Genomic DNA, 492,582 nt, shown 5'->3' with positions numbered 1-492,582 from the left:
GAGTCCCAGGGAGTTGATATTGGGTCTGTAGCATGCTGGGGTAAAGGGCTACCAAGTTTGTTCAAATGAATGACCTTGACCTTCATTCAAGGTCACTGGAGTCAAAAAGGCTAACATTTTTAAACGACTTCTTCTCAATAACCAAGAGTCCCAGGGAGTTGATATTGGGTCTGTAGCATGCTGCGGTAAAGGGCTACCAAGTTTGTTCAATTGAATGACCTTGACCTTCATTCAAGATCACAGCAGTCAAAAAGGCTAAAAATTTTAAACGACTTCTTCTCAATAACCAACTGTCCCAGAGACCTAATATTTGGCCTGTAGCATGCTGGGGTGAAGGGCTCTCAAGTTTGTTCAAATGAATGACCTTGATCTTCATTCAAGGTCACAGGAGTCAAAAGGCTAAAATCTTTAAACGACTTCTTCTCAATAACCAAGAGTCCCAGGGAGTTGATATTGGGTCTGTAGCATGCTGGGGTAAAGGGCTACCAAGTTAGTTCAAATGAATGACATTGACCTTCATTCAAGGTCACAGGAGTCAAAAAGGCTAAAATCTTTAAACGACTTCTTCTCAATAACCAAGAGTCCCATGGAGTTAATATTGGGTCTGTAGCATGCTGCGGTAAAGGGCTACCAAGTTTGTTCAAATGAATGACCCTGACTCACATTCAAGGTCACGTCGATCAAGTATGCTTAAATCTTTAAATGACTTTTAGTGAAAAGCCAAAGTGCAGAGAGACATTATATTGGTCCTGTAGCATGCTTTCAAATAACTGCAGGATCCATATATGAAAAGATCACTGCATTGCAGGTGAGCGATTTGGGCCCATTGGGCCCTTGTCACTGATTTATGCCCCTTTATTGACAAAATCAGATGAGTTGGTCCAGAGAACTGCTACTGAACATGTGTTGATTTCAAATTTTAGAGTTACTGGAGGGAGATGGGGGGTATCTGCTGTGGGTATAAGTTGTTCACAGCTCTCGTTTTCATTCCTGGTAAATCATAAAACATAATACTGTATGGAATTTAAATATTTCTCTGAATTATTTTTTTGCCAGAACTCTAAGGTTTATTGTCAATTGACCTTCATATGTTCCTATGAAGAAATAATTACATAGTTTATCCATACAATTGTAGGTGTGCTTTAGAGATGCTGTGTTTTCCCTGCTGGCCAGGATGAGATATGGAATGTATTACAATATGCCATTGGTAGGTATCAGATGTGTCATCTATATGACCATGATGAGTGAACTATTAATTTATCTATATTTTCTTTCTGTTGAATACTGACTATCATTAAAAAGTTATGATAGTCACTGGAAATATCATTGCAACAAAATTAAAATTTCATAAAAATCTCTTTCTCTTGAGGACAAGACTGATTTAGACTGCCTATTGTCTCATTTTTTGCCTATTGTCTCATTATTTGCCTATTGTCCCATTCTTTGTCTAATGTCCCATTATTTGCCTATTGTCCCATTCTTTGCCTATTGTCACATTCTTTGCCTATTGTCCCATTCTTTTGTACCATTACAACTTGTTCAATCAAATTTGAATATGAATATCAATGGAGGTGTGATATGACTGTCTGCTACGCTTTCCATTCATCTAGCTTTTCTCCAAATACGATGTACTGTCATTTCTAAGTTAATAATGATCACTGATGTTTATCCTCAAATAAGCCCCCTATTGTAGTGTATAAGTTGAGTATACAAACTGGAGGCTTAATTGTAAACCACTTTTACCTTACCATTTTAAAATTGATTCTTCTTCTAAAATGAATGGGGCTTATTTGTGGATGAAGGAGGCTTATTTGTGGACAAAGGCTTATTTCTTCTATGGCAACTTTCTGAAAATAATAGGAGAATTGTAGGTCAAAAGTTAAATAGTGTGTAGTCACTCTAAATAATATTTTGCATAATATTACAATAAGCTAATTTGAGTGAGTTAAGATAAATATATACAATTTGTATTGCTGTGGTAAATTCTGGCAAAATATCCTGATAAAAGTACTAATGTCCGAACTCTTTTGTTATTGAAAGCTCAATTGATATTACAAATGAGTGCAAGGGGGAATGTTGTACTAGAACAGTTATCATAAAGATGCTGACGTCATGAGTTGAGAAGCGAAGCAGTACACCATCAATATTGGATAACCCTGTGATTCTTACTTTTGAAAATCATTCTTTGATATTTTCATTTTACATGAGACCATTTAATAGTCTCTTTCTCAGAAAACTCCCCAGATAAAGACGTTTGTATTTCGTGACAGGTGCCAGGTTGCCATAGTAGCAGTTTTTTCCGAGCTTTTCATCAGCAGCTTGCTCACAGACTTGGGTTACATCAGCAGGGACCATTGGTAGGTGGATGTACATGAAATCTAGATAACATTGGCTTCTTAAACAAAGTTGACCAACACTTACAACTGTAATTTTATAAACTTTAATATGGAAACTTTTAATCTTTTTGGGCAAGTTTCTTTAAAGGCGTACAGGTCAATCAAAATTTAGATTTAGGTATTGGATTTATTTTTGCATGTGGGTTTATGGCATTTTTCTGACTGTAAACTCAAACAGGCTTTTATGATTCTATCAGACAAATATATCACGTATCTGTTTGAGGTACTCTTGTCGTTGAGGAGAGGGGAGTGACTGACTATGAAACATACTATAACAAAACCTTATCAAACTGTACAGTACATCATACCATCTATTGTACACTTGTTTGATTCTACATGTATTTTGTTTTTACCATCTTGTCACACTATTTTCGAACTTGGTGTCAATAAGATCATGATTAAGACGAAACACCCTTCAGAGTAGATCAAATCTTTTACCGTCTCGGACACTACATAAGACAGTGCTAGTGCGCTTCACATTTGTCATTAGTCTGATGAAGGTGACAGTGTAGTCATCGAAAGGTCACATTCTTAAATATCATATTGGTTGTGTCATATAACTTCTATCATGCTAATGAGATTGTGTTTATCTTCGAAGTTTATTCACCATTAAATATTAAGTGTTATTAAATGGAATCTTCATTTTCCCACACAAGATTCAGTAGCTGTCTGTGCATGTAAGTCATGACCTGTGCATGAAGGTTTGACATTGAAACAATTGCTGATGCAGTAAAAGATCATGGGACACAAAGCACACCAGAATAGCGTTGAAAAGTTCAAAGTTCAAAATCTCAACCAATTAAAACACCAGGAAGTCATATGCCACTAGTAGTATATTGACTATATCCAACAATCAGCACATATGTACAATGGTCTGAGAGTAGAAGAAGACAGCACATTGTGGCAGAAACTTAAATTTATTATCTGGTATCAATGAGATATTGAGAAGGTTAATGTGACAGGGGAGATAACTCAACCCGTACATACCTGTTACTAGATCAGCCTGTACCTTACAATATTCTGTGGACAGGTTTGGCTAGTAAAGTTGACAGAGAGATACAGAAACAAGAGGTATAAGACAATTAATTCATTGTGTCTGGGTGATGCTACAAAGAGGAATATGAGAATATAACTATAGATACCTTAGTGATTGAAAATGTCTGATTTTATTTCCACAGAAAGAAAAAATTCGAGTGACACTTCTTACCAGGAGTACAAAGTTCAGGAAAATTCTCAATCAGGATGAGGTAAACAATTACCAATCTACCCCAGGGGTGAAATTTTGTAAAAGATAATTTAGGATACAGTAATGTGTTCCAATTAGAATTTGACCCAAATATATACATCATACATTTGTACATCCTATGCCAAAAGGCCCAGTACAAAGGGGGCTTGCAAAGATAGGCATTTCCAGCTGTCCTATTGATGGTGTATCATTCAATAATAAAATCGTTATGCCCACAATGCCCTACAAAATTTTGTATTGTTTTGTTTTAATTTCCAGCTCATTGCTGCCATGAAAACTATCGGGGAGTTTGAAGTGAGAGCAGTGGATTATACTTGGTAAGAAACTTGCACTGTTTTTTTATCAGAAGATTAGTCTCTGCCTTAAAATATGAAATCCTAATCGTATTTTATTTGAAAGTTTTTTTTTAAAATTTTATATTTTGTTCTCATAATTACCTGTAAAAATAATAATGATAATATTTTTTTTAATATTTTGTAATAATAATAGTTTTTTCCTTGTTTTCAGGAATATGGATTTTAAAGATCAAATGCAGGTAACATGCAATGATTTCTACCTAAATAAGTATCTTGTCTACCTGTTAGCCCACTGATAGCTGATGTAACTATGATTCCTACCTAAATAAGTATCTTATCTACCTGTTAGTCCACTTATAGCTGATGTATCTATGATTTCTACCTGAATAAGTATCTTGTCTACCTGTTAGCCCACTGATAGCTGATGTAACAATGATTCCTACCTAAATAAGTATCTTGTCTACTTGTTAGTCCACTTATAGCTGATGTAACAATGATTCCTACCTGAATACGTATCTTGTCTACCTGTTAGTCCACTGATAGCTACCTAAATAGGTATCTTGTCTACCTGTTAGTCCACTGATAGCTGATGTAACAATGATTCCTACCTGAATACGTATCTTGTCTACCTGTTAGTCCACTTATAGCTGATGTAACAATGATTCCTACCTAAATAAGTATCTTGTCTACCTGTTAGTCCACTGATAGCTGATGTAACTATGATTCCTACCTAAATAAGTATCTTGTCTACTTGTTAGTCCACTTATAGCTGATGTAACAATGATTCCTACCTGAATACGTATCTTGTCTTCCTGTTAGTCCACTGATAGCTGATGTAACAATAATTCCTACCTAAATAAGTATCTTGTCTTCCTGTTAGTCCACTGATAGCTGATGTAACAATGATTCCTACCTAAATAAGTATCTTGTCTACCTGTTAGTCCACTTATAGCTGATGTAACAATGATTCCTACCTAAATAAGTATCTTGTCTACCTGTTAGTCCACTGATAGCTGATGTATCTATGATTCCTACATAAATAAGTATCTTGTCTACCTGTTAGTCCACTTATAGCTGATGGACAGGGTCTGCTGATCATGATTTTGTTGAGAATAAAGCTGGCTACCTGTTCACATCAAGGCAGTGTCTTCTAGTGTACTTCCTTGTTTCCAATGCATAAAGATTACATTTTGTCATTAAAGCATTGATTTCATTCAGAATGACAATGTCTTCAAATAAACATATAATGCATATTGAAAATTAAAACTTAAGATACTAAATGTATCTGAAAAGACATTTCAGTATGAGTACTATCTTGTACATTTCACACCTCATTGTGCTAAATGTGGGATTTTCTGTTTCTCATAGACTTTAAAATTATACATTATAAGTTAGCTTGTGGCTTACATTTATGTTTATAAGATTATACATTATAAGTTAGCTTGTGGCTTACATTTAAGTTTATTGTTGTCAGATTTCCCACAACAGTGATATATTTATTGGAATTCATGGTGCAGGACTCACCCATATGTTGTTCCAGCCGGACTGGGGTGTTGTTATGGAGTTGTAAGTGTCGTACATCAGAAGTGGTCAGTGAATGAACTTCGTGTATTGTTACCAAATTAAATATGTTACAACATATCAGCAAGCGTTGTTTCAATAACGATATCTAATTTGAAAAATTAACATTAGCCTTCCAAGAACCAATTATATTTGAAACACTGTGATATGATATCAAGCCAAGGAGAGGACGTGCCTGTTGTCCAATCCTTTTGTTTTCTAACAATAAAATTTGTTGAAAATATCAAGCCAAGAACTTTTATTGTCATTTTTTTGAGACAGGCAAGCCTGATAAAAAGTGTCCTATTGTTCCTTATACAGGTATAACTGTGAGGATGCTGGGTGCTACTTTGACCTTGCCCGACTTCGTGGGGTTCACTACATGACCTGGGAAAAAAAAGACAAACTTGATCAAGAAGATGAGGTAATGTTAACCACCTGATAGAATGTACACTGATTAAAATTGTACTGAGTGTTAAACCTTACTTACCTGTATCTTTCTGAAGAAGAAATTCATTTGCATTTTTTCTTTAATCATAATCTATCTTTATCAGTATACATTTATCATTTATACAGAAAAGTTTTGTTAATCCAGAAGTTTGGTTGTACAATATCCAACAAACATGGAATGTGAGGGAATGTATTGAGGGAATGTATCGAGCCTTGGGTTGATATTAATGTGTATGTCTTTACTTTAGTCAAAATACGAAGGAGCAGTGTTATTGTTTTTTTCATCTGACAAGTAATGTCAGTTACAGAAGAATGCAGATTTTTATCACTGATGGTAGATATCTAGCATATCAAATGCAAAAAAAAAAAAACAAAAAAAAAAAACGTAGTAATGATATAAATAACAATAAAAAAATCTGGAAACCATTATCCATGTCATGCTTAAGCACAATAGTATTTAGTATGAAGTTTCCAGGTATTACTTTGAATTTCATTCCATGGATTATCTCCCTTGGTTTGAAGTACAGTACAGTTGAATTCGTTTTACAATGAAATAATAATGGATCTAGTGATATGTTACATGTAAACGAGCCTTGACAGAGACATTCAAGGTTTGTAACTGACAATCAAACTGAAAACTAAAAAATGCATCTCCCATTTCATTCTTGTAACATTTACAAAAGATTTCTTTAAAAAAAAAAAAAGAAGATATACTTGAGTAATTTCTTACCTACATCATGATCTGATTCTGTAGTTTTATGGTGAATGTTTTACTTTCAGGGACATCATCCCACCTTAGGAGCCCATGCTAAGTTCACTAACTATGGCTTTGATGTAGAAGAATTTCTCCGTCTTGTCTTCAAAGCTGCCGACCATGTGCGTTCACATCCTGCATTCATTGAAGCCAAGAAACAAATGCATAGCCACAGTACAGAGCCTAAAACTGAGTTGTAGAAATTCTTGATACTGATTTGTTAGGTTACATACCCCATAGTAGGTTTTCTTTATAGTGATTAATGTATAGTTTGAGGATAATATTTTCCCTCAAATTGTTTGGAGATTTTTGACCAATCCAAGTTTGTGAGTGTACAATGGCAATATTCAGGGTTAGTGATATATATGAGGAAGATTCAATTATAATTAGTAGGCAATTTGTGGAAGTTGATTTCCTAAATGTACTGGTATTGTAGATTTTGCTGAAGTGTGCAAATATGAGTGAAATGTAAAAATATCAAATGAGGCAATGGAAACATCCTCGTTGCTGATCCACACACACTTGTTATCTTTGAAATATTTATATATATTGGTGCTTTTGCCAATATTTTTTTTCAAGTACATGTATATGTTTTTGCCAAAGTTGATGCCTGGTTTTGTAAAGACAATATTCAGGTCAAGTTCAGGATTGAATAAAATCTGTGAATATAAATAAGGCCGTTAGCATATCCTCATATCAAGCTGAACATTCTTGACAAAAATGTTTTTTTTTAAATACTTGCACTATGTTCATATATATTTTTTGCCAAATTTAATAGCATGTTGTTGTTGATGATTGACACTGTCTTTTCATAGTATCTATGATTGCACTGCCATCCATAATTTCCTAAACCGTTTACAGAACTTTTTTGGAAATTCAGTAAATCTTTTTTTAATTATTTTTTTAATATTGTATTATTTGATAACTTCTTATCATAATACTTTTACAGTCTGTTAATAAATATGTTGTTGATAGTGACAATCTACAAATCCTCAAAAATCTTTTAGAAAAAAAAATTGGTAATTGAGATGTTTTGAAGGGATCATTTATAGAATAATGTTCTGGTACATTTTCATGTCTTTTTTGGAATATCTTGGAAAAATGGTTCCCTTATTTGACTGACCCTCCCTGAAACTTCATTTACCGGTAGGTAGGTTATTTTATGAGAATTTGTCATTTCACTGATAAATTAATGATCTTCAAGAAATTGCAAAGTTAAGGTTTCTGAGGTGCTTACAATATTTCATACAGTTAAAAACTGTCGATTTTTTTATGGATGGGAGTGTATATTTATTGCTTATATTGGTGCTGGTTTATTGTGAAGATTGAAATAATGACCTGAAAGTCAAGTGGTAATTTAATTGCTGTTTCAGTTGTGTCAGGGCACCTGGCTTGGTGGCCGTTTGTGTATGTAAGATAAGGTTAATTAACGACCTCAATGTTTAGGGAGAAGCAACTTTGTTTCATGTCTGTTCTCATCTGATAATTGTTGAGTTAATTATGTTTGTCATATAAAGGTATATTGAAAGTATCCTGTATGTAACATGTCTGTTCTACTGTAAACCTCTGAGCTAGGTACACGTCTATATATACTTACCTTCAAGTCTAATGCAAAAGGGTGTCAGACTATTGGAGTTTACTGTTTGTACTGTGAGGGTAACAGTCGTATATTGCTTATATTCAAGTTGAGTTAATATTTCAATGATTCTGTGAATATTGAATAATGTTTTAGGGTTTGGATTTGAAAGGCTGATTCTTGGTATGGGCCAATTACCACAGTTTTAAAAATTCTTATGGGCCATTTTCTCTTTTCAATGTAAATTTTTTACAAATTTCTATCGCTCATTAAGATTTTTTACATGTCTGTGGCCTGTGGCTAATGTCCTTCTCAACCCAATATCCCAAATCTGATTGACACTGTCTTGACAAAGTCTTTCTTAATGATTTGATTATTTTTTGCGAAGGAATTTATGTGTATAGTTGTATCATAACAGTAATTTTATAAAATTAATAAATGATAATGTTCTTATTGGGTGCTCACAAATTGAAGCTGAATTTTTAAAGATTAGCACAGTGATGAATTTGCCGAACTACATTATTTGCCACAGAATAGAGAGTACAATTTTTAATAGCACAATGCTTCAATGTGGCAAATGCTAAAATAGGATCTCCGTTAATGTGTATTTATAACATACATACTAATTTATATATATAATTTATCAACTCATTATGGCATTTTATAATATTCTCTGATAAGTCAGAGTATTATTAATGGTTTTGTTCATAGTGAGAGTATTTGCAAGTACATATGATTTTTGTGTCTAAATGCTAACGTTATGACGATGAGTTTTAATCATCTGTCAGTGGGGTCTGTGCAAGTGAGAACATGTCTTCTTAATGAGGTAACATGTTTTAAATATGCTGTTTGTTACAAATTATTGTAATTACCATGTAATATTATTTCAAAAGGTTGGATTTTGGTTAATGAGCAGAAATCAAATATTAGAATATATTTATAGTATATTTTTTGTTATAAAAAAACCCTTTTCAATTACATAAAAGATATTTCATGCAGAACACCAATAAGGAAAAAAGGAAAATTCAGTTTTTAATGAAATTTTATTAAATTTAAATTATTCATATTTTAAAGCTCTTGGAAAGAATGGAGATCAAATATTCAGGTTACATTAGGTTGGGTTTTAAGTTTCTCGCTATGATGTGGCAGGTGTTGACGATCGATCAAAACAACATGGAATTTTGGACTGTTTTCTTGGATTTGGTAAGGATAGATAAGAATTAAATATCAAAAGAAATTATGAAGTACTGTTTATATATACAATGTATATATTAAAGTATACAATTATGTGTCTCGGTTTGTCTGTATGGTTTCTCTTTAAATATCTCAACTATTTGAGGAAATTGTTGTGTAAGAAATCATCAGTATTAACAGAAACAGGAAATTAAACTAACTTAAAAAGATAGCAAGATATTATGGAAATCATCACTGAATGTCATTCTATTACATGTAATTTGAAGATATGATTTCTGTCTAGAGAGGATTCTGAATTTCAATTCACACAGCGACAATTTTAGATGTTTTATGGAAGAAAATTTCACAATAACTTAATTTTTTTTGCAATTCTGTTGATTATCAAAGTCTCTTGTTTACTATAGACAACGGCAATCCTGATCCGTGAAATTTTTCTAGTGAACTAAAAAATTTCAATTGTTATATATCAATCACATCAGGTCCATCATATAGTCAAAACAATTTTACACGGATACGTATATCCAAGCATCTGTGATAGAGAAAAACATTTTGAAATAGTTTAGTTGATGTATATTTAATGTCTAATTTACAGTGTCCTCATGAAATAACACCTGGTATTCTACAAAAGATACATTTTAAAATCTATTTTTGCTATGTCATATCTTGCATGTTGTAAAATTGGGGAAGGATGGCACAAAGTGTTGTAATTAAGAGACATTGTGTGCATTTTTAGGCGATCCTCATCACATGTTTTTAGCCCAGTATCATCAGATAATGAGCTATTCTCTTCGTCCACGGTCTGTTGGGCCAAGTTGTTCTAAAGGTGATAAGGCTAATCACAGTTTAGCAACAATATTAAAATCCTGATAAAATAATTTCTGGTAAAACTTTTCTTAAAATATAACAACTACCAGTCCCTTCATACCTACTTATTTTGAAGGATATACACACATATGATTTGAAGTGAAGGAGAAATGAGATTTTCACTAATCAAGTGATTAAGCTAATCACCTTTTAAACAACTGGGCCCTGTTGTCAGTCTGTCCGTAAACAATATTTGTTATTGCTATTTCTTCAGATCTACTGAAAGAATTTTTCTCATGCTTCGTATGTATGTTTTCCAAAGTCCCAAGTTGTACCAAATTTGAGTTGTGCATGCTCTTTCTATTTTGAGACTGATCAGGAAAACAAAATGGTTGTCAGATGGCCATCTTTGATTTTGTCGGTTCAAAGTTTTTTATTATTATATCTCAGAAAGCTCTGAAATATTTCAGTCTGATCAGTCTGTCAATCAACCAATTAAGATCAATCAGTGGTGTTCAATAAGATCCTCTGGGATTTCTTGTTCAATGATACATATCTGGCATAAATCTTGATGGACCTGCTGATATTGATACGTACAGGAACAGAAAATCTTCGTCAAGGCTCGCCTTTGGACTGCACAATGATAACAGCCTATATGATATTGTGTTATCAAGTTCATTCTGCTATATTTTCAGTATATGTGATCTTACTATATTTACACAATAATTCCATGTCATGACACAACAACAAAAACCAACTACCGGTGAACCATATCTCAGGTGAATGTTTTAAGTCCATGCATTGTCGGAACCAACGTCTGATTGTACTAAGAAATGTAACAAGGCTACCGTGGGTTAAGGATGATAAGGTCAAGTGCCTCTGTTCTCAAGCCTCATTTTTATTCATTAAAATGTTTATCCAATATACGCAATATTATCAGTTATCGACCTTTGGGGAGGTCAATGTTGTGTTAAACTGACCTGGTAGAATCAGATATAGACTCAGGGGTTTGCCCTCTGTTAATATCTTAAATTCTAATAGGTGTCTGTATGTGTATCACCATATTGGCTGAATCAAAAGGTCCTTAATTTTTTTTAGATATGAAACTTGTTTGCAAGCATTATTTACATTGTTGGTATTGTGATGTCAAGATTATTATGACAGCATAAACCAATATTAACCCTTTTTCTAAAAATAGAAACATCAGGTCAGTATCTCAAAATATTGACTCCCATGTGACCATGTTTTAGCCAATAAAACTTGCAGAAAAGCAGATCATATCTAATATTAATCAATGTGGTGACGTTTATATAAATTTTATGGTTCTGTTTTGTTGTCTGATCATATGTTTTGTACTGTTTAATTGTACACATGAAATCGTTATAAATATTTTATTAAAATTTTACATGATATTTGAAATTTGGAAATAGTGCTAAAGTTGTTTTAGTAATCATATTATAAACACTTCATGTTTTTTTAATGTGTGTGCCTTTCATGTCTTTGGTTCATCGATGATAAATGGAACGCATGTTGTATCAATAGAGGTTACACAACGAGTGGTTGTTGGATATGGAATTTATTTCACACGAGTAAGTTATTTTTTAAAAGTTACAAAAGACACGAGCATTAGCGAATCAAAGGGAAACGTGGCCAATTATAATTTCGTGTATGCAAATAAAGTGTACCGGTGACGTCCGGGACCCGGTGATGTGACGTCATTAGATTATTGATGACGTCAATAACAATTGCAGCTTGGGTCAAAGTTACCGTGTTAGCCAATCAAAATGCTTACAGAGTTTATACCACGTGTGGTATAAACAGATTGTTAATCAACAGCTGTAATGATTAACTGATGGTTTGAGAGTTGAATAACACAGGGTATTGTGGTAGAAGTAAACTTTCTAAATTCTTTTATGGCAAGAAACATAACAGTACTGGGTATAAAGAAATATTTTGTGTTGGAGATTGTATTGGCTGAAGGTGAAACTTTAATGATCTTTTATTCCTCTGTTATTGTTTTTTTTCCTTGTCTGTTAATAATTAGGTTGATATGGAATTGAGTCCATTTCTTACCTCAATAAATGACTTAAGATGCTGAAATATTGGAATGAAGGGTCATTTGTTTTAAAAGATGCTGAAATATTGGAATGAAGGGTCATTTGTTTTAAAAGTTAGTTTTATGAAGTTTTAACGTTTGTTGGATTTTGTTCCATTTCCTTCAAAGAAAGAATGGGCCATACATGTTCCATAAATCTATTTGATGAAATTGCTAGAGCTACCAAACAAACAAAAAACAAAAAAATAATTCGACTGAAAACAGAAAGTAGTTTGTAATATGTCTGCAGAGATTAAAAGGTCAAAATTTAAAGGTCCTGGTTCCTTGCTTGAATGCTTTTGAAACCTGAAATACTCTTAACTTACATTTCATTATTACAATTAATCAAAAAGATACAAGACCCTTTTGAAATTTCAAGGTCACATCAATTGATTTATTTGAATCACCATATGTTACACTATGATTGGAATATGTCATATAAATGAATTCTATGGAAAAAATACTGAAAAAAAAACAAGCTAATGGATCAACGTCTTGCTATGATATTATTAGTAAAACACGGAGGATACAGTCATCGGGACCAGGTGAAATATTCTACGTTTAAGGTGGTTCGACTTAACCGTGCTTCTATGTATGGGCATGGGCAATGACATAAATGAGTCAATTTCATTGATTGTCTACTGTATGTAATGTCTGAAGTGTGACAAAGCAATACACTGATACAAACATTTTATATTTTATACTTTGATTATTATTTCTTAATGAAATAAAGATTACAGAATGTATATATGCACAGAATACAGTAAAAAATATGTCGTTTTATAAATACTGGTCATGCAACACATGTAAAGACACATGCACTCATACACATATAAGTACATAAAGAACATGGTAAATTTGGTACATAAAAACAATACTAGGAAATATCGGACTGAAGCCAGAATTTTTACCTGGGACAACATCATGTTCAACTCAAGAAAGGAAATTTTGGTACAATTTAGAAGGGACGGACCACAAAATATACTCGACTCAATCGCTGTATTTGATTCAACAGTGATTGGAGCATTCATGTTTAATATACTAAGATGAAGAGAACAAATTGATACCAAACAAAACATTTGACTCCTCCCATGTGTTCAATTGAAGTCTGTTAAACACAAGTGAGTTATACTGTAAACTACAATGTACATGTACTGTGTTTTAATTTAATATGCACTTGTCAAATATATATCATTCTTACATTTTCTCTTTTATATTTTATGTAATAAAACTAATTAAGCAACTTTTGAGTATGTTTTAATGCATTGATTGTTTTTGGTACAAAATGATTTGAAATTCTCAACACACTTTCTCCTTTCCTGTAGGCATTCAAATTATAGGTACAGTACATGTACATAATCTGCAGGTGGAGGGAATTCATTGGCTCCCTCATGAATAGGAATTATATGACCAACATCACAGCATCTAGAGGAGTAGTAGCTCTTAATTCATGTACATGCATGGAACAGACCGAAATAGATCTGGTGGGGTGAAGGATACTAAGTTTGTTTAAATGAATGACCTTGACCTTCATTCAAGGTCACAGAGGTCAAATGGGCTAAAATATTTAAATGGCCTAGGGAGTTGATATTAGGTCTTTAGTGTGCAGGGCTGAATAGAGATACTAAGTTTGTTCATATGAATGACCTTTAACCTACATTCAAGGTCACAGTGGTCAAATAGGCTTAGATATTTAAACAACTTCTTCTCAATAACCAAGAGGCTAGGGAAGCTGATATTAGGCCTGTAGCATGCTAGGGTGAAGGGCTGCCAAATTTGTTCAAATGAATGACCTTGACCCAAATGATGACCTTAACCTACATTCAAGGTAATAGAGGTCAATTAGGTTAAAATATTTTAACAACTTCTCAAAACCAAGAAGCTTAAATCTTCAAGAAATTATTTCTTCAAGCCAAGGAACTCCCGAGACCTGATATTCTGGAATGAGAACTAGAAAATGTATTGACTTGAATATCATGTAACTTAGCCTACTCTGACATTATATTTAAAGTAGTAATCGGCATATTATCTGCAGAAATTACCTTGATCAACTTAAAAGTTGCTGTAGAACCAGGTGAGCGATATAGGCCCATTTGGCCTCTTGTTTTTAGGTTATCTGACCCAAAGGGTCAGGATGACCTATAGCAATAGTGTTCCATCCGTCGTCATCCGCTGTCCACCGTGTGTCGTGTGCCGTCTGCTGTGCGTAAGACTTTTTCTTTCAAAACGTTACTCCTTAACCCTTGGGTGGAGCCCTGGGGCCCGAGGAGAGGGGCCCCAAATAGGGAACTTTGGTGAATTTTTGCTTTAAAATCCTACTCCTCCTTAATCCTTTGGTGGACTTCATCCAAATTTGGTGTGAAAAATCATTGGGGGAAGGCAATCATATTTTATATAAATGAGGCTGGTGTGAGCCCTGGGGCCACAGTGGTGGGGCCTGGAAAGGGGAACTTTGGTAAATTATTGCTTTAAAACCCTACTCTTCTTTAACCCTTGGTTGCATTGCATCCAAATTTGGTTTGAATTATTATAAGAGGATGGCAATCACAATTTTTATAAGTGATGCTTATGGGGCCCCTGGGGACTGAAGGCGATCGAGGCCCCAAAAGGAGAACAACAAAAATTTTGCTTTAAAATAGTACTCCTTCTTTATGCCTTTATTGATTACAACCAAATTTGGTTTGAAACATTTTAAGGGAACAGCAATCATAATTTATATAAATGAGACAGGTCTGAGCCCTGGGGAAAGAAGGGTGGGGCACCCAAAAGGAGCACTTAGGATAAATATTGCTTTAAAATGCTACTCCTCTTTAATGCCTTAATTGATAAAAAAATATTTAGTTTGAAACATCATTGGGGAAGGGAAATCCCTATTTGATATAAATGAGGCCTGTCCGATGGGGAGAGAGGGACATGCACCAAAAACGGGAACTGAATTGGCTGAAATTTTGCTTTAAGATGCTGCTCCTCCTTTAAGCCAAAAAGGATAAAAACCAGATTTGATCTGAAACATAACTGCCTGCATTTAAATAATTTAATGTAATGATGCTGGATTGAGGGATGTGTCCCCGCTGTAAGTGTTTGTAAGATGACTGTTAAGGCCCATGGGCCTCTTGTTTATGTAACAGTTATGCCATCTAACGTTTACAGATTGTTGCAAGCCTAATGATTTCATCCTGATACTGGCCTCCACCATCTAGCTGCTTTTGAGATTCCAAGTTGTCCAAACAACAAAAAGCTATTTGCCAATTAATCCACCCAACAATTTATTAAAAATACTTATATATTTTTATTAGATTTTTCAATTTAATAAAAATGTATATATACTTGGTCTTTCCTGACTCCTCTCTCTGAATATATGATTGTATCTAACAGGTTATCTCTTGCATGTATATTGTTAATTAATATTATATATATTCAATATGCAAATAAGATATGTTTAAATCTAAAAAAAAAAGAAGAAAGAAAAAAAAAACAATTCTGTCAATGTGTACACATCATATTCATAGTCGTTGAGTCTTCTATTATTACTTGCTCACTGACAAGATCACCAATGGAAAGATTTCGTTCAAATCTCTCCTCGAAATCCCTGTATTGTCCCACTTCCATATGGAGGACTAAATTTCACCCGAATGCTGAATCTGATAAAAGTTTAAAGCGATAGGATTTAACACGTCATTAAAATAGTTATGAACATGTTAAATGCTAGGTCAACATTAAACGCATTAAACTAGTTTTAACACCTTAAATCTTATGTTTAATGCATTAAATGTGTAAATTAACACATAACCAGTAGATGCTAATTAACGTGTTAAATTTATCTTATTTCTGACATGATGGCCTTTCATGTCAAACGTGTGAAATCCACCTAAATATAAGGAAGAGGTCGACATGATGAAAACCTGGATTATGACTGATATTTAATTTGGGATCTGCATCATTTACCAGAATCAGCTTCAGTCATTAAAAAAATCTGCAGTGGAGTGATTAAGGCCTAATTGGCCTCTTGATTATTTAATGCCAGTCATAAAGTTATTGGTTTTATATTACTTAGTATGTGATGCACAGATACCGGAAGGTACATGTATGCATGGTGCTGAATAATAAATTTGATTTTGGTTCAATTTTGCTTTTGGCCGTTTCCATTTTTTTTTTTTTTTTTTCTACCAGCAGAATGCAAAACATACAAGAGTTATCTTTCTTCACGGAAATCTCCTCGAAATGCATGCCGTAAAAATGGCAGCCCTCGTAAGACTGTGTAGCTACCACCTGATTAGGCCTACATGTAGACATCAGATTGCGAGTTTACAGCAAGCACGCAGTCTATCGATTCTACCATCACTATTCTGTACAGGCGGGGATTCAGGTACAAATGTAGGCCAGGTATCCGTTAATAGCCCTCGATCTACACAAAAAATCTTCCCAGGTGAGGGCTTTGCTTATGGTAGGTTCATAGGCCCAAAAGGAGCCAACATATCCAGACTCAGGTCGGAATGTGGAGGTGGATATATTATCCAGCTGAATACACGAGATGACTATATAATCGTGTCTGGAACTGATTCCGAAGGAGTGAAGTCTGTAGCAAAGAAAGTAAATCGGGAGGTACACAGAATAAAGAATTCAACTCTTCGTTCCTTCCGCGAAAAAGTGTTGACAGATAGCGATCCCGATATTCACAAAACGATTTGTGGAATGGTCATTGGAAAAGGAAGAAAGTATATGAAACAGTTTGAAACAGAGATGGGATTTGGTTATGACACTAAAAAAACTGGACATATACTTGTCTTTGCATCAGATGGTGAAGTGATAAAAAATGTTGTAGAAAAAATCAATCAGGAAGTCGAAAGAATTAAAAATAAAATGGATTTTTACTTCACAAATAAGCTGTTTACAGATAAGGATGCTGACATCCATAGACAGATTTGTAGCATGCTCATTGGAAAGGGAGGTTACAACATCAATCAAATAAAGTTGGAATTTGGGCCCAGTACCAGGGTGAATGCTTTCACAAGCCATTTACTTGTCACTGGGAAGGATGCCGAAGAGGTCAACAAAGTAGCAGAACAAGTACAACAGGAAATTCACAGAATTAGGGACATAATAGATAGTCCCTTCAAAGAAAAGGTTTTAACAGATGAGAATAATGATATTCATAATAGGATTTGTGCTATTATCCTTGGAAGAGGTGGAGAAAACTTCAAAAATTTGCAATCAGAAACTGGGCTCAATTTTCGGATGGCTATCAGCGAAACTGACTATGTACTTATCTCTGGGAAAGATTCAGAAGTGGTGAAGAAAGCAGTGGAAAAAATGGAACGTGAGGTAGAAACAGCTCGAATTGAGATTATTCGTCAATCATGTCAAGATTCCTTTCATGACTGGAACAGAATAAGAGAGGAAGATTGATAGGAAATACTCCAACCAACATTAAAACAGTATTGTTACCTCTGGAATTAAGGCACTTAAAGGTGATGAACAGAATACAAGAACATGTAAAAGAAGTTTCATAAGGTCTGAATGACAAGTGTTTAAAAAAGACTTGGTAGACAGATGAAAAAATCAGTTGAGTCCAGGGAATATGTGTGATATTAAGAAGAAAAAAAAAGTTTTGAGAACTGTTTTATATTTAGTATTACCAATGTTAACAGGAAGGAAATCCATTTCTGTTTACATTGGAAAGCATTATTGGAGTTAGTGTACTAGGTTCATATTACACACTAGGTTCATATATGTTGAAAAGATATTATACAAATAAATTGAATTTTGTGAAACCAAGAGATCAGATTTTTTTATACTGACCTATACGCCAGACCCCAATGAAATCTTAGTTACAAGTACTTGGTAGCTAGGCAGCAGTTTTATCAGCCTTTTTTTGCAAAAGTTCTTGCCCTTAAACTTTATTCATTTTGAGCCCACCTTCATCATATCGATGTTCAAATCGTTCTGCGTCTGTACATGTCTTCAGTCCGTCCGTTCGTAAAAAATCTTACCGCTATTTTTTGAAATGTACTGAAAGGATTTTTCTTAAATGTCACTCATATACAAGTTTCCCTTGGCCCCTAGTTGTTCCCATTTGTTTTTGAGTGTGATCTGGAAACAAGATGGCTGACAGACGGCCATCTTTAATTTTGACAATTGAAGTTTGTTATCGCTATTTCTTGAGAAGTACTAAGAGGATTTTTCTTAAACTTTACTGGTATATTCCCCTTGGTCCATATAGCTGTGCCCATATGATATTGAGTTTGATTTAGACAACAAACTGGCAGCCAGGCAGCCATCTTTGCTTTTTTGATAATTAAAGGTATTATTATTTCTTGGAAATAATTGGATGGATAGTTCTCAAACTTCGCATTTAGGTTCCCCTTGGTCTTTTGTTGTGCCCATTTGTTTATGAGTATGATCTTGAAACAACATGGCCGATAGGTGGCCATCTTTGATTTTGACAATTGAAGGTTGTCGCTATTTCTTGAGAACCACTGGGAATGTTTTTGGCTATTCAAATCGTCTTGAGTCCGTGGTCTGTCGTCCATCTGTCCGTCCATCCGTAAACAATTCTTGTTATCGCTATTTCTGAGAAAGTACTGAAGGGATCTTTCTCAAATTTCGTACCGTATGTAGGCTCCCCTTGGTCTGTAGTTATGCATATTGTTGGGACCAATCGGAAAACAACATGGCCGACAGGCAGCCATCTTGGATTTTGACAATTGAAGTTTGTTATCGCTATTTCTGAGAAAGTACTGAAGGGATCTTTCACATGAAGGTTGCCCTTGGTCCCTAGTTATGCATATTGCATTTTTGAGACCAATCGGAAAGCAACATGGCCGACAGGCAGCCATCTGGGATTTTGACAATTGAAGTTTGTTATCGCTATTTCTGAGAAAGTACTGAAGGGATCTTTCATATGTAGGTTGCCCTTGGTCCCTAGTTATGCATATTGCATTTTTGAGACCAATCGGAAAACAACATGGCCGACAGGCAGCCATCTTGGATTTTGACCATTGAAGTTTGTTATCGCTATTTTTAAGAAAGAACTGAAGGGATCTTTCTCAAATTTGATATATATGTTGCCCTTGGTCCCTAGTTGTGCATATTTCATTTTGGGACCAGTCGGATAACAACATGGCCAACAGACAGCCATCTTAGATTTTGACAATTGAAGTTTGTTATCGCTATTTTACAAAAGGTACTTAAGGAATCTTTGTCAATTTTCATATGTAGGTTCCCCTTGGTCTGTCATATTGCATTTTTGGACCAATCTGAAAACATTGTTGACAGACAGCCATTATCGCTAAATCTCAAATTTCATATTTACGTTTTGATCCCTTGTTTAAAAAGCACTGACTGGAGGGATGTTTCTCAATTTACACAGATTAGTAAGAGAAAAGATCAATCTGACATGGAACCTATAAAGATCATTCAATGGTGGGCGCCTAGATCCCTCTGGCATCTCTTGTTTGGTGTCAAAGATCAGGGTAAAATTTTGTAACCTTTCAATGATTAACATTTAGTTGAGACCTTAGGAAGTGAAGTTAGTCAGAATTAAACAGAGTGTCAGCTGATTAAAGGTCAAGGTCACTGGGTCAGATGCCAAGGTAACATTTTGTATCTTTTTATTGATTGTCAATTTGTGATGACATATGATGAAGCATAGTTGTTCTGAACTAAACAGTCAGCTGATCAATGGTCAAGGTCATGTCAAAAGTCAAGGTCAAATTTTGTATCTTTTCGCTGATTAACATTTTCCTAAGATATTAGTCGCAGCAAAGTTACTCAGAATTAATCAGTCATCTGACTGAAGGTCAAGGTCACTGAGCCAGTCACCAAGGTCACATTTTGTATGTTTTTATTGAAGGTCAATGTGTGATGACATGATGAAGCAAAGTTGTTCAGAATGAAATAGGGAGTTGACTGACCAAAGGTCAATTGGGTCAAAATTCATTGTCGCATTTAGTAAATTTTTACTGATGAACATTTTTGTGATAACATCATAAAGTATGCTTACAATTTGTGATGACATAATGAAGCAAAGCACAAAGAAATAATCAGCTGACTAAAGGTCAAGATCGCTGGATAAAATGTCAAGGACACATTTAAATTTCTTTTTGCTATTAACATTTTGTCTTGACATGATGAATCAAATTTGTTCAGAAATAATCTAGGAGAATACTGACTACATACATATACATATATTAAGGTCATGTGTACAGGTCAAGGTTTCTGGGTCAGGGGTCAGAGACACATTTTTTTATGTTAGCACTGATTAATATTTTATGAGATCATGAATGAAAGTTTGTTGGAATATAAACAAGGAGTCCTTTTGCAAAATGTCAAGGTCACTGGGTCAGTTTTGTACCTTTTCATTAATGAACATTTTGTGAAGATTCGTGAACAAAGTTGGTCAGAATTAAAACGGGTATCAACTGTCCATCAAGGTCACTGGCCATGGGTCAAAGTAAAAGACATTTGGTTGAAAAGGTCTGCATATTACCCCGTTTGTTTGTGGGAGACATATTCGTGATTTATATGGTCCTCACCCCCTCAGGGGACTGAGGATGAGCCAAAAAAGGTCAAATTGACTGAAAATTCAAAAATCTCTTCTCAGGACCCAAATAAGGTAAAATCAAATACTCTTCATAGGGGGGGGGGGGGGGGGGGGGGGGGGGTCTTAAGGTGCTTTACCAAAATTGTAAATTTCATGACCCATCACATTTTTGACTATCATTTGTTTGATTTCTATTGGGATTTATTCTTACTTAGTTAACATGATCAGCATGGGATGACAGTTTGATGGTATGCAGTTGAATTAACTGCAAGATTTAACAAGGCATCACAGACGATACAAATCCCCTCGCGTCCATTCAAAAATGAAGTCGCAACAACGCTGACAAAGATTTTCTATAAATAGTAACAGTGACCTTAACCTTGACCTTGGCACCCTGAAACTCAAACTCATTTGAGGTATTCCCATGTTGGACCCATATATGAAGTTTGGTCAGGATCCGTTCAGAAATGAAGTTGCAAGAGTGCTGACAAAGATTTTCTATAAATAGTAATGGTGACCTTGACCTTGACCTTGGCACCCTGAAACACGAACTCGTTCGAGGTATGAGGTATTCCCATGCTGGACCCATATATGAAGTTTGGTCAGAATCCGTTCAAAAATGAAGTCGCAAGAGCGCTGACAAAGATTTTCTATTAAATAGTAACGCTGACCTTGACCTTGGCACCCTGAAACACGAACTCGTTTGAGGTATTCCCATGCTGGACCCATATATGAAGTTTGGTCAGGATCCGTTCAGAAATGAAGTTGCAAGAGTGCTGACAAAGATTTTCTATAAATAGTAACGGTAACCTTGACCTTGACACCCTGAAACACGAACTCGTTTGAGGTATTCCCATGCTGGACCCATATATGAAGTTTGGTCAGAATCCGTTCAAAAATGAAGTCGCAAGAGCGCTGACAAACAGTGAACATACGTACGAACGGAACGCTATATCCCCTCCCCGACTTTCGTCGCGAGGGGATAATAACCATTAAGATCCATAGGCCTCTTGTTGAAATTCATTTGTGGACAGGAACTTATTTGCTTATAAACACTGTCAAGGTCAAAGTATCGCTGAACAATACTTTATACAAACACCAACCTCCTATACCCTGGATATGTATATTTACGGGGACCTTTCTGTAATGACCAAGAGCAGTGTGAAATTCTAGTTTGAAATGTTAATTTGAAGTTAAGCTATTTTCTGGAAATCAATTTTCTACTTATAGTAACAGTGGCCTTGACCTTTAAAGAAATCCCATGCAAGCAGTACGTCCTAATAAGGAAACAATTCGTGAAGTTTGAGCTTGCATGGGGTTTCTTGACCCTTAGTTATTGGTGATGTGACCAATGGAACAATAGAAGGACAAGGGGTATAATATCTCAAATGTTGAAATTCAAGATGGCAGTTTGTCAGCTTTTTTTTTGCTGATCAGTCTGAAAACTGATTATGTGCATCAAAGATCCAAGAGGAACCTTTGTATAAAATTGGTAAATGATTCATGCAGAATTTTCTGAGTAACGATCGTGATGGTAATATTTTCAAACGTCACAATACAAGACAGCCTCCTAGCAGCAATTTTGTTCATTTGATACATGTATATCTCAAAATTTAAAGATGTTCAGGTAGGAACCAAAGGAAACCTACAGGAATGTCCAGGATTCGAGCAGTACTTCTCAATAGTGGTAACAGGAATAGATTGTCTAAAATCTGTATTGTACACATGACAAATTATTGAAAAGCCCACTTTGAGATAATGGGCTAGTTAAAAAAAATAAAGATAAGAAAACCTAGAGGTTCTTATAAATATATTTTAATTATTAGCTAAATTAACATATACTGTACAGTAAATACATTCTTAAGTTGTAAGGCGATACATCACAGAAAGTTTGAGCTTATCACAGAGAATTGGCATTGGTTGTCATGACAACATAGTAAAGCAAACTTCACAGATACATATCAATGTAATGCTGGATGAGAAAGACACTTTATCACAAAGAATAACTAAATTAAAAAGTTCTTTCTAATTAAAAGAAGGTAAATAAAATCCTAAATCTGCTTAAAATGTCCTTGATATCTTTTGTGACTTATCTGAATGATTACCACTATCTGAATTTACTTTGTATAATATTTGACTATAAATGTAAATTAAAGTTAGGTTATGCTGATCTAGCAGATAATACTTTTAGCTTATCTAGCAAATAATGTAATCTCTAGCTTTAAGGAGCATTATATACATTGTCTTCAGCAAATAATTTAGCATACATAAAACATCTCGAGCTTCAATACAGCATAGTGTCCTCAACTTCCATATAACATATAAAATATTTCTTGCTTGATCTAACATACTTTCAAAATCCAAGGGTCCAGGTCTCAACAAACACGAGTACTGTATCTACACACTTTGAACATGTCAATGGTAATCACAAACGCTAAAGATTTAAAACCAGACTACTGGCGGGAGTAATCATTAAGCTGTCTTCTGTCTGATGACATAGCAGGATTAAATAAAAGTCAATTTTAGTCAGAGCAGCCAAAAATTCATTTTTTAACTACCCGGTAGTGTAAAAAACAGGTCACAAACATTGGTATCTAGAAAATGATAAAGTAGGACAATTTCTCCAGCAGAATACCGAGCCAACTTGTGTTCTAAGGGCGTGAAGGAGCAGAACCGCTGGGATTTGAAGATGTATCTATTGCATAAGTAAATACTTGTAATGCTAAATATTCTAGTTTGATAAAAGGATTGGCATCTTCTGGGCTGAACATACATTTACAGAATTAAGGAATGTATGAATTTTAATTATATTCAAAAGGCAGTTTGATCTTAAGACATCAGAATCGGAATATCTTTTTTTTTTTATTTGAAAAATGTACCCATACATTTCAAGTATGGTATGTTACTTTGTGTTTTTTGCTAAGAATTTAGATATCAAATGATAAAAAAAACTCATTCTCTTTTCTGAAATATCAAACTAATCAACAGATCTATTATTAGATCTACATAAATTAAAATAAAAAGGGGGGGGGGGGGGGGGGGGGTTTGAAACGATTATTGTTTCATATATGAAATTTTATGAAAAAAAAAAAAAAATTCATCATGAGTTGTATAAAATCACCTGAACATTGGATACTAAGGTCATAAAATGTATTTAATGAAACCATGTTATCAGTGGCTTAATTTGGCTACCACAACAATACCAGAGAGACAGGAAAGACAAACTTATACATAATACTGTTTTAAGAACTAATGACAACATAAAATTATGTTCCTCATCAACTCGTATACCTCTTTGGTAAAAATAGTGAAAAAACTGGCACAAATATTAGCCCTCACCAAAATTAAGTTATTATTACAATACCTATACTAATTATCACCTATTCTCTTTTCCTTCACTTATTTTAGAAAAAATAAAACAAATTGTGATGAATGGTAAAATGGATGGACATCTAATAACATTTGTCTTGCACCATTCTATGGTTATCTTGTCTGATTTAATATACTTGTTAGTGAAATCCAAAAACATAGCCCTGCTCCCATAACAAATAAACCATTAACACAACCATCAGGTCATTATGTAAAGTTCTATAGATACACTGTTTACCTGGTAATTAATTAATAATTAATCCGTCCATACAACAATTAACAGTTAAAGAAGTAGTAGTGATTTCGATTTCAGTAAAATACATAAATAATATTTTAAGAAATGAAAATTGTATACATTTTACTGAAAAATTACATGTAAGTGTTGTTTACGGAAGAAGTTAACAAAAAAAAAAAGATGGCTTAACTAATAAACCAGCAATCTCTTAAGAAATATCAGTCTAACATCCCTCCTCGACAAGTACAAGTACAACACAAACCTAGATATATATCATAGTTTTGAAAGTTAAGTGTCCTAATGGGAAGACGATAATAAATTGGTGGTAAAAGTAATGCGACATCTTACTCAAACATTTGTGAGTATAGAAACTTATAAGTAAAGTTTCTGGCATGTAATTAGTCACTAATGCTGAAAATTGGTTCTGGCTGTGCTGTTATCCTATAATAAGCCAAGGACCTAGTGACTAAACCGAAAAATAAGTGGGATTATTACCAGACATGGGCTTAAGCTCATTGCCTGATTATGCCGCACCATGGTACAAGCTCATCTGCCCTTTGGGCATGCACATGTTTTAACACTTTAAATATAGTTTCAAATGTACCCATATATTTTTTCATGAAGATCAGAAAAAGGAATTTTCAGCCTATGAAAAAAATAACTGAAACATATCACAGATGTTATAAGTACAAACATATACAGAAACAAATAAATAATGATACCATCATTTGTTGTTCCCAAAAATCAATTCAATGAATATACATGAGAAAAGAAAATTAAAAAGATAATCTACTGTATATTGCGCATTGTATATCTACCTATAAAATAAGTAAGACTTACATTATGTAACAAAAGACATAAAAAAAGAAACAGTATTACGATAGTTAAAAAAATCTATCTTTCATCTACATGTAAAACTTAATTTAACAAACATTTAAACAAGATCCAAACATCATACAACATTTTCTTCAAGTGGTGTAAGTTAACATTAATTGAAATTATTATGTAAATGTTTGAAAGTGCATCATTGAAAAGTAGTTTGATCATTCTTGGCTGCTTGATACAAACTCGGATAACATAATTATGAAACGTAACAAAATTTCTCCTTTTAAACTTAAGGCATTAGTGTCTAAATTAGAGTTATCTACCCCTATTTCAATCTACTACAACAGCTTCTTTGAATGTCACACTGATACCATGGCTGTTGCCATTTCCTTCATAATGTTCGTACCCAGGTCCACCTGTTGTAAACAAATTGTTGTGATAACCGTTATCCCCAAAATCTGTACATACTGGTCCAATACCTTTCACTGTTGGTCCAAAATTATCAGCCTCGTTTTTAATATCGTCTTTGTTTGTCTGTCGACCGTTTTGTTGTTGTCTGGAAAATTTGGATGATGGCGTCTTTTTCCTCCTTTCGCTGTGCGATGGGGAACTAGTGAACCTGTTTTGATATGCCTGGGCAGTTGAAGTTTTTTGAGATCGTTTCGATGGATAATCTTGTGTATAGGTTGTATAACGGCCTGGCACATGATACCACGCTGACCGATGATGATAATCCTTTTTTATATCCCGGGGAGTTGTTGGTGGACCAAGTAGGCTGCTGACATCACTGTTTGGACCATATGTTATTGATCGAGTGTTACCAGGGGTGATTGCATGAGGGCTCATTACACTCCGACTACGCATGCTACTGTGTGTGGTTCGCGACATTCGACTAGCACTTGTAATGTATGAACTACCACTTTTCGCACTGCCACTTCGAACATTTGTCTTGCTGTTTTGGGGCTGACGTGGAGACATTGATCTGGAGCTCCCTGCACTGCCGTATCGATTATATAGGCGTACCGGGGCCATGTCCGGACTGTCAGGAACGTCAAATGTGGTCACCTGTTTCCCGACGGACCTGGCTAGTACGGCTCGGTCCATACCACCTATGTCATCAGCAAAACTATCAATTTGTTGATCAGCAATACGTGTTGCCACAACCTTCCCAGAATCCTCAACCTCTTCCTGTGTTGGGCCGAGATTGATCTCAACTTTTCTAGAATTTTCCTCTGGGGACGAGTTCGTGCTTTTTGGTGAGGAGGTTCTTAGACGCCTGTCCAGAGTTCCCCTGTGTAGTAGTCGAGGTCGTTCAGACTCCAGCATAAGTTTCTCAGAAGCACTTAAAAAGCTGAGACTACTATGTCGACTCAGTTGGCTATAAGATGCATCATTCTTACCACTATCGGGACGCGAGTTTGAATATGTTGAGCTCCCTCCTCGACTACTTGACCGAGATTTGGCCCTTCGTTCGAAATTGATAATGTCTTTTTCCCGCCATGACATGTTGCTATACGGACGCTCGACGGATCTCACATCGGTGGGTTTTGCAGGACCAAATTCATAGCGTCCCATCTTTAGTGTCACTTCCAGCTTGCTCAGGTAGGAACGCACAGCCCTAGTATCAATATGATCACCACCTACAACACAACAAGGTGAACACTTAGGCCAAAATATCAACGAGTTTCGCTATTTGAAAATCTACATAGAGGATCTTACAATACATAAGAGGCTATGTCAGATCAAATTTATTAAACAAATTCAACAACTTCTATATGACATGAGCCCTAAGGCAAATGGCATATCAATTTACTGAAGGAGTTCAATGAATTCCATTGCCAAGAGTTTAAGATTCTGTTTATCACACAAATTTCAACTTGGATGGTATGTTTACAGACAAATGTCTGATATCAAGCATCTATTGTTGTATCATGAAATATTGATGACGTCACAATAGCGTTATTGTAAGTCTTACGATATTTATGACATAAACATTGATATATCACAAGATAGAACTGACCGGTTATATTATAAGCTGAATAATCTCCTCAACCTTCACTTGTAAAACAAGATCCCGGGAGATAACAGTCCCAATGGAGTGTTAATCTATAGATGTGAATTTGTAAAACTTCTCATAATAAAAGTTTTTCAAAAACTTCCCTGATATCACACTTACTATCACCAGCAAGATAAAACCTAGTGAGGTGGAGTCGTGTAGGTGATAAACCAGTAACTAACTAAAGCTGACATAACACTGACTAGTCAGTAGGACCAAACCTAGTGAGGTGGAGTCATGTAGGTGGTAAACCAGTAACTAACTAAAGCTGACATAACACTGACTCTAGTCAGTAGGACCAAACCTAGTGAGGTGGAGTCATGTAGGTGGTAAACCAGTAACTAACTAAAGCCGACATAACACTGACTTTAGTCAGTAGGACCAAACCTAGTGAGGTGGAGTCATGTAGGTGATAAACCAGTAACTAACTAAAACCGACATAACACTGACTTTAGTCAGTAGGACCAAACCTAATGAGGTGGAGTCATGTAGGTGGTAAACCAGTAACTAACTAAAACCGACATAACACTGACTTTAGTCAGTAGGACCAGACCTAGCTATAAGTGGAGTCATGTAGGTGGTAAACCAGTAACTAACTAAAGCTGACATAACACTGACTAGTCAGTAGGACCAAACCTAGTGAGGTGGAGTCATGTAGGTGGTAAACCAGTAACTAACTAAAACCGACATAACACTGACTTTAGTCAGTAGGACCAGACCTAGCTATAGATGGAGTCATGTAGGTGGTAAACCAGTAACTAACTAAAGCCGACATAACACTGACTTTAGTCAGTAGGACCAAACCTAGTGAGGTGGAGTCATGTAGGTGGTAAACCAGTAACTAACTAAAGCCGACATAACACTGACTCTAGTCAGTAGGACCAGACCTAGTGAGGTGGAGTCATGTAGGTGATAAACCAGTAACTAACTAAAGCCGACATAACACTGACTCTAGTCAGTAGGACCAAACCTAGTGAGGTGGAGTCATGTAGGTGATAAACCAGTAACTAACTAAAGCCGACATAACACTGACTCTAGTCAGTAGGACCAAACCTAATGAGGTGGAGTCATGTAGGCGGTAAACCAGTGGTAAACCAGTAACCAACTAAAGCCGACATAACACTGACTTTAGTCAGTAGGACCAAACCTAGTGAGGTGGAGTCATGTAGGCGGTAAACCAGTAACTAACTAAAACCAAAACAACACTGACTATAGTCAGTGAGACAAAACCTAGAAATACCAATAACTTATTTAAGGCATATATTTCTATCATTCTGTATAATGCTAATGTCTGTTAAGCCTTTTAAACCTCAATCTCACCCGTTGGCCAAATTTTTAATTGCTAATGTATGGGTAACTTGCTACAGTGTAATTTTTATAACAAATTTTATTTCTTTGATCAAGAGATGCTAAATAAATTACAGCAGTAAAACCATATTAAAATCTTTGAAAATTTTACTTATAATTTCTCCTTTAAGTTTTAAGTCCTTTCACACCTCTGACTCTATCTATTTACAGAGGAACCAACGCTGTGAGACTTATTGATAATTACGTAATTCTAATTTAGCAATAAATACTCGAATCATGAATTCAATTGTCTAATCTAGAAGATATACTCGTACTTATAAATTTCAATTAAGTAAACACTTTTATACAAATATGTACAAAGCATATTCCTGTAGACATTGGTGCTAAAATCAAAGTTAAAATTCTGTCCCTATTCAATCACGAAGAAAAGTTTCTATGGTAATACAGTATAGATTATTTGGCCCTAAATGACTTTAACTGCAATGCCGACGAGCCATAAAACAATACATAAGCCAACACAGTTACAAATGTAACTGGAAACTGTGTAAGTCATTATCTACGTACATTGATTTTAGACCTTTAACTTGTATAAAAAAGATCTGGAAATGAAAAAGATGGAGACTCCCTCCAAAACAGGGAAGGTTGACAGGGATATGTGGTGTATTTCTCACATACAGTACAAATCTCTACAGAGGACACTGCGTGGTCACATAATACTTAATATACAGGTACTATATAATACATGTAGTACTTTGTGTATATGCAATGTACATGAAAACAGGAGGGATATCAAATTTCCAATATTCATAATAATTTATTGAAGGTCGTAATTATTTATTGAAGAGATTTGTATCTACAGTACAAAATCCAATCTGCGACCTAATTCAGTGCAAGCTTACCCTGGGACCGAAGGTCGTCCAAGCTAGCAAATTGCTGGGGTTCAAATTTCTAGGTACTAGTATGAAATTTTCAAAGATATTATCTCCTGCCAAATAGTACAGTAGATTTGTACTTTGAGACTTATAACCAGAACAGCCCCTATATGTCTGTCTCTAATTGAAGTACATTTCAATGGAGACTAAAATATGTAATCAGGCTATGATCACTAACATAAACAACAAACATTTTCATTTTAATTTTTCTCGTTGGCTATACCTCACTTTTCACTGATTTATTTGAACTATAGCATACCATTTCTTTATTTAGTCTCATATACCCAGTATCCAATACTATTCCCTAACATAAGCTTTACATAACCGATCCTGTCTTTTAGTTTTTGCTACAGTATAACATAAATGATCCATAACTATACATAACTGGTCATAACTGTACATTACTGTTCCCTAATTTAGTCATAACTGTTCGTTACTGTTCCCTAATTTAGTCATAACTGTACATTACTGTTCCCTAATTTAGTCATAACTGTACATTACTGTTCCCTAATTTAGTCATAACTGTACATTACTGTTCTCTAATTTAGTCATAACTGTACATTACTGTTCCCTAATTTAGTCATAACTGTACATTACTGTTCTCTAAGTCATAACTGTACATCACTGTTCTCTAAGTCATAACTGTACATTACTGTTCCCTAATTTAATAGTCATAACTGTACATTACTGTTCCCTAATTTAGTCATAACTGTACATTAGTGTTCTCTAATTTAGTCATAACTGTACATTACTGTTCTCTAAGTCATAACTGTACATCACTGTTCCCTAATTTAGTCATAACTGTACATCACTGTTCCCTAATTTAGTCATAACTGTACATTACTGTTCCCTAATTTAGCCATAACTGTACATTAGTGTTCTCTAATTTAGTCATAACTGTACATTACTGTTCCCTAATTTAGTCATAACTGTACATTACTGTTCCCTAATTTAGTCATAACTGTACATTACTGTTCCCTAATTTAGTCATTACTGTACATTTCTGTTCCCTTATTTAGTCATAACTGTACATTACTGTTCCCTAATTTAGTCATAACTGTACATTACTGTTCCCTAATTTAGTCATAACTGTACATTACTGTTCCCTAATTTAGTCATAACTGTACATTACTGTTCCCTAATTTAGTCATAACTGTACATTACTGTTCCCTAATTTAGTCATAACTGTACATTATAATTACTGTTCCCTAATTTAGTCATAACTGTACATTACTGTTCCCTAATTTAGCCATAACTGTACATTACTGTTCCCTAATTTAGTTATAACTGTACATCACTGTTCCCTAATTTAGTCATAACTGTACATTACTGTTCCCTAATTTAGTCATAACTGTACATTACTGTTCCCTAATTTAGTCATTACTGTACATTTCTGTTCCCTTATTTAGTCATAACTGTACATTACTGTTCCCTAATTTAGTCATAACTGTTTGTTACTGTTCCCTAATTTAGTCATAACTGTACATTACTGTTCCCTAATTTAGTCATAACTGTACATTACTGTTCCCTAATTTAGTCATAACTGTACATTACTGTTCCCTAATTTAGTCATAACTGTACATTACTGTTCCCTAATTTAGTCATAACTGTACATTACTGTTCCCTAATTTAGTCATAACTGTACATTACTGTTCCCTAATTTAGTCATAACTGTACATTACTGTTCCCTAATTTAGTCATAACTGTACATTACTGTTCCCTAATTTAGTCATAACTGTACATTACTGTTCCCTAATTTAGTCATAACTGTTCATTACTGTTCCCTAATTTAGTCATAACTGTTCGTTACTGTTCCCTAATTTAGTCATAACTGTTCCCTAATTTAGTCATAACTGTTCCCTAATTTAGTCATAACTGTACATTACTGTTCCCTAATTTAGTCATAACTGTACATTACTGTTCTCTAACTTAGTCATTACTATACATTACTGTTCCCTAATTTAGTCATAACTGTACATTACTGTTCCCTAATTTAGTCATAACTGTACATTACTGTTCCCTAATTTAGTCATAACTGTACATTACTGTTCCCCAATTTAGTCATAACTGTACATTACTGTTCCCCAATTTAGTCATAACTGTACATTTCTGTTCCCTAATTTAGTCATAACTGTACATTACTGTTCCCTAATTTAGTCATAACTGTACATTACTGTTCCCCAATTTAGTCATAACTGTACATTACTGTTCCCTTATTTAGTCATAACTGTTCGTTACTGTTCCCTAATTTAGTCATAACTGTACATTACTGTTCCCTAATTTAGTCATAACTGTACATTGCTGTTCCCTAATTTAGTCATAACTGTACATTACTGTTCCCTAATTTAGTCATATTTATACATTACTGTTCCCTTATTTAGTCATAACTGTACATTACTGTTCCCTAATTTAGTCATAACTGTTCGTTACTGTTCCCTAATTTAGTCATAACTGTACATTACTGTTCCCTAATTTAGTCATAACTGTACATTACTGTTCCCTAATTTAGTCATAACTGTACATTACTGTTCCCTAATTTAGTCATAACTGTACATTACTGTTCCCTTATTTAGTCATAACTGTTCGTTACTGTTCCCTAATTTAGTCATAACTGTACATTACTGTTCCCTAATTTAGTCATAACTGTACATTACTGTTCCCTAATTTAGTCATAACTGTTCGTTACTGTTCCCTAATTTAGTCATAACTGTACATTACTATTCCCTAATTTAGTCATAACTGTACATTACTGTTCCCTAATTTAGTCATAACTGTTCGTTACTGTTCCCTAATTTAGTCATAACTGTACATTACTGTTCCCTAATTTAGTCATAACTGTACATTACTGTTCTCTAATTTAGTCATAACTGTACAGTACTGTTCCCTAATTTAGTCATAACTGTACATAACTGTTCCCTAATTTAGTCATAACTGTACAGTACTGTTCCCTAATTTAGTCATAACTGTACATTAGTGTTCTCTAATTTAGTCATAACTGTACATTACTGTTCCCTAATTTAGTCATAACTGTACATTACTGTTCCCTAATTTAGTCATAACTGTACATTACTGTTCCCTAATTTAAATTTTAGTCATAACTGTACAGTACTGTTCCCTAATTTAGTTATAACTGTACATTACTGTTCCCTAATTTAGTCATAACTGTACATTACTGTTCCCTTATTTAGTCATAACTGTACATCATTGTTCCCTAATTTAGTCATAAATGTACATTACTACATGTATCTAATTTAGTCATAACTGTACATTACTGTTCCCTAATTTAGTTATAACTGTACATTACTGTTCCCAAATTTAGTCATAACTGTACATTACTGTTCCCTAATTTAGTCATAACTGTACATTACTGTTCCCTAATTTAGTCATAACTGTACATTACTGTTCCCTTATTTAGTCATAACTGTACATTATAATTACTGTTCCCTAATTTAGTCATAACTGTACATTACTGTTCCCTAATTTAGTCATAAGTATAAAGATCAATTCCAATAGGTCAGAGGGAAAATAAATGTTTTTCTTACATGTAATCAATAAGTTACAAATTAAATCATTTCAGAATCTTTGTCTTTTCTATAAAAAAAAAGAAGAAGAAAAACTATGTATTCAGAATTGTGTAGTTACATTGTAGAAATAAGATAATTATAACTGTTTGATTACCTGGCATGGTGAAGATATTCTCAGGTACTCTAGGTAAGTATTTACAGGTAATCCAAGCCGTAGACATGGTGGTCACTAATACTCAACACTTATAACAGGTGCACATTTGTCAATCAGTACATATCGTCGAACCTAGATACACAGTTCAGCCAGACTGCACTACATGTCCCTCAACAGATTAACATGTTGAATCACCATGCTTGTGTAAAATACACAGACTTATATAATCCACAGGAGAGTAAGCTCATTAATAAAACTGAGGTCAAAAATACAAATCTGGATCGCACGTGTGAAATACTTCTCGAGGAACTCCAGAAGTAAAGTCTTATACAGGGAGAGGAAACTTTTATCCGCAGTTGTCAGATTTTGATTGATCTACAAAGTCCAAACTGTTGATAATACCAACTATCTGTATATAAATCAGGTGATCTTTCCGTTGATGTACTGGTTCCCTATATGGAGGTTAGTCTGAGCCTTAGATACGCTGTAACAGGATCACTTAAGTCCGACATCATTTACGTTATTCGTGAATTATCAACACGTACCACTTCAACAATGTACAGAACTTAATGGAGCTTGAAAATAAAAGGTAGGGAACAGTCAAATCTGAACTATTAATGATACTTAAGTAGAAGTGTTATAGGCCTGATATTGTTCAGTCAGACTTCGCTCCGTCAAATGAATAGTATTTCAAATTCAGATTTTTTATAATGTCTTTAGTTAATGGAGCACTATGTTATATGTCTCTCCGCTGAACAATACTGAACAGATGTATAGATGTATACACACTGTATATTGTCTGTCAAGAAGTTTTGTGACTGGTTTAATTGATTATGTTCCAAAGGTTTAGTTATGGTCTTTAGCAGTGGTGTCACCTGTAAAGATGATATGGTCACCTAGAACTTAATAGTGATCTTCTAAAACTTTATATCGTAGACAGGAGCCAAAATCAGGATAATAAGTCAACGTAGCCATGAATGGACCAGATTTATAGGGCAGATGGTCAGAGTCTGCGATAGGTCTCTAACAGGTGTCCATTACACAGGTAGGTAAAAAGTTCCAGGTTTTTATAGGTATACACTTCACGACCAAACGGCACTGCCAACAACTCCACAACCCACTAGACAACTGTGACCAGAGAACAATATAATGAGACGAAAAATCTAGAGTCAAAACTGAGCTCCACACAATCAGATGCAAATTTTGCACTTGGATGTATATGATAGCTCACAAAACGCTGTATTTCTTTCTAGAAAAGTACTTCAAAACTCATATATTGCAACACTTAAATGTTCATGAGTTTCTCCTTCAGAAAATTTAAACTCTTCAAAGTTGATAAAATTCCAAAAATAATTTCCCAAAGGATCCTCTAGAATTCATGAGTTGATCATTTCCTTCAGCTGAATGTATATGGTCTTAAAGCATTCTGTCAGACCATATCATTGTATAATTCCTTTTAAACAGGTGCCGTTAATCATACATTAGTCGCTGGCTATTTTACAACACAGTTTAAAATCCTTAACAGTTCAAAATACGGGGCTGTATTTAAACGTGTAAGTACTGTTGATAAGTCGTATGCGATATCAGTATCGAAGACAAGTCCACGATTTGGTACCGTATGCTGCTTATGTTGAATCGTAGTACAATGTTAGTCGGCCCGGCGCTAGGCCCTTAACTAAGAAATCCTATATCAGTGCTGTGTGTGTACATACATATACTCATTAATACCTAATACACAGGACGGACAGGTTTTTATGTATAATCTCAACCCCAATAAGCAGATTACAATTCTGTATACAGCTAAAAGGATTCCTTGTTTGACTAACACTCGTTTTTCTAACAGTTAGAGTCTATATTAAGCTACGTTCTTGCCATTTGAGAATATCTACCAGCTGAACAAAAGCACATTTACCTGACTACGGCACAAATTAAATATTTTTTTGAGTGACAAATTTAAACAATCACAAGGTCAAGTTTTATCTGTAATTTACCATTACTCAATACAACATATATGTAAAAATTTAGATATTCAGTTTTTTTTTTACCCAGGCTGCCCATAAAATTAAAAAAAAAAAAAAAAAAAAAAACAAGAGGCACAGTCAACATCAGAAAACTTCACCAATTGCATAGCCATAGACAGTGGAAATTTTATCAATAACATTAATATTTCATGAACTGATTTGTTATAGTGAACAGGCTGGAATTCCCTACAGACATGACTGAATACACTTTGTCTACCTGAAGTATCTGTGGCCACACCACCTTTGGTTGTTCTTAGTGACAGAAACTGACCAATGGATGACCAATGTCCAGTAAAGTGGACGACTAGGTGAAATATAATTCTCACAGGTCTGTTTTACTGAGAAATAGATGCTTGTTAATTTGTTTGTTATTAGGGATTAAACATTCTCACAACAGCCAGGGTCATATGAGGACAGGTGTCAAGATGACACCTATAGAAGAAAATGGTTTGTATTGTTTAATGTCCCATCAACAACTATGGTTATTTAAGGATGGCCAAACAGAAAGACATAGCAGTAAGTTAAGAGTGGGAAGATATAAGATTCTTCAATGTCCCCTTCATAGATGACACAGGGAAAATCCACGATTCTTGAGGGGACCCACTTTTACAGTTACAGTTACTGGCAAAATGTATACAGTTACTGGCAAAGTGTATATAGTAAGTGGTAAAATGTATACAGTTACTGGTAAAATTTTATACAGTTACTGGTAAAATATATACAGTTACTGTTAAAGTGTATACAGTTACAGGCAAAATATATAGTTACTCGTAAAATGTATAGTTACTGGTAAAATGTATACAGTTACTGGTAAAATGTATACAGTTATTGGTAAAATGTATACAGTTACTGGTAAAATGTTTACAGTTACTGGTAAAATGTATACAGTTACTGGTAAAATGTATACGGTTACTGGTAAAATGTATACAGTTACTGGTAAAATATATACAGTTACTGGTAAAATGTATACAGTTACTGGCAAAATGTATACAGTTACTGGCAAAGTGTATATAGTAAGTGGTAAAATGTATACAGTTACTGGTAAAATGTATACGGTTACTGGCAAAATGTATACAGTTACTGGTAAAATGTATACAGTTACTGGTAAAATGTATACAGTTACAGGCAACATGTATACAGCTAGTGGTAAAATGTATACAGTTAGTGGTAAAATGTATACAGTTACAGACAAAATGTATAGAGTTACAGGCAACATGTATAGTTACTGGCAAAGTGTATACAGTTACTGGTAAAATGTATACAGTTACTGGCAAAATGTATACAGTTACTGTTAAAGTGTATACAGTTACAGGCAAAATATATAGTTACTCGTAAAATGTATAGTTACTGGTAAAATGTATACAGTTACTGGTAAAATGTATAAAGTTACAGGCAACATGTATACAGTTACTGGTAAAATGTATACAGTTACTGGTAAAATATTTACAGTTACTGGCAAAGTGTATACAGTTACAGGCAACATGTATACAGTTACTGGTAAAATGTATACAGTTACTGGTAAAATGTATAAAGTTACTGGCAAAATGTATACAGTTACAGGCAAAATGTATACAGTTACTGGTAAAATGTCTAGTTACTGGCAAAATGTATACAGTTACTGGTAAAATATATACAGTTACTGGTAAAATGTATACAGTTACTGGCAACATGTATACAGTTACTGGTAAAATGTATACAGTTACTGGCAAAGTGTATACAGTTACAGGCAACATGTATACAGTTACAGGTAAAATGTATACAGTTACTGGCAAAGTGTATACAGTTACAGGCAACATGTATACAGTTACTGGTAAAATGTATACAGTTACTGGTAAAATGTATAAAGTTACTGGTAAAATGTATACAGTTACTGGTAAAATGTCTAGTTACTGGTAAAATGTATACAGTTACTGGCAAAGTGTATACAGTTACAGGCAACATGTATACAGTTACAGGCAACATGTATACAGTTACAGGCAAAATGTATACAGTTACTGGTAAAATGTCTAGTTACTGGCAAAATGTATACAGTTACTGGTAAAATATATACAGTTACTGGTAAAATGTATACAGTTACTGGCAAAGTGTATACAGTTACAGGCAACATGTATACAGTTACTGGTAAAATGTATACAGTTACTGGTAAAATGTATAAAGTTACTGGTAAAATGTATACAGTTACTGGTAAAATGTCTAGTTACTGGTAAAATGTATACAGTTACTGGCAAAGTGTATACAGTTACAGGCAACATGTATACAGTTACAGGCAACATGTATACAGTTACTGGTAAAATGTATACAGTTACTGGTAAAATGTATACAGTTACTGGCAAAGTGTATACAGTTACAGGCAACATGTATACAGTTACAGGCAACATGTATACAGTTACTGGTAAAATGTATACAGTTACTGGTAAAATGTATACAGTTACTGGTAAAATGTATACAGTTACTGGCAAAGTATATACAGTTACAGGCAACATGTATACAGTTACTTGTAAAATGTATACAGTTACTGGCAAAGTGTATACAGTTACAGGCAACATGTATACAGTTACTGGTAAAATGTATACAGTTACTGGCAAAGTGTATACAGTTACTGGCAAAGTGTATACAGTTACAGGCAACATGTATACAGCTACTGGTAAAATGTATACAGTTACTGGCAAAGTGTATACAGTTACTGGTTAAATGTATACAGTTACTGGTAAAATGTATACAGTTTCTGGTAAAATGTTTACAGTTACTGGTAAAATGTATACAGTTACTGGCAAATTATATAATTACTGCCAAATGTATACAGTTACTGGCAAAATGTATAGTTACTGGCAAAATGTATAGTTACTGGCAAAATGTATACAGTTACTGGTAAAATGTATAATTACTGGCAAAATGTATACAGTTACAGGTAAAATGTATACTGTTACAGATATAAGACTATGCAGCTACAGGTAGAACATATATAGCTTCAGGTAAAATGTGAGGTCATTCATTTCAACAAACTTTCCTTCATCCCAGCCTGTTACTGGCCCAATATCATGACTTTTGGCCTCCTAAATTGTCATTGAGAAGAATTCAAAAATGTAAATTGACGGATGACAGATATTTTCTCACATGACCTAAAAATCTGATAAATCTGAATGGAGCGGAGTAAAACGAGACAGTAGCTAAGGACAGGTGTGGCAAACTAAATTCTCTAACTAGAAAAAAAAAGAACATGTAATTGTCAATTGTTAACAAATTGTCAAAAATTTATCGAAAGAAATACAACAGAAAATTGATGCCCTAGTTTCGACTCTTTAGGAGCTTTAAACCTGAAAATCATTCAGAATATAGAGTTAAGCAAATACATGTCTAGAATGGATTTCTGAGGAACTTTCACCATTTTTTGCAATGAAAGTTATGATAATTACATACTTTTGAATACATATTCGCGAAAGATCATGACCTGAGGGTATATTACCATTTAATTAATACAAATGTATGGAATTGTAATTTGAAATGAAAAGTAATTTTCATAACATTTCACATGCTGAATAAATTCCTTTAAATCAGTTGAACAGTAATATGTACAATACACATCCTGAAATCACAGGTAATGTGTTATAAGGTAAGCTATTAATTTTATATTTCAATAAATTCTATTCAGAATAATTTCTATGACCTACCGAACTAACACCTGAAATCTACACACAATTTTTATACAACACTTTGTCGTCCACAGTAAGAGATTTTATGTGATCTTATTACCAATACAATAGATGTTGAAGTTATTTTCCAAATCCCAAGCTCTAAATTGAATGTAACCATATACATGTAATTATTTTTTGACACTGAACAAATATGAGAAAGTTTTGACAATTGTACTACCAATAATATTGGATATGAAATTGTTATTAAAATCATTTTTTCTATACCTGAATATCTGTAACATATCTATGTACCATCAAGGTTCTCAAAAAGTTTGTGAAGACAAACTTTTGTTGGATGCCAAGAAATATCAATGTAGCCAGCTTGAAGCCAAGGAATTTAATTAATTAAATTAAATACCAGCTGGAGATATAATCAGTATAATTTGAACTTCATTCGTGTTAGGAAGGTGCTGATATAGGTCATATATGCTACATTACACAGTGTACCTTTGATTTGTATTACAGTTATCTCCCCTTTGATTTTAATGCCCTAATAACTAAAAATTAGTGAAATATCATTAAATAACAAATTCATGTGTACCAGAATTTTTTAGAAATGTTATCACTAATTTTTAAAAAATCCAAAGTATTGATCACTGCTGATAAAGTACATGTTTCAGTGCAGAACTCTTCAGATGTGAAATTGATACTACAAAGTACTTTTTAAAGTTATGATACATACACCCTTAAATTGGCATCATACAAAGTCAGTAATAACTCAAGAATTAGGCCAACACATTAAATTTGACCCAAATTATGAGGTCGGCTTTATGAAGGAAGAAAAACAACAACAATTGTTAGAAATTGAGCTGAACAGCAACTGACATGGGTGGGCTTATTACCAGACATTGGTTTATTGTCTGACAAACACGGTAAAGTATGAAAAACCAAAATGGAGCAGTACCCAAAAATGTACTACATATATGTATTTTCATAATTATGAATTGATGCAGATTTTTTTTTATTGCAAAAAAGAAAAGAAAAAAGAAAACAACCAAAGAATAAAAATGATTTGTCAATATATTAGTTTTCATCACTATCAGAGTAGGCAGAACCAGACTTGGTGAACAAGTATGATTGTGTTAATTATGACTCAAAGTATTAAAACCTCTATGTTTCTGAAACACTAATTACTCATAAACTTTTTGACTTTTTATATACCCTATGTAATAGATACTGTATAAAAAAGTATGCGACATAGAAAAACTTAAGTACAAATCCTGATCACAGCTGATTTGGTCTCAATCAATACGTAGTGTTGATTGGATTTCCAATTGTCGAACAAATCCAGTAATGTAATCATACACCCCACACACGCTAGTGCCTGTGACGGCCGGCCATCTTTTATACAGAGTCGTTGAAGCATGTGAGATTGGCTACCGATGTGTGCTGATGTTACAATCTGTCCAACGTCACACGCAAGTCACGATCAAGTCTCGGTTAATCTGAAACTTTATACTGCCTACCGCTGTTCAAACATCTGACAGATCATGGAGACAAGATTTGTCAAAATAAAAAAAAAAATTTCATCAAACAGGTACAAGAATACATGCTACTATTTCATATTAAAAGAAATGTGTTACATTGATTCTAATGGTGTTTGATTATAGCACAGATTTCGCCAACGTGTTAGATTGTACGATCAGACAATCATCATAATTTCAGTTATCAACAACTAAAAATCAAATTTTGTGTTTCAAGAACAAAAATGTAATTATACTTTATCAAACAATGGCCATAAAACTAATTGTACAATTTGAAGCTTGGTATAATTGTTCATGGCAGAATTAAACACTACCGGTACTTATAACAAGTCTGGAAAAATAATCTAAAGCTATACAAGAAAATTGGAACTAAACAAAATACAAATAGTAATGCTAGGACAATTAATATTCACAACTGTAGCTATGATAAAAACTGAAGGAAAGCCAGTTTCCTGTTTTTTCCATTGATTTTGAACAAACAAAAAATCAAATAGAGTATTGTTTCTCATCCTCTTAAAAACAACTGTTTAACCCAAATCAAAGTATGGAGATGGATTAACATAAGTATTCATATAATTTTTTCTGAATCCTGTTAATATTCCTGTATGTAATATATGAAATGTAAAGAAATGTAATAAAATATGGTTTAAACTAAATCAAAGTATGGAATGCATTTTGAAGTACAAATGTACTGGTACTCACTTTTTAACCTCATATAGTGTTCAGGACTTTGGACAGACAAGATGAATCTATTTAATGTACTGCTTTCAACTTCATTAGCAAAGTATTAAAACAAATAGGAATGTAGAGCTCTATAAAACCTCACTCCCTAGCCATTGTTTGTTCAGGTGTTGTGTATGTGTTGGAAATGTCTACATACAGAAACACTGGAGATCAGATTAAATATTTACTTTTATGAAAAATTCTCTTTCATCTTCAGCATTCCCATAGAAAATGTATCCTTTCACTTTTCCCCTTTGTAATGATGGATTGGTTTCATAAATCATTTCGCCATTAAGTATAGAAATGGAAAGTTGTCAAAAATCCAATTGGACTGATGACCATTCTTGTTCCCGTCACGGTTTAAATCGTTTGATCTAATTTGCTTTTCACATAATCGATAATCACAATATAAAGGATTTCTTTCAGTCGAGTACAACAATAAAAACTCACTTTCACCTCAGCCAGATTAGAAGGCTTTTGGCAACCATCTGTATATAGGCAAAAGAAATTACCCAGAGTTCCATTGTGATGGTAATAACGAAGTCATCAGTGTGATTTCAAATAATCTCCTTTGTAGGATAAATGGGAAATAGATGTCCATATTAGGCCATGTCTGCATGTACTGTAGATATTCTAGAATTAGGTTCACCTTAAACAGGAATAAGATGTCATTGCTAAAAATTCTTTCTCCTACCAGTTGTCACATTCAAGTGTCATAAAGGCCCTGTATCTGATGTCAGGGCTTTTTCTGATGGCCTTTTGGGGCCGTTAATGGGCCCAATTCCCAATTGAAATTATTTCATATTTAAGCAAAATACCCAAAATTTGCAGTTTACTCCTGAAAAATATTTCCTAATTCACTAATATTCTTGCCAAAAAGAGACAAAAAGGCCCCATCCCAAGCCAATGAGAAAAAGCCCTGGATGTGAATGAGAAAACAGCATATCTACAGCAGTACCACTTTTAAACTTCTGTATTACTGTATAACAATGACACCAGTCCATCACCAGTAAACCTCCCTGTATATACTGTATAACAATGACACCAGTCCATCACCAGTATACCTCCCTGTATATACAGTATAACAATGACACCAGTCCATCACCAGTAAACCTCCCTGTATATACTGTATAACAATGACACCAGTCCATCACCAGTAAACCTCCCTGTATATACAGTATAACAATGACACCAGTCCATCACCAGTATACCTCCCTGTATATACAGTATAACAATGACACCAGTCCATCACCAGTATACCTCCCTGTATATACTGTATAACAATGACACCAGTCCATCACCAGTATACCTCCCTGTATATACAGTATAACAATGACACCAGTCCATCACCAGTATACCTCCCTGTATATACAGTATAACAATGACACCAGTCCATCACCAGTAAACCTCCCTGTATATACAGTATAACAATGACACCAGTCCATCACCAGTATACCTCCCTGTATATACAGTATAACAATGACACCAGTCCATCACCAGTATACCTCCCTGTATATACAGTATAACAATGACACCAGTCCATCACCAGTAAACCTCCCTGTATATACAGTATAACAATGACACCAGTCCATCACCAGTATACCTCCCTGTATATACAGTATAACAATGACATCAGTCCATCACCAGTATACCTCCCTGTATATACAGTATAACAATGACATCAGTCCATCACCAGTAAACCTCCCTGTATATACAGTATAACAATGACACCAGTCCATCACCAGTATACCTCCCTGTATATACTGTATAACAATGACACCAGTCCATCACCAGTATACCTCCCTGTATATACAGTATAACAATGACACCAGTCCATCCCCAGTAAACCTCCCTGTATATACAGTATAACAATGACACCAGTCCATCACCAGTATACCTCCCTGTATATACAGTATAACAATGACACCAGTCCATCACCAGTAAACCTCCCTGTATATACAGTATAACAATGACACCAGTCCATCACCAGTATACCTCCCTGTATATACAGTATAACAATGACACCAGTCCATCACCAGTATACCTCCCTGTATATACTGTATAACAATGACACCAGTCCATCACCAGTAAACCTCCCTGTATATACAGTATAACAATGACACCAGTCCATCACCAGTATACCTCCCTGTATATACAGTATAACAATGACACCAGTCCGTCACCAGTATACCTCCCTGTATATACAGTATAACAATGACACCACTCCATCACCAGTAAACCTCCCTGTATTACTGTATAACAATGACACCAGTTCATCACCAGTATACCTCCCTGTATATACAGTATAACAATGACACCAGTCCATCACCAGTAAACCTCCCTGTATATACAGTATAACAATGACACCAGTCCGTCACCAGTATACCTCCCTGTATATACAGTATAACAATGACACCAGTCCATCACCAGTATACCTCCCTGTATATACAGTATAACAATGACACCAGTCCATCACCAGTATACCTCCCTGTATATACAGTATAACAATGACACCAGTTCATCACCAGTATACCTCCCTGTATATACAGTATAACAATGACACCAGTCCATCACCAGTATACCTCCCTGTATATACAGTATAACAATGACACCAGTCCATCACCAGTATACCTCCCTGTATATACAGTATAACAATGACACCAGTCCATCACCAGTAAACCTCCCTGTATATACAGTATAACAATGACACCAGTCCATCACCAGTATACCTCCCTGTATATACTGTATAACAATGACACCAGTCCATCACCAGTAAACCTCCCTGTATATACAGTATAACAATGACACTAGTCCATCACCAGTATACCTCCCTGTATATACAGTATAACAATGACACCAGTCCGTCACCAGTAAACCTCCCTGTATATACAGTATAACAATGACACCAGTCCATCACCAGTATACCTCCCTGTATATACAGTATAACAATGACACCAGTCCATCCCCAGTAAACCTCCCTGTATATACAGTATAACAATGACACCAGTCCATCATATCTTTACCTCCCTGTATGTATGTTTTACTATGACACCAGTCCATCACCAGTATGCCTCCCTGCATGTATATCTTACTATGACACCAATCCATCATATCTTTACCTCCCTGTATGTATGTTTTACTATGACACCAATCCATCATATCTTTACCTCCCTGTATGTATATTTTACTATGACACAATTCTCCAGACAATATCACCCCTCTATCCCCTACCCCTTACCCTCTATCCCCTACCCCTTACCCTCTATCCCCTACCCCTTACCCTCTATCCCCTACCCCTTACCCTCTATCCCCTGCCCCTACCCTCTATCCCCTGCCCCTAACTCCTCTATCCCCTACCCCTTACCCTTTATCCCCTGCCCCCTACCCTCTATCCCCTGCCCCCTACCCTCTATCCCCTGCCCCCTACCCTCTATCCCCTGCCCCTAACTCCCTACTCTCTTCCCCTTCCATACCTTTCTCCAATACTAAGAAAGCACAAATGTCTGAAAACTTATACAGTCTACCCTCGTTATATCGCCACATTTCGTCCGTGTCAGTTATGGCGGTATAACGAGGGTGGCGTTAGTATCGAATCATGGAAATTACAACAGTTAAAGATAATGTTGTACCAACGTTTTAATACATACACAATGAGTTAACATATAAGACACCATGGTATTGACTGTACGTTTCGTAGCTTACAAATACACATTTACATAATATTGTAATTTCTGAAAAAAGTCATTAATTTGCTTTTGTTTTCACTCGCAAACTTAATTATCAAAACCTTCTGACCATGACCAAGAAGAACACGCTTTCGTCAAATTGTTCATACCATAAATAAGAACACTTATTGAGCAGAAATCAGTCATGCTTTATTACAAATCAAACCATACCTATGTGTAGATGTCGCATATATAAACATTGATACATATATCTACCTGAGCGATAGAAACTCATTCAAGCGTATAACTAAGTTACCTGTGAAAAAGGAAATACCCTAACCCTGTAGAACACTAAAGAGTTCCTTGATCGCAGAAAAAAAACGGATAAAGATGGCGATATCGCCGAGGGTAATATATAGGGATTCGGGACGTTTGTATTGTTTTGAACGTGGCGGATGGCGGTATGCGAGGGTGGCAAACTTAACGAGGGAATTATATAGAAGGGAAATCCGTTCTAGGGGTGTAGGTGGTGGTATGCGAGGGTGGCGGTAGATTCGGGTGGCGATAGGTCGAGGGTACACTGTACATTGTATTGATTAAACATGAAAATAATTTTTCCATATTAAGGCTATCAAAACCAATGATTAGCTACCGTAATGAATATAAGTAAGCAGAGCTGTACATAAATCCCACTGCAGTTAGAGTAAGTAAGATCTAACCGTTTACATTGGTCCAGAAATGATTCGGTAAGGTTTAATTACAGATTTCATTGCTGAACTAAAGCCTAGAATTGTAACATACAGCTAAGGAAAAAGACGACAATTAAACAACACTATGTGCGAGTCTTTAAATGAAATGTACATTCTACTTATATATTCATGTATAAATCAGTAAGGCAATAAGTAAACCACACAGACGTGTCAGACCCAATACAACAATGGTATTAACGACAACTGCAGTGATAATTTGTCTGTGGCACTTGTGGCAGTTATGACAGCATGTTTGCCATACCTATGTAGTTTATTACTTAATCTTTAAATTACGAATTTTCTTTTTCTTTCAAATACATCAATATCTGTCTTTCAAATACATCAATATCTTTTTAAGTTTTAAAGATTGCATGTCCGTTAGCATTCATTTGAGTGATTAGCTAGCATGGTCGACGAACACCAAGGTAACAACTGTGCAGATGTCATTGTGAAAATGATGTCATAAAACTAAGCCATCTGTTGTTCTTATTTTACAATAACACAATGTTTATGTTAGACTGACATCACATGGAGAATGCTGATAACATTATGGATGTAAATATACTTTAAATGTGCACATGTCTGTCCTGATCCTACAGTATAGTCAACAAAGTGGTTGTTTCAGCCTAATTGTACATAGGCCTCATGGGAAGTGAACGAAAGGAAAGAAAATTCAGGTGCTCCTTGAAATTTTGCACCCGCCCGCCAAGTTTTTAAGAAATGGGAACTCTAGCTGAATCATTTCACCTAATACCAGGTCTTTGAAGAAAGGCTGATGACAGACTAAGTAAATTCTATAAGTTATACACGGAAAATGACATGAAACTTCAGGACTCTGTAGAACTTTGAATATGACATGTTTTATTGGAGGAATATGTCTGCTGAGATCCAGGTGGTCCATTAGGTGTCATGATAAAAAGTTTCTAAAGATTTATTGTCAGACTAGAGGTAGATAAGCCAGATTACAGGAACTTATGACAGCAGGGAAGTGTTGTTTTGAACTCTTAGACCCTCAGAACTATAGTTCAGAAGGGCCAACAATAAATCCATCATTTGGGGAGTATTATTTGTTTGTTTTGGGCCACATAGAGATGTTGTTCATAAATGATCTGTCCATCATTGGTCACTTAAAAGTGACATTTTACAGAAATATCATAATCTGGACAACTCAACATCTGGACAGAGTACTAGCTACTACTAACTCATTCTGACAGTGACCAGTTTTCTGGTAAATTTAGACAGATTTGTTGGAAGTCTTTAATTGTATGCCATATAAGCATTCTAATGTAAGAAATTATAAAAGCAATTACTTATATAGAGACACATTACACATTAATTAGTTCACGTATACTATTTGTTAATCAACTTTAAAGGGCAATTTTTTGGTGATTACCACATTGTGAGAAGAAACAAATCCAATAGATTTTTCCAGCCACATTTACTGAATAAGTCACTCAAAAGATTGTGAGATTTGCACGAGCACTTTAAATCTTGTTTAACGTACAAGCTAATTTGTAATGAACAGAGACCGTTAAATAATACAAAGTGAAAATAACTCCCCTTTGTTTCAGAACTGATACACATAAATGTAACTAACAAACTAACTTTAAGACTGGCTCACAAAAGTTGCCTCCCTTTACACAAAATATGATTCCGTGCATAGCAATAGTGTACTCCCAGATATATCACAAGTAATCAGCAGATTGGCTCACAAAAGTTATCCCCCTATTACAGGAATATTTTATTCTGAACTAAGAGGAGATAACTCAGAAAATATTGTTCTGTTGATATAGCTTGCTCCCAGAATCGCACACCATATGGATTGGCTCACAAAAGTTATCTCCCTTCTTCTATATGAATATTTTATACTGGACTAAGGGGAGATAACTCACAAGATGTAGTCCCATAACTAGCTTACCTCAGAATCATACTGCATTATGTAAGCACGACAGACCATTCACATATATGACATTGCAACAACTCATTAATATTTTGCTTTTAAAAATACTCTTAACATAAACATTAGACACAATAATAAAATCTATCAATATCAAAAATATATCAAGGAAACATTTTGATCACATTATGATCTCCGGTCCATTTTGTTTTCACTGTGGTTAATTATTCACAGTATTATCAGTGTGACAATTAATTATAACACTCATGTGATAACTGATATAGTGTATTTACTCTAAAGACCAAAGAAATGTTTTTCACTACCAATCCCAGAAAACAATTCCAGTTTTAAAATATGATAAATATTTAATTCTTCTTATACAATGCAATGTATCGTGGTCACTGAATTTTTGTTTTTCATTTAATTGGTAAAATTTGCCCTCCAAAAATATTATGATGTTTTATTTAAGGCAAAATACGAAGTACCATCCAGGAAGATTTTGCTATACACAAACAGATTTAGTTTTAACTAGGCACTTTTGCTAAAACCAAATCTGCATAATTAAAACTTGTCAGTTGTACAGTAAAAGCAGCGTAACCTTACCTAGATGGGTAGTCTTGATGTCCAGAGCTCTTTGTAATAACTTGACCGATTCACCCTTAGCCCCCTGGCTTGATTCTTCCTGAATCAATTTGGCTGTGAATGAAAAATAATCACTTAATTATCTTCATTTTCATTGTCAGATGTGATAAATGTCTACAGTTTTCCATAACAAAAGAATTAGGAACATTTTCAAATATTCTGACTTAAAGCATCAGATATGAGAATAGTCACATTTTACTAAGGAAAGGACCACACATAGTACAGTTGGATTAAGGATTAAAAATATGTTTTAATGCAAAATATAAAATAATTAAAGTTTGCAGAAAAAAATCTGTAGGGAGTTTATTTTGACTTCATCAAATTATATACTCATGAATTTCATTACAGATTTTGAAATTATAAAAATCCAATATCATTTATTGAATTTGATTGGAAATATTGGAGACAGTAGGCTATGAGATATGATTTCTTACCTAATTCTATGAGAATGTCGGACACCAATAAATGAGTAGTGCCCAGACAGGATTCTCTAATCTCCAATGAACGTCTGTACACAGTTTCAGCTGCCACCTTGTCATATCTTTAAAAACAGCATTTCATGATTACTTGTTTTACATAAAACATAAAAAAATCCAGATTCATATCCTTTTAATGAAAATTAAGACTCATCGTTACATAAAAGAAACAAATGTTTAGCAGAACAAGAAAATGTCTGTAAGACATAAAAGCCCTCACTGCCGATTAATACCTTGAAACACAGTTAGGTGAGGATTGCAGCAGCAATTCCTGAGATTAGCTATAACATTACATCAGGACCAGACAACAACAGTGGAGATTTATCAAATACTCACTTGTTATAAAATTTTCAAATTATTTAACTACATGGTGTACATGTTTTATTTTGAGACACATACCCTCGAATATTTTTAGGATTTCCCATAATGCCTGCCAGGGCATATAAGATGTCCGCCACCAGAGGATGTGTACGTCCATACCACTGTTCTCGTATCAGTAGAGACTGACGGAGACAGCTTTCTCCCAGTAAGAACTCAAACTGCTCAGCCCTATAGGATTCAAAAAGATCAGAATGAAATATGTTCAACATTTCATAGAATATAAATATTTCTGAGCTGCATATCACAATAACTGCGGAACAATGAAATTAACTGTAGTTTCATTGAAATCCCATTGCATTTGTATAAATACTCCAAATATTGAGCAGAAACTGTTTCAGAATTGGAGTAAATTATAAAAAAAAAAGTCAGACTGACCTAAGAATGCCCAGATTGTAGAGGATTGTGGCCCTCGTTGCTAGGTTTCCACAGCTAGTCACACAGTCCAGTGCCTCCTTCAGTAGATCTTCGGCACTTTCTAGGATTCCTTGTTTTAGCCTCAGGTTGCCATGGTGATTTAGTAGCCGACCTTACATAAAAGGATAAAAACAAAGTGAGCAAGGATTTACATGCAATAGGTGGTAAACCAGTAATTAATGAACTAATTAACAAGGAATTAAAACAGATATCATCCCCTTTGTGTATATGATTATATAAATAATATTTTAACAACTTTTTAATTTTAACTTTTTTTTTAAAGTGGTTAAGTGCGATGTTGACCCTTTTACCGTGACCAACAAAATTGAATCAGGTGAAGAAATTAGTGTTATGATAAAATACCAACATTAACTTTGTTGAGAGGTTGATGGTATGATACTATGTCAACATTAACATTGTTGAGAGGTTGATGGTATGATACTATGTCAACATTAACTTTGTTGAGAGGTTGATGGTATGATACTATGTCAACATTAATGTTGTTGAGAGGTTGATGTATGATACTATGTCAACATTAACTTTGTTGAGAGGTTGATGGTATGATACTATGTCAACATTTACGTTGTTGAGAGGTTGATGGTATGATACTATGTCAACATTAACTTTGTTGAGAGGTTGATGGTATGATACTATGTCAACATTAACTTTGTTGAGAGGTTGATGGTATGATACTATGTCAACATTAACATTGTTGAGAGGTTGATGGTATGATACTATGTCAACATTAACGTTGTTGAGAGGTTGATGGTATGATACTATGTCAACATTAACGTTGTTGAGAGGTTGATGGTATGATACTATGTCAACATTAACTTTGTTGAGAGGTTGATGGTATGATACTATGTCAACATTAACTTTGTTGAGAGGTTGATGGTATGATACTATGTCATCATTAACGTTGTTGAGAGGTTGATGGTATGATACTATGTCAATATTAACTTTGTTGAGAGGTTGATGGTATGATACCATGTCAACATTAACGTGTTGTTGAGAGGTTGATGGTATGATACTATGTCAACATTAACGTTGTTGAGAGGTTGATGGTATGATACTATGTCAACATTAACTTTGTTGAGAGGTTGATGGTATGATACTATGTCAACATTAACTTTGTTGAGAGGTTGATGGTATGATACTATGTCAACATTAACATTGTTGAGAGGTTGATGGTATGATACTATGTCAACATTAACTTTGTTGAGAGGTTGATGGTATGATACTATGTCAACATTAACTTTGTTGAGAGGTTGATGGTATGATACTATGTCAACATTAACTTTGTTGAGAGGTTGATGGTATGATACTATGTCAACATTAACTTTGTTGAGAGGTTGATGGTATGATACTATGTCAACATTAACTTTGTTGAGAGGTTGATGGTATGATACTATGCCAACATTACCTTTGTTGAGAGGTTGATGGTACGATACTATGTCAACATTAACATTGTTGAGAGGTTGATGGTATGATACTATGTCAACATTAACTTTGTTGAGAGGTTGATGGTACGATACTATGTCAACATTAACTTTGTTGAGAGGTTGATGGTACGATACTATGTCAACATTAACGTTGTTGAGAGGTTGATGGTATGATACTATGTCAACATTAACGTGTTGTTGAGAGGTTGATGGTATGATACTATGTCAACATTAATGTTGTTGAGAGGTTGATGGTATGATACTATGTCAACATTAACTTTGTTGAGAGGTTGATGGTATGATACCATGTCAACATTAACATTGTTGAGAGGTTGATGGTATGATACTATGTCAACATTAACTTTGTTGAGAGGTTGATGGTATGATACTATGTCAACATTAACATTGTTGAGAGGTTGATGGTATGATACTATGTCAACATTACCTTTGTTGAGAGGTTGATGGTATGATACTATGTCAACATTAACATTGTTGAGAGGTTGATGGTATGATACTATGTCAACATTAATGTTGTTGAGAGGTTGATGGTATGATACTATGTCAACATTACCTTTGTTGAGAGGTTGATGGTACGATACTATGTCAACATTAACTTTGTTGAGAGGTTGATGGTATGATACTATGTCAACATTAACTTTGTTGAGAGGTTGATGGTATGATACTATGTCAACATTAACTTTGTTGAGAGGTTGATGGTATGATACTATGTCAACATTAACTTTGTTGAGAGGTTGATGGTATGATACTATGTCAACATTAACTTTGTTGAGAGGTTGATGGTATGATACTATGTCAACATTAACTTTGTTGAGAGGTTGATGGTATGATACTATGTCAACATTAACTTTGTTGAGAGGTTGATGGTATGATACTATGTCAACATTAATGTTGTTGAGAGGTTCATGGTATGATACTATGTCAACATTAACTTTGTTGAGAGGTTGATGGTATGATACTATGTCAACATTACCTTTGTTGAGAGGTTGATGGTATGATACTATGTCAACATAACGTTGTTGAGAGGTTAATGGTATGATACTATGTCAACATTAACTTTGTTGAGAGGTTGATGGTATGATACTATGTCAACATTAACTTTGTTGATAGGTTGATGGTATGATACTATGTCAACATTAACATTGTTGAGAGGTTGATGGTATGATACTATGTCAACATTAACGTTGTTGAGAGGTTGATGGTATGATACTATGTCAACATTAACGTTGAGAGGTTGATGGTATGATACTATGTCAACATTAACTTTGTTGAGAGGTTGATGGTATGATACTATGTCAACATTAATGTTGTTGAGAGGTTGATGGTATGATACTATGTCAACATTAACTTTGTTGAGAGGTTGATGGTATGATACTATGTCAACATTAACTTTGTTGAGAGGTTGATGGTATGATACTATGTCAACATTAACATTGTTGAGAGGTTGATGGTATGATACTATGTCAACATTAACATTGTTGAGAGGTTGATGGTAGGATACTATGTCAACATTAACTTTGTTGAGAGGTTGATGGTATGATACTATGTCAATATTAACTTTGTTGAGAGGTTGATGGTATGATACTATGTCAACATTAACTTTGTTGAGAGGTTGATGGTATGATACTATGTCAACATTAACTTTGTTGAGAGGTTGATGGTATGATACTATGTCAACATTAACTTTGTTGAGAGGTTGATGGTATGATACTATGTCAACATTTACGTTGTTGAGAGGTTGATGTATGATACTATGTCAATATTAACGTTGTTGAGAGGTTGATGGTATGATACTATGTCAACATTAAGGTTGTTGAGAGGTTGATGGTATGATACTATGTCAACATTAACTTTGTTGAGAGGTTGATGGTATGATACTATGTCAACATTAACTTTGTTGAGAGGTTGATGGTATGATACTATGTCAACATTTACGTTGTTGAGAGGTTGATGTATGATACTATGTCAACATTAACGTTGTTGAGAGGTTGATGGTATGATACTATGTCAACATTAACTTTGTTGAGAGGTTGATGGTATGATACTATGTCAACATTAACGTTGTTGAGAGGTTGATGGTATGATACTATGTCAACATTAACTTTGTTGAGAGGTTGATGGTATGATACTATGTCAACATTAACTTTGTTGAGAGGTTGATGGTATGATACTATGTCAACATTAACTTTGTTGAGAGGTTGATGGTATGATACTATGTCAACATTAACTTTGTTGAGAGGTTGATGGTATGATACTATGTCAACATTAACTTTGTTGAGAGGTTGATGGTATGATACTATGTCAACATTAACGTTGTTGAGAGGTTGATGGTATGATACTATGTCAACATTAACGTTGTTGAGAGGTTGATGGTATGATACTATGTCAACATTAACTTTGTTGAGAGGTTGATGGTATGATACTATGTCAACATTAACGTTGTTGAGAGGTTGATGGTATGATACTATGTCAACATTAACTTTGTTGAGAGGTTGATGGTATGATACTATGTCAACATTAACGTTGTTGAGAGGTTGATGGTATGATACTATGTCAACATTAACGTTGTTGAGAGGTTGATGGTATGATACTATGTCAACATCAACGTTGTTGAGAGGTTGATGGTATGATACTATGTCAACATTATCGTTGTTGAGAGGTTGATGGTATGATACTATGTCAACATTAACGTTGTCTAGAGGTTGATGGTATGATACTATGTCAACATTAATGTTGTTGAGAGGTTGATGGTATGATACTATGTCAACATTACATTGTTGAGAGGTTGATGGTATGATACTATGTCAACATTAACTTTGTTGAGAGGTTGATGGTATGATACTATGTCAACATTAACTTTGTTGAGAGGTTGATGGTATGATACTATGTCAACATTAACTTTGTTGAGAGGTTGATGGTATGATACTATGTCAACATTAACTTTGTTGAGAGGTTGATGGTATGATACCATGTCAACATTAACGTGTTGTTGAGAGGTTGATGGTATGATACTATGTCAACATTACCTTTGTTGAGAGGTTGATGGTATGATACTATGTCAACATCAACGTTGTTGAGAGGTTGATGGTATGATACTATGTCAACATTAATGTTGTTGAGATGTTGATGGTATGATACTATGTCAACATTAACGTTGTTGAGAGGTTGATGGTATGATACTATGTCAACATTAACTTTGTTGAGAGGTTGATGGTATGATACTATGTCAACATTAACGTTGTTGAGAGGTTGATGGTATGATACTATGTCAACATTAACGTTGTTGAGAGGTTGATGGTATGATACTATGTCAACATTAACTTTGTTGAGAGGTTGATGGTATGATACTATGTCAATATTAACTTTGTTGAGAGGTTGATGGTATGATACTATGTCAACATTAACTTGTTGAGAGGTTGATGGTATGATACTATGTCAACATTACATTGTTGAGAGGTTGATGGTATGATACTATGTCAACATTAACTTTGTTGAGAGGTTGATGGTATGATACTATGTCAACATTAACTTTGTTGAGAGGTTGATGGTATGATACTATGTCAACATTAACTTTGTTGAGAGGTTGATGGTATGATACTATGTCAACATTAACTTTGTTGAGAGGTTGATGGTATGATACTATGTCAACATTAATGTTGTTGAGAGGTTGATGGTATGATACTATGTCAATATTAACTTTGTTGAGAGGTTGATGGTATGATACTATGTCAACATTAACTTTGTTGAGAGGTTGATGGTATGATACTATGTCAACATTACATTGTTGAGAGGTTGATGGTATGATACTATGTCAACATTAACGTTGTTGAGAGGTTGATGGTATGATACTATGTCAACATTAACTTTGTTGAGAGGTTGATGGTATGATACTATGTCAACATTACATTGTTGAGAGGTTGATGGTATGATACTATGTCAACATTAACTTTGTTGAGAGGTTGATGGTATGATACTATGTCAACATTAACTTTGTTGAGAGGTTGATGGTATGATACTATGTCAACATTAACTTTGTTGAGAGGTTGATGGTATGATACTATGTCAACATTAACTTTGTTGAGAGGTTGATGGTATGATACTATGTCAACATTAACTTTGTTGAGAGGTTGATGGTATGATACAATGTCATCATTAACGTTGTTGAGAGGTTCATGAGATACTCTTTTGTCTCTAAGGAGTGAGATACATGGTATGTGTAACAAAAGATCAAATAAATAGCAGAAAACAACCAGACGTTTCTATTAACAAATTAAGTACAAACAATGTACCTTTCAGGTTAGTAATTTCGTAGTATTTAGGTGTTCCTTCTTCTATTTCCAGGTCGGAGATGTCCATGACAGTACGGAGCGCACGACGGAACCACTTTTCAGTCTGTTCCATGTTGTCTTCCAATTCCTTACTGAATTGGCCAAGCATCTCCTGGATACGGGCATGCAGAAGTTGGTCGTCCTCGGACAGGGGGTAGTTCTGATCAATTCAAACATTTTTGTGATGCAGTTAAAAAGATAGATAATTACTCCTTATATTAATCCAAGAGGCATACCAGGTATGTTTGTATCCATTTCATGAGAAAAAAATGTTAATTGAAATATTTTGCAAATATCTGGTTATACAGATAAATGTATAGTGAAAATTCCAAACATGTAAAAACATTATAATAATCAGGATACTATAACATCCAATATCATAATATGTGGGATCCACTCAATATCTTAACATAGGGCATATAGCTGTCACAGCTGTTCAAGTATTTTTGCTACAGTCATCTTGAGTGGAAACGACATTGTAATTAAAAGATGTAATCAAGTGAGATTATACCTTGTCCAGTTTGTCATTGAGTGCCCTACATATGTTGTCTGTGACCTTGTGATGACCAATGTCCTTGAGAAAGCAGGCTATCATGAAGGCCAGCTTCATATTTGATGAGGTGAGGACGGTTTCTTTTGGTCCCTGGTCTGTTGCAAAAAAAAAAAAACAAATATGAAATTTTGCAAGAAATAAAAACCAAATTTATAAGACATTTAACTGAGTAACACCCAAAGAAACAGAGAAAGTTTTGGGTTCTTTTTTTCAAACATGCATTTAATTTGAAAACAAGCCAACAAGGTTTTATTCAGTATTTTAACATTACCTTAGTAGTGGTAAAAGAAATTTTGTTTTATACAGAAAAAAAGACTTATTCAATTGATATGATGATGTCATATGACAAGGCACTACCACACATATTTGGGACCAATATTTTAAAGGTCTAAGGGAGATAACTGATTAACATGTATTGTACTTCAGATTACCTGGTACATTCACAAAAAAACATCTGCTTAATTTTTTCAACATATAATCCCCAAAGATTTCACAATGAACTTGGCGCTTAATATCAGGTTGTAAAAGTGTGGATAGCTATGGATGAATCACATAATGTGCCTGTTTTAATATCTTATTTAGCTGAGCTGTACTGAATTTTGTAAAATGTCATATGTTGTTCAACACAGGGCCAAGAAGGACCACTTCGATGACCCAAGGTTTGTCCCAGGGACCTGGCTGACTTTATGGATGTACCTGATGAATATGACAAGATTCACCTGAGGAAGATACAGGAACTGGTGGTCTCCATGGCTATGACTTGATGTACCTATACAGTATAGGCTATGACTTGATGTGTCTATACAGTATAGACTATGACTTGATGTACCTATACAGTATAGGCTATGACTTGATGTGTCTATACAGTATAGACTATGACTTGATGTACCTATACAGTATATACTATGACTTGATGTACCTATACAGTATAGACTATGACTTGATGTACCTATACAGTATAGGCTATGACTTGATGTGTCTATACAGTATAGACTATGACTTGATGTACCTATACAGTATAGGCTATGACTTGATGTGTCTATACAGTATAGGCTATGACTTGATGTGTCTATACAGTATAGGCTATGACTTGATGTACCTATACAGTATAGGCTATGACTTGATGTACCTATACAGTATAGGCTATGACTTGATGTACCTATACAGTATAGGCTATGACTTGATGTACCTATACAGTATAGACTATGACTTGATGTACCTATACAGTATAGGCTATGACTTGATGTACCTATACAGTATAGGCTATGACTTGATGTACCTATACAGTATAGACTATGACTTGATGTACCTATACAGTATAGGCTATGACTTGATGTACCTATACAGTATAGGCTATGACTTGTTGTACCTATACAGTATAGGCTATGACTTGTTGTACCTATACAGTATAGACTATGACTCGATGTACCTATACAGTATAGACTATGACTTGATGTGTCTATACAGTATAGGCTATGACTTGATGTACCTATACAGTATAGGCTATGACTTGATGTACCTATACAGTATAGGCTATGACTTGTTGTACCTATACAGTATAGACTATGACTTGATGTACCTATACAGTATAGGCTATGACTTGTTGTACCTATACAGTATAGGCTATGACTTGATGTACCTATACAGTATAGGCTATGACTTGATGTACCTATACAGTATAGGCTATGACTTGATGTACCTATACAGTATAGGCTATGACTTGTTGTACCTATACAGTATAGGCTATGACTTATTGTACCTATACAGTATAGGCTATGACTTGTTGTTCCTATACAGTATAGGCTATGACTTGATGTACCTATACAGTATAGACTATGACTTGATGTGTCTATACAGTATAGGCTATGACTTGATGTACCTATACAGTATAGGCTATGACTTGATGTACCTATACAGTATAGACTATGACTTGATGTACCTATACAGTATAGACTATGACTTGATGTGTCTATACAGTATAGGCTATGACTTGATGTACCTATACAGTATAGGCTATGACTTGTTGTACCTATACAGTATAGGCTATGACTTGATGTACCTATACAGTATAGACTATGACTTGATGTGTCTATACAGTATAGGCTATGACTTGATGTGTCTATACAGTATAGGCTATGACTTGTTGTACCTATACAGTATAGGCTATGACTTGATGTACCTATACAGTATAGACTATGACTTGATGTGTCTATACAGTATAGGCTATGACTTGATGTGTCTATACAGTATAGGCTATGACTTGATGTACCTATACAGTATATACTATGACTTGATGTACCTATACAGTATAGACTATGACTTGATGTACCTATACAGTATAGGCTATGACTTGATGTACCTATACAGTATAGGCTATGACTTGATGTACCTATACAGTATAGGCTATGACTTGTGGTATCTATACAGTATAGACTATGACTCGATGTACCTATACAGTATAGACTATGACTTGATGTACCTATACAGTATAGGCTATGACTTGTGGTATCTATACAGTATAGACTATGACTTGATGTACCTATACAGTATAGACTATGACTTGATGTACCTATACAGTATAGGCTATGACTTGATGTACCTATACAGTATAGGCTATGACTTGATGTACCTATACAGTATAGGCTATGACTTGTGGTATCTATACAGTATAGACTATGACTCGATGTACCTATACAGTATAGACTATGACTTGATGTACCTATACAGTATAGGCTATGACTTGTGGTATCTATACAGTATAGACTATGACTTGATGTACCTATACAGTATAGACTATGACTTGATGTACCTATACAGTATAGGCTATGACTTGATGTACCTATACAGTATAGGCTATGACTTGATGTACCTATACAGTATAGGCTATGACTTGATGTGTCTATACAGTATAGGCTATGACTTGATGTACCTATACAGTATAGACTATGACTTGATGTACCTATACAGTATAGGCTATGACTTGATGTACCTATACAGTATAGGCTATGACTTGATGTGTCTATACAGTATAGGCTATGACTTGATGTACCTATACAGTATAGACTATGACTTGATGTACCTATACAGTATAGGCTATGACTTGATGTACCTATACAGTATAGACTATGACTTGATGTACCTATACAGTATAGGCTATGACTTGATGTACCTATACAGTATAGGCTATGACTTGATGTGTCTATACAGTATAGGCTATGACTTGATGTGTCTATACAGTATAGGCTATGACTTGTTGTGTCTATACAGTATAGGCTATGACTTGATATGTCTATACAGGTTAGTGGCAGATAAAGTCATTGAACATGTTTAATAAATTCCAAATTACATGATTGTACAGTGCTGTATATTACATAGCTCATCTTTGCGAGGATATAAGTGAAAACTCTTAAATTAACTTCTATCAATGCAAGTCGTGCCTATACCATTCTATAATTACCTGAAGTTATACTGATTTTACTCTCCGTTAAGAAGATCGTGTCTATACCATTCTATAATTACCTGAAGTTATACTGATTTTACTCTCCGTTAAGAAGATTGTGTCTATGCCGTTCTATAATTACCTGAAGTTATACTGATTTTACTCTCCGTTAAGAAGATCGTGTCTATGCCGTTCTGTGTCTCTGATATTGTGATCCTCGGCAGTTCATCCTCCCCCTCCTCTCCATACTGATACAAAGGAAACAATACAAATTAAGTCTCCTCTCCATACTTATACAAAGGAAACAATACAAATTAAGTTGTGAGGCCAAAAGATATTCTGGTATAAGGCTGTATATGTGACCTTACCAAAGTTTTCGAACTTTATAAATCCCTGATCAATATAATTAACCAGAGCAAGTGTGCTTACTTTTTATTTTACTTAAATTTTTCTTTAATTAGTTACACATATTTGATAAGATACATTTGAAATAGAGCCAAAATGACACAAAATGAACAATACAAAATACTGACCCTAAAGCTTTCAGCAACACTCGATGTCTCCTCAATGACCGACAGTGTACGTTGTTCGTGAGGTGATGATGTGATGATTCGAGGTACGTTGGTGAATATATTTGGTCGGAACACTTCACCGTTCTCCCCTAACGTTGACACTGACAGTGCGTCTCCATTCTCACTGATTAGGACAGTATCATCGCCATCCTGTCAGGTGAAAGAAATTCATTCAGTCATATTGGAATAAACAAAACTTGGTTTGCTCAAAAGCATAAATACTGTTACACTTTTATGCAGTCAAAAATCATGTTTTATATATTGAGTTAGATTACCTCCCATCAAATGGATTATTCCTGTTTGGTTTCCAGTCTCCATATTAATTTTAAGACAAATATTCTTAATTAAAAATTAAAAATTTTAGGTTTGACTTAGTTCTCATTAATATCAAATTTTTCACCGAGCATTGCAACTGAGATTTTTAATCAACATCCCTAGAGGTAAAGCAATGTAAGAACATGATAATAAAATCTTGAGTTTGGAATTTCAATGAATTTTACCTCTGATAGGTCATCCAGGACACCCAGGCTTGTCAGTAACTGTGTGTAGGTGGACGTTATGTCAATCCCTTGACCGGCCAAAACTGACCAGTAGTAGGCAAGGTCCAGCTTGTTGGAGGGACACTGTTTCTCTTCATTCAGGAAACCATCTATCATTCTGAAAACAAAACGAAGAATATAATTATTTCAAACAAACATTAAAACCTACAAAAGCAAGTAGACCTAGTATCTATCTTTATACATGTATATGTATTTGATGCAGTGAAGAGTTCATAGGGAAAATGTGTCCAAATCCCCAGGAGGGATGATATTGAACATATAATGATCTTTTGTAGACGTTGAAGGGGTCTGGTCTAGATCTTTTGAAAGTTATTTATATCTTCTCAATAAAATGGTAGATTTGAAACATTCACAATACAAAGGTGAAGATTGTCATCTTGGAAGCTTTTTATCTAAACTGCTGCCTTTAAACTTCTTCATTGAAATGAAATAGCCAAATGTTTTTCATTTATCCTACAAAAATAAAATTGTTTGAAGAAAAAAAGGCTGCATTTTATCTGGTTATGAAGTCAGATTTCAACATTTTCTCAGAAAGTGGTAAATAAACATAATTTAACCATATAAAAAATGTTATGAAAAAGAATATTTAAAATTCAAAATTGCAACATAAAACCCACACAGGATCCATGAGGACCTTAGACAGCCCCTCAAAGTCCCCCGCCATGAGTAGCTGATGAGGCAGCCCCAGGAGGATGAGGTCGGAGAATGGCAGTTGTTTGAAATATTTGGTCATGTGGGTGTGGAATTTCTGCTTCTCTCCTTTCCATTCTCTGTTTGTGGCATCATTGGCGGTCACTTCAGAGCCCCCAGACTTGAACGAATCTGTACAGCACAATAATAAAAAGACATATTAGATTTACCATCATACTGTTCCTAACCTTCTAATATTGATAAATAAAAATCAGGACTTAACTGTACATACTAAAACAAAAGTCAAAAGTAGCACTGTTATATATTGTGAGCATTTCAAGGAGAGAAACTGACCAGAAAATTGACGAACGGAAATTACACTTTTATAGTATAGTATATCATAGGTTAACCTGTATAAGTTAGAAATAAAACTGTGGATAGAAGACTTTGAAAGCATAGTCAATGTTTATCAAATAGATATTTTTAGACATTATCATTTTTTTGATTTTTGATATTTTTTTTTTTTTTTTTTTAAATTTTATTGCTTTAATTCATTAGGATTCATGTATGATCAATTTAATATGAGCAACATTTTGATTATAAATTACTAAGCAACAGGTCATTGATCTAGATTTTTCAAAGGGCACAAATGAACAGTACTCCATGCACTGTATACTAGTATACTATAAGCTGCTTTTAGAAATCTTGAAAAATGTAGGACATTTTTTTCAATTTTTTTAAAATCAATATGCAGACATAATTGACAAAATTATGTAAAAGCTGAAGATTTATATATCAGAGAAGAATTTTCTTTTCTTCTGCTTGTTTTAAAATCATAAGAATTTAAACGAAATTCCACAAAATTAGATTTTATAAGACTGGTCTGTCAGTTTTTGGAATTATTATGACTGGTTAATAGGATTTATTTGATACCTAATTTCAAGGGTGCATACAAATTTTCACACAAATTTTACACATGTAAATTGTGTAAAATTGCCATACAAAGATTTTTATTCCAACTGGAAATTTTCGTAAATAGAACTTAAGCATGTTGAGCACATATACTTTTCTTCATACATTCTAGAAGAGAAATTATCATAAACATTTTACATACATGTAACTACCAAAATATTTCTATATTTCTAAGATTTTGAATTTGAACATTTATTATTGTGACATTTTAACTAGTAGACCTCAGTCTGTCTTTGAATAATCAGGCACTGATATCTGTAATTTATATTGTATTTTCAAGTTTCAGAAAAACAAACACACCATTTTTTTCTAACACACTTTCTAGCTATAACATTAACACCAACCAAATCAGTGAGTTCAACTTTCAACAAAATCACAGTAGAATTTCTACAGATGCAGGTGTGTTATTCTAAAACCAATAAACATTATAACAAATACTATTAATTAAAACTACAGCTCTGTCATCTTAACAATTCAAATAACATTTTTGTTTTGAATTTCATTCTTTCAGCAGTAGACAGAATTTAACCTATCATGTCAGGCAGTGTCATCAAAGAAATTACTTTTTTCCATCGGACAGCATTACATAAACTTTCTTAGAATCTGTAATGCTTTCCTATAGAAAATTTTAAGTTAGAGAATATTGATGAAACTGGCCCGAGGTATTAGATTTTGTACAACTCAGGGGAGATAACTCTTTGGGGGAGATAACTTTTCAGGGAGATAACTCTTCAGGGAGATAACTCTTCACCTGTAAATCCAGAGGAGTGTGACATACATACTATATGTGGTGAATGTTAGAAAAGCTGTTATGTGATGCAGTACATAATACAATCAGTGTTATATGTATTAATTGTGTACATACATTTTTTATACACCTGTTAGAAATAGGATAATGAGTATTGGTATAATTAATATATTGGTCGTTAGGCACAGTGGAAATTTGGGAAGGGACATTTTAGAGATCATATCATTATCCCTGTACCAACAAACATGGGGTGTAGAAAATGTGTGTTGTAGTTTCCCGATTCCTGTCACAGAGTAAAAAGAAACAACCATCCTCCAACAGTAGGTATTACCAGTCACCAGCCGTACTTATCACTAATAATGTTCATGCATTTTGATTTTAACATCAGCATCAAGCAAATAAAATCAAAATATCATTGATGAAATTTGTATTCATTAACAATATGATAAACATTGCAATTTAAATCTAGATTCAGAAATGAATAATATTCCCACAACACCGAAAACAGGGTGACCATAAGCCCCCCACCCCCCACTAATGAGATCAAGCCGTGAAATGCATCAGCAGCGTTTAGCTATATCTATCTAACAAGAAAAAAAGCAACATAACCTCATGTCATCTGTCAATAAAAAGTTTTAGCATAAACTATACAAAACCACAGACATTATACCTCCCCTGAACCTTACATACAGAGAATATTACATAAGCGACTATGCTTTATGGAATTTGCTAAACAAAATCAATAATTTGATATCCCACAAGTTTCCAGGCTAGGGCACATAAAATTATTGAACAAGTTTAATAAATTCCAAATTACATAGCCATGATTGTATGATTCTGTATATCACAGCTCATCCTTGAGATGATATAAGTGAAAACTCTCAAATTAACTTCTATCAAAGACAGGAGATCTAGACATGGATGGTAAATTGTCCAATGTCTTGTAGTAATTGTGACATCATAGATTATTTCTGACATCATACTAGTGTTATATTATGTATTATGATCTTATATATCACATGGTAAAACAGACAAGCTATATGATAATTTCTAATTTCTTTCAATACTTTTACCAACTGACACCTTAACAAAGGGAGATAATTTATTTTGAATCACATAGCCTGTAATGAAAGCCAGAAATCTTGTCACATATCTACATGTACTGGCCATTATCATTGTAAACAGCAAGGCATTCGCAGACTGGCTTGCTGCTCACACAAAATTATCAAACATTGGTGGTCTAATTGAGTCAATACAGAATGAGAAAATTAAATGAAGTCTGTGTAAACCTGTCGAAAGCTCACATAAAAATATGAGGTCAAGGGAGATAACCTTGTCAAAAGGGAGATAACTTCTTTTTAAAACTGTTATAATTAAATGAAGTCAATTAATTTTGCCTTTATTTTCATTTAATATCTTCAATTAATCGTTTCCCAGTATTTTCATAAACAAAACTTTGGTATTGGAAAAACATTTTAATTTCTCTTAGTTTCTTTTCATCAGGTTACATAAACATTTCTTTTTATTAACTTTGCAATTTGTTTTTTAAAACATGTATTTTGAATCCTTAATTTCAAAAAACAAAAATTATTTAAAGAGACAGTTTCAAAAAAGGTTAAGTTTTGTGAAACTGCAAAGTACTTTTTAAATTTGTGAGCTTTTATCTGATTTACATTAGTCATCACACACAGGCAGGTTACAGTAGTACAGCCATACAGCCACACTGTGTTACAGCAGTTACAGCCAACCTTGGTGGTGTACAATAGAAGTGCATGTTACAAACATACTAATGTTATACTGTCTTCGCTGATTTCCTTTGCTTTTCTTCTGTTTTGCTCGACCTATATAAATCATACATGTTCATCAAAACCAATACCAGTCATGCAAATTAGTGTTCTTAAATAACAAATGACATTTATTAATACACATACATGCAAATCAATAACTTGTGCCTTATTTAAATATGTAAAGCATTGTGACATGCATGATTTCACAAACACCTTTATTAGAAGTTTAAACAATTGTTACTATGATGTACCAGTAAAACATGGCTCAAAGCTCTTAATGACAATGACTTTGATGAAAAAGACCTAATTTGTTTGTTTGCAGGGAAGGAGTAAAATATACCACATATAGAAATATAGATGGAAAGCTATGCTCATCCACTTGACCTTGACCCTGAGGTAAGCTAAAAAGGTTACAAGATGTCTGATAATCTTTTCTACAGCGTTTTATGATATACCCTTATTTCTGTGTTGTTATTATCAGGTACCCATCAGGACAGGCATGATGACCCTTTAGTAGTTGTGATCTATACAGGAAACAGTTACAAGGAAAAATAAACATTGTTGTACATACCTTCATAACTACATAAACTGACTTTGGGTGACGGATTCATGATATAAGGAGAAATTTAAAGACTATTATTTGTTTGACATAGTCATGATGTAAGGAGAAAGTTAATTCAAAGACTATGTTTCTACACAATGAGTATCCTGTTTTGATAATACAACAACCTGTCTATAAAGTCCACCTCTATGTATAATGACCAGTTATCTGGGATGACAATACATTTATGTATTTAGCCTTTACAGATTAAATTTGTATTTCATCATTCAATGTATTCTATAAATATTCAAAATCATTCTGAGAAAGTTCTGTTCCTAACCTGTTTATATAAAGAAATAAAACTGTCTAAACAGACAGCCTGTATATAAAGACCACCTCTCAATAAAGACTACTTGTCTTAAAAGACTTATTCTGATCTTTCTGTCTATGAAGTCTTTTTACACATGTTTGGCTCACAAAAGGGGAAATAATCCAGCTTGATCAAGGTTGTAATTATCGGTACTATGGTGTAACGATACCAAATCTATAACAGCTTGATCAAGGTTGTAATTATCGGTATTATGGTGTAATGATACTAAATCTATAACAGCTTGATCAAGGTTGTAATTATCGGTATTATGGTGTCACGATACTAAATCTATAACAGCTTGATCAAGGTTGTAATTATCAGTACTATGGTGTAACGATAGTAAATCTATAACAGCTTGATCAAGGTCGTAATTATCGGTACTATGGTGTAACGATACCAAATCTATAACACTTGATGATGTTCCTCCTGACAACACATCTGTAACTGTATTCCAACAATGACATTCAAATATCTAAGGGGAGATAACTGGAAACATATGTGTGAGAAACAATTAGTGTAGATTATATACACAGACACAGGCAGTCTTGAGGGCAGCTGTAGTACACCATAAAACAATGGTGAAGATTATGTAATACAATAATTGTGTCATCTGCAGAAAACACTGACTGTTCTTCCACTGTATATGAGTAATTCTTCTGCTGTGAGTAAACCCTACCATAAATACCCATGTAAACGGACACTACCAAAAATATACTTATGATTGTGTTCTACCATTGATACCCTTAAGAATGAGTTTTATCATCAAAATCTATAAGAGAGTCCCCTACCACACATACTTTTACAAGTGAACCATACCATTAACATCCTTATGGTAAAGCCCTATCATTAACATCCTTATGGTAATGGGTGAGCCCTAACATCAATACCCTTAATGGGTGAGTCCTAACATCAATACCCTTAATGGGTGAGTCCTAACATCAATACCCTTAATGGGTGAGCCCTAACATCAATACCCTTAATGGGTGAGTCCTAACATCAATACCCTTAATGGGTGAGCCCTAACATCAATACCCTTAATGGGTGAGTCCTAACATCAATACCCTTAATGGGTGAGCCCTAACATCAATACCCTTAATGGGTGAGTCCTAACATCAATACCCTTAATGGGTGAGTCCTAACATCAATATCCTTAATGGGTGAGCCCTAACATCAATACCCTTAATGGGTGAGTCCTAACATCAATACCCTTAATGGGTGAGTCCTAACATCAATACCCTTAATGGGTGAGTCCTAACATACCTACTCTTAATGGGTGAGTCCTAACATCAATACCCTTAATGGGCTAGTCCTAACATCAATATCCTTAATGGGCGAGTCCTAACACCAATACCCTTAATGGGTGAGTCCTAACATCAATACCCTTAATGGGTGAGTCCTAACATCAATACCCTTAATGGGTGAGTCCTAACATCAATACCCTTAATGGGTGAGTCCTAACATCAATATCCTTAATGGGCGAGTCCTAACATCAATACCCTTAATGGGTGAGTCCTAACATCAATACCCTTAATGGGTGAGTCCTAACATCAATACCCTTAATGGGTGAGTCCTAACACCAATACCCTTAATGGGTGAGTCCTAACATCAATACCCTTAATGGGTGAGCCCTAACATCAATACCCTTAATGGGTGAGCCCTAACATCAATACCCTTAATGGGTGAGTCCTAACATCAATACCCTTAATGGGTGAGTCCTAACATCAATACCCTTAATGGGTGAGTCCTAACATACCTACTCTTAATGGGTGAGTCCTAACATCAATACCCTTAATGGGCGAGTCCTAACATCAATATCCTTAATGGGCGAGTCCTAACACCAATACCCTTAATGGGTGAGTCCTAACATCAATACCCTTAATGGGTGAGTCCTAACATCAATACCCTTAATGGGTGAGTCCTAACATCAATACCCTTAATGGGTGAGTCCTAACATCAATATCCTTAATGGGCGAGTCCTAACATCAATACCCTTAATGGGCGAGCCATATCATGAAAGCACCTTCTTTTATAATTTGAAAATATTGCTCCAAATTTAATGAAATTTCCTTACCTGGTAAATATCATTTTCATTCTGATACCGTGTGTATAGCATGTGATTGTGTAATTTATCAAAGTCATTTTTTTATTAATCTTTTTATTTACTCGGCCAATATATGAGTAAAATGATATGAATGACAAGAGAAAATCTCCTCAATATTCCTAGATTAGCTGCCAATAACTTGTATCACGATAAGAATTAAGTTCCCACGTAATGACAATGATGTACACCAGTTCCTTTGTTATCTGAGTAGAATACAATAGGGTCACATGTCAACTGTGAAACGGGACAGATCTCTGTGAATACTGAATGAAGGTTTCTTACAATGAATTACAATTTGGCTGTGAACCCATTATTGAATTAAACGATCCTATATATATAACTAATTATGATTAAATTGCTTCAAATGGAAACTTCATCCTGTATTATATTTTGATTGTCTGTTTTCACATGCAAAACATATACAACTTGTATATAGAGCTGGAATCATGTCAACTAAAAAATTCTACATGTGTATTATAACCCATTACTAAATAGATTTCTTTGAACACCTGCCAATGTATTGAGGAAAATAAGTCAAATACTCCAAATTGTTCAGTTGACCGAATTGAAACAAAAATATTTTATTTAACAAATATGTAGCCGATAAAGACAATAGCAGTATCTGACAATGAGACTGTTCACGCCAACGATTACCTTATCAAGTTGTACATAAAATAGCGTTGTTGATGACCATTATTTACACCCAATTAATTTTATCAAAGAAGACAATCTAAATTTAATTATATGTTTACGTGTATATGCATTTGCAGTCCGACAAAAAGCATTTAACAATACTGATAGTGGCCTAATAACCCAATTATGGCTGAAAACTACAGTGTCATACAATTGCACTCATTGGAGAGTTGAATAAATCTAAACACTTTTTTTTATAAATATTTTTAAAAAAAATACTAAAAACTAAAAAAAAATCGGTACCGTAATAATTGTCTATGAGATAAATTGGTATTGATTAATAGTTTTTCAATTTTGAATTTAAATATTTTTGAAAATACCCCAAATGAAATAGATGTACCTGAATCTACGTGTATATTTTTCACTGTATAAATTTTGTGTAAATAATTAGTATTTTGTGTAATAGTTCTGGAAATCCAAATGTTATAACACCAACAAAACAAAAAGCTTTGATATACAAATTATCACAGAACGCTTTCCTCATTTACATTAAATTAACCCATAACAAAGAGCAGACTATCACTGGATTGGTTTAACTATTACACTCACACGTTACTAAAATGAACATGCCCATTTTGTTTACTTTTTCATATAACCTCAATTTGATAGATTTTTCTCACGAACACCATATGGTTATCAAATGTGTCAAAATCAGATTGATTCTATGAAGTAAATGCCACTTTGAATTGTCTATCAGTTAATTGGGATTTGAATCGGTGACCATGTGATATATGTATGATAAGTCTATAGGAGATCTGAAATGATAAACTGATAAAGACATCTGTACCTAACTCAATTAATATCTAAAGTAATTACAAATTTACAAGAAATAGAAAATATTCTGACAAAATTCTGTAGGTACAGTATTACCAAACCCCACGCTGAAAGAAGTAAATAAGCCAAAGCTAATGAATTATTGAACAAAAAATTAATTCAAATAACCACAAATTGAAATTCTGTTAAATTGGCATATCTATTTAAGAAAATTATCAGATTATAAAAACAAAATCAAATATATATATTCTCAAAAAAAGAAACCAAAAAAACTCAAAACTATGGAAATTGAAAATAAGTAAACAGTTATAAGAGAAATATAAATGGATGCTTACGGAGTAACACATATTCTACGATTTCCTTGAAGTGCTGGTGGGTATAAACAAGTCTCCCATCCGGTCCTTCGTAAAGAAGATTTCCGAGGCAGGTACGGAACTGCAGCCAATCAAACTTCTTCACGATGCGACTTCCTGTGTAGCCAATTCTTTGCAGGAGAGCAAATAAATTGGTCTCTGTCAAACCCATTTTGGATACAGCAAAGAGCCGGAGAACATCGGGAACCCAGCCTTCAAACTCTACAGAATAAACATCAGGGAAACAATTAATACATACAACTATATCTGTAACCATGGAAACCTGTGGTTGATTAACACAAATGTTATCAAATATAAAATGATCGACACTTTCACTTGATCCTCGCTCTATACTGGAGAACAACCTTCATACCAATGGAAAACATGAAGACTTTTAGAGTTTCATGTGACCAAATATAATCTCATATCATATTGGGGTATTCTAGATCTTCGACAGATTTATGTTTGAAGGATTTTATGTCATTGGTGATATTATTATGGAATATTGTATGATGGAGAACTTTTCACATACACCGACATACCAGTATGGCATATCATTGTAATTTGTAAGACCTTCATCTACATGTCAATGTTAACATGTACATGTACATATATATTCTTCCAAAAATCTTCATAAAAGTTTACGCTTTTAAATGGAATTTCCTTGGCTTCATCACTGTTCCTTAACTCTAAGAAACTCCTAAACTTAAATTTTCCATAGGAAAGCCTTATTGGAGCTAAGGAAAAAAAATGTTAGATAAGGAACCATCGTTAAAGTTTGTAATGCTCTCCTACGGAAAATTTCAGTTAATAGATTAGTGAGGCCAGGCTATTTTTCAGGAACATTATCTCCTATCACTATTTTTTTAAACAAGCTAGATATCCCTAGCTACTTCACAAAGAATATAACCTTCAAACACAAACTTATTAACGAAGAGCATCAGATTCCTCATGTATCGGTATGATTGGTTATTGAATGTACATACCTTAATACATTGTTGTGTAAAAGTTGAATTTGTTGTCAATTTCCGTTTGTATAAATCACCATAGAAACATGAACATAATCTTGCACTCTTTGAAAAATTCATTCTGTGAATATTTTGAAGACAGAATGGAAAATGTTCTATTTTTACAGTTTTTAGTATTCTTTGCTCACTATACAGCAGTATGATATATAAGTATACATTGTACATTATGTATATTGAAAATGTTAGGCCTATCACAAACTTTCTAGCACATTGGGCAAAAATTACAGCTCATCATTCAATACATGCATTATGATATTTCTATTGTCATGTACACATATATAGCAGCTGAAAATTCAAAATGGCAGGATTGTAATATTATGTAGCTGGTACTTTATTAATTGATGGAATACGATGGTGTGTACAATTTTGAAATCTTACATGTCCTCGAAAAATTTATAATTAGAGTGCAATGTTTTTAACAGCAAAGAACATTTACGACCTTATCTTTCTATTTCATGAACAAATATGACATTCAAGTTAGTCAACATTATTGCGATGTCATAAATTCAAGGGTAAAACATGAACACCAACAACCTCTACAGAAGGGAAACATTGAATGTATATGTTTATAACCATGCTTCTCCGGTTATACTTATATTCACGTTAATGAAATGTTGAATTTATAAAATTATTTTCTCAATCTGTATGAACTTTGTCAATATTAATGGCTCATTTTAAAACAAACAAAAAACAAGTATTTTTGGGCGGACCATTATATATGCCGGTCTGCCGTTAACTGACACTTAGATATTCTCGTATAAAATGTGTGAATTATGGAAATGCCTATATTAGTAACATATTAGAAAATATTAACAAACCATTTGAACAAACAAAACATGAAGGAATAACAATTACATTAAGATTATTTGATATCAGCATAAATCTAAATTTCAATTCCATTCTAGCTCCACACAACCCAATGACAATCTATACATGTTAAATTGTATATATTATTTTTTCACTATCAAAAACTGGCATCAACGCATGAATTCAAAAATCATCAGACATCATGCATGAATTTTTACAAATCACAAAATCGGCATTATCTAAAGCAATTTCACTTGCAATCTGCTTGAAATGAACTCTTTACCTTCCTTTGATTTCTCCGGAACTGGAACTTCAAAAATATTTCACATGCAACAAAATAGATTTACATAACTACATCTATTTTCATTGCTACAAAGTGGAACCTTCTGGTAATCGACATTACCTCCATCCAACTAATGGCATTATAAAGAGGTTATATTTAGTGATATTTCTATAACAGTTGGCATTATAATGAAATTTTATTTAGTGATACATGTATTTCTTTATATAAAACTGATGGCATTATAAAGAGGTTTGATGATATTTTTACAAATATATCAAGGAAATTATATGTGAAGAGGAATATTTACTGTATTCATATGGCTTTGAGAGTTATTTTCTTGTAAATGTAGAGTGTCCCATAACTTTTCTAATGCATACAGGCCTTCATTAATTACTGGTAATTTTTTTTATGTTAAGGAGATCTATCTCATCACTATTCTACTATATAAAGGCCTTTCATTTTTTCATTTTCCTGTAAACAACTTTTAAGGAGATAGGAATTCATTCCGATAAAAGTTGCAGAAAAAATGTTTAGTTCAGAAAATTGATATCCAAAAACATGATTCTTCCGTGTTGGAACTGGTGGAGTTACAAATTTTCTTTCCCCTGGTATCCTTATCAATGTTATATTTCAACTAATCAAAATAAATTAATTTATCATAAATACTTAACCAGTTTTTAGAACATAAGTATGTTTAACTCTTTAAATCCAAATACACCCATGCCATAGAAGCAGTTAAGCTTGATTTAAGGTGTCAACACTATAAACTAATATTTGGTGTACTACATGAAAATTCTTCTTTCCCTGGAAGCACAGCTTAGAACTCCAAGATTGTTTTTAATAATAAATTATTGTGTTACTGAGTATTGAATCAAAAGGAGATTGAGACAAAAAAAGAAGACTTCTACAAAGGGAAGTAATTACATACCTAGCTCTGGTTCCAGCTCTGTTGAGTCTCCATATAAGTTTTCTTTCTGCCAACTGTAGTCCTTGGTCCAGCGCTGGAAACAGTGCACACATAATTCCCGGAGAGAGGCACAATTGTCGTAAACGTCGTCGAGATATTGAGTCAGATGTGTGTGTACATTAAACGTCTGCATTTCGTTACACAGAATATTCAAATACAGGAGATTGTTACAAGCCTTCAAGGAATGAATGTTTTCAAAGTCAACAGGTTTGAGGTAACAGAAATGGTGCTGCATATGTGCTTCCAGGAAGTTTGTTCGAAGTTTATCCGTATTAAGGAGTGGTACAGGACGTAACACAATGTCACGTCGACTCGTCATTGCGTGATACGACAAATCCGAGCGACATGTCGTACAGATGATACGACACTGCGGAGGTAGAGGAAATGGTAGCCATTTAAACTCCTTTATCTGAAAAAAAAGTAATCGTGAATTCAGAATTTCAAGATAGTAGAAAATCGGCAAAAGTAGGCAATACGTGAACCATAAGCATAAATTGCTCACTGTGTACACTTTTAATTTTCCATTTCTACACAATAAACACCTTCAAAATTGGAAGTGGGTCATCTGAACACACATGATACTCTTCCACGAGACACAAATGTACCTAATCTCATCCAAATTAGTGTATATGTTTCTATAAATAGTAATAGTGACCATGACCTTCACTTAACCATGACATCCTGAAAAATGAGCCCCCTAATCCAAGTTATCTTTATACCTGAACTCTGCAACAAAGATTTTACCCAAATCAATACAAATATTTTAAAAGCCACCACAGTGATAACACTGAACTTGGTAAAAAGATTTCTATGACTATTCATGGTGACCTTGACCTTGAATAAATTAGTAAGTATGACCTTGACCTTGGAACCTTGAATAATGAATCAATTTGATACATTCTCATACTTGACCTTTGTACAAATCAAAACTAAGATGACAGTGTAAATGACACTGATTCAAGATTGCACATGACAGGTCACATGATGCCGATCCCCACTCCCATAAAAGTTGTGGTAGGATAGCATTAATATTTGACATTTCATTTCTAGACTGAAAGGATAAATAATGATAACCTGTCTGTTGGTCTGGCTAAGAGTGAGTCCAAGTTCATCAATTCCATCCAGGACAATAACACAGGGGCCTAGAGAGAGCGCTGACACAAACGCCTGGGAAACTTCCTCGAAACTCCACGGTTGGTCTTCTTCCGTAATCCTCGGCTTATCCACCGCCGTATCTGTGAACATTACAGTAGGTAATACAAAATATTCTGTATGTCACAAGAGTCACAATGACTAAGGTACTGTCATGGCGTATTGTTTCTGAATTATTATAAATGTATGATCTGAGGGGACATGTCTCTTAGCTACTTCAGTTCTTCAGAAAAATGGCATATTGAAGTGGCTTAATCTATTTTTTTCTATTTGATTATTTGAAAGAATATGAAATTTCTGAAATTCCTCTCATTATAGTTCATTAATAATGAAATCCTGGCATTGAAAATGTATTCTGTTGGAAACAAAATATATATTTATCCTTGTATTTTTTTTTTAGATTTTAGTCTTCAGTTATCAACTTGGAAAGAAAAAAGCATAAATCTCATAGGAAAAGGACTCAAACCAGCCCTAACATTATCAGTCATTAAAATTCCATACATTATAAACATGTCTTAGTCAATAAGATACCGGTGCCAAACTACCATCATACCTGGTCGGAGGTACTCCTCCCGGAGTTCTTTGATGCATTGTTTCAGGAACACGGCGATGTTGGTACTACGATGACTACTACCAACAAAATGGCTGATGACCTTGAGGTCAGGGTGACTGGCCATGAACCCTGGTAACCAGTTGGCTACAACTGTACTTTTCCCACTGCCACGGTCGCCATGTATCAACATCATAGACTTGTACTTGACCTCTTGGGGTTTCCTGTGATGTATAAAACAGCAGCTTTTAGGATACAAACAAACTGGACCAAAAATTACACAGGTTTCAAAGTTAATGCCAGGATTGTTCTGAACAGGTAATCTAACTGATTAAATTTGATTGATGGACATAAGATATCAATATCTTCATGGGCCTGTGTAATTGATGGACATAAGATCTCAATATCGTCATGGGCCTGTGTAATTGATGGACATAAGATCTCAATATTGTCATGGGCCTGTGTAATTGATGGACATAAGATCTCAATATCTTCATGGGCCTGTGTAATTGATGGACATAAGATATCAATATCTTCATGGGCCTGTGTAATTGATAGACATAAGATATCAATATCTTCATGGGCCTGTGTAATTGATGGACATTAAGATCTCAATATCTTCATGGGCCTGTGTAATTGTTGGACATAAGATCTCAATATCTTCATGGGCCTGTGTAATTGTTAGACATAAGATATCAATATCTTCATGGGCCTGTGTAATTGATGGACATAAGATCTCAATATCTTCATGGGCCTGTGTAATTGTTAGACATAAGATATCAAGATCTTCATTGGCCTGTGTAATTGTTACACATAAGATATCAATATCTTCATGGGCCTGTGTAATTGTTGGACATAAGATCTCAATATCTTCATGGGCCTGTGTAATTGATGGACATAAGATCTCAATATCTTCATGGGCCTGTGTAATTGATGGACATAAGATCTCAATATCTTCATGGGCCTGTGTAATTGTTGGACATAAGATCTCAATATCTTCATGGGCCTGTGTAATTGATGGACATAAGATCTCAATATCTTCATGGGCCTGTGTAATTGATGGACATAAGATCTCAATATCTTCATAGGCCTGTGTAATTGTTGGACATAAGATCTCAAGATCTTCATGGGCCTGTGTAATTGTTGGACATAAGATCTCAAGATCTCCATGGGCCTGTGTAATTGTTGGACATAAGATCTCAATATCTCCATGGGCCTGTGTAATTGTTGAACATAAGATCTCAATATCTTCATAGGCCTGTGTAATTGTTTTTCTTAAAATTTCCATGTGCTCAAAACATTATAATTTTTTTTTCTCACACTTTGAGACTGGAGACAGTAAGTTTAGAGCTTTGGTAATATCACCATACCGGTGTCATATAAGATAAGTATCCCCCATAGGATTTGTATCCGGATACTAAAACTGGCCATAGGATTTGTATCCCCCCCATAGGAAAAGTATCCCCCCTATTCATATGAAACCTTATCTGTATACGGGTGTTCAATACAATGAATTTATATACTAGAAAGTATTAATGAACTCTTTTTTTGATAATTGGAGGATTAAAGGAGTTTTTAAGATATTGGGAGAATGGACTGCAGGGGTGTATGTTTTATATACAGACTTATCTATTTAATCATGACATGTCAATTTAAGTGACAGCAAATATGATATAAACAATTTGCAGTGGTTCCCTGTTCACTTTTATATATGTGTTCCTCTCTGCATAACTGGTGACTCTTACACCTAGGTGTATATAATGATTGTCATCAAAGACAATTAGGGAGGGGTGGTGAGCAGTCATGCATGGGGTCAGGGTGTGATGTACACACAATCAGCAGGATGGCCATGGACTTGACAGGTGTGAATTTATTGTGGATGATGTGTGTTATGACAAAGTCTTAAACTTATAAATATTAGGATTTGGTTTGGTTTAAAGAAAATAGCTCATAGAGATTTAGGTTTTTTTTATTTAAACATTTATTACCATTATCATATTGTCCAAATTTCTTTAGTATTAATTATTATTATATATAATCTATAAATATAAGTTATTACCTAGTACTGTGTGATATCAATGAATATTTAATAATGGCTTTGATTTATTAAAGGTATATATATATATACATACCATTTTTTCCAATTTCCAGAAAGACTTGAGGTTTTTCTTGTAAAACCAATTTTCATGATGTAATACTTACCATAACTTTATTATGCATTAGTCCACCAGTACCCCATATATTTGTATAAGAAAATACAAGGTAGAAATCCCACACACACACCCCTTGGGAGGCCCCACTAATCCTAGGATGTGCACACATACCCAGGGTACTTCCTCTTCATTATCCCAACATGGAACTGATGAAGCGTAGGATAAAGTGAGTCAAGGGGAGGAATGTAAAAGGGTGGGACTCACTAAAGTTATGGTAAGTATTACATCATGAAAATTGGTTTTACAAGAAAAACCTCAATTTCATTTCAGTAATACATTACCATAACTTTATTATGCGAATTCGTCTTACCGTAGAGGAGACTCCGAATCCCAGCGCCATCAGCCGAACAATAACATCACTCCAGGGCCAACAAAAGGGGAAACCAAAAAGCAAACCCAGATGTTTGAAACTGCCCGTGGATAAACAACGTGGGACATGAAAACGCAAAAAACCTACTGACTAGAGGAAGGGGGAGCTGCAATCTGCTGTGCAACTACCACCGGACCAAGAGAGAATAGGTCATCAGAAACTGATGCCATAGATCTCAAATAAAAGTCAGTGAAAGTGGTCTGGCCACGCCAAAAGGCAGCAGACATAATTTCCTGAAAAGAAGAGCCAGAAAGAAGTGCCCAAGACGAAGCAAGGGCCCGAACTTCATGAGCTCTAACTTGAACACCATCAAGTGTCCCTTCATCTGAAGCTTCGTAAGCTAGACGAATTACTTCGCAAATCCATCTGGAGATAGACTGCGAAGAAATGTTCTTCTGACCCTGCTTAATAGGCAAGAACAAACGAGTTCGAGAGCCCCGCCCCCCCCTGGTTTTATCAAGATAAAACCTCAAGGACCGACAAGGACAAAGCAAAATGTCCCCATTAGCAGAGCTGACTACAGAATTCAAAGAAGGGATCTTGATGGGTTCAGGAGAAAATCCAGGAACCTGATTCTTGGCTAAAAAACCAGGATCAGTGCACAAAGACACGGCAGAAAAATTCCGAGACCATCGAAGACAGGAAGGAAGACAAGAAAGAGCATGTACTTCACTACGTCTACGACCTGAGGCAAGGGCAACAAGAAAAACAGTCTTAAGAGTGATAAATTTCATGGAAGCACTGCCTAGTGGCTCATAAGGAGCCTTAGTCAAGGAATCCAGGACGAAAGACAGATCCCACTGTGGGGCTAACTGCCTGACTCTGGGCCGGTCAAGGCTAAAGCCTCTGATCATGGCAGACAAAGAGGGAGAAGAGCCCACTTCTGGTCTGCCCAGAACAGAAAAAACACTAGCCAAAGCCGAACGGTAACCAGCAACGGTACCGGGGGCAAGGCTTTTATCTCTGAACAGAGAAAGCAGAAAATCTGCTATCAACTGAATAGAGGCCTTGACTGGAGCAACCTGCCGTCCACCACACCAATCACAGAAGATTCGCCATCTGGACTGGTAGATGGCAGATGAGGAAGATCGAAGAGATCGTGCGATGCGATCCGACACCTCTGAAGAAAAGCCTGCCTGAGAGAGGCCTTCTTTGATAGCCTCCACGCGTGAAGGTGGAGGATCCCTGGGTGTGGATGCATTGACCTTGACCGAGGCTGCCGGAGAAGGTCCCAACTGGGAGGTAACTGTAGAGGTTGATCTACCAGAAGGGACAGCAACTGTGGAAACCAAGGCTGCCTCGGCCATAACGGTGCTATCAGAAGCAGTGAACATGGATGTTCCATGAACTTCTGAAGCACCCTGCCCACCAAATTGAAGGGAGGAAACGCATAGGCGCTCATCCCGTTCCAATCGAGAGAGAGGGCATCTACTGCCCAAGCCATAGGATCCGGAATCGGGGAGACGAAGGTCGGAATTTGAAAGTTTAGGGAGGTAGCAAACAGATCTATGTGAGGTCTGTCCCACACCTGACAGATTGCCCTGAACACAGCAGGCTTCAGTTGCCACTCCGTCAGAACTGGCTGACGACGCCTGGAGAGGGTATCGGCCAAGACATTCAGTCTGCCTGGAAGATGTTTGACTTGGATGGTCAAATTCATCTCCTGACACAAAAGAAGGACTCGGATAGCGAGAGCGCACAGTACATGAGACCTGGTGCCTCCCTGCCTCTCCAGATAGGCCACAACTGTCCAATTGTCCGTCGCAAGACAGATCACCTGAGACTGCAGAACCTGCCGAAGAGACTGCAGTGCCAACAAAACCGCCCTCATCTCCAGCACATTTATGTGCTCCGAAAGCTGATTGCCGGTCCAAACACCTGAACGGGATCGACCGTTCAGATATGCACCCCAGCCCGACATGGACGCATCCGTGTACAGGGTCATGGTAGGGCTTGGCTTGCGCAGAGGTACCCCTTGAAGGACATTGTCCCGAAGTGTCCACCAGGCTGCAAAGTCCTTTACTGACTGGGTTATGGGAAGCATAGCCTCCCAGTCCCTTGAAGCCGGTACCCAGTTGGAAAGAAGGAACATCTGCAGGGGCCGGATGTGAAGCCGTCCCAGAGGGACCACATCTGCCAGGGAGTTGATGAACCCCAGAAATCTGAGGAACCAACGAACCTGAACCCGAGGCATGTTCATGAAGGAAAGAGCCAAATCTCGAGCCTTCAGAAACTTGTCCTCTGGTGGCAAAACAATACCCTGGACCGTATTGAAACGGTTGCCCAGGAAGACAAAATCCTGGGAAGGAACCACCTCTGACTTCTCTCTGGAAGGAATGAAACCGACCTTGAGGAAGAGTTTCAGAACCGATCGAGTATCCTCCACTAACGAGTCCCGAACCATGTGTAACATGAGGGAATCGTCGAAGTAGATATGGATATCTATGCTTCTGGAGTGAAGGTAACTCACCAGGACTTGCAACAGCTTGGTGAAAACCAGGGGAGCAGTGGTGAGCCCAAAAGGCATGGCCCGGAACTGAAATACCTTGCCCTCGCAAGTGAAACGAAGGTATTTCCGTGCCGACTTCTTGATAGGAATATGGAAGTACGCGTCCTTCAGATCTACTGAAGTTGCCCACATTCCATCCCCAATGGCGGCAATAATGCCCCTGGGGGTCTCCATCTTGAAGTGAGGAGAATCCACGTGCTTGTTGAAAGCACTGAGATCGATAATCGGACGCCAAGCACCCGACTTCTTGCGAACCAGGAACATCCTGGAGTAGAAGCCGGGTGTGCAGTCCGTCGAAGAAATCTCCTCGACCACACCCTTGAGAAGCATGGTCCTTACTTCCTCCCTCAGGGCAAGAGCCTTTTCTGGATCTCCTGGCGGAGAAAAGAAAATTGGCTCTGCTGACAGAGGGGGTTCCAACAAGAGTGGAATCCCCAAACCCTCTGACACCACCGACAAGGCCCAGCTGTCCTGGGTGATCTCCTTCCACTGAGGAAGAAAGGAAGTTAGACGACCGCCTACCGGTAAATCTGGTAAGGGAACGTCTAACCCCTTCCAAGGATCGGAAACGAGTGCAGCTGGACCCAAACCGAGACTGGAAGCGACAGCTGGAGGGTGGACGGAGGGACAGTCAGGAACCCTGCTTGCCCTTTGAAGGAGGTTTCTTGCCACCCTTACCCTTCTTGCCCTTGGCCTTGAAGAGAGGCTTAGACTTAGTCCCAGAGGCACGACGCTTAGGATTAGGTCTAGCCTTCTTCACAGCAGACCCAGCACCCTGCGAGGAACTAGGAGTCTGACTAGGCTTGGCAAAAAGAACGCCTGAAGCCACAGAATCCTCCTTCAGATCCTTCTGAACGGAAGGCAAAGTGCCCCCAAACAAAGAAGAACCTGTGAAGGGGGCCGTCAAGAGGCGAGAGCGGTAAGGTTCGCTCACTTCAATGCCCTTCAGGACAGAGAAGCGTCGGGCGAGAACTACATTACAGAGGAGGGAGCACTGCAGAGCAGCTACCGTCCTCAATGCAGCATTCAGGGCAGATGTAAGTCTGTCCTGCATGTCCTGTCTTTCCTCCTCGGATAAACGATCCTCAGGCAGATTGGATATCCTATAGAGGGAAACCGTGAAAAAGTCCACATAAGACAGGACATGGAGAGAAAGTCTTAGCATTCTCTCCACCTTGTGGTGTTCCTTAGGCTGGAAGACCACCTGGTCGACTTGCTTCCCTGGCCAAGAAGCAAAGTCCCTCGATTCCAGCTTGGCTGGATGAGGGGAAAGCTTCCCATCATGGATAGCATAATCTGACGGTTTAACCTCAGACAAATCTGCCAATCCAATCTGAAGACCGGGAAAACCAGGGAAACGGGTAGAAGAAGAATTCTTCTCAACGACCCTACCCTGGGCAGCGGCCAAAGCAGAGGACACAATAGTGCCCTCGGGCAGGGTCCCGTGGCTCCTAGGAGCCGGCTTAGGAGGAACCACCGAGCTAAGCAAGGTAGTAGCCTCAGGGACCGATGACATAGAAGGAGGTGGGCAATCAGCAATCAGCAAGCAACGTCAGCACGGAGCTGATGCATGCCGGCAACAAGATGGGAGGCTTCAGCCACAACATCCTCGGCCTGATCTGATTCCCTAGACTCATCATCAGAAGACTGACCATCAGAAGATGGAGCAACCGATTGTGAGTTGTCCAAATCGGAACAACCAGGGGACAGATGCAGAATGTCATGCTCTGCCTGACCCGATCCCTCGCAATCCATGGTCTCCGGAGAGTCCAAAACTTCAGTCTGGACTGTTAAAGGAGATAAGGAATTAACCAAAGGGGCTATCTGGAGCCGTGGCTCAGACATAGCCTCTGAATGGGAACGCTTCTGTGAACGTTTACCCACCTTGGCCTTGGGACATGACACAAAAATAGATTTAGTCCGAGTCACACCCTTTCCTAGAGACTGCATAGCAGCAGGGACCGTCTGAGAAGCGGAAGCACCAGAAGACCGGTGTCGTCTACTGGAACCAGCCTAAAAGGCTCCCGAACTAGAGGATTGTTGTGGAGGGGGAACCAACAAACCACTAAAACGCTGCTGCGAGGGAGGGACCAAACCCCAAGGATTCCACTGAGGAAAAACATATGGGTTGAAACCAAACCCCGGAGGGCAGGCTGGAGGTCCCATGGGTTGGGAGTGACCCCAGGAATGGTCAAATTGACCTGCCTGAGACTGGGGCTGGAACCCCTGCCCAAAGGACAAAGAGGAACCGCCACTCCCTCCAGCTGCAAACCCAGACATGTACGGACCCTGTCCGCAACTGCTAGGATTCTGGAATTCCAAACCACTCGCAGGCTGATTTGGATGGCCCGGGAACGCCTGCGAACCCGCAGAGTTAAACCCAAAGCCTGGGGAGGGCGCCGGGTGGACACCACCCGACTGACCGACTGACCCGTAGCCCGACGAATACGCCGGGTTCCCAATCACCGATACACCTGGAGCAGACACAGTGTGACTAGGACCAGGCAAAGAATAATTGGGGGGGAAAGAAGGCTGAGGACCTGCATGGACATCAGGTTGCCTTGCAACACTGACCAAAGGAGCTAACTGCAAACCCGAGGGATTGCAAGAGAGAACCTCTGGGCCTGGTCGTGCCAAACCAGGGTCCTGACAAGGACCTACCCCGATTCCAGAAGCAACCGGAACACCTGAGCCACCGGAAAAACCAGCGACTGGTGACTGGGACATCACTCTACCCGAAGGCAAGCTCTGAAAAGGCTTACGAGGAGTCCCAGTCAATTCAGCTGAAGGGCGTGCCAACCCCATGCTAGGCTGACCCTCCCAAGAACCAGACTGAGGCTGGGAGGAAGGGGCCACCTGAGACTCACCTACTAAACCTGTAGACACAGGACAGGAGGGGACAGAAATAAGGTCCCTCGAAGGTACCTCCTTGGAGGGTTCCGAGGAAACCTTACGTTTACCCTTACCCCTAACCTTCTCAGAAACCCTGGGTTTCCTAGGAGGGTTAGAGGGTTTGGGTAACTCATCAAGAGGAGCCAGCAAACAAACATCACATGGCGCATCTTCATTACAGGACCGGCACTGTTGACAAGACTCATGAGGGTCCATATCACTGAAGAAGTGAGTGCACCCATGAGCAGAGCCACGCCGGAGACCAGAATGGGACATATTATATCTAAATAAGACCCAAACACAACAAAACTGACAACAATTTATTTATAAAATAAAATTTAATAAACTGCTGTAAATTCAAATAATTACAATGTAAAACACACTGTAAGAATGAAGGAAACAGTTATGCTGCAATACAATAACAAAAAAGACCTGTGAGTGGTATACCACACAGTGAAAATCACAGGTGAGTTTTATATAGGTCACCACCACGTGTAGATACACGGCAGTAACAAACAAGCCAAAACTATAGGCACAGTAACAAATTTGGTATGGGGCTTTGTATAAGAGGTCAAATTCACAAAAGAATACCAATTGACCCTGAAAAACTTATCTGTATCAGTTATCCAGCTCATATAGCAGGAGAGAGTTGAGACAGGTCTTCCAAAATGGTGGCCATAAAAAGAAGAGGAAGTACCCTGGGTATGTGTGCACATCCTAGGATTAGTGGGGCCTCCCAAGGGGTGTGTGTGTGGGATTTCTACCTTGTATTTTCTTATACAAATATATGGGGTACTGGTGGACTAATGCATAATAAAGTTATGGTAATGTATTACTGAAATGAAAATGGATTTTTACATCAACAATTAAAAAAAAATTAAGTTTTTGCTGGTTCGTTTCAATATGGTTTTCTCCATTCACAACTTGACAAGATAAATTGGATGCATACAATATTAACAAAACAAAAATAAGCTATCTTTTAACATCCTTTCTTTAACATAAATATGCTGATTTCTATAGCCATAGCATTTGTATCCCCTCATTTGTTAATTACTGAAGTTAATTTCTATAACAGTAGGATTTGTATCCCCCCTACTTTATGTCATTTAATCTGATTTCTATAGCCATAGGAATTGTATCCCCCCTACTTGATGTCATTAAAGCTGATTTCTATAGCCATAGGATTTGTATCCCCCCTACTTTATGTCATTTAATCTGATTTCTATAGCCGTAGGATTTGTATCCCCCCTACTTTATGTCATTTAATCTGATTTCTATATAGCCATAGGATTTGTATCCCCCCTACATTTTGTCAGTTAAACTGATTTCTATAGCCATAGGATTTGTATCCCACCCCCCCCCCCCCCCCCCCCCCCCTACTTTGTCATATTATTTGATTTCTATAGCCGTAGGAATTGTATCCCCCCTACTTTATGTCATTAAGGCTTATTTCTAATGCCTTAGGAATTGTATCCCCCCAACTTATGTCATATTAATTGATTTCTATAGCCATAGGATTTGTATCCCCCCCTACTTTTTGTCAGTTAAACTGATTTCTATAGCCATAGGATTTGTATCCCCCCCTACTTTATGTCATATTAGTTGATTTCTATAGCCGTAGGAATTGTATCCCCCCTACTTTATGTCATTTAGGCTGATTTCTATAGCCATAGGATTTGTATCCCCCCCTACTTTATGTCATATTAGTTGATTTCTATAGCTGTAGGATTTGTATCCCCCCTACTTTATGTCATTAAGGCTTATTTCTATAGCCGTAGGAATTGTATCCCCCCAACTTATGTCATTTCAAGATGATTTCTATAGCCATAGGATTTGTATCCCCCTAACTTTATGTCATTTAGGCTGATTTCTATAGCCATAGGATTTGTATCCCCCCAACTTTATGTCATATTAGTTGATTTCTATAGCCGTAGGAATTGTATCCCCCCAACTTATGTCATTTCAAGATGATTTCTATAGCCATAGGATTTGTATCCCCCCCTAACTTTATGTCATTTAGGCTGATTTCTATAGCCATAGGATTTGTATCCCCCTCTACTTTATGTCATATTAGTTGATTTCTATAGCCGTAGGAATTGTATCCCCCCTACTTTATGTCATTTAGGCTGATTTCTATAGCCATAGGAATTGTATCCCCCCTACTTTATGTCATTTAGGCTGATTTCTATAGCCATAGGAATTGTATCCCCCCTACTTTATGTCATTTAGGCTGATTTCTATAGCCATAGGAATTGTATCCCCCCTACTTTATGTCATTTAGGCTGATTTCTATAGCCATATGAATTGTATCCCCCCTACTTTATGTCATTAAAATTATGGTTCTTATTGGAAAACCTGTTTATAGTGACCGGTTGCCATAGCAACCATAATTTTGAGAAAAAGAAAGAGGCATGCACATCTACACATGGTCTTTTATATTTGTGTGAAGTTTCATTGAAATTGGCCGTTCGGTTTAGGAGTTGTCCGGACAAACTTCAAGTTTTAGTTCTTATGGGAAAACCTGTTTATAGTGATCAGTTGCCATAGCAACCATAATTTTGAGAAAAAGAAAGTGGCATGTACATCTACACATGATCTGATCATTAATATTTGTGTGAAGTTTCATTGGAATCGGCCCATCGGTTTAGGAGGAGTTGTCCGGACAACATGTGTCGACAGACAGATGGTCGGACGGACGGACAACCTGATTCCAGTATACCCCCTAACTTCGTTGCGGGGGTGTAATGAAACATGGTCTAACAGTAACGGGTGGGCATACTCATATTCTATCAAAGTAACAAGATAGGTACAAACATTGTCTAACAGTAACGGGTGGGCATACTCATGTTCTATCGAAGTAACAAGATAGGTACAAACATGGTCTAACAGTAACGGGTGGGCATACTCATGTTCTATCGAAGTAACAAGATAGGTACAAACAGGGTCTAACAGTAACGGGTGGGCATACTCATGTTCTATCGAAGTAACAAGATAGGTACAAACATGGTCTAACAGTAACGGGTGGGCATACTCATGTTCTATCGAAGTAACAAGATAGGTACAAACATGGTCTAACAGTAACGGGTGGGCATACTCATGTTCTATCGAAGTAACAAGATAGGTACAAACATGGTCTAACAGTAACAGGTGGGCATACTCATATTCTATCAAAGTAACAAGATAGGTACAAACATGGTCTAACTGTAACGGGTGGGCATACTCATATTCTATCGAAGTAACAAGATAGCTAGTTTACATGTTTTGATAGTATTAGTATAACAAAAGGCAACATAGATAATATTATAGATAAAGATAACAAAATGTTATTTTTTGCACAACAAAAGATGTGACCCTTACGTGGTTTCAGTATAGAATTATACATAGAATATTGGCAATATGAGTACTGTAAATCACTTACATTTCGCGTGGGATTTATTTTCCTGTTAATTTGCGAGGAGAGTCAAACACAAATTCAAATCCCTCGCGAATATTTATATAAGAATGACAATAATAAGTGGCGTCCATTTTGAATCTATCGTAATCTTTATTTGGTGAACAGACATCGCCATTAAAGTATATATCTAGAGTGTATTTTTATATCACAAAACACCAACATTTCACACACAAAAACCCGCTGAACACTAATATTGTAGTTGAACTCAGACTTATTGACAATACCTTCTAGACAACGATTTAGTTAATTTAAGCGCAGAAGGTCTGATCCCGAAGATCCTGGATAATCACCCGGAAGACGTCGTACTTGCTTACATACATGTATTTCGTACTTCACATCACTTGATTCTACATGTTTGTTCACTGTTTCTGTAATTGGGACTGGCAAATTATCTTTGGTTACTATTTTTAGCTCACCTGGCCGGAAGTGCCAGTGAGCTTAATTATGGCATGGTGCGTCGTCCGTCCATCAACTTTTCCTTTAAATCACTACTATAGTCCTAAACTACTCAGTGGATTTTGATCCATGTTTGGTCTGAAGCATCCTTGGGTGAAGGGGAACCAATTTTGTATAAATGGTGGGTCTGGCTCCCCAGGGGCCTGGTGGGTAGGGCCCAATAGGGGAAATATAGCAAATTCTTTGAAATCCTTCTTCTTCTGTAGGAATAAAGGGATTTGATCCATATTTGGTCTGAAACATCCTTGGGTGAAGGGGAACCAATTTTGTATAAATGGTTGGTCTGGCCCCCCAGGTGCCCAATAGGGGAAATAGACATTAGTCTTTAAATTGCTATTAGTCATAAAGTTTTTAATGGATTTTAACCAGATTCTGTCAGGAACATCCTTGCGGGAAGGGTAACAGAGTTTGTATAAATTTTTACTATGAACCCCCAGGGGCCTGAGGGGTGGGGCAAATAGGGAAAATAGGGTTACTCCTTTAAATCGCTACTAGTCATAAAGTTATAAATGAATTTGAACCAAATTTGGTCAGGAACATCCTTGGAAGAAGGGAAACAGGATTTGAACTAGAACTGTCGCCAGGATGGCCGACTAATACCCCCGCAATCTGCACAAGTCAATGGTGAATTGGAACTGTTAATTAGAGGCTTATTAAGATAACCCAGTAATAAAGTGACCAGTTGCCATAGCAACCATAATTAAAAAAAAAAAAAAAAGTGGCATGCACATATAAACATGCTCTTCTATATTTGTGTGAAGTTTCATTGAAATTGGCCATTTAGTTTAGGACGAGTTGTCCGGACACACTTAAAGTTATGGTTCTTATCGGAAAACCTGTTTATAGTGACCAGTTGCCATAACAACCATAATTTTGAAAGAAAAGAAAGTGGCATGCACATCTATACATGGTCCTCTATATTTGTTTGAAGTTTCATTGAAATTGGCCTATCGGTTTAGGAGGAGTTGTCCGGACAAACTTAAAGTTATGGTTCTGATCAGAAAACCTGTTTATAGTGACCAGTTGCCATAGCAACCATAACCGATAGGGAAAATAGGGGTTAATCCTTTAAATCGCTATTAATCATTAAGTTACAAATTGATTTTAACTAAATTTGGTCAGGAACATCCTTGTGGGAAGGGGGAAAGAGAGTTTATATAAATATTGACTCTGACCCCCAAGGGGCTTGAAGGGTGGGGCCAAATAGGGGAAATAGAGATTAGTCCTTTATATCGCTACTAGTCATAAAGTTTCAAATGGATTTTAACCCAATTTGGTCAGAAACATCCTTGGTGAAAGGGGAACAGATTTTGCATAAATGGTTACTGTAACCCTCCATCCCATAACTATGTATGGCATTGCTGGACATTAAGGGATAAACAAAATTCTTATGTAAAAATAGGCCCAAGGGTCTTTCCCCACCCTAAGGGAATTAGTTTCTTTAAACTTATGTTGTAAAAATAATCCGTAGGGTCTTTCAGTCCCTTAGAGAGTATGTGCATTAACAAATTGAACATAAACATTATTTTGACTTTTGGTCAATTCCAACCAGGTGAGCGATACAGGCCCCATGGGCCTCTTGTTTAAATTGGATATCTGTGGCGTGGTCATGTCGGTTAAATAATGCATAATAAAACTATATATGAACGGACATGAAACTTGTATATAGCCTAGAGGTATATACTGGTATGGTACATACAATTCAGTATAGACAGACAACATATCACATGACTTTTCTTGTACCGTCACATGACTCTCATGACAAAATGGCTACCAACATGGAAATATCGCCAACCTGTTAACGTCATTCGTGAATTTAAAGTCATTTAGAGGTGGGAATTCGCAAAATTATATATCCGCGAAATTATATATCCGCGAATAACTGACAAAGTAGGGGGGATACAATTCCTACGGCTATAGAAATAAGCTTAACTGACATAAAGTTTGGGGGATACAAATCCTACGGCTATAGAAATCAGCTTAACTGACATAAAGTAGGGGGGATACAATTCCTATGGCTATAGAAATCAACTTAAATGACATAAAGTAGGGGTATACAAATCCTTATGGCTATAGAAATCAACAAATATGACATAAAGTAGGGGGGGATACAATTCCTACGGCTATAGAAATCAGCCTAAATGACATAAAGTAGGGGGGATACAAATCCTATGGCTATAAAAATCAGCGGAAATAACATAACGTAGGGGGGATACCAATCCTATGGCTATAAAAGTCAGTTTCAATGACATAAAATAGGGGGGGGATACAAATCCTGTGGCTTTAGAAATCAGCCTAAATGACATAAAGTAGGGGGGATACAAATCCTATGGCTATAGAAATCAGATTAAATGACATAAAGTAGGGGGGATACAAATCTTATGGCTATAGAAATCAGCCTAAATGACATAAAGTAGGGGGGATACAAATCCTATGGCTAGAAATCAGATTAAATGACATAAAGTAGGGGGGATACAATTCCTATGGCTATAGAAATAAGCTTAACTGACATTAATTAGGGGGGATACAAATCCTATGGCTAGAAATCAGATTAAATGACATAAAATAGGGGGGATACAAATCCTATGGCTAGAAATCAGATTAAATGACATAAAGTAGGGGGGATACAAATCTTATGGCTAGAAATCAGATTAAATGACATAAAATAGGGGGGATACAAATCCTATGGCTATAGAAATCAGCCTAAATGACATAAAGTAGAGGGGATACAAATCTTATGGCTATAGAAATCAGCCTAAATGACATAAAGTAGGGGGGATACAAATCCTATGGCTAGAAATCAGATTAAATGACATAAAGTAGGGGGGATACAATTCCTATGGCTATAGAAATAAGCTTAACTGACATTAATTAGGGGGGATACAAATCCTATGGCTATAAAAATCAACTTAAATGACATAAAGTAGGGGGGATACAAATCCTATGGCTATAAAAATCAGCCGAAATAACATAACGTAGGGGGGATACCAATCCTATGGCTATAAAAGTCAGTTTCAATGACATAAAATAGGGGGGGATACAAATCCTGTGGCTTTAGAAATCAGCCTAAATGACATAAAGTAGGGGGGATACAAATCCTATGGCTAGAAATCAGATTAAATGACATAAAATAGGGGGGATACAAATCCTATGGCTATAGAAATCAACTTAAATGACATAAATTAGGGGGGATACAAATCCTATGGCTATAGAAATCAACTTAAATGACATAAAGTAGGGGGGATACAAATCCTATGGCTATAGAAATCAACTTAAATGACATAAATTAGGGGGGATACAAATCCTATGGCTATAGAAATCAACTTAAATGACATAAAGTAGGGGAGATACAAATCCTGTGGCTATAGAAATCAGCCTAAATGACAAAGTTTTGGTGATACAAATTCTAATAAAATATTGAGTAATACTTAAAGAAAAAGAAAAACTTGATAACATGTCTTTATCACTATTTTATATTGCATCTATATGCAATTCTTCAGACCATGAACATTTTTAACAGTTTTGGAGAGAACATATATTTGTGTCATTTGAAAATGTCCTAAATACATAATAACAAGTCAATTCTTTAATTCACTAGAAATGAAACTCAAAATTTAAAGTAATGATCACTTGAGTGATTTAAAATCTCACATCTTTATACAGCACATAGATCATGATTAATTTCCTCTTTTCAGTGGGACTCTGAAGAAAATCTGTGATTTGGTTGATGAATTCAAAGTTCATGTTGGTTGTTTTAGGTTCTTTTTAAGAATGGCTTAATGATATATTCTTTTACCCCACTCCAACAGCTACATGGGTGAACAGGTGATAGGTAATAATGATTAAAACAACACTCTGTCAACTATGACAGATATTCCCTGGGGCCATCTAACAGGTTTACCTTTCCCCAAGTGACACGCACAGGGCAGACTTTATATTCAGTATAAATTTCAATTATTACTGCTTCAGTGACTATATCAGGGTTGATCAACAATTCAAATGATTTTTAACAGTTTTGAAATAATTCATCAATTTTATTGAATAGTGAAAGAGAAAAAAAAATGAAATTATCTGATAATACTTTATTGTCCAACCTTTTATAGCAGTTAAACGGTAAAAAAAACATTTCCAAAATTCTTACATTGTTACCTTATGATAAATTTTAGGGGGGGATAAAATTCCTATGGGGGGGATACTTATCCTATGGCCATTTATTGTATCCGGATACTTATCCTATGGCCATATATTGTACCCGGATACTAATCCTATGGCCTGTTTTAGTATCCGGGTACTTATCCTATGGGGGATACAAATCCCACATGACACCGGTACTGTTTTCAGCCTAATAGGTGACCCATAGTATTGATTTGGAGGAGGTTATAATGATTACAGAAGTACCAATACTTCTCTATCTGAACAACAGAGACTTCCAAATTTTCAATTTGTTCAAATTAGTCTGAATTGATAATCTACAATTAATTTCTATATTATTATTTCCCAGATCTGACTTATCAGGTAACTAGAAAATTCCTGTAAGACAAAAAATGCCCCGCTGCCACTTGACACCTCAAAACACAGTTTGGTGAGGATTGCATCAGCAGTTCCTGAGATTAGCTTGTTACATTGCATCAGGACGGACATGGGTAACACTATATGCCACCCCCATTTCATGACTGGGGCACAAAAATAGCTTAAATGTTTCATTTCAAGTTATCTTGATGCAAAAGAAAACCTTTGTTTTTGGTCAGATGGCACAGTGGCATTGCATTTGGTTTTCACCTTGGTGATGAGGTGAAATGGTTCGGAGTCACCCGTCAGACCACATGTGTTTTACCCACTTGAGTTCCTACCACTGTTTCCATCCAGGCCCACACGAGTGATATATATAATGTACTTGTCTGGGGTCTGAAGATTCTAGTGCATGTACTGGGCAACATGAGTCTTCTTAGAATTCCGAATTGTTGGCCAATATGTTTGTAAGGAGTTGGGGTAGGGGATGAAAAGATGAAATAATGTAGGCCTATGACAAAATTTAATGTCGACAGAACGCTGACAGCAGAACATTGACAGCAAATCAAAAGATTTAAGATTGTAAAGTGATTCTTTGCTTCAGGGTAAAATAATGAACTATAAAATAAATCTATATATCTGGCTTGAGAGAGGTAGACATACCTATGTATGGTTCAGTGAAACTATACACACACACCTCAGGGGCGTTAAATCTCATTACATGTACAATTAAACTATGGTCCACATCACCCAAGTGTCCCGACACCTATAGTAGTAACATTGACAATGGTTTTATTTCTTCTTTGAATCAATTGTTATTCTACATTAGAACAATTCCAGTATTGTTAAATTGAAATTTGGTTTTGCTTGGATTTTTTTTAAACAATACGTGCATTGTGAAATTAAAACTTCAAACTTATTTTCAAAGACAACAACTTTCTATACAGTTCAAACAATGCTGGACATCCAATGCATGTATAATACATTCAACTTGTACAAATATTTGCAATAACATTTGATTAAAAAACAAAGAGAAATCAGGTCTAAGAATGAAATTTTTATTCAAGCAAGTAGAATTTGGGGTCAAAATCAAGACTTGCTCTAGACCTAAGATCTACACAAGTTTCAGTATTAATTTTTCTACATATGAAATGGCATTTTTTTCAATATTCTGAAAATATCAAATACTATGACAGATACTTTATATATCCTATACAAATTCCAGGGGACCAACACATAAATTCTGATGCCAAGCAAGGGTGGGCTTATTGAAGGACAATGCGTAATTGTTACTATGTTTACATAATATGTTTTTGTCAATGTTCTGTTATGAATGTATACATCAATACTACTAAGAATACTTACTTCTTCTTTAACTTTGACACAATGGAGTAGGACTTGAAACGGTCCATTTCTTCCTGTACTTCCTCCGGAGGGTCATCTAGAGCCTCCTTTGCAAATTTTGTCATTTCCTCATGGAGCGCCTTGATCTCTACGGAGTTGACAAAAACCTGCCGTCGACTGTCTGCGAACATGGCATTGCTCACCCACTCCTGATAATCTTCGGTTTCTAATCAAAATGTCAAACGTAAATGATTGGAAAACCTTTCAACAGGAAAAGGATATTCTATTAAACAATGATTTGAAGGGGAGGAAGACAAATTTAAATGATCCAGGGTAAAGTCAGATGTCAGTCAGCTGTCTATAATGTCAGTATAGTCAGGTGTTGGTAAAGTCAGGTGTTGGTAAAGTCAGGTGTTGGTAAAGTCAGGTGTTGGTAAAGTCAGGTGTCAGTATAGTCAGGTGTCAGTAAAGTCAGGTGTTGGTAAAGTCAGGTGTTGGTAAAGTCAGGTGTCGGTAAAGTCAGGTGTCGGTAAAGTCAGATGTCAGTAAAGTCAGGTGTCAGTAAAGTCAGGTGTTGGTAAAGTCAGGTGTCAGTAAAGTCAGGTGTCAGTAAAGCCAGGTGTCAGTAAAGTCAGGTGTTGGTAAAGTCAGGTATTAGTAAAGTCAGGTATCAGTTAAGTCAGGTATCGGTAAAGTCAGGTGTCAGTAAAGTCAGGTGTCAGTAAAGTCAGGTGTCAGTAAAAACAGGTGTCAGTAAAGTCAGGTGTTGGTAAAGTCAGGTATTAGTAAAGTCAGGTATCAGTAAAGTCAGGTATCAGTAAAGTCAGGCATTGGCAAAGTGATCAGGTGTCAGTAAAGTCAGGTGTCAGTAAAGTCAGGTATTGGCAAAAACAGGTGTCAGTAAAGTCAGGTATCTGTAAAGTCAGGTATCAGTAAAGTCAGGTGTTGGTTAAGTCAGGTGTCAGTTAAGTCAGGTGTTGGCTAAGACATTACATCCGTAAAATCAAGTTTCATTGTATGGTGTTAATTATAATCATGTCAAACAGCACAGGATGTCATTCAAGTCAGGTGTTGGTTAAAGCAGTTTTCATCTATCAGTAGACCCTAGTCCAGATACAACACATGTGATGTCCCTTATAGACAGGTGTCAATAAAATGAGGTTTTACTGTAAATTGACAAATCTTCATGTGCTGATAGCCAATTTTCATGTTCACAGTGACAAGATATTTTTATAATATAAATATATAATTACATAGCAGGGTTGGATCTAGATCTAGATCTCTACTGTAAGGATTCCGTGAAATAGTCTCCTAAGTCACAGTGACCAGATATTTTTATAATTTAAATATTATATTACATAGTAGGGTTGGATCTAGATCTCTACACTAAGGATTCTGTGAAGTAGTCTCCTAACTCACGGTGACCAGATCTTTTTTGTATAAATATTATATTACATAGCAGGGTTGGATCGAGATCTCTACACTAAGGATTCTGTGAAGTACCTGCTAACTCACGGTGTTGATATGCTAATCGGACTGTACGTCTCTCTACTGACTATAAGTAGTTATAGAATTTATGTAAAATCTTTAATACGACTTACCAAGCGTTGTTACGGGATATTCCAACGGAGGGTAAACTAGATCGATCACTTTGGTCCAATCCTTCATGACATGAACACCTAATTCCTCTACCAGTTTAAAATATTTCACGGGAAGTCCTTTGTTAACAATTCTCTGCTTTAAATCCCTGATATTAAGATCAGCATATTCATTGATGGGGAGGTAAGGTTTGCTGACTTTCTGTCGTGCTTCGTCTGACAAATGTCCAAATTTTTTGTCCAGGTGTTCAGGCTGACGAAAATAAAAATGGCCATAGTCACAATCGTTGAGAAATGTGGCATGGATGATTTCTAGTTCAGTAAGACTATTGTTCTGCTGATGTTCCTGGAGTACCCACTGGTACCCAGCTGAAGCTGCCACGAGATAATTACGATCAAGAGAAGTTGCATATTCAGGGAGTTGGGTGACCCTCTTTGGCAGTGATGGCGAGTCAACAGGTCTATATGGGCCGTATCGCTCGCCCAGCAGGCACAGAAAATACGGCGAACACTTACAGATGTATTCTAGATTTAACCTCAGAAGATGACCAGTGGCCAGCTGATCGTCCTGCATTCCCCACGGAATATCCACCGGAGAAAATCGGCATCCACGCATCATACATAATTCGTTAACTTGTGGAAATATTTTCTGACTTAAAAATTCACGTTCTTCTGTGAAATCATCCGGCGTGGAGCAGATGAAAGGCTTTATGGAGTTTCGGAGGGAGTATTTTTGAGGTGGTGCCACGGGAGCCACACCGTCCTCCTCATCTAGGAGATTATCCAACTGGACCATTGTGATGTAATACTCCTTCACACCCTGGTCACTCAGGCTCTAGCTTGACCAATGTCCTGCCCAATCCTTTCAGCCAGTCCATCTGTCAATCTGAAATGGATAACAATAATATCATTCATAAACAGGTCCAACTAATTCTAAATGTATCACATGTATATTTAATTGTTAAATGTTTTCCCATATAATACAAGTTATATATGATCTTTTTGTAGTACAACTTGTAAAGTACTAGAAAAGCAATTTTCTCTAACAAACTAATTCCTTAATATCAGCAATGATTGGTGACACTTGAAATATTTTGATATCAAATCAATTTTTTTATATAAAGATAGTACAAATGATCTACTCCATAATGTAGTGTAATGAGAGATCTGATTTTAATTAGATTGACCTGTATATTATAATAGAATCTATACAGAAAATGGACTTTTGAACATAAACATACCAAAGCAAATCTCCGAATCAAAACAGACAAACACTTCACAGGAACATATTCCATGATGATTAAACCAAAATCAAAACGTCACCATCTGGTATTTCAGCCTCACTTCAGCTCCGAACATATGTTAAAGGAAAGGACCGACTATTATTACAAAAATCCTACTTACCAATGTATAGATAACCTTCCTTTTAAATCCTTTAAACCAGATTTAAAATCGTACACAGCCCCATACATCATTTTGTAGTAGTTTATCAAGCCCGTCAACTCAAACACAAGGTTACCTTTTAGAGAAACATGCCTATCTTGAGTACAAACACAAAAGAGCTTCGGAATATCTCCGCCTGATGTTCGCGATACGTTTAAATCTCCAGTATGATCCTATAAATTAACAAACTTAAACCCTAGATACACGAAAATGTGTGTTGTCTGACGAGACACAGTGTATCGGTACTTCCTCCTATGGACAGTTTAACATAGAATGTACGTCGTATATATTATAACTGTATCTATAGCCATTTCAACTTTACCCAGCAAACATACTTTCTAATCGACCAATGTCCACATGTACGAAGTATATTAACTAAATATTTGCGATATTAATTCTAAGACCAAGCCTGATGGACAAGGAAACCTGTAATTAAAAACATTTTTCGATATCTTTGGTCATTTTTTAATTTTAAAATTTCATTTTTGGTTAAAATGAATCCTTAAATTAATAATAAAAAAAAGGTTTGATTAATGGTCAGGTTGAGTAAGGATTTTTTTTTTAATTGTGTCATATTTAATAACTTTTATAATATTACTGATTACTTTTGATACCTTAGCACAGTAACAATTTTGTAGCTTTTCAGTTGTCATTTTTAAGATCTTCCAACAGTAATTTCCAGTGTAATGAAGACCAAAAATTTGCTGCCCTCAAAAACGAATTCTGGTGCTTCAGTTCCTACAGGTCCTTTAAATGTTATAATTTTAAAGATGTTTCAATTTTCAGTAATTTGCTGTAAAAATGAAAGTACCCAGTACAAACAAAAATAAAAAAAACTTTACATCTTAATTGAAAAAAAAACCGCAATGGAGAATCATTTATACAGTCAGATTTATAATTTCCTCAAAAATCATCTTTTTTCCTTCAAACTTTCAATGAAAACACAAAAAAGGAGCTACATCCAGGTTGTGTAATTCTATGTGAAGACATTATCTTCATCATTTCGGCCTTCTAAAATTAATTCTGAAATTTGAAATCTGACCGAATGTAATCGAATATCCAGTGGTTCCAGCATTTTTCACAATTTGAGCTTGTCATGATTGATATAGCCAATATTATGTGGCCCCGGTGAAATCAGACAAGTTGGTAACTCAGACCTCGCTAGTCACAGATATCAATCCTGTTGTATTTGTATAGCATTGATATAGGTGACAACTGACTCAACTGTACCTACGCCACGCTGTAACCCGCCACACTGTAACCCGGGTGATTTATTGTACCACCCCTCACACCTCATAACAATACTGGTGTATAAAACACTTGTACAGTGATCGACAGGGGATATCAGATGTGTAGGTAATATACAACAGATAATCTACTCAGTAATGTCTATAGAAATCTTCTTAAATATAATTCTAGCAATATTGTCAGCAATTCCAAATGTGTATTACACTTTCTCCAGATATCGATGGGTGGTCACACATAATGGAGGAAATTTAAACCCTACACTCATTAATCACTTTTTCATACCACCATGAAAATCAGTTATATAACATCACAAACATTTTCCCCTACAATTTGAAAACCATTTAATTTGTTAATGTAATTCCTTTAAATCTAAAATTAAAAATATTGACAGTCAACAGAAGGGAGTAGGCTAAGGTTACAAAATCAAAAAGTATCAATTTTCATTTCAATATTTTAGATCATCATGCTTTCATACCATTATTTGTTGTTCACACAAGTTTACAACCATGATCATTTAAGTACTGACACTTCATTCAGACCTTGAAACTTTAAGGGCTAGCTGCACCGCACAATAATGACCTTGAACCTTTAAGAATTGTACCCAACATTATTGACCTTGCACCTAAAAGAGTTGTACCCCACACTAATTGATCTTGAACCTTTAAGAATTGTACCCCACACTAATGACATTGAACCTTTAAGAATTGTATCCCCACATTATTGACCTTGAACCTAAAAGAGTTGTACCCTACATTATTGAACTTGAACCTTTAAGAATTGCACCCCACATTATTGACCTTGAACCATTAAGAATTGTACCCCACATTACTGGCCTTGAACATGAAAGAGTTGTACCCCACATTATTGATCTTGAACATTTAAGAATTGTATCCCACATTATTGACCTTGAACCTAAAAAAGTTGTACCCCACATTATTGATCTTGAACCTTTAAGAATTGTACCCCACATTACTGGCCTTGAACATGAAAGAGTTGTACCCCACACTAGTGGCCTTGAACCTTTAAGAATTGTATCCCACATTATTGACCTTGAACCTAAAAGAGTTGTACCCCACACTATTAACCTTGAACCTGAAAGAGTTGTACCCCACACTTTTGACCTTGAACCTGAAAGAGTTGTACCCCACACTAATGACCTTAAACCTGAAAGAGTTATACCCCACACTTTTGACCTTGAAACTTTAGAGTTGTATCACAAACTATTGATCTTGAGTTAAGACATCCTTATTTATGCCACTCACCTTTGACCTCTTGCCATGATCTTGACATTGACAAATGAATGAACAGAGATATGGTGTGACCATATAATGAGTAGTATGGTATTTATGTTATTGTATTTCATCAAATAGAACCCTTCTTTGTGTTATCAAAATATAGAATTCTTATATCTCTCCATAAGTTACCGTATCGCTCCAGCAATCTGCCCATGCTTATTAACAACCCCACCCGTATCTATTGCAGTTCAGTGAGAATCCCAACAAATGTAATTGGCCTGCAATTATGTTTATATGTTGGCCCCTGGCCCCTGGGCTAATTACAGGATAAATGTGGTCATTTAAGATATTTACGATTTTTTTTTTTTTGTATTTTCAGCTAGGATAAGATCAGTACCTGTAGGTGCATTTGTGCAGTTCCTGACTTATATTTACAGACAACTTCTTGTTCGTAAATATACTGAAGTTATTTCCTGTCAAAACAATAAACTTTACAACAACAGAACCCGCAGAAACTTCCTCCATGATATTTATAACGGTATAAATTTATGTACAGTCAAACTGTACTATAACTAATAAGTCGTTACTCGAAAATATTCCAATAATGGCCGCTGATGTGGACCTTTGATGGAGCCGTCAAAGAGGTTGACAGGAACCCTATTGTTATAGTGAGCTATTACCTGTAATTAGTGTTTACCTGTCTCACACGAGATATTGATTGTTTAAGTTGTATAACACAAGTCGTGATAACATCAAAGGTAACTCAAATTAGTCTAGGGAAATGTTTAGTGGTAAAGCACTTCATTTTAACACTTGAGTTGATTTTTTTTTATAAAATTTTACTACTTTTTATATACAGTATCTGGCTGAGAAAGAAGTTAAATTTACCAAGTATAAATTACGATAATGAAAGAAAATGTGTAATTTTCGAAAATAATATTAGTAGGCAACTGCATCTCATCAAGTTATGTAACATTCTGATTTAAATTTCATTTTAAAATTCTTCATTATTATTTTGATACTGTTTGAAATATTGTTGCATATAACATATCACATATACTTTGATTTAAAAACATCGTTTTAAAATTCTTCATTATTATCTTGATACTGTTTGAAATATTGTAACATATAACATATCACATTCTTTGAGTTAAAAACAGACTATATATATAAATATGATATAATAACATAAATACATTATATATAAACTCTCCATCTCCCCCTATATCTCCCCCTCTTCCTAACCTTCCTCAATTTACCCAAATACATGTACACTATCCCCAAAGGCCCAAACTCTCTTCTGTCAAACAACTACTATACACATTGCACTATGAATTATTAATACATGTATATGACAATTTTTCAAAATACACAATACCTTCATTACATCTTATATTGACACTGCCACATACCATAGCTACATGTACTTATATGTCGACTGATGTGTTGAGAGGTGATTGGCTGAGGAGATTGATCCACACCATTTTTACACGTAGAATATTGTACATCTAGCCCAGGCCATATTATATCTATAAATATGTCATCCTTTTTCCATTATTGAATGGCCAGGAGACAGATTTACAAAAATATTATCAATAAACGCTGTCACTTTCTTTGCTCTGTAATTTTATTTTTTTTTTTTATATATAAAATCTAACCATGCAGTATTTATCACTGGACTAACACATACAGTTTGATTACAATGTAAAGTAAGGGATGGTGATACTGCTGAACTAATGAAATAGTAACAAGTTTGCATTTCAACTGAAATAGACATGGGCGACATATTACCAGGCGTGGGTTTATTGTCAAACAATTACCTCATAACTACAGTCTTCAGAATTCATTATTTTTTCCAAGTCTATGGATATGTTCAGTTTTAAGATTATTGAATTGGATTTCTGTTGGTTATTAGCAAGTTTAAATTGACACTATACAAAGGCAAAAATATACAAGAAGTGAAATGCACTTTTTAAATTTCATGAAATCTATTCAAGTGTTTCAGTGTAAACAGTCAAGATATGAGTTCTACTTTCTATTGAACACTTACACTTAGCTAGGAGATCAAAGCAGAGTGTTGACTCACTCAAGTGTGCGAAATTTCATTGTTTATTGTCAACCCAGGCCTCACACCTTCTGATTGATCTACATTTCGGAGACATTTTGTTTGTGAGTGAACTTAATCATACTTTTTATCCCAGTTTATATACATACATGTATGTATGTACAGAGACAAGTTCTAACACAAAACTCCAGACCCAAAAATAAACCTATCAGCTGTATGAAATATGTTAAATTCAACCCCTGAGGGCCTTAAAAAACTAATGGTCATTTTAAGTATGTTAGTTTATTTCAGTTATAATGTTTTAAACCCCTTCAATGATATGGTACTTCTGATCTGAACACACAACTGAAAGTTCAAATAGAAAATAATAAAAAGCTCAAAATTATCCTATAATAGAGATTTGTAGTTCAGTATAACCTGACTATCAGCCTTGATATATTTTTCATTGAATTTATTTTGAGTTTAAAATTCTGCTGTATTACTATGTAACCTCATGTATATACTGACAAAACGATGACCTCTTCATTAAGAAATGGAAAACTACGCCATAATTCTCTTAAAAAATTCCAGGAATCCAAGGTGATCCATGATTTTTCAAACAAAGTTTGGTTTGAAAATCAAATTATTGGGTTAGAAATGTTTCAGGTAATAAGAAGTCTCAACTTCGGAGAGAACAGGATGGGGTCAAAGTGGATTTAAGAGCATTATAGGGAATCAAAATCTAATTATCAGGTAGATTCTTTGCATCATATTGAAAATAAGTTCTTTTTATGGAAGGCAGGTGTTCATAATACAGAGGTAACCATCATGTCAGGCTTAGGTAGACAGAGGTAGTCTTTATGGGGTTTATTTGGACAGGTGTCCATTGTACAGAGGTAGTCGTTATGGGGGTTCACTTGGACAGTGGTCCATTGTAAGAGGCAGTTTTTATGGGGTTTATTTGGAAAAGTGTCCATTATAGAGAGGTAGTCTTTATGGGGTTTATTTGGACAAGTGTCCATAATAGAGAGGTAGTCTTTATGGGGTTTATTTGGACAAGTGTCCATTATAGAGAGGTAGTCTTTATGAGTTTATCTGAATTAGTGTTTATGTACAGTCACTCACTAAATCCGTCTTCCTGTGATCTGGCTTAGCTGTTGCGAGGAGAGGTAAAACTCCTACTCACCCAATACACAAATAAACAAAAACTCAGTTCACTGATCCTTTAAAGCTAAGCTGTTAGGATATGCCTTAAATTCTATATTAAATAACAAGTCAACCGGGAAATGGTGAAAAAGACAATCCGGATTTATATACTAATATACTGATCAATAATATAATTGTATTATTATACATGTATTAGTGTACAGTGAACATGTTTGTTTTTGTTTATTTCATTACACTGACAGAAAGCAATAGCATTGTTATCGAACAGGAAGTTTGTGTTTCTATTTTATGATTATATAATAAAGTTCCACTTTAGAAATGTATTATACTTAAGGAGTAATGAGTCTCGGATAGTTAAAAGAAAACAAAAATCAAATCAAAGTTATCTAAAAACACAAGTAGCCAGACAGGAGCAATTTAATGCATGGTTGAAGATTTTCTGGATGAAACATTTTCATTCCAATATTTATGTTTATTCAAGGATCAATCAATTAATTATTGATTAGATTTAGACATACAAATTATAATAAATTACCATCATAATTATGTACATCCATTCAGCCATCACATAATTTCATGCTCTGAAATCCTACATTGTTCATATCAGCAAAGTGTCGGCCAATCTCTATCAGTTGTAAAACCCAAGTTAGGCAATCTCAAGTCACAAATTCTAAACTTAATAACAAATTAAAAAATGTACACGGCACATTCAACATTACATTTTATATAAAAAGACATTAATTGATGAACCTATTAAAACAGCTGGGATCTATGTTTTAATTGATACAGTTCAAAAGGAAACATAAAACACTTTATTGGGAAAATAATCCAGATGTTGAACTAAGAGCATAATGTTGCTAAAATCCAAAAATTACAATATCATCATGAAGCAGACTTTTGAATTGAATATTTTACAAATAGAATTAACCCTGTTGGTAGACCTCAATATGGTTGCATTGTTTTCAAAGTTCAAATGAGAACATGAAAAATAGCTTTTATTATAGAGCTCTCTGTAATTTTTGAAGAATTGTTTTAGGTGAGCTCAGAACACCTTTCCAAGTAATCAATGATGTGTCCCAATAATAAGAGATATAGTGGGTATCTAAAAATTTTAATAAATGAATTTGATAAAGTCCCACAGGAAAGTTCGGAAATTTCAATGACTCAAATATCGTCGTCCCAAAAATCATTTTTATGATTTTAAGAAATGTGCAATTGTAACATTAAATACCTAAACAAACAAACAACAATCGTATATAGATTTGAAGTGCATCCTTGCAGGCTAGTTTTGTGAGTAGAATATGGTGTCTAGTCAATACTAAGTAGACAATATCTGTTGATAAGTTCTGTCTGTTGTGTTATATACCGGAGTATAAACATACCACACGTTACCCCCCTGGTCATGTTAAATGTTCAGTAAGGCAAACAATCCCTTGTCTGTTCTTTATTGAAAGACAAACAAATGGTGTTAGACTATTTTGAGTCTTTGTTGTACGATGAACCATCAATATTATCGAACATCTTTTATTGGTATAGGTTAATGAATGGGATGTAATGTCACGCAATACTTTGTGTCAACACTTCTTTAATAGAATTCTTGTTTAACCAATAATAGACAATGAAACATTGATTATTTATTTGTATATCTAAATATGGTTAAATGGTACTAAAATTACTTTATCATTTATGTTGTGAACCACTACAGTGAAAATAATGAAACATCTGGAACTATGATTGCTCAATCAGTTAGTGTTAGGTTACGTAACCTCAAGTGAAATGAGGTGCTTGGTTCGATGGTCCCTACCCATGGCAGTACTAGTGTGTTTGTCAGGAATCTGAGAAATGGATCGGTCCTTTGGCAAGACACTTTACCCTAATTGCTCTGAATGGCATGTTTCGGGCCTCCTGTATGATGTTCCGTGAGGTAGCCACCAGCTACTACAAGGAGACCCTCGCCTCAAAATGTCCCTGGCTGTTCATGGGGTAATAAACCCAACAAAGCATTCTATGACTACTTTAGGGAAATCTTTACTATCCACTTGAAAAATTATATTTTCTCTAAAAACCAAGTTTGTAACACTCATTAAAAATGTATTTTTTTTAAGTATCTGGTACCACATATTCCATGCAACAATATCTCTTTGTAATATTAACCTGGTGTTTCTATTTTCAGAATATTGCATTTCTGACATCATAATTATCTTGACATCACAATGAAAGCACCAGAGTAAATTTCCTCTTATCATGATAAATATGATGCCATTCCATCCTTGCCTATCTGATACAAAAATTAAGGACCTTTGATTTGGTCAATATGTTGAAATAATATTGACCTGCCAGAATATAAAATATTGACCTCAGGCATCAGTTAATATTTGATTCTATCATGTCAGTATACCACGATGATGACCTCACCAAAGGTCAAAAATTAAGGATTATTGAATCGTTTCTGATTAATTATTCTATATTTTCCAGAAAACTATATTGACTAGATTTTGACACTTTCCCAACAATGAAATGAAATCCTGTTTCTAGTCTAGCTCTATCAACTAATACAATGCATACTGCTTTAAGTTGTCTTATTTTGGAAATCGGACATACAGCTAAAATAATGAGATTTTTCTTTTTAAAGGTCCTGTTGCTTTCTATTGTTTTATTTTCATACTTTATGCAGTATTGTCCTTTAATAAACTGATTTTTGTTCAATTTTTGTTGATTATTAATTGTAAGATATTCTCAAACTACTCTTTGGATTGTTATTAAAGACAAATCTTGGCCCCCAGGCAGTGAGTAATAAATGATAGAGATTTATTATTCTAAATTAAACTCTAATGATATTATGATATACTGATGTTATATTATTTATGACATATTTTAGAGTTACAGCTAATCATTTTTGATGAATCTGATATGAGGTGTATGGTGTTGATTATTAATGATAAAATCATATTTTACATGTACTTTTTTAATTCCTTGATATCACTGACCAATTGATGATTGTTCATCATGTTGTACTCAAAGACTACAAAACCTGATCGATACTACAGTATTATCAAGGTAAATCCTATTTAGTCTGATTTCGACAAGACACAAAAGAAAAAAAGATATCATATCTTTTAGGCCCTGCAAATAACCTGAAGTGATTTTGCATGGCCTGTTAGCATAATCTTATTTCAGTGATGCACAATGTAAACATAAAGTTAATTGTTGTTTTATTCACAAAAATGTAAAAGTCTAGATAATTTTAAAGAGATATCTAACAAATATAAGAAACTTCAAAAGTGTTTTTGTTTAATACTTAAAACATCATTTAACAAATCACAGAAATATTTATTGTATTGTGATCTAAAATTTGCTGACAGCATTCAACATATCTTTATTTTATTTTGATTTAGTAAAAGGACCAACAACGTTAACCTAAATGCTGACCGAAAAGTTTCACCTCCCCTATCCCCTCCTCCTTAAAACCAAGTTCCAAAATGATGTACTTACTTCACTACTTTGTAGGTGTTCATCACCTATATATTGTAACACTTTTTCTTTCAACAGAACTTCACTGTTGACAATGTGTTTGACAGCGACAGAAGTGTCAACTCAGACAACTGTAACAAATGACAGTACGTCTTACTTCGAAATGTGACATAAAAGCAAACGTGTCAGTCTCCCCATCTCCATTGGTCAGTAGAGACAACCCACGACAAGTGATGCCTCCGATAGCCAGGGTGATAAAATTGATTTTCTCCGATGGTTACCTACAAATAACGGGGTCGTTCTGTGCTAACACTTGACTAAAATTCAATACAAAGGATTCAACCACTGCATCCGTATATTATCTTGATACTATTGTTAAGACTTACCTGTTGGCATAGCTGAAAAGAATCCAGATGATCACATTACTGACAATAAAGTGCGTGAGATCTTGTTGAGTGACATCTCCATGTAAACTAACCGTACTTCCGGTAAAAATATTATTTACGACTACATAAGCGACAGAAACGGAAACAGAAAAGGCCCTGAAACGGTATAACAGGAATGCAGGAAATCCCACCAATCAACATAAGCCAAGTTGAGAGACGTCGGTTTGTACTTGTTAGTGTGCGATTGGCCCAGTTACAGATCGTGGTGCTATTTCATTGGTTGATACAAGGGAAAGGGAATCCCCTCTGAACGGTGTGCCTTGCCAGGCTGTAACGTCAATCAACACATGTTTTGACAGTTAGGATTTCTCTTTTTCTGCATTATTGTACCAGTGTCGAGGGTTGCACCGACGGGAGGAAGATGAGGTGGAAATTACTGTATATAGGTGTCTTGGGACTTATTTTGATGTCGGGTAAGATAAAATTGTGTGCATTTTATGACATTCATTGCTCTCGCCCACCCACCCCCCCTCTCCACGCCACCAACCGGCGTTTGCATGTGGCACTCATTTTTACGTTTTCTAGATTTTGAAAAACTTGTTTCACGCAAAAGTTTCTTTGAATTATTAACTATATTTGCTAAATAATCTTTCGAGAAATGTTGTTCACCTATGTCTTGTTGTCTGTCAAGAAACTATCGATGAGTTGTCGTTCAAAAAAGTTACAAGGGCACCCCCAGCCCAGGTTCAGTAGTGTCTGAAAATAGCTCACGTTGGCTTCACGTTTGTAGTCTGAAGATGTGTGCACACGAAGCCCATATGATGGGTCCGTGTTAACACCGTTTATTTCGCTAGTTTGTAGCAAATTGTGAACATCACAAATCAACATAATTTGTGTTGATGGATGCTGTGAAGGACATGTTGGATTCAACGCCCCTCCCACTTTTAAACTTGGAATACAACATTGATATAAGTATTTGTGTACATATATGCTGAAGTTTTCAGGAAGAATTGCCAAAAGTTGAACCCCACTTACCAAAATCTTGGATCTGGCTCTGCAATTTGTACGTTGTACATTTGACTCCTCCCCCGCCCCACCCTCATCGCAATCCATTTCCCATTTGGAAACAGTAACAGGAACACAAGGAATAAGAGTTAATTTGAAAAGATAATTTGAAGACACTATATGGGGGGGGGGGGGGGGGGGGGGGGTCTTCCTGGTTATAATGGATGGGTTAAGAATGGATTTCACAGAAATCAACTAAATTAAACAACATTGGACATTGTTTACTACAGAAATTCATTTTAATACATTTATTTGGAGTGATTTTAATATTTCTGACCATATTTTCCTTTTTCAATTCATTTTGTTACACATCTAACAAAGTTTGTAAGCTCGCAATGGCTTTATGTTTCAATGATGCTGGAAATTCATTGGATACTATAAACCATCCAATAGCCTACAGTGTCATGACAAAGCAACTCCTCCATAAAATATAAATACAATTTTTATCTTCATTAAATGTTGTCCACGTATTGTATTGGATAGTTACCCTGCCTCCTATAATTTGTTGCTGACCATGACTGCTCAGTCAGTATTTTAATGGTCCTGGTTGTTCTTGGAGCGATAAACCCAGCAAAAAACACAGATTGTTGTCTCCATGGTATTGGTGAGATTGCTAGCCAATGCATTCTATACAGTATTTACTGACACTGGTTTTTCAATTCGTGTTCTGGAGTGATGGGAGTCTGTTTCACTTTCAGAATCGATAATCAAAAACTCCATCAATTACACTCGGTTTTCTGAATTAAGCACATAATTGCCCCTTTATAGAAAATTTATGTACATTTATTACATGTCTTAGCCTTTGTTATCAGTATTTTTAAAGCTGAACACAAACAAAACATTTAAGGGTCGTTAATATATTTCGATCTCTCTCCTAAATCGCTTGAAAACAACCAACCAAAATATGCAAGTAAAATATAAGATATTAACTACTTCTTGATTTGGTAAAATTGCAAAAATACATAAAATCTAAAGCTTTACAAACACTTTGGTATTTCCGATAATTGCCTTTTCAACATTGTCATCTATGATCGGTTTTATTTCTTCTTCTTTTTGACTAATTTTTTATTGTTTTTGATCATCGCCCTGCCACAAGTTGTCTCCCTTGAAATATTTTAATTACATGATTTAAGCTTTGGTCATGACAAATATAGCATATACTTATTTTAGGTGGCGAACTCCACAACATGCTAAGACAAATTCAGGTCAAGGGAAAAGATTAAAGGACAGGCTTTGTCATGTAACACAGTATATGTTTGATATATGATGGATTGTGTATCATTATAACAGGTGCATTGTTTTTGTGTATCTACTGTGATCAGCAGTAATATTAAGAGAGAAGATTTATGTGTTCCGAGGTACTGTACGAACGCTATATAATCGGATAAAGATGTTGGTATGGTTAGGTTTTTTCCTTTCGTACACGTGTTCACTCCGACACATCATTGTTGTCAAAGAGACAATTAACGGAGGTGTTTATGTAAACAGTACACTGTAAATACTGGCAGTCCTCTGGATCAGGACGAGTGTAGTTACTGGTGAGGACGGTTCTCTAGTTAAAACACCCAGCTTGTCAACAGTACTTACGAGGTTCTTTTTTCTATGTAGTTTATAGACATATACATGTATATATATATATCTATCTTATACTCAGTAGATATAGACTAATTAATGGTCTTGGTGTTTGATCATCTCGTTAAACAAATCATAAAACATACACAAAAATAATTAATGGGATTCTTAAATAGATATACCCTTTATTATATTGGTATTTTACTATGATTTAGGGGTTATGGGTGGCAAAGTAGGTATGACACTCGCCTTTCACCAAGACTGCCAGACAAACCACCTGTTATACACATCTAGAGTAGGTAGTTATGGATACTGATACCAACAACAAATTCCTGATATGATGAGAATTATGATTTTTAAACTTCATTTCAAAAGATAATTAATTAATGCATGCTTTGGTATTAAATTGGCTGCATTTTTCCATGTGTGCACGACATGCAGTGTCACTCCAAGCCTTTTCTAAAGAGTAATTGCTAATCAACAGAGATGTCAAAGCCTCAAAACTCCTATGATGTCCATGTTGCCAAAGGCTATAGATATCTAATTCACAAATGCACACGTGGAGCTTCTGCCAAACCAAATCATAGTTGTAGAACATGGAGAGTCTACAATGTTACGTAATTCTGCATGTAACTGATTATCTGAACAAAAATCATGTGATGAAATATTGAAGTAGATATCTGTCAGGTGCATAAAAAAGGTGTATGAAATTGAATCATTGAAAACTTCCGCTGATTTTGTATAGTAAAACTGCATCTTTCTGAAAGAAAGTTGGCACCATTACCTACCTATGGAGTTCAGATATACATACTTGGGGAGCCTGCAGTTGTTTACAAATTACTTGTGTAGTGTATATAACCACTTAATGGATACTTCCAGTGCTATATATATAAGGAATAAAACGATACACTAAAAATCTTAAATCTGAAAAACAGAATCTTAAAAAAAAACAACTCATTAGCTGTGGAATAAATTATCATGCTTATTGCTAATGCTCTCCAGACAAATGTTCAAATTGTCATTTTGTGTAATAAAGGAAACCAAGCTATGTATGTGGTATTGGTTATTGTGGGTGCCTTCAGTTTCTGTCTATTATCTTAAGTTTCTTGACGTTAGTTTCATTTCTGCTAATGCGTTGTTGTGGTCTTGTGGAGTATATGAATACAGTCTGGTGTTGTGGATGGTGTACATATATATATCTGTCAAACCGTGATTCACTAGCTATATATATAATCACTAGATTGATAATTCTTGTAGCCCAAACATCTGATCTTCATCATCAACATGTACCTACAAGATAAAAGACCTATATATACAATATTTATGCTTTAATACATTTTGGATGTAATTATAGTCACTCATTATTTTTTTTCACATAAAGTTTAGTGTAAAATTCCATTTCCCCAATTACCAAGAATAAGCAAATTCATTTATTGCCTAAAGTGACAGTTAGAGCTAATGAAGGTGGTTATATATATCTGCCTAATTCAAGCTGAAGTGTAATATTAATGATATAAATTTTTACTTTTTAAATCTGTATGTAGGTTACATTTTCATTATAATAATATAATGTATAATTAGAGAAATGGCTAGCCCCACCTACACATACTGCCTTAGTTGTCAAACTAGGGGGAGATAATCTAGTATTAGAATTTAGTGGAGCAATATTAATTCTAGCAAAAAATCTTGGGGGATAGTGGCCAGTCTAAGTGAACAGGTGTAGAAGGGGGTTGAAGGGTCCACTGTCTGGGTCAGTAAACTACCTGATGTTGACAGTAAGTGGTTCTCACAGCTGGTGTTAATTATATACAGTACTGAGGTCTGTAGATATAGGGATCATACCATCAGTACCACTGTACAGTACCACTGTACTAAGATTGATCTACATCTAGACCACTTCTGATATTATATATCATGTGCTTGCTGGTCTAGGTCTATATCTACAGGTAGGACTTCGTGCCTATAATGATCTGCCATCAGATGCCGTCAGATCGGGGTATATCATTCTGTTGAATGCCCTGTCAGATATTGTTCGACATGTCCAGCACTAATAGAGTTGGCCCACCTGTCTGGCTGTTCAGCCTCTCTCTCCTCAGTCTTCCATGCATGGTGTAGTCCATTACCTAAATGCTTGGCATACATCAGCCACAGTCAAAAACTGCCAGCACATTCATAAACTGGTTGTGTAAACCTAAAACATCAATGATAACTCATAAGAGGGGATTTCTTCTGCCTACTTCCCCATAGCATATATTTTCTTTTCTAATCTTCTTAAGCAACATTTTCCTTCCTAATGTCTCATCATTTAATAACCATAGCTATTGATAGAATGGTAAACAATTCTAAACTTCTTTCTTTCTTTCGAATTGGGCTAGAAAATATTGAATGCTCTAATTATAGGCTACAATAACTACAACAAGATCCTGCAATAATTGTCTACTTGGTCAAAAGTGTTGATGAAAATCAGCAGTACATGTATATATATATACAGTATATATCCCTTGCTGTATCTGGTGGTGCATTGTAATTCATGGTATCTGGCAGTCATGATCATCATACATTGTAATAATACATTGTATCTGGAACATACATTTTGTATTATGTATTACAATGTAACTAGTACAGTGTCATGCATATATTTTATAGGTACATTGTGATACATTGGTACATTGTAATACATTGTAACTGCAGGTACATTGTAATACATTGTAACTGCAGGTACATTGTATTACATTAATGTTTCTTGTACATAGTAATACTAACTGTTTTCCTTTTCTGTAGAATATGCACCTCTGAGAACATTGCCACTCGGTACTTTGGCATTGACACAAACATATAAAAGTCTTTCTAGTGGGAAGATCGTGTCAAGATTAAAGCAGATAATGGATCAGATGACGGTCCAATGTAGTCATTCCTTATGTCTCATTACTTAGGGAATATATAGGTCATGTGATGATTAGCCAGACAGAAGATTCTATGAATTTACGTATGATGTATTGAATGTAAACCCTATTATCAGGTTTGGGATGTAATATTCTTTATATTTTCCTGTGTTTTCTCCATTCTTTTATCATTCATTAACAAGTTTAATCTGAATCATCACTCTCCTTTCGTATTCCTTCTCGATCTAAATCCATGCGATTCCTGATTCCATGGCAATCAACAAAAGCATGTATTGGATTGTTTGAGCTTGTTTTATCTATATCGCAATTAGCAGCGTAAAGAGATGAAGACAGAATCTCCCTATTTGTTAGAAGGTATTTAGGTATTTGATTCATAAGCTCAGATCTTAATTGAAGTGGTGATCATGCTGTTTCTTACTATTTGATGTATTTCTTTTATATATTCAGTGTTGTGTTGTTCTCCTGTAGCGAATCCCACCAGTATATTGTGATGGCAATGTGTTTTCCTACAGGGCTTTTTACTGTTTGTTGGAAAGTAAGAGATTATCAAGAGCCATATTGTAGAACCCTGCCAAGGTTTTCAAGGGTAGTACACTGTATAGAGATGTTGGTGATGTGTTATATACAAGTGCCCAGTACATTGTGGTATATATCCTCGAGGGGAATGTGAAGGATAAATAGCTACAGATGTACAAAGTACATGTCAGATTATTTTATCCTGCGAGATCCTCGAGATCCTCACACCTGAACCATTTCTTAGATACAGTAACACCTGAGGATTCTCCCTACTTCCTATGACAGGAATCTGACGCCATTATCATATCCATGTTATGTGATTGATGTTTTAAAGCAATATTAATGTACATACATATATTTATATATATGTTGGTATAGTATGTTTCATAGGCCATTGTTGCATCTGTAGTTAAGTGTACAGGAAATTAAAAAAAACTGACAGGAAAGAAAAAATGAAAACTACCATTGTTGCTGGCAGCATTGTGGCAAAGGCCAGTGACGTTTATCAACATAACAGAAGCTTTACAGCTAGGTTATATGTTGAAGGACAGGAAAATACCCAAGGTTGAGTTTTGTAGATTTCTATATATAGAATATTGTGTTACAGATATTGTATATGGCTATATCAGTATATGGTGCTTCCACAAATTGTCGTTAAGAGATGTCGTGCAATGTCACATGTAAGAAGTCAACAAGTCCCTGATGGAAGTTATTTTTTGTATCTATAGAGTTTAGGATCCATTTTAGCTTGGCAGTGTTTTCTAGTAATGATCTGTGGCTTAAGATACTGTATTTCTCAATTATCTTGTTTTCTAACTAAAAAAAATGGTGATGTATTCAATATCAATTAAGGTCGGGACAAAATCTTTGTTAGATGTTATTTTGTCAAACTGAATGCTGGAAATATAATAATTTGCAATGCAGTATATTATCTGTGTAAACAGAGAGCTGGGTCTATTTATAAATTCACCTCGCACCAAATGTCTCAAAGTTCATCACACAGAAGGAATCCTTATGGTGGTGCTCATGGATTCAGGCTTAATAATTGTGCATTTGTTAACAAAATTAATTTTGGACCTGTATATATTATCTAATTGTGTTGATGGAGTGTATACAGCTTCAATATCCTGAGATAACATTTTCTGTAATAACTAAATCAGAGAGTGTAAGAAAATTCATCCCTTGGCATTTTTATGATGTATGTGTCCTGTCAGTGCTGTCTGTGTATACAATTTATATGCATCCTGTTTTTTCCTGGAGGTAAATATAACTTCAGTTCATATGGTGTGATCACATTTAGCCAAAATCACCACATAATTCTTCTACTACCTCTCTTAAATGAAAATCATAAATCTTGAAAATGTTGTAATATATATTTTCTCTATGTAGAAAGCTGTGTACGTATATACTATATAGGTGTAGCAAAGATGACAATGATATATTTTAACGACAGTAATTGGTTTGATTATCCGCCTTTTTCTGTATAGACGAAAGTTCTTGGATTCATATATCTTTGTTCTTACATCTGGTTCTAAATTACTTAAGGAAGTAGATATATATATATAGCATAATAATTTTGAGTAAATTTTGGTTCTGAGTAGATTTTGCTTGATTGGGGAAGTAGTGTTTCCATGTAGTCATGGTTCATTGCCAATCACAAGGTTGCTTGGTTAGGAAATCTGTCTAGAGTTAGAAGGTTCCAATCTGGTCCGGTCTTGTCGTGGCTGATTTTGTAATCTCTGAATACAAATTATGTTATTATAATATAAAGTTTCAGATAACAATATCTGTCTTATCACCAGCTTCATTTAATATTGATAATGAAGTAGATTTAATTTGTTGTTGTTTAGGAATATATAAAGAAACCATTCAATTAATTTGAAGGTTGTAATCAATTAATCATTGTAATTAACGTAGGTCAATTTACCTTGATTTCCATGGCAATTGATCCTCCATATGCATTCCTATTGTTTATTGTCAGTAATTAAAGGGAGTGCACACTAATTTGGACATTTATATACACGAATAAAAATATTGAAAACACACATTTGCCAAGTACCAATATATATTTTAGTCAACCTATATATTGGAAGCACATGCACAGCCATTTGATTTATATGCGCTCGAGATCTAGCACACATATCTGAAAACATGAAGATATGGAATTGTGCAATTGAGCTGTTGAATTTGAATCCAATTCATTGAGATATGGAATTGTATACAATTGAGCTGTTGAATTTAAATCCAATTCATTGAGATATGGAATTGTATACAATTGAGCTGTTGAATTTGAATCCCAATTCATTGAGATATGGAATTGTATACAATTGAGCTGTTGAATTTAAATCCAATTCATTGAGATATGGAATTGTATACAATTGAGCTGTTGAATTTGAATCCAATTCATTGAGATATGGAATTGTATACAATTGAGCTGTTGAATTTGAATCCCAATTCATTGAGATATGGAATTGTATACAATTGAGCTGTTGAATTTAAATCCAATTCATTGAGATATGGAATTGTATACAATTGAGCTGTTGAATTTGAATCCAATTCATTGAGATATGGAATTGTATACAATTGAGCTGTTGAATTTGAATCCCAATTCATTGAGATATGGAATTGTATACAATTGAGCTGTTGAATTTAAATCCAATTCATTGAGATATGGAATTGTATACAATTGAGCTGTTGAATTTGAATCCAATTCATTGAGATATGGAATTGTATACAATTGAGCTGTTGAATTTGAATCTAATTCATTGAAGACAAGTTTACAGTACGGACACCTGTTACATGTGATGATGTTAATACCTTTTATAAAGACCATTACATATATACTGTTTGTTTATTTATTAAATATTATTTATTTTGATCTTGCAGGGCTATGTGCGGCCCAGGAAGACGGTGAAGATGATGTAACTATTGAAGAAAGTGTTGGAAAGAGTCGTGACGGCTCCAGAACCGACGATGAAGTTGTTAAAAGGTAAATGCTGAGAAAAGTTTTAGTTTGAATTATGTCTTTTTTCTTATTTCAACAATTTTATGCCATTTCTGAAGTGCTACCCTATTATGAGCAGAAGATACAGTGTATTTTTAGAATTTTCAAGTTTTCATTAGTGTATACGTAGCTTTAAAATTATTATGAATATTGGTGTCATAATATAGAGTACATTAAAGTGTATTCTATCTTAAAACTTGGAATATAACATGTGTCGTCCATAACCTTTAAAATATAAGAAGTGCTTTATAAAAGAAGGCTTACAATTTTGATCCTAGATGTTCCAAAAACAACTAACAGACTTCCATAGGTAGAATTTACCACACAGGTTTATAACTATTGAAGTCGATTATATTGTGTACGATAAAAAAAACTCTGAAACACAATTGCAAGAATTCAATTAGCCTTTAGCCTTATGCTTGGTTGTGGTTTCTAAAGGAGGAGAGCTCCTCTGCCCTTTGCCCTTAGGAATGGTTCAGGACGTATAAATGTTTGGGTGTGTGTGCTGTCGGGATCTCTGATATTGTAGTCCGCTTGTTACTTTTCTATTTTCTCTTTACACACGTCATGGGGAACAATTTCACCAGAGGAAGGAATTCTGTGGTAATTATGGAATGGATAATGGACTGTTCTAATAAACCAACGCCTAATTTCAGCAGTTGAATGATGGACACCCACTGCTCATAATATAGTTTAAATTACATGGTACTATAGCCCTGCTATGGGTTATTGTAGGCAAATTGCTGTATTTATATACAATTGTACGACATATCTCCAGGAATCCCTGTAACATCAACACCTTCTGTTCTATTTATTGAAAACGGTAGTAATGTTAGTACATAGAATCAAATGGCCAGGGTTCTGCCAGGCATTGCTCCAAAGTCTTAATACACTGAGATCGGAACAGAATCCTCTCCCCAGTAGGTGTGTGAGGGGTTGGTAGTGGGCATTAACCAAACCTGGTAAACATAAATAATTCCTTATAACTTCAAACTTCCATATAGGAAAGTGTTATTGGATTTAAGGTGGGGGGGGGGGGGGATCTTAGTAAAAGAGCATTCCTTGAATTCTGTAATGCTTTTTAAAAAAAATCTTCTATGGAAAATGTTAAGTTATGGAAATCCCTTAAGGAATATTGAATTATTGATGAAACTGGGGGCAGGGTCGCTAGCATATATATAACTATAAAGGCCAGTTGATTTTGTCTTCCAGTGGAAATTGCTATTGTATATTTATATTTTATTTTCAGGCAAATTTTTTCCAATATTTTATGCCAACGGATTGTTACTTTTGAAAATTATGACGCTGCCCTTGAAGCACTTATCATTCATATCAAACTAAATCTCCTTGAAACCTGCATGACTTCTTCTACATTAAGTCCACTAAAAATCTTACTTGATTCAGAAAATAAGATACTCAAAAAATTTGCTAGAGCAAAGACAGGAAAAGCATCACAGCTGATTTGCTGGTAAAAGCTGAATAAGATTGGCATAGCCTGTTAATTAAATGTCCATTGTATGTAAAAACAAATAACAGCCGTAATGGTTAGTTATGAAATTGAGAACTACAGGCTGGAGATGGAGAGGGGGTTCACATCATTTAGACATCCGTCTACCACCTGTTTCTTTGGTAAATCATTTTACAGGTACCGCAATGTAGATCCCATTTGCAGACTGGGGCTCATGTAGCTTAAGCACAACTGAAAAAAATCTGGACAAGAACTTATACCTGGACTTTCTGTGTGGGTTTGAAACTGTTTTAAGAATATATTTTCCTATAATTCAGAAAATTGATCTCAACGCCCTCAGTCTCCGACTGATCTCAAAGGACCCTCCTTATCTGTCACTAAAGCTAGGATGAGATGGTGGCATTATCACTTATCATGTGTGCCTACAAAATATATCATCCAAAATTAATTACATATCCTTAAAACTTTTCTGCATATTTTAAATTCAAATATGCCAACAAGCACACATTTTATCCATAAGGAATATCACAGATAAAATGTACATGTTTTATTTACTTTATAACTATTTAGTGTTTATATTCCTTGAGAGAAACAGCAATTAATTTTATCTCATGAATATTCATTACAGTATATTTAACCGAGAAACATGCACCTTTAGTGCAACAACTTGTTAGAAATTTTAACCATGGATTTATATACATGTATATATATAAATTATGTGTTGAAAGCAACAGAAGCTACTGCCAGGCATATAAACTTGTCGAGTAAAAAACCCTGAAGGAATATACATAGGAGATTAAATGCAAAAGGAAAACTAATAATATTATCCATGGAAACCACCATTAGCAAATTGTATTCTTAGAAACACATGGAATCTAAACATTTATCATCCTGTTGGGGGTGGAACATGGTTTTTCTTTCCTCCAAGATTAATAACAATTTCCGAATGACGTATGTAGGAGAGTCGTAAAATGTGTAGTTCATTAAAGGCAAGTCGACACAGAACAAAAGAATATATCTTGATCACATTTCCGTCTGATAATTTGCGATACTAAAGAAGAACAGCTCGGACAATTAAGAGAATAAACACGAATTTAAATAAAATTTGAATTTTAATATTCAAACTTTGATTCATTCTACAGTATCTTCAAAACAAACTAAGAATAAACAGTCCAACCTCATTATCTCAAAGTCATAGACAAAGGGTTCACGAAAAAACTTGTCCTGAGTATAGAATATTTACTGTTTGAACTGAATCTTTCGAGTTTTAGATAACAAAGTTTGACTGCACATGTACTTACATATAGAGTTTAGGTAAAATAATATCAGTACTGGAGGCAACATTACTAACTGGAACGTTAACTGTTGTGGGATTTTGAAGTGACAATTAGGTAGGTGTTTATTGATGTTTAGAACGCGAACTTAATGAAGAAAATGGCTCTAGGTACTTATGTATGGCTATATTCAAACTGAAGGAAAACCCATAAAGCCCTCGCACTACAACTGTAAACAGTAGATTGACAACTCTCTGTGGAATAACACATGTGTAAGTCATTAGTTTCTCAACAGAAATCTATATAACAACCTCGTCTGTCATCAGCTGAGAGTGTATTTAACAGTACATTTACTTCTCGACATCCGACTCTTATACTGTCATTTTGGTGTAGTACTATACACTGAATTTACAATGGGTATCCAAGGATCTAAGTCCAGCATGTGTTTGTATGGCTAATGAATTAAAGAATACATTCTATGTATAATGCATGCAAGCATCTGCATGATTCTGATCCTAAGACTGACTTTGATATGGCAAGATAATGTTTACCTTGTCTATTTATAGATTTGGTTCACATGTGAATGATAGAGGATGTATCTGGTTGTTACCTGCTCCAGCCAAATCAACATTGGCATTCCATCAGCCACAATAATAGGTTATCCTCTCAGCTCCAATTATTTCTGATTAGCTAATAAGGAACTGCATTTTGGTGATTTCTTTATACAAACATGGACCTTCTTACACTCTATTGACCTTCAGACACTTGGTTCCTAGATCTAGATAGTCTAATACAAACACTGTATGACCTTCAGACACTTGGTTCCTAGTCTAATACAAACATTGTATGACCTTCAGACATTTGGTTCCTAGTCTAATACAAACATTGTATGACCTTCAGACACTTGGTTCCTAGTCTAAACACTGTATGACCTTCAGACACTTGGTTCCTAGTCTAAACACTGTATGACCTTCAGACACTTGGTTCCTATAGTCTAATACAAACACTGTATGACCTTCAGACATTTGGTTCCTAGTCTAATACAAACACTGTCACTGTATGACCTTCAGACATTTGGTTCCTAGTCTAATACAAATACTGTATGACCTTCAGACACTTGGTTCCTAGTCTAATACAAACACTGTATGACCTTCAGACACTTGGTTCCTAGTCTAATACAAACACTGTGTGACCTTCAGACACTTGGTTCCTAGTCTAATACAAACATTGTATTGACCTTCAGACACTTGGCTCCTAGTCTAATACAAACACTGTATGACCTTCAGACACTTGGTTCCTAGTCTAAACACTGTATGACCTTCAGACACTTGGTTCCTGGTCTAATACAAACACTGTATGACCTTCAGACACTTGGTTCCTAGTCTAATACAAACATTGTATGACCTTCAGACACTTGGTTCCTAGTCTAAACACTGTATGACCTTCAGACACTTGGTTCCTGGTCTAATACAAACACTGTATGACCTTCAGACATTTGGTTCCTAGTCTAATACAAACATTGTATGACCTTCAGACACTTGGTTCCTAGTCTAATACAAACACTGTATGACCTTCAGACACTTGGTTCCTAGTCTAAACACTGTATGACCTTCAGACACTTGGCTCCTAGTCTAATACAAACATTGTATGACCTTCAGACACTTGGTTCCTGGTATAATACAAACATTGTATGGCCTTCAGACACTTGGTTCCTAGTCTAATACAAACACTGTGTGACCTTCAGACACTTTGATTGAAGGAACAGCTGACCTTCACATTTGTCTGCTCTATGTAATTCCTTCTTAACCAAATTATTTTTGTTTTAAAGACTGGAGTATTTTTAGAAAGCACGGTGTAAACATCAACACTGTGTCTGGGATGTTCTGTATAGAAACACCCCTCCTACCACCCATACACCAGGCACACACCTACCTAGTACATCAGACTGTTTGTGTGTGTATTGTAACTTGATGCCTCTCCATGTTTGGCCACAGGTGCTGCACAATTTGTATGTGTACTCCCCAATACCACTGCAGTGTGTACACAGTAAGCTGTTGTGGAGCTTCGGTCAACATGTGTGGTGGAGATATAGGGGAATATACCACTGTTCAGCGCCCCCTGGAGGTGGAGGGGTGCATCAATACACCAATTATACAATGACATTTGTTAATTTGTCATCATTATTATCCAATCATTTCTTAGTCTTGGACCATAGTATGTTCACTTTGACTTGCTGAGGTGAATGGCTAGTATCAGTTGCTCCAAATTAACGACCTTGTCCTATTCAGTTGTCAAGGTCGACGTCACAGACTGTCATCAATTACCTTTTGTCACAAAACTTATATAGCTAGAACATTGAAGTGTGTCCATGTTAAAACTATATCTTACTAAGCAGTAGAGTAGTAAAAGAATCTTTAAAATTGTTCTACTGAATGACCCTGACTTGTGTTAAAGCCAAGGTCAACGATCAAACAATTTTTCATATGAATCTGACTGACTGTAGAGCACAAAAGCCGTCATACATGCATATTTTCAAATTTTTATCAAATATAAACTTAATTAAGTCAAATCAGAGTACAAATCTTACATAAACTAGGTTGACTCAAGTCAAATCAGAGTAAAAATCTTACATAAACTAGGTTGGCTCATTTCATGTAGAGTTACGTATACCTGGTAAGAGGAACAAAAATGACGAAAACAAAAATAGAACTTTGAAGCCTGTCAGTGTTCCCATGGTTTCTAGACAAGATACAATAAGCTGTCTGATGGATGTAAAAGATGTTGTTTATTTCATCAGTAGCATTTAAATTAGAATGCACATATAACTCCACCAACGAAGACAACTCTCTCCCACTCTAAACGTATTTCTATGCTTTCATATGTAATCCCATGGTAGACATATTATTGATTAAATTGTTACATAGCTTTAGCTACAGAAACCATAAATACCAGTGTGGTGTTTGTCAATTTGATGTTGTAAGTCTGTTCACACCATACTGTGTCCGCGCACACCACTATATATGTTACTGGAGAGGGGGTATAACTTTAGGATAAGTGGTTTTGGAATGTTGGAATAAAAATGATGAATGTGTGTACAACTTCAATTCAGGTTTAATTACATTTATGTTCATGTAAATTAACATAGCAAATTATTTATATTTTCATACAAAAAAGTATGATGAAGCAATTAAGGCTGGTTGTCATCAATATTAATTTTCGATAAAAGTGGTTCTCCCCCACACATTTTACCGTACTTTCTCTTTTATCATTCCCTGCCACATAAATGGATTTCACAAATTTGTTATTGAAAACTTAATGACTCAGTGTTGATTCATTCATTCATTCATTCATTCTTTAATTCCTCTTAAAGAGATATAGAAAAATACAGATAAATACAAAGCAATTATTTTTTGGTATTACAGTCAATGATTTTCAAAAGGGAAGGAAATGAAAAAATGGGTCATCGCGTTCGCATCGCGACGCGCTTTTCCTGTGTTTTAAAATCTGTCCTCAGCTGCAAGATATGCATGTGATGCAACTCTCATGAATCGAGTGGCCATCATCCTACTTGTTCCGATACTCCTCTATCATGGTCCTACTTGTTCCGATACTCCTCTATTATAGAATACTATATGGTCCTACTTTTTCCGATACTCCTCTATTATAGAATACCATATGGTCCTACTTGTTCCAAGGCTCTTCTTTCACAGAATACTGTATGGTCCTACTTGTCCCGATACTCCTCTATTATAGAATACCATATGGTCCTACTTGTTCCAAGGCTCTTCTTTCACAGAATACTGTATGGTCCCACTTGTTCCGATACTCCTGTGTTTTTGTTCTGTAGCATTTGATTCCTGTCTCCCCTGAGACAAACTGATGATATGAAATGTAGACGTATCGGAGAGGACAATATTTCACCATAATACCCGGACAGTTTTCTCATATCTAAGCTATATGGCTTTGTCACCAATTTAAAAAGAATTTCTTGTTTTTCATTATGCGTTGTCTGGCTGGTTTCCATATGTTCACACACAACCAGTTATTTTATAGCTGATATTTTCAGTGCCTACTGATTTTGGTCGAATAGAATATTCTTGTATCGTGTTTAATTGTTCTGACAATCATTTCAATTTCTGGGTAATTTGAACCTCACACTGAAAAAAAAGTTTCTTTCAGCTTGGGGGAAATATGTAATTCAATGATTAGTACCGCCAATATAGTGTACATGTCCATGCGTTCTTTTATCACAAATTAATACGTTGTAAACTTCTATATTTTTCAGAGAGGAAGAAGCTATACAATTAGATGGTTTGAATGTGGCCCAGATGAAAGAGCTTCGTGAAAAGGCTGAGAAACATGCATTCCAGGCAGAAGTTAACAGGATGATGAAGCTAATCATCAACTCCCTGTACAAGAATAAGGAGGTACGGAACCAATGCTAATTCTTATACGCTGTACTTATACAACTCCTTCTGTATACGGGCTGAATAATGAGATATATATAATGTTATTACAAGATGAGTTTTTTTAGTATTTGTGCCATTCTATTGTTTTGTAATGTTCAATAATATATTTCTATGTGTTGATATTGACAAAGAAACCAATGGCATCAAGAAAAAAAAATGGCTCACTAAAACTCTTTGATACTTTTCATTTACAGATTGAAAACTTGAATATGCATTCAATATGTCTATTCTTTCAGTATTCACTGTGAAATCCTCATTTGATATATAGTTCAATGTAGGCTAACAGAAGTTGTACTTTATGTAGACCTTATCATGATGATCACTGGACTACATATTGAGTGATAATGGCTATTTAAGGAGATTTCAATAATGGCATACATACTTCCATTTCACATGTTTACTCTGATGTGTGTATAAATAAGTAAAATTCAACAATAGAGGATGGCTCAAAGATAGATAAAATACTTAGTACGTGTTGGACATTTAAATGTGTCCAGAGATCTTTAGGGTGGTGCTGGACAGTTGTAAAATATTTCTTGTAATACTGGAACAACTTTGCCTCACCCTGACACCCAATTCCTCTATTTTTTTTTGTGCCTAATTAAGGTTATGGCACAACTTAAGTGGTAAATATTGTAAAATGAAATATTTTCAGATACATGTATGTAACTCGTCAAACATGAAATATCTCCATCTGGAATAAATTTGGAGACTTTCTCTGACATTTCAAGTACTTATTTCTATAATGAAATGCTTTTACACATTCTTTCTTCCTGGCTTTTGTCATGTACACAGAACATGTTTTTAGAGACAAGTCTTTGCATGGAGATATAAACAAGATATAGAAACTAAAGACATACTTGTATTAGAGAGTTTATTGCTGGATATGTGATTTAAGATATAATTTTCTGTTGCAGATTTTCCTCAGGGAATTAATTTCCAATGCATCTGATGCCTTGGACAAGATCCGATTCATGAGTCTCACAGACAAGGATGCTATGGTAGCTACAGATGAACTCAGCATCAAAATTAAGGTAACTAATTACTTCAGCAGTATTATATTGACTTTTCTTTCCATAGAGCTCCACACAGCCATTTTAGGCATTGTTAAAGACAAGTTTTGTGGGCATGTTAATGTGCTGATTACATACTCGAATAAAGCTCAAAAATATATTCACTTTAATGTATCAGATAATACAGGTAAGGGGGATAACTCCAAGAGAAATCACAGATTTAACATTAGGTACCATATAGCCTTAATGCATCTGTAAAATGTAGTAAATTGTTACAATGGTAACACAAATATTGTGTTCTACCACTAAAAACTGGAAGTAATTTACTGTAACTGACTTTGGTAACATTGATGTTTACAGTGTACCACTAAATAAACCGGGGAAGTGTATGTATGTGTGTTGTGCTTGTAAAGATTCTTGTGGTGATGCCAGGCTTCTCTTGTGATGTTTTGAGGGGAATTGTAGATATAAAATCTCGAAAACAAAGTGTTGTGTGGGTGGGAAGATGTATATTGTATGTAAAAGCTAGTATATGACTATAAATAGAACCTGTTGGGTCCGCTTGAATTAGGTTAGTTTGGCCAAATATTGTTCTCCTGAAAAACATTTTGCCAAGAAGACAGTGCCCCAATGTTATTTTCTTCTTTTCATATAGTTTATACTAAACACATTAACTCATTTATAAGTAAACTGTTAATGTTCTTTATGATATTGATTTGTTGCAAAAAAAAAGACAATATTAATAATAAAACCAGACATTTATTCTCGTAACATTGTGAGATTTAAAACATAAAATTTCTGCCAGCGTTTAATATGTAAGGAAATCATTCCGAAAATTTTGAAATTATTCCAAAAAATTTTTTATTATTTATTTATACATTTTTAGGTCACCTGAGACAAAGTCTCAAGTGACCTATTCTAATCCCCTTTTGTCCGTCGTCGTCCGTCGTCCGTCGTCCGTCCGTCGTCCGTCGTCCGTCGTGCGTCCGTAAACAATTTACATTTTCGACTTCTTCTCCAAAACCCCTAAACCAAATTCCATGAAATTTGGCAGGAAGCTTCTATGGCTAAAGGTCAACCAAAATTGTAAATTATATGGTCCCCACCCCCCAGGGGCCTGAGGGGCGGGGCTAAAAAGGGTCAAATTGACTTAACTTCAAAAATCTTCTTCTCTACTCTCAGATATGGTGGAATCAAACACTCTTCGTAGATGGAAGGGTCTTAAGGTGCTTTACCAAAATTGTAAATTTCATGAACCTGGGGTCTCATGTTTGCCCCTGGGGAGGGGGTAAACTTTACAATAGTTTATATAGGGAAATCACATTTTTGACTTTTATTTGTTTTATTTCTATTGGAATTCATTCTAATTTGGTAAACATTGTCAGCATGAGATGACAGTTTGATGGCATGCACATGTTGGCCCTGACTGACCCCCAGGGGCTGATGGGCGGGGCTAAAAAGGGCCAAATTGACTGAAATTTAAAAAATCTTCTTCTCAAGACGGAAATAAGGTTGAATCAAATACTCTTTATAGTTAGAAGGGTCTTAAGGTGCTTTACTAAAATTGTGAATTTCATGACCCTGGGGTCTCAAGTTTGCCCCTTGGGAGGGGGTAAACTTGACTATAGTTTATATAGGGAAATCACATTTTTTACTATAATTTGTTTGAATTCTATTGGAATTCATTCTAACTTAGTTAACATTATCACCTTGTGAAGGCAGTTTGATTGTGTACACATGTTTGCCCTGACTGACCCCCAGTGGCTAATGGGCGGGGTTAAAAAGGGCCAAATTGACTGAAATTTAAAAAATCTTCTTCTCAAGACGGAAATAAGGTGGAATCAAATACTCTTTATAGTTGGAAGCATCTTAAAGTGCTTTACTGAAATTTTGAATTTCATGACCCTGGGGTCTCAAGTTTGCCCCTGGGGAGGGGGTATACTTTACTATAGTTTATATAGGGAAATCACATTTTTCACTATAATATGTTTGATTTCTATTGGAATTCATTCTATTTTGGTTAACATTATCAGCTTGGGATGACAGTTTGAGGGTACCAGGTATATGCACATGCTGGCCCTGACTGACCCCTAGGGGCTTATGGGCGGGGCTAAAAAGGGTCAAATTGACTGAAATTTCAAAAATCTTCTTTTCAGACTGAAATAAGATAGAATCAAATACTGTTTATAGATGGAGGGATCTTAAGGTGCTTTACTAAAATTGTGAATTTTATGACCCTGGGGTCACACATTTACCCCTGGGGAGGGGTAAATTTTACTATAGTTTATATAGGGAAATCACATTTTTGACTGATTTGTTTGATTTCTATTGGAATTCATTCTAACTTGGTTAACATTTTCAGCATGGGATGAAAGTTTGATAATATGCACATGTTGGCCCTGACTGACCCCTTGGGGCTTATGGGCGGGGCCAAAAATGGTCAATTAAATTAACTGAAATATTTCAAATCTCAGGTGACCGTTAAGGCCCATGGGCCTCTTGTTTAATTTTCTTTTACAATTGGGAGGGGGGTATTTGTTAGGGAATATATTTTCTATACATACATCTACTTGTATCAAAATCTATTGAAATTTTGTCTGTGATTTTTGAGCAAACAACCATATGGATGAAGTTCCATTATTTGAATTCCGTCCACAAATTTCACCCAAATCATCTTGTTAATGTTGCCTTAAAACTGATGGTGCTTGACCTTTACCTTTTTACCTTACAGGTAGACAAAGACAATCATGTCCTCCACGTCACAGACACTGGTATTGGTATGACGAAATCTGATCTCGTCAACAACCTCGGAACCATTGCCAAATCTGGTACCAGCGAGTTCTTAAAACACCTCGGGGATGCAAACTCAGCAACTGAGATGAACGATTTGATTGGACAGTTCGGTGTGGGCTTCTATTCATCTTTCCTAGGTAAGTGTGCATGTTTTTGGCTAACAGCTATTAACAGTGACTTCATAAGTTTATTTATTGAGCATTGACATCAAATAAAAGTTACACAATAAAGGTACCAGGTAGTAAATTGCCTTTTTATACAAAAAAACCCGCAACGAAGTTAGGGGGGGGGGTATACTGGGATCAGGTTGTGGTTGTCCTTCCGTCCGTCTGTAGACACAACAATGTACCGGCTACTCCTCCTAAACTACTGAGGGAATTTCAATGAAACTTTATGGCAATAACCCTTATACATTGTAGATGTGCGTAATCTATATCATGTTGTAATTTTGTGGTTACCATGGTAACCAGGTCACTATACTTCATTTTTTGGGTGAGTCTGTAGACACAACAATGTACCGGCTACTCCTCCTAAACTACTGAGGGAATTTCAACGAAACTTCATGGCAATAACTCTTATACAATGTAGATGTGCGTAATCTATATCATGTTGTAATTTTGGTAACCATGGTAACCAGGTCACTATACTTCGTTTTTTTGGTGAGGGAGAATTTTGTCCAGTCAACTCCTTATAAACCTGTGAACTGCTTCAAGTCAAACTACACAGTAGTGATAAGGACCATGTGTAAATATGCATGCATGATATGAGGGGTATGAGTTGGTCCTCTGGACGACAGTTCTAGTTTAATGTTCAATCATATGAAAAAAAATTGTCAAATACGATTTTTCAAATTTCTTTTCTTTTTAACTATTATACAGTTGCTGATCGTATCATTGTCGCTTCAAAACACAACGATGATGAACAGTACATTTGGGAGTCTGACTCGGAGTCCTTCTCTGTCACAAAGGATCCCCGTGGAAACACCTTGGCCCGTGGTACTACCATCAGTCTTCATATGAAAGAGGAGGCCAACGATTTCCTGGAGGAGTCCACTCTGAAGGACCTCATCCGCAAATACAGCCAGTTCATCAACTTCAACATCTACCTGTGGACCAGCAAGACAGAGGAGGTTGAGGAACCCATTGATGAGGAGGAGGCAAAGGATGAGGCTGCAGAGGAGGATAAAGATGAGGAAAAAGATGAAGATGATGATGAAGGAAAGGTAGAGGAAGAAAAGGAAGATGAGAAGCCAAAGACAAAGAAAGTTTCGAAGACTGTGTGGGATTGGGATCTTATGAACAGTGTCAAGCCTATCTGGACCAGGAAGTGAGTACTAGGGAGCATTTAGTTACTGGGAAGTATTGGGGAGTAATCATTTATTGGGAAGAATTGGTTTATTTTTGAGGGAGGGATGTCTTCACAAGAAGTAGAAGTCATGTGAGGACAGTCAAAACTTAGAGTTTGTTTAATTTCAGTTAACATTTTGATTTTTTGGTTGTTAGATGAAATTAATCTGTTTTAAAGTTCTTCCTAATTCCTCTGAAAGTGACATACTGAGTAAAATTAGAAACCAAAATGTCCTTGTTTCCATTGGAACTATGAAAATGCTCATTAAGATTATTACTTATATTTATTTATGACTGACTGCTAACAATAGAGAATTATTGAACTATCTCTAGCAAGATCAGTGTTTATTTGTTATGCATGCTTTTGTTCAAATTTTGTTATGTTTCATATTAAATTTTCATTACTATTTTTTTCTTCCAGATCTTCAGAAATCACAGATGATGAGTACACCGAATTTTACAAGTCCATCAGTAAGGATCATGAAGAGCCGATGGCCAAAGTCCACTTCACCGCTGAGGGAGAGGTCACCTTCAAGTCTATCCTCTATGTACCGAAGACTGCCACACCTGACCTGTTCCAAAACTATGGCAAAACCCAGGAACACATCAAGGTCAGTTTTATAGAGAAATCTGATATGATTACTCTAGTGACATTTTTTCTGAATGGATTTTGATAAAACATTATGCAAAGGTCAATTATGAGCATATCTTGGATGTATTCCTGTTTCATGTTTCCAAGGTTAAGTTCAAGAATACTGTTATTATTTATAAAAACAATGACACTTATTTACATGGGAGGAGGAGAATCCATAATTTTAACATATCAAGTTTTTCATTTTAAGTTTTTCATTTTGACTGATTTTATCCTGCTTTTATACGGTCATACTTTGAGAATTTAATCAGATCTTTGAAGCACTCACTCACTGACTGTACAATGCTTATGTTACAGATGTATGTGAGGAGAGTGTTCATCACCGACGACTTTGAAGACATGATGCCCAAATATTTGTCTTTTGTGAAGGGAGTGGTGAGTATTATTTATCTTGAATACAAGGCTTACACAGAACTCATTTAATATTTTTATATAATCTCTAGAGCTAATTTATCAAATCACATCTGTAGGTATTCATCCAAAAATTAGATCCTCGAAGGAGTTAGGTTGAGAAAAGTTAAAAAAAGAACTTTACTCATACAAAAAAGAAAGGAAATATTTAAAATGCACATTTAAGTTGTTCTAATAATTGTCATGACATGAATGCCCCATATTGTCTGTGAGCTTGTTTCACAGAATTCTAAAAGATTTGGCAGACCGAGATCAAAATGTCTACATTGGAGCAGTGAAAAGCATTATAAATATATCACTGCAGATGCAAAGATGATTTGAAATTACTTAAAATGCACATGTAGTAAGTTTCCTGTTCTCTTTCCTCAATGTGACTTTGTTTGACATATAATTTAACTCTTCACTCTGATTTTATCAGGTTGACTCTGACGACCTTCCATTAAACGTATCTCGTGAAACCCTACAACAACACAAACTCCTCAAGGTCATCAAGAAGAAACTGGTCAGAAAGACACTCGACATGATCAAGAAAATTGATAAAGATGATTATGAAAAGTTCTGGAAAGAATACAGTACAAGGTTTGTTTATAGTACAAAGGACATTTGCCAATCTAGACATACAAATTATAAAGGATATCTAACAGTGTCTTCAGTAATACCAAATATATTTCATGAGTGGGGCTAATATTTTGATATTTTTCACGAGTGCGCAGCACTAGTAAAAAATTTCAATATATTAGCCGCATGGTAGAGTACAAAGGATTAATTATACCAGGGTATAGAACTGTTGTATAAAAAACTGTGGGTTCAATTTTTAAAATGTTTTGTATAATAATGTTTTATCATAAATTATCTTGAAGATGTATTTGCTAATATTACTTAAGATATTAGAAATAGAAACCTCATTTTGGATCTACATAAACATTCCATCATAGAATGAAATAATAAGCCAATACATTGATATCCTAGTATTTTATATTTAAAGAATAAACAGTTTTAATTCCTTGTCTAGCTGACCCATAATGGATAGGACCTTAGGTTTTGAGACAAGACAATTCTCCAGTATTGTATCCCTGTAAATATATTTGTAGCATCAAGCTGGGAGTGATCGAGGACCACTCAAACAGAACCCGTCTGGCCAAACTTCTGAGATTTGCTTCATCAAACTCTGACACAGAAAACACAAGTCTGGCTGATTATCTGGAGAGGATGAAAGAAAAACAGGAATCCATTTACTTTATGGCAGGAACAAGCAGGAAGGAGGTGAGAGAGATGAGCATTTTGTTTGTAGAGCACTCTACATAAAACAAAACAGTATAATCCTTCTGAGATCAAAATAGTTACAACAAAGTATTTGAAATAGATGCTGTTTAAGATGCAGTGAAACCTGTCTGATCTGACACAGAAGGGGACACTATATAGATATTTGATGGTAAGATTAGGCAGGGTGTCTGTATATACAGATATAAAACTCTACACACAAGTTAAAAACACCAGTTGGCTAGCATATTAACAAGTTATTTATTTGAAGTTAAAGTCAGATAATCTGCAAATTTGAGATCTAGAGTATTGGACTTACTTTTTAATTGTTAGAGATCTTTCAGGCACCAGTTTGACTCACAAGTATCAGGGATAACTTCTTCTAAAGTTCTAAAGTAGTTTGAACAATTTTGTTATCTTTGGACTGTAGCAAAATTATCCACTGGTATTGAGTTGAGCTAGTGTAATATTGATTCATTTTGAAGTAAAATTAATTAATGGAAGTTGAATCCCTTTTATTCCTCTTAAAAAAGAAATGTGGAGTGTTATATTTCAATATTTTCTCCGACAGGTTGAACAATCCCCATTCGTTGAGCGACTATTGAAGAAAGGATATGAAGTTCTGTACCTTGTGGAGCCTGTTGATGAGTACTGCATACAGTCCTTGCCTGAATTTGACGGAAAGAAGTTCCAGAATGTCGCCAAAGAGGGTCTGAAACTGGATGGGGACAGCGAGAAGGCTAAGGAAACCAAGGATGAACTGCAGAAGGAGTATGAGCCCCTGACCACCTGGCTGAAGGACGATGGACTCAAGGACTTGATTGAGAAGGCCACCGTCTCCGAGAGATTGAGCCAGTCACCATGTGCCCTAGTGGCTAGCCAGTATGGCTGGTCAGGCAACATGGAGAGGATCATGAAATCTCAGGCCTATGCCAAAGCCAAGGATCCAACATCTGAGTGAGTATAGTATATTCTATACCCCCCTCCATTTTGTAAGGAAGGAGTGTGGGTATATTGTGTTACCCATGTCAATCTGTCTCATCCAGTCCTGTTCCAAATATCTTCAGAACTCGTCAACAGATTGAGTTCATATTTACATGATAGTATCATAACATTATGTTCTGCACCTTAAGGTGTCCTGACACTTTATCACTAGCCCTCCACATCTGGGTTGCGAGTTCGAAACCTGTGTGGGGAAGTTGCCCCTGTACTGACTGTAGGCCAGAGGTTTTTTCTCCAGTTACTCTTCCACCTCCAAAACCTGACACGTCCTTAAATGACCCTGACTGTTAATAGGACGTTAAAACAAAATAACCCAAACCAAACTGCACCTGATCACGTTCTGGTAGGCATCGGTCAAACTCAAAGGTCACCTTTTGCCCGTTCTGCACGGGACGCATCAGAGCAGAGGCATTCATGCCTTTACAGATATTTTCTAGTTTTATATTTATAGTCTATATTCTATACATGATTGAAGAAATTTGGATCCAAGAATATGTCCCTCATACCTTTTAACCAATTATAAATTATGATGTGGGGTATTAAGTTAAGCTACAATTCTAGTTCAGATTGTGTTTAATATTTTATGAATTCTGTTATCTGCATTTTCTAAAGATACTGAAATAATTGAGAACATTTATTTAAATAATGTTATTCCCGACAGCTACTACGCAACACAGAAGAAAACCCTTGAGATCAACCCTGGACATCCTCTCATCAAAGAACTTAAAACTAAGGTAGAAGCCGAAGATGAAGGTGCTAAAGATCTTGCCCTCATTTTGTATGATACAGCCACCCTTCGCTCTGGATTTGCCATCAAGGACTCTGCAACATTTGCCAAGAGAATTGAGACAATGTTGAGAACATCTTTAGACATTCCATTTGATGCTAAGGTAAAAATGTGTGAAGAAGTTTCTGATGTTATCCTCGTCTTTGATTCTTTATACAAATACGTAGCAGACTTGTTCTGCCATGTCAAATAATGTAAGACACATGTATAATGCTATTGTGTTGTAAATAAATGCCACCTGATAATCTCCGCAGTAACAATTTTTCTTTGTAAATCAGAATTAGAGAGTCTTCATTTATTTGTCATGAATTATGTGATAAAACGTAATGCACACTTGTGTTATTGTAATAATGAAATTGATCATATGAATTCCTTATCACATTGACACTCGTGTAAGATCCTTGTCTGAGTATTTGTTCCTCCTTGATTCCAGGTGGATGAGTTACCAGACTTTGAGGAGGAAGAGGCTGCTGCTGATGATGATGAGGCAGAAGAAGTTAGCAGTGAAGATGGAGAACAGGTAAGGCATGACCTGTAGTCTTTATCATCTCACAGTACTCAACCAAATTAGGACTATAGTCCTAATATACACTATAGACGGGGACTGTAGTCCTAATATACAAAATAGATGGGGACTATAGTCCTAACATACACAATACACGGGGACTGTAGTCCTAACATACACAATACACGGGGACTGTAGTCCTAACATACACTATAGACGGGGACTGTAGTCCTAATATACACTATAGACGGGGACTATAGTCCTAATATACACTATAGACGGGGACTGTAGTCCTAATATACAAAATAGATGGGGACTGTAGTCTTAACATACACAATACACGGGGACTGTAGTCCTAACATACACAATAGACAGGGACTGTAGTCCTAATATACACTATAGACGGGGACTGTAGTCCTAATATACACTATAGACGGGGACTGTAGTCCTAACATACACAATACACGGGGACTATAGTCCTAATATACACTATAGACGGGGACTAGTCCTAATATACACAGTACACGGGGACTGTAGTCCTAACATACACAATACACAGGGACTGTAGTCTTAACATACACAATACACGGGGACTGTAGTCCTAACATACACAATACACAGGGACTGTAGTCCTAACATACACAATACACAGGGACTGTAGTCCTAATATACAAAATAGATGGGGACTATAGTCCTAATATACACTATAGAGGGGACTGTAGTCCTAATATACACTATAGACGGGGACTGTAGTCCTAATATACACTATAGATGGGAACTGTAGTCCTTACATACCTATACATGGGGACTGTAGTCCTAACGTACACAATACACGGGGACTGTAGTCCTAACATACACAATAGACGGGGACTGTAGTCCTAACATACACAATACACGGGGACTGTAGTCCTAATATACAAAATAGATGGGGACTATAGTCCTAATATACACTATAGACGGGGACTGTAGTCCTAATATACAAAATAGATGGGGACTATAGTCCTAATATACACTATAGATGGGGACTGTAGTCCTAATATACAAAATAGATGGGGACTATAGTCCTAATATACACTATAGACGGGGACTGTAGTCCTAACATACACTATAGACGGGGACTGTAGTCCTAATATACAAAATAGATGGGGACTATAATCCTAATATACACTATAGACGGGGACTGTAGTCCTAACATACACTATAGACGGGGACTGTAGTCCTAATATACACTATAGACGGGGACTATATCCCTAATATACACAATACACGGGGACTTTAGTCCTAATATACACTATAGAAGGGGACTATAGTCCTAATATACACAATACATGGGGACTGTAGCCCTAACATACACAATACACGGGGACTGTAGTCCTAACATACACTATAGACAGGGACTGTAGTCCTAACATACACTATAGACAGGGACTGTAGTCCTAACATACACAATACACGGGGACTGTAGTCCTAACATACACAATAGTTGGGAACTGTTGTCCTAACATACACAATAGACAGGGACTGTAGTCCTAACACAAACAGTAGACACATATATATATATATATATATATAGTCCTTACAAACACAAATTGGGACATAAACCATGCAGAAAAAAAAGCCTTTATTATAAACTCTGTGTAAACATTATAAATCTATACAAACCTGTCTTTGAATATGAACATAACTTTAAAAACAAACTGAAATTTGCCTTTGAAGGTAAACTTTAGTTTCAGATTATTTTACTTTTAATAAATACAAGTCTTTGACCATGAACTCTACTGAAATATGTCTTAGATACAAAATGTGAGGATTCAGTCATTTTGCATGTAATCTTACTTGTGACTTTGATGTGTGTTTTTATATTTCCATCTCCCATCATACATGTACCATGCTGCTTTGCCTGTTCGGTTTGTGTTGAATCTCCCAGTTAAATCGTTTGATTTGTGTTGGCCTTTCAAGGTCAAATGTTTGCTAGTTCACTGCATTTTGACCTTGAGCAGATACAAAAATTTAAATACATTTTATAACATTCTTGCATGGTATTTTAGAATAGAATCAAACACTGTCAGAGAAAATGCATGTGAATGTATAGACTTTGATAACAAAATTTGAGTCGATGCACAAACTTGCGCTCTCGTGCTTGCGACCTTCAATGTTTGCACATCAGGGAAGTTGGAGATACTAACCCTGATGTTCCATTTGTGTGTAGAGACCTGCTATATTATGTTTAATGAAACCAGGCAAAGATGTTACCATGGTGATGGGAGAGGAAATACATTATACACAGGCCGAACTAAACCCTATCCCTCTCGTCTTATGACTCATAATGGATTATTCCAGATGGCCCATTATGACATATGTAGGGGATGGTTATAACCTCAAAGCTGGAGATATTCTTTTATATACTCTGTATTAGTGATGACAAAATAGGATTTAGTCAGTCCTGAACAACAGGGGCAGGTGTCCAATTTATGAAGTTTTAGAGATAAAGATATATTTGCAAAATTTGTTTGTGAGTTTGTGAGTTGGCTTTGTGATAGGTTTAACATATACGTCTTCAGAGAACTGACTTTGGAGTAGGTTTTTATTTTCATTTTTTATTTTTCTCTTTTAGGGTATTCAAAATTATGACATAATGGACATCAAAGACATATTCAGATACAAATGCAAAACAAACAAAAATGATTTGCAGATAATACATAGTCATAGAAGTTATAGAATGATGGATATATTGGTATACAAGATCTATACATGAAAAATATGAATTTATAGAATGATGGATATATTGGTATACAAGATCTATACATGAAAAATATGAATTTATAGAATGATAGATATATTGGTATACAAGATCTATACATGAAAAAAATGGCAGAAATTAATTGTTCTGGTAGGACTTTGATAATTTGTCACTGATGGTATTTTATTCTCAGAGTTATTTTAGTTATGAAGTCCAAGTTATCCACACATGATACACAAACCATTTATTGTACAAGGTCTGTACAAAACATCATTGATAATACTTTTCTTTCAATCTTACAATGATACCAAGCAGTTTTGAAAAAATCTTTTTAGAGACTTCAGTATTTTATGGAGTGACTTTGTTGACCATGTTCTCCAGGTGACTTTATAGGGTTACGTGAGTGGGCCTGTTTGACCTGTGTGTGATGTGCCATTTCTCCTATCTCTCGTTTCAGAATGAAGAAGATGCGGAAGAAGAGAAACATGACGAGTTGTAACCAAGAGATCAATTTAAAATAACTTATTACTTTAAAGCATGACAGGATATTGGGAAGAAAACGAAACAATTTTCTTCAACTGTGGAAATGTTTGCAGTTTTGCAATAAGATATCTTACGGCTGATTCTCACCATGGAATGTTTGTGTATACAGGTAGATTGAAAGGAGTCGTGGTTGTGTGAATGTTAACATTGTCATTGTTCATGTGTGTGATTGAGATGAATGTGAAAGAAATACGATCATATTAGTGCAGGTTTTCTCTTGAAAAATTGAATTCCACTCTTAAAAGTGTAAAGTATTTTTTTAATTAGAAGTATTGAAGTGTTGTGAGCTATAATACATGTCAATGATTGTATTTACAGCACAAACCTTAACAAAAAATCAATTTTCTGTACTGCTTTTCTGCTTTAGCTCATACATTTGTGATAAAGTACTTAAATACCAAATAGTTTGGTTATTGTTGTCCCACAGATATGCTTGTTGTTCTCTTGAATGGGCACAGTAAAGTATGATTCTATCAACTTACCTTAAGATATGCATCTATGCATGCGTTTGGTGTTATTAACATTTTGTCAGATGTTACATTATGATCCATTGATTAATGTGTACCAGAGGTTGTTATATAATAGAAATAAGGGATCCAATTAAGATGTCATTCCAAATTTAGGCATGGAACGTTAGAACTCGAAACATCTACATTATTAGGATTATGATTTTGTGTGTAAACACCGACCACTTTGTGCTAGCATTTTGTTTTTGAGTTATGAACCATTTATGGTCTTCAGGAATAATGTTCACATTTTGTAATAAAATGTTTCTTTCTTTTATGCATTGTTTTGTGTTGAATTTTACCGACATTTCCTTAATTCCTGCATGTGTTTTTTGAGAGATGAATTATGTACAGTACTCTTAGACCCCGCCCCAGTTTCTAAAACTTCCCTAGCTTCGGAAAATTTCTGAACTCGAGTTCATCCATAGGAAAGAATAATTGCAGAAAAAATGTTAAAGGAAACTTTCCTTAAATTCTTTAATACTTTCCTGTGGATGTGGGTATTGCTAAATAAAGAACATTAGTGAAACTAGTGCAGACCAGTCTATGGAACTAATATTACAAACAAGGTTCTCAACTTTTAAGTTCACAGTTTATCTCAAATATTCTAGAATTCGATATGATGCAGTTTATTTAAAAGTCTAATTTTGGGAATATTACCTTAAATCTTTTGTGATTTCATGGCCTGGATTCATTCATAAAACAAATCTGATACCTGAACTCCCAACATATCTGCTCAAATATCAAATTTCATTTGGAGTTGGGAGATTTGGGCAACTACACTGGTAATTCCATGTGTAAATTCTGAAGCTGATAAAAATGTTTTTGATGTAATAACGGCAACAGACATCATCAAAGATATCAAAAGATGTCTTATCAATTCCTAAACGATGTTCACACAATGTGTACGTCTAGACATCAAACTCAGTAATACACCTTATTTGATAGATAATTACCCTGTGAGGATCCGGTGTGTCGGTGTGTCATGATTACACAAAGTTTGACATGGCGTGGTGACTTTTGATCTTTAATATTTCGCCTCAAAATCGGGGTCTCCACATTAGTCTTGATTTAAATGCTCAGGATTGATCTTCTCGAGGGCTCAATATGACCTTTACCATTTATCCCCGAAATCTACGGAGATTCTTGTAGGGTTCCTCCTTGCTTTTGCAATTCGTCATCTGCATTTCAAGTTTTACTAGAATCTGGAACAACTTTCGCACAACGTCAAATTGTTTCCTCATTGGATGGGAAGTCATCTTGTGGAATTCGATGACAAAGTAAAGTGTTTGGCATACACCGCATTGTCACAGCGACATGCATCGGTATGAAAAAGCTTGGTTTGTTTGGTTTGTTTTTGTTTAACGTCCTATTAACAGCCAGGGTCATTTAAGGACGTGCCAGGTTTTGGAGGTGGAGGAAAGCCGGAGTACCCGGAGAAAAACCACCGGCCTACGGTCAGAAAAAGCACAACGGACATCACTCAAAAAACTTGTAACTTTAGCATTTCCAAAAGATCGCATGATGTTGTTGATTTTTTTTACACTAGCAGCATATTTCCAAACAGCAATAGAAGATCTCAAAATGAGCAATTGCATTGTATACAAAGCCAAGACGCTATCCGTTATTGATAATCTCCGCAGAGCAGAGGACAACAGAAACAAAATCATGAAATGGCCAATGATTACAGAAATAACACTAAGACTGCCGTATTTGCTATGGTCTTGGAAGACTAAAATCACTGATGTCTGGATTGGCAATAATGACAGTGGAACGATGATAATACACACAGGTTACAGAGCGTTATAATGGCGGAATGGTAATCCAATCTCCAGTAGAAAGACACATATTATAGGGAGTTATGATGGTGGAGTGGTAATCCAATCTCCAGTAGAAAGATCCATGTTATAGGGAGTTATGGCGGTGGAATTGTAATCCAATCTCCAGTAGAAAGATCCATGTTATAGGGAGTTATAATGGTGGAATGGTAATCCAATCTCCAGTAGAAAGACACATTATAGGGAGTTATGACGGTGGAATGGTAATTCAATCTCCTGTATAAAGACCCATATTATAGGGAGTTATGACGGTGGAATGGTAATTCAATCTCCTGTAGAAAGACCCATGTTACACAGCGTTATGACGGTGGTATGGTAATTCAATCTCCTGTAGAAAGACCCATGTTACACAGCGTTATGACGGTGGAATGGTAATCCAATCTCCAGTAGAAAGACCCATGTTACACAGCGTTATGACGGTGGAATGGTAATCCTATCTCCTGTAGAAAGACCCATGTTACACAGCGTTATGACGGTGGAATGGTAATTCAATCTCCTGTATAAAGACCCATATTATAGGGAGTTATGACGGTGGAATGGTAATTCAATCTCCTGTATAAAGACCCATATTATAGGGAGTTATGACGGTGGAATGGTAATTCAATCTCCTGTATAAAGACCCATGTTACACAGCGTTATGACGGTGGAATGGTAATCCAATCTCCAGTAAAAAGACCCATGTTACACAGCGTTATGACGGTGGAATGGTAATCCTATCTCCAGTAGAAAGACCCATGTTACAGAGCAAACATATCATAACGCCGATGCACGCATCATCCCAAAAGCTACGTCTGCGAAAAACAATGGCATTTTCGTATATCATACTGGTAAGGTATTTCATTTGTGGCGTTTCATTGAATACATTCGGTCACGCTTCTCTGGTCATTTGTCTGATGAAGGTATGTACAAACATTGTTCACTGAGGCGTTTCCGAATACGGAACTATAGTCAAATGGTTTCGACAAAAGTACACTATTGAACTGACCTTTGCATCAGTGTGATAGACACACGGTTACGATTCTATAAATCCATCTAATTGTGGGTGGACAAAATTGATGAAGCCATGGCAAATATTTACAAGGAGACGTAACATGTTTGGACTCTGCTGTTTTATGCAGTTTTTCATTATTCGAGTTATACAGTGAGTATTACTAAATTCCTATTTGAACATGCTATTCAATCGTATGTTTTATTTAGTCATTTCGGAAACATAAATGTCTTCTTTCATCGAAAACAAAGCTAATTAAACAAAGTTAATCAAGGTCGAACTAAGTTGCACCGCGTTGTCATAGAAAGAGCAGAGGAATTGACCGTGAATATAAAGATCGGACGTTCGTATTACATATGCCTGTGAATAAAAAAAACATCTGCTGCTTGTGAAGATTTTTTTCAATTCAAAATAAAAATAACAAGTTTCCTGTGCATGAAAAATGGGCTCTATTTATCTCAGGAATTTTGCAATTTTTTTTATCGCGAAAAAAAAAAAGAAATAAACAAAACTTTTTGTGGATTTGGAAAATTGCAAGAAACTGAGGTAAAAACTTATTAACAGGGCTGTTAAGTTGATATGATTCAGTTTGTGAAACCTTTCACTGGGAGACACGAATGCCCTAGTTTTTTTTCATATTTTCTACTAATTTAAAAATGTCTAAAATGTTGTAACAGGCACTAGTATTTCCCCAATGTCTAAAAAAAGATGAATACACACTAATTCTCTGTTTGCTATCTAAAATTCGATTTTTTTTCTACAATTTTCACTAGTTTAGCCGGCCGATACTAGAAATATAGGACTGTGCCTAAGATTGGAGAAAATGACTAATTTTGTTGGAACAGGCACTAATTTTGAGATTTGCCTCGGGCTATATTATCGCGCAGCAACACCAGCACTGCTATAGCTATATACTACCTTACCTGGACAGCAGTAATCCCTGACCACCAAATTGATGTAGTCCGCACATGGTAAACACTGCAGTTGATGTAGTCACGCTTGGTTCCGAAGATGTCGAGGACAAACATGTTTTGTTAGCCGGTGAGCGAAAGATTTATGATACTGACTATAATTATGTATATTATAGATGAAAATGTGTTATTTTGTGAATACCAAACGTTTGAAGAAATAAGAGTTTTAGTGGATAAAGAAACGATTTGGTTTAGTTTGGTTTATTTTTGTTTAACGTCCTATTAACAGCCAGGGTCATTTAAGGACGTGCCTGGTTTTGGAAGTGGAGGAAAGCCGGAGTACCCGGAGAAAAACCACCGACCTACGGTCAGTACCAGGCAACTGCCCCACGTGGGTTTCGATCCCGCAACCCAGAGGTGGAGCGCTAGTGATGAATTGTCGGGGCACCTTAACCACTCGGCCACCGCGGCCCCTAAAGAAACGGACCATGCTTTTTGTTTCATATACTGAGTGGAAAAAAAACAGGTACCACGGAAAAATTAACTAAGAAAAAGTGTAAAAGACTTCCAAAAACTAAACCAACTACAAAATTGTAGAAGACATCCTCATGGCCTTATTCCCAAGTATCATATTGTAGGTCTGTGGTTGTTAAAAATGCGATAACATTACATATAAGTATTCAAAACGGCTATGCATTTAGCTGGTTTCAAAATGAAATACATTTCAAAATAGTACAGTATTTGAAAATTAGTTTATTCCGAATTCATTTTCGAAGCTGACTTTATATTTTAAAGTCATTTTCTACTACGCGTAAACCATCTGAATGTGTCGTTTTCTTTAAACTTAAGCCGCGCATGCCAACAAAAATATTGATGATTATTGATTAAACATGAATCTGTTCTTAGCAATTTTCTCTTTTTCAACACATGCATGGTCCATTTTCAGCATGCTTTTTTCTTCATGGATTTTTCTTGTTCTGTGGATGTCGTATCAAGTAAAATTCCCCTTCTAACATTCAAACTAACTGTTCTACATAGCCTAATCATATATCAGACACGACAGATAAATATGACTGAAATGGTATCTTAACAGATAGGAATCTTTCTTTGATTTTTCGTCACGACCTCGTGGTTTAAAAAAACGTGTTTTACGCTGTGAAATTGTATTTTAGAGAACTATGCTATTAAAAAAAAAAAAAAACTTTGCCGTGATGAATGGAAATCATGATGAATGGCAACCTTGATGAACGTTTACCGTGATGAAACTTTACCCCGATGAACGTTTACCGTGATGAATGCTAACACTGATGAACGATTTTGTGATGAATCTTTACCGTGATGAACCTTTACCGTGATGAAACTTTACCCCGATGAACGTTTACCGTGATGAATGCTAACACTGATGAACGATAATTGTGATGAATCTTTACCGTGATGAACCTTTACCGTGATGAAACTTTACCGTGATGAAACTTTACCCCGACGAATGTTAACCGTGATGAATGCTAACACTGATGAACGATAATTGTGATGAATCTTTACCGTGATGAACCTTTACCGTGATGAAACTTTACCCCGACGAATGTTAACCGTGATGAATGCTAACACTGATGAACGATAATTGTGATGAATCTTTACCGCGATGAACCTTTACCGTTTGCGGAACATGGCTATGCATTGCGGAGAAACACAATTACCGTAGGCATCATTGATGGATATTATCGGTTTCGGAATTTGAAATACGTGCATATCATTGGCACTGAAAGATATTTTCTTGGAAATTGGAGTTATAAATTAAACACTGATTGTGATCATTGATGAAAATTCGGATTTCGAATTAACAATGTCCTTTTAAAACTTACTGTTTATCTGGTGATTCTGGAACGTTCGATCTTAACATATTCCTTTTCTTAACAATATATAGTTATAGCCAAACTGAATAAGCGATCTACAAAGAAAATATCCATCTTTCGTCCAATCACTAGTTTGATCGTAAAAAGTCTTCACATTTAAAACATAACTCGGTCCAGTACCAATCTCTCCCAGGGTGCATTGCAGTTCCTTTATGAAGGGAACCGCAATGCACTCTGGGAGAAATTGTTGTATTGCATACATGTACATTTGTAGGATGAATAATTACACATAATCTAAACCAGATTATTACTAAAGCATAGCACTTGATAAAGTCTGAACACATAACAACGGCCATAATTCACGATAGTCACGTGGTCTTATTCATTACATAATTATCTGTCTACTATTTATTTGATTTGTCAGTTTTATTTATTATGCAAATTACTATTTTTCATTTTAAAAGTTTCATTCTAATTAAGAAATAATTGTTTTAAGGCCTATCTACCACTTTATCAATCAGCTTCACGTAATTTCTTATGGATATTGCTTTATTTTACACTTCTCGCACTTAGTATCTCATAGTAATCCTTGATTTAAGGGTCATATACATAGCAGAATAATGTTGAATTTCAAACACTAATAAATATCTACAAATATGCCCAAAAATAGTCATGTTATTTACCAAAATGTTTTTTTGGACATGTGGTTTCTTAAAATCACCGATAATTTGCTGTAGATGCTAACAGTTTGTTATTATAGAGTTACTTTATGGTAAGATGTAGCAATTCTGAGTCGCACAAATAACCAAACCTGAATAATAGCCAAGCTGTTATGCTCACAAGTACCTATAGCACAGGGTAGGAGCATTTGTTTGACCGGATTTGACTTTATATAGGTATAAACACATATTTAGTTTTGACCTTGAAATGCATATGGCGGCTTTGAATAGTATTACACAAATACATGTATGGCATAAAAGGAGGCATTTTAATCAATAAGAATGCTCCTATATCATACTTTTAAGACATCTGATCATAGTAAGAAGGACATTTTTTCAGACAAATTGCTAAACTGGTGAGTTTAGGGCCTTTTTCAGAAATATAATATTTTACCCCAAACTCAACCACTGAACATTTCGTTCTAAAATCAGTCTTCTTGCAATGTCTAGAGTGTTTATAGTGTCTAATAAGAACATTTTTGATGTTTGAAATACCCCCTTATATGCCGTATTTGTGTGATATTATTCACAACCGGCATTTGCATTTCAAGGTCAAAATAAAAACAGTGTTTATACATAATGTAAAGCAAATCTGGTCAAACCAATGCTCTTTTTTGTGCTTGAGACACTTGTGAGCAAAACGACATGGCTATATTGTGCATTATATGCGATACACATTTATAAGCTAATTATGTCCTCCTGAAACATACATTTTTCGAATGTTTTGTTGAAATTAGCAAACAGCTTAACAAATTACATGTCAACAGCAAATCCCACGGTTTGCCATGATACATACTTAAAGTCCATCAAGTTACTTCTGTTAAATTGCACCATAGTAGGAATTTATAGGCTTGTATCACTGTTTTTACTGGATTTGCTGTTAAGATGCACCTTAAATAAATAAATAAATAAATAAAAAAATAGACATCTTCGATATAAATGATACAGATTTGGTTATCAAGAGCACATGGTTGGAACAAAAATGTGATTTGATAATTACGACGTACTGTCATCATTATTTCAGAAAACATGTACGAGCTGCCATGGACGGAAGCTATTATGGTTTGGACAGGAAGAAGAAAAAGACAGTGACGGCGACGGTATACCGGACAGCGAAGACAATGACGATGATAATGATGGTATTCCAGATTCACAAGATAACGACGATGATGGAGATGGAAAACCGGATAGTGAAGAGTATTGTGACAAAGATGGAGGATGCAAAGGGATGAAAGATTCGGATGGAGACGGCATTCCAGATCATTTAGACGATGACGATGATGGTGATGGTATCCCTGATGACAAAGAAAAGGATACTGATGGTGACGGGATTCCAGATTATCTTGATGATGATGACGATAATGATGGAATTCCAGATCATCTGGATGATGACGATGACGGCGATGGCATTCCTGACGACCAAGAGGACAGCGATGGAGACGGTATTCCAGATGTCAAAGACAATGACGATGATGGTGATGGAATTCCAGATGACGAGGAAATTGACACTGATGGAGATGGCGTACCTGACTATTTAGATGATGACGATGACGGCGATGGAATACCTGATTATTTAGATGAAGATGACGATGGCGATGGTATACCGGATAACCTTGAAGATTCTGACGGCGATGGTATTCCCGATAGTCTTGATGACGACGATGACAATGATGGTATTCCTGACGACAAAGAAAAGGACACAGACGGTGATGGTATTCCTGACTATCTGGACGATGATGACGACAATGATGGTATTCCAGATCATTTAGATGACGACGACGACGGTGATGGTATTCCAGATAACCAGGAGGACAGTGATGGTGATGGCATTCCAGATTATTTAGACGATGATGCTGATGGAAATGGCATCCCCGACGACAAGGAAAAGGACACTGACGGCGATGGCATTCCTGATTATCTTGATGACGATGACGATAATGATGGAATTCCAGATCATTTAGATGACGATGATGATGGAGATGGAATCCCTGATGATCAGGAAGATAGTGATGGCGATGGAATTCCTGATCATTTAGATAATGATGATGACGGTGATGGTATTCCTGATGACAAAGAAAAGGACACTGATGGTGACGGAATTCCAGATTACCTCGATGACGACGACGATAATGACGGGATTCCAGATCACTTGGATGACGATGATGATGGAGATGGAATCCCAGATGATCAGGAAGATAGTGATGGCGATGGAATTCCTGATCATTTAGACAATGACGACGATGGCGATGGCATTCCGGATGACAAGGAAAAAGATACGGATGGCGATGGAATTCCTGACTATCTTGATGACGATGATGATAATGATGGCATTCCGGATCATTTAGATGATGACGATGATGGAGATGGTATTCCTGATAATCAGGAGGACAGCGACGGTGATGGTATTCCAGATTACTTAGATGACGATGATGATGGCGATGGTATTCCGGATGACAAAGAAAAAGATACGGATGGCGATGGAATTCCTGACTATCTTGATGACGATGATGATAATGATGGCATTCCGGATCATTTAGATGATGACGATGATGGCGATGGTATCCCTGATAATCAGGAGGACAGCGATGGTGATGGTATACCAGATTACTTAGACGACGATGCTGATGGCGATGGTATTCCTGATGACAAAGAAAAAGATACGGATGGCGATGGAATTCCTGACTATCTTGATGACGATGATGATAATGATGGCATTCCGGATCATTTAGATGATGACGATGATGGCGATGGTATTCCTGATAATCAGGAGGACAGCGATGGTGATGGTATACCAGATTACTTAGACGACGATGCTGATGGCGACGGTATTCCTGATGACAAAGAAAAAGATACAGATGGAGACGGAATTCCAGATTATCTCGATGACGATGACGATAATGACGGGATTCCAGATCATTTAGATGACGATGATGACGGAGATGGAATCCCAGATGATCAGGAAGATAGTGATGGCGACGGAATTCCAGATCATTTAGATAATGACGATGACGGCGATGGTATTCCCGATGACAAAGAAAAGGACACAGATGGCGATGGCATCCCTGATTATCTCGACGACGATGACGATGGCGACGGCATTCCAGATCATTTGGATGACGATGATGACGGCGATGGTATTCCAGACGACAAGGAAAAGGACACAGACGGTGATGGCATTCCTGATTATCTCGACGATGACGATGATGGCGACGGCATTCCAGATCATTTAGATGACGACGATGACGGCGACGGCATCCCCGACGACAAGGAAAAGGATACTGATGGCGATGGCATCCCTGATTATCTCGACGATGACGATGATGGTGATGGTATTCCAGATCATTTAGATGACGACGATGACGGCGACGGTATTCCAGATAACGAAGAAGACAGCGATGGTGATGGAATTCCTGATCATTTAGACAATGACGACGACGGCGATGGTATACCTGACGACAAAGAAAAGGATACTGATGGAGACGGAATTCCCGATTATCTCGATGACGATGACGATAATGACGGAATTCCAGATCACTTAGACGATGACGATGATGGTGATGGTATTCCCGATGATCAGGAGGACACTGATGGCGACGGTATCCCTGATTATTTAGACGATGATGATGATGGCGATGGTATTCCTGACGACAAAGAAAAGGATACGGATGGTGACGGGATCCCCGATTATCTGGATGACGACGATGATGGCGATGGTATTCCCGATGACATGGATGACGACGATGACGGCGATGGTATTCCCGATAACCAAGAAGATAGTGATGGAGATGGAATACCTGACTATTTAGACAACGATGATGATGGCGATGGTATTCCTGATGATCAGGAAAAGGACACAGACGGTGATGGCATCCCTGATTACCTGGACGATGACGATGATGGTGATGGAATTCCGGACCATTTGGATGACGACGATGATGGCGATGGTATACCTGATGATAAGGAGAAAGATACCGATGGAGACGGAATTCCTGACTATCTTGACGATGACGACGATGGCGATGGTATTCCGGATCATCTGGATAATGACGATGATGGAGACGGCATCGATGACGACAAAGAGAAGGATACAGATGGGGACGGAATTCCTGATTATCTTGATGATGACGATGATGGTGATGGTATTCCAGATCATTTGGATGATGATGATGACGGCGACGGAATTCCTGACGACCAAGAGGACAAGGATGGTGATGGTATTCCTGATCATTTGGACGACGATGATGATGGTGATGGCATTCCTGACGATAAAGAGAAAGACACAGATGGTGATGGTATACCAGATTATCTCGATGACGATGATGACGGAGATGGAGTTCAGGATCATCTGGATAAAGATGATGACGGCGATGGCATCCCAGATGAACAAGAAGATAGTGACGGAGATGGTATACCCGACCACTTAGATGATGACGATGATGGAGATGGTATAACAGATGACAAAGAAACCGATACAGATGGCGATGGTATTCCGGATTATATGGATGACGACGATGACGGTGATGGCATTCCTGATCACTTAGATGACGATGATGATGGTGATGGCATTGAGGATGATAAGGAGAAAGATACTGATGGTGACGGTATACCAGATTATATAGATGATGACGATGACGGCGATGGAATCCCTGATCACTTGGATAATGATGACGATGGAGATGGTATACCAGATGACCAGGAAGACAGTGATGGCGATGGTATTCCAGATCATTTAGATGATGATGATGACAATGATGGTATCCCTGACGACAAAGAAAAAGACACTGATGGAGATGGCATACCAGATTATCTTGATGATGACGACGATAATGATGGCATTCCGGATGAATTGGATGATGATGACGATGGCGATGGAATTCCAGATGACCAAGAAGACAGCGATGGTGATGGTATTCCAGATTATTTAGATGACGATGATGACGGCGATGGTATTCCTGACGACAAAGAAAAGGATACTGATGGTGATGGAATTCCTGACTATCTTGACGACGATGATGATAACGATGGAATTCCGGATCATTTAGATGATGACGATGACGGCGACGGTATCCCAGATGACCAGGAAGACAGCGATGGTGATGGAATTCCAGATTATTTAGATAATGACGATGATGGCGATGGTATTCCGGACGACAAGGAGAAGGATACAGATGGTGATGGTATTCCAGATTACCTCGACGACGACGACGATGGTGACGGTATCCCGGACGACCAAGAGGATAGTGATGGAGACGGCATACCAGATCATTTAGACGATGATGCTGACGGCGACGGAATTCCCGATGATAAGGAGAAAGATACAGACGGAGATGGTATTCCGGATTATTTAGACGATGATGATGATAATGATGGTATTCCAGATCACTTAGATGATGATGCTGATGGCGACGGTATTCCAGATGATAAGGAGAAAGATACAGACGGAGATGGTATTCCGGATTATCTAGACGATGATGATGATGGAGACGGCATTCCTGATGAATTGGATGATGACGATGATGGTGACGGAATACCAGATGATAAAGAGAAGGACACAGATGGTGATGGAATTCCTGATTATCTCGATGACGATGACGATGGTGATGGTATCCCTGACCATCTAGATGACGACGATGACGGAGATGGTATTCCAGACAACGAAGAAGACAGTGATGGCGATGGAATTCCTGATTATCTGGACGATGACGACGATAATGATGGTATTCCTGACGATAAAGAAAAAGATACAGATGGTGACGGTATTCCGGACTATCTTGATGATGACGACGATGGAGATGGTATTCCCGACCATCTGGACAAAGACGATGACGGAGATGGAATTCCAGATGATCAAGAAGACAGCGATGGTGACGGAATTCCTGATCATCTGGACGATGATGATGACGGCGACGGTGTACCAGACGATAAGGAAAAAGATACAGATGGTGACGGTATTCCAGACTATCTGGATGACGATGACGATGGCGACGGTATTCCGGATGAATTGGATGATGACGATGATGGTGACGGAATACCTGACGATAAAGAGAAGGACACAGACGGTGATGGAATTCCAGATTATCTCGATGACGATGATGATGGTGACGGTATCCCTGACCATTTGGATGACGACGATGACGGAGATGGTATTCCCGACAATGAAGAAGACAGCGATGGCGATGGAATTCCTGATTATCTGGACGATGACGACGATAATGATGGTATTCCTGACGATAAAGAAAAAGATACAGATGGTGACGGTATTCCAGACTATCTGGATGACGATGATGATGGTGACGGCATTCCAGATGAATTGGATGATGACGATGACGGTGACGGAATACCAGACGATAAAGAGAAGGATACAGATGGTGATGGTATTCCTGATTATCTCGACGACGACGATGACGGAGATGGCATCCCCGACAATTTAGATAATGATGACGACGGCGATGGAATTCCAGACAACAAAGAGGATAGCGACGGTGACGGAATTCCTGATTATCTAGATGACGACGATGACGGCGACGGTGTACCAGATGATAAAGAAAAGGATACAGATGGCGACGGAATTCCTGATTACTTAGACGATGATGACGATGGCGATGGTATTCCTGATCACTTAGATAACGATGATGATGGTGATGGAATTCCTGACGATCAAGAAACTGATACGGATGGCGATGGAATCCCGGATTATCTAGATGACGACGATGATAATGACGGTATCCCTGACCACTTGGATACCGATTCTGATGGCGATGGAATCCCGAATTTTATGGAGGTGGATTCAGATGGCGATGGCGTAACTGATTATTTAGATTTTGACGACGATAATGATGGAATCATAGATGCTTTTGACAAGGACGATGACGGTGATGGTATTTTAGATGACAATGAAGATACAGATGGAGATGGTATTCCTGACTATCTAGACGCAGACGCCGACGGAGATGGAGTAGCCGATAAACTTCCGGATTCCGACGGCGATGGAATTCCAGATCATGTGGATACTGATGCTGATGGTGACGGCATTCCCGATAACATCGCTGATGCAGATGGAGACGGCATACCAGATATTCTGGATGATGACGACGACAATGATGGCATTCCCTGACAATTTAGACAATGACGATGATAATGATGGAATTCCAGATGATAAAGATTCTAAAAAGTGTGACAAAAATGGATGTAAAGGAGTAAGAAATCGGTAGATGACGATGATGACGACGACGATGATGATGACGATGATGATAAATCTCAGCAGTCCTTATTTTCAAAATTAGTAAGTGCAGTATCAGACTTAATCTTATCAAACGATAACGAAGAAAAGAAATCCGAAAGCGTTCGAAATTTACCTAGTCCATCCAGGAAGAAAGACAACGACAATGCTCAAGATCATGAACAAGAAATTGACTTATTAGATTTATTTTTCGGTAATGAGGAGGATGAAAAGGACAGTAATGAATTAAATTCCAATGATAATAAGAAGCGATCTACAGGGAGCGTAACTCGATTAGATAATTAGTTAACCCAAATACGCAAACGTTAAAATAACCAGAAATTGATTTAACAAATATTTGTCGCTTAAGTATTCAAAAATTTTGAAAATATGAAACAACAGAAGATTTTTATTTTTTCTTTTTTTGGTTGTAAATTGTGAGAAAAAGAAAGAAGTTTAATCGATTACAATATTTAAATAGTATAAAAATACAACAATAGAATATCTACAATTTCGACACTTTGTGAAAATGTACTTGAAATTGATTACAAAATGTATATTTTTAACGATATTGAACATGTTATTGTTGACTGCTCTGGTAAATTGTTACACACCAATTTGGTAAATGTTATGTATTATTTGTATTGCATACTGTGAAGATTGTTATTTTTGCGGTGTTCTATTTTCCGCTATTTTCGAGAATAAGGTAAAACACTGAAAATATTATTTAGAAAACATAACAGTCCGTTTCATATTTCTGAAAAAACTTTGTGGTAAAACCGCGAAATTTGAACCAATGAAAAACAGTCTTTACAGTAACCGCTGCATAAGTCGTGTTATGACCGTCTCAACTCTGTTTGAATAGACATGTAATGTAATTGACTACATTAAACAGAATTTTATTCAATGATCTTAAGCATCGAGAACTGAATAAGTGGAAAGAGGAAGAATTCTGAAGTACAATTTCTAATTTGATTCAATCAACTCCACTCTAAATATGTCAATTAAAACACTGAATATTTTTATAGATTTTTTAAATTTCATTTTATTATTGATCTTATAAATTGACATCATTTACATGTGTTTAACTGTCCGTTTAAATAGGTATAGATCTTTTACACTAGACTTCAGTTACATTATGGAATTGTTAGAAATAGAAGAAATAGCAATTTTATTTTATTTATTTTGCAGAACTAAACAAAGGAGTAGATTTAATGTGGCATTGTGTATTTTTTGTTTTGTTTATAAAGTTAATATTTACCATGCATTGTATTCCTTATGTAGCCAAATACGATTCACTGTTTTCATACATTCCTTGGTACGTCTTTATTGGGAGCCTGTAGAATCTGGTCGTTAGAAAACAACAAAACAAATGTCTGTGAAACCTGTCAGTTAGAACTTTGCATATCGAGAATCTCAACGTATTTCAATCAATGAAACAGGTGCATTGGAAATCTGCTAGTATTGTATTGAACTCTTTCGATATATTTATTCATTAACAAATTATTAAAATAAATTTTCATGTCATTTATTACCACCAAAATAGTGTTTACAGAGACAATTCTTAGTATCCATGGTATATAAATACGTTTCTCTCTATTGGTTTGGATAAGGGCTATGATTTTATAGCAGCATTTTTCAAAATGGGAAAGATGTTTTAACTACTTTCATCAAATAGCATTTGTACAATTTTCGGTAGCATTAACTATGCATAAATCATATGATTTCGGTTTCATGATATATTTTATACATAGAACAAATACACTATCAAAACATATTGATGAAGTTATAATAGTTAATGAAAATATTGCATAAGCATATCAAATACATGTATAGGAATAAATCGTTTTCGGTGTAATCCTTGTTTTATTCGACGAATATGTTCACGCAATATGTTTGCGCAAAAAAAAAGTTATGAAATAAGACTAGGCCTAGTTAGTTTAAACAATACAATATATTTGTTTAAGAATATTATGATGCCATTAAGAAAAGAAAATGACGTCAGACACTTTTGACAGATAATATTATGACGTCACAAAAGAGATAACAGGTTTAGAGTCCATACATTACTGAGAAATTGCCATGGAAAAGCTGGGTTTCTTCAAAATCAAAAATAAATTGTATATTATGTGATACGGATTATGAATATTAGATCTACTCTCCTTTCCGATCAATACGAGATTTATGAAATTCCGCACGATAGTTTGCCCAATTTAGTTCCCTCGAGGTTCGCTAAAACGGAAAATCATGAGATTCGTTTCATAAATCTCATATGACATGGACACGGATATGAGATACTGTATATTTATGTATTTATAAGTAAATATTTACAATAAGATTTTCAATATCTTGTAACAATATGTTGTCCGTCACACTACCAAGTAATGTCATTTTGAGATTCAGTTGTACGTGTATATAGATTCTAATGAGTGATGTGAATGTGTATTTCATTATCATCCAAACTCAATATTGTACGGTCATCTTAAATATAACATTATATCATTGCTCAAAAATATAGTCTTCCAAATACTTGAACTACTTATAACAGCTTTTTAGCTATAGAATTCATAATGCATATTTTAAAATGATCCCAGCTAGCTCAAATAGTTAATGCTGTACTATATACTGAATTTCACCAGCTCTATGCAAATAATGACACCTCAAAATTGGCGTTATTGGTCAAATTAAAAGGAAACTGTTTTGACATATAAATTTTAGTTCGTTTTGATGGCATTAGTTAATGGATATTGTATTTGTTCATTCAATCTTTATTTAGAGTTATGTTTGGCTATACGATTTTTTAACAGAAAATATTTGTTTCTACATTTGAAACCGTAGTTCTAGATATATAGTAATGATATCAATTACTCATCGTATTTAGATGGCATTTGATGATTGCGCAATAGTTTAAAATATTTTACTGAATGATGTTGTGGAGATATGTGTAAAATTTCTGTGTATGGTTAATGGAGTTTTTCGATGTTTTGAGTTTCCTGATGCACTAGTTGTCACTGTGACGTAATGTCTACATCATTTCATTTCATTTTTTGACGTCACATCTTACATGCTGCGTGTCAAATTGCTTCCAGGTGAGTCAAAATGTACTCTTATTTATTTTATCTCCTAGCCAAAACTATAAAACTGTCATCTCAGTCACAAGATCCAGGGAGGAAATATCCAGACGAATATTATATTTGGCTTGTTTAAAACAGTAAAATAATTAATATAAATAGTTACAATCGGGACATCTCGGCCAAGTCCGTCAATTCTCGGAATCAGATTCCGAATATTCACGGAATTAAATTGGCGGAGATGTTACGATTGAACAAGACAAGTGGCATCATGCACTATTAATTTTCAAAGTTTGGATGCCAAATACATGTACTTCACAATTTTAAACCATCTCAAACAACGGGGAAATGGTTTCCAAAATAATACATCATGTTTTATTATAACAGAAGAAATTATACATTTCATTTATGCTCAATGATAAAAGTATGACATTCCCGACATGTCTGCTATGACTATGAATTGTAATGATAAAAAGTATATTCGTGTTGGTTCATGACTTTGTTCTATGTTTGAATTAGTTCATTGTTTGAATTTCACCAGCCATTGCTGCCAATGATGTTATTTGAAATGTAAAACCATTATTTATTTGAAAAGATAAGCATTCAATCGGAACATTTTGATTAGCCGGGTAGTCACATGAGCCATATTCTAATCTGATGCGTCATACACATAGATTGATGACGTATTATATAATGTTGTTATCTCCTCTGTACATTCGTCAATAAATCACTGGGATGAATGATTTCTGTTTGTGATTATTGTGTTTCGATGTTTTGACCCCTGATTATTATATAATAATCTAGATCAACATTTATAAAAGCTTACTGTGATCCTGATCGATGACGGAATACTCATTATTTCAATCTCTCACACAGTGTATCGCTGTCTCCTCCATAGAGATCCTTGTGTTATAAAACATAATGGCGTTTTATCAATTATAAGAAGAGAATGTCGACATGTGACCTTATTCTCTCTTAAAATGACAAAACGAGGACAAAATCTGATCATAAAAATAGACGTTTGGGGACCCATTTAAAAGTATATAGAGAATACGCCCAGGTGTTCCGGAAGAGTAAGCAACCTCTGTTTCCTGGACGACACCCGCCATGTTAATCTAGGCCGAATAAGGAATGGCAAGATATTTAAATGAGGACCCTGTGGTGACAATAAAACTACCAGACAACTTAATAAAAAAATCATATCACACCACAAAATATAGGTATGATATCGGCCATCTCAGACAGACACTCTACACAGATAGAGGGAAATGCCCGTTAGTTTGAGCTAGTAATTATTTGACCTCACTCAAACGACAGATCAGAGTTTTGTGGATTAAGACTTAAATCTCGCTCAAACGACAGAGCAGAGTTTTGTGGGTTTTCGACTTGAAATTCACTCAAACGACAGAGCAGAGTTTCAGGGGTTTCTAACTTGAATCTCACACAAACGACAGAGCAGAGTTTTGTCGGTTATGACTTGAATCTCACTCAAACGACAGAACAGAGTTTTGTCGGTTCCTGACTTGAACCTCACTCAAATGACAGAGAATAATTTTGTGGATTTCCGACTTGAATCTCACTCAAACGGCAGATCAGAGTTTAGGGGTTTTCTGACTTGAATCTCACTCAAACGGCAGATAAGAGTTTCTGGGGTTTCCAACTTGAATCTCGCTCAAATATAACTTGAATCTCACTCAAACGACAGAACAGAGTTTTGTGGGTTTCTGACTTGAATCTCACTCAAACGGCAGATAAGAGTTTCTGGGGTTTCCAACTTGAATCTCGTTCAAATATGACTTGAATCTCACTCAAACGACAGAACAGAGTTTTGTGGGTTTCCGACTTGAATCTCACTCAAATGACAGATCAGAGTTTTGTGGGTTTCTAACTTGAATCTCGCTCAAATATGACTTGAATCTCACTCAAACGACAGAACAGAGTTTTGTGGATTTCCGACTTGAATCTCACTTAAACAACAGATCAGAGTTTTGTGGATTTCCGACTTGAATCTCACTTAAACAACAGATCAGAGTTTTGTGGATTTCCGACTTGAATCTCACTTAAACGACAGAGCAGAGTTTTGTGGGTTTCCGACTTGAATCTCACTCAAACGACAGATAAGAGTTGTGTGGGCTTCCGACTTGAATCTCACTCAAACAACAGATTCGAGTTTCGTGGATTTCCGACTTAAATCTCACTCAAAAGACAGATCAGAGTTTTGTGGGTTTCTGACTTGAATCTCACTCAAACGACAGATCAGAGTATTGTGGGTTTCTGACTTGAATCTCACTCAAACGACAGATCAGAGTTTTGTGGGTTTCTGACTTGAATCTCACTCAAACAACAAATCAGAGTTTTGTGGGTTAAGACTTGAATCTCACTCAAACGACAAATCAGAGTTTTGTGGGTTTCTGACTTGAATCTCACTCAAACGACAGATCAGTTTTGTGGGTTATGACTTGATCCTCACTCAAACGACAGAGCAGATTATCCTGGGTTAATCTCAATCAAAAACGACTGAACAGTCTCGTGGGTTTCTGACGATGTCATGTCCTTATGATGAAATTGTTTAAATGACTAAAACTTGGTAACAGAGGAATTGCTTACTGTACAGCCTTCACCTCACTCAGCATCGATCAGAGCTAAAAATGTGTCACTCAAAATGTGTCACACAGGATCAAATGAAAACATCACACCTTTATATCAAACTTGTCAGTTTTAATAAATTTACAAATAACATTAACACAACTATTGCTTAGATAATCCTTTTTGCTGTTTTACATAAGTATAATTAATTTTTCTTTGTTTTCATGGTAAATACTCAAATGTGATTGGTCGAAAAATTCTTTTCATTCTTCTATGAAAGAAAAATAAATAATGGCGCGAAAAATGTGACGTCACAATACGACAATTGACGTTGCGTATTGATTTGAGAAAAAGAATCCCATATAAAATCAGTAAAATTGTACATAAAACATGTTTTAAATTAGAAAATCATTTTCAAAAATTAATTATAAGCGTTGATGTCAATTATTTTTTAGTTTCATCGGGGTATGAAGCAAATTTTGTTTGCAAACTACGCGGATTCATACAGTTTGCAAACAAAATTTGTTTCATACCCCGATGAAACTAAAAAAAAATGACATCAATGCTTAAATGAAATTATGTTCCTTAACTAACTAGACTAGATGAGGGTCAATGCAGCTTTGAGAAATAACAAAATATGTATACTATAAACTTTATAAACACTCAACATCACATCTTAAGACACGATTTATCTTCCATTAATAAACAGTCAAAACTGGAAGACAGTGTTAGTATGTAATCATTAAAGGGAGACAACTTCCAGATTAAAAAAAAAAGTTCCGATTTTGAAATTCATGTATGGTATGTTTAATCAGAATATTGTTAACTTCCAACATATTGTAATGCCATTTCATTTTAAGGCTTACAAAAACAAAGTCGGTTACATACACAACACAATACAGATACCATATTTTTCCAGCAATAAGCCTGTGTCTCATCAACTCTATCTTCTGCCTTTTTGCAATCAGTAAAACTGCTACCTAGGCTTTTTCACTGTCCTGAAATAAAATCTATCACTTTATCGATTCTAAGTTGATGGTCTGTGGCTTATTACAGGAGCAATATGAAATACTTAAATCACCGAAAATATTTGCTTCAAATTCATTACAGGAAAAAAATATGAAGTGCAATACTTCTAATACACAGGGGCTTGACACGTTCCTATAACACAGAATGAAACATTAGGCATTAGGTCTGACCTCTAGATCACTTAAAACTGACAACAAGAGGCCCAATGGGCCTGTATCGCTCACCTGGCTCAACAGCAACTTTGAAGTTGATTGAGGTCATTTCTACAGATACAATGCTGATTACCTCTTTATTCAAATATCATAGTAAGCTAGGTTTATTCATATTAATAAATTTTCTAGTCCTTCATTCCAGCATTCTATTGGCCTAATATCAGGTCTCGGAGACTCTTGGCTATCGCAAAATTATTGTTTACAGATTTAAGCCGATTTCATCCGTGACCTTGAATGCAGGTCAAGGTCATTTATTTCAACAAACTTTGTAGCCCTTCACCCCAGCATGCTACAGGCCCAATATCAAGTCCCTGGGCCTCTTGGTTATTGAGAAGAAGTCGTTTGAAGATTATAGCCTATTTGACCCATGTGACCTTGAATGAAGGTCAAGGTCATTTATTTGAACAAACTTTGTAGCCCTTCACCCCAGCATGCTACAGGCCCAATATCAAGTCCCTGGGCCTCTTGGTTATTGAGAAGAAGTCGTTTGAAGATTATAGCCTATTTGACCCATGTGACCTTGAATTAAGGTCAAGGTCATTTATTTGAACAAATTTTGTAGCACTTCACCCCAGCATGCTACAGGCCCAATATCAAGTCCCTGGGCCTCTTGGTTATTGAGAAGAAGTCGTTTGAAGATTATAGCCTATTTGACCCATGTGACCTTGAATTAAGGTCAAGGTCATTTATTTGAACAAACTTTGTAGCCCTTCACCCCAGCATGCTACAGGCCCAATATCAAGTCCCTGGGCCTCTTGGTTATTGAGAAGAAGTCGTTTGAAGATTATAGCCTATTTGACCCATATGACATTGAATGTAGGTCAGGGTCATTTATTTGAACAAACTTTGTAGCCTTTCACCCCAGCATGCTACAGGCCCAATATCAAGTCCCTGGGCCTCTTTGGTTATTGAGAAGAAGTCGTTTGAAGATTATAGCCTATTTGACCCATGTGACCTTGAATGTAGGTCAAGGTCATTTATTTGAACAAACTTTGTAGCCCTTCACCCCAGCATGCTACAGGCCCAATATCAAGTCCCTGGGCCTCTTGGTTATTGAGAAGAAGTCGTTTGAAGATTATAGCCTATTTGACCCATGTGACCTTGAATTAAGGTCAAGGTCATTTATTTGAACAAATTTTGTAGCACTTCACCCCAGCATGCTACAGGCCCAATATCAAGTCCCTGGGCCTCTTGGTTATTGAGAAGAAGTTGTTTGAAGATTATAGCCTATTTGACCCATGTGACCTTGAATTAAGGTCAAGGTCATTTATTTGAACAAACTTTGTAGCCCTTCACCCCAGCATGCTACAGGCCCAATATCAAGTCCCTGGGCCTCTTGGTTATTGAGAAGAAGTCGTTTGAAGATTATAGCCTATTTGACCCATATGACATTGAATGTAGGTCAGGGTCATTTATTTGAACAAACTTTGTAGCCCTTCACCCCAGCATGCTACAGGCCCAATATCAAGTCCCTGGGCCTCTTTGGTTATTGAGAAGAAGTCGTTTGAAGATTATAGCCTATTTGACCCATGTGACTTTGAATGTAGGTCAAGGTCATTTATTTGAACAAACTTTGTAGCCCTTCACCCCAGCATGCTACAGGCCCAATATCAAGTCCCTTGGCCTCTTGGTTATTGAGAAGAAGTCATTTGAAGATTATAGCCTATTTGACCCATGTGACCTCGAATGAAGGTCAAGGTCATTTATTTGAACAAACTTTGTAGCCCTTCACCCCAGCATGCTACAGGCCCAATATCAAGTCCCTGGGCCTCTTGGTTATTGAGAAGAAGTCGTTTGAAGATAATAGCCTATTTGACCCATGTGACCTTGAATTAAGGTCAAGGTCATTTATTTGAACAAATTTTGTAGCCCTTCACCCCAGCATGCTACAGGCCCAATATCAAGTCCCTGGGCCTCTTGGTTATTGAGAAGAAGTCGTTTGAAGATTATAGCCTATTTGACCCATGTGACCTCGAATGAAGGTCAAGGTCATTTATTTGAACAAACTTTGTAGCCCTTCACCCCAGCATGCTCACTCAACATCACATCTTAAGACACGATTTATCTTCCATTAATAAACAGTCAAAACTGGAAGACAGTGTTAAGTATGTAATCATTAAAGGGAGACAACTTCCAGATTTAAAAAAAGTTCCGATTTTGAAATTCATGTACGGTATGTTTAATCAGAATATTGTTAACTTCCAACATATTGTAATTTCATTTCATTTTAAGGCTTACAAAAATAAAGTCGGTTACATACACAACACAATACAGATACCCTATTTTTCCAGCAATAAGCCTGTGTCTGCTCAACTCTATCTTCTGCCTTTTTGCAGATCAGTAAAACTGCTACCTAGGCTTTTTCACTGTCCTGAAATAAAATCTATCCCTTTATCGAATCTAAGTTGATGGTCTGTGGCTTATTACAGGAGCAATATGAAATACTTAAATCACCAAAAATATTTGCTTCAAATTCATCACAGGAAAAAAATATGAAGTGCAATACTTCTAATACACAGGGGCTTGACACGTTCCTATAACACAGAATGAAACATTAGGCTTTAGGTCTAACCTCTAGATCACTTAAAACTGACAATAATAAGTGATCTATGGGTTGTACTTTATGGTTTTTTTCATTCTGGGTCATAGGAACATGTCAAGCCCCTGTGTTTTAATACCCACTAACAGATGATTTTATTTAATTCATTTCAATATTTCTTTAAATAATGCAAAAATTATATTTCCTTTTTGTTTTATATTTATGTGACCTTCACAAACCTTGACATTCAAAACTAGGTTGTAAGACTGGGGCAAGAAACCACCATATTTGGTATAAATACTGCATAAATGTAACCTAAGTCCTGGTTACTGGTGAGGAGTTTCAGGAATAATTACAGTCCTGGTTACTGGTGAGGAGTTTCAGGAATAATTACAGTCCTGGTTACTGGTGAGGAGTTTCAGGAATAATTACAGTCCTGGTTACTGGTGAGGAGTTTCAGGAATAATAACAGTCCTGGTTACTGGTGAGGAGTTTCAGGAATAATTACAATCCTGGTTACTGGTGAGGAGTTTCAGGAATAATTACAGTCCTGGTTACTGGTGAGGAGTTTCAGGAATAATTACAGTCCTGGTTACTGGTGAGGAGTTTCAGGAATAATTACAGTCCTGGTTACTGGTGAGGAGTTTCAGGAATAATTACAGTCCTGGTTACTGGTGAGGAGTTTCAGGAATAATTACAGTCCTGGTTACTGGTGAGGAGTTTCAGGAATAATTACAGTCCTGGTTACTGGTGAGGAGTTTCAGGAATAATTACAGTCCTGGTTACTGGTGAGGAGTTTCAGGAATAATTACAGTTCTGGCATTGCCATATACTCAGTAGCAAGTACAGTGGCACTGTTGGGCATGGCAGCTATCTTGGATTTCAGAGGTACCCGAAAAATAACAACGCTTGGTCAGGACTATCTCAGGATCATTTGAGGTACATATATGTAAGTAGGAGCTGAATCCCACTGGTAGAACTTGAGAAAAAGTTTGAAATGTGTAAAGTTTACGCAGGGCAGACGATGACGGATGAAGTAAGATGACTATAGGTCATTTGTTTGTTTTTGTTTGTTTTTTGTTTAATATCCTATTAACAGCCAGGGTCATTTAAGGACGTGCCAGGTTTGGAGGTGGAGGAAAGCCGAGTACCCGGAGAAAAACCACCGGCCTACAATCAGTACCTGGCAACTGCCCCACGTAGGTTTCGAACTCTCAACCCAGAGGTGGAGGGCTAGTGATAAAGTGTTGGGACACCTTAACCACTCGGCCACCGCGGCCCCTTCGGGTCAGATGACCTAAAAAGAGATGAGATTTGTACATATTACCATCGACATTATGGCAACTCCTAAACTAATGAAGACTAAATACATTTCAAACTGATTTTATTTATGCTAGAATAGACAGGTACATGTAACAACAGATGGATGACAGAGAGAAGTCACACCGTGACATAAGATCACACCGTGACAAAAGGTCACACTGTGACATAAGGTCACAACATGACATACATATGTAAGATCACACCGTGACATAAGGTCACAAGGAGACATAAGGTCACACCGTGACAAAAGGTCACACTGTGACATAAGGTCACAACATGACATACATATGTAAGATCACACCGTGACATAAGGTCACAAGGAGACATAAGGTCACACCGTGACAAAAGGTCACACTGTGACATAAGGTCACAAGGAGACATAAGGTCACACCATGACAAAAGGTCACACCATGACAAGGTCACAACGAGACAAAAGGTCACAACGAGACATAAGGTTACAACGTGACATGAGGTCACGTGACATAATTTAAGCTCTCTTGCCTTCAGGCAGTTGAGCTAACAAATTTATCTATCAAAATAGATTTGATCTACCTTTATATATAATCTCATGCTCATGATTTACTCATGTTTAATCACAAATTAACTTTCCAGTCTCAAGTTTTACCTGGATTCACAATATACAGTTCATACAGACATCCACATCCATACATTTAATACTTTTGTTCATTTAATGAACTGCATGACAGGCGACACTTTCTCAACAAACTTAACGACAGTTACTATTTAGGCCTCAGGAATAAGCCATTATTCTGGCACTGACCTTGCAAAACTTCCATTCAAATGGCTTCTTCCATGCTAGATGAATATCCCAAATGCTCCATATTCTTTCTAAAATGCTGCCAAAAATAGCTGTGCATTCATTCTAAGTAACCTGGTTGAAATAGTTCAGGGGCCACAGTACTAATCAACAATATAAAATTGAAAAAAAAGCTGTACTGACTATGGATAACTTAACAAGTAGAGCTCAAAAGGTCAAAATGTACCATTACCGAGCTTTCTGTAAGATATATAGTAATAGATACAAAACTAGAATATGTTCCTTTTATAAGTATCTTGAATACCAGATATTTAAATATTCCTGAATTATATGAGTGCAATGCCTTGGCTTGAGCAGAAATTCTAAAAGCTACCAGTCATTAAGTATCTGATAGGAATGACTAGACCCATAAAACAGCACCCCTACAATGCAGTGTGCAGTGTATTGAGTACACACTTTGGACAAGCCAAGGGAAGTAACCCCTGCCTGCAGTAATACTGCATCAGTAGGGAAGCACTGCCTGGTAGACTGGCGGGACCCTGAGAGAGCTCCTTGTTAAATTTCACCATCACTTCATCCATGAAGTTGCGCCGTGTATAGTGATGACCACATGTAAAGAGGACCGCATTCGGCTCCTGTGAGTTAACTTCCTCTGGGATGGACTGCGGTCCTTGAATCTGTCCGATTTTTTCCGTCATGTGATCAATGTCTGTTCTTGTGATGTAAATATAGTCACGGGATTCCGAACTTTTTTGTAAGTTTTGAACCACATCCTGCCAAAGTTGATCAAACGGTATGAGTTTATCACCAGACTGGAGGTCAAGGTCAGAATCACTCGACCCTATCCGACAGGTTAGTAGCCTTTTTAATGATCCATGGCTGACTGGGTATCGTTTTTCAAAGTCAACGAGAAGCATCTTATCGAAGACTTTCTGGAGAACTTGGAGACAGAATTTAGTGGTAAAATGCATCATAAACTGGCCTGTCACTCCTATGCAGACCGGCGTCGCCATAGTTTCTCCTCCTTCTTCTGTCTTTGGATTCTTCCTAAAATGTTAATCATGACAGAAATGTGATATTCAGCATTAATTTTAAGAAATGATTACGATAATAAGAAAGCTATTGCTTACTCATTTTGCTCTTTCTAAATGAAAGTTAAAGGTGATTTTATCTTTTTTTATGGAAAAAATTAATCTGGAAACAGTACTTACCAGAAGAGGAAAGTGCTTAGTACACAGCACACACTGTCCATGTGGTCAGTGAGGAGGGCTTCGAGACTACTGACCGACAGGTCATGCTTCTCCCAGTGTTCTAGCATCTAAAATCAAATTTAAATAACTTATTTGACACTCAATCTGGTATCTTAATTATTCCGTTTCTACGTGTGCCATATATAAAAGTTTATCAAAGTTACAATCCACTAGAACTGTCATCCTGAGGATAACTATCTAACATTTATATAGTACAATTGGCACTCAATCAGCATTCATACAGTAAATTCATTGAGCATTTATATGGCATACTTATTGGGCTTTTATTTAATAAACTCAATGAGCATTCATATATTCTACATTCATTGAGAGTTTATAACAGTATACTCATTAAGCATTTATACTATACATTCAATGAACATTTATATAGTATAGATGCTGAGCATTCAAAAAGTAAATGCAGGGACCATTTATTTTATACACATGTTGAGCATTTATATAGTTAACTCACTTCAAATGTATATGCAGCTGTAGTACTAATTGAGCATTTATACAGTACACTCACTTGGCATATAGCATACTTTTGGTTTGTTTGTTTTTGTTTAACGTCCTATTAACAGCCAGGGTCATTTAAGAACGTGCCAGGTTTTGGAGGTGGAGGAAAGCCGGAGTACCCCGAGAAAAACCACCGGCCAACGGTCAGTACCTGGCAACTGCCCCACGTAGGTTTCGAACTCGCAACCCAGTGGTGGAGGGCTAGTGATAAAGTGTCGGTACACCTTAACCACTCGGCCACCGCGGCCCCAATATAGCATACTTACTTGGCATATTATAGCATACTCACTGTGCATATAATAGCATACTTAATGGGAATAGAATAGCATATTTACTGGGCATATAATAGCATACTCACTGTGTATATAATAACATACTTAATTGGCATAGAATAGCATATTTACTGGGCATATAATAGCATACTTACTGGGCATATAATAGCATACTTACTGTGCATAGAATAGCATACTTACTGGGCATATAATGGCATACTTACTAGTCATATAATAGCATACTTAATGGGCATATAATAGCATACTCACTGTCCATATAATAGCATACTTACTAGTCATATAATAGCATACTTACTAGTCATATAATAGCATATTTACTGGGCATATACAGTGGACCCGCGATAATCCGGACATCGATAGTCCGGAAAACTCACAGTCCGGGAACGGATTTCCGTAACGTTATTTGTACCGATTCCGGAAGCCCATTTTGGGAACGGAACATACTTTTCATTAGTAAATTTCCCGCAATAATCCGGACGATTTTTTCAACACGAAGAGAAAAAAATGTCAGGGCAAGTCACCCGTGTCGACAACTGTACAGACTATCGCTTGACACTGTGCGTAGTCATAGCGACCGCTGCCAGGTCATAGCCCCGGGTGTTTACCTGTGTTACAATGTGTAGCTTTTGTTTTTATAACGGTACATTACTTTTTCTCTACGACCTTTTTAAACTTTACAGTATTAAAGGATTTTATAGTAAAGCCTGGTCTTGCTTTTATCAACTTGACTTACAATATCTATGATAGTTATTTTACAGACGGCAACTTTTATAGGAACACATATTGCTATTTCGTAGTTAGCAAGAATTTACGCACAAACATACAGTGCGTGATACGATAATTAATCAATCTCAAAAACATGTAATAAATTTATGATCGGTAATTAACATCATTAACACTTGTATTGGTAAACACGGATATCGGCTTGTAACACCGTTACGTGAAACGACGACTCATTGAAAGATACATGTTATTAATTACATACACATTTACGTATTAAGCAGTGATCACAAGAACTGGGTTGATTACACACAAATTAGTCAATAGTCGTCTGATACTTAATTAAGCGTCACATTGTTAAGTTAATACGGGTTTAATAATTATCGAACATCTTGGGTAGTTCTCGCTGGTGTCGAGTACTTTTAAATAGATAGCTTGGGGTTTCTGGTACGTAAAAATCATAAAAAAACATGGACTGTTGGTAAGTTGTAAAATACGGGTCTTTTATTTAAGGTATTTAACGTTTGTAATTTCTACTTGTTTGTGAACCTCCGGGACGTGAAACATATGCCCACTATAAATAAAACAACTTTCACTTTACATGTTCTTTTAAAAACATAGTTTATTTTTTTACTTTCTACAAAAGAAAACAAGAATCATATCAGAAACATAAGTATATTTATTGTTAAAAAGTCTGACAATTAGACGTGTTTATGAAACATCCCGGATTGTATATAATCAAGGGAAATGACTCTTACACGACAATTTTTTTGACCTGGTAGACAAAATTCGGCAGTCCGGAAAACTCGTAATCCGGACGGTTTGGACTGGGAACGAAGGTGTTCGGATTATCGAGGGTCCACTGTAATAGCATATTTACTGGGCATACAATATCATACTTACTGGACATATAATATCATACTTATTTGACATATAATATCATACTTACTGGACATATAATATCATACTTACTGGACATATAATAGCATACTTACTGGACATATAATATCATACTTACTGGACATATAATATCATACTTACTGGACATATAATATCATACTTACTGGACATATAATAGCATACTTACTGGGCATTCGTATAGCATACTTAATGGGCATATAAAGTAAATATACCTGTATAAGGATAAGTCTGTAGTTCTCCTCCTTCTGAGAGGCTGGCAGTTCTTGTGAGATACAGAGCCTGGAGAAACAGAATAAACAATTACTTTTATTATTACCACCAATTAGTAACAGATCCCCATCACTAGGGCTTAGTTACACCACAGATAAAACACCAACAGTTGTGTGTATGTGTATATGTAAGCCCCACCACTAGGGCTTAGTTACACCACAGATAAAACACCAACAGTTGTGTGTATGTGTATAATAAGCCCTACCACTAGGGCTTAGCTACACCACAGATAAAACACCAACAGTTGTGTGTATGTGTATATGTAAGCCCCACCACTAGGGTTTAGTTACACCACAGATACAACACCAACAGTTGTATGTATGTGTATAAGTAAGCCCTACCATTAGGGCTTAGATACACCACAGAAACAACACCAACAGTTGTGTGTATGTGTATATGTAAGCCCCACTACTAGGGTTTAGTTACACCACAGATAAAACACCAACAGTTGTGTGTATGTAAGCTCTACCACTAGGGTTTAGTTACACCACAGATAAAACACCAACAGTTGTGTGTATGTGTATATGTAAGCCCTACCACTAGGGCTTAGTTACACCACAGATAAAACACTAACAGTTGTATGTATGTGTATATGTAAGCCCTACCACTAGGGCTTAGCTACACCACAGATAAAACACCAACAGTTGTGTGTATGTGTATAATAAGCCCCACCACTAGGGCTTAGTTACACCACAGATAAAACACCAACAGTTGTGTGTATGTGTATAATAAGCCCTACCACTAGGGCTTAGCTACACCACAGATAAAACACCAACAGTTGTATGTATGTGTATATGTAAGCCCTACCACTAGGGCTTAGTTACACCACAGATAAAACACTAACAGTTGTATGTATGTGTATATGTAAGCCCTACCACTAGGGCTTAGCTACACCACAGATAAAACACCAACAGTTGTGTGTATGTGTATAATAAGCCCCACCACTAGGGCTTAGTTACACCACAGATAAAACACCAACAGTTGTGTGTATGTGTATAATAAGCCCTACCACTAGGGCTTAGCTACACCACAGATAAAACACCAACAGTTGTATGTATGTGTATATGTAAGCCCTACCATTAGGGCTTAGATACACCACAGATACAACACCAACAGTTGTGTGTATGTGTATAAGTAAGCCCTACCATTAGGGCTTAGTTACACCAAAGATAAAACACCAACAGTTGTGTGTATGTTAGCCCCACCATTAGGGCTTAGTTACACTTAGATAAAACACCAACAGTTGTGTGTATGTAAGCCCCACCATTAGGGCTTAGTTACACCACAGATAAAACACTAACAGTTGTGTATATGTAAGCCTTTTTTAAAATTAATTCAACTTATACTCATTTAAGATGTGAAGAAATTCTAAAGATGTTTTTGTTTCAGTTGATTTTATTTTCTTTGTGAGCAACCATTTTAACCAATACTTAGAATATTCAGCTTACCTGATGTAGTGTTGTACAACTCTCTCCGTGCTCTGTAATAAATCGCTGCCAAATACAGACGCATAGGCAGTAAGGGCCTTCAGGTGGTAGGCCAGGGCCTGTACAGGGTCACAGAAAAATGGTTTATATATACAAACATTACATTACTAGTCATATGGAGTTATGTTTAATATTAAGTAACTAGAGTTTATCAAAGCAGTTCCTCTATTAGTCAATTTGAAACCATACCATTATGATTTAACTTGAAATGCTATAACATTGCAGGCATGGAAGTTATAGTTCAGAAACCAGACAAATTCACAGTATTTACGCCAAACTTTGTTTTATGTAAACTTTATTTATTTTACAACAATTACGAAACAAATAATATCAACTTATATCAATCACTCTTGCTTGCCGGGAAGCAAGGGTGTCAGGGACCTTATTAAAATTGAAAGACGAAGGGTGTCAGGGACCTTATTAAGATTGAAAGACGAAGGGTGCCAGGGGTCTTTTTAAGGTGAAAGACAAGTGTGTTACCACTGTACCACCCGAAACTTTGTTTAGACATCAATACTTTACTTTTCATAAATTTTAGTCCCAAACGATTCTCTGATTGGATTTGACTTTACCTGAGCGTAGTTGTTTTGATGGAGACAGACATATGCAGCACTTAGCCAGTCGTCTAGGTTCACACACTGACGCATAATCTTCATACAGTTACACAACTCAGACAGGTGCTGTGGGGATAAATATTCTTTTTGATCAGTTGATGAAATAAGATATTTTCCTGTTTTCTTTCATAGTTTATCATTGATATTTCCTAGCATAAAGATCACAGCATATGAAATTTAACATTACATAATTAAGTGTCAAAAACTTTTATTTAATATGAAGTTAAACTCTATACCCACTGAGTATATTTTAGTTTATTATCTGTATGAATGATGAAATAAATCTGGAAAACATCTCAAGTGGGAGAGACAGACAGATGATGAGACAGACTGAGAGGAAAATTGTAATGTTTAGGAGTTTAAACATTAATTTAGAAGTTTACACATTAATTTAGAAGTTTACACATTAATTTAGAAGTTTACACATTAATTTAGAAGTTTAAACATTAATTTAGAAGTTTACACATTAATTTAGAAGTTTACACATTACTTATTTAATGAACCAACAAAATGTATACCTGTAAGACTTCATGAATAGTGATGCGGCCATATTTTCTGTTGCCTAGCGACTGTAGATCTGGAAGTAAGTCTAATTGGACATCCTCTTGGTTGTCCTCAGTCCACTGAAAACATTGACCTACCAGTATTGATTTAAATTCACTTATGTAAATGAGGCAGAGCACATGATAAGTTAAATTTATTTCAATGCCTCCACAATTCAGGGATCGAACCCGCAACCTCTGGATTACTTGTCTTATCACTAAACTAATAGAGCAAAAGAAAATTAAGTTCTCTCTAGTATTTACCAGGATTAGATAAATTTATGTCACCTTTGGTAAATTCTATATAAATTGAAATTTTCAAGAGTAATTCATGTTGTCATTCTTTTAAAATACAAGTGAAAATTAATAATAGATTGTACACATTACAAATATCACTGAGGATATTTGATATATAGAATTATTATTGTCAACTGAATGTTTGCTTCGAGATAAGCATCATCATCGAGTTATCAGACTTTGAGATAATAAGGTTTGTCTGTACATCTTAAACTTGAGAAAGAGGTCAAAATCTTGACCTTGATATAATGTCCTGAAAATAGCACAACACGAAATGTGCACCAATGTCAGGAACATTCATTTAAAACTTTATATTACAATTTGATAGATAAATGTATAATGCTTGCACTTTCAGATGTTAAACCCAAGTATCATGATATAATATGCATCACAAAATGTTAGAATTATAAATAAAATCTTACCCATGTTTCGCCATCTGAACTATCATACGACCCCGACCTTGTGAGATGGGATGGTCTCCATGGCGATGCGGCAGGTTTGGCACTTGGCAACCCTGGACAGACTGTGGGGAGAAGGAACTCGGTGAGGCCACTTCCTGCCCGTCGACGGTTGTGTGTCTTAATGACCTTGTGGGTGGTGGAGGACTGTTGGGTTGTGGACAGTTCTAGCTTCTCCTGTTTAATCTTTTAGTGGCAAAAAAAAAAAAATCCACATTGATTAACATTGTATATAGCCAAATGACTCACATTATTTTTTCATATATAAGATAAGAAAATCTAGTGCTAACCAGTGCTAGACTTTTGTCTAATCCAGTCTACTGGTATTTTTATACACATTTAGCACAAAGTGACATCATAAATTTATATAACTCCATATCTTTCTTTTAAATAACAAGGGAGATCATTCAGCTGAATTGAAGAATTTGTAAAAACAAGAGGCCTATGGGCCTTAACGGTCACCTGATTTTTGAAATATTTCAGTAAATTTGAATGAAAGAATGAATTTCAAAACAAATGAAACAAATGATAGTCAAAAATGTGATTTCCTATAACTATAGTAAAGTTTATCCCCTCCCATGGGGCAAACGCGAGACCCCCGGGCTAGGAAATTCACAATTATGGTAAAGCACCTTAAGACCCTTCGATCTGTGAAGAGTATTTAATTCTACCTTATTTGGGTTGTAAGAAGAAGATTTTTGAAATTTCAGTTAATTTGACCCTTTTTGGCCCCGCCCATCAGCCCCTGGGGGTCAGTCAGGGCCAACATGTACATCAAACTGTCATCCCAAGCTGATAACGTTAACGAAGTTAGAATGAATTCCAATAAAAATCCAACAAATAATAGTCAAAAATGTGATTTCCCTATATAAACTATAGTAAAGTTTACCCCCTACCCAGGGGCAAACGTGAGACCCCAGGGTCATGAAATTCACAATTTTGGTAAAGCATCATAAGACCCCTTCATCTATGAAGAGTATTTGATTCTAACATATCTGAGAGTAGAGAAGAAGATTTTTGAAATTTTAGTCAATTTGACCCTTTTTGGCCCTGCCCACCAGCCCCTGGGGGTCAACCAGGGCCAACATGTACATACCATCAAACTGTCATCCTATGTTGATAATTTGAACAAAGTTAGAATAAATTCCAATAGATATCCAACAAATAATAGTCAAAAATGTGATTTCCCTATATAAACTATAGTAAAGTTTACCCCCTACCCAGGGGCAAACGTGAGACCCCAGGGTCATGAAATTCACAATTTTGGTAAAGCACCATAAGACCCCTTCATCTATGAAGAGTATTTGATTCTAACATATCTGAGAGTAGAGAAGATTTTTTGAAATTTCAGTCAATTTGACCCTTTTTGGCCCCGCTCCTTCAGCCCCTGGGGGTCAACCAGGGCCAACATGTACATACCATCAAACTGTCATCCTATGCTGATAATTTGAACAAAGTTAGAATAAATTCAAATAGAAATCCAACAAATAAGTCAAAAATGTGATTTCCCTATATAAACTATAGTAAAGTTTACCCCCTACCCAGGGGCAAACGTGAGACCCCAGGGTCATGAAATTCACAATTTTGGTAAAGCACCATAAGACTCCTTCATCTATGAAGAGTATTTGATTCTAACATATCTGAGAGTAGAGAAGATTTTTTGAAATTTCAGTCAATTTGACCCTTTTTGGCCCCGCTCCTTCAGCCCCTGGGGGTCAACCAGGGCCAACATGTACATAACATCAAACTGTAATCACATGCTGATAATTTGAACCAAGTTAGAATAAATTCCAATAGAAATCCAACAAACAATAGTCAAAAATGTGATTTCCCTATATAAACTATAGTAAAGTTTACCCCCTACCCAGGGGCAAACGTGAGACCCCAGGGTCATGAAATTCACAATTTTGGTAACGTACCTTAAGACCCTTCCATCTATGAAGAGTATTTGATTCTAACATATCTGAGAATAGAGAAGAAGATTTTTGAAATTTTAGTCAATTTGACCCTTTTTGGCCCCGCCCACCAGCCCCTGGGGGTCAACCAGGGCCAACATGTACATACCATCAAACTGTTATCCTATGCTGATAATTTGAACCAAGTTAGAATAAATTCCAATAGAAATCCAACAAATGATAGTCAAAAATGTGATTTCCCTATATAAACTATAGTAAAGTTTACCCCCTACCCAGGGGCAAACGTGAGACCCCAGGGTCATGAAATTCACAATTTTGGTAAAGCACCTTAAGAGCCTTCCATCTATGAAGAGTATTTGATTCTAATATATCTGAGAGTAGAGAAGAAGATTTTTGAAATTTCAGTCAATTTGACCCTTTTCGGCCCCGCCCACCAGCCCCTGGGGGTCAACCAGGGCCAACATGTACATACCATCAAACTGTCATCCCATGCTGATAATTTGAACCAAGTTAGAATGAATTCCAATAGATATCCAACAAATAATAGTCAAAAATGTGATTTCCCTATATAAACTATAGTAAAGTTTACTCCCTCCCCAGGGGCAAACGTGAGACCCCAGGGTCATGAAATTCACAATTTTGGTAAAGCACCTTAAGACCCTTCCATCTATGAAAAGTATTTGATTCTACCATATCTGAGAGTAGAGAAGAAGATTTTTGAAATTTTAGTCAATTTGACCCTTTTTGGCCCCGCCCCTCAGGCCCCTGGGGGGTGGGGACCATATAATTCACAATTTTGGTTCACCCTCAGCCATGGAAGCTTCCTGTAAAATTTCATTGAATTTAGTTCAGCAGTTTTTAAGAAGAAGTTGAAAATGTAAATTGTTTACGACGCACGACGCACGATGCCGGACAAAAGGCGATTGCAATAGGTCAACTGAGACTTCGTCTCAGGTGACCTAATAATTTTGTTCAGATTTTTTCAATAATTTTGACACCATTATGTATTTCACATATATATGTCATAGAAAGTCAGTACCTGATTAAAATATATCGTTAATTAAATACATAAAGGTTACAGATTCTATAAAAACAGTATTACTGACTTTAGTCCAGGTTCACTTATCAGTTTTTGACTTACTTTCTGACAGTACCTACCTGTCCCACGTCATTCTTGCCCCAGCCCCAGACCAGTCCGTCCGAGTCCTGTCCAATGTTAAAATCTCCTCCACTGATGATGTGTATCACATTGCGGTCATTTATGTTAGTGACCATGCTGGGGATTTTCTTAAAAATAAAAGAATGGATGTAACCTGATGCTAAAAAAACTTTCAAAATAATGTTCTTTTTTGGGAAAAATCTTATGATTTCAAAATCTCTGTAATGTTGATCTGTAAATGTAGTTATGGGTTACCTACCTGTATGTGATTTTGTTTTTGACCTCTGTGACCTTTACTATGAGTTGTCGTCACTTCTTTGAACAAAACTCTATAATTATAGCTACCAGATAAATATGAATCTCTGCCTTATGGATCAAGTGAAGATGTTGTTTAAATGTTTGTTACTACACTGACCATGTCCTGCCTGGTGTTGTTGCCTATCTGTCCGTCCATGTTTCGACCCCAGGTGTACACATCTCCGTCCAGAGTGACCAGTACAGAGTGGGAGCTGCCACACACAGCCTACAGTAAACAAAGCATCACATCAATAAGTTTACCTGTATAAACAGGACACAGTAAACAAACATCAATAAGTTTACCTGTATAAACAGGACACAGTAAACAAACATCAATAAGTTTACCTGTATAAACAGGTCACAGTAAACAAACATCAATAAAGTTTACCTGTATAAACACGACACAGTAAACAAACCATCACATCAATAAAGTTTACCTGTATAAACAGGACACCGTAAACAAACATCAATAAAGTTTACCTGTATAAACAGGTCACAGTAAACAAACATCAATAAAGTTTACCTGTATAAACAGGTCACAGTAAACAAACATCAATAAGTTTACCTGTATAAACAGGACACAGTAAACAAACATCAATAAAGTTTACCTGTATAAACAGGACACAGTAAACAAACATCAATAAAGTTTACCTGTATAAACAGGACACAGTAAACATACATCAATAAAGTTTACCTGTATAAACAGGACACAGTAAACAAACATCAATAAAGTTTACCTGTATAAACAGGTCACAGTAAACAAACATCAATAAAGTTTACCTGTATAAACAGGTCACAGTAAACAAACATCAATAAAGTTTACCTGTATAAACAGGACACAGTAAACAAATCATCACATCAATAAAGTTTACCTGTATAAACACAACACAGTAAACAAACATCAATAAAGTTTACCTGTATAAACACGACACAGTAAACAAACCACCTCCTCAAAAAGTTTTACGTTAAATTTAACCAGGACATATCCTCACTGAATGATTTAGCAAAAGTTTTTTTTTAAGTTTCCCTAAAATTAAATCAACAGGAATGGGTCATTTTTATTTTCATTCATCTTCACTTGAATGACTTTTTGAAAATTAACTTGTCTTCAAACTGTACCTGTGTAATACGACCATGTACAAAGCTGGTATCGACTAGATCAGGCAGTAAGAAATGGTCGACGGGATCGCCGACCACGGCCCCAGCTTGGCGCGCCTTTACGGATGGAATGTGCTGCAAACCTCAGGTTATATGGATGACATCCCCAAGTGTATACACGATTACTGTGTGTCACAGCGACCTGATAAAAAGGTATTTAACATTACTTTACTGGTCCAACCCTATACCTCAACATCTCATTTACAACTTTTTGATTTCGTTTTGATGTACATCCTTGAAATTACAGGAAGAACAAGGTGATTAAAGGTATGATCGTTTTTTTCTGTCCTACTTTTCAGAAAAAAACATTGTGAATTTTCTTTTTTTTTAAATTGGTTTTAAAGATATTTTTCAATGAACTTGTTTCAAGAGTGGTAGTTTGACACAAACTGCAGCTGATACATACTTTAAATCAAAGTATTTTATTTTTAATGAGATACAAACACTTTATTGGCTATACATGGACATGTATACTGAAAACGTGATTATTTTCGCGGGGGGTTAATTTTGCAATTTCAATATGTAAACTATATGCGTGGGGTTAATTTTTGCGATCCATCTACTTTCGTGTGTAGTTCAAGATTACTCAAATTGATATCAAAATAATATGTGTGGTGGATATTTTTGCAAACAAAAGGAGTCTGTGTAATTAGCGTAAATTTCCCCCTCGCCTAAATTTCAACGTTTACAGTAGTAAAACACTAGAAAGTACCAAAATATATTAAGCTGTTTAATATACTAACTAAATATTTTTTATATCTTCAGGAAATATTTCAATTGCCCATACTCACATTATGGAAGAATTTTGTGCTAACAACCACAACCTTTTCTTTCAGAGCATGTATTCTCATTGGCAATGTCTGCTTTTTGTTGACTTCCAAACCAAGCTGGCCGAAAAATCCACAACCAAATGAGTACACCTCTCCCTACAATCAAAAACATTACACATATAAAGACAATGATCAGAATATGGCAACAACCAACTAGACAATTAACGTTCAATGGTTAACATGGCAACAAACAGCTACATAAGTATAGATTCAAAGGCAGTGGTTGTTAGAATAATAATAATAATAATTGATATATTTATATCACTTTTTAACCACAAAAGTTTATTAGGTATTGTAATCAGGGTTTTGCAACCCAGCTATATTCTTTATGAACTCCGCAGAGAGCAAAGCACATTTCAAACAGTGCCCTACTCCCCCTACATATTCATTTATGGTGGGGTCAACTGGAACATACCCCAGTAAAATATCTTGTTTAAGGATACAACACAGAGCATTGACACTTTGACCACCAGCCAACACAGTACATCAACACTTTGACCACCAGCCAACACAGTACATTGACACTTTGACCACCAGCCAACACAGTGTATCGACACTTTGACCACCAGCCAACACAGTACATTGACACTTTGACCACCAGCCAACACAGTACATTAACACTTTGACCACCAGCCAACACAGTACATTGACACTTTGACCACCAGCCAACACAGTACATTGACACTTTGACCACCAGCCAACACAGAGCATTGACACTTTGACCACCAGCCAACACAGTACATCGACACTTTGACCACCAGCCAACACAGTACATTGACACTTTGACCACCAGCCAACACAGTACATTGACACTTTGACCACCAGCCAACACAGTACATTGACACTTTGACCACCAGCCAACACAGTACATTGACACTTTGACCACCAGCCAACACAGTACATTGACACTTTGACCACCAGCCAACACAGTACATTGACACTTTGACCACCAGCCAACACAGAGCATTGACATTTTGACCACCAGCCAACACAGTGCATCGACACTTTGACCACCAGCCAAGCGTCCTACCACTAGGCAACAGTGCCTCCACTGATGTCATTAAAGAGCAAGACAATACAACTTTAAAAGAACACAAAGAGCTATTTACACCTGGTCAGCAGGATACTTAACCAATCAAGTAAATCTCATTAACATGTATATGGACACCTACCTGTGAGGAGAGGGCCAGAGTATGACAGTATCCGCCACAAACTCGGATAATCTGCTTGTCTGACAGTGCCTGTACATGGGTCGGGACCAAAGCGTCCTCGATGCCTCCAAGGCCGAGTTGTCCATGGACACCCCAACCCCAGCTATACACCCTGAAACATCAGTATACATTTTAAAACACTGAATTTATCAATGGCTGGAATAGTCCACTGATTGATCTACTAGCCTTCTAAACAGATGGCACAAGTTAAACTGAAAAATCTTTGTTTGGAGGTTAGCGAGACAACAGGTGATCTTTAGAATACTTTTTCAATTCAGGTATATTCTAAGATTACTATAGCTATAATATTAAGTGTATTTCTTTAGTATTTTACTTACTCTCCTTCAGCTGTCACAGCCAGTGAGTGATACTGACCACTCTCCACACTCACACACTGCATGGACGACAGTTTGTCCACTTGCATGGGTCGACTGTAAATATGTCTTGTACCAATTCCAACCTGTCCATACTGGGATGATCCCCACGCAAACACCTGTCAATTTATATGAAGCAATGTTTTTAGTATTCAACCAGAAATTTAATTTCTCTCTAGCAGCTGCCTCTCCTTCAAAATACCGAACATGGACTCAGATGAAAACTTACGAAAAACTTAATCAACCTTTGCCGACTCTCTTTCAAAATATCAAGTGGGGACAAAATGAAGACTTACCCCTTGTTGTGTGAGGGCTAGTGTGTGTTCACCTCCACAAGCCACAGAGATGACACGAACTTGCAGCATGTGTAAAGTTTCTACCCTACAGGGAGGCGATACAGTGTTGTTTGGAGCCAGATCGCCATGACCCAACCTACAAAAACAATACAGATTATAAGTGGTGGGGCAGTGGGCTATCATGTATCTACAGGTTATAAGTGGTGGGGCAGTGGGCTATCATGTATTTACAGGTTATAAGTGGTGGGGCAGTGGGCCATCATGTATTTACAGGTTATAAGTGGTGGGGCAGTGGGCCATCATGTATTTACAGGTTATAAGTGGTGAGGCAGTGGGCCATCATGTATTTACAGGTTATAAGTGGTGGGGCAGTGGGTTGTCATGTATTTACAGGTTATAAGTGGCGGGGCAGTGGGCCATCATGTATTTACAGGTTATAAGTGGTGGGCAGTGGGCTATCATGAATCTACAGGTTATAAGTGGTGTGACAGTGGGCTATCATGTATTTACAGGTTATAAGTGGGGGGGGGGGGGGGGGGGGGGGGGGGGGGCAGTGGGCTATCATGTATTTACAGGTTATAAGTGGTGAGGCAGTGGGCCATCATGTATTTACAGGTTATAAGTGGTGGGGCAGTGGGTTGTCATGTATTTACAGGTTATAAGTGGCGGGGCAGTGGGCCATCATGTATTTACAGGTTATAAGTGGTGGGCAGTGGGCTATCATGAATCTACAGGTTATAAGTGGTGTGACAGTGGGCTATCATGTATTTACAGGTTATAAGTGGGGGGGGGGGGGGGGGGGGCAGTGGGCTATCATGTATTTACAGGTTATAAGTGGTGGGGCAGTGGGCCATCATGTATTTACAGGTTATAAGTGGTGGGGCAGTGGGCCATCATGTATTTACAGGTTATAAGTGGTGGGGCAGTGGGCTATCATGTATTTACAGGTTATAAGTGGTGGGGCAGTGGGCTATCATGTATTTACAGGTTATAAGTGGGGGGGCAGTGGGCTATCATGTATTTACAGGTTATAAGTGGTGGGGCAGTGGGCTATCATGTATTTACAGTTTATAAGTGGTGGGGCAGTGGGTTGTCATGTATTTACAGGTTATAAGTGGTGGGGCAGTGGGCCGTCATGTATTTACAGGTTATAAGTGGTGGGGCAGTGGGCTATCATGTATTTACAGGTTATAAGTGGTGGGGCAGTGGGCCATCATGTATTTACAGGTTATAAGTGGTGGGGGGGGAGGGGGGGCAGTGGGCCATCATGTATCTACAGGTTATAAGTGGTGGGACAGTGAGCTGTCATGTATTTACAGGTTATAAGTGGTGGGGCAGTGGGCCATCATGTATTTACAGGTTATAAGTGGTGGGGCAGTGGGCTATCATGTATTTACAGGTTATAAGTGGTGGGGCAGTGGGGCAGTGGGCCATCATGTATCTACAGGTTATAAGTGGTGGGGCAGTGGGCTGTCATGTATTTACAGGTTATAAGTGGTGTGACAGTGGGCTATCATGTATTTACAGGTTATAAGTGGGGGGGGGGGGGGGGGGGGGCAGTGGGCTATCATGTATTTACAGGTTATAAGTGGTGGGGCAGTGGGCCATCATGTATTTACAGGTTATAAGTGGTGGGGCAGTGGGCCATCATGTATTTACAGGTTATAAGTGGTGGGGCAGTGGGCTATCATGTATTTACAGGTTATAAGTGGTGGGGGGGGAGGGGGGGCAGTGGGCCATCATGTATCTACAGGTTATAAGTGGTGGGACAGTGAGCTGTCATGTATTTACAGGTTATAAGTGGTGGGGCAGTGGGCCATCATGTATTTACAGGTTATAAGTGGTGGGGCAGTGGGCTATCATGTATTTACAGGTTATAAGTGGTGGGGCAGTGGGGCAGTGGGCTGTCATGTATTTACAGGTTATAAGTGGTGTGGCAGTGGGCTATCATGTATTTACAGGTTATAAGTGGTGGGGCAGTGGGCCATCATGTATTTACAGGTTATAAGTGGTGGGGCAGTGGGCTATCATGTATTTACAGGTTATAAGTGGTGGGGCAGTGGGCTATCATGTATTTACAGGTTATAAGTGGTGGGGCAGTGGGCCATCATGTATTTACAGGTTATAAGTGGTGGGGCAGTGGGCTATCATGTATTTACAGGTTATAAGTGATGGGGCAGTGGGCTATCATGTATTTACAGGTTATAAGTGATGGGGCAGTGGGCTATCATGTATTTACAGGTTATAAGTGGTGGGGCAGTGGACTATTATGCATTAACAGGTTCAGATGATGTTCCTCCACTTCACCAAAATGTGTCTAAATCTCAAATAATTTCTATCTAAGTGATATTGAATGTGAAAAAATAATGTAAAGTTGTGATAACTGTAACTGAGAATGAAACCGAAACCTAACATACAAAATTTAAATGAATATTTTCATTAATTTTTAGTTGAAAAAACAAATATTCTATCAAAATAAACAAAACCTGTGAAGTCCTATGAACAGTTGTAGAGTGTACTGTTTACCTGCCATGGGAAGTGCGTCCCCAAGTGTACAGGTCACCGTTTCGCACTAATGCCACATGTTGATGTCCGGCTCCTAGGGGCACTGGTCGACAAGACAACTTCCGAACCTTTATTTTTGGATTTTCTTCTGGAGACTGAGGACAATGAAATAAAAATAAAATTTATTAAAGGATATCAGTACACATTGTCAGTAAATAAAACATAATAATCACACTAAGCTATTCATAGACAAGAAAAGCTATGGATAAGTTCTATTTATAGCTTGTTGAGAATGTACTGTGAAACACATAGTAATCATAGATCTCCATTAATCTCATCACGCCACAAGCTGATTATTATTTTATTGAACTGTAAAAGAGTTGACATAACTGACCTGTTTCAATACATCGTTCAAGTTCATGGTCAGTACCTCCTCAGCACTAGGAATGTCCCCCGATTTGTCACGTTTACGGTTGAGGTGTAACACTAGGGTTATGAAGAACTCAACTAACTTTGACGGCTCAGGCAAGGTATTCTCCTGATAAAAGATTTGTCCATGTGACATAATTATTGTGAAAAAGTCCAAGTCAAACAAGGGCGACAACTCTGTATATAGTGGGACACTAGACCTTACAGTTAAGTGTGTACCACTCATAAATTAGGAACTGCAGGTGAAAGAGTATATGATATACTATTGCTGTACAAGGTAAAAGCTAAAATGGATGGACAGATGAATGGAGTAGAAATGTTACTGTTTTTACCACTTAATTTCTGTGAAAATTCAACTTCACAAATATACTATGTGGATCAATTTGAAAATAATAAATCATAAAATACAAGAGAAGGACTCACTGATAATTTAGGACTGTGACTTACCATAGGCCCAGGTTCTCCATCACTACATTGGGAGTTCAGAGAGGAGACACTGGCAGTTCTGGGTAAATACAAAATCAACACAGCGTAAAGTCAGTTTCCAGTATATGGGGGAAGGACACGAGGGACATTTATAGCTGACAATAAGAAATTGGACAGGGGTTACATTAACTTTTCATATAAATATATTTCTGAAGTAAGTTGCTTCTGGTAATTTTTCCAGTTTAAAGTGAATTCACAGTGACTTACCTTTTCTTGGAAAGCATATGTTTAGATATGTGGCTTCTGAGACTAGCCCTTGAGGGGTCAAAAATACTGGCCAGATTTTCCAGCGTGTCCACTTTAAGGTCTGCTACACAGTCCAGTATCATGGCGTAGTGTTGGAGGGCAAGCGGAGGCTTTGAGCACAGAATCTCAGTCCTGTACTGGTGATTCAGTGATTGGAAAAATGTACCTATTATTGAAGGAAGAACATGAGATTGAATTGAACAAGAGGCCCAGGGGCCTTAACGGTCATCGGACTCTAAATTAAAACCCTTATATTATTGTAGTATGCATTCTCTGTAGCAAGTATATAGTGGCACTGTTGGCCATGGTGGCCATCTTGGATATCTGACCGACCCAATAAATAATAACACTTGGTCTGGACCATCTAAGGATCATTTCTGGTAAGTTAGAGCTGAATCCCACCGGTAAAATTTGAGGAGAAGTTTGAAATAGGTGTTGTTCAGGAAAACCATGATTGCGCAATCATGTTACAAAATGGCCGCCATTGCTGCCATGCCAAAGTTTTTACAAGGCCGAAAAAATAACAACACTTTGTTGGCACTCCTTCCTTAACATTCTCACCAATTTCGAGCTCAATGGCACCAGTGGAACTGTAGAAGAAGTTTAAAATGTGTTTTTTAAGATGGCAGATATGGCGGCCATCTTGCATTTCAGACCAATCTAAAAAATAACAACACTTGGTCGGGATCAAGTTTTAGCCCAACAGCACTGGTGGAACTTGAGAAGAAGTTTAAAATGTGTTTTTGAAGATGGTGGTTATGGTGGCCATCTTGGATTTCGGACCGACCCGAAAAATAACATCACTTGGTCGGGATCATATCAGGATCATTTCAGGCAATTTTCAGCTCAATAGCACTGGTGGAACCGGAGAAAAATTTAAAATGTGTTTTCAAAATGGCGGCTATGGCGGCCATCTTGGATTTCGGACCGACCCGAAAAATAACAACACTTGGTCGCGATCATATCAGGATCATTTCAGGCAAGTTTCAGCTCAATAGCACTGGTGGAACTTGAGAAGAGGTTTAAAATGTGTTTTCAAAATGGCAGCTATGGCGGCCATCTTGGATTTCGGACCGACCCGAAAAATAACAATACTTGGTCGGATTGAAGATTGAAGATTGAAATGTGAAAAGTTTACGCACGGCGCACGACGACGGACAAAGCATGATGACTATAGGTCATCCTGACCCTTCGGGTCAGATGACCTAAAAATTGAAAATAAATAATACCTGTACCCTGTATATACATGAAACAGTGTAAGTATATAAATGCTATTTCAACAATGGGCAGGCATGTCTTACACTTCAAAAACATGAAATATTTGACTGGACAGAAATATTATTTATTTGAATTAGTTTCTTGAATACTGGTTAATCTATACATTTATACAGAAATTGTATAAATGTGGTTGATGAAGCATTTATAATCTACCTTTGGTGTCCTAGACAAAAATGGATGATGATGCAGGTGATATATTGTGACCTACCTGAGGCTGCCTGGACAAGGTTGTTGATGATGTTGATGATAACTTACCTGAGGCTGCCTGGACAAGGTGGTTGATGATGTTGATGATAACTTACCTGAGCCTGCCTGGACAAGGTGGTTGATGATGTTGATGATAACTTACCTGAGGCTGCCTGGACAAGGTGGTTGATGATGTTGATGATAACTTACCTGAGCCTGCCTGGACAAGGTGGTTGATGATGTTGATGATAACTTACCTGAGGCTGCCTGGACAAGGTGGTTGATGATGTTGATGATAACTTACCTGTGGCTGCCTGGACAAGGTGGTTGATGATGTTGATGATAACTTACCTGAGGCTGCCTGGACAAGGTGGTTGATGAAACCCTTGCTGACCAAACTTTCCACTACAGGTTTCTCCAGTCTGGTGTAACCATTCTTGGACAACAAATCCAAAGCCTCCATGACCAAACCACGCGCCTGGATTAATACAGCAACAGGCACTTAACATGAATCTACATACTGTATCTTAGTTACATAGCATTTAAACATTATCAACATTTTCTTCTTCTGATCAACACAATGATTCATCATAATACTATAGAACTACTGTACCTAAATATTACCATGAACTAGGTCATAATACTATAGAACTGCTGTACCTAAACATTATCATGAACTAGGTCATACTGCCGTACCTAAACATTACCATGAACTAGGTCATAATACTATAGAACTGCTGTACCTAAACATTATCATGAACTAGGTCATACTGCCGTACCTAAATATTACCATGAACTAGGTCATAATACTATAGAACTGCCGTACCTAAACATTACCATGAACTAGGTCATAATACTATAGAACTGCCGTACCTAAATATTACCATGAACTAGGTCATAATACTATAGAACTGCCGTACCTAAACATTACCATGAACTAGGTCATAATACTATAGAACTTCTGTACCTAAACATTACCATGAACTAAGTCATAATACTATAGAACTGCCGTACCTAAACATTACCATGAACTAGGTCATAATACTATAGAACTGCCGTACCTAAACATTACCATGAACTAGGTCATAATACTATAGAACTGCCGTACCTAAACATTACCATGAACTAGGTCATAATAATATAGAACTGCCATACCTAAACATTACCATGAACTAGGTCAGACTGCCGTACCTAAACATTACCATGAACTAGGTCATAATACTATAGAACTGCCGTACCTAAACATTACCATGAACTAGGTCATACTGCCATACCTGAACATTACCATGAACTAGGTCATACTGCCGTACCTAAACATTTCCATGAACTAGGTCATAATACTATAGAACTGCCGTACCTAAACATTACCATGAACTAGGTCATACTGCCGTACCTAAACATTACCATGAACTAGGTCATACTTCCGTACCTAAACATTTCCATGAACTAGGTCATAATACTATAGAACTGCCGTACCTAAACATTACCATGAACTAGGTCATACTGCCGTACCTAAACATTACCATGAACTAGGTCATAATACTATAGAACTGCCGTACCTTAACATTACCATGAACTAGGTCATACTGCCGTACCTAAACATTACCATGAACTAGGTCATACTGCCGTACCTAAACATTACCATGAACTAGGAACAAAGTTTTTTTTTATGAAAACCAAACCACATATTAACCTTTCCCAATAATTTTAACCTTTAGAACGCAATAAATTGTTCACTAAAATCAGGAACTGAAATGTACTCTAGTTTTCAAATAACTGTACAAGACGACCCCACTACAGTAAACAACAATTTGTTTTAACTGTTCATAGTGCTCACTGGATACAATTTGTTGGCCATTCTTACCTTAGCTAGTTCCAGTAGAACATAAATCAGACCATTCTCTGATAGCAAACACAGAGCCACACTTTCTTCATATGAGAAGTTGGTGATGAGAAACTCGCTGTAACAGAAAACAGAGCATATTTCAATGAGAAACACACTGTAATAGAAAACAGAGCAAATTTCATTTCCCAAAAATTATGTACAACTCTGCTTCTTATAGTTGAAGATGAAAATTTCATCAGATTTTCTTATTATATAACAACTATATTTTGTTTGTCTCACAAGGAACCAAAGAAGAGCTAGAAATCTAGGAGGTAAACCAAACCTATAACTGTATTCTGACTTGGACATATATATAGTTAAATGCTATATTTTGCTTAAGTCTAAGCATGTTCAACATTTGACTAAAAAAAAATCTAATGATCAGCATTGAAGTTTGAGCCAAAAAGATCTGTCATACAAAATATCAGCTTTCTACCATTATTATGGAGTGCATGACAAAACCTAAATTTTCGTACTAGGCAATCAAATTTCTGATGTAAAGATTGAAAGGTAAAACTTATGCATTGGAACATTCATGTTAGGAGCATGAAAATGTCAAATGTCTTGAATTTGTTTATACAATAAAAGTCAGATCAAATTTCAGGTTACATCTTACAGAAAAGACTGCTGTAGTTGTGTCTTGTCACCAGAATGTTCCTGAATCTGATGTACAAAACAGTGTATGGCAAGGTCTGTCAGCTGTTTCCTCTCACTCGTATTGATGTCCTGATTTTGAGCACACAACACCTGTCTCGCGTAGGTAAGTACCTCTTGAACACAGCCATACTGCGCAAAGTTTGCCACTCGTCTCGCATGGGAACACTGGGGATATTACAGTATACATTATGTAATGTTATAGTCACATTAATGATTTTAAATTTGATATTATTTTAATTCAAATTAGTATTATTTCATTACAATATACTACATTTTGAAAGGTCCTCAATTTTGAGAGATAGTAAGCCCTATCTTTGAGTTTGCAAGCCCTAAATTTTAGAACTTCATGCCCTGAAGATGTGTGCATACATGTAAATTCTGTATCTGACTGCTTGTAGTTCCCTTCTTCGAGGGCTTGTACAGTGAGCACACCTTTGAGAGCTTGTACAGTAAACATACCTTTGAAAGCTTGTACAGTGAGCATATCTTTGACAACTTGTACAGTGAGCATACCTCTGACAGTTTGTACAGTAAGCATATCTTTGAGAGCTTGTACTGTGAGCATATCATTAATAGGTTGTAGAGCGAGCCTACCTTTAGCAGCTTGTAGTGAGCATACCTTTGGGTGCTTGAAAGTTGACCTTTGGGAGACTGTATGCTCTACATTAGAGTGATTGAAAGGCAAGGCTGACCTATGAGGGTTTATAAGTCCTACATTTCAGAGCTTGAAAACTTAATTTTTTTTAAATTTGTAATTTTGATTCCTTGGTGCATGTAAGAAGCCCTATCTTTGTGTGCTTAAGAATCTATCTTTGAAAGTTTGTAAGCCCAAAGCTTAAGCACTTGAAAGCCTAGCTTGGGAGTGTATAAGTCTCAACTTTGTGTCAACATATGTTAGTAAGTGCGTGAAAGTTTAACTTTTTTGAGTTTGTAAGCCCTACCTTTGAGAATTATATGCCCTACATACATACTCATTATATACCTTATGTATTTGAATACTTGTATCTGTTTGAGCTTGTACAGCTTACAATTGAAAGCTTGTAACCTCTAACTTTGAGTGCTTGTAAGCCCTACCTTTGAGAGCTTGTAGAGCCTTATTGCTTGTGTGAAGTCCTTGTTCTTTAATACATGTTCAGCTGATACTTCATACAGTGTGTTGAGGTCCAGACCAAGACCTATACCTAAGACCTCAGTCCGAGAATGGTCCAGTTGTTGGACTGCCATCTGTAGAAACAGTCGCTCTGGTGATATTCTACAATATAAACAAATCCTGTTACGACAGAAAATGTTTGCAGTGAATCTGGTTTCAAATTTTGCTTTATTCACATAACTGGTAATTCAAATTTAAGATTCTTGTACACAGACAATGCTGGGATGATGTGTTGAGTGTGACTACATGTATATAAAACCTTACCTGGGTCTACACTCGTACACAGACGACCCTGTGATGATGTTGTGTACAGTGTTATATAACCTTACCTGGGTCCTCACTTGTACACAGACGACCCTATGATGATGTTGTGTACAGTGTTACTATATATAACCTTACCTGGGTCTAAACTCGTACACAGACGAACCTGTGATGATGTTGTGTACAGTGTTACTATATATAACCTTACCTGGGTCTAAACTCGTACACAGACGACCCTATGATGATGTTGTGTACAGTGTTACTATATATAACCTTACCTGGATCTACACTCGTACACAGACGACCCTGTGATGATGTTGTGTACAGTGTTACTATATATAACCTTACCTGGGTCTACACTCGTACACAGACGACCCTATGATGATGTTGTGTACAGTGTTACTATATATAACCTTACCTGGGTCTACACTCGTACACAGACGACCCTGTGATGATGTTGTGTACAGTGTTACTATATATAACCTTACCTGGATCTACACTCGTACACAGACGACCCTGTGATGATGTTGTGTACAGTGTTACTATATATAACCTTACCTGGGTCTACACTCATACACAGACGACCCTGTGATGATGTTGTGTACAGTGTTACTATATATAACCTTACCTGGGTCTACACTCGTACACAGACGACCCTATGATGATGTTGTGTACAGTGTTACTTTATATAACCTTACCTGGGTCTACACTCGTACACAGACGGCCCTGTCATGATTTTGTGTACAGTGTTACTATATATAACCTTACCTGGGTCTACACTCGTACACAGACGACCCTGTGATGATGTTGTGTACAGTGTTACTATATATAACCTTACCTGGGTCTACACTCGTACACAGACGACCCTGTGATGATGTGTAGTGTTACTATATATAACCTTACCTGGGTCTACACTCGTACACAGACGACCCTGTGATGATGACACAACCATTTAGCACCGTGTGACTGGTAACATGCATGTCATAGGCAGTGGATGGAAGGATGATTGATCCAGCTTTGTTAGCCCGTCCTAGTCCCAACTGGATGTCCTGGACCATCTTCTGACACAGATCTTCCTCACGCTTATCATGCCAATAGAAAGGATAGGACTTCTTCAGGACGGTCAGAAGATGTTCCTCTTGAGGCAGATCAAACTGCTGTAAGACTGCATCCTTGTTGAAATCCTGAAATAGAATGTACTATGAGGTTGCATTTTTTTCATGTTTATACCTGTAATTATGCAAACTATAAAGAAAGTTGAAGAAAAGGCCTAATGAGTCTGCATCACTCACCTGGCAAAAGAAATTTGAATGCTTTAATAAAGTTGAGTATATATGGGTCAAAGTCATTTCTTTTCAAATACTTTTCCTCTCAGAAACTACCATTTAAATATCATGAATATTGACATTTTGGCTATTAAATCAGTATAAGTTGTTTGAGTAAGTGTCTTAACAAATTTGACCACTGACTGTGACCTTAATTTTGTGTCTAATATTTCAAAATTTTGTCTGACTTCGTTGCAGGAACCCTTAGTAACTAAACATCATGACTCCAGGCCTTTGGTTATTGAAAAAAAGTCATTTCAAGAAAAAAGCTGAGGCCAGACAAATGAATGGTGTTGCACCGTGACTTAAGCTACTTGCAGTATGAAACATAGTGACAACAAGAAGCTTCAGAAAACATCTTTAAAATTATTTCATGAAGCATTTTTTAATTGAAATCAGAAGATTTGCTTTTCATTTGTCCATATTTTACAGATGTACGAAATTCATATAATCTAGAAAATTGCTTTTCATTTGTCCATATTTTACAGATGTACCAAATTCATATAATCTAGAAAATTGACTGAGTTTAGATAATTGACTTTTGCAGGAACATACATTGTATCTAAATACTGATGCAGAATAAAATCACAAAAATATCTGATATCTCTACCCTCTACCTGTTGATCATCCACTGAGGTTTCTGCCCGTTGGTTAGCTATCACAAGTAATCTCTTCTCTCCCCCAAGACGTGTCGTAGAAAATATGACTTTATCTGTCAGAATAACATTGTAGGCACCAAACGGTAATTTGTAAACAAAGAGTGGGTTGTGTTCCACGTCACTGTCATAAATCTGAAAGGACAAATTATACGACGAAATAATAGAAAGTAAGATTTCTCTTTGTGATATGTCCATAAAACACAAAAAGAAAAATCAGACAGGAAGGAAGGAAAAGACAGAGAAACAACAAGTGTTGAAATAAGGGCAGCATATCAATTTTGATCCCTCCGATATCCCGTAAACAAAAAACACAGATGAAAATCGTTGATTCTGCTGGGCGCTTAATTCTAGTTATCTCCAACTTTCAGTGGGATACATCCGCTCTTAAGCTTTGACTTTCCAATGTGTCCTAAACAGAAAACATGAGGGCAAACATCCCAGCCTACATGGTTTAGGGGGAACAACAAGTCCATGGGTTAAAATCAGTATTCACCATATTATCATTGAGATTTTTACTACTCTCCCTGGTATCCAATGACATAACTCGTCAGCCAAGATTTTATTTATCTGGATTACCTTAAGATAGAGTATGTGCGTATCCACGGCAGATTCGTCTGGATCCATGATTCTCTATCTTCTGGGAACCTCAAAATCTTGTTCAACTGTATTTATCTTAAAATCCTTCGACAAATTTAGGAATACAAACTATTTCATCTGGGTCCCATGGGATTTGTTTCACTGTAGTATGCTTGCAGATCATACCTGATAGGTGTTTGTTTTGTCACAGTGAGCAGCAACAAAGTGGCGTCCCTTGGCATACTGTGGGGACAGAAACACCGATCTCTGGAACTGATAAAATCTCAAGGGAAGGAAAAGGTCTGCAGTTTGATCTGTAAAATAAGATGGCAAAGTATTACGAACCTGAGTGTATAATACAATATCAATACAATTGTTAAAGACCCGTCACTGTTCGCTGTTATCTTCCAAAATCACTTGTACATGTATGTAAACTCGCAGCCAGTTACTCCAAAATGTGTACAGGTACATTACATGCATGTATTTGATGCACTGAACCAATTATACACTTATGCACAAATTGGATTGCCTACTTTGCATATCCAACAAAAAAGTCAGATTATTTTGTTCTATTTTAACCTGTTCTAGCATATTTGTTATTTCCCACAGGTCAAGAAATGGCCAATACAATCAGACAGACTTAGCGAAATCAGGTGAGATAGTATCTGAAGATAATGCTGACTGTAGGAAGGTTTGTCCCATCTATTACTATACTGTACCTGAAGGGGAGGTAATGCTGATGATAGGAAGATTTCTCCCATCTATTACTATACTGTACCTGAAGGGGAGGTAATGCTGATGTCCCATCTATAACTATACTGTACCTGAAGGGGAGGTAATGCTGATGATAGGACGGTTTGTCCCATCTATAACTATACTGTACCTGAAGGGGCGGTAATGCTGATGATAGGGAGGTTTGTCCCATCTATTACTATACTGTACATGAAGGGGCGGTAATGCTGATGATAGGACGGTTTGTCCCATCTATTACTATACTGTACCTGAAGGGGAGGTAATGCTGATGATAGGACGGTTTGTCCCATCTATTACTATACTGTACCTGAAGGGGAGGTAATGCTGATGTCCCATCTATAACTATACTGTACCTGAAGGGGAGGTAATGCTGATGATAGGGAGGTTTGTCCCATCTATTACTATACTGTACCTGAAGGGGCGGTAATGCTGATGATAGGACGGTTTGTCCCATCTATTACTATACTGTACCTGAAGGGGAGGTAATGCTGATGTCCCATCTATAACTATACTGTACCTGAAGGGGAGGTAATGCTGATGATAGGACTATTTCTCTCATCTATTACTATATTACTGTACCTGAAGGGGAGGTAATGCTGATGATAGGAAGATTTCTCTCATCTTTTACTATATTACTGTACCTGAAGGGGCGGTAATGCTGATGATAGGAAGATTTCTCCCATCTATAACTATACTGTACCTGAAGGGGCGGTAATGCTGATGATAGGACGGTTTGTCCCATCTATTACTATATTACTGTACCTGAAGGGGAGGTAATGCTGATGATAGGACTATTTCTCTCATCTATTACTATATTACTGTACCTGAAGGGGAGGTAATGCTGATGATAGGAAGATTTCTCCCATCTATAACTATACTGTACCTGAAGGGGCGGTAATGCTGATGATAGGACGGTTTGTCCCATCTATTACTATATTACTGTACCTGAAGGGGAGGTAATGCTGATGATAGGAAGATTTCTCCCATCTATTACTATATTACTGTACCTGAAGGGGAGGTAATGCTGATGATAGGACGGTTTGTCACATCTATTACTATACTGTACCTGAAGGGGCGGTAATGCTGATGATAGGACGGTTTTCCCCATCTATTACTATACTGTACCTGAAGGGGAGGTAATGCTGATGATAGGACGGTTTGTCCCATCTATTACTATACTGTACCTGAAGGGGCGGTAATGCTGATGATAGGAAGGTTTTCTCCCATCTATAACTATACTGTACCTGAAGGGGAGGTAATGCTGATGATAGGAAGATTTCTCTCATCTATTACTATATTACTGTACCTGAAGGGGAGGTAATGCTGATGATAGGAAGATTTCTCCCATCCACAGTGTTGTATCCCAGGTCTAGAAGTTCCTTATCTGGCAGGGATAAGATATCGTGTGTACGACTCTCCAAGAGTAACTTCCATTGGACTCCAGACTGGTCTGTTATCTAATTCATACAGAAACATAATACAAAACGTGTACTGATCCTGTAATTAACCCAAAGTACAGTGTATATCTGGCATCTTGCAGTAAGTATAAAGTACCAATTTACACTGAAATATAGTCATTCCTTCCATAAGAGAGTGGCTAATTGCAGGACTATGAAATAACTTTTTTAAGAATTATATACTGAATTTCAATAGTCATGTGTAGGTTTATTACCAGATATGGGTTAATTTCAGATTTAAATAGGGTAAAGTGATCTGAAATATAAATACTATGTTTGATTCGATTCCAATTCATAGTAGTGCAGTTTTCATCTTACAATTATGAAGAAAACATTTAATCATTTTATAAAATATTCAATTTTTTTTTAATTTCAATTATGATGTTAAACTGACCAGAAGGTTAGTGGTCATCTGTTGGTCATCTTCCACTATGTCTATCTGCATGATTTTACAGTCAAATTTGATTTCATTCAAAGTTTTCCTGGTAAGTAGATCCACGAAGATGATTTCTCCAATCTGAAAACATCAATATAATTAAGTATTATATTGTAAAAAACATATAATACTACATGTAAGTGCTGAATGTTTCCTGTAAACTCATAAATAGGAAAGTAATATTCAGCATATCTAAGCTAAAAAACTAAATAAAAATGTACATTTTGTATAAAATGTCGAACAATATTTTGCTGACAGAAGATGTAAGTAATTTTTTAAATGTGGATCATCCAAGATTTAATATTGATATTCTTTTAATTCAGACAAGCAATTCAAAATAGCAGGCACAAGTCATAAGGTATTTTGAAGCTGTTAAATCAAACTGGAATAAATGTACGTACCTTGGTGCCGATGATGGCAACCTGTTGGTCATCCAGTGTGTGCCACCAGAGAACAACAGTGGGCATCCCTGTAAAACAAGACCTCATCCTCATTATGTCAAAATAGTGGCTCATCATGTCAAAATCTCATTGTGAGACAATGTCACAAATCTCAAAATCGACAAACAAATATTGTTTTCATCAATAATCAAATAATTAATTTCTATGAAATTTTAAAATGCCATCTCTGTGACAGTTCGAGACAGTCCTCTGTGGTGTATGTATACCTTTAGGTCGTTTAACCTTTGTGATGGTAACATCATCCTCCCTCCACAGCTGGTTGACTTTGGCAGTTGGATCCTACAGAAAACCCCAATATCATCAACATATAAGGCATGCAGTTACCAGGGAAAATTATAACTCCTGACAACTGAAAGGGCTGTTTCGATGACAGTGGAATGAAGATGGTAATTGTAGGCAAGGAACTTTTGCTTTTTATAAGACTTAATATCTTTTGACCCAAAGATGCTTCATTTATCTTCCAATAAGTTTTTTTTCAGACTCATATTGCAATATGTACATTGTATTATGTATTCTTTTAAATACTGTACATATATATACCATATTTATCCTGCATCAAGCCCAAGATGTCAACCTATCAAATATGTCTCAAAGTAGATGGAGGTTTATTATAGGACATTTACCCCTGGTAAATATTATGCGTTAGCATTTCTACTGAGATGTAACAAATGTGAGAGAGTGGGTATTGGCTTATTGCTTGATTAGTATACCCAATAATCAATTAACTGACTTGTATTCTAAATGCAAAGTGACACCATATTATATAAAGGAGACTTATTAATAGAATCTTTCACTCCCTTGGGGGTGAGACAGGGGAATCTCAACCCGATGGGAAGATTCTTAAGTTGCCATACACGAGGCTTGTCGAGTCCCCAAGGGGAGGAATGATTATTTTTCTCAAACCTTGTTACCAAATATGGATGTTACATCAATACGTGTACAAGGAAATGTTGACATGACATGATTGAATTGTCGATGTGACGTCATTTTAATGTTGCCGTGACGTCATGGAATTGTTGACATGACAAAATGCAATTGTTGTAGCTTGTCTCAACTTTGAGTTAAACAAGAACATCTCACACCAATAGAATTGTAGATATCCCTGTCCAGGGTATGAGAAATGTAGTTACATACTGACCAAGCATCATTCTTACCATGATAGACAATGCTGGTATGATGAACAGGGTGGCATCTTCTGCTAGCACCAGTAGCCAGGTTACAGTAGGATCAAAACACATTGAGCTGATAGGTTTTTCCTGTGGCCATGGTAACTGGTGAGTAGTAGGAGGTTTCCCGTTACCACTACAGTACCTAAGAAGGACATACCCTACAATAAAAGAGTTAAGTTATATATTATATTAATGAAGTTGATTGGAGTGCTGTCCTCATAATCCAAAAGGTTTTGATCCCCTGGCAGCAGGATACATACAGCCGCAGTGTCTTTTTTTTGAGTACATTTGGAGAAAAATATAGGTCCTTCCCCTAGTGAAATTTTGTCGAGTTTTCCAAATTTCAATGTCCATATCATAAACCGTTGTGTCTATATATATTAATTTGTGTGAAGAAATGTTGATCAGAATGTATTTTACAGGTGTACTTGTGCTACAAGTTAAATTTCTATTTACCAAAGATAAGTTACACGCATTTAAAAAGATTTGCTGATAATATTTCCTCAATTAGCAAAAGTACCACTGTATTTTCGTCAATGAGAATTAAGCCTCTGTAAAATAAAGGTGAGAAAATGAAGAGCCAACTTCATCAACTGTCTGAAGTGAGGTTGAAAAGCTCCCAGGGGTTTGGGTTGCATATGACTATATAATACATTGTAGCTAGCTGATAACACTATGTTTAAAACTTAATTTGTCCTTTATTTCATCAGGCATAATGGTTATTAAAGATAATGATTATTGGTCATTTATCTATCATTTAAATATCCCAAGTTTTACTAATAGTCAGCTTTCCCTGAAGTGAGGTTGAAACACTGGGGTTAGGATTAGTGTTGGGTATGACTATATATACATGTAGCTACATTTACAGTTGAGTGTAAGCTAACCTTTACACACTAGTAGTGCACTATATTTAAGCTACAGGTAAACTAGTAGTGCACTACATCCAGTCAGGTGTGGCCACAAATCCCCCTATACAGGTAATGGACAGTGCCACTGGACACCTGTGTTAGATACCTGTAGTTGTTACATAATACACACCTGTGTAAAGTGACTGCCTTATATCTGTCATCTTGACTTTACCAGGTATATCTAAATGTTGATAAAATTTTATCTAATATTAACTCAAAATAAAATTGGCTGCGGTTCTTATGATATATTGCACAAGAGGAATTAAAACTCTTATCAATTGGATTTGTAGTGGGTTTTTTTATCATTATTTTTTTTTAAAAAGATTTCATTATAGTGTAAAATTAAGGTTTATCTTCCTGATTTCAAGATTTTGATGCTTTTCATTTATTTATTTTTAGATGTTATTAATATACATTTTATATTGATGATTAATTCTACCTTAGGCCTTGAAGACTGTTTGTAGATTTTTTTCTCTAGTACACTGTATATGTACATATATTTTAATATTTATTATTTTATCAGACAAAAATATTTTAAAATTCATTTGGGGGTATTTCAGCTGTGCTACATCTTCAATTTGGGCATTTTACATCATTTGTAATTTGTCAGTCCCCCAAGATTTTGTTTATCTCTAATAATAAGTTGACTCAATTCAGTTACGTGGCTTGGCCAACAGGAACAGCTATTCACTTTAGCTACCATAACATTCACCAGATCATCTACTATAAATAGTTAAGCACCACAATTTTTATAACCCCTTAGCACAATGTTTTAGTATAATAAATAGTCATATGAATTCAGTCTGCGTTTGAGTCTTTTGTTCATAAATTAAAATTCCCCCCTTCCTTTTAAGGGAGTTAGGGTTTATGGCACCCCGCTCTGCAGCAAAATACTCATTCCTACTAATTTGGGGGCATTTTACATCATTTGTAATCCGTAAGTCCCCCAAAATTTTGTTTATCTCTAATAATAAGTTGACTCAATTCAGTTACATGGCTTTGCCAACAGGAACAGCTATTCACTTTAGCTTCCATAACATTCACGCTAGCTTTTATTGGGTTCTTAGTATATATCTTATAAATTTTATGTTGGTCAGTACTAAAGAGTTAAGCACCACAGCTTTTATAGCCCCTTAGCACAATGTTTTAGTATAATAATTATAGTCATATGAATTCAGTCTGTGTTTGAGGCTTTGTTCATAAATGTATTTGTTACTTTACCAATTTCTGTTAATTCAACCATGAAATCATTTCATAGTACATAATCAAGAATCAGAAGTTTTGCATATTCTCATTTATGTTCTGTAAGATACATATTATATCTACACAACAAGTTATGTACCTGTATGTATAATTGGTACTCTCAGGACATGCCTGTTGTCATGGCCACCTCGGCCCCAGGGCCCAAACCCCACCTCACCACCACCTTATGGACCTCCATAACACCTTACTTATATACATTGTATATGTATCAGATGAGGATCAGTCTTAAGGTGTGCCTGTTTTAACACCTGGCTATAGTTTTGTCAAGTCCCCAATTTCCCCCTAGGGGTCCATTTATAGCATGCTGTGCCAGGCTCCTCTGCCTTACCTACCTGTAATTAGCATCTAACACTACCCCTATATAATATCTACCTGTGGATGTTTTTCAAAAAATTATAGGTTTTTTTTTGCGAATCATCAAAATATAATCAATTTTTATATTAATTTTTCTTCACAATAAGATATTCAATAAATATAGTTTATATGCTGACTTTCTTTAATTACAAGAAGAGGTAAAATCCCCATCAGTTATACATTTTAAGGTAATTAAAGAACAATCAATTATTTTCTAATGCAATAGAAAAACACTTAAATGCTGATCAAAATGTATCCCAAAATTTTGTTTTTAAACAATATTGCAAAAAACATGTTAGCGTGAACTGTAAAAAAAACTTTGGCTTAAGGTCCACATGATCCACATGTGTATATGATATATTTGTTAGCAGGTAACTTTATAGAAGAAAATTATGAAATAAACAAATACAAGTGTTGTATAATTCAAGTGTTGTATCATGTTTGCCAGTATATGTATTTCATAACAAAAATGACATTAATTGTTCCCTCGGGCCATTATCTCATTCTGTCTCACCTGTAACTGAAACATGTACCTGGAATCAGATCCAATATGTTAGATCTTCAAAGTATTAGATACCTGCACACAGGTACATGTACAGAAATTTCAACTATTTCAGTAAAGGAAGATGGAAGGTGTATTACAAGTAACATATACCTTTTATATATAAACTTAAAATTTTGAAATTTAGAACTGTTAAGATCACTTAATTACTAGTACATTCAAAGAATCTTTTTCTTTACATGTTAAATCAATGTTTAACTAATTTGTTGATGTGTTCAGGTTTCTGACTTTAAGCATTGGAAGTATACACATAGAATGTACAATATATATTATGGGATGAATTAGGTTTTAATAAGCATAATATCACATCAAAAATGAAATTATAAATATGCTGCTTAATTTAATCTGAAATTAAACTACAATATAAATTAAAATTGAAAATGTTCAAGTAACGATAATTTTTTTCAAATGTTTTATTATATACTTTCATGCGATGAAAACAAAATTAATGGAATTAAACATGTGAAATATATAACTGATCAATCAATTCAAGATATAAAGTACCAAAAGATCAATGAAACTTCGCTGGAAAAATTGCACTTGGTTAAAGGATTTATATAGTAAATTTGTCTTAACTTAGTTACAGTGTATAATTAACAAGAATAGAAAGGTTGAAATATAACATCAAACTAAACTTCCAAAACCTTTTTAATAACTCTTAATTTGAATATAAATGCTAGACAGCCTTATATATGCAGTACAGGTAAAAATCACAGGTAGTCTCGGGTACTGCCCATTACCTGTATGGGGGTTTTGCTGTTCATCACCTCTTAGGGTGCAGTGCACTACTAGTTTACCTGTAGTTTAAATGTAGTGCACTAGGTGTAAAAGTTAGCTTACACTCAACGGTAACCGATAACATTCTGTTTAACACTTAATTTGTTATACAATTAATCTGACATGATGATTAGGGGTAATATAATTTATCATTTCATCAACTAAAGTTCTATTTCTATGACCAACTCGCATACTTGAATTAAACGAACTGATTTCAGAAGTTGAATTCAGTAAAAAAAATTGTTTGTAATTGAATGCTATATAGAGTGGGTTTATTGAACATGCATTCCTCAATTTTTGGAAATTGTCAACACTTCAAAAGCGTTGAACTTTCTAATGTGTATCATGATACGACTTTTCTAGGAAGAAATGCCATGATACTGCCCTTTGCATGCGCCGACACAAAATTATTATTATGGACCGGAGCTGTCCTGCATCCCACCCAGTCCTCACCATTGGTACAGGCAAGTGCTAGAAGGTTTATTTCTCCTGCTTCCTTGTATGCATAGCGAACAATAGTTGGAGAATTTCTGAAGTCGCTGTCATCCTTTACAGTGAAAAGTCGCACTAACTCGAACAACGGAAACATTTTCAAAGACGTCTAGCTTTTCGCTGTCTGCATCTCTTCATTGCTCTGCAGTCAGCTGATGGAATTAATCTCGGTTCTCTAAATGCTTGTTAATTGTGAAGCATCATCGTAGGTTGAAGCGTTTCCGTGATGTAGATCTGATGTGTACGGTAAGTGTACTTTCACTTTGACTCGGACTAATCGATAATGCATGCAGTGCCATGTGCTGTCTGATAGGATTACGTTTAATGAGTGAATAATAGCATATCACTTAACTGACTTAAATCACAGTAAATAAACGCATCATTACTAGAACAATAACGTGTCTTTAAATCAGACATACATATCAGTGCATCAGATAATGCAGTACTGCATGGAGAATTCCAGAAAATGCACATATGTACATGTACCTGTATTCACCAATGTGAATCAGTTATAACTTGTTTAGAGAGTAATTATAAGTTATAGCTATATATATATAGTTGAAGGTTCTGTGGAAGTTTATTCCCATTCTTCCTAATAAACACATTACTGTAATATTCTTTAGAAGAATTTGCATGTATTTACCAACGGAAAAAAATACATACAAAATAAGTTTAAAAATCATTTTTACAATAATAATATGAAACAAGTTATTTTGTCAACTAACATCAATGACTAGGGAACTAGTACAAGTAATCCTCCTGTCTGACGGATTAATTCTATCGAATAAATCAATGTTATATTGGCATCTGCAATTTTCTAGAGACCTTTTAAGCTTCCACCACGTTTGAAAGTTATCTTCATTACTGCCCAATATTGACTTCCAAGAATTAAGAAGCACAAGTGTAACAATTCATTTTAAAGTCGCCATCAAAATATATGCATTGATTTTGATGCCTCCTCTGAGAATCGAACCAGAACCCTGGCTTGAAGATGAACATATAATCTCCGACTTATAAACAGCTAGGCTGCAAAAAATGGTAAGTTTTAAGAGATCACTTGAATACAACCCAGTCTCTGTATATTAATAACTGTTATCTAAACTAATAATTACCTGTTAAAACCAGCTTCAAAATGTCTCCAATTCAAATTTTCATCCAATCTCATTCACCTATGGACTACAGCTAATTAATTCTTCTTAATGCTAGCTGTTACCGGCAATTGATATTGCCCGATGACTTTCCTATGTTTCAGTTTTTTACACTCAGATCGAACTGTGCCATGCCTTCAATTGTACTGATTATCTTTTAACATTGCAGGTTTTCAAAATTCAACACGATCTCGTTGTATTCCTCATATTTTTACATCTGCAAGCCATCCTTATGGCAGTATAAAATGCACTAGTAACCAGCACTTAAATGAGCAACAATATCAATTTTCACCAAAATCTTTTGTACCTATAAACTTTCCTTTTTCCAAAGGATCTTAGCACCAAACATATCAGGTCACATGAATAAACTGCAGAAGAACCATTTTTCTGTGAAGTATCCATTTCTTTCATGTTATTTTATGATTTTATCAAACATTTACAGAAAAGAATTTGATTTCCTTAGATATCATCCATGCATGGATGCTAGCATCTTCGCTAACCAAGGGTTACTCTACGCTAAGCTCCATTTCAATGTTCCACTGTTCTTACACATTTTGCCCACAAAGACTTGATATTTATTTCCAACTCCATCGTACATATTTGTGAATAATTTGGTTATACACATATAATGTGATGGACTGTCTGTCCACCAGCCCTAATGTTTTCTAAAGAATTTCCCAGCTTAATTCTAATACTGGATTATCTCCCCTTAGTTTGAAACCTAAAATCAGACATATCCTACAGACCACAATTATAAAGCTCAATTTTATTTGTGATTTTCATATTATAGAGAAAGGAGCCAGTCTAATAATATTGAGTTTTAGGTTGAGAATTTGCCAGGTCCCTGTGATTTTGGTTTGGAAATTTGTGCCAGGTCCCTGTGATTTAACCAGAATCTACACAAGTGATAACATGCATCAATCCGAGCAATATAACCATTTTGGCAGACATATGGAAGGTGAACAATTTCAGTCAGTGTTGTCCAATTACCCTCCACACAACTAAATCCTTACCCTGAATCTTGCTTAAGAGTTCAAATCATTGTAATGACACTCTGACAAAGACATGGAAAAGCAAAACCAGGAACACACAAAATCAATAACTTATTCAGTTTTTTAATATTTTTTTTCAAGGTTTTGATTATCAGTTTGAGTGACACATACCTGGTAAGCTTGTAGCTACTGGAACTATGTCAAAATTTATAATAACTTGTCATGCATGTCATGATTTTTTATATCTAGTTCATGTCGTGAAATCCTGATACATTATTATGGTAATAAGCACTCAACACTTGCTGATAACATTCAACAGGATATAATCATTCAAACAATTGTTCTCTGTAATGCATTCAAATGTTTACTTATAAATACGGTACGTAGTATGAAAACTTAACTTCCATCAATACATAATACAGCAAAAGACTAGATAAAGAATTGATTTGTTAAAACTGTTTATATCACTAATATACATGTATATATATATATCATATACATGTACCAGGCAGCATATCACCATGTTGTAGTTTTAGGAACAATGACCTTGACATTGAACTTATCAAATCTCTATTTAAAATCTACATTGTACACGTCTACCACCATATGAAATTCTTGGAATATTTGACTTCTGGATTCAGAGAATATATACATACTGCTAAGGGTAGTCGAGCATTAATTTTGGTAACAATAGAGCATTCACACTGAAAACCACTACACATGAAAAAGTTTATGAGGCTGAAACTCCTACTTTTACAACCTCTGATGACACTGGAACCCTGTATTTATCCAGCAATAAGCCAAGTCACCAACCAGGACCAACACTTACCCTCTGACCACTTACAGCAAGTCAGGGTGATGGAGTGTTACAAAACAGCATCATTACATCAACAGTAATTACATTGAACAGCAATAGGTATGAGTGGGCTTATTTCCAGGAAAGGCTTACTGTTAAATACTAATACAGTTTAACATGTAATAAAAATCTGATGAACTACAAGGAAAATGTTTTATGAAGGATATAGCTAACCATCTCGATAAAATTGGTCCAAATATCAGCTTTTATTGATGAAATACACGCTGTTTAAGAATCACTACCTTTATCCGTTACAACTTGCGAGATAATGTATTGTCATGATACATAGAGAAAGAAGCTACATGGACTCCATTTGAGTTGCTGTCATAGATAAATCAAAGTCCTACTCATAGCTGATACTTTTTTGTTTACAGTATTTGAAACACATCACTGGTAAACACACAAGCATGCTCACAAGTACACATACATATACAGAAAAAAATGATATTGTGTACTCTGTAGTCTGAGCTACGTCTTTTGGCTCCTTAAAGATTCTTGATTTAATGAAACATTGTACACTGCATTACTGTAAAATGCAAAATCTAGATTAGAGAATTTTTATTTCATATTACATAAATCAAAGAAACAATAACTATCAACTAATACCAAATAGATAAGAGTTTTTTTGTCTCTTGTGTGATTCTGTTTGAAAAGACTGCATCCAAAAGGTATCCGTGTTAACATCTGAAATACAATTATGACCTTGACCTTTGGCTGAATGTAAAACCCTAACATGGTTCTTAATTTTCAACTTAGCAATCTATTTGTAACAAGCACCTTTCATTAATTTAGCTGCAAGAAGTAAAATTTGTATTTAATTGTATTCTGAGCTGCTCCAACTTCAGACAGATATCTGTATCGATTAAAAAACATACATGTGAGTACTGTGTCTGTGACAATCTATAAATCATTCAATATACTCAATTTTTTGCCAGGAAAACATTTTAAGAATAATTTGATATGTACAGCTACTTCTGACCTGGATATGTGTATGTACTGTATAATCACACAATTTTTTTAAAAATTGAACACAATAGAATAATTGAGGATACGACAAGAACATAACCAATACCTCAAGTACAATGTATTAAGTTCCAGTGACGACAAGTTGTATGAGATAGAGTCTGAACAAGCTAGGTGTGGAAGGACAGATAGACACATTACAACTCAATCCTGTAGTAATATATAAAGTCCCCACGATGACCTACAGGAAGATGCCAAACGTATATATTTGTGAATATCTATAAATTACTGTTGTCTTTATACCTCTGTTATTTGATGAACACTTAACATTATATTTGATTCTATGTGAACATAACAACACACTTCAAAAGAACTTTTGAGTAAAAAGTCGAAACAAGTGAACCTGAATGCGAACAAAAGCCACAGTTCGGGATTGATGGCTGGCCCAGAAAATTTTTGGCACATGCAGTTTTATCGGCCCAGCTATGCCTTTCCTGAACTGAATGGCTAATTTTTGTTAGTTTTCAGTATTTCTACATAAAACGAGGATGGTGCACAAATATACAGATCTGTACTTCAGAAAATGTTGTAATTAGAATGCATGAATTTTGTGGGTTTTTTTTATATATTACTGAAAATTCTGTGCATTTTGAGGCCAACTTCTTACTCCTGACTGTTTATTGGGCAATAAACCCGGCAAACAAACAAAGTACCTATGTTTTCTCTTCTGCGAAATAGCTCCATACCACTTTGACCATTTAAATCAACTAGTTTGAATGCCATAAATTACAGATATGAAAATTACATCTAAATCCTTGAAAAAATCTCTCAAAATAAATGTGTAATTGATTCCAAATTCACACGTTCAGTGCTGAAGATAAGATAAAGAGGACACAGGTAGAGTAAATATTGATGACAGTTAAAGGGAGATCTACTGCACTACATGTAAGTTTTTAAACCAGGATTTCAACAACATTTACACCGTTAACTAAAGTTTGTTAAAGTTTTGAGTCTATGGTGACATGTTTATCATCTACGTCCCCGTCTCTTCATGGCTGCTGTACACTGGGGACAGTACCACTTGCCCTTTGGAGCCTGTGTCAGTCCCACACATCCATAATGGAACCATTCTATTGGACACTGCAAACAAAACAAGTCACAACTTGTTAAATAATAGCCATTTCTTGAGGTTAATACTGTAAAATGTACATATCTCCTAGTAAATCCTAATTTCCTGCTTTTCATGCTGACGCCAGATCATCAACATTAACATTCATGACAGAACTGCAAGGGAATTCCTTAACTACAAATTTTCCATAGTTAAACCATTATTGGATTAAGGAAAAGTTGTTTTTTTTAGTTTTTAGTAAAGAACTTCCTTAAATTCTGTAATGCTTTCCAACAGAATTTCTGAAAGTTGAGGAATATTTATGAAACTTGAGCCTGGAGGGATTGTGCTATAAAATAATGATTGCCGTAACTTAAGTTTCTGTATATTGTTTCTATAGCAAATAGTCTGGGGGCACCATTTACATGCATCATTGTGCTAAATCTTCTAAAATTTGATTTAACTTCACAGGATCAATAAAGAAAAGATTATTTGCTTTAATGGGAAAATGCAACAGTTAAGCAAAAACACTAAAAAAAAGGCTTCCAAACTCTCCATATTGCAGTACACATATCTTTTTTGAAAACAATATAAATTTTATTACCCATATTACTGCAAGTACTTGTTTGGTGGAATAGAAATTCATATCTCACAATTTTCCAATTTTTAGAACTTTTATAGTAGTGAATTCATTTTCTAGCAACTTTAAATAAATCTGATACAAAACTTACATCGTCATTATCACAGCCAACCATGTCTCCATATGACACCTGGTTACATAGACAGTAACGTGGCTCGTTCGGATCATTCTGCCAGTCGATGGGGGTACCATGCTCATCCACAATTTGTAGCTCTGTACTGACCTCCTCAGCTGCCGGGGCAGCATCTCGGACAACTGGTTGAGTAGGCTGGGGGCGTGAGGGTGGGGGTATGGGAGGTATCTGTTGTTGGGGGCTGGGTGTAGGTATGCTTGGCTGTTGGGCAGGAACTGCCTGTTGTTGTTGTTGCTGCTGCTGCTGCTGTTGCTGTTGCTGATGCTGCAGTAACTGAGCTGCTTTTGATGTTTGTCTGAAAACAATAAATTATTGCAGGTATGACATGGCAGGGTAATCTACCTGATGTAAAGCATAATAACAACGAAACTTATTCTCCCATTAATATTCATTCCTTGAAGTTTGTGAAGATTTGTTTTTTTAAAATAATGAGTTTGATCTTCAACAGACTTTTTATTGAGGCAAAATAGGTTGCTTTTTGTTAAGTTACTAGCAATTTCTGTTGTTAGTGAAGTAAAGGTCAGCAAAAGTCACTATTGAATTTGCGTAGGAAAATGTTCAATATCTCATAAATAACCACAGTAAAGTTGTTTCCCACAAGACGGCAAAGGTTGATGATCAGCTCTCATTTAAAGTTGCTTACTTTTTCTGTCGAGGTACTTTCGGTGTTGGTTCATGACTAGAAGTAGGTGTTGACGGTTGTGAGTTGTAACCCGCTTCTTTTGGAATGGAGAGTTCTTTGGCAAGGTCAGCAGTTCTTGACATTGCCACATAGCTAGCTTTCATACTTGGAGTTCTTCTGCCCTGCTGCATCTACAATAACAGATTTGACAACTAGTTTAATTTTCAGTAGAACAGCATTCAAATAGTTTTGTTAAGACAATTTCAAGAAATGTTCTTCTAAATCAAAATATCCTCTAAGGAAGAAAAACTTCCATGAAATATATTCAGTTTTTTTTCACATTCTCAGCTGAAACAGCATACAGGCATATATACACATTAAACTAGAATGAGATGTAATTTCGCAAGGATCCTGTTCATTTATGCATACAAACCAGTTTGTCAAATATTTATTGCAACATTTCTGGCAGAAATCTTGACTGACCTGTAGTTATCATCCAAAAGCAACACTAACTAACTAGTTTCATCTTGTAACTGCACTTCAACAAGGTTAGAGGATTAAATGGCCAAAAACTTACGACAAATGCAGTTGGCATCATACTTTTAACTAGATAAAGAAGCCTAACTAGTAACTATTTGGACCATGATGAACTAAAATGGTCCAGGTGCATAAAATACAACAAAATAGTTTTAAGAACCAACTGACACTTTGTACAACATTTGTGATTTTTAGAGGTAAATAGGTAAATTGGTAAATCCCTTGAAACGATGTCACCTACCACATGTTGTGTTGCTGCTATGGCTTGAGATGCGGCAGCTGCTATAGCTGCATTGCTTCCTGCTCCCATGTGACCTGTAAAGTATATCAATAACTGTACAAACCTTTCAATTTTATTGATAAAAAGATGCAGAAGAGCAGATTAACCACACATAGAGTTCATTCATTTAGAAAAGGTGGGGCAGACAAAGTTTTGTGTACATGTACCTTTTTTCTATAAAAAAACTTGAAAATGTCTCTAATTGCGCATCCCAAACTTTAACCTTTATTTGGGTATAACAAAACTGCACAAATTACACAGGTTTTTACGGTGGATATTCACAGAAGGCAGAAACATATTGATTCACAACTTCTTTTCTAAGTATACTGTTTTACAACAGCAATGTCTATACATCAAAACTAAATACATTTTGCAATAAAATTTCAAATAGTATGGAGTACCAAATTTGCATCCTATCATACATTCCTTTTACTAAAATGTTATAAATGACCTCGAAAAAATAGTCAAGGCTCACCATCAATCTAATACAATAAATGAAAGTGACAATGATACTTCTAAATACACAGATAGAGACTCCATTAGTTCTTTTGTGTGTTTTCAGGTTTTATTGCCTATTCTGAGCATTACAGCATACAGTACTTTACAATTACACCATAAGGTTTTGAGATAGTTTTTGGTTTTGGTTTTATTATTGTTAAGCATGCTATTAACAGCCAGGGTCATTTAAAGATGTGCCTGGTTTTCGAGGTGGAGGAAAGCCGGAGTACCCGGAGAAAAACCACCAGCCTACGGTCAGTATCAGGCAACTGCCCCATGTGGGTTTCGAACTCGCAACCCAAAGGTGGAAGGGCAAGTGATGATAAAGTATCAAGACACCTTAACCACTCTGCCACCGCGGCCCCTCTTTTGAGATGGTGATATCACCACCCCGGTTCTCATATTGAGAACATGACATTGCCTGGATTTGACCCTAGGATGGTAACCATGAAGAAGATGCTTACCTTTTTGGTACACCTGATCTTATCATCCTAATACTTTTTAAAAGGTTTCAAAATAAATCTAATCTGTTCACATTTTTGTCCTTGTTTTAAGGATTTTGAGTATATGGTTTTATTCACAAGTAAATAAATGTTTTCTTTCAATAATATTAAAACTTGAAAGGAAAGAAAAATATTTACCCAGACTATAAGTCAGTGATGGCGCTGGTGTGGAGTTAAACATGGGCATGGCTGGTGAGTTCGACCCCGAGTTGGACTGCCTTCGTGCTCCAATTGTCTCCCTTGCAGCTTCGTGCGCCAGTGAGGACAGGACTTTTTCTGTTGTGATCCTCTTCTCTGTGTGATTTGTTACAGTAGCTTGAGAAGGTGGAATCCGTCTCTCTGTTTACAAATGTAGAGTGAATATATATATATATATAATACACAAAAAGTGTACATCAACACCAAATATCACTAAATACCAAATCGTAAAATTATGGCTGGGACAGTTTTAATTCTAGAGTCAGGTTGGTTTTGATCATCATTGCACTAAATAATGCTAATCCTTTATCATAAAATTACAATGAATTTAAAGGGACATCATGGTAAACCAATCTTTAAAAAATATAACCTTATGAACAATAACCATTCAAATTTGATGATATATGTACATAAAAGACATCAATTATTAATTACAAAAAAGGTTATCACAATTCGTTGATCAACAGTCTGGATATATAAATTTTGTGACATACACGATAAAACCCATGCGCACAACAAACTAAAACACCTGAAAACAATAATAGCTTCCAACGTAAATCGACTGCGGTTGAAAACGATAACAGCTTCCGCAAAAAAGAGAATAATAGGCAAATGGGTCAAAGACAATCCTAGAATCACACTGGGGAAGCAGTACAATCGATTTGAACATGAAAACAATGACTGCAGTAATAGACACTGCTCGTATTCTGCTTGATTGCTGGATAGTAGGTCATAACAAATATTTATACAAACTTGGTCATATTTATACAGTCTGTACCAGTACATCGCTACTGTCAATATACTATATGTACAGTGTTTACACTTTTATATGTACAGAACGTGTTATTTAATATTTAAACCACTGTATAACATCATTATCCAACTAACCCAGATGGAATATTTCGACTTGTAAGCTATCGTGTGTTTGTGTTTACAAATGAAAATGCCTCGATTTCAAAACAGTCACGTGATGATTTAAAATTCTACCATGTTTGCTATGCAACGCCAGTTTTGATTGGTTTAAAACCATGTATTATTTTCCAATAATACACGCTCGTGCCAATAATACACGGTCGGGAGTCACGGCTGTAACAATTTTATATATCTAATATTCACCCATTTTATAAAAGGTTACCATAGCAGAGTGGGCTTATGGGTTAGTCTTTCAATAAATTTTTATCACGACGCGAGTTCGAATCCTACGGAGGCCCCCCTTTTTTTTCTTCTTTTTTCTTTCTTTTTTTATCCTTTTTTTATTTTCAAAATCAATGCTATATGATAGATGCTCTTGATCGTAGTACTGTATTGCCTGTATATTTCATCAACAAATAATGCAATACTCAAGAAATAAATTACAAGGTTTTCTCGGGGTTTCTTTGCTGTTTTTCTATTAGAAAGAGGTCGATCTCAGAACTAAACAGTACAGGGCAGAATAGAAATAATCAACTTTGACTCGTGTATTGTTGCAGGATATACAACTCGGACTCGGATATTTTGCAATTTTAATTAATAACTCAGGCCTGCGGCCTTCGTTATTAATTCAATTGCAAAATATCCTCGTCCTCATTGTATATCCTGCAATAATACACGAATCATCGTTAATTATTTCTTAAATAATTTCCGCATTAAATTTAGAGGGGGATTCCCAACTAAATCGAGTGGTCAAATCTGGACATAGGGATTGACTGTGAATATTGGGATACCACAAAAACATAACTAGAAAGGAACAAAACACGTACATTCAATGAAAATAACAACATTTTTACCGTGATGTCCCTTTAAGATAATACTTTTATTTAAATATTAGAAAAAAAAACAAAAACAAAAACTGCTATTTTAATGTAATGATGCATATTAAAAATGAACAGAGTCATGGTGCAGCCAATCTTTTCAGTTCACTGCATAGCCCTATTGAAATCTGTATGAAATATGGAAAAAAAAAAAAAAAAAAAACCCGAATAAGACTTACTTTCGGCTCGGTGGCTGTTAATTGAGGGCTGTTTGTCTAATTCTAATGATCCTGCAAATTGAAAAGAATAAAACTTTTAAAATCATTCATAATGTCAGGAAGCATTAATGAATCAAACAGGAAATCTTGGACTTCATTGACAATTTAAAATTAAAATGAAAATACTCACGTTTTTCTAAGACTTCAGTTATACCCATATTGTCAGCTTCTAGCTCCATCTTAAACTTTGACAATTCTTGATCTAATTTACGCAAATGTCTGTCAACCTGTTAATTTAGAAAATCAATACACAGCTAAATTGAAAGTAAGAGAAATAATAGGATGTGTCACATGCTAGGCCAACAATGAAGATATTACAAGGACATAGTTGTCAAGATCCCCTGCCCATGCAAGTATTGTATTACATGAAATTAAAGTGGGCAACATGCATAAAAACATGAAACACATGACACAGCATTTAGAATCATTACATGTATTTGTGTTCAGTCATTAAGTTCCTGTGAAAGTAATCACCATAATTAATAACTAGTCTACCAAGTGAGTTTCATCAAAATCTGATTATTCCTTCAAATGATATCGTGCGAAAAGCAATCAGCCAATCAGATCACAGCAGCCTCATTAAATATGCGTGGCATATGCTGATAATCGAACTTGAGCGAGCTCGAGGGGTTTAGGTAATAAGTGTACCAAGGAAGTTTCATCAAAATCCGATCATTCCTTCAAAAGATATCGTGCAAAAAGCAATCAGCCAATCAGATCACAGCAGCCTCATTAAATATGTGTGGCATATGCTGATAATGGAACTTGAGCAAGGGGTTTAGGTAATAAGTCTACCAAGCAAGTTTTATCAAAATACAATCATTCTTTCAAAAGATATTGTGCGGAAAGCAATCAGCTAATCAGATCACATTAGCCTAATCAAATATACGAGTAAAATTCCTATAATCGAACTTGAGCAAGGGATTTCGGTAATAAGACTACCAAGCAAGTTTCATAAGAATTTGATAATTATCTCGAAAGATATAGTGCAGAAAGCAATCAGCCAACCATATCACAGCAGCCTCATTAAATATGCACGGAATATGCCGATAATCAAATTTGAGCAAGGGGTTTAATGTTTCAATGTTGTAACTTGATCACAATTTCATGCTTATGCATACATTATAATTAGTAATATCTGCATGTTTAATTTTGATTTTAAATAAGTTATATTCCCATGTTTCATTTTGACTAGATTAAATTAATAACTGTTTATAAAGAAAACCTTAACATATTATTTTATATGGATCGTTGAAAAGAGTTTTAGCCATTTCTAAGTTCGATATATATCTGTGCCACATATTTTCTTGTCCATGAACAATTTTAAACATAGTCAAATGAACATACTTGTACAACAAAAACATCTTGTATACATACCAAATCATGAATGTGGTTGGCTAACTGTACTTTTTCATCTGCATCTTCTAGAGATTTATAATAATCCTAAAACAAAATATTATAAAACTCAATCATGTTTGTTGAAGGTTATTTTCACAGTGATAAAAGATATTAGGACAAAAGTTCATAAAAATACTGAATACTTCTGTGCCAGTAATGTCTTAAGAGCTCTGTGTGTTCAATCATCTTGAAATTGGTGTTGGGAATCATTTGATTTTTTTATTATCGACAATCAGTTGGAAGCAATGAAGTTTTACTCATCATTGATTAGAATCAATTCAGTTTAACTATCAATTTCAATATACCTTAATCAATTTTTTTGTTGACATACAATATAAAAGTAATCTTTCTATCTGGTTATCATTATATCACAAAGATCAACAACTTACCTGTTTAATTTTCTCAAATTCTTCTTCCTTTGATTCAGATTTGACGTTTGTTTGAATACATTTCTTGAAAAAAGATTTAACTCGCTCATCTAAACTATCCAGGGCATCTAAAAATATTGAAGATACATATATATTTATACCGTAAGCAATAAACATCATGTTGAAATATGACTGTAAAATTTTTTATGTCAGGTATGACTGTATGACTGTACACGAACAAATGACTGAAGTTTGTATAAGTATGTCAGAGAGGTAAGCAAAGTACCATACATCTCCAGAAAAACAGTACCAGTATATATATGCTTATAAGGTCTTACATTATGAATTGTTATTCAATGTCAAATGGTCGGTTGCCATATCCTTCTAAATGTTAGAAATGGTCATTTAGGAATGATTCAATGAAGACTGGAAATATGTCTACATTGAATGAATCTTTTATTTCTCATATTGGTAGAATGTTTGTATCTTACTTTGAACTTGTAAATCCATTTCTCTCATTTCTGTTAATTTTTCCCTCATTTCCATAGGAAGATTCTCTATCACTGGAAAATAAAAACAAGGATGTCTTTCAATCCACAACGAGATGGAGAACACTTTATCAATGATGAGGGGGATGTATATTTCTGAGATTTTGCTTTTGTGTTATGAACTTACAAAAATAACAGAATCCAACAATTTGTGAGTTGGTTGGTCTGACCACAAGAGTTTGATGTTCTATCAATAAGAATATGTACCAAGAGAGGAAAAATGCAACAAACAAACTGTGACTCAAACCTCCAAATTCTAGATGGACGTTCTAATCATTTGAGCTACCTGGCCACTGGCACTCAACCTAGTACACTTCAAATACATTCCTCCTTCTTTCAACGACGTCTTTGACCCCGAAAGACACACACAATACCTGGCCTATACGACATGTGTGGGTATTCAGTTGGGTGCCTTATGTTACATGAGAGGAAAATGCAACGACCAAACCGGGACTGGAGACTCAGGACCTCCAACCTCTAGATGGATGCTCTAACTATTTGAGCTACATACATGACCCAGTCCAGTTCCGCTTCAATAAAATAATCCCTATAAATTTACCCTGTCTGAATACTATATAGTGATTTTTACAGTATACAGGGTGTTTTTATAAGAATTGTTATATGTTCTTATTTGTGGAACGTCAAACTCCTGTGTTATATATATATACATACATAAGCACAATTGCATTTACAATATTGTACATGTATGTCCATATGGACAAGCAATTTTAAGTTCTCTCGTCTGTAATACATTGCAAAAATGCCAAAACATGTCACACTTCACGCAATTCAATACAAATAACATTCTATAACCTTGCAATAACTGATAACCAATGTCTTTATTATATAATCGTTCAATCTATGACCATGACAGTGCGTTTTGTGTCATTTCAGTACATAGACAACATACACAAACAAACTGATTTCTTCGCGTAGACTACAACATGGCTATAAAAATGGCAATTTATCACTATCAGTTGTTATGTTTAATTGTATCAATACCAACATACTTTCTAAATAATCTTCTAAATACAACATTTTGGAGTTTTTGTGTTACTGCAATCCTTCTCAACTTTCTGTTTCACGTTGTTATATCGGAAGGCATTTGATTCTTAGCTAAATTCGGTAAGAAAGTCTGGAAACATTCCGAATGATTTCACCGGGTAAATTAAACGAATGTAAGAACACATTTCATTGGATGAACAGATTCACCTATCTTTAATTAGTCTACCTTTGTTGAAATAATAAACGCGTTTAAAAACATTATTCAAAGCTAGAATACAATTAAGTTGACGGAACTTATATGTGTATTTATCCATATATATAATGCAATTCATACAATATCATTACTAAATGCAAAATCCAGTAACCAATCAAATTGTCTGTTCTAAAACTAAACAAAATAATAAAAGGGAGTAAAGCTAGTTTTATTACCTGTGTATATTATTGTGTTTTTATGAGAAATTTTAATCTTCACATGAAAGAAAGACCATATGAAATATTTATTATAATTGATATTTAACCCAAGAATGACGACGAAACAGAAATACAGAACCTTGTAATACGCAACTAATCGTGTATATATTTTGTCCTCTGATGTGTTTTCTGTCATCTGCTAAATTTCCCTATGAAAGATGAGTCGCATATTTACTGAAGTTTTGAAGTCATTTTCAGGAGTAACTAAATGTCAACACTTGAAGATACAGTATGTGGGATGCGCGAAGCGGTATGCGTCATCGAGTGTACGTATGTCTCAATTTAGGTATAACAAGATGCAAGTAAAATAAGCTGAAAACGCTCAATGTCACAATTTAAGTAACTGAACATATCATGTAAAATGTAAAACAGAACTATGTTCAGACCTGTTCACATATGAAGAGAGTGTCATAAAACGTCCCAATGCTTGACTTATCTGAGATAGTTTACCACATCCATAATATTGTAATGCAGAGACGGATATGAATCTCCTGATGAGTCCGGCAACAGCCCTAATTGATACTGAAGTAGGCTGGGTCAGGAGACGAATGTTTGCCATACAAAAGACTTCGTGTTGACGTGTTATATTTTTTGGATGTACAAAAACATACTGTTGTACAAGGCCGGGACTTAACAAAATAGAACTTTAACAGTGACCGACAATCAACTCCTGGTCTCATCTTCTGTTTCTTTCTCCGGATTAGTCGAAGTGTTAGGGAAAGATACACAACTCCAGTATAAGTTTTACAGGTGTAATTATGTTCAATGAAGGTAGCCTGTATATAAATCAGCATGTAACAAAGTAGTAAACCAAAAATAAAGCTCAACATAAGAAAACTCGGGTGTAAAATAATATAAAAAAGAAAAATATAGTTAACTAAATAAGATACACTAAACTAAACTCAGGAAAAATGAGAACTTAATTAAATATGACCTATGTATATGTTAATATTGAGATTGGAACAGCTACCCTGTGCTTCCTACAAGACCTTAACTGTCTATACCACAATACAAACTTATATGTTATCAATAGCAATTGATACATACGGTAAAAGCGAATAATTTGTGATAGACCTAATGATGGTGTTATATGACCATGATATGTGAAATCTGTATTGTGATGAATCTATATATAAATCTCAACATAAGAAAACACAGGTGTTAAATAATACGAAAAAGACAAATATAGTTAACTAGATAAAATACTAGCAAAACAAACACCAAACAAAACTCAACTCAACTCAACTTAAATATATGTACTTGTGATATGAAACTAGTTGCACCATGGTATGTATCGGCTTATCTGAAGTGTTCTGATGTTAATACATGTACACATGTACACTGTACATGTATTGCCTTTAAAGCTGCCTTGTGGTGATTTACATGGCCAAATTATCAGAAAATTTGGACTAATAATATCAGCTGAGACCATGCATATATACATGTTGGTATGTATGAAATTTAATGTTAATGCTACACTTGACTTACATTATACTAACAACAGGCAAGCTATACAGTCACCTATCAAAAGCTGAATGTGTAAGCAGAGCTAGGGTAGCTGGTAAACATAATTATAGATCTAATGTCAACTTAGATATAGCTCAAGAGAGGAGATAATAGAAATAATGAATGATGCCATGGGCCTATTTATTTTGATCAGATTCATTTCCTACAGTAGAGGATACAAAAGCAAATCTCTAGGGCTGAACATGAGATCTTGTGACATTGTGTATTTCCATTATGTATTTCGGATTCCAATGCTTGTCTAGAGGTTAAATTTGGGAATTAAAGTAAAGATAATTGTTTACAATACTTTGCCTTTACAGCATTTATTTCTGAGGTGAAGTAGGTTAAGATGTTGATGACTATTTTGTGAAGCATTTGTTTAATGTAAATTCATTCAATTTCTTTTTTTTTTTATATTTTCAGGCAGCCAAACGTACATGTCTGTATGACTTCCATTGTAAAAATGGTGCAAAGATGGTACCATTTGGGGGATGGGAGATGCCTGTCATGTATGCACAACAAGGGGTAACAACTTCACACTTGCATGTTCGATCAGAAGTAGGACTCTTTGATGTCTCCCACATGTTACAAACAAAATTTACCGGAAAGGACAGTATAGCCTTCATAGAGAGTCTGGTCGTTGGGGATGTTGCAGCACTAAACGAGAACCAAGGAACACTATCTCTACTCACTAATACTAAAGGGGGAATCATTGATGATCTAATTGTCTCTAAAACTCACCAAGGATACATTTATGTTGTCTCCAATGCAGGTTGTTCTGAAAAAGATTTGGACCATATAAGGGTTTGTATTTTAATTGTTTTGCCTGTATATTAATGTATTTGCAGTCTTAATATTGCAGTATGTCGAAGTTCTTTGTAAAATTAATGGAAAATATAGTAAAACTATAAAATGTAGTTTTTTGTTAAATATATATCCAAGTAACTAATTGGATATTTTGGATATTGAATGAAACCAGGGCACATGAAAAGAAAAATAAGTAAATCTGACCAGAAGTCTTCAAAGTTTTATTTAGCAATGGTTTCCTGTTTATTATGCAGACAAATCTTGCTGAATCTCGGAGAAAAGGCATGGATGTTGACATGGAAGTTATAGATAATGGACTCCTAGCACTTCAAGGTTTGTAATCTCTTAAGGTATATTATTATTTTAGTTCACATGGCATGAATTGGAATTCGGCAGTTTTTTTATCCATCATTTGTCTTTCGATCCAAATCTTTACTTTGAACAGGTAACTCTAGAAAATTGTTTAAACCTGAGTGTCAATATTTGACCAGCACAAAGTAGATACCTGGGATAGAGTGCTATTAAATTTCTCTATATAAATGACCTTGACCTACTTTTTAGGTCATAGGGGTCAAATATGTTTCATATTTTAGAATACTTTTCTCTAGTTCTTGAAAACTCACAATGATGTTCCATATTATGTATTTGGCCAACAGGGACCCCAGAAGCACTGAAATGTTTCCTCCTACAAATGACCTTGGCTTAGTTATGTTTGAATCTTCAATCAATTATCTGAAGATTCAAAAGAACAAATGGATATTATACTTGTTTATGGTTTGTTATACCAGCAATGCAAATACTTTTTGTCATTGTTGTGTTCAGGTCCATTGTTAACTTTGGCAGTTTAGTATATTTGCTTCGGGCAAAGGGTAACTTGACATGAAATTAGTGAAAAGCTTAACAAATCTTCACAAGTTCATGAAAATCTAAGATCAGTATGTTTTGGAAGCATGTATCGGGATGAATGGTTAAACTATGAAAATTTGTTCTAGGTCATGTGGGCCATAAAAGGTAAACTGCATATAGAATTTTCTGAAGAATAAGAAAATCTAGTTTTAATAAACTGTTTTGCTATTTTATACTGCTTAAATATACGTATCCCTATCCAGTAATACAGGCCCCTGAGGCTTGTCTTTAATTTTGAAGTATAAAATAGTGACAATAGATGTTCTGTTTGGTGTGTAGGTCCTAAAATGGCCCAAGTGCTTCAAACTGGAATGAACATTGACCTTTCAACTCTTCCATTCATGACCAACACTCTAACTACAGTGTTTGGTATACCTGACTGTAGAGTGACACGATGTGGTTACACAGGAGAGGATGGGGTGGAGGTGAGAAGTGTTTGTATATTACACAAATTAAAATTATTTCATTTGTTTGTCCCTACTGTTACGAACAAGTTAATGTACACGTTTATTTAAATAAGACAGTGCTCAATTAACTTCTGCAGCCATTTTATTACTTCAATCTAATATAAAATACATGTGCTGGTCAACTTATCCAGACTTACGTACAAATAAAATGAATAAAACAAAAATGGAGTTATTTCCCCTTAGACCGTAATATAATGAGATATCTCATGGACCAGTATCACTATGTACATAACATTGCATGACCTTTCATATTGCTTTGCAAGCAAGAATCAATTGATGTAATCTTTTTTTTTTACCAAATCAGATATCTGTGCCTGCAGACAGGGCAGAAGAACTAGCCAATGCCCTACTGAGCTCTGAGGCAGCAAAAGTACACCTGGCCGGTCTAGGTGCTCGAGACAGTCTTCGTCTGGAGGCAGGACTGTGTCTCTATGGAAACGATATAGATGAGGATACCACTCCAGTTGAAGCTACCCTTTTATGGACTATTGGTGAATACTGTTGAAATGTAAACTTAAAATGCATTGACACATTACACAATACATTGACACACTACACAACACATTGACACACTACACAACACACTGACACACTACACAACACACTGACACACTACACAACACATTGACACCCTACACAACACATTGTCACACTACACAACACATTGACACACTTTACAACACATTGACACACTACACAACACATTTTCACACTACACAACACATTGACACACTGCACAACACATTGACACACTACACAACACATTAGCACACTACAAAACACATTGACACACTACACAACACATTGGCACACTACACAACACATTGGCACACTACACAACACATTGACACACTACACAACACATTGGCACGCTACACAACACATTGACACACTACACAACACATTGACACTCTACACAACACATTGACACACTACACAACACTTTGGCACGCTACACAACACATTGACACACTACACAACACATTAACATACTACACAACACATTTGCATACTACACAACACATTGTCACACTACACAACACATTGGCACACTGCACAACACATTGACACACTACAAAACATATTGACACACTACACAACACATTGACACACTACAAAACATATTGACACACTACACAACACATTGGCACACTACACAATACATTGGCACACTACACAACACTTTGGCACACTACACAGCACATTGACACACTACAAAACATATTGACACACTACACAACACATTGACACACTACACAACACATTAGCACACTACACAGTACATTGACACACTACACAACACATTGACACACCACACAACACATTGACAGTCTTCACAAGTTGACACATTAAACTAGCAGTTGATGCATTACACATTTTACAGCCGACATACTACAATATGCAGCACTGCATTCTTTCCAAAACTAAGGAAACTGCAGATTTCATTTTAATTTATAATTGGGCTTACACCATTGTACAATATGCAGCATTGCATTCTTTCCAAAACTAATGAACATGCAGATTTCATTTTAATTTAATCAAAAGGCCATAAACACTACTGGGATTGAATACCATATGATATCAGGTTTGATCTTGTCCTGTTGCAACATAAATGCTATAACAGAAGACGTAAGATAATTATGTTTTTATTATAGGTAAGAGACGAAGAGCAGAGGCAAACTTTCCTGGAGCCGACATCATCCTACAGCAGATTAAGGACAAGCCTAAATCTAAACGTGTTGGTTTCTTGTCGACTGGTCCTCCTGCCCGAGGTAACATCTAATCTTAACATTAACAAGAAATATCTTTAAAAAAAGATCAACGGCATAGTTTTAATGCTAGTGGTTATAATATAAAACTGTTGGTGAAATAAATTAACGAACTAGATCTATGCGTTTCGGCACGGATAACAAAATTATATCAGTTTGAATCATTTTAGTGATAATAAGACTGCATTTGAATCGGGAATATAATTTGTATTAATGTGCCATTTGAATATTCAGTTTGCATTCAATCGTAACTTTGCTTCGTTTTTAACTGCATATCTGAATTTTGCATTTACCGCTATATTGACCAATCACATACTTCATCTTGACCAGTAACGCCACTTTTCGCGTCATTCCGGGGCCAAAAGAATATTATACGGCTATGCCGAAAAAGGATAATTTCTACTTGTCTATAGTGCTAGAAATAATTTTGATGTGTGTTAGATTAAATCTGTTTGACTTTTTAATTTGTCATGGGCTGGGAATGTTGGTTTAGAATACATGTACATGTGTATTGTAATAAAAATATTCAGATCAGGATTCATTTGTATCAACTAGAACTTCTACTTCAAATAAAAGAAAATGATCTGAATATATGTAAATGTGTATTTATGACTTTGATTTCCCAAGAGTAATCATTTAAATCTGAGAAATGCCTGTGTTGTTTTCAGTTTTGATTATTTTGAAACTTGAAAACTGACTTGAGGCATGTTTGTCATGGTCTTACTGAGGCACAGTGGTCTAGTGGTACAAAATGTAAGGGCTAAGAAACCAAAGGGTCACTAGTTTGAGTTCCAGCATGGGCGCTGTGTTGTATCTTGTAAAGTCTGCTGTAAAAAATGAGTGCGTGGTAGAGCAGTGCAAGAAATGTCGTAATCTGTTAAAGCTGAAATAGCAGCGCCGGCTGTATGCTCCCCTGGGAGTTGAAAAAGACATTGGCTGGTTGCTAAATGCCTAATAACTACAGATGATAATTTATGAATGGTTTTGAGACAGCTATGTTGCTGTGAAGTAGCAGTATATAAAACTCCTAAGGCTAACAACCCTAATTATTGTTGAATGCCAACAGTTTTGTTGATAGCTACATATTATTTCCTCTTGTGTTTTGTAGCTGGCACTGTGGTGTATGACGAGGCTGGAGATCGCATCCTTGGTAAACTAACCAGTGGGTGTCCTTCACCTTCCCTCAACAAAAATGTCTCCATGGGCTACATTGAAACACCATATGCAAAAAATGGAACCAATGTCAAATTTGAAGTCAGGAAAAAATTGATTAATGCAACAGTTTCAAAAATGCCATTTGTTCCTGCAAACTATTTCACATGAACATTTACGGTCCACCTATCCGTCTTACCTACATGTATATTGATAAAATTTACCTCCCATCACAACCAGTCGTTAAAAAATATGTTTTTTAATATTTTTGTGACCACATCTTTTGAACTTACAAACCAATGAATGGATTTCTGTGAAATTTGTCTTTTTCTGACTTTAAAGATAAGAACTGATGGCCAGTAAGTTGTACAACTTCATCTACTAGGTTTCAGGAGGATAGCCTACTTAGTGTCATTCAATTTATCAGAAGAAGAGAAACAAGTTCTGGAAGTTCCCAAGCAGAATATTCTAGTATTGCCTACAGCTGGTTGCCAGTGTGTTTATATGTGGCTTGGGAACTTGGATTCAGGAGCAGCTTCTGAAATGATTCTTCCTACATTATCAACTCTTTGTAAACCACTATGGAATTCATCTTCCGATTTCTTTTGACTAGAACCCTTGATCAAGAAATTATCATGGCTTCTTTCAAATTTCATGCCATTATTGTCTTTAAAACCTTTTCGAACATATTTTGGTAAATACTCTTGTCATTGTGTTTAAATGAGGCACTTGCTATTCCAAGCTTAAGAAATGCTTAAAATTGTGTGTTTACACATCTGCGTGGCCTTCATTATAAATGTTAGAGCAATGTTGCTGTTTGATTTGTTACAAATGCTGCACGGTACTAACAATCACACAATCAATATTCTGTAGCAAAACAAAAACAAAAAACAAAAAAAACATGGGTGGGCATTTTAGTATATATCATATGCCTTCAATGATATTTTCAGTAGACTATAGCTACTTGTGGTGTATCTGAAGTGCCCGTCATAAAATGTGGCTGAATGCAATTTTATTAATCACTTTTTTTTGGCATATTTTTTTAATGTAGTTTATGTTTATTTACATTTGTTTTGTTCTGTGTTGTCTTGAGTTTATTCTAATCCTAGGAGTTGATCTGGTAATATATATGATGTACCAAAGAAAAAGTGTTGCATAAACCTGCTTTACTGAACTAGCAACAACTTTATTTGAATACAATCCTGATCTGATCTAGGAATCTCGAACCCAAGACAAGTTAATCTCATCATGTCGACAGATAAATCTTGTTGATAAAGTTATGCGACATTTTCACATGTTCCAATGTTTTGTTTTTTTTCTCGCATTTTTTTCCCCTTTTCTTGCAATATTTTACATGTACATTGTATGTTGAAAAATATCAGGTGTTACCTTACTTTACTAGAAATCTTTGATATCCTGTTGAATTGGTAAATTCATCCACCATGTGCCAAGTCCCCTGTGTTACCAGGTAATGAAAATGACCTTTTACACTGACTATATTGATGTTACACAATGCAATTGTTGCATGTTAGGAAGAATTTTGCATATGTTTTGTAAGTTTTGATGCATTAAAGTTATTTTAAGAAGAATTTACCTGCAGATAGAAATCTTGCAAAAATGTTAATTTCTTACTACTAACTTCACTACAGATACACATAATTGCAAAGAAATTATTATCTATGAGTATCCTAGTAATATCATTATCACAGAAGAAAGGATTTATTGAAATAATTTTATATCTTGTACATTGGCTAAAAATGGTTAAAAATGTTAAATGTTGTAAAACTACAAAGAACACAGTTGAATGTGGAATTTTGTAATCATGTAGTTGCATACCAGTATACAGATTATGTGAGACCAAAAAAAAAATCACTAATATAATCTACTTTAAACATCTAAATAAAGATCAGAGGAAAAATTATAAAAAAGCAATACTAATGAAAATTCAAATCATACATTGCATTATTGTACAAAATTTGTGTATAAATTTAAGTAAAATTACCTTTTTGCAGTTTTGTAGGTAGACTGCATCTGCATTCAAAAATTTATAAAATGAATTTTTTAATGGATTGAATTACTGTATTGTATATTTATGATTTAAGAATAAATATTTTAATCATAATAAATGAATTTTGAGTTATCCAATGTGTTGTGTATGCACTGGTACGGTCTTCCTTATTTTTAGCCCATCATCAGATGATGGACTGTTCAAATTGCCCATGGTCTGTCCGTCCAGCCATCAACAATCCCTGTTAGCACTATTTCTAAGAACTTTCTAACACATGAAGGGTCTGCTTGGTCTGTAGTTATGCATGCTAAATTTTGCGACTGATTAGAAGAAACAAAATGGGTGACAGGTGGTAGAAAGTAATAAATGGATCTTTCTTAAATTTCACTTAATGGTTCCCTTTAGTCCTGAGTTGTACAAATTAAAAATTTTGAGACTTGTTGGAAAACACAATGGCCTACAGGTGGCAATTTTGACTATTTGTTGCCTGTATTTCATAGAGGGTGTTGATTCATCTTCTCAAATTTCATATGCAGGTTCCCTTAGACCCTAATTATGCATGTTTGATTTTATTATTGTTATTACAATCACTGTCAGTAGATCACCCAATCATCAATCATCATCACTATCATCAACCAGATCTTCAACTCTATCAAGATAATGGCCATGCTCTTCCTTACATGGGAACAAATCAAAGTCTTGTATCAGTAAATATATTTCAAAATCAAATAAAAATTGCAGGTTTTCTTTACATTAAAAAACATGTTTGAATTGCTGTATGATATTCTACACCACAGATGAAATGATAAAATTGACACGTTATTGAATAAGTAGTAGAAATATGAAAATTTATTTTACATTGTATGTCGATTTTGTACAATGTCGATTTTGTACACTCCATGTTACATGTAGCTGTAAAAACAATATTTGTCAACCTCCACTGACCATGAAAAGTATGACTAGACTAACAGACGGTCTGTTCCCTGTTATCTTTCAATACTAATGTATAGACAAATGAATTTATATATATATATGCGGTATATTATGTCCCAGTGTCAGAACTGACCCTACTCCACATATCCTGTCCCTGTGTCAGCAGTGCTGTATACATCAAGTCTGTGTCAGTACTGCTGTATATATCCATTCTCTGTGTCAGCAGTGCTGTATACATTTGACCCTACTCCACATATCCTGTCCCTGTGTCATGACTGCTGTATACATTTGACCCTACTCCACATATCCTGTCCCTGTGTCATGACTGCTGTATACATTTTGGCCCTACTCCACATATCCTGTCCCTGTGTCATGACTGCTGTATACATTTTGGCCCTACTCCACATATCCAGTCCCTGTGTCATGACTGCTGTATACATTTGACCCTACTCCACATATCCTGTCCCTGTGTCATGACTGCTGTATACATTTGACCCTACTCCACATATCCTGTCCCTGTGTCATGACTGCTGTATACATTTGACCTTACTCCACATATCCTGTCCCTGTGTCATGACTGCTGTATACATTTGACCCTACTCCATATATCCTTTCCCTGTGTCATGACTGCTGTATACATTTGACCTTACTCCACATATCCTGTTCCTGTGTCATGACTGCTGATACATTGGGCCCTACTCCATATATCCTTTCCCTGTGTCATGACTGCTGTATACATTTGACCCTATTCCACATATCGAGACTGTGCCACCAATGGTTCTAGTTAATGCATCACGCCTGTTTGTCAGCTGAGCCTTCCTCTGTTTATACGGGGCAATCTTTTCCGTTGTCTCAGAGCACTTCCTCCTGTGGCAGTTGCAGTATTGTCCACATACGGCACAACTCCTTGGAAAACCTGAGACATATCAAACATAGGAAAATTCAGATTAACTGGAAATGATTTCTGACTTTGATGATTTTAACAATTGACCAAGAAAATAATGTATTGTCATTGACCCTGATGTTATATTGCATGGCCTGAACTTGATGTTGTGTTAAGCCACCATGATAATATGAATCAGATGTACATAATACCTGCATGATGTAGTGTTGAGTAAAGTTATCTTTATGTTACAGTTAGTGACCTTGATGTTATAGTAAGTGACCCTGATATTACAGTCTTTGTGTCTGTGACTTTGATAGTATAGTGAGTGACCTTGATGTTATAGTGAGTGGCCTTGGTGTTACAAGTGACCTTGATGTTATAGTGAGTGACCTCGGTGTAACAAGGGACCTTGATATTATAGTGAATGACCTTGACCTTATAGTGAATGACCTTGACCTTATAGTGAATGGCTTTGGTGTTGAATAATAATAAATAATAGTTGATATTATAGTAAATAACCTTCAATCAAGTTAAATGGTACTGTGATGACCTTCACAATGTTGACACTGACCTTGAGAAAGAGGTCTTCTGACAGGTTTACATTTCCTCTCATCAGCAAATTGACAGATTTGAGTTTGGATAGTGGGACCGGACTCACTATACACACACACTTCTTGTCTCTGTCTACCCCTCGGACAAACCCTAGAAACAAATATAACTAAAATTGTACTCTGCATAAAACGCACCAAAAACCTGTTATGTAAAATATATTCTAATATTGTCATTAATGATATAAAAAAATTGCTATTATAACATTCTTTTCTAGTCTGCCATTGATTAGAAACTACTTCTGACTTTTTTATTTCATTTGTGTATTTTTCATTGACCTGGTCATAATATTTCAGTGAAAGGCACAAAAGCCAATTCACTGTTACACGTACAAGCAGATTTTTTCTAAAAATCTATAATCAAAGAGAAATCTTAAATTACTACAGAAAATGGCTTTTATAGACATTGCTAGTACAGTAGAGAAAGGTGGAATTTTCCAATGTTTGGGTCTTCACTTGTCTCAGATACTGACATTATGCTGGTTGTAATTCTGTCTGTCACATAGTTATTGCAATAAATTATGTGAAAACTTTTGAACTGCTGATATGGCTACTATGGCACATGACAGACAAATCAATTTTTTTTCAACACAGAGATTTCCAGTGACTTTACCATATCCCACGCAGTCACAGACGGGTGTCTCCTTCAGTAACCAGGGAGATTCTTCTCCATCTTTGTAACGCTATAACCCACAAAAAGGAAAATGGAAAAGGTTATAATGTAAGATAAAAATAACCTTGAAACAGACACTGTATATGCATTTGAAATTGAAATATACATGTACATTTATTTTATTGTAGTAGTGTGTTTCCTTTCAGTCATGTTTACAACAAAAACTTTCCAGTGACAATATAAATTGCTTAGATTCAGTTGTGTAATATAAATTCTGACAGCTGGTGATAATCTATGTCATAGCATTTGAATGATGAACTTACAATTAACAATACATGTTACATATTTTATCAACAAACTACACAAAATCAACAGTGTTGGGAGACTTCCGTTCAGCTATCATATACACTACATACTATCTTTTCTCAAAGATGACCTGACATTGTGACAAGACAAGAAACAACAAATCAAAAGCAGCAGAAGATACAAATCCAAAGAAAAATATTTTTTTCTTTGTAAAACCTCACAGTAAAAATAATAAACAAAATAAGAAATTTACCGGATATTCGTCGTCTAGACAACAGAGAGCAACAACACATGCATTGATGGCCTCCAGGATCTGAGAGGATGGAACTGTTTCATGACAAACATGGATGGCTATAGAGGACCAGGAGACCATGCAGGGTTTAGCTCCCAGAATTCCCTCTGGTAACCCCGCTGCAAGGTAACACAACAGTGCCATTTCCCTGTGTTGCCGAGATCTGCTTTGACCACTGAAATGTTTAGTACGAGATCATTTTTTTTTGTAACTTATATCCTAATAGCACAAGTACCTACGACTAAGCTTTATTATCCGATTCGGGATGGGGATTTTTTTCCACATTTTGGGATGAAAATTTGTATTTTGAAAAGAACATTTTCAGCTATACGTAAACTGTAAATTTTAAGAATTTAACTTATTTAATAAAAAAAAATTTAATGTGCCTATTATCTGTCCAAAAATACCCTAAAAATTGGTTCTGTGTCCCCTTTCTTTGGGTAACTGAAAAAGTGGTTAAATATAACTGCTCATTATTTCAGTAAACATTATTTAAAGATTTTTTTCCCCTGAGTTGAACAGTATTTTAATTTATCTTAATACCTGGAGTGTGCTTTTACAACAGAATCTAGGATGACCAAACTGTGATCCTTCTGAGGAATATTCTCCTGTTGCTTGATCTACAGTAAAAAGAATCAACACATCGATCTATAAATAACTTATAGTTGGATTATGTTTTGATTATGAAACACTAGATTATTTGTACCAGAAAAAGGCCAATACACCCTATAGTGTCCACCAAAGCAGAGATGGAAAGAGACTAAGATAAGGTAGGATCAATTCCATATAACCTAAACGTAGTTATATATATACTGATTTCATTTTCAAGTTACTAGTATCTTGCATTTTTATTTTATCATTGAAAATGGTAACATAATAATGCAACCCCTCAAAAATATCTTCAGTAAACTGGAAATCTATAGGAAAGGGCTAATAAAGGTTGAACCTGTTGTCCAATTCCTTTTACCAACACCAAATCTTGATATTATTCTATGTGGAAAAAAAAACCTTGTTTTATTCTTGTTGTGTTGACAATAAAATATTTTGAAATGAAAAAAATGTACAACCATGTAGTTATATATACAATTTCATTTTCAAGGTACTAGTATCTTGTATTTGTGATTTTATATTTTATCACTGAAAATGGTAACATAATAATGTAACCTCTCAAAAATGATTTTTTTACAGTACCTAATGAACAGTATTTTATCACTGAACAAAATTTGGACTTACCCTACAGTGGTTGGACCAACCCTCTGATTCCGACACATATGGGGCAGTCAAGGCTGGAAGGTTTCCGTCCATATGTTTAGAATCTATCTGTATTACTAGATCAGGCTGAACAATCTTCAGAGTGTCAATCAGTAACCGCAGACCAAGGCCTGTAGTAATTCAATAATGATGTAATCAGTAACTGCAGACCAAGGCCTGTAGTAATTCAATAATGATGTAATCAGTAACCACAGACCAAGGCCTGTAGTAATTCAATAATGATGTAATCAGTAACCGCAGACCAAGGCCTGTAGTAATTCAACAATGATGTAATCAGTAACGACAGACCAAGGCCTGTAGTAATTCAATAATGATGTAATCAGTAACCACAGACCAAGGCCTGTCGTAATTCAACAATGATGTAATCAGTTACCACAGACCAAGGCCTGTAGTAATTCAATAATGATGTAATCAGTTACCACAGACCAAGGCCTGTAGTAATTCAATAATGATGTAATCAGTAACCAAAGACCAAGGCCTGTCGTAATTCAATAATGATGTAATCAGTAACCGCAGACCAAGGCCTGTCGTAATTCAACAATGATGTAATCAGTAACCGCAGACCAAGGTCTGTAGTAATTCAATAATGATGTAATCAGTAACCACAGACCAAGGCCTGTAGTAATTCAATAATGATGTAATCAGTATAACCGCAGACCAAGGCCTGTAGTAATTCAATAATGATGTAATCAGTAACAGTAGACCAAGGCCTGTAGTGATTCAATAATGATGTAATCAGTATAACCGCAGACCAAGGCCTGTAGTAATTCAACAATGATGTAATCAGTAACCGCAGACCAAGGCCTGTAGTAATTCAATAATGATGTAATCAGTTAACACATACCAAGGCCTGTAGTGATTCAATAATGATGTAATCAGTATAACCGCAGACCAAGGCCTGTAGTAATTCAACAATGATGTAATCAGTAACCGCAGACCAAGGCCTGAAGTAATTCAATAATGATGTAATCAGTTAACACATACCAAGGCCTGTAGTAATTCAATAATGATGTAATCAGTAACCAAAGACAATTGTCTGTAGTAATTCAATAATGATGTAATCAGTAACCACAGACCAAGGCCTGTAGTAATTCAATAATGATGCAATCAGTAACCGCAGACCAAGGCCTGTAGTAATTCAATAATGATGTAATCAGTAACCGCAAACCAAGGCCTGTAGTGATTCAATAATGATGTAATCAGTTACCGCAGACCAAGGCCTGTAGTAATTCAACAATGATGTAATCAGTAACCGCAAACCAAGGCCTGTAGTAATTCAATAATGATGTAATCAGTAACCGCAGACCAAGGCCTGTAGTAATTCAATAATGATGTAACCGGTAACCACAGACCAAGGCCTGTAGTAATTCAATAATGATGTAATCAGTAACCACAGACCAAGGCCTGTAGTAATTCAACAATGATGTAATCAGTTACCACAGACCAAGGCCTGTAGTAATTCAATAATGATGTAATCAGTAACGACAGACCAAGGCCTGTAGTAATTCAACAATGATGTAATCAGTAACGACAGACCAAGGCCTGTAGTAATTCAACAATGATGTAATCAGTTACCACAGACCAAGGCCTGTAGTAATTCAATAATGATGTAATCAGTAACGACAGACCAAGGCCTGTAGTAATTCAACAATGATGTAATCAGTAACCACAGACCAAGGCCTGTAGTAATTCAACAATGATGTAATCAGTAACCACAGACCAAGGCCTGTAGTAATTCAATAATGATGTAATCAGTAACCGCAGACCAAGGCCTGTAGTAATTCAATAATGATGTAATCAGTAACCGCAGACCAAGGCCTGTAGTAATTCAATAATGATGTAATCAGTAACCGCAGACCAAGGCCTGTCGTAATTCAATAATGATGTAATCAGTAACCGCAGACCAAGGCCTGTAGTAATTCAACAATGATGTAATCAGTAACGACAGACCAAGGCCTGTAGTAATTCAATAATGATGTAATCAGTAACCACAGACCAAGGCCTGTAGTAATTCAATAATGATGTAATCAGTAACTGCAGACCAAGGCCTGTAGTAATTCAACAATGATGTAATCAGTAACGACAGACCAAGGCCTGTAGTAATTCAATAATGATGTAATCAGTAACCACAGACCAAGGCCTGTAGTAATTCAATAATGATGTAATCAGTAACCGCAAACCAAGGCCTGTAGTAATTCAACAATGATGTAATCAGTAACGACAGACCAAGGCCTGTAGTAATTCAATAATGATGTAATCAGTAACCACAGACCAAGGCCTGTAGTAATTCAATAATGATGTAATCAGTAACCACAGACCAAGGCCTGTAGTAATTCAATAATGATGTAATCAGTAACAGTAGACCAAGGCCTGTAGTGATTCAATAATGATGTAATCAGTAACCAAGACCAAGGCCTGTAGTAATTCAATAATGATGTAATCAGTAACAGTAGACCAAGGCCTGTAGTGATTCAATAATGATGTAATCAGTAACCAAGACCAAGGCCTGTAGTAATTCAATAATGATGTAATCAGTAACAGTAGACCAAGGCCTGTAGTGATTCAATAATGATGTAATCAGTAACAGTAGACCAAGGCCTGTAGTGATTCAATAATGATGTAATCAGTAACAGTAGACCAAGGCCTGTAGTGATTCAATAATGATGTAATCAGTAACAGTAGACCAAGGCCTACAGTAATTCAACAAAAGATCAACAATGATGTTATCAGTGACTGCAGACAAAAGCTTGCAGTAATTCAATGAGAAATCAATAATCATGTGATCTGCAGCTGCAGCCCATAGTCACGTCGGTGACATTAGATCAACCTAGCCGTAGAACAACAATTTAAGTTAGTATTACATGAACTTATTAACATATATTATCATCACATACAGAGAAAATATACTTATGTATGCAGACTGTAAACATTTTTTAAGCATCAGAGAAGATCAATCAATCATTAGTATGAATTGTTGATCTGCTGAACTGAGCTTCAAATCTTTGTATGGACCTACCTGTTATATAGCCCATTGTGTTGACCACTAGTGGAGGACGTGGCTTCATCTGCATATAGGCACGGAAACAATGACTTATACATCTGAGGTATAAGTGTGGGTCTCCACTGGGGGTCACATTACCGTTAAAACACCACCTATTACAAACAAATTCAACCTTAATGAAAGAGGTTTTACTAAGGTCGTTCAGACAGAACACTTCAGTCTGCAGTATCATAACATTGAAATATATCAGCATTTACTTCGAACCATAAAACATCAACATCATAACTTGACATCATATTTATCAGAACAGATTTCTCTATCTTCAATTCACAAGGTTTAATATCAAATACCAAGTATTGCTGTATATGATATGATATATTGATTAGGAGTTTTACGAATCCCAAACTACACTGCCACTCTATATCACAAACAAGAGGCCCAGAAGGCCTGCGTTGCTCACTTGTTTTGCAGATGAACTAATTTCATTTGAATCTAAAAAGTTGATTAAGGTTACATGTATGGATGTGAAATTCAAACTCATACTTCTTCTTTTCAGTATTAAAAGTGATACATGTCTAATATTAATCATATCCCTAGAATTTTGGTATTTATAGATTAATATGAAACATTATACTCCTGGGACCTTCGGGCACACATAAACATTACCTCTACAAAAGGTAGTACACTTTGGTCTCAGAATCAGACTAGAGACTCAGCCAATAAACAGTTAGTTGTTTGAAATCAACAGGTTTACATTGTATGATAATATGTTGTACACGACTGTCTACGTAATATCCTGTCACATAATATAGAAGTAGAATAGCATTAACTCAAGTGAAGCCACTATGCTTGTTATCACTACAAGCTGTCGACGATTATTACCATTTCGTATACACCACATTACCACATTAGTGTGCACATACTACACTGTTCATTTAAGTCTGAGGAACATAACAGAGCTGTTATCTAAACATCAATACCTTTGGTTGTGTTAGATAACCTTTTATATAATAATCACAAACACAATTTATAGTGCTTATGTACATAACTTGTTACTTACACTGTTGGTTCTCTTTGCTGAGTGAATGGCGGCCCTAGTGATAGAAAAAAATATTTCAGCAAATCATTAATGTACAAAAAATATTTTGTATACTCATGGGTTTATTTCAAAATTACTGTTTTTTTCATGTACTACTGAGCCTACGGACTATAACAAATATAAACTTTGACTCAAAGCAAGGGGTGGTAATTATAATATTGCAGAACAATGAAATATTGTGATATATTTTCACTTGAACTGCAATTGACATAGTTGGTTTATTCAGATCAGACATTGGCTTTTTGATGGATGTATATGGTATGTGCAGTAGGTCTACTTTTCAGGTTAACCACTGCCTAATTGGGTCATGGTTCACCTGAAATCTTTAGTTTATGAGACATCAAGAAACCCCAGAATAATTCAAGACATACTGTATCCCAATGTATAGTGAAGCAGACAAATACAAGACAAGAGTTATCTGTTCTGTCTTCTGTTAAGGGGACATGTGAGAGATCAACACTGATTTTAGCAAAGAAGAATTACAGATATGGGTTGAAGCTATTTCCTATTCATACCAACATTTAGGGTGGTAATTTTGACCAATGATCTACAGCATTGAGAAGGATGGGCGATATATATTACTGAAAATAATATCCCTTATAGTTCCGCTTTATTTTACAGATACAATTGGTTTAGGAGAATCATACATACCTAAAGCAGGAGTAGTAATGGTATGTAGAGACACGCTGCCAGGGGGAGTGAACTCTGTCTGTCCAGGATCACAGTCTAAATAACATACTTTCTCCAAGCTGCAAAAAACAAAATCCAGCTATCCAGATATGACATAATACATATATTTATTCTTCTCTATAGTTTTATGTTATTTTTGCTCAGTATTAAGCCCTCAGCTGTGAAAAGGGCAAAAACAAAACCAACGGTTATTCCTGCCATATTTCCTATAACTATTTATCTTAAACGAGGACATGATGTTGATGTATAGCACAACTTACACATTCAATGTTGAGTTGAGTAAAAACTGAGTGAGGGTAGACTTTCCCTGATCTTTTCCACCACATGTAATTACTATAGAAGCAGGATCTGTAAAGCAACAAAACATCAATTCAAAATTAATAATGTACTTTAAAGAATACAGTGACATCACTAACATCAACAGAACAACATCATTTTTTTGCAATAATGGCAGTAATTTTCACTACTTTTGTACCAAATACTCAAATACCTTTGGCCATACCTTCCATTCCACACCCAATAAGTGATACTTCAAACCCACAGTATACAATATATTTAGAAGATAAAATTATCTAAATGGTTAAATTTTCTTATATTCAAAGGTTGAAGTTCTTTTTTAGTCAATGCTCACTCAATTTTGTTCAAAAGGTAAATAAAATAATTAACAGATTTAGGTTCACATTTATCAATGAACCCTTCCTCCATTTCTGAGGGTTTAAGTACTGTATTTGGATTTGGAACAAAAATGTCCAATGCAACAGTCTTTTTGTGTAAATTATAAATACACAGGTTGGAAGTTTACAAGTCGGGTTGTGACAAGCATGCCAAATGCTCCCTATATGGGGTAGAGGGCTTGACTGTATCATACTGTACCTATGGATAATTGCTCCTTCCATTTGTCGAGAACGTAGTAGTAGTCTTTACTAAGTTCTAGCTGTGGTAGCCGTTTACTCTGTTTGCTTTCTATGGAGAACATTCCTTGAGGCCCGTCCTTAATCCCACAAAACAGTTGTTTGAAGGTGTTGAGAGAGGTAAGGTAATCTATATGGGGAGCATGAAGTCTATCGAGTTTCACAACAGCCACACCTCTTGATGGTAGCTCATCTAAAATGTCCTGTGCAAGTTTATACTTGGAGTAAATAGAGCGCACAGAGCTCGGATTTGATTCCACGCTCAGACATTTTATCTTTAATAGACTGTTGCTTACAGCAGAAAAAAGTCTGACTGGTTGCTTGCTGGGATCACAGTGATAACCAAACACGCCAGCCGAGCCACACAGAACGGACATCTTACACAGGCCAGTGACACACACCTCCTGTTCACTCTCTAGGATCAAAAGGCGTCCTTCCTTGACATCAATCAACCTGTAAAACATAAACATTTTGAGATATGAACTGAAGGCCGAGATAAAAAACAAATAATTTACCCTTCTTCATATATTTCAACCATGACAAAATTTAAGTACATGTATATCTTTTGGGATTGGTCTCTATGTTACTGTAGTTAATAAGGTTTTACCATTTTTCAATCCACAGGATATTAACAGAAATCCAGAGATAGCACCAAAAACCTACATAATGTTTCTACAAGTGGAACCACAACATATTTCCTATTCCATCTGAGCATATTGGGCACATTTCAAATATGTATGATCCCTGAATTGTTTCTTCTTCCTTTTTATATGAGATAAATAGCATCATAAACAATTATAAAGGACGAATTTAAACAAAATGAATTATGTGATGTTTTTTTTCCCCATGTTGATTTCAGCAAGTTCTAAAATACTAAACAAATACTATCAGGCTAGGTCTGACAGTCCTTTAGAGCAAGCTGTAAATATGTAATACAATAAAATTGGTCAAGTTCTTTCATTTGAATAAAAAAGAAAGCTCATCATCCCAGAACGCTACACAACATGAAATCAATTCTAATCTTCAAGCTGTATGCTTGTAAGGAAGGCAGAAGACACATTTTAATGTATTATGCTAATGTGACTTTACAAATCAGGGCTCAAAGTGGATATTTTTAACAGGTGGCCTATTTGGCTACCAAGTGATAAAATCTAGGCACCAATTGAAAAAGTTAGTCGCCCGGCCAAATTGTCTTACATTAAAAAAATCTTTTAATTCTTAAGTTCAGTGTAACATCTCTCTGTAACTTTTTCAATTGTGAATGTCATCTTAAAATTGACTGCAACCTTTGAAAGATAAATCAAATCGCAAATTTACACATTTTTTTAGTGACCATGCAGGCGCCTTATAAGTCAATAACTGGTCGCCTATGGTGAATTTAAGGTGCCATGGCCACTAAAATAGGCGCCAATTTGAGCCCTGCAAATCAATTATAATGATCCAGCTTTATTTCTCAAAAAGGTTAATTAGGGCTGGTTGCATAAGGTAAGCATAGTTTTTTTTCATACAGTCCCTAAATGAATGTAGGTCAAAGGTCAAAATACAGGTCAGAATTACATGTTTCTACTTTTTGTACATAACACATCACCTTACATATAGACGAACTCATGCCCAAAGAATGAAGTTCCAATGACAATGCAGTATTTCCCTTTGATGTAGGTCAAAGGTCAAAATGTAGGTCAGAGTGACTTACTTTTGGTTCATAACATGTACACACAACGGTGAACTCATGCTGTAAAATTAGTTCCAGTGCATGTGCTTATTAAAGACATCCAAACTAGCTATACTGGTCAAAGTAAAAATTAAAGAAGAAATACATGTTGATTTTCTTTAACTAATAATTATGAAGATTTATTATAATTACCTTTCGAACTGAAATTCAGCAGCTGTATCTGCTGTCCTGCAATCTGCCAATGTGTTGCATACTTCATCAAAATTGCTAGCACCATCTGAAGGGAACCGAGCATTCTCTTCTGCAGATTCTGGTGACTCAACCCTTGACCTTGGTGAGTTGACACTTCGCCCTGGAGACTCGTGAAACATGGCTTTTCTTTTCCTTCTCCTTTTTTTTAATTGGATTCTGGTCTCAGTTACTTCATCCTGTAGACATTTCTCAGCACTGTTCCTCACTGATGCCCCATCTTGTACAGACCCATCTTTAACCATTTCAATCACCTCCACATTATTTACTTTCGACGATTCTGTTTCAATTGACTTGGAAAATGACTTTGCATACTTATCCATGTCCTTGACCTTACACCACTGTTTGGAAAGAAAATGATATTGTTAGCATTTAAGCCATTAAATTTTGACGTTACATATAAAATGATAAATTGTATATATGAATAGAAGGGGAAACAACTAATTTATCAGACATCGATCATCCTCTTAACCGTGTGTATCATGGACCCATAATATGGAATATTATTGGTCTGAACGTCACACTTGACTGCATGTACTCATTACAACAGTGTAACCCTGGTAAATATGAGTAGCTGCATTATACTACTAGGCTAGGGAGATCTTCTCTTAAGCTTGAATGATTGAGTGGAAGACTAGTAAACCAGAGATCCCATGTTTGATGCCTAGCGAGGCAGTAATTAATTATGTGCTAGCTCTGTTACATTGCCATTGGTGCACATGTAGGGACTCGAGGAATTATACTTATCGCTACTTGTGAAAGTATCACTGTTACTCCTGAATAACTTGGAGGACAATTTCTTTCCTGGAGGGGGAGTATGTAACTCTGGTAAATACTAGTTGCAATATATCCCTCGGCTATGGAGATCCGTAGCGAGGCAGTGTTTTAAATGTGCTCTGTTAAATCACTGTCTCCGCCAGGGATCAAACCTGGGACCTCTGGTTTACTAGTCTTACACTCAACCTATCGAGCTAAAGGGAAATTCCTACTAGTCTACACTACACATGTGCACATGGTCTAAACCACAGGCATCTGTAGTTATAAATTGAAGACACATTTTAATAACAAATCAAAGTACTGAAAGTACTGTAGGAGGCGTTAGTCAGATGTAAAAGGAGATATTTGAAATAAAGCAAGAATACAAATTAAACTGATATCAACATGACTAAACATTTCCACTTAAGTGTGTCAAACCAACTGGACATAATGGTTTTCACAGTCCTGATGAATGTAATGGTTTAGACTGTTTCGATGTACATAATGGTTTTAACCATCTTAAAAGTTGCAAACCTACTTCTAAAAGTAGTTAAACATTTCTTATTTCAATCAAACCTTTACTTAAAAAGTCAAACATTTTAATTTTTTTTCAAATCAACTTCTACTTAGGTACATGTCATTAACATTCATACTTTAAACCATCTTTTATACTTAAGTAGTTCAAAATTTGCATTTATGTGTTTAAAACAAACTTATATTTTATAGGCCTGGGTATTAGAAATGTCGAAACAATATGATATGCATTTCGATAAGTTATAACAATACACGATATGTATTGAAAATACAGGGAGTGTCTGCTACTTTTTTTGTTGAAAGTGTGCAATGTCTTTCAATATCTTGTAAACAAAATTGTTTATTCCTTTCTGTTTTGATCTTAGAATAATATCAAAATTAGATTGACAGCTTTTAAAAGTTATTACACTTTTTTTTCAACAAAGACCTCATTTTTAAGGACAATTATTTCAAAATTAGATATCAATTCCATCTATTTTAATAGATCCAATGGCAATATTCACAATAAACTGTGATTTGTGATTTGTAGCTTTTTAATTTAGCACCAAGATGTAGATAATAGCCTAGTAGCTATAGGTACTGTATATAAATATACAGCGTTTTATATGCAAAATATTGAAGAAAACTTTCATATTTGATATCAATTCAATTTGATTGTATAAGACCCTTGGGGTGGGGAAAGAACCCTGGGCCTATTTTTACATCAGGATTGTGTTCATCTCTTGTTGTCCAGCAAGATTATGGAGTTGGGATCTGAATGGTTTCACAGATAAAACAAGAGGCCCAGAGGGCCTGTATCGCTCACCTGGTTTTATGAGATATGAAACAAAAATGATGCTTAAGTTTATTTGTCAATATATCATAAGCATTTTATATGGGTACATGTACATTGGTTTATTGTTATTCTAAAAATGTCAATTTAGCGAAATTGACCTATTTTGGTCCCATCCTTCAGCCCCCGGGAGGTTAACCCCAACATTCGTACAATTTTGAATACCTACCCATAACCATGCTACCATACGAATGTAGGTTTTATACCAAATTGTGCAATCAATCCATGAAATGAAATTGACTTTGCGTACAACCCCATAGGGATTGCTACCACACCAATGTGAGTTATATCCATAACTTAGTTTCAGAGAAACCAATTGACCCCTTTTGACCCTGCCCCCCGGGGGTCAACCCCACCATTTTTACAATTTTGAATCCCTACCCAAAAGGATGCTACCAGTCAAGTATGAGCTATATCGATTGCTTAGTTTCAGAGAAGAAGTTATTTCCGTCAAATTGACCCCTTTTGAGCCAACAATTGAATTGCAATTTATGGATAATTTTTGATTTTGGCAAGAAAACATTCTTTAAAGGGCATGTCTGCATCATTTTTAATAATTTGCCTTTGAAACTTCGCACACACCTTCATAAGAGCCGGTTCTTTAAAATGTGAATGAAGGTCAAGGTCAGAGAGATAAACTCAATATTTGTAGCCAGTCACACATCTTACATGTATCCAGCCTTCGTGTGTATGTGCAGTTTTGGGTCATTTTTTAATTTTGGTAGGAATTTCTTTTTAAAAGTGCCATATCTGCGTCATTTTGATTATTTGACCTTGATGCATTGCACACACCTTTAAAAGGGCTGATTCTTTAAAATGTGACCCAAATTAATAATTTGAAAGAACTTTGAATTTTCTTGATCATTTGACCCCCATGACCTTGAATGAAGGTCAAGGTCAAATATAAGTATAACATTTGTAGCCAGCCATACGTTATCGATGCGCCAAACATCAAGCCTTCATGTGTATATTATAGATAAAAGAGCAGAAACCTTTATTCTGCAATTTTGGATTATTTTTTAATTTTGGCTGGAGAAAATAGCTTTATGATTCTTTTCCAAGTGCCATATCTTTCTGCCATATTTTTATCTGATGACAATAAAATATGCACATTCTGTTTCAGTGGACTATGTTCTTTCATATGAAATGAAAAAAAAAAATCAATATAAGATTTTTATTTTTGACATTCGAACCCATAACAAGTCGTTGGCCTTGACATTCTCTGACAATATGTCATTGAGAAAAGTTTGCCCTAACCACGTGCTAACCAATTTCCAATGAAAATGAAACAAATTATGCTAAAATATGTGTGATGAGTTTTCTATATAAACTATAGTAAAATGTATCCTCTCCCCAGGGAGAATGCGACACATAGGGGGCCATGAAATTAACAATTTTGATAAAACAGCTTAAGAACCTTTTGTACACCATTCTGCGATATCTTGGTCTTAAGAAGAAGACCGACGCATGACGACAGATCAAATTATAATGGTGTATATTATGAGCTGAATGTCAAAGGATTGTAAACTCTGTACAAATTGTATTATATTATCAGGCAGTCAGCCTAAATGTATGTTTCATTTCTACCATATTAGAAGTTTGATGTTTTGTACGATATATATATATACTTAATTTTTACACATACATTAAAGGAGTTAGCTACTTTCATAAATTAAGATGTTTTTTCTAGAGTTTACTAGGCCGGATGAAATATGATCATGAGCAATCAGTATGGTAAATATGAGATTTGATAAAATGCCTCTCGTAGTCAACCAATCATGATCACTCAACTTCTTTTTGTAGGAGTCAATATTATATGTAGGAGAATTAAACTCTCGCGATGTCTGTTGCACATAAGTACAAAGAAATACATTATCACTGAAGCCGAAAAAATTCACACTTAAGTAGCAATAACACATAATAGTCAAAAACCCAATATATGTGATCAGTGATAAGAAACAGTACTTATAAGCATTTTTGGCAATTTATCCTGAAACAGCTATAGCCTTCCATATTTGACATCCCACAGATTGTTGCTTGTATATATATATAGTTTTAAAGGTCAACATTGGAAAAAACCTAAATGGTTATACATGAATTCATAATGAATAGAATTATTGACAAAAAAGTTTCATTTATTTTCACACTTTCTGGAGACCAATAAGGAGATTGATGATCATTTTAAGGGATTTGTTCGTGACATGAAAATCAAACATTTTTAATGAAATTTCAAAAGCAAATATAGATTTATTTTGAAAGTTATGAGGATATTGATATTTGAGAAAGTCTTATATTATATGGATTGTATATCGATTGCCAATAGATATACATGTATTTATCATTTTACATGAAAACAACAAAAAGTTATATTACATGAAAACAACAAAAAGTTGTACTAGTACGTTAAAATGCAATTGGTATACATTTTGTTAATCTACAATTACTTTGTATTGTTTAAATATTCTATGTAATACAAACATTTCACAGCTTGGTGCATACAAATGTATATATATATATTACATGAAAACATTTGAAAAGGTTGCATTGAATCGTGAGCTGAATAATATATAAATAAGACAAGCTGGTTCAATAATAATTTAGCATTTTCATATATATTACGAGTGCGAGTAGCTACTGCAGTAAACCTTATCACAAAAATCCAGATTCTGTATATTGTCTCTGTCGGGGAAGGTACAGCACAAATGACCACCACGACAGATATGTGCCAGTTTTCTTAGTTTTGAAAAATAAACGATCGAATTCCATCACGCCATCACGTAGGTCTGCCGATTCATAGATTTGAAACACAGGGACTTCGATCAGTTATCGCAGTAATCCGAAAGGTTCTGGTGTTGATATTGCCTTAAAGCTGATTAAAGTCTGCATATAGTATATAGCAAGATCGTCAGAAAATTCGGACTATAATCGCAGTAGATATTGTGATTTTGTGGTCTGGCCAGGCTTGAACAACTTATCGTAAACAGTTTCGTCCTAAATAAACAAACGCTTATTTCAGTGGGTCAACAAACAGATTTAAACTTTGTAAGCAACTTGCCTTTAATTCATAATGATAGATATTAATTTCTAGCGACAATCATCGCACTTTGATGCTTCGTGTGAAACCCATGTCCACGTGCCTCCATTTTGACAGAGTGCTCGCTCACGTAAACAGACGAAACACGTGATCGCTAAATATCGGACCAAATCTCATAAAATCTCGTGAACAAACTACCAAGTTGTAAACAAAAGAAATGTTGTTAGCCAAAACCTGGAGGGTTTTATGAAAATCGGAAATTTGTTTGCGCTTGGGTTGTTATGCCGTCTTTATTCCTAGTAGTTAAACAAGTGTCCTCTGTAAGGTAACGTCAGAATATCGCAGTTATCTCCCTTCAATCAGTATTTTCGATATAGATTTGCAAAAATCGATGCAGGTGTAGATATTTACAAGACATTATTCTTATTGTTTATTCAAAATAGTTCCTGAAATGTTCACAACATTATCAGCATAGTTAATACATTTCTGTGCACATCTACTTTGAATGACGGACTACAATGACGTGCCTCATACTTGGACTAATAAGCGAATCATTACCCCTAGTTACAGAAATTACCACCAGAGGTCTCAAATTCCGGGCTTCCGCCGAAGAGAAATTTATACTGAATATACCTTTTTTCATGTAATAGCACTTTATTTGTAGTCGTGATAGTTTTCATAAATGTATATATAGTTCAACTACATCATATATGAACCGAAAGAAACTACAAAATGAACTGTGAAAGGAAATATAACGAAAATGAAAGTGAGAGATTGTGACGTCACAACTCGTAGGTGATTGTAATATGGCAGGCGTAAACGCCTCCATAAATACCTAAAATGAAGACAATTTTACATAAATACCTAAAATGAAGACAATTTTTAACTAAAATTGTCTGATATGATAGATTTGGCATTTCATAGGTGGATATACTATGTTAAACGTTCCACGATAGACACTGTCCCTGATCATGACCTATCGATGAGTGTCCAACTGCATGCACCGAACCATAAATAGCTGATAAACTTTAGATGCCTGTGCTGATATTGGCACGCGGTCTCCAGCTTTCTGAAATTCCACATATCAAAGAGTGAATCAACTTATTTTTCATGTTATGCAAGGAAATAGTAACGTGGCTTACTGTTGTCTTCAGATAACCCAAATATGAGTTTCACTTGATCTACTGTTGGTGCACAACAAACATGTGACATGGGTTAGTAAATTTCTTGATGATCATCATCACTTGAACGTTTGGTAGAATGACGTCTATAATAGGACAACTTGAAGCGTTTAAACGACCCCATTACTGATATTGTGGATGGAGGATTGATGTTGACATTTGTCAGAATAATTGTTGTTAACTCAAACATTCATCTTTTATAATGGTAACAAAGTGTTGCAAAGATGATAATGACCATACACTCAAGTATTGTCGTCCATAGACTGAAATACACTCGGGAGCGGCAAGTATTCTGGTAGAGGTGGTTCGTTTTCGTTTTTACGGTCCAAACGGTTGGACCAGTTGGACCGGTGTTGTTCGTTTATGAAATAGAGACGGATCTGATGATTTTATATTGTTTTCAGACGCGCCTTGAAAAAGACTTCCAATGCCCGTATTAACATTTTCAGGCCAGTCAAGATGTATGTTCGAAATAGTACATTGGAAAAATGACGAACCGGTTTGTTCGGATAAACGAACAGGCCCCTGTTCTTGAATATTGTCTACTGATAACGTGCCCTCCACCCCCTCACTATGATATCCAAAGAAAAAAACCCGAAATGTGTTGCTGTCTTTGTTAATAGGCTTAATGTGAATGCCATATCACCAGTTCTTCTTTCTATTTTCTACAGTCATATTCACACCGGCAAGAACATTCTAAAAATAGTATTAGGTCTTGATCTGATTTTTTACATGTATGCATTTATCAAGTCATGACAAGGAAATATTTAACAGACGTGTAAAGTATCTACCCACCTTATACCAGTAACTATATCAATATATCTTTGCTATGATTGCAATTAAATAAGTCCATGAGTTATTGCTGCAAAATCCCTTCTGTATATAATTTATATTGCTTTAAACAGAGTCGTGTAAATATATCAGGTATATCTGATACATGTCTGCTTTAAAATAAATTGTGATATATATTAACTCAGATTCAATTTGTAATAAACATAAAAAGTGTAAGTTGTAATAGATTAAGGATCATGTTATCTGACTAGACAATTTTCAATGATAATCATATGTTGTATTAAATGTGGGACGATTCATTAAAGTGTTGCAGATTTTTAACAATACAATTTCTCTTTGTATTGTTTGAAATAATGTGAAAAACATATTCTGTTTGTTTTTTGACATGTTAGTAGAAACATGGTTTGTTTTGTCTGGTTATGTTTTGCTAATTGAAAAAAAAAAAACCAGATTTTAACAAATCATTCTTTTCTTTTTATTTTAAAGGATAAACTTGAAAAAAGAGTGTAAGAAAAGGAAATCATATACAAAGTAAAGAAAGACTGCAGACGAATAGTGCTTAGATATAGACTGAGTAACAGAGAGGAAACACCAAAATGGCGGACATCACCGGTACCAATGATAATGATCTGGTAGGAAATTCAAATCTAACCAGTTCTATGGATTCACTCTCGTGTGATCAAACGAAGAGTGGAGGAGAGGAGGAAGATCGGAGAAAAGACCGACATAGTACAAGTTCTGATGTGACCCTGGAGGGAGGGAGTAACAGTGAAAGTGTCAGCACACTGGAGCTATGTGATAGTGGTGACCAGCCTGACAAACACTCTGGTGACTCGGAATCTAATGTTGCCCGACCCGATAGCCTGTGTTTACCAAGGCCACTGCAGCAGTATGAGCGGAAGAGAAGTAAAAGTGATGGACAAAATCAACTGGCCTCCTATATTAATAACAGTACCAATGTAATAACAGAGTGGAGAAGTTGTAGGTCAGCAAGTACAACAGAGGAAATTACGGGGAAAAAAGATCCGGAATTCGAAAATATCGAAGAGACATTGCTTTCTAAGAGTATGCCACAAGGAACCATAGTAAGAAAAGGAGAAATGATTGAGTTTATTGCTGATGATTTACAAGAGAAAATAAGGAGGAGTAGTCCCTTAACCAAGACAGGTCAGTAACGATGACAAGTGATCTTTGACCTTAGTGACCTCAACTTTTTGGCATAAAATTAAAAACTTAACCTAAACCTTTGACCCTGGCAGTGACATTGAGCATTAGTCAGATGTCTTATTGTTGGATTAAGACTTTGCTTCATGATATAAAAAAAAATATTTACCAAAATTGACAGAATATTTAACAGATTTGTAGTAACAAAGGCCTTGAGATAAAGGCCACAATGACCTAATTAGTGCCCTATACAGTCTTCATTTAAAGAGGTCAGGGGGACAGTGACCTAGTTTTAGTGCTTTGCATGAATTTGAAATTTCATCAAGGTATTTTGTAAAGTTAATTTAATAATAGTCTATGGTGAAGATGTTAAATCCCAATCAAAGTTTTGATAATTAAAAATCCTCACATAAGACAAAGGTCTGGTGTCCAAGGCGACCACATTCAGAAGAGAAGATTGGAGAAAAAGTAGTCGATCTAGTAGAACATTCAAAAGGGAAACATAAAACCTTGGAACGTTTGACATATAATGTGTTGTAGATTCCAGTGGTTTGAGTAGTAGAACCTCCAGCCTTAGAAGTATATCCAGTGTCAACAGCATGTCCAGTTCCTCGTCTGCCATGGCCACAAGCAGTCTAATGCAACAAAGCCCTGATGACATTCCTCCAATCGATGCCAGCGCTATAATGGAGCTGGAGGCACATGCCAGACGAGTGGCTGATAGTGTGGATCTCATGATGGGCAACCTCAGGTCTAACTTACACAAGGTAGGATTTAGTAAGGTTTTTTTTCTTCATATAATTCATTTTCAAACCAAATTACCATATTAGTAACTGTCAGAATCAAGTATATTTTAACCATAATATGTTTGGTCCTTTTTTTTATTTGATGATCTGTTGTACTAATTTCATGAATATGTTGTTGCACAACTCAAGCTCCTTTCAATATTAAAAATTAGTTATTTTTGTTTGATATAGATGTCTGCCATAACCGTAGGCTGTCTGGATGCATATAAGACCTCGGTTGATGTTACCTGTGATTCTGTAGACAGCAGTATTAAGGTAAATGACAAGATAAACCTGAAATCTGATACTTCATCTATAATAATGCATAAAATATTCATATTATACAATGGTTGTACAGATGAGGTTACTGAATACATTCAACTGTATATACCTGGTAACTAATTTATAACTGAAGAATAAACTCAAAAAGAGTCTTTATTTGTTTCTGTTTTAATTATACCCCCGCAACGAAGTAAGGGGGGTATACTGGAATCAGGTTGTCTGTCTGTAGACACATTTTGTCCGGACAACTCCTCCTAAACCGATGAGCCGATTCCAATGAAACTTCACACAAATATTAATGATCATGTGTAGATGTGCATGCCACTTTCTTTTTCTCAAAATTATGGTTGCTATGGCAACTGGTCACTGAATCTTCTTTATTGTGAACAACACATATTTCAGACAATCTGAATTTCAGAAATATCAGCATGCACGGGTTATCTTAGTTAGCCTCTAATCAACAGTTCCAATTCACAATTGCCTCATGCAGATTGCGGGGGTATTTCAAACAAAACTCTCCGTATAGTTGGGAGATAGATTTGTATAAGTATTTTGCAGATATCATTTTATTATTGGTGAATTAAGGATGTTTCTTGATACAAAACAAAATATTGTTTACAGACTTGATCGCAGATATGAAAACCATTACAGTACAATAAAATATGTTCATTTTAGTTTTAAAGGTAAATATTGATATGGAAATGAAGTAAGATTTCATACATCTTTATATAGAAGTATGATTGTTTAATACATGTAACTGATTTAATTATAATTATAGCTGTCTGATTTACCCTACCTTCATTTCTTCCTGCAGGCAATGTATGCCCTGATGGCCAAGTGTGAGGAGCTGAATAACAACATGGGGCCTGTGTACCGACTAGGGGACCAAATGTATCCTTATCCATCTTTTATGAGGAAACAGTGCTAGACCGAATACTAAACACTTATGGGGATACAACATGGTCAGGAAATAGGGAACTGATTGTCATGAACATTTTCACAAGTGATCTTTGAGCCACCATTTGCTTTTTTGTAAAAAGAAAAATAGCAATGAATGCCTTTCCAAGCTAATTTTCTTGATATCTATAAAATTAAAAGTTATTCAAAAAGCGATTATTTCAACATAAGGATAAAAAAATGCCACAATTATCTGTAGATGTTACAGGGAAAATCCAGTTTTAGTTGAGAAAATTTTCCTCAAGTAAAATTTACTTTTGGGATTTTTTTTATTCACCAAAATATTTTATTATAGAAGAAAAAAAACATAACCTTAGCATGGAAATGAAAATAATAAACATATTATTGCAGTTTTTCTTTTGATCATGTAAAAGTGAGTTATCTCCCCTATATATACCTTATCACATTGATCTGTTGTTTTCCAGGTCACATTGCCTCCTGACTAAATCTAATATATATTAGTGCTCACAGGGGGCTCTTACAAGTTGTACTCGAATGAAGGTCTGACATTTGACTGGAAATCTATTTCTTGCAAGATAGCATTTTATGAGTGTTTCATATCTCATTAAAACATTTAATGAGTGTTTCATATCTCGTTAAAACAAAGTAGGAACTTTATATAAGCTACAAGTGGAAAAATTCTAAATGGCACTACTGTAGTAAGTGCTGGGTTTAACCACTATTCATTGACAAAATATTAGGATTGTCTATGTACCTGATCATGAGAATATAGATGTAGTGGATTGAACATTTTAGTAAGTGATCATGACGATGGTACTTATTATCATGATGCACAGTAAATTTTCAAGTCTGAATATAAATGATTTGTATTTTCCTTGACGGTTTATATCAGTAAGGAAATCAAGAGGCTACTGGATAGGTTTGAGTCCCAGCTGACAGACAACACATCCTGACGTCACTTCCCACTTTAGGAAACAAATGGTCTTCTCTCACAACCCATGTGTCAGACAGTAGAAGTGTCCTGAAGAGAATTCAGACAGTGATGATGGCCCACCAATTATGTGCAATATCTACATTTATTCCATACTGACAATTTGTGTTGTAGTCATATGTCAATTTTCTTTTTCAAATTGGATAGTCAATTTTCTATATTTACATGCATTTGCTCCGCATTTCCCCATTGACACAATGCTAAGAGCCAGTTGCCACCATACGCCTATAACACCCAGTGCATCAGGCTATAACACCCAGTGGGTCATGTGACATTAAAAAAGGCGGGTTTTATTTTTTTTGGTTCAGTTTTTTTCAAAGTTGACGGAAATGGTAAGACAATGTAAATATAAGTATTGAACAGTGGTTTTAATGTTGCTATAGTCGATATGCCATATCGACAATAACAACATTAAAACCGCTGTTCATTGCTTAAATGTTATGTGATTTTTTCAATATTTGTTGAAAAGATACTGCTTTAAACCAGGTAAATTTTTGTAGTAATACACAAAATGAAACCTACTCAGTTTTACATATTTAGGGAATACATGTATCTATTAACATCTACATTTAAAAAAAAAAAAATTGTTGAAAATGAACCTCAAAAAAACATACCTGTGCACTATACACAAATATTTACGGTATGTGTTTATAACTGACCTTGACCACTTAAAACAAGGATTTTTCCACCGGTGATTAAAATCTGAATCTGCTATGTGGATCAGGATTTCTATTGTGGTGTCACAAATAATTAGTGTAAGGATTGTAACAAGATAGATTAAATCAGAATTGATTGCATCACACTTCTATTGAAGTGATTTTTGCTGTGTGACCATAAAGGTAGGCCCAACATACACTTCTCTCCTAGGGAGTATAAACATATGGTTAAGAATCAGCCTCTTACTAATTACATGTAGTAAATGCGAGATAAGACAGAGGGGAAGATACTTACGTTGACAAACATGAGGCATTATTCGAGTTTTAAGCAGCTTAAGAATCTTGCCTCTTATGGTTTGCCAAAATTATTTCTCCAATAACCTGTTGTCTATCTTATGCATGTAATATTGATATGACAGTACACAATAGAAATCACTTCTCATGTGACATCATTGTACTCTTGACAAAAATGTCAACATTCCTATCCTAGTCATAGCTAAGTCGGTAGTAAGCAAGTATGTATATAGTCCTAAGGTGCACATGCTTCATAGCTACTAGAACTGATTAACATTGAGTCAATCCACAAGGATTTGTCACAAATTCGTAACCCTGGTAACCCATGGTCGATATACATAGATACAATTATGGATTATGAGTTAGGAATTGGTATCAAGTCCTTGTGAGTCAATCTATCATTTTAACAAGGTGATCAGTCATACACTAGTGCATATTTATCACAAGCTTCTTGATGTGATGACATATGTTTTAAGGTGTTACTATAAAGTGCAAGGACGTACAAATTTTAATATGGAGTGAGATCATTGGTACAAAGCTTGAGCATCAGAGCGAGTTCACCACCTGAAATCTACATCGAGTATCTATACCTCACATGAGAATTAGGAGGCGAATTCACCAGCTGGAATTGATATTGTGATGAATGTATACCGGCATTCAATTTTAACAAAAAATATTGCAATATTTCAATAGACATAGTTTAAATTAGATTTTGTATTGTAATAGAAAGCATTGAAATTGTCATTATTATAAAACATATTTGACTCCAAGAAAGAAAAGTTACCCCCTACAGTAAACTTGAAACCAAATATTAGAACCGAGATGCCTTTTAACACTTGCACCAAAAACTTATACAAACAATCGGAAACTAATGCAGAGACCGACGCAAGGGTGACAACATAAGCTCCTCCTCTCTTCGAGAGGCGAGCTAATAATACTGGATTTACTTATTCCTGTACTGTCAAGTATCAAGATGTTTTCGGATTTTCTTAAATATCTTCTTATTAACAGTTACCTAAAGGCATCACAGCACCTCATTATATATTGATTAAATATCTCTAGGCCATTGACGGTGATATACTGGTGATGATATTAGGTTCTCGATGTATTGTAAAGTATAATATAAAAGTTCTACATTCCAAGCAGTTAAGAAACCACAACAATCATCTCTAAGTTTTTAATATCATTTTTATTTGAATTGTCTTGTATAAAATGCTAAAAAGTTAAAACATTTAAACAATATACAACATGTAATATTGTAATGTTTATCAGAATTTGTTAATATGCTTTCTACATAATTGTCACAATGATTGATTTTGTAATGATGAAGTAAAATAAATTTTCAAATAACAATAACCTAATGGGATATTTGTTTCATTAGCCATCTTCCATACACAGACATTATTGTATTTATCCTCAAATAAGCCCCCCTCCCCTAGTATAAAACTTTACTGTTAAAGTTTGTTAGTTTTTGGGAGGGCGTATTTGTGAACCACTTTGATCTATCAATTGTTTTAAAACTGATGATTCTGCAAAAAGGAAGAAAGGGGGCATATTTGCAGATAAATAAGTTAATAGAAATCATGTTTTTATTTACTTAGTGGAATTACTGGCATTAGTGCATAGGTATTTTTCTGCAATGCCACAGTTATGCCTTCCTCATTTATATGTTTGATATGGTACATGTGTAAAATTGTTAGGATTTTCCTTCCCTTCATCAACAATCTGTGTTTCACGTATCATGTGACATTCCGAACAATGTAACAGAGATAGCTTATCTTAACTCTCGCCAATTCTGTAAACAGACGTTACTTGATGTTCTGATCATGTTGTGATCCTAAATGTTTACCATTGCAGTGGTAAAATACTATCAGGGAGACAAGTCCTCTGATACTGTAATAATAGGGTGTCCCATATATATATATACCTTACCCACCTCCTGGGATAATGTTGATATTCCAGGATAAGTAGGATAGTGTTCCACTCAATAAGGAGGTCTCTAGATAATGTGAGAAATTCAATGTTACCCAGGACAATATACAGCTGTCTCTCCATCATTGAGTGTCCTAACATATAGAATACTCCGAGTGTCCTAACATATAGAATACTCTGAGTGTCCTAACATATAGAATACTCCGAGTGTCCTAACATATAGAATACTCCAAGGGCAATTTCCCAGTCCATGATTGTGTCCTAGGATAAGGATATCCTGGAGGAGAAATCTTCATCATTGTGTCCCCCGACAACTGGATACACATAATCAATAATCCAAAGGTGATGATATAATCCAGGAGAAATCTCAGTTACTGAGTGTGTTTGAGGAAATCTGATGTTCAGAGCCCTAGAACAATGCTGTTTTCCGAGGATAATGTTTTTATGTTCAGTTAGAGAGGAACTTGCGTTTCTTGGCTGTGTTCATGTATGGTCTATACACCCATTCTACATCGGCTGTGTCTGCGTTGTCAAGGGTACCTAGCTGAATCTGGTACACTGGAATGTAAATAAAACAATTATACTAGAATCTGTATAATGCCATATATTGATAGCATGTACTGGTGATTTTGACAATCTCAGCATGGAATATTTACTAATTTATCATGACAAACTGAATTTTATACTACCTAATACGTAATTACAACATCATCAAGAAATGACAAAGGTCAACAGTTACTGTACAAAATACTTGTTCACATCGTTGTAAAATAAACATGAAAATAATTAAAGCTAAATATCCACTTAATATTACAACTGTGAATTAGGCATGAATGTACTTGAGTAAAAAATTCATACCGTTACATGAAACATTTCAGAATCACACATGACGGTAAACCTAAATGAATATCTTACATTTCATTTCAAATCGTGGCCCAACTTCTGAAAGTTCTATGTTCCTGCCTCCATCTGTTTTCTTGTATATATGATGTCTGAAAAGTTATAGGAATGACGGAATGTAAGAAGAACTGTTACACTATCAATAAACTCATCCAGGTACAGGTATGGAAGAAAACAGACCATATAAGGTAAACCTTTGGTCAGTTCCAACAAAATTAAATAAATATTGATGAATTTTATACATTATCATGCATCAAAAAATATGTGTGAGTTTGCACTATCTGAGTCCATATTGGCAGAGTTGGCAAAAATCTCTGCAAAGTGTAAATCTATTCAATGTAAACCTGACATGTACATCAAATATCAAATATGGTTATAATCCAATCACCTGTACATGTTGACCAAATTTGGTTATAATCCAATCACCTGTACATGTAGACCAAATTTGGTCAAAATCCAATCACCTGTACATGTTGACCAAATTTGGTCATAATCCAATCACCTGTACATGTTGACCAAATTTGGTTATAATCCAATCACATGTACATGTTGACCAAATTTGGTTATAATCCAATCACATGTACATGTAGACCAAATTTGGATATAATCCAATCACATGTACATGTTGACCAAATTTGGTTATAATCCAATCACATGTACATGTAGACTCGCCCAAAGTACTTTTAGAAAAAACACATAAAATGTACAATCTCACCAAAACATGTACACAGTACATCTAAGCCACTTAATATGGAACAGGTAATATGTGGTCATTTGAGTTTTAAAGACATAATCCACTCATTTTGTTGAATCGCCCACTGAAGGTTAAGTAAGCACCTTAACCAAGTGTTTTATTCTGAAGCAGAAAACAAGTTAACATTTTCAGAGCAAGTCATACCTAAATGAGATGTGGTCATCGTCATTTGCAAATGTGATAATTCGCTTACTTTCTTCTTTTGGAACAGGAAATAAATATTTCAGAATATCTCTGACCTGGAAATAAAATACAAGATTTTTAATGTACTCCCTAAATTTTGTGAAGAGTCATTACCATTCATGTACATTTTTTGTATCTTTCATTTTCAAAGCATATAATAAGATGACTATACAGTAATTGAAACTATCTCATGATCACAGAAAAACAAACAAAATTCATATTCATAGATTTAACATGGAATTTGGAGGATTTCTAACAAATTTGACACCATAGAATTAGCTTTATCAAAGGTGGAATCATTCCACATCATCAATAACAATCATTAACAGAGGAACATTGACTGCCGATTACGTAGATTACTTGCCCTGTTTCCTAGTTTAGAAGACAAATCGTGGAAAATGAGATGTGGATATGCTTCTGACATGGTGCCTACGTCTGGAATGTCGTGTCGCATTACAACGTTGGACAGAGTGAAGGAGGCTGTGGGGCCGTGAGGTAGGTGACACACAATCAGACCATCTGGAACACCTCTGTGTTCATGCACCATGAGCAAATCTGTCACTTGGTTGGCACGACAGGCATCCATGAGCTGTTTTGTCTCATAATTACCTCTGTTGATTCTCTGACTGTTAGGGAATATCAGTTTGATCTCCTGTTAAAACAGATCACATACTTATTGATATATAAGATTGATTGTTCATCTTGCTTAACTGCCAACTTGGTCCCAATATATTAATTTTTATGCTACCTTCTTTAATCTGGACACTTGTATAAAACAGATATTTAATTATGTAGCCATCACATACATGAATTTTATCTGCAATCCAGTAAAAGGCAACTTTCAATGAAGAGAGCTGAGGTTGGTTGTACTACATATGGTAGGTGTGGGTATATTAATTCAAGAATAAGCTAGAGCAGAGCATTGAACTAAATCATCACTTTGGTCTTATGACAAAACACAGCAAAGCCAATACGGCCAAGAACAAAATGTAATGCTCAAGATTTATTTAAGTATCTACAATTACATCCCACATTCCTTCCTTATATATGAACTCAATTACAGGGCATGGAACAATTACACCGAATGTCACTGCCTAGTGATAATAATTATCTCATTGTTCAGGAAATATTGCCATGGGTATCAACTACATGTAGCATGCCAATAATGGCACATTATCACGACCCTGGATCTCTTGGTTAGAAGAAGTCTTTCAAAGATTTGAACATAATTGAGCCCTGTGACTTTGAAAGTAAGTCCAGGTCATTTATGAAAGTAAATCAAGGTCATTTACATGAACAAACTTGGTAGCCTTTATTCCAGAATACTGGTCCAATATCATTGCCTCTTGGTTAATAAAAAGAAGTTGTTTAAAGATTCAAAAATATTCCAAATGACCCTGTGACCTTGAAAGTAGGTCAATGCAATTCATCTGAACAAACTAGGTAGCCATTCATAATTTCATACCAGCATGACACTGACCCAATATCATGACCCTGTGGTCTAAGTAATTGAAAAGTTGTTTAAAAGGAAAAGTTGACACTGGACAGCAGACCTTCAAACCAAATATTTCATCTGCTCCAGACTAGAACTATCACAACAGTCAGACATATAATATGTATAGTGAAATTGTCCAAGACAAGACTGTAAATATTATTTGATTACCTTTGCAAACTGTTTGAGTTTTGAACTTGGATCTCTTGATGTTGTGACAACAATTTTGGGATCCTCCACACCAGCCCATTTGTACTCATCATCTACCCTGCTAGTTTTTCCTAAAAACACAAAATACATACAATTTTCAGCACACTGTTTCACATAAAGCTGTATACATGTGTACTTGCTTTTTTTAACATCTAGGCTATAACAAGAGTCAGGGGAGATAATTCCATTTTGTTTTCACAACTGGTATTTTACTTTTCTCTTTTACTACAAATGTCAGGGGAGATAATTTGAGTTTGTTTGTATATCAAACTTGAATTTTAATTTTTCTTTTCTTTTACATTTTGACTTACTTCACCAATAACAACATCATTAAACCACAGGGGCCTTGACACGTTCTCATGGCCCAAAATAAAAAAAATAACCCCAGGGTCCAACATCAAGATCAATAATAAGTGATCCAGGAGTCAGATCCTGAGGTTAATTTTTCATTCTAGACCATAATAACATGTCAAGCCCCTGTGCACCAAACAAAATCAATCGGTATTATTGGGAGTATTTCTTTTACTGCATTTCGCATGGTTCAACACAGACAATGTAAGCTGTTCCACAGTCAATCCTTGTGAAATAGAGATGGAAAGTAATCAGATGTGTTTTTTTCTAGCAACCCTTGAAAATAATAATTTTAAAGATTATCTCTGAAAATGTTAATTTACATAAACAAACTGCACTATCATCTATCAACCAACCATCTGCTCCTGGTCCTTCCCAGGCCAAAGTCTTCTGGAGGGTTACAGCATCCGCCCTCAAGTCAGTTGGTATAGGATCACCACCTGAAAAAGTCATACAAATTCATATAAATTACCATATTATTGACTTTTTATAAAAAAAATTATATAATAAATTGCCATATTTTAAAAACTTCTATATCTGTTCATACTGTATACAAATATATAAATAACTTAAATGTGTGACAGTGAGTGTATAAGTTTAATTTGTCCTATTAGTACATATATTTATTTAGCCATGGATTACAATACAAACAGAATTTAACATGATTAAACAGCTGTTTACATATTACGACTGTATTTAGTTACTTTCTAGTGCTGCCTTCAATCGCTGTTTTTTATCCTGTATGCTTCTGTCCCGTTGTTCCTCTGACTTTTTGTAGATGAACTCTCTCCGCAGCCTAGCTTGTCTTCTCAGCTGTGGTTAATGAATATTAGAAATAAAAATCAAAGAAATGGTACTATATACATGTACATACATTCCTTAATTAACCTCTGAATGACCAAGGGAAACAAGTGAATATACAATACATGAACACATGAGGAACACTTGTATGTGTTTACCCATGCATTAACGCTCATATACACCATGTTTCTACAGCAAGTCAAAGTAACTGCTACTTGAATGCATGATCTACAGTTGTATGCCCAACCTGATAGATATGTATGTGGTTATGTCAGTTAATTGACACATCTTACTATTTTTTTAACAGACAAATTGTGTTACGGTAGATAATATTTGTGTTGAGATATGACTTAACTGCCTTTTCTGTTCATGTTCATTCTACGACATCTTCAAATTAAATCCCCTTCAAAACGTATTTACAATATATAATGTTGTAGCAGAAAGGCATTTGACACTTTTTAAATGCTTATCCTCTACAACAGTAGTTATACATGTATTTACAAAAACTTGCTTGTTGAGCCAATGGATTCCACAGGCATCTATATGTCACGGTGGTCAAACTTTAATAGTCTGACCAACACCTGTACATGTAAAGTGTGTATAGATACTTGCGCTGTGTATCGTGTATAATGTTTGTACAAGTCCCTGTGTCATATAATGTCCTATGTACCTGTGTATATAGTTGTTATGGTGACGTATGAGAGGTGAGCGCAAGGATTGGTTGAGTGTGTCACTTTGACCCTGCATGACCCTATACCCGTGCACGTGGAAAACCTTACCTGGGCCTTGCCCAGGTGAGTGCAGCCACAACGGCTATAGACCCCACACAAGCCACACGTCCGGTATAAGCCTGTGTGCTTTATGGCCACAGTGCTTCTAGGTAAGTTTATTTAATTTAAAATAATAATATAAATACATATTTAATGTATTTTAGCTATTTGATATATAAAATACATTTAACTAATATATTTGCATTTTAAATATCTTGCCCTTAATATGTTAAAATATTTAACATATGACATACACGTGGTCGGGCTCCATAGGGTCAAAGGCACTCAAAGCTATTGTAAAAATAATGTATTATAATTGTTTATTGTAAAAGTGTAACTATGGAATAAAATAGAATATAATATAAACATATAAAATATACCTAAATGAATATTTAATGCGTTAAGTATTAAATAATGTAATTGTCGGCATCGTTTACACGTGTCCGTATGTATTTTAGGTATTGTTCTTTTTATTTCAGGTCACTGTCTCCGTGTGTGTCTGTTTTTATGTCCAATAAACTGTTTTAAATGTTAAACATCGTTGGTGCATAATTTAAGAAGATAATCCACATATTTATAATACTCGTGTGACATATATACAGGCTTATATATGGTAAAAAATTTATCCAGAATTAGCTATAGGTAGACTGATTCTGGCCTTTATTATATAAGACCACAGGTACTAGTTTGCCTTTTCTGTCATTTGAATTGACAGACGAGGTTAGTACCTGTGATTCAACCATGCATGTCCCTATGTGGTCGTTAGAAGGATATACATCACAGGGGTTTGTGACGATTGCATAATAATCAACCAAAAAAAAGTGTCGAGATCAACATCAACATAATACATTATCAAAATAAACATAATCACATAATAATATTTGTATTATATGTTTATATTGATCTCGGCTCTATTTTGGGTTATTATCATTAAAACATTCATCATTTAGACCATTACAAAATCCTTTGTGTGCAGTGTTATAGTGCGGCTCCGACAGGCCTATCCATATAAAACACACCCGGTCAACATGAGGAAATAAAGAAAGTATCCCTGTCTGTCTACGGAGTTGTGAATGCATAAAACACTCCTATTAAACTCACCATCTTGATTTAGCCATGCGACTCACACACGTGTGCTCGCTTTCATGTGTTTACGTATGTTGTGAGCACAATCATGTAAACGCTTAAAGTTAGCGTATTGCAGACTGCACAGTCGAAGCATGTACATGACGTCGACTCTCATATGGACAACGTTTCCGTTTTGGAGGGTGATAGTTTTAGTGGAAAGTTGTAAACCAAAAAGATATCAAGCTCTGCTGTGTGACATTGTCTTCCACAAAAAGACATCATGGTATGTATTGGATTTAATTGTGCGATTGTACAATGAAATAGGGCATTGAAGATTTTTCTGACTACAGAAAAAGTGCATTTTGTATGGTGGTAGAGAATTTGTGTATCCCGAGCCGAGCCCGAGCTGAAGACCCGAGCCCGAGCTTTGGATATTTTCGTTTTTCTCCTTTATTACTGAATGGATTAAAGTGATTTTCTCTACAAAGATTTGATTTCAGGTTTTAAATCAATCCGTGTAAGTGGATTTTCATGAAATGTATTTTAACGTCCTAAATCGACGATTTTTATTTTTTAGGGGGAGAATTTGTGTAGCCCGCAATCAAGCGTGACTATTCATGTTTTTTGCTAATTATTTCCGATACATGCTATTATTGAGAAATATTACTAGATACAAACAACCAGTAAATATAGCTGATTCTAAAAATATAAATTTCAACATATATCTAATGTGACTTGATGTCAAATTTTGACATTTTTGTAACCGCGCCGACGATCAATGAACTCGTCGTGTTTACCGAGCTTTCACCGAGCCCGTGCTAAGGGCAGATAACTCTACCGATCCCGAGCTTTGTAGAACTTTTAGCCATTCTGGTATAAGAATGTTTCCGGGCTCTGCGACGAGGACGCAGTTCTACAAAGAGCCCATATCCTTTTATTTTAATTATTTTAAATATATCGTGAATCTTAGTTGATTTCTTATCGTGAATGAAAAAAACTACTGGGATGGTTTTATTACCATGAAATAAGACATGCCTACATACTAAAGCAGAAACATAAAAATCCCCTATTTGAAATATTGTGTCGTAAGACATGTACAACTTCTCGTCAGACTCTATTTGAAGCACTAAATTAAACTCATTCAATAACTCCTGAATACCTAAAACACACCTAAGATCGGGACCTATAGCTAACTCATGAATATAACCCTCTAAATGATACATAAGCTCTAGAGTACTACACTATACTATGATTTTTGTAATTTGATATTTCAGTTAATAACTTTAAATGTGCGATAAATATACATATTTTATTTTTTTGTCTTAACAATAACACTCAATTGGAATTAAGTTTAATCTCAAGCCAATTTTTATGTTTTAATCACAATCAATTCACATATATCACTAAAGGCTTTACTAATGTACAGTCACAAAGCTCGGGATCGGTAGAGTTATCTGCCCTTAGCACGGGCTCGGTGAAAGCTCGGTAAACACGGCGAGTTCATTGATCGTCGGCGCGGTCACAAAAATGTCAAAATTTGACATCAAGTCACATTAGATATATGTTGAAATTTATATTTTTAGAATCAGCTATATTTACTTGTTGTTTGTATCTAGTAATATAGCTAAATAATAGCATGTATCGGAAATAATTAGCAAAAAACATGAATAGTCACGCTTGATTGCGGGCTACACAAATTCTCCCCCTAAAAAATGAAAATCGTCGATTTAGGACGTTAAAATACATTTCATGAAAATCCACTTACACGGATTGATTTAAAACCTGAAATCAAATCTTTGTAGAAAAAATCACTTTAATCCATTCAGTAATGAAGGAGAAAAACGAAAATATCCAAAGCTCGGGCTCGGGTCTTCAGCTCGGGCTCGGCTCGGGATACACAAATTCTCTACCACCATTTTGTATGATAGAAAAATCTGAGGTAGTACTTTGTGGACTAGAACGAATATTCATACCCTGCCTTCTCTGCTCTCCGGCAGAAATTGTCCGTCCGTCTTCCAGCGCTACGTTATCGCAGCTATTTGTTGACTGGAGTCCGATTGTGATTTTTCATTAAATTTTAAAAGTTAAATTAACAATCCACGTAGTCCACAAGTGCCTGTGGTCAAAAAGGGAAGATGTTTATTTAACACTTCCATTATTTTGTCCAAAATAGCACTTAAAACGAAAACAAAACTTGATTTCTAAAAAGAAACATTCATTTTTCAACCCTTATTTAGGTCACGATCTGTGTATGTATATTGGACAACCTTTAAGACTTATAATTTATATACAGCACTACTACTAGTATTAGTGTTAGTCAGAATTTGAAGCGTCAAATTGATGCACGTCATGACAAAATCGTGTCAATTTGAATTTGCTACGTCAATGACACAAGGTCTTGGGGTTAATGGATGTCACTTGGGCCAAGCGGGAGAAAACTGGAGAATTTAATAAAATTTGGGACCTGCGTGACGGCGGGTCATTAATTTCAAACTGGAGAATTTGATTTCTGTATTGAGCATTCGGGAGTCTCCAGTACAATGCAGGAAACTTGACAGGTATGGGTGTGACTTGTACATAGTGTTAGATAAGGTCTTTGTCACCCAACTAACAGAGCATGCTTCTCTGGCTCAGGAGTTAGAGCTGTGGCTTTATTATCACACCAGAGACCCAGGTTTGATTCTTGTCTATGCAATCGACAGGAATGTTTTCCCTGTCCTTTCACACTGGTATGGAAACTTTCCCCATGTAAAATTATTATATATATGCACCATTAGCATCATTTTCTGCCTATGAACTGAAGTTGAATAAAGTATTAGAAATGTGTTTCATCTGAGCATAAGACTAGTAAGCTAGAGGTCCAGGGTTGTTCCCTATTGGAGGCAGTGATTAATGATTTGAATTTAATTTATCATGTGTTCTGTATAAACTTCAATAATTTAAGATAATATGGTTTATTTCCATATTCTTGGACAAAATTTCATAGACCCTAATTTGCTTGTTCATCTTCTGTTTTCTATTCTATCCACAGGCTCGTAACAGTGAAAAAGCTATGTGAGTATATATGATTTTCAACATTTATATTTTGAGACACATTATTTGTTACCACTAATAATGGAATGATTTGTATTATAAATTCATAATGAGGTTAAACTCACAAAGTCAGTTGTATCACATGATAAAAAGTGGAAAAAACCAGTGCATAATATTTTGATACATTTAATAATCAGTTCTTTCCTTACAGTATTTATTAACAGATGATTTAACTTTTCATTGAAATTCCACAATTGAATATATGTTATATGATCTACATGTATAACTGGTGGAAGTAATCAGAAATTGATGTATATATAAAAATGTATAGATATCAAACATTGGTCTTTTCTTTTGATTTTATATTTTCTATAATTTTGCTTTTAATTACAGGACAACCTTAGCTAGGTGGCGGGCAGCTCATCTTGGTGATAATAAGGAACAGGTGAGACCCAAATCATACTCAGTAATGGAGTTTAAAGAGAAACTTCTTTGTTATTAAAAGGCTGATCAGTGATCATTATCAAATTATCTCCCCTTATCAATATCCTTTTACTACAAGACACTTCCAATTTATCCCCCTTATACGTAAAATGGAAACCCTTTTAAGTTAACAAGACACACTAGCAAAGAAATCATCCCTTGATAGAAATACATGTAATTATCTCCTTTTATCAAAACATTTACCCTCCAGCATTTTTCCTGACTATTTAACTGGGTGCACAAAACAACCCGATTCCAAATGCATTTTACTCTTATTTTCCCCAAAAATGCATTTATGTCATTTACCGTCTTAATCAATATGTATTAACTGAAAGTGAAATAATATGTATGTTTCAGGAAAGGCGGCCATACATAGCCTCTGAATGCATGGATTTAAGGAAAGCAGAGAAGTTCAGAAGACAAATAATTGGAGAAATTTCAAGAAAAGTTGCCCAAATTCAAAATGGTATTTGACTTTTATCAGTTTCAGTGTTTCTTGATTCATAACACTTGATATGCTTTTAAAATATTTTCTTTGGAATATTTTTTAGATACTTAATAACTAAAAAAATGAAATGTATACCGTTACTTTAGTATGTTTATCATCATATTTTTATTAACAAAATATTTAGTGAAGTTAATAATGGATGCAGGTAAAAATGATGCCTCTTTATCCATATCTAAAATGTACATTGTCTGGAGATTATTCAACATTATAATTCATATTATGATGTTATATGTATCACAGATGCTAATTTGAAGACCTTTCTATATAACTATCTAAACATAAACAATACATAATATTATAACAGATATTGTAGCAGTTATCTTTTCATTACATGTATTTATATATAATCATGCATTGTTTTGTAATATGTATATTAATTGACATATAAGAATTAATGCTTATATTAAAAATCAGAAATACAGACTGTTTAGATTATTATATTAAATGTTTTTGAGAACTATCAAATAGAACTGTAGCAGATAACAATGATATTTGATATGTCAACAGCTGGTTTGGGCGAGTTTCGACTGCGAGACCTCAATGACGAGATTAACAAGTTGTTACGAGAGAAAGGTCACTGGGAAGACCACATCAAGGATCTTGATGGACCCGATTATCGAGTAAGTACAAATTTTCACCTGAATTAAAAGATTTTGATGAAACAAATTGTAAATGATAGGAATAGTACTTTTGGTATTAAGGTTTAAATTCTAGCAAACTTTAGGTAGCTGTAATATGTGAGAACTTTTTATCAAGGGACAATTTTATCAGTATGTCAAGCTTCAATTGTGGTAAGGATTGCTAATGAATATGACTGGGCTTAAGTTACTCCAATAATATTAGAGGTTAACATGACAGGAAACTTTTGACAAGCTGTCATGTAACCGTAATATCCATCAATGTAATCAGGTGGAATAAGACCTCATATACGTATAGGAGTAGACTTAAGTTTGCTTTTAATTAAGTCCTGTATTCATAAATCAATTACAGACTGAAGAATAAATTTGTCAATAATATTTCTCCTTAAAGTCCTGTATATGGAAAACGAGATTTTGATTCAGCATAACTGCTTGTGTATGAATTCCTTCATGGCAGAAACCTATTTGTGGGTATTGAACTTTGTTATCAGATTGGAATTTGGTTTTCTTTGTAGAAAATTGGACCAAAGATGTTAGATCAGGAAGGAAAAGAGGTACCAGGAAACAGAGGATACAAGTATGTCATTTGAATGTTATGACAACTGTTTGTTGATGTCTGAGGCCAAGCAAAAAAATTGTTTGGTTTATTCTATTTAATAAAAAAAATATACTAAGTACTGGGAAGATAAAAAATATGTTTTAAAAAATATTTGTATTAGGGTATGGGAGGTTATGAGTTTAACAGTGCTTCATTGAAGATTGTTTTAAAATGTTAAGAGTAAGCACAGAAAATAATGGTTGGTAGTGAAATAGGAAACAGGCAATATTTTTTGTCAATTAAACTGAGACAAAAATCAGTGACTATTTAGGTTGTCAAAATGCAAACATGACATCACGCCTACAATTCAGAGACCTAGTGGATTACATTGTCAATACAGAAAGGGAAATATACTCAAATTATTGGTACAGCTCTGGCCATTTCATCTCCCCATATACTATAAACTGATATGGCAAGCATGTCAGTAACTTATCCTGATAAATTTACATTGGACAGTGTTATTGCTGGGCATGGGTTTATTGCTGGACAAACATGATAATATATCATGTTCCTCAATAAGACCAGACTGTCAATACAACCTTGTTTTCTTGTTATAACAGATATTTTGGAGCTGCAAAGGATCTTCCTGGGGTCAAGGAACTGTTTGAACAAGAACGTAGGTTTCTCCAGTTTACATTTTCATACAATGTCATTTAAATAAAAAGTTTGGAAAATGTTGTAATAGTATGACACTTATCCTATTTATTTGGGTTTTAATGCTCTTTGTTTGCTTAAAGAGGCTTGCCCGCAGAGAGATCAGAAAAATTGGCTAATAGAAAAAGATTTTTTACACATGACAGATTGTTGGAAATGTTGAGTTTTTCATTTTATTTTCCTTATAAAACGCTGAAAAGTGATATTAAAACCTCATTTTTTAAATATTATTTATTTAATCGCAACCCGCAATAAGTCCCCGCTATAAAGTGGAGTCTAATTTGATTGACACATCAAAGAAACAAGCACGTGCACAGTGCTGCACAGTGATAACTTCAAAGGCAGCGGCGATTTACAAAGAAGATTTGCCGTTATATTCCATACATTTCCCTCTCAGGTTGAGTTTTAAAACGTCTTTTAAATACATATTCTGTAATTGTTTTCAAGAAATAAAGTCGGAAAGCCTCTAATTTTGTCACATAGAAACGTGTACTGAAGTTTATTTAGTGATCGGAGATGTGCCGTTTACCGGTCCGTCTGCGGGTAAGCCTCTTTAAATTTATATAAAAAATTAAATGTGGTTACATGTCTACATTGTGTTGATTATTGATACCAATCACTTGATTGAATAATATCCTCTGAAGACTTGATCTAAATTGTATTAAGTTTCCACCAAAAGGAACCCCCATTATACAAGTAAAAAAGTTTCCGAGCCATCACACTTATATGTGATGCTTGGCAAGTGTATCATTTTTTCATGTATTTATTTGATATTGTCAATGATATGAGAATATGTATATTATAAGTGTGATACTGATGAGTCAAAAAATTCAAAATTGATAAACAACTTGATCTCACTTGAAGTCAACAGCTGATGTCTTTTTCTAGATTGATATTCCTTTTTGTGCCTGTTCTTATTCAGTGACTTAAACATCAGAATTATGAGGTTCATTTGATTACATTTTATTTTATTAATAAAGATCTTTAATAATAAGTAAATTCTTTGTTAAAGCACCTCCCATGCTGCGGAAAACTCGGGCTGAGATGATGAAGGACATTGATGCTGATTACTATGGTTACAGAGATGAAGATGATGGTATCATCGTACCGATAGAACAGGAAATAGAAAAAGAAGGTATACACACTTAAAATGACATTGTCTGAAACCCAGGAGACTCACTTAAAAGGACATTGTCTAAAACCCAGGAGACTCTGCTCTGTCATTTAAATCTCAAACAGCAGAGCAGAGTCTTGTTGCTTTCTGGTGATGTTTAGAAGATAGACATATTCAAATACCAGGAGTTCTTTTCACCAGTATATAGGATCAAGCCCTGGTTTCATCAATGTCCCTTACCTTGCAATTTCCATCAGAATGCATTTCATGTATTGGATTTAAGGGGGAAAAAATTAGTGAATTAACTTCCCTAAAATCCAATAATGCTTTCCATTGGAATGTTGATGAAATTGGGGCCTGATCTTAAAGCTGGATATCCTGCAGTAAAATTGTAGCCATCTTGAAAATTATATTTATTAGTTCTTTTCCACAATTTAATGTCACTTGTAATCACTTTTACATCCAGCTATTAATTATAAATCCACTCCGTTGTTAAACAAATGTAGGAAAACAACAATTATTGTTGTTATTAAATCATGATTTTTTCAAATCTTCAAAATGAGTAATTCACTATTGGTGTTGAGAACACAAACAGTTCAGTTGTACCCAGCTTGATGGTGCCTGAATCCATATCAGTAACATCATCATTGGTAACAATCCAGATTTCTCAGTAGTGAATGGGAAAATCACGAATTTTATCATTTATTTTGTTTTGACTGCTACCACTTTCATACAATTCAGCTATCAATAGAATAGACCATTAGTTTTCTATTAATAATCCAAAAAACATAATTGTATTCTGTACAAATTTAATGTCAAAGATGACAGTTTGATTATACATAATGCCGTTATACATACCACAGCCATTGCAAAGGCAGTGAGAGAGTGGAAAGAACAACAGGAAGCTCGCGCTAATGGTAACCATGGTGACCAGGGAGAGGAAGAGGACGACGAGCCAGTTCTGTACCAGCAGGAGGAGGTAAAATCTTATTCATCATATACTCTACTGTTGTGCAGTATTATGACCTCATGACAAAGATCAATATATATTTTGGTGACCTTGGGCACATCATTAGTAAGTGTCTTAATGACTTGTCCAGGTGTCAAACACTTACCTGGAGCTACAGCTCACTAAAATATTAAGAAGGACAAACAATATTAAAATTACTGGACATTCATGTCAGACCTTATCATGATAAACTGTACACATTACATGTATGTAATTTATGTAGAGAAAATCTAGTAGCATAGTTATCAGGATATCATAATAAGGAGTACACATTATGTAATTTATGTAAAGAAAATCTGGAAGCATGATTACCAGGATATCATAATAAGTGGGATCAATTGAACTTGTTATAAAAAGTAGTAATTTTGGATTTAATCATGCAAGCATTAATTATTTAACAATGGGGGTGTTTTCTGTTGTAGATTGAGGAAGAAGAAATGGAGACCACAAAAGCTGAGGAAGAACCTCAACATTTTATTGCTCATGTTCCTGTACCGTCACAAAAAGAGGTAATCATTTGTTTTATCATCTACTATATCCTCTGATGTGTAGACACCATTACTAGGCATTAGCAATAGGTGAAAGTGATATCTCTGTTGCCTTGTCAGAGTCTTGCACCTACCAAGTGCAACCTAGACAATTTTTATAGCAAGTTTCTCTTTTTTGTCTCATATAACACTATTTACAGCGTAATTATTCTTTGTTTACTTTGTTTTTTGGCTAAGGTATATCTTTTGAATGTCACCTAAACTGCCTGATCAATGTTAGTACCTCTTGACATTGTTAGATATGACTTACTGAAATAAATCCACATTTATCTTGTACCATACAGAGTTATGGCCCTTCTTTCATTTTATGCCAAAATATATATTGGCTACTATGCAGAAATAGTTTGAAAAGCAGAGTATAACCCCAAAGGGCAGTGCTGTAGTGAGTGCACACTGCATATAAATGTAGCTATAGTTGTAGAAACATACTGTAAAGTCGTGAAATTTTACAGGGATAATATTTCACAATTGTCCATGTCAGCCCTAAATATAGTTTGCTGGTATCAAATTTCATGTGACCACATCTTGTAAACATTACGTAATAAATATTTACATACATTGGTGTGCTGGGTTTTTTTCTCTCACTATATTCAATGACCGCAAATATAGCAAAAATAATGTGAATATTAGTGACACAACTTATATATTTTTATTTCATTCAGATTGAAGAAGCCCTTGTCCAAAGAAAGAAATTGGAGCTTTTACAAAGATATGCCAGTGAATCACTTCAAACAGAAGAGGTTGAATCTAAGGAGATGATGGGTTTATAGCGGTGTACAGAGGACTGAGAGTGTGTGTTAGATACTGATAGTGATTACTAAGTATGGTTGTATGTTAGTGACAATGTATGTACAAAATGATCATCTACATTCATATTACATGTGTATTCTTAGTGTGTTTGTACAATAGTGAGCTGGTGTGTATAAAATCAAGATCATGGTGTTTGTATGCGAGTGAGATTGTGTGTACAAAATCAACATCATGGTGTGATTGTATGGTAGTGAGCTTGTGTGTACAAAATCAACATTATAGTGTGATTGTATGATAGTGAGCTTGTGTGTACAAAATCAACATCATGGTGTGATTGTATGGTAGTGAGCTTGTGTGTACAAAATCAACATCATGGTGTGTTTGTATGTGAGTGAGCTTGTGTGTACAAAATCAACATCATGGTATGATTGTATGATAGTGTGCTTGTGTGTACAAAATCAACATCATGGTGTGATTGTATGATAGTGTGCTTGTGTGTACAAAATCAACATCATGGTGTGATTGTATGGTAGTGAGCTTGTGTGTACAAAATCAACATCATGGTGTGATTGTATGGTAGTGAGCTTGTGTGTACAAAATCAAGATCATGGTGTGTTTGTATGTGAGTGAGCTTGTGTGTACAAAATCAACATCATGGTATGATTGTATGATAGTGTGCTTGTGTGTACAAAATCAACATCATGGTGTGATTGTATGGTAGTGAGCTTGTGTGTACAAAATCAACATCATGGTGTGATTGTATGGTAGTGAGCTTGTGTGTACAAAATCAACATCATGGTATGATTGTATGGTAGTGAGCTTGTGTGTACAAAATCAACATTATAGTGTGATTGTATGATAGTGTGCTGGTGTGTACAAAATCAACATCATGGTGTGATTGTATGATAGTGTGCTGGTGTGTACAAAATCAACATCATGGTGTGATTGTATGATAGTGTGCTGGTGTGTATAAAATCAACATCATGTTGCGTTTGTATGTGAGTGAACTGGTGTGTACAAAAGCTACATCATGGTGTGTTTGTATGCGAGTGAGCTTATGTGTACAAAATCAACATCATGGTGTGTTTGTATGTGAGTGAGCTTGTGAGTACAAAATCAACATCATAGTGTGATTGTATGTTTCTGTGTAAGTTAACTGATATGTACAAAATTAACATTATTATAGTGTGTATGTTAGTGAACTTGTGTACATGTACATCATATGTCATTATAGAGTTGGTATGATCATAGCATATACTGGTTTATATTAACATGGCAGTACCATGTTTTTTTTTCTTAAAATTTCCGTAAATAAATTATATGACATGCAAATTTTGTACACAAAAAAATCACATTTGTGTGTTTTTGAGATATGTTCGTCTCAAAATATTGTTTTACAAGATATGTACATTTTTATCAAACTCACAGATCAAACATACAATGTAATGAACCATAGAAATGTTTGTCAAAAACTGTGATGCATGTATAATGAATATCAACACAGTCTGTGTGTTTCTATGGTGATACCAGCTGTACTGTGTTTCTATGGTGATACCAGCTGTACTGTGTTTCTATGGTGATACCAGCTGTACTGTGTTTCTATGGTGATACCAGCTGTACTGTGTTTCTATGGTGATACCAGCTGTACTGTGCTTCTATGGTGATACCAGCTGTACTGTGTTTCTATGGTGATACCAGCTGTACTGTGTTTCTATGGTGATACCAGCTGTACTGTGTTTCTATGGTGATACCAGCTGTACTGTGTTTCTATGGTGATACCAGCTGTACTGTGTTTCTATGGTGATACCAGCTGTACTGTGTTTCTATGGTGATACCAGCTGTACTGTGTTTCTATGGTGATACCAGCTGTACTGTGTTTCTATGGTGATACCAGTTGTACTGTGTTTCTATGGTGATACCAGCTGTACTGTGTTTCTATGGTGATACCAGCTGTACTGTCTGTTAACATATTATTACTTTTGTACTAGAGCAACTTAACTTAAATCATCTTAAAAAAGGTGTTTCCTGTTGTATTCCCCATAAAGAAAACTTGAATGTGTGTATGTGTGAATGTAAGGTTAAATGCATTTGTAATGTAAATAGAAAGACGATAAATTTTATACATTTCTGTACATAAATATGTATAAAGACTTGTTGGTGAATCAAGTGCTTAAAATTTGTATTAAACTATATTTTTTTGTAAATTGAACATGTTTTGATTTCCTCTTCATCAGTCAGTTATCAATGAAATACACACGATCTATGACCAGGAAGCTTGTTTGGGACAAATGTCTGCACATCCGTTTACTTACAGTAATCATTTTAATTTTCTGCTGGGTTTAATGTTGCGATAACAATAGATCGACTATTTACTCGGGGATTATTTTAGCAAATTTATCTTGTTCACCTGTTCCATAAATACCTCATACGTAACAAAATAATATGCATGGAGGAAAGTTTTGTGGCCAAATGAACTTAGCAATTTAGCATACATTTTCCCCTTGCATCAATGTCAACATTTACAGTATCTAGAGTTTGAAATGGAAGGAACAATATGACCTGTTTAAAACCAGTCTGTGTAATCTAGATCCTATTCTAGACAAGCTTTTAATCTCGGCATTTTTACACCCTCACTACAAATTGGTTGAGATAGTCATTTACTTGTAAATAAGGACTGGGCGTTGATAGTTAATGTTAAGCTGCTTAGTAGCCGATTGTCTTTCCCCTTACATTTTCTGTTGTTCAGAACATCTAATGTGAAAACCAGAAGAAAGAAATCCATTGTATCAAATTATTGAGAGAAGTTTGTTTCCTTTATTAGTGTTTTCATTATTCAGTCTTCCTCTCTAGCTGGGGAATGTGGTGGCCGAGTGGTAAAGGTGTCCCAACACTTTATCACTTGCCCTCCACCTCTGGGTTGCGAGTTCGAAACCCATATGGGACAGTTGCCTGGTACTGACTGCAGGTCAGTGTTTTTACTCCGGGTACTCCGGCTTTCCTCCACCTCCAAAACCAGGCATGTCCTTACATGACCCTGGCTGTTATTAGGACATTAAACAAGAGGCCCAGAGGGCCTGTATCGCTCACCTGGATTTCATGAGATATGAAACAAGAATGATGATTAACTATATTTGTCACTGCTATTGCTATGTCAATATATCATAGGCATTTTATATGGGTACGTGAGGATTTGATGTCAAAAAATGCATTTATCCATGAAATAAAATTAACTTTTGGCACAACCCCATAGGGATGCTACCACACAAATGTGAGTGATATCCATTGCTTATTTTCAGAAAAGAAGTTGTTTAAACCAATTGACCCCTTTTGACCCCGCCTTCTGCACCCCGGGGAGAGTGGGGTCAGTTCCTTCCTTTATAAAATTTTGAATCCCTACCCAAAAGGATGCTACCAGGCAAATATGAGCGATATCCCTTGCTTAGTTTCAGAGAAGAAGTTGTTCATATCAATTCAGCCAAATTGACCCCTCTTGGCCCCGCCCCTCAGGCCCCCGGGGGGTCAGCCTCACCATTTGTACAATTCTGAATGCCCACCCAATAGTGATGCTACCAGGCAAATATGAGCAATATCCATTGCTTGGTTTCAGAGAAGAAGTTGCTAATATCAATATAGCCCAATTGACCACATTTGGCCCCGCCCCTCAGGCCCCAGGGGGGTCAGCTCCATCATTTGTACAATTTTTAATCCCCACTCCATAGTGATGCTACCAGGCAAATATGAGCGATATCCATCGCTTGGTTTCAGAGAAGGAGTCGTTTATATTAAGAGAGCCAAATTGACCCCATTTGGCCCCGCCCCTCAGACCCCTTGGGGGTCAGCCCCACCATTTGTACAATTTTGAATCCCCACTCCATAGGGATGCTACCAGATAAATATGAGTGATATCCATTGCTTAGATTCAGAGCAGAAGTCGTTTATATCAATTCTGTAAAACTGACCCCTTTTGGCCCCGCCCCTCAGACCCCAGGGGGTCAGCCCTGTCATTTGTACAATTTCAAATTCCTACCCAATAGTGATGCTTCCAGTAAAATATGAGAGATATCCATTCTTTGGTTCCAGAGAAGAAGTCAATTATATGAATATAGCCCGATTGACCACATTTGGCCCCGCCCCTCAGGCCCCTGGGGTGTCAGTCCCATCATTTGTACAATTTTGAATCCCCACCCCATAGTGATGCTACCAGGCAAATATGAATGACAGGCATTGCTCGGTTTCAGAGAAGAAGTCGTTTATATCAATATAGCCAGATTGACCACATTTGGTCCCCGCCCCTCAGGCCCCTGGGGGGTCAGCCCCATCATTTGTACAATTTTGAATCCCCACCCAATAGTGATGCTACCAGGCAAATATGAGTAATAGCCATTGCTTGGTTTCAGAGAAGAAGTCGTTTATATCAATAGCGCAAAAATGACCCCTTTTGGCGACGCCCCAGAGGCCCCCAGGGGGTCACTCCCATCATTTGTACAATTCTGAGTCCCCTACCCATAGGGATGCTTCTGACCAAATTTGGTCAAATTCTGATGTGTGGTTATGAAGAAGAAGTCAATTGTTGACGGACGGACGGACGACGGACGGACGGACGGACGACGCAATGGTATGGCATAAGCTCACCTTGGTCCTTCGGACCAGGTGAGCTAACAAAATAAACCAAAACCAAACCACTCTAGCTAGTGAGTGATATTTCGTGTTTGTATTTAACCCAAACCAGAACTTACTAGGTTTACATGGTGTCACTGTAGCGCAAATGTTAATATACTGAACAATACTCTTGATAACTGAAATTGGAAGTATACAGTCAACATCAACACTCCAGTGGATTAGCTTTTTCCATAGAACTATTGCCTCCAACAGCAAACCATATTTACAGAGAGAACCACCAGCTACACGGACAGCAATAGCCTTGTGCATGAAATTGTAGGCTAGTTGCTGAACAATCCATTCACAATGTCATAAAAGTCCATTACTAGCTCAACTCCTCCTACCCCTGTAGGTTTGTTTCTCAGGAAGCTGAGAGACAGACCGGTCCGTGCAGTCATGGTTATTTCAAGACACTTTACCCTTATTGTGGTGGATGGCATGTATCGGGCATCCTGTATGTTGTTCAGTGAGGTAGTCGCCAACTACTACAAGGAGACCCCGCCTCAAAATAACCTTGGCAGTTCACGGGCAATAAACCTAGCAAACAAGCAAAAAATTACCAACTACCAGGTATGTTATTGTGAATCCCATACATTTCTGGTATGTCTTGAGTTTGCATATTCCAAAGGCTGACGCTTTGTCCTTCCGATCAACACATAAAAATGAAATCAACAAAGTGTTACATAACTTAAAAACAAATTTTAATATTCTTAAAAATACATTCTTGCTTGTCCACTCGATGTGTCAAACTATTAAACGTATACATAGTAACAACTATGAGTTCTTATAAAGACAACAATGTATAGAAAATAAACAAAGACAACACTTGATCTAATATGATCAAGTCCTTTATATTCAAGGATTGGAGTAAACAAAGCTGGAACTTGACCTAATATGATCAAGTATTTTAGGGATGGGAAAAATACAAAGACAACACTTGATCAATATGATCAGGTTTTTTAGGGGTGGGAAAAATACAGACACCATTCGACCAAAAGGATCAAATCCTTCATGTTCAAGGATGGAAAATAAATAAAGACAGCACTTGAACGAATATGATCAAGTCCTTTATATTGTAGGATAACTATAGTATTTATTATATAGGTAGTATATAGATAATATCTAAAGTCATCACTAGATTGTCTCGTAGAAGGAAATACATATTTTACTCTAATGTGCTCTTACCTTAACTCTGGAGTATCTTGTAAAACAAAATATGAAAATGCTGTAAACTATTCGTGCAATTTTATGTAATCGTATTTGATTCACAGAATGTATACTGTTAGATTAACTGATTGAACGGAGCTAGTAATATGATGTTAATGTTCTCTCGTATTACACCACACAAATACATGTATATGGGATACAAATACAATGTCTTAACATGGAAAATCTATTTATGTGACTTAAAAAACATTTGTTATAATTATAACAAATGACCTCTTCCTGTCATAATTAATATTTTTGAGAATTAAATATTACAGGTACACCCTAAAACAATTACCATTTGCCCAAAATTAAGAAATAAAACTTTTATCAAAGAAGAATTTATTGGTGTGGATTATCCCCCCTTATAACCTCCATTTTGTTCTCTTTTGTTATTCTGATAAACTGTATATTAAGTACTAATAAACTTTAATGATATTTGATCACATGACTATCATGTGATGCAGTGGATACACTCATCATCAAGTCTGTATTGCCATGTGTAATTTCACCCATATCCATTGTGATATCGTAACAGATAATATCATGTCATTCATAGCACTATGAATTCAGTTTGAAGGCAAACATGAGGTCATTATGGAAATGCAATAGATTTGAAACTGATCACAGAGAATAGATTTTGGGGAAAACTTGCATACCTAAATTATATAGAGCTATCTAATGTATAAGTCATCCACAAAATGATAACCAATAAATTAAAATCAAATCAATCTGTAACAAATAATTTACCAGACAGAGTAAAATACTGTTTCACCAATCTCTAGGAGCTCTCTTTCTGGCCTATTTACATGGACACATATCTATTGCATTAACATTTATCTTAGGAGGAGTATTAAATATTGTCAGTAAAAATATTGTCTCCTTGTTCTAGGATTATTTTGTTACAAGTACATAAAACTGTACACAGACCTTGGTGTGTGCTGTTTCCAGCTCTCCTAAGAATCAATCTACGTGTGTATATATAAGATGAACTGTATGCCTCTGAACACCAGCATCTGAAACCTCACACTGATGGTCTCACACAAAAATACCACAATCACACATTTTCAATAAATCTTACTTATAATGCTCATAAACAAATATCTATATATATTTGTTATTCATTCAAGAAACTTCAAATTTCATACTTTGTATTATGCAAAGCATATACTAACAAATTCATTATCAAAATCATTTGAAATAAATATCAATGAGTATGTTTTCGTTGGGACATCAATAAATGTGTGATTACTTTGACTGACACATCCAGTACCCAAATGTATCTTAAAAACATCAACGATTATTTCAATCTGGGTCTAATATATAAACCTCTTTAAATATGTTCAGGAATTCCAGAGTTTAAAAGCCGGCATTTTCCGCAATGCTAAAGATAAAGGAAGCTTCTGATTATCATAAACCAAGATGAAATTTCCACAGTATGTGTGTGACTACTGTAATCAAATGAGGATGTTCACAACAGTACGGCAAAGTGAAATACTGTAACGACACTTAAAGACTGAAGTATAGACGGGTCCTCAAACTGAGATACTGAGAATAAACATATTCTACACAGAAAATAACAGCAAAGCTCAAACAATACTTTTAAGTTCCATAAAATGTTGATTTTGATTACACTTGGTCAGAGTTTCAAAAAAAAAAAAAATACAATACTGAAGTAAGTGTTTATCAAACTTCATAAATTACGGACATATTGTTACCCGTCCAGTATCTTCTTTTAAAATCTTACAACATATAGTCTAGATATTCTCAATTCTCTTTCCCTTGATTTTCTTACTGTTCACCAAAATTGCTCACAACAACAAAAATGACCAAAATTTAAATACACTCTGTATTATCGCAAACTGACTATGCATGTTGCTATGGACTAGATCTACAAGTCAGACTTAGGAAGGCTGTAGTTACTAAAAACACCTTAAATATTCTACTAGATTATATTGTTAAAATTGTTCACACTCAAACTCATAAGCTGAAAATTTAAATCTGTAACATTCCCCTGTTATGTCCCCACTATATAATACATTCTGAGGATTAACAATGCTATCTCGGTATCACTCCCTGACACAGCATCAAATTATACAAAGTATTACACAAGTTTACATGGAAAAAAACCCACAACAAAACCATTAACATTTTTCACTAAATAGATAATAATAAATGCCACAAAAATCTTGTTCTGGTCAAATGTGAACTTGCCATAAGTAAAAACATAGATCTATCAAGTAGACTATAGATTACTGTTTTTGGCTTGGTCTAGGACTTAAATATTTTAAAATAAAGTTTATATTTATATAAATAAGTTGATCTATTGATGAATCTCTACAGATAAAATCAACAGAAGATTCATGAAAATGAAGATAGGAACCATTGTGTTTAGAAATCAAAAGAACGTCAATGCATGGGAAGAAAAAAAGAAAAAAATGTACACTACAGTTGTATCTGTTTCATAATGTCTCTACCACAATTAGTTTCAGTTTAGTAAAGTACAATAAATCTTCTGGTTAGAAATTTACAAAAACTGTTTCAATTCATACAAAATGTTTCATTATCACAATCTTGTTATGTACATTTTCACTTATAATATTTAGTCTGTAAGTTTTCATAAAGTTAAGTAAAAATATCTGGAATTTAATAAAACTACTGTAATATATATTCTATATTAACTGTGTTGTTGGATCTATTGTTGTCACCTTAAATAAAACAGTTAAACATTGTGATAATACATCTGCCTAACACCTAAATTAAGTAGCTTCTCTACGCTGTGATAGCCACTCCCAAAAGCCAGATATACCTGTTCCTCCAACCAACATGGTTACTGGCCAATACTTGGAATCCGTCCTTAAAATGAGGTCATATTTAACTTTACCCCACCAGGACTAATCACCTGACCATCAAAATCTACCATATGCCTACAGTGCAAAATCATACATGTAGCCTTCAACTTATCAAATTTGAATTACGAGTAGAAAATTAGTTTAGTTTTCATGACCTAATATTTATATATATAAACACATAACTTAGCAACACAAATGACGAAGGAAGATAACTTTTTGACCGGGCCTCGAACTCAAGATCTACGGCACCCAATCGCCTAGCCAGAAATATCATGAGAGTGAGAGTGAGGGAGACAACCCCCCAACCCCCCCCCCCCCCCCCTACCAAAAAAATGGATACAAAAAAATATGTGTTCAAAGTAAGTCCTTGTGGTCACATGATCATGATAAGTCACATGATCATGATAAGTCACATGATCAATGTTTAAGTGTGAATATGTAATGGGAGTCAATGCAGTGTCTTTTTCCCTGCTTCTCAAACTTACTTTATATTTTTCTTAAATGCTAGTAAAATATTTTCCTTCTTTCTGTCCAAAATATGTGAGCAATCAAGCAATTTTATCAGCATCTGGAACCTTCAAAACACACTTAAGGATAGGGGATAGCTACAATGACCTGAATGATTTTAAAAACTTTGTTGGGGAGACAAATATAGTAAAACTATCACCAGCAAAACAAATTGCAAAAGCAGTCAATTAAAAAGGTATTCAGTAGCTAATTCTTACGATGTTCAAATCAACCAAAGCCTACTTCTAAGATCTGATGGGTATGGAAATATTCCTCAGTATCTAATTCATAGGATGTTCAAATCATACAAAGCCTACTTCTGAGATCTGATATAGGTATGGAAATATTCATTGTTTATTGATATTTGCAATGACAGAAAAATAAATGTACTCACATATAGAATAACACAAGGTTGTTATAATCAGATTGGTGATAACTCTTTAATGTTTTAATAGTTAAAGGTTAGTTTCATATCTTAATATTTTTACACATGAAGATGATAAGTGACTGTTTGTGCCATTAACAAACATGCATGTTAGTTTTTAATAAAATCAATATCCAAATCTCAAATCTTTATACTAGGACTTCTATTAAATAAGAATTTTGAAAAGTCATTGAAATGAAAGGAACAATTTTTTTGTTTGTTTTCTAAATGCAAGTACACAAACAACTAATACAATGTTTAATAAGATACCGATAAGGAATCATATTTGGGACACACTGAAAGTATCTAAGTTATGGAGTGACAGATCTAGACCCCCTGATTCGAATTCATGTATGTACAATGTATCTATATTCTCCAACTTTGATGAGGAGTTTAAAAGCTGCTTTTGAGTAGATAACGACCAAGTGTCATGTGACCAGGGGTACTGCATCATTTTATTGATCTGTAAATCAAGACTACAGTCAATTAATGAAACATGTGAAACATAAAAAATTTTTTTCCCTCATGACAAACAGATCTAGAGCTGCACAAATTTTTTTTTTTTAAAGTGTATATTTGTGTGCGTATGACCAATCACAAAACCTACTTAAACACAATCGTGTGACACATGGGGAAAAAATAAATAGAAATACTCAATATTACTTAACGTATCTACTCAATATTACTGTAACGTATCTCCTAAGATATTTCTTTGGGAGAAATAACAATACACACATTGAAAGCAACATTGATAACATTTTAAGTGGAGAGGAGAAGAGCCTATAGTTGTGCTGTGATCAAGATAAGCCCTCTTTCTGCAGTACAAACTTGACAGCTTCATGCACATTCGCAGTCACAATTTTGGGTTGTTTGAGTTCAGGGTCGAGTACAAAGTCGCGGTGATTGTGATTGGACATTTGGCTAGAATCATAGGTGACATAATCCCGAGATGAGCAATACACTCCTGTACACACTAAAATTGAGTGACAGTTACGGGCGAAATGTCGCCCCGCTTCATTATCCTCCGTGTAGTGAACTAGACCTTCCATGTCATCGTCACTGTCCACGTCCTGTAGGTGAGCGACTCCACCTGCTGCGTTCTGCACTTTGACCTTTAACATTTGTTCCTCTTGTCGTTTTGTGATATACCTGTTGTACAAGTTAGCACCATAGATGTCTGTTTCTGGATTATCCCTACAAAAAAGATTAGATAATGATACAAAATTAAAGAAGTTTCAGAAAATGAATTTGGAGGCTATTTATTTAAACATTTCAAGCTATCCAATTATTAAATGAATAATTTTCAAAAAAGCAGAAGAAAACCAATTAGGTACACTGTCAGTGATATTTGTTTATACAGAATTCCATGAGACCAGAGGAAATATTTTGCTATATCTGAATATGTTTTTCTTAGAATAACAATGTTCAGCTGAATTCAGGATTTTAATTCACTTAGTAAAGGCAGAAATTTGTATCAAACCTGTTTGTCTTAGGAAAGTCTTATTGTAGATATCAAATTGTTTTTTTTTTTTTTTTAATTTTGACTGATTTTACATTTCTCCACAACATCAAGTCACAACTGTACAGGAAAGTTCATGATCTCAGCCTACTGAGAAACACAATCCCCTCCAGTTAGAAATCCAACCACTAACCTCGGATCTTCACCCCTTCACCAAAGACAACCCAGAATCTCCACATGAAAAACTTACCCTATACAATAAAGTGTGTCTAGTTGTCGGATTCCTAGGCTCTTGGCCTGGTGCCAAAGTATAGAGTCGGCATGGTGATATGTTATTCCACTCGGCTTCCCTATCAACCCAGTATACTTTAATTCTCGGCCGGTTATTTTCTAAAAGAGACAACATCAAATATTATTTTCACACTAACTCTTCTGCAAAATGATATAAACTAAATGAATAGAATGACTAATGCTGGAAAACAAGAACTCCATTGAACTTTATACATCTTGTTATCAATACAGTCAAACCTGCTCTAACGACCCCCTGTATATAACGACTGCCTGTCTATAACGACCGGTTTTAAGATTCCCAGTGAGATATTACTATATAACGACCCTCTGTATAGCGACTACCTGTCTAATGTGGCTAACGACCGGTGATTTCGGAACGGCGGTCGCTAATTTGTTTTCTATAGCGACCGATTTCTGTCGGCCATCTTCTGCTCTCGGCAGTCATCCCTCATAAAATCCCCGGAAAATTCAGACACATCGACCCTGGCTTGATTATACAAACAAAGGACCACCACAACCCTGGCCTGAGTATATAAACAAAAGACCCCTACCACCTGTTAGCCTATAATTACTGTAGCTGCCCTGGCCTGGGGTTCGGTAAGAGAGGAGTTGGGTCACCATGCGTGTCGGTATTACATTACAACTGTGCACAGGTGGCTTCATTTGACACGGTCAGTTAATTTTGTGATTACAACTAGGATACATCACTTCAATAACAAACACTGGTCATATCTGTCAACAAGATTTACTCACATGAAAGCCAATAATGTCTTTCTTAATCGTAGCTGTCGGTACTAGCGTTTGTACTGCCGCCATCTTTAATTAGTCAATACTAATAAAAAGTCGTAAACTGACACAAATATCCGGATTTCAATTTGGGTCAGAAAAAAAAAAAAGGTTTTAAGAAGTAAGACTATAACACAAAATAATTAGTAGTAACACAAATATAATTAATTTATTAATTATTGTGTATTCTTTATTTATGAAAGAAAGGGAGATAATTTGATAGATACATATAGCATTATTTTAGAACAAAATATTTAAAAAAAATTATCCATAAGACCATTTTGAGTTATGTTTTGTGTTTGGGTCCACAAATCATTAAATATTAAACCCTTCAGATTTATAAAGTTTATGCATTTATTTAACTTCTGACTGGTCTTCTGAATGCCCTAGCTGTTCAATGAAAAATGTTATGGCAGGTTTAAGTAAATTGGTTGGTGCAATAATTTTGACCTGTCTATAAAGGCAACCTGTCTATAGTGACCGTTTTTCTGTCTCCCCTTGGGCGGTCGCTATAGACAGGTTTGACTGTACTTTGACACTCCCAAAACATGTTAAAAATTTAGAAACTGATTGAATGAACTAAAACTTGTATTATATGGTAAAGTGAAGTGCCCTGCCCCACCCTAAATTTCCTGAGCCCCAGACATTTTTTGTGTGTTAATGTGTTTAGAGGATGAAACAAGGTAATATAAAAAGAATTTGGTGAAAAAGTGATTTAGTAAGAAAATAGTGAAATGCTTCCCTTTACCATGGGTGTGGGGGGTTCACTTCACCATAATGGTAAAGTGAACCATGTATCAATTTACCATGGGTTTCACTTTACCATACTACACCAAGTATGTGCAACATTGTACATAATTTACTAAAATTGTGTACAAAATTCCAGATTAAGATTATTTTGAATAAGTTTTCACTGATCCTTCTTTTTTTTTACCAAAACCTGGATCATCCATTGTAATCCAAGTAAAATGTATAGCTTTGTCTTAATCTTACTTGCTCAACCTCTCATCTTTCTATTTTTACCAAATGAGGTTACCAAAGCACTTAAATTAATACTTTCTGAGAAATTGCGCTACATGTTGATATAGATGTCAAAGTCAGCACCAACACAAATATAACACAAGGTAACACTTAGTCTTGTGTTTGTTTCTTTGTTACAGTGAGAGATAAAGAATGGATCCCCCAATACATATTACAAATCAATTTTACTATAACAAGCTAAGATAAGGTATTATTTCTATTGTATCATGTGCTGTTTCTAAAAGTGGTGCCTTTACAGACTGTTTTTCATGTAATAGCTTATAATAGGACAACAAACTTCCATTTAATAAAACAGTGAAATTTCTGTATCTATTTTTATATTTTATCCAGCATTTTTAAAAAATTAATTCAGTCGTTTTGTATACAAGAAAGCAGTCCATAGTAAACATTGATGGTGATCAGACACAGGATTCACCACTTACCAAGGAACCAAAGTCTCTTGTCACAATGTGTGACTCCACTTACCAAGTAACCAAAGTCTCTTGTCACAGCGTGTGACTCCACTTACCAAGTAACCAAAGTTTCTTGTCACAGCGTGTGACCCCACTTACCAAGAAACCAAAGTTTCTTGTTAGTATATTTCCACTTAACAAGTAACCAAAGTCTCTTGTCACAATGTGTGACTCCACTTACCAAGGAACCAAAGTTTCTTGTCACAGCGTGTGACCCCACTTACCAAGTAACCAAAGTTTCTTGTCACAGTGTGTGACTCCACTTACCAAGGAACCAAAGTTTCTTGTCACAATGTGTGACTCCACTTACCAAGGAACCAAAGTCTCTTGTCACAATGTGTGACTCCACTTACCAAGAAACCAAAGTTTCTTGTTACAGTGTGTGTTTCCACTTACCAAGTAACCAAAGTCTCTTGTCACAGTGTGTGACTCCACTTACCAAGTAACCAAAGTTTCTTGTCACAGCGTGGGACTCCACTTACCAAGTAACCAAAGTCTCTTGTCACAGTGTGTGTTTCCACTTACCAAGAAACCAAAGTTTCTTGTCACTTACCATATATAGATGCTCTAAACAGGTCAGGAAACAGCCATGTCCAAACCTGAAGTAATAAATAAAACAAAATAGTTATAACCATGAATCACCTACTTAATGATTAAATAATACATATTCTCACGTGTATGATCATGGTGTCAGCTATGAAATATGGCTTCATAAAAATAAAGTTCATAATACATTTTTAATCTAACGTTTACTTAAAGAGGCTTACCCGCAGACGGACCGGTAAACGGCACATCTCCGATCACTAAATAAACTTCAGTACACGTTTCTATGTGACAAAATTAGAGGCTTTCCGACTTTATTTCTTGAAAACAATTACAGAATATGTATTTAAAAGACGTTTTAAAACTCAACCTGAGAGGGAAATGTATGGAATATAACGGCAAATCTTCTTTGTAAATCGCCGCTGCCTTTGAAGTTATCACTGTGCGGCACTGTGCACGTGCTTGTTTCTTTGATGTGTCAATCAAATTAGACTCCACTTTATAGCGGGGACTTATTGCGGGTTGCGATTAAATAAATAATATTTAAAAAACGAGGTTTTAATATCACTTTTCAGCGTTTTATAAGGAAAATAAAATGAAAAACTCAACAATTCCAACAATCTGTCATGTGTAAAAAATCTTTTTCTATTAGCCAATTTTTCTGATCTCTCTGCGGGCAAGCCTCTTTAATTATTGAAGATGTAACTATTATTTCTAGGGCAGGGAGGGGGAATTGGGATCAAGGTCCATCAGGTGACAAAAATCAATAAAAAATCCCTGATTTTGAACCAAAGTTATAGGTGGGGCCCCTTGGACTCGAAACAGCCGAACAAGATGATGGCAGGCATAGACTTTCAACGATACAAAAAATGAATTTCTACTTTTACATGGTTAGACCAAGGTATCTAAATCTTCATGATAAGACTTAAATGTTAAATCTACAATAAGCCTAAGATTAAGACAGACAAGAATTTCACAGCTGGAGCTTTCACTGTCATAGCTTGGAAAATGTTTAACTTACACAGCATTATCCTATATAACTACCTTTTTAATAAGTGTCATGACAAACCCATTACATAACATTAGCTAATATTAGACATGGTCATCTAATGTCTCATAGATGTGTAGTGTAGGGTATTGAGTGCAAGGACATATCTCATGACAACAGACCCCAGTTCCTTATCACATAGAAAGCATTCTTGGATTTCAGAAAAACCTCAAGTTAAGGAAGTTCCCTTAAAGTCTAAAAATGCTTTCCTATTGGACGTTAAGGCATTTTCTAAGTATAAGGAATATTGAAGGGACTAAGGCCTGACCAATAAGTAGCAACATCCTGCAATTAAAAAAAATAATTATATAGACCGTATCATAAATTTTTATTTATTACAGTAGATTTCAAGGACAATTAGAGAAAATTAATTTCCGCAGGTCTTGTATAGTTTTAGTGTATATAGCTAGTTATATGGACATCCAATCTATAACATGGTACGAATTAATGATTGAAGAAGCCATGTGCCATGCCTTATACAACTTAAGACAATGTATATTTTTCATCACCTCGGCATGCATGCCTCCGCCATCCAGAGTAGATCCATGTTGCAGGCAAGTACAGGCATATGGGGATATGGAATCTCCCTGGGTGCATACATGGGTTTCCCATTGGTTAGTAGAACATCAATGATGATCTGCAGGTTTGTCTCCCATCTCACTGGTTCACCAAACAGAATTACAGCTGAAAAACAAGTTCAGGTTGTTTTCATTCAATAAGATGGAAATCCTATGTGAAAACACAAAAAAAAAAAAAAAAAAAAAAACAATTTTAATACGAAAACTGAGCCAATTCCAGTACAAAGTTACAAGGCTAATATGCAAAAGATATGCAGGGTGATAGAATATATGTTTATATATAGCATAATCAGGGACCTGCTTCTATGTTCGGTCGACTATAGTTTTGCCTCAATGCATTTGGGACAATTTGTTTTGAGTTCTAAACTTGAAGTACTTATAAAAGCTAGTTTGTTTTTAAATTATATGCATTATCACCATAAATAATTAGTTACCAATATTTTAGTACTTCAGGGGTGTAAATACGTTTTTTATGATAATTTTCCATTTTTACGAAGGATGACTGCTGAGAGCAGATCACTGACAGAAATCAGTCGTTATAGAAAACAAACGAGCGACCGCCATTCCAAAATCACCCGTCGTTAGTCACACTGGACAGGTGGTCGCTATACAGAGGGTCTTTATATAGTAAAATCTCACAGGGAAACTAAAAATCGGTCGTTATAGACAGGCAGTCGTTAGAGCAGGTTTTACTGTAATTTACAATAAATATTGACATTTGAGAGTTGACTAAAATCACATGAGAAAGATCCAGACAGTCTTTTCATTACACTGGTTAATCATTTTGCAGTGATGAGTTGTTGAATGATTTCGAGGACAACAGATTTTTTTTTACCTCATGCAGACAACCAAACCTTTACATACAGCAGGAAGTTTGCCATAAACAGTAATACTTTTATACTAATTCTGATCCATCTAATATGTGTCCAAAACAAATACAAGCATATTAATTACAAATGGCTTACAACTGTACACAGTCAGGTGACTGACCTCTCTGTGTATAAAATGCTACCAAATGGTCTTAAAGTACAACTACGTGTAGTTATGTATGTTACAGTTATAATACCTATAAATCAGGATTTAATACACAATATGATGTCAGTATAAATAAACAACTTTATCCCTAACCTTGTCAAAATGGGATAATGACTACCACATGGCCATTGGTTTAAGAATCAAGATTCCATGCACTTAACAGTACAACAATTTCCTTGGGAGTCCTATTGAAACTGACATTGGAAGCAATACAATTCACTGGTAAGGCAAAGAAAAGGCTACAGAAAATCTACTAGCAAATTTGGGATTTTTTCCTTCAAATAACACTTGGCAAAACAAAATTTGTATTTTGAAATAATTGAAATGTTGTAAATAAAATAAGTCATTTTAGGTGTTTAATGTGATTGGAATAATTTTTTGAAATAAACCATTGATTTTAAGTAAAAATAAGTTTGTCAACTGTTACGTAAACATGAGTACTGTAATCAGTACAAAGCTCACACTGTATATCACTATATATAATATATACCTCACACTAGAATTAGGGGGTGAGTTCACCAACTGGAATCTATACTGTATATCACTATACCTCACACTAGAATTAGGGGGTGAGTTCACCAACTGGAATCTATACTGTATATCACTATACCTCACACTAGAATTAGGGGGTGAGTTCACCAACTGGAATCTATACTGTATACCACTCTATATATATATGCTACCTTACACTAGAATTAGAGGATGAGTTCAACGTTTTGAAACTGTATTGTATATCACTTTTGGGTTTATTTCTGTTTAACGTCCTATTTACAGCCAGGGTCTTGTAAGGACGTCTGGTTTTGGAGGTGGAGGAAAGCCAGAGTACCCGAAGAAAAACCACCGGTCTATGCAGTACAGTCAGTACCAGGCAACTGCCCAAAGTGGGTTTCGAACTCACAACTCAGAGGTGGAGGGCTAATGATTAAGTGTCGGGACACATTAAACACTCAAACACCAAAGTCCCCATGTATATCACTATACCTCGCACTAGCATTAGGGATTTTGGTTTTAATACCAATGGAAATCTAAATTGCATATTACTGAACTTGCACTAGAATTAGGGGGGCGAGTTCACCAACTAGAAACTATATGTATGTGTATACTGATATTTCACACAAAAAACAATTGCAGTATTCAAATTTAAAGGTAAAATAGACATTGTTTAAACAAGACAATTTAGTCAATTACCAGGATCATACTGTATGGAAAATGAATATCTTAAACAATACATGGAGGAAAGAATCTGGTTGTATTTTCCTGTGCATGGGCTCCACCACACTAGTTATGAAGTCTGTCTTTGATGAAGGTCAAAGGTCCCAATATGGGTTAGAACGAACTACTTTTGGTATGCAACACACTGCCTCATTAAGGTGAACCAATGCACCAAGTATGAAATTGAATTAAGTGCCAGTGTAGAAGGATGGCCGAAAGGTCAGAAGGACACAAAACTATAGTCCCCTCACCCCGGTTAGGGTCCCCTCACCCCGGTTGGGGACTAATTAGGTTTTGCATTGTAGAAAGCATTGACATTATCATTATCATGAAACATATTTGACTCCAGGAAATAATAGTTAACCCCAAAGCAACCCTCAAACCAAATATTAGAACCGTAGTATGCTTATAAAGGGGTCTACTGATGCCTTTTAACACTTGCATCCAAAACTTCACATTAAATTTGACCTAAAATGTCCAAAATGTTAAACAAAAAAAAAACAAAAAATTAATCATTCCTACTCAAGACAGTAAAAGTGTACCCCCATATCAACCCTAGCCTTTAACCAAACATTAGAACTAGTACACTAATAAAGGAGTTTACTGGTGCTTTTCAACACTTGCACCAAAAACTTAACATTCGGAAACCAACGCTGGCGCACGGTCAACAACATAGCCCCCTTTCTCTTTGAGTTTGAGAGACGAGCTAAAAATTACATATTTTAGTTACATGTAATACTTACCTTCTACTGGTGGAAACAGTCTCATGTCTTCTTCTCTGGGCTGAAAATAAAGATCCATACAATACACTTCTGACAAACAAAACAATGGTCATTTCTGTCATAATTTCTAGGAAATTATTATTTCATTTAAGAATTGACCACATATAAATTATTACAATTATAACAAAATTCTCTGAAACATTGAAGTTTTTATTAATATTTTAAGAAATTGTATTTTTATTTTCATTAGGCCTTATTTTTTTTGGCATTGATTACATAAGCTATCTCTTATACTCTAAGCAATACACTGTCTGTACCAACAAGATATCCCAGACTTACAGATGATCGTCTTCGCTTGTGATCCACCATATCTAAATTGGGGAAAACTTGACGAAGTTGGTCTATCGTTGTGATTTTACTAAATCCTAGATTCTGTGCTATTTCCACCACTGGGCCTTGTCCTGATACCAGCACGTGTTTATCGTGAAACTCGGGAAACATCTTTAGAGGACTGTGTGACATCACCACCTGGTCACTACTCACCTGTTTAAAACCATCAACATGGATATAACATCTTTTTTATGAAGCACTGACTCATTTTTATTTTGTACAAACTTTTAATTATTTGTGGTTTTAAAAGTATTTGACCTTATAAGCACACATGCCTGCCTCAATTCAAAACTGTAACCCAACTCTTTTTCAGGAGAGAGTGAGGACACTTATTGATAGACCTCACATTTAACCAAAGATTGCAGTTGTTTTTGCGACATAATGGTAGGTAAATGAGAAACAGTTCATATTTTTTCCATCCAGATTTCACCTGGAAACTTTTTCCTGTACATGGGTTTATCAAGAGCACCCCTTTGGTGTTTTTAGAATTGTTCACAGTGCAGTTATTAAGTTGAATGTGTTATTTACATTACTCACTTAATCATTCAAAGAAATGTTTAAATGCTCATCAGGGTTAAACAAGCATAATAATTTAAAACCATGTAAATACACTGTATCCACAACACAGGAAATCTTTTAACAATTGTACTCAAATTGTCAGTAATTATCTTTTTACAACAAAATATTCAAATCCTGAGCCAGGTACAGTACCATACTGCTATCAAACGTCATTACCTTGACGTCCAGCCACTCGGAGAGCTGTTCTGCCTTGTCTTGACGGAGGGTGTTGCCAGCATTTGTAACAAACACAGCTGGGACCCTGAAGTTACCATAACGATCCGTAAGTAACTGGAATGCCTCTTTAACGTATGGTAACAATTTCTTTCCGCGGACGATGACACCGTCAATGTCAAACATAAAGCCGAATTTTAACATGTCAGCCTGCAAAAGGGAAAAAAGAAACATTGTATATAAAATAAGTTACGTTTATAAATGTGAAAAAATTTATATTAATTTATTATACATAAACAATGAACAAAAAGTGGTGTTATTTAATACAGTCTAATTCTTATTCTTGTCAACATGATGCATGACAACTTTCTGACATAATGCTCGTCACTGCTTGGAACCAATCATGCTAAGACTAAACCATTTCCAGCTTACCTGAGGCCATGTTAATTTACATATTATAGTGCAGTGCTCATTGTTCGTCTCTTTCTTTATGTTATATTAATTCATCTGCACACCCATCACTAAGGACAAGCTGTGGTTTGCTATACATATATATCATTTATTACAATAAAATTTTTTGAAATGCATTATCAGTGTCCTTGACCCACTTTCTAAGTTATGGGTTGAAAATCTGTTAAAAGCTTCAGCTTCATATAAGTAAAACATTTTCTGAACAACCTTAAGTCTTGGGTCATAAATCCATTGATATTTGACCTTCATTGTCATCCAGGGATGAATAGCTTTGTCATTGGTACAAAACAATGACCTTGACTCGCTGTCACAATGTCACATGGGTCAGCTGTGTCAAAACATTTAAACATGTACTTGGTTTGCTGAATGCTGCAATAATCAAAGACTTTAAATGTCTTTTTTTTAAATACAAATTAATTTATTCACCACAAAGATGACATGAAAATCTTCCTACGAATATTAATGAGGTGTGGAATAATTATATCTATACTGTCAGTGTGTAATAAACTTCCTTGGTATTAAGTTTGTCTTAATATATTTACAATTGATCATTCAAGTATTACATATCTAATATAGATAAGAGGTATATGCCAACAATATTGAGAAGCATGTAGCAATATCCAGCAGGCCCCTTGCTTATAGTTTTCAGGCTTTATAACATTGAGCCATTTATTCACTAACATTCGATTACCATGCAAGTTTTACTATAAGTACCAGTAAATAATTCAGTTTTACAAACATTTTCTTTGGGTGCAATCAACTGATGTAATACCCTTTCTAAAGATTATTTATTTCGAATGTAATATCTAGACGAGTCCCCATCTACATAAAGGCTGTGGAGTGATTGAATATTTATAGGAAACATAAAACTGGCAACATATCCAATCAGGTTTAAGAAAACCTATATAAGTATCTTTTAGGGTCTGTCGTATGTATATAAAGTATGCTAAGTCAGCTACATTTGTAATGATACAAATGTCTCCAATCTTATTTGACAAAAACAATAAATTGAAAGGAATAATGGAAGATCCCCACGTGCACTGTTACTCAGCCTAAGTGATCAGAGATCACCTGGTCATTATTTGGACAGATTTGGCACATATTACTTTGAACCTAAGGATTGGGAAAATTCAAAGGACATGAAAGTGTCCCATAAAAGCAAGATGACTCACAGACAAGAATTCATACTGACAAATGTAATATATGTGTCCCAGACATTTTGATGCACATGATGTGCATATATATATATATGTATAATAAGGTCAGTGGTTACATATATATACATTTTTATAAATATTTCTCTCAGTACAACTAAGACAGGAAATTCAAATCTATATCTTCGGATCACCAACACATAGTGTATATGATACATTGTGCTAATAAATAGATATATATCATATATAGTAACACAAATGACAAAGGAAGACAACTTTTTGACTCGTGCCCTGACCGGGCCTCGAACTCACGATCTATGGCACCCAATCACCTAGCCAGAAATACCTGCAGCTTATACAGCTGTGCCACAATAAGAACGCTGATGTGGCGCAGCGGTATAAGCTGCGGGTATTTCTGGCTAGGTGATTGGGGGCCGTAGATCGTGAGTTCGAGGCCCAGTCATGATCAGGGCACGAGTCAAAAAGTTGTGCTCCTTCGTCATTTGTGTTACTATATGTTATATATCTATTTATTAGCACAATGTATCATATACACTATGTGTTGGTGATCCGAAGATATAGATTTGAATTTCCTGTCTTAGTTGTACCGAGAGAAATATTTATATACTGTATATACATTTGTATTAGGTGTATCTATTTTCACCTTTTCGTTTATTTTTGTCTAAGATGTATATATATTATATATACCATCCAGAATGCACAATCTGCAAGTGGACATAAAACAGTTCAGATGTCAGTATTACAACTTCAGGATACTTTTATTGTTTAAGGAAGAGTAATTTTGAACAGACATATCTTATCTAGCTCAAGTTTGTCGTATAATATAGCCCACTGAATACTAATAATGCTGTACAATATACATATATATCATGATGGATATATCACAGCCTGAGAGGGCATCCAGTTGACTCTGGAGTTTTAGCAATTTCAGAAGTCAAATCACTATTTCCGAGAAATCTGAAGGGTCAAAACATATGTCAAATAGATCAATATATACATGTCCCTTCAAACCCAAAAGTCAGATATCGTTTTTGGGAGTCAAGAACATGCTTTCGAGGGTCTACTGCATGCTCTGCTAACAAATAATCTAAAATATTATTTTTTTAATCAATAACATAGAGAAAGACAATTTTACCAGAACCAGAATAATTCTTCATATCCTATTTTGATAATAATGTTTGGGTTATTATGTACTTGTCCTGCAATAAATCTTGAGGGGACGTACTCGTAATCTTTGACTGGATGCATTACTAAGGGCAGGGAAAAAGACTGTTAACATGTACACGTATTAAAATTTCTATAAAAACTGCTGTATATGTGGATGCCAGACTTGTTGGTGGGTATGGTATGTAAAATGTCAGAATGAAAAAGACATAAAATCTGTAAAATAATGTTTGGTGAAGATATTTTGTGAGTTTTAAAGTTAGTCATCAAACTTGTTCCAGTGTCACACTAATGTAGTATAGTAGATATATATCATTTGTATGGCATTCATGCACCAATTGTCAAGTGTGACCGAACTTGAGCGTGCTTTAGCAAAGTGTAAACGTTTTAGTTAAACGCAGAAATTTCACCTCCAAAATGATTAAGGACAAAAGCCATTTAACAATTTATACTTTGCTCATTATGAAATTATAGGATCTCTTATATTAAATCAAAAAAGGATTTCCAGTCCCCAGTAATGATTAATTAAGTATAAAATGATGAGGAAAACTTCTGTTATCAATAAAATACTACGACTTTTTATAATTTTCAGCCCAAAGTAAATACATTGTGTCTGGTATACCTGCTTTCAAGGGTCTGCCAAAATTTCAGCCCCCTCCGGATCCCCAAGTAGAAAGCCTACTGTAACTACCGTATTTATTCTAATAAACGCCCCAGGGGCGTGAAATTTTTCCAAGGGGGGGGGGGTTAATGGAGATCAAAATTTCAGAGTCGGTAAGTTGTGAGATCTGTTGTATGTACCCATTTCACACCATGAAACATGTGTATATGTATCCAAAACATTGTAAAACTAAGTGACAAACTTTGTTTTGTGGTTTGTGTTAGTTTTATGTTGGATATCCTTTAAATAATTACCTCTGGACACACGTGGATGGATATATAACTGTGCCACGGTGAGTTCTTTTTCTCGAATTGAGGAATTTTTCTTTCCAAAAAAAAGGGAGGGGGGGGGGGGACGTTTATTAGGGTGAGGGCGTTTATTAGAATAAATAGGGTACCTGGTATATATACACTGTGACAAACTGTCTGACTTTATTAAATTTGTTTAACTTTAGGGTATAGCAATACATTATAGCTCTACATCTTAAGGACCCTATTAATGAAACTCTTACGTAATGTAGCGTAGTTCAGGCCTAGAGCACTTCGAAAGACAAATAAAAAACTCTCAGGTCAAAACATATATACATGTATATCAAACAGATGACATATCCTTGCAAGTACTAGACAGTAGAGTCCAAACTTATCCTGGGAAATTAAAGGATATCAAAAATATACTCTAAAGAGTCAAGACAGATCTGTATTTTATTTTCACTTTCTATGCATGTATGTCAGTTTATTTTGTGATGTTTTCGGAAGAGTAAATCAGTGTTGTCACAAAGGGACTAGTTGGCAATGTAAAACCGTTCCAAAATTCAAGGAACTACGGAGTGAAAGATCAAAGTAATTGTAATGTATCATTCTTATTTTCATTAACCAATACAAATTGATTATAATTAATTATAGGCCTGTAAGTTTGACCTCGGTTACATGTAAGGAAATTGAAACCATAGTACATGAACATATCAACAAATGGATGTGACCAAACTATAGATTCTACATGTATACGTTGTGTTCAAACATAGGTTAAAATGTACCAGAAGGTGTTTGACATTGTTCCACATTAAAGGCTAGTAATTGTAAAGAAAACTTGGAAATGCTGGAACCATCGATATCTGATCAGGAAAATTAAATTGGAGTTGTCATAACAAATCATTAAACATAGACCACACCAGTGAAAGGGTGAGATAAAAAAAACTCAATGCAGTTTATGCTTGCCATTATTAGAAGATCATTCCAATTTTTAAATTTACACAAGATTTGTAGCATTCTTCAAATGTCTTGTGAGGACACAGAATATGCAGGAGCAGTTTGGTCACCATACAAACTAAAATCACCATATAAACTAAAATATGTAGACAAACTGGAAGTGTAAAATGCTTCACTAGTCTTTGAAATGTCAACCAGGAATTAAGGACCTTAAATATCCAGAGATAAATTAAAGGAAATTAATGATTACTGCATATAGCTATGGTTCAGACACTTTTTTAATTTTCCATTTTATTCAGAGATTGTGCATGTTCAAATTTAATTTCAGATCCAAGAACTTAACATCTATCTATTGAACTCATTCAAACTACATGTACTACCTTAAACTTCTGGAATGATCAATATTAAATGGATTCGAAAAATCAAATTCATTAGATTAGATTTATATCTGGTGCAGGATGGAAATCCTCTATACCATCTAGCTATATATCATCCAAATTTTTGACATAGGTACTGGATGTAGAATCATTAATTTTGTTAATCTCTTTTAACAAATTCAATTCATGTTCGACAGAAGAGTGCTGGTAGCTTCAGACCTTGCAGTCTTTCCTCATAAGATTGGCAAAGCCTGGGATCTGTTTTGTTGCTCTCCTTTGTACGTTTTCTATTTTGTCAATAAGGTTGACTTTCAAATAAAGGACTCCAGACTTGGCAGGCATATGCAAATTTATGCACACAAACTATTGTCTTATACAGAGAAGCAGCTGGTCCAGGTAATTGAAAGAGCGGAGGATAGCAAAGGTAGAATTTGCACATTTCATTTTTTTCAAAAATGTGATATTCAAATATCAGGTCTTGTCCACAATGAATCCAATATCCTTTCTTTATTTGTCCATTGAATTGGTCTGTTGGTCAGACTATATATATACATTTTGTACATGTATATATATCCTAACTAAATTCTTCCCTTTTTAATGATTGTATTCCTATATGTGCACACATATATATAATATTTACACTTATCTCGATGAAACTTCAGTAGCCAGATGTTACTCCATACCATTAGTCGGTTAAGGTTCCTTTGAAGTTCCTGCTCAGGAATCAGTGTTATAGATAGTTTTAAAAATGTTAATATTGCCATGATCATTAAAAAGAGATCTATAAGATTATGTCCTTGATATAAATGATTCATGCGTACAGTATATTACATTTGCATATTATATATACAATAATATGAAATGAAACTAAAGAAACATGGAAAGTTACATGTATTTATATATAGTATTTACCCACAAACACAATTATCACAACATATCACGTGGACAAGCATGTGTTTGATTACCAATCAGGGATATGGATTGACAATGAGACTGCCTTGGGCACTGCCCACTCACTCAATATCAATTTATTTATAATTAATTCTATTACCAATCCAGATACAGTATATACTACGATCTCGGCTTTTAGTCTGTATGTATATTTCAAATGTCTTTGTAGAAGTCTACCTCTACAGTACAGTATAGACGTGAAGTAGATTATGCTTTTTAAAACCAGGTGTTGACAATATCAGTAATAGGCTATCAGTGTGGATAGTTTATTTACAGAACAATTGAAAATGGTTGATTTATTGATTGGTGCCAAGAGGAAAATCTTCTAACCTTGTATTAGTTTCACAAAAACAAAAGGATCAGCTGTTTGAAGTGTTATTGAGATCGATCGATGTGTCAAATCAAATACACAGACGACAACACGGCAGTAACCAAATGATATACTAGATCAGTGTATTCGATACTAACCTGAGTTGTCACTGTTTTCCTGTTAATAATTCGGCGCATACATCTGAATAAGTTCCGACGAGTGGTTGTTGAAAATGCCATCTTCACCTCTCTCAAAATAATATTGAAGCCATTCTCGGCTACTCGACCTTCACCTTTCCTTGAAGGTGTGAGCATTCCTGACCAATCACATCGGGTTTTGCTATGACGTATGCAAACAATGCGTACGTAATAAATGGTTTCGTCACTTCTCGGCTGATTCCGTGACATTCGGCTAACCTCGGCCGATTCCGGTACCCTTCATAGATGGAGTTACGGAATCGGCCGAGATGTGACGAGTGATTCCGTGAATGACCGTGATAACCTTCTGATCAATGTACTGGAAGTTTGAAGAAGCGCATCGCACATCATAAATAATATATATATAACTTTAAAGGACTTGAATTGAAGATCCTTCTATCCATGTGTCTGAACCATTTGGAATGCTGGTGATACACATTTTCCATCTCCATATAAATCATATGTACGTATTTCTAAAATAAGTTACTAAGCCCTCTTGTCGCGTTTGGTAGATTAACCTTTAATTTCATCCATTGCTTCTACTTTTTTCGGCATAGCCGTATATTATTCTTTTGTCCCCGGAAATGACGCGACAGGTGGCGTTACTGGTCAAGATGAAGTATGTGATTGGTCAATGTAGCGGTAAATGCAAAATGCAGATATGCAGTTAAAAACGGAACAAAAATACCTACCCAGACACTCACCGACAGTCCCTCCTTATTATAGTTATGGGAAACGTTCTGATCAGGTTCATCATGCTAGATTGAGGATGAATTGCAGCTCTCTAAATGCCCATCTATTTAGTCGTAATCTTATCGACAGCCCTGTATGACTGAACACTTTCTATTGCCTTGTCCAAACTATATCATTGTAAGAAACGAATGTTTTGTAGATCTACCAATAGACTACACTTTTGATATGCTCCTATACGGAGATCCAAATCTATCGATTACAGAGAATGAAAATATTTTCCATTGCATCTTTAAAATTTCATTTTAAAAACCAAACGTTTTTTAAATTAATAGTGCCATTTTACGAGTCCCAAGAGGTCACTAGTGCTGTATATTTACATTATATTACTATGTTTTATTATGTCATTATGGTTATGTAGTACCTATAGTATCACTAGGTCCCATTACATCTCTCTCTCTCTCTCTCTCTCTCTCTCTCTCTCTCTCTCTCTCTCTCTCTCTCTCTCTCTCTCTCTCTCTCTCTCTCTCTCTCTCTCTCTCCCATAAATAGTTTTGTTTTTAAGTTATACTATTTGACTAATAAATGGCTATACAGTGTTGTCACCCGCCAATCTGTTATTTAAGGAGACAGATTTAAAGAGGCTTACCCGCAGACGGACCGGTAAACGGCACATCTCCGATCACTAAATAAACTTCAGTACACGTTTCTATGTGACAAAATCAGAGGCTTTCCTACTTTATTTCTTGAAAACAATTACAGAATATGTATTTAAAAGACGTTTTAAAACTCAACCTGAGAGGGAAATGTATGGAATATAACGGCAAATCTTCTTTGTAAATCGCCGCTGCCTTTGAAGTTATCACTGTGCGGCACTGTGCACGTGCTTGTTTCTTTGATATGTCAATCAAATTAGACTTATTGCGGGTTGCGATTAAATAAATAATATTTAAAATGAGGTTTTAATATCACTTTTCAGCGTTTTATAAGGAAAATAAAATGAAAAACTCAACAATTCCAACAATCTGTCATGTGTAAAAAATCTTTTTCTATTAGCCAATTTTTCTGATCTCTCTGCGGGCAAGCCTCTTTAAATAAGTATTTTCATACTTTTTTTCCTGAATCCTTTTATTATTATGTATCATATATATGACATGTAAATATTGAATAAAATATTGTTTAAACTAAACGGAACAAAGTTAAGATTAAATGCAAGCTGAATAAGTTATAATGTAAATTATAACAATTATACTCAGAGACCGACATAGCGAGGATATTGTATCATAATTCTGGGTGATAATTACCAGATACAAGTGCCTATGCAAAAGCTTTTGACACTGGTCTATTTGTACTCCAATAATATTAGAGGTTTACACCACAGGGGCTCGGTTTCGGGTTTTTGAGTAACATATGTTACTCAAAAACCCGAAACCGAGCCCCTGTGTCTGCAACCGCATATCAACGAGGCGGCCATTTTAGGTTATACTAATTATAGATTGTTTATGACGTTAGAGTCCGGAACATGCATAACAGTATACTGTACTGTTAAAATACTGTTTTTGATAGATGTTCTCATCTTTATATATTATGACAATTGTGCTTTTTGCGGTGAAATGTAATTATATGAATTGATTATCATAATTGAATTTCATCAATGGTTACCGTCAGGTAATAGGGGAGGGGGCTAGATTAAAATTCGATAAAAATACACTCCATCCCTTTCCTTCTTAAATAATCACCGGACTCTGTAGCAACTTCTCAGATCCCGACCTGTGGTACAATTCACTAAAAGATTGCAAATAAATATCCACAAGAGAAATTATGGCGCGGGAAGGATGTCATAATTAAATATTTTTGCCTAGACAGAAATCGAATTTGGCAAAAATTAAATATTGCCTAGGCAAATATATTTCTGCCTAAGCAAAAATAATTTTGCCTCGATTTTTGCCTAGGCAATAATCGAAACAAAAAATTATTTTTGCCTAGGCAAAAATCGAATATTGCCTAGACTGAAATATTTTTGCCTAAGCAATATTCGATTTTTGCCTAGACAAGAAATAATTTTGCCTAGGCAAAAATATTTAATTATGACATCCTTCCCGCGCCATAAGAAATGAACACAAACTTTCCCAACTTATCACAGACCTTATCTTCAATAAATCGATTTGTATGCGATAGATTATAATATTCTATCTAGGCATAGCAAATTTAGTCAAACCGATTGTTTAGGCAACTGATATATATGGTCCTCGATCATGGCTGTAATTCAGGGAAATATAACTGACATACACGGAGAAAATGACGGAACTTTCTAATAAAGTACAAACATGTACATAGAGAAAATGATGTAACTATCTTATAAGGGACATAGACGGGGAAAATGATGTAACGATCTTATAAGGGACATACATAGTGAAAATGATGTAACTGTTTTATAACGGGGACATACATAGAGAAAATGATGTAACTATCTTATAAGGGACATACACAGATAAAATGACGTAATTATCTTATAAGGGACATAGACGGGGAAAATGATGTAACTATCTTATAAGGGACATACATAAAGAAAATGATGTAACTATCTTATAAGGGACATAGACGGGGAAAATGATGTAACTATCTTATAAGGGACATACATAGAGAATATGATGTAACTATCTTATAAGGGACATACATAGAGAAAATGATGTAACTGTCTTATAACGGGGACATACATAGAGAAAATGATGTAACTATCTTATAACGGGGACATACACAGAGAAAATGATGTAACTATCTTATAACGGGGACATACATAGAGAAAATGATGTAACTATATTATAACGGGGACATACACAGAGAAAATGATGTAACTATCTTATAACGGGGACATACATAGAGAAAATGATGTAATTATCTTATAACGGGGACATACACAGAGAACATTTTAAGAGACTTTGTACTAGGGAGAATCAATTTACTTGACCTGAAAAAGTCGTAGTTACGGGAGGTAGCGAAGACAATGGGATACAAATATTTGCAGACATTTTCACTTCCAATCCCCCATGCCACAGTTGACACTCTGTTGAATGTCTTGTAAATGTCACAGAAAACTAGACAGTAGCAGTTTCCCACATTCTGTTACAGATTAACAGTAATATTCCCTGATTGGAAACCTGACTGATATCTATATAAATGGGAAATGCCAACGAAATAATTCTGCAAAAGAAGAGATATTGTGTCGGTGAAGGGTTTGTACGATGTACATCAACGTACTGTTTTGAATATGGTTTCGGTGATTTTAAGATGATGCCCTGTTTTTCCTTTTTGACTAGTTGCAGTTAACGTGCAAATTCAAATAAAATGTAAAAAGAATAGAAATAATCAATACTACATACATTGACATTTATCAAACAATCTATAGGAATTAAACTTGTTAGGTAAATTTATTATTGAAGCTTTCAAGCGTAGAATTGTTTAACTTAATCCGTCAATTTGTATTTTATTTCACATAGACACGGCTCTCTGACCGATCAGTAATATTTAATGTTCCCGTTCCGGACAGACCACTATTTATGGAATCTTAACAATAAAAATGTATGGTTTAATTGTTTATGATTCTGTTATTACATGGTTCTACACCTTATGTTCTGATTATGTAGATGTATTACAGAAAATATTGAATGTAATTTTTGTACCGATAATAACTCTAAGTAACATTCGTCTATACATTTGACTTAACTAATTTTTGTCATATTTTGTGTTCTTGTAAGTCATATTAGTATAGTTACTGCATGCCATATTTTGTATTATCGCTGTTACAAATGAATTCTGTATATACTGATAGGCTGTATGACCTAAAGTGAATAAAGAATTGAATTGAATTGAGTGCTGACTGTAGTTCGTCACCGTGTACCGGGGCGGTTGGAGTGTCCGGCGGAGATAATTGTCGGGATTAGTATATAGAGGTACTGACTTGTGTAGGGATTAGTACTGGGGAGGGGTGAACTGTACTTAGTCTACCCGAGGGGACAAAACAAGAGTTACCTCCTACATTTTTGTCAGGGAATGAAGTAAAATTCAAATCATCCCAGTACTTCACTTTTATTTTTTGAAACAAAATTAATATGTGAATGTTTAGAATACTCTGAAACGTATTCAAACAAATTTGTTGAACATGAAACGGCTGCAGCGATATAAAAATATATCGAAAATATATGTACATATAGGAAAATCGATTTTCTTTGGTATAAATATGTAGGTTTTATGCAAGAACAACTGCACTTTTATTTTCAAGCACAGGTGCGAATATGTACCGCTGTGTAATCAAAGGTCCCCTAAGCCCCAATTGGCCTTTCCTATGCTTGACGTGATGCAAATGTAAGGTGATACAGTGTACTAACACTGTGATGCAGTATTAGTACACTGTATCATCTACAATCTACTTTTGCATATCCTCCATTGAATGAAGACAGCCATTGGAGTTCCTACTTAACTAGTAAGTGGGTGTTTTCATTCATTGGAGATGGGAAACAGTCGCTGTTCGTTTTATAAGATTTATTATTTCCCACTCGTGTAACAAGAGGTATATATACACTATAATTAACGCCAAAACTTTCTAAATAATTTCATATTTCAGACAATATAGTCATAGTATACAGAAACAGTATGACATAATTATCACCATATTAAGTAAGGCATTATCATACCTACAAATAACGGAAAGATTTTGTATAAAAATACTGCATATCCAGTCCAGCAAGATCCTGGTGCGGAAAATGGACGACATCTCCAACCTCCGTTTGCTTTACTTTAACTTTTACCCATTTAGGATTCAAATTGCCTTGCAACTGTGAATTCCATATAATATACATGTACATTAAACCGCATTCGTTTAAAATGTTTTGCATAAAACCTAACTGTCAGGTTAATTAAGTGATTATCTATATGGTACAGTATCAGTATCAACGTAACTGGAAGGTCAAAGGTTATTAGCAAGCTTTATACATTTACCAAAACTTGTCAATTCTTTAGGGCTATTTGTATAAAGCAATTCCTCTCATTTGTACACACTTGGATTTGTTACAAAATAACTTTTGGAGAATGTATTTCTTAAATTTGCAAAACAAGGCCACACGAATACAAAGAGGAACTCGTCTTCAATATCATTCCTGTCACCTATATGACAAACTCTTTGGTGTCGCTCAATGTTATGATATCTACCCTTTTCAATATTTAGAGTGTGTGACGATAGTCGAATTTTAGTTATTTCTCTCAAGTATTCAACTGATATGGACTTTTTCAGATAATTCTGTAAACTATAACTGTTGTAAACATGTTGATATAAAATTTCTTTAGAGGACAATATATTTTTTTCTACACACTCTTTCATATAAATCAAAACTTCTTTCCTTTGTCATTTGAAGATCATTAATGTCAACCTTTTGTGATTCCCATTTATATCCAAAACCTATTCTATATAATTCTTCCTTGATATTCAACACCCATCTATCATTATTTTCTAACATGTCGTCATAGCAAGACCGTGAAATATAATTTCGGGAGTTTCTCAGTTTCATCCAATATTTCATAATTCTACTTTTTCGTAGCACTCTTAATGGATACCTACCTGCTTCAAGATAAACCACATCGTTACTTGTACTTTTACGTACACCAAGCAATTTATTACAACAAATAATATGTACTTAAAATGCTATTGATATATGTATCAAATACAGTTGTGTTCCAACGTTGAAATAATTTTTCGGCATAGCCGTATAATATTCTTTTGTCCCCGGAAATGACGCGACAGGTGGCGTTACTGGTCAAGATAAAGTATGTGATTGGTCAATGTAGCTGTAAATGCAAAATGCAGATATGCAGTTAAAAACGGAACAAAGTTAAGATTAAATGCAAGCTGAATAAGTGGATGCATCTTTTCAAATGACACATTAATAAAATTATATTCCTGATTGAAATGCATTCGTATTCAGGCGCGTAGCTGCCTATACGCAAATACGCAGTGGCGTACACATCAGTTTTCAACAACAACAAAAATAAACAAAACAAACAAACAAACAAAGAAAAAACTCTGATATTTATATGAACTTATCTATACATAAACTATGTATGCTGTCCCTAGGTGATGGTTCTAGTCAAACCCACTAATTGATATAACTAGTCATTGGTAGGGAACGCAATCAATCGGTCGGTTAAAATGGGGCAAAGAAAAATCCGAAGACCTGTTTCTTTGGAAGAAATTTCAGCTCACCCCGAAGGAACCATCAGCATCAGAAATAAGTCAAAATGGTACACCTGATGGAACAAAGCTCCCTGGTGGTTGTCAGAATTGCAAAATGCTTACGCTAACATTTTAGAGCATTCAGGACATTAACTCTAGAACACATGTCGTGCTATGTTATGACCACCGGTACAGTTGAAAGATTCATTAATATTAAATTCAATTCGGCTTTACTGGAACTTTTATAAATACAACTGTATTTTTATATATAAATGTATTTTACCTACACATACCGTCATGAAAACATCACCCATTATCGCAATGATCATCCCAAAACGTCGTGTTACGGTAACGCGACTTAAATGCAAGGTTGATCTCAGGTTTTTGGTCTTGATTTCTTTCTTTTACAGTCCTTCCCACAGGAAAGGTATTGCTTTGCCCAATGGACTATGGTTATGTACGTATGGTTATTGAAACCATATTCGGACATTATGTAAACGTGTTCCAAGCGTGCAAAATAAGGTAAAGTCAACACAAATTATCATTCTAAATGCTGTGCAAGGCTCATCGTTAAATGACGGACTTAAATTGTCCAAACACTCAACTGTATATCATAATACGGTACTCATTCACCCCTCAGTTCATTTCTCTGCATACACATACAAAATAACTTGGCTACGCGCATGATATTATCACCAAAATGATCCAAACTGATATCATTTTGTTATCTGTGCTGAAACACATTAGTTCGTTCATTTATTTCACCAGCAGTTTTATATTATAAACACCAGCATTTAAACAATGCCGTTGATCTTTTTTAAAGATATTTCTTGTTTAGGTTAACTGCATAAGCATCCACGCCTTTACTATTCTATGACGTTGAATTATAAACATAATTCTTGAACTTATTATTAACGAACTTGTACATATCAGCCATGATAACTGTGAGTCACACTGAACAATAAACATATATCAATATTATTTTTGTTATTTTTTCTTGAAAGGGCGAAGTGCTATTTACTGAAACACACTTTGCTTTAGCCACCAACTACTACAAGGATCGACTATATTTCACATATATATCAGCCTGGTAACTATGTGCAAGTGATTGATCATACCTTTCGATACTGTAAAGTAACATACGAAGTACATCTTTTGGCGTACTCATATTTATAATATATTAACATTTTAAAAGTTTAGCTCACGTCGTGAAAATAGCACTTCCGCTAAATTATGTCCGCTAATTTGTCGTTTAAAATTTTATTTGATGTATGTTTTTATTTTACTATGATTTGTAATTTTAGCAAATGAAAGTATTGAATAATGCATACGCGCATACGTGATCCCATTAAAGCTTAACAAATAAACGGGTCCTAACCACAGGGAAATTCGGCAAAAATGAACTATATACAAGTAATGAACACCGAGGGTGTCATTTTAACCGAGTTTTAATCTAGTCCCACAAAACGTCTCAAAATGTGCTATACTCACTGGGGAGGCCCAAATACATGTATACCGTGACGAATTCTCAAGTCCCTGATCTTAACGACGTTATATCACGGACAGCGAAAACACTGCTTCTCAAAAATATGTATAAAATGGCATAACTAATACATTTTGTATTTTGTTGTGAAGTCCATTTAACTATGAATTGTCAAACAAAGATATTGAATATTTCAGACTCACAAATTTAAATTCGTATCAATGAATTTATTATCAATAATTATACAATACCTTTTTACTTGAAACATATCTTCTTTTTTTTTTTTTTTTTGACTGTTCAAAAATTTTATTGCCACAGAACATTTAACGATTTGGACTGCTGCCAGGGTTGAGGCCCTGGATTCAGTATCCTGACAAATATGTCATCATGCTTGATTGCATCTCGCACATACATACATACACTGTATGATATTTCGATACTTCAAATATGATCACCAGTTGTGAGTCCGTCTTGTTATGGTCTAGCGTGGAAATCCACGCTTACCATTACTGACCCACAACCTGTAATCGCATTTGATTGACCCATACCATACCACACATACATAATTACATAAATACCACACATACATACCATACATGTACATACATACATACATATATGCATACAGTTCATGATAGTTTGATAGTTCAATCATGATCACCAGCTGTGAGTCAGTCGTGTTATGGTCTAGGTGGAAATCCACACTTACCATGACTGATTCACAAACTTGAAACATATCTAAGTACATTTATATAGTCCGATTTTGTATGTTGTTTGTATGTTTAATGTTCGGTCTATGAAATCCTCATTATTTGGAGGAAATAAAGAGAATAACAATAGATACTATACAGTGAAAACACAGCGTAGAGTGCATAAAATGGCACCCGTGGTATAGCGATATATGATTAATACCAACGAATAAGAGAGAGGAAAACAATAATAACATCTTCATCAAATAAAAAACGCTTATAATTTCTTTGGAAAGCAGTTAATCATTTATCTACTTAAAATTAAAAAAAAAATTAAGTTCAATTTTTGAAGGGTGGTAATAGCGTAAAGTATGTAACAGTTTACTGTATTAAAATTACAACAGCCTATTCTTGTTTTCAATCGGCCATAATTACTTTTTGTCGCGGACTTCTTATTGTCCCGACACTTTATCACAAGCCCTCCACCTCTGGGTCGCGAGTTCGAAACCCACGTGGGACAGTTGCCTGGAACTGACCGTAGGCCGGTGGTTGTTCTCCGGGTACTCCAGCTTTCCCTCACTAGCACGTCCTAAAATGACACTGGCTGTTAATAGGACGTTAAACAAAATAATCAAAAAAATATCGAAACAGTTTGGTTATCAGGTATCAAGTCAAGGGCGTTGTTTTCGAGAGAACGGCACTGGTTTTTTTTAGCCCGAGTTTCCTCTGGCCCTGTCACCATGCCAGAGGAAACTCGGGCTATGTGTTTTTATTGATGGAGATGGATAGGATTGAACATTTATCGGGATGGAAGGACATATCCTAACGAATTTCGAAGAGTGCCATCTTGTCCAGGTCATTCTGTAGGCTATCTACATCTGACTTAAAACTTACTGTCAGATACATGATGGTATTGTCAGCAAAAGGCGAAACAGTAGAGTTGATGTTTGTGGGGATGTCGTTTTTATAGAAAAGGAAAAGACATGGACCGATGACAGAGCCTTGAGGAACACCTGGTGTTATTTGGAAGGGTTCAGATTTTTGGTCATTCACAAGTACACACTGTTACTAGTCCTATAATATAAGACTTCGAAGGTTGATATGGTGGTTTTATATCGAATATTTACATTTGTGTTATTTGTCGAACCTCAGTTAGACAGCTAAGTCACCGAAACATTCCCTCAACCTGTACACATCATTTTAAGTAAAATATATATGTTTAGAAAAAGATCCAAGTAATGTTCACCTTGCCGCTACGGTGCCGACACCCCATATCCCACAATACCGCATCCGAAAATTGTGAGGCTTCACTCGATGGGAACGTGGCAAGCCCCTGTGAATCACACGTATAAATGTATACCCGGTCTGTCCTGCACAGTCTACTTGTAAAAATGAACATGTAACTATTCAGTACGCGTACTTTCATTCATTCTTGGTGACTGTTTAGAAGTGTCCGATGAAAAAAACATTTTGTTAAAGATGTCATGCGTACAAACAGAAGAGTCGATTCCATCAGGGACATACATGTATCTAAATGCGAAGAACAGTATGACAGAGGTAAGTTCAAATTACTTTGTCAAGTTTGAATTAACTTTAGGTGATTCGATTAACAAATCAATGAACAGTCAAGTACTAGAATCATATATATGTACATGCTTACTAAATTGTGAGTAGTCGGCAAGTAACACAAGTACAAAAAGACAGAACGTGTAAATCTCAGTTTATTAGTATAACAATCCATTCATCAACCTACAACTCTTTCAAATTAACTAGATTTGGAATACTATGGCCACAGCTTCCCGTCCTAATCCTGACGAAACACCGACAAGTAATGGAAGTTGGAGTAATAAACACTCGCTACTTGTCGTTTTCTGTAAACTTCATTTATAGCCTGGTATATTGTGTGGTGTTGTTTTGTATTATCTCTACAATTTTCAAAGATAAAAAAAACTAGCAAATCACTGAACTTAATGCAACCTTCATGTCGGTGAGTGAAGACAAATATCTTACCTTAACAGGTCTGTAAACAATGTGACGACAACAGATTACATTGTGTTACAGATGAAGGTATGACTGATTTTCCCCAACTCGTCTATTAAGACACTTTGGTCTCTTGTTGCATTTAAAAGCTGTTTACAACACGATATTTTTTCTGTTCCCAATATTTTAACAGTAGGAGATAGAAAACTTACAATTGTCCACACCAGACTTAGGAATGGATGCGGTTCTCTTCAATATGACCTTTATAGAGTTTACCCTTTATGTTTATGTGGGGAACTAGAAAATGGACATCACTATTTCTATACATGTCCATTTTACTCTATTGTAAGAAATCACTTAGTAAGAAATCCTAGGCACCCAAACCTTCCAGAGATCCTTCTAACTGACACAAACACTCTTCTTTGGGGAAATCAAGATCTCACTTTTGAACAAAGTAGTAAAACTTTTACCTTTGTAAGTATATTAAGGATTCAAACCGTTTCTAGTAGTCTTGATTACAAAAAAAATACATCATGTTTTTGTGTAAAAACCCTTGGTTAATACTCCTGAGTAGTTCAGGGTATAGAGAAATAACTGTCAACAAATTATATTGTTAATTCAATTCATTTAATTCAAAATTATATATAAATGTACATGTGAAGACAGCCATGATGTATGTAAAATGTATTTAAGTTTGGAGAAGGCTAACTAAGTTGCAAGACCTTGTGCTCTATCATTTTTTTTTGTCATTTTAAGACAATAAATTCTGTTTAAACAAAAGTGTGTGTTATAGATATGAATAGACAAATAAGCAACAGAGCGAGACACATTGAAACAAGCAAAAGTTTGTGGTTCATCGCACAAATTGAATACTGATACAGAGTCTGTTTAAATTGGTTTTCACAAATATCAACGTTATCTTTGACGTGTTGAAATTCTGTCAACGTGTCTTTTAATATTCTATCATTAAACTCTTTGAAATTAAAAAAAAAGACCCCCCCCCCCCCCCCCCCCCCCCCAAAAAAAAAACAAAAAAATAGAAAAACAAAAACAAACCAAACGCCGAAATCGGGATTCACACATCGTCGTCGTTCGTTGAGTCTTCATTTTTCGGATAAACAACCATTAATTGACGAATACTTTATACTTGCCTACCGACACGATCACCGATGTGAAGAGATTGTCCGAATCTCTCTCCTCGAAACCCTCATATTTCCTGCTTCCATGGAGAACGGTGTAAGTGATTGGTTAATCTGATAAAATTTAACGCGTCAAAATGATTATGAATGTGACAAAACCGCATTGAATGTAAAAAAAACAACAACAAAAAACCCATTAACGCGTTAAATGCTAACGCTTAAAATCTTACAAACTAGTTTTAACGTGTTGAATTTTATGTTTAACGCGTTAAATGCTAACGAAATGCGTTAAATTTATCTTGTTTTTAACTTGAATGGCCATTCATAGCGTCGAACATCAAAACAATTACATGGACTTTCACATTTATCAGACAGGGACGTATAAACAAATAAAATTACAAACAATAGCATATATATAGAAGGTCACGTGTTGATATGATAACGGTGTATAGTTATTTCTGCTATATATAATCAAAGAAAGTTCACAAACGCGTGGCAATTAACTCGATTTATATAAATATAATTTCAACCGTTGGACGGGTAGGAGTTAGGATGGAATTATTTTCTCTATGTTATGTAGTGCCAATAGGTAGCGTGATGATATGTGATTGGCACGTGCAAATCCCTATCGCGTGTTACGTGTTCGTGTCATTCAGGCGACACGGGTAGCGGCTGGCAGACGTAAATCTAATTGAAATGGAGAACGAAGGAGGTAGTGGAATTATAGGTGGAGTGACTTTAAATAACATTTTGAAGAAGCTGAAGGGACACAAGAACGAGTTTATGGAGTATCTGGATACAAGTTTGTCTGATATAGAAGTCAGTAAGGATGACGGGTGTCTAAAATGTTGGAAAAGTCAATGTACGACAGCAAGATCGTATGGAGACGTGAGGGAAGCAAACAACAATATACTTCTAATGCTGACATTTTGGAGGATTTGAATTAAGTGTTGTGGGCAATATCGTTCGGGAAGTTTGATAACTGTGATGAGGTTGTCACTCAGTCAGAAAATAAATAAGCGCAATTAGGTAATTAAAACTGTGGACTCGTCCGATATGTAGCCAATCCATTAGCTAGCGATATAGATGATGACAAAGATTACAAGGGTAGAGGGAAAGACACTGGAAAGATTGAAAGAGCGACGGAAAAAGGATTCGTTCCAAGGTGTACTAAATATGGCTATTCTGGTGCAAGTAACGCAACGGTCTGTCAGGTTTCTGGTGCACGTGCAAATCCCTACCGCGTGTTATCCGATTTTTTTACATCAATAACTGGAACGTAGTTTTGAGCCAGAAAGTCACGACAAACCTTAGCAGCATGGGGCCGTGCGTAGTCCTACTACAACGTACGTGTGGTCTCAAGACCTGATCTCGATATCTTACTGCTGTAAGATTACAATCGATAACCACGAGAGGTGTTTTCACGCCTTAAGATATCCCTGACCATACTGTAACGGACTCTTCCCCGAATCTGTCGCTGTCCGTTATGCAAACGTCAGAATATAGCTCACCACGACGTCGATAGACACGTTGTCATCAATCTGACATGTAAAGAAAGCGAGACTCGTCAGTGAACAACACGTACGCGTCTCCAATGGGCCAAACGAAACCTATTAGGTGCATGTGCAAACAGCCACTGTGGTCACCCAATCTCCCTGTGCCAGGCTCTGAGACGCCCAAATGACGCCCCGATATTGTTGTCTCGAGTACACCTTATTGCTGGGCTACATGACGTTACGAATGCCCATGCAATATCAGAGCAATAGCCCTACCCATAGAGCTATCGACTTCACTCAAACGCGGCATTTCGCTGTACATTCGCTTCGAAAAGAAATGTTGTGTGACTCATCTGTACTGTTCCAATGTTCGGTTTGTGATGATTTACCAGCACACATGCTTGGCGCAAGAGTACCCCGGATGCACACTTTCTTGAAAAATCTTCTGGAAGCATGTAGCGTCGAGCGGGGTCACGTCGACTGAATTTTAACTGAAGAACATTTTCACAGTGCACGGAGGTAGCTCAGTGTGAAATTAAATTGAATTTAGACCACGTGTCATAAAGTCATATTCGAAAAACTTCACATCGAGGCACTCGAATATTTTTTGCCAATGAAAATACTGCTAGCCAGTGAGACCCCCGTCTACTACTGCACGGATTTTGACTGACTTTCTCAGTTTTCCCACCGCCGTCAATCCAGGACCTACCATTTTGGTAAGCTATTTTGAATGGAATTTTCTCTGATTTTATACGTGTCTATAAGTCTAACGAAATCATTTCTCACTGCATTAACCATCATTTCAGTAAGTAGTCGAAATAGGAATTTATTTTGATATTTATTTATTACAGGGTCAATATTTTTTCTATATTATTTCTCTCCTCCTAACGTAACGTGTAACAACCTTGAAAACCTTGTACAGTGGAACTTCCGAAAACCGGTCTCTCTCAAACCCGATCACCTCTTGATACCGATCAAAATGGCGATGTACGGAATCGATCATTTGTTATAGTAATAAAAAACTTCCCTATACCGATCCCTCTGAATTCTGAATACCTATCCAATTTTGTCCAGAACAGTTGAAATATACCAAACTTTAAACCGACCATACCTGGGCGAAAATGACAGGATGTGGAGATTGTTGTCGTATGCTATGTCTTGGGACATACGCGTGTTGTAGATAAATTGGTACTTACGCATTACAGCGATACCGCATATTATACTTCAGTTTGGCGACTCATCAGGCAAAACGTTTCTGATTGGTTGACCAATCGGTGTACATTACCAGTTTGGATATAAGCGTTTGATAAAACCACATAAAGCAACACAAACAATCTGTATTTCCTGATGTAACGCTACTGTTTGCTTATTAAAGCTTTTTTTTTCGTTACACGAGTTATCCTTCTTTATCTGCATGATAACGGAAATGACAAGGAATCCGTCGAGCTCTTAAAGAGTTCAATAAAGAAAACACTCGCATTCATGTTTATATTTCAAATGCAGTATAACCAGTGTCTAAATTAAGGTATATTTCAAAATGAAAAGTTTATCTGTAATTTTTAGCTCGTCTCTTCGAAGAAGAGTGAGAGCTTATGTCGTCACTCCGGTGTCGGTTTTTCAAATGTTAAATTTCTGGTGCAAGTGTTGAAAGGAATAGTAATTTATGGTAATATGGTCCCTGTGGGGGTTAAACTATCCCCTGCCAAAGTTAAACTAAAATATTTTTTTGAAAAGAAACCAGAATTTTCAAATTTTTGGACAAGTTTTTGGTGCAAGTGTTGAAAGGTATTAATACAACACTTTATAATTGTAGTAGGGTGCTGATATTTGGCAATAGAGTCCCTATGGAGTAAGACAATCCCTTCCTGGAGTAAAACTTTAAAAAAAAAAAGATTTTTTCTTTATAAATCTGTGTTGGTTTTTTTTTTTTTTTTTTTTTTAAATCTTTGGACTTTGTGTTAAGTTTATGTTGTGAATTTTGAAAGGCATAGTAATATAAGACTCTATCATATGTGGTCATGTAGGATAGGGAAATTCCACCCGAGGGGTCACAAAATGTGGTAAAACCCGAGGCTCCGCCGAGGGTTTTACCACATTTTGTGACCCAGAGGGTGAACTATCCCTATCCTACATGAACCACATATGATTGAGTATTTTTCTCTCATTCCCCAACCTAAAATATGCAAAAATACATGTAGGCACTATCTGTCGATAACTTTCTCAGATAGACGCCATTTTTTCTCAATCCAAACTTTTTTTTCTACTGCATATAATAAAAAAAGAACAGCGCCAATCGATTTACCATACCCCATATATGCAAACGACGTTTGCTGTTCTAAAAACGAAGGAAACCATTCATTTCCACAGTCTAACGTTGTTTCAGCAGCCCTGTCATTGCAAGTCGGCCAAGCTAGTGTGTCCTTTCGCGTGAAGATATAGTTCCATGTTTTATTAATAAAAAACAATAAAAGAACGTGTTTTTTTACATAATTTATATCATAAATAAAAATAAATATTAGATCTGGCCTAGCACATGGAGCAGACGATGTGTTTACAAATCTATAGATAGATCTACTTTCGGTTCGGCGACCTACTTTTGTATCATTGCGCGCGCGTGGCTATCCTACACCGGAAGCGAGGTAATACACACACAGCAAGCATGTGTGTATTTACCTGGACAGACCAGTATGATACCGGTAGGGATGAGAGAATACATGGTATTAGGTGCCCTGTGGGGGTTAAACTATCCCTTGCCGGAGTTAAACTGAAAGATTTTTTTGGGGAAAAAACACATTTAAAAAAAAAAATTGTGCAAATGTTGAAAGCTATTTAACACATCACTTTATGGTTGTACTAGGGGTGATGCTATTTGGTAAAAGAGTCCCTATGGAGTTACACTATCCATTCTTGGGGTGAAACTGAAAATAAAACTATGTGGAAATGCTCACATTAGACAATTTATACCGGTCCACATTTTTCAAGGGAGACAACTCTCATAAGGATAATATTTTATCAAAAATTGAAGAAATAAGTCCAAAAGCAATTACATCTGTATTTAATATATATTCATTTAATCTACAACAGCATAGCTTGTCTCCCGAATGTTTGTCAATAAATAATTTATATATATATAAATTGGTATGGTTTTGAAAATTGCATGAATTCACAAAACACAATCTGATCAAGTAAACAATATAAATATTATTAATGCAATTTGCGTAACCATTCCAATTAATATATTTTAATCATTTATTGACAAACATTTGCGAGACGAGCTATGCTGTTCTCCAACAGCTCTTGTGAATATTAACAACTTACGCTAAAATACTTGAAACTAGCTTAACTGGCCTTTTTTGCAATATCACATATTGTCATTGAGAAATTCATCAGAACGTCGGTGATAATGTATAACTGTTCAAATATTCTTTGATATTTGCAATGTTTCCTTACTGAACACACTGAAATGTATAACTGTAATAGCCACCATTTTTACAGGTTATATATGCGCTTGTTTAATACTCCTAACCAGTCTTATACAGGTATATTAAATTAGAACAACAACCAACATTCTAAATAACTACATTATCTATACTGAGACCTGAAACCTCGTTATACAACTAATACCTGTTATACTAGATGTTAGCCATTATCAGTTGTTTTGTTTTCGGTAACTTTGAATAAAAAAACTCGTGCTGACACATCTTCATTAAAATGACTAAAAACATCATGATCGCATGTAGGGGTTTCGCGTGTTCAGCGCTAGTTGATATGACAGGTGGTTCTATTGTCATAACAACGGGTTTGTTTTTGAGAACATGACATTTCCTGGATTTGACCTAGATTTGTATGGCGGGTGTCGTCAATGAGGCATAAGACACTTGCCCTTCCGGAATGTACATATCTCCTCGTCAGTATATAGCGTATTCATATAATAATTCATTGTATCTATTTCGAGGTTTAGTTACGGTTTTGATTGATAGTATTTCATTGTTTTGTTTATGTTACATACGATAAATCTAAATTGATAGGCAAACTTAATACAATTTGATAAAATATGTATCAGTGATATTTCACCTTACAATTTTCATGGTTTATTGTTATATACATTTTATTATTTTGTAGAAGTTTATACCCTGTTAAGAAAATAAAAAATGTTTCAAGTTTAAAGAGATAAATGAGACATTTTCAGTAGAGTAAATACAAAGTGTCTAAATAAAACCTTCCTATATTGAAAATGATTAAATCGAAAATGGATATACAGGTACAGTGTTTTTTATATATGATATCTAACTGAAGTGTAACATCCTTTTTTGTCAATTTCGTCCACTGTGTTTTCATCCGCCACTCACTTCACATTAGCATCTTTTCCCCATACTATAAGAGAAAGTTCTTTTTAACACAGGTCGCCTCCCTTTATCCGTATACGCAAATGTAACACTGCTGCGTTAAAGTTAATCATCAAGGAAAATTTCCAAATGTTTACTTAAATAATTCGTAAAAAAAAAAATCACTTAGTAAACCAGCTGATTATTAAATGCTACAAAAATTATATTCTGCAAACAATGAAAAATAAATAAATAAATAAATAAATAAAACTGGTTCCAAATATAAGTAAAACAATCCATATTTTACGCCATGGTATAATTGAGGTTGAAGGTTTGTTTAAATTCTAATGACAAATAACCGTGTCAGATACTTGCCTACCTTACCAGTTACATAATCAGCTGATTTCCTTCACTTTAGAGGAGCCTTACAAGACCGACACATTTTTAATGATACCATGTAATATGTGACACATAATTTTGACTTTAAAGACACCTGACATCTCCGACACGTGATATTTGCGACACATGTCACCATCGACACCTGACATCGCCGACACGTGGTATTTGCGACACATATGACCATCCACACCCGACATCACCGATACATGATATTGGCGACACATGGCACATTTAATATTATGCATTCGATAGTAATGATAAACAGGGCTAATACCAAGTCTTGGTATTACTAATTCAAACAGTAATAGCGGACGTAAAACCCTTTAAATAAAAAAAAATAAATTCAAACAGTCCTCCGGTATATACTCGGTGAATACAATGATTGCATTGTTCCATTTCTTTATAAATCAAATTAATGTATTGATACACTCACTGTCATTAATATCAAATAACAGCCCGACCAAGTCTAACCTATCTGATAGAACAAAACTAAACCTCTAAAAGTCAGCTGTACACAACACTGGGACAGTCAAATGATAGGTCTGATGGAGTTCGCTATGGCGCTTATTGAGTCAAAGTATGACCTTAGTAAAGTAAAAATTACTCAGATGGTGTCCGTTATGACCCTAATAGAGTCAACTAATACCTTTGATGGAATTCGCTACGACGCTAATAGTCAAAATATGACCCTAATAGAGTCAGAGTATGCCCCTAATAGAGTCAAAGTATGACACTGATAAGAGTCAAAGTATGACCCTAATAGAGTCAAAGTATGACACTGATAGAGTCAAAGTATGACCCTAATAGCGTCAAAGTATGACCCTAATAGAGTCAAAGTATGACCCTAATAGTCAAAATATGACCCTAATAGAGTCAAAGTATGACCCTAATAGAGTCAAAGTATGACCCTAATAGTCAAAATATGACCCTAATAGAGTCAAAGTATGGCCCTTATAGAGTCAAAGTATGACACTGATAGAGTCAAAGTATGGCCAAAATAGTCAAAGCATGATCCTAATAGAGTCAAAGTATGGCCCTAATAGCGTCAAAGTATGACCCTAATAGAGTCAAAGTATGACCCTAATAGTCAAAGTATGACACTGATAGAGTCAAAGTATGACCCTTATAGCGTCAAAGTATGGCCCTAATAGCGTCAAAGTATGACCCTAATAGAGTCAAAGTATGACCCTAATAGAGTCAAAGTATGACACTGATAGAGTCAAAGTATGACCCTAATAGAGTCAAAGTATGACCATAATAGAGTCAAAGTATGACCCTAATAGTCAAAGTATGACCCTAATAGAGTCAAAGTATGACCCTAATAGAGTCAAAGTATGACCCTAATAGAGTCAAAGTATGACCCTAATAGAGTCAAAGTATGACCCTAATAGAGTCAAAGTATGACCCTGATAGAGTCAAAGTATGACACTGATAGAGTCAAAGTATGACCCTAATAGAGTCAAAGTATGACCCTAATAGCGTCAAAGTATGACCCTAATAGAGTCAAAGTATGACCCTAATAGAGTCAAAGTATGACCCTAATAGAGTCAAAGTATGACCCTGATAGAGTCAAAGTATGACCCTGATAAAGTCAAAGTATGACCCTAATAGAGTCAAAGTATGACCCTAATAGCGTCAAAGTATGGCCCTGATAGAGTCAAAGTATGACCCTAATAGCGTCAAAGTATGACCCTAATAGAGTCAAAGTATGGCCCTAAGAGCGTCAAAGTATGGCCCTGATAGAGTCAAAGTATGACCTTAATAGCGTCAAAATATGACCCTAATAGAGTCAAAGTATGGCCCTAATAGTCAGAATATGACCCTAATAGAGTCAAAGTATGGCCCTAAGAGCGTCAAAGTATGGCCCTGATAGAGTCAAAGTATGACCCTAATAGTCAGAATATGACCCTAATAGAGTCAAAGTATGGCCCTTATAGCGTCAAAGTATGACCCTAATAGAGTCAAAGTATGACCCTAATAGTCAGAATATGACCCTAATAGAGTCAAAGTATGGCCCTTATAGCGTCAAAGTATGACCCTAATAGAGTCAAAGTATGACCCTAATAGAGTCAAAGTATGACCCTAATAGAGTCAAAGTATGACCCTAATAGAGTCAAAGTATGACACTGATAGAGTCAAAATATGGCCCTAATAGAGTCAAAGTATGGCCCTAAGAGCGTCAAAATATGACCCTAATAGAGTCAAAGTATGACACTGATAGAGTCAAAGTATGACCCTAATAGAGTCAAAGTATGACACTGATAGAGTCGAAGTATGACCCTAATAGAGTCAAAGTATGGCACTGATAGAGTCAAAGTATGACCCTAATAGAGTCAAAGTATGACCCTAATAGAGTCAAAGTATGACACTGATAGAGTCAAAGTATGACACTGATAGAGTCAAAATATGACCCTAATAGAGTCAAAGTATGGCGCTATTGAGTTTTAAACTACAGTGAAGACAAACAAATTATAGTGGTGATAGATTTATATAATATATACAATGTATGATGTAGTGAAACTATAACGTTGAATAATTAAACTACAGCCCTGATAGAATCAAACTACATGTATAGTTGAGTAGAAGTTAATATATTGTAGTTATTAATAAATATAATACAGGTATTGAGCAGAAATTTCAAAGCGTTATGGACATGAGAATTACTGAATAGCGCGTGCTGTGTCATCGTCAAACATGTAATCAATCACCGTACACCTGTCTTTGCTGGGGGTATAGGTCATGGACTGCATATTCAATTCAACCCGGAGTATCCCTCGTGGCCTTCTAATGCTTTTCGTGGGGTAGTATTAAAATGTTTATAAGCGAGATACTCAGTATACAAAATTGCAACTGACGGGGAGGATGTTTCTGAGGGATGTTGACATACACCCACAGACGTTTATGATAATACTTACTGCCTGCAATTGCCTGACGAGATATTTTTTATGTATATCCTTGCTTAAATAATTAAATGTGCATACAACAATAGTGTAATACATATGGTACACTGTTTCCCTGTCACCACAGCATGTGTTCGTACTATCACCGAGCAGTGGAGAATAATGAATTGCGACCTCCACTTAATTACAAGCCATTATTTATCATTTCAGGAATGCGAAAGGTAATATATAATTTGTCCCTCAGAATTTCAATAAAATCTAGGGGAAAAGTGTCGCTAATTTACAGCTTTGACTGAAATAATATCCTGTCATCAAGGATTTTTAAAGGAATAATATTCTCAACAACGTTAAGTAAATCAATAATAAGGTAGAAAACGGTTTTAATATTTTGTAAAGCAAACTAGCCATAAGGAAATGTACACATTGTGTAACTATGCTGTCAGATACTTAATCGATTTTAATAACAGGGCAGGGAGGATACCGACTACAAATTATGGCATGTGATCATTAAAACGCGTGGTCTCTGAGCAATGATTTATATGTTTTTAATGACTAAATTTCGCAATAAATCATAATCATAAATCATATTGTTTAAGTTTAATATTCATTACGATCAGTATAAATTTATAGACCATTTCGTCAAACATGCTTTATAGAATTACACGGCACCATGCCTGTTAATAGAAAAGCACGTCCATCAAATGACATCATATCCTCAATGTAACTGTATAAACCTGCTGTTTTAATTAGTTCCTACTAGTTTGTTTCAATTTGTTTTATAAACAATAAATGCCGGGGTCGCTAATGTGAACGCGTTTGGTTAAATAAAGTCTTGCGAATTGTTTGTTGTTTTACTTATATATATATATATATATATATATATATTACTGTGTATACATAAATATGAGGTCAGTAAAATAATCAAATATCTAAAAGAAATACTGAGCCCCAAGTACAAGAGCAACGTTTTGTTTTCCGCTACCCCATGTGGTTCCCTTTATGGCGTTTCCATTAAAACATATGCCATTCATCATGGTATCGCCCTTCACCACATGTGGTACCAGTTATGGCGTTTTCATTACAACATATGACATCCGTCATTGTATCGCCTTTCGCCACATGCGGTGCCCGTTATGGCATTTCCCTTACAACATATGACATCCGTCATGGTGTCTCCCTTCACCACATGTGGTACCCGTTATGGCGTTTCCATTGCATTTTATGACATCCGTCATGGTGTCTCCCTTCACCACATGTGGTACCCGTTATAGCGTTTCCATTGCAACATATGACATCCGTCATGGTATCGCCCTTCACCACATGTGGTACCCGTTATAGCGTTTCCATTGCAACATATGACATCCGTCATGGTGTCTCCCTTCACCAGCACCTGTTATGATGTTTCTCGTTATCGCATGATCAACATGTTACTCTGAATATGAATATGCCTTTGTAGAAAAAGTAGATTTTAGAGTTTTCAAGTGCGACTGTACATATGATAATATGACGGTATGACGGTGTATGCCCCCTCCCCCTTCACCCTCCCCCTCCCCCCCTCCCCCCTCCCCCCCTCCTCCTTCAAAAAATGATGTCTTTGATGCTGTGATCTAATACCACTTTTATTTTGGTAAATGATCATATTAATTTAACTTTGTGAACTTTTACATGCCATATCTATACAACATACTTAAACGTCCCCGATGGAGTTTCCCCTCCTTAGCATGTGTATAACCTCTTTTGTCAAAGAGGTTCTTGACAGGGTCATATGTCGACCCATTTAATCTTCAGGAGAACTGAGTCAACGAGAATAAAACTTTTATCAATTCAGCCTGAGAGAGTAGACTACGAGCTTTCAATTATGTCTTGTTTATTGTCGCTTTAACGTTTTAAATGGTATAATGAAGTATAATCGATATAGAATGTTACTCGAATTACATATATAATGAAAGTGAATATCACAAAAAAAGACGTTCGCTTTCGAAATGGAGTTATTATGAAGTCTTTCCAAAATAGATTAATCTTACAGACATCGAACGTTGATATCCACACTTTTGTTTTCTATAGCGTCGCTGATAAATCCTTAAAACACAAAACAACTGTATCATATCTCTTTCATCCATATCACTGACCAGTTCTGCAAGAATGAAAACAGCGGTATGACGCCCAATTAGCACGGCCGAGTCATGGAAGGTCAAAACAGCGGTATGATGCCCATAGCATCACTGACGAGTCCTTTAAGGACAAAACAGCTGTATGATGTCCCTAGCTTCATTGTCAAGTCAAACAGGGACATAACAGCTGTATGATGTCCCTAGCTTCATTGTAAAGTGCTGTATGATGTCCCTAGCTCCATTGTCAAGTCAAAGAGGGACAAAACAGCTGTATGGTATGCCTAGCTTCATTGTCAAGTCAAAGAGGGACATAACAGCTGTATGATGTCCCTAGCTTTATTGTCAAGTCAAACAGGGACATAACAGTTGTATGATGCTTCTAGAATCACCAACGAGCTGTACGATACAGCTTTATTTTACTCGCGAGATATTTTATCTCTTTCTATGTTTACATTTCAAGAATAATCCTAGTAAAATATGATATTTTGGTGAAGCAAATGACCGATTCATATGTTTTTCAAAATTAAATATTTGTTTTACAGTTTTTTTATGACAAATGTATTCAAGCAACTTCACTATCAAATGACATATACACTTTTCTTTGAGACAGTGTTAATGTGTTGATGACAAGATCTGGAGTCTCATTTTTGGAGGCGACGAGGGGTGTTAGACGTCCTTTCCTCCGACGTTATCGAGCGCTTCAACATTTCTCTTCATCAAGTATGTACCTGTCAAAAATGTAAAATGTTGATACAACATATTCCAAAAGATAATGGATTTTCCAATGAATTTAGCTCTTTAGAGAAGCAGTTTATCATAACATTATCTTAACAACTATCAGCCAGTGAAAGCATTATAAAGGCATTTTAGACAACAAAAGTAAATGGGTTTGAGCACCAAGGACGGAGTATATTGCATAAGCTTAAGTTATATATTGGAAACATAAACCACGTGATACGTAATTAAAGAAAGGCTGATTGATAATTCAAGTCAACATTTGTAAAACTGTACATGTCTTTACGTTATTTCTGTAAGCAGGTTGATCTGCATTGTTACTCAAGAAAAAGTTTATTTGTTAAATGCAGAAAAGGTCAGTGTCAAAATATCCAGTGAAATATTGGAAATGGTACCAATGTAATTTAAATGACGGCAAAGATAAGTCTTAATCTGATATGTCTATGTGCTATTTCGATTCTGTGTGATAATGTTTTGAAATAGGTTTAAAGCGAAGTAGGTTATTGCTTTAAATTATAGCTATTTAATGTAAAATCTACAAATATGAAAAGGTGACTGACTCAAGAGAATGCCGATAAGTATGATTGGCTACAAATTTATCGTTAGGTATTGTATGTTGATATTGTAAACAATTTCAACATCGCATGTTTAAAACCGAAGACTCACTGTCAATAAGAAGCTTGGGATCGCATTGCTTAAGAGGGAGCTTGCATCCACGGTTGTTGTCGTGCGTCACTAACACAAACGTCCACAGAAATGGAATTCGACAGGGTGTTGTCCATTTATCTGAGATTGTCTTAATTAAAGTAACATGCCCCTATAAATAGAGTGAGTTAGTCGACGAGGGAAGAAAACACGCTCTATTACAGCATTTGAAAGTCTTTTTATATATTTAGCTTATCAGTGTCTCCAACTTGTCTGTTTAAACATTGAGGTGAACCTGACTAGACAAACACATGACGAATTATCAGAGTGTACTGACCTTTTTAATTGTACACAAGAAGACAAAACGTACAGGCCAACATGAGGCGTTATAGTTATGCTCTAAAATGTCACTCATAAATAAGTGTTTTGAAAGACCAGACAAATAACTGTCAGGGGTATCCAGTAACTTATGAGGGCGTACTGACTATTTATTCTCACACAAGAAGACAAAACAAGTCAGTATACTTATGAGCTGAAATTTTAGAGGAATATGATGTATGATTTGTATCGGTATCTAGATAGTAAAGAGGATATCATGTATGGTTTGACTATCATACTGCAGTAAGAATGAAGGAAAAAGAAAGAATAACTTCCACATACTGGATTTCTGTTTTATGAAGGCCTACTACCTAGAAAATAATGCCGATTTTATTATCTTCAAAAAGTAATTTCCATTTAGTGCAACGGTAAAGTAATCTTACTTGTAACAAGCATTTTCATTGGCTTAAAATGTATGTTGTCAGGCTGATGCAACAGCGGCATGATTTATTAGAGAAAAGAGTCCATCAAGGAAAGCAGATTTTTTTTTTGCAAGAAAGTTGTATAGTAAATTAAATGATACGGATTCATTAGAATATATCTTTATGTTATGGTGCCATAATGCGATAAAAACGCAGTGTACTCGTTTATATGGAAAGACATTTAATTCTGAAAGATCCTGCTTGTACTAGTAGTTTTATCAATGAATGCGCTAGTCTATATGTAAAACTTTAATAGACTGCAATCAAGATAATGTTTGTCCATATAACATCATGGTATACAGGATAAGGTAGCACTAGAGAGGACTGATAGCGTTATAAACGTGACACTGTGGCATTGTTTTCTTGATTCTATTGTTAATATGACGCCACGCCATTGTTTATTATCTGTTACAATAATATATTCCCCATCACGTTTTACTCAGCTTTTCCAAAGATAAATTATTCTTTGCATTTCTTTTATTTGTTTGTCTGTTTTCTTTTCACATAAAGCTCAATAGAAAATACACTCTTTTCAGATACACGTACTCGTGAGTAATAAATTTCCCCATAATTGTGTCTGAATTTTTTAATAAGAAACTTTCGTGTGATCAAAACGATTTATACATGCATAGGTGTGCGTCGATCAAAGATCAGGTGTTAAAACCACAAACAAAAATGCCCCCAGCACCGCGAGTACGACTAGTTTATGAGTGGTTAGCTTGAGTGCCAGTGACACTGTGACAGGTATGCATTAAATTTAGATCAACAACATTACCGGCAAAAATAAACAACATACCTATCTAAATTAGATTTATAAAGACTCCTTGCCTTATTTAATCAATACAGTGACAAATTTATGCCTCTTTACACCTAAAGTGCACTAAATCATCCTTAAAACGACTTTTCATCATTGAAAGTTACCTGAACAGGTTAATGTACACAGGTAAACGATGCCGTCTGAAGTTGAGGAGTGACGTTAAGGCTTGTAAAACAATCAACATTTTATACCATGTCAAATCATTTTTATCGCGATTGAAACTAAAACCACATTGTATATTTAAAGGTACAAATCATCTTGAAAAGTCTGTATTTGGAGTCGATTTTTAATAGTAAGTTATCAAGTGCATCCAATGTCCACATTGCACCTGAAATGTATATTTCTTCTTTGTTGGTATTGTCCTCTGCAGTTCGTGCAGCGACGTATTGATACCATTGCACCAGGGTTGTGAACTGTACCCTGAACGACAGTGCAAAGGGGTGTATGTGTTACAGCGTGATGTCGCACCCATCACATGCATTACTGTTACATAATATACTGGCTGTAGCTCAGAGTACATTTTATGTGTTCATCTGTATGTTCTGCTCCATTCATTCGTTCCACTCCCATCCATCCCTAGTACGCGTGTATGATATGTACTTATACAGAAAAGAATGGTGTTAATAAAGTGATTGTTCGTCATAATACCCCACAACGAAGTTAAGGGGTATAAAACGTATATGTCTCAGTTTGTATTTCCAAGTCCGAGGACAGATTCTTATCCGAAATTTTGTGAATTGTAATGATGTTATTTGTATAAAAGCTGTGAAGGTTTGGCGCTTGTGCAAAATTATCAATCCAATCGTATCCAGACGATTTCTCTTTTGTTTTTTTTACCCAGAATATACGATTCACATATATAATATCAAACAATGTGTCAATATATTTTCCACGTTAAGTAGACCTAGTATTATGATGTGAAATAACACCCAGTTCCTTCTCTCTCCAGCTCGTCAATACTACTACTGCTTCATACTAAACATCATTATAGATAGAATTTCATTTATTGCAGTATACTTATTATAGTTTTCGACCGCACGCAATACCATAGCATTCTTTATTTCTTAATTAGTTTGAATATATTTGTTTACAAGTATTAAGCTGTCATAAAATGCACGCAACATCGCTATAGATCATCAGATGAAATAAATACCACTTTTTCTAAATGTACTTGTTATTGTTCATGATTTAAGTCTAGTTAGGTTTGCAATAGAATTAAGTTACTACTCAATGGAAATGTATTCCATGGAAAAACTTTCTTGATAACAGAAATTAAAAACCGAAAGTTGGAAATGATAATATGGATTTAAGATAATATACGTACAATGTAATTGAAACACAATTTCGAAATGAAGAATGCTTTCTACATGAAAACTGTTTCACCAAACATACGGTTCTTGGACGTCCTATTTTACCGAAGTTGTTTGGACGTCCGGTATCAGTCTCCGACTTCGTTTATTAGTTTGTTTATTTACACAAATATCCCACTTAAAGACTCACAGCACGCGACCATTCCGTACAGATCTCTGTCCGACCCGAACTTAATACACTCACAGGGGTCAGTTTTCTGACATTTTCTATTGTTTGTCCGAACATTTGGTCACGTTTTAATAACCGGTCAGTCACAATGAATGGCAACACTTGATTTAATGTTTAATGTCAGTATCTATATGTTAAGAAATCTGAAACCAAACATTGATTTAAATAATCTTGTAATATGTTTTATTTTCATTTTTCGGTTTATTCGGTATAAATTAATAAATTCATATTTTAAAATTCTATTCTTTTTTATCGTTCTTAAATCCTTGCATTGGTATCAGTATGTTTCAGATAATGATTATAAAAAAAATCATATTTGCCTTCTTTCCTCGAGTTTCGTATATCGTTGATATTATAGACGACACCCCCTGTCGACATAAGCGTCATTTCCATTAGCTACAATACGTCAATGGCTATCCTATCCTTCTTATTATCTTATTAATTACCTTTCCCGTAGCCAGTTTTATGATCGTTAGAATTTAATTATATCTCCTACATCGTAACCCTATAGCTCTGTTGTAAATACAACAAACCAATCCTCCATACTTTTTTCATTTCATTCAAGGACTGTAATTGTTTTAAGGCATGTCTATTGTTTTAAGACATGTCTATTGTTTTAAGACATGTCTATTGTTTTAAGACATGTCTATTGTTTCCACTTTGATGACTGATGTCGTTTTCTTAATGTATCAACATGATGTTATTTGCTCGCGTCTTGTCGACTTCATATCTAGCTCTAATTACGTCTAATACCGCCTACCTACTCCTCGTTCCTACACCTATATTTAGTTAAATTAAATCTGGATAGGATTCTGTAGGGATATCAAAAGGTCTTCCATATAGATTGCTATCTCTCAGATTAACGGTTTTGTGTTTTATTCATTACGTAAATACTATCCGTTGTATAAATATATGTATTGTAGAGTTTAAGCTCTGGTGGGGGTATGTGATATTGCAGACTATCAATCAGAAAACTTGACTTTGCTTTCTCTTGTAACGAGAGTCCGATTTTCTGGCGCCGTCGAAAACAGTTTAAAGGGAAAGCTCAAAGTAGAAAAAAGGCTGTTAAGACATTTGTTTTATGGACAAACGCACCAGGGGGAAAGTAAACCACAGTTGCGGAGCATGCATTTAGAGAGACTACAATAAATTAAGTCAATATTGGATTGACATTCGTGGATTTACATTGTCTACCTTAATAAATACTCCTAACGAAAAGAACATTATTCGTTACCATAGATTGGGCGGTATTCATACGATTTTCTTATGTTGACGACTATTTGGCTTCCCTTCCTGTTTCGTACATTCTTAGCCTCTATAAGTCATTAGTGAGATGTACGGAACCGTTGTATGATGAAGTTTTATGCTCATCTTGTGTGTCTTTTGGACGATTCAGAATGATATTCGATAAACAAGTTTTAGTTGCGTTTGTGGGTTTAGTACCATACTTGTGTTGTTCTTACAATTAATTCAAGTCTTAAAGACCGGGATTTCATGGGTTGAACGGTATGGCAGTATACAGACTTCTGGCTATAAAAATGCAACGCTGTATGCATTCAGATTTTTAAAAAATACCGACTTAATAACTCAACTATAATGCAAACTCAAAATGGAATTGATTCCTGAAAAATTACCAGAAGAATAGGACGAGGTACGCCGGAGCGACACCTGTCGTACCAATCTAGGTCAAATCTGGGTTAGACACAACTAAATAATTACTGCGGATCTGTAGCAAATACAATTTATCTTATTATTTTAATCCTCCAAACATATCAAGTTTGAATACTAATATTTACCGATAATTAGAAATTTGATACTTTTTTCAGAAATTGAACACCTTATTAACAAGCATCATCTATTGGAAAAATACACCTCTCAATTCTCACGAATCTACAGTCAGTTACTATGGCTTAAATGACTCAATATTAGACTTATGCTACTGTCATTAAACTCACGTGGCAAAGTGTATCATATTTTTTTTACGTCTTAAACATTATTTAAAAATAATTTAGTCTCTTTGAGTTTGGGAAATTGTATTAGATGTCTACCGCCACATTCTGAAGGAGAGAGGTTGTGTGCAGTAACCCCGTGTAACAAATTCACTCTCCCCTAAATATTTAACAGGTTCTTGTTTCTTAAATCCAGTGTTGACATAGTATTTTACCGATGTTTACACACATAAAAAATTAAGTTTAATGTGTATTTAAAAAGGATATAAAAAGTCGGTCTCTCGTAAACCCCTAAAGGTCGTTAGGATTATATTGTTCAAACACCGATAAAATTTTACGTCTTTGTGAGAAAACAATCTATACGCACAATGGCGAGGTTATAAATACATGAATTGATAAAATGACACTTGTAAATCATTCCGGATTTTAATTCATGCTACAATTTCATTTTTACAATTTCTATCTAATCAAGCAACACATCGATATTGAGCGAGACCTTTTTTCGTTGGGTCACAGTAACACACTGTCGGTTTTGTCAGAAATCACTGGAAATTACACACTATCGCTTGGATTAAAAACCTTAAAGGTTCCAATCTAATATAGATCTTACAGTTGACCTATATAATGTAGGTTAATCTATATATAAAACTGTATACATAACAACATAAGTTTGTTGATATTTACAATTATATCAGATTTACCAATCTAGGTCAAAGTTTTCGTATCAATTTGATAAGAATGGAATAAGATTTAGTTCACCTTTACTGAATATCTTGATTGATACGTTACATTGATTGATGAAAATCACGTCACGTATATCGAGGTATGAATTTGAAATTGACAACCTAACTGAACAACACTTGGTAACTTACTTTAAGAATAACTTAATTCAAGGTAATTACTGTAAAAGTGGAAATATTCGCGGTGTGGAAATTTTCGCTTATTTCGCTATCAGTAAATCTCCGCGAAAATTTCCACACGCGAATATATTATCACACATAAAAATACTAAATATAAAAGATACAAGTTAGCGCAAAAATATCTTGACGGCGCGAAAATATCCACACCACAAACACTTTGGAAGCTGGCTAAGCGAAAATTTCCACACGCGAAAATATCCACTTTTACAGTAAGTATTTTTAAATTTACAAAAATGACTCAAGCATCACACATGCAGTTGCTTTGGAAACATCCTATCTAATTAGTGATATAATTATTATATCAATCTATAAACACATTAATAACATATCATAAGGAGCAAATACATTACTTCAATCTGCCGTATCTATTTAAGCTTCGACATACTACAGTGTTTCATTCTTTGTTTGAATAATATATATACCTTTCGTCCCTATTCATTGTTTGTTTAAATAAGATATATACCTTTCGTCCCTATTCATTGTTTGTTTCAATATGAGATATAATTTTCATCCATGTTCATTCATTCTTTCAATAAGATATATACTTTTCGTCCTTGTTCATTGTTTGTTTTAACAAGATATATACATTTCGTCCCTGTTCATTAAGAAAGTGGCGTTAATACGAACTCTATACCAGGAAACCCTATAAATAAATATATATGTGTTTTGTATATGTAAGTTCACAATCGGGGTCAAGCTATAAGAATGGCTATCTGATATTTGGCCACACTCAATATAGCTAGGTCTAAGTTCACTGTCAGCTTCATTAACCTTTTTGTCGATTTGTCATACACCCAGATGACGTATAACAAAGTCTACCAGTGTTTTCGACGGCTGGATTACGTTGTAAAATCAACTGGCCGATTTAAAAATAACATAAAATATATGTTTTCTTTCCTGGTTTAGCGATTCATGAATCATTTGTCCATATCATACTCTATCGGAAATAGTTTTACCTGAGTCATGATCACGTGAAATCCAATACAATGTTGTGTAGATGGTATCAAACTGGCGTTGCATGCTTATGCACAAATAGTGAAATAAAATCCAGATCGCTTGTTGTTATATATGTAACGGTTTCTTTAGATTACAAATCTTCGAGCAAAATGAAATATTTCCATCGGGATGCGACACCTGGTTTTTATACATTTACAACCTACAGGGGTAAAAGAAACGAATGACCCATGTTAATATATCGTAAGTTGGTTAAGTGATTACACAAACAAAAAACTACAAGGTCACGTGATAATGTTATGATTACATCAACATGTAAAACTGAGTCTGTATGTTAAAGAAATTCTTCTGTGTCGTAATTAAAACCTGAAATTCGTTCGTTTTGAATTCGTGAAATTAAAATCGACATGTTTCCTTGTAAAATTAAACATTACTTGCATTAACGATATTAGTTCCTGTTTTTTTTTACACTTATGAGTGTTTACCTCCTGAACGTGTTTATCTGGATGGTAAACTCTACTGATTGGTTTTATAGTCTTCAAAATCTATTATAACATTGTTAAAAAGCAAAATAGAAAAAAACGGAGAGAAAAAAACCCCAAAAAACAAACAAACAAACAAACAAAAAAATATAGATAAATAAATAAATACAAAAATTGCAAAAATCCCCACAAAACACCTTACTTTCAAGATATCAACAATTTCAGTATATATGTGTCTAATTACTGGTTAGTAACTCGTATTTCTGTGATTTTGACGTTTGCTTAAGACAATTCTGATTCCCTAACTATCCACTACTTTTTGTCGTGTATCCTCACCGATGAACCCTGCAAGGACTTATCAGATGTTTGATTCACTTTATCCCTTTCTGGACACATACTACATGTATATTCAAAACTAAATTCAAATTCCATGGTGTTTTATAATTGCTTGTTAAAGTTAAATGATTATGAAACAATACACAGAAACGTTCCTGTTCAATAAACAGCTCAGGATCTTGAAAGATAAAGTCAATGTGCGTTTCCACTATACCAAATCCACTTTTCGTGGTCCAAAACGAGACAGTCCAGCTATGCCCAATGCCTTGAGGTATATTTCTGCCTCTCTAGGGTAAGGTTGTGTTGTATTCATCGTTAAATAGGTCGAGTTCGGCGGAAATCCTTGAGTCACCAAAATTTAGATTTATCGAGGATGTCGGGGATGAGGCAGAAGACGCTTTCACTTCCAGAACACCTGGTCTGTTTCTCCCTATGTTCTTACAAAGGTATCCGTGTAATACTCTATACTGTTAATTATTTTCACTCTATAAACAGATTTTATATAATATTCGCTGAACATACTACTTACAACTTAACATACGGCATTCAACATGAGATGGCTCAGCATTTAAATAATTCTGAATGTTGAATGCTGTATGTCGAGCTCTGCAACATTTATATTCTGAATGTTGAATGTCGTATGTCGAGCTATACAACATGTATATTCTTAATGTTGAATGCCGTACTTCGAGCTGTGCAACATGTTGAATGCCGTATGTAGAGCTGGCACAACATTTAGATTTTGAATGTCGTATGTTGAGTGATGATCAAACTTCACACAGCTTGCAGACCTTACACCTGCATGTTGTATGTATATTAAGTCGGTGAACTGTTTTTGTATATGATTACCCCCAAGAGATGTGTTATTTCTGTATTATGATATCACGTAATGGATTTCTCCACTGTAAGACCACAGTTGTGTATATAGGAATCCTTAAGTGGCGTACACGTGTACTCACAATGTCGTCAGAAATAAATAATCGAGCAGAATAATGGATAACAAATAATCCAATCGTATGTTCTGACAGGCCCACCTTTCATACTAACATCTCAATCCATCACACACACATATACACAGTAACAAAGGACATTTGTAAAATGACAGACATGGTTTTCTATTCTTTCGTTATCATAGTGGGATTTGCGTCATGGTGTATTCATCCATTTTAGCGCCAGAACAACGTCGCTTAAATAATCGAAATATGTTTTTACACTTTTCAAAACAACATAAACTTATACTGTCAATGTCGGCGATAAATTTAACATTCATTTACATATTGAATATTATTTGGTGGTACAGTTTTTGAATATCCGTGAATGAAATCAACGCTTGCGTCATCAGTTGTTGTCATTCAGAGTTCAGGTTGCTCTCCCTGGGTCTTTTTGTAAAACTTCTCGTGGTATACCATGTCAGGTCAATGGTCAACACATTAAAAATCTTTACATTAAAATGGAGATTTTATACCATAACTGAACTACGAGCCATTATAACCCAAAAGATTTTCAAAATGACGGATACAAAGTTACTTACACAGGATAAAGTAAAAGTTGAAAATATTATTTCATTTTTTTTTTATATTAGAAAGAAGGAACACTAATTGTGATATTTCTTATTTTGCATTTTTGGATTAACGTTTTTATATAAAGATATACGGGTTGGCGGTTACTGCTATTACAAATGTACATGTAATTATCTGGTCATTTCCACGTGAAGTTTGAATGCTTTACACGGAGGAAGCCTAAACTTCTACAAGGTTCAGCGTCTTATGCATCATTGGTGACACCTGTCATTTCAATCCAAGTCAAATACGTGCTATACCACGTTCTCAAAGTGAAAATCGGGGTAGTGACAATGGAATTACTAGGAATCTGTTAATACAGTCAAGGTTCTAAAACACGAGTTTGAAATAATGTCCTTAAAAGACAAGCATTATTTCTCATATTTATTGTATACTCTAGTGAATGTTTATGTGTCGCATTGTCAATCCGTTATTACGGTGTAAAAAGGTTAAGTGCGTACAAAAAGCAGCATGTTTACTACATGTTAGAAACCATTCTGATTTCCCAAAGGTATCAGACGAAATACAGTTGTCTTAATTCCACATATCTCAAAACAAGAGGCAACTTAACGCGATCAATAGTTAAGTTCTCCATGACAGGTTTTAACATAGACGATAAATCATATTAACTATTTCTAGGCCAAATTCAGAGTTCCCAACACTTATTGACCTTGCTGTCGGAGTCGAACTCATAACTATTAGCTCACACGGATTCTAACGCCATCGAAGATGGTTTGTAGCTCATCTTGTCCGTAGACACTCTTAGCTTATGTCATGTGTGGCGTTTGTCGTCCGTCCGCAACCATTTTCTGTATAACGCTTCTTGTCCTGAACGGCTGAGTTGATTTTGACCAAAAAATTTGTTTGGAGCTTCAAAAGGTAAAATTGTAAAATTGTATACTGGTTGTATAATTAAAAGCTTATAAATGTTGGTTGTGTAGGTTAACCTACGTTGTTAATAAAAGTTTGTTATCACAACGGAGAAATCATCAGTGTTACAAATTGAAATGTCCTTACTAGATATGTCATTACAAAATGGAGGTACTTAGTGAAACAAAAATATTTAAAAAAAAAAATAAAAAAAAATATGGAACGTTACGTCAACCTATAATTTAACCTTTCGGTGTCATTATTCAGAACAAATTATCACAGGAAAGGTTTGAATAGGAATCTATAGCGTTTACATGGCCTGCCTCTATAACAGACCGGATCTCATTTGTATGATTACCACAACATATCAACAAAATGAGAAATGAAAAGTTCTTATATACAAATGGAAATATTTCCTTTTCATCAACTGCAATCGTAAAAGCAGCAATTGCAGAACTAACATGAAGGGTATAGAAAAGTGAAAAATGCATTTGATTTTTTTCAACAAAAGGTTTCCGGCCTGTTGTGTTCAGAACAAAAGACGATGAATATTGAACAGGAAAAGACCTTCACGTTGATAAAGACATGCAAATTCTTTATAAAATAGTAGAGAGCTCGTGACGTCATTGTGTCAAAAGGCTGTTATGGGCGGACGTTTGTTGTCATGAAATCCTTTAGAGAAGTGTGACACGCTCTGGAACATGTAGCGTGAAGTTATTGCGAGAGAGATGTATAAGTCAATCGATCACGGAAGATGGCTGATAAGCTTTGTCTGATAAAATAGTCTTTATATTATTACAAACATTATTTTTTTTATTAATTGGCTATACCAAGTTGTGTGGGTTAGTCATTTAGAGATAACTTAGATTTACCTACAGGCTATGCTAACACTGATTTATGGACTGTATATCAGATACCAAATATTTATTAAAATCATAAATGCCAATGACACTTTTAAAATATCGCAAAGTAGAAATGTTTTACAACACGCATATGCAATTCAAGGGTATTAACTACTAGAACAGGGACAACAAAACAAGGTATTTTAGGGTTACTTAACTGAAATATGTAGCAGGCACTCCGATACTTCATCCCCTTTCTTCTGCGTTCATTATACCGACATTGGAATGGGCACGTTATGTTTTCATGAAAATTCCGTTTAGTGTTGAGCATCAAGCTTGGAGCATAATGTGTTATTATTAGATAACTTTGATACGCAACGGCCTGGAGAGAACTGGACCAATAATCTTCCTAGTCGGGGTAACTGTTTGGGTCAAAAATGAGACTGTCACGGGAGTCACTGACAGAGAAGAAAACTGTTATTGAAGAAAGTTATAAATTAAGATATCATTTTTAGTCGCCTTATTCGAAACATGCAATGGGGACAGTCGGTTCAATTCTTACCGGAAGAGACATAATTTCCCCATTACCCATACAATAGGTGCAATATGCGTCTCTGCCGAGTATGATGAAACACAAAAGCACATTTACAAGGGGAGTTATATGGCCATTGGAAAGTTGGCATCTCGGCACCTTTCATGGTTTTTATGTTCATGCAATGACCGCTGAGCACTGTTTATCGCATTTACACTGTCTAAAACTACGTCTGACTGTCGACAATACCAGGTAATTGCGACAAATGGAAATAGATGCTCAAGGTTCAATGTGCGTAATTCCTCTTTCATCATACAACAATTGAAACAAATCATAAATACGTTAGGACTATCAGAATACTACCTGATGTCCCCTCGGAACAATATATATATAGCTTTGATAACGAAGTTCGTGCTTTTCTGTAACCCGCCTCATTAAGAATTATACTGGTCAAAAGATAAGTAAGAGGAACCTTCCATGTAAATACTATTAATTCTATATAATGATGTTCGTCACGTCACTGAAAATGACCACAATTCAGTGACCGAACGATCGTGGCCACAGAATGACCCTTACCTTTATAATACAATACCTGCTGATGACTGGAATTCACAACATCATGGGTAGATCAAATTAATAAATTATTCTCATGTGCATTGGTCTGTAATCAGTATACGGTTATAACGAGACGGACCACGGCTATCTAATCAACTATGAAATTAGTTGTTAGGGGTGTGTTGCCAGCGATCGTGTTATTCATTAAGATAAACTAATTGAGATGTAAGATGAAGCAAATTTTCCGAACTATGTTGAATTTTACTTTATTGTTATTACTTTACATGTAATTTCAATATTAGAATGAAAATTGCAAAACATTGCTGTCTTGGTCATGGGATTTATCAAAATTTAATTCAGTAGAATGTGCAATTGCCATTTTGTTCATCGTCTATTCGTCCAATCTATCAGGCATGAACTGTTTAACATGATTGTATGACGTTCTATAGAGACACGTGTACATAATAAACAGCGTCGTGAACCGTACCAAAACCAATATCAGATTGTTAGCTTTGAGTTGATATCTCGTTATAACTAAACGTGTCTAAAACCAGCATTGAACGTTATCTAATCACCGTGTATACATGTAAAATACATAGTATCATCATTTCATTTTTAGAATCAACTATCAAACTAGTATAGTTCAGTGAGATAGCACTATGAAGTCGCGCTATCACAAGGAGACAAACACCAACAAACACAGCCTCCTTAAATACACATACATACATGTATCTTGCACGCAGAAAAAACTGTCCTTAAATGACCAATATATTCTGAAAGGATGTTCAACAATACAAACTAATCATGGACAATATATACGTTATTAGGTTGTTTCTTTTATTAACAACTGGTAACATAACAAGCCTTTGTTTTTGTCGTTAACAACTGGTTACATAATGGCCTTTGTTTCTGTCGTTAACATTTGGTAATATAAAAGCTTTTGTTAAAGCCTTTGTTTTTACGTTAACAACTAGTAACATAATGGCGGTTGTTACGTCATTACCAAATGTAAGGGTTGTTCAAAAGACACACGAGATATTGGAACTATTCAAAACAAATAAAGAGTTAGATACAGTACAGCATAATATATCAGACTGTACCATACAGCCGTTTCGTCATTCTAGATCTCGTTAGTGATGCTAGGGGACCAAAGTGTTGATGATTGGAGCCGACCGAAACAAAAATCGAAATAGACCAAACGAAATACCAAAATCTGGATTAGAAGGTACGAAAGACCTATAATTCAATAAATTTGATTATTTTCAATGAATTTCATAATTTTCAATATTGCGTATCAAAAGAACATTAAGAACATATGAAAGTAGTGTCTACCTTACATTTTAACACATTTACCGTAATGTCTACCTTACATCTTTACACATTTACCGAAGTGTCTACCTTACATTTTAACACATTTACCGTAGTGTCTACCTTACATTTTAACACATTTACCGTAGTGTCTACCTTACATTTTAACACATTTACCGTAGTGCCTACCTTACATTTTAACACACTAACCGTAGTGCCTACCTTACATTTTAACACATTTACCGTAGTGTCTACCTTACATTTTAACATATATACCGTAGTGTCTACCTTACATTTTAACACATTTACCGTAGTGTCTACCTTACATCTTTACACATTTACCGTAATGTCTACCTGTACATTTTAACACATTTACCGTAGTGTCTACCTGTACATTTTAACACATTTTTCTTTTCCATAGTGTCTACTTTACATTTTAACACATTAACCGTAGTGTCTACCTGTACATTTTAACACATTAACCGTAGTGTCTACCTGTACATTTTAACACATTTACCGTAGTGTCTACCTTACATTTTAACACATTTACCGTAGTGTCTACCTTACATTTTAACACATTTACCGTAGTGTCTACCTTACATTTTAACACATTTACCGTAGTGTCTACCTTACATTTTAACACATTTACCGAAGTGTCTACCTTACATTTTAACACATTTACCGTAGTGTCTACCTTACATTTTAACACATTTACCTTAGTGTCTACCTTACATTTTAACACATTTACCGTAGTGTCTACCTTACATTTTAAGACATTTACCTTAGTTTCTGCCACAAACAAGTTTGTAATTAAATACACTTTTACACGCCGTGTGATTAAAACTAAGACTATGTATGGGGTGGTCTATTTTTACATGTGAAGCTATCCAGTCAATAGTTCAACTAACCTTTAATTAGTACGCCGATTTACTTTTACACGAGGTTCCTACAAAAACGATTCGGTGAATTCTATATGAGGAAAGAAAAAATACCGCTTTCGCTCAATTTACAATTTAAAATATTGTTACTCGCGCTGGGGGTAGTACTTTAAAATTTTATACGTGATAGGGGGATCGTTTAGGATGTTATTGTGCGAGTTGTCACATCACACAGAACGGAACAAAACAAAAGCAACTAAGTTGGCATTTTATGAACCAGACAGCATAAATTACTCACACAGACAGGCGACGTGTGTAATTTGTAGTTAACTGGCGTGTAATTAAAACTAGAAAATACCGGAATAGACTTCATACACAAACCAACGAGCCCGAAGTTCTGTTTAGAACTCTTTAACATTATTCTTATTCTAATCATCAAAGTGAATATAAATATATATATCACCATTTCAATTTATATGGCCGGGGTTCGATTCCCCGGTCGGATGTGAAATGGTATGGATCACCTGCTCGACCATTCGGGGTTTCTCTGGGTACTCCAGTAAGACTTTTGGTTTGTTTTTGTTTAACGTCCTATTAACAGCCAGGGTCATTTAAGGACGTGCCAGGTTTTGGAGGTGGAGGTTAAAGCCAGAGTACCCAGAGAAAAACCACCGGCCTACGGTCAGTACCTGGCAACTGCCCCACGTAGGTTTCGAACTCACAACCCAGAGGTGGAGGGCTAGTGATAAAGTGTCGGGACACCTTAACCACTCGGCCACCGCGGCCCCTCCAGTAAGACCATTTGGGACAACAAGAGTAATTAATGTTAGTTGGTATACCATGTTACGCGATTTTATGTACAAATAAATAAATTTTAGTTAAAAAAATAAATTGGACATACTGAAGGGATAATTTATGCTACCATTTAAATGAGGTATCATTTTCGCACGTTCATTCCATGGCATGCAAATTCTCAGTCATTATAGTAAAACCGTACTAGTCTAGTTAGGTACCGGGGGACTTCTACCTATCACCTGTATAGATAATGTTGTATCCAGTCTTCAACATGATTTATATAAAAGTATGTCCAAATATAACCCGTATAACATGTACAATTAGTGTAATATCAAAGCACATAGGTAATACAAAATAGTACGAAATCTCATTTTTGACAATGCAATATAAACTCAAAATTGATGACTTTTAAACAAAATTGTTTAGGAATAAAACAATGACTTGTAGGACTATGTCAATACAGATTTAGATAATTCAATTTTTGTTCTCTTCTAGCGTGGGGCATCATGCTGACGTTTTAACACAGCATATGTTATATGGTCATCTGATTCTAAACAATAAATACATTACAATTGTATTTACTGTATAACGCTTTGTAACTGTAGAAATCAATTACGATGTCGATTTGTCATCATCAGACAAAACAATTAGAATTTGTGACCTCAATCATTAGATATCATCACCAGGGTGATTTTCTTCTGACATTGTATTTTCTCATTTCGAAAACATTTGGAAAAGCTAGACCAGTGACGTAGACAATATGAAGTTAAACTGCTCAGCTGTTTTCTTTCTTCCTCGTCTTGTCTCAAACTTATCGTATGTAACTTATGAAAAACTTGTTATGTCGGTTATTTTGTCTAAAATTTATAACGAATATTAAGCATATTGTTATTCACAATGAGACTTATTGAGTGTTTGTATGATACATCTCACATTTTACAAGACAGACTATCATGGTAATGACTTCTGTCTACAAGGTAAATGTTTCGGCGGGCAATATCTTTGTTGAAATAATCACAGAACGAACATTCAAAAGTCCTATACTGTCTGGGTTATATAATTCCTGGTCACGTGATACATGTCATAATGCAAAGATATGGACATAATGAATAAGTGGATACATATTGGGTTAGTGAATTAGTGGATACATATCGGGTTAGTGAATAAGTGGTACATATCGGGTTAGTGAATAAGTGGATACATATCGGGTTAGTGAATAAGTGGATACATATCGGGTAAATGGATAACTGTGGATACATATCGGGTAAATGGATAACTGTGGATACATATCGGGTTAGTGAATAAATGTGGATACATATCGGGTTAATGGATAAATGTGGATACATATCGGGTTAGTGAATAAGTGGATACATATCGGGTTAGTGAATAAGTGGATACATATCGGGTTAGTGAATAAGTGGATACATATCGGGTAAGTGAATAAGTGGATATATATCGGGTTAATGAATAAGTGGATACATATCGGGTTAGTGAATAAGTGGATACATATCGGGTTAGTGAATAAGTGGATACATAACGGGTTAGTGAATAAGTGGATACATAACGGGTTAGTGAATAAGTGGATACATATTGGGTTAGTGAATAAATGTGGATACATATCGGGTTAATGAATAAGTGGATACATATCGGGTAAATGAATAAATGTGGATACATATCGGGTTAATGGATAAATGTGGATACATATCGGGTTAATGAATAAATGTGGATACATATCGGGTTAGTGAATAAGTGGATACATATCGGGAAAATGAATAAGTGGATATATATCGGGTTAGTGAATAAGTGCATACATATCGGGTTAGTGAATAAATGTGGATACATATCGGGTTGGTGTATAAGTGGATACATATCGGGAAAATGATTAAGTGGATATATATCGGGTTTGTGAATAAGTGGATACATATCGGGTTAATGAATAAGTGGATACATATCGGGTTAGTGAATAAATGTGGTTACTTATCGGGTTAGTGAATAAATGTGGACACATATCGGGTTAGTGAATACATGTGGATACATATCGGGTTAGTGAATAAATGTTGATACATATCGGGTTAGTGAATAAGTGGATACATATCGGGTTAGTGAATAAGTGGATACATATAGAGTTAATGAATAAGTGGATACATATCGAGTTAGTGAATAAGTGGTACATATCGGGTTAGTGAATAAGTGGATACATAGCGGGTTAATGAAAAAATGTGGATACATATCGGGTAAGTGAATAAATGTGGATATATATCGGGTTAATGGATAAATGTGGATACATATCGGGTTAATGAATAAATGTTGATATATATCGGGTTAATGGATAAATGTGGATACATATCGGGTTAATGAATAAATGTTGATACATATCGGGTTAATGGATAAATGTGGATACATATCGGGTTATTGAATAAATGTTGATATATATCCGGTTGATGATGATGTTTGTCTTTGAATACAAATAAATGGGATAACGCCCATTGGTTCTGCAGAATTTTACCGTTCCGATTTGAACTGCAGTAGGATACTAATTGTCACAGCACAACCATTCTATGACGGCTTTAATTTACCATAGTTATATTTTCTTTCCATTAAAACAAAATTCTTTTTAAGTTTTAGAGATAATTATTGTGCCCGACGTTCATTAATTACCATCAACCATTCAAGTCCGCTATATCTGTGTTTGAAATGATTGAAGGCTCGTTCACTGTGTCGTAGTCCACAGGTTACGCTCTTCTAAACAAACCGAACCCAGCAGGAAATATCACGCCGAATGCTTACATTGCTGCATCAATACCTCAATTCCTAAACCCCTTTACTTCATGGGAGATGATGGTATACAGTGTATTTCTGCTAGCTTCTTCACTCTTCTTCGGCTCTTGTTTTAGTCGCTTTCTATTGGGTTATTAAGTTTTGATTGTGTTCTCAGCGCCATAATACATCGTAGTCCCCGGATTCAGAAGGAGAACCTACCAATTGATGTAGAAGTTTGGTTACATGTATTTGCCATAATATGTATGCTGCGTTTTATTGCATTCATTGGAATAGTGACACGGATCAGAATGTAATCTTGTACCTAACGTTATTTAGATATAAAACACCAGACATTGTAAAATTGGTTGAATGATGGGACTATTGCACCTTCCAATGTAGATTTTTCTTTTTCTTTCGATTTATCTTTCCTCGAGCCTCCCTCTTAATAGGATCACTGACGAGTACTTAAAGAACGAAACAGCTCTTTGATGTCCCTAACATCACTGAGGAGTACTAAAAGGACGAAGTCCCTAACATTACTGGCGAGTCATTGAAGGACAAAACAGCTGTATGGTGTCCCTAGCATCACTGACGAGTCATTGAAGGACAAAACAGCTGTATGATGTCCCTAGCATCACTGACGAGTCCTAGAAGGACGAAACAGCTGTATGGTGTCCCTAATATCACTGACGAGTCCTAGAAGGACGAAACAGCTGTATGGTGTCCCTAACATCACTGACGAGTCCTACAAGGACAAAACAGCTGTATGATGTCCCTAGCATCATTGACGAGTCATAGAAGGGCGAAACAGCTGTTTGATGTCCCTAGCATCACTGACGAGTCATAGAAGGACGAAACAGCTGTATGATGTCCCTTACATCACTGACGAGTCATGGAAAGACGAAATAGCTGTTTGGTACAGTTTTAGTCCATGCTTTATTGCATCTAACTCCCAGCTTATATTGAAAAGTGCTGATATATTTAGCTTGTGTTGCTTTTTACAATCATTTCAATTGACACATGTTTATTTACGATGAACAGAAGGTAAACAAATCCGTGTTCACTCTAATGGAACATGTCCTACAGCAATATATATCAAATGTTTCAGCATTGCCTCGCTTCTTTGATTACCTATGACGTAATAGATATCGTAACTGCCGTCGCTGACCTCGTAACATGTTTACTTTGCACTACCAGCCTGATTTCAGTCCATGCACTCTTCTTATATTTGTCATATCAAATAGAAGCAATTTGTTTGGAAAACATTTAAACGACACATTAAAGAAGACATATATATATGAACCTGATGTTGATGCTGAGATATGTTTTTGATGACAATGATTTCTGGTTAATGCTGGAATCAAAGGTCATAGACCGATCTGTCATCACTTCAGGTAACCAGATAGACGGAATCCATATACATATTAATTGACCTTTCTAATATATATTATTCACTTGTTTGTCAATGTTTGACAAAGTCACGCGTGGTTTCGATTCAGCGGAACAATCCTTTTATAACAATACCTCTGTCACTGACGTGGAAGGAATTCCTCTGTGGTCCTGATTAGCAGCCATGGTTGGGGATGCTGACCTGTCAACGGAAGAATTAGTTAATGAATACATGTGTAGGCGATATCGTCCCCCGCGGAGATGTTAAGTTCAGCCTCTGGTGTCATTGTCGCGAAGCTTTTGTCAACACACTATATATAATGGTCTGAATACACGGTTTGATAAAAACTACCGGAAGCTAATCAATTTTGTATTAAAACAGAATATAGAATACACGCGTCAATCGAGGGGTTTGCGCAAAACTGTTCACACGGATCGATGACGTAGATCACATGTTAAAATTATAACGTCGTATACTTCCGGTATATTCAATAAACTGTACAAACAATTAAAAATTATACTTTTCCTTCTTCCTGAATATATTTTAAAGATTAGTTAAATGTGCAGGGACTTAACTGCCTTTATGGTAAAGTATTATGACTAATGTAACCAGCCGATGTCAGGAAGTTCGGCTTTTAATCATGTTTGTTAAATGTCAAAGTCGGCCTATTTTGTAAATCTATTTAAACGGAAAAGTGGAAGTGAGCAAGCAGAGAAGACCACCGCTACACGACTCTAACAAGAAACCATATTGGCCTTTTCCCGATTAATATTTTGATTTGTGGTAAGATGTCTGTGATTTTAATGTGCTAGAAAATTTCAATACGCTGTAGCACTTTTATTTTAAAGATAATTTCTAGTAGAATGAGTACAATGTGTGGTTGGTTTAAAGGGTGGACACCAACATATTTTTTATTATACAATTTCAGAATATTTTGTTATAAAATACATGGGTGGAGTTGAGTTAAAGAATAACACTCAATATCCACTCTTAAGCTATTATATTTACCTATATACCGAACAGACATATCAACTATATATCAAAATCGCTTAACTCCTGCCTTATGGTTACAAGTAATTATTATACCTTTTAAATCCGTGTCTGAAATAATTGGCAAGTTTTAAAATTTCTATTGAAGTATATCGACGGACTTACGCGAGCACGTGACCTGGCGGCGTACCTCTGATATATCGCGTACCTATTTGACATAACTTTGGCCTAATTAACACGAGTGCGTTCTGCTGTATAAATTAAAAGCAAACACGGTTACCAAAGGAAGGGATTATTCCGGATACATGGCTTCGATTTCTTTGTGTTATTTTTACGTTACCTTCATCGAGGAGCACAAAACAATCATTTTAAATTAGGGGTCTTTCAGGTCAAATTCATTTCCTAAAACGATGAAGTTTTTTTTTCATATTTATTTTTTTAACTATAATTCATAACAAGTATATGACCATGTTATATGTACCGGAATATATTTCCATAGAACACAGAAGTGAAATGTTTGAGGTTCTATATCAGAAAATTGATTTCATCTTGAGAGTATAAGTGGCATTTATAATAAGATTGACGAGTGTGGTTTGATTGTTGGTTTCAACCTAGTTTCATTTCGGCGTAAACAAATCGATTTTCGTATAATCATATTTTGTTTGATTTGCCTCTTTCCTTCAAAAAGATAGTTTAAAATAACACAATGACTTTCATAATGATTGCTTTTAAATGATGAATATGATTCGTTGATGCAATAGAGAGAAATAACATCCCCACAGCGTCCACGGGTATAATCAAAAACGAAACTAAACATTAAAGAAAACAATGACAATCCAAGTCAACAACAAATCTAATCGAAAGCTATTGTTAACACGTAGAAATAAAAAATACACTGGGTTCTCTGAAAAGGAAATAATATTTTTGTACCATATGACTTTGTGATAATTCGCCTCTAATACAGGACAGAAGAATTTTATCTGAAACACTAAAAACGAATCAATACTGAAGAAAAAAACATCTTTTAAATTCCATTACAAACGGCGACAGATGACTGCAAAATCACGTTTCTATGGTAGAGACTCTGGCTTCGAATAGGTTTTGGTCAACAGTACCGATCATAGAAAATGCCCGAAGTTTAGAATTTGTTTCGCAAACACATCTTTGGGTGGCATGCTACTATCAAGGAAAAGAAAGGACATTAATATAATTCAGACCGTCACCTTAAGCAAATAGTTCTAAGTGGACTGACCACTATCACCATACTGTATGTCAGTAAAAATATTACATTTTGTAATGGGTTACGTTATGACTAACCCCAGTTGGTTGAATTAGTTGCAGAGGGGGTTTGTTTTTTCGCCATTCATTGACACTGTGTGAATCGAGAAGGTTTTTGTGGGCTCTCTGGGCGAGTACTTCTTTATCTAATATTTGACCAATATATGTTCTAAAATGGTTATACAGGATGTGAAATGTGATTGTTTTATAAAACAGAACATCAAATAGCCGCATGGTGTAGTGTTAGTTCGATCTACTATATCGTTGTATGTGGAGTTTCATTCTCCCATTCTTAATTAAAGATGGTCTTCATTAATAGATTAGTCATAAGCACGAGGACACGATCAACATGATCATGTTCTACAGATAATTGAGTACGTTTATATATATATATTTCATTCACTTGTGCCATACGAATATCGACATTAACAGTTTTGTTCATTGCTGTTACTAATTTATTTCGTTTCGAAAAGCAGAAAAAATCTTCAGTTCCGAGTGACCACACATCATACATATATCAAAGTGTTTATGAATTTCAGATCTATAGCAGAAATAACTTTTACTTTTCTGAGTGTTCTTGCATCAGTGTCTGGTCCAATGTTTCCCTATGAATCAATAGATAGTTTTGTGTCTGTCCTAAGTTCTCATTGTCCACGTACCAGACTTTTCAATCAGCTTATCTCGGTTTGTTTTACGGTCACGGCTTCGTTGTCTATACACCGGAGTTTTCAATCGGCCAATCCCGGTATTCTTCGCCAAAACGGATGGAGTTACGGAATCAGCCGAGTTGTGACGGGATCAGCGTTGATGTGACTATGTCCATTGTCTCCTAGTGACCACGCGTCATAGTCAATGACAAATGATTACATTGTAAAAGTAGAGTTAATCTTGCCCATTGTTTTGTTTGATGTAAGTCTACATGCATATATGTTTATGGCAAATGTCATCGTTTTACATTATGCTGTATAGTGTTAAACTGAGATATATATCATACATGTACTGAAATTTGAAAGAAGGTTTTATTGACATTTTCTGTGACCTGATTATCTTAATGCAATATTTCCAAAAAATATTGTGTATATGCTAAAACCATTTGCGAATTATATTGACATTAGAATGAAAATTGTTTACTTTCGACAACATGTAGTTGGCTCAATAGTCGTGCAAGTTTATACTTATCGGATATAATTAGTTTGAAGGCTAATGAACATTGTGATTTTTTTCTGTATTGTTTGTCCCGAGTCAGGTTTTATGCATCATGTTCCGGAACCCCTCTCGAGTTACAGATGGTGTCTTGTACCGGGTAGTTCCAAATGGAATTTCAAATTGTTCCGTCTGACGTTCTATTATACACCTGAATGGCTACGAATGTGGTTTGAAGTTCATAGATGCATTAACAAAGGATTATTGGTTAACTCAATAGCATAATTGAAAAATATAATAAGTGACACAAATGAATGTGATCAATTTTTGACACGGACTGTAGATTTTATTGCATTTTAATGTTCTAATAACGTTTAAAATGACCACAAAATAAACATTTGAACACCGCAAATTGAAAATTTCGCTGAAAATATAAAAATGCTAATATGGTTCATTTTTAAATACCAAACAATTCAAAATAAGCGGTCAAGCGAAAGCAAATTATGGCAACATATCAAATGTCAGTATTTCGAGGTTTTAAATAGTAATCTGATTTAGACTGTTAAAGTACATGATGAAATACGGTTTGTTGAAAAAAAACCTCTTGGGGGCAGGTTGCTGAATACTGCACACTGAGTCATGTGCATGTTTGCGAACAATGATACCATTCATTAATGCATAAAGAGTTTTTGTGACTTTGACTTGCAAGTTTGACATCCGTTAACCTAATTGTAATCATACGTAATCTGATTATTAGCCGTCACAACGATTGTCAAGTCATCATTTGTTTGTTTATGACACATGAAACATACGAGAAATATAAACATTCTCCCAATCAATAAAACGTCAGTTGAAGTGAATATCTGTGGTGAATGTTTATTGCTTCCAACGATGTCATCTGAAGAATAATTGCACTATCATGATAAACCAATAATCTATTGTTTTCACAGTTTTGCACCGATAACTGTAAGACTATATTATGTCTTAGTGAGTTAAGTGTTTTACAAGGCTATTAGTACGTGAATTAAACCTCTAAAAGAATTATAATTTTTTATAAGAATAACCCCCAAAGATCGAAATGTCGCAACTAGACAAACAGGAATCGAGGACACCCGAAAATAAAATAAAATATTGAATAGTCTTCCGATGCACCAAATGTGGTACACATTATGTTTCGCATGACAAGACGAACTCAATATTGTGTGTCACTTTCAGGCCAAGCTACGTTGTAGCTCAAAATTGTGATGCGTACTATATTTTCGGTGAAATGTTTCAATACATCTTTCCATTTATGGTACCTCATCGCAATTCTGTCATTGTTTTTTTCAATACCGACTTTTTTGTTGATACTGGTATGCTTGTTTGCCAATCACAACTAGACATACTTCAGGATAATGTTACATAAACGAAAACAGCACAGCCCGCCATTGTCATCGCTCTGTGTCAGATGTAGTCATATGTATCTTGCATTGTATAGTTCTATATCATTTCAGACCAGGAGGCATTTATGGCAGTATAAACCACCCAAACCTCACGTGTATAGGGATATGTTCTTTTGTTTTTCAAGCGCTTAAATGACTGAGGTCTTAGAAAATATCCGTTCAGAAACTCATTCCAGCACTGATCCTGATTTTAGGCATGACAAAACACCCACCGAATGGTATTGACTGACAAGGGGATCCTCTAAAATCTAGTCACCAGTTTATCCCTTTTTGTTATGACATTCTCATTTTATTTATCAAAATGTCTCAACATGATATTGTCTTTAGGAATAGTTATGTCGCTCAAACCTTAAATACAACTAGAAATAGATGTACATTGTCTTTCCGACATTTTCAAGCAACGTGTTTATAAAGTTTCAAAGAAAGAACAAACTTCAAAGGTCAATTTTACACAAAATAATGTTTATTAAAGCAACAACATAATTTATATCATAAATATAATTTATGTACAATAAATAGTATGCTTAAATATTTAACACGTGTATCACAGCTTATGAGGACGATCCCTATTTGTATTCTGAATAATCTAAGGTCATCTTCATTGTAACACCCTGCTTGATTTCTCGCCTTGGGACAAATGTTGCTATTTGAAAACAAATTTATTGAATATATTTCAAATATCAAAGTCGCATATCATAATATAATCATGGTTTTTTTATGGTGATGGTGATACATTGATATTTTCTGAAGCAAGGACAATGTTAAAATGACCAAAGATTATTTCTAGAACACAAAATAAATTGTTTTCTTTCATAACATTCAACTTTAAAACTCAGACGGATGTCCCAACAACACAAATGCACCAAACATTCTACATAGGTTACGTCAATCATCGATCACAATTCTGGGTAATTTGATTGCATTTTCGTGTTGATTATTTGATTGTAGATTAGATTTATATTGAATACTGTACTGTTTGCATATTTCCAAACTCATAAACCTTCCGCAAAATTGCTAGCATAGAATCTGAAATTTCGTTTAGAAAACTTTGTAACGCTAGATAGACAACGATTGCAAACGTACCAGATTCTTCTTTTGGAATTCCTGATATTTTTCAAGACCTAGAGGGTTTTTACCTAGTTTTGATCATGCTTGGAATTTATCTGTGCACAACACCTCATTTTCTTATTTCTTACCAAGGACCTTTCAAAGACAACTCAGTTACTTAATTTAATAAAAGAAGTTTGTTTAGAGAGAAGAGAGTAGTCAAGATTAGGGTATGTTTTCAGATAGAAGGAATTAAAATTTGGTGTAGATAGATTAAACTCAACAATACGATGTAGAATTCGGGAAGTTCAAAATTTATTTAAGACTGGTTTTGAGCTAGAATGGAGAAACGAGGTTTATTTATAGAAGGGATGTTGCTTTTAATTCCAGATAGGGCCCTTATGACATATACATCCTATTCTTTCCAACACGAGATAACAAATAAAATGGGACCATTTAAACTAAAAAACTGTATGATATAACAAGTAGGTATATATTAAAGCAAAACGTTATGTTAGACTTCAAACAGAAATAACAGATTAGATTTAATAATTTGATTATGAATTTTCATCCAAAAACAGGATATACGAGGTATATGTTTTGAGCATGCAAACAATGGTGTAGTGATATGATTTATATATGTGTTTGTTTGTATGACAATTAATTCGATTTCACACGTGAACAATTAATTTGTACAAAGGTGGTTTGTAATGTGTCTTACATAGAATCACAATATATTCATTTCAGATAACAGAAATTTCATTTGCATTGGTGTTTAATTGATCAATTCAAATGAAACTATATATTTAATGAATTTCCATCTTTGTGCATTTAACTTTTAAATTATCATTTATATTTACACAAAAAAAAAAACCAAAAAAAAAACCCCGAGAATTTCTCATGGTTGCATCAAAGTTGAAAAATAAAACTAACACGATTTCAACTTTTAAACTGAAAATCATCATTAACGAAACAAAATTCATAATAATGACACATTGATAATATTGAACAATACTGAATTGGTATTCTGATTCAACGACAACAAGTTCATCCCTGATACTGTATATAGCTTCATTATCGCAACTGTGCAATTTTCATGGCATTCGAGGTGTGGTAGATCGACGAATTCAATAGCACAGTGAAAATTTCAAATTTCAAAATTTCACTCAGCTAATACATATTATAACATTCATATGGAATTAGCACTGCGCGACCTCTGACCTTTTATACGGGTATTCAAGTGAATGATATGAACATAGTAAGAAATAATGAAATTGCATGGCACCAAATACGCACAGGCGCAAAAACGTTCGGCTCTCACTTTCTTGCAATAGATTTGTTTTCGTTTAGCACTTTGATATCATATATAACAATAATAAATACAAACATGCCTACTCTCATTCAATCCAATCATTCAAAACTTTCATATCTTATGGCATCTAACATGTTGTGACAATAAGTATGAATTGTGAAAACCAAGAAATACTGAAAGCAATACTACTTTCAGAGATATATTGCCCGTCTGAAAACCTGCTTTATCAGTAACCAGTAGCAACTGCAACAGCTGCATCAGCTTGACAATGCACCTGAATTAGAAGCCATCTTAGTCTTTATGTATGTATTGATGTAAAAATATACTAGCAAAATACTAATGTATTGTCGAGAATATATCTTAAGTATTCGCGAAAATAACTTTGATGATGATGATGATGATGATGATGATGATGATTGAGACTAGGTCTACATGATTATACGATGAGCACACCTCTATTTATAAAACATCATCTCACAATCATCGCCAAACACCTATAAAGGGAATGCGATAACAATGGAAGGAAACCGACGGATTCAGAGACTTTCAAACAATCAATATTGTTTCATAAGCTTCATTGAAAAACATACCTCTTTACTGGCGATCTTAATATCAGGGTACCCTATACAAAACAAGTCTCCAATAAATTATCCCCAATGAAGCAACCTTACCATTACATATCTGCTTTTAGACTTAAGGACGCAGATGCAAGTTTTTCTTTACGTTGATTCTTCATAACAACCTACCAACCCATTACGCTATTAATCACTGACTGTTCGTATGAGATAATGCTAGGCGTAGTGGCTGACTGCCGATGTATTTTATACATATTTGTCGCCTTGAATATTAACTGCAGTGACATTTAGCTGTTGCAGTCCCTACAAACTTTAGAAACACAGATTGAGCTGTATACCAATTGTTCAAGAAACTCACTCGAGCCATTCGCAAGAAAAGCACAAAACAATGTCTCATAACAATTCGTCTGTGTATTCGATTCGATACTGAAACACGGGCACATCAACCTCGTCTTCAAGTACATGTCCGAGGAGTGTGAAGTAATAGTTCCCCTCCCTAGGAAGGGAGATATGGAACGTCTCCGCATTTTCATTGTCTCGTATTTCTTCGTCAATACAATCTACCAGGGAGTCGGAGTCGATCTCGGGGCCTGGGCCGGAGTAGTCGAGCTGCGGAATAACGGCCACATTCTGCAGCAACACAGTGATACTCAATTTACCGTCATATGTCCTTATCACAGCTTTCATGTTTAATGGACGGATGTTAAAGTGGAACATAGCAGGCCAGGTCTTAACTGTTTCTTCGAATACATCTAGAGATATGTGGTTGTTCATTAAATGCCATTTCTTGTCTTTTGGAAAGTGTGATAAGATGAGTTCATCTGGTGATGTAAGAAAGTAGTGGTCCATGAAGAACTTCTCTCGTCTTGCTCCATACGCTGGATCTACGAATCTATATTGGCCATCAATGTGGATGGCGTTCCATGTATGCTGACACTTGGAAGTTTGAACTGTGTTTCCCGGCAAGAAATCTTTGTTTTTTACATAGCCGTCTATCTTTTCACACTTAAGTCCAGTCGCCCTAGAGTAGAAAACATATATTTCGTTATTTTTTAACGCTAATATATGCCATTATTATCACAATTTGTATTTGCATACTTATTCAAAAAATATTGCAGTATCAATGGAGCGCTATCAACATTCTAGATCATATCAACGAACAATTCTATCTGGCGCATATATCAGTTGAAGGACAAACCATCGCATGTTTGTGCGTTTGGTTTATATTGGTCCAGAGAATATTTGCGGTGGCATAAGACATTGAAGAAAATGGCGCAGACGATTTGCTCAAGAGATCTTAACATCTTCCCCATCTGTCTTATGTTTCTACGCTTCAAACCTACATAAACGCACTTTAAATTTGCAGTAAAAATGACTACTTACTTGCACAGGTCAATATACAGCTGGGCGTAAGATATTTTCTTGTCCACTAGCTGCTTTAGTTTCCCTGAAGGGGTGTTCTTCCCTTTGTTAGACCTGGCATATTTAGCGATACCGAGGTTTGTCAGCCAATAGTACAAAGCATGCGCCTTGTGCTGTTGTGACGTCAGGCCCTTCGTAATGGCAGCGGCTAGACTCTTCATATCGTTATGTAAGTCGGCATTGACCTGTCGTGGAATAAACCTGTCATTAGTGGTGATACATTTCCTCCGTATTTTAGTAGGTTGTTTTGTTTTCACTGATCAACTTTTTTTACTTTTCTTTTTTTCAGAAATCTGAAGGTGGGAAATCTTAAAGCGTCACAATGGTTTTATTTTCTTTTAATGAAATTTTGCTGTTTCAGAAAAGTCGAATGTGATAAATCGCGTATCATTATCAAGAATACATACGAAAAAACGGTTTCGAATTTTATACTCTTAACGTTAGCAATATACGAAAATTGAGTTCATAATTGTTCCCTATCAAAATATAGTCATATGAGATTAATTCTGTATGTACCTTCCCAAGCCTATCTCTCATTTCGGAAGACTCCGTGATGCAGGCTTCATCGATATCGTCCGTTTCCTTGGCGACCTCTGAACTTGAGTAACTGGAGTAACTTCCAGAGGACATACTCACAGCTATACCACTATCTGGCCGACTCTTCACGCTCAACTTGCCCTCGATCTGGAAACCAATTATCAACATTGAAGTGCTTGTTCACGTCTTAAAAAGGATTCAAAACATTTACGTAATGTTATATTTTAAATATTTATTCGAGAAATATATTGATTATACACTTCAGCTTTGGCTGGCAACCTGTTATATGTTGCACAATTTAACATGTCTCTTCCGCAATCATATTGTTATCCACCCGTTGTATAAGACCGTTGGGGACTATTCTGCAACACCCGTCACAAGTGCTATCCGATAATGGTTGGGACAGAAGTATGAATAAGTAATTTCCATTTAGTGTTCTAAACCTATAAATTACTAATAATGACATACTATAACGGATATATGTATGTATGTGATATCTATGTGTATTATGCGTGGGTGTGTAATAGAGTTTAGTAAAGATACGGTATTGCTGTGCTGTCCATGTGTCAACGGATTATTTAAAAAAAATCTAAAACGTTTAACATTTTATTGGTAAAATCAAAGCTTTGCTATACAAAAATACAAATGACCAGTGGTCAGTCATTGGTTAATGTTATGGTGTGAACATAGATTAGGTATATCAGCGGTGTCTATTTTGATCTTACCTCCTCCACCTTTGGCATTGAGTTTTCTTCCACACCCTCAGAAAGAGGCTCCATATGAGAAAGACCATGCACCTGAGTTTGCCCTGACCGCCGCCTTGACGTCACAGCACGTGGTGCATTTCTACGCGCGGAGCTCTGGAAAAAAAAAACAAGGACACTACTAAACAACAGTTCTAGTCTTCGCGTTGTCACTCGGAAAACAAACAATTAGTTTCTGTCGACAAGAAAGTCAGTAACCGTAACTTATAATTCCGGAATATATAGTAGAAGGAAGGTACACAATCAAGTCAAATTAGGGTCTAAAGTAACTCTATGTAATTCTAACAATTATGCAATGTACATGTACCAAAGTTTTACAGGCATATCAGTAAGTCATTACGTAACACATATCAAATTATAGCGTCCTCAAAGCTTCAGATATATGGACCTCAAACTAGGTAGCAATCGACTCGTTGCGGGGGCGCTGAATACATCTATCAAATAACGTCTAACAATGAAAACATCAATATCCTGATAAACGCTTTTGTTTTACAACGCTTACCGCTTAGTGTACCAGAGCGGTGTATTATCATAGTACAAAGAGTTTATATGGTTAAACAATGAATTTACATTTCCCTTGGTTTTGGCATTATTTTAATGTGATAATGGCAAAGTATACGATTTTGTCATTAGTACTGTTCGGTGGTATTATAAAACACTTCAAAACGACCAGCAGTATCGACTGATATCGTAAGCAATCTACTGTAGAAAAGCATACTAGGTAATGAACGAAAATATTCATGAAACTCTGCTTAAAGTACAGCCATATTTCACAAATGTAATCAACTGTTAAGTTCGATTCAGAGCAAATGGATATAACGCCCTTGAAGCCAATTATTTATTTAAAGGAAAACAAATGTAGGCATACCATTCCCTGGGTAGTCGGTGCCGTATATGTTTACAAAGATAATCTGGTGCTGAGTATGAAGTTAATTATCTATTAAATATGACATTATTCATATCGTTGATCCCATATTACCTAGATTAAGATCGAAGACCTCGACAATGCTTTCCTTGATACTATTAAATGCATCCAACATTTCAGACAAATAATCACTGTAATCCCATAATTTCATCACTATAAATCCACATGTCTTTTCTTAATGAATCTGGTGATCATATGTAATTACGAATTGTATTCCAAAGCAGGAATATTAAATACTGTGTCAATCTGCTAATGGTTTTATATTTAATGGAAAAAGGTGGCTTTACAGAGTTAAAGCCAAATAAGGGATTTATTTGAACTTGGGATATAAAAGCTCCCGACCAGCTCCCACCTGTGTTGAATTCGCTATGTATAAACCACGTGACTTTCAATGCTCCCAATACTATTAATTCATTTGAATTGAAAATATAATGAACGGTGGACTTCAAATGACCCCACATTTTATAGAACATGTAAATGTGAAATAGTCTTAAAATTTTATTTAACATCGCGTTGTTAATCAGGATTAAATGAAAGACGAGTACATCTAGCTACCCCTAAGCTGGATCAAATTCACTTTATCAAAACGCTGAAAAATCCAAGTACATGCATGCGTGTATACATATATTAATGTAATCATGCTTTATATAAAGACAACATTGACCCGTAAACACGACACTGATCCTTCAGTGGCGCTGTGTATATGTAACATGTATTGGACGAGTACAGGTAAATGTCAAATTACAGGCTAAATACTTCAGTAAACTTTGCCATAAGGCTGTAAAATTGTGACGCTTATATCTTAAAACATATTGGCTGAGGTATAAAAATACCCAATGTTTTCATACCCACACGTAATTTAGGAAATTTATTTTATTTATAACAACATTTTGTCTACTGAAAAGCTATTATTAAATGTCATAATTATTCAAACCGAAAATACTTACCGGCATAATTAGAACTTCACAAGCCATACTAACTGTATGGCAGATTTCCAAACGCAATTTTTAAAAAAAAAGATAAATTGATGAAAATCGTAAAATTTGTCTTTTTGTAAATAAGAAATCTTCTTAGAACCAAAGTACAATTCCGCACCGTTTACGTTGATATAAGTTTGTTTACATTGTGTCTCCCCTCAAAACACAACAGCGAAAGTAATCCAACAGAGTATATCACTGCCTTTTATACAGACACGTCCACACGGCTGATAAACTTCCTATCAAAGGCATCCATCCGATATTTGTTTATAAATAGTCAGTCACACCTAAGTGTGGGGTCCTTATAAACACTCAGACTCATACACTTCATTTCGTACTCCGTCGCCATAAATTATATTTTCGCCTAATTTACAAAACACAATGGTGGACCATTTCTCCTTTGTTAAGGGAAGAACTCCATTACATGACGCCTCCTACTTCAATCTAACTCTCAGATACATATCGTTTATGCAGGGGAGGTGTCTAACCTTCCCTCGTGTAACCCTCGACCCCCGCATTCTGTGACGTAGGAACAAAGAGCCACCAGATTTTGATAAGTTACCCGGAACATAGCCATTGTGTGTAATATACTATTTCACTCTCCCGGGTATTAAAAAGTGGGTCATAGATTCATAAAGGTTTATTTATATGAATATTGATATCGGGGGATTGTGTAGTCTTTAATTATTCTGTCATATGATGAAGCAGACTTTAACGTAATGCTGTAGTTTAAAGAACTTTCATTCATACGTGTTTCCCGTCATAAATGAACGATCTGTCCTTAGATCTCTATATCGAATACGAATTATAAATATGTAAACAAACCTTTTCATATACGTCCATTATCATTATTATTTTTTTTTTTTTTGTATATATTTAACCAATATTTTTGAAAAAAAAAATACTTGCTTTATCATGTTTAAGGTTAACATGGCCACAAGAATCGCACGTTTACTGTACATATTATATTTTATACAGGATACATAAACTCATTAAAAAGGTGATTTATTTCTTTTCACAAAAACTTCAATATCGTAAAAACCGAAATGATTTGCTTCTTTTATCTTTTCTTCTAAATTGATATGCCGGTTTATCACAATATTATCATGCTTATTTATATACGAGAAACCAAATACAGACAGTCTGTAACTTAATCCATTGTTTGAACATTCGCCATGTTTGTTTGCATTCTTATACAATGCTTACTCAATACCATAATTGGCATCACGTTTCTGTCTACGTGATTGTACCACACAGACAGGCTAAACCTTTACTATATATTGCATCATTTTGCTAGAGTTGTTCTGTCCTTAATCAGAAAGTACATGTATATCCATATTACTTTGATAATATTTATTGATGTATTACTTTTTAACTACAAAAAAAATCATATAAAAGGAAATAACAAAAAAAAAAAAAAAAAAAATATTTTTAAATAAATGTGCATCGAACAGCTGTTTCGAATTCCAATAAATTCTTCTAGATGCTATGGGGATCAAAATTTGTAAACGCTCAGGGAGGTTTACGTAATTTACGTAATTTAAGCTCCCACTTCAAGAGCATACAGCCTCTATGTATTACGAGTTGATTGTTCATACGTAAATAGAACAAAGTTAGATCGTTTATCAATTAAAATGACCTTGACACAGAAACATTCAATTAGGAGTCTTGTGATACTGTGTATACTTGTCACCATTTCAATTACAGCTTTAGTCATGTGACCTATTTACTTAGTTATCAAACAAATGTACGAGAGGTACTTGTTTAACCGATCAATTCTATATTGAAAAGAGTGGGAGTAAGTTTTCATGTATTTAGCGAACAAATATTTAGTTTCCCGGAATGTATTGTCTTTTGAATAATAGCAATCACCATCGGCATTTTAAAACGTATGGCAATCGTAGTAATTAAACGCTTTTAATGTAGCACTGATAAGGATCAAGTAGGGACAACCTCAATGACCTTTCACTTTATGCATATTCATGAGGAATGATTTATGACATTTATACAAAGCTAATCAATAAATAGTAATGATCGAGAATATTTTCCGTTTAAATTTTGTGTTCAAACGAAAGTTGTGTTTCACAGTAGAAATCGATACACTCTTTCTGGTGTCTCCCATGTTGGATTAACTTACAAACCAATCCCAAAAATAATCACTCCTGTTTCCTTGCCTGTTTTGCAGGAGCAACATTACATTGAGAGCGTATATAAGCCTGGGTTTTTAATTACATGCCTCTGTGTTTCAGATGTGTGTGGTTTTTAAATATGGTTCACTTATTAAGTCCAAGTTGTTTCCAGCATTATTTCAGGTAAATGACGTAGAAACGTTTAAAGGTAGAAATACAGGTAATCTAATTCTGTGAATGAATCGGAAGAAAGGTTTTACAGAACAATTCTTTTAATGTGGTTCAATGCAATTTACCTCCCGCTATCGTCAAAGTTCTACCTGGTGAAGTGGAACAGTATTCCAGTACATTACTAGATTAACAACGTACATTAACACACTTTCTCTGGCGTAAAAACCTGGCTTTTTTCAGTTTAATAAAATTTACAATTATATTTGCATATATTCAATCATATCATTCAGCATTTTACCAAAACGTAAATTATACTTTAGTAGAACCAATTAATGTGTCAGGATTCATTTGTTCAGATCTTCGGTGACAACGGCACCAGATACCGGTTTCAAAAGATTTTAAGTTTTATTGTTCGGTTAAACCATTTGGTTTAATATCTAATGATGCTATTCATCAGGCGTCTTGAAATCGAAAGCTCCCTTTCACCCATTATCAATCAGATAGATTTATCGTTTAGATAAAGATTTAGGGTTTAGATATTAATCAATATATATAATTTTTGCATTGTGACGTTTTGTATTGGATGGATGTATGATATTTTTACCTTGAAATCGGGAGGTCTCCTTATTCATGAAGGAAAATAAATTTCTCGTTCAGAGAAAAACACTAGGATATGGATATAAAACAGTGTTTATGCATAAAATATTTGTATTGTTTTTATTGTATTATATTGTGTTGGGTTGTGCATATTGAATTATATTTTGTTGCATTATATTGTATTGTATTGAGTTGTGTTGTATTGCTTTGTGTTGTGGGATATTGTATTGTGTAGTGTTATGTTGTTGTGGTGTATTGTATTGAATTGTGTTGTGTTGTATTACGTTATGTTGTGGTGCATGATATTATATTGTATTATATTATATTGAATTATATTGTATTGTATCATATTATATTGTATTATATTATATTGTATTATATTATATTGTATTATATTGTATTGTATTATATTGTATTACATTGTATTGTATTGTATTATATTATATTACATTGTATTACATTGTATTATATTGTATTGTATTTGCATTGTGTTGTGGTATATTGTATTATATTGTATATTATATTGTATTATATTATATTGTATTATATTGAGGTGTATTGCAAAGTATGAATGTTTGTCAGAAAAATGTATAAATCTCTGTCAGCCGATCAGTGTTGGTAAACGTTTGCAAACACCTGTACTGTTAACATGGTAGATGGTTACCCTATCACTTTCGTATCTTCGTTATAAAATATTCTCGTCATAGGCAGTAACATTTGGTTATTGAGTTACTGCTTGAATACACGTCAACCTACAATTTGTCGAAACCTGTAATATTAAATTAACTAAATGAGAATGGTGTTATTGGAGAAAAAAAATCGAAGCTAGATTTTTAATTTTTATGAACTTTATGTGACATGTCTGCTACATTGCACGTCGTTAATCAAACAGCATTAACATTTTATTCCATTTTGACCAAAAAATTAAAAATGAACTTTTATAAATAAAAAATCACATATATTCTATATTTTAGTCTGTTAAGAACGTATTATGATTGTATAGGGTTAAACAGGAACACATTTTACAGATTAAAATCGATACGGGAAGAAATTAATTATTTACATCAGCAGCTACAAGCTCTGGTACACATCACTGACTTTCTGGGTCACGGCCTGCTACTTCATTAAATAACCGTACCCGAAGACCTCTATTTTCGTCCAAGGTCGGAAAACTTTTGACGACTTGGTACGAATGAATGTTCGTGATAGCCATTCTTATCCAGATCAACACACCCATATTTTGGACATGATATATTCATCTACAATGTGACATCTGATACTCATACACCACACTTTCAGTCCTTTTCCGTATCGCAGCAATGAGCGATGGTTGTTAGAAATATTGGTGCGAAAAGGTCCCGATCAATCTATACGATGCTTCCAATATTGAATTCAAAAGAGGTCAGTCTTGTTTTCATTAGTTAAAAGGAATCGACACTTAAGCAGGTTATACACATTTTTAATGAATACGGACTTCGTCTCTTTAAATGTGGCACGTTTAGTGTCAACTTCATACTAACATTATCAACTTCTATAAAAGTATTTATATTTTGACATCTTAAATAAATTTAAGGCATTAAAATGTTAATGTCTGTGAATTTTGATTAATACGAAACTATATTATACGAAACTATGTGCAGATCTCCTGTAATACTATCAGAGGACAGCGGTGTATTTAATCATACCCTAGAGTTCACTCACGATTTAAATTGCATGTTATCAGTCATTTTGATAGATGCATTCGTTTGTTGATAGGTGCAAACCCTACCATTTCTCGCAGGTTAGACGTGAAATTTGACATTTGAATGGCCTGACATGACACGGAATTTTAAATATTGAATATTAGGAAAACTGGATTCATATTTGTCTATAAAGGTATTTTCAATATCAGAATACGAGTCCTAAACAACTGATCGATCAAACAGCTTCAACACCGGCATTCAGATAGTTGAATACAAACGACCAACCAGTCTATAAAATATGTAGCTATTGTTTGTCCAGACCACCGGGGTCTCGATCAGAAACTTCATATCAAACATGGCTGTTACATTAACTATACAACTCAGTCAGACAGTATTCAGGCTCAGACTAAACTCCTATACTCTAACACAGGGACGTATTGGCATAATGTTCCAAAAATGGTTACAATAGTATATATGTAATTTGATATGCTATGAAAATACAGCAATACTTAACATAGGAGATGTATTAATTTCAGATAATCGAATTGTTTTAAACCATTATGTGGATCACCATTATGTTTTATATAGTATTATCATATATCCACTCATGAAATCAAGGTTTTATGAATGTGAATGTACATCTATATACCATGTTAATATATTTTTTAAATGATTGACAGTTTAGAGCTGCAATACAGCTCAAGAATATATCATTTCTTATTTGATAAATTAAGTAGATACATCGGTTGAACTATTTATTTTAGATATAGATGTAAGAAACCGAGAGATACATGTGATGTATGTGTACACCCAGTTTAAGTACCGGTGTATAATAACGTGTTATTGTGTCTGACAAACACTTAACGTAATTAACAGTAGTAACCACACTTCTATAGAGAAACTTGCCAGACACACGACGAGTGTTTCTATTCAGAGATTCTTTTTATAAAGCATAAAGTTAAAATACATTCTTTTGTACGATGTACAATTCCTCGTATCACGTGATAATACAATATATTTATGAATGGCTTTTTTACGCTGTTTGTCTGTTGATTGTTTTGAAGTGCGGTAATATTGTTATTTATAATAACAGAAACCAACAATGGGTGCGATAGCTTTTGGAACTCTTCCAAAATTTCTAAAACATAATCTAGATTATCTATCATATTTAATGTAAATCACAGCTTATACACAATCCATAAGATTAACACTTTCCAATTACACACCTTAACTAATGACCCAATACAGGAAAAGCGAAAGCATTTGTGTCATTGTTTTAAAGAAATATCGTGTCCATTATCTCATGTATATGAATGCATTTGCACTAACAAATCGTTAATGTATGCTGGTTTTAAGTCAAATATCATCTGTTCGATATGTGATGTCGGAATGTTATAATTCATGATCATATTCCAATATTTGTTGGTATTCAACAACAAAGTCCGGCTATTGTGAACGTGCATGCTCTTTTATGTGATAATTTCCGGTTAATATAAATTTTATGTATGAATGCAATAGAAAGCCGGGATATTGTAAACGTATGACGAATTACGTTACAGCAGTAGGATATTGTCATATTATGTACAATTACACAGCAAAGTCCATATTTTGAACATGTTTCTAATTGGTATCAAATATTTTTCTACTGTATTCGGTGTTTTTAACCCTTTAAAGTGTGACAAAAACTCAACCGATCAGACATAAGAGAGACAGAGATATTGTATAATTCAAACTAACAAGCAATCACTACTCACCACCCGGTTATTGTTGAGTTTATCGTTGGACCCCCACAAATCCTCATACTCCGGAGAGGAAAGTGTGTACCTCCGGAAATCAGGTTCACTCTTCCGACTGAGAGTACTTCCAGCGGATGAGTTTTGGCTCCTATATCCTTCCACAGCATCGTTGAGACTTCTTGTTCGAGTCAGCGGGGCTGGGCCTACGGTGATGGCCTGAACTCGGATGACAGATGTTTTCCTCATGTGTTCAAGCACTAGCGATTCCAAGGATTCCTTCGATATTGCATCTTTAGCTAATTGTGCTTGTACATTCTGTATGAATGTCTTGTCAAGTAGCCCCAGCTCCTGAAAACACAGAGGACATATATATTTCCCAAATCAAATTATCATATCGTCACTGATGTGTCACTTATTTTCTCACTTTCTTTTCAAATACATTTGATGAAATGTCTACAGTGTATTGTCCGCTACGAATCGTCTAAATCATTTCGGTTTTTTTTTTTTTTACTTCAGGAGTTCAATCCATTGTCGTTAATATCCGTTTGTGAAAATATGACCTCTCCCTTCGGCTACTGTATGAACATTACTAGTTAATACCGATATATGACTATAATTTCGCCATTCAACCGTCCTACTCTACAAAGGCTTTCGTATGATATCTTAATCTCCAATAGTTGGCAAAGTACCAACCCGATTCAGTTTTGATACTCGTGCAAGACATTACAATTATTGGAAATTATTTTTCTACATTTAACACGCTACATCATCAGTTCCTTCCTGAAGCATGGTGAATACAACCACGTTTCAGCACAAGACGACTATACACGACAGTTAAAGTCATAACTAACACATGGAATTATTACCAATGGGAAGCTCTGTGAATGATAGTCCCTGTACCATTGTACTAGACATAATAAAGAAAACTATATAATTCAGCTGATTTTTAAATGAAAGGTGTTTTCACTTTGAATCACCAGAGCATAACAGTAATATTACTATTGAAAATAACAGTAAATATATACCGGCTATCGATCGTTGTGCCGCATATCCACTATAAAATGTCACTCACCGAATAGACAAGTCTATATCTTTAGACGAGATACTAATAACTAATGTTCTCACTCAATTAAGTTCCATCTACTGTAAAAATGTACAAGCCACCTCGAAATACTTGTATTCGGCCACTAATGCTGCTGATCATGTTCTTTATAACAAATGTAGATCACACCGCTGATTTATATTGGCCGAGGAAGTAAAGGAAAGTGTAATTATTGTGGGCTATCGTGTATGCGGCCCGGGTATAAGTAGCTTAATCAACAACGGTCAATAGACCATCGGGATGACGCATTCATGCCAAACTTATGTACAGTCTATGAAAATATTATCGGGAACGATTTACACTTATTTAAACTTCAATTACACATAATCACCGTCTGAACATTTGGCCACAAAACTGCAGCTAAGGGTAAATTATATATTGCTACAATACAAAACGTGTCATTATACATCCTCACCACAACTTTACATTGCAGTTTGAACCATAACACAGGTCTGTCAAACAGATATTGAATATCTCTTTTCATAGGTGCAAATTATCGTTTGCGGTATTGGAGGCCAAACACATTAGCTGTGGTTGTGTGTACTCTGCGACCTGATCGTGTAACCAGCAGGTAACCTCAGATTGTTACTTTCCTTGAACAAATACTTTCTGCGATTTATGACTAGAACTGAAAGTCCTTCTGTAGAAGAATATACGACAGATATTTCTCGTTTTTGTATTAGTATGCACTGGTATATTTACATAAGGGTTTTACTTGAAACATTGAAACATTTGTCTTTTTACACTGCATTATTGCATGTGTTACGAAATCGAATGTGTTTCAATTGTGACCAAATGGCCTTGTAAATATGAATAACAGTTAAGATCAAATGATCGATTAATTCAACAAATATTGTAATAATCCAATAAATCTAATTGCTGATCACGTGATACATGGTATGTCACCAAACATATTTAACCATCCACACGAATCGAAAGTTAATCAGCCACAAAAACTAATTTCCTTACCAATGTGTGTCATATTATATTTGAACATCATATAATTAAAGTTGTTAAAAGAAACGATCATAAACTAGTTTCAATTCCATCGATATTCTAATAGAACGAATGAATTATATATTCTTTTTGCAATATTAGAAACCTAATGGATGAAAAAATTGAATGGAGGGGGGGGGGTCAGAATGATTTATATTTGATAATATATTTGGTCTTGAAAAGTTTGTATTTTTAATGTAATATGATATTGTATTATTAATCTATAATGAATTTGAGTGAAGTTCTGCATCCGTGTTAATATACATTGTATGCCGGAATGGTCCTTTCGTCAAATTAAAGTACTATCTTAGTGAAATCATGAGTATCATGAATCACATCTCGTTTAGTTTTACATTGCTACACGTTTAGATTGCATGATTCACATCTTGTTTAGTTTTACATTGCTACACGTTTAGGTTGCATGATTCACATTTCGTTTGATTAAACATTGCTACACGTTTAGGTTGACATCAACAAGACAGGACACTAAATTAAACAAATGAAATTCCATCACATTTGCTTAGAATTAAGAAAAACTTTCCATATCTACAAAATCAGAATTTTCTAACTTAAAATCAATGCAACGAGGCCTAAAAATTAATAAAATATGAGCCTAAATGGACACTCTTGAAACAAATTCATAACACTACGGAACAACAATTTTGATAACTTGACTAATTTGTGACAAAAAAGCTGGTGAAGGAAATTGTTTATTCTGCTAGTGGGGTGTAACGGATTGTATGTGATTCTTTTTTATTAATACCGGACAGAGAATGATTTTATTTTAGTTAGGATGACTTTCACAGCTCCTATGGGGTCCAGTTAATCCGTTTAACTTACAAAGCAGAAAAGAAAAATATAATTATTAGTTCTTAAAAGAACAAGAGACAAAATCGCAAAAGAAAACACTCCGGATTTGTGTTTTTATGCGAGACTTTTAAAGTGATGTGATTAGTTTTACAATTCATGTTTCATAACCGAAAATGTACTTTAAAGAGTGTACGATTATGTAAAGGAATTATGGTAGGAATTGGTTGTAAAACATGGAGTTAGATGCCCTGAAGAAATATAAGATATTATTACAATTCTTTAATACTACCACTTATATTATTAAGATTTTATGTAGTTCCACGTAGTGTTAAGGTATTCGCCTCTGATCGCTATTATCAGACATCATGACCTTTAATGATTCTCTGAATTATGGCATTATTCGCTAACGTGTAAATTACAATCCACATTCTGTGGAAGCTGTTTTATGGCATGGTTCAAAATTTCGCTTTTGTTATTTAAAGCAAAAACCGTGTACTTTTCGCATCAATCATGAAACGTTCTTTTCATCTTTTCCTCGGAAAAGGCGAACAATAACCCACTCCACTAAATGTTTATGCATGTGGGGAAAATAATCAAACATGAACCTGCACTGTGGACAGGGATATTTCAACCCTCATGAAAGAGTGTTTGACTGCCCAGCACGAGGCTTGCCGAACAGACTTATGTAAGATAATTAATACTAGATAACATGAATTTAAATCTCAATTTTATTTATTGCTTTAATATTCTATGAAATAGGGCCTGTTTTACAATATACGTTTTGATATTATTTTTATAGTTTTTATTCTATTATTTTTTTTTTGCATATAACCATCTTAATTCAGAACCTGAATTATTATGGGGTTGGTTGTCTATTTGATATGTTTTGGGGACGACTTAAGGAAGATATGATGAATTTTACATTTGTATAACATATGGACACATCATTTCGTCCTAGTATATGATATGTTATTTATAGATATCTGAAACCTTTAATACATCTAAAAGGTTAATCAATATACCTAGCTTCTTCAGCATCATCATCGGCCAATAACATAAGAAGAGAAAGTAAATCATAAAAAAGAAGAAATAAGAACTAAATATGTACATCTGTAATAAATGCTATAACCCGTGAGAAGGCCTCAACACAATAATCTGCAAGTACTTAAATAATCAGTAAAACACCATACCATGCACCTTTAACGAAAGATATGTTACAGGCATAATCGACATTTTGCCAAATTGAAATGAAATAACGGTCTTTGCAATTTCATGATAATTATAATAGTTCCATGTCGGATTACAGCTCATTTGGTCAATCGGTCAGGTGAGGATTAGCGTCTAAATATAGAGATTATCTGTGTCGTCGTTATTGGTTATAAGAAGTAACAGACGGACGTTTTGGAAAATGTTCAAATGTTGAATTTCTATCTATGTTATATAGTGTTACGTTACTTATATTACCGTTCAATGTGCGATCGAAAAATAATAAAATTTAATGCCAAATCTATTCCGTACTCATCCTGTCAATTCACAGGACACAGGACTATTTATGCAGAAATTTTCATCTAATTGAAATGAACATTAAGTATAAAAAAAGTATATTGTTACGACTTCCACATTTCATAGAATGACGAAATCTACATCAAGTGTTTGCGTAATTAATACAAAAGGTTAAACAAAAAATAGATGTGGGGTATGTGAAACGTAGAATTTGTTAAAATTTGTTTGTTATGTCGCAATGCATTTATTTTCGTATATCAACATAGTTTTAATATTAATGTTTTCATTGAACTTGACACTAGCGCAGAAATGAAGTATATCGACATTGATTAGCTGTATTTTTATGACTAAAATGCAAACTGGTAAAGTGAGCTATATCTGACGCATAGATTAAAGTATTGGAATGATATGGCCAACCCTAAAACTCTTTCATGATACACATATATTTCTGACATACCCAGCAAGAATGTTTAAACCAGGGAACAATTTGGTTATATATAAATCCAATATACGTCATAACCCTCTTTATTTTACAGACGGGGAAAATTAATAATCAACTAATAGTACGCATATATTTTACGTTCATATTGAAACATAAGTGATATGCTTGTATCTATTAATATCAATAATAGAACATAAGTGCATGCTGAAAAATCATTATTTAATTATTTTCATACAGTCAATCAACAAATGTGTTTACTTACATGTTGTTTGCAGAAACAGCACTATTGAAACAATATCCCTTTGCCTCATGGCAACATAATTTCCTATTTTTTCCATTATCTATTCTTCTTTGAAGCCATCCGGTGGCTAGTGTTATATAGACTAAACTTGTACCACGATCAGCTATATAGGGTGGGCCAACAACCGCCCCAAAGTCAATGAATATCGACTGATTAGCCTCGAAGACCACGCCATCTTTTATTCTAGTATTGTCAGCTTGAAAATCAAGCCTGCAAATTAATATCTGACTTTTTCCGGTATAACCTTGTTAGAATATTAGATACCATATTGATACAATCGCGATTTCAGGTAAGTTTCTTATTAATATGTTCGTTCTATCAAATATTGTGTACACTATCTTATCATTTATACAAGAGGTTAAGCAAACTACATGTCGGCCAGACGTGGACATGTTTTAACTATGCTAATACAAGTTTGTTTGTCGTTACCCCTGAACTAACAATTTACATGTAGATAATATATTAGATAAAGGTGGTACTTACATTAGCTATATCGATACATCCTTCGGTTGACCTTGACTCTAGTGACCTTGGATTCGTTGGAGAGGCAGATGAGGGGGGCTTAACTGGGTGAAGAGGTGGCTTGGTAGAAAGGTTCTTCGGGTTTTGTACCTGTCAAATAACGGACACGTTTAGCATATATCCTTAAACACTCATCTGTACGATTTATAGTTATGAGGCCAGCAGGCCAAGGGTTCCATATCATAGACACTTGGTCATTGGTTGAAGGTTATCTATCATAGACAATCGCCTGAAGTGTCCGGGTAGAGGAGTTTACACGTTTACTTCTACCCTTGTGGTAGACCACAGCGATAGGATATTGCATAAGTAGCGTGTATATGCATATTAGTACAGGATTGGTATCCTTATTTATGGCAATGAAGAACGTAAGCCGATAATTTATGTTAATTTCACATATAAATGTTTACCCCTTCAGAGATATAATCGACCCCCTACTGAAAAGTGCACTTCTAAACAGACAATGAAACAAAGGCTTCGAGAACGCTAACAGTTACCCAATAAAATTGACTCTAAAATTCCTGAGTGGATTTTAAAGATAAAACATAAACCTGTCTTCATTTACATAGCCTGTTGTGTACAACAGGATTCACACATAAAAAATTAATATACCATACAAATCTATGCTTGATGATGTATATCAGGCTTTGCAAGATGTTTTCTTTTCTAGCCAAACGCCATTAACCATGACAATTTTAACACTTGGGGAAATCCTCGACAATGAACAGGATGCTTTTTTTTATCATTATGGCATATTAATGGCTAACTATTATAGTAGTTTATTCTTCGGAGTTATAAAATATCCACTTGTAATAGAATAAGGGAAATCTTTCGCTTGCATCATTTTGATATAAGGGGTTATTGGTAGGACTGGGTAATATGGAATATCACTAGATAATATAGCTTAATGAAACGAGGCACTGTGATATATTGAACATAAGCTTGAAATGATATCTGAATTCGTCTGGCATGCATCCCAAGTTTGATTGAATGAAATATACAACTTTTATAAATATCTAATAACGTAATTTCAGATTGAAGTACATATAGATTTTACACATTTATACACGTAATTGAAATTGACAAAGGAAAGAAAATTTACTGGAAGACAATTCGATTTAATCGAGATTAACCTGACGGGTGTCTTCAATAAAGAAGAAAATGGCGTTCAACCTTCCGAAACTCATGGGCGAAGTCTCCTTTACGTTGTATAAATGTGAATAGTTCGCATAATCTTTTCAATTACAGTACATCATTTCTATTTATTGTACAAGGCATATGAATATTCTTTTGTTGTTGTATTAATTAACCCAATTTACCAGCAATTGCGACGATAGAGCCAATATTTGTTTCGGTTTCTTGATTTCCTCCATTAGGATATCTATGTTAAGAATCAACAATCAACGTGCGAAGCTATGACACATGAGTGACTAAGTTATAATAAACAGGGAAAGCAGACTTGTTGGTATTGGGGGAACATTTGGCCGCTTTTGACACAATGGAATACAGTTATGACTTATGTAGATTCCACAATGATTTATCGATCGAAAAAGGACCTTGCAAGTCTTACAGTTTATGACACTATAATAATATTTCCATATATCATTTCAATTGCGGTCTTTTAAATTTTACGACGGTATAAGCGCTAATACTGTGACCTATTGAATAAAATTTAGCGGAATTCCAAGTCTTGAATAAATTGATCGATTACTCAAATCAGATAACTTCAACGATTAAAACCAACATATTTATCTAATTGTTTGAAATATGACACATCGATGAAAATGTTTCCATTGGGTTGTGAGCGGCGGCTTTGATGTGACGTTCCGGAAGTTTAGTCATCAATAATCAGCAAAATAATACGCGGATAGCGGCAACTGGCTTTGCGTAAGGACATTCAATAAGTATAATGTGTTTGTAGAAGGGATGTGTTTATTGACATAGATAAACATGTACATCAGTTAGTCAATGCACAAGCGTTTCTTTTTCTTATCTTAGAGGACAGCGCTACACTCGTTCAGCAATAGACTTTGCTCATATATTCCAATATACCGGTATATCAATTTGCATATTTGTCATTATATCCATATATGATAAAAGATACTCTTTCATAGATTTATACTTTGTGAAAGTAAACTTTTTGAAAATCATCCCAATTTTTCATATATTTGACATTCAAATATGTGTTTGTATTTTGAATAGAAACATCGATTAAATGTTTTAATGAAACAATCACAAGCAAAAAAAAAAAAAAAAAAAAACAGAAAAATTAAAAAAAAAAAAAAAAAACCAGAAACTACACTAACTGATTTATAATTCATATCAATGGAGGAAGACATATCATAATATTTCTATAATTGCGGAGATCGACTCTATTTCCCCTACCTTCCTTATTAAAGCAACACGACATATTGCCATTTCCTAGGTAGAAGGTATAGCATATCAGATCTCCGTCGTGGACTTAATTTAAGTACAATGTATAGTTAATTGTTAGGTACTTATTTGTACCTACTGATTAACAAAAATGTAATAATAACATACAAAAACATCAATAATATTCATTAGAAATCATAATAATTTACATATCAATATGTTTCGTGTTAACGGTATGATTTATTCTATATAGTTCTTTTCAATTATGTATAGCGTCCACATGACAACATTTGATTAGTAATTGAGGGTAATTACTACAAGGTTAATTAGTGAATATAATTGACAGCGGTATCTAAGAGCCGGAAACGACGATGGCTGGAACAGATAACTGTTATGGACCTATCATTTTACCATTTACATCAACAGACATCATCAACCTGTATACGTGTCCTATGAAATAGCCTACTGTACGAGGACTGACATAGATAACTAGAATATCTGTACCTTTTGTTACCCTGAGATAACTAGAATATCTGTACCTTTTGTTACCCTGAGATAACCAGAATATCTGTACCTTTTGTTACACTGAGATAACCAGAATATCTGTACCTTTTGTTACCCTGATATAACTAGAATGTCTGTACCTTTTGTTACCCTGAGATAACCAGAATAGCTGTACCTTTTGTAACCCTGAGATAACCAGAATATCTGTACCTTTTGTTACCCTGAGGTAACTAGAATGTCTGTACCTTTTGTTACCCTAATATAACCAGAATATCTGTACCCTTTGTTACCCTGAGATAACTAGAATGTCTGTACCTTTTGTTACACTGAGATAACCAGAATATCTGTACTTTTTGTTACCCTGAGATAACTAGAATGTCTGTACCTTTTGTTACCCTGAGATAACCAGAATGTCTGTACCTTTTGATACCCTGAGATAACTAGAATGTCTGTACCTTTTGTTACCCCGAGATAACCAGAATATCTGTACCTTTTGTTACCCTGAGGTAACTAGAATGTCTGTACCTTTTGTTACCCCGAGATAACCAGAATATCTGTACCTTTTGTTACCCTGAGATAACCAGAATATCTGTACCTTTTGTTACCCTGAGATAACCAGAATGTATATACCTTTTGTTACCTGAGATAACTAGAATGTCTGTACCTTTTGTTACACTGATATAACCAGAATATCTGTACCTTTTGTTACCCCAAGATAACCAGAATATCTGTACCTTTTGTTACCCTGAGATAACCAGAATGTATATACCTTTTGTTACCTAAGATAACTAGAATATCTATACCTTTTGTTACCCTGAGATAACCAGAATGTATATACCTTTTGTTACCCTGGGATAACCAGAATATCTGTACCTTTTGTTACCCTGAGATAACTAGAATGTCTGTACCTTTTGTTACCCTGAGATAACTAGAATATCTGTACCCTTTGTTACCCTGAGATAACTAGAATGTATATACCTTTTGTTACCCTGAGGTAACTAGAATGTCTGTACCTTTTGTTACCCTGAGGTAACTAGAATGTCTGTACCTTTTGTAGTCCTGAGATAACTAGAATGTCTGTACCTTTTGTTACCTTTGTGACCCTGAAATAACCAGAATATCTGCACCTTTTGAACCTGAGATGACCAGAATATTTTCACCTTTTCTAGCCCTCAGATAACCAGAATATCCTCACCTTTTTCTAGCCCTAACCAGAATGTTTTAACCTTTTTTTTGTAACCTGAGATAACAAGAACTTTCTTTTACCTGCCGTTTCCAAATCAACAGCAACACTAGCGGACTTTTGAAAACAAAAAACTCGTTCATTTCACCCAGGAAGTATATCTGGCCGACTGATTAGATTCCAATATTGCTAAGGAAAATACGTGCTTATTTCCAACAATTCCAATCATAAAAGAAGTCTATTAATCATATGAACAGTAAGTAAGTAGATATACATAAAAGCTAGGGATTAAAACGGCATGGTCCTAACAAAGGATATTTCAGAAATGTAATATCTCATCTCTCTAAGGGAAAGGTAAATACAAGCGCTTCCCGAGATACGCCATGTTCGCAGTATGGTGTATATTGTCCGAATTAATAAGCCTGTCTAGGCGAATTTAATATCTCCGTCCTCTGTTCATTATAGCAATCGTGGCCAGTCAATCTTATTTAGATAAACCAACATTCCTATATCAGAATTACATTTCTATGCCTGCCTTATTTACTATATCAGCTTCCTGTGGTTTATTTCTATATCATATGAAGTTCAGGTATTGAAAGTGACATCCTTTGTGTAGAACATGTACCGACGATTGAATACTCATTGTTGAAAATTCATTCAGTATGTTCAGATTGTTGTCATATAGAATATGATTAATTAACAATTCAATTAGCTGTCATTTCCTCAATTTCTAATGGATGGACGAAATAATAATGAAAAGTGTATAAGTATAATGCATAAACGAAGGACAATCGCGACAGGCACATACTACCCCCCAATTCAAATGTACCCTGTACTGTTACAATAGCGACTGACAGCATGGTACATACAATAATACTATTGGTATGATGCATTTATAATCAACGATGCTTTTATCTTTTGAAGATGAATGATACATTATATATATAATTGTACAGGTACCACATGAAAAATATTTCTGAACTTTCTATTGAATCTGAATCTTAAAAATTAATTATTGTTCATGTCTATTACTTATTCCACCATTTTCTTAAAAAGCTTTTGAACATAATTCTTTAAAACAATTGTCATTAGATGAAATATAACAGTGAAACTGTATAACAGTAGAACTGTATAATATAACATTAAAACTATGTAATATAGCAGTTAATTTATGCAAACTTTTTTTTATATTAATAGCAAAATAATTTTTAGCAAATTTTATTAATCAATCTTGTTATTTCGGTTTGAAGCAATAGGAAAGCGCTAGTCTTGCTGTTTGAGGAAAAACGGAGTACCATGAGAAAAATTCACGCGGTCGGTCAGGTGAACCCATATTTCTTTCACAGCCAATTTGGGAATCGAACCTAGGTGACAGGAGAGTGCGTTACCCGTATGCATATTGATGTTAGTGTCATTTATAAAATTTGTAAAATATAATTACTAATTGATTAAATGTGTAATGATTTCCGAAAACACATAGCATTTTTCTTTATGTTATATAGATACTCAGTCTCATTCACCAACAATTTTTAATTAAATTTTGCTGATAGGAAATCAATACTCTTAAATTAAACTAATATATACATTTTATATGACGTTTGTGTGGAATGTCTAGCTGTTAAGGGAATTAAGTTGCTGCAAGGCAATATATGACAGCTTCATTTATATTCCAACGTCGTCAATTTATCTATGTAGAATGTATAATATATCATACCTTATATTTTAAGATAAAGATGTTTATTGGATCAGAATTCTGTTCAATGGGATTGGATAACAGTTTTTTTTTTTTTGTTTTTTGTTTTTTGTTTTTAAACGCAACATAATAACCGTCAGTGGAGTCATGGAAAACGTGTGAGATATCAAGAGTATTCGAGGAAAACAGGTACATTCTATACATCATCTTTACTATCGGAACTTAATTTTTACTTAAGTTAAGTAAGGTCTTCATGTGATTGAGATAAGGAAGTCTAACCATAATTGCATTCTCAAACCAATTATACACTGATGTTATGACTTCAAAGTTTATTTACATGGAAACATGAAATATTAACTAAACTGTTATGTGGTTCTGTGTCATGAAATAACAACAATTTTGAAAAAAAATTCTGACAGTAGATGATAATACATGCATGACTGTGCATTGGAGGCAAGACTAAGCAAACATTTCAATGAAATATTCAGATAAAGGTCATCTGATAATGACGCTGTTTAAAAGAAGGAAATATTCAGGTAAAGGTCATCTGATAATGACGCTGTTTAAAAAAAAAGAGTCTACTAACTATGTCATCTTTTTATGACGGAGACAAAAAGTTGGGTAAGTAAGTAGACCTGTAAAATGTTATTCTTGTCTTTTTTTAGGGTTAGACTTACGATTTCGTCCAAATGTTGGTATTTTCTGTTAGTCTTCAAAAGAAAATGTATCTCATTTGTTCAAGTTTTCGCGAATTTATCAAAAAAAAACTTGATAAAGTAGTCATGTACTTTTTCCTGATAAATATGAAATAGTCTATGTATGATTTGCTAAAGAATATTTACCTTCACCATGAGTGTTGCTTTTGCTAGTTAATATTACCTCCCGAAAAAAACAGCTCTCAAAGTATGTAACCCATTAAAGGGGTATTCCTTTTTTTGGACATCAGAAACATGCTCAATTTCTATTGATGAAATCTCTATCAGATTGATAATTATACGAGTGTTTGTGCCTAAACTTATTAAATTAACGAAGAACTGTAGAGGAAATAACGTATCGTATATATATACCGTATGCTTTTGCGGTAATTAGTGATGATTCGGGTCGAATTCAGAATTTTCAGGACTTCTTACTCGAAGAACTTTGGTTTATCACGAGAGTAAAACTGCCGTATTAATGTAAAGATTAAAACTTTTACTATTTGAAAACAATCACATTTTCCAATAAGTTAAATTGTGACGACCTAAACTTTATTCAAACGAAGGAATGCCCCTTTAAGTTAATTGTACCCTAAAGTTTTCTCGTTTTTAATGTAGGTTATTAAAATACACCTGTGTCGATTTAATGTGGAGAGGAAATCAATCTCACGACCTATTTACAATTCTCGATGACAGACTCATACAATCTACTCAAAAAGTAAAACTATCTTCACCGATATCTACATACATGATTAATTACAGGTTGTTTTCATAACGGGTTAAATGTAGTGGTCAGTTGGAGATATTCGACACTCTCAAAGGCCACTTACGAAACTCTTTTGGTCTGCTTTGTGACCACTTACCGATACTTACGAATGGCACAAACACTCTCTAAAGTTAATGTGTGTTGATCTACACTCAAACGAGCTGACGGTGGCACGTTAAAATCATGAATAATTGACACATAGTTGTCCTAAAGCAGCATTAGAAGTAAAAACATGTTTAAAGGTGTTCGAAAATAGACTATTATTAGTGCTGTGATGTTGATGATGGATGTAAAGCGCATGTCTAAATATCATTACGTGCCATATTTAACCGTTCATAAAAGCATGAACTCTCTCACAGGTGTTTTGATATTGATGATGGCTGTAAAGCACATGTCTAAATATCATTACATGTAACATTTAACTGTGCATAAAAGCATGAACTCTCTCAAGGGTGTTGTGATATTGATGATGGCTGTAAAGTGCATGTCTAAATAGCATTACGTGTCATATATAAAACAGTTTTCCCCAATTATATGGCACTTAATCACTAGCAATCTTTCTTTTTAATTCTCTATTTTCCTACACTGAAAGCGCATAAAATTCATGCATATGACCAGCGCTTTAAGATCCCGAAGATGGTATTGTCATCAATTTTGTGAAATTAGTTTCTCCAAAATGAAATTTTAAACATATTCAAATATGTATATTAATCGGCTGTAATTGTCCGTACACACAAAAAGTTATATAAAAAGCGGTAGCACGAATAGGATTCGCCCTAATCATTTAATATAGTTTAAAGATATAATCTGCTATCTTTTAAGTATTGTCGATTATGCTAATCTCGACATCCCAGCACGAGCCGCGATATGTCCTCCACAATATATCAGTGTTTGTTTGTTTTTACATTTAAAACTTTGTCAAATATTTGATCCCCAACAAAGATACATATAAGATAAGAAATGAGTGTTGTGATTGCTCCCGATGGGGAGTGCTTACTTTACCAAAACAGAGGTCAAATGAGGTCCACCATGTCAACTACTCTCGATTGGGTTGTGACATTTCGTGGGATTTACCATATCGTTTGTTTGACGGTATCAGGAGACATCTTCCACGCGTTAGTTATCTACAGGCATACGTTGTTGATAAATGTTGTATGGTTGTTGTAATGATTAACAGTTAATTTATAAACAGTAATAATCAATCGATATATATGCTTCAAATGATATAGCACAATTACCAATTATCATAATAGATAATATAATACAATTACACTATATTCTCATATAGGTGGTTATGTGTCTATCTCTTAAAACTACATTGAATAAAAAATATTTGGGAAAATAGACCACTTGAACGAATTCCAGTCGATTTTTTTCCTAATAGAGTCAATGATTTGATCATAATTTTTGTGAGTGTCTTGAAATTCAAGAGAATCAGTTTTCAATTCCTAAAAATATTGTATCGAAGAAAATGCTATAATATGCATCCGATACCGGAATGCAAGACATAGTATTTGGACTCTTCATTACAAGATATCCAACCTACTTCATTATACACGAACATGGAATAACATTACTCCAATGATTGTATGATATAAATCCACAGGTAGAAAAAAAATAATAATGAAAATCGTAACTCATCGATTTTATACTTATCATACGGTACCTGTAAATTATCTGTCGGGAAACATTGCTACAACCATGAATAAATGATTTATAATTGATGAAAACCTTCTAACGACTTTTTAGGAACATATTAAATATAACCGGTCTAATGTTTCCGTATTTCTGAATTTACGAGATATCGATAATTGTTCATCTATAATTAATCTGGACATACTTTAAGCCTTGACAGCTTAACAACTTAGTATAAGGATAGGGTATACTTTTGTTATCGGTTTTTGCTATCAGAAATGAAATCACATGGTTTTATAATCAGAATGATCACTGTCGGATAAGAAAAAAAATGTAACTGGAAATAAAAACTACTACAAGTTTCAACAAAAATCGAAACAGAGAAACAATTTATTGTACTAATTTGTAAATACCGATTTCTTACTTGGTGAAATTTTTGGTTCCTAACATCTGACAAGTGGAGTTTTGGTTCCTAACATCTGACAAGTGGAGTTTTGGTTCCTAACATCTGACAAGTGGAGTTTTGGTTCCTAACATCTGACAAGTCCTTGCAGATGTATTATTCAGATTCATGTCAATGGTTTACGGCAGATGTCGTATTTATTGTTGAATACATATTTTAATATGGCGATGTGTATCCTTTATAAAATCCATTCAGCTTCAAGTTTATTTGTAACTTTGGACAGATAATCCACCCACAGCAGAACAGACTACTGTGTGATGTAGAATATTAAAAGAACGAAGTCAGAAAGTTAACATTAAAAGCAGTATGTCGACAAAACAAAGCAGATAAAAAAACTATTATCGTAACTTTTGTCTAGAAGGCCCAAATAATCCGCATGCATCATACGTACCAATAAACACTTTAGAATCGCCTAAAATATATTTTCTCTCTCTCAAAATAATGAATATATAAAATATCGAATTGAACTTTCCATAACATTTCCAGTGTGCACTACTTCGCCATATCTATTTAACTGTAAGAGTTGCGTCCCCTGTCATACTGTGTTTAAAGAATCACTCCAAAGGAATTCCATCATATAATCAAATGAATTTAATCTGTTGAATATGGCGCTATGCTATGTCATGTCTTTTTAACCTAGTTGATTAAGTCGGTGATTTTCATAGTAATGCAAATAGTGAACTAAATATACGTATCATGCGGTTAAGTGATATGTTTGTACATATCTTAACTTTTTTCGTTTTATTATAATTCTATTGCTTAATATTTGAATATATATATTTATGATTATTTCGATAAATGTCCGGATGTAAACATTAGAAATCATTAATTGATCATATGTCCTATTTTTGTTTTGTTTTGTTTTTGTTTTTTTTTATATTATTTTTTTTTTCAAAATTTAGATTCAGAGAATTCTAAGCCATATATTAATATCTGGTTAATATATTCGGAAGCATTACATTACGAAACTTATAGGAATTGATAGCTGCGGATTGGAAAATGAATATGCTAGTATCTAAACGAATGCAAAAACAGAACAAAAAATGGGATGGAGATTAATTGATGCATGTGATGAAATTCAGAATTTATACTGCATACTCTGTAACAATTTAAGATATCTACTCATGTTTCATATAATTCTTCTTATTAAGTTTAACTCTCTCTTGTTTAATGGCAATTCGGCTTACATATGTATTTAAGCACTGCGTATATACCTAATGTCAAATTAGCTGTCATGTTTTTCCAAGTAGATTATTTGGTTTAAATTACAAACAAAGTATTCGTATATTGTGTTAATCATACCTTGGAAGGCTCTTCTAGGTACTGGCCATATGTTTGGATGAAGCAGTCTCTACTGTCCGAGATGAGGAGGCTGAAATCCTCTTCAGGCAGTGTTCGCCACTGATCCCATATCTGTCGGCTCACTCTCTGAGACAGTTCATTCTCGTCAAGTGCCTACACCCAGAAAGTCATAGATCAATGATCCACCCACCGTAACATCAATCTATAATTCAATACGTAATAGTTTTCCCCGCATACTATATTATGCGCGGAGCTTGAAAAAAATAGGTCATGCTTGGTTTGTCTCTATTAGTCGGCATAATATAAGATTGAGCGCAGGTAAAATAGTGCTAACTGACTAAATACACGAGTATTCTTTGTCACACCCCACTTTGATGTGACCCGATCAAGCGTATAATTGACAACGATTCGCGTGATCCATTTCACAAAACGCACATTAGAATATAAAACAGAGCTACATTGATTTCAGAAACACTATACCCAATTATTGTCAAAACAGGTTTTGTTAATTACAATTACAAATTGACTGACAAAACAGATTGATATTAATGGCGAGGACAGATAATTATGGAAATACTTACAAAAGCATCTTCATTGTCGACCTAACTGACTCAAATACAATATAATGTATCAGCAAACCTACAAGTTTGATGATGGCATTAAAAAGACGGATACTTAAGTAATAATTCAAGAAATGAAGAGAGTAAAGAAAAAGGAACTTACCTGATCGAAATGTTTGCTCTGGCGTAATCGTTTCTCATCAAGAGATGCACTTTTCCTGAATGACCGTGTTTTCTCAGAGTCGGAGAGGTTCTCGATGGTGCTGTCACTATCCTCCTCGTTGCTGAACCCTCCACTGACAGTGCATACCTTAACCCTCCCAGGAAGGTCGTCATCCTTGGCTTGAGGACGCAGACAGTTGGTGAGGACGTTATGGCTACCACCTGTTCGCCCCTTCTCAGACCGACTCGACTTGTTGGGGGCACTACTGGGAACTTTCTTCCTCTTTGAACTCATGTTTGCAGAGCCTTTTCGAGGAGATGGCGCTGATGCAAGACGATGTTTGTCCTCTACACCATCAGTTTGCTGCAGACGACCAGAATCACGCACGTGCTGTAACTGTTCAATTGTCCTCAAGTGGTCACCAAGTAGAATAGCTATGTCGTCACGAGTGATCTTCGATCCCTTCTGCACAAGTTTTCGGGCAAGTTGTTTTTCAGATGTTTGGAGAATCTTTGAATAAATATATAATATAACATACATATACATCTTACATCATTCCATTTTAACAGCAATGAAGCTAACAGACAGATTGACACTGTATCAGCGACTATCATATTTTAATAAAATATATTTTATCTAGTTCGACATGGGACGTGACTTCCACTTAATAATGAAAACGTTAGTTTGAATTTCTACAGAACACTATCATATTTATCATTCCCTGAGGTATCATATGGATATGTTGATGAAACCCGATATGGATAATTTGCCTCGCATTCGCATACAACTTCAGCACGATGGTTGATACATAAAATATTCTTAAATATAAATATTTACAATTCTAAATTATCAAAGCGAAGACTATTATAATTGAATGATTGTTTATTAGTGAACTTACTCACATGTTCACGATGAAGAAACAAGTATGCCATAGGAGATGAAAGTTCAATTAGGAAACAAATGTATTTTTCTGTCTGCATGCAGATACAATCAATTTATCAAAAACATGGCGGGCGATAATCCGATACCAATTGTGATTGAAGTAGTTTTACATATATGGATGAAATAACAAAGAATGATTTACTTCGATAGATATATTTTCTTACATAGATACAAATATATACCTATATTCCAGGGCGAAAACTGTATTTAACTCTAGTTAATGTATTTCGCTATTGAATTGTTACTACAACAAAACCAGCAATGGCTACTCGATAGGCGGCCATTTTGATTATATATGTTTTTTTCTTACCTCCTCGTCGGATGGTTTTAGTTGTATTTCCACAGTCCAAGGGGAATTTCCAGTTGAACCAGAATCAGAAAACAATGTCTGTGTATTTGCCTGCAGTGATATTGAAACTATTGGTAAATTAAAAGTTATATATAATTTGGTAAATACATACAATTAAGTAGTTTAAAAATATTGATTTAACATTCAAATGGCAGTACTGAAAAATACTTACCGAGCACAAACATGCAAGCCTTTTTTTTTTCTTCCGAATATAATCAAATAAGATACAAACAGATAAGAAATTGTCTACATTATCGATAGATTGATCCAAATTACGCTTTAGAGAAGTGTAAGTATGTACGTCTACTGTTGATATATTAAAAGGTTTAAATATCGGCCGGAGACTTAATCGCATATTAAATGCAATTTGATTTCCACTTATTTTTAACAATGGTTTTTGAATCAAACAAAGTTAGTTAAGATCTGTACCAGAATTTTAGACTGAAAGAGTACTTAGGATTAGGCCTTAGCTAAAGAGAATAAAACATTTAAGAACTTAATAGCATAATAAACTGCGAGCGCTTGTATGTCTTTATAATACACGAAATCAATCAATATTAATTGGAATTAAAACGTATATTATATATTTAACTAATCAATTATTTATCTATACTTTTTCTCGTGTGAATTCGACTATCTAGTGAATTCAGTTTAAAAGATTTAAAAGATAAGTTTAAGGTTTCTTGGTTTCTTTCGTCTTTAATTAAATCGAGAAGCGTACCTAACTCTTTTTTTTTTTTTTGCCTTTTTCTCACATTTATCTATGAACCTTCATTTAAAGTAAAGTTCGAATCATCTTGCTCACAAGGGCGTTTGGAGATAATGGCGTTTTACCTGGATTTCAACGCGGGGGGTAATATCATTAGCAATACACGTGAACACGAAATCGACGAGTTGATGACGTAGATTCCTCATGATAATCTCGTATTCTGACTGACTTAGGTCTCCGTGTTCGTGGCGGTCTTGTAAGGCATCTAGGAATGCTTCCACTAAGTCGTCCATTCTCTGTAACATTCACCATCAAGTAATGAAATACATCCCAATTTATTACTGCACAACCGTTGAAATTACTGTGGTATATGATATTAAAAGTTTAAATACTTACCTGATAATATACTACATTTAAAACAAACAACAAATCATTATAATAATCGTATTGTAATGTAACATATACCTGATGGCATGCCAAAATACACTACTAATTACTACTAATGTAATAAAACGCAAGTGTTATCTAGATAACATACCAATAACATTCTAAAAAGGTGAGCTTAATTACATGTAAAAAAAACATTTTCTGAAATTCTGAAAAAATCACGGATTACAAGTCTTAATATCAACTCACCAGGGAAGCCATGATTCGGGATGTTAAGAAACATATCACGTGGAGTAAGACTTCATTAATGATCCGGTTTATAGTGTTAAGTCGTATTGGACAATATATTAACAGAGGTTGATTCACAAATCCCATTCACCTGCATCCAAATTCAAGACAGACCACACATATATATGTAAACCACACTGTCTGCCCATCGACCAACGATCATGCGCATTCAGCAAAACTGGTTTCAAAAATCGATGATCATTAATAGACACAGCATTGAAAACTGAATTAATCAGTAGGATGATACAAAGAGATGCTATGATGTAAAACTTCCTAATTGTTTTTGCTGCCTACTCTCTCTTTTTTTAATTCATAAATATTCACAAATATAATTTTGTGTATTATTATTGAAATAGTTTAAAAAAAAAAAATAGTCGTTATGTATCGTTTTATTAAATGACTTTTGTTTTATACATGAAACATTTGTTACTAGTCCTATATATCGATATTCTAATGTGTACAGAATACAATGGTGCTAACGTCTCCTCAGTAATCTAGATAGTGTCTATTGTTTAAACTCGAGTATTACCGGTGTAGCATTGGGAGTATATCACCCACATACCATAAACCTGTCATGGATTCGTGAAACAATACAGTGGAATCTAAGCGATCTTTATATGATAATGGTCTAAAACAAATCACCAGGAAATGAGCCTCAAATACCTGCTTACAAATCCAATATGGCATTGAAAGTCCCATGTGCATCTGAATTATAAATCCCTATTGTTCGTTAGGTTTTAAAATGTCAATGACAGTGAATGTATGATTGGAAACACGTTTAAATGTCTATATTTACATTCGGTGTCGTTTGATGTGTTTGATTGGGTACAAAATACATGTTAATGTATATATCTATATTTCCTACTTTCGAGTTCAATCGGTCGATGCCTGTTTCATCTTTGCAATGCTAATTAGCATTATTGATTTTCTTCACCAGAATACAAAAATCAGATTTTTTTGGCTCAAAACAATCCAGCATAATTACCTTTTTATGAAAAAAAAACAAAACAAAAACGCCACGAAACCGAATACGATAATATCGCATTATGCAGTGAAAGGACAAGGTATTTAGAAAGCCAACTCGAAAACTATGTCATCAAGGAAACATTGTGTATAATGACAGGTCAAAAGAGGAGACTGAGGAGGCATCAAAGTGACAAGGGAGACACATGAGAATGCATGATTGGAAACACGTTTAAATATCTATATTTACATACTGTGCCGTTTGATGTGTTTGATTGGGTACAAACTACATGTTGATGAATATATCAAAATTTCCTACTTTCGAGTTTAATCGATCGATGTTTGTATCTGCTACAGACAGACCTAAAGTAAAAATACATATTTACACGAAGAAATGAATCACGTGTTACAACTGTTATTGTTTCTTCCGACAAAAAAAATCTATATATATATATATAGATAAACATACATATGATATGTATAAATACCCAAATATATAACTTGAGGAAAAAGAAACTAAAATCCTAATAAAGACTGCTATATCATTCACCCTATACCTTAATAGCTCGAAGAGGAATGCGGAGATAACCCTACATAGAAATCTAACAGAGAATATCGATATATCAAAGAACCTTAATTATAACTGGTGCTCGATAACACGAGGTCAAAATACGAACGAAAAATATGTATTTGCATAGAGACCATTGAAAATGTACAGAGATAACAAGACCAGGTGTTTCAAAAGGGTAAGCGTCTTCTACTTTGTCGACAACACCCGTCAAACAAATCTAGGTCAAATCTGAGTTAAATCACACTCTCAAAATGAGAAAAGGGTTGACCAATAACAACCGAACGATAGCGCACATGGAGTTGTTCCGTCAGTGGCTATATAGCCTTTTAAAGAATGCATGTGTGTAAACAAACCCACAGATGAATAAACAGTCTTGTATAAGGCTATTTTCTCTGGAGGTTGTCTCCCTTGAGTTCGAAAGTTGCCTGTCTGATACCCCAGGTATAGTTGTTATCGTCATAGTTAGCATTCCTGATACCAATATATTGATATTCTATCTACTAATCGTGGAAAGTACACAGAGGTATAGAGTTTATTGGTAATTATTTGGCACGGGTTAAATTCGGTCTTTTAAAACGGTTTCCCTTCATCGAATGCCAAATAAGAAATGCCTTCAAAACGAACTACAGGATCGAATATGATTTTATTTCTAGTTTAAATTCGTAAGCTTCGGTGGTATGAAACAAATTCAAAAGTTTCGTATTTATCTTTCAGAACTAAATTATCGATTAAGGACCCATGCATACTATGTTAAATATCGTTTTTATGACATTGCTTCGTACTGAGTGTTGTTTTCTTCTCATTTGATATAATTTTTTTGTAAAAAAAAACAAGCAGTATCCAGGCACGCCTATCGTATAAGATATGAGTTTGACATGACCTTTTAACAGAAGGCCCTGGTCTCTAAATATCCAGTTTTACTTAACTTTGTAACACACATTTTGCGCAAAGTATCCTAAATTGAATATTTTAAATCAAATGTTGCTTTCAGATTTGCTGGTTAATTTACTTATTCAAATATGTTAGTGTAATAGTTCCCAGTTTCATAAGAAACTTAGATAAATAAATAAGCAGTCGGTCTTGATACCAATAATTAATTCTCTACCTTATCCCTGATTTGATATGCGGATTAGATGTTAATACCACCGCCCTCTGTTCAATGCATTTTCCAATACTGTACATTACGTCACCTAGGTACATTTTTTTACCTGATATTAGAAAGTCTAGACAGACAGACAGACAGGTTCATGACGCTAAATTTGTCATGTACGTGATTAAACACATTTTTATCTATTTTTTTTTGCAGCAGTTGATAACACGACAATGTTAAATTACTTCCATACAATCTGCAATGCGACGTAACGCATTTCTTAACCATCAATAATTAAGTGCACATGACTGGTTTTCTACAGGTAAACACTTAAACCTTAGCTGCGTTCTATATCACAGTAGCCATTCCATGCTGTTCAAACTACACCCAGTATGATTAAACACTCTATACCCCATCTGTCATTACTATCGTTTTAATATCCCCTCCATGTCGGGTGGATAGAGATGTATTTGGTCATTCCAAGAAGCTAGAAACGTGCCTGCCATATTACTTAGCAACCGTATCATATTGACGTCATAGATACGGGATATATCTCCGATAAAGAAACTTTCGGAACTACACACGGAGAAAAAGAAAATTAAATTGACTTTTTCAGATTCTAAATATACTCTAATTTAAAAAAATGAAAATAGAAAATTAAAAAAAATCTATATCTATAAAATTATTAACCTTCAAAAACGTTGAAACCTGTGAAATGTTACCCAAACAAAAATACCTTTGATAAGGAATACGTTTATTTAAATCCAGTTCTATTGGACTACTTTGTCAACTCGTGAAACATTTAGTCTGACATTAAAGAGCAGTCTCTCCTGGTTCGTCAACAAATATTTACAAAGCTTAAATCAAAACCGAGTACTTCCTTAAACGATTCACATCGCTACTTCCCTGAACGCATGATGGTTGATGTTCAATCTAGTTGATTTATCTAAATAATACTTTTTAATATGTTTAAACTGCTTGACCCTAACCGACCAATAGTAGCATGTATATAATTGTCTTATAAAGATCTGTTTTAAATTATAAAAAAGAGAAAATACGTAAAGATTAATATCTATGCGTTTGTTGTTTTGAATATTTTACGAAACCATTGAATTTTCTTTGCAATTTAGCGTTTTCAGTCGTTAGCAGAAATCTTTGTCTCGTAATGTGCTATGCTGTAACATCTTAATTATGACACTCTCTATGGAATATACACCTAGTTTATAACGATTGTTGATCTTGGGCGATACCTACAGAGTTTCCATACATGATTGTTTCAATGTCAAATGACATTGTATATAAAACTACCGCCCTAATGTACTGTGCCGTGTGTTAAACGTCCTTGATTATACAATACACGTGTCCGTCATAAGTGTAAATCATGGGCGGAACACTGATCCTACACTCAGTAAAATACCCTAAGGATTATAAAGTATTTCACTCAAACATTTAACATACCTGCTTGTTATACATATACTGAATGCTTAACAGGCGAATTTGTGTCCTATTTGTTATTATATATGTACAAATATTTTGGTATTAAGTAGGAGATTAATAAAATATATACCCGTATTGTGGGCACCAGAGGCGTTTTTTCTCATTGGCACGTCGGATTAATCTTGGTAAAGTTCCAGTTACCATCTGAACGAGGGTTTGACAAGGAAAGATAACCCCTGTTTGACATTAATATTTTTAACGGCTATACATTCTTAAGATGTAATTGATAAACCGTATTACATATAAATATCATAATAGACACTTAAACCATCATGTAATTGTGTTTGGTGGACTTACACTGTCTGAATATATTTCTAAAATATATCAAAAATAATTTGAGGTAAAACCATTCATTCTTCTAATCACAGCGCTGGTACCAAATTATTTAGATATTATATTGGAAACTTGTTTGTAGAGTCACAAATAATGTGATCAACTAATCTTGTCTGGATTAACAAGGTTCAAGCTTTCGGTACTAGACAGTTTATATTACCATATGATGAGGAGGTATTTAAATGTAAGGTTCTAATTTACGATTTACACGAAAAGTTTCATGCAGTTACAGTGGAAATACAGTGCACAAATTAATAACATGCATAACAATTTGGTCAACACATAAAACTACGAATAAAAATGATAAAAAAGTAATAGTGAAATAATCCAAACATACATGATATAAACCCGGGTTGTTCAAGATGTCATGGCTATTTCGTAAGATTATCAAAGCAAGTATAGAGAAATATATATCAATTTTTGATAGCAGGTACACGTAGGCTATTTACTGTACTTTCTTAAAAAAAAAATTAAAAAAAATTAACAAGTTTTAAAAACTTAAAACTTAAATAAAGGAATTTTGTTTTGAACAACCCAAGCATCCTATATTCATATGTATACACCAGAACAGCTGTATAGCAAACTCAACACTATTTACACTGATTATTCCTGTAAAAAGGTCATTTACATATATGTTTCAAGTCTGTCAATTTCAAAGAATGGCAGAATGATGGCTGTGTAATATAGGAACATGACACATACTGAGTGTGTGCTCATAAAACTTGGTACATATTACAAAAGGAGGGGGTTGTTTCTGTGTTGAGTTCGCTATATCCATGTCGGTGTTTGATTCTATATTCAGCATGCAAGAACACTCACTAAATATATGTATGTATGTAAAGCATTCTACCATAAGGGTGAATTTGCTACACGAGCCAGTGTAGGCACTCACCCTTTGGAGGTGGGTAGGCAAGCTGTTAGATGGCTCATTATACCATTCCATGTTAGTGGGAGTACGCAAGTCAGCAATCGGCATTAGTATAATACTGGATATGGAGCGTTCGCTGGCTTTCTTGTGAAGATTTGCACCATAACGCTTGTAACTGTCACTTACGATTCTGTAGTAATCAAGCGTTTGACTTTGACTGGACCTTGGAGTTGGAGTCATGGAACCGGAAGAGGAATAGTTATCGTAAGACTTCCGGTCTTCGTGTGTGACCCATCCTTTTCTATTCCTATCATCGGATTTTTTACTTGGCATTCCCGTTTCGTCCGGAATTGTCCAAAAATCCGAATCACTATAATTTTCTGAATCTGAATCACTATCAACGTAACTTCCGGTTGTGGTGCTGCTTCGTTTACTTACACTCCTACCACTTCGTAATCTCGATGAACTCTTTCGTTTATGAGAACTTCTACTATAATTCTTTCTATTTTTGTTACAACTTCCGTAAAAACTATCTTCGTCGCCGTCATCATCGTCGTCGTCGTCTCCGACTCGACTACTGGGAAAATTTTCATCAAAGTCACCCTCGGTACCCAAACTACGACTTGCCCGTAAATACTGAACCAGCCTGTCCTCTGCGACTAAAGAGTCGCCACTTTCCTTTATTTTTTGCGATTTCCGACGGTCGCCCAAACGACATGAATGTGGTCTAGATGTATGCACAGAATCTTTTTCAGAATAAACCGTCTCATCAGAATCGTTTGATTCATCGGCGTCTTCTCGAATGTTCAGATCACTGTCTGATCTAGAAAAGTCTGTGCTTTGTCCATGTGGAATTTCGTTTTCTACTATACCAGAATCTTTAGAAATACAGGGTCGAAGTTTGCCTGGGACACGAGGGAGATGATGGTCTGGTGCCGCCCGTATAGACGGCACACTACCCCGATCTCTTACTTTGCGCACACTGTTGGATATGACAACAGACCTGTTGCTCGAACACACGGAACTGAATCCTGATCCCATTTCTTTCTTGTTTCAGTTTGCAGGAAGAAAGCGGCACAGGTCAGACTTCGACATGGCATCATCTATCTTTTATAAGCCTGGAAAAATAAGAAATGAAATTTAAACATACTGTAAGCGAACATGCGTAACACAGCTTTTTAGGACTAAATTACGATTGCGCTAATAACAAATTCCGTAAATTGTATTTTAGGACAAGGACGGTGTAGGCGCCAACTCATCACTGTAGTAATCTTACTCAATTGAGTTGTGCGCTAAAATTTTAGTTCGCCAAATTTGGTATTTTTGCTGCGTTAAATACTAAAGCGTAAAATAGAAGAATGAAATCCTAACAGAAATAGTCATAAAACAACAGCAATCTTAGACACCAATACAACAATAAAATAAATCACAAACCCCTAATAAATATCCTGTTCTGGGAAAGCAAAATATTCCTCAATTCCTAAAATCCGCACAGGAAAAAGTATGAAGTCCATTATAACCATCACTTTGTCATTTGATTTGTCTTTTGTGTCTTATAAAGAATATGTTATGCTCTGGTAAGTTATACCTATTAAAATAAACAGATCCACTAGTACAGAAATAACATATTGTGTCCAAACAATCTTATAATGTATATGTTAACTGTACATTTATCAGCTGATCGAATCCTGCGAAACGTAGAATTAAACTGGCCCATGTTTTATCGGACGTCTGGTGAAATACGAATGAAGGGAGAGAATCGATGATAATATTCATCCAGATGGTGATAAGAAGGAAAGTATTGTTCAACCTTAAGAGAAGCATTCAACTAAATTGTATTGGGCCAGATAAGACTTTGGCAGAATCTGGAATAACGCCAGATGTGTAATTCATACAGTTCAAATATCGGTATTATTTCCCCAAGCAAGACAAAACTACCAAAGTTAAGGGTGATCGATCATTTATAAGATGTCAAACACTACATCAAGATATATAACGTTGTTCTTAAAAATCATATTCCGAAAAGATGAATAGATATCGATCAAAATATTTAATTAGCTGTATACTTTAATGTTTAGGTATTATCCGTGATATCATTTCTTGACCGAGCTTTGGGGTAGTCGCCTTAATGTACAACATTCTGAGAGATAGCGTAACACAATTATAGTTACTTGATCAGCAGGTAATATAATACGGGCTTCATCGTTTTATGTGCTTTGAATGAATTGTTTGTAGATTTGATTGTGTATATCCAACACGGGTTTTATAATGTGTTATACCGCAAAACAAACGTTCTTCTGATATAATGGAAAACAATGCATGATACAGACAACACAGTGAACAATTGAATAAACATCGACAGGAACGCACGCCATAGCAAACTGAATAGACGCAAAAGCAACAACGTGTTAAATAAAACAAACGAAGAATTCACACTAGCGGGTATGTGTTACACAAACAGACGCAGAATCAACGTGGGCCACACCAGGTTCGTGATAAATTCCAATAACCTGACAATCATTAGGATTATGTGTTCAATATTTATATATCAATTACACAATACACGAACGATCAGCGCATAAGATATTACGTGTGAGTAAATAGAGTCGAGGCCATCGTATGTGTGAGAATACAAAGAGAGGGAGACAAGCATAAGATTACTTATACAAAAACGTTGACAATTCCGTGTACATTTCTTTTATGTTATTAATTCAACATCATCATACCCTGAACATCAACAATTGGAACAACTTACCACTAATCTGAATAATAAGTGTATGATTTTAAGTTCATAATAGTTAACTTTCCATTTCTAGATAGTAACATCGCTTTTCCCTATAGTAAATTCCCATTTCTAAATAGAAACATCTCTGCCTCCATAACCTATTGATGCTCACGGGTTTTCCCCAGTATCTCGATTTCCGTGACAAATTACCATGAGAGAGAGGGAGATATTTCAGGTCAACTGTGTTGAAAAATATGCGTTTATCATTAAACGAAAACAGCATGAACTGGTAATTATTTCATCCTTACCAATTGAATCCCATCTCATTAGTGTCAAATCTGTAGCGAGTCATTTTGTTTGGTTTGACTTTTGGCAAGTGTAATGTTAACTATGATATCGATACTTGTCCAATTTGATCGCAACCGGACCCTTCTTGGCCAAAACCATCTGACAGACCAAATATTATATCTATTAGATAAAAGGAACGAAATCAATATTGAAAAATCTGCATAGATATATAAAATACTTTATTATTCCTATATCAATCCCAATGCAAACCTAATATGATTTTAATGAAGTACACTATTAAAAACGTTGTTTGATTGAAAAACAACCCGACCGTGACTTGTGGGATTTCTATCATTTACAGGTGAGACCTGAGAAGGTATTAATAGGGAACCGAACATCTTTATTCAGAAGAATATTTATATTACTTTTTTTTTAATTAAAGACTTGATATAAACGGCAAATCAACACAAAAAATTATATAAAACCACCCAGTGGAACATCGGTAATACTCGGTCAAGACAGATTAGAAAAGTTCCTTGTAAAGGTACCATAGAAAATGTAGGATATCCTACTCAACCAATATTGACCCTAGCTGAAATTGATATTATGGATCTTTGCCTACTCACTTGCAAGTTTTATATTCTATTGTTCTCCTTTGCCTTTTGTTCATGATGCTACATCGCCAGTAATATATAACACCACTTTGTATGTTATAATGATAGGGCCCTAGGAGCGATCTCCTGATATGGCTACCCCTCCACCGACAGAGTAAATAACCGTTAATGCCAAATTCCACAATGTTGTTCCTACAAGACTGGAGCGATTTTATAGTCAAAATCTCTTCTGACATAGCGGAATTATTCCACCAGTCACTACACTACTCATTTGGTACTCCATGTGTATTGAAGTAGAACATGCTTGTAAAATGTAATTTTAATAGCAATGATCTAAAATCGAGTCGCATAGGGTTGGAAGAAGCACATTTTGATCAATTTCGTTTTAATGTCTAACCGCTGACATCATTGGGATTATTTTTTTTAATTGTGAGGTACACCTGGATTTTACAGCCTAAATATCGCTTCCATAGCCATTGTAGAAATACTCCGCTATGCAAAATATATTCACACTCCTCCTCTCTATGAGATTCAGTGTGGATTTTGTAACTACACTTATTATTATTATTCATTGAGCGTAATGTATACATCTGGATATATTTCCACAATGACATTAAGGTTATGTAGTTATATATAGATCAATAGTCGTTCTTGTGCTTGTCAAACAACATGTCGCTCTCCTTATGATTGATAAAGCTCCTAGACAAACAGTTACTAGGCTGGGTAGTGTGTGAAGTTTCAATGTTAAACAAATTGACGTAATGGAGCATCATAGTTATTCTCAACATGTTAGAAAATATCCTCAACGGTTTAACAAATATTTGCCGTCTGCATGCACTGTAATCTTAACCTGGAGGCACAGACTTTCCAATAGCGGAGACCTGGGCGCATACCTATTCTGTATTTAAAGGACTCTAGTTGTAAATAAATTACGGTTTGGATTGCAGATTATACTAATCAATTTCACTGGAGTGGTATAAACCAACGCAGTGTCGGGCTATGTAAAGGATCATGAACCATTACCCGCCGACAGCTGGGTTTGTGAGTGGGAGGGCCGGGAGCAAAGAACGAGGAGCTTGAGGGTTTGAGGGTCAAACAAGCTCGTCATCACCAGCACTGTATATAAAAATACATTAATTGTATATTGAAAAATTAGATGCTTTACTTCAAAAGATGGGAGCTGTAGTTTACATCAACAAACCGATCCATGATATTATTCAGAAGCATTATCATTTCAGATATAACAAAGATATGATCATATTTCGTAATCCGTATCAATATGAAATCTAATAATATTCTAATAAAGTGAAGATAAAGTAAGCATATTTGTATATAAAATCAAATACGCTTGAAGCAGTATCAACACAGAAGAATGTGAACTGTCACCAAAATCTTAACTTTCTTATCTTAACTACAAATAGCGATAAAACAAAACGCAATACAACAAGTATCATTATAGTGTTGGATCCCCCTGTCAACTTGTTTCAATATACTAAAATGGCGGCATATCCTTGTTATCCTGTATCGAGAATGTGTTGATACTACAAAACTGTCCTCATCATTAAAATTATGAAATATAACCAAACATCTGTTCTTCTGAAATATCCACTATATCACACTAAAGTATCCATTAAATCTCCAAATAATAAAAAAAAAAAAAACACGACATATTCTTCCATTACATATATCGCAGCTAGTTATGAAGCTAACAAGGCTGCGTGCACAAGCCAAGTCTGAATAATACCCGACTTATTTGACGTACAGTCTACAGGTAAAATATTGCACGTTCAGTGAGCCTTTTGAGCTTTGTGCTTTAATGTAGTTGTCAGAATTTGCATAGTGTAAACTTGTTTTTTTCCGCGGGGTTTAATTTCGCGATTTCAAAAGGTAAACTACACTCGTGGGGGTTATTTCCACGATCAATGTACCCTTTTTTATCATGTTCCATAGATACCACATACATCACACAATAATATGGGTGAGGGAAAATTTCACAGTCGAATATCCTTCGGGTATTTAGCGTAAATTTTCACCTCGCGTAAATATCCACCTTTACAGCATAGTGATTATTTTAGCTACTTTAGAGTATGATTAAAATCTTCATATTGATACTTATGTTTGAGCTTATACATGAAAATGATAGCAAGATGGGAAAGTATACCCGAAGAAAATAACTGGAGTGGAGCTTATACTTGAAAATAATAACAGGATGGGAACGTATACCCGAAATAACCGAGGAAAATAATATGCGTAGTGTTGTCCCTGAAGAAAAAATAGGAGTGGAATTAGTACCCGAAGTGATTACAAGAGTGGAGCAAGTAAACCAGTTTGAGCAGTTTGAAGTTATCAATGAATTTCTACAAAGGTTTAAAGTACCACTTGTCGGTTTAAGGTTCTGCTTTTTGTTATAAACAATGGAATAATGCACCATATAGCGAAAACAATACAATAAACCTTTGTATTATGGAAAGACAATTAATTAGAAGCTAAAACATTGTGCCGTATCCAGTTTACAGTTTTGGAAAACAATCATAGCTGGACTTGGATCAACGCCAGAAACTCGATAACATCAGGTATCCGGATATCATGTTCCGTCAAGGTAACTGTACTTTTAATTTAGTTTGAACACTATAAACTACCAGTCAATTACCTCTTTAATTAACTGTTAAATACAAGTATATGAAATTGATAAATGACTAATGATTAAAGTAAATTCGGAATCTGTTTTCCGAGCATATGGCAGTATGGTAGCATATAAATATTCTTCATTCATTTTTCTCCTGAAATTACTCATATCCTATCTTTTAACACTGTAGAGACATCCAAATTCACAAACAACATTTAGAGTGGAGGCAGTTCAAAGTTTTATTTGCTTTTAACATCAAAATACAGATTCCCTGTTAAAAAATATTAATTTGCGTAATATTAATATATAAGTAATGCAAGGCAAAGATTGCATTGGTCGTTACATTTCTAAGTAGGCTATAATTCAAATGATAATCTATTAACAATACTGGGCTCAATTGTTCCTCCCTCTTCTACAATTTGATGAAAACCAGGAAATGCTATGTAAAATGATATTCTTTTAACGAATAAACGAAAAAATGGAAGTATGAGCGAAATATAATCCTCCTTCCCGAATATTGAAAAAGCAGAATGATAAAAAAAAAGAACCAGGTAACCGTCCTCTGCTTCATCGTCGGAATCTATGTCAAATCGAGGTAAGGATGGTGAACGTAAATCGAATATATTTATTGCGGATGACATTATTTCTCTTGTAGTTGGAAAGAATAGAGCTGGCAATATTGTCCCACCTTTTCGAATTTAGACAAATAGGGATAAATAGCAATGTTAAGTTGATATATCTACGATACGTTAACAGAGGATTGTAGTAAAAGATATCCAAAGAAATCACGAGTGATGAATGTTTAAGTTTCCAATCAACACTAAAGCCAGTCAAAATTGTAAGTATGATACCGATAAATACCGCTGTGAATTAGGCGATGACATTTTAGGATGACATGGAGTTATCTCCCGCTACGATATAGATATGTCTAGAGGTCGCTGAGGTGGTCATGAAATCAATACTCACTAAAGGGTCCAACTGGTATTGGATAGCACATTGTATTGTTATCCAAGACTTGGAGTATGATGACATTAAAAGATAATTCCAATTAATTGATTACAGTATGCGATATCAGTTAGACTTTAGACAGTTATAGGTCATTCATGATAAGAATATAGACCCATATCGATCTTCTCTGTATAGTGTCGGCGACTAGGACAAGACAAAGGTATAAATCACCTTTAACTTACAAACCTAAACACGCTTATTGCACAATCAATAATAATAATAATAAAAAACGATTTCGTCTCAATAAAATAAATTCATTTGTATCATTAGTCTATGCAGTAATTATTTATGTTGCGTTGACAAAGCAAAGGTCTTTTTTGCACAATCTATTATAAATGGTGTGGATTGGGCTGCTTGCACAGATATCACGTGTTACATGTTTCAAATGGGTTTATTACGTAATATGTATGGATCAACTGGGAAATATGACATAAAAATACATCAAATATGCATGCATCGTCACGCAATGCAATAACATTATAAAATGTCTATGCATGCGTAATAAACCGTTGTAGTCGTCACATATTCATAGCATTGTCAATATTTAGCTTGTTTTCCTTTCTATTCATTCACAAATTTTTAATTTGTGAAAGTTTTAATGTTACCTGACAGTTCAAAATTAAACGTTCAATTTAGTTTTCAATTGCGGTTTAGTTATAAGCATTTTACGAATTAACCGCAGTTGATTTAAGACATAATCCCATATCCTTTTAATGGTTGCCAGATAATAAAGAATTGAGCATGATTGGTATTTTGGCATGAACTTTAGACCTGTGCTTCATCAATTTCTATTTTCGAAACATATTGACCGTCAGTAAACATTATTTTAACTCCTTCGTTCCATCTTTTGACCAATGACCATTTTATACTGCATGTAATCTAGAGAAGCCGGACTTAAGCTGACCACTATTACCACTAGCCTCGAGCGTGTAGCCAAATATAAAAGCTAATCTATTATCCTAGATCTGATATTGAATGGCCTAAGTTTTCATTACAATACTAAAGCATTAACGTAATACTAACATTTTCAAATTAACAATTTAATTTTTCCGCTTGTTTGTCAGATAAACACACGCATTCCAAGCGATTTCAAGGACATCAATATATTGGCATAATTTCATTAAAATAGTATATACATAGGCTTTGTAGCAATAGAGTTTGTCTTAATAAATACATTTTCAGTGAAGATTCTTGTTCCAGAACATCTACAGAGGAGAGTCTTGTTCCAGAACATCTACAGAGGAGAGTCTTGTTCCAGAACATCTACAGAGGAGAGTCTTGTTCACGAACATCTACAGAGAAGAGTCTTGTTCACGAACATCTACAGAGAAGAGTCTTGTTCACGAACATCTACAGAGAAGAGTCTTGTTCACGAACATCAACAGAGAAGAGTCTTGTTTCAGAACATCTACAGAGAAGAGTCTTGTTCCAGAACATATATAGAGGAGAGTCTTGTTCCAGAACATATATAGAGGAGATTTATGTTCCTGAAAATTTACAGAGAAAAGTCTTGTTCCAGAACATCTACAGAGAAGAGTCATGTTCCAGAACATCTACAGAGGAGAGTCTTGTTCCAGAACATCTACAGAGAAAAGGCTTGTTCCAGAACATCTACAGAGAAGATTTATGTTCCAGAACATCTACAGAGGAGAGTCTTGTTCACAAACATCTACAAAGGAGCGTCTTGTTCACGAACATCTACAGAGAATAGTCTTATTCCAGAACACCTACAGAGGAGATTCTTGTTCCTGAACATCTACAGAGGAGAGTCTTGTTCACGAACATCTACAGAGAAGAGTCTTGTTCACGAACATCTACAGAGGAGAGTCTTGTTCACGAACATCAACAGAGAAGAGTCTTGTTCACGAACATCTACAGAGGAGAGTCTTGTTCACGAACATCAACAGAGAAGAGTCTTGTTCCAGAACATCTACAGAGAAGAGTCTTGTTCACGAAAATCTACAGAGAAGAGTCTTGTTTCAGAACATCTACAGAGAAGAGTCTTGTTCCAGAACATCTACAGAGAAGAGTCTTGTTTCAGAACATCTACAGAGAAGAGTCTTGTTCCTGAAAATCTACAGAGGAGATTTATGTTCCTGAAAATTTACAGAGAAAAGTCTTGTTCCAGAACATCTACAGAGAAGAGTCATGTTCCAGAACATCTACAGAGGAGAGTCTTGTTCCAGAACATCTACAGAGAAAAGGCTTGTTCCAGAACATCTACAGAGAAGAGTCATGTTCCAGAACATCTACAGAGAAGATTCATGTTCCAGAACATCTACAGAGGAGAGTCTTGTTCACAAACATCTACAAAGGAGCGTCTTGTTCACGAACATCTACAGAGAATAGTCTTATTCCAGAACACCTACAGAGGAGATTCTTGTTCAAGAACATCTACAGAGGAGAGTCTTGTTCACGAACATCTACAGCGAAGAGTCTTGTTCACGAACATCTACAGAGAAGAGTCTTGTTCACGAACATCTACAGAGAAGAGTCTTGTTCCAGAACATCTAAAGAGAAGAGTCATGTTCACGAACATCTACAGAGAAGAGTCTTGTTCACGAAAATCTACAGAGAAGAGTCTTGTTCCAGAACATCTACAGAGAAGAGTCTTGTTCCAGAACATCTACAGAGGAGAGTCTTGTTCACGAACATCAACAGAGAAGAGTCTTGTTTCAGAACATCTACAGAGAAGAGTCTTGTTCCAGAACATCTACAGAGGAGAGTCTTGTTCACGAACATCAACAGAGAAGTCTTGTTCACGAACACCTACAGAGAAGAATCTTGTTCCTGAAAATCTACAGAGAAGAGTCATGTTCCAGAACATCTATAGTGGAGAGTCTTGTTCCAGAACATCTACAGAGAAGAGTCTTGTTCCAGAACATCTACAGAGGAGAGTTATGTTCCAGAACATCTACAGAGAAGATTCATGTTCCTGAACATATACAGAGGAGAGTCTTGTTCCAGAACATCTACAGAGGAGAGTCTTGTTCCAGAACATATATAGAGCGAAAGCGTTTACCTCATTAAACATACTTAGTATTGCAGTCACAATAAATGTATCCTACTATCCCATAGCAATGACTAGGACTTGTTACATGATAACGTATCTTAAACGTATCGTATGATCTGACAAAATCAGGGAACAAATCAGTCGCAGTCTCTTTAGTTCAACAGGAATGTAAGTATACTTTAAACTAGAAAGATATAACCCAATAACAGACTTATAATACATTTTACCTGCAGTCAGTGTGATCGTGATGGAAGTCACTTATACACCTAAATATTTCAACACTTTTGCATTGAAAAAAAAAGATAATATAATGTTTTCTGCCTCATAAAATACCAAGAATAATGTGGTTGTTTGTTGATCACTATATAGACGAATTGAAATGCATAAATCAGTCGCAATTTAAATATTCACCTTTGATAATTTCTTATTGTCATGACCTCATTCCAATTTACTAAATGTCTATTGATAATGTTGTACTATAAGATCGTGGATGTTTTTCATCACATGTTTGAATGACGTCAATTGTATTTCTAAAGAATCCATTTGATAAGCGCTACGTGAAAATATTCAATTCAAGGAATGCCATCTGCAGGTCAGGGAAATATATCTTAACAGAGCCACTGGTGCATATATGTGCGAAAGGTTTCAACGTAAATCAATCACAAAAATCACTTTTTGAAAATCTGTTTGCATGATAAAATCTTACATAGAATGATAGGGTATTAAAATGTGATATAACAAATTATAAGTTAATTTCTCTTTTACATTATTTCTAAACATCAAACTTGTAAGTAATTATACATCTCATATTTGCAATATGATATGTTTAATCACATAAGTCAAGCAATATGTGACGTCATTGTGCTACATATTTCAGTCCAGGTTAAGGGCGTATATCACAGAGGCATTCTAATACCGTCACACCTACAGTATAATTACCTGTAAACGAGATAGCCAGTAAGAGCACTTAATTATTGCATAACGAGATTCTGACACTATTGCTACCCTACCCAAATTGGGTCACGGCCAGAAATTATTTCAGATAGTACTTAAATTGATTTGATGCATTTTCCTCAAAGGGCGTAACAATAAAGACATTTAACAAGTCATTTGCATTTAGGGAACGTTTGTAGTTCAACAAGTTTGCAACGTACTTATGTCCCCGTGAAGGACATTGAAAGAAAGACTCACGCAGATGACATTTTGAAGAAATTTGAAGATTTTTTTATCATTTTTATATTGTTATTGGTTCTCAGTGCAGGCTATTACGATATGTGTAGTAGAGCGAATGTCATTAGATAATACACTTGTTTCAGAAGCAAAGCATATTTTATCATTTCAGGTAACCGCCAACCGCGGAAAACATAATGTCATTCTGTCATTCTGGTACTTTGGAAACAAGTTAGTTAGAATAGAACTATTAAACTACCGACAGTCTTTGTCATTGTCAAAAACATTTCAATATCTATTGACTATCATTTTAAATGTCAGACAAAAAGCTTGTACAAATACAGACAAGTGGATAGCACTTTTGAATGTAAACTTGGTATAAAACATTGTCAGACAACGTAGAAAACTGTACCTGTTTCGTCCTACTATACAAATGTTAGTAGCGTACAATGCCACAACTCGTCAGTTCATAGAACGGCCTGTAGAACTCAATTTGGTCACTTGTCACTGGACCCCTATATCAATCTATAGTAATATGCACTTGAATTGATTTCAAATTAAACTGTATTTCACATGGAACATTTCATACTCAGTGAACATGCTTAAAACTTGTTATATTGTGATTCGGGTCAGTAAACATGTATATAGAAATTGGTCTTCGTGACTATTCCATTTAATAGTATGTGAATAAAAATACATTGATGACATAGTTGAGCTATAAATTCCCATAGGAAAATTTTGCTCTAATTTAAAGTCATGAAACAGTAGGTAAATTATTTTGGTCAAGTTTTATTCCTTTAGAACCCTTTCAAAGATAACCAATTAAACCTATTTGTATGGTATTGGCCCTTCCATTTATCGATTTTGGGTTCGAATACGGTTTTGTGTACATGTTGAATTTTTCTCTCTGTTTTCTTTGTCACGCAGACTACTTGGCTAGTTAATCAGAATTGCGGTTCGGTGTAACATTTAAAAAATCACAAGGGTCGTAAATTATTGGTTTTATATTAATACAATCTATGCTCATTGTAATATTGAAACTGACGATTTAAAAAAAATCTTCGCGAACCAATGACTACATATCGGTATCCACTGATATGCGATACCAAGGAGAATTTGTCTGGTTACTTTGAAAAGTAATCAATCTTGTCTATGGCCAATATTTTTTCTTTTGATATTATCATGAATTAGTTTTGTATCGCTTTTCTGAAATTCTATCATACAGTTGACCATTCAAAGGGAAAATTTAAATCAACTTAGGTATTTCTATGTACTCGATATCAAATGATACTCTATGATTAGGTAAATAGACATTGTGTCATAATTCCAATTGTATGTTTAGTTTAAATGGCAGTGTTTAAATTGTATGAAGCATTAAAACTGGATACTGATTAGTGTGTTAAAATTCAAAGCATTTCTAGTGTACCCGATGATAGTGTACTGGTATATACGTGTCCATAGCTTCTAGTATTCATACAATTATATTGTTTTCTTTTTCTGTGTGTTAGATGTCTTGTATCTAAAAGATTGAGCATGTAGCATCCATATTGTCTATTAAAATGGAAAATTTCATTGTGGACTTCATGATATTTTTTTTCTTCAAAATGTTCTATTTTCTTATGAAATATGAAGTCAGACATGTTTGATGCTTGTTGCCTTCTTGTGGTTCCATTGTCACCACTATCATTCTTCTAATTCATTTGAGATTGTGACTGAACACGGATTTGACCTTGCTTTGCATAGCAGGGTTTCTTCGATGAAGCAAAAGCCGCTTACTCTTCCGGATCACATGGTCTTAATATCCTTGTTCTTTTTAAGGGGTCTCCGTCTACATTTTTGTTAATACTTTGCTCTAGTTTAATTGATTTTGAGGTTGAATTATGGTTTCGTTATTATGTCGGTATTCTTTATTATATTTGTATGAAATTAAGATCCCAGAGTTTGTTTATAATAATTAAACATGAAACATTAAAGGTCAGATTACTTTGTTGCTATCTTCGTTTAAATAATGTAGATTTATTATATATGTATTTTTATTGAATACTAAGAAATGCACTCAACTAGAATCATTGACAACTAATTATGCCGGCTGTAATTCAACTGACATCAGTATTTATTTGATATAACAGACCAGTGGGATTGTCCTATTGACAATGTATTAATTGCACCTAAAATAATACTAATCCTAATGGACCCAAAGGATATATCTGACAGCAGAATGTTATGAAATGGGATGAAACATTGACCGGTCAACAACTTAAACAAGCGAATACTGTAAAATGCACTAAAATATCATAAATTATAATTGGAGGCTATAAGATGTTATAAAATATTACTGAATAATAAAATGCATTAATATAACATTTTTCTTTGATAATTTAATTAATGGAAGTTGTTTACTAAAGCAACACACTTGTCCATACAATTTTTGATATTTCATATGTTTATGATTCAATGGTATTCATCCTTGGACATATGCTGTATCTGAATCTATTTTAAAACGGTGCTATCCACATGTATTTTGTACAATCTTCTACATCGAATCGAAGTGCACAATTGTATCCCTGTAAAAAGGTGAAATTCAAGATAAAATGCAACAAAAACTAGTACAAAAATGCGAATATATGGAAAGCGAAATACTGATAAAACGAGACAAGAATAACAGAAAATAGCAATTAAAATGAAAGATATATGCTGTTAAATACTTCAAACACTCTCCAACATTATATGATAGCCTTCCCCAGGTGGAAGTTAGATGTGAGCTCTGATATTGCATCACAGTCGTGAGTTTTGCTTCCTTTAATCCACTCGTAAACACTCGGAGATGACGCCTCCTTTTAATCATGTAAAATGAAATGTTCAAAGCATATCTGTATTGTTCAATAAAGAAGATTAACTCTTAAATGATATCAAACCTATTGATGTCAACCAACTGGTGTCCTCGAGGGAGGAGATATCGTGAATTAATACATTAAGATATTTATCTTTAAGTATCAGCTGTCCTCTAATCACTTTACACATATCTACAAAACAGTTTTATCTGTATTGATCAAGGTAATTCAGTTTTACTTCTAGTATATTCTTGCAATTAACATATTGATTGCATTTTCATTTTAGAATTATATAGTTTTCGAATTTTGAATGTTTTTTTTATGTACCACTAATAATTTTCAAAACAATATGTAATAACATATGAATTTGATCAGTATTGATATAATTTGCTTTGTATAAAAACAAGGAAAAATGCCAGTTCTACAGATAGATTAGTAATTGTAACGTTGTGATATTAATACCATCAGAAAACATCTTTTTTCTGGCACTTACTATTGTTTTGCAAATTCATTATCCATATTGGCATATAAGTGGTCAAATACGTGACCCCGTTGTTGTGTTTGAACAATCGACTTCGTATAGGATTTACATAAGCTGGATTATTAATCGTGACTTTGCTATGTCATAAGCAAACCACCAGCCAAAGGGTCTTAAACATAACTGTTATCGATGGGAATTCTTAACCCGTCAGTCCGAGAGTTCAAAACACACAACACGTCATTGACATTTAGCGCGTGAAGAACTGTGTTATATGCGTGATATGCACGTAAACGATAAGTCTACCCCCTGAAGGTAGAACGCCATTTCTCCTCGACTGTTCCATGTTATTCAATATTTAAACACATGTGTCTGTGGAATAAAGGGATTTGAAATCAGTTAGCAACTTTCTGTAATTCATGGGGGGTAAAATGCCTGAAAGAAACTACTCACATAACATAAAAAGTAGTATCATCGGTTAATTAATTATTTTTTGTTGAAATTGAAATCTTGAAACGTTTTTAATCATATTGCATGTGTTCATATTTTCATATTTAATAATCGAGTGATCTAGATCGAAGAGACACTTTCCTCCTTGAATGATTACCTCTAAGAGACACCAGTCACCTGAATTGGTTCACATATATACCTAGTCTTGAGACACGGCACTTAATTTACAATTGTTTGTACATACCCTGGCTATGAAGAGCTAATAATAGATAGTAAGTGTGGACTTTGCCAATAAGATGCCAGTTAAACAATGGCAGTTCTGATGACGTCACACAGGCAGCATGTCAGTAACGTGATATTGTAGGTTAGTAACGCTTGTCAATTGTCTCCATTTGAATCATTTTAGATATAAAGGCAATCCGAAAATGTTTCCTATGACAATATTATGTGAACAGGGCATCCATCAAAGCATAAGGAATAGGATCGTGGGGTCGCGGTTCAAAGCGCTGATGTAAAATCTGGTTTGCTTGAAAATGTTGATTCGAAATTAACATCAAAAATATTCTGAGAATGGTTTGAGAAAATTTAAAGCTAAAACATGCTGGTTTTAACATCTGCTGCTATGGTAAAAACTGTAGTATTTATTGTAAATGCGTTGTTAGCCACCTCTTTCAAGGAGATTTAAGAAATTATGTGCAGGGTGATCCAGAAAATAAGACTATTTTTCGTGGTTTAATTATTTTCCAAAGTGACATAAATGTTTTAGGCAAAAACCAATGTGACAACAATTATTAAATTCACTCTTTACTACATTCAAGCAAAAACGTTCAAAGAGGACAAAACTGGCGATCTATGGAGATTGGTTGCTCTCAAGAAAAGATTAATTCTTGTACAAAATAATTTCTTTAAATTTGAATCTGAAACTAATTACACTATATTATTTGGCCTGTCAGTAATAAGTCGGATCATGTTTCACCCCACACAAAAATATGAATACATAGTGTGATGGTAATATTGCTATCAAAACATTCAATCAAACCATGAATAGTGAAAACCTCATAATCCAAACAGTTTAATAGCGTAAACATATAAAGAGGAAATTACTGTATCTTAAATCACAGATACCTTTAAGGATTAATTCTAGGTTTTCCTGTATAATTTATACACATTAGCATATATCTGAATCATTTTCAACACGAATCTACCACTATTTAGCACCCCGCTACTAACGTGTTTGATTCGATTATTTCGTACCCCTGTTTGATGTCACGTATTCATGAGTTTGAAGTTTAAAGGTAGTTAAGATAAATTATTTAGATACGTAGGTGTGAACTTATATCATTTAAGATCAAACTGATATTCTTCGGCATAAAGTGATAATAAAAAACCCATATCCCGAAAGCGATCAGTATCTTTACGACATATAATCCTGTTCAAATAGTTTGTTGAATGTCAGTTTTTCATTATAAATCATATAATGTACCCGCATATTTGAAATAATCTAATATTGAACAATACTGCCCAATGCCGTTACAGTACAAGTCTTTCGCATTTATAACATTTGCAATTGTTTCTTGTATTTCATAACCATATGCATTTATGTTTAAAAAGACTGACGACACTAAATCTCCAATATCAAAATAATTGTTTTGTTCGAACATAAGAATTGTGAATGATTGTGAAAGCAAACATGTATTAGTCTAATAAAATATATGTTTACCTGACTTTCGGATTCACTATCCTCTAGGAGAAATCCATGGTAATACGTGATTACTTCCCTCCGGGTTTTGGCATTTGTTATTAAAGTCAAATATTTTGAATTTAAATGTCCAGCCCGGGGAGAGGGAGCCACACACGTACCACGAAATAATCCACGAATTACCTGTGCGCAGGTAAGTTTACATACACCTCCCTTTACGTGGCCAGGAGCCCATATAGACTAGTAGGTAAGGCATTTAATATGGTGTATATATTAAACGTTGTAATTAGTAAGCGACGCAATGAAGAAATCCTTTATTCGATCAAAATTTAACTCGTCATTATACAATGTCTAGTTTACGGACAATCACACACGAGGTTGAGATAGAAGTGATAAGAGGCGTTGGTGCTTAGTAAGCGCATGATTACCTGTAATTGTAGCAGAATGAGGGATTACATACCTAGAACAGTACCTGTTAGGTGAATATGATAGCATGGAATGATTCTATATTCTTTATGAGGCAAATCCTCTGAAATCGGTTAGCATTAATTTAAAAAGATCTACATACCGTGACGGATCTCGTTACGTACACCCAGAGAGAACCATAGACGGCGTTCAGCTGGGTGGGCACTGGAGCATATGTATGAATGGATAAGACCCCTAGACATGTGGTGTCTCTTAACATAAGGTTTTAAAGTATCAAACATGTGATTTTCGCGATAACCTTAGAATATTGTCACGTAATTTATTCTCAGATCTTCAATGAAGATAGTATTGTTTTAACGTGCAAAAGGACAATTCACATATGGCTTCGTTCCCAATAGTGTCTATATTATTATTTCTATTTGATGTATCAGAAAGATGACAAATGTACTATTAGTGCACATGCGTCTCGCTGTGACATTTAAACCACCTGTTGTAATAGTAGAGTCAACATAGAACCGAATTGTTTTCGGAACAATACACACGTCGTTGTATATTAATGCCTCTATTAATAAAACCAGGTGAAAATGACCAGTACTATTCATCAGTGTATTCTCGAACAAGATATCACAACAACAAAAAGTCCTAAAAGATTGTATTTAAAATGAATATCAAAATATAGACATATTTTCCATTTGATTAAATTGTACAAGAAAATTATCATTTTATCTTATTGTTAACTTTAAAAATATCTAAGCAGTTTCTTGAACTTGCAAGACTTCCAACATTTGTTGTATTTCATTACCATTAAACAACATATCGATCTAACTAAATATACGTATTGAAATGTCTGCATCTTTTGCATAATCGTTTCGAGATAAGGCAGTCTAAAAGGTGTTATATTCACAAAATATTTTTTTTTTTTTTTTTTTTTAGATCTGATGAATCCGAAAATAAGACGGCTAAAAAATCATCGATAAGTACTAATCTTAAATATACATTTAAACTATATTATGAGATTGATGAAGCAAATCCGAGACTTTTTCATTTACATGTGGGCCTTGGATAAGAAAAAAAATGAAAATGAGAAATACACTGGCATGGTATTGAATTTGTTTTTCTCGGTTATTTCACATATATATATCTATATCTACAACAATACGAAACAAGGGATCACATATTCAAACGAATCGGGTTAGATGTCATCTATAATGTTATCAATTAAATAGATAGGAAAAGGACAATTACAACTTTTGTCTTAAACAGAAAATAAATCAATATTGATACTCTATATCAAATAGCCTATTTTTACTCTAACATAACATCATTTTATGATGCCATATTTTGTCGTATCAACATGACGTCATTATCTTAACTCAATTTGTAACATCATACATATAAATAGGACCGCGTATAGTGCTATGAACAAGGCGTTATAATGTGTCATATTGTTTCTGTTATTAAATGTTCTCTAAACCATGGTTGTATTATAGTATAAAACAGTCATTATTCAACTGATATTTATTAAAGCAAAAAAAAAAAAAAAAAAAAATGAAATAAAAAATAAAAAAACAACAAAAAAAATAACCCCCCCCCCCCCCCCCCCCCCCCCAAAAAAAGGAGATAAAAATATGTAAGAATCTAAATAATAAGTTCGCTCATCGCCAATGTTTGCTAACTTGGTCTATATATACATACATGTAGTCTAAATGTTTTAGTTCATTTACATATACAAATTGAAAGGCGCCACTTTGAAACTTATCAACCATGATATTACATATACAAATACAGCCTAAACCTTAACATATAAACTGAGAGAGGTCATAAGAATTTGAAGAATATAAATTCAACCAAAACATCCATCACGCACAGCAAGATGCTTTCTGTCAGGTAGAATGTTGCCAATCGTTTTAGCATTATGAATATGACCAAGAGCTCATGATACACCTATACAATATTTATCTTACTTTAAGTGAACTTCATTCCATTTATCTCTTTGTGTAATTAATATTAATCCATATTGAGTGTTACGTTAGGTTATCCTCTTTCTTTAACTGATGTTATGCAAGTCTGCATTTTAAACTCTGAGATAATCAAATAGGACAGAGTACACTTTTAAATTTTAGAAAAAAAGGTCAAAGTTTCTTCATATCCATTGAAATTTTCGCTTACATCATGTGTATATACATTAGTATCTCTTTTCGTGCTTTGTTCACGGAGAGAGAAAAATAAATTTATCTTTTAAAGCTGACATTCCTCTGATATAAGGTAATATTTTACAACAAAACTGGAAATCGTTATCCCCGTATTATCTAACCGTTCAATAAAAGTTTTAATAATTCAATATCACCCAGGAATTAAATGTCAAAGTATAAGACTCAACAGCCACAAAACTCTTTCACTGTTATTGTTGCTGCAAGTAAATTATCGTGAACAAAAAATTTAATTTCTTTAAAATTATTAGGTATCACGATTTGCTGAAACTGGTGCAAGTCTCCTTATATACTTTAGAATCATTGATTGCCCTAACTTCTAATTTCAACACTTACGAATCCTAGAAGGACACCGCTGTATTATGCAGGTTTTTTTTTAGTAATTTGTCGGTATATACAATTATCTTTCAACCTATGTTTAAAGATGTCTATAACATGTGTCCTTTCATTTACAATCTTTTGAAATTAATTTAATATGTGTGATGTTGTTTGAGAGTGTAAGCTGTTCCATGCCCATACAAATATCTCGCCTGGACCTGGTACGACTTAAATTGTAGTATAGGAATTTCTTACATCACTGTTATGGTAATGTTATATAATACCTAAGGTTTGTATAAAATTGATCAGTTTTTGACTCTACAGGTTAATAAAGTAGTTATATTCAGCCATTTGCAATTAGTTTACAAGATTTACATCAAAATTCGAACTTTACACCTGAAAAAATAACAGCTTTACACATGAAAAACTAATGAGCTTGATATTATTGATTTAGACATCCTTATATAAAATTATTATGCCATGTAAGTATCTACTTCAAACCATCGGGCTGTGATTCTAAAATGAGTATCACATCGTAATCAATGTAAGGTTTCTACTTGCTACAAATATCTACTCACTTTACCAAATCGGTTGACATATGATAACAACACAATGTTAATTTGTAACGGTACTTACCGATCATGTTCGCCGTGTGATAATCATTCACGCAAGTTAAGTTACAAAATACATATATATCTATTACTAATAAAGATCCTTGGAAATATCTCGGAGGGCTATAACTAACATAAAAGGTTCACGTAGCTTGCAGGTCTTATAACGTAGTGATATTGGAATTCATTCACACAAACTAATACAACAAGCATTGATGTATTTTCTACGGGTCGGGTATCAGGTATACACAACGTTAAAACTCAAATCCTTATCTTGACAGCTTAGAAATATATGGAGTGGCGCTTTCAAAAAGATAAATATCCTAATGTTCAGACATAACAAATACGGAAAATCCGATAAGATAATTTGATAACTGAAATATCGAAATTCTATAGAAAGTGGATCTTGATTACATTGCTAAGCCTTATAAAAGTCCCAATTAACAGTTACACATATGACAAAGACATATTTGAAAAATTATAATAAAATTCTTGTGCAGTACCAATTTGAGTTTTGTTTACTTAAGGATTTAAGGCCATTACAGTAATATACAAAATGTCAAAACCCGTCATAGACTGATTCTGCTCTTGTATTCAGCGTTCAGACCAGCGTCTGTCCCCGTGATACCATTTGATAGACAGTTATAACTAAGCTTCGCTCGATATCTAGTCTAGTACTTATAATGGAGGGCAAGCGTTCAACACAAAACCACACGATATACAATTGTATGGATCTAGCGTTCAACTTTCCCCATTATTGTCATGTCGTCCACTGTATTGATACTAATAAAAGCCATATTGTTGTGCAAGTTGTATCGAATGTGCGTCATAAAAGCTGGACAAAAAATGAATCCTCCACAAAATATTTTCATTTATGATTACCATAAAGAAACCGAAAAAACGTGTTTAGTATAAAAGGTAAAATATTGTCTTCTATAGATATTTACTAACTGCGTGGTATGATTAATAATGCAAACAACAACGCCTTATGTCATAACATTGTTGTATCAACAGATTTTCTGTCAATTGATTTTTTTCAATAACGATATCTCATATTTCAAAGGTTTAGGTGATGTTTTATGCTATGTTATACATTCATCAACTTTAACCTAAACTCTAGTCGGACATGGTGTCGTCCAGAAAAAAATTGATAGCGCATAAACCCCTGGGAGGTATAGGTTCGAATCCCAGTGGTTTTGACAACCGAGATAGAGATTTAGATACATATCTTACATAACCAAGGGGTTTTTGTTATATGATATATAAAACAAAGAGCGATTCTTAACAAACAAATGAGTGGTTATGGCTGTTCTAAATTATAATTGCATTGGCACATATTACTGTGTAGCAGGAATAATCTGTTGTATAGAACACTTGCGGTTTCCTTGGTTGCTAAGGAACGTATTTTGCAATACATATCTATGTCATATCCGGAAGTGTAAGCGTCGTCTGTCATACATATCTATGTCAAATCCGGAAGGATGAGCGTCTTCTGTCATACATATCTATGTCTGATCCGGAAGGATGAGCGTCTTCTGTCATACATATCCATGTCTGATCCGGAAGGATGAGCGTCTTCTGTCATACATATCTATGTCTGATCCGGAAGTGTAAGGGTCGTCTGTCATACATATCTATGTCAAATCCGGAGGTGTAAGCGTCGTCTTTCATACATATATATGTCTGATCCGGAATTGTAAGCGTCGTCTGTCATACATACCTATGATAATATAATATAAATATTAGCCATGCCTATTACACCAGTTATCACCAGTACGGTGACATATATACTGAATGGCCGAGATTGAGTATCAATGAACAAATGGCGAATTTAGTCTACATAAAACGCATCTTAATATCAATGTTGGATGTTGGTGGCATCGTCACCAGTTACAAGATTGACACCCGTTGACAATTCAACCGGGGTCAGATTTCAATATGGAACTGGAATGCCGTTGGAAAAGGATCGTGCCGTTCAAAAATACCAGCAAACTCGACACAACCAAAGCGACCCAAACCTTACAGCATACAGCAACGTTTGACGCAACATAAAACACGACAACCTCATCAGTAGCTTCAGGACATGTGTCGGCGTGAGATGCACGATCATCAGGGATATTATCATTAAAAGATTGTCAGACCGTCTATCTGAAGTGGCGGTGTCTAAATATCAGCGTCACATATACTGTCATTGGGGATACCCTCGTAAATATTGTTTCAGTCCGTCTGACTGCAGTGGTATTATCATACCATCAGAATTAATACTATTTGGGTGTAAGTTAGTGCAAACTTTTGCATTCCAAACCAACGTGTCACTACAAATTGATATATCGTGCACAACAAAAGCCTGAAATTACACTGTCATTTCTAAATATAGAATTACAAGTGACATTGACTGTTGAACCTGTCTCCATGTTTGGCGCGGTTCCTGATGGGAACGTACCCTTGTGTGAAGGGTGTCTACTCAATATACAAATGCTTATACCACTTTATCTGTGACCTGTGACCATACGTTTATAGTTCATTGTAATTCATACCTCTCAGGTCGTTCAAGTTTAAGAAATTTAATTTGAAAGTTCAAAGTTTTGTCAATTACGTAACTTGAAATTCCAAGGCTAAAACAATTTATTGTTATTTAAAGTGTGAGAATGATCGAGATATAGACTAAACGGGACCATAATATCACGTTTAATTTCTTCACATTATCGAGTGCATTATTAAATTTTACCTGAGAAGCGTGGTATGATAGTGTTAAGACTGATAATATTAACATGCGACGAAGGCGATCAGCAATGCTATCATTATTAAGAAATATAACATGCTTGCCCTGAGTTCAACTTTCATGAAACTTTAGCACGTCATTTCCAATTCATTCGAAATTTCCACGCCATAATTTAAACAAAGAATTTTCAGAGGCATAGTTTGAAGACTTTATTAACGTTTTATTGAAAACATCACGATCTCATGAACTTACATTATTTTTCTTGTACTATGAAGTTAGACGTGTTGATATGTCCGGGGGTTTCTTTCTCACTGCCCCTGTTCTTAGTTTAAGAACGTTATATTAGTCATTGACCTGAATTTACATGGTGTGTATCGTCAATGAAATAGTCAACCTTTCCGGAACACTTGATCTGGTTGCCTTTTTACAATACGTTTTCAATGGTAGATCACAAGTAACCAAAGTAATTGTATGAGAGGCCACCGATAGGGAGTGTGTGTCAGAGGTCTCGTATAGAAGGTGGCTTCTTTATACAGGGTTTGCATGGTCTGTTAAGACAGGTGGTTTCCTAATCGTCGATAGGTCATGAAAAGGTTGTATTTTGTGCCTTTTGGAGAGGGGGCGGGAGAGGCAAGCGGAAGAGGGGGCGGGAGAGGGGGCGGGAGAGGCGAGCGGGAGAGCGAGCGGGAGAGGGGGAGGGAGAGGCGAGCGGAAGATGACATGCGATTCTTTTGGCCATCTATCGTGTTTCAGTGAGTAATTAGGAGATGTCGAATATGTTGTTATATATGATTATTTGTTGGCAATTAAAACCGCTGTTCAGCCTTTATACAATTAATTCTAGGCAACAGAAGGTCGATTATTAATATTGCAAATATAATGTGACGAATACATTTTAGTGAAATGTTGATAATACAGGACTTTTATGAGATTATACACATTGCATTTTCCAACAAAATCTTAATATCTTTTTATGTCCAGAAACACTTAACAGTTCTCTTATCATTAATTTCAAGTCGCAATGATATCGTAACAGTGCAAAATCATGGATTTTGGAAAGCTATTCAAAATGACAAAAAGACACTTGTGGATATCTATGCACTCCGTTTTCTTTCAAACAAACTCTTGACCTACAAATGCTAAAATTGCTACACTATCAAAGTATCTGGGTAAATAGATTGGTACTCGTATATATAATCTCTATGCCATGTCTTCACAGCTGACAGCGAAGTGGGATTCGAACCAGATTATAAATAACTAAAAGTGTTGGTTCTTAAAGCTGTCATCTATTCGTCCTGGCTTTAGCTTTCTAAGGGAGACCTTATCGGTTGTATTAGGAGATACTTATTATATAAAATTATATTCCTACATCTGTGTATCAGCTAAACCAAATGATTAAAGATGTCAACAAGCTCAAGAGATCAAGTAAATAGAAACGAGTTAAATACCAGTATGAATAGGAAAGCTGCGTGTACCCATGTGAGTCTTTAGAACGAAGGACTAGGTAGGCACTCACATTTACACAAAGGTAGGTCAATATTACATTGTGGGAACGCTCTTAATCGAGATGGAATATTTTATACTCATCGATAACAATTAAGGAGAATATTGTCCACACTGGTTGACCTCGGTCATGCATACAAGAACCTGATTTCTGACCAAATAGAATTTGGAGCAGGTGATAAGGAGCAGGTATGAAAGCTTTTAATGGACATCATTTCACTTTAACTGTATAAACACGTTACTGCTTCCACCATCAGTCGCATTACATATGACAAGGAAATATATTCCATTGTTATTGTAATAAAGGTTAAATTTAAATTTCTAATTAAGGTATTAAATTCAGGAAGCCCATGTTATCAGTTTACATCGACCTTATATCATATTAATAAAACATTTATTTTAAGGGGAAAATCACATGTACTCCTGTGACAGTTCAACAGTGATATTAATGCCGCTCATTGATCGAACGTTGTTCGTATGGCTTACTTTAAACTAAACACCTACGGGCTTCCATACACTCATTAGCGGGCGGATACATTGAATTCACAATACCTGGTCGAGAGTTGTCGATCGGCGGCCAGTTCAATCTAATTTTTAAAACACGAACGCCATGAATTACGGCTTGCTTGATTATTGATTGATTGATTAATTGATTTATTGATTGAGCATTGATTGTTTGATTCCTATGAAGACCCATTTTATAAGATAGGTACATGTTAGATGAAAATTTACATTTTACCCTCTTTAATTTTTGAAAGGATAATCGTATCTATATCTTATTATTTCTCTAGTAACCATAATAAATACTGCTTAAACAGTTCTAATACTTTTCAAATGAAATGCAATATATTCACAGAATGCAAAAATCACGGCTTTAAGCTATAAAATATTTGATAATTAAAATCCACAAATTCACCGAAATTCAAATCTATATAGGACCGTTGGTAATACATGGTATTAACCGTGTTTTAAAGTTAAAAACATCAATAACACAATTCAATACAACAACAACGATTTATATACTCACTAGAATGTCCGTCAACCATCAAACAACTTGAATCAAAATGACATTATCGGTAGATTGAGTATTAATGTTGAATTTTATATAAAAAAAAATAGAAATTTTAACAAGAAAAATACAACGCAACCACTTTCATCAAGAAACCAATTTCTGGAGAATAACATAAAACAGGTGGTCAAGAAGCGGACACGCTTATATGAAGACCGATGACTGCTATTGCTATTGCTAAATGATATTTAGATGATTCTTAAAACTTCTGACTCAAAGATCAAAGGTATCGTCCCCCTCCTTTTTGCAATACACTAGGTATTCCTTCAAACCATACCAATACACTAGGTATTCCTTCAAACCATACCAATACACTAGGTATTCCTTCAAACCATACCAATACACTAGGTATTCCTTCAAACCATACCAAAACACTAGGTATTCCTTCAAACCATACCAATACACTAGGTATTCCTTCAAACCATACCAATACAATTGGTATTCCTTCAAACCATACCAATACAATTGGTATTCCTTCAAACCATACCAATACAATTGGTATTCCTTCAAACCATACCAATACAATTGGTATTCCTTCAAACCATACCAATACAATTGGTATTCCTTCAAACCATACCAATACAATTGGTATTCCTTCAAACCATACCAATACAATTGGTATTCCTTCAAACCATACCAATACAATTGGTATTCCTTCAAACCATACCAATACAATTGGTATTCCTTCAAACCATACCAATAAGAAATAGCCAAAACTGTTGAATTGTAAAACCAATTATTGTTTAGAGTTCCACAAACATATTTTAACAAAATCTCAGAATAACTGATTGCCAACAATTCAATCTACATTAAACATACATAATTTTAACACTAATTTTATTCCGATGTAATATATTTTATGATAAACGTATTATGTTGTACTCACCACCAAAGGTCCCCCCGGATTGTTATAATCCAAATAAGGCGTAAGGTATATGCTTATATTCCTGTGCAGCACGTGCTGATTGAGCAAACAAACATATATGGACACTTATTACCTTACACCATCCCCACATCATCGTCTTTATAGATTTGTTTCCATCGACATTTAGGTTCATTACTGCAGACTGATTAACTACACTAGCAAACAGTCGATTTCAATCCAGCCTGCTCATGCATGGGAATACAAATCTGGACAGCCAGATGACATTCTGTAAATCACCCACGAAAATATAATGCATGAAACTGACCGTTAAAAGATTTATCTAAGACATTTTCCAAATTATTTAACATAATCCTATCTTGCTGTCTGTGTGTAATCTACAAAGTCTATTACAAAGGCATAGCTGTAGGGGCTTTATATGTAATGCACATATAAAGTGTATTGTTATAAGTAAGATAATACATTGGCCTCTCACCTAGTCCATATTGAACCCCTGATTTGGGCTTGTTTGTAGTGGTGGTAAATGATAAGCCAGAATTGTCTGTGACAATGTATCTGCTAGAATGTGTTTCATTAATTTATTTCTGAATAACTAGATAGCATTTGCTTGGCTTTCTGGGTTCATCTACTGGTCAGGCTATACAAATCTCGGTCTACACCAGAGTAATACCCTATTCATCTGCCTGCCATGAATTATATAATCTTTATCTTAGTGATACTTTATAAAATAGTGGATATCAGTAATAGGATAGTTATATCAATATACAGGCTAATGTATACACCATTGTTACATACCGACATTTTACCCTAGTCATCATCAACTTTCATAACAAATGGGGAAAGGAAAACTTCATCCCTAGCGAAACATTTTTAAACCTTAAAACTATTATCAATTGACCTTTCCAGTATTACTTTTGTTGTTATTTTGTAAAAACGAAACAAAAACAAAAAAAATGACATGCTATCAACCAAATATATATCGATAAATAAAACAAAAGCAAGCAAACAAACAAAAAACAAGCAAATACATCAATCATACAAAAATATCTTTTGCGATACATAGTGGTTTACAACATTTGATTGCGTATTTTCAGAAAAACAAATCTTCTTAATTAGATAGATTTATGTGACAGACAAAGGTGAAGTTTTTTAACGAGTCGCTACCATATTGGATGATGCATCATGGGTAGTTCGGTCCAATTTATATAACCCTTAGAATATCTATTTGCATGGTAAGTTTCTAAACGACACAATTTCTTCCCTACAGGGAACAACCAACCAATTGAAAAAATATATTTTTGAAACAGCCCCTGTGTATAGAACGTTGAGCCAAGGATAAAATGTCTGGCAGCCACTGATTGGCCAGTATGTTATGAAGTGAGAAAATAGATATGTAGCCTGATAGGTAACTATCAATAAGAAATGTTGATATAAATTTCTTAAGTCCGATTGTTTTTTTTCCCAAAAGTTCACGTAATAATAGTAAACAGGTAAACATTTAAGATTTTTGAGAATTTTTACTGCGAAATTCACCTATTTTCAAAATGGCTACACTGGAGAAAATTTGAGCTGAAGGACCCAACTTTTTTTTTTGATAAGGTGTTATATCAGACCCTAAACTTTTGTTATAAACCATAATCGTCATATTCAATTCAAGAATTTGAATGAAATAATCCAAAACGTTAACACTAAGGTCTATGGGAAAACAATTGGTTGGTTGGTCTCTACAGAATGTATGCATGTGTCTTTATAATGTAAAGTCAGTGTTGTTCAATATGGCGGTTCTCCTAGACAATAGATAAACGGGTATTCGTGTGGTTTGATCGATCCGATATACTAAACATGGCGTATTCACTGTATTAGTCAAAAGTGGAGTACTATGGACACACGATTTCACGGAAGAACATTCTTTGGATAAACCAATATTGTAGACTTTGTTTACTCGCATCACCACACAATCTATAGCACATCTGATCGAGTAGTTCATACACTCATAATCAATATTGGCTTTGTTTGACAACAGTCTGAAAAGTGACATTTAAACTACACCTATACAGCTGTTTTGTCAATCCAAGATTCATCAGTTTTTCTAATGGCCTAAAATGCTGATACTAGGACGACCGAAAAGCTTAAAATAGGTAAACAGAAATTTCAGAATCTGGATGTGGAGGTACAATAGGCCCGTAATTCAATAAAGTTCATAATTTTCAACATTGGATTTAAATGTATAGTCGACCGTACGAACTTCAGGAAGAGTTTCTTTGTGTCTTTTGTTTTTTTGTTTTTGGGGGGGATTGTTTTGTTACCAACAAGTTCCATGCATAAAACTGACGACCAAAAGGATTGTACAAAAGGCACTGTCCTTCTTAGACTCGTCAGTGATGCTGACTAAAAACCCTAAACAGACAGACAGAAAGGCAAAACTCTGGATGGGGAGGTGCAAACACTCGTAATTCAATAAATTTCATAATTTACAATAATGGATTTCAAATCTTAAATACATGTGTATATCCTGAACCGTGTCTTTTTCAAATGAAATAGAGCTTAACAAGCAGGTTACGATAAACCTCGAGGACGGAAGTCCACCAGCAGCGTATACCACCTGTAATCTTAAAGGATTTTTCAAAAGACACGCATAGCATGTTTCTAAACAAATTGAGAGTTAGATAGAGCCAATGTGGACAATGACAAACTAATCTTTCGAACACGCCACTCGTTAACCCTCTGCTGGATCCCCTGAGAATAGACAATAAAATCCAACCGAATAATCAGCGATGTATTTTAGTGTTAAGAATGATTAATTTATATCTCACCTACTTCAGAGTAATTCACACAACAAATGTCGCAATAAAAGGCACATAAAAAGGGAAATCTTGTCATCAAGTATTCTCAAACCATCAACCGACAACAATATCTGACTTTGTATGTAGAATGGTAGACCAGACAACGTGTAACTAGTACCAGTAATTAAACTGCTAATATCCTGATTAGTATTTGTCGAGTTGACTTAAACAAACGAAAAATACAGAACTGCAAACAAAATCGTAATTCTGTCTCGAAACCGATAAAACGAGGAGAAAAGGAACACTACACAGCCACCTTGAAAAATGTACAGCAGCAGTAGATCAGGCGGCCTTACGCTAAATATCTCCGATTTTATCGATAGTATGTGTCATGTAAATCTGGGTCCCGGAAATGGCATGTTCTCAAAAGAAGAACCATGGAAAATTAGTTTTCTAATTAGCTACCGTATATTTCTCGAATAATAAAAACAATTTGAATACATGATTTATTCACGAACACGTGACATTGTTATTTCCTCCTAACGTCCGAATCAATCATTATATAGATGCTACAAACGGCAGTCATGGGTTTGCTAAAATGTCTCGGTGTAAACACACACATATATAAGCATTATATATGAGAAATGTAGCTTTGTATATATAGACAAAATAGCGTAGTTCTGAAATGAATGAGTACATAATACTTCCGCCGCTATATAAAGTGTTGGATGTAAACCGCACGTTCAATCAATAGAGCTGTATAATATATATACAATGTATTGCTACGTGAGTGTTCGCAGATTAACACGAAATACATATTGTATATCGAGTTGCTGAACATCTTTGTATGGTTTTTACATTAATTACCATCCAATGACTATATGTATACCGTCTATATTGATCTTGTCCCACTGTTTAATTAAGAAAGGTCCCTACTATACCAGGCAGTGGCTGGTATTGACATTCCGTTGTCCATAGGTGACCACAGTGGTTAAACAAACACTTGATCCCCAGTCGGCATGTTTACTGTGTCTGGTCACCTATTTCAAATTTCATATTCGATAAATATTATGCCAGACAAACATATGGTCAGTTGTTTGGATCTGAAGGTCAGAGTATATGGTCTCTAACTAAATATTATACCTGATAAACGTATGGCCAGTTGTTTGGAACTGTAGGTCGGAGTATATAGTCTCCAACTCCAATACCACGGTGTTGACCTATTTACTTCATTAAGTCCAAGCCGAAAATATTTCGCTGATATTGTATTTCTATAATCTATGTAACATCAAAATTGATGCAATGTAAATACATATAAAGACATGCGATATCCATAAATACAGAGATTATACTTCAAAATGCCAATATTAGCGTAGTATTTATTTTCGCACTATATTTAGTGATTGAGAATATAACGAAATGTAATCGCCGCCAATATTACCAGGTATAGAACAGCGCAGCTCTTTTGGTATAAAATTCTGCCACATAACCATATATACCATATAGTAATGATCAACTCTCACTCTCAAATATATTCCCTCTGTGGAATATTTCAGACACATTGTTATATCATATCAATATTCTTTATTATTCATTTTTTTTTTTTTTTTTTGGAAATTTCGCTGTTGATACAATTTCAATACCAAATTTAATCTCAGGTTCAGAATTAACCTTCAAAGTAATCGAGGACAATATAGACTACAATTAAACCTGATTATTATGTAACTTTATTGTTACGGCATATATACATAGTCTGTCTATGTCACCTGGAAGCATTTCAGTGATTAAATGTATTTAAATTCATTGCGATGGCGCCAACCTCAAACACAAAATCCATATTAAGTTACTCAAACTTTAAATCGTGCGATCTTACAGAAGATACATACCTAATTCAGCTGGTAGACTAATTAGGTATTGACATGACTAAACATTCGATTCCGCCATTCAGCTTATCAATAAAGGGACGTTTGCTTTAATATAATTTATCCAAATTGATTCCATTGTAACAAAACTTTTGTACAAATATATTTTCCGAGCGAATAAACGAGTAATTGAGTGTATAAAATTTTATAACAAAACGTGTGATTGTAGATATGACAGCCTAGTTTGTATTAAACAAAATATGGCATTATTTAGTAAACTTACGGTCAATTAGGATTCCCTGTGTATATATATCAGGCGTTAAGCACTGTGGCGTTTACATATATAGCATGATTTCTGAAGTGACAGGCACATTACCTTATATGGACTGCGCGCGAGTGGCATGTTTACGATTGCCGTAATACAGCTTCCATTACAATTGTACATACCTAATATGCGTTAAACAAGCGTAAAGTCGAGATTGTAGGAGTCGTACAACACTAGGAGTCAAAACCGATCTTTCCATCTCACCGAATTACAGCTGTTGTTTCTCAATAACGATAACTACAAAAATTACGTTTATTTCATTAATAAATCATGCGTAAACATAAATCTTTACCACAATTAAATGATATTTGTATCCGTGATGTACTACAACTCCTTCAACAGAAAAACTGCAAATGTCATGTTTCCTATTTATTGGAAACAGAAAATTACTTCACCATCAAATCGTCAAAGTGTATCCACCCAGTGTCTGTGTACATTCTAATAACACTTCTGAGACGTTTGGATCGCTCACCGAAACTTCTCAAATTATACACAAAATATATACGGGCATCAATTTATTATCTTTTGATAACAGATTTATAAAAATGACAGATCTTTGCAAGGTTCCTGCTATAAATATAAACTTCTATGCAAGACCAATAAACCCCATCCGAAATGGAAATAGTTTCAAATGGTTCCTTTGAAGATGAGTCAATGTTCCGAAGCAAACACTTCCCATGTATCATTCATTATTGTCAGACGAAAAATTTAAATATAAGAAATATAAATAGGAAAAGACTAATTGCACTTTATTATTCAACCTGTGCGCATGCTCGGTAGCTAATAAGTAGTAGTATCTATCCAGACTATAATCAAATAAAATGATTATTCATTTTACAGCACAGTATCAGATATCAAAACATGCAGGTTGGTAAAGCCTTAATCAAGTTTGCGGTCGCCATACTTTGGTAGATTTTGTCAACATGCCCTCCATCATCAATCGAATCTATTAACTTAGAACGTCATCAGGACAGGAAATGTTTCTTTTAATCTTGATTTAATTAACCTTTTGGAATTTCATAATTGATACGCATCTCTAACTAATTCATTAGTAACTATTGCTATGACGTAATAATCGTCATACCGGACATGTTTGACATCACTTCCTCCGTTATCAACAACCCTTCTTTTGAAAACATCCCCTGCCTTTGATTAATTTAAATTTCGAAGTTATCATATTGCAATAAGCTTTAATCAGGTAAATTTAATAATCAGTAGATTGACTGGGAAGTTAAGAATAAAAAAAAAAATCTAAGCTGTCATCTTTAGTGGGCATTGATGTACCTTTAATACCAAATTTAAATTCGTTAATTTTTAGTTCAAAAACTTCTCAGGCGAAAATAACACCAATAAGGGTCTTTTATAAGCTTAAAAATCATTTTCATGCACGTTTTGAATATTGCAAAGTCGCTGTAGTCCTTTGAAAGTGACTAGACGCGATACAACAGTTAGAAAGAGCTCTTGCTAATTCAATTTGACGTCTCATCCGTAAATCTCTCGAGATGTCTTCCCTATATATTATGGAAATATTCATAGAGTTCATAGCGTTACGAGTCATCAGAGTGCTAATGAATTGAAGTTTTAGTTTGTTTCTGAATGCGCACTGAGTTGCCTTCAAATATCCCGGGGTCATTAAGTAAATAGACACGCTTACAGCGTATGTCAACAAACCAACGAGACGTTAAAAAAGGAACCGCCTGTGCTCAAAACATGGATGGTTATTCTTTTATTAAATATTTAAAAAAAAATGAGAGTCGTGACGCACTTACATAATGTTGTAAGAATAAAAATATAACACAACGGTTGAATATAAAGTCAAATAAATATCCTTTATGCGTATGGACAATACCAAATACTAATCGTTATGTTAGACAGTGTTTTCTTTGCATATTTGGACTCTTGGTTGATATGATAACAAAGAAGTCTGTGAATGTACACAAACAATATTAGCTTCTTTTAAAACAAAAGAAACTAAACAATTATTATGATCATTATAGGTTCAAAAAGATTTAATTGAATAATGTATTGTTCTAAATTTATTGTCCAAGTATAAAGAATTGAATCAGTGATATTTCAATGGACCTTGATGACCAAGACAATAATGTTTCATTAGTTCCGGTCAAAAAGGATGGGTTACTAGAGCAATTATATATACAAATTTGTACGCATAACGTCTGAAACAGTAACTGGCTGTCGAAATATCCGGAAATAACATCTAAATTCCCGGATTATGTACATTGATTGGAAAAGCGAGACTCGGCACTGCTTAAAAAAAAAAGAAATAAAAAAAAAAGGAGGGGGGGGGGGGGGGGGGGGGGGGGGACTATTTCATAACAACTCTTCATATCTTATCTTAATACCTTAATTCTGTATACATCGTATACAAATTCAATGTATATTGTCATATTAACGGTTACCTAAGCATTTTCTTGGTTAGGTCGAATCAAACAGCCATTTAGAATTGCTTACATGCCATGAAGGTACTGATAAATTACTGCAGGTGTTCTTTTGCTGTAAAGAATTCAACTGTGCACTTTTAAAATGTGTGTCGTTTTTTTTTGACTTTGTAGTTCAGCAATGGCTTGAATTGATTTTCTTTGATCGACATTTAAGGAATTTTATTTTGAATTATGAAGTCAAAAGAATTAAATTATCCCAAGATTATCAGAGTGTTTGATCTAAGTTTGTAGATGTATCATTATATATTCATAACTAAAGTTGTACTATAAAACCCGAAGGCTACGGTTCCTCACGCCATATTCAGGAATATTCTGACTTTTACCTATCTCTTAAGAGACAGTGAGTATGTCTTTTACCAGCAAGGTAATTAAGTTCCATTGTCAAGTATCAGGTCCAAATTTAGACTTTAAAAACGCCATCATATCAGGATAATACATGTAACACCAATCAATAACATAGAAGTATGAGTTTAGTGATAGAACAAGTGTTATAAGGATTACGAAAAGGACGCAGGTTCATAATACTTTGAACTTATGTTTTAGTAATGGACACTCTCTCCAGAATTGCATGATACTCTGCTTTGTCCTCCAGAGCTCGTCAGTGATTTGTTTGGACCCAAACATTTAGAAATCCAGTAGGGGAGTTTGGAATATACAAATGGCCCTAAAGCCTCAACAAAAATTGAAGAATTGTAAACATATCCATTGATTTTGTGAATTTAGTATTTTCGGTTAAGTGCCAGTATTTATAGGCATTTAGACCTAGCAACATACGTACATGTATTTACTACTAGGTAACACGTCGGGGATCAAATATCAGAGCTTATCTTAACATTACACAAACTCTTTTGAATATTTTTTTTTTTTTTTTTTTTAGAAATAAGGTTTTCTGGAATTGCTTGCAGAATTATGAGGGGCCATGAAAGAGCTTGACTAGCACCACCTCTATCAATATAAGCAAACCCAAGTCATTCATGTCGAGGTTGCTCATTCTGTGAACTAAGCTACACGACAGAGTATATTGTGTGTATGTATATGGCTAACTAAAACAGATTGTGTGGTACCATACTCATCAGCAATTCCCCAGAGTAAAACCTAGTATTGACGTTTTATCTCAATACAAGGCTGACAGCATTGGTAAAAAAAAACTCTCAGAGAACTAGTCAAGCGGTCCCAAACACAAACAGTACAATCGTTATAAAAACAAGGAAGCTGTATTTGGTATGACATATCAAGGAAGATATGTTGATGATAATTCAGAATTAAACATGAAGTAAAATATATCAAAACATGTCACTGTTATTCGATCTGATAAATCTATACAAATCGACCTGTCTAGTACGAGCTTGTACAAATTTAATGAAATATAAAAACTTACCTATTGTGGAACGAATCACCTCTGGTCATAGTTGATGTTTCATGACACAACACATTCAAATAGCTTTCCATTAAACGTAGGTAGTAATCATTGAACGATAAGATCCGCGATATCGTCTAGGTCATAATATAACCTGTAGCTTTACGCTCTCATCTACTGCATTATTGACACTGCATGTACCACATCAATACACGACAATGAAAGCACGTGGTACTCTCAATAGTCCGTTGTTATTCAAATGATATGCTAAGTGAAAAATTTCGCCGTCTAAGTACAGTATAGACAACATTTACGTATATATACATATATCAATATCAACGTCTTGGTGAACATTTTCACCTTGTTAAACCACCTACAGATGTAGCTAGGATTGCTAGATATTCCTCGGCAAAGTCTGTGTAATGGTATCGCTGGCGCGGATTGGGCAGCCCTTAGTATTGATTTTGGAAGTATATATTGGTTGGAGTTTGTTTTGTTTTCAATAGGGGGAGAGAAAAATGTTGTTTACATATGTATATATACGTACCTGGTAGGTACGACCATGATTAGAAATCTACCTGTCTTCCACCTGTATACTCGTACAGGTTGTGACGTACTTTGGGATTTTTGTCCCCGTTTTAAATGTCTGTAAGCGTTCCCGGTAATCTTAGTAATGGTTTCTACTATACAACTTTCCAAGGAATAATTCTCAGCGCACATTTAGGGTATTAAAGCATTGATTATATAGATACTTGGTCTACCTTTACTATCATTTATAAATAGGAATGATTTTTCTTTCACCCGTCGGACAGATGAATCTACCGTGCCATTGATATTCAATGCCTTTGTACTATAAGGGCTCCCGACCTCTGACCTCTTAAAGACTGGCTTAATTAACACGGCATTTTCACGATATACGTAATTGGTCAGAATATCCTGACCTACTCTAAGTTCTCGTGAGCTGAGCTATTTACCAGTTGATTGTATGTAAGGAGAAATAGCATTAGAAAACACCTCGGGAAGTTGGATTTGGCAACACGCCAGTTCACCAATACACAATGAGTAGTAAAAGGATTGACTTCTGTTCGGCTGGTTTAATTGGTCATTTAGCGGTTTTTCCCATTATGCAATACCTGTTGTATATTTCATTTATAAAACATTAAACGAAATGAGCAGTCCCCGTGTAATAGAAGTAACATTACGTGTTATATATCAGACATATGATATGGGCCAAAAGGCAATACCTAACTAACGGTAGACGTCCACGTAACGTCGTAACACTGGGTCCTTACAAATGGGTCTTTGCGAATTACTGCGTTATTGGTGTCTAGGCAGAAGAAGCAATTCTAATTATGAAAAGCCAAATTTTCTATAAATTTGATATAGCCTATTTGGTGTTTAGGCTCATGGCTACGTCCATTCTAGTATATTATTCTGCATAGATTCGCATCATCGTATAGAGCTTAACTGTTTTTTTTTAAAACATGTTCTTGAAGAATGTTTAAATATAAAATTTTCCAAATGAAAATGTTAACATTTTCTATGTATTCCGAAAAATGACATCATGATATAGCGTCAATGTTAAAAAAAGATTATTTATTATACAAAAAATTGCGAAACATATTATATCAACTTTTATTAATCACTCTTGTTTGCCCAAATGGAAGCGCGTGAGGGGTCTTACTGTGGGAGGAAACCGGAGTACCCGGAGAAAACCCACGTGGTCGGGCACGTGATCCCTATACCTTCTCACGTCAATGTTGGCGTGGCAGCATACAGAATTATGGTAGCCCTCATGCCCGAAGCCCAATATAAGAAAGGATTACTACAATGACAACTGTCCATTGTAGGAGAAAATGGCAGTTATCACTGGCGTGTTCTAACATGCCAGGGAAGAGCATCTCATATACTACGTAAATGTTTATTATGATACACATTGGAATTATCCATGTTAATGGAGGAAATGATAATAGCATGTGTCATGTTTCTCAAATGTTTATGTGGACATATCTCTGGAAGAGGTTATTAATATATTCCATTTCTCAAAGAGACCCCAAAGATGCTAGTTTAAGCGGATGTCATAATATCAAAAAGTGGGAGATATCAGGCAGTTACTAAATGTACTACTTTGGTATATTTCAAAATTAATTTCTGATTTATTAACCAATGCAAAGCAAACAAAACTGGTCACATAAGTCAATATATCTTACCGAAATCGTCTCCACGTGCTATTAAAGCGACATGTACCAGAGGCTGACCAAAACATATTACAAGACCTCTATTTAACGCACGTGCATATATGACCTTGTTTTCTGACAACTATGACGTGACGAAATGTGATTACTCTGATTCAGCGTTTCGTGTAGTTTACGTGGTAAGATGTGAACCAAGGCTTTCCACCTGTTACGTCAAAGGTTACACAATTTATCGACTATCTTGGCCAAACACAGCCACTAACTGTGGCTCGTTATAGCGCCATTTACCTCAAATTTCACGGGCATCAAACGAACTCGGAGATCGTATCTCCCTTGTGTAAATGGCCTGCGCTAATCCTGCACAACGACGAGAGAAAACGTAAACAATATTTGATTTATTGTAGATGTGGTGATATACATGTCCATCGATACTTGTTTGGTGTATTGTGTTAAGTCCATTCACGAATGGTCTTAAATGGATATATCTGATTTATTCGCCTTTAATGGCGATGCGTCACACTTCTGTACAAGGGATAGTGTGAAGTATTGGACAACATTCTGTGTTGATTAATGTACAAGTTATCCTGTTCTCCATAGCCTTGATGATTAAAACACGTATAAAATTTTCCGTCTTTTAGTTTGATCAATGCCATCTTTACGATAAAGATCCGAAATTTGTTGATTTTTTCTGAGCATGTCCTTTTTCTTTACCTTCGTTTACAGGACCCGAGGGCCTAACATGTTTTATTCTGAGCAATACTTTAAATATTTTCACGAGAAATTATTTTTGACGTTGATCCATTTCCACTGATGAGTCGAAAGACTCATAGTCAATAAAGAACTTGAACTTGATCACATTTGTGAATTTAAATCTACGAGCTCCATGGATGTTTGCCATCAGTACTGCAAAACCATTCTCTTTATTGCAAATTCGATGCTTAGGGATGGCAACCGCAGGTTGAGTGTTCGCGAAATGAATCATACCCGAAATTAAAAATATTTACAGAAAAAAGAAAACAAAATGTCCATAGACTGAGAACTTGACAAACAAAATCAATGCTTAGAGCACTTTTATATGATATTTATTCTACATCAAACACATTTTAAGATTCATTGGGGTAGACAAAGTATGTATTTAACTTACATTTAATATGGCAGGGTTACAACCATACCATAGGATCAAATGTCGAGTATGTAATACTTAAATAAATTTAAATTTCATAGCAGATACCAATTTAAGAGACTCGGTTATTAAATTGGATGTAGAAAATCGGATCTACATCAAGGAATGATTTATCTTTACTAGGTATTTACATAGTACAATGAATGACATTACACGATATAAAAAAATCTGATGATATTAATAAAAAGTATTTTATGTCACATTACGAAATCCAATGAGTGACCTGAACTCACTTAATGTGAAATATATGTATCTTTTACAAAATGTGAAATTAAATTGTGTGTATGATGTGAAATACATTGGTACTCATTTAATATGTGGATATGTAATGAAGTGTGTACAGAAGTTTATAAAAGCTGACTTGCATTGCGAAACTTATTGAATTCCATTGTACAGTGAAATTTTAATGAAAGTTTGTATATATAATATAAATTTATCGAAGTGTGAACATAACGTAGAATTGATTGTAATGTGTTTGCATTGTGCAATCTATTGAGGGGTGCATATATTGTGAAATTGATTTCACCATACATGTTATTTTGTATAAAACTTATTGTTTACCTGTGTATGTGATATTTCCCGTTATGTTGAAATGCTTTAAAAGATGGTAGTGTGTATCGATTAATATTTTTTAATGCGATTCCCGTTTAACGTAATAGAGAAATGGACCCCAAGCTCTCATTACTCGATGTCTGTGAAATATGATATTATAATCTACATCTCGACAACCCAATCTTCTTCAAACTACATATAATTATCATTAACAGTGGAATGACATGTCTGATTGTTACTGGCCTCTGATCAAACTCGTAGTGATATGAATATGATTCCAAGTGACCTATGTTTATATGCGTAGTGATATGAATGATAATCAGTGACCTCTGGTGACAGGCGTAGTAATACGGATGCGTGTCGTTGACCCCCGCTGATTAGAGCACTTGTTTCTACTCGGTATCACTACAGTAGCTCGTTCATCGATAACCCCTGACGCTTTCTGTTTGAAATAATCATATCAATAACAGTCAAAAAGTCACTACCAGGTTTCAAAGATAAACGTGTTTAAAATATTGGTTATAGTCTATGGTTCTCAACAAGCATTTAAAGAAAAATGCAGCAATTGGTGGTATATTTCCTGACCACCCGTTTATATTTCTCCATGGTTATAAATAAACACCATGCCTCATTTTACTTTCCTACTTGACATTTGGTCAGGTAAGACTAATGACCAGTCACTGACCGCAATGAACATCAATATTTGTCGATTATAACATTGATACACGTTCTTACAGCACCGTGTAAAAATAATAAAAAAGCCCATTATGTTTTCTTTTATCTTTTTATTTTAAAATTTTGTTGTTATCATTATTTTCAAAATGCTGCGCCGCGTAATTTCGAAGTCAAAGGGTAGATAATATCAAAACATGGCGACAAGACTATGTGACCAGCTATATTTCCTGAGTACTAAAGTAACTGCAATCTTAAAATAATACGAGAACGCTGTTTGGGTTGACCAATGAACGGAACGGAGCGTTCAGAAGAGTAGGACAAGGAAGGAAAAACATTTAACTAAATGTTTTATTTTAGCCGTAACTTCCCTCCATTCTAAGACCATGTAAACACCCTCTCGTATATGCCTTCAGTTGTGCTGTAATTTGTGTAAACGATGATTTTGGATGAACATAATTATATGCATTAAGTTCATATTGACGACAAAATGCCACTGTCTCGCTTTTTGTTCATTACATTAGACGTCTTTACTAAGCATACGAGACCAAAGTGTCTCAGATGACCCACGCAATACGACTAGTAAACGAACGCCGTAATAGAAGCATAGGACATGTCTGTATTCGAAAAGATATGATAGATTGGCTAGGGTAACAAATATAATAGTCCAGGTTATTTCAATGGGGGAATTTATGTTGTTCTTATGTCAACCAGGTAGAAGAAAGAGAGAACAATCAGCATGGACAGACACGGTCCAAATGCTGCAATCGCGACAGCAGGTCGTTTTTTTTGTTTTTTTTTTCTCTCTTCATTTTCCTTTGAGCAGACGACACAGAACCCGAACCCGAAGACGGACTACTTTTACTCAACAGGAATTTGGATAAAGCAGACTTTATTCTTGGGCTATCTCGTGCAATAACAGAACACATCGGAGAAACAATTCCGCGTTTTCTTTGCCTTCCCAGATCCTTAGCTAGATTACTTCCATATGGTTATGATGTGGCTAGAGTTGATATTTTCGCCATAATTCTTTTCCATCGGTCAAATCTGTTAGTTCCGTTGTCATCTTTCATCCGCTGCAAGCTGCACGCTTGTACTGTTTCGCTATTTCTCTAAAAGTGACAAAGAGACATCGTCAACATTCTCTAGTCTGGCGGGATTTAACACAAACAATTGAGAAACAGAAACAGATTGTCACCCTTACAGTTAATATGTTTGTGCTGTGAGTACACCTAATCACCTTTTAGAATCGTTCCGCATGAGCTATTCGTCCATGACATATAAAATCAGGGATGGCACTTCGGGTGTATATTTAATAGATGGAATACTACATGATGCATGACATATCGGATGTGGAGGCGCCGAATGTATTACAGTTTGTCTTTAAATTATTAGGGCGTAGGTTTACAGCCGATAATACTACTGTTGGAAGTGTTTGTAGATAGTGGAATTTAAAATAGCGATTTTTGTTTATTTACTTATTTTTTTAATAATAGTTGACATAAATGTCTAATTAAATATATTTATCGTTTCCTTATTTGAAAATACAAATTGTGTAATGTTTTATTCCATTATTAATCACTGAAATGGAATAGATTAAAAGGGAATTAAATGAAGATAACGACTGTAATATATACAATTGTACGACAATTCAGAAATATTCCAAGGTATAAACTTGTCAAATGAAAATAACACCGTTATCTGACACACCACCTCAAACTGAAGAAACAAGATGTAAATCGAGTACTCTAAATGACGACTTATTTCATGCTAATTTGATTGATTTCCAACTTTGTCAATGTGGACACTATATAGAAAATGCTTACCATTTCTTCTTTAATTGTAACAAGTATGTAGATCAGAGAGTAAAATGGTATCGCGAGTTAAATGAGTTCATCCCACTAGACCTGCAACTAATATTACATGGAAGTCCTGATTTAACAAAGGAAGAAAACGAAAAAATATGTCTGCACACTCAGCAATATATTCGTGATACAAACAGATTTTGATTTCTGTATCCCCCTCCGCACTATTCTTCGCCCTCTATCACTCCCTCCCTATCAGCTCTCTTTCTCTTCCTTTAATTAAATATGTCCCCTCAATGATATATATGTATATATAACTAAGGACAGCGCCTTTGATCTTTCTCGATTCATATGGCATTTGCAAAACGGATATATTAGAAGGAAAGGAAAAACAACGGTGAAAGCATAACATGGCATGAGATACGATGAACATTGAACAGCTGGAAGTGTGGAATAGTGTAATGTCAACAAATGTCGAGAAAGATCAACCACTCTGTCTAAAAACAATACTTTAAAATTTTGTTGTCCAAAATGTTCTAATTATTCTCCAAACATTTTAAAATAAATTGTAAATGAAGGAGACTTCTAAATTCTCTCCCTCCATTTCCCACTAATTATCACCCTATCTCTACTCTTCTTAAACTCACATTTTCAAAAATAAAATCACTTTAGGTAAATTCTAATGTCATCTTGTGTACATATTTGTGTTATATACTGTTTTTGGGAAAGGGCTGTATATAAGTTGGAAAACGTGTGCCCGATACCTTTGTATATTGATGATACAATAAAATATGTTTAAACTAACTGAAGGTTCATGCACATACATTTTCGAGGTTCAATGTTAGCGGAAAAAAAACCCGTTTCAGTTTGCAGTTAATGCTTTTTCCCATCAAAATAATCATTCTTGTAAACTCAGATTGATCAATATGAGTGCTGATTATGGTACGTATGAATAAGTGTACCAAAATCAATCGTCAGGAATATCGGCTGATTTTATTTAAAAAGCAGTTTTGAGAGATTGCCATTTTTTACTGATTGACACAGGTTTGCACGTGAAAATATTGATTGTGATACTCAATAATGTTTAGTTCTGTAAGAATATTTACATCCACACCGGTTATTTTGTAGGTTTGTTTCAGGAAACTCGGGTTTGTTATGATAATGGGTCTCGACATCTGTGTTGAAATGTTGTTTTATGGCATTTTTTTCATCAATTATTCAATTAAAAAATAATAATTCGCTGATCATATTTTCGTCAACATATTTAATTTGTCATATTAAAACCGGTTCTAGTGTCTAGAACGTTCAGTCATATAAAAATATCAATAATATACATCTAGCTCTGATTTTAACATCTCCATGTTGAATTTGGATATCTTCACCGACTCGTTCTAAGTTTACATTTTAATATATATTCATCTCACTTGGGGTCTGGGCGGACATGATCTAGCATTAACTCTAAATTGTTATTTTTGATTTTCATAGTTAAGACAAACATTATAATACTTGATATATTGGCATTAATGCCCTGTGTCAATAGAGCTGTCAATTGGTAGGCTTTCAAAGGCCGCTCACATTATTGACTAAACATGTCATTCCATAACGATAAACGCCCACATGGGGTAAAACTGTGTTGTCGAAACACTTGTGAGGATGACACTCAAAATGATTTGCACTTTTTTCTTTCACGATCAATTGTACAGTTGCTATTTTATATAAAAGCATAGTCAACAACTTTCATGAACTAGATTTGATGTTGAACGTAATGGTGGGAGAGATGTCAAAGGTCACCGGATATGAAATATTCTCACTTCCGGTGCACCTGTATTTGCATTCTGGTTTTTTGCAAAAACGGCTATGTCCAGTAGCGTCTTTAAACAAGTTTCAAATACCACATGTACTTTGTAGCACCTATTTCGATATGTCCCGATAAATCTAATAATTGAATGTTCGTAATGAGCAAATATTGAATCATGCCGGAAACTAAAAGTAGGGATACAATTATATGCCCACCTAAATTATGATGTATTGAAAAACACATCCCTGTAAAAGAATATGCTTATCGACAGAATGTATGAATCAACAGCTCCTGCTTTCCCTATATATAAAGTTATTGTGTAACGTAAAGGTAGGACTCGAACTAGCAACCCATCACTCACTCTCTAAACATACATCCTCTAACAGGGTTGAACGGGAATTACCTGAGCTACTGCTAGTAAGATACTCTCCAATTTTACAATGGAACATTTGAAGAACAAGGATGTATTCTCTTGTGTCAGACATTAAAACCTCCATATAGTTTCGGTCTTTAAGTTTTATATGTTTATGGATGATGTGAAGCGAATTCCATTTTCGCTTACTCTGATATTATATATGGTATCACTTGTTTACAAATACTGCGAAATTAATTACCCGGATGTGTGTCTTCAGCCGTCACCAAGCTTCCGTAAACATCTCAATATTACTGCAATGTTACAAAATTAATGTTTATTTCAAAGATTAATGTCACTGTTTGCCACGGCCCTCTTCTGTACAGTACTCTTATTACACGACATTAATTCCTTGTGTTTCCCCTGAATTGTCCGCTCCTGGTCCAGAATTAATTACACGTGTTACCAGCAGCTTTGACACAAAATACATCATCTCCGGTGACCGACATCAACTTCTCTGTTAGACATTATCGTCATTGAAATTATCCTTTGATAAATTATTTATCAGATCTTGATTAAAGATTTTTTTTTAATATCATTTTCAAGGACAGTATAAAGAAATTTTCTGTTTGACTTGTGCTTGTTCTGTTAGTTACTATCGCCATATTTCTGTACATTGTTAACAGAGGTATTTTGCTCACCATTATTAACACACGTACAATACAGAAAACGCTGCAGACATTACGTGTGTAACAAGAGTTTGATATTTAGTAACATCAACATTAGCTGAAGTACTTAGATGTTATCATTTCAAATAGGGTTTTTTCCTCCGATTTTTTTAGGATAAAGTGGCGTGGTAGGGAGTTTATTTTTTTTTATTTTTTTTATTTTCTTTTACATATTTCTTTATTTATCTGAGAAAGTGGTTTGACGAATCACTCGGAGATAAGGTCAACATCCAAAGAATAGATGAAGGGTCGTTGAAGGAATGAGGAATACAGACAAGACAGGTCTTCCGAGGAAACACAAAGCTCGGATGTATCAGCATGGTCTCCTTCCACGCTTAGCCTGGCCCTTGATGCTCTATGAGATCACAACTTCAACTGTAGAGAAAATGGAGCGCATAATCAACAGACACTTCCGGGACTGGTTTGGAGTTCCCCCAAGCTTCACTGCAGTAGGCCTATACAGCTAGGACAGCAAAACACTAACTTCCTCTCTTGTCACTAGTTGAAGAGTTCAAGACAGGCAAGGTAATGTTCATCATGACCTTGAAAGAATCAAAGGGTGACAAGGTCCGGCTAGCCGGCGTGGAAGTACGAACTGGCAGAAAGTGGTCAGTATCAAGGCTTAGGAACAACTGAAAGCACCTTCTGGGGAAAAAAGCTGATGGAGAAGAAAGGCACAGGATGGTCCAGAAGGAAATAAGAAGTAGTGAGGAACAAAGAAGGCAGACCAAAGAAGTTGAACTTGGAGTTCATGGAGCATGAACTAGGTGGGACACAGAACCGCGTGCACTGTCCTGGTCGGTAATCTGAAAGTACCTATAATTCAAAACTGCAGTATCTCCTTCGGTCTGTGTATGGCGTGCTATCAACACGAGCAAAGCTCCATAATTGGGACCTTGTAGAAACACCAGACTGACCCCTGTGTGGACAGAGAGGAACCCTACAGCACATACTTACTCCTTGTCGCGTGGCTTTAACATAGGGGAAATACACATGGCGCCACAACTAAGACTTAAGGGAGCTGGCAGACATTATGAAAAAAGAACGGAAAAGCAAGGTCAGTCAACCAAGGTCCAAACAAACACAGATCAGATTCGTGAAGGTAGGTGCAACATCAACACCAAGCTCGGAGAAAACTTCCGGAATCCTCATCCAGGCAGGAGACTGGAAGCGGACTGTAGACCTGGACCAGATATTAACTTTTCCGGACATCGTACCTACCAACCTCAGACTGGATATGGTTCTTTGGACACCATCGACAAAGAAGATCATTGTCATAGAGGTAGCAGGGTCATGGGAGGAACGGTGCAGAGAAGTCCACGAAAGGAAGAGAGCGAAGTACAAAGCATTGCTGGTGGAGTGCAGGGAGAGAGGGTGGCAGACGTGGAGCTACCCAGTGGAGGTTGGATGTAGAGGCTTCCCCACACAGTCTGTGTGTATAATGCTAACTGCATTGTGAGTACCTGGCAGGACTAAAAGATCAGCAGTGTAGAGGATGACCAAGGTAGCCGAAAGATCTTCATGCTGTGTGTGGATGAAGAAGGACATCAGTAGCTGGACACCCACCACCGACGGGCAGTGTCTGATCATCACTGTGGACCCCCATCCTGAAAGTGTACCGAGCTAGGGGTCAAAACACAGGATGAGGGATGGCCTCGGCTGAGGACGTCGGCGGTGCAGCAGCATTGACATCATAGCTGTACCGTTATATAGGTAATTTTGGTTTTAGTTTTTTTTTTTTTTTTTTTTTTTTCCAAAACCCTAAAAGCATGCGCACAGAGCGATTGTATGCGAAATCCGCGAAATTAACCAGTGACACGCGCTAATAATCTGCAATATAAAGAGAACGATTAAGTACCGCAGGATACGGTGTTTATAACATAATACCGACCATTGTAATACCAAAACACAAATTAACATAAAACAAACGCAATGTTTAAACACTGCTCAGAACTTTCCAGTGTGATTTTTCGCCTAGCAATTGCTCTTAAAAACATTTTCGCATTCGCAGTCAGGTTTTCTGTAACATCGCTCCAGCGTAAGTTTCCGACAGTAGGAGATTTGTCGTCGTACCTTCCAATAGATACTGGTATATATGGTAACGATGTTTGTAACAATCTTTTTTTTATTATTTCAAAGAATTTTTCGGAAATTCTGAACACCGGTAGTAATGGTTTAAATAATATTATTTCACGCCATCAGCATTTTTAATAAAAAATCTTAATCTCTAAGATCCCCTTTCCTGCCTTATTAATCTTTATCGATGAATTTACTAACATATTTTAGTCACATTTCGCTTGTTTTATCGATTTAGAATAAATATCTCTCTAGTTTCTCCCGCCTTGGTTGCAGAAACAGTGGTAGATATACCGAGCCTTTATTTGATTGCTGTTGAACCTGCTTTAGTTGGGTTGATATTGATGTTTTTAGTGCAGTGGTTAGATTACGTAGCAAAAATTCTACCCACTGTATCAGAATGGCGTAATCCAGACTTAACACCTAGGAGTAATCATAGTAGCCCAGGAAAGAATCCGGCATTATGTATATCTGTGACTATTTATACTGAACAATCGTTATTAGGGAAATCAGATCAAAATGTCTAAACGATTTGTTTGTTGTGGGGAAATTTCCTCTGATTTGGAAAGAGGATCGCGAGATATACATACATAGGTCCCTCCCCCCCCCCCCCCCCCCCCCCCCCCCCCCCATCTTTTCCCTTTAATCTGACTGACCCTCTATATTTCCGTAGATCGACAGTAACTGACCAAATTAAGTCACGTGATCTCACGCACCTGCCATTAATCACTGTCTCGTCTGCCATGCTGATTGAGAATCTACAGACAGTCATTTATTGTAGTGCCATGGTTAACAATTTAATATTTATACTAGTCTGCCTCACAACTTATAAATAGTGAGGATTAATTCTATACTTCCACCGGTCCACTAAGTGTCTGTCTGTATAACGTACAGTACACGGGACCTTTAAATGACCACCAAACGAATTTACAAATCAATACAGCGTTCGAGTTATGCTAGACCATTACCTACCATCGAATGATTTACTAATTAAACATCAGTGAGGAGTTTAGAAGGACGAAACAGCTGTATTATGTCCCACTGGGACTTGAGATTAGTTACAGTCTACATGTATTTGGACCTCCCCTAGTGTGTATAGCATATTTTCAGACGATTTGGGGGCTAGAATAAATTCGGTAAAAATGATACCCCCGGTGTTCATTATCGGGGGTATCATTTTTACCGAATTTTAATCTAGGGGAGTTCAAAATACATGTAGACTGTAACTAATTATCAAGTCCCTGTGTGATGTGTGATGTCCCTAACATCACTGACGAGTCCTAGAAGGACGAAACAACTGCATGAAGTCCCTAACATCACTGACGATTATTAGAAGGCCGAATTACTGACGAGTCCTAGAAGGACGCAACAATTTAACTGTATGATGTTCCTATCATCACTGACGAGTCATATAAGGACGAAACAACTGTATGATGTCAATATCATCACTAACGAGTCACATAAGGACGAAACAGCTGTATGACGTCCCTGTCATCACTGACGGGTCCTGTTATGAGACCTCAAATTTGATGAGATATACCATATATGGTATGGCTGGAACATTGCGTTCTTTTCAGCTAGTTTTTTTCCGCCAGAGACGTAATTTCATCTTTGAACTACAGTTTTTTCTTCTGGAAATCCAATTCGTGACCAGCATTTTCAAGCTAAAGTATTAATCATTGACAATCAAGGATAGCACAGTCCAAAGATTGAATACAATATTCAAATGGAATATTATAAAAATATTAATCGCCCAACCAGTTTGAGCTCAGAGGTCCATTGATTCAAACTACCCAGCTGTATAGGAAAAGAATGAAGCAAAGAATGCGCTGTGTTGACGATACAATCGAATGTGATCGTAACTGTAAATAAAGGACAGTGAGATACAAGGAAAGTTCCATAACATCATATTCCCTAATCAAACAGCCGTGAAATCCAATCAACAGTTATCGGAGGGAATTATACGTTAGAGATATCAAATTCAAATATGTATACAACAGAAACATTTTCGAACACCCAGCTAAATCTCCTAGCACCAAATCAGCATTACTTCCCTTGAGAAATTAATATCCCAAGTACAGTATGCAGAGCAGTCTTCTAATGAATATTAATGATCATTATCTGTAGCAGAGGAGAAAGCTGTGATGAAGTAGCTGAATATCGACAGAGCCAAAAAATGAACTACCCTTGCTGAATGATATCAAAACAAAGTCTTGTCATATCAATGCAAGAAACTTAGGCCATCCAGATTTTTTTCGAAAAACATTAATTTAAATTATATAAGCTGATAACTATCATTTAGAGAGCATATGTAGTTTTACCATGAATTTTCATTTTTTTTTCCAATATTAATTAATGTTGAGCCGTTAAATACTATGCATAGTTAATTAATCAAACTGACTGGACTATGTCTAACATGGATGAAGATGATTTAGTAATCGGTGAACTAAAACAAAATTAACAATTCCAGATTTTCTCACACATCCTTTGTATAAATGACACACATTTAAAAAATATATATGTATAATACTACATAAAGAAAAAGAAAAACTCGAGAACACGTCTTAAGTACTTTCGGCGCATCTAGGCGATTCCTGCTGAATGGAGGACGTGTCGAGGTTTTGCTAACCTAGGACATCTCAGAGGACCAATAACAAAAACACAATACCGATCAGTAATAAAACTACTCCATAAAGCTTCTGTATTATGTCCATGATATAGTTTCCTGTACAATATTAACGAGACCATCACGGTCTGCTTACTCTCCAGGCCAGTAGGTCATCACGCCTGGTCAGCGAGTTTTCATCCAGACCTTTGTTGTATATTTCATCTGAAACAATGAACCGTGTACTTCCTGATACAACAGAGCCATATAAAGAGATAGGCTGGTTTCTATTCAGCAGTTATATGATATGGTAATATATATATTGTGCGACTCTTTCTGTAAAGAAAACAACATATATTATAAATACATTTATTTTATTCCTATTTTATAATTCATATGGGGCTGTTTGTTTCTGGTACCATCCCAGTGGACCTTAGGGGTTCATTTTTCATGACGAGAGTGTCGTAATTATTAATAGGTGATGAATATATCAGTAACTGCTGTGTTAATAACAACTAGTTTTCGGCCGGAACGACGTGATAACGAATGGTTTATTCTCCGGTCTACACTACAGGGAACAACCAACCAATTGAAAAAAAATATGCCCCCTGTGTATAGAACGTTGAGCCAAGGATAAAATGTCTGGCAGCCACTGATTGGCCAGTATGTTATGAAGTGAGAAAATAGATATGTAGCCTGATAGGTAACTATCAATAAGAAATGTTGATATAAATTTCTTAAGTCCGATTGGTTTTTTTCCCAAAAGTTCACGTAATAATAGTAAACAGGTAAACATTTAAGATTTTTGAGAATTTTTACTGCGAAATTCACCTATTTTCAAAATGGCTACCCTGGAGAAAATTTGAGCTGAAGGACCCAACTTTTTTTTTTGATTAGGTGTTATATCAGACCCTAAACTTTTGTTATAAACCATAATCGTCATATTCAATTCAAGAATTTGAATGAAATAATCCAAAACGTTAACACTAAGGTCTATGGGAAAACAATTGGTTGGTTGGTCTCTACAGGTACTCGCCTCGTATGTCAATAACCTAATATAATGGTCTCGTCTATTATTGCACCATAAATCATATAGACGAGGCGAGAGCCTGTAGTCTACACATCATAATTATGAATTGTTCATGTTTTCTTCGTTAAGTTCATGAATAGTTCATGGTTCGGTAGGAAAGTTGTAATTATGAATGGTTCATGTTTTAGAATGGATAATTTTTATTTTATTTTTTTTTTACGTTTGTGGTCGTTATAAAGAGATTTCCAGCCAAACGTAATTTTCGCTATGCTATTTAAAGTATACGGCGGGAACGACATAAATCAAGAGTGTTTCCCTTGTTCTATTCACAGGGGCATGTCTAGTTTTATATTAAAAAAAATAGTCAGAAATGCCTATATATATCTTGACTATTCTTTTTTTAATATAAAACTAGACATGCCCCTGTGTTCTATTGCGTGAACTTTGACCTTTATTTACATTCTATGTGGGGAATATAGCGCCATGCGATCTTATGACGTAGTAACACAACATGTAGACTACATTTTAAAGACGTATTTAACGTTTCAAACAAATCATTCGCAAGACAGTGCTCAAAAACATAGCATTACCCACACGTCCTTGTGAACGTGTACTGATAATATACACACGTATGTACACAGTGAATTTTGTCGAGGGGGAGTGGAGATTCTGACTAATTCATTCCTGTCTTGGGACCAAACCATAAAAAATACGCTTTGAATAAATCAACATTTCTTTCGAGTAAATAGATTAAATTTTAACAATATGTAACAGGCGGTAAGTCGGTGTATTTCAGATTGTCTGTAGGATAAAACCGAAGATACGACGGAAAGGCGCGATAGGTTTTCCGATTGGACAGACACCACCTCAAGGAACCACCCCACGCATTGATCCACGGACGATAACTCTTACTGACCTTTTCTAATGCATTTAAGTTGTGGAAGGATGGCTGTACTTGTGTGGGCGAGGGATGGGGACAGAAGAGGGTAGGGCGGTATATGACAGGGGCTGGTGTTTCCACTTCCTCCAGTACTATACCCTCGCTCCACAGCTCATTTTAGATAATTGATTTTAACTCATCATAGTAACGATATAAACTATTGGTATGGCTTCAATATACCCCAGGTATGTCGAAACAAAATATTTATTGTTATACGAAATCGATCATTTATATTTCACTAAACAATATGTTTTGAAGAGCAGGCGAGTCGATCTATCAACTGTTTCCCTGTTTCTATTGACTGACAATGCAAGGTTTAAAAGCTACTTACAATACATTTAGCCATAAGGTGTTTGTGGATATATATTTGATTACTCGTGTGTTTCATTTTTTTTTCAAATAAACTAAATTATATAAGAGATGATGATCGCACAGGTTGCCATGTACCCTACTGTATCGAGCCACATCAGAAGGCACTTAAAGCCTTACTGGAACGAAGAGTTAACATTTGTGCACAATCTAATGCGTAGTAAAAGGCAACTTTGGAAAGACAATGGCCAATGTAGAGGTACTGATGTTTATTTTTTAGACTATAAGTCATGTAAAACCATTTTTAGAAAGAAGCTAAGAATTGCTTTTAACCAATATATGAAAGGCCAATTCGAAGAAATTGATAGATCAGGTGAAGTTGACCAAACGCTGTTTTGGCAACTATATAAAAGTAAATCACATAAACCCAAATTTTCACAGACAGAACTAAAATATGATGGTAATGTCCTACGTAATCCCAGCGAAATAGCAAAGGCATGGGGTATACATTTTAGTAAATTATTTCAAAATGAATCCAATACATTATTCGATGAAGAGTTCTCAAATCATGTGAACAGTAATGTATCAAACGTGTGTAAAAGCAAAGCATGACAAAGATGTATTTCTTGAAAAAGAATTCAGTGTGAAAGAGGTTTCGAATATATGCAAATGTCTGAAGAATGATAAATCTGGTGGTCCAGATGGTCTTGTGTATGAACATGTCAAATATTGTAATGATCTGATGATTGAACATATCACGTTTTTGTTTAATCTTATAATTAAGTACGAGTATATTCCAAAATCTTGGAAAGTCGGCATCATTGTTACTCTTTATAAAGGTGATAAAAAACCGAAAGATGACCCCAATAGCTACAGAGGTATTACATTAATTCCTGTATTTTTTAAGATTTTTGAAACACTTTTGTCTACCCGTTTAAATCCCATTCTAGAATCTCATAGTTTTCCTAACAGACAGCAATCAGCTTATCGGAAAAAACTGTGTAGTCTATGCACTTCATTTAATTTACAAGAGAGTATTAATTATAACTTAGAGAATGGATCTGAAGTTCTTGTTGCTTTTCTTGATAGCAATAAAGCCTTTGATTCTGTATGGCAAGAAGGCTTATTCTACAAATTGTACAATATGGGTATTAAAGGGAAAATATGGCTTATTATGAAACAAATGTACTCGTGTTTCACTAGTAATGTTGTTTTTAATGGTTTTAAATCAGAAAGTGTAATTATGAAACGAGGGATCTTACAAGGAGGTTCTTTGTCTGCTAAAATGTATCTTGTTTTTATCAATGATTTGTTAAACGAAGTAGAATTCAGTGGAAAAGGAGCAGTAGTCCATTCATCACGTGTTAATATACCTACACAAGCAGATGATATATGTGTAATTACCAATAACGTTGAAAGTCTCCAACACTTACTATCTATGTGTGACAATTACAGTAGAAAGTGGCGATTTACATTTTCCGCCTCTAAATCTAAAATTGTTGTTTTCACATACAAAAAGAAGCCAAGTACTTGTCGAAATGTATCCTTTTACGAAAAGAATTTACCAATTGTAGATAGCATAAATCATGTTGGTGTTTTATTAAACAATAGAAACAACAATGTCGAACGTACAGAACGTGCCTGCTCCAAATTAAAATGTGGTGTAATGTCCTTAATTCGTTCTGGAGCACACCAATGTGCCCTCAATCCTTTAACCATTGCTAAAATTATTAAATGTAAAGTATATCCTTCCGCACTCTATGGTTGCGAAATGTGGCAGTTAAAGAAAAATGAAATGTACATGCTTGAAAAAGCACAGAACTTCATTGTAAAATCAATTCAGGGTTTTAATGTAAGAACAAGAACAGACATGTGTACGTCATTGATCGGTTGGTTTTCAATAGAAGTATATATAAGTGTGAAAAAATTATTATTCCTTGGTAGAATATGTTCCATGGATGTTGGAGTTTTGACGCGCGAAATTTTTATAAAGCGCATATTTGATTACAAACTGTGTACTTTCTCCAGAGGTTTTATTCCCGACATTGTCAATATTTTGACAAAATATAATTTGAATTATGTTCTTGGTGAATTCTTGAAGAGTGGCTTGTTCCCAAACAGATGCCAATGGAAACGATTAGTGAATGACCATGTAAGAAATTGTGAGGAGTTTAATCTATGTGAAAGAATGAAAACTGATAAAGAATTTTCTCGTTTCGGTCTCTTGCATAATAAAATACAACCATATTCAATATGGAAATTAGCTCTACATTTCCCCCAATACAGTTCATGTTTTAAACAAATTGTTAAACTTTGTGTTGAAATGCGAGATGACGAAAATGTATTTTTGTGTCAATATTGTGGTTTAATTTACAATGATGTAATCTTACATAGCGTGCTTGAATGCTCTCATACAGAGTCTTTGCGTGACCAACTGTGGTGTGTTCTCTGTACTATAAAAGATGTCGATTTTGTATGTTACCTTAACACGTTGTCAAATTACCATCTTATCCATGTTCTTCTTGGGGGTATCGTCAATTATGACTTATCCTCATACGAACTCGAGGACTTCAGAGTTAATTCAATCGTTATTGTATTCAAGATTCTTCAATGCAGTGGTATTTTGTAATTATTTCATATGAAAAAGAGAACTTGTAATTATTATTAATGTTGTTTTATAGATATGCATACATGTATATAAAATGCATTTGCAAGCCTACATAACACATGTAGGCACTTAAAGTATATTATCTCACGTTAGACCACAGAATGAAATGACTGCTATTCATTTTCTAAAAATGAAGTACGTATATATGTGCTAATTAAGAATCTAATGTGTCTTAACTTAAGAAACATGCGAAGAATTTTCCTTTACTAACATCATGTAATCATTATTATATCTGTAGTTTATTGTGTAACGCGTGAATCCTTATGCGAGAGGTGATAATGAGCGTGAATGAATTTTGTTCTAATTTGTAAATCATTTCTGTATACTCTTCACATCTTGGAGGAAATAAAGAAATAATAATAATAATAAAGAAAAAGAAAAACTCGAGAACACGTCTTAAGTACTTTCGGCGCATCTAGGCGATTCCTGCTGAATTGAGGACGTGTCGAGGTTTTGCTAACCTAGGACATCTCAGAGGACCAATAACAAAAACACAATACCTATCAGTAATAAAACTACTCCATAAAGCTTCTGTATTATGTCCATGATATAGTTTCCTGTACAATATTAACGAGACCATCACGGTTTGCTTACTCTCCAGGCCAGTAGGTCATCACGCCTGGTCAGCGAGTTTTCATCCAGACCTTTGTTGTATATTTCATCTGAAACAATCAACTGTGTACTTCCTGATACCGAATCAATGATAGACATTGATTGAAAACTCATTCTAAACAACAGAGCCATATAAAGAGATAGGCTGGTTTCTATTCATCAGTTATATGATATGGTAATATATATATTGTGCGACTCTTTCTGTAAAGAAAACAACATATATTATAAATACATTTATTTTATTCCTATTTTATAATTCATATGGGGCTGTTTGTTTCTGGTACCATCCCAGTGGACCTTAGGGGTTCATTTTTCATGACGAGAGTGTCGTAATTATTAATAGGTGATGAATATATCAGTAACTGCTGTGTTAATAACAACTAGTTTTCGGCCGGAACGACGTGATGACGAATGGTTTATTCTCTGATCTACACTACAGGTACTCGCCTCGTATGTCAATAACCTATTATAATGGTCTCGTCTATTATTGCACCATATATCATATAGATGAGGCGAGAGCCTATAGTCTACACATCATAATTATGAATTGTTCATGTTTTCTTCGTTAAGTTCATGAATAGTTCATGGTTTGGTAGGAAAGTTGTATTTATGAATGGTTCATGTTTTAGAATGGATAATTTTTTTTTTTTTTTTTTTTTTACGTTTGTGGTCGTTATAAAGAGATTTCCAGCCAAACGTAATTTTCGCTATGCTATTTAAAGTATACGGCGGGAACGACATAAATCAAGAGTGTTTCCCTTGTTCTATTCACAGGAGCAAGTCTAGTTTTGTATTAAAAAATAGTCAGTTTTGTATTAAAAAATAGTCAGAAATGCCTATATATATATTGACAATTTTTTTAAATATAAAACTAGACATGCCCCTGTGTTCTATTGCGTGAACTTTGACCTTTATTTACATTCTATGTGGGGGAAATAGCGCCATGCGATCTTATGACGTAGTAACACAACATGTAGACTACATTTTAAAGACGTATTTAACGTTTCAAACAAATCATTCGCAAGGCAGTGCTCAAAAACATAGCATTACTCGCACGTCCTTGTGAACATGTACTGATAATATATGTACACAGTGAATTTTGTCGAGGGGGAGTGGAGATTCTGACTAATTCATTCATGTCTTGGGACCAAACCATAAAAAATACGCTTTGAATAAATCAACATTTCTTTCGAGTAAGTAGATTAAATTTTAACAATATGTAACAGGCGGTAAGTCGGTGTATTTCAGATTGTCTGTAGGATAGACAACATTCGGAAAACCACACTTAAAACCGAAGATATGACGGAAAGGCCCGAGTGGTTTTCCGATTGGATAGACACCACCTCAAGGAACCACCCCACGCATTGATCCACGGACGATAACTCTTACTGAACTTTTCTAATGTATTTAAGTTGTGGGAGGATGGCTGTACTTGTGTGAGGTATGGGGACAGAAGAGGGTAGGGCGGTATTATGACAGGGGTTGGTGTTTCCACTTCCTCCAGTACTACCCTCGCTCCACAGCTCATTTTAGATAATTGATTTTAACTCATCATAGTAACGATATAAACTATTGGTATGGCTTCAATATACCCCAGGTATGTCGAAACAAAATATTTATTGTTATACGAAATCGATCATTTATATTTCACTAAACAATATGTTTTGAAGAGCAGGCGAGTCGATCTATCAACTGTTTCCCTGTTTCTATTGACTGACAATGCAAGGTTTAAAAACTACTCACAATACATGTGTAGCCATAAAGTGTTTGTGGATATATATTTGATTACTCGTGTGTTTCATTTTTTTTCAAATAAACTAAATTATATAAGAGATGATGATCGCACAGGTTGCCATGTACCCTACTGTATCGAGCCACATCAGAGGCGACCATGTTCAGTTGTTTATTATTTTACGCCTTTCGGCTCATCAGTAAACATGCGAATATTTACAATACATCGACATCATAATTACTTGCACATCAAACCCACACAGACAAATAACGAAATATCTAACGCTTGGTGTAGAAAATGGCCATAAATTAAAATACTAATACATTGACAATTGCTGGCATATTGTAGAATAATTCTCAGTTTGTCAATATAAAGCAGACATATGTAAAATATGTACTATATCTACACCCAGCACACACACATGTATATATGCATGTATAAAATAATACATATACAGTATATACATATACACCCTCATGTAAATATTAAGCTGACATCATATAACGATATCCTGTCACAGGTTTGTACTAGAAACACCCATAGAGACAATTCAAATAGTAATAAAAGTTCTACAGCATAATGTTATGAAACGTTACGTCACTATACACAGTTATCAATTATTGATAAATTTATGTTATTAAAACTTGTCTTTATTGTGCAAGGTTTGAGATATCCTTTCTATCATTTGTTGTTAAAAGCTCTACTAATTTAAACATGCTAGCATTTCTAAAATTTAATGATTTTTTTTGTATTGAATTAAGGACATTGATATATAATACAATTCATCTTCAATGTCTTACTTCGTACAAAGTGAACATAACCTACGGTTTCGCTCTACATTATTATATCTTCCAGTTATTATACGTAAATCATGTGGATTCCTGCTGCTAATTCGGTTTTTTCCACCCGGTCCATCTGTTTAGATTACATTGTAACGATGCTGAAGGACCTAATTGACCTGCTTCTCCCATTGGAACACTTTAGATCTCTTGTCTTTTCCCTTGGCTTCCTTCCCGTTCTTTTGACTGAGCACACGCCTTCTATGAATAACAAAAACAAAACAATATGGTGGTTTTAATCAATTAATCAATCAATATCTAATCATGTTTTTCCAAACCCGGATATTAAAATCTACACCTACAATGTACCTACAATAGGATATGTGACGCACCTGACATCGTGATGCAAAACAATAGCATCCATTATGTTATGTATAATATTAAGGTCACGATGTATCCGTGTGAATGGACTAATAAGAACTGTTCTCAATGTTTAATCGTGAAACCCGTCATGTTGGTTGTGTTTTTGTCTTAATCGCTCGAGTGTGTCGAATTTACAAGTCAGTGGGTACTTGTTCAATGGAGCGAAACCGCTGTATAACGGTGATGCCAAGAAAAAAAAAAAACCACCAGATTATTACCGGGTGTCACATAAACTATCAACTATCGATAGTTGACACCTTTAATGGAGTGACTCCTTATAACAGGGCCGCTCCCGTTATGTGTACAGTAATAATCTATATTAATGAGAAAATAATTAAACATGGCCGTCGTATATCCTGATATTAACTAAATACGTGACTGGGAAGACTGGAATGGTTTCAGTCAGATATTCCGTGATCCAAATAAAGTATATCTTAATCCGCGATAATAAAATCACACTTTTTAGACAAGTCTGATATTCTGTCGTTTTCCAAGCTCCATCCTAAAAATGGTTATAATTATCATTACTGCCACGCCTACCTTAATAGCCTTCCGTTATGCTACACCTGTAGTTTACAAATGTGAAAAACAACAGTAGGGTATGGCAAGGCAAGATATCATTTATTCGAGGAGCAATGTCGATACCTATCTAATATAGCATATGAGACATATAATATAAAATATAAAATATCTAATAAATAATTTAATAAGATTCTAAAATTAGATGACACATCATCACCAGCTCTCCACCTCTGGGTCGAGAGTTCGAAACCTGCGTGGTACTGACCGTAGGCCGGTGGTTTTTCTCCGGGTACTCCGGCTTTCCTCCACCTCCAAAACCTGGGACGTCCTTAAATGACCCTGGCTGTTAATATGACGTTAAACAAAAACAAGCAAATCTTTTTTTGTTATATTAGACTTTATGATATATTATTTAAATGCAATACCTTTAGCATTGAACTGTTACCAGATGCTAGTACTGTTTTTGTATACAGTCGATATGAATACAATTTGGGTGACAGATAATCTGAATGTCGCCCGTTAGGGAAAGTATTATTAAGGAATTTTCCTTGACTTCTTTCCTATGGACGATTTTAAGTTGGGAATTTCGAGGTTGATAAAACTGGCTATGGGGCCTGGCATCATTATTGGGTTCTCCAATGTTCCCGTAATAGAAGATATAGGAGTAACCAACGGGGCCATCAATAATATATACGTATGTTGCTTGTTTTCATATTGGGGATTTAACGTCCTAGATATATGGGGCAGTCCTAGCTATATGGGGAAGTCCTAGCTATATGGGGAAGTCCTAGATATATGGGGAAGTCCTAGATATATGGGGAAGTCCTAGCTATATGGGGAAGTCCTAGATATATGGGGAAGTCCTAGCTACATGGGGAAGTCCTAGTTATATGGGGCAGTCCTAGTTATATGGGGAAGTCCTAGCTATATGGGGAAGTCTTAGATAATATGGGGAAGTCCTAGATATATATGGAAGTCCTAGCTATATGGGGAAGTCCTAGATATACAATGTATGGTAATGTCCTAGCTATATGGGAAAGTCCTAGATATATGGGGAAGTCCTAGATATATCGGGAAGTCTTAGATATATGGGGAAGTCCTAGATACATGGGGAAGTCCTAGCTACATGGGGAAGTCCTAGATATATTGGGAAGTCCTAGCTATATGGGAAAGTCCTAGCTATATGGGGAAGTCCTAGCTATATGGGGAAGTCCTAGCTATATGGGAAAGTCCTAGCTATATGGGGAAGTCCTAGCTACATGGGGAAGTCCTAGTTATATCGGGAAGTCCTAGTTATATAGGGCAGTCCTAGATATATAGGGAAGTCCTAGATATATAGAGAAGTCCTAGTTATATAGGGAAGTCCTAGTTATATAGGGAAGTCCTAGTTATATAGGGAAGTCCTAGATATATAGAGAAGTCCTAGTTATATGGGGCAGTCCTAGTTATATAGGGAAGTCCTAGTTATATAGAGAAGTCCTAGTTATATGGGGCAGTCCTAGTTATATAGGGAAGTCCTAGTTATATAGGGAAGTCCTAGTTATATAGGGAAGTCCTAGTTATATAGAGAAGTCCTAGTTATATAGGGAAGTCCTAGATATATAGAGAAGTCCTAGCTATATGGGGAAATCCTAGCTATATGGGGAAGTCCTAGTAATATAGGGAAGTCCTAGTTATATGGGGAAGTCCTAGTTATATGGGGAAGTCCTAGTTATATAGGGAAGTCCTAGTTATATAGAGAAGTCCTAGTTATATAGGGAAGTCCTAGTTATATAGGGAAGTCCTAGTTATATAGGGAAGTCCTAGTTATATAGAGAAGTCCTAGTTATATGGGGAAGTCCTAGTTATATGGGGAAGTCCTAGTTATATAGGAAAGTCCTAGTTATATAGAGAAGTCCTAGTTATATAGGGAAGTCTTAGTTATATAGGGAAGTCCTAGTTATATAGGGAAGTCCTAGTTATATAGAGAAGTCCTAGTTATATGGGGCAGTCCTAGTTATATAGGGAAGTCCTAGTTATATAGGGAAGTCCTAGTTATATAGGGAAGTCCTAGTTATATAGGGAAGTCCTAGTTATATAGGGAAGTCCTAGATATATAGAGAAGTCCTAGCTATATGGGGAAGTCCTAGCTATATGGGGAAATCCTAGCTATATGGGGAAATCCTAGCTATATGCGGAAGTCCTAGTTATATAGGGAAGTCCTAGTTATATGGGGAAGTCCTAGTTATATGGGGAAGTCCTAGTTATATAGGGAAGTCCTAGTTATATAGAGAAGTCCTAGTTATATAGGGAAGTCCTAGTTATATAGGGAAGTCCTAGTTATATAGGGAAGTCCTAGTTATATAGAGAAGTCCTAGTTATATGGGGAAGTCCTAGTTATATGGGGAAGTCCTAGTTATATAGGAAAGTCCTAGTTATATAGAGAAGTCCTAGTTATATAGGGAAGTCTTAGTTATATAGGGAAGTCCTAGTTATATAGGGAAGTCCTAGTTATATAGAGAAGTCCTAGTTATATGGGGCAGTCCTAGTTATATAGGGAAGTCCTAGTTATATAGGGAAGTCCTAGTTATATAGGGAAGTCCTAGTTATATAGGGAAGTCCTAGTTATATAGGGAAGTCCTAGATATATAGAGAAGTCCTAGCTATATGGGGAAGTCCTAGTTATATAGAGAAGTCCTAGTTATATGGGGAAGTCCTAGTTATATAGGGAAGTCCTAGTTATATCGGGAAGTCCTAGTTATATAGGGCAGTCCTAGATATATAGGGAAGTCCTAGATATATAGAGAAGTCCTAGTTATATAGGGAAGTCCTAGTTATATAGGGAAGTCCTAGTTATATAGGGAAGTCCTAGATATATAGAGAAGTCCTAGTTATATGGGGCAGTCCTAGTTATATAGGGAAGTCCTAGTTATATAGAGAAGTCCTAGTTATATGGGGCAGTCCTAGTTATATAGGGAAGTCCTAGTTATATAGGGAAGTCCTAGTTATATAGGGAAGTCCTAGTTATATAGAGAAGTCCTAGTTATATAGGGAAGTCCTAGATATATAGAGAAGTCCTAGCTATATGGGGAAATCCTAGCTATATGGGGAAGTCCTAGTTATATAGGGAAGTCCTAGTTATATGGGGAAGTCCTAGTTATATGGGGAAGTCCTAGTTATATAGGGAAGTCCTAGTTATATAGAGAAGTCCTAGTTATATAGGGAAGTCCTAGTTATATAGGGAAGTCCTAGTTATATAGGGAAGTCCTAGTTATATAGAGAAGTCCTAGTTATATGGGGAAGTCCTAGTTATATGGGGAAGTCCTAGTTATATAGGAAAGTCCTAGTTATATAGAGAAGTCCTAGTTATATAGGGAAGTCTTAGTTATATAGGGAAGTCCTAGTTATATAGAGAAGTCCTAGTTATATGGGGCAGTCCTAGTTATATAGGGAAGTCCTAGTTATATAGGGAAGTCCTAGTTATATAGGGAAGTCCTAGTTATATAGGGAAGTCCTAGTTATATAGGGAAGTCCTAGATATATAGAGAAGTCCTAGCTATATGGGGAAGTCCTAGCTATATGGGGAAATCCTAGCTATATGGGGAAATCCTAGCTATATGCGGAAGTCCTAGTTATATAGGGAAGTCCTAGTTATATGGGGAAGTCCTAGTTATATGGGGAAGTCCTAGTTATATAGGGAAGTCCTAGTTATATAGAGAAGTCCTAGTTATATAGGGAAGTCCTAGTTATATAGGGAAGTCCTAGTTATATAGGGAAGTCCTAGTTATATAGAGAAGTCCTAGTTATATGGGGAAGTCCTAGTTATATGGGGAAGTCCTAGTTATATAGGAAAGTCCTAGTTATATAGAGAAGTCCTAGTTATATAGGGAAGTCTTAGTTATATAGGGAAGTCCTAGTTATATAGGGAAGTCCTAGTTATATAGAGAAGTCCTAGTTATATGGGGCAGTCCTAGTTATATAGGGAAGTCCTAGTTATATAGGGAAGTCCTAGTTATATAGGGAAGTCCTAGTTATATAGGGAAGTCCTAGTTATATAGGGAAGTCCTAGATATATAGAGAAGTCCTAGCTATATGGGGAAGTCCTAGTTATATAGAGAAGTCCTAGTTATATGGGGAAGTCCTAGTTATATAGGGAAGTCCTAGTTATATCGGGAAGTCCTAGTTATATAGGGCAGTCCTAGATATATAGGGAAGTCCTAGATATATAGAGAAGTCCTAGTTATATAGGGAAGTCCTAGTTATATGGGGAAATCCTAGCTATATGGGGAAATCCTAGCTATATGCGGAAGTCTTAGATATATGGGGAAGTCCTAGATATATATGGAAGTCCTAGCTATATGGGGAAGTCCTAGATATATAGAGAAGTCCTAGATATATAGAGAAATCCTAGATATATGGGGAAGTCCTAGCTATATGGGGAAATCCTAGCTATATGGGGAAATCCTAGCTATATGCGGAAGTCTTAGATATATGGGGAAGTCCTAGATATATATGGAAGTCCTAGCTATATGGGGAAGTCCTAGTTATATGGGGAAGTCCTAGATATATGGGGTAGTCTTAGATATATGGGGAAGTCCTAGCTATATGGTAAAGTCCTAGCTATATAGGGAAGTCCTAGCTATATGGGGAAGTCTTAGATATATGGGGCAGTCCTAGCTTTATGGGGAAGTCCTAGCTATATGGGGCAGTCCTAGTTATATGGGGAAGTCCTAGCTATATGGGACAGTCCTAGTTATACGGGGAAGTCCTAGCTATACGGGGAAGTCCTAGTTATATGGGGCAGTCCTAGCTATATGGGGAAGTCCTAGCTATATGGGGAAGTCCTAGATATATGGGGAAGTCCTAGATATATGGGGAAATCCTAGATATACGGGGAAGTCCTTGATATACGGGGAAGGCCTAGCTATATGGGGAAGTCCTAGATATATGGGGAAGTCCTAGCTATATGGGGAAGTCCTAGATATATGGGGAAGTCTTAGATATACGGGGAAGTCCTAGTTATATGGGGAAGTCTTAGATATATGGGGAAGAGTATCAAGAAGACACGAAGGAAAACAAAAGACAGTAAGGGCAGTGAAGGAAGAATTGTTTGTTTACTGGGTTTATCGCCCCGTTAACAGCCTGGGTTGAGACGGGGTCTCCTTGTAGTAGTTGGTGACTACCTCACTGAACAACATACGGCAGGCCCGCCGCATGCTCATGCTATCCAGAGCAATAATGGTAAAGTGTCTTGCCCAATGACACAACGAGGACAATACAGAGCGTCCCGTTTCTCACCTTCCCAGGAAACGGGTACAGCATCGTACCGATCACCACGGATCCTTACCCGGGGTTATATTATGTGGTTCGGGCCCTAACCGAATGAGCCATCACGGCCCCGATCAGTCAAGGAAGAAAGCCAAAGGACACTAGTTAAGATAGGTGTACCATTTATTTTTCATATGATCTTAATTCGCACACGTGGTTCCATGGATTGATAGATTTTCGGCCCATTCGGGAGGCCCCGCCCCGTATTCTTTAGACTAAAACGCTGTTCCGTAACGACATCGGCCGGTGTTCATGCTATCAAGGATTTGTTATTACTGAAGATTTTACATTAGAAATTAAGGAAAATGTTGGTTGATAGGTATTATTTCCATTTTAGCTTCCAAGTTCCGTTTCGAACTTGAAAACACGGGACATGGTACACGTTAACTGAATGACCCCCGCACTACCTGTAACGGACCGAAGACATTAGCTATTAGACTCGTTTACACACGGGCGTGACAACAAAAATTAGTAAGGAGAGACCCGATACCATTCATTGTAGGGGGTCATCAATAGTTGTGTCACTTATACTTGAATTAAACACTTCACACCTCTTAACAGACATATCAGTTAATCTATTTACCTTCAACTTTAAATACCTATCAATTTAAGAGTTCAAACGTCTGGCTTTGACCGTTTGACTTCATAGTATCATTTCGCTCCAATTCATATCCCCAGGGCTAGTTTTTATTCTTTTTGAAATCCAATTTAATTTATAGAGAGATTGTGTGTAGGAAACAAAGAAGAACCAAAGAGTTTTGTTGAATGTTATTACCGTTTGTCAAACCAGAACGGCCCATCTCCTTAACAAACAATTACGTGGAGTATCCAATTTCTTTAGTCAGTTGAAAACAAATTTATATAAACACGACATAGAAAGCGTCACCCTTCCCCGCCGAACTGTCAAATTCACCTATATCTTTATACCGGGTCAAACAAGGACACTTGGTATACTGAAGTAGTCCAGGAAATGTTCCAACACTAAACTATTAAGAATGCATAATGAAAATATAACTTCACACAAGTGTGTTTCTATTACTTTGTCGGATTAACGAGGCCTGATTGATGTGTTGTGAGTCTCGTATTGAAGGAGGTACTCAATTATGTTCTTTTTAAGTCCTACTATTCTCTGACTGGTCTCGTTTGGTTAGTTTAAAACAAGACAAGCGGCTTTTGCAAATGGACAAAATCTGTGAAAGAGCAGTGATCCAATATTTGCATAAAAAAGTTTAGCACCTAAGGATATCCATAATGATATGGTAGCAACACTAGGGAAGGTTGCCCCTTTATATGCTACAGTAAAAAGGTGGGTGGCGGAATTTAAGTACGGCCGACAGAGCCTTGAGGATGACCCCCACCCCGTCCTGGAAGGCCCGTCAATGTTGCAAGCCCAGAAATGGTCAATAAAGTTCATGATATTGTTATGACTGACAGACGAGTCACAGAAAGATATATAGCCAGTAGTTGGCATTTCACAGGAAAGAGTACATATCATTCTGACAGTTGATCAGAAGCACACCATGCGCACTTTATCGCGTCCTAATCTTGACCTTTTTGAGGAAGATCCTGCCAACTTTCTTCAGAGATTTGTCACTATGGATGAAACATGGGTCCATCATTTTACCCCAGAGGCCAAACAACAATAGAAACAATGGAAGCACCCTGGCTCTCCCCCACCAAAGAAGGCAAATACTGTTCCATCAGCTGGGAAGGTTATGGCTTCGGTTTTCTGGGATGCAGATGGTACTCTGCTGATAGATGATCTCCAAAAAGGGACAGACAATCAATGGCACATACTATTCTTCACTTCTGAGGCAGTAACGGGAAAATTTAAAACTTAAGCCCCGCGGAAAGCTCAATAAAGGTGTTATTCCATCAGAAACAATGCTCCTGTTCACAAGTCTGTCATTGCCATGGCTGTCATTCACGATTGTGGCTTTAAATTGATTGAGCATCCGCCTTATTCACCTGATCTCGCTCCATCAGACTTTCATCTATTTCGAAAACTGAAAACAGCTATTTCAGGCACCCACTTTCAGTCCGACGATGACGTCATACATGCAGTGGATAACTTTCTGAACAGCCAAAAAAGGAGTTTTATAAAAGTGGCATTGAGGCCCTTAAACACCGCTGGCAAAAGTGTATAGATACTGAAGGGAGTTATGTTGAAAAATAATACAATACGTCCGGCAAAATTCAAATCCCTCGATATGAGTCTCACAACATATCAATCAGCCCTCGTATACCCTTTCAATCCCCAAAAGGCGACGTCCTACGGTTTGAGCAAATCTGTATTCACTCTTGATTATGAGGCATGTGGATTTTCGGAAACGCCTTTTAAAATCATGAAAAGATAATACACAGATAACAGAAATGATGATGCAGTAGGTTTTCTACCGACATATGTAGTTTATTTTCGTTAATTCTTTGCCAAGTTGGGTTATTTATAATTTTAAAAGTTCTGACCAGAGAATCTTAGTCAATTGTCATACGAAGAATCGCTCACATGTTCTTTTGCAGATAATGAAGTGAAGACATTGGTGGAAGATTGATGTAGATGCGGAAATTTTGTTATGTATGGATAGATAGATTTGTAGATTTGACCCCCGTGACCCATGTAAGTCATTGCCATTCATTTGATCGAACCTATAAGCACTTCATCCCAGCATGCTACAGGCCCGATATCATAATTCCTGGGTCTCTTGGTTATGTTCATAGATTTCAGCAAAAACTTGTCATGTGACCTTGAAAGTAGGTCAAAGTTATTAATTCAAACAAACTTGAGCGATAGCCTTCATCCCAATCTAATTAAGATTATATTTGTAATTTCCACTTATCTCCTGCATCATAGAGGATCGTTGAGGAGCGGAAATTACAAGTATAATTTTAATTAATTTGTCCTTCTTCCAAGCATGCTACTGGCACAATATCACGACCCTTGACCTTTTAGTTATTTCGGAAAAAAAGAATACAACATGAATATCAATGAAATCGTAATTCTAACATTAAAATCAACCAAATGACACCAAACTATACTAGTGTTCTGGAAGGGCAAGCGTCTTCTGGCACCGCCATACAAATCTAGGTCAAATATCTTCTGACACCGCCATACAAATCTAGGTCAAATCTGTCTTCTGACACCGCCATACAAATCTAGGTCAAATCTGTCTTCTGACACCGCCATACAAATCTAGGTCAAATCAGGTGACACCCAATGGTGTCGATGGAACCACCAGATACGAGCATGGAATATGTCTAATTTCATATCTTGAATGGATGTCGACCTTTGAAACTTGCCCATGATCTTAATCGAAATCCTGTGCATTTACTTTTTTTCGACAGAGATTGATGGGAACAAATCCTTGAATATCGAATAAACAAGGACATATTAACACCGTAGGTTGCAGAAGCAGTGATACAACTAACTAGAAATGGAAAATTATCATTTGGGAAATCAAAATCATCATGCTTATCATACATATCAGTTAAAGCTGTCCTTCCTGGTTACGGTGTAAGAAAAGATCGTGGTTAGTGGCTGATGTTGGAGCATTTTCAGTGTCCTTGATATCAAGTTGTTAAGGGCATGTCCGATCGACATGGTAATATTTTTTTCTTTAAAGACAAAACATCTTCAAAGTATTTGAAGGCTGAAAGTACTGTGTAAGGCTTCTAGCCTCTTCTGATACATTTGTAAGTTCTGCACTATAATCAGTCTCGTATGAAAACAAGTCGGCCAAGAGAGGGGCACAGTTCCTTAGATGGACAGCCAATTATCTGTTGGAAGATCTTGCCACCAAACTCAACAAAGATGTTGGCCAGACATTCGATAATTCTCGCCATTTCAGACTCTATATTTCCTCTGGACCTTATTCATCATGTTTAATGAATTAAGCTTTAATGTAGTTCATAACCATGTAATTGTAGCCTAAAGAAAGCTCTTATTATAAGAGAACACAGGCCGTTCATTAAGTGTAAAATGGGGAATGTTTTGATAAAAGATACGTTTTTAATTGGTATAAATTGAAGAGAGTACAGCCCAATATCATGAACTTTGGCTACTTGGTTATTTAGGAAAAGATGTGAAAAGATGTGAAAAGATATTAAAAGATGTTAAGACACTTGACCATTGTAGTAAGTTGGACCTTCATTGCAACCCTTTATAGCAGCATGCTAACGGCAAAATATCAAAACTGCATGGGTATTGAAAAGTTGTTTAAACTGAAAAGTTAACACTGAACGGAAGGACAACTAACGCCACATACCAGCACAAGATGATCTGCCCTTATGGTAGATGAGCTCCCTTTCTCAAATAATTTTCAAGTTTTAATGTTATTTTTTTAGTCACAATATAGTATACTCAAAACTTGATTCTGTATGTAGCCCCATGTGTGATCATGTGACCTGGATGTTTATATTAATAACAAACTTGTCAACAGATGTAGGCATTTCAGATTTCAAATAATGAATAACAAATTTCAAATAAAATGGCATTTTTTGTCTCTGACATCAGAAATGTATATTTCTAAGTACCATCGACTACTTCTCTGATAACTTCCTGGTCATATTTGATGAAGTTTAATGAAATAAAACATGAACACAACCATTCTGATTGGCACATATGTTTTTATCCTCTTTCATAAAATCAATATATTTACATAATATGTTCATATCAATTATCCAATTTTAAAACCTGTTCATATAGGTCACCTCTGTAATTAAAACACCTGGCAATGTCACCCACTTCTAGAAAATACCTGTCTATATAGGCAAGAACTACTAAGGAAATACCTTTATACAAAAGTCAGACATACAAAAGAAATACCTGTCTTTATCAGTCAGACTTGTCTATAAATTTCAGCCCTGATTGGGCAAAACCAGACTGCAAAGAGGAGTCTGATAAATCATTTGCTTTTAAAATTGAATTGATAGTTATTAATATACAGGTGTGCCCCTAAGGTGGTCAGTATATACAGGTACATGTCTGCCCTAAGGTGATCAGTATATACAGGCACAGGTCTGCCCTTAAGTTGGTCAGTATATACAGGTACAGGTCTGCCCCTAAGGTGGTCGGTATATACAGGTACAGGTCTGCCCCTAAGGTGGTCGGAATATACAGGTACAGGTCTGCCCCTAAGATGGTCAGTATATACAGGCATGCTCCTAAGGTGGTCAGTATATACAGGTCTTGCTGGTTATTTACCAGTGCATTTCATATTGAACACATATCAAACAAAAAGCTCTGTTTTTCCTTCATATAAATGGTACAACTGTGGACTACATCAATGCAAACATGAACCAATATATCACACTCATTGTCATAACAAAAATCAGCAGGACTTCACTTATTAATTTCCTCCAACAAAATGTTGATATAGGGGACCTGAAATTGATACACAGTGCAGTGTAAAGTCAGCAGAAACACCTGGTATATATTTTGTCAACTTGACCTTGAAATGACCTTGATGAACAAGGACATGATAGAGGTATGTTAAGTTGAAAAGGTATTAAACAAATTGAAGTTAAAGATATGTGAGGCACAGGTACTTGTTGCAATCTATTTTGTCTACAGGTTGGCCATTGCATACGTTTTTATATCCATTTAATACATGTATTACAGGATTGAACCTATAGGAAAAATTTATAGGAAAAATGTATTGTGACAAGGGCCTGTGCATCGACACATCTCGATGGAATGGTGTAAATGAGATCACCTTGGCAAGCATTTAATTCCATATCTACCTACAACAAAACTTTACACACCTACTACCTACCTTTTACCGATTTTCATGGCACAAGAACAACATGTTAGACCTTAATTTGCACATCCTGAGTGTGACCTTGACCCTGATAACTCTGTAAAATGGTACACAACAGTATTCATAACAAACTCTATACTATCTCCCAACATATTCTAACCATTTTTTTTTTTTTTATAAATCAATTTACAAACTTTTCACTTTGATTAGGAGAATAAATTTTCTTGAATGTTTAAATGTACAATAATATTGTATCTTAAAACAAAAGGCCAGTTATAGGATACCGGGTTAGAAATCTTAGAATACATCATCCTGAAAATACTCTACAGAAATAGTTTGGTTTGGTTTGGTTTATTTTGTTTAACGTCCTATTAACAGCTAAGGTCATTTACAGAAATAGACAATACTATCATACATGTAACAATGTAAATTAAAATACTTTATCTGACAACATATAGTTATGTATAATTAATAATAACTTCTAAATGAATTCTACTAAAACTACAAGGAGCAAATTTCCATATACCGTATATTACAGATTTCTACTGAAATCTGAACGCACATATCCTATATATATTCTTTATCACATGTCACTATGTATCACAAAGTCTACAAATTTACGACAAACAATAAACACCAGAGTGAACAAACAAACCTGTTTAGAAGCCTGATTACACAATGCAACATCAGATGTTTTTAAATGACTTATTACCAGGATTTACGCCATATGTTACGATTGATTTCCACCTACATATAAGACCAAACTGTCATTGAACAATTTGAACATTCATCATGCATTTTTAACTAATTGTAATAAGCACACATTTATTTTTCATGAAAACAATATTTGTAAATGTGAAAAATCCATGAATATAATATTTGTAAATATGAAAAATATTACCGATGATTTATCAACGAATATAAATACAATTTAATTACATCATGACTGATTGATTTTGAGGTAAATGTACGTACAATTTGATATTAATAAAATCATTGGAACACAACTTCAGCACTCTCCTGATGTATATTAGTATGTATATCGTCATTTTCTCTGTACATTGATTGGACACACTCCACTAATGGAAACAAGACAATACCTTAAATAGAGGTATTCTTCAATTAGCTAGTAAATTAGGAAAAGCTTGTGTGAAGCTTTATCGAAAATCAGATTGTGTTACTAATACCGTCCATAACTTCGTAAAACGTTTGTTTGTTTGCTGGGTTTATCGCCTCATGAACAGCCAGGGTTACTTTGAGGCAGGATCTCCGTGTTGTAGTTGGTGACTACCTCACATAACAACATACGAGAGGCCCATCGTAAAGCAATTAGGGCAAAGTGTCTTGACCAAGCACACAACAACGACAGCACAGACCGGCCCTTTTCTCATCTGAGACTAGGTGGCCGCCCCTCTAACCAACTGAGCTACAACAGCCCCTTTTTAACTTGAAAAGATGAAACAATGTGGCTATGCACTCAAAATTTTCACACAATGAGGACAAATTTTAAATAAAACATATCATGATTTGGTGATATCTTGACACATAATGTAAAAAAAATTTTTTTTAATTTTTCATCAAGCAATTATCATATTTTAACACTTCCAAAGTTACCATACCTGGTAATTGTTTAAACATGATTATCACTACCAAAATGGATTTACATCATCACACAATTTTTTAACAATGTTTCCCACAATATGATTGCTGCCTTTCAAATAAATCTTGAACAACATTGAAACTATCACATTAAGACTGCAAATCATACACACAATATTACTTCATTTCTATACCACTTGTGAAAACATGTTTTTCATTTTTGTGTCTTTTACCGCAAAACTTCCAAAACATTTTTAACAGGTGAATCAAAATTTTGAAGATTTAAAATTTGGGTAGTATTTCTTTTAATAGAAACACTCCACTACAAGCCGCCACCTTGATTTCCTAACTAAAGTTTTTTTTTTTAAAAACCTTGTAAATGGTATCCCAGAGATGATTAAAATTCTAAAATTTATATTTTCATTTCAAACGTGCTGTGCTCAAAATAAAATAAAATGGCAAGTCTTCAGATATATTGTAATGCAGGTTTAGCACCTTACAGCACAGATATGACGTAAGACAAGTAACTACAAATTCTGTCTGTTCTACTTCACACTGGCTACAGCTAACTTTGCTGCTTCCTCAAATCCAAAAGCTGCCTTGATGGGCAGGTTACTCTCTTCCAAAATTTTTCTTCCTGCTTCTACATTTTGCCCTGTGGAAAAAAAAAGTGTGAAATATGTTTTTTTATTTACATGTATAATTGTATATAGATTATTCTTGTTTATGTAAAAACAAAATCTATTTTAAACCATTTAACTACTACACACATACTGGTGATCTTCAAATTAAAGTCCTCCCAGTGGGCCTTTAACTTAATGCTATCTGCAAACAATGAATACTGAATCATATATGTTAACCATCAGTTTGACACTTACACAAAGTAACTTGTAAACAGTACAAGTTAATCTATAAAAAAGTTGTACAGTACTTGACTGACAATAATTCCCATCCTTAGCAGAAAATTAAATAATATGTATCCCCTGCAACTCTTCTAAAGAATTCTTTTACAATATCAGTGACGTTTAAAATTCACCCAGAAACAAACCTAATAACAATTTTTTCTTCATCTTAATTACTGTAGACCATGATAAATTTTCATTCACCTGAGTAAAAGATACACATGTACAATTGAGTCTTGCTATCCAGCCAACACCAATGATTGGTGACATTTGAGTCATCGTTCTGCACTGACAGCAGTTAGAACAGCAATCACACACAATGAAGCAGACACATAAAATAATATCATGTTTCTGCTGTGTAATCTGAGAAGAGGTGCAGGCAGCATCCCTCCAACCAATCATGGTAGGGAGACAAGAACCCAATTATCAATAAGTCTTGCCTACCTTCTAGTCGCACCACCAGGGGGAGCTTCAGGTTGATTCTCTTACATGCCTTAAGGATACCAGTGGCAACAGTCGCACAGTTTACAATGCCACCAAACACGTTGACAAGAATTCCCTTGACCTGTAATTGGTAAGAAGTAAGTTTGTAAAAATAGACTAAAAGCCTTTTTATAGTGAAACTTTACTAATTTGGAAAGTGTAAACTATCGAACAGGATTTAAGATTCACAAATACAGTAAAAGGTTCAGCTAGAACTTACTGAGACCTTGTGAAAATGACAAAACATTAATGTTGATGTGTTTGTGATGCTAAAATTGAACCATAACATGACCTTCAAATTATCATCTTACCACAATAAGTTGGAAACACCAAGATGTGAATACAAATTTTAATACTTACCAGGAAACAATAAATACATGGGAATGTGAATACAAACATTTTTTACCAGGTAACAATACATACATGTACATGGGAATGTGAATACAAATGTTTTTTACCAGGATACAAACATTTTTTACCAGGTAACAATACATACATGGGAATGTGAATACAAACATTTTTTAACAGGTAACAATACATACATGGGAATGTGAATACAAACATTTTTTACCAGGTAACAATACATACATGGGAATGTGAATACAAACATTTTTTACCAGGTAACAATACATACATGGGAATGTGAATACAAACATTTTTTACCAGGTAACAATACATACATGGGAATGTGAATACAAACATTTTTTACCAGGTAACAATACATACATGGGAATGTGAATACAAACATTTTTTACCAGGTAACAATACATACATGGGAATGTGAATACAAACATTTTTTACCAGGTAACAATACATACATGGGAATGTGAATACAAACATTTTTTACCAGGATACAAACATTTTTTACCAGGTAACAATACATACATGGGAATGTGAATACAAATGTTTTTTACCAGTAACAATACATACATGGGAATGTGAATACAAACATTTTTTACCAGGTAATAATACATACATGAGAATCAGCGGTGAGGAGCTGGAAAGCATCGTAAACTTGCTGTTCTGATACACCCCCTCCTACATCCAAAAAGTTGGCTGGTTCTCCTCCGTGAAGCTTGATAATGTCCATTGTAGCCATAGCAAGACCTGCTCCATTGACTGCAAAAATAGATAAAGGGAGGTAATTCAAATATTTCCAGTTATAATTCCAGACCACTGTTCCTTCGGTATTATCATACAAAGGAACATCGCTATATGTAGACAATTTTTTAAGGCATTGATTAATATCCAACAAGAAACTAAATTCAATCTGGTTACAATATCTGATCTTACGAATGGACAAAGATCATTATCTGTTATTATACAACTGACAAAGAGAGGAAAAAAAATCATTATCTGTTATTATACAACTGACAAAGAGAGGACAAAGATCATTATCTGTTATTATACAACTGACAAAGGGTGGACAAATATCATTATCTGTTATTGTACAACTGACAAAGGTTGGACAAAGACCATTATCTGTTATTATACAACTAACAAAGGGTGGACAAAGATCATTATCTGTTATTATACAACTGACAAAGGGTGGACAAAGATCATTATCTGTTATTATACAACTGACAAAGAGAGGACAAAGATCATTATCTGTTATTATACAACCGACAAAGGGTGGACAAAGATCATTATCTGTTATTATACAACTGACAGAGAGTGGACAAAGATCATTATCTGTTATTATACAACTGACAGAGAGTGGACAAAGATCATTATCTGTTATTATACAACCGACAAAGAGAGGACAAAGATCATTATCTGTTATTATACAACTGACAAAGGGTGGACAAAGATCATTATCTGTTATTATACAACTGACAAAGGGTGGACAAAGATCATTATCTGTTATTATACAACTGACAAAGGGTGGACAAAGATCATTATCTGTTATTATACAACTGACAGAGAGTGGACAAAGATCATTATCTGTTATTATACAACTGACAAAGAGAGGACAAAGATCATTATCTGTTATTATACAACTGACAAAGGGTGGACAAAGATCATTATCTGTTATTATACAACTGACAAAGAGAGGACAAAGATCATTATCTGTTATTATACAACTGACAAAGAGAGGACAAAGATCATTATCTGTTATTATACAACCGACAAAGGGTGGACAAAGATCATTATCTGTTATTATACAACTGACAAAGAGAGGACAAAGATCATTATCTGTTATTTTACAACTGACAAAGAGAGGACAAAGATCATTATCTGTTATTATACAACTGACAAAGAGAGGACAAAGATCATTATCTGTTATTATACAACTGACAAAGAGAGGACAAAGATCATTATCTGTTATTATACAACTGACAAAGAGAGACAAAGATCATTATCTGTTATTATACAACTGACAAAGGGTGGACAAAGATCACTATCTGTTATTATACAACTGACAGAGAGTGGACAAAGATCATTATCTGTTATTATACAACTGACAAAGAGAGGACAAAGATCATTATCTGTTATTATACAACTGACAAAGGGTGGACAAAGATCATTATCTGTTATTATACAACTGACAAAGGGTGGACAAAGATCATTATCTGTTATTATACAACTGACAAAGGGTGGACAAAGATCATTATCTGTTATTATACAACTGACAAAGGGTGGACAAAGATCATTATCTGTTATTATACAACTGACAAAGAGAGGACAAAGATCATTGTCTGTTATTATACAACTGACAAAGGGTAGACAAAGATCATTATCTGTTATTATACAACTGACAAAGAGAGGACAAAGATCATTATCTGTTATTATACAACTGACAAAGGGTGGACAAAGATCATTATCTGTTATAATACAACTGACAAAGGGTGGACAAAGATCATTATCTGTTATTATACAACTGATAAAGGGTGGACAAAGATCATTATCTGTTATTATACAACTGACAAAGGGTGGACAAAGATCATTATCTGTTATTATACAACTGACAAAGAGAGGACAAAGATCATTGTCTGTTATTATACAACTGACAAAGGGTAGACAAAGATCATTATCTGTTATTATACAACTGACAAAGAGAGGACAAAGATCATTATCTGTTATTATACAACTGACAAAGGGTGGACAAAGATCATTATCTGTTATTATACAACTGACAAAGGGTGGACAAAGATCATTATCTGTTATTATACAACTGATAAAGGGTGGACAAAGATCATTATCTGTTATTATACAACTGACAAAGGGTGGACAAAGATCATTATCTGTTATTATACAACTGATAAAGGGTGGACAAAGATCATTATCTGTTATTATACAACTGACAAAGGGTGGACAAAGATCATTATCTGTTATTATACAACTGACAAAGGGTGGACAAAGATCATTATCTGTTATTATACAACTGACAAAGAGAGAACAAAGATCATTATCTGTTATTATACAACTGACAAAGGGTGGACAAAGATCATTATCTGTTATTATACAACTGACATGTTAATGCTGTCTGGTGTCTACTTCCAAATTTCCGTAGCCAAAATTCAAAGGAAAGAAAATAAAATCAAGCCATCGTTTTCGTTGCAATAAGATACAAGCTTCTCTTCCTGTTGAAATTGAATTAAAATAAAATTTGCAAGCAAATTATTTTAATGTTTAGTATAATGATAACACTTGTTATCATCATTCATTAAGTTTTAATTTAATACCTTAAGTCTGTGTAATGACTTTACCTAAACACCCTATGCTGCCTTCCAGTCCAATATAGTTTAACTTGAGTCTGTTCGCCTCAATCTCACGGGGGTCTGTTTCACTCGTGTCCTCCATATCAAATATTTCCTTCTGGCGGAATGCTGCATTGTCGTCGAAATTCAACTTAGCATCAAAGCACACAACTGAAAAGTAAGAAAGGATAGACATTATAAATTGGGGATGACTGAACAGAGAAATAAATGACTTTTTTTGTTAATCAAACATAATCACCCCTCCCTCCACCATCAACATCATTCTCAACATAGCTTAAGCTATATTTTCCCAAAAATCACTCCAAACTTTCTTAAATATATCTTTAATTGTCCTTAAAACCTTAAAAGGAAAATTGATCTGTATCCAATTATCACATTTGAAAACAAATACATATCTGCAGTCATAAACATAAAGGAGTGCCGTTTAGTAAGTACCAAATCAGTAGAAAATTTAATGCAGAACTATTTATTTAACTGAAAGCAAATTTGTCAAAGTGAAAAAAAAAACCCAATATAACGTCTTCTACCTTCATGTTAATTCAAATCATTTTTCATTTTCAATATTTCTTTAAAATATCATCCTGCGACAGCTTAATACTACAAGTTATTCAAAATTCACCTCCAACACTGAAGTTTTATTTCATACTCTGAATTATTTATGTTAAGTTATGCTCGGCATCAATCATCACTGCCAATTTACCTCGTCCATCTGGTGTCTCTCCGAACGGATTGATCTCCAGCTGTGTGGCGTCTACCTTCACAAACAGGTTATAGAGCCTGGTGATCTGAGTAGCTGCCTGAAATGTCAAATCCATTCATTAATCAGCAAATAGTTTTATTTTATTGCTTGTGTATATTCCGATGTACTGTTAAGATTGTTATTTGGGGTTCTTTTTTCTATCTTTTTTCTCTGCCTAAACCTTTTGGTAAAACCTCAAAAATAGTACCATAGAAAAAAGCCTTCAAAGAAACAGGGACATCTATCTTAAAACTGATGTGTCTGACGAGTGTGATAAAAACTGATGTGTCTGACGAGTGTGATAAAAACTGATGTGTCTGACGAGTGTGATAAAAACTGATGTGTCTGACGAGTGATAAAAACTGATGTGTCTGACGAGTGTGATAAAAACTGATGTGTCTGCAAGTGTGATAAAAACTGATGTGTCTGACGAGTGTGATAAAAACTGATGTGTCTGACGAGTGTGATAAAAACTGATGTGTCTGACGAGTGATAAAAACTGATGTGTCTGACGAGTGATAAAAACTGATGTGTCTGACGAGTGTGATAAAAACTGATGTGTCTGACGAGTGTGATAAAAACTGATGTGTCTGACGAGTGTGATAAAAACTGATGTGTCTGACGAGTGTGATAAAAACCGATGTGTCTGACGAGTGTGATAAAAACCGATGTGTCTGACGAGTGTGATAAAAACTGATGTGTCTGACGAGTGTGATAAAAACTGATGTGTCTGACGAGTGTGATAAAAACTGATGTGTCTGACGAGTGTGATAAAAACTGATGTGTCTGACGAGTGTGATAGAAACTGATGTGTCTGACGAGTGTGATAAGAACTGATGTGTCTGACGAGTGTGATAAGAACTGATGTGTCTGACGAGTGTGATAAGAACTGATGTGTCTGACGAGTGTGATAAAAACTGATGTGTCTGACGAGTGTGATAAAAACTGATGTGTCTGACGAGTGTGATAAAAACTGATGTGTCTGACGAGTGTGATGGAAACTGATGTGTCTGACGAGTGTGATAAAAACTGATGTGTCTGACGAGTGTGATAAAAACTGATGTGTCTGACGAGTGTGATAAAAACTGATGTTTCTGACGAGTGTGATAAAAACTGATGTCTGACGAGTGTGATAAAAACTGATGTGTCTGACGAGTGTGATAGAAACTGATGTGTCTGACGAGTGTGATAAAAACTGATGTGTCTGACGAGTGTGATAAAAACTGATGTGTCTGACGAGTGTGATAAAAACTGATGTGTCTGACGAGTGTGATAAAAACTGATGTGTCTGACGAGTGTGATAAAAACTGATGTGTCTGACGAGTGTGATAAAAACTGATGTGTCTGACGAGTGTGATAAAAACTGATGTGTCTGACGAGTGTGATAAAAACTGATGTGTCTGACGAGTGTGATAAAAACTGATGTGTCTGACGAGTGTGATAAAAACTGATGTGTCTGACGAGTGTGATAAAAACTGATGTGTCTGACGAGTGTGATAAAAACTGATGTGTCTGACGAGTGTGATAAAAACTGATGTGTCTGACGAGTGTGATAAAAACTGATGTGTCTGACGAGTGTGATAAAAACTGATGTGTCTGACGAGTGTGATAAAAACTGATGTGTCTGACGAGTGTGATAAAAACTGCACGTTTATCATCATAGTTTTCAATTCAATAAATTTTAAGATGAAATGGGCTTTATTTGACATTACAATACCTCTTGTAGATGTTCTCCAGTAAAGTCTAACTTCTCGGCCATCCTGAAGGCCTGTTCCTCTGTGATACCAGTTACAATGTCCACAGCCTCCTAATTATAGAACAGATTTCATTAAACACACCATAATTTTATCAGGCCAACACAAACATTTTTACTCAAAGTATCAAAGCTTATCAATAGACAATGGCCAAAGTAACATTTGATTGTAAAATATTATATCTGCAGAAGATGTGTAAAGAACAGCTCACTTTGATTCATTGAACCATTTCAATTCATTGAACCAGATTTTGTAATTATGTGTAATATTGAAACGTCATTTAAACTGTTTTTTGACTGTACCTTGATAATGGAGTCCGGATCTCTTTCAGCTGTTTCCTCAATATCCACACCGCCATGTTTGCTGCCGACCATGACAGGACCGTTGAACCCTCGGTCCATAACGATGGCAAAATATGTCTCCTTGGCGATATCCAGAGCCTCTGCTACCATAACCTAGACAACACAGACCATAACCTAGACAACACAGACCATAACCTAGACAACACAGACCATAACCTAGACAACACAGACCATAACCTAGACAACACAGACCATAACCTAGACAACACAGACCATAACCTAGACAACACAGACCAGAGATTTTTGTAAGTCTCCATGTTTATACCAGATAGTTCAGTGTACAATTTGGTCAGGTGCTACAGTGAGTCAAAAGCACCAACACAACCAGGTGAATAATGCAAAAAGGTATGTGGTCATCTGCCCAACCAGGAAGTCTGGTTTTATTCCACAGTAAGATCACATATGGACTATCATAAGGGCAAACAACGGCGACCCATACAAGTTGATGATAACATCATTGTGTACATGTGAACATCATCAAATAAGCAAAAAGGTTAACAGTTAATAATTTCATCAGATCAAATTTCTTGGCATTATTTTTGAAGCAAATGTCAGAGTGGGTTTTACATTTTGCACAAAGGCAATCAACAGTTTTAACTTACCAGCCATGGGCATATTACTGGATAATTATGGTTACTTTAAACAGAATATTTGTTGTATTTATATTTTAAACATTTTCTCCAGACCATAAATGAAAAAAATTGTATAAACTCTCTAATATCATATGCACTTTTAACTAAATGTAGAAAAATATTACATCAAGGGGAGAAAACATCTGGCTCAGTTGTTTATATCTGTACTAAAGTGTCTATTTCAAACCCTACCTGGTTGACCTTGACCCCATCAGCAGATGTCTGTTTCGTCGTCAGTTTGTAACCAAGCATGTTTTCAACAATCCCTTCTACTTTGGATGGACTGAAAAAAAAAAGTAATTTTCTGTAATATTTTATATGGCGTCTACACAGATTTTTTTTTATTATTATCATTTCTAATACATGTACTATATTTTAAATAAATGTAAAATAAATGTTCATCTTTCTTAATGGGAGCCATGTAAAAAGTCTGTCTATGGAAGAAACATCCATCCATAGAAGCTGAAGAAGCATTGACATTTAAAGACAATTTTACCAGTATTAAAGACAAAAATGTTTACACAATATCACAACTTCGGCAGTTTCTGTTTTAGCATAATATTTTTATGGAGATAAGATCTAGATTACTTAACTATTAAATTCTCATATCAGACTAATTTAGTTTCAGAAGAAATGTAAATAAGTAAATTCTGGATTTCATTTCTCAAGAAATAAAAAATATGATGATAACAGATATTTCCTATAGTGTAACTAAAGCCTTACTCTTTAGTTAAATGGACGCCTCCCTTGAAGCCGTTAGAAAAAGTTCCTTTGCCTCGTCCACCCGCAAGAATTTGAGCTTTAATCACATATTCATCAACCTCTGAAATAGGAATAAGTGAAATTACGGCAAATTTACCAATAAAACTTTAGCTAAATAGATTTAAGACTCAAACTCCGGGTCAGTGACCATCACATAGAAGTAATATTTCATGGTAGACTTGACACTTGATACTAGAAATATGTAAATGAACTGTGAACTTTCTAACACTTACTCTTGACCTTTGTAACAGGTCACTTCTCTTCTATGAAGTAATACTGTGTTAATAGGATAAACACTGCTTCCTATCACTACATTCTTTACCAACATCAATCAAAATTTCCTGTTTTCTTTCTGGAATTGGATTTTTTTCTCTTTGAATGTTCAATTTGAAAATTAAGGCAAATTCTACAGGAAAGAACAGAGTATAAAGCCACAAACATGTCTCCTAGAGCATGCAATTTTTTATTTATCAACATCAATGTATAAATTATACACTAACCAGGTAATAAGCTATCTAATGTCTACTACGTATACAGTTCCCTATAAATGCTGATTCATTCTTTGTACTGTAATACGCGGCTAGCCTACTCCCTACAATGTACTCTGAGTCAAAGTTTTTTTTATGCTGACCAGCTGGACTTAATACAAGATAAATATGATAAGCAACACAATAGAACTTGGAGCATTTTATATACACAAATTTATCCAATCAGAATAGAAAGTGATACCTACTTAGCCTTTCTGAAGCCTCTTTAGCTTCATCTGGATTATTGACCATTACAAATTTTTGTACCGAGACCCCTCCGTCTGCCATTAACTTCTTGCTTTGGTATTCCTGTAGATTGAGATCTCGCGAGGGTATGGTAACTACAGCTGCCTGTAAATGTAAGAACAGTTAAATAAAATATATAAACCAAAATATCATCCTAACATTGTAGTTACAGGCAAATGGCAACACAGCTGTCAAACTTCAATATCCAGACAAGATTTTGAGGTCAAAAGAACTAGTGTGCATCCTGTCAGAGAAACCAGAGTTAGTGAACCAAAGTGTATCCTGTCACAGCGGCCAGAGTTAGTGAGCCAAGGTGTATCCTGGCAGAGTGCACGTGGCCAGGGTTAGTGAACCAAGGTGTATCCTGGCAGAGTGGCCAGGGTTAGTGAACCGAGGTGTATCCTGACAGAACGGCCAGAGTTAGTGAACCGAGGTGTATCCTAGCAGAGCGGCCAGGGTTAGTGAACTAAGGTGTATCCTGGCAGGGCGGCAAGGGTTAGTGAACCAATATGTATCCTGGCAGAGTATCCAGGGTTAGTGAACCGAGGTGTATCCTGGCAGGGTGTCCAGGGTTAGTGAACTAAGGTGTATCCTGGCAGGGCGGCAAGAGTTAGTGAACCGAGGTGTATCCTGACAGAGTGGCAAGGGTTAGTGGACCGAGGTGTATCCTAGCAGAGTGGCAAGGGTTAGTGAACTGAGGTGTATCCTGGCAGAGTGTCCAGGGTTAGTGAACTAAGGTGTATCCTGGCAGGGCGGCAAGGGTTAGTGGACCGAGGTGTATCCTAGCAGAGCTGCCAGGGTAAGTGAACCGAGGTGTATCCTGGCGGAGTGGCCAGGTTTAGTGAACGGAGGTGTATCCTGACAGAGTGGCAAAGGTTAGTGAACCGAGGTGTATCCTGACAGAGTGGCAAGGGTTAGTGAACAGAGGTGTATCCTAGCAGAGAAGCCAGGGTTAGTGAACCGAGGTGTATCCTGGCAGAGTGGCCAGGGTTAGTGAACCGAGGTGTATCCTGACATAGTGGCAAGGGTTAGCGAACCGAGGTGTATCCTGACAGAGTGGCAAGGGTTAGCAAACCGAGGTGTATCCTGACAGAGTGGCAAGGGTTAGTGAACCGAGGTGTATCCTGGCAGAGTGGCCAGGAGTGAACTGAGGTGTATCCTGACAGAGTGGCAAGGGTTAGTGAACCGAGGTGTATCCTGGCAGAGTTGCCAGGGTTAGTGAACCGAGGTGTATCCTGACAGAGTGGCAAGGGTTAGTGAACCGAGGTGTATCCTAGCAGAGTGGCCAGGGTTAGTGAACAGAGGTGTATCCTGGCAGAGTATCCAGGGTTAGTGAACCGAGGTGTATCCTGGCAGGGCGGCCAGTGTTATATGTTAGTGAACAGAGGTGTATCCTGGCAGAGTGGCCAGGGTTAGTGAATGGAGGTGTATCCTGACAGAGTGGCAAGGGTTAGTGAACGGAGGTGTATCCTGGCAAGGTGGCCAGGGTTAGTGAACTGAGGAATATCCTGGCAGGGTGGCCACGGTTAGTGAACCGAGGGGTATCCTGACAGAGTGGCCAGGGTTAGTGAACGGAGGTGTATCCTGGCAAGGCGACCAGGGTTAGTGAACTGAGGAATATCCTGGCAGGGTGGCCAGGGTCATATGTTAGTGAACCGAGGTGTATCCTGGCAAGGCGACCAGGGTTAGTGAACAAAAGCCTAGGTATATACCCTGAGGAGGTGTATCCTAGCAAGCAGTTTAGGGATTGTGAACCTGTGTTTATCTTAACAGGTACAAAGCTAGGAACCAGTATGTATTTTGACCATGTTGCACCTTGGAAAGGGAATTATCCACTGAAAGGCTGTAATCGTAGTGGAAGGTAGGGTATTGTATAAATGGGTACTGTTTCATTCTAGCAAGGGAATAAGGAAAATGAACCAGAGCTAGCAGGTATGTCATGGGTGATAACCAGTGAGTAGAGGATCCACTCTCTTCCCTCCCTCTCATCATATAAATATAAATATTTTGTGACAACGTCAAAAAAAGTCCTTTAATTGAGAAAACGTGCAGAAGACATGACCACAAAGAAGGTGATCTGGCCTGGTGCCCTACATAGATAAGTTTTCCACTTAACAGCTGATCCATTCGGATGAGATATTACCTGTACATTAGGTATGACAAAATCCGAGGTGAACCAAGTGAAAGCTCGTTATCTAATATGAAACCATATATCGTGATTTAAATGGGAAACAATAGTCGGCGTTCATTAAAATTTATGCAAATTGTATATATTATACGATAATGTGTTGCTGCCAACCTTGCGATTCCATCTTCCTTTGCATACACATCGATACGACGCAAGTCGCATGGACGACCGCAAAATCTGCATAGGCGCAGCCATATCTAAACTCTCGCGAGAAGTTGTTACTAGCCTGATTGCCTTGACATTCTGTTCTATTGCGCATTAAAATATAGTACCAGTAAAGTCCTTTCTGTTATATATGAAATGGCCATAAATATTATTTTAATCAATAAAATACCATGCAAAAAAATACATTTTACTTATTGTCTTACTATTTCTTATATGGTACAACATTTCTTTAATTATTGAGTAAAATTATTCGATACGAAAAATGTGTTCATCCGCCATCCTGGTCCTTGCTCATCCTGGTTCTTGATGAAACACCCGGACGAAAACATCGAAGTAAGATTCTCCGCTAACCCACGTGGTAAAAGAGGACAGAACTGTCAAAAGCTTCGAATGAATGAAATCAAACCAAAAACTGATTACTTGACGAATTCTGTTTCGGAATTGCTTTTTTTCGATAAAACTTCCAAAACAAAATGGCGTATGACCACACAGTTTGAGATGTTTTAATTTTTATTCACCACACAAATTATGGGTTCAGACGTCAGGTGTCATGCGGCAAATAATTATGATGCTGAACAAGTAAAATGTGTCACTTTCTAAGAGTTTGCTTTAAATTATATTCATTATCTATTTATCGTATGTTATTTAAAGGAAAACGTTTTTAAATGAATAATCCTTATTGAAACTGCTTATTAGCCATATGATTGACTGAAAAAGATTTTTTATTGTCGAACTTTATCAAGTCTTTCAGTAACATATTCAGACACTGGGTTGTGTAAGGTTGCTCAAACCAAGCATTTTTGTTCGTGTTCGAGGCTATTTCGACAGCAACTTAAAAATAGCTGTACATGTAGTGTATTGATCAATATTATATTTTAAGTGTCATCTGTATTATATATAATTGGGCATTGGGAGTACACTTAGCAAGGGAATATCCTAACTTGTCGTCTTCGGGGTGAGGGGAAAAAAAGGACGGAGGAATGCATATGTAGCGGAACTGGACTGGGTCAATCATTGACAACAAGGTAGCTCAATTGAATTGGTAGAGAATTTGGCTAGTGTTCGGATCCGGAGGTCCCCGGTTCGAACTCCAGTCTGGCTGCTACATTTTCTCTTGTTACACTTGTATCAGGAAAAATAACAGCAACAAGTAGGAGTTCAGTACTCGGAAAGTTAAGGATTGCAACATTTTGTGAATACTTACAAAAAGTGTGTTGATATATGTTTCCTTGGATCTAGAGATGTTCCTATAAAAAAATCTCTATATATATACAGAATCTTACATTTTTTATATCCAAGGCATAAGATATACAGATTTATGACCATTTTCGGTCAACTTCTATCACTTGTGTATTTTTCTCTAACATTGAAGGCAGATTTGCAGTACAGCTTAAATACATTGATTTTATACTAGCATTAACTGATATTGCACAAGATCTTTTCAAGGAGGGACCAGGGTAAAGAAATCAATTCAAGCATCTGTTGATGACATTGATGTAAACTCATTATATAAGATGTATGTACAGCTATAGTTGCCAGCAATTTTAATTTATATTGGTGATAATTGATATGGTTCAGGAGTAAAGTAGCAGTCCTTGGGCAGCATGGAAGCTCTGTCAGAGGAGAACTCCTCAGACCTTTCATCTGTAGACACCACCGGTATAACAGACCTGGCCACAGTGAACATAGCAGGTGCTGACATGGATTTGAGTGAAGGTGAAATAGGACAGTCAGTTGTGTCTCCCCACAAAGAGGAAAGTGATATTGGTAGTGACAGTGTGTGTGCAATAATCAAAAAGGAATTAGCTGGTGAAGAGACATTACCAGCCTCAGAAAATGTTCTGCGATTTGAATCTGGCATTGCTGATGGTTACATCATATTATCCAGAGAAGCTGCGGGTAGGTGGCATTATCAATAAAGAAAAAATATAAGAGAGATCTGAGCTGATCCATTCTATGATGCACTAAAATAAACACAAAAAAAACCCTATTTTTATTTTCAAGATATATTAAACATAAATGTGTTTAAATTGAAATAAATTTGCATGGCATTTAAAGTAAAAGCAAAATTAGTTAAAGTCTGACAAAAAGAAAATGATGAAGAAAGGTACATTTTGTAAGTGTCATAAAAACACTTACAATTAGTATATATATAGTACATTAAAGAGTAGTAGACTGGCCGACTCTCTCTGGAATTTTTGAGCTTTATGATTTTGGTCTCCAGCTATGTCTGATTCTAGAGATAGTTAGTTTCAAACTAGGGGAGATAATCTAGTAGAATTAAATTCTATAATTATAATCAGTTTTATAGATAATTATAAAAGGCAGTGTATATATCCTGCCAAGCAGAAATCAAAACTATTAGTCCTCCTCAACAAAAGTGACCAATTATTATCTTTGTTCATATTTGTCCTGCTTTCTATATGTAGCTTCTTTGGGAATGAACTCGGCCACAGCTACTGTTGAAACTGATGTCACAGAGCCTGCCAACAAGCGATTTAGATTCCAGGGTGAGGATGGACAATCATATGTACTAACTGTGGCAGACAGCACAACTGGAGAGAATCCAGACATCACACTGGATGACCAGCAGAAGATTCAAGCCACAACAGCTGTCGAGGTAGTTATAGGATATACCCAACTATTTCTGGTTCTTTTACTCCCAAGGCTTATGTAAATGCTTTTACTAAAGTTTATGAAGAGTTTTTATGAACACTGTATTGTGCAAACTTTTAATCTCCATTATATTAGCATCAATTCAAAAATCAAGTTCTGGTCTTAGCTTTTTGCCAATAAGGCATTTTCATATATGGTGTTCTTAACTTGCAGTTGGAAGAACAACAGCTTCCTGTGGCAACAGCAATGGCTACTGCTGTTACTGTTCCCTTGGTTACAACCAGCCAGTCTGTGTCTGAACAACTGTTGGGACCGGGAAATACTGGCAAGAAGGCACCGGGCAACTCTGATGTAACTCAAGCCTGGTTTACCACCCGGTTTGACAAGGTTGCCATGCAAAGTAAAGGTATCGCCTCTTTCCAGTATATATAGTTCACCTTAGGTCACACTGCAAAGTACAGGTATCGCCTCTCACCAGTATAGAAAGTTCACCTTAGGTCACCCTGCAAGGTAAAGGTATCACCTCTCACAAGTATTATTGACCTTAGGTCACCCTCTAAAGTAAAGGTATCAACTCTCACCAGTAGAGTTCATCTTAGGTCACCCTCTAAAGTAAAGGTATCACCTCTCACCAGTATAGTTCACCTTAGGTCACCCTGCAAGGTAAAGGTATCACCTCTCACCAGTATAGTTCACCTTAGGTCACCCTCTAAAGTAAAGGTATCAACTCTCACCAGTATAGTTAAACTTATATTAGGTCACCCTGCAAGGTAAAGGTATCAACTCTCACCAGTAGAGTTCATCTTAGGTCACCCTCTAAAGTAAAGGTATCACCTCTCACCATCATAATTGACCTTAGGTCACCCTCTAAAGTAAAGGTATCAACTCTCACCAGTAGAGTTCATCTTAGGTCACCCTCTAAAGTAAAGGTATCACCTCTCACCAGCATAATTGACCTTAGGTCACCCTCTAAAGTAAAGGTATCAACTCTCACCAGTAGAGTTCATCTTAGGTCACCCTCTAAAGTAAAGGTATCACCTCTCACCATCATAATTGACCTTAGGTCACCCTCTAAAGTAAAGGTATCAACTCTCACCAGTAGAGTTCATCTTAGGTCACCCTCTAAAGTAAAGGTATCAACTCTCACCAGTATAGTTCACCTTATAATAAGGTCCCCAGGTCCCTGCAAAATACAGGTGTTGCCTCTCATATTCACACCAAAACATCACACTGTCACCTTCTACACCTTATTATCAGGTTTGGTGGTCAACGTTAAAGGTCACACTAAAAAAAAAGCTTGTGTACAATTATGAAGTGGAGGTATGAAATGTTATCCTTTGTCACAAAGATGGTTAAGAAGTTTTGCAGAGTTTCCCATGCAGATATTTCTAGAAATAGGATGTTGATATTTTGCATGAAAGTTCTGTGGTCAGGCTACCAGTCTGTGCTTTGCAGTCAAATGGGAAAATCAATTTTTTACAAATTTGAGAAATCTTGTTCCATTTTACCCTAATTTAAATGGAATGGCACATAAATGTTTTTAGTTCACTGACACGTCGGTGTCTTTTTCCCCAGTCCGTCTGTATTTACATACATGTTTTAAATTAATTTTATTTTTACAGGAGCCAGCTGGAAGCAGGGACAGTGGACTAAAGAAGAGATAGATGTTTTGCAGTGTAACATTGATGCATATTGTCGGGTATATATCTTAAAGAATGTTTTCTTTATAAAAAACAACTAATTGTATGTTTAATTGAAAAATTATTCACCCATTGTTAAAATTTTGATATTAATGATATATATATGTTAAAATTTTGATATTAATAGTATATATATAGACGACACCGCTGCAGTGAAAATAAATAATCGATAAATTCCTATATTTCACTTGCAGATAAGTGTGCATATGGTATGGAAAGAATGGTTGTCTAGGCTCACTTTGATCTTTGGAAAATATTTTGTTTTAGTACATTTTCTGTGTTTGCTATTATTTGAAAACATATCAAATGATCCATCTTATTTTAAAGGAACGTGGTATAAGTGAACCTACAGAAATCATATTTGGAATGTCCAAAGATGAAAGAAAAGATTTTTATAGGACAGTTGCCAAAGGATTACAGCGTCCATTGTTTTCCGTATACAGACGTGTTACCAGAATGTATGACCAGAAAAATCATATGGGAAAATATTCTCAAGAGGAAATGGCAAAGCTTAGGGAGTAAGTACTTCTGTAGTTACATACTAGATGCATATTTATCACCATTACTTTTTGTGTCACCTGCTTTTTGCAGGAGACATATGGGTATCACTATGTTGGCAACGTGTCGGCGACGGCATCATAGATGTTTCTGTACAAAACTCAAGTTCTCTTGGGCAGATGAAACTGAAACTTCATGTAGATCTTCCTTACCAAAAGTGCTCGCTTAGGATTGCTTTTCAGGTCCGATAGTCAAAGGTCGAAGTCATTTTTACTAAAAAATAGAAAATTTGTTTCCCTGCTATAATTCAAGTTTCCTTGTGGCGATCAAGATCAAATTCATGCAGATCTGTTTTACAAAAAGTGTTTGCTTAGGATTCCTTTTGAGGTCTGAGATCAAATGTCAAAGTCACTGTGACTAAAAATAGAAAACATGTTTCTTGGGATAACGTAAGTTCCTTTCGCCCACCAAACTAAGTTTTCATACAGTTTTTCCTAACCACAAGTGCTTGCATTGAATTATTCTTTTTACAAGTCCAAATGTCAAGGTCACTTACTATGAACAGAAATAACATGAAATAACTCCAGGTCTCTCGGGCTGATCAAGCTCAAACTTCATGAGGTGCTCATTTACTGAAAGTTGCTTACTTTTAACACTCTTTCTTGAAGTGAAAAATATAGCTATTTCTTAATCACCCAATATGCTGTGCAGGCTACACATCCACTTCATTTTCTAATGAAATCCGAAGTAAAAACACTTTGAAATGTTAATTGATAGAATTATATCTAGATTTATAGAATGTGTAAGTAAAAGAAAAATGAGATCTCCGTTGACTAAAAAATTTTTTTAATTCAGGCTTTCACTACCTTTATCAGCTTTAATTTATGAATTTTATCTTGATTGGGTATTTCATTTGAGAAATAAGCCTGCACAGCAATTAGATGATTAGCTGAATAAAAAAGGCTCTGAGTTTATGAGTGATAAGGAATTAGATTATAATACTATAATGTTGATAATATGCATCTTCTGCAGACTTCGTGGTAAATATGGCAATGACTGGGCTTCCATAGGGTCAGTGTTGGGAAGGAGTGCTTCATCCGTCAAAGATAAATGTCGGCTGATGAGAGACACCTGTAATTCAGGTAAAATATCTTGGCTATATACTGACTATACTGTCTTGTGAATCAAAATTATATTTCCATCCTGACATCTGCCATCTGGCCATTTAAATTGAAATTTGTTTTTCCATTCTAGGACAAAGAAAAACTATATCAGATGTTCATGATGTATGCATGTAATCTATATAAATCAGATTTGAGTGAAGTAAATTTATCAGTTGTTTGTGTGTTTTACAGGTAAATGGTTGCCCGAAGAAGAGCTCAGACTTTCGTCAGCAGTTTATGAACTGGCAGGTGTCAAGCCAGGTATTTTATGTTCTTTTTACAACTGGAAAAGGGTTGGGGAGGCTTGTACATAGTGTTAGATACAGTCTCTGTCATTCAGCTCACTGAGTCTGCTTCTTTGGCTCTGTAGGTAGAGCTAGTCTAAGACCTGGGTTCGATTCCAGTCGAGACACTGGACAAGAAGGGGTTTTTCCTTTCTCTTTCACACAACGTTAATGTCTTTTTTTATTTATATGGCACATGCCCCGGTAGTCAAGTATATTCAAATTGTTTTCGAAACTTATTTTGACTTACATAATTAGCATTTAGAAATCACAGTTCATTTCATATAGCATTTAGAAATCACAGTTCATTTCATATATATATGCGCCCTGCCCTTTTCAAATCCTAGCTGGAACACTGCATGTGTCTCTCTGACTGTCAAATGGTGATCAGAGTGTGATGATAAAGCGTGAGATTTAGTATGTGTGTGGGAATGTTTGTGGGTAAGTGTGTGTCCCTGTGTCTATGTTCTCGTCCTATTATATCTGTATTAAAATCTTTTTAAATTAAAACAATTATAAAAAAATGAACCTACATATACTAATGAACTAGAATAATTCCAGATGAGATCAAACTTTTAACTTTTTGTAATTTGTGTATTAGGTGAGAATGTGACCAGTGGGCTTTCATGGGCGTCTGTAGCAGAGAGGGTTCTCACACGATCAGAAAAACAATGTCGAACAAAATGGTTAAACTTCCTCAACTGGAAACAGAAAGGAGGAACAGACTGGACCAGGGAGGACGACATCAATCTAGTCATTAAGTGAGTTGATGCTGAAACCTGTGAAAAAGATGTCACTGGTGATAAAATATAATTTTACCAGTATCTGCAAAAAAAAATAACACCAAAAAAACATTAAGTGTTATCTACTTTTCTACTATTTATATGATTCTCAGAGGATTTTTTTCCAGCAAATATCGTCAAGCTTCATGTTTCCAGTACATATTATACTTGTCAACACTGAAACAATATAATAAAGGTTTATTTTAGAAGAGGGTCACTGAGAGTTGGCCTTTACCATTGGTTTGTACGTCAGTGCAACAATCTGGGTTGACAGAAATGTTTACTTTCATTTCTCTGATAACACAAGAACGACTGGTATTTAACTTTGTATACAGATACATCTTCAGAAAATTCCACCATCAGAATATATTACATACCATAAACATTATGGCATGTAAGCCACTGGTTAATGTTTTTCCTCCATCAATTGAAGTTTCATTTCAAATTTGTATTGTATGATTTCTTATTTCAGAATTGCTAACTTAGGTGTATCAGATGACACAGAGATAGACTGGACAGAGCTAGCAAAGAACTGGCCGAGGTAGTTATATATAATAACAATAGTTGTGGTAATTATAAGTATGTCAAAGATGCCGTATAAATTGTACATGAAGATAAGAAAGTTGAAATTTACAGTAATTAGTCTTGTAAGGTAACCTACAATTAATGAGAAATAGTTTAGTCATTTGGACTTAATTTACTTTATCAAATAGACAGTGGTGTGTTCATTGATAATTATTACTGTTGTACATGTACAGGTCCTATTTATTTGAGAATTTAAAGACTTGAGTTAGGTCACCAGTAGGTACAGTATGTGAGGTAGCATATACCCTTAACACAAGTCGTCACAGGTACAGTGTGACAGCAGCTACTGTTGTAGCAGAAAAGCATTTTACACTTTTGACTATCTGGTACTTTTAAGAAGGACAAATGCTTTTTCCCTACAACAGCAGACAGTGTGTCGGATATCCTCTACACAGTGACATGTAGGATACTATTAAATGTATATATTCTAAAGTTCAAACACAATTATTTTGCAGTGTACGATCGCCACAGTGGCTGCGAGGGAAGTGGTGGTCTCTAAAGAGACATGTCCCAGATTACCAGCTACTGTCATTCTCAGGTATGGGCAAACAGCTGTATCTCTGATTGGCACTGCTTAATTTACACACAGGAAATGTTTGTAAGGAATAGAAAGGGTGCAAGCTCTTGAAATATTAAAAAAAGATGTTGTAAATTCAAAACGAAAATTGAACATGTTCAGCCTTTTATAAGATCTTCGTTATACACATTTTGTACAATTATCTGTTCTGCTTTGTTTTAGATCTAATTATATTTTTAAAAAATGTACATTTACAAAATGTACGAATGAAGAACCCTGTAACATCATCTGGTATGAGACTTTCACACATTGGTTTGTCACGACCTGCAACAGCCACAGACATGACAACACTACAGATCCCGATGTCCCTTAACTCAAACCTACAATCTCTTCCCATACAAACAGGTAAGAGGTTGGTAAGGATAAAATGAGATTTTCTGTGGGAAGAGAGAGCAGATTTCATATATTGGAAAATTATATTTCCATAGAGAGTTGAGACCCAGTTGCTTTTAATCAAGTTGTCCTAGATAAAACTTTCAGTCACCAGTGTGTATTGGACTGTCATTTTTGCAATAATTGTTCAGTAATTCCTGCCATAGCACCATCCATTTACTTTAATTCAGAGTGAAGATTATTTGATTTTGCAGACTTCATTTTCTTTACAGTTCTGATTAAAGTTGTACAGTAGTTAAGAAAAAAAGGAATTTGTCATAATTGAACATATTCTGTAGGTTGTGTAAAAGATATTACAGATTTCAAGATAAAAAATAAACTGTTAAATTTTCAGAATTTTGTTGCTGTGTATTTGTTTGAATGTTAATATATTCTACATTTGTCTCCGAAGCAGGTTCCCTAGACTCAGGGTCTGTAGATGGGGACGTTGCTTTCCAGACGTATGAGGTACTACATCAGTCAAGTCCAGGCACCTTCCTCATCACACAGCCCCAAAACAGTCCAGTTATCTCCCTTAGTGGCACAGCCATGGGAACAGATCACATTATTGTACACACACTACCAGTGAGTAATTCTCTAAGGTTATAAAACTTAAAAAAGAAAAAGTGTTATGATTGAGAAAGTTACAGATTGTGTACTGCTCAGTATTTTCGTGATCAAACTGGTATATTTTAAGGTCATTTTAATTCTTTTAACTGGTAAATATTTTCTCAAAACATTACATTGAATTCAAATGAGATATCACTTGGGGAAAATATCAAGGTACTGAAGCCAAATCTTAAATTATCTCTTTTCTTCTCATCTCTTTTGCTGGTTTTGTTGGTTTTTAGTTGATGAATAAATATTAATAAAAGCAAAAAATATTTAATCACAGCTAGATATCTGGATGTTTTTCAATTTAACTGATATTATTTGTAACAAGAATTTAATATTAGATTCAATAACTTAAATGGTACTTGTGTATTATGATATACAATCAAACCTCACTATCTCAAACTCTGATAATTCAAAGACGCTGCTTATCCCTAATTCGAGGTTAATCTAGACCGATTCTACTACTGAAATTAGGTAGTATTCCCCACTGATGGTGTTTTCTCCTTTGAATAAAAACAAATTCCACATCAAGAAAAATCCCATAAAACATGGCAAATTCTCCAAAACAGGGGATAATCCCAAATTTTGATGAAATATATTAAGAATTATGCCAAAGAATAGCTGTAAAATGTTAAAGAATAATTCAAGACACAGCGGCCCTTCATTTCCCCTAAATTTCATAATGGGCATATTCCCTAAATCCTAGATTAACCCCTGCTTGAATGCTCAAGATATCTCCTAAGTTTTTTCCTGACCACACCACATTGACTTCGCAAGATAACGAGGTTTGACTATACTTTCAGACTATTAAAAGAATGCATTTGACTTTTGTGTCTGCCAAAATTTATGTGAAAGGTATGTTATCAATTTAAATCTGTAGTGCAAATCAAGAGTACTTGGCATATGAAAGCTTTGTTGTTTGTTTTCAGACAAACACAATAAGAGGTAATGAGAATGTGACGGTGCAGATGAACCCAACACCAGTTATACTAAGTACCGGCCCTTCACAGGACGGTGTGTCAGAGGTGGTGGCTACACTGGACGCCAGCGAGATGACAAACTCCATACAGCTGACAGACACAATTACAGAGGCAGATCCAGGTCAGTCTCCAACATTTGTTACATAAATATCATCACAATCATCAAATTTATTTACCCATGTGATATTTTTACATATTAATGTGATTTGTCCAAGAGCATTTTGTCATTGGCTGTATCAGTCAGAAAAAGATTGTGAAGTCATAATATGGATTATAAAGTTCAATCATGAATTAATTGAAAATGGGGCAACAAAATGGTCTTGATCAAAATGTCAGTTTTTTTCTGAGTTCACTGATAGAAAGTATCTTAATTTGTCATCATTTCATTATGAAACTAGTCCTGAAGTTATAATTTTTGTTCACCGAGGCTCGAAAAAATGAAAACTTCTAAGACTAATTTCATAAAATCTCATTTCAGATCTTATATTTATGAAAGAATTTAGCATGAAAATTATTCGGTAAACAAGATTATGATATGTATTAATTTTATCTCTGCAGATCTACAGACATTAAGTCAGGATGACCGGTTGCCTGGAGACGAGGGTGAAATTCCAGGGGCTGGGCTGGACAATAGTGACCAATTAACTACTCGGGGTCAAATTATCACAAATGAAGAAATATATGAAGCTGCGGTAACTTATTAAGTTATAAACTAAACTTGTTGAGTGTTAAGATTTTATGTAACTTGAGACAGTTTTAGATTATGGGTTAGTAGATCAACTGGAAAATGGTTTTAAAAGTTGAGGTCAAATTAACATTCACAAAATGACAGGGGGAAAGACACTTTGGGGATGTCTGTTTTGTGTAGGGAACCATATATTGTACTCCACTTTATATAACATCCCACTGGTTTCGTTATCAAGTCGTAACTCCTCAGAGTTGAAGTGAGAGGAGTCTCCAGCCCTTGATATAGAGTAACATTGGGTTGCCCAAGGTGGTGAAGGGTTGCTCAAGGTAGCGAAGGGTGACTCAAGGTAGCGAAGGGTGGCTCAAGGTGGCATAGGGTGGCTCAAGGTAGCGAAGGGTGGCTCAAGGTGGCATAGGGTGGCTCAAGGTGGCGTACAGTGGCTCTCAAGGTGGCATAGGGTGGCACAAGTTGGTTTAAGGTGGTGTAGGGTGGCTCAAGGTGGAGAAGGGTGGCTCAAGTTGGTTTAAGGTGGTGTAGGGTGGCTCAAGTTGGAGAAGGGTGGCTCAAGTTGGTTTAAGGTGGTGTAGGGTGGCTCAAGGTGGAGAAGGGTGGCTCAAGTTGGTTTAAGGTGGTGTAGGGTGGCTCAAGGTGGAGAAGGGTGGCTCAATTTGGTTTAAGGTGGCGTAGGGTGGCTCAAGGTGGAGAAGGGTGGCTCAAGTTGGTTTAAGGTGGCGTAGGGTGGCTCAAGGTGGAGAAGGGTGGCTCAATTTTTAGCTCACCTGCCCGAAGGGCAAGTGAGCTTATGCCGTGGCGCGGCGTCCGTCGTCCGTCCGGCGTCAACTTTTCCATTCAAACAACTTCTTCTCAATAACCAGAAGGCCCAGAGACCTAATATTGGGCCTGTAGCATGCTGGGGTGAAGGGCTACCAAGTTTGTTCAAATGAATAATGTTGACCTTCATTCAAGGTCACAGGGGTCAAAAAGGCTAAAATCTTTAAACGACTTCTTCTCAATAACCAAGAGTCCCAGGGTGTTGATATTGCGTCTGCAGCATGCTGGGGTAAAGGGCTACCAAGTTTGTTCAAATGAATGACCTTGACTTTCATTCAAGGTCACAGGGGTCAAATATGCTAAAAAAAATTAAACTACTTCTTCTAAATAGCCAAAAGACCCAGGGAGTTGATATTTGGTCTGTAGCATGCTGGGGTAAAGGGCTACAAAGTTTGTTCAAATGAATGACCTTGACCTTCATTCAAGGTCACAGGAGTCAAAAAGGCTAAAATCTTTAAACGACTTCTTCTCAATAACCAAGAGTCCACTAGACCTAATATTTGGCCTGTAGCATGCTAGGGTGAATGGCTCCCAAATTTGTTCAAATGAATGACCTTGACGTTCATTCAAGGTCACAGGAGTCAAAAAGGCTAAAATCTTTAAACGACTTCTTCTCAATAACCAAGAGTCCACTAGACCTAATATTTGGCCTGTAGCATGCCAGGGTGAAGGGCTCCCAAGTTTGTTCAAATGAATGACCTTGACCTTCATTCAAGGTCACAGGAGTCAAAAAGGCTAAAATCTTTAAACAACTTCTTCTCAATAACCAAGAGTTCCAGGGAGATGATATTCGGTCTGTAGCATGCTGGGTTAAAGGGCTACCAAGTTTGTTAAAATGAATGACCTTGACGTTCATTCAAGGTCACAGGGGTCAAAAAGGCTAAAATCTGTAAATGACTTCTACTCAATAACCAAGAGTCCCAGGGACTTGATATTAGGTCTGTAGCATGCTGGGGTAAAGGGCTACCAAGTTTGTTCAAATGAATGACCTTGACCTTCATTCAAGGTCACAGGGGTCAAAAAGGATAAAATCTTTTAACAACTTCTTCTCAATAACCAAGAGTCCCAGGGAGTTGATATTGGGTCTGTAGCATGCTGGGGTAAAGGGCTACCAAGTTTGTTCAAATGAATGACCTTGACCTTCATTCAAGGTCACAGGAGTCAAAAAGGCTAAAATCTTTAAACGACTTCCTCTCAATAACCAACCGTCCCAGAGACCTAATATTTGGCCTGTAGCATGCTGGGGTAAAGGGATACGAAGTTTGTTCAAAGCAATGACGTTGACCTTCATTCAAGGTCACTGGAGTCAAAAAGGCTAACATTTTTAAATGACTTCTCAATAACCAAGAGTCCCAGGGAGTTGATATTGGGTCTGTAGCATGCTGCGGTAAAAGGCTACCAAGTTTGTTCAATTGAATGACCTTGACCTTCATTCAAGGTCACAGGAGTCAAAAAGGCTAAAAATTTTAAATGACTTCTTCTCAATAACCAACAGTCCCAGAGACCTAATATTTGGCCTGTAGCATGCTGGGGTGAAGGGCTCTTAAGTTTGTTCAAATGAATGACCTTGACCTTCATTCAAGGTCACAGGAGTCAAAAAGGCTAAAATCTTTTAAATGACTTCCTCTCAATAACCAAGAGTCCCAGGGAGTTGATATAGGGTCTGTAAAATACTGGGGTAAAGGGCTACCAAGTTTGTTCAAATGAATGACCTTGACCTTCATTCAAGGTCACAGGAGTCAAAAAGGCTAAAATCTATTAGCGACTTCTTCTCAATAACCAAGAGTCCCATGGAGTTAATATTGGGTCTGTAGCATGCTGGAGTGAATGGCTACCAAGTTTTTTCAAATGAATGACCCTGACTCACATTCAAGGTCATGTCGATCAAGTATGCTTAAATCTTTAAATGACTTTTAGTGAAAAGCCAAAGTGCAGATAGACATTATATTGGTCCTGTAGCATGCTTTCAAATAACTGCAGGAGCCATATATGAAAAGATCACTGCATTGCAGGTGAGCGATTTGGGCCCATTGGGCCCTTGTGTTTAAGGTGGCGTAGGGTGGCTCAAGGTGGAGAAGGGTGGCTCAATTTGGTTTAAGGTGGCGTAGGGTGGCTCAAGGTGGAGAAGGGTGGCTCAAGTTGGTTTAAGGTGGTGTAGGGTGGCTCAAGGTGGAGAAGGGTGGCTCAAGTTGGTTTAAGGTGGTGTAGGGTGGCTCAAGGTGGAGAAGGGTGGCTCAATTTGGTTTAAGGTGGCGTAGGGTGGCTCAAGGTGGAGAAGGGTGGCTCAATTTGGTTTAAGGTGGCGTAGGGTGGCTCAAGGTGGAGAAGGGTGGCTCAAGGAAGTGTAGGATGGTCTCATTAGCTTCTGTGATTGGGTCTGACAATTGTTGCATGTGCCAAATGCTCCATACAGTCAGCATGTTTCTGTACAGTCGGACCCACTTAATACAAACTCTGATAATACAAAAACTCGCTTTATACGAATGAAAATCAAATCCCCTGCAAACCGTGTGCAATATGCTTTTATTAGCTCACCTGGTCCGAAGGACCAAGGTGAGCTTATGCCATACCGTTGCGTCCGTCGTCCGTCCCTCCGTCGTCTGTCGTCCGTCCGTCCGTCAACAATTGACTTCTTCTTCATAACCACACATCAGAATTTGACCAAATTTGGTCAAAAGCATCCCTATGGGTAGGGGACTCAGAATTGTACAAATGATGGGGCTGACCCCCTGGGGGCCTCTGGGGCGGGGCCAAAAGGGGTCATTTTTGCGCTATTGATATAAACGACTTCTTCTCTAAAACCAAGCAATGGCTATCACTCATATTTGCCTGGTAGCATCACTATGGGGTGGGGATTCAAAATTGTACAAATGATGGGGCTGACCCCCCAGGGGCCTGAGGGGTGGGGCCGAATGTGGTCAATTTGGCTATATTGATATAAACGACTTCTTCTCTGAAACCGAGCAATGCCTGTCACTCATATTTGCCTGGTAGCATCACTATGGGGTTGAGATTTAAAATTGTACAAATGATGCGACTGACCCCCCCAGGGGCCTGAGGGGCGGGGCTAAATGTGGTCAATCGGGCTGTATTCATATAATTGACTTCTTCTCTGGAACCAAACAATGGATATCTCTCATATTTTACTGGTAGCATCACCTTGGGGTAGGAATTTGAAATTGTACAAATGACGGGGCTGACCCCCCGGGGTCTGAGGGGCGGGGCCAAAAGGGGTCAGTTTTACAGAATTGATATAAACGACTTCTGCTCTGAAACTAAGCAATGGATATCACTCATATTTACCTGGTAGCATCCCTATGGAGTGGGGATTCAAAATTGTACAAATGGTGGGACTGCCCCCCATGGGGTCTGAGGGGCGGGGCCAAAAGCGGTCAATTTGGCTCTCTTTATATAAACGACTTCTTCTCTGAAACCAAGCAATGGATATCGCTCATATTTGCCTGGTATAATCACTATGGGGTGGGGATTAAAAATTGTACAAATGATGGAGCTGACCCCCCCGGGGGCCTGAGGGGCGGGGCCAAATGTGGTCAATTGGGCTATATTGATATTAGCGACTTCTTCTCTGAAACCAAGCAATGGATATTGCTCATATTTTCCTGGTAGCATCACTATTGGGTGGGCATTCAAAATTGTACAAATGGTGAGGCTGACCCCCCGGGGGCCTGAGGGGCGGGGCCAAGAGGGGTCAATTTGGCTGAATTGATATGAACAACTTCTCTGAAACTAAGCAAGAGATATCGCTTATATTTGCCTGGTAGCATCCTTTTGGGTAGGGATTCAAAATTTTATAAAGGAAGGAACTGACCCCCACTCCCCCCGGGGTGCAGAAGGCGGGGTCAAAAGGGGTCAATTGGTTTAAACAACTTCTTTTCTGAAACTAAGCAATGGATATCACTCATATTTGTGTGGTAGCATCCCTATGGGGCTGTGCCAAAAGTTAATTTTATTTCATGGATTAATGCATTTTTTGACATCAAATCCTCACGTACCCATGTAAAATGCCTATGATATAATATTGACATTGGTCAATTTGGCTATATTGATATAAACGACTTCTTCTCTGAAACCGAGCAATGGCTGTCGCTCATATTTGCCTGGTAGCATCACTATGGGGTCGGGAATCAAAATTGTACAAATGATGGGGCTGACCCCCCCCAGGGGCCTGAGGGGTGGGGCCAAATGTGGTCAGTCGGGCTATATTCATATAATTGACTTCTTCTCTGGAACCAAGCAATGGATATCTCATATTTTACTGGTAGCATCACCTTGAGGTAAGAATTTGAAATTGTACAAATGATGGGGCCGACCCCCCTGGGGCCTGAGGGGTGGGGCCAAAAGGGGTCAGTTTTGCAAAATTGAAATAAACGACTTCTGCTCTGAAACTAAGCAGTGGATTTCGCTCATATTTCCCGGGTAGCATCCCTATGGGATGGGGATTCAAAATTGTACAAATGGTGGGGCTGACCCCCCCCCAGGGGCCTGAGGGGCGGGGCAAAAATTGGTCAATTTGTTTAAACAACTTCTTCTCTGAAACTTAGCAATGGATATTACTCACATTTGTATGGTAGCATGGTTATGGGATGGGGATTCAAAATTGTAAAAATGTTTGGGTTGACCCGGGCCGCCAGGGGGCTGAGGGGTGGGGCCAAAAGGGGTCAATTTGGCTAAATTGATTTAAACAACTTATTCTCTGAAACTAAGCAATGGTTTGACTGGTAGCATCCTATTGGGGTAGGGATTCAAAATTGCATAAAGGAACGAGCTGACCCCCAAGGGGGCAGAGGTCAGGGTCAAAAGGGGTCAGTTGGTCTAAACAAGTTCTTCTCTGAATCTAAGCAATGGATATCACTCACATTTGTGTGGTAGCATCCCTCTGAGGTCGCGGATTAATGCACTTTTTGGAATTTTCAGTATTAAAATAAAACCAATGTACATGTACCCATATAAAATGCTTATGTTATATATTGACATACCAATACCAGCGACAAATATACTTCAGCATCATTCTTGTTTCATATCTCATGAAACCAGGTGAGCGATACAGGCCCTCTGGGCCTCTTGTTGTTTACCCACTTAATACGAATCGGTTACGACGAAAACCCGGATAATACACAGACATGCCAGGGTCCCTTGACCACTGTTTGTATTGTTTTAAACCCACATAATACGAACTATCAAAGTCAGAGTCAGCCAAGTGTGACACAGGAAAGTTTTCATGACCTTTGTCTCGTACCGTCCCACGTGCTCTATAGATAGTGTATACAGCTGTAGGCAGGTATACAGGTAAATGAGTAATGTTCAATTAAACAATGTTAACCATTGGAGATTACTGAGGCTGACATTTATCATTTCTGTGAAAGGAACAGAACTCCACGAGAGCGATGATGACATGACGATGATGATGGTACTGACCCGGAAACATGCGTTACAGATCGCGCGGCCCGCAAATGCCTGACAAATTGAAATCATTCGTTCAAAATCAAAATGATGTTTAAGATTGTGTTTTCAAAAATCTCTTGGACCTGGATATATTTGTTAGTAAGGTCAGCTCGGAAAAAGTCGAACAAACACTGGTCAGTGATTTTTTTCGCAGCTGCAAAATGTGATTAGCGCGATCTTGAATGACATGTAGCCGTTGTAGGCCCATTGTGTATTGGTAGGCGAACTGTAAATAACCAAAGACTGAACGCCACACACTTACAATGTACATTGTTTTAAACGTTTTATTTTTTATATTAGATAATTAAATTAAAATGCAGTTTTGTTTATTTTTAGTGAGAAAAGTGTAACATGAAACTTGTGTATACAAACATGTACGAAGTGTACATGTGATACATGGTGTGGCACAATGACATTGGAAATACGACCCCACATAATACGCAACCCATATATAATACGAAAACATTTGGGGGGTCCAAAGAAATTTGTCATAACCGGGTTGGACTGTAGCTGGTTGGCTTTAGAGCTTAAGCTGTATAGCCAATGGTGCCATGTCTCTAGTGTAACAAAGTATATGACGTTGGTTATAGTGGCGCCTTAGATAATTCCATGAGAGTAGAGTTTTAATGAAACACTGGAGTGATTTGTTAGTGTACATGTATGATGAATAACTTAGTTGGTGTATTCTATTACCAGCCAAAAATTGGATTACTAAACATAGGTATACCTAGAATCACAACACTATACTTAATGCTTTAGTCTACTTAAACAGCATATTACTCTCCATAGCCTGGTCTGAACACTTTTCCTCTGTTTTTCTCAGTCATTGATTGCAAATAATGCAATTGAACAGTCTGCATAGTAAATGCTTCATTGTCATAAACTATTGTACATGTGTACATATGCTGACTTTGAGGTAGCTGCATTCTCCAAACCCTTGTTTACCTGGTCACCTGCTATAAATGCAAATAATACATTTGGGGAATTAAATGTGAAGTTAGATTCTGGTTCTTAGAACATTCATGCCACAATTGACAACATAACGACTGCCAAGTGGCACTCCATTTCAACTTCCAATAACACTATGTACAAACTGGAAACAATTGGAATTCTACTAGATACACTAATTGATAAGTGGAGACTTGTTTTTATTCACAAAAACAGTTTCCTGGTTTTCTGTATAATGGCTTATTTCTTCTTATAATTAAAAATATTACATTACAGGAGACCAACATTGGAAACTCAACTGCAGACACGGTTGACCTAGTAATGGTCAGTACAACATCGTCGTCCTTTGTCCAGACCACCAGTAGTGAGCTGATGTCTTCACTGTCAGGTATTTTGTTTTATACCTAGCCCTTTATTGCAGGACAAAATATAGAGGCAGAACATGGTAGAATTTCTTAGGGATGCTATTAATTATTTGTTCAATTCAAATTTGAGAGATTAAAGATACACTATAGAGAAGCTTGAAGTTCTGGAGGGTGGTTATACCTTAAAGCATGCAACTTCTGGTGATTTTATGCCATGGCACGTTGTCCGTCAACATTTGCTTCAAATCGCTACTTGTCATAAAGTACTGAGGGTTAGTCCAGTAAAATATTTACCCCACCCCAGGACTCTAGTTCTTGTTTAGGGGTACCACCTATGGAATTTCTTTGTATAATTTCCTTTATATGAAATATGTAAGAGGAAGGAAGCCCAACCATTGACAGAAGCGAATTATTCTGGAGTCCTGGGGTCAGGTAGATGTTTTAATGGAATAGCCCTGAACAGATTTTGACCAAATTTGGTCAGAAACGTCCTTGAGGGAAGGGGAACAGATTTTGCATAAATGATGGCTGTGACACCCCTGGGGTCAGAGGGGAGGGGCCCAATAGGGGAAATAGAGGCAAGTCCTTCAAATCGCTTCTTGTCAAACAGTCCTGAATGGATTTGAACCAAATTTGGCTAGAAAAATTCTAAGGGGAAGGGGAACAGATTTTGTATAAATGGTAACTCTGATCCCCCAGAGGCCAGAGGGGCAGTCCATTTGAACATTTCCAGAGTGTGATGTTTCATATGATATTATAGATCCGATATTGAAGGTTTCTAGAGTATGTTGAATGATATTACAGATCCAATGTTGCCGTCTGGCGGTCCAGATCTAATCGGGTCATCATCTGATGTGGAGGGAGAGAAATCACATGGTCAGATCTGCGAGAATGACACGGACATCACAAGTTCTGACATCAATGGAGCCGACAGCTAACACTACCCTCCAGACTAGCAAGATTAATGTGATATCTATTACAATGTTAATTACTCTATGATATTATTTTTTTGTTTTCATGAAAAAAATGCATTTAATAAGAAAATGAATAGTTTTATAAATTGAATATAAACATGAATAGAGATTTGTTTTTCGCTCTGTTGAGTTATGAACATTATTTTGAGTAATGAGTGTTTGGATGGATTATTTTTGAAAGATTTATTCCATTTTCACAAATCTTAAGAATAATTTGAATAGGAATTTGAAATGAGTTCATCCCATGACCTTTTACATCCATTCCAAATCTTCAATATGGTATTATCAAACAAGGGTTTGCTAATTGACAAGCAGTCCTGATAGGATGTGTAATTTGTACTATATATCTTGTTAGGGGAATGGGTGTGGTTGCCTCTATAAGTGGATACAAACCCAGTGGATAAATCCAGTTCCAAAAGAAAGCAAATCAAAAATATATATATACGTAGCTTTTCCATTTCACTTGCTTTTGCATAATAACTGTTATTGTTTAAACTAGATCCCATTCATTACAAACTTAGCTACACTGACGATTGAATTTATTAATTTGATTTAAGTCCAAAATAATGAACTGATGTATATGTAACAGTATCTTGTAGAGTCAGAGCTGTGATTTACCATACAATATTCTTTAATAGTATGGTATATACAAAATGTATATGGTTTACCCGGTTTATGTATTTTCTCAAAAATAACTAATCAAGCCCAAGGAAGCAGGATGATTAAAACAACACACATCATTGACCCTGTTGTGAACAACAAACAAGTTTTGTTTTTTTTTTGTTTTTTTTGTTTTTGTAAAAGAGAATGAATGTTACCGGGGGTATATGTTTGTTACATGCTAATACAAGTAATAAAATATGTTTTTCTGTAACAAAACAGGATTAGGTTCAATGAGAGCTACGATTCTGTAACAAAATTCTGACAGAGGTTTGGAGGTTACGAAATCTTAGGCTCATTCTGAGATTACCAGTTGTAATAGTTATAGGAAATAAAAATTGATTCGTAATATTTAACTTATTTAATAGTTCAGAAACTTGTCAATAGTTTTGATTTACAAAGTACTCTTAGAGTACCTGGGGAAAACCCATGTGGTCGGGCAGGTGGGCCAAGGTTTCACATCCAATAAGGGCATCAATCTCTGGTTTCCTAGGTTAAAAGCTTGTGCAAAGTGCAACATTTGAATATTTCTGAACATTGCTAACAATATCATGTTTCAATTGGATTATGCTATATCTGAAACAATAGAAATAGTACATTTAATATCTACATGTCGGTTCAATCTAATTAAAATAAGATTTACCATTATCCAATTCACAATGTGGTGTATAATGATCTGTATTTGAAACAGATTGATGTGAGTTCATTCAGAATCAGCAGATAAATACATCTGATCAACTTGTAAAATTTGGTATTTAATTTTTGTTGTAAGATAGTGCTATACCAATCAAAATAGATAGAAAATATTGCACAAGTTATCAGATGGGATAACCGTCCAAAAAAATTCAATTTTATTTCTTTGTTTCAAATAAAACAGATTGAAAAACAAATGTGTATCACATAAGATATCCCTGTTCAAGGTGCAAGAACTTTAAACTTGTACTGAAGAAAATGAAATACATTTATCTCGTTTTTTGAATTTGAATTCCAGCATGCTTTTTCAAGAAATTTGTTATTTCAACTCGAGTGCTAATTATGGAAGAGTTTCTCCCAAATGAATGTTAAAGATGCTACACTGCCAACAGAGTATACGCTGTGTGTATAAAATGGCACCATAGTATAAATGTGTATCCAACGCCAAGTATTGAAAATTAATAGCGTCCTAAGATTTACATACAAAATATAGAGGCAGAGTACATTATGATTTCTTAGGGATGCAATTATTTATTTACGATGAATTGAAAAGATAGAGAAAAACTCAAACTTTTTGAGGATGGTAATAGTGTAAAGTATGTAACCTTTGGTATTGTGTTAAAAACACATCAGTCTATTCTTGTATTCAGTCGATTACTTTGTTGAGAGATGTAGCAGCTTTAACATGTGAATGATAACTTATTCTCCTTATTTATATCCAGTACAGATCTGTATTACTTGATGCATGTGATAGTTTTGCTCAAGAACTTTTGTTTTAGTATTCCATTGGATTTGTTGTCTTGTTTACAATACAAATATCTTTATTTAATAAAGATAATATAACTTGAATCTGCTGTGTTGTAAGTCACTATACACATATAATTTATAAGTCATTACAGTGGGAGCCGGTCAGTCGGTTAGAGCGTCGGCCATCTAACCTCAGGTAAAGGGGCTGCGATAGGTCAGTCGGTTAGAGCGTCTGCCATCTAACCTCAGGTAAAGGGGCCGCGATAGCTCAGTCTGTTAGAGCGTCGGCCATCTAACCTCAGGTAAAGGGGCTGCGATAGGTCAGTCAGTTAGGGCGTCGGCCATGTAAAACCCTACTGGTGTTGGTTTATGTTTAGCTGAGAAACAGGACTGTCTATGCTGTTGAGGTTGTGTCCTTGGGCAAGGCCCTTCACTGTAATTGCTCTGGATGGCATGCCAGGGGCCTCAAGTATGTTGTTCAGTGAGGTAGTCACCAACTACTACAATGAGAACCCACATTAGTGACCCTTACTGTTCATGGGGCTATAAACGCAACAAAGATTGGGAAATAATCAAGGCTTTGGTGTAGTTTATTGTTTAATTCTAGTTTGTAGAATGTATTTTTAGGGTGCTGAAGTTTGTCGATATGTAAGGGGGCAGTCGTAGCTATATAACTCGGGACATATAGAGTGTTTTCTATTTTGTTAATTTGAGGAGTCCTAACTATACAACTCGGAATAAATGGGGTGCTCTGTGTTTTGTGAATTTGAGGAATCCGAACTATACAACTCCAGATATATGAGGAGCTCTGTGTTTATTTTTTTATCACATGAATATGTACTTACACAATTCTTCATTGCATTATTTCAATCAATTGAAAAGAAACATTTCTTTTCAATCTAAAGAAAAACAATTCAAATGTTAAGAAATTAAATTTATTTCAATATTTTTTCCAACCACAAAAAAGCATTTTCAATGTTATTTGCACTAAAATGTCCAACTCTTTACCCCAGACCTTAATACATGTATAGGTCTGACCTAATTCAAATGGCCAATAGGTATTTGATATACATTTGTAGTTCATTTCTAACAGAGTAATAAAGCGTTATAATAAATAGAATAAATGGTTTGTAATAAGCTCACTGTAGATAAGGAAATAGAACATATTTTTAATAGCATTGTACTTAGTTAAATGATAATTTATTCACACCTAAGAAAACTGCAAAAGTACTGAGCGTAATCTTAGGAGAAAATTGTTAAATATCCCCAATACACAAGTAAGTACTAGCCAGATAATCCCTTATAAAGGAGTGTGGGTGGGTGACAGTATAACCCCACTTTCATTTCACTAATTAGGTGTCCAATTTGATAGACGTGAATAAAATAATGCAATTGGATACCTGTCAACCCTCCCTATTCGGTCTCCCTCATTTTCACACTAGAAATTTGCATGCATCTTCAAACTGGTATCCATACTGAATATTTTTCATAGAACAGCAAAAATAAGAAAAAAATATTGCATCACAATTTTTCCAAATAGAACATTATACCAAAGGCATTTGTAGTTTTAAATTAATGATAATGTTTTAAGTATATTTATTATTCAATTTATAACTACAGATGACCGTGATTATGCTCACAATAGTTTTGAAAACCTTATTAATTTAACCACATTTATTTTCTCCCCCATTTCAAATTTGAAAAGTTGTAAGGTAATTACTTGTCAGCTTCCTTGTATTAAACTCACTGGACTAGTTCATTGGCACCAACAGTGAATGATATAATTGACAAAATAAATAAAATATAATTAATATTTACCTATAACCACCAAGCCTGTCTATAACACCCTCTCTCCACACAAATAGTGTACAAAATATGATGGCAGTTTTCAACAAGCATGAAATAAACAAATTTTTATTAAGGATACCTTTTACCTTCCGAGTCATCTCCCAGTAATAACAGCTTGAAAGCATCTGATTACACATAATAGATTATCCAATAATTACCAAGCCTGTCTAAAGCACTCTCTCTCTCCACACGTATGGTGTACAAAATGTGATGATAAATTGAAATTCACAATTTTTTATGGCTATATGTTGCAGATTCTATTAGAGTTATCTCCCATTAAAGCTTCATAATGACTCAAGATATACCAATTCATGAAAAAAATGTAATCCATCTTTCAAGTTTAAATAGCCATTTTTATCCATGTTGGAGGTGCTGATTTTTATATATACCTGAAAAACAAAACCGAAAAGTGCAGGCTTGAAGCAGAGCAACTGGGGTGAGTTTACCATAATTTCAAAGAAACAAGCCAAGTGACTTAAGTTTTGAAAACGGTTTATAAACTACATGTAGTACCAGTAATAGGAACTTAAAAACTCTTTATCATGATAAATTCAAAAGGTACTTCAGTTACATAACAATGAATATGGCAATACTTACAGAAAAGGAGGGGACAGTTAACTCACAGGTAAAATGTAACGTAACCTTAAAATAATGGAAAATGTGTGAGATTATACTCATCCATTTATTATCTACAGTTTTTACAAATAAAATGACATTGTATATACAGTTTTAAAATATACCATATTTAATACACTTCCACTACATACAGAACTTGAGAAGCCACACTCTTAAATTAATAACTGTCATGACCAGATACCGGTATTTATGTTGGTAAAGTGAAGTACTGAAAATATATAACCGGTTAGTTCATTGTCTGTGATTTATATTTTTGAGATCGTTCTTCCAAACACTGAATATTTTGATGTGCAGTAACAGGATTTGAATTAATTCGGTGATAATTATTAACAGCAAAGTCATCGGGATTTCAAGATGGCTCAATTATGGGGCACATGGTATGGAAATCCAATACATTGTCGATTTGTCTGAAGCTCTTGAGCACTAAAAAATAACCTACTAAAACTACCTGTCAGTTTAGGGAGCCAATAAAGCACTTGTCATTATGAACTTAGACATTTTTACAATGACTTTGTTATCCCTAGAGAAGACTTTAAGCATATATTTCTTGAAGTACAGGCCACCGGGTCTGTGGAGTGGGATGGAGTCGGTTTCATATGAAGAGGATGGAGAAATTGTAAGAGTACAGTAATCACAGAGGAAAATGTCGGATTAGGTTGAAAATGGTTAGAGACACTAAAGTGAAATATTTCAATTCTTAAGAAATTTAAGCATGAATGTAAAGCTAAAGAACTTTGATGACCTGGACAAACAGCATAAAGTACATTTTCCCACATACAAACATATATTAACATGGTTATTATTTGTTCCAAGGTGTAGAAACAAATCAAAGCTCAACCAAGATACCGGTACCACTAGCCCTTCCACCAAACACAACAGTGACAAAAATATTCAATAAAACCAGTATTTCAACATGGGTATCAGATCTCAAATATAATAAATGTACATAATCACTAAAGCATCACAACTTGTTACTTGACATGTTCAATAGTCTTAGTTTGAAACGAAAGTACCGCGGGGCGGGACAATACATGCCCGTAGAATGCTGTATAGTGTTTTAATATACTTACTTTTACTGAATTCTACCATGTTTGCTATGCAACGCCAGTTTTGATTGGTTTAAAACCATGTATTATTTTCCAATAAAACACGCTCATGCCAATAACACACGCTCGTGTTAATAACACACGCTCGTGAGTCACGGCTGTTACAATGTTATGTATCTAATATTCACCCAGAATTAATACGGTTACTGTAGCCGAGTGGGTTAATGGGTTAGTCTTGGTTCATTTATTATTATGATGCGAGTTCGAATCCTACGAAGGCCGCTTTTTTTTCATCCTTTTTTTTTTAATTTTAAAAAATCAATGCCATATGATAGATGTTCTTGATTGTAGTACTGTAGTGCCTGTTAAGAAATGTACATTTTATCTACAAATAATGCAATACTCAAGAAATAAATTACAAGGTTTTCCCGGGGTTTCTTTGCCGTTTTTCTATTAGAAAGAGGTAGATCTCAGAACTAAACAGTACATGGTAGAATAGAAATAATCAACTTTGACTCGTGTATTGTTGCAGGATATACAACTCGGACTCGGATATTTTGCAATTTTAATTAATAACTCAGACTTGAAAAAAAGTGTGGCCTTCGTTATTAATTTAATTGCAAAATATCCTCGTCCTCGTTGTATATATCCTGCAACAATACACGAATCATCGTTAATTATTTCTTAAATAAGACTTGCATCGCCTTATGAGTGGTTAAAGGTGGCATGTTTTTTTTAACCCTTACCTTTCACTACAAAGTCATGAAAGTCGTGAATGTTAAATTTTCTAACACTTTGAGAAATACCATTAATCAGGAGTTACTGAAGTAGTCTCCAACTCATTAAACATGATATCAATATTAAAAAGCGTACAATGTTTCAAAGAAATCCTTCGAAAAATGTAGGATTTTGAGGGGAAAAAAATCAAACACCAGCACAATACCTTTTCCAAAATGGTCAAATGATAATGCCTCTCAGGGAAACACAACTATATCTCATGGTTATATCGCCTCCCAAGTTTCAAAGAAATCAGCTGAAAAATGTAGGAGGAGACTTCCTGACAAAAATCAAATACTGATATAAACAAAGGGCAATAACTTCTGCAAAAATAGTCAAATCAAAATGGCGTTACAACTAAATATCATGGTTATAAAGCCCACCAAGTTTCACAGAGATCAGTCAAAAGTTATAGGAGGAGACCTCCAAACAAACTTATGCCAGACAGACAGATGGAGGCATATATACCATGATACTCCCGTCAAATTTGAGAGAAGTATTAGACTGACTAGTAAAAATAGAAACTAATTCTTGAAAGCACTACAGTTATTAACTTATAAAGGATTTTCAAGATATCTGAATAAGCTATTGATAATCTCAGAGAATTTACATAAAAATATATTTTTTTGGTCATTTACAGCATAACGGTAGGAATGTACTCCTGAAACAGGAGGTATATATAGCACACTCCTGGATGACTGCAATTTACATCTCAAGTTACAAGTACATGTTATAGCACACTATTAACAGGTGACACTCGACTAAAACAATAAATAAATCAGAAATAAGATGCAATGGTTATACATATGTACAGACAGACATACTTACTGTGGAGAATGAAACACTACATTCTTTAGATAGAACTTCTGTAAATCTCATATATTTCGTATTAAGTTAATTTTTGTGTTAATATCTGAGGAGAGTCAATCACTAATAATCAAAATCTATTGCGAATATTTGTTCGAAGATAACTACTCTGTATGGCAACTATGCTATTGGTTAGCGATATAGGAGTCTTGCAGAGTCCATGAATCCAATAGCTCATCATTTGTGATTTTAAAGTCATTTCTAGATCAGTGTTTGCAAAATCATGTATTTTCGAATATGTCTGAAGTATTAAATAAAGTATTCGTGAAATTTAAGTGATTTACAGAATATGTATCTTATTAACATTTACTGTCAACGTATTACAAAAACAATTCATAGTTTATGACACAATATTTCCGATTAAATCTTTCATCCTACACCATGCTTTCACCCAACAGAACTCTTTTCTTTATTACGTTCACAGTACTATGAATGTTCATATTTTCAATTATGATTAATTTATTCTTATTATGGAGAAATAACACAAGAAAGTTAAAACTAGAATGAACAACACTCGACAGAATCTAAAGCAATGATAAAATCAAACTTGCAAGGTGTGTGTACATAAAAAAGAAAAAAAAAAGAAGAAAATCCTCTTTGCCAAAAAAGTCTTTGACTTTCATGCCATATTTATACATTGTACACAAACAATGGACATTGTCTCTCGTGATATTTTCCTGATTGTTTATTTGCCAGTCTTTTCTATCCCGACTCCATGAATGTATAAATTACCACACACACATAGCAAAATGATGGTGAATGCGTTGTAAATGATCATGGTCCGAAACTTTGGCTCAAGGTCACCTTGTCTGTACCAGTAAATCTATAATAAAACAAATCATAATTTTATAAGCAGATATAAAATTCTCTAACACATCTACATATAAATGTAAACCAGGGTCAGATTTAAGGAAATCTAGAGCATCATTATCTAATTAAAAACACACACAAATCAAACAGTATTGATCAACAAAAGTAACGACACCTTTCATTCACGGTTTTGTGGCCATCTTGGATTGTTTAACATTCATTTTGGTTTTTAGAGTAACAAATACATATTACTTGACCTAAAGTTCCTCAAATGTTGACAAAATAAAAAATAAGTATTCTAAATGAACAGAAAAAAGGTTATGTTTTATTGTAATTAAACACGTACCAAAAGCAAATGTGAAGCGCAGATCAAAACTATAATGATGGCAAAGAAAACGTTGGTTCCATCAGGCGGCCATTTTGGAAAGATGAACGCACTGACCAAAGTAACCTGGAGAAATAAAACATATTTACTCATAATTATCATAACATTTACTCTCTCAACTACTTCCACTGTATCTAATAATAACAACTGTCATATGAAAATTGAACCATTGAACTGCTTTCAGTTGGTTTGAGATGGGGCCTTTTTGTCTCATTTTGGGAAGAAAATTGGTAAATTGTGAAAAAAAAATTCAGGAGTAAACTGCAAATTTTAGGATTTTGGCTTTAAAATAAAATAATTCCAATTGGGAATGGGGCCCATTAGCCACCCAAAAAGCCCCCAGAAAAAGCCATTCTGCCCTAGGGGAATAGTTCAGTACTCTACTCCAGGGGAATAGTTCAGTACTCTACTCCAGGGGAATAGTTTAGTACTCTACTCCAGGGGAATAGTTCAGTACTCTACTCCAGAGGAATAGTTTAGTACTCTACTCCAGGGGAATTGTAGTACTCTACTCCAGAGGAATAGTTTAGTACTCTACTCCAGAGGAATAGTTCAGTACTCTACTCAGGGGAATAGTTCAGTACTCTACTCCAGGGGAATAGTTCAGTACTCTACTCCAGGGGAATAGTTTAGTACTCTACTCCAGGGGAATTGTTTAGTACTCTACTCCAGGGGAATAGTTCAGTACTCTACTGCAGGGGAATAGTTCAGTACTCTACTCCAGGGGAATAGTTCAGAACTCTACTCCAGGGGAATAGTTTAGTACTCTACTCCAGGGGAATAGTTCAGTACTCTACTCCAGGGAAATAGTTCAGTACTCTACTCCAGGGGAATTGTTTAGTACTCTACTCCAGGAAAATAGTTCAGTACTCTACTCCAGGGAAATAGTTCAGTACTCTACTCCAGGGGAATAGTTCAGTACTCTACTCCAGGGGAATAGTTCAGTACTCTACTCCAGGGAAATAGTTTAGTACTCTACTCCAGGGGAATAGTTCAGTACTCAACCCCAGGGAAATAGTTCAGTACTCTACTCCAGGGAAATAGTTCAGTACTACTCTACTTACTGAAGGTATACAACAGCCTAAATGAGTGGTTCATACTTACTGCTACTATAATACTGGTAAATACCGCGACAACAAGGTTCAGCATGCGATCCTGAAAAAAAAGAAGTTTAAGCATAAAAATAAGCAGCATATCCTTATTCAATATTCAACGCATTACAACCACGGTCCAATATTGCTTACATTACTATAATGTTGGTCATATTATCACTTTTAAAAAACATATTTTTCCTTATTTAACACCCTCTCCACACTATCAACATGTTACAAAATGTGGGATCTGCTTGTCCACACACTCTTACGAAAGCTATAACAGGATTAACGCCACAACCAGAACTATGACAGTGACAACTTGTTATATTACAAGTTCTATCCAACATTCCAGCCATCTCCGTGTGAACTGTCTTACAAGGTTCAATCCCTGGTGGAGATGAAATAAGAAGAGCCATGACTATTGGATTAATTGTTATCACTCGGAAGGCGTAGGAATTCTGTCTATCTAGAAATACTCATCTTCCTCTTTCCAGTATGTCCAGAGTATGTGTCGGTGAAGGTTAAAAATGGTAAAAAGTGTGTCAAAGTGTCTGGACTAATAAAATAATGGATAGAAGTGTTGTATTCAGTGGATGAAGATGGGATTCAAAGTTAAATTAATCAGAGCACAAAGAAAAGTAAATCTGAAAAGCTAAGAAAATAGTTGGTTAATTAAGTTATGGTTTGGCGAGGACAGCAGATGGTAGTTTTAATTGAGCCTAATGCTGGACTCTTCACTACTGAAGCTGGAAGAGATTTTCACTGAATGATAGAAAGAGCTAGGAAAGAACAAATACTTATAATAGTCTTCAGATGTATGGACCTGTCTGTAAGAAATAGTGTGGCTGTTCTGAGAAGTTTGCACATGTTGCTTGATGTATGGTGCCAATACGGGTGGTAATAGACAGGCAACTGAATGCTTGTGTTCTCTTGTCTGCATCTGACGTCTACCAGCATGTCTGTCACACTCGCATGAGGGCAATACACACTAACTCCATCTCACAGCTCTGTGCTAGATCATCTCAAGCTGGTGCGTGAGATCCTGGGTATATGGGTCCCAGACACAGGCTGCATACTCTAATTGGGTCCTAACTACAACTTTTTATGACAGCACTATAGATCTGGAGCTTTAGGTACCCAGCATGCTGTTGGCCATCTTACTTACCCTGTTGATATGGCTATTCCATGTTAAATTGTTTATGATGTCTATTGTCTGAGGTATATATACAACCATAAAGTGAGAATTGTAGGTGGATCATGCCTACGGCAGGTGGATCTTGGTATTTGACTAAATTCCATGTCCCACTTATAATGTCATGCTTCAAGGTTGATCATCTTGGAGCACATGACAATCATTAAAACTGTCTAGTGATAAAAAAGGGCTGTGTCATCTGCAAGTAATTGTTGTGGATCATTGATGTACACCAGAGGATGTCATAATTACCTTCGAGATGTTTAACAAGGTTTGATGTTATAATCATCATCTTGTAAGCAGTAAACAGGTGAGACAGGTTTATAATTAGAAGTTCTGGATTTCTCACCTTACTTGTAGAATGGGTCAACACCTGCTGTTCTTCAGGTAGGCTACATGGTAACTTACCTGTCAGGTATGATAAAGTGAACAGTACCCGATGGATGGGGCCAATTCACTGCTGGGGTGATTGAAATGATGTGTAAAACTGGAGAGCAAGGTCAGCCATTTAATTTACATGTACTATTAAACTCATATTATCCTAGGCGTAGGATGTGCACTTATTATTCAAGAGCAACAATTTGAGTCCCAGCGCTAACGCAGACAGGATACCTCTTGCTAATCCCTGCTCTTCATATAAATTGATCGCCAGAACCATTCAGGCTGACTGGCAACTTATTCAAGATGTTTTCTCATTTTGGGAAAAAAATAGGTGAATGGGAAAGATTTTTTCAGGAATAAACTGCTTTTGGGAATTTGACTTTAAAATTAAATAATTCCAATATTGGGAATGGGGCCCCAAAGCCCCAAAAAGCCTCCAGAAAAAGCCCTGCATGATGATGTCATTCTATAAGGTTTCCACATATCTACATCATATTATATACCATTAATTTGCCGACAGGAATCTTACATACCCTTGGCTGTGGGTCACCAAATAGTGGACGTGATGCTGGATCTTCATATGTGTTACTCATACTGGATCCCTTTGAAATGGAATGTTATCTTCCCCGTTTTCTCACTTGTCAATAACGATCATATGTCATGTTTAGTAAGTCAGTTTTGTATCACGATAGCACGCGAGGTCATGTGTTTCCACGCTTCCATTGAACTTGTTGAATCAAGCGTAGCTCCAATCTATTAAATTTAAGAAGTAGGTCTATTTTAAGCGTAACAACCCGTATCTGTTAAAAAAAACCTCTGCGTGATCTGAGATCACGGTTGATATTGTACGGGATTTACACGCAGGCCAGCGGATTGATCATTGACCGGTCCCTCGCCGAAATATACAAATATCAGTATATGTATGACAGTCGGAAGGAAATCCTGGATGAACGCCTTTCGTGGTCGAAAAACTTTCTTCGACTATTTTCGTACCTGTTTTCTTTTCATTGACAGGCTTCATGTGACTTCCTGTATATTCAAAACGAGGCTTTACTCCAGTTCTATATATAGAGCTTATACTTTCGTTTTATGTGTTCGGAATCAAAAGGTTCCGCTCTCCCCATGTTCACAGACAGGCATGTCACATAAGACCGTGGCAATGATCGTAACCATTTGTTGTTTATATCGCTTCTATATTTTTCGAAATTAAAATGAGATCGATTATTATATAAATAAGGCCGTGTCAAAATGAGGTAAGTATGAATCGTTCTATGAATAGACAATTGTAATTGTAACGACCGAGAAGCATTATCAACAGAGACCTAGAATCTATACATTTTGTATAGGTACCGTGCTAGATGGATGTCGATCTTCCATGACTGACTTTAGTACAGCCAATTTATATGTATACACTGTATTTCCCGGTGAAAATTTAGCACAGAGTTTAGCATTCTACATTTTAGTAACGAGAATTTGTCTGCGAAGTGGATTTGTTTCTCTTTTGTTATCAGTATTATATAATATTAATTTACTCCTGTACTGGAATAAATTTAAGCTCGTCTTATCAGGGACGTATAGATATTTCTGATAGCATACATATATGAATAGGAGCATCATCTTTCCAAGATTGAAATTAGAGGTCTGTCATCCGATCTGTGGTATCATCTTTTTTTCTTTGTCTCCAAAAATTGTGAACACATATATATCTAATACCCCAGGGTATTTAGTAATCAGTCACAGCAGGGACATACATCCGTATGTACGCCCCTGGTCACAGCTAGCATTCATTCTTATAGGGACCTAGCTTGTGGCACTAGATCTAGTGTATACTCAGATAGTTTACTTACGCTTTTGAACGGATCTGGACCATGCGATATAATAAACAGCTATAAAGTGAATCTTGAAAGGTTTATTACGTAAAAGTAATCTATGTATCTAATTATGGCAAGCCAAAGTGAAAAAAGTCACTATTTATAGATATCCATAACTCATTTCGAATATTCATAATTCATTTTTAAATATCCATCATATTGATAAAAGATAACTTAATAATATAAACTATGACAAACAAATAATATGAAACCTATTTGTATTGACATCATTCTTAGCCAGTACTAGTAATTGGTAATGGGCGACTTGATCCTAGTAATGTTTTAATTCCAATCTACAAACTAGGATAACATTTCAATGGAATATTGGTCCAGCAGATACATGTACCTGGTATTTTAAAAACTTCTTAACAATGGTCTGGTGGTATTTGGCTGTGGTTCTGTGAGCCGTCAAATATAGAACACTGCTGCTATGGCTGTTGGGTGTCTCCTTGACATATGTCCTCATATGACCCTGGCTATTGGTGTCTCCTTGACACCTGTCCTCATATAACCCTGGTTGTTGGTGTCTCCTTGACATCTCTCCTCATATAACCCTGGCTGTTTGTGTCTCCTTGAAATCTGTACTCATATTACTCTGGCTGTTGGTGTCTCCTTGACATCTGTACTCATATTACTCTGGCTGTTGATGTCTCCTTGATATGTCCTCATAATAACACTGGTTGTTGGTGTCTCCTTGACATCTGTCCTCATATAACCATGGCTGTTGGTGTCTCCTTGAAATCTTTCCTCATATGACCCTGGCTTTTTGTGTCTCCGTGACATCTGTCCTCATATGGCCCTAGGTGTTGGTGTCTCCTTGATATGTCATCATTTAAGCAATGAACAGTGGTTACAATGGTGTTATAGTCGATATGGCAGCAAGATGTATGGTGGGCAAATGGCATGGGAACCCGTTAAGGTTTCCATGCTACATTTGCCCACCATACATCTTGCTACCATATCGACCATAACAACATTAAAACAACTGTTCAATACTTATATTTACATTGTCTTACCATTTTCGTCAACTTTAAAAAAAAATAAACCAACACAAAAAAAACCCGCCTTTTTTTAATGTCACATGACCCACTGGGTGTTATAGCCTGAGGCACTGGGTATTATAGGCGTATGGTGGCAACTGCTTCTTAGCATTGTGTCAATGGGGAAATGCGGAGCAAATGTAAATATATAACCATGGATGTTGGTGTCTCCTTGACATCTGTACTCCTATTACTCTGGCTGTTGATGTCTCCTTGATATGTCCTCATAATAACACTGGTTGTTGGTGTCTCCTTGACATCTGTCCTCATATGACCCTGGCTGTTGGTGTCTCCTTGACATCTGCCCTCATATGACCCTAGCTGTTGGTGTCTCCTTGACATCTGTACTCATATTACTCTGGCTGTTGATGTCTCCTTGATACCTGTCCTCATATGACCCTGGCTGTTTGTGTCTCCTTGATACCTGTCCTCATATGACCCTGGCTGTTTGTGTCTCCTTGATACATGTCCTCATATGACCCTGGCTGTTAGTGTCTCCTTGATACATGTCCTCATATGACCCTGGCTGTTGGTGTCTCCTTGACATCTGCCCTCATATGACCCTAGCTGTTTGTGTCTCCTTGATACCTGTCCTCATATGACCCTGGCTGTTGGTGTCTCCTTGACACTTGTCCTCATATGACCCTGGCTGTTAGTGTCTCCATGATATCTGTCCTCATATGACCCTGGCTGTTGGTGTCTCCTTGACACTTGTCCTCATATGACCCTGGCTGTTTGTGTCTCCTTGACATCTGTCCTCATATAACCCTGGCTGTTGGTGTCTCCTTGACATCTATCCTCATATGACCCTGGCTGTTGGTGTCTCCTTGATACCTGTCTTCATATGACCCTGTCTGTTGGTGTCTCCTTGACATCTGCCCTCATATGACCCTAGCTGTTGGGTGTCTCCTTGACATCTATCCTCATATGACCCTGGCTGTTTGTGTCTCCTTGATACCTGTCCTCATATGACCCTGGCTGTTAGTGTCTCCTTGATACCTGTCCTCATATGACCCTGGCTGTTAGTGTCTCCTTGATACATGTCCTCATATGACCCTGGCTGTTGGTGTCTCCATGATATCTGTCCTCATATGACCCTGCCTGTTAGTTTCTCCATGATATCTGTCCTCATATGACCCTGGCTGTTGGTGTCTCCTTGATACCTGTCCTCATATGACCCTGGCTGTTGGTGTCTCCTTGACATCAGTCCTCAAATATCATTGGCGTTTTGTGTCTTCTTGACATCTGTCCTCATATGACCCTGGCTGTTGGTATCTCCTTGACATCAGTCCTCAAATATCATTGGCGTTTTGTGTCTTCTTGACATCTGTCCTCATATAACCCTGGCTGTTGAGTGTCTCCTTGACATCTCTCCTCATATGACCCTGGCTGTTGAGTGGCTCCATGACATCTCTCCTCATATAACCCTGGCTGTTGGTGTCTCCTTGACATCTATCCTCATATAACCCTGGCTGTTGGTGTCTCCTTGACATCTGTCCTCATATGACCCTGGCTGTTGAGTGTCTCCTTGACACCTGTCCTCATATGACCCCGGCTGTTTGTGTCTCCTTG

General features: G+C 35.5%; 16 protein-coding genes and 2 long non-coding RNA genes across 26 annotated transcripts in view; 8 read left to right on the top strand and 10 right to left on the bottom strand.

Moving 5' to 3' along the window:
* The window catches only part of LOC117331172 (EGF domain-specific O-linked N-acetylglucosamine transferase-like), a gene marked incomplete in the record, with an annotated part of 29,539 nt that extends 21,589 nt beyond the window's left edge, over window positions 1-7,950 (top strand). Inside the window, 8 exon segments of the mRNA XM_033889769.1 lie at window positions 1,136-1,207; window positions 2,271-2,357; window positions 3,575-3,643; window positions 3,901-3,959; window positions 4,150-4,177; window positions 5,413-5,504; window positions 5,820-5,922; window positions 6,729-7,950. Coding sequence (XP_033745660.1) covers window positions 1,136-1,207; window positions 2,271-2,357; window positions 3,575-3,643; window positions 3,901-3,959; window positions 4,150-4,177; window positions 5,413-5,504; window positions 5,820-5,922; window positions 6,729-6,902 — 684 coding nt within the window.
* Window positions 7,951-24,323: 16,373 nt separating this feature from the next.
* Window positions 24,324-104,574, bottom strand: LOC117330580. Of its 3 annotated transcripts, XM_033888989.1 has the most exons (20): window positions 104,468-104,574; window positions 93,477-94,359; window positions 91,897-92,101; window positions 74,132-74,352; window positions 73,501-73,661; window positions 72,388-72,835; window positions 71,460-71,486; window positions 69,324-69,563; window positions 64,510-64,563; window positions 60,990-61,194; window positions 60,313-60,469; window positions 59,774-59,962; window positions 59,383-59,488; window positions 55,760-55,896; window positions 55,210-55,408; window positions 49,422-49,572; window positions 49,065-49,214; window positions 48,624-48,730; window positions 48,151-48,243; window positions 24,324-26,982 (listed from the first exon to the last, which is right to left on the bottom strand). In XM_033888989.1, exons 2-20 carry the CDS (start codon window positions 94,267-94,269, stop codon window positions 25,673-25,675), a joined length of 4,953 nt encoding a protein of 1,650 aa, XP_033744880.1. In that variant the 5' UTR covers window positions 94,270-94,359; window positions 104,468-104,574; the 3' UTR covers window positions 24,324-25,672. The 3 variants fall into 3 exon arrangements, with proteins under 3 accessions (XP_033744880.1, XP_033744883.1, XP_033744882.1); XM_033888992.1 differs by lacking the exon at window positions 64,510-64,563; XM_033888991.1 differs by lacking the exon at window positions 71,460-71,486.
* A 138-nt stretch (window positions 104,575-104,712) lies between these two features.
* On the top strand, window positions 104,713-151,638 carry LOC117330581. The gene is given in 15 exon segments (XM_033888993.1): window positions 104,713-104,940; window positions 113,410-113,512; window positions 120,555-120,696; window positions 121,656-121,772; window positions 124,483-124,681; window positions 125,423-125,870; window positions 126,312-126,501; window positions 126,840-126,917; window positions 127,372-127,532; window positions 128,045-128,216; window positions 128,785-129,170; window positions 129,877-130,105; window positions 130,436-130,522; window positions 141,630-147,243; window positions 147,778-151,638. Coding segments are annotated over 15 exon segments (8,331 nt in total). The 5' UTR covers window positions 104,713-104,888; the 3' UTR covers window positions 148,131-151,638.
* Window positions 151,639-153,596: 1,958 nt separating this feature from the next.
* LOC117330579 lies at window positions 153,597-158,402 on the bottom strand. Its single transcript, XR_004533365.1, has 2 exons — window positions 157,295-158,402; window positions 153,597-154,680 (listed from the first exon to the last, which is right to left on the bottom strand). It is a non-coding gene; the product is annotated as an uncharacterized LOC117330579 (long non-coding RNA).
* A 226-nt stretch (window positions 158,403-158,628) lies between these two features.
* On the bottom strand, window positions 158,629-194,379 carry LOC117330578. The gene is given in 32 exon segments (XM_033888988.1): window positions 158,629-160,409; window positions 160,574-160,680; window positions 163,275-163,341; window positions 164,781-164,878; window positions 165,392-165,499; window positions 165,952-166,056; window positions 166,695-166,916; window positions 169,805-169,933; window positions 170,221-170,328; window positions 171,222-171,314; window positions 171,316-171,402; window positions 172,052-172,186; window positions 173,263-173,413; window positions 173,640-173,794; window positions 173,972-174,107; window positions 176,498-176,631; window positions 176,871-177,014; window positions 177,353-177,410; window positions 177,599-177,803; window positions 179,453-179,579; window positions 180,966-181,062; window positions 181,603-181,808; window positions 182,718-182,895; window positions 183,958-184,238; window positions 184,997-185,170; window positions 185,801-185,928; window positions 187,674-187,824; window positions 188,219-188,341; window positions 188,662-188,729; window positions 188,928-189,000; window positions 189,876-190,048; window positions 194,208-194,379. Coding segments are annotated over 32 exon segments (4,782 nt in total). The 5' UTR covers window positions 194,344-194,379; the 3' UTR covers window positions 158,629-159,784.
* A 2,109-nt stretch (window positions 194,380-196,488) lies between these two features.
* On the bottom strand, window positions 196,489-208,148 carry LOC117330571 (inhibitor of growth protein 3-like). Its single transcript, XM_033888983.1, has 11 exons — window positions 208,057-208,148; window positions 206,990-207,061; window positions 206,520-206,626; window positions 206,110-206,175; window positions 204,863-204,959; window positions 204,694-204,744; window positions 202,665-202,865; window positions 201,487-201,560; window positions 200,730-200,899; window positions 200,045-200,381; window positions 196,489-199,345 (listed from the first exon to the last, which is right to left on the bottom strand). The coding sequence occupies exons 1-11, from the start codon at window positions 208,082-208,084 to the stop codon at window positions 199,235-199,237; spliced, it is 1,314 nt and encodes a 437-aa protein (XP_033744874.1). The 5' UTR covers window positions 208,085-208,148; the 3' UTR covers window positions 196,489-199,234.
* A 487-nt stretch (window positions 208,149-208,635) lies between these two features.
* Window positions 208,636-215,950, top strand: LOC117330572 (aminomethyltransferase, mitochondrial-like). The gene is made up of 7 exons (XM_033888984.1): window positions 208,636-208,788; window positions 210,452-210,832; window positions 211,090-211,168; window positions 212,021-212,166; window positions 212,513-212,699; window positions 213,864-213,980; window positions 215,086-215,950. The coding sequence occupies exons 1-7, from the start codon at window positions 208,681-208,683 to the stop codon at window positions 215,298-215,300; spliced, it is 1,233 nt and encodes a 410-aa protein (XP_033744875.1). The 5' UTR covers window positions 208,636-208,680; the 3' UTR covers window positions 215,301-215,950.
* Window positions 215,951-217,959: 2,009 nt separating this feature from the next.
* LOC117330570 (polynucleotide 5'-hydroxyl-kinase NOL9-like) lies at window positions 217,960-236,065 on the bottom strand. The gene is made up of 13 exons (XM_033888982.1): window positions 235,968-236,065; window positions 229,613-230,010; window positions 227,711-228,201; window positions 227,098-227,185; window positions 226,799-226,896; window positions 226,109-226,142; window positions 225,064-225,200; window positions 222,009-222,157; window positions 221,319-221,395; window positions 220,737-220,950; window positions 220,178-220,247; window positions 219,528-219,658; window positions 217,960-218,986 (listed from the first exon to the last, which is right to left on the bottom strand). The coding sequence occupies exons 2-13, from the start codon at window positions 229,990-229,992 to the stop codon at window positions 218,876-218,878; spliced, it is 1,980 nt and encodes a 659-aa protein (XP_033744873.1). The 5' UTR covers window positions 229,993-230,010; window positions 235,968-236,065; the 3' UTR covers window positions 217,960-218,875.
* A 68-nt stretch (window positions 236,066-236,133) lies between these two features.
* Window positions 236,134-241,183, top strand: LOC117330573 (uncharacterized protein DDB_G0284127-like). The gene is made up of 5 exons (XM_033888985.1): window positions 236,134-237,965; window positions 238,503-238,729; window positions 238,940-239,023; window positions 239,844-239,920; window positions 240,840-241,183. Exons 1-5 carry the CDS (start codon window positions 237,395-237,397, stop codon window positions 240,898-240,900), a joined length of 1,020 nt encoding a protein of 339 aa, XP_033744876.1. The 5' UTR covers window positions 236,134-237,394; the 3' UTR covers window positions 240,901-241,183.
* A 331-nt stretch (window positions 241,184-241,514) lies between these two features.
* On the bottom strand, window positions 241,515-250,447 carry LOC117330574 (U3 small nucleolar ribonucleoprotein protein IMP4-like). Of its 3 annotated transcripts, none has more exons than XR_004533363.1 (9): window positions 250,383-250,447; window positions 248,415-248,523; window positions 248,067-248,150; window positions 247,321-247,430; window positions 246,022-246,309; window positions 245,619-245,713; window positions 244,736-244,812; window positions 244,070-244,378; window positions 241,515-244,032 (listed from the first exon to the last, which is right to left on the bottom strand). XR_004533363.1 is itself a non-coding variant. In XM_033888986.1 (8 exons), exons 1-8 carry the CDS (start codon window positions 250,383-250,385, stop codon window positions 244,269-244,271), a joined length of 876 nt encoding a protein of 291 aa, XP_033744877.1. In that variant the 5' UTR covers window positions 250,386-250,447; the 3' UTR covers window positions 241,515-244,268. The 3 variants fall into 3 exon arrangements, 1 of the variants encoding a protein (XP_033744877.1); XR_004533362.1 differs by having other exon boundaries at window positions 241,515-243,980; XM_033888986.1 differs by having other exon boundaries at window positions 241,515-244,378.
* On the top strand, window positions 249,059-249,817 carry LOC117330577. Its single transcript, XR_004533364.1, has 2 exons — window positions 249,059-249,391; window positions 249,761-249,817. It is a non-coding gene; the product is annotated as an uncharacterized LOC117330577 (long non-coding RNA).
* Window positions 250,448-250,519: 72 nt separating the features above from the next.
* Window positions 250,520-261,893, top strand: LOC117330575 (pre-mRNA-splicing factor ISY1 homolog). The gene is made up of 11 exons (XM_033888987.1): window positions 250,520-250,632; window positions 253,381-253,403; window positions 253,776-253,827; window positions 254,223-254,331; window positions 254,881-254,993; window positions 255,527-255,588; window positions 256,170-256,225; window positions 257,276-257,398; window positions 258,241-258,356; window positions 258,809-258,895; window positions 259,597-261,893. Exons 1-11 carry the CDS (start codon window positions 250,630-250,632, stop codon window positions 259,702-259,704), a joined length of 852 nt encoding a protein of 283 aa, XP_033744878.1. The 5' UTR covers window positions 250,520-250,629; the 3' UTR covers window positions 259,705-261,893.
* A 3,129-nt stretch (window positions 261,894-265,022) lies between these two features.
* LOC117330569 (haloacid dehalogenase-like hydrolase domain-containing 5) lies at window positions 265,023-286,279 on the bottom strand. The gene is made up of 8 exons (XM_033888980.1): window positions 286,094-286,279; window positions 279,625-279,831; window positions 278,839-279,042; window positions 278,521-278,560; window positions 275,462-275,636; window positions 273,915-273,960; window positions 271,042-271,181; window positions 265,023-270,526 (listed from the first exon to the last, which is right to left on the bottom strand). Exons 1-8 carry the CDS (start codon window positions 286,247-286,249, stop codon window positions 270,130-270,132), a joined length of 1,365 nt encoding a protein of 454 aa, XP_033744871.1. The 5' UTR covers window positions 286,250-286,279; the 3' UTR covers window positions 265,023-270,129.
* A 49,248-nt stretch (window positions 286,280-335,527) lies between these two features.
* LOC117330567 lies at window positions 335,528-409,856 on the bottom strand. Of its 3 annotated transcripts, none has more exons than XM_033888976.1 (12): window positions 409,419-409,856; window positions 373,992-375,085; window positions 368,096-368,266; window positions 367,223-367,312; window positions 365,971-366,480; window positions 365,248-365,400; window positions 354,598-354,726; window positions 348,979-349,308; window positions 340,705-340,839; window positions 339,959-340,126; window positions 339,404-339,627; window positions 335,528-339,041 (listed from the first exon to the last, which is right to left on the bottom strand). In XM_033888976.1, the coding sequence occupies exons 2-12, from the start codon at window positions 375,006-375,008 to the stop codon at window positions 338,414-338,416; spliced, it is 3,555 nt and encodes a 1,184-aa protein (XP_033744867.1). In that variant the 5' UTR covers window positions 375,009-375,085; window positions 409,419-409,856; the 3' UTR covers window positions 335,528-338,413. The 3 variants fall into 3 exon arrangements, with proteins under 3 accessions (XP_033744867.1, XP_033744869.1, XP_033744868.1); XM_033888978.1 differs by having other exon boundaries at window positions 374,154-375,085; window positions 409,419-409,854; XM_033888977.1 differs by lacking the exon at window positions 409,419-409,856 and adding an exon at window positions 390,891-391,048.
* Window positions 382,710-384,167, top strand: LOC117331171 (zinc finger protein 681-like). The gene has a single exon (XM_033889768.1). The coding sequence runs from the start codon at window positions 382,710-382,712 to the stop codon at window positions 384,165-384,167; it is 1,458 nt and encodes a 485-aa protein (XP_033745659.1).
* A 32,432-nt stretch (window positions 409,857-442,288) lies between the features above and the next one.
* Window positions 442,289-457,597, bottom strand: LOC117330566 (succinate--CoA ligase [GDP-forming] subunit beta, mitochondrial-like). Its single transcript, XM_033888975.1, has 11 exons — window positions 457,469-457,597; window positions 455,130-455,274; window positions 454,358-454,457; window positions 453,827-453,917; window positions 452,943-453,095; window positions 452,604-452,693; window positions 450,848-450,944; window positions 450,136-450,297; window positions 447,402-447,544; window positions 446,387-446,507; window positions 442,289-445,695 (listed from the first exon to the last, which is right to left on the bottom strand). The coding sequence occupies exons 1-11, from the start codon at window positions 457,550-457,552 to the stop codon at window positions 445,586-445,588; spliced, it is 1,296 nt and encodes a 431-aa protein (XP_033744866.1). The 5' UTR covers window positions 457,553-457,597; the 3' UTR covers window positions 442,289-445,585.
* A 175-nt stretch (window positions 457,598-457,772) lies between these two features.
* On the top strand, window positions 457,773-479,165 carry LOC117330565 (cyclin-D-binding Myb-like transcription factor 1). Of its 3 annotated transcripts, none has more exons than XM_033888973.1 (17): window positions 457,773-457,855; window positions 459,101-459,421; window positions 459,952-460,142; window positions 460,352-460,544; window positions 461,761-461,837; window positions 462,166-462,356; window positions 463,369-463,478; window positions 463,692-463,760; window positions 464,385-464,544; window positions 465,038-465,106; window positions 465,606-465,688; window positions 465,890-466,072; window positions 466,512-466,684; window positions 467,644-467,815; window positions 468,253-468,386; window positions 475,901-476,012; window positions 476,794-479,165. In XM_033888973.1, exons 2-17 carry the CDS (start codon window positions 459,127-459,129, stop codon window positions 476,925-476,927), a joined length of 2,346 nt encoding a protein of 781 aa, XP_033744864.1. In that variant the 5' UTR covers window positions 457,773-457,855; window positions 459,101-459,126; the 3' UTR covers window positions 476,928-479,165. The 3 variants fall into 3 exon arrangements, with proteins under 3 accessions (XP_033744864.1, XP_033744865.1, XP_033744862.1); XM_033888974.1 differs by having other exon boundaries at window positions 459,095-459,421; window positions 466,515-466,684; XM_033888971.1 differs by having other exon boundaries at window positions 459,095-459,421.
* A 4,168-nt stretch (window positions 479,166-483,333) lies between these two features.
* Window positions 483,334-489,122, bottom strand: LOC117330564 (transmembrane protein 243-like). Its single transcript, XM_033888970.1, has 4 exons — window positions 488,633-489,122; window positions 486,537-486,587; window positions 485,394-485,498; window positions 483,334-485,060 (listed from the first exon to the last, which is right to left on the bottom strand). The coding sequence occupies exons 1-4, from the start codon at window positions 488,690-488,692 to the stop codon at window positions 484,923-484,925; spliced, it is 354 nt and encodes a 117-aa protein (XP_033744861.1). The 5' UTR covers window positions 488,693-489,122; the 3' UTR covers window positions 483,334-484,922.
* Between the last annotated feature and the right edge of the window lie 3,460 nt (window positions 489,123-492,582).

This window comes from Pecten maximus, chromosome 7 (genome assembly GCF_902652985.1).
Source record: "Pecten maximus chromosome 7, xPecMax1.1, whole genome shotgun sequence".
Lineage (NCBI taxonomy): Eukaryota > Metazoa > Mollusca > Bivalvia > Pectinida > Pectinidae > Pecten > Pecten maximus.
This window is presented reverse-complemented; position numbering and strand designations above follow the sequence as displayed.

Excerpts from the sequence above, each read along its gene's own strand:
- LOC117330580 (XM_033888989.1), bottom strand. The coding sequence starts at position 94,269 with ATGGTCCAGTTGGATAATCTCCTAGATGAGGAGGACGGTGTGGCTCCC. Across the intron at positions 92,102-93,476 it reads ATATCCCGTAACAACGCTTG|AAACCGAAGATTATCAGGAG; the intron begins GTAAGTCGTATT and ends CATTTTGATTAG. Across the intron at positions 72,836-73,500 it reads TTAGCCAGACCAACAGACAG|ATAAAGGAGTTTAAATGGCT; the intron begins GTTATCATTATT and ends CTTTTTTTTCAG.
- LOC117330571 (XM_033888983.1), bottom strand. The coding sequence starts at position 208,084 with ATGTTGTATTTAGAAGATTATTTAGAAA. Across the intron at positions 204,745-204,862 it reads AACTGAAGTCTTAGAAAAAC|GATCATTAGAATTAGACAAA; the intron begins GTGAGTATTTTC and ends TTCAATTTGCAG. Across the intron at positions 202,866-204,693 it reads TAACAGCCACCGAGCCGAAA|AGAGACGGATTCCACCTTCT; the intron begins GTAAGTCTTATT and ends ATTTGTAAACAG.
- LOC117330572 (XM_033888984.1), top strand. The coding sequence starts at position 208,681 with ATGAGTCGCATATTTACTGAAGTTTTGAAGTCATTTTCAGGAGTAACT. Across the intron at positions 211,169-212,020 it reads TGGACTCCTAGCACTTCAAG|GTCCTAAAATGGCCCAAGTG; the intron begins GTTTGTAATCTC and ends TTTGGTGTGTAG. Across the intron at positions 213,981-215,085 it reads GACTGGTCCTCCTGCCCGAG|CTGGCACTGTGGTGTATGAC; the intron begins GTAACATCTAAT and ends TGTGTTTTGTAG.
- LOC117330570 (XM_033888982.1), bottom strand. The coding sequence starts at position 229,992 with ATGGATAAGTATGCAAAGTCATTTTCCAAGTCAATTGAAACAGAATCG. Across the intron at positions 226,143-226,798 it reads CATTACTACTCCTGCTTTAG|GGCCGCCATTCACTCAGCAA; the intron begins GTATGTATGATT and ends TTCTATCACTAG. Across the intron at positions 218,987-219,527 it reads CAGAAGACCTCTTTCTCAAG|GTTTTCCAAGGAGTTGTGCC; the intron begins GTCAGTGTCAAC and ends GATATGTCTCAG.
- LOC117330573 (XM_033888985.1), top strand. The coding sequence starts at position 237,395 with ATGGCGGACATCACCGGTACCAATGATAATGATCTGGTAGGAAATTCA. Across the intron at positions 239,024-239,843 it reads CTGTAGACAGCAGTATTAAG|GCAATGTATGCCCTGATGGC; the intron begins GTAAATGACAAG and ends TTCTTCCTGCAG. Across the intron at positions 239,921-240,839 it reads TACCGACTAGGGGACCAAAT|TAAGGAAATCAAGAGGCTAC; the intron begins GTATCCTTATCC and ends GGTTTATATCAG.
- LOC117330574 (XM_033888986.1), bottom strand. Across the intron at positions 246,310-247,320 it reads AACTCAAACAGTTTGCAAAG|GAGATCAAACTGATATTCCC; the intron begins GTAATCAAATAA and ends CTGTTTTAACAG. Across the intron at positions 244,813-245,618 it reads GATGACCACATCTCATTTAG|ACATCATATATACAAGAAAA; the intron begins GTATGACTTGCT and ends ATAACTTTTCAG.
- LOC117330575 (XM_033888987.1), top strand. Across the intron at positions 253,404-253,775 it reads CGTAACAGTGAAAAAGCTAT|GACAACCTTAGCTAGGTGGC; the intron begins GTGAGTATATAT and ends TTTTAATTACAG. Across the intron at positions 257,399-258,240 it reads ACAGGAAATAGAAAAAGAAG|CCATTGCAAAGGCAGTGAGA; the intron begins GTATACACACTT and ends TACATACCACAG.
- LOC117330569 (XM_033888980.1), bottom strand. The coding sequence starts at position 286,249 with ATGCTCACACCTTCAAGGAAAGGTGAAGGTCGAGTAGCCGAGAATGGC. Across the intron at positions 273,961-275,461 it reads GCGGAGGCATGCATGCCGAG|GTTTGGACATGGCTGTTTCC; the intron begins GTGATGAAAAAT and ends TTATTACTTCAG. Across the intron at positions 270,527-271,041 it reads GACACACTTTATTGTATAGG|GGATAATCCAGAAACAGACA; the intron begins GTAAGTTTTTCA and ends TCTTTTTTGTAG.
- LOC117330567 (XM_033888976.1), bottom strand. The coding sequence starts at position 375,008 with ATGGGATCAGGATTCAGTTCCGTGTGTTCGAGCAACAGGTCTGTTGTC. Across the intron at positions 368,267-373,991 it reads TGCCTACCCACCTCCAAAGG|AGAATGGACGACTTAGTGGA; the intron begins GTGAGTGCCTAC and ends TGAATGTTACAG. Across the intron at positions 349,309-354,597 it reads GATGTATCGATATAGCTAAT|GAGCTGGGGCTACTTGACAA; the intron begins GTAAGTACCACC and ends CTGTGTTTTCAG.
- LOC117331171 (XM_033889768.1), top strand. The coding sequence starts at position 382,710 with ATGTTCCTGAAAATTTACAGAGAAAAGTCTTGTTCCAGAACATCTACA.
- LOC117330566 (XM_033888975.1), bottom strand. The coding sequence starts at position 457,552 with ATGGCTGCGCCTATGCAGATTTTGCGGTCGTCCATGCGACTTGCGTCG. Across the intron at positions 454,458-455,129 it reads AGAGGCTTCAGAAAGGCTAA|AGGTTGATGAATATGTGATT; the intron begins GTAGGTATCACT and ends TTCCTATTTCAG. Across the intron at positions 452,694-452,942 it reads ATCCGGACTCCATTATCAAG|GAGGCTGTGGACATTGTAAC; the intron begins GTACAGTCAAAA and ends TTCTATAATTAG.
- LOC117330565 (XM_033888973.1), top strand. The coding sequence starts at position 459,127 with ATGGAAGCTCTGTCAGAGGAGAACTCCTCAGACCTTTCATCTGTAGAC. Across the intron at positions 461,838-462,165 it reads ACATTGATGCATATTGTCGG|GAACGTGGTATAAGTGAACC; the intron begins GTATATATCTTA and ends CTTATTTTAAAG. Across the intron at positions 467,816-468,252 it reads AATTACAGAGGCAGATCCAG|ATCTACAGACATTAAGTCAG; the intron begins GTCAGTCTCCAA and ends TTATCTCTGCAG.
- LOC117330564 (XM_033888970.1), bottom strand. The coding sequence starts at position 488,692 with ATGAGTAACACATATGAAGATCCAGCATCACGTCCACTATTTGGTGAC. Across the intron at positions 486,588-488,632 it reads TTGGTGACCCACAGCCAAGG|GATCGCATGCTGAACCTTGT; the intron begins GTATGTAAGATT and ends CTTTTTTTTCAG. Across the intron at positions 485,499-486,536 it reads TTACCAGTATTATAGTAGCA|GTTACTTTGGTCAGTGCGTT; the intron begins GTAAGTATGAAC and ends TTATTTCTCCAG.